This window comes from Neolamprologus brichardi, chromosome 3 (assembly GCF_056152115.1).
Source record: "Neolamprologus brichardi isolate AB-2024 chromosome 3, ASM5615211v1, whole genome shotgun sequence".
NCBI classification, from domain to species: domain Eukaryota; kingdom Metazoa; phylum Chordata; class Actinopteri; order Cichliformes; family Cichlidae; genus Neolamprologus; species Neolamprologus brichardi.
In genome coordinates this window covers 44,779,332-45,323,537 of record NC_142106.1, presented here as the reverse complement: position 1 = coordinate 45,323,537, position 544,206 = coordinate 44,779,332, and the positions used below count along the sequence as shown (strand labels likewise).

The window sequence follows — 544,206 nt, the reverse complement described above, 5'->3', positions numbered from 1 at the left end:
TAACATGCGTAACACCCGGTCTAAATACCCCCGTTAATCTCTTTGGTCTCCGGCTGAATCCTTTTGACCTGCATTTATCACGGAGCGCAGTTACAGCATTAATCCATATTAACCTGTGTACTTTTCTTCATGAACTAACTACTCCATCTCCAGTCTATAGCCTAACTGAATTACTTCACTGCAGGCTGAAGGCCGCGTTTCAGTTATTTGCATTAATTGACTGTGGAGGCATCACAGGGATTTGCTGTCCAGCACTGCCGTGGGTGTTGACTGAATATCTAAATAAATAATTGTATTTCGTGTCTATCACAGGAAATAAATATATTTGCATTCTGCCTATATGGAGATCATTAAATTGCAGTTGCATTTCCAAGCACATTTGAAACATTCTCCCACTGTAAGGTTGACAGGTCTGAACAATCAATGGGGCTTTAGAGAGACTTTTCATAAATGTTCCACTTCAGAGGTTATTTTTCTGCTTGCCTGCTTTTACTTTGTATTGCAGAAAAGAGACTTAAATGTGTGAGTTCAAACTGGATGCCACAGTTCAGCTTCAGCAGGTTGTTTTCAAAAGCAAATGTGCGGACTGTTTTACTTTACTGTACCACAAAGGTTATTCTGGTATAGAAGGATTTCAGCTAATCTTAGCTGGGGGGAAAAAAGTTTTTACAAAGTAAGTTTACTGTAGCCTCTTGTGTGATTTTATGGCTTCACAGATGATGTAATATTCCTTTGTAGTCTCATAATGATGTCACCATTCAGATAAAATGGTTTATAAATAAACATCTGAGCAAATATTGAACAGTCTGCTGTCACAGATCAAAGGCATCAGAGTTTAACCACCGACTATGACTACGCCATACCTTTTCTGATGCTTAGAAACCTGACAGCGCTGCACATGTAATTATTTAATTCTTTTGATTCACATAGTAATGGCTATTGGAAATGTAGTTCAAAGCAACAAAAAAGCCAACTTTAGTGATAAAAAGCAGGTTCAAGGTTACAATAAAACAGCAATCAAAGACCAGGAAACCCTGCTGAGGCAAAATCCAAAGACAAGTTTTACAAAGCAAGCAGAGACTATTCTAGATGTACCCTGAAAAGCTCAGGCACAGGGCGAAAAGAGACATTTGGCAACTGGAAAGCTAGGAGTGTATACACTGATGGGGCTAATTGGGAGAATGGAAACAGGTAAGTAGTTGGGTGATCGGATCAGGGGATTCAGCGGGCTGGCGGTGAAAGCGGCCAGTCTGAAGGGGTGAAAGAGTGCATCAATTAAACACAATAAATCAATGGCAAAAACCCAAACGTGTGACACTCTCGTGCACCGATTCAGAGATGTTTCCTTATATAAAATGTTTGCCTTACAGCATATATAGGAGGAGAAAAACATTTGTGTGGTGGTTACAATGCCGTGTTACGCTTGACTGTTCACGCATGTGTGGTTTACGCATGGTACGATTTACCACGCTGATACACCACCATATGGGGTGTCGACTGTTTTCTCTCAGTCAGCGATCCAACAGGAAAACATCTTCTTGTCTGTGAGTCAGCAGTATGAATAATGACACTTTGGGCTGAATGTTTGTTCACAGATTCCCAAAAGAGCTGCAATTTAAAGAAGGCAACATGAAGGACAGCCCGCTCCTTGCCTTGAGTGTTTGAAGGGCGGCGGTGACGACAATGCATACATGCTGAGAGCACAGGTCTGATCAGGAAAGTAATGTGTGCTGCGAGTGGAAAATAGACTTGGAGGGTTGCTTGCATGCTCGTCGGGCTAAGAGAAAGAAAACAGAAGCAAATAGGAGTATATAGCAGGCTAAAGCTGGGGACTTGGATGCACAACTCCCTGCAGGAGCTTAGCTACTATTTTAACCACGGAAGATTTAAGCGTTTCCCTCCCTATTTTTGACTGTGTCTGTTTGTACTGTATTCATCTGTGATTCATAAACATGCTTCAGCTGTGTGTGTGTGTGTGTGAGGGTGTGATTGACTAAATCAGTGTGTACTTGTGTTTATTTCAGAACCACCTGAATCCCAGTCACCTCTCTGTGGCAAATTTTCCACTTAACATGATAGAAATGCCTTTGGCCATGAATAACACATTTACTATCAACTGTACCTGAGGCGAAGAACTACATGATCAGTTTCCTCTGCTAGGATGTGCTAAAAATGAAAAAAGAAAATGCTGTCTTCCTTGCTTAAGGAAGCAGAAGCTAAGGAAGCAGCACAATTTTAACGATTAAGAAAAAAGCTAGAAGAGATAGATCAACCTCCAAAAAAGAGAAAAACAGCCTTAGCAGTCAGTAATGATTTGTGTCGCCTTCAGAATCACAGTTGCTGGGAGGGTAGTGTGCATTTGTGCGTACTTGTGTCTGCCAGCGCAAGTGTGTGTCTGTGGGTGTCAGTGCCTATGTGTGTCTTAGGGCTGAGTGTGGAGGGGCTAATGGAGTGTTGATTGCCTGGCGGTAAGCAGGCATCAGTGGGTAATTGCAGCTCTACGGTGTAACAGTTCTAAAATGAAGACGCATTTCACATTCAATCACTTTGCCTCCAGTATCGATGCCTGTACATTTGGTGATTGGTGATAGAGGCTTAGAGTGTGACCGCGCTCCTATATCTATACGGAGCTGGATGACATAATTGGCAGAGTGACACTGAGCTGCAAGCCACACTTATACTCACCTTAGCTGCTCGGCTTGTATCAGAACAAGCAGTTTTTCAGGATGCTGCTAAACTGTAGATTTTAAATGGACTTGACAAATTTTTCTGGGAGTAAATGTAGAGCCGCGCGGAGAACAAGCCGAAAGGTAAAAGAGCTCGAGGTGGAACCGGAGTGTCCTGCCCTTTCTTTTTCCTTCTGTTTTCTCTCCCTTCGCGCCTGGTTTAAGTCTCCCCTTGGTGAACCTCACTCGCGTTGCCAAGCGACAAGGTTGCCTGGGAGCAGGGCTTTGATGAACAGTCACAGTGTAATGGAGGTAGCCCTGCTAACACGCTGTACACAGGGACAGACAGGTGGACAAACACATGCATGTGTGCAAACACTGTGTGGCGTGTGTGCAGCCAGGGCGGACAGGACACAAATACATCCACTGGAATCGTGTCTGGTGTTTTTCTTTTTTTCTTTTACAACTGCAGCTTTGACTCAGGCTAACAACCTGGACATAAGTATACAGTGACTGGTACTATGTCTTAAGATTAGTGCAAGAAAGGCAATTTGCTATTTAGTTTCCTCAATTAATTCCTTTGATGAATAGAAACTGATGTCGGGACCAGTGTCGAAAGCTACAGCGTGCTGAAATCTATTACAGTTATCCATGACCTCTTTAAGTAATTAGACTTCTGTGTCGTAAAAGATGTGTTTAAAAAAAGGCTATAAAACATTCTGCTGCTTTGGCAAATCCAGGATATAATTTAAAGTGTGAGAGGCAAAATTTTGTCTGACCATTACCTCAAACGGCTTTGCTTCCACATAAGAGAAAAACAAAAGATATTCTTGTATTTACTTCCTCTATATGAGGCATGTCAGTGGGATTGAGGAGACTTCGAAGACCCAACTACTGTATATCCTTGGTTGTATTCAGGTCAATCACTGAATAGATGAATAGACACCACATTGAAGCTTGAAGCAGATGTGCTGCAGCAGCAGATGACCACACCCAGGTACCACTGCTGTCAATTAAAAACAGGAAACTCAGGCCCTACTTTGCATGGGCTCGCTAAAATTGGACAACAAAAGAAACAGCATTGCTTGGCCTACCTGAGCATAGTTACTGACCATTGTGGCCCATCTACTGATGCCTGCTTCAGCCCTGTAGCAGAGCTCAAATCATTTCAAACTGCTTTCTTGACTATGACGATGAGTTCACGGTAGTCAAACGGCTTCTACAGAAACCAGATTTCAATCCAACAGAGCACCTTTGGGATGCGGATGAACATCAGATCATGGATGTACAGCCAACAAATCTTCAGCAACTGTGTTATGCTATCACATCAATATGGTCCAAACTCTCTGAAAAATGTTTCCAGCACTGTGTTGAAACTATGCCATAAAGATTTAAGGCCATTCTGAAGACAAAAGGGATCTAACTCCACACCGGCAAGGTGTTTTTCTCAAATCCTACTCACCCTTTTACACATGATTTCTGGATCATCACCAAATGTGTTTAGAACAAGAGACTGTGGCTAAACAGATGTCCAATTAGCCTGACTATTTCATCACAAACCTTAACTAAGAAGGTAAGAAGATTGCAGACAGATACCTCAGTTTCCTCACCATGACTGTCACCTAATCCTCCTTCATACACGGAGCTGCTGCACTTTACAATGTCTCTTCTTGTCAAAACCCTATCATGTCTCTATTAGTAATATAATGAGAGCTCAATGGTAACAGCCATCGCAACAGGTCATCTGGGAGGTGATGCAAAATGGGAAACGAGAGAATCATAAATATGGACCATCAGTTTCAGCCCTGTGTAACACGACACTGAATCTGCAATGATGGTTCAACTACACCGCATAAAATATGCACAAACGGACAGATATGATATCACCGCATGCAATCAAAGAAAAGATGGATGGAAAATGACACGAGCACAGTGGTCAACACCATCAAAGCTCAGTGTCACAGTCTGCTGTAACAAAGTGTCTGATTGAAGGGCCCCAGCATACCCATGGATGTGGTAATTAAGATAAAAAAAAACGTTTGATCAGTCCAAGTAATGACGTGTCTAACCCACACAGTCCACTGCCTGAAGCCCAGCTGCTCACATGTAGCTTCCCTATCTCTTTGCATTCTTAAAGTAATGGTCTAGTCTACAACTTTTTCCAATAATTGGCTATTTTCTCCTTCTTACTCTCTCTGTGTGGAACATGATAGTGATTCAAACTGGTTCATAAAAGCATTTACAGTTGCTCTAGGAAATGTTCCTCTGGCTCTCATAAGTGTTTTACATTTCCGATGACTGCAACAGTACTTCAGTTATAGCTGCAGGCTCACACCCAAAACTCTCTCAGCCTTTCCAGTCAGCTGCGTACATAGATGCACACACCATGGACTGTTATGTTTGGGGTTATGATTAAGGCTTGTGAGAGTGCCGCCTGCAAACATAAAGCTACTGGTGGAAAAATTGCTGAATCTGACTTTTAAAATGATCACTACCAGGGAATAAAACTCCCCAAAATGGCACCGTAGTGAAGATTGTAATTAGTGATTTTTTTCTTCTCCACAAGCTGTAAACATGGCACAGACATAAAGCAGATAGGGATTCACACTAGTATATATTTTGACTTAAATTTCTGGCCACCTGATAGATGAAAGCCCAACATTCACTCATCTTTTCATGGTTTGTAGCTAATCTGGTTTGGCCTCTGGCTTCTGAGGGAAATATCAGAACCACGTTTTCCCACAAGTAGCTGAGGCGATCAGGTAGCGTATGCTGAGGTTTTAGGACTTTTTCACCCGCTGTGGCCAAAACAAACAACAAACAAACAAATCTACGGAAGTGAGTTAACAATGATGATAACAATAGTAACAGTAATGGGGCAAGCAATGAGCAAGAGGATGCTAGAAAACCTTGCACTGTACATTTATGATATGTCCTTCCATTGCTGGTATCAGTAACTGTAAGAAAAAACACATGAAAAAACAGCATATAAATCATATAAATTGCCTTTTGTCACCATAAAGCTTCAAACACATAAAGCTTCAAGGACATTCAAGGACAGACTGAAAATGAAAGGAGAAAAACAGTCAAAGTAATCATTTGTTCGATAACTTTGATCGATCTTCCCTGACAGCTTCCTGTGTATACAACCCAGATTGCTACAAAATTGCTGTAAGATAGACATTTAGCTGCTAAATCTGACAGTCCAGTCAGGTTGTGAAATAATATTTGCAATGCCTATATCACATAATAAATTGTCAGTCTGATATGTACAGATGGGGTGAAATGATGTGTGCATCTACTGCAATGCGAGTATTCATAAGTGTGTGGGATTGTCTTTATCTGTCAGTCTAATTGTGATTATGGCATTTAATTAAGCCTGATGATTTGCACTTCTGTAATAATCATTAGCTGTGTGCGTGCATGCGTGTGTGAGTGAGTGAGTGTGTGTTTGTGAACATGTGTGAAAAGTTTTGGGCCGTGCCATTCCACTAAGACCAAGGATGAAACTCTCCGACTGTCTATCTGTCTCACTGCAGGATTAGCTCCGTGTCATCGCTCTTGGAAAAGAAAAACTCTGTTGACACTGAAATCCTCATCAAATCATCAAATGTCCTCTGGCTAAAAATAGTCACCTCATGTCAAGCCATGGAAACATTCACATCTTCTACAGCAGCTACAACTCGCACGGAAGCCACCGTGGTAAATGTCAGTGCCATCTTAGAACAGCTGCAACATCCACCTTTATAACCACATAACCTCTGTCAAAGGATTTTTCTACAATAATACAATGACAGCTTAGTTGTTTGTGGAATTTGTGAAAGCCTGACTCCCTTCTGGCAAATTAAATGACCTGTGAAAGCTGGTATGAGAAACACATAGTTGTGATACATAAACAGATGGAACTTTTTACAGGCTTACACTGCTTACTAGCCAAGTGTGAATATAGCTAATTAGAATAGCAGTGATGTAAACGTCCCCACCACATATGCGTGGGCGCATTTGTGCATTTATGGGTTTGACACGCATGAGTGGAGAATTTAATGTTGGATTTCCTGTTTTGACTGTCAGCAAAGGTGTGATGTGGTATTTTAGCCAGAACCTCGTATATCCTCTATTATTTTCAGGCAACAACACATGCACAGTCAGTCATTTACATAAAAGCTATAAGAACAAAAAAGGCTGGCATGCCTATTTTTTAAAAAAGTATGCTGCCTGTAGAAAAACACAATACTTTGAAGTTTATATTTGGTATTATTAAAGTATTTTGAACACATTGAAAAAAGGAGAAGTAAAAAATTGTTCATTTTTGTTGTCTTGATTCTGTTGAAATATGAAAGAGAAATAAGACTTCAATGTCCAGCATATATAATGTCCAAACTTTGATATGTAAATTGACACCATGTTTCATTAAGGCAGCAGTAAACAAACCTAGTGCTTTTTGGTTCTTGTCAAGTGGAAGTCGTTGCAAAGAAGGTGCTGCACCAAAAATCTCCTCAGGATTGCTTTTAGGAAGTTGCTGTGGTCAGCTAATGCAATGGGCATTTGTCTGCGTGAAAGATGCTGACTTGTCTACAAAGTTCAGAAACTATGTGGAAATTGCTAGTTCCCAAAGCAGTTGCTAGGCAGATTTCAATGCAGCAGTATGCACCTATTTGCCACTATTTTAATGCTCGCAATTGCTAGCACTTTTCAACCGCTAACCAACTGGTCATAAATGGACTGGTTCTTATATAGCGCTTTTCTACTCTTTCTGAGCACTCAAAGCGCTGTACACAACTTGTACATTCACCCATTCACACCCATTCGCACAAGCACATTTTTCTAAGTGCTTTCTAAGTAACATTCACACACACATTCATACTCCGATGGATGCATCGGAGAGCAATTTGGGGTTAGTATCTTGCCCAAGGATATTTGGCATGCAGACTGGGGAAGCCAGGGATCGAACCACCAACCTTCCGATCAGTAGATGACCTGCTCTACCACCTGAGCTACAGCCACCCCCTACAATGGTGGGGGGTACAATACATACTTTTCCCTAGCAACCACTGGTTGCCAGGGGTTCACTGACCAGTCTCTAGACCTAAGTGATCGGGGCACTAGCAATCAGTTTTGCAATGACTACCAGCAATCTCTCAAAACTGGTCAGGGGATGCACATTTTGTGCTAGCGGCTGATGGTTTTTAGAGACAGTCATTGAGGGGCCTAAGATAGCGGACTTTTGAATAGAAACTTTTCTTTTTACATTATATAATTGTGGCGGAGGTGTGGTCCCGGGCGCAGCTGCAGGGGAGGAGTGGTGCAGTGAGCTCAACGGGGCGGTGCTGGAGACGCAGGTGAGAACAGCTGATGGCGTTTGGACTGATGATGGTTTCCTTCCCTTTTATAGTGAGACGGGAGAGGAGCGGAGGGGAGGCTGGAAATCATCTGAGCCCGGAGCTGTCAGACTGTGGTCGGTCATAACATATGTAAACCATAAATAAACGTGGCATCTGGCGACAAAGAACTGTGCGTGTGTGTACGTGTGTGAAGTGCATTTCACAATAATAAAATTAGAACTAATGCTGGCCTACAACAAGATATTGAAGGCCAAATTTATCCTGTTGAATACATTCATGTTTCATACATGTGTGTTAGTTAAACTGCTGTATTTATAGAATAAATGAGTGTGTTTGTGAATTTTGCTTCAGTAATCCATCAGACTAGAAAAACTAAATAAACATCATTTCATTCCTAAACCATTGTTTAAAAAACTAATTCATGGATTACATGTGATTTTTTCCTGATATGGTTTATATTTCAGTATAGTGATATCTACTACTATTATACTTAAACCCATACTAGTACTTAAACGCATCTTTATCTCTCTTAGCCACAACAAGTTGTTAAATATAAGTATTGCATTTCCTTACGTAGTCAGTCAGGCCATCCTATTTGCTGAGACGCTCCCTCCCTGTGTTATGCTGGAGTCAGGAGAACACCTGGAAGTTAATTATGAGGCTTTTCCTCAGGATGTAGTCAGGCAGGTTTCCCTCTCGTTCATTGACTCCTTTGTCTTGCCCGGGGCTTGGTGTATTGGCTGTCAGCAAATTGCAGTGCAATCTATGCTGGTTTTAATCATGTTTTGAAACAACTACAAGGTAGGCTATGTGTTCTCCTCCCCATATCTTACTTTTTTAGAGAGTATTGTAGTAGTATTGTATTCGCGTTTCCACATTCTTGATTGGGGTGTGATTGTCACAGAGGAGGCAGGTAGATGCTTTATAACCCGAGGTCGCAATACAGTGTCTCTTTATTCTTAGATAAGCTGATTTTGAGGGCACTTTGATTACATTGTACAGCCTGTTACATCTGAGCTAACGCGTAAATTTCATTTCACCGCTAAAGCTCAGTTGGTGGCCAGTGTTTCACTGATGCCTTCTGCCTTGTGGCTGCCCTTTACAACAGTTGTATAACCCATAATGACCATTACATTTGTCCCCAAAGAGTTGGTGTCTTACCTGATACTGTCTGGCCTGAAGCTGTCTTGTATGGTGTTTGTCTGGTGATAGTAAGATAATGAGCTGGCTTTTGTTTCATATGCCCACTGATTAGTGCTGTCCAGCCATTCCTTCAGTAAGGCGGTCTGTGCTAATGCAAAAGAAATGTGATGTAGACGAGTTGTGTTCTGACTAAGCTCATTTGCAATGTGTGGCTGGACCGGAATTGTTTAGTGACAGGTTACCTGCCACCAGGTGACCTGTGCAATTGCCTTGGAATTGAAATTAGTCACCCAGAGGTTGAGGCTCCTGCATGCGTAACCTCTGAGCAACAAGCTGGCTGCTTCAACTACTTGCAAATGGACTCAAACAGCAAAACATTTTCATTGTAATCACCAGGCAACCATCAGTTTTTCCAAATTGCAACAAAGTTGCTGTCCTATTGTTACTTTCTGACTGTTCCATAAATGTAACCATTTCTGCTTTCCTTCACACATTTGTGTTTTTAACAATCACAGAATTGTATTTTTATTGTAGCAGAAGATTTTAAAAACTTAATATCCTATGAAGTAAAATATTAAGTTCCTTCCTTATGTTTATTATACTGTTTTACAATATTTCAGTAAGGAATTGTAGTTCATACTAGCTACTTTATTTGAAGCAAATATGACTTATGTACAAGTTATTTAAGTTTTAAACTTCAGGTATAATTAATGTATAAACATTTTACTAAATTGCTGTCATTATTTAATTGTTACTTAATATTACTTGCTTTTTTTTGCCTTCTCAAGCAAAGTGGAGCATTAATAGATCCTAAGAGGTCTAGAACTCCTTCATGAGAGTGCACATGGAGCAACTAACAATTAAGTAAGTTAATGTTAAAGGTCCTTATTTCTGTGGTAAGTGGCTGATTTCATTAATCAGGATCTACTAATGAATACATTTACAGTATATCAATTTATAGTTATTTAAGACAAATCATGACCTAATGTGTTAATGTAGTGCCTGACTGATTCATTTCTCAGGCATTCCCTAGTAACTACTTATTGAACACTAACAGTTTCTTGCATCTTTGCTCTTTCTTATTAGAAAAGATCACTTTTCCAATATAATTAGTGATCCGCTCATATATAAAGGCCTCTTTACTTGTGTTTTTTCCAGAACAGGAGAAGTATATGCTCAAATATTTATCAAGCGAAATGATTTGCAAGCTGTGATTACATTTGCAACAGCCTTGACATCAAGAGCAATAAGAGATTTACTCACTTTATCGGCATGCTCCTCTAAAGGGAAGTCATACCTGCATTGCACAGTTTCATTTCATATTCCTTTTCATATAAAGTGCATTTGTTCACTGAATTATTAAACATTTTATGACTGTTGGGGAAATTGTTTTAGGTGTTAGCTGTACAGCATCGTTTTCTAAATTAATGTGCTATCTGTTTTATACTTTTTTTTCCTACGTTTTCCAAGTGTGCATTTTACCTGAAACATTTAGGACATGTTCCAGTGTCTAAGAGACGGACTGAGCATTTGTTTAGAATAAAAAATGAGAAGAGTGAGAGGACCAAAGTGTATTAAACTCCAACATATATCCAAATTAGAATTGTAGAAGCTTTACTATGATTGCAGGTGAGTTATGTGAGCCACAAATGTGAGTTTATAGCCAAAACTTAAGTTGGAAAATGATACAATGTCAAGATCAAAGGACACATTAAAAAATCTAAAATGCTTCAGTCATCTAATCTTTATTTAATTCTTCAGTTTAGAAACTTTAGCACCAAGCTGAAAAGCTTTTATGGGATTTATTAGGGATTTATGCGAGCAAATGCTATAGGAAAGTCAAGCAGTATGCCCTACAGCATTTCCAGTTTAAGTTCACTTCTAATTAAGAAAAACAAGGTGACAGCACTTCTACTTAAGTAAGATATTCTGGCAGTCTTTCCAATCAGCAGCACTGTCCTCCCTAACCCGACCCTCACTTGTTTTTCTCTGTTTTTCTCTGTCCTGTCGTCATCTGACAGCAACAACCACAGAAGTAGCAGTGGCAGCAGTTGTGACAGTGCCAGAGGCCACACTGCTCTGCCACACAGTGATCTGGCAGTCTGTTGCCTCCTCTGCTTCGTCCTATCATGGTTCTCCTCCCCTTCCTTCCCCCTCACCACCTCTCCTGGCGCCCTCTCTGTCTAAGCTGATAGACACTGGAGCAAGACAAGGGGTCAGCATGGCCACCAAGCATGTTTGCCCACTTCCACCTTTTCACGGAGCATAAGTAAATGTTTGTGTGTGTGTGTCTGCATGCGTGTGTGAGTGGTAATAAATGAGTGTATATATTTAGCATGCCTTTTTTCTTTCTGTCCTCTTTAATTTAGGCCCTTCCTGCTGCTCCTGTCCCATTCATTTACAGTAGTTTAAATTAAAACTGTTTAAATTTACACTTTATGTGCCTTTAAAGTACATACATAAAACAGATTCATCTCACTAGATTTGGCTAAGAGTTCTATGCAAACAGTCTAAGATGCCAAAGAGATGAAATCTGAAACTGTTGCAGTGCTTATAGAAAAGACACTCAATTAGGTTCATTTTAAAATGTTATTATCTTAATTTGCCTCTTAAGTCTTTCTATTCATGCAATAGCCCTTTTCTTTGCAGGTATTATAATATTTCATAACTAATTTTGAATCAAATAAAAGTTCTATTTTTATCAGATTTTTCACTCCTTTGCATGATCCCTAAATTATCATCTTAAAACAACCTGTTTGCCTTTTTGTTTGTGAAAGTGTGAAAGTAAAAACAGGAGGAGAAATGCTTTCTTTGCTCTTTAAGCTTGCACTATTGATGTCTTATTGGATCTTTGTAATTAATTTGTTTGTGGAATGCTTAAATGTTACAGACCATTTAAGAAATTTTAAAATAAGACAAATGTAATCTGAGTTAATACAAAATTCAATTTTTCAATGATTTTTTCATTTCTTAAGTCTACCTGGCTACAAAAATTGCCTCCTTTTATTAAATCATGAAATAACTGTGACCTACCACATGTTTTTGGATAGCTAAGTTTAATTTCACCACCTACACCCAGACATGATTACTGCTGAATCGAGAAAAAGCTGAAACTGAACCTGTCTGAAAAGTCAACTGGGCTAAAATATCTCAAAAAGCTGTACAAAATGCTGTGATCTACAGAAACACAAGAACAGATGAGAAACATAGCTATTTATATCTATCAGTCTGGAAAATGTTACAAAGCCATTTTTAAGGCTTTGGTGCTCCAGTGAGCCTTGGTTTTATGAATAAAATTACATCACTGATTACGCTGCTGAATTGTCGCATTTGTAATTTGTAGTTGAAGAAGAAGAAAGCTCTGCTTTTACTGACACGCTTCTAAGATTGGGGTGTCTTTTGAACGCAATCTGTGGCAGCTTGCTCAAATAGCCCTTCATAATAGGGACAGAACATATAGTGTGCCAATATTTGTGAATAATAGTGGCCATATATTTAGTCAGAGGTGAATTTTGAATGGCACATGTAATATTATTGTCTATATTTGTTCAAATCCAAGTGGTGTTTAAACGTTCTAATTGTATTCTTGAAATGATTCAGGCTTGTTTTACCTGCTAATGTTTATATTTTCTTTGTTCTACATCAGCCATTTGTGCTTTGAAATCACAGTGGAACTGAGATATAGAAAGATTTCTTTTTAAGGTATAGAAAGATATGAGTCATTATCCAGAAATGGAAAAATAAACTGTGTTGAACCTTCTCAGGAGTGCCCAACATATCAAAGTTATTTCAAAAGTGCATGGATGGCTCATCCAGGACTTCACAAAAGAACCCAGAACAACATCTAAAAACCCGCATGCCTCACTTTCCTCTATTAAGCTCAGTTTTCATGATTCAACAGTAAATGGTAAATGGACTGGTTTTTATATAGCGCTTTTCTACTTTACCTAAGCACTCAAAGTGTTTTATACCCATTTACACAATTATCGGGAAGGGGGTAAATACCTTTCCTTAACCGGTATGTTTTAAGTAAGGATGAGCACACCATTTGTGTTTGCGTTCTAAGCTGCTGTATGTAGTGTAATCTTATTTGTTTGCATGTGTTTTATCATTTCTGTTTTTCCTCTGTAGGATCCTCCTAAATGATGACATTGTACATCATAACCTTCTGGGAGAAAATTGCAGATAGAATGAGATGAGATGCACAGAGGTAAACACATTCTTTTATGCTTTTGTCAAAGTCTATTCTTTTTGCACCCGCATCCGTTTGGCAATTTCTTGGGATCAAACTTGCACACTTTATTATTTATATAAATCTCCTATCATTGTGACAGATAAATCAGGATGTAAAGGTAAAAGTTCTTGAACTACACCTTTATTGAATATCTGTAATTATTCTATATTTCTACAGCAAATGAGCAGATAAGCACAGTGAGACATGCGATTAGACAAAAAGGGTTAAGCTTGGATTCAGTTTCCACAGAAATTATACCCATCAAAATGTTTCATTGTTTAAACATGATTTTTATGTATTTTAATCCAACCAGATTTTTTAGAACACTTTTTCTTTTTCTGACATTGTAATTTCAAGATGATTAAAGAGGCCAGATGAGAACATAAGTAGGATCTCACCTACTTATGTTCAGGTAAGAACACTAAACGCTGCATCACAATTCAACCAGCAGATAGTTATTTAAACCTCCATGCAATGATGATGCGCTAAAACATCTGTGTTTGTCAAACTTTAACTAAAGCTCACAGAGACTCATTTACATATTTTTAAAACCAAATATTTTAAAGTCTATTCAAATGGTCAGAGGACTTAAAGTGGCTTTTAATGATGGCCTGGACTGCACAGCAGTGACACCAGTGGACTCATTCAGCACTATCAACATATGGAGGGATACTCATATTTTCTGTAAGCCAAGCTGACAAAACTAGTAGTACTGTAATATTTTTCAGGCATAATGTTTATTAAAGTTTATTTCACTATGCTGTATTTTCTTTACGGTTTAATAAGTTACATCCATGTTTGTTAATATCCACAAACCACATCTAGAAGTACTGATACGACTTTTCTGAAGAGGGCCTGCAACCCTGAACTTTTTTGAGTGTTGCTTGAGTATTCCCTGGATTTTTGTAAATATCTACTGTGATTTAAGGTCGACCTCCACAATACCCTGTAAAACCTAGTTATTTACTTTCAGTTTAGCACTTCAGACATTTTTAATTCAACCTGCTAGTACCACTCATCTCTTTTCTTGCACTGACTCAATGACCCAATTTGTAAAGCAATGAATTACATCTACAGCAGCGCAACTTTTTACTACTTTCTACATTCTAGATACAAACTGAAGACATGAAATATATGAAGCACAATACATGAAATTATGTAGCAAAGAAAAAAATGATAAATAACTCTTCATGTGTCTCATATTTTAGGTTCCTGAAAGCAGCTCCCTTTGCTTTGTTGACAGCACTGCCAACCCTTGGCCTTCTCTCAAACGAGCTTCGTGATATAGTCACCTGAAATGGTTTTCACTTCACAGGTGGTTCATTTGTGGAATTCCTTGCCTTTTTAATGGGGTTGGGACCATCAACTATGTTGTGTAGAAGTCAGGTTGGTACACAGCTGACAGCCCTATTTGACAACTGTTAGAATTCATATTATGGTAACGTCTTGATGCATTCTCAATCATCCAGGAAAGTAAATCTCCAAAAAGTTGATTCTGTTCATCTGGACGTAGCGTTTTTTGGGAGAAACGTTTCGTCACTCATCCAAGTGACTTCTTCAGTCTCAGCTGACTGCAGGTTTCCCCAATCTTATAAACAGTACATTTGCATAATGACTGAAACCAGCCCACTGAAGGAACAATGGGCTGGGAGGTCAGTTCCTTGGTCATAATTGCAGCCAAAGATGGTGAAAGAAAAAGGAAAGACCATCTCTGAATCGATGAGGGGGCCTAAGGGTACATCTTTCGCCATTTTACAATGCTGTGATTGCAGCCATTCTCCAACTCTCTGTGAATGGTACTCATGGCCGTTGATCAGTGGGCTTTGATCAGTGGGCTTTGATCAGTGGGTTTTGGTCAGTGGTTGTTGATCAATGGTCATGAGAATTTGCATAATTAAGGGAAGGAAGACCAGGAGTCCCCTCTGGAACTGAGGATATATTAATCCGAGTCACCAGCCTCAGAAATCGCAAGTTAACAGCACCTCAGATTAGAGCCCAGATAAATGCCACGCAGAGCTCCAGTAGCAGACACATCTCCACATCAACTGTTGAGAGGAAAATGCGTGAATCAGGCCTTTATGGTCAAATAGCCGCTACGAAACCACTGCTAAGGAAAAGCAAAAAGACAGACAAGATTTGTTTGGGTGAAGAAACACAAGGAATGGACATTAGACCAGTGGAAATCTGTGCTTTGGTCTGATGAGTCCGAATTTGAGATCTTTGGGTGCACCCTTTACAGTCACCTGACCTAAACCCAATGAAGATGGTTTGGGATGAGATGGACCCCAGAGTGAAGGCGAAAGGGCCAACAAGTGCTCAGCATCCCTGGGAACTCCTTCAAGCCTGTTGGAAAACCATTTCAGGTGACTCATAGGAGGCTTATTGAGAGAATGCCAAGAGTGTGCAGAGCAGTAATCAAAGCAAAGGGTGCCTCTTTTGAAGAATCCATAATATACAAATTTTATTTGTCACATACACAGTACAACATATAGTGAAATGCTTGTGTCCTGAACTGCAAACAGACTGCAGACGTGGCCACGTCACTCCAGGGCTGCTTTTTTAGGATCAGGGGTGTAGCCAGGACCCTTACTGGATACCGTTGTAACAGTCACAATAGTGTGGTGTCTCTTTAAGACAACCCAAGTCGAGGGTTAATGTTGTCATCCATATGCGCCACTGACTCCCTCTGTGATTGTGTGGACCATTGACTGTTTTCTACAATCAATGGTGTGGACATGTGCTTGCACGCTAGTGCATGAGGAGGGACGGATTTTATGTTTTACCTCTCCAGACACCTTTGTTTGCAACGTTATGGGTTGTACGAACACTGCGCGCTATGTTTGTTAAGCTGCAGCCGTTCAACCGGGCTTATATGGTTGATGAAGAGAAGGTATATTAAAGAACACGCTGTGGAATTCCCAATGCGAGTGTCTATTCTTTTGGCTGCCCTGCTAAGTGTTTTGCCGCCTCCTCTCAACCACTAAACGCAACCCGACATTACACCGTGTGGGAATCAAACTTGCGACCCCCGCTCCAGAGGTGTGTAGTCTTACCACTACACTATCCAGCTGCTTAAAACTTACAACATGATATCATGTTTTGAGTTATATCACACTTTTTTGTTTATTACATAATTCCATATGTGTTCATTCATAGTTTTGATGCTTTCAGTGAGAATCTAATATGGAAATAATCATGAAAAACCATTAAATGAGAAGGTGTGTCCAAATCGTTGACTGGTTGTGTATAATATACTGGTCCTCTGCATTATATCCTCACACTACAAATGAGTGGAAGAATTTGCAGAAACAGCCATTGCTTTTTTTTTTATTTAAGTCTAATTTCCCTAAACTTTTTTGGACTTTGCACTGCAATGAAAATGCAAATAATGAAATTTCTGGGGAAGCTTTTAATTCCCTTGGACTGAAGTTGCGGGTACACTTGTTGGAAATGTGACTAAATTAAAATTTTTAACTGATGATGGTGCCGTACGCAAGACATAAAAGAACCATGAATTTTTAAACAAAACTGTAAGGCTTTCTATTGCAATAGCATTTATTTATTTGTTTTCAGGATTCAGCCTGTCTTTACCAAATTCCTTGAACAAAATATTGAATCTGCACTAAAGCAATAGACTGACTGGCACACCAACATTGCCATTCATTGACTCGTTCTTTTAGTAACCCAAGAAAAACTTGGCTAATGTAATTTGTTTTAACTGAGACATAATTATTACATTAATTAAGTTGTATTAATTTTCTAATTGCATTTACTTACTTCACTTTCTGAAGCACATTCACATGTAGATTTTGTAGAGCAATGCACCAGCACCTCTAAAGAAGCAATCTGGTGCTTTGCTCATGGTCACGTTGATGATGGTTGACGGTGCAGAGAAGGTTACACACTCATTTTTCCCTACCAATTTTTTTTTCCAGGCTGATATGGGTTCCAGGGCGCCTCTAGTCAAAAGTCTGCATTTCTAATCTGCTGTGGGTCCTGCTGGTTCATCACACTCCCTCTGCCTCTTCCACTCCACCAGTATTTATTTTCTCTCCCTGGGCCAGACAGATGGGAGTGTTCAGGAATAAAAGCGTCGGTATTTACCATATTATTTACTACCATCAGTGCTAGCCCCTTTGGCCATGCCAGGCTAAGAAAAAACACCTCCTTTTCCTCCTCCTTCTCTTCCTTTTCTTTGGCTTTCCTGGATCATTTAGGATTTATGTGGGACAACTGTCCTGTTCAAGCCATTTAGTAGCTTGATCAAAGATGTGTCAGTGCAGCGATTCACTGCACTGACCCACGGGTTAAGAGTGGGTTTCATTCACTGTGTAGCATATATATCATACTGTGACAGATGAATGGTTTTGTATCTCTGTGGACAACCTGAAACCAAATACAGACACTAATGGATTTCTCTCTGCAACAGGGAAAAAAGTCATATAAAGTGAGTGGCAGGAACGATATTATAAAGAATGGAGGAAGATATTAATCTGGGATTTTTTATCAAATGTACACCAAACACTAGATGAAGACAGTCGATGTTGTGTCATCAGCGAGATGACAAGAAACTTGTACACAGTTTCACTTATGTAACAGATAGTATGCAGTGAAATTTTGATGTGCCTTTATGCATATAGTTGCATAATAATGGGAAAACGCTGCTTTTCATTAATTCACAAGACTATTAATTCCAGAGCTCAAAGTCCTAATACCAATTTTCTTATACAACATTACTCATGCTAACAGAAAGACAACTTCTAATTAGAGCACGTTGAATGAGCTATGTCCATAAACGTCTGTATTAAACGGAACCTAATATGCTCATTTTAGAGGGCAGATTTTCTCACCTAGAGTCTACTGGAACAGCTGTGCATGATTCACAGTTTAAAATAATCCTTTTTATCTCATACTGGGCCTTTGCTTAGCTCCTTGGTTAATCCACTGTCTGAAATAAGCTGCTTTAGCTCCCTTTAAGCCAGCTTTCTTCTGATTGGCTGTCCCTTTGGGAAAAAAGAAGAAGAAGAAGAACGGAAAGTGGGTGGGGCGTATGCTCTTGCTGCCAGAGCCTTGGTGCCCATGTGAGGGCTATCATCGCTAACTGACATCATGCAGAGCCAAGAGTTAAAAAAAGTATCAAAACAGTCAGATGCCTGAGCTTTTGGCTCACACTGAATACTGGCACAGATGTTGGCCTCGTTATGTGAAACTTTGGCCATGCTTAATGAGCATCCACCTTTAGAATAGTAAATGTCACAGACAGTTCTTTGAAACTGTGGACACTGGGATAATGTCACTATCAATATAATCAATACCCTTAAGATAAACAGTTTTTGATGCTCAACAGGGCCTGCGTGAGTGCCTTTCTATACATGCGTGCAGGAACAGCTTTGTGTTGTGCATATGTGTGTGAGATGCTGTGAGTGTGTAATTATGGGCAGATTATGGAAGAAGCGGACAGCATGAAGCAGTCTTTGATGGGATTAAACACTCAATTACTCAGCTAAGTCTGCCCAACCCCTCCTCCTACCAGCACCACCCGTGCACACACCCGCATGACTCTCAGGTTGAAACATCTGTGAGTACACAAAAACACATACACGCATAGATAAACAACAAATGATGCCATTCTCACTTCTGTTGACAGGACGTGACAACAAGTGTGGAGCGCTTTGTTTTTGCAGGTCAGAAAGTGTTGCCATGACAACAGTGTGGAAACGTGCCATTTTAGAACAGGAAGTGGTGTTGCTCCCCTTGATGTTACATTAAAGGCAGTGTTTTTAGATTCTGTATTTTAATATGTAGTCCAGATTCAATGCAGTCATTTAAACATTATGTTATAGAGAAAGGAGGCGCACACTTACGCGTGAATGTTTGCACCCTGAAGGAGAAGCGTCTCTGGCAAAAGGAGGCTGTGCAAACCAGGAGATTCTAAGAAAATGCTTGTTCACTTCTGGCATTAGTTTGAGGTTCTTTATGTTAACTAGTACTGAGGCTTAACATATCTGTGATAGACCTCTTGCCCCTTAATAGCAAAGATAAGCTTCAGCCCCTTGTAATCTTGAATTGGATAAGCAGTTTAGAAAATTGATTGAGTTATCAGCACACTGAGGAAGGTGAGTGTTTAACATCCACATTCAGACAAATTCTGTTATAATCTGTTATTGTTCTGCGCTCAAAACACCTTAAAAACACAGTGGAGAAGGACTTTTGGAATCAATGCTACTAAACAGCATATCAGATTTTCTTTCAGCACAGTTGCCCTTCAGACTAAGCAAACAGAGCTGATCGATTCTATCTTACTGAAAATATAAGACAAAATCTACAAATGTCATTTGTTATTCAAACTATCATCCCATCTGAGATGTCCATGTGCCTCATATTGCTATATCAAATCTTTCCCTTCCTCTGATAGAGGCGATTAAGGAAAGTCTTTGATGACATCCTTAAAGCTCTCTCCAGTTGTTGCAGTTTCAGAATTCTTTAAATGGGTTAGTCTCATTTGAGCACTGGGATAATGTGTGGCATACTCACTATAGCAGAGCTTAGGGGAGGGGCTATGTTATTCTGAAGGGTAGTGAGAAAGCTACATTTCTTGGTGTTGTCTTTATTTCTCAAGTATATTTAGGGTTATAATTAGTTTTCTTATCCATTCACGAATGGTAATCCAATATTTACTATCCCTTTTATCTCTGTTTGTGGTCCATGATTAAAATAGTAATGCTCAGCCAAGTTCACCAGCAAGTTCCTAAATCTTTGTGCCTGCTGTTTGGTGCTAGGCATGTGCTTTACTGTTTATTTGTTTTTCTGATAGAAAGCATGTGCCTTTTGAGCTCTGAGATTGACCCAAAGAGAAAAGTAGGTGTAAAACTAAAACGTTGTACGTCTCTATAAAACAGACCTGTAGGGGTACAGTCCGAATTTGGGGTGAAAACCACCTTAAACTAATGATGATGATTCCAGAGCTGAAGGGGATCTTATCAGCTTCTCCTACGTTGAACCTTTTTTATTTTAAATGTAAATAACATATATAAAACAAGTGTTTTCATTCTTTTATTGATTGCTATATTTCTCTCTGCACAACTTCTACTCCACTGTCCTTTACAAGTTTACTTTTAATAATCACTTTTCCACTTCCACTACCAAGCAGATATTGTCCCTGTCAGTGGCCTTTTACCAACAAATATACCTGACATTTGAATGCACACATTAAAGTGTGTGTCCTTGCCCTACTGTATAGATACATGGATGTAATAGGGACTTCTGAGAATGCCTATTATCTACCTGTATGGGTGTGTGGGTTGAGAAATTGACGGCCAGCTACTGTGGAAAGGTCAGGTCCCCAGTCAGGCACAAGTGGTGGTCCTTGTTTATTGTACCCTTTGGAGTTAGTCAAGTCCTGTAGTGATTTACAGTTACTAATGTTTTTCATAGTGTCTTACATATAACCCCATGACATTAATAGCAGTCACTTTTTCATCAGATGTTACTAATAATGCCGGAGCCTTTGTTTCTTCTCTGTTAGCAGCTGTTTAATTCAGCTGCCTCAAACTTGGCAGGTGCTTTGCTGGTAATCGAAGTAAACACAGTGATGAGGTTGTTGAATACTCATATTTCAGCTAAAACCTGTGTAACACTTTATAATATGGCTAAGGGTGTAATTACATGGAATTTTTATACACTTTATTTGAAATTCCAACTAATTATATTTACCTACAAATACAAATAAATGTAAGTCAACTAGAATAAGGGGACAACAAGTCAGCTTTTTACAAGAAAGAAAAAAAAATTATACTATAAGTACAATTAAATAGTTTGTCGGTAACTTTATTTAGTGCATGGGTGATTTAAATATTGTAAGCAAAGTGTCATTTTGGGTATTTTAAGGAATGCTCAAATTGTGGGTTTTTTACAGGAAATGAAACAAAAATTATACAAGATATATATTATATATAAGTATTGTGTATTTTCTTGATAATTTTGACAAAAAACAAACAATATTTTCCCATCTTACATTGTAAGTCTACTGTACTTTTTGGGCTGCAGGCTGGGGTGGCGTAATCTTGCCTACCTGCCAGGTATTTTACTATAAAAGTAGTAAAGGGAGAAAAGTCCTTATTACATTTATGTTGGTTAAATAAAAGTGCAATTGAAAAATAGAACAGCCATCATGCTCATCAACATAATGAATATTAAATATAGAGATTTAAAATTCAGATCTAAAAAGGCAAAATTATACAATAGGGAATTTTTTTTATTTGTCTGCAAAATTACCACAAATTACTAAAATTACTTCTTAAATTTATTTACTTACTTATTTGCTTACTGCTTGATACCCTTTTATGTCTGCCTTATTTTTGTAAGATTTGTAAATAAATAAATTACATTGCAATATCAAATAAAATACATTGAAATTCGGTTCACTTACAATGGAACTGCGCCCCTTATTGAGGGCCATGTCACCAAGTGTTACCAAAAGTTATTCTGAGACAATTTTTGTGAAAATCAATCTCTTAGCTCACTTTAATTTCTCACTATGATACCTGCAAAAGTGAAAAATAGCTGTAAGTTTATTTGATTTTTCTTTCTGACTTTTACTTTTCCTTGATGACTAAATGATAAATATACTGGTTTTTATAAAGCCCTTTTCTACATGAGCACATAAAGTGCCTTATACAACTTGCCTCATCCTACATTTAAGTGCTTTTTATCCATCATTCATGCTCCAACAGATGCATCAGAGAAACCTGTGGTTAGTATCTTACCTTAGGATATTTAGCATGCACACTGGAACAGCCAGGGGTCGAGCTACAGCCACCCCCAGTAAACAGTTTGCTAGAAAGCTTCACAACAACACACTTAATGTTTTGACAGGTTTGGACAGAGGTGGCAAAAGTACAAACATTTTGTACTTACGTAGACGTTCAGATACTACTGTCCAGTAAAGGAACTGATTCAAATTCCAGATACAAGTAAAAAACTACAGCCTCTGAAATGTACTCAGAGTAAGAAAGTAAGCAGTAGCTTTTTGGAGGATGTTTCTAACAGCTATTTTTGTGCAAAGCTAGCTGAGCCCTGTGCTATATTAATGTAATATTAAAATAATATTAGCATATGGGAATAAAGATTTTATTTCACTCTAAATTTTAATTCTAATAAATTTTCTTAGCTTGAATCATTTATGTAGAACATGAGAAAAATATTAAAATTAAATCACATTTAAACTGAATTAAATTATATAAATTAAAAAAATAATTTCTTTTTATTTTCTTTGCCTCTAAACAGGAAAATGAGTACAGTCAGAGTATTTTAATGCCAATTTTAAATAACACATTTAGTCTACCTCAGTTTGTTTTGCAGCACATTTCACAACATAAACAAACATAATATCACTTGTACAAACCTAATATGTGATTTAAAAACATGAGCATTTATATGTAATCTTTACATTTCCGGTTTATCAAACCCCACTGTGCAGTCCTGACCATTAACTCTGACATCTCTTCTTCCTCTCCTGTCCTGTCTTTCTTATCTTTCTCCATCTCTGAGTGAAGTCTCTCCTTCTTTGATCTCCCTGTGAAATACAGCAGCTGGACCTTTTGCTAGCGACACACTGTGTGACAAATTGCACACAGACAGTTTGCCGATGTTTTTTGAGCTGATAAAAACGTTACATTTGAAATTAATAAACGAATAGGACTGCCTTTCACGTGTTACTGTTTATGATGCGTGACGGTTCCCCTCAAATGCATTAAACTAAAAGTAACAAGCCTGTTTTGAAAATGTAAGGAGTCGAAACTGCAGATATTTGTTTAAAAATGTGGGGAGGAAAAGTAAACAGTTGTCAGAAAAAGAATACTCAAGTACAGATACCGAAGAAATCTACTTAAATAGACTAACAACATATTTGAACTTTGTTACTTCACACCTTTGGGTTTGAGACAGCCACAGAAACACACATGTAAGCATTCAGTGAGTGCATCCTTACAGCTGTCCTCTTTTCAGAACAGTACATTTATACAAATAACAAACCTGGGATTGAAACTGTGTCATATGTAGGAATTTGTATGAGTCAGCGTGATTTAAACTCACATGTGATGTTATGGGCTGTAGCCTTACAGATTACCAGAGATGGGCAGTAACGCGTTACTGTAATCCGATTACTTTTTTCAAGTAACGAGTAAAGTAAGGGATTACTATTGCAAAAACGGTAATTAGATTACGTTACTTTCCCGTAGGAACGCTGCGTTACTGCGTTACTAAAACTGTGATTTTTTTGCGAGAATGTCTCATGACAATGACGTAAGCGAGTGCAACGTTTGTGACAACAGCTGTGTGCAGATCAACAATGGATAATATATCGAGTGCGGGAGAGAGTATGAGCGTGCAGCGTTTAAAGCGTGGAAGTACTGACCTTACTTTGAGTTTGATTCCATAAAAAGTGACAAAAACATTAGCGTCCGTTGTGCGTGGGAAGAAAACTTCTTTTTAAAGCAAAAAAAACCCTAAACTTCCAAGCAAGCACCGAGTGCGCAACAACTAATGGGAAACTCACAGAGAAACTCGCAGATTCTTCCACTGACCGCTGCGGCACACCTGCACCAGGATAAACCTCCACCTGCTTTACAGGTGAAAATAGAGCAACAGGACCACTAGTCTTTGACTTTATTTATTTTCTGCTGTGTTTTACTTGCATCTATTTGAAAGAGTGAGTGTAAACACACAAAAAATATTTTATTTTATGTGCTGGAATGTGCAGAAAATAGGTTTAAATGTTAAACAAATTTCTTCCTGTCAGAGAATGTTGCATATAATTAAGTTTTTGCTTGATGCATAAAGTTAAAAGATTAAAACTAATAAAACAAGTTTTAAAAAGGGACTTTTCCATTTGATTACATTTTGTATGATGGATTATGTAGAAAAAGTAGAATTGGGCTGAAAGATCTATCGCTTTATTACCTGTTCAGGTTGTAAATCGTGTTTTTAAAAAGTAACTAAGTAATTAATTACTTTTGAAAATAAGTAATCAGTAAAGTAACTGGATTACTTTTTTGGGGAAGTAATCAGTAATTAGTTACTGATTACTTTTTTCAAGTAACTTGACCAACACTGCAGATTACAGACTCAAGATGAGTTCATCACAAAGCTAGTTTATTCACGTGGTTCATCTGTTCCTTGGTGGCTGTTTTACATACTTTTGAGTATCTCTGATACATTAAAAGTATCACTAGTTTAAAGCAGGTGGCTGTAGCTCAGGTTGTAGAGCAGGTCATCTACTGATCGGAAGGTTGGTGGTTCAATTCCTGGCTTCCCTAGTCTGCATGCCAAATATCCTTGGACAAGATACTAACCCTAAATTGCTCTCCAATGCATCCATCGGACTATGTGTGTGTGAATGGTAGTTAGAAAGCACTTGCTTGGGTGAATGCACAAGTTGAGTGCTCAGAAGAGTAAGAAAGTGCTATATAAGAACCAGTCCATAACACTAACAGACTGATAATTGGTGGTACTAATAAGACCAAGGCTGTGCTGCTGATGTTATTAAGCTCAGGTGCCAACTCACAGATGCATGTGATGATGTTTTTAACGGTGTTTAAGAAAATAATATGGAATTGTTATTGTAATGAATGAGTGGTGTTAACCAGTTAAATGCTACTATTTAGAAGAAAAAATGCTGTGCAAACACTGTGTTGTTTTCTTTCCTGTTTGCCCCATATAGCCATTAAGACTTATTGTCCCTGACATGGTAACTGTAAAGCAGGCGCTTGCAAACCAATTCTCACTTTTCCCCAATCGACTTCTCTTTTCCACATTGCTGAACAATCGCTATGAAAAAATGCATGACCTTTGTTTTTATGGACCATTTGCGTTACAGAAAAAAATGCCAGAGTGTGATTCTTCTTACTACCTCTGGTACTAGAGGAAAAAGCCAACAGCCCTCAAAAGCTCTGGGCAGAAAAACGCCTATATAATACGTGTGTGTGTGTGTGTGTATTTGGTGTGGTCACCTTGATCCACAAGTTCATTTTGAACTTTCATGCACCATAAAGAGCCATCAGGCAGATACTGTAAACTCATGAGATTGAAGGGGGAAACAGCAAAACAGCTCTTGCATTAAAAGGTTGACTCCAGAACAGATGGGATGCTTCACTCGGCTGACAAAGCCCAAGGCCTAGGACCAGACTCAATCATGATGACCAGTCCACTGTAGCTTCCACAAGAAATAGCAAGTAAATCTTGACTGCCTGAGATCCAAACATCCAATTATTCAGTGTCAGGGAAAGCCTTTCCTCTACAGAACCTGACTTTATTTGAAAAATTTGAACAGGCCAAACAGGAAATGTGCTTTCATTTCCAGAGGCAGCCAAGAGCTGAGACTGAACGCCATTTTAATGAGCTTTCCCAATGAGGTGCCACCTGTTTTATCCAGATAATTGGATGATTGGCCACCCTTAAACGACCCCTGCTTGGCAAGCAGTTTCTTTCTTTTTTCTTCTTTCTTTCTTTCTAAGGATAACCTAACAAAAGCACGTAGATCTCACATTGTTATTAAAAGGCCTTGACAGATGATGAGAAAACTAAAATCAGACTGCAGACAAACATTCGGCTTTTATGTGAAGAAATTAATCTTGCCTGCCACTGTAAACCTTCCCAAGCAGCTTAGCTGCACAACTTTGATTTATTCATAGTGTGACATCAAACATAAATCCATTCAGATAAGAGGAAAAATACAAAAAAAAATGCTGCACATACAATATGTGGTTTCAGCATTTGTGGAACAATATATGCCAGTGATGCAACTTTGTCTTCTTAATTTTAGAATAGCACGGTGGTGTATTTGGTTCAGCTGGACCACAGAGATGTTGCAGTGCACTGATTGCTTTAACAATTACTTTACAGTTGCTTTTGTCATTCTGAGTGCATTTGCTGTATAGCAGATATTAGACTCCACGCTGAGGCAAATGGTACGATTTAATCCATTTCACACTGAACAATTGGTCCACAGTCTATGATGACTTGATAATTTCATGATTTCACACTGCTCTTTTACATACAGCAGACATAGCCAGCTGATGCTCTGCCTGTGACTGTGAATGAAGCCAGTTCCAACGTCCTGGCATCTCATGGGGGAAAATTATTGACAAGGGACACACCAGGGAGATTCAATGTCAGTTATAAATGCAAATGAGCACACAGGACAAGTTGTACAGGTTTACCCACATGCATTTGACATTTAGAACAAGAGAATCTACTGCACATAAGGATTGCAGACATTACTTATTCATTCATTTATTTTTCATGTATTCGTAGTGTTTATTTATTTATTTAACGACGTCTCTATTTGTGTTAAGTCTCATCACGGTCAGATTGTTCACTTAACTGAATGTTTGTTTTAAAAAATCATTTAACTTTTACTTTCAAATTGAAATATTTGCACAGCTTGAGCTTCAAGCTTAATGAGCGTTCCTAGATTCAATCCATTTTTCATGAGCACACGAAAAAACTAACCATCACATATTTGCCTTTCATATTATCACACACTGTAATTACACAACTTGAAAGTTAACAAAGTTAATGAGTGGATTCATATAGCAAAAACTAAACATGTTACATACACATTTCACACATATATCCTACTGAAGCAGCTATTCACCGTTTTTTGTGGCAAGAGGTATTTGCAGGACTGTGGTGTATATAGTTGTGCTGGGCATCTGTTCAGGGTACTGGAACATATATGTTGTAATTATTCCTGAAAACAGCACAGCAGAAATCTAGCTATCCACAGTGAAAACTTAACCTTACATGAAACATTTTATCAACACAATAGTGGTTTATTTAGCACTGTACCTGGTTGCTGCTGCATATAAAACATTTGCACACAAACAAGCCACCTTAACGCAGTTTACTAATATATCTTAGAAGCCAGCATTACATATATTTTACTAGGAGCGATACCTTTGTTGGGTTGACTTGTGATTGTGATCAAAAAACTAGCTAGCTAACAACTTGAGTTCAGCTTTTGATTACCTGGCATTATGCTCTTGTGTACCTCTATGTACTTTCAAAAGCAATCACCCACCTGCTTTGGCATTCAGCTTGCTTGTTGCCTTCTTGTGTGTATTCAACCTGCAGGCAGTACCTCCAGACACTGTCAGAGGTTTTATTTCTCAGAAATAAGCCACAATAAAATTTGTTATTTCATGGGCAGGATATATTTTGCTATTTACAACATAATAGATAGGAAGAGAGTGTGTCATGTATTAATGTGTATCATCTGGTTTGAGCAGAGTGATAATTTCAGACAGATGTGGTTCAAAATAACCTTATCATACCACACCTGTTGAGAATGGGTACTGAAAATTAGCAGAATTGCTCTGTCTCTGGTTGCTGTTTTTACATAGAAAAATAAACCTTGTGCAGAAAACAAAAATTAATGACACTCATTTTTGATTCTAACAATGGCATCACGTCTATTCAGCCTACCTGTGTTTGCAGCGATGACACTAGCAGGCTCACTTGTTGTTGTGCTCCATTAAACAGTCCATAGCGTATGGTATAACACACTTTGTAGTGCGGAGGAGGCTTGCCTGCCCATATCACAGTCTGGTTTGTGTACAGTAATTACACTAAACTCTAACATCTGTGCTGTTTATTTCATCCAAAACAAGAGCATGTGCTGTAGCACCTCTAGGAGACGGTGGGCAAAGCAGCATAAATCCATGCTGTTAATGTTTAATTGCAATTAATGACACAGGTTTTTACACAGGATTGAAGATCAACGCGTTTTAAAATTCTTCAAATCATCACAACTGCACTTCGTGTCCAAACTTTATAGTGGCCTTGTCTGTCCTGTCATATGGAGGAAACCCTATAGAAGCCAGGTAAGGGGGCCAGGAGGCTTCCCCGAGTCATCCTTAAAAAGTAGGCCTAATCCTCCCAGACAGCAGGGAACGGCTGCTATCCTGGCCTGTCACAACCACTCTGGGCCCTCACGGCTGAGGCCGTCACAATGAAAGCCAGTGCTCCGCAGAGAAGAACAGGACATGGGGGAGAGGAGGAGGGACAAGGGGCATAAAGGAGAGGATTTAAATGCTTGGCTGTTCTTTTTATGCCACCCAGAGGACTCAGGTGGAGCAGGTGAATTTATGATACCACCGAGAGGATAGGAGGCTGCACTGGGCGTGAAGGATATTAATAGTTTTATTATTTTGCCTTTTATATATGATCCACCTTCTGGTCATATGGTATCCTTGTGTCCTTGTGTACTTCTGTGTACTTTCAGAAGTAATCAATGGCAATGCAATGGCCTCACCACAGACAACTGTTTGCACACTGGTATTTATGGCAGTTGTCTGACCACCATCATGATCCCCGTCTCTTACACTTGTTTCCTTCTACTTTCAATCCATCCATAGCAGCAGATAGGTGATGAACACAGTAAAACATCTATTGACTAATTTTCCTGAAGATCAGATGGAAAGTTCAACAAAGACAAATGAAATGTGCATTTTTGGACTTTGACAAAGTATTGGCAAATATGCAACGTGGAGCAGCTTTCACTGCCCTGAACAGGTGCCAAAAAAAAGAACAACCCATTGGGTGAGCGAATTTAAGCCCACTGGGGGCAAGGTGGGTTTTTCTTCTTCTGTCATATGTGAAAAGCTTTCCCCTGAGCAGTCAGTCACATTAGAAATTCCATCGGCTGTGGTCTTGTCTATACAAAAAAGAAGCCGAGTAAAAAAAAAAAAAAGAGGACGGGGGTTAGAATGAAGAGAGAAAAATAGATCAATATTTAATTTTCTCCCCAGGAGATATGTTCAGGCACTAATCAGCAGCGACTGGAAAAGATGACACCTGGAATAGCAAGCAGCAGAGCTGTGCCGTCCTCTCCTCTCCTTCCACCACATCTTTTGCTTCCCATGTCAGTCTCTCACTTTGCCTGTACTGTCTCTGTCAGGATACGTTTCTCATTTATTCAGTCAAGTCCATCCATCCCTCTTTGTCTTTCTTTCGTATTATCCCAACACTTCGTTCTCTCACTCATCTACCTTCTGTCATCCTCTCCCTTTCCCCGCATTCATCCTGTGCCCTCGTGGATCTGCTTTTTTTTTTTTTGAGCCGAGTCTCTTGCCCTTGCACCCCTCCCTCTCTTTCTCCAGTCTTCTCACCCAATCTCTTCTTTCTTACTTTCAATCTTTTACTCAATAACCGCTTGTCCGGCATGACAGAACAGCTGAGATTGGGGTTGCAGGAGAAAGCAGAGATTCACTTAACAAAATCACTATACATGGAGCAGGTATCATTCACAGCGGGCACTCCAGCTGTGTGTGGAATTGGTAATCCTGCATTGTGTGCTCTTTCTTCATTACAAAGCTCGGTGATTGAGCTCCTCGCACATGAATCTCGACTCATGTGCATTTACAGTGCTCTTATTGGCGGTATACATGGCTCTTTAGGATAAAATGAACTGTTACACTTGGGTGATATTTCCTGGAGAGAAGAATGTAACACAGCACTGAAGTGATTTCTCCACACTGGTCATGATTTGATTTGCAAGGCTTTCACATTTTCATTTAGCAACATTGAGCAACCCATCTGTATTTCAAAAGCATTTCAAATTCATGTTCCTTCTCTCACTTGGGGTTTAACAAGACCTCAAGCGTAATGAGCTTCATTTCCAACTTGAACAAATTCATACAAATTGGGTGTTATCGCTTCAAATTACTGCTCTGATTTCAGTGCCAGAGATGCCTGCCTGATAGCAATAATAGAATTGTTTTTAATATGCCAGAGCAGTTGTGTAGGAAGTCTCCAGATATTTTATTTAAGCAATGTCATAAGGTAAAAATGTGAAGAAATAGTCCTGTATTTCACCTGTGTGTCCATTATATATATATATATATATAAACCTCTGAATTTTGCCAATTGTATAAAGCACTGTTAAAAATAAAGACCCCAGACTGTGTAGTCTGAAGTTTAGTTACATACCAAAGGTACTATATGTACACTATCTCTACTTTTAAGATTAGGCTTAAAACTTTCCTTTTTGCTAAAGCATATAGTTAGGGCTGGACCAGGTGACCCTGAATCCTCCCTTAGTTATGCTGCAATAGATGTAGGCTGCCGGGGGATTCCCATGATGCATTGAGTTTTTACTTTCCAGTCACCTTTCTCACTCACTATGTATTAATAGACCTCTCTGCATTGAATCATATCTGTTATTAATCTCTGTCTCTCTTCCACAGCATGTCTTTATCCTGTCTTCCTTCTCTCACCCCAACCGGTCGCAGCAGATGGCCGCCCCTCCCTGAGCCTGGTTCTGCCGGAGGTTTCTTCCTGTTAAAAGGGAGTTTTTCCTTCCCACTGTCGCCAAAGTGCTTGCTCATAGGGGGTCATATGATTGTTGGGTTTTTCTCTGTATCTATGAAGCGCCTTGAGGCGACTTTTGTTGTGATTTGGCGCTATATAAATAAAATTGAATTGAATTGAATGCTGCTTGATTCTTTTTGTGTTATGTTTTAAGGTGCTTTTTGTACCAACATTTAAAATTAAGCACTTTTACTAGATTTTTTTTTACTCCACTAGCATCAGTAAACGCTAGCTAGCTAATTACAGCTCTTGCTGTCTTCGCCTGGTATCTCCACAGCTGCTTGAGTCTGATGTGTAATTACGTTGCTGAGAAGGCACAAATCAGCTACAGCGTTGTCAGGCTACATCACTGCCAGTAAAATTATGGGGTGGGCAAAGGCTGCCTTATGGTCTCTGAATTAGTACTTAAAATGTGTTTATAGTCATTCTGTACAGTTTCACTTGAGGGCAGAGCGGATAGCCAACCATTATGAAAGGGGGGGAAACGTGAAGTATGGAAGAACTGTGCACGTTTTCCAAAAGTCTTATTCACATACCAAGATCACTAAAACATCTTCTGCTTTAAGACTAACTAAGAAAGATGGGCTCCACCAGTCTTGAATCAAACACAGTTTGCAGCTCTATCATAACAGTCTTTTAATTATAAGAAAAAAGCAAGTGTCACTGATCCATTCATTCATCTGCCCATTTTCTATGCCGTCCAGGGTGCAGGGCCAACAGTATAAGCAGAATTACCCACTGCTCCATCTTCCCAGCAACCCCACAGCTTTGCCAGGAGCACATTGTTCACGAGCCAACCATGAGGAAAAACCTCTCCGGCATGTCCTTGGCCTGCCTCGGGGTCTTCCTGAACCTACAACACCACATCTGGAAGTAATCCAGGAGGCACCCTGATCAGATGCCTAGACCACCTAAATGAATAGGTGGTCTATTCAATGAATGAATATCAATGAGGAAGAGAATCTACTGTCTCCATTATGAGCCCCTTCTGAATTAAAATCTGTAAGGGAGCCCATACACACTACTTTGAGAAAGCTCACACCACTTGTATCCACAATCTTATTCTTTCTGTCACTACCCACAGCGAGGTAACATTTTTCTTTTTTATATTCATCATAGGAGTCATTAGAATTACACTCTGTCTGGGCCTTACCCAGGACCAATTGGCTCATTTGGAGGCCCTATCAGGGCAAATTACCCATGATAACTTAACTCTCGGGAAGGCTTGTGGCGACTGTAGCTCAGGAGATAGAGCCGATCATCTACCAACTGAGCCAGTTATGTTTTGATACCTTGGACCTTGTGCCAAAGTGTCCTTGAACAGGCTACTGATATTGAATGTGTTGTGCATGATAGGTAAAAAGTGCATAAAGTCATACAGTGAAGTGCTGTGTCAATGTCTGTCTGAATGGCTCTAAAGGTGCTTTGAGTCCTCGGTAAGAGTGGAGAATCTATATATAAAATGACTTTCACGATTGAAAGTGCAAAACTCTGGTATGGTGGTGGTATCTATAAAGCTATAAATGTTACCAGTACAAAATCTGGGTGATGCAAACCTATTCTCCACAAAGAGCAAATAACAGATTCATTTAGTGATAGTACATTCATTATAACATTGGATAAGCATTTGATAGTGGTTAGTTTTCTTCAGTTAGTCAATCAAACTACAATTCAAAATTCTTAACAAGAAACAGTATCCTGTGCTGGTTTTAAAGCTTTCAAAAGGAAGCCACTCTGCAGTATCTCTCTCACTGCAGGGAATGAGTGAATGAGATAAGAGCTTTCGGAGGTAAGTGGACCTTATCCAGTGGACAGAAAGGTTGTTCAAGGTTGATCTGTTGTGGGGATTCTGACATTGGACAGCTAGCCAATCAAGCTGTCCTGCCGATATCCAAAAAGCATGCACCCAAGCCCACACTCACATAACTGGAGCAAAACAGAAACTCAAGAGACTGAATTACCATACTAGACCTCCCTTTGAATATTTCACTTTACTGTATATGTCTTCTGACACATAGACAACCATCTATGGCCTGTTGGTGGGTGTTGAATTGGTCTGCTATGAAGGAAGCGTGAGTGTGTGGATGGAAGTCTCTCCTGTCTACACAAAGCCTCTGGGGTGAAGATCCAAGAGACGCAAAGAGACGGGGAAGAGGGAAAGAGAGGCAGGAAACCTTTGGCCCCAAAGGGAAGTCCCAGTACAGCTGCTGCCTGCCTGCCTGACTCCTTCTCTCTGACTCTGTGCATGCACCGTCAACCTGTCTGACCACAAACACACACACAGACACGCATACATCATACGATAAAAACAGTCTATTATTTTTGCACTGCAGTGAAAGTGTGTATGTGATAGAGGGAATAGCAGTCACAATTTTAATGTAGTCGATTTCATCCTCAAAACCTCAGCTCGAGCTCGGTCCATGATGATGTTGATCTCACACATACACACACAGCTCCTCCCCCCCATGGGAACCAGCGTGTTTAATTAATACTGACACCATAGTCCTGCAGGAAAGTCTGCATGTTTTGTTCTGTAAATCTATGTGTGTGTGTGTGTGTCTGTGTGACACACGTGTGTGTAACACAATATGAGCCCAGAAGTCTTTACAGCTACACTGTTTAGAGAATAAGTGGCCATTAAATATTATGCAAAGCTCATTCTCAGACAGAGTGAGGCCAATCTTCCTTTCAATGTCACCTACACAGTCTTAAGAAGCCTCAATTAACTTATTAGCAATTCTGCAGAGCTTAACATGGGTGCTAATGAAGGGAGTATTGAAAGGAAATGAACTTAATGATAGGAAACAGGAGTCTGACACACCGCATTTTGTCGTGCTCTACCTTGTTTTTGATGGGGTTAAAATGTCCTTTGCCTTTTGACCATTGTTAATAGTGCTGATTTGAATCCTTTGAATATTTAAAAGCAAAGAAATCATACTACTGTGATGCTTTTGAGGTTATGCTTAAAATTGTCCCTGTTGCTAAAGCTAGGGCTGAATCAGGTGACCCTGAATGGTTAAATGATTCCCTGTGTTAGTGTTGTTTCTACATCATCCAGGATGAACATTGCAACTGACCTGTCACGTCATTGTGACGTGATAGCTTTAGAATTTGGTGCCATTGTTTATATAAAACACTCTTCTTGAACAAATGGTAAGCATTTCAAATGTATTTAAACAAGCTACCAAATATATTATCAAGTTCTGTTTGCTGTTAACCAGTGTTAGGTTACTCATGCTGGTTTTTAATTGTTAAAATAGTTTTTAATCATATTAGCTAACGTCTTGGCTAATGCTAACTGAATGGTCAGACCAGTGTTTCCCAACCTTTTGGAGCCACAACACATATTTCACATTAGAAAAATCACACGGCACACCTGCAAAAAAAATGTCACAAAAAGCATTATTCCACTATAGCTGTGCACCAGCTATGCTCAGTTTGTCCCCAGTATACCTTTTTTGCTTTCTTCTGACCACTACTCATGCTAGATCATGTATGAAGTGCCTTGAGGCGACTATTGTTGTGATTTGGTGCTATATAAATAAAATTGAATTGAATTGAATTGAATAGCTCCTTCATCTGGGTTGGAATTTTCTCCAGGACCCAGGTCAGATTTACTACTTTTTCTTTTCAAATATTTGTCTATTGCTGTCTCACAGCATGACTATCATGTAGTTTCTTCTTCGTCTTCTTCTGTTTTACTGCTGGCAGTTGGCAACCCATTTAATTAGACCAGATAGTTGTACTGCCCTCTAGTGGAAGAGAATGAAATGCTCAGCTCGTTGATCACACAGATCGCTTAGTACTAATCAGAAGGAACCAGATAATCTTCCATGGCATGGGAAACACTGGGTCAGGCAATGTGATCATGGACCAGCATTGTTATGATGATACAGGAGCAACACCCAAATGGGGATATCAAATCCAGATCCTGAACCCTCCCTCCTGCAATTGACCTCAACTGCTGGGGGCTTCGCACGATGCACTCAGTGCTTCTTCTTCACTCACCTTTTTTTCCCTCTCCGTGTGTTTATATGCCTTCGGTTATTATGATTAATGCTTATCTCTTCCACAGCGTGTCCTTTGTCCTGTCTCCCTCCCCTCACCTCCAAACACCCGTGGCAGATGGCTGAACCTCCCTGAGGTTTGTTCTGCTGGAAGTTCCTTCCTGTTTCCTCTGTACTATTGTAGGATCTTCACCTTACTATATAAAGCATCTCGAGGTCACTGTTGTTGTGATTTGGTGCTATAGAAATATAGATTTATATAGCACAATATCTAAAAAGCCTAAAAATAGCAACTCTATGAGATGCATCCCATTAGAATGGCTCAAGATGTAAAGTGATGACAGCGGCTATTAAGCAAAAATAAGGAAAAGAAACTATTCATTGTATGAGTACAGTTAGTGATTTCTGGCCACAACATTGTCATGGGAAATGAAAGAAAATATACATACCCTACTAAATTACTATAAATTCTTCCTCTACTTTAAATGACCTTATAATTTTTTTATAGCATATCAAATATATAGCATTTTACTTGCATATGTGCAGTTATTCTTTAAAAATTCATTGCAGTAATGTTTTAATCATGCATGTTTCAAAAAGGAAAATTATGGATATTCAAGTTAAACAGGAAAGTTTCAAAAGTAAGCCTCCGAATTACTTATCCTGTACATAATAACATCATCTAATTTCTCTCTCTCTCCCTCATTCCTGCACTTTCTTCATTGCTCATTTCCATCCCTCTCTGCATCCTTTCCTTCTTTCTCAAAACTCTATCAGCTCCTCCCTCTTCCTCTGTTGCTTATTCATCTTCTCCTTCCTCACAATTTGTATCCCTCCTTTCCTTCTTCCGCTCTCGTTCCCTCCCTCTCCACCCCTACAGGCAGTAGCAGTCTTGCACAAAGTGACACGATGGTTGTAATTGGCTGCCCTCTGCCACAAATCAGATCACAGTTGGTGCTGGGAGTGCTCTGGCGATTATCCATAACCCCCCACCCCACAGATCAGTGGCTAACTCCAAAGAGACTTGGAGACAGGGAGGAGTGAAAGGGTTAGAGACTAATTTTGTTACTGTGTTTTTTCCTCTCATCAGCTTCCCTGCCATTTTACCACCAATATAGTGTTCATCCATCGATTGTAGGTATACGAAACAACAGTTTCTTCTTAGGTGGCTCCTTTTCAGATTAGCATTGATCTGATCAGAAGGAGCACTGAAAGGGTGAACAATGTGGTTATTTTTTTAAACATCGGCTGTCCTTTACCTTTCTCCTCCCTTCTCTTTCAGTCCTTCCTCATTCCTTGTTCTAACACCTTCTTTCTGTAAAGCGAAAAGAAGGTGATGAGATCCAATTTACTCACAGGAGCAATTGACTTGGAATTGCTTGGCTTCTTAGACACTGCATCGACCCTCCATTCTCAGTAAGGGGTCACGCTTGATGTGGTCCTTTATTAGCTCAAATTAGGCCTCAGTGTCTCCAAGAAGGGAACATCCATCTCCTTATTCATTTGTTCTTCTTGTCCCATTTATTTACTTAGTTGGCTAGGCAGTGGGCTGTTTGGACAGAGAGCATTGGTCGCCCCAGGCAGGGACACAAATATCATCTTATGCACATTAGTTACAAATCACCAATGCAGGGTGAAGGTCAGAACATGGGAAATAGGTGAGGCTAGAAGAAGCATAGGAGGATGCGAAGTGGATGCTGAGGAACGTGCATTATCTGTGCAAACATTTGTAACATGACTTTTTAGACCTTTCCAATTAAACACAGCTATTGGTTCATATTAATTATCCTTGAGCATGACAATCTGCCACTGTCATTTTATCAGTATCACACATCAGTGTGAGAGTTGTATGTTTTCTTGTTTCATGAATCTTAATTAATATAAAAAAAAAAAGATCCTATTTTCTACATTTAAGGGGACTTTAATAAATATGCTTCCATTTGATGGTGGAACAGAATCAGTCTTAATAAAAATGTTTTTTTTTAATCTAACTCTATTTAGATTCGGGGGTTTTTAAACTATTAACCAACATTGACTATTACTTGGGTGGTTATTAATTTGTTTCTGATTATCTAGATGTAATTGTTGATGTTTAAGAAAATAGGCAGGCTGGGTAACAAGATAGGCAGCACGGTCCCGTGGTGGTTAGAACTGTTGTTGGTTCGAATCCACCATCTGTCGTAGGTTCACTCTGTTCACTCTGACTTCCTCCTACAGACCAGGGACACTGGTGACCATAAACTGACCATATGTGTAAAGTGTCAGTGTGTGGACGGATGGATGGATGGACGGTAAATGGTAAATGGACTGGTTCTTATATAGCGCTTTTCTACTCTTTCTGAGCACTCAAAGCGCTGTACACAATTTGTACATTCACCCATTCACACCCATTCACACAAGCACATTTTTCTAAGTGCTTTCTAAGTAACATTCACACACATTCATACTCCGATGGATGCATCGGCGAGCAATTTGGGGTTAGTATCTTGCCCAAGGATATTTGGCATGCAGACTGGGGAAGCCAGGGATCGAACCACCGACCTTCCGATCAGTAGATGACCTGCTCTACCACCTGAGCTACAGCCACCCCACTCTGGATGGATGGACAGATGGACGGACGGACGGACGGACAGATGGACGGATGGATAGATGAATAGACGGATGGATGGACGGATGGACGGATGGGCGGATGGACAGACGGATGGATGGACGGATGGATAGATGAATAGACGGATGGATGGACGGATGGACGGATGGGCGGATGGACAGACGGATGGATGGACGGATGGGCGGATGGACAGACGGATGGACGGACGGACGGATGGACGGATGGATGGATGGTAATGAGGCTGCTGTTCTTGTTCAGTTGGGTTTCTTTTTTCACTTTCACCAGCTATTGCAGTAGAATTGGGCATCAAAAGTAGCAGGATAGTCTTAGGAAAAGCTTATGGTTTGCATTAAAATTCAATAGTGAGACTAGTCTCAGTGTTGTCTTGTCATGTATCACAGCTACTGCAACACTAAAGGGCACATTTGATGTAAGCATCTCTAACTGAGTGGCAGTATGTGAAACCCAGGAAATGAGGACAGGCTCAGTGACTGGTAAGGAACTTTTAAGCCACAACAACATTTGGCATTGAATTTTTAAAAAAAGTACACAGAATATTATGAGCCTCTCCAGAATGTAAATGTATCTATCATCTATGATACAATACAAACCAGAGTCCTTATTTGCATTATGGACATTATTGAGATAAATATGAATCATGACATTACTGATAGTTTGAGACCATTATTAATTATTTAAATCCTTGTTAGCCATATAATAGCTTTTTACTGAAGTTTAATTAATTGTCAGTTTACAGTTCTTCGGCAATGGCGATCATGAAGTGTTTCCATGCACACTGGTGTAAGAAAAGCGCTGGTCTTTAAGTAGTTTATGCCTCTGGGTAATTTAATCCCTGTGACAGTACATATTTTATAAGCTCATTACATGGCTTTTAGGTAAAATATTATTCTACAAAGTAACTGTAGGAGCTGTCAGATATTTTATAAAAGGTGCAATATTCACTTTTGAACTGCAACAGAGTGAAGTAAGCAAAGAAGATCAAAATGCTGTTTAGCTTGAGAGGACGTCTGTGGATATTTTTAACCACAGGATGGAAGTAAAACAATTAGATAAGCAATAGGACCAAAGTGCTATTGTGTAAAATGACTGTGATCTTTAGCTGTTATTGTACTCACCTAATTATGAACACCAAAGTTTGCTCAGTTTTGCTGAAAACCTGCGTATACAGGGCAGTGTTTGCACCCTTTGTTTTCAGCTGAGAGGGCACAGATATTTCATCAGTGACTTCCTATTGCCCATTTCCATAGCTGATTATTGGCTCATTAACTCACCGTATCAATTTATAGATTGATGGCTATGAAAAGCACTAAACCCAGGGGTGCTGACGGATCCAGCTTAAGAATCACTGTTAAACATGAGCTATTTAGAAGATAGTGGAGCATTGCTTGTAAATGGTATAAGATGCCTCGTGGCTCAGCTGCAACTATATAGCGAAACAGATGGTAATAATCACAGGGACATTTCCACCACAAAGACTGATGTTTAGTATGTAGTTTATGTGTAGAAAAGTCCCTCTGAGAACCTTTTGCATGTTTCAACCATAGAAAACGCATCAAACGGACTCCCAGGAGTTATTTGTTACTATTTCCTGTTAAATCCAGAATTTAATTCAAAATCCTGCTCCTCACATACAAGATCTTAAGTAATCAGGCCCCATCTTATCTTAATGACCTTGTAGTACCATATCACCCTATTAGAGCACTTCGCTCTCGCACTGCAGGCCTACTTGTTGTTCCTAGAGTATTTAAAAGTAGAATGGGAGGGAGAGCCAATTGTATAAAGCACTGTTAAAAATAAAGACCCCGCACTCTGTAGTCTGAAGTTTAGTTACATACCAAAGGTACTATATGTACACTATCTCTACTTTCAAGATTAGGCTTAAAACTTTCCTTTTTGCTAAAGCATATAGTTAGGGCTGGACCAGGTGACCCTGAATCCTCCCTTAGTTATGCTGCAATAGACGTAGGCTGCCGGGGGATTCCCATGATGCATTGAGTTTTTCCTTTCCAGTCACCTTTCTCACTCACTATGTGTTAACAGACCTCTCTGTATTGAATCATATCTGTTATTAATCTCTGCCTCTCTTCCACAGCATGTCTTTATCCTGTCTTCCTTCTCTCACCCCAACCGGTCGCAGCAGATGGCCCCGCCCCTCCCTGAGCCTGGTTCTGCCGGAGGTTTCTTCCTGTTAAAAGGGAGTTTTTCCTTCCTACTGTCGCCAAAGTGCTTGCTCATAGGGGGTCATATGATTGTTGGGTTTTTCTCTGTATCTATGAAGCGCCTTGAGGCGACTTTTGTTGTGATTTGGCGCTATATAAATAAATTGAATTGAATTGAATTGAAATTGAATTTGTGGGTACCCAACAATAGCATTTAAGCCCCCATCGCTCTGATCATTACAATGATAATAGAGTAATATATATTTGTCTTTACCAGCAGAATGGAAAACACTACCTAGCTGACATCAATCTTGCCTGGAGTTCATCTCAACACAGCGGGATGGTTTGTGACGACTCATGAAAGGTGAAGTAGAAATGAAGTGTTCTTGGTGTGTGTGCCGTGGCCATCTCCAGAAGGCAAGACTGTGTTTCTCCCTCAGATTTGGTTCCTTTTACAGTCTCAATTTAAATTTAGGTGGAGTGAAAGAGAGGTAGAGCGGGGTGGTGGGAGCAGACAGAGAGCACAGGGGCTACTGTCAGACAGAGATCCTTCTCTCCTCTGCTTATCTCAGATTCTCTCTGTCTGATCACAAATCATAGCCCTGACTTAACTCAAGCAAAGAGGAGAAAAGCCAGAGCCCCTCAGCTATCTTCGCTGCTTATACCCCTCTTCTCTATTTTTCATCTCTGTGTCTGTCTGTCTCTCTCTCCCTCTCTCTCTTTTCCAGTCATGCAACTCGGGGCGGCGTCCTGGCCTTTAAAAAGGCAAACTTGTAATCTGATAATTAACAATCTGCTAAATTTCTCAAAACGAAAACAGTCATGAGAAATGTCTGCCTCATGCCTGTGAGTAGGATGACCTTTTGCCGAGGCTGGAATGGCAGGCGAGGCGACTCACTTAGAAGCATTTAATTAGCTCTGCTCACGGCTGTGTGTGCTGCCAACGGACAGATGAGGGAGGAGGAAAGAGATAGTCAAGGCCAGATGCAGACATGAAAAATGAAAAATGTTTCTTATTTAATACTTTTCCCCCATCTTAATGCCGCAGCACCCTACTTATTGTGAAGTGAAGGTGGAGGAGGAATGGAAGCGACTCAGACAGTAGCAAGCTTCTCTGGCTTTGGCAGTATTTCTCTCTTTCTTCTTCTTCTTCTTCTTCTTCTTCTTCTTCTTCTTGTTGACTCCAACAGTTCACTTTTGCAGCCTCAAGGTGAGACTATAAGGTCAGGAAGTGCATCTTTTAAAGTTTTATGACTCAAAAAATTAAATAAATAAAGTCAAATAAAAGTATCAGGCCTCTCACTACTGACTACTTTCATTCTGTCCTCTTCCTCTGTGTTTGTTCTTGCTCTTTGCCTTTCTACGCCCAGGCTGACTTGTCTGGGTGTAGGGTACACACTAACCTCAGCAGCAGTGTAGGAACATTGCAGCCCTTTGGCATATTTAGTGGCTTTCCCCAGAATGTCAGTGTTCATCTGCTGCAAAAAAGAACAAAGCTTACAAAGCAGCAAGAAATGTTTTGCTCTCTTGCTTTATTTTAAGGAAGCTCTTCTGCAGTTTTTTCCAATTAGAATGCTACAATGACTTGATGAATGCATGTCTTTATTCTGTTCTTTATATATACTTTACATGCTGTATCCTATTAGCATTGCTTTGTAATGACACAGCTCCCTCAAGCTGGGATCATTTAACTTTTGTGCTTCACTGCTTTCTTGCTTCATAGGACACAATAAGGAGATACATTCCCTAAATCAAACACAGCACACAGTCATAATAGCAACTGCAAACTAAAGCTGTGATTTAGCCGCATGGAAAGGGAAGAAGGTATTTCAGAAATCCAAGACAAAACACTCAAAGGAATCCAATGGAAGTCAGTTTAACAAAGTCAATAAACGCTCACGATTCCACCTCATTTCAAGCACACATAGACAAATAGTGAGCGGGATATTACTACTGTGACTCCAAGAAGCAGCAGAGCTAATGCACTTAGAGGGTTAATCACTGCATTTGTATGCAAATATGTATTTAAGAGTGTCTGCCCTTACGAGAGGGTTGAATGAAGGAATTGGGCCCAGGCAGTAGGTGACATTCAGCACCAGTGTAACCTCTGCAGATAGCTTCTCTAGCGCTATTTGTGAATGTTAATTGCTTTTCGGCTGCCGTTGCCTCCCCAGCCTCCACCTGTCCCTCTGTACCGAGCAACTTGAGACTCTCGCTGTGCTTAAAACCAGAGCTGATTGTTTAAAAGAGCGAAAATCCTCCTAGGAATTATGTTTGTTGTCTTTGCGCATCACATCGAACTGATGCCTTTATGATAAAAGTGTCCCTTGCAGGAGAACAACAATTTTAACCAAAAGAAAGGAGCGACTTCAATTATCAAATGTATATGTATCTATGTATAGGATAGGAGTGCAGTGTTGGGGAGTAACGGAATACATGTACCGCCGTTACGTATTTAAAATTCAAAATATGAGTAACTGTATTCTGTTACAGTTACCGTTTAAAAAGGTGGTGTTTAGATTACAGTTACTTTGTTGAAATAAATGGATTACACGGCGGTACTTCCCTGTTTCATATTGTGGCGGGTCAGGACTGTTTGGGTTTTGTTTGACAGCTACGTTCTGTTGTTCCAGGCGGCAGCGTTACGGTTGCCATGGTTACAGGGTGACGCTCTCTCTGTGTGTGTTTCCTGGGTGAGAGAGGCCTTTTTGTTGTTGTTGTGCTAAGCTAATAGGCAGAATGCTACAGGTATAGCTCTAAAGAATGTAGCATCATGGGCAGTGTAGTCCGTGCTGCAGGGAGAATGGACTGCCATACCCGTTATGTGTCTGTGAGCGAGGGAGGGAGAAAAAGGAAAAGTACGAGGAAAAGGAAAAAACGGGAGCTGGAAGCATGTAAATATAATAATAACCACTGCAGCTAAGAAGAGAGCCTGACGAGCCCAGTTGTAAGTAAGCTATTAAGACTCGACTGTACGCTGTGTTCGTGTTTTCCTCCGAAACAATAAGTCCCGTTGGAGCTTTCAACACCTCTCTCTGTCTCTCGCTAGCAAAGTTGACCCAGACAACAAAGTAAAGCTAGTTTTCGGCTACGAGCCCGACACAGAACCCACCGTATTACCCAGAGGTCCCTTTACTACGGTTAAGAGCCGCGGACCTTCAGTAACAGTAATAAATCACAGCAATAGTACATTCATGTAGTTGTAAACAGCATGATAATATATTAAGTAATCCAAAGTATTCAGAATACGTTACTCTCATTGAGTAACGTAACGGAATACGTTACAGAATACATTTTGGGACATGTACTCTGTATTCTGTAATGGAATACATTTTAAAAGTAACCTTCCCAACACTGTAGGAGTGTGAAGGATTACATTATGCAAAAAATACCATCTTCTATATAGAAGGGGGGTTTTGGGGGTTTTATTTTAGATTTTCCTCATCCACATGTATATACAAAAACAGCAGGGGAGGAAGGGAGGAGACTGAAGATTAAAGATAAAGATCTTTCATTTTCTGACAGGGTGCTTTGAATTGAGGTAATCCACAGAACTGTGGAAATTAAAACCTCATCTGTTAAAAAATGCAAATAGACCTTTTTGATTCAGCTGTAGAGGGAAAATTGCTGAAATCAAAAGATTACCCCCAATAGTTCTAGATTAGGTTTCACTTTTATTCTCAGCCTCCTCTCTTCCCCTTGCATTTTTTTTTTTTTTTTTTGCACCGTTTCTTCTCCCTTCTTCCCCCAGATTTCAGTCGGGGTGTCTTACTGTTCCATAGACAGGTGGAGGAGAAAGGGAAATGGATACCTGGGATCTAAATTTGGCCTGTAACAGGGATATCAGGTACAGCCCATGGGCAGTTTATCGTGCAAGCGGCCTCTTTAAGCAGCGTTCACATTGGAAAAAGAAATGTTAACCTAGAAAATCCAGATTCAATATCTTACATTATTATTATTCCAATCAGAGTCTTCAGTTGTGACAGAAAGAAATTTCCCATAAATAAACAGTGGATAAATCTTGAAATTACCCAGGTTAAAAGTGACACTAAACATTTATGAATGCCATGAATCTGTGTGTTAAAACACAAACCATTTAGTCTGGAGTGGTGTTTTATGGACTGCGTTAAGTGGACAGCATTGCTAACAATCCTTTTTTTTTTATTTTGTTTCTGTTGCTTGCAGGCTCCCTCTTAGTGATATTCAAGTAAAAGCCATATAAATGCTAACAGCATTCCATCGATTTTCCAGGGTGTGCATGTGTGTTTATGTGTGTGGATTTGTCTAAGGCATCAATCTTGTTTACATGGGCAACTTAGGGTGGAGGTCTCAGCTTGGGACAATATCAGATGTAAATTTAAACCCCTTTAAATTTAATTTCCCCCCTTTAAAATCAAATGTAATGCATTTACTGAGAACAGTCTGCAGTTATTTGACCCCATCAAAGCATTAAACCTAAACAGGAGTAAACAGAGAAGAGAGGTAACACATTTTGAAGCTGGAAGTTGGTTTATCTCTGCAAACAACTTCTAAATTTGCTCAGAAGTGCGAATGTTGCAGGTCGGTCTGCTGACATTAGAGAGAAAGGGCACAGGGATCACAGGGATCAGTGCATGTATTCATTTGTGTCTGTTGTGTAGGGCTATGTGAAAACAGTGTCCTGACAACAACCCTTTCGCACATTACTGCGCCTGGAGTATGCGACTCTGGTGGGTTGTCAGGCAAGATACATATCACAACAAAGGCAGGTTAGATAAGAGGTCGTCACCATTTAGTTTGTGACAAAGATTGCCAACATATTTTTAAAAACACAGTTAAAATAAATTTTGATCACAATATTGCATTTTTAATAGCAACTCATCTTATAGATATTGCCCACCCACCCAAAACCTGTTGCAAAGAAGTCTGACATGTTTTTGGCAAATGTTTAAGCCCACAGTGGTCAGCTGTGGGTAATTCAATTCAATTCAATTCAATTTTATTTATATAGCGCCAAATCACAACAAAAGTCGCCTCAAGGCGCTTCATAGATACAGAGAAAAACCCAACAATCATATGACCCCCTATGAGCAAGCACTTTGGCGACAGTGGGAAGGAAAAACTCCCTTTTAACAGGAAGAAACCTCCGGCAGAACCAGGCTCAGGGAGGGGCGGCCATCTGCTGCGACCGGTTGGGGTGTGAGAAGGAAGACAGGATAAAGACATGCTGTGGAAGAGAGACAGAGGTTAATAACAGATATGATTCAAGGCAGAGAGGTCTATCAACACATAGTGAGTGAGAAAGGTGACTGGTAAGGAAAAACTCAATGCATCATGGGAATCCCCGGCAGCCTACATCTATTGCAGCATAACTAAGGGAGGATTCAGGGTCACCTGGTCCAGCCCTAACTATATGCTTTAGCAAAAAGGAAAGTTTGAAGCCTAATCTTAAAAGTAGAGATAGTGTCTGTCTCCCGAATCCAAACTGGAAGCTGGTTCCACAGAAGAGGGGCCTGAAAACTGAAGGCTCTCCCTCCCATTCTACTTTTAAATACTCTAGGAACAACAAGTAGGCCTGCAGAGCGGGAGCGAAGTGCTCTAATAGGGTGATATGGTACTACAAGGTCATTAAGATAAGATGGGGCCTGATTATTTAAGACCTTGTATGTGAGGAGCAGGATTTTGAATTCAATTCTGGATTTAACAGGAAGCCAATGAAGGGAAGCCAAAACAGGAGAAATATGCTCTCTCTTTCTAGTCCCTGTCAGTACTCTTGCTGCAGCATTTTGGATTAGCTGAAGGCTTTTCAGTGAGTTTTTTGGACATCCTGATAATAATGAATTACAGTCGTCCAGCCTGGAAGTAATAAATGCATGAACTAGTTTTTCAGCGTCACTCTGAGACAGGATATTTCTAATTTTAGAGATGTTGCGCAAATGGAAGAAAGCAGTCTTACATATTTGTTTATGTAAGACTGTAATCTGTGCGACTTTCTGGGTGGGACAAACCAAACACGTGGGTTAGTTAGATGTACTCTTATAGGGCTGACAGCAGTTTTGTGCTTTTGGTTTTGTATGGTTAAATCTACTATGGAAATGAACACGGGAGAACACATGTGGGCTCCATGTAGGCTAGCTTTATTTTGGTTTTTTTGGGACCTCCTCTTTCCCAAGAGGGAATTTGGTGGGGGACCCCACAGTGGGCTTATCCAGAGAACAACCCATGTGGGGCCAAAGCAGGCTAGTCCACGTGGGGCCCATTGCAGTTTTGACGTTTCACTTCCACTTGAGCCTGTGTAAGGAATGAGTGTGGGTTTGATCTGCCCAGACAGCTTCACAGTTCACACCTACCCACTATTGGGTTAGCTTGCATATTTTTCATAATAAGAAAACACTACACATAGAAAAGTAACTGCTGTGGAAAAGATGAAACCATAGACTACTCTTAATTCAAAACCTCAGTAAAATATAAGTTAAACTTCATTTTGTCCAACTTCATTGACTAGCTTGTTTGATGGGATTTGCATGCTGTGGGCATGTTTGATGGGGCAATCTTCAAGTCATTGAAAATATGTTCATAGAGACTTTCCCTTTATATCTAAATGAGGCTGAAAAATGAAAAGACTCAACCTGCAGATTCAAAGCAAAACCTGTTGAATGTTAAACATTGCATCAGATTTTTCATGAGATTCTGTGCAACAAATGAGAAATATAATTAGAGATATTGAAATGACAAATTCCCCGTCCACCAGGGCATGAAGCAGGTATGGAGGAGATCAAGGCTCCAGACATCCAGAGGAAAGGAGACCAAGGAAGAAAAAAAGCATTATTCATGCACTAAATATTTTATATTCAATTTACTCAGCTGACAACTTTTCACCGTTCACTTTTGCACCAAAGACGGGTCAATCAGATTTAGCCCAGAACGCAGTGTCCATGGACTTCTAGTGGAGTCTGGCACCAAGACTTTGTGTCTCAAATAGCATCCAATGTGGGGCCTCTGAGTGTCTGGCTTGTTCTATCACTTTCCATTTATGCGGACAGTTTGAAGGCTGCGTCAGTGCCCGGGGCTCTGATTTTGCAGAGTGGTGGGGCACATTGTCCTGCTGTTAGAGACAGCTGCCACTGGGGACCATCATTGCCACGGGGGAGTGTACTTGATCTGCATCAATGTTTAGGTGGGCAGTATCCACATGGACAGCACAGTCTAAAGTTTCCAAGCAGAACAATGAATTTGAATGAGACAATCAATCTTATCCACTTCACCTGACAGTGGTTTCAGTGCTGTGGGCCCTCTGTGTATATACACCCAGAGTCTACCTATGCTACATATCTAGCCAGTGAATCCTTTGGCTCCTTGTATTCATTACTAGCAAACCATTTCATCAGTGTGCTTCTTTTTTTTTTTTACATAGAGATCAGCAGCCATTGTTTTAAATCAGGGATCTAATATGTAATACGTGCTTGTAAAATCCCATAGGTTAGAAAAGAATCTGAGGTTAACTGCTGACTTCATCTGTGACTCATCTTTTTCATGTCTTTCCCTTCCCCCCTTGTTCCCACTGAATATGGAGGACAAACGCATCAAGCCGCTCATAAGCCTTTTTAATCAGCGTGAGAGATTGCCCACATATCTGTTAACTCTGTCACTAATGGCTATTCTTCCTCATTAGGGAATGTTATGCTCCCTCCACCACGTGCAGGCATGATCAATTCCTCTATCATTTAGGACCAGATCAATCTCACATGGCCCCTCCCTTTTTAAACTCCAATATCTCCCCCTTCCATCATGATGCATTAGAGCATCTAATTAGTCACATAGCCCAGGGAGCGAAACTGGAGCAGGGGAACAGGTCCGCACATTCAAGGTGGGCTCCAGTGGTGTAGATAAGTCTTCATTAAACTAACTCCCATATATCCACACAGTAGTACAAAGGGAAGATAAGGAACATCTCTGGATGCGCTTCACTTTTTGGCCTGTTTTTAATGTGAGTTAATTCTGTGTTGCAAAAAACATTCAACCTTTAGTTTGAGTTGACTTCTTAAGTGTAAACGCAGATAATTGTATCTGTTTCCAGCACAAAAATGAACTTTTTTCTAAACTCAGATATACAGTATTTCTTGTTCGAGTATGCCAACTCCACTTTGTTCTGAAAATAAAGTGAGCCATCTCATCCCAGCGGTAGCAAATAAAGCGCAAAACAAAAAAACTAAACAAAAGTGGGTCAAGATATGCAGGCTCACGAACAAAAGCTGTTTCAGTGGCATTATCACAGTTCTTGATGTTTCCTTTAAGAGGAGGCTCAAGACTTACCCTTTGGGTGCAAGTGAACGAAAGCTTGGATGGGCAAGCTTTTAGTGAAGCCATTTGGGAATCGTTGTTTCTTTGGCGTTTAGCTCAGTTATAAGGTCAATACAGCTATGAAAGCACACTATAAAGCCAAGGTGTGCGTCTTGTCTTGCAGTGGAACAACAAAGCAAAACCCCAAAGCTCTTTGTAGCAGGAAAGCTTGTAAGACCTGAAGATGCTGGATGTACGTGTGTGTGCTTTTTTTCATGCCAAATGATAAATTTGTACTTTTTTAAACAAATATATCATTATTATTATTATTATTATTATTATTATTATTATTATTATTATTATTATTATGGTTCAATAAAGAAGATACGATTATGCCTACTCCCTTAGAGTGCTGAATCTATTAACTGGCAACACAAGATTAAAACACAGTCCTCCGCTTTAAGATATTCAATAAACAGGGTACAGTAAGTTTAAATATGAGACCTGATAAAGGTGCGTTTAATGAATTTCAACTGAGCTGAACACTGAGATTGTAGCTAATAACAATGCAGAAAAGGGAATTATTTCATTTTTTCCCCTTTAACCTGCTCAGCCTCCTAAACCTTAGCAGGAGAATACTGTAGGTTACCACAACCTGTTGTTACCCCTCTGCCATGCTCCTCTTCATCTCACTGCAGTGTGCAATGTGTAGTGTCGACTGCGAGGTGAAGAAAGAGGACAGAGGGGAGGTATTATTTATTAATAGTCAGTCTCCCCAAAGCTCTGTAAAACATCCTGTTGAGCTCCCTGAGGTGAGCACTCAGCTTCAAAGCAATTAAAACCAAAGCTATGAGAGTGGAATGAGAGCAAAGGAAAAATGAATAGAGCAGGAGAAAGGGAGTGAGATAGGCCGGGGCTAGCCACAAGGCCAGTGGGCTTGGCTGACTGCACAGTCACATACTGTAGATTCAGCTTTCATGCCTGGGAGAGCAGGGGCTCTGAGCAGAATCAACTCCCCAGGTCAGGGATCCCTTGTCAGGGTTTAAAACCCCAACGAGCCTGGAGACTGACAAAATCCTCTCTGGGGAATTACGCAACCATAATGTAGCGATTGTTTTTGATTTTATCGTTCTGAGTCACGTTGAGAAGTTTTAGAAATCAAGACCTAAGAAAGAAAGAAAGAAAGAAAGAAAGAAAGAAAGATGTTCTTAATCTGCCAAAAAGCCTTCAGACTTTGGAAAGATTTTTATATTGTGTGGTTGGAAATGCTAAATTGCCATGTCTAAATGTGAGGTTTAAGGATTAGCTCTGTTTTCTACTGTAAAAACTATATTGGCAACCCCTGCAGGGTGTTTACCTGCTTGCAGCCACATGCTGGGATATGCTCCAGCTACCAACAGAAATGACTGGTCTCATAAAAACAAATGAAAATCTACCAACATGTTGGCAAAATTCGCCCAAAGGCGTCCAAATAGCTAGGAACTACCCAACGCATTTGAAAGCATCACTCTTAAACACAAGAACGCTATGCTTCCTCATTGCATCCAAAGGATTTCGACTTATGAACCTTAAACCTCATAAACCCCATGAAGCAAGGTTAAGCCTATACCCATCTGCAAATGCTGTTAGGCGTCATAAATGCAGCTTAAGTGGCTTTTAATAATGGTGGGCTTTACATGCCTCTTGGGCATTTTCTCATAAAAAACCTGGAAGGTTTTTGGCAAATCGTTGTCTCTTATGGGCTTGTAAATCCTTCCCATGCTCCTCTGACCACAATGACAATAATGTCTTTAGAAGACTTTCTAGGCCTTCAACAGCCTCATAACCCTTAGATTATTGGCCTAGGATGATGCTCTGTCCCAAAATGCCCTGTTGCCCCTCCACGTTTTTCCTACAGACCCTTTTGTTCCTCTTTGTTGCTGCACATCTAGGAGTATTTTTGTCATTGGCCTGATTTGATGAGCGAAGAAAAAACTGGAGAAAGAAAGATTCTGTGAATAACTTATGAGTGCTCCCAGCTCAAAACTGAGGCATTATGATACGTATATTAGTTCCACTGTTTTCCCCTTCTGTGCTGTCAAGGTGGGTTACGCAACTGAACAGACTGAGACAAAGCAACTATTTTGGGCAGAACGCATGTGTTTGCCTCAGAGCCACGAAGGAGACGATGACTTGCTTCCGCAAAAGTGAATAAAGTGACGTAGGAGAGGAATAGGATGCCACGTAATGGTGACGACAATTACAGTTATTGGAAGCAAAAGTACTAAATGTAAGGGGAAACTGAGCGTTCATCCTTTTATCCCTTTCCTCTCTATTCATATTCTAGGTCTCAGTGGCAGAAGGCTGAGAAAGGAAGCTAAGAAATCCTTCTTCACATCCTCTAGCTCTTCCTGGTGCATCGCAAGGGGTTTCAAAGCCAACCCAGATATGTAATCCTTCTAGTGTGCTCCGGGTCTGCTCAAGGCTCTGACCACACTTCAGCAGGGAAGCAGGAGAAAGTCAATCATTTTCCCAAATCACCTCAACTGCTGACTGTTCTATTCTGAGATATCCCTCAGGGTCAGTCAAGATATCCTGCTCGGAAAGATCATTTTGTTCTTTTTATTAAACAGTCTTGTTGTCAGATACTATCCATTTGCCATTACCTACTGCTACGGCCTCAGTGGTCTTTGAAAAGAGATGGAGAGTGTATCCAACAAGATCTCTAATGATGCCTCTTTTGCGGTGTGTGGGAGTTGTGTTAGGAAGTCTACAGAATCTTTTCTTTCCTCTACCTGACTATATCTTCAGCTGGGTTCAGTAGTTCTTGTCTCCTGCTGAGAACAGCCTTGGCAAGGCTCTGCATCCTTTTCCTGAGTCATCTGCTGGTTTGCCAAAAAGCAGCCCGTCTCCATAGCAGCCAGAAACCTTAGCAAGGCTCGAGTTTTTCCTTTCAAGACCACATTTGCCGCAATCTACCAATCCTCAGATTACCTGGGAATCTCCCTAGAATACTCAAGTCTGAAATAACAACTTTTTCAGATTGATGGTTTTGTAGATACAGGAGGCTATTCCTCCTGATAGAAAGATGACATTTTGGTTATAGTTGTGAGCGGCTGCAACCAGGCAGCATCACAATAAGAGATATGTTTAAATTGGCCACTTTCCAGGACATATTAGGTGCAAAAGGACGCTGAAATTAAACAGTGTACATCATTGAGCAACTAATTCTCCTGCTAAATAATCCAGGATTCATTTTCCGTTGGGTTTTATTTAATTGAAATTTTTGAGCTGACTGTGGAGGGCAGTAGGAACCCATCCAAGATATGATATAATTTTAGATCTCACACTGTGGAGCTGGAGCGGGAAAAGTCAACCATTAATCAGTTTATTCTGGAAATGAATCAATTAAATGAATAATCTACAAATTTATGCCTAATGAGAAGAAACGTTGTGGTCAGAAATGTCCACGAATGACTCCTTTTTAGCAGTTTTAGCCACAACTGATATCTACTCAGACAGCAAAGCTCTGCAGCGTGTCATTTGGATATAATGTATGAATAAATATTTAATTGAAGTATTAACAACACTCTGAGATCTCCGTGTCATTAATCTTGGCGTTTTGTTAAATTTAAAAAAAAAAGAAAGAAAGAAAGCAAACATTTTTATTCAAAGGATAACCAAGGACAATAAATACTAAATTCATGTCCTCCAGGTCTAAATCAACTGGGTAACCTCCACCACACAGATAAGCAACACCACACAAATGAATAAATGACAGAAGGACAAAGAGCTACAAAGGGTAGAAATCACAGGACTGCTGAGGTGCTCTGGGCTGAAAGCAGACTATTTCATGCTTTCACTGATGAAATATAACTCACCTTTCAGAGCGATGATAGCCTGCATTTAGAGGCAGGTCTTTATTGCAGCCATTTATGCATGCATACTTTTATAGCCTATCATATCTGTGCTTTCATGAATACCTCAAAGCAGGAAAAGTAGATGCGCTAAAGTGCTGCTTATAATCTTCAAAAACACCATGGGAATGAAAGGCATGGGGACTGTAAAGTACATCCAGGGATAAGCTTGTTGTCGTTCCTTCAGCGTTTTTTTTTAGGGATCCCTTAGCAACAACGGTGACCCGGCTGTTCAGGTTATACATAGATAAGTCTCAGATGCTCCGCTATCGGTGATGCCAGGGTCACGAGATACAATCTGCGGGTCTATCAGTCAAAACAAGTTTGCTGCTGAGGTGTGCTTCCCTGCCTCTCCTCCTCCTCCCTGTACCGCCGCTTTAGGAATATTAAATATGCGAGGCGTCCCCCACTGCAGATGCAATGCTATTGACTTGGTGTCAATCCTCAAAGCCGCAGCAACATGATTTGGTATCAGCAATGGCTAAATGAGACTTCTCCCAGCAAGAATGGGAGAAGAGGTGAAAGGTTGTCAGGTTTCTCATTTGGAATGACTCCTTGTTTACAGGTAGCTTGATATTTCCCTTAGGTTAAGGATTCAGTTGGTCTCTCATCTTATGTCTTGAGACAGCTGAGGCTGATTTTACATGGCATTTGAGTACAACCTAGGCTACTTGGCTGTCTTCTTCTCTTCTCAAAAAAAAAAAAGCCTTGAGAGTATTGAAACTGCAGAGATGTACCAGACATTAGAAGTGTTTCTTTAATTCTTTTAAAGTTACACCAGGTCCTGGCCACATCCCACTGGGTCTCTCTGGAGAAAGTCAAATTTTCTTAAAGCAATATTCATCATAACTGATTCTCCTCTAATGAGGATCCCAACCCCCTACAGTGCCCAGTGCTTCACCAGAGTCAGCAATGATCTTAATGCAATTAAGGCTGCAGCCTGACTGAGCCGCTTCGACTTTGCGAGGGACTGTTTGCCCGGCTGCTTTTTAAAAAAAATGTCGAGCCAGATAAGCAGCGCTCAGGCGCTCGAGGCGCTTTCGCTGGAACCTATTTGACTTGCTTTACTTGGCATCAACTTCATTTATGCTGTTTGACTTTAAAGATTACTTTGAGCGAGGGACATCTGTGGATGCAATTTTAATACATACGTGGTTTCTTTGAATAAAACACATGTACTCACTCGTTTTTCTCTGCAGAGACACCTGCAAGCTGTGGGGTGAAAACATATTAGACACAGCTAGCATGTGTCTGCTGAAACGGTTCTGAAGGTATTTTTATTTATTTATTTATTGCTTGTCTGTGTGCAGGTGAATACGAAATACATGTATGAGTGACTGCTTATAAAGAAGTAGCAGTCTATTTTATTTACAGTATGTATCTTCTTGGGCAGTTTTAAAAATGTTATTTTATTTCATTTTATTGCATTTTACGAGACGAAACATATAAAAGGCAGAGGAATCCAGCGCCGTTATCTGCATTGTGATGCTGCATTGTGATTCACCATGAACCCCTGACAGTGGCTCTGTTTTTGTCACATCACTGGCACGGTTCCCACCTCACTGCTAGGAGCCCTACATCGCTGCGTGCTCTATTACAATAGCTCAACATTGCCACCAAGTGGCACACAGCAGCCATGACCCCGGTTTGGCAGAAGGTTAACAGCTCCAGATGCTTGCAGTCAGTGCAGCACAAGGGGACGGCGCTGCAGATGCAGGTGTCACTGTGGGACTCAAAGAGACGAGCAGACGTCAAATAATCACAGAGCTTGGCTGCATTCCCAGTTTTTGATGAGCAGACATGGAATCAATGATCTGTTCATTAGTCCTACATGAGCAAATCTGAGAGTGATCTGCTGCCCAAAAGAGGCAAAAAAAATCAATACTGCATGTGGATACTTTTTGCGCCACATCCTTCTCTCCATACATGATAATCTTTTATTTCTGGCAACTGTAACGAATAAATGCCAATAACTAGGAACCAATATGCCTCTATAGTCTATCAGGGGGCTGTGGGTCGAATCTTTGTCTAATTGAACATCAGCTGGGGGTGGGGGGAGGGGGTCTTAGCTAGAATGTGTTTTAGCTCTCAGGCCCTCGAGTCTTTTCTTTCCTTGCAATCAAGGTCACAGTGTGAGAGCGTGAACAATGCACGAGGTTATTTCCCCTCCTGCCTTCATTACTATACAATTAGCTGTGGTGCTATTCAATTTCCCTCATTTCAGACTTTGTAGATCGATATTGCTCAGGCTCCTGGCTAAGTAGCTGCACTGCTGGTAGGGGCTTTTCAATAGCTGAATGGGAGGCATCAGTCACTGAGCTAAAAGAGATGTTTGAGAGCTGTAGTCGGCGATGGCCACACACACACACACTTTGATGAGCGGTTGTAGAGACTTTGCAAAAACAGTCACACAAATACGGGGACACTGGGTGATTTTTAAAGAGGAGATTGTGCTAACGTCAAGTTTGAACTATCATCATTATCAAGGTCATTTATTTGCTTGTGTGGAGTCTGTTGAATTTTGCTTTGAGTCTCCTTTCTTTTTCGGATTTTCATTCATTACTTTAGTTTAAAGGTACAGAAAATGGGTACAAAAACTTTTTTTGGTTTGAATATCATTAATTGGACCTTCTTGCTGGTGGAACAAGTGGCTACATAAGCTGAATGTATCACAGTAGCACGGTAATGTGCTTAAACTTGAATGCATCTACAGTACAAGGTGGTATTTGCCCCTTGTCATGCTTAAATGTTACAGACTATCAAACAAATTAGATTATTTCCACTAGCCACACCCCAGCCTGATTATTGCTAGACCTGTTTGAATCAAGAAATGACTTAAATAGAACCTGTCTGACAAAGTGAAGAAGGCTAGAAGATCTCATAAAGCTGCTTTTCAGTAGCTGAATGGGATGTATCAGTCATTGATCGACATATGTTCGAAGACATCATGCCACAATCTAAAGAAACTCAAGAACCAGTCTGGAAAGGGTTAAAGAGCCATTTCTAAGCCTTTGGTATTCCAACAAACCAGAGTTAGAGCCATTATCTGCAAATGTAGTGCACTGGTGATAGTGGTGAACCTTCCCAGGAGTGTAAACGTACGCATCAACAACTCATCCAGAGGTCACAAACGCAAAGCAACATCTAAAGAGCTGCAGGCCTCACAGTGTTCATGATTCGACAATAAGAAAGAGATTGGGTCAAAATTATCTAATACTAGCACAGCATTTGGCAAAGAGAACATCATACCAACAGTCAAACATGGTGGCGGTACTGTGGTGGTGTGGGGCTGCTTTGCTGCTTCATTACCTGAACCATGACTGGGACCATGATGGACCTGGACCATGATGAACCCATGAATTTGGCCCTCTACCAAAAAATCCTAAAGGAGAATGACTGACCATCAATTTGTTCCCTGAAGCACACCTGAGTTGTGTAGCAGGACTATGAAACACACCAGCAAGTCCAGCTGTGAATGGCTCAAAGAAATTGATTGAGATGTTTTAGCATAACTCCAAACTGGCCATTCAAAATCTTGTGGTGTCTGTGGCTGGATGAAAACAACTCTTCAAAGAAGCATGGGCCAAAATCCCTCCACAGCGATGTGAAAGACTCATTGCCACTTACTGCAAGGGCTTGATTGCAGTTCTTGCTGCCAAGGGTGGCATAACCAGGTATTAAGTTTAGGTGGCAATTACTTTTTCTCATAGCTTAATAAATTAGATCATCATTCAAAAAATGCATTTTATTTTTTTCTGGATGATCTCTGTCTCATTTTTTGATTTAGATTTTTTTTGAGGATGTGAAATATTTGAAGGTCAAAGAAATCCAGATGGCAGCAAATCCTTTTTCGTGACACTATTCTTGTGCGTGATAGACCAAGGTCTAAAGGCCAGGTTATCAACACATCACCTCTCCAATTCATCAGCTCGTTTTTATTTGGCACAGTCCCTCATGAGAGCATTTAGCAGCATGATGACAGGAGGGATGAGATATGAGCCGAGCCAGTGGCTACAGAAAGTCTACAGAAAACACGGAGCAAGGGCTGTGCAATCAGACACCACGACTGACTTCATCTCAGAGAATAATTACATGTGGCACTGACTCCGAGGCTCATTCGGGGCTGGTTATTAATGCCTATAATGGACAGGCAGCAGAGGGCACTGGATCATGGTCACATGAAGGGTGAATGAAATGTACAGTAGTACAGTAGTATCCTGCTTTGTTAAAAAGGACCTATTGTGCTCATTTCCAGGTCCATATTTTTTTGTAAATTTGACTCGGGCAGCCAAATGAGCCATGGCTCATCCTTATTTACCTCACACCGGGGTGTGGTGCAGGCCATCAGTGTGACTCGAGTGACTTTAGCTCACAACCCTTTCCCTAGCCAACTGACAGAACGAGCTGTGTGCCCAAAAATGACCTTATTAGGGTTATCCACTGACATCACACAGAGTCAAGAGTAGAAAATAAAGCTTTTGAGTCACATGGGTTGCTTGTATATACCCTAATTGTATATATCCAACGGTTTATGCAGTACATTAAAAAACTAGGACCATAATAGGTGCAATATCTCAAAGACCTTTTTTCAATTGCTGTTAAACTCTCTGTTGGAAAACACTTGAATTTGGAATCGCAGAAAAACGTTGCATTGATGTTTTAATGTGCTGCAGGCCATACATGCTACATTAAACTGGGCCGTTTTGTATTAAATGTGAGTAAGTGTTCTGAAGTTTGCAGCTAGTGTTAACTAAATAATTTCACACCTTCACTCTAGTAAACCTCTTTAACAACAACAACAAACAACAACAACAAAAAGCTCCCTTTTTATGAATTGTGAAAGAATATCTTTGATGTTTTAGTCAAAGGAGCTTGCAAAGAAAAGCGTCTGGACTTCTTTAAGTTACTTGAGTTACTTTAAGTTACTTTCAAGTAACTTAAAGAAGTCCAGACGCTTTTCTTTGCAAGCTCCTTTGACTACGATGACCTGGATGACTGAGAACCTTCACAGACACTTTGATGTTTTACTTGACAGAATTGTTCAATTTTTAAAAAAAGAATTTCTTCTTCACCAAAATTGCCAGCTTTCATTATGAAACATTATCTGTATTTAAAGTAACAGCACAAAGTTTAAGTAAAATCAACCATCTTTAAGATCAAAGCAGCTGCTTTAATTTAAAGTGTTCTCTGCTCAAGTAAAAGTAGAGAAAGATTTATGTGAATACACCTTTGATTCAGCATACAAAGTGAAAAGAGGACTAAAACAAGACAAATTTTACTGTTAGTATTATTATTATTATTATTAGTCACAGAATCTCATAACAAGAACACATATTAGAAAGATGTCTGCTGCATTTAATACTGAGGAATCATGTAGAAACAGACCACGAGGAATAGCATGACATCGTTCCGAATAACAGCAAACATCCAATCGTCAGGCAAGGAGTGGCACAGGACAGGCATATTCGTTTTTGTTTGTTTGTTTGTTTTTTTACCAAAAAAATAAATACCAGAAAACTGAGGAGTCTCATTCAGCGACAAACTGGCAGTTGAAGCAAACGCCACTCAAAGTCTGAAGTCATCTCTCCACAGGCACCAAGAGACAGAAACATTTCCTCCGTGTGGAATTTCAAGACATCATACTTGCTAAATAAACGAAAAGTTGGCGTGCTACGTAAAAAAAAAAATTACAAATTTAAAAATAGAAAAAAATATCTGTCAGGAGAATACGAGCAAGGAAGAAGCATGCAGATTATAAACAGCAAAAATACAACTTGCATGGAAACTTCTCAGGAAAATGTTTTTAGAAGCTGCTGTCAAATAAAAACGGCTCCAGTTCTAATCTTGTTCTTTTGATTATTTCATTTATTTTTTTTCTTTAATGCTCTCAACGCATTTACTGGGAAAGAAAAATGGGCTTCTTCATGTGACAGCAGCATTCCTGTTTCTGCTACATTCACAGTACTGCAGGAGGATGGGTCACCTGTCACTGCACTGGTACAAGACAGTACTCTATACTGAAAATAACACCAACCGCAATAACTATAGTTACTGATATTCAGGTAAACGTGACGAAGAACAGAACATTAATTAAAGTCCATCCTAATTACAGCCGTCGCCACGGTGCTTTCAGCTGTTTCCTTTGCTGCCGTTGTCATCGCACTTCAGACGGGCACCACAAATATTTTATCTGACATCAAAATTGGTCCTATTATTGGTCCGCTGAAATGTATTTCAAAACAACAAACAAAAGGAGAGGGGGGGAAAGTTGAGCTTCCCACTTAAAGGAGACTGTAGCTTAGTCTGGGTGGCAGCTTTACATTCTTGGCAATAACAGCACCTCTTTTATGTTTTAAAGAAAAGAAAACTGCGCCAATCTGCAGTGTGCTCAAATTTACAAACTCCACTGACGTGAACATTTCACCAAGAAAATACAATTTTGTGGATTTTCTTTTAAATATATATAGATATAGATATATATATAGAGAGAGTAAGTATTTAGTAAGTATTTTACAGTAACACTCATGGCCGACACAGAATCAAAATGCACATCTTTTTTTTTTTTCATAGAAATCATACAGAGACATTCGGTTCACACTGGTCGTCACATTCCTGTGAGTCGGGCAGAGAGGGGTGCTGCTGCAGCGTGTGTCCACCGTGTGGCAGCATGTAGGTATCCTGGATCCTGTTCAGTGCAATTTCTCCTCAGCGCTGTAAATCTGACACACTGTAGCACATTCTCCATCTCACTCTCGAAAGGGGCTGATTTGGCTTCTCGAACACCGACCGTAGGAGGGATTCTAAAAAAGTGCCAAAATCTGTCACCGGCCTGTTCATCAAAACCACTCTTCAGTTCAAGACTCCTGCAAAGATTTGTCGTACACTGACAGTCAGACGATGCTGTGTAAAGGCTGTGGGAAACGGGAATAATTGCACTGTCTCTCTGCAAGGGAAGACCACGAACTAAGCAAATCAGGCACGAGTCTGACATTCCCTGTGTGTAACTTGGTGTGAAATACTGTGGAAATGTGCACGATTTTAATGCACTACATCTGTAACGTCAAAGACGAGTGATCTTAAAGGAGTAAATATTATCATTATTATTTCAGTATTATTAACCTCCACACATTTGTTTACTTCTCACAGAGATATCCGGGATGATCTCCAATACCATATCTGGTCCTTTTTTATGCACTCTGATACTTTCTGTTTTTGTCAAACTCAAACTAGTTTCACTTCTGTGGGAATAAGCTGAGAAGAGAAGTGAACTTTCATTTGAGGTTTCAAGCCAGAAAGGGATTAAATGACAACACACTGGTGTGTTTTCTGTGCGGTTGCATGGGTTACGTGGCTTTAACAGGAAGAGAAATGAGTTATGCCAGCAAACTGGGAAATATGTACGCATGTTTGAAGGTAACCAGCAACTCTGTAGCTAATTAATTAATGCCACACAATTTGTTATTTGTGAAAGAGCTACAGGTTGATAGCCAGACTTTTAATGGTTACTGTGGTAGCTGACAGACTGTGTCAGGTCCTGCTGACTTTACAGACAACAAGAATTCTTCCAGGTCAAAATGGAAGCTATGAACTCATTTAATTAATTAGGAACACAACTAATCAGCAAAAACATATAAAACAATTATCTATTAAACAGCAAATAAGCGGTCAAAGTGCACCTCTCTCACCTGGTTATAGATGGACATCAAATACTCCTTCCTCCACTGCCTCTATATCCTCCTCAGCAATCACTAGTGGGAACAGAGAAGGTGAGGGCAAAGAAATAAGTGGCGGTTTGGTCAGCCATCTGGAAATGCAAAGCATCGCCTAAAACCCAGAAATGTGCGGCCTTTGTCTATTTACCGTTCCCAATTCATTCGTCTGGCAGCATTGTGCTGCCCACTGATGGAGCAGGTTTGCACTGATACAGAATTGAGCCAGGCAGGGCGCCACTTTTGCTAATGTCTGATGAAAACACTGCCTTTATGAGTCACTAGCCTCACTGTGGTGGACCATTTACATTTCCATTGCAAATTACACTCTATTGTTGGAAGAAAACCCTCCAAATGTCAGCTCTCCATACACTCAAAGGAAGACAAAAGCCCCCATCAAAAGGTGGAGGTGTTGCAGCGGTGACATGAAGTCAAAATTCCTCCAGGCTACACTTGTTTATCTTTGATGCCTGCGATGGGAGATTCTATTTTATCAGCGCGAGGGGTCAAACTTTAAGGTCTGTACACATATCAAGCTAGCTGGTTCTGTATTCATTCCTGTGAGAAACAAAGATTCTAAAAACAAGTAACTCGATGCTTGAAAAATACACTTATTCTGTGGGGGCTTTTTGCTTATGCCTGTAGGCCACAGCCAGCAGCAGGTAGTTGCATAAGGACCATAGATATATATATATATATATTAGGGGTGCAACGATACACAAAATTCATGGTTCGGTTCGGTTCGATACTTTGGTGTCACGGTTTGTTATTTTTTTGATACAAAAAAAAATGTTCATGCCTTTTTAATTTTAATTTATTAAAATTATAAATATATATTTTAACTCAAAAGTACAGCTTTTAAATTTAATGTTGCTGAAACAACAAAGTAATAAAAAAATAAATAAATCTATCTGATCGAGAAATCACTCATCTTTGGTAAAGAGAGTTTATTACAGAGAAATGGCTCTTTCCAAAATAAAAGCTATACTATACGCTTCTTCTGGGCTATATTCTCAGCAGTATATTAAACATATCAGGTCCCCATAAGGAGAATCACGTGCTAACGGCTGTCTAAATGACTCGGGTAAAGTTTGTAGCATGCGTGCTTGTTGTTTTTGTCTGCTTCCACTTGTCTTTGCACTAGGATGATGTCGGTGTAAATGTGCAGTCATATTCGTTGTGTTCCCACTAGTGCTGTCAGCGTTAATCTGAAATGACGTTAACACCACAACGCGGCAAATCTCCATTAACGAGCTACCCCGGATCGCCCCGTGCGTGGGGCTGGACGGCCAACATGTTAACGAGCTAACTGCGCTAACGCACTAGTTCCCACCAATGTAACTGAGCATTGCGTGGCACATCCAACATACTGTTTTACTTTAGTCCATGACGCGCTTAACTTCAGGGTCATACTTCACATGAAAACCAAAATAGTTCCAAACGCCAGATCTGAATGAGGGTGGAGGAGGTTCAATTTGCCATGTTGCAAGGAGAGCTTAGCTTCTGTCTCGCTAGCTTGCCCTGCGCTCAGTGAATCTGCGTTCGACTACTCCACCTAGGCTGCACTGTCGAGCGCAGATCCACTGAGTGCTCAACACAGACAGCACCGTCAGAAGGAAAGTTGATAAAATAAATTAAACATTTTGTATTGTTCGATACATATGCATACCGAACAGAAAGCACTGTATCGAACGGTTCAATATCGATACGAGTATCATTGCACCCCTAATATATATATACTAGAAATAGGAGGGCTGGCTCTATCCAAAAAGGCTGAAATTGATCAGAAATGTTATAAAAGACAGATCAGTGGAATCACTTTTTTTTTTTTTTTAATTTTTAATGTAATACATATTTAGACATGTGTAGGGGTCCATTTCACCAATCATCCTCTTGGAAACATGAGGGATGCTAGCTGCATCTTACCAGTGTTCTGCAGGCTGGGTGAGGTGTTAGCAGGAGGAGGGAAGCTGTAGGATCTGGCCTGGAGAGCTGGCGGCGCTTCATGGCTGATGCTCTTCGTCCTCTTCCGGCACTCAACAGCCAGCCGGCTTCGGCAGGCCTTATGGCAGTTGACCCCGCAGGCTGCAGTGGGAATGTTCGCGCCATGGGAGAAAGATGGAGGCAGGGACAGGTTTCGGGAGAGGAGGAGAGGACGGGGGGATCGGAAGGGAGGGAGGGACAATCGGCGAGAGAGCAGGCGAGACAGGAAGAAAGGATGAGAGGGCCAGGGGCGAGAGGAAGATGGAGGTGGAGAAGAAGGGTCAGACAAAGGGACGGGTGCAAACTGATGAAACGGGGCAAACGGGAGAGCTAGCGGTGACAGTAAAGTGCTTCGACATGCTGTGCAGACACAGGAACACTGGCACATGCACACGGTAAGGCCGACTGTGCCCGACAACAGCTCTGTCAGCTGTGGGTAGTCTACAAGGAGAGGAGCGATGGGTCACCCAGCAAGGCAGCAGGAAAGCACGTGAGTTACTGGAATCCACGGCAACAGAAATCTTTCCTGGTTCATTTCTTCACTGTCACTGGTGGTAGTCACCTGACTTTAAATAACTATAAAGTGTGCAGATAAGCATCATATCAAGAGAAGAAAACAGTATCACTATGAATTTTTCATTCTAAAATAATTATCACAGATATTGTCAGTTCCCAAATAATGACACACACCTATCAGTCTTTGCTTAAACTCTCGTGTACTCTCATGTCTTTCCAATGTATATGAACCTATAAATGTTGCTACTTTTCCCAGTCTTCATGCTATGGTGAGCAAAGCAGCTGGGGGATGACAATTCAAATTTAGCAGGAAGATCTTAGAGCAGTCTTAAGGTCTAAAGCAAAAAAAAAGAAGCCTACTTGCTAAAATGTCAAACTGATAGAAAGAAGCAAAGATGTTTCTGTGATATGGATCTTAGAATGCTGGCATGAGCACAGCCCCACATCTGTTCAGACAGTGAGAGGTTTCTGATTCAAATCTCAGTAGCTGACATCTACTACCCCATTACACACACCAGACAACCCACACACATCAAGAGCGCTCCTGCACTGCACTGCAGTGGGTGATTCATTTCAATTATGTGCCTGCCGGTCTGTCTACCTCCCTGAGTTTGGGCTAACAATGGTAATGGGGATGAATGGCTGTGGGGCTCTCTCATTGACTTCCCCTGGTCTCATTAATGGAACAAGCCAGAACTAAAACTCTCAGTCAGGCTCACAGAATGCACTCCTGTAGAGTGGAGAGGACACGGGAGAGTGTGAGGGTCAGTGGTGTGTATGTGTGTCTGTATACACAGTGCAAAGAAATGCATCAATCTCTCTGTGTGGATCTGCTTGTGTTATTTTTTTTAAAGCAATCACATGCTTGTCTTTGTATTTTAATAACAAACACAAGTTAAAGATTTAAAGCTCCTTACATAACTTGCCTCATTCACGCAAGCACTTTTTGCACACTTTTTCTATGTACCAGTCACACAACAGAGAGCAACTTGGTGTTAACATCTTCCCCGAGGATGTTTGACATGTAGGGCTGTGCGATATGACCAAAATCTCATATCCTGATATTAAGACATCTATTGTCCGATAACGATATAAATCACAAAAATGTAACATTTTCTGTAAATTCTGTGAATCTCGGGCAGCTCGTCTTGCGTGAAGTGTTTCCAGCTGGGCGTCATGTAGCTGGAGTCGAGTGTTTTAACCGATGCATGAAACGATACATTTTTAGACATAAGTTGTAACAGCCGCCGTTTTCTTTGTGAGTATTTATTACACGGCGTGCTGCGGGGAAAAGCCTGTTCTAACGTTTGAGTCTAAGGTTTATTTTTTAGCACCTGACGGCTCTTTTTTTACTTCTCATCCGTAAATAATCTGCTCTTTCACGTGATTCACTTTATTTTGAAAAGTCTCAACAGGATCTTGAGCTTTATTGTGAAAGGTGAAACTCGACTCCAGCTATAAGCGGACACGCGATGGTGTTACCGTCGTTGTTGCTAACCACAATGCATAAAAACAGGCGCTTGTCCGTCTGTAGTGTGGTTATATTAAATATAAGAGAAAGAGAGAACTTTAAGAAATTAATATAGCCACTACAGTGACCATCAAAACGGTGAAAAAAATATTGCCGTAAACAGTTTATTTTGCGACACCACGAAACAAACGATAGCGTAAAATGAAACGATAGACGCTTTTATATCGTCATCCGATATATATCGTTATATCGAACAGCCCTACATGTAGACTGGAGCAGCTAGGGATTGAACCACCAACCTTTGGATTAGCAAATGACCTGCTCTACCTCTCCTGAAGTACTAATCCAAGTCTCCCATCCAAGTACTAACCAGGCCCGACAAGATCGGGTGTGCTTAGGGTGGTATGGCCGTAACCTAGTCAACATGGCGTCATTATGAAAAATAAGAAATTACTATGCCTTAAAGCTGTTACACTAATTCAAACACAAATACCTGCGTTTGTTAACACAGGTGTCCTTTTGTTCTCCTACTTAGACCTCCAAGGCTCCAAGAGAACAACAAAGCATTACATCCTCCGATACACAAGGACTCTGCACACAATACAATACTACAGTGAGGTTTCTCAAGCTGTCATTGCATTAACACAATACTTAGCTTCTTCTAAAGAATGAGATATTCACGCTTGTGCAACCAAATAACTGAACAAACTGTGTAGGCAAGGCTGACTGAGAAATCTTTGCAAAAACCTGACATGAAATTTAGTTTATGCGACACAGAAAAAGCAGGGAAACGCCATCTATGAAATATCTGCCCTAACGTTTCTCGCTCAGATGTTTGAGCTGTATCCAATCCCTCCTTAAAAGACTACAGCAGATGGAAACTAGGTTTATTTGCATTTTAGATCTGGCATCATGTCCAAACCTTTGCTCGACATCTGGAGAGCAACATATTTGTTGCAAATTATTTAGAGAGTTTAACGTCTGCAGATCATCACTCTACTTTACAACATCAGCACAGACCACGAACAGCATGTCCACAGAGGGGGGATGGACAAGCTGCAAATGTGTTTAAGAAGCTAATGATAAGCAGTGTGTGACAGGGTGGGAGGTTTTGGAGGTAGCCGCCCTCTGTGTATGTGCATTTGGGAAATGAACCAGCTTCCTCAAACACAGGTCCACTTGGAGGCCTGAAAGGGCAAATAATTCTCCATTGTGTATAGTGTGCTCTCCGGTGATGGAGTTTATCCAGCTGCTTGAGCAGAGGGCTTTGAATATAATTAAATGTGTGATATGTTCGATGACATTTACTTAGCACTCAAAAATCTGTGGAAGGTGCAACAGATGGGAATCGACGGCTTCAAAAAAAGGCACTAATTCCTCGAAGCCTGTACCCTTCTAGCTAGAACAAGTTTATTTGTGCAGAAAACAGCGAGCAAAAGCTGAACGAATTCCTCTCTTACCTTTACATTTGTAGCCTTGCTTGTAAAATCCCCAGATCTGGAAAAAAAGAAAGAAAAAAGAGGGGAAAAGGAGTGGGGTTGGGCATTAATCCTGATTTTATTTTGTTTAGGACGCAAGCTTTATATAATGAGGTAAAGACCCTACAATAATACAGAGAAAACTGCAACAAACAGGCAACTATGAGTAAGCACTTGGCAAAGCAAGGCAAGAAAGAGGTACAATGAAGCAAAGAGACATGTAAGGTGTGAGAGCGAGATAGAGGGAAAGAAAAGGGGGAGAGAGACGGGAGGCCGGCTGGACAGAGGGGGTGGAGGGGGACCGAGATCAAGCGGGATGCAGGGAGCGCACAGGCAGTGGGGGAACAATGACATGAAAGAGCTGAACTGGAGATCACACACCGCACTGGCACATCTGAGGAGGCACAAAATATCCTGACCTCTTCACGTACACACATACAGACACACACAAACCTACATGAATGACAGCGAAGCCGCATACACCTGTAGGTGCACGTTTGCACACTGACACAAAGAAAGTCTCTCTCACACACACACACACACACAGCCAGAGGCTTTAAAACAAAGAGAAGTTAGTTCTGAGCAGAATATCCAAACACAACTATCATCACAGCCCTGCCTACGCTGACTGACCTTTAAAGCCTCTGTAGACGCTAAAACACAACACACTACAAACAACAGCTGGAAACATGCTGGTTTTAATTTAAGCTTTGCCACCTCTACTGGCTGTAGTTACACATTTGATATTTTAAAAATGCACCGGGAGGCGTTTATGTTTCTATTTTTGAAATCATTTCTAATGCCTCAGTGCTGAGTTTTGAACCAGCACTGACAAGCAGTATGTATTTAATTTCTCAGGTATTTTAAGGCAATCTTTTATCAAATAGGAAAGTTCAAATAAGGGGAGACAATAATATGTTGCAGAAACTGTGCTGTTTTTAATGCCCAGACTGTAGCAAAACTCAAATGTCATTCTGTTCCTGCTAAATTGCTTAATACAAAAAAAAGTGACAGAAGGAAAAATTTGGCTTTTATACGACGAGAAAAGTTTCCATTTATCATTCTACTGAATTCCCATGAACTTTTTTTGTTATCGCCATTTTATTTTAAGTATTTTCAAATGAGGGAACAAGTTGTTTTCTAAGGACACACTGACATCGGCCATTATTGTGGAAGAAATAATGGAAGAAAATGTGCAAATTTGGAATTGGAATCACTTTATCTAGACAAGCTCAAAAGTACCCTATTTTTTTTTTTGTCTTTAGTGGAGGAAGGGGGTTAACTGATCGAACTAACATTTTAGTTTGTCAGACAAAATAATTTGAAGTAATTTATGTAATGCACATAAGTAAAAAAAAGAGCACACATCCCACCCTTTCCATGTGCAAAACAGGGGCAGGGAGAGCAGCAGCATGACCCCGTGCAGGACGCAGCAGGCAGGAAAGCCTGGTGGACGGGCACGCCTCTTTCAGTCGCTGTCAATTGTGTTTAAGGCTGTGAAATCATTTGCAGTAAAGCATCACTGCTCACTGTAAATGATTCTCAGAGTAGACGCGTTATTTTACATCTTTCAGAATCAGGCTCAGGACTGGGAGTTAAACTTAACATGTAGTTTTTAACGTCCATTATTATTTTTCAGTTTGTAGACCTTTATGCTAGTTTAAGAACCTGTAACCATATCAAACACATAATATGAGGTCAATGTACAATTAACCCTGCAAACCAAAAGCTCATCGACAGCTCCAAACACTTAGTTTCAGACATTACATACTCTTACCAAACTCTGCAGTCCAGCAGGATAAGGTCACCCACACATGTCCATAGTAGGCTTGTTTAGAAATGCTAGTTTGCAGTATGAGCATACATGCATGTACAAATGTACCTTGGAAATCAAGTATATACTGCATAAGACACGCAGCCTGGAAAAGATCTGTGACCGTAATGAGATATTTTTATCTTTTGTCACAAGGTATGAACACGCTCGTAACTCAAAACAGAATAAGAGATGCAGCATGCGTCACTCTGTGTAATTTCTCTTCTAAAACTTGTTTGAATCTTTTCCAGAAGCTTGCTGTATCCTCCTGAGATGGAGAAGCTTGCACACGGTGCATTGTCGGCTCGCTTTTGTAATCTGTAAGCCAGTATTTAAGATAAAAGACCAAAGAAGAATGCAGGCACCACAGCGTCCTTGTGTGAATACCGGTCACTGGACGCTGGTGTTTACAGAAGGCCCGGCTGGAATTGTACAGCATGTTTGAGGCAAGTGTTGAAAAATGTGCTGCAGGAAAATATTTTGTTTGCACAGGAGCCAAGAGGAAAGCAGACAGATGAGGAAGTGGTTGGTGTACAGTATCTCTGCCACACACACACAGATATAGCCAAAGGAAGAGGCAGACTGCCAGGGTCCTTATCTTTCCCTGCTCTGTATTTTGAATTTCCCCCATGACGATTTAAAAGTAGCAGACTTTCCCCAGAGTTTAACGTGCTGCTGTGCACATGTGTGCATGTTTCATTTTAATGGAAACACATACGGTCGGCCGTACGTCTCTCTCGAGAATTGGCCCGCTTATAATGCAATATAAAGAAATGAATGTGATGTCATCTCAGTGTCTCTGCTTCAACATTAAAGGCCTGTTCTCATTACAGCTTAGTCACCGTCTGTGTCTCAATAACACAGAGATCCTTGGGGGACTTTTGGGAACGTCGAGGGCCAGAGGACGCACACTCACACACCCTTAACACTGCCACAGACGAGGGTTATCATCTCACCCAGTTAACTTCCTCTCATATTTCCCAGAATGCGACTTCAGCAGTGTGTGGCTGCAGCTCAAAGGGATTGCACTACCCTGACCTGACAGGAGGGACCTTAAAGAGTTGTGCTACCACGGCTTGACAGTAACAGCCAAGACAAATAATGAAGTGCATGACACTGGGGCATTTATAAATCATACAGCTGAGTCAGTGCCTAAAATCAAGTTTTTCCATCGACTGTGTTTCATGAACATTTTAGGATGGGCTGAGGTCAAAAGCAGAATTATACACAAGCTGAAAAGATGGCTGCTGTTTAAGATTTAGGCATAGATGTTTACTCACAAAGCCAGCACAGTGTTCACAGAACGTGGGCTTGACATAGGTGGTCTCAGTAAAAGTGTGGATGAAACCCATCTTGCAGTTCAGCAGAGAGCTGGCTTTCATAAAGTAGTCTATCATCTCCTCCCTGCTGATCTTCCCGTCTCTGTAAGAGGACGAAGAAAGAGATGAATGTCATAGAAAGCAGATTGTAAGTCGGCTCAGTCTATAAAGTGCTTATGAATAAAGCTACAGATTCTCACTGGTTCTTGTCCAGTTCTCCAAACTTGCTGAGGTATGGAAAGTTGTTCCTGATTGCTTCAAATTCATCCCTGGAGATATTGCCATCGCCATCTGTGTCAAAGTTCTTGAAGACGGACTGAAAAGAAGAAAGACGTCAAGTAATTAGGCTGTTTTAGGGAAAAGTGATTATTGTGATTGCCTGAAAAATAACACAATCATTTATGTATTTAAAATTTAGATCCATAGATTTGTCCATGCATGAGCTCTGCACCAAGTTTCACAACATTTTTCTTTTCCATCTTTGGTCATATATCTGCATTTCACTTGTTTATTGTGTAGTTTTGATAAATTAGCAGTTCTGATACTAACACCTATAACACCTCTCAGAGCAACCTAAAAGTATAGGTACTGTATAAGTATTCCCCTCCCTAAAAGGCAGAGAAACCCACAGGTCACATTTATTAAATAATGTTGATTGTCTTTAAACTTGACAGCCAACTTAACACATCTGGAAAATAACATTTGCTGAAACAGAATTTTACAGACAGAGTCGATCTGTCATGCAACTCATTTGCAGATGTGCATTTGTGGGGAAGAAGTTACCAAAACACATACGCCCTAGTTATGGTAGTTATGGTTTGTGCTCTTATCGGAAAGCAAGACCAAAAAAATACACTCTGACATTTGTTAAATCTTTGACAAGCCCAATAAAATGTAGTAGATCAGACTAATGCAGTCTAATGCAGACTCATCCAGGCTGGAAAAACTGATCAGGAAGGCTGGCTCTGTGGTCGGCATGAAGCTGGACACTCTGGTGTCAGTGGCAGAGAAAAGGACACTAAAAAAACTGCTGGACATTATGGACAATGCTGGGCATCCTCTGCACACAGCCATTCGGGAAACCGAATTTCCCGGAGGAACCCACCCGAGGGATTAATAAAGTTTTATCTTATCTTATCTTATCTAAAAGATGATTTTATAATCCAGCAGTTTGATAATGAAGAGCACTGGTGAGCGTTATTGTTTTTGAATTAATCATTTTAGTGGTAAAAGCCTAGAGATGTATCAGTTTTTGAACTTTTGATCTCTGACAGTTGTGGTGGTGAGTACAGCTCATTTTTATCCTTATCCTTGTAGCACCTCTCAGGCTCTGAGAGATGTGAATATGAAGGGAGCAGAGAAACTCACTTCCACCATCTTCTCTATGTGTTTCTTGATGATCGTGGGGTCAGCGCTGGGCTTCACTGAAACGGCCCACTCATCAATCATACTGGGCTTGGGATCAGGTGCGGGGGCAGGGCTGGAGTTCTGCTACAGATGATGAGAAATCAGAGACCATGAGATCAATATTAAACCAGAGAAGCGAAGCAAAGAAAGCTGCCACACAGGGCAGAAGTCAGGAATAACCTCGGTGGATCAGAATGAAAATACTTTTTGAAAAAGATTTCCAGCGTAACAATTCTGAGGTTCAGAAGGTACGCTTGAAATCACCATTATCTATCATAGCAAGTCTGTAGAAAAGCAATATTAGTGCATGAGAGGTGAGGGGCTGGGAACACACGGGATGAGTATATCACCATGCTGCTTACCACTGGCTTGCGTGGTTCCCTCTGTAAAGACATCTGATAGATCTCTTCTTCTGTGTGGTACTGGTCCAGAGACACCTGCACAAACAGCCAATGTGAAAAAGGCGCATGAAAAAATTCAAGTAATTTCCATTTATCAGGTAAAATCAGGTATTAACACCAGCGGTTATTTCAAATAAGAATACTTTTACTTTTAAAATGTCAAATATAATTTTTGTGTAAACTTCAAAAGTAAAGATTTAACCATTTTTATAGATCAACATTTTGGTTCATACTTTCCAAATCAGTCCTACAAAACCTAAAGGCTAAAAAGTTCTTTGCTAGACGTCAATGGTTTATGCAGTGTTGCCAACTCCTCAGTAAGGAAAATCGCTATTGGTTGTCCTAAAAGTCGCTAGAAGTCGCTAAATGACGTCATCACCTAATTTGCATAATTGGTCATGCTAATGTCATTGTAACCTACGCTGCTGGAGAGAGAAATAACATTGTGGACGAGACATAAAGTGAGCAAAAAACGTCCTAAATGCATTTAGAATTTATTTAGAACTACAAATTAAATTTCTTTTAGCAATTATTGTTTTTTGTAATGTCACAATTCCAACCCTGCTCCTTTACCCGGGCTTGGACCGGCAAAAGTGACCCGAAATAGGCACTCTGGTGGAGTTACTTTGTGTGTGTGTGATTATAAGTAGTTTTAAACCTGATCCACAAAACAGCATAAGAGTAAAAGAAGAACTGACTGCGTTACAGCACCCGCTGCTTGTTGAGAGTAAAAGCGATATGCGCTTTCACGTCTTTTTTTTGCGACTTTTTTTTAGAAAAAAAGTCGCTAGGGGGTCTGAAAACTCGCTAAATATAGTGACAAAGTCGCTAAGTTGGCAACACTGGGTTTATGCTAGCACCCTGTGTCTAGTTCAGTGTTGCCAACTCCTCAGTAAGGAAAATCGCTATTGGTTGTCCTAAAAGTCGCTAGAAGTCGCTAAATGACGTCATCACCTAATTTGCATAATTGGTCATGCTAATGTAATTGTAACCTACGCTGCTGGAGAGAGAAATAACATCGTGGACGAGACATAAAGTGAGCAAAAAACGTCCTAAATGCATTTAGAATTTATTTAGAACTACAAATTAAATTTCTTTTAGCAATTATTGTTTTTGTAATGTCTTTCACGTCTTTTTTTTAGCGACTTTTTTTCTAAAAAAAATTGCTAGGGGGTCTGAAAACTCGCTAAATATAGCGACAAAGTCGCTAAGTTGGCAACACTGGTCTAGTTAGCTATTAAAGTGTGAACTGTGCTAGCAAGCTACTGGAGTTAGCTAAGGCACTATACATATTTAAATGTAAAGAGAGGGGAAGACCCAAAAGTCTTTCGCTTTAATGTGCAGAAACATCATAGCTTAGAACAAACATTTGAGTTTGGAAAGCTTATATAAATTTACTTTTTGGTTCTTTGGTCTGTTAGCAATTTGCTGCAACACTTAGCAGCCTGCAGCCATTTATTGTTGCTAGCTGACAGAACCGAAAAGAAGTCACCTTTATACAATATAAAAATATTTCAGCTGCAAACCATTTCAGAACACTTGTCACCTGCTATATATAGTGATATATAGTAAGTGCATGCTTTCGTTCTGAAAAATATATTGCCAAGTTGTCTGAGGGTACACCATTTATTGCAATCTTTTGCTAATAACTGCCCACATACGCACACTGAAAAGTTTTATTTATCGGACATTGATCCAGTTTCTTGTATGGTGCAATATAATATTGGATTCTTTAATGGAGGCAAAGGTTGTCATCACTTGACTTGTGTTAACTCTAAAGTCACATGATGTCAGCTGAAGTGGCTTGGGTGGCTGTAGCTCAGGAGGTAGAGCAGGTCACCTACTGATCGGAAGGTCGGTGGTTCGATCCCTGGCTCCTCCAGTCTGCATGTCAAGTATCCTTGGGCAAGATACTAACCCCAACTTGCTCTCCGATGCGTCCATCGGAGTATGAATGTGTATGAATGTCGTTAGAAAGCACTAAGTATAGATAAAGTGCTTGTGAGAATGGGTGTGATTGGGTGAATGAGGCATGTTGTATAGAGCGCTTTGAGTACTCCGGGAGAGTAGAAAAGCGCTATATAAGAATCAGTCCATTTACCATTTGAAGTAGCTCCATTAACTGACTTACTGTCAGATGTAGTTTAAAGCTGAGGATAGTCAATAAACATGGATCTATATGCATCTGTTAATTTGTAAGTTTAAAGACAATATATAAGCTTAATTACTTTATACTGTGAAAATTTAAAACAATAGCAATAATCCAAACACCTAAATCCAGGCATCTCATAACAACAATTTGTTGAATATAAATGTATTCAGACCCTTCCACACAGAAACATGTTTCTCAGAGGACCTGTTAAGCAGAGTCATCTCTTGCGTACACAGCCATTATAGCAACAAGTGAGAGAGCAGCATCTATTTTTTGCACTTGTAAACACCATAGACATGTGGCATATACGGTCTATGGTTAACACATTTAGGTCTGCTGCTGCACGTACTCGTCTGCTGCATCCACGCTTGGCCTCGTACACTTTTGTTTTCCTTAAGTCCTACTCTCTCGCTGTACTTGTGTGTCTTGTGTTTTAGTCAGCCGGGACAAAATTGCTAAATTATTTTCTTTTTATTGAACCGTGTCATTTCGAAGAATTTCAGACATTTCAGGGAAAAGGTTCAGTTGCAAAGCTGCAGCAAGTACATTTGAAAAACTGAAGAGAAAAATAACCTGCGTGGTTTGCTTATTTTACCTGTCTAAAATAAAGCATGCCTTCCCCTTTTCATTATTTTGAACGAGTTATTGACTTGCTTTCCATCTTATCGCTGCAAACCCAGCAGGCCTCATGCTAGATCATGAGGCCTGCTAGATCTAGCCTCATGCTAGATCACCTCCAATAAGCACTGGCATAAGATAATTGGATATTGACTCTGTCCAGCTTTTTCTCTTGCCTCTCAGCTCCAGAAGCTGTCAAGTTATTTTCTTTTATTTTCACGGGAGAAAAAAACAAGAAACCAGCTGCAATCTCACAGCAACACCTGCTACCAGTAATTGATCTCCTAGGATTGTTTAAATTCAGAAAGCGCTCAAATTCAGGAGATTCCTGTCTGCATCTGCCAAAAATATTGACATACACACACATACTGGGTTGTGAAGTTGTAAAATGCCACTACCACCTCAGCTTTCAAACTAAAGAGCACGTAGCAACAATTAAGGTATCATTCTCACTCACTGTTACATGATTTTACAGTACATCCACTTTATTTCAAGTGGACGTGTAGTAAAATATTCGCTTAAAATATATTTCTTTATACTGACTTATTTAGTCGTTGAGGTAAATCCAAAACATTGCCTTTTGTTTAAATTCCAGTTATATTTTGGGCTGAATGCAAAGCAGTTTAGTCTGTTTTCCCTGGGTAAATAAAAACAGCTGATGATATCCTCACTGCTGTATATTTCCTGTGTGCTACTGTGCTCTCTAAAAACCCTTTACCCTCTCATTTCTCTCTCTATCAAAATGTTTGTCAAACCACAAATTATGAGCCACTTCCTTTTGTTGTTGCCGAGTGCCACTAGTCAAAGCAGATGTCGCTGACTGGCACCATGGTAACATTGGTTACAGTCTTGCATTAGCCTGGTGGGGAGGTGTATACTTTTTACTTTCACTTTTTTTTGTCTTTATTATTGTAAAACTACAAAACAGCCCAGTCCAAATGAATTGCTCCTGGTCTCAACTAGTTATGTGTATAAAGCACTAGGGCTGCTCGATTATGGCAAAAATGATTATTAATGAATTAATTAATTAATGATTATTATAAACGATTATTTTCACTGAAATTGAGATCTCGATTATTTGACGATATTTATTTAACAATAACAATGTATTGAATAATGACTTTAAAGATTGTCAAAAAATAATATAAAATAGTGTGCAAATACTGATAACAGTGCAAATGTTTGCAATATAAAAAATAAATGAATGTAAACATCTATGTTTAGTGAACTTTGCAGTGTTGCTCTGTGGTGCAGCTACGACACTGTAGCAAAGTTTACACACTATGTCTACTTGATCCACGTCTGACTCCGCGAACCCATAATGTTTCCACACCACTGAAGTTTTTTTTACCTCTTTTCAACCAACGGCAGTCACTCTCCTGTCCAAATAACTTCTGCTTAGCTTTCCGAGCTTCCCTCGGGTCCTCTTAATCAGCGGTCCCCAACCCCCGGGCCTCGGACCGGTACCGGTCCGTGAGTCGTTTGGTAACGGCCGAGAGAGTTGAGGCTCAGGTGTGAAATGTATGGTTTTCAGGGTTTTTATTGGTTTTCAGCGTTATTTTGTTATCGCTTTTATCGTTTACTCGGTTTTCCTTGGTCTTTTAATGTGTGTTATGAATAAATTTTCTTTTTTTCGGTACCGGTACTAGTTTTATTTTGTTGTATTTATCCGCGACACCTTAAAGGCCGGTCCGTGAAAATATTGTCGGGCATAAAGCAGTCCGTGGCGCAAAAAAGGTTGGGGACCGCTGCTCTTAATTGTTGTGACACGTGTTCAAAATGCAGAGAGGTGCGCTCGATTTGCCACACGGAGCAGCGCGAGAGTAAAGCACGAGGGAGGGGCTAATAATGGGCTCAGTCATTTTTAATGATCATTGAAAGCCCAGATCGTAATCGAGATTAAAATTCGATTAATTGAGCAGCCCTATAAAGCAAACCTGTCCACAGAGTCAATTTCTTCCATTCCAGCCAACATAGGCCAGACCAAAGATCTGTCAAAGAACATCAGGGACATGATTGTAGCCCTGCACATGGTTGGAATGGGCCAGAAGACCATCAGCAAGAAGCTTTGTGGGAAGGGAAAAGCTGTTGGTGCGATTTCTCAGAAATGGAAGAAATAAAATTACCATCAGTCGCCTTTGATCTGCAAGATCATGCCTCACGGGGTGAGGATGATCATGAGAAAGGTTGTGGATGGGTGAAGATGGGTTGTGAATGGGTCTTCCGGCATGACAGTGACCCAAAATATAGTCTCCAGACCTCAAACTGAAAAATTCAGCATTGGTTCAAACAATTAATTCCGCCACTGTATTTCTGTTGATCTAAATAACCAAGTAAGAATCGTATGAATTTGAGGTTCAAACTACAAGTCATGTCACAATGTCACTATGTTACAATTTTAATTAACTGATCCTAAGCAGGCCTTAACACAAAGGTCTTTGTTGTTTCTTTTTACCCAAGCTTCACCTCTTCACTAAGTTTTATTTAAGCCTTTGTATCATCTTGCTGGCAAGTACAGCAATACACATGACAACAAACAGCAGTGAACGCATGCCTCCTCCTCAGTTCTTCCCTCAGTAAAGGAATAAATACAGCTGAGCTATTAGTACAGTGATCTCTTAGGAAAAGGGCTTTCTTGAAAAACTGTTCAGATTTCAAAGAAGAGACTGCTGCTACTGAGATCCCCTTGGGTACTTTCAAAGCTAAAGCAACCTGACAGGGAAAGCTTTTTAGTCTAAAGGAATAGACATGAGGTTTCAGTGCAGGTTAACAACTTAAAGTTCAGTGAAAACGATGCTGCAGGGGTTACAACTCTCTGTCCCCGATAAAGAACAATGAGTCACTTTAAACAGTGGAACTGGGCTAGCAGTGTTACGAAAGTGAAAACAACAATGCTGACTTAAATGCCCTCTTTAATGTTCTCTGCACCCAAACGTTAGCATTAAAGCTAATGTACGATGTCTTTTTCTTTTTTACCCATTTAGTTTTGTGATTTTTGCTCAGCCTGTGACACATTTATTTCTTCTCCCGCCTGTACGGCTGTACAACATCATGTAAGTGCAAATGTAAGTAACCCAGTTTGTCTCGCTTCTGCTTCATCTTGCTTTTCGTTTGCAGTGCATTTCCAATCAAACACTTAGTAACCATTTCTCTGTTATCCCACTGTGGACCACATCTGTAAATCCCATTTGCTTTGTGATTGAAGGTTCATGTTTTGAATCTTTTCCTCTACACATGATCTCTGACTTTTGTCTGTGCACAGATTTTGTCCCAGCTGGCTACAACAGTCTGTCTGACCACGAGCCAGTCGAATCACAGCAGAACAAAGTCAAACAGACTGCCTGCTTCACTGGCTGGAAATAAAATGCTTCCTCCTACTACCTCCTCACAGCCGTCTGGTTGACAAACAAATGCCACTTCATCATGACTTGATTCGGGACCTGATTTGTCTCTTATTACCCCTTTAACTGCTTTCAGCAGAGGTAGGTAATTGAAGCCAAACATTTCTCTTGGACTCGGAACAAACTTTATACCCACTGTAAGTAAGTTGAGCAGGTCTGTGTTGGCATCGACGTTAGGTGGCGTGGCCTGGATGAGCGCCAGCTCTTGAAGGATAGCGTACAGCTGCTGGGTTTTTGCCAGGTTGACTCGTGTCTTCTCTTTGTCGGCCCAGTCTGGCAGTGCCACATGCACGGCTATCAGGTCTTTCAGGTGCACGCCAAGAATTGGGAATCGGAAGCCGGAGCATTCAGAAAAACGCTTGCGGTACTGACTGTAGTTGCCACATGATGTCACCAGTTCAATTAAGTTGTTAAAAACCTGTCGTAGAGTGAAAGGAATATAGGTTTGAGGAGCAGAAAAGAGAACGCCTGTCTCAGAAAAGATTGATTTGGAAGCATCACAAATGTTGTCGAAAACTTTGCTCCAGATGGACTTACATAACTGTAACTCGCCCAACTGTTGCGTTTAACTTTCTAGTCATGTGGCTCAAATTCATAGTTCTAAAAAGACACTGTGTAGGAGTAATGGGCACAGACAGGGAGCTTGGTACCGCTTACACAGAAGATGCTGAATACTCAATCAGGAAGCATTATCACTTATTAGCTCAGCGCACAGACATGCAGCGAACATTGAATTTGTCTGGTAGCGCCTGGTTGCGGTTGCCAGAAATAGAAGACAGATGGCTGCAGCTACTGCACCTTGTTGGTCTCTGCACTGATGTGGGCCTGCGTGTCTTTGAGACGAGAGATGGAGCTGTTGCTGAGGCCGCCCACAACCGCCATGAGTGTATTGAAGTTCTGCAACTGTAGCAGCTTCTGTGAACGGAGGAGGAAGAAATATTAGGAGTGAGGGTGAAAGAAGAGATATTTTATGAATGTGCAAGACACTGCCAAGAGCAAGCTGGCCAAATTTTTTTTTTAAGGCGGAGAGAGAAAAAGATAAAGAAGGGTGGTATAAGTTAGGAAAAAAGACTTACAGGCAGTCAGAAAGATGCAGCTATGGAAATAAATGGTTACAGGGTGAAGAGACTTCTGGGTTAGATACTGGAAGAGTTTAGCAGGCCAAATACACATCCACACATAATCTGAATACCGAGAATTTAGTGAATGCTCTAACCTGTCTATGTCAAAGTTAGGCTAACTCTTTGTGAATGGCGCTCTGTGGGGCTGCTCGCTGCCCTTCAGACTGCTGGCATCTCAGTGAAAATCAATGAGGTCGCTGCTGCGTGGGAGGGCTGCCAGAGGGGATCATTTGATTCAGCTCAAACAACCTTTAGAATCAATTTGCAAAGCAGTATGGAAAGCAGGCCATCATCTGCAGAGTGTAGCTGCACCACGCATACATGTGTTCATCAGTGATGCCTGGGAAAGGTTTCACTGTCAACATGCCACAACTTTCCCTGTCACCTAAGAGTTAGCACACAGTGGATTGGTGATGCTTATCAAACGCAGGTGGAGCATTCACAAAGAACACAATGTGCAATAAACTGAAGGCAGCCACGTTTACAATTGAATTTTTAATGCAAGTGTGCAGTTGAGAGAAAAAAACACTAATGAGCATGAGTCATTTGTGATGGGCTCCCAGTAGGATGCCGAAATGGGACACAACCAGCAGAGGGAAGCTTTAGGAAATGTCAAGTGCAATAAGACTGCCTCCTGTGCTGCCTCTGAATACATCTGAAGCCAGCATGTGTTTGCCCTGGGATGCATCAGAGAATATCAAAGTTGGTGGCAATTTAAATGGGCGGAAAATGAATGAGGAAAGTTTGTGGAGGGTTTGATCTTCTCAGATGTGTATGCTCTAATTTTGGCCCACTCTTCTTTGTAGACTTTATTTAATTGAGCCTTATTGGAGGACTTTGGGGCATAAATTGCCATTTAAGGTCATGCAAAGCATCTTAATCGAATTTAAGTGCTGGAAGGTTTGTTTCAGTCCTGCATAATCCTGCACAAAGTGTGCTTGAGCTTCAGTGCACAAACTGATAGCCTAATACATTTGACTCTTCCAAAAGGTTCAAATTTTGTCTTGTCAGTCCACAGAATATTCTCCCAAAAATCTTTGGGATAATCAAGATGTTTTTCAGGTTTTTTTCTTTGGTTAGTTGGTTGATTTAGGGGAGGTTTAGATAAGTGAGAAATTGGCCTCTGTGTTCTTTTTGGTCTCGCTTTTTTCACGGCTCTGTACATTCAAGTGAGGAACTAGATTGTGTTAAGCTTTGCTGATGCATTGGACACATGTTTGCAAACTGGCTTCATTCACGGCACTGCCCCAGAGTCTGAATAGAAAGAAGTTGGTGTAAGGTGTTTCATGGGAAAGATAGTTACTTTGGTTTTAATCATTAACTGCATAGACAGCCATGCACAATCATCCTAAGAGGACCAAAAAAAAGGGAATTTAACACTAAGCATTGGCTTCATTAAAATGTCTGCACAGATCAGCTGAAGTTCTGTATTCATGAATTCATTCTACTTAATAGAGCCACAAATTAACCTTCACCAAACAGGGTTAGCTGTGCCGCTCATGTTACCATGGTTATCTGCTCTGGTTGAAACTGGGCCATCTTTGTATGTGAGGATGTTCTTAGGCACAGCGGTCCTTTGACAGTAAAATCAGAATCGAGCAGCAATTTCCAGGGATGAAAAATGAAGCAAACGGGAAATGTGAAACACTGCAGTTCCTATAATGGCCACTTGAAGCTGGCTCTAAAAGTCAGACTTTACAGAGCCTGGGACAGAGAACTGTTTTAACCTCTGCAAATCATTTCCCCATCATAATAACTGTAAGGAGGGTGAACAGCTTCTGTTAAGACTGACAGCTGGGCTTGTGGATACTTTGATTAACAGGTGTGTTAGCACTTGTAGTTGGAGATACTCAGTCTGTGCTGTGTTTCACCTCCTGTAATTCCACTAGCTCAACTTGACATCTGGGTGATGTCAGTTTTGATTAATCTAGCTTTATATACACACTAGTATTCTGAATGTGTATACATTTGAGCAAAGTAAGTATAATTGCATTATCTAACAGCCAGCAAAAATAAAATGAAGCCTAATGGCATAACTGAAGAACAAAGAGTTCTCTGGTGATGGCAGTGAGTCAGCAGTGTGGGGATCACCACCGTCATTACGGAGGATCTCATAACAAACGAGAATATCCACCTAGCAGCTGGAAGGCTGTTTCAATTGCAATTATTGCAATAATTTTTTATTAGTATCAATCCAAATTAAACCACTGACAAATAAAAGAGTTTAATTGGTGCACAGAACATCATGTGACCAGTTGAATGGGTCTAGTTATGCTAATGTTCTGCGTACTGCTTTTTGAGAAACAGAATGGCAGGCTGACTGGCCAATAGACACCGCTGTTCGATGGCGATCTTTGGATCGGGCTGCACAGAAAGAGCTCATTATCCACCTTCTGCACACCCGAACTTTAGTTGTTCATCCTGTCCTCACCTCTAAAGTATCTAGCTCAACCTTAAGTGTTCAGTTTGAAACACTTGGGAGAGCTCTGCTGGGCTTCCCCTGATAAGAACCCTGCAGAGGTGTTAGATTGCTGGCGTACCCCAACAGAGCACATTATGTGCGTCTAGCATGTGTTTTGCTGAAGATGAAATAAATGGAGAACGGGAGTAGACCTAAGCGACTCATAAAGATGAAAACAAACCCACACTAGACTTGCAGTAAGTAATGAGCATGCATTCACAGAGCACTGCAGGCTATTAAGATGAAAATTCTTTTTCTGCGCTTTCTATGGCTGACTGAAGCTTCCTCTTAACGGCTTAGATGACTGAGTTGTCGCGTAGAGGGAAAACTCAGCCCATCTGGCAGACCGAACCAAGCGATAACATCAAGCTGAACTGAAATCAATTACAGAGAAGCCCTGGGTGCCACTTAAAGACATGCGTCTGTAGTGAAAGGACGACAGTCTCCAGACATATGGTTGGAAAACCATACAGGGCAGCTAGCTGGCAGTCCACTACAAAACATCATAATAATATTAATGAGGCATCTATAGAAAAGCAATTTTAAAAAAAGAAATAATTGCAATAATTCTGTCAGTCAAGTGTATCTACAACTTTTTTGTGTGTCTGTTGTCTTTTTTGGCAAATGAAAAATGTTCAAAATACAAGTTTATGGAGGTGGTAAGAGAATCTGTAAGCATAACTGTACAAAGGTAAACAGAAAGAAAAATCAGTTGTCTGTAGCATATGTGCAAAATTAATATTTCATTTTTAAATATCACCATTACCATAAATATCAGATTTTCCTGAAACCCCCTAAACTCAAGGCATGACTGTAGGGCAACAGGTCAAGCTTTATGCTAAAAGCTCTGCTGCAATTTTTTCTACTCTGTGTGATGTAAATATGAGAGGATATTTGTAATATGGTCATGTTGGCTTCTGTGATGCTCTTTTTGCATCACAGAAGCCCACCCGCTGTTTCCAGGGGTCAGCCAGTCAGAAGTAAGCTGACTGAAGCTTGTTTCAGACGGTGGATGAAGTCATGGACTGCACCAAGACTCAGCGTGAGATAAGTAAGGATTATTTGATACTGTGAGTCACAGAGAACTACTCTGGTAAACTACAGGAACAAAAAAAAACATAGATAGCTAGAACTGAGCCCAAAGATCTCCTTTATTTTTAAAAGATGCAAAATTGGCAGCAGCATTATCTCACTGAGCAGGGATGCTAATGCTAATACCTCCAATGCCTTTTTTGAATTAATGTTCCCTTTTTCCACACAGTTGTGCTGCTAATGGGAAATCCTAGTATATTTTGCATTTGTTTGCAAGTCATAAGAGATCCTCGGTGACTTTTCCACTTCTCTCTGCTCCTCCTGGTTTTCACAGTTGCTTCTAAATCACCTTTCCTGCTTTTTTCTCTCAGCCCCCAACAATCACCCACTAAAACTCTCTATCCATGAACCCAGAACCGCCAAGCTTTCCCGATTGTAACAGACCCTGCAGACAGACCTGTGCCACTCGGATGAAATGGGAGATAACAGCAGCTCTCTGCGGGGCGGTGGGCTTGCTGAGCACCATAAGCTGGATCCATTGTGAGACGCTGTTAAAGAGCGTGATGAAGCGCTCTAAGATGGGGTTATCCACCGTGCAGCCATGCATCACAAAGCTGTGGTAGTCCTGAAACTAGAAGGAGAAGTAAAGCATTGAAAGCCTTTATCTATTTAAATTACAGTACATCATATTCACATCCCACAGCAATTCTGGATATTAGAAAATGCCTGACAACAAACATATATGCAAAGGCCTTTCTCTTGTTTTGTATATATTCCTCTTGATTGTAGACAGTCTCTTATGTCCATACAGTAAACCTGGATATAGGGCTGCTCAATTAATCGAATTTTAATCACGATTACGATCTGGGCTTTCAACGATCATTAGAAATGACTGAGCCGATTATTAGCCCCTCCCTCGTGCTTTACTCTCGCGCTGCTCCGTGTCACAAATCGAGCGCGCCTCTCTGCATTTCGAACACGTGTCAGAACAATCAAGAGGACCCGAGGGAAGCTCGGAAAGCTAAGCAGAAGTTATTTTGAGAGGAGAGTGACTGCTGTTGGTTGAAAAGAGAGGTAAAAAAAAACTTCAGTGGTGTGGAAACATTATGGGTTCGCGGAGTCAGACGTGGATCAAGTAGACATAGTGTGTAAACTTTGCTACAGTGTCACAGAGCAACACTGCAAAGTTCACTAAACATAGATGTTTACATTTTTCATTTATTTTTATATTGCAAACATTTGCACTGTAATCAGTATTTGCACACTATTTTATATTATTTTTTGACAATCTTTAAAGTCATTATTCAATACATTGTTATTGTCAAATAATCGAGATCTCAATTTCAGTGAAAATAATCGTGATTATCATTTTTGCCATAATCGAGCAGCCCTACCTGGATATGCAGTTGGTTAGCTTAGCTGAGCACAGAACTTTAAACAATGGAATAACAAGACTGGATACAAAATACTGTTCGGATGCCTGGGTCGTTGACCCAGGGTTTTTGAGGTTATTATATTATTTATCCTTTCTAGTCTTTGGTTTCTTTGAGTTCTGTCTTATGGTTTATGTCTCTGTCTTCTCTAGTTGCTCTGTCTCCCCTGTCAGCTGTATCCCCTTGTCAAGTTCAGGTCTCTGTGTAATCCTTAGTTGCTATATCCCTGTGTCCAGTCAATGTCTGTCTGCCCTGGTCCCATGTCTCTGTTCCCTCTGTTGCAGTGCCTGCATGTGAGTCTGTTGCTGTGTCCCAATTCAGGGTCTGCACGCTTGAAGTACGCATTTCAAGTGCGATTACGTCACCGCCACGCGACGACGGCTGTCCCAATTCAAAGTGCACTTCAAATGCATACTCCAAATGCGCCGTCGATTTCCCCAAATATCAAGCATGGTCCGGTGCACGCTTCGTGGTCCCATATATCCCACAATTCATAGCGCGGCGGTGGGTGTGGATAATTTTGCCGCAAAATACGGCAGAAGGGAGCGGCCGAAAAGTGAACTGTCAAAAGTAAGTACTGAATATGACGTCACTTATTCATGTGCGAATGTTTAATAATGAAGAACATTAAAACATTGCTGTTGGCTACATGGTGGCAAAGTTGTGTGACATTAGTGATGTTTGTACTTACAGCGTTAACTTGGTTTTAAAGCCATATATATAAATATATATAATCTCATAATAATCTCATAATAATCTGACAATACTATAATATTGGCCATATTATATTTACATTACCACAGTGAGATGATTTTAGTCTCATGAACAACATTAGCTAATTGTTATTTACTAACTACTCTTGAAAAAACTGTTCAGTACAGAAATGAAGCCCAACAATCATGTTTTACAGTCCCGTGGTCTCAGCCTCAGATACTCAACTAATCAAAGTGATGTCATGACAAAACATTTTTCTCCTTCATTTCTGTCAAACAAAGCTGTATGTAACGTTTCTCGCGGTTAGTATCATGGTTGCTAGGCAACCTGAACGAAGGGCTAGACCGTCCCATTTCACAAGCCTCTCACTTCCGCACTTCTCGTACTTATAGTACGCGCCGTACGTAGTACGCGTAGTGCGCGTACTTCAAGCGTGCAGACCCTAAATTGGGACACAGCGAGTGTCTTTAGTTCAGTCTGTGTTATGTTTTCTGTTTTACTTTGAAAGTCCGTGTCTCATGTATATGGTTTGGTTTTGCTTCCTTTGTCTCGTTAGGCCTGATTTGCCCCAGCTGTGTTTCCCTCCTGTTAGCCATTCCCTGATTGCTCCCCCTGTGTATTTAAGCCCTGTGTTTCTCTGTGTCTGTGTCGTGGTCTACCCTCATCTTGCTGTGTGTTCTGTCTGTCCATGTAAGTTTATTTTGGATACTCAGTTTTGTTACTTTTTTGAGTTTAGCAATTAAAGCTGTTTTGAGTTACTTTCTGTCTCTGGAGTCTGCACTTTGGGTCTACCATTGCTGCCTGCACACAGCGTAACCCGACAGATACAGACACAGTCTGAAATGAAAAGTACCGTAAGCCTGCATTATTTCTAATACTCAAAGCAGGCGGAGACTCATCTGTTTCCAAAAAGAAATATTATACAGTATAGACTCTGAGGACATAACCTCATTTCTTACCCGATTTATAACCTCAGCAGATCCTTTCCCGATTCATTTATGGTCTGATTTGTTAGTTTCAAGTGTCTAACAGAGCTGTCCAAGTCAAATTTGGATTAAAATTGCCACGAGACAGAAAATAATTAAGGTATTGACAACTTCCTATCACATGAGCATCTAATGCTGTATCAGTCCGATTAGCCCCACAAACACTGGATGACGCCATTACGTCTGTCTAATACAATCTATGGGAAACAGCAAGCCTGGTTTATGAAATTATATTATTATATTAACTGTCTGTAATCAGTCAAATGCAGACAAATAATATTGTGTAATTACAGCTGTACTCGTCGTTAGATCCTCATTAATTCGATTTTTTGTTTCCTTTTAGGCAAAACTCTATTTTAGCAGAGCCATGAAGACAAAGACAAAAGAAACGCCATTACCACTGTCCCTACTGTGCCACGAGCATCATCCCACTGGAATAAATTATCAACAAAAAAAAATCCTCAAGCGTTTAATTCTGCACAGACCCAGTCATTTCTTTTGCCTCCTGAAATAGCGCTCAAATTGAACACTATTTCCAGACACTAAATATAATTACTGCCCAGTTAAAGTTGATTTTAACAACTATTGCTTAGCAACTGCAGTGAGCCTTGAATCATGTAAACGCAGAGTTACTTGAGAATTTAAGAGCTGTAAACATCACAGTAAAAACAAAACCAGAGACATGGTCACACTGACCAGGATCTTGCAGAAGGATTTGTATTCCAGATAGGTCAGGTGTTCAGCCAGTTCACAGGAGTCGAGGTGATCAAACAGCAGGGACATTTTCCTCTTTTTGGACACAGATGGGACACGCTGGGTCACCTGCCGCTTCCATTTATACGACGGCCTGAGAGGGGAGAAATCGCACAGTTGTCTCTTTTAAGATCTTTTGGAACTGCACCATAAAAAACTACATAAGGATCACTTTTATAGCCGCTGCAAAAGTTAGAGCTGGCCTTTAAGGGCTGTTTGGGGGAAAAAAAGGAAAAACTACGATGAGAAAATGATGATAGTACATTGTGTCTACAATATAAAAAGCCCTGAGAAACCTCATATTTGTAGACTGAACTACAACTCTCCAACTATTGCTGTAGAAGTTATTTTTAGAAGACTATTCCCCTGCTTATTCTAAGATATTCCGGCATAGAAATCAAATCAGCTCCACAAATTCATTTCCTTGGAGCAATAAAAGAAAGCGGAGCCATATAGAAGTGGCATTTCTCAGAAAAGGACAGGTCACTGGCCCTGCATAGCACAGCTCAGCAATTTCAAATAACAGGCAATAAAGGGCTTGCTGACATAAACATCGGCAGATGGGGACACTCATTCAAACGCAGCATTCAGCGGCCTATTCACTCACACACTGTCCAAGTCAATGAGCTGACTCTGCCTCTCATTGCCCTCAGTGGTCAAGAGGTCTTTATAGTCTTTGATCTGGTCTGCCAGCTCCGGGTTCAGATTGAACTCTGCGGGAAACTCAGAAATCCAGTACCTGGAAGAAAGAATAAAGGGAGAGAGAGAGAGATGAACGTGATGGCATACACTGAAAGGACTGGGCTGTGGTCAACTCATAATTTAAAATAGCATTATAGTTTTGGTATTTGATGAAACAAAGCACCTAATTGGAGCACATGGCTACAAAGGAAAAACTAGAAAGGATAAATGGATAAATGGAAATGACACTTGGAAAGATCAAAGATCTCTTAGGAAAAGGCAACGAGACGAGCAGAAGTCAGAAAAGATGGTTTGTTACTTGAAGAGGTGGCATATTTTCGTTCGGCGCTCATCGGTGCAGCCATCCTCTTGAGATCTGATGCTGAAGTCAAGGTGCAACCGAGCTGCTCCTCGCAACACTACAACAACTTCTTCAAAAATCTCATTTAGACTTCACAGATTTAGAAGGGGAACAAAGTCTGGCACTATTTCCATTGCTCTGCGCATTATGTGTGAAAAAAGATATATTCATAGGCAGATTCTTAGAAAAACACTAAGCAAAAAAACACATAACATTTGTCACTGATGTAAGAACACTCAGAGGTGAAGGATACTTGAGCACGAGCTTCTTGGCCAGGTCAGCTGAAGGGATATACCAAGGGTGCATCATGAGGAACATGCGGACCAAGGATGCATCCTTCAAAGTGCCCTTCTCATCTATGAGGAAAAACAGGGAGTCACCTGTCATTAAGAAGATACCTCAGCATGTTCAATTTGTGCTTGTGTTTTTTATTCTACTGCCTCCCTTTACAAGCAGATGAATAATTCATATAAAAGAAATAATACTTAAATAACCAACCAAAGGCTTTGATGCAGGCTTCCACCAGCTCGTCCACAGTGGCAGACTGTTCCGATAATATGGACTCCATCGTAGCGGTCCTCTCAGTTTTCCCCCTCGTTTACCTCTCTGTGGTTTGAATCTGTTGGCTCTCACTGAACACAAAAGGAGATGAAAAGAGAGGGGAGTAATTATGAAGTAAACACAGGGGAAGCAAAACTTACTCTGGCTACTGCAGCACACTTAAAATAGCTGTGTGGTTAGTTCTTCTATATCCTGTTCAGCACTGCAGAGTGACATATTCATTGACTGTTTGCATTGCATCTAGGGTAAGGATGATGGCGTTGTCAGTAAGTTAGCTGGGACATGTGCCTGTCAGTGTCATCTGATATGATGGTTAAGTATGGCCAAAACACATTCATGGTGTCAAAGTGCAAAATCTGCAATGAACTCATTCTACTTATAGAAGCACTTTTTAAGTGACCCCGTTTTCGGGGTTAACAGTTTAAAGTTTTTGCAGTCTGTTAGCGTTGTGTGTAGGGCAGGGGTAGGCAACTCCAGGCCTCGAGTGCCGGTGTCCTGCAGGTTTTAGATCCCACCCTGGGTTAACACACCTGAATCAAATGATTAGTTCATTACCAGGCTTCTGGAGAACTTCAAGACATGTTGAGGAGTCATTTAGCCCTTTAAATCAGCTGTGATGGATCATGGACACATCTAAAACCTCCAGGACACCGGCACTCAAGGCCTGGAGTTGCCTGCCCCTGGTGTAGGGAAATGAGTTGGTGAATTAGGGCTTTAGTTTACAGGAAACAGTTGCACCAATCAGTCTTTACCAAGCCTGGTCCTCACAGCAAAGGCCAGACTTAGAAGGATCTTGATATCAGGACCAATCAAACATAAACCTAGTCTTAACTACACCTATAGTGCATTAGTGAATATGAATAATTAGAATATCAACATATCCTAATTAGCAATCCAAGCTGGCGGCACTGAATTTAAACAGAAGTAAAACTGCAAACTTTTAATCCGTACTGCCAATCCTGACTCCCTAAATAAGTCGTACACAGAAAACTGATCAGGTTCTATCCATGATTGTGTTTTTTAAATATCATGCTGTATTCATAGTGATACCTACATGGATCTACTTAGACAAACAATAAAATCCTGCTTTTCCTGCCTTTGTCTGGAACCCGCTAACTCCAGAAGGACATCACTTCCTAACAAAGGTTTCTGGAATGCAGTACTAGTCTTAGCTATTTATAGGAAGGCTCATGTGACTATCATTATTGTCTAACAGCAGGCACTGTGTTCCAAATTTGTCATATTTGGGGCAACAATGAAGGAATAAACAAAAAAAAGAAGGCAATTTTATACCAAGAAGCCAGGGATTATAGTCCGTTTGAAGTCCTCATGAGACATATACGCACACCTGAGCACAAAATACCTTCAGCTGAAGAGCATGAAGGCTACTTGTGTAGATTCTCACCCACAACAAGAACACAGACTTCTATTAGGGCCATAAGAATGCCAAGATATGAGCCACTGCTGCAATTGCTCCAGTGGTTGGTCATTTGGTTCTCATTGGCCAAGACAATTGCTGTGATTACTTCTATTAAGCACTACATAAAAGGCCTTCCAGATGAGTCCATAATTTTTTTGCAAAAGAAGCCACACTACTACCTTTGAAACTTGGGTTTGGGGTCAAAACTACATCTGAAATAATGATTTCTTGTAGTCTGTTCCAAACTATTTGATGAGTGAGTTTTTGGCCGTTCATCTTGCAAACTGCAAATTCACAATAGTAGATTTCTGCTGACCAACGTTATCTTTGACTACAGCCTCATAGAAAATCCTTTATATTTTGATACACTGGTGGCAAAATGCAGAAACAATAGGTATTTGGACCCATGTGTGTAGTTTGTGATCATTTTTAACAAAGATCTGATCAAAGCATGCAATCAAAGAATAAGAAAGCGAAAACAGACAGAGCAGCTGTTTTATTGTCATACAACACAAACACGCATGTCGATATTCAATTTCAGGTTTGAGGGCCATTCTTTCTTCACTCAGAGTTCGTCAGAGTTGGCAGATTAGGATTGTACATAAATGTACACTCACTGTATTCTTTTTTGCAAAGATTCACTTAAATCATCTTTCTTCCCCATTCTGATGCTCATTTTCAACTTCAGCAGGTCATCTTGACCAAGCTGGCTCATTAGATAGTCATGTTAACAAGCAGTTAAACATGTTTACCCAAGGATACAGTCCACTGCAGCGAGTAATCAAATGACTATTTACACCGTTAGTAGTTAGTAGCAGTTAGTTGACCGTGGCTCAGGGGGTTGGGAAGCGCATCTGTAACCGGAAGGTCGCCGGTTTGATCCCTGGGCTCTCTGTCCTGGTCGTTGTGTCCTTGGGCAAGACACTTTACCCTACTGATGGGCCAATGGTGCGATATTAAGGCAGCCTCGCTTCTGTCAGTCTGCCCCAGGGCAGCTGTGGCTACAACTGTAGCTTGCCTCCACCAGTGTGTGAATGAATAGTGGTATTGTAAAGCGCTTTGGGTGCCTTGAAAAGCGCTGTATAAATCCAATCCATTATTATTATCATTAGTAGATGACCAGATCTACTTCCTAAACTACAGACGCCCAATTTTTACACGATTGGTTATAAAATATGACCCTTTTTAAATTGTTTTGCCCAAAAGTTTACATAAATATTTGCGTTACATCTTAACCAGCTGAACAAATTACTGCTTCGATAATAAATTGTTTTCAGACTGCGACAATGCTAGTTTTGTATCAGTAAAGAATCAGATCTATAATCCTGGCTGACGGTTTCGTCAAACTAAAACCAGTTTTTACATTTACACACCAATTCTATGCTTTATAACTGCACTTTGGAGCCAAGCATAATAAACAGTTTTCACCGATGTGTGTGGCTTTTCTATCAGACAGATACTAAGCCACAAGCCCAATCGGCAGGAAACCACTATTTATCTTTTCCTGACATGCTGTAATGCTGTCTGCAGCAGGCCATAAAAAGGTTTGATGAATATTTACGACACAATAGCAAATATTTCGACATGCGTTTTATTCTATCACATATTCATAGGAAACAAGCTAAAAATTTGCATCTGTGCTTTTCTTGATTTGGTAAGGTCTGGCTCCAAGTAACCATGGCAACAACAACTTAATGACCAGTTACTTTTTAGCGACATATACACACACCTTAGCACAAAATACCTTCAGTAGAAGAACAGAAAAACTATTTTCGAGTAATCCCATATTCTTTACTTGTGTCTCGATCAGCAAAATATACCATCTTCCAAGTTATGACATGATTAATTGGTCAAATGTATCCATTCATTAAAAAAACTAGTAATTTTGATTCATTTTTATATAGCCCCAGATCAAAACATTGACGGTCCAGTGCAGTGAAAAAAAGATTTGCCTTCCCTCCTGATTTCTTACTTTATTTCATATTTGTCACACTGAAATGTTTCAGCTCATGAAAGATAATTGTAGTATTAAATAAAGATAACCCAAGTTAATATAAAATGCAGGCAGACAAAAGGCTCCAAACCTACCTGGCCCTGTGTGAAAAAGCAGTTGCCCCCTGAGCCTGGTTGCACCACCCTTGGCATCAAGAACGCCAATCAAGCTTTTGCGATAACTGGCGAGGAGTCCTTCACATCACTGTGGAGCAATTTTGCCCCACTTTTCTTTGCAGAATTGCTTTCATTCACCCTCATTGAAGAGTTTTCAAGCATCAACAGCTTGTTTAAGGTCATTCTTTGACAGTCAGATTTTGACCAGGTCTCTCTGAAATCTCTGTTTTGTTTTTTGGGAATTCTTTGAGGCTTTCGGAGCTGGACTTGCAGATGTGTTTCGGATCATTGTCCAGCTGCATAATCCAAGTGGGCCTGAACCTCCAGGCGCAAACTGATGACAGTCTCCTGCAGGATTTTCTGGCAGCAAAATTCATGATTCCTTCAATTACAGCAAGGTAATTGAAGGAATCATGAATGCTGCTTCGTGACCTTCCAGGACCTTCCAGGTCACGAAGCAGGAGACTGACGATCACACTTCTACCGTGTCTGACTGTTGGTGGGATCTTCTTTTTATGAAATGCTGTGTTATTTTTATGTCAGATGGTTCTTCCCCAGTCTCTTTCTTATTACTGAATCATGAACACTGTTTAACTGAAACAAGTGAGGCCTGCAGTTCTTTTGAATGGTAAATGGTAAATGGCCTGTATTTATATAGCGCTTTTACTAGTCCCTAAGGACCCCAAAGCGCTTTACACAACCAGTCATCCACCCATTCACACACACATTCACACACTGGTGATGGCAAGCTACAATGTAGCCCCCCTGGGGTGCACTGACAGAGGCAAGGCTGCCGGACACTGGCGCCACCGGGCCCTCTGACCACCACCAGTAGGCAACGGGTGAAGTGTCTCGCCCAAGGACACAACGACCGAGACTGTCCAAGCCGGGGCTCGAACCGGCAACCTTCCAATTACAACGCGAACTCCCAACTCTTGAGCCACAATCGCCAATTTTAGTTGTTCTGGGTTCTGAAGTAATTTTGGGCTGGTTCATCAGCGCTCCAAGGGTTCTCCATGATCTGATATCTCTTAGCCTATTTTACTGTGTCAGACTCAATTCAATTGAAATTATTTCTAAACTAAAAAAGGGTGTGGCTGTAATCAGGCCTGGGTGAGGCTAGTCAAACTAATTTCATGATAAATATTTTTTATTACATAGATAGATAGATTTGAATAGCTTTTTTTTCCTGACTGAATGAAATTATTATTTTAAAAATATTTGATATTTACTCTGGTTGACTTTGTCTAATAGAAAAGTTTGTTTGTGGTCTGTAACATGTAGGTGTGAACATTTTTTACACTATAAGTGTAAAAGTGACACTAAGGTTAAGCTCAAGTAACAAAGTTAGGTAACAAAATCCCCAACAACACACTGAGCACTGCTGTAACTTTATTTTAATGTGGTGGCTCTGTGAGTGTGAGAAGGGTGTGATGTGTATGTGTACGTATCCATTGTGCCTGACACAATGAAGCCCTTCACTGCACTGTCTCTGCCGCAACGCGGTGGGTGGACACACTCAATTACAGGCTTCACAAGCTGTCTCAGCCACGTTCTGCAGGGATGGTGGAGGAAGCAAACGTAGAGAAAGAGTTAGAAGTATAATCCTCAACCGCAATTTAAATCATCACATTGTTAGGGCGATCAGCCACAGCGCTGATCAGTAGGCAAGATTAAACTGCTGAAACGATATGGTCAGATTACGGGAAGATAAATGGCGAACAACTAAAAAGGCTTTTGTGTTGCTGTAAATAGATATGAAAGTTTCAAGGTGGGTTGCTAAAGTCACCACAGGAAGTAAAGCAGTGTTGCATGTGAGTATTAAAACCTCAGCAAACAAACACCAAGACCTGTGATGCCTAGCTCAGAAAAAGGAGCCTACACTCCATCAGTATTGGCTCTGTGCACTGGCAATTACGTCTGCTCGCATGTCATGAATATAATGAGAATGAAAATTGCCTTGAAGTCAATTGTTTCCTCGCTGCAGTAGATAAGCCTGAGGATCATCTAGGTTTGAGCTGAGATGGCCTTGCCTGTGAAAAAATGTGCTCTTCTGTTTCACTTCTGCATTTTCAGTGTTTATTACAAAAGTGTCCATCTCAAAACTGAATGAGGACCTAAAACCACTTTCTCCTTCTGTGTGGGGCCCATCTCTCAGCGGCTAAACAAAAAAAAGAAAGAGAGAAGCAGAGGTGTTTTAAAGTGTCGCCAACGCTTTAGCAGAGTCTAGTCTGGCACTACTGAACACACTGTGCCCATCTTGATGATGATGGTATCTTCCCAATTAAAGTGAAAACATCATTCATCATCCTGCTGACAGGAACGCTTTGCCATTACCCAGAGAACAATTTTCTCTAAGCTTTTATATGAATTAAGACTGATTTATCGTAAACAGGATCCCTCCTCCCTTCTTTTCTAGACATTCTTTAAGTGTTTTTCCAACAGCGTCTTTCTAATACAGTCCCGATATCTGCAAAGCGGCGAATTGATTGTAAAGAAGCACACACTGCGAGAGCTTTAGTGTCATCCTTGGTTGCCTGGTGACGAGGACCCGGGGCCATCGATCAGGCAGATTAAGGGGTGGATGGGGCTCAGCGGGGATAAAGGGAAGTTGACGGGTGCCTGGTCAATCCTGGCCATGCAGAATCTGCTGTGTGCTGCTGGTTTACTGGGCAGTGAAAAAGGTCACATCCTCCGGCTAGACGCAGTCAGACCCCCTTCAGACTTCTGCCTCTCTCGTTTTCAATATCACGGTCACAGAATAACAGGCGAGCTGCTTTTCAGCTAATTCTCAACTTTACACCAATGCTTTTGAAGTTCGACCCATAACAGTGAATTCACGCTGACATATTATTGTTGCTACTGTTTAATAATTGATGGCTCCTGTTGGACACATTTAAAAACACCTGAAAATACATATAGTTAAAATAATGAGGTTAACATAACTAAATAGTAGTTTAGGATGTCTGTGAAAACTGATATTCCAAATATGACCGCGTCTGTTCTGCTGCTCAAATGCAGAGTTTATGACCTGACTCAAACTCTCAACCCTTTAAAGCCGGTGGAGCGGGCATGCTCCGTTTTGCGTAACTATTTTTAAATCCCGGTAGCACTGCAATAAGCTAGCGCAATAAATTTTTTTGCATATGAAAGCGGAGGAGTTGTACTTACATCTTATGCCATCAGCTTGTCCTAGGTCAAGGTTTCCTTCCACATATAGCTTTGCAAAAACTGCATTAAAAAGCGCTTGCAGCAACAAAAACATAATATTCCAGAACGCTTTTGCCGATCCGATCAGCTGTTCGTAACACTTCCTATGTTTGACAGCGCAAACCCGCCCGAAACCGGAAGTGACACCATTTTCGCAGAAATGTAGTTTTTTACCTTCAGGGCCTATACAAGCATATACTGGTGTTTTTAAAGGTTATGTTTGACTTTATGACTGTCTGTGTCGTTCTGGGATGCTTAGGACTCAAATTACACTGCTGGAAATAGTTTATTTTGATGCATATGCTGTTTTTTTGCAAAATTGCATTATAATATTTATTTTCGTTTTTTCTGCAGTATATAAAAATTGGTGTATTTAAAAAATAGAACTATGAAGACACTCAAAATAAATTTCCTATGGTGGGAAACTATTTTGTGCAACTTTTTTGTATTTACAGTTTTGAGGGATAAGCCTCTTAAATTTCTCTAACTAGAAATATATGTTAAAAAAACAAAAACGATTTTGAATTTTTTTGTAGTTTATTGTGCTTTTTTTGCAATTTATGTAATTACTATGCACTTAATGCATACATATTATTAAAAGTTGGGCTATAACAGTTGTATTGATGTATAGCAACTTGAAATGCTCCCATAAATGGCACTACAGCATGTAAAAATATAATATAAGCTCTGGCGGACTTGGTTCTATGGTAGGTCTTAAAGGGTTAAAGCAGCAGAACTCTAAAAAAGAGCTTATGCTAAACGCACACATTTTTTTCCAGCTATAGACATTAGAAGAAAACCGAGAGCTTAAATCTTTATTGACTTTCCCATCTTAAAGTACTGACTGATGATAAGGTATTGACAAACAGGCAATAATCATGTCCATCGTCTTATCGACATTCCCATAATGGACTCAATTCCATGCTGATAAATGCTACATGCTAATTCACAATCATTGATTTAGTTCTATCCTCTCTCCTTGGCGTTTGGGAAAAAGAGTTTTTTGTGGATAACAGTTATAAGAAAAGAGATACAATTTTAATAGAATTTAAAACAAACAATTTTAACAAATTGTCAATGCCATAGCAAGACTGATTGGACACGTTTTTCAAGTACATTTGGATGGATTACTACCAAATTATACATTTTGGGCCTCATATTTTGTGTGCTTACAACTCTTGTCACAACTTTCTTTAAGCAGACACACAAAGATGACCTCGGCTCTATGTTGTGTTTGGTGTGAAGCTTCAGATATAAGCATGTGACATACTGAACAACATGGCAGACACATTATTAATTAATGGAGCACATTGTCATGCTGATGCTGCTTATAGCTGTCAGTCTTGTATAAACCTCAGTATATGAAATAAATAAGTTAAGTATTCTTCTACTAAAACTTTAGCAATTATATAAGAGCTCTGAATTTGAGGCTACCGTGTAATAATTGTATATTGATGTTTCTTACTATTGTGTGGAAGAAATGCAAAAACAACAATAAAACATAGTTTGATAGTCTGGTCACAGCTACCGTGTTTTAAAGAAGAAAAAAAAGAGGCCAGATTTCCTATAAAACCTTTGATTATTGTCACCCGCGGGGGCTTTTCCTCCTATCCGCCTCCTTTTTACTTTTGCTGTTCCATTTTCCATTTTTGTGAACCACTTACTGGTGGGTAATGATGCTAAGACAGTTTTCCTTTCATCATATGTTACAGCTAGAAACTGTAATAGCATTACGTTTAGATTTCCACTAACAAATTTGGCCATGTAAAATGTAATATAACACCAGGCGCAGGCAGACAACCTTTTCTAATGATATTAGCTTTAAAAAAAAATGTATATGATATTAAATCATATCTTCCTGTCTTTGACAGACTGTAATACGCGTACAAAAAACACTTCTTCATACACACCACCCTTGTTTATTCCCCTACATCCCCCAGTTGTAGTAAGGGTGTTGCATGATGGGACAGATATAGTTCTTCAGAGTAGCTGGTGGCAGGCTTCTATTTAGAGACCGTAGGGTACTGAGAGCAGGAAGGGAAACATTTCCCTTTCCCTGGACACGCAGAATGCCACATCAGTGGGGGGGCACCGGCTGCAAACTGAGATTAGCAGCTACAGTTGCTCCTTAGGGAGGGAAGGGGTTGAAGCAGAGGGAGGAGAGGAGGGATGTTTGAATGGGTGATAAAGAGAGAGACTGGGAGGCAGGAAGAGTGTGCTTCAGCTCAGTAAAACACAAAAAGATACTGTTGGCCGAAGGAGGAAAGAGATTAAGTATAGAGGGTTAGTACTGACAGAAGACACAATGAGATATATGAAATTAAAGTGCAACTGGGGAATTTCTATAGGCACATGGAAGCACTCATGCTAATGCTTCTCGAAAGATTGAGAAAAGCAGCACTTCTTCGTAATCTTGAAATAACAGAGAGGGGAAAAGGAGAAAAATATGTAAATGTCCTCCTGCTGGGAGACAACAGCTACCCACGTGGGATGTTGTGTTGTGTCCTTTAACAAATAAAGTCACGCATCTAAGATGCTCCACATCTGGCTCAAATTAATATCTTATATCTCTCATTTCTGACTTCAAATGAAAAACGTAACGCAGGAGACAGAGAGGGCATCGTGGCTGATTTCATGTGTTATAATGTATGCCTCCTGCCACCACCCCCCCCCAAATGCGACAATGCATCATTGTGTCAGATTGTTTTCACTGCTTTGTGTTCAAGCTTCCTGCTCAAATATGGGTCCTTTACCAGATGTGAAAGTTTGCTTCACAACAAATACCGGAAGGGTGTGCTGCTATGTGTATGTGAGATGTGGCAACTTCTTCTGTTTGTCCACACTTTTCTCTTTTTTTGCTACCTTATTACAAACACACTTGTACAGAGCGGGCTTGAGTAAGTGCTATGAATAATTTTTTTCACACATATTTCCTCTATATGCTAGAGTTTTTCCTCACTCTGTCATTTATCTCTCTGACACACAAAACTTCCTCTTCAAACCTCACTGCGTGATGAGTAAAAGATGAGGCCACATGGCGTATTGTGTTAAAGGCCTAATGTGATACATCATTTTATGGAATTCTGCATTTGGGTTTGATTCCTGCCAGCTGTCTATTAACTCCAGAGCATGCCTCGGTCAGGGTTCGTGTTCTAGTGTTCTGCTGAAGTCAGGGATATCACTTCCTGTTGTTGCAAAGTGTTCCATCTCCAACGGGCAAATTTTAAATTAAAAGGGAAATACATTCATTCATATATTTGCCAAGAGGAATTTACTCTATTTGCATGTCTCCACAGTTAATATGAGGATATTGCTACCTATAGTTAGCTTACAAGGGTTTAACTTAGCAGATTTTATGACCTTGAATGCAGCAAGGCTAGCCTTTTTTTCCTGATCAGAGAAGTTCTGAGTCTTCTAAACAGAGCGAAACTGGCACATTTGCACTTTTGTCAGACTTTTATGTAAGAAAAACTTTATGTGAAGCAGCCTCAAGAAACTACTTAGCTTAGCATAAAGAATAAAATAAAACAAAGAGCTATCTTAACAGACGAGTTAGTTGTGTGATTGTGTTTTCCCTTTGTGCAACACATAATGATGTAATCCCCTGTTTGCCAGGCAATACTGTCCATCTTTACTCAAGGCTATGTAGCTGCAAGCTGTTACATACTATATTTACCTTCTAGAGCAGAAAAATAAGTTTTTGGTTAAGGCTTTCTGTATTTTTTACACGAGGTTAAAGTTAAACCCCAGATTAAAAGATGTAAAACATGGGTGTAGTCACAATGATAACTCCCTCTGGTTAGTGCATAAAAGCCTCAACCTGGGTGTTGTTGTTGTCACTATCTTTTCAGTGAAAGTCATTAGCCAATAAGCACATCCTGGATAACCATGCTTTCTCGTTCTAATAGTAACCTTAATTTGCAATATTAACTTGTGAACTTTGACCTGGAAGTAGTGACTGAGTCTATTGGGACAAAGTCACTGGACAAGGTTAGTTTTGCATAGACTTTTAGAGAGCCGGAAGTCTTGTTGCCCAAAATCTAAGAAGCTTTCCTTCATAAATCCTGTCTAACACAAAGCCTTGAATGTAAACGTTGACCAACAGTCAGTAGTAACGTGCTATACTCAAGCAAGAAATCATCCGAACAAAAGAAAACGGAAAAGTATTTTTTAAGCCGATTCACCTTCACAATATAAATCTCAGCTACTTATATTGCCCAAAAGTGCTGTTTTCCACCCCTGACTCAGAAACAAGGAGGCACAGCTGTGCAGCTGCTGTAAAAACTACTTGTGGTTAGGGCCACATACCAAGTGATGCTGCATGTTTTAATTCTCACAAACTCCGATCTTCGAAGAAATGCCTGCGGTTTGCAGAATGAGGCACAAACTGCAGTTCTGGAGGCCAATTTGTTCTGTTCGCAGTGTTTATCTGCTTCATTTCCTCCTGCCTGTCAGAGATGTGCTCACTGAGCTGCACAGTGGTTTTATACAACAGTCATTTTGAACTAGTTGTGAATGCTGGGAGTTTCACATTCAAACAGCCACCCTCCTTTTTACCCCCGCAGGCTTTTTAACAGCCCTGGCTAGTTCCTGTTTATGTATTCCTCCCTAAAACAGCACACATCCATGAGCACACCACAAAGCCCTCAATTTCCTGTAGTCATAACACACCAAATATTATGCACATTCGGATAAAAAGCTTGACAGATTACAGACTGTAAACAGAATGAGTGGGAAAAACAAAAGTAGAGACTACTTGATAGCAGATGTGGGATAACAGGCACTTTCGATCGCGTTTCTGAAACTGAGGCACGCCTAACACCTGTTCAGCGCAGAGCGACCCCATTCAGCCCAAACTTTGAATAATGGTGATATTGTAACCACCTGCTAACTTCTCTAGTAATCAGCTTTGGATTTGCCCACAAATGCCTTTCACCCTATCTGACTGAATTCAAAGCCTCAGCTTGATTTATAGCTCTTCAGGTCTGACACTTTCCCACCCCCGCTACCTTCCCCTCCTACAGAATGTCTCCCTCTCCTCTGCTGCCGCCTCTCTTTCCTGTGTTCCTGCCATACCTTTTTACAGAGTACGTGGCCTTTGCTGCAAGCTGAAGAGTTGAGTAAGAAGCAGAGGAATCCAAACATCCCAGATGACCGCTTAATTATTTGCAGACCATTTGCAAAACAGTTTGTGAAGCCTGATACATAATTAGAAGTAACCCTGTTCACATCTATTCACAATTAGACCCTTAGTTGTCACAATTTTGGGATTGCTGTTCTTCTGCCAAGTTAGTAGGAGTCGTACCAAGTCTGATTTCAGCTCTGCCTACGCCGCGTGCCTTTAAATTCTCCTTTCAGGTGTTTAAATCAGTTAAAAGCATCACCGAACAAACAGCGCAAAGAAAGACTTCAACGTTCAGGCGGCCTCCGTGGTGGTAATCAAGGAGGATTAAATTGGATTAGCTAATAAAAAGCAAAGTGGAGAAGGTAGAGGACAGACAGAGCACAGGACCATCCATCCCGGTGATGGCAAATATCCAGTGCACATATCTGAGCTGCTGCTCATTGTCTGCTCTCTGTAATTATTTTCTTCTCAGCTTGATTTTCCTCCATCCCCCCCCCCCCCCCCCCTTCTGTTTTAGTTCTTGCCTTCCTCAACTCACCATCCCTTCCTCCCTAATTTGTTGCTGTCGGTCCTTTGGCATAAAGCAGCAAAGCTTTTTACAATACAACCAATTATAGCTGGCTTTCCTGATAAGTGCACCAGCACTGCAGGTTGAGGTGGAGGGAGGCAGCTGGAAGTGATGCTGAATATCAAGGGTGTCTGCTCCGCAGGCCAGAAGTAATTGCACTGCAGCAGCAGAGGAGAAAACGAAAGAACAGAGATGCATGCAGAGATTTCCTACTTTAATCTCTTCCACTCAGTTTTTTCTAAAATCGTTTTTTTTTGGAGGCACTTTAATCCTTGAAATCCCGTCTTTTTAAAGCGCTCTACCTTTCAAGTCAAGCGCCACTTCAGCGTTTGTGTACATGAGATCACAGAGGCCATGGGTGACTTTGAGGCGACTGATGATCAAATGAGCCAGCACGTGACAAAATGGACTTTCATTTTTTTTATTTTTTATTATTGATTTGTTGGTCGCTGACAGAAGTGTGTAAGTGGGAGCCGCACGCGTGATGGTTGATGCATGTCTGCCTCATTTGCATTATCTGAAACAGCTGCTAATCTGGATGAGCAAGTGCACAAAAGCAGGCTTGTCCAATATTCAAAATAGCAGCGGGAGCTACATCAGCAACGTGTAGCTCCAGCCAAATGAGCTACACACTGAAAACGCTGAAGTGACTTCTCTGTTTTAGCCTCTCGCATGCAGCAAAAAAAAACATCAGTAGGGATTCCAGCTTACAAGTGAAATCCCACGGCTCTGACACCACGGCTCGCGGTGGATAAAGCTGGGGTGAACTTGGCGAAGACGCTGCAGTGTGAGTAAGCGTCCACACACTCCGAGATGCCTCCTAATCCCTGCTGCTCTGCACGCATTGGCACGAAATCACCTTTAAATTACATTTAAGACAGCTGCAGTCTGCATAAGAAAACAAGCAATGAAGAGGTTGACTGAAGGCTGAGCCAGCTACACCTGACCTGTCACTCGCTTGACTCACCACTCGGGCCTGCTGAATCACAATCAGCTGGGATGTGGCCTACAGTGTTGCGTTACAGTCGAGGTAAATTCCTTTCAATTCAGGTATTATTACATCTGTTGGTTTAGTAGCAGAGCAGCCAGTAATCCTGAGACTCAGTGCATGTGCAATATAAAGCACACCTCACTGTGCTGTCAGCTCTGAAAGATGCATAAGGTTTAAAGAGAAGAACTCAGCTGGAGCTTTGGCATCTTGAGCTGTAACTGTGCGTGCCAGCAGACCTCTGTTAACCATCATTCTCATGCCAGCTGAAGCAGGACAAAGATTTTAGATTTTAGAAATAGGCATCCCTCTACCCCCACCCCAGCCACCGCCAGTGTAGCTGCAGCTCTAAGCATCTCAGCTTTATATTGTGGTTATAGTGAGCCTATTAATAGCCACAAAGATAATGCATTTCTTCATTCATTCTTACACAAAGCCGCCAACGCTTGTTGTTTGCAAGCTAGATATACACAAACACACAAGCACACAGTCAGTCACACACTGGGCCCTGTGAATAGCACCATCACTGTCTGAACACTGTTCAACAGGTAGACGTATCTGCAGCTGCAAGTCTGAGCCCAGCAGCATTAAGTTCACCTCCTTTTTTTCCCACAATGGCATGTCCATGCGCGATTTCACTGTTGCAAAAGAAGTAACACTTGCACTCATGCGTTAGTCAGCTTATCGAGGTTGTGAAAGGTTTGCAACAGAACCAGAAAAGGACGTGTAACGTTTCAGCAGATTTCTTCAAGAAATAGGTGCCATAGTTGAGCTCCACCTTGCAGAATAAAAAGGAAAAAAAGTGGCACCAGTGTTGTATTAACAAGTAAATAGGAGATGTCTTACCTTTAGAGTTTGAAGCGTCCCATGCTCTGAGAGGAGAGGCTGGAGTGACAACAGTTGTGGAGTGAGCTCTGGTATGGGAAGCGTTACATCACCGTAACACTGTCGAACTCACAAAGTCTGTTCGGCGACCGAGTGTTGGAGTCGGCAAAGATGGGAGCCCGCAAGAAGTCATCAGATGATAAACAACTGGGGTCCGACTTCGGGGGGTTAATGCTGCTGCTGTGAACGGGCCATGCGGCTGTCTCCAAGTTCTCTACTGGCGCACTCGGAAGCACGTTGTGGATGTGATGCGTGTTGGTGCAGCGGAGGCAGCCGAGCTCAGTTATCTGCTCGCAGCTGGAACGCGTGCCAGCCTTCTGGTGTTCCAGCTGTGCAGCTCACAAACACTGCAGAGCCACAGTCCCGCCTATTGGTAGTATGACTGCAACACCGCCACAACCTGTCCACGGGGCTTTTCGTCGTCTGATCGCTTTTCTGAGAGATCGAGGCGTCCTATCAGCCGGGATCACATATTTATTAAATGTGGACGTGTGTTACCTGAAAAAAAACTCATGAAAATGTAAATGTTTTGGTGAGTGAGTGCTGTTTAGCAGATGATATATGATGTAGTTGTTTTTTTGGGGGTTTTTTGCATTTTGGTTTATGCGTCGAAAGGTCAAAAGTCCTCCCAAAGATCCTTCAGGATATTTATTATTTTATACATAAATGTATTCATTGAATTATTTATTTCAGTCACATTCCTACAGCCCAGCTACCTGTTGCTGTAGACCACAGTTGTGTCCCTTCACTACGTCACGCGTTGCATTCAGGTCGCGCAGGAATAAGTATAAACAACAGAGAAAACATTAAATACTAAAAATACAGTATTTTGCTGAAGTAACTTAAGCACAGCCACCAAAAATTGTTTATTTGATAAGATTTTTTAGTAATATCTTTAGTAAATCTGTTAGACAGTATTTTATAAATAAGCGGGACGACAGGTATAAATAATAATATAAGTAATTTTTCGTTTTCTTCTTATAAATAGAAAAATAATCAGTTAAATAAATCATACCGCGTATTTTGATGTTAAGTCTAACCTACTTTCTTCATGTTCGGGTTTTACAGACCAAGGTTTAAATAATGCAACAAATATCGTACGCTCCGGGGTACAAGTTTGATGTTTCCGAAAACTTTGAAAGCAGCATTTCATGATTCCGCCCCACCAGGAAGACGCAGAGAGCAAGAACTAACCATAGGTGCGTTTAAAAAAAGAACTTTTCATACATTTTACATTAAAAGAAAAGAGATAAATACTTCGAGGTTAGCCACACTTAACCGAGGTGTCTAATTACAAATGTATGCTAATTAGCTGTAGGCTAGGTTACACTGAATAGAGCAGAAATACTTTCTGTGGTTGGGGTTTTTCAAAAAGCAGAAATGTATGGTGTATTGAAATAACATACGTACAATTATATCATATACATATATACACACATATATATATATAGATAGATATATATATAAGAGGCTGAAGAAGTTGTTTGGATTAGTGACCAAACGTTTCTCACACTGAAAACCTTACGTCCAGATGATTGAGCATGCGCCAACACAACATATGAAATTGCAGTTCGGTGACTAGTGTATGTTTTATACTCCTTCCAGCTGAAAGTTGACATTCGACTTCATAAACCAAAAATAACTTTCACAATGATGTTTTATATATAGTTTGAAATCCGACATATTATTGAAGAATTTCAGAATATTCTTACTGAGCTAAACTTAGGTCCGTATGCATTCATTATTATGTGTTATAAGCAAATTCTCTAAAATGAACTAGATGAGGAGTTTTTGAAAAGTCCTGACAAATTAGGCCGCTAACACTATATATTTAGTCCCCTTTTAAAATTATACAAGTTCAATTTCATCACGCGTTTTGTTGATTTATTTGTGTGTTTGTTTTTTACATTTTTATCGTAATGTTAATGTTTTAAAATATTACAAACGGGCCGGATGTGGAGCCGCTCTTTCTCAACAATATTTCAACAGTGTTGTCATTTCATGGAATTTCCCTCTCTTGGATCACTCTCTTACAGGAACAGGGGTGAGGAGGCCAAGAGAGAAGGTTTTTTTTCCTTTCCGAAAACAGCTACCTGCGTCTGTTTGCCACAATGGACAGTCGAGAGGTGGGAGATTTACTGGACGAGTGCCTCGGGGCAGCAGAAGCAGCAGGTCGGCAGTCCACCGGGGTTTCTGAGGCAGGGCCCACCACACAAGAGCGGTTGAATTACTGCAGCTGCAGAGGTCAGACACAAGATGGTGCTGTTTAGTGTTTTTTGAGCATGTGAGATACTCAGAGATTTGGGTCAGGATCAAAGGTGAGGTGGAATTATGCTTGCATAAGCTCTGTACAGCTCTGTAGCTTTCATGGCATGAATTTGACACTTTGTGATGTTAAGCATGTGCCTTTAACTAATGCGGGCTGGTGTCTTGCATCTTATAGGGTCAACACACACGTACTGTTACATGTTACTGCTAAACAAGGGGCAAAACATGCTCCATTTCACTTAGATTTTTCATATAAATGATGTTTTGCTGCTGATTTTAGAATCTTAGACCTAAAACTGTCCAAGGCAGCTTAAACTAAGCTGTCAAAGGCAGCTTAAACTAAGCTGCCTTGGACAGCTTAGTTTAAGTGCAAAAGATAAAACAAAGCACTTTTTAAACCTTCTCTTCCTTCTACACAAACTTGTAAAAGCAACTTGAGAACTGAATTCACAACGCCAGAGCAATCCACAAACAATACTAAGTAAATTAAGTCTTCCTTTTGGGAACTTCCTGTTATTGGTTCAAACAGCAGTACATTTCTAAACAGCAATCCAGCTTTTTTCTTATGTTGCGTTGCGTTGATGTGAATCTTTCATGCTTTTTTTTTGTATATACTTTTTCTAATGGTGGATGTTAATATTAACCATGGTCAAAGTTTCAAATAAAGAGGTCAGTTTATGTACTAGTAATCCCCGTGTAGCTTGAATGTAGTCACTTTAGGTAAAGATATTCTTTTGTGAATACATTTTGAAAGCATCAGTGTATCTTAAGCCCACTATTGTTTGCTCAGCTGGATTCTGTTTCCTGTAGACTCGCTGTGTGCCGAACTGGCCTCCCTCCTGCAGGAAGCCATGGACATGAAATGGCCTTTTGCACCGGAGAAGTGGCAGTATAAGCAGTCCGTCAGCGCCACTGACAAAACCAACCTCAATGACCTCATCAGCAAACACTTGTCTCAACTACTGGTAATAATTAAACAATCGCCTGTTCAGCTTGGCACCCTGTGGTGTCATTGTAAATAAAAACATAAGCACAATCCCAAACGTTGTGTTTGCTGTGTCTGCCAGGATCTCCTGAAGGCCTGCATCAGAGCTGAGGAGGCACACTGTGCACTGGCAGTTGTCTTCTTAGTGGACCGTTACCTCTACTGGACTGATGATTCAAGCCGTCTGCTGAAGATTGCCAAGCTTCTCCACAGACGCTACCCCAAGACCCCCATAGCCCCCCAGCTGGTCATACGGCAGGCCAGGGTCTATTTTAACTCGGGTACAGTGCAGTGAAAGATTGGGATCGATGCTTTTAAAGTATGTTTTTGTCTTCTCATCTCTGTGTGATATCAGTGACACGGGATTTATCTAATATGGTAATTTCAGCTACGCCGTGAGCACAGAAGGTCCACCCATCAGCTGTTCAAATCTTTTGTCTGCAGGGGGCAAGATCAGTTTGGCATGTAGGGAGGGGTGAAATAGCTAAAGCATCTTTTTTTCAGACAGTGGATGGACTAAAGCAAAATAAGAAAAACATAATTTTTATAAACTATAAATCAAAGCCGTTCTTGGAGAGTGAAATAATAGCAATTTGGAGCTGGAAACGACTATATAAACTCCTGTTTGATACATGTTAGATGAGCAGTGCTATTTATTGTTTGGAGAAATTATAGTGATTGACGTAAACTCATAACCTGGAAATTGCACATGAACGGCTCTCGCTCCTTAGTTATTTTTGCCACATTTCATTAAAGGGTCATTTTAAGTAAGGCTTGTGCAGGCCTGGGTAAATGCAAACATCATCATTATCTGCCCCACAGGAAAACTGCAGAAGGCAGAGTACATCCTGAGCAGCTTGATTAGCAACAGCGGGGCGACAGGTAGTTTCCTGTCTGTTCCTTTTCACGGACATTTATTGAGGATTAAACTGAGTCCACAAAGTAAACAAATAATGTGCCTTTATCTTTTATGTGCAGGTCGTTGGATATACCACTCTGAAAGTGACCGGGTGCTCGTGCAGGCTGTGAGTGTACAAGTGCGTGGCACGATTTTGCAAAAGCTGGGTAAGATCACTTTTGTGACGTTAAAGATAATTGTCATTATTTTGTGATTATTTTTTATTGTCTTTGTGTTGTGTTTTAGGCCTGTGGTTAGAGGCTGCAGAGCTAATATGGGCTTCCTTGGTTGGGTACTACTCGCTTCCCCAACCTGACAAAAAGGTACCATAGACAATACTATCTGTGACATAGTTGGCATAGTTGGTTGAGGTTTAAATCAGGGATGTCAAACTCATTTGACATTGTGGGACACTCTGCTTTATGTTAGCTTAAGTACACATTTTATCTCTGGGATATTTTAATATCAGCAAAAGAAGTGTAACTTCTACATGATGAAGAAATGCTGCTGTGTGCTTTAATTGTAAGAAATAAAAGTGTAAAATTACAGAAAAGATTCTGTTAGCTCATCGGACAAACTTTCCTGTAATTAAAAAAATGGAAAATCTTTGTTAATTGACAGAATGTGCTTTGTTTTTATTTTTACTCTGAACGCACTGTAAAAATACTGCATTTCTATAGTAGATAGTGATTGTGTCATTTAAGTGTTTATCAAATATTTGTTTTACTTTGGTGTTGTATAAATGGCCATGATGAAGTTGTAAAATCTATGAAAATACATTTAAAATATAAAACTTTTGTCCTCCTTCACATTTGCCTCTGACCTGCAACTCTGTTTATTTTATAGGGTATTGGAACTTCCCTTGGTATACTGGCCAATATATTGGTATCTATGAATAATGAGGACTTCCATGCCTTTAGGACTAATCCAGATATTGATTTTGTAAGCCCGCCTCACAATCTCCATTCATTAGTTGGTTTTTCTAAAAAAACATTGCTGCATTATTTATTCTGTCCATTTTTTCAGACGTTACTTGGGGATGGAAATCATCGTCTTCTCTCAGCAGCCCAAGCGGCTAAGATGGCAGTGGTATACAGTCAGTATACTTCACTGTATGTTTTGACTAATGTGGTAAGTTACTTCTACTGAATAATCTCTGTCTACTTGCCTGCAATTGACCTTTAGAGTTCTAGTTTATCAGCATAGATTAATGACGCAGATAATTGAAGCTTCCCCAGCATACCTCATTTGAACTAAGTTTTATTTCCTGCAGTGATAGAGAATCCTCATAGTCCAGCAAAAGTTTTATGTCTAAGAAAGTAGTTATCAGGCAATCCTCCATTGAATGTGTTTGCTGTTTTGTTGATAAAATTTAAATTTCCTTCCTGCAGACTTATTTTTTTGAGTCTGTCTAATTAGAACCCCGCTCAGGCATGAAATTGGTACTGTTGACTGATTAAATAATTGATAAATAATAATGACAATTATTATTATTGTTATAAATAACTATGCAAAAATAATGTATGGCAGATTTGTAGATAGTCTTGTTACGGCTCAGTTACACCAGAGTAGTCCAACAGCAAACACCTTCTTTGCTGTCAGAGATGACCCTAAGTGACTGTGTTAACTGTCTGATCACAAAACAATTGCACAAGTTGCCCGGTGGGAGGCAACCTGTCTCCAAACAGTTGCGAACAGGCTCAGACTGCCTGCAATCACTTTCAGACACACTGTCAAAGGTCTGCAAATAACTGCTGTCTAATTTTTAAACACAAACAGCCAAAATGTTCAATTCAATTCAATTTTATTTATATAGCGCCAAATCACAACAAAAGTCGCCTCAAGGCGCTTTATATTGTACAGTAGATTGCACAATAATAGATACAGAGAAAAACCCAACAATCATATGACCCCCTATGAGCAAGCACTTTGGCGACAGTGGGAAGGAAAAACTCCCTTTTAACAGGAAGAAACCTCCGGCAGAACCAGGCTCAGGGAGGGGCGGCCATCTGCTGCGACCGGTTGGGGTGAGAGAAGGAAGACAGGATAAAAGACATGCTGTGGAAGAGAGACAGAGGTTAATAACAGATATGATTCAATGCAGAGAGGTCTATTAATACATAGTGAGTGAGAAAGGTGACTGGAAAGGAAAAGCTCAATGCATCATGGGAATCCCCCGGCAGCCTACGTCTATTGCAGCATAACTAAGGGAGGATTCAGGGTCACCTGGTCCAGCCCTAACTATATGCTTTAGCAGAAAGTTTTAAGCCTAATCTTGAAAGTAGAGATAGTGTCTGTCTCCCAAATCCAAACTGGAAGCTGGTTCCACAGAAGAGGGGCCTGAAAACTGAAGGCTCTCCCTCCCATTCTACTTTTAAATACTCTAGGAACAACAAGTAGGCCTGCAGAGTGGGAGCGAAGTGCTCTAATAGGGTGATATGGTACTACAAGGTCATTAAGATAAGATGGGGCCTGATTATTTAAGACCTTGTATGTGAGGAGCAGGATTTTGAATTCAATTCTGGATTTAACAGGAAGCCAATGAAGGGAAGCCAAAACAGGAGAAATATGCTCTCTCTTTCTAGTCCCTGTCAGGACTCTTGCTGCAGTATTTTGGATTAACTGAAGGCTTTTCAGTGAGTTTTTTGGACATCCTGATAATAATGAATTGCAGTAGTCCAGCCTGGAAGTAATAAATGCATGAACTAGTTTTTCAGCGTCACTCTGAGACAGGATATTTCTAATTTTAGAGATGTTGCGCAAATGGAAGAACGCAGTCTTACATATTTGTTTAATATGTGCGTTGAAGGACATATCCTGGTCAAAAATGACTCCAAGGTTCCTCACAGTGTTACTGGAGGCCAAGGTAATGCCATCCAGAGTAAGAATCTGGTTAGATACCAAATTTCTAAGCTTTTCAGCGCCGAGTACAATGACCTCAGTTTTATCTGAGTTGAGAAGCAGAAAGTTAATGTTAATGTTAAGTAGTTACTGCAAAATTCTGGTTAACATGGATTTCTGTACTTAGGTACTGAGGTTGAAATTCATTGCAAACCATGTTTGCAATTATTTTGGTTGTTTTGTGGTCTTCAACTACTGTTTTCTCTAATGTGACTGCAGGATTAGACAACTTATCCCCTTGAATGCAATGCTCCATCAAAAAAAGGGATTTTTAAAATGTTAATTAACTTCTTAACGATTTTTAAAGCCTGTATTCAGCCTGTGATAGTTTTTGTTTTTGCGAAACTAAACGCTTAAACGATTTTGAATTCAGTACCACATTAGAACTGAGCAATGTTAACTGTATGTTAATGTATGTTAATGTAACTGTGGTTAATCAGCTTGTCTTTCAACACTACCTGTGTTTGGGAACTGACGTGGAGGGCAAATAATTTTGTTGCTTGATAAAGCATTTTACTTTACTTGAGCAAGACGGAGTCACCTTTGCCATATTTTATGTTTGATAACGTGTCAGGTGATTCTATTAGTGACTGCTTAGGACTCTTAGCATGCCAGATAAGCAACCACAGTGCTGCACCGTGCTGCTGACATACCTGAAGAATGTGGTTTGGCCTTTTCATTCTGAAATAAGTGAGGCCTTCCTGAAAAGCAATGTGTTGCTCCAAAACCCAAAATTATATTGGTCCATATAAGGGACCAGTATTCTTTTACTGATGATAACCATGATATTTAAAAAACTAAATATTTTTATGTGGTTTTGTATAGTTACTTAGAGATTCTCCACTTTCCAACGCTTGTTTTTTGAGTGTAATTCATTTGCCCCCCAAAAAACACGAGTTAGAGATGGATTTGACTAATGCTTCTTAATCTGTAATTCTGGTTTTCAGCTCTGATAATAACAGAGTAAAAATCTGGTGTCTGACAACATAAATGAGGTCTTCACAGAGATGCAAGTTTCACATGTGTGTAGCCATGTCATTGCTTTGAATAGTGTCCAGATCGCAGGCTGGATGGTTCCTCTCCTTTTAACCCAAATGATGCAAAGTCAGTGATTCAGTCAGAAGATTCAGTCAGAAATATAAATTTTAATAAGTCAGTCAGACCACAGGAAAGTTTTCCCCTTTGCCTCAGTCCTAGAGGTAAGAGATATTCTGGATCCTGGTTTTCATGCATCTTTCCTTAACCCAGACAGTGGTTTCTGCTAATGTCTAAGGGTGGCTGTAGCTCAGGTGGTAGAGCAGGTCATCTACTGATCGGAAGGTTGGTGGTTCGATCCCTGGCTTCCCCAGTCTGCATGCCAAATATCCTTGGGCAAGATACTAACCCCAAATTGCTCTCCGATGCATCCATCGGAGTATGAATGTGTGTGTGAATGTTACCTTAGAAAGCACTTAGAAAAATGTGCTTGTGTGAATGGGTGAATGTAAAAGTTGTGTACAGCGCTTTGAGTGCTCAGAAAGAGTAGAAAAGCGCTATATAAGAACCAGTCCATTTACCATTTACCATAATAGTTCAAAGATCACAATCATTCAGTACTGGTTTCCACTTTTTCTCCCAACTTTTTAAAATGACCTTTTTTGAATGTGTGACTGTAGTGTGTGAATGGGTGGATGACAGGTTGTGTAAAGCGCTTTGGGGTCCTTAGGGACTAGAAAAGCGCTATACAAATACAGGCCATTTACCATTTTTTGAATATCATCATTTCGTTATGTCTTGATATGATATTTTCAGGTAAATAGAGGGTTTAAATGATTTGTCAACTGTTTGCTTATATTTACATACAGTGACTCAACTTTTTGGGGATGTATAGCACTGCGCAAAACTCTGAAGCCAACCCTCATTTCTTTATATTTTACTATGAAAATAGGAAAACCTGCAGTGAATTATTTAAACACGTGTAAACATACATGGCAATATAGTACAGAGGGCGAAACAGTACAATTCCACATTTATTCTTCTGCACGCAGCTTTCTTCTAATTTGTTTAAGGAATTTTCGGGAACAGCTCTTCAGCGTTCTAAAAGGACATTCCAAAGCTCTTATTTGGATGCTGGATGGCTTTAGTTCCACTGACCTTACAGTGTTTCAGTAATGTTGAGGTTTGGGTTCCATTATTTTGACAAGCTCACCAACACCACTGGCTCAAATGCAGCCCCAGTGACAGAGCCTACAGATGGCTATAGACCCTCGCTGTTGTACCTCTCTCCTGGCCTACTCTGTACAAATTGATGACAATTTGAACCAAAAATTTCACATTTGGATTTGTCACTCTGGTCACCACTGATTTTTAGTGCAGTTTGTGTGTTATTTCCATTCCTATTCCATTTCCATTTTTGATGAGCAAACAGTAGCTGGATCCACTAGTGGGCTAGATGCATCCCTCAGCTCCACTGTAGATAGTTTTTTAGGCCTGACACTTTTTCTCTTCTCCTCTAATTCTCAGTTTTTTTAATCACAAATTGCACACCATGGCAAGATATTAGGGGTGGGGGGGAAAATTGATACTGTGTAGTATCGTGATATTTTGTTTGCTAATAATGTATCGATACAGGGACAGCAGAAATCGATATTTTGTTACAGAAAAGGTTTTGGTGCTCTGACTTCAGAGCATGTTGATCCTTTTTCTGAGCAAGAATCCTGACATTCCTTCACTGTCCAAATGTGTTTAACTTTTTTTTTGGCAGCAATAAACATGACAGTTTACTTATTTTAATTTAAGACGTGTTTTATTTTAATTAAGTTTAAAACTTTTTTATTTAATGTAAAATTATATTTTGTTTTAATTTACTTTCAAATTCTTCAGTTGCTGAAGGGGCTGCATAGTTTTCATAAACTGCATAGTTCAGAATAGCTGTAATTGTACCAGATGGTTGCATTTAGTTAAGTTGGACTAGACTGTAATACAAACCGTTCAGATTGTCAACAATAAAACTGACTGAAATGAGAGAAAGACTGAGTGTGAGACTTTGATATTAGATAAAATTAATATTGATAAAGTTTACCTTTATGTACAGAATTTGAATATCGCAAAATATTTTTAAAAATTGCAATAATATCGTATCGTGCGTTAAGTATTATGATAATATCGTATTGTGGGATGTATGGTGATTCCAACCTCTACAAGATATGCTAAGTAAAATAATAATATATGCCTGTCGAGCTGTGTTATCTTTGGCCTTTTTTGCAGAATTAACCAAAATAATGGGAACAAATTATGTGTTTTTGTGACAGACTGCTAATAACAAAATGCCTAAAGATACAAAATTGGTTCTGTGCTAATTTTTCTGTTATGTGTAGACACAGTACTAGTACATGCATTGAGTTAGGTTCTTCTTAATGCTTGAATACTGTCAGGTACAAGAACGGCACTGAAAATGAGTGAGTAAAGAAATGAGGGGTGGCTAAAGACTTCTGCACAGAATGTAGGATCGTAAACGAGATCTTTCCTGTGGTTAGGTAATTGTTCCTCTGTTTGTGTTTTTCTTTAGACAACCCAGGGTACCTGCTTGCTATCATACAGTTTCTCTGTGGAGTGTCCAGATTCTCAAAGACAGTCATTTCTCCAGCAGGCACAAGAAGCATTTACAATTGGCGTTCTCACCAGAGCAGAGGGCGATCTGGTAACCAGCAAGCAGGAGCTTCATACCTTTCTAAAAGCTGCCTATTCCCTCACTGTCACTCACAAGTGGCTTGGAACTCCTTTGGAGGTTGTAGCACAGGCAGTTCAAGCTTGTCAAAATGCTTTATCTAGTTTTCACAGTTACTGCCATGCTGGTACCCAAGACAAAGACAGCCTGTGCACTGAGATCATGCACCTGGTCACCCAAGTCAAGCTGCTGCTCCGAGTGGAGCCTTTCCTTAATTCAGACAAGGGGTCCTTTGTCCCTGACAGCTACAGAAATGTCAAAGACACCTCTGTAAATTTTACTCTTGCAAGTTTCGCTAAGATAATGAGGCGGTTCCAAAAGTATCACGAGTCACTGTGTGAGACCACTGACACACACTGTAGGGATGCTAAAGATGAGATACAGATGGACAGAGGAAGGCTGTGTATAACAGCGCTTTGGACAACTACTGGCACACTCAACACAGAGGCTCAGGGAGGCTCACATTCATCCAGCGTGCATATGCCTCAAAAGCCTGAAAGCACAGATATCCTTGGCTCCTCGTGGCAGGAAGTGTCCATAACAAGTTCAGGCTCTCCTCAGCCCAGCAGAAGTTATACAGGAAGCAGTGCTATTGGACATAGAAAGGGAGCGACCAATCAGAGCTGTCTACCCACAGAAGATGATGAAGAAAGGTCAGACGACAAGTCACAGTCTCCCCATGAAAACAAGAAGCGAAACTTACAGGGTTGTAACTCTGGTGTCAGTTCTGCACTACCTGCCACTTCCTCCTCCAGCATGAGCAGGGATTCAGACAACTTTCAGATGATAAAAGCTGAAATAGAAACGCTGACCTCTGAAGAGGACGTGATGTCTGATGCTGCTGAGGCAATAGCTGAAGGAGTAGTGCAGTCCTTATCCCAGCTATCTATAACATCCTCTTGCTCCCTTGGGGACAGTTTCGGTTCCCAGTCATCATGGGAAAAACTTTCAGCTGATCTGAATTCTCCCACATACAGGAAACCACAACCAAGTAGTATTTCCAAAGCAGGAACTTGCCAACACAGCGATTCACCAGATTCAGATGGGAGCTTCTTCATTTGTGAAACGGTCGATTTTGAAACAGATGATTCCCCTTCTGATCACATAAGCGAAAACCAGAAAATACGTGCTTTATTAAAACCACAACCGATCAAAAGCCCCAAAGTTTACCAAAATGCAGAAACTGAAGTACAACCTCCAACAAACTGCACTTTAGCAATGCAAAATAATCAATCTCAAGCTGTCACAGAAACCTCTACAAATAGTTCATTTGGAGTCCTCGAGGTGAACCAAAGTTGTTGTCAACAAACTGAGGTGCAGAATGTGCCCCAGAAGAAGAACTCCATGTGCTACAGCTGCCTAGACCCAAGCACTGTAGCTGATGCTGTCCCTATGAAACCATTCTTGTTGTCACAATGGGATTACCGAGCCCTTCTGGCTGGCATTTGCAATGATTGTCTGCTGAAGAGGTTGCACAATGATGAGAAAAAATTCAAGTTGGAGCAGTACAAAACTGCCCACAGTAAGTTTACATTCCTGCTCTTCCTTTGTCACCATCAGTACAAGCTGTGAGCTACAGAAGAACTATGGCTCTAGGGCGTCAGCATCATTCTGTCACTCTAGATAAAAATATCTTAAATGTAAAATATATTATGTATGATCACGCGTTGGATGGATTACTGTGAAATTTTAAACACTCACATTCCCCGTCCCCAAACGATATATTCTACTGTCACTTTCCCTGTAGTGACACCATGATGTTCACATTTGCTGTTTTGAGTATGATGTCTCTACAGCGACTGGATGGATTCCAGCAGAGTTTGGCACAGATATTTATGTTCAGCACTCGTGATATTTCCATTGCTTTGATTTCATTTTGCACCATTTTTTCCAGCTCCCCTTTTAAATCTATACTTGGAATCTGATTCTATAGTTTTGCATGATTCACATTTACCACATTCCTTATTTTCTTTCTACACTGTGCTGCTCACTTCATACATAGCAGTTCTGACTCCTTTACGCCTCCCTCACTTTCTTCTGATTAGCTGCACTCTCATAAATAGGAGGTTTAAAAACATATAAGTAGGGCTTCTGTGCTCACACCCAGATCTATATGCTATATATATCATACAGTTCTGGCTATATAAGAATTAGACCAATTACCAACTTCACAGATGGCTTGGCTTTAGTTTCTTATTCAATGGGCTACATCCATCCATCTTCTTCCAATTTATCTGGGGCCAGGTTGCAGGGGCTGCAGCCTAAGCAGGGAAGCCCAGACCCCCTCTCTAGCTACCTCCTCTACCTTATCCAGGGGAACATGGAGGCATTCCCAGACCAGCTGAAGAGATATAATCTCTCCATTGTGTCCTGGGTCTGCCCCTCCCCCTGGAGCTCACCCAGGAGATGCCAAGGAGGCCTCATTATCAGGTGTCCAGAGCACCTCAGCTGGCTCCTTTCGATTATGAGGAGCTCACTCATCTAGGAGAAGCTCTGAGCAAACCCGCTACTCTTCCACATCGAAAGGAGCCAGCTGAGGTGCTATCTCCAAGGTAAAGACCAGACACCCTACAGAGAAAGCTTATTTCTGCCGCTTGTTTGTTCGGTGTCTACCTAGAGCTCGTGACCATAGGTCTACGCCCCATTTAGGGGACTGAGATTATCTTTTTTTTTCATGAAAATGAGCACCAATGAGTTCAGCAGGCTGGTAGCTTTTATATATCAACCCCAGCCTTGGCTTATAGAACAAAAAAGTTTGTAATTATCTGTTGATTTCTATCTAGGTGCTCTCCATTTAAAGTTCTCCAAGGCCACTGGACTGTGGACAGCCATGGAAACTTGTGTTTACATTGGTGACTCAATGGGGGAGAAGGGCACACAGAGAACAACAATATGGGTGCAGTATTTACACCAGGAGGAGCGGCTAAGCGAGTATGGTAGCAATCTTGGTTCAACTTAAAGTCCATATGGTGACTTGAAGTCTCATCTTTTTCCTGTATTTGTCCTTAGATATGTGGGGAAAGATTACTTGAACCCAAAGCAGATCCAGTTTCCCCTGAAAGATGTGGTGCGACAGATGACAGCCCAGTACTATGTGACTGAATTCAACAAAAGTCTCTACGACAAAGAAGTTATGGCTCAGATCTTCTTTATTCCGTCAGAAGCCCTGTTGGTGAGGGACTGCTGGAAACACTTATTTAAAGGAATTAGAGATAACAAATGTTGCATTCAAAGTGCTTAATTTGTAAAAACAGCTTTAATAGAAGCCCACATCCAGAGTTTGGTACAGACTGCAGCAGCTTGAAATCTAATACTTTCAGTTTAGAGCTAGAAATCTGTTTTCTGATATAGTCAAGCAATTCTTCTGTAGGTTATTAGTCTAGGAGGTGCTATGATCTGCAAATTGTTACAATTTAATTCTGTGTGGAAAGTATTTATTGATTTGGGCCAAAGACAGAGAACCCTTATCATTATTCTCTGAGTGTAAACCAGACTGTGTACTGCCATTTATCTTAAACACAATACAACAGTACAGCAATCTGTGTGCTGAGAGCCAATCACAAACCCAAAAGACACATAGAGCCAATGGATTACTGAGATTAGTAACATTTAAATACAAAGATTTATTTTAGTAATATTGTTGCTACCAGTAGAATCCAAACGGTCTTCAAATGTTACAAAATGTCTCTCTTGTTTTCCGGTGATCAGATTCTGGATGGAGATGAGATTGTGGGCTGTGTAACCGTGGAGCCCTACATGCTTGGAGACTTTGTCAAACTGACCAACAACACTCACAAAAAGAATATGTTCCGTGCTACAGAATATGGCCTCGCATTTGGACACTTCACCTACCTGTTCTCTGGTGGCCAGGAAGTCGTTGTAGATTTACAAGGTGTGTGACATCTGCTGCTTATCACTGAACGTAATATTATCAGATGACAAAGATTGGTAGTCATCCATTTATTTTTCCACAGGATGGGTGACAGCCAACGGCAAAGGACTAACCTACCTCACAGACCCACAGATTCACTCCACCAGGATCCCTAAGGGTCCTTCTAACTTTGCTGCCGGAGGGCTCAGTGTGTTCTTGAAATATCAGCATGGACCTGAGTGCAATCAGATTTGCCACCTGCTCAAACTACCTCCACTGGACCCAAACTCAAAGGTTTCTCCTCAAAAACTTTGAGACGTTGGACACTATTTATTGCTATCCACAAAAAATAAAAAGTTAATGAACTGGCTTGTTTTATTAGCAACATGGCCCGGCAACTTTTTGGAACTGACTTTCATACTGTTTTTCTTTCTTTTTTTAAAAATGTACCGATAAATGCATTCTGCTCCCACCAATCGTAATATTCAGAAATAAGGGTTTAAACATTATTGTGTAGTTGTCGTTTGTTTTAATCGTGCATATTGCTATTACCTTTTCTTGGAATACTAGAAGTGTAACAAATTTACAAAGAGCTTTTGAGTGCTACATTTAGTTACAAGAGAAAAGAGATAATTCTTTGATAAGAGAAAGATTTGAAAAGATAAATGCAACAATTATGTTTGTGGTTTCGTTACTGTTAGCAGATTATCAAACAGTTAACATCTTAGACTCTTTTTGTCAGGTGGTCAAACATCTCACACCTGACAGGATTTTTTGTTATTGCACCCTTTTTTTATTATAAGTCACAAAAACCATGTGACTGCAGTCACAAGGAAACATGATTTGATAAGAGAAAAAATATTTTTTAAAAGATGTTATCCATCACTGTCTCCTCTCTGTGAGTGGATTGCTGCCTAACTGGAAAGGGAGTTTCCAGTGAATCACCTGATGCTGTTTGAAGTCGTTTTGAATGCTATTATGGAAGATTTTAAGTAGTCTGTCCTTTTACTGGGATATAAAAACATGTCATGTTAGCTGTTAAGCTTATTCGCAAAAGTGGTTAGCACTGTTGGCTCATAGCAAGAAGAGTCCTGGGTTCGGATCCAGTCTGGGGCCTTTATTTGTGGCGTTGTCCCCCAATCCACTCCTTTTGGACTGAAAAATGATCCAATATCCCGGGCTGTAAAATCCCTCTATCGCTGTGCTTGCTCGATAATGTTGCACAACTTGACAAAATGTCTCATAATGCACATCCGCATAACCACACAATGCGTTCATGCACATGTGACTCCCACACAATTCTAATGACATATAAAATATGCAAATATGTGCAACTGTTGTATTGTCTTCTTTTCTTGTTTGTATCACTGCACATTTTGTCCTTTTGTAACAATATAGATAAAAAATTAATTAACTTTGATGATAGAAGCCAGCAATGTTTAGTGAACTGTAAAATCTGTGTAAACAGGCTACATGAAGATGATTATTGTGCAGTCTTCTCTACTGAAATGTTTTTGGTGCATATGGTCCCGTGAGTGAGTGATAGATAGATGTTTGAAATAGATACTTTATTGATTGCACAAGGGAAATTGATGTGTTACAGCAGCACGATGAAGGATACAGTCTACAATAAACAGCACAGTTAAAAGAAGTGCCACAGGTGCCTGGTAAGGGCCTTATACTATGAGATAGTGCAGGAATTTATATATTTACAACAGTGATAAAAAACAAAGAAAAAGAAAAATGATCTTAGTAAGATTGACATTTGTAAGGGAGAAGTGCAAATTGCATTAATAAATAAGATGTACAAATTAAATCGTGAGAAAAAGCTGCATAAAGGTATAATACAAAAATATGTTTGGGACCATACGCCTGATATGTGTGTTCACCTGTCACAGAATGAAGAGTTATTATACAACTTTACAGAGAGTGGTAGGAATGAGTTCCTGCAGCGTGCTTTATAGCAGCGAGGTTGATGTAGTGCAGAGACAATCGACTAAAAATGGCTTCTGACAACAGAACAGTACCTTGTGTGGCAGATCCACCATTAGTTGTGTACCTGTGTGTGTGTGTTAACAGGTCAATAAATGGAGCCCTTTGCAAAGTGCTTTGCAAACTGCCAATGGGGAAAAGTGTAATGTAAATATAGTCCATTTATCTTTACAAGGGGTGTGCAACATGGTCAAGGTGAATACAATAGAAAGACCTGACTGACATCATTTCAGTGAGACACATGACCGCTGCAGGTCTACACCTGTAGGTCAGATACCCTTGTAACTGTTGGTGTTTGTTCAATTTCCAAATGGAAAATGATAACAGTAGAAATGCTCTGCTCGTACACATTAAAAACATCTCACAAGGTGCATTACTGAGTCAACCAAGAGTAGAATTATTAAGATGATGACAATGATGAAAGCAAAAACAATTCAGAGAATCTACACTGTAATACTACACATAGCATAACTTGCAAAGGATGTGTGTGTGTGTGTGTGGGGGGGGGGGGGGGGGGGGGGGCTGTTGAAATTAACTGCAATATTAGAAACGCCTTCTTGTATAGCATAACTATAAGTTTTGTATAGGCTTATATATGTAGTTAATGCATTTTAAAATAGTAGGTTTGTAAGTTTATCTAAAGCTGTCAGGTGGTTAGGTCTGCTGACAGCAGTCACACACCTCTACAGTCACATGACAGTGATGTCATTCGTGAGCACATGTTAACCCGTCCCCATTCGGCCAAAATCCTGTTCGGGCTTTATGAGCTGCCCTCTTTTGTAAACACAGCATGCTTTACCCTTGGCCCACTGTGCGCAGTATGACATAGTGTCACTAAGCGCTGTTATGAATATTAGACTTGAAAGCGGTGTATTTTTTAAGTTTGTCCTCACTGTAAGTGCACTGTGTGAATAGAGTTGGCATAACATTATAAGCACCTACAGATAGAAGAATAACACCGATGGTCTCTTCATCGTGGCAGCCGTTAGTGATGTTAGGGATCAACATTTTGCCCTCAAAGGTGTGTTAGAAGCACGAAAAACTGCAAGCGTAACGATTAGCGTGAGTTTGACGAGCGCCAAACTGTGACTGTTTGGAGACTGAGTCAGAACATTTCCAAACACTGCAGCTCTTGTGGGATGTTCTCAATCTGCGGTGGCCGGTGTGGGTATCTATGAAAAGTGGTCCATGAAGAACAGTGGTGAACCAGACACTCGGTCATGGACAGCCAAGGCTCACTGATAAAACGTGGGGACGAGCTGCCGTAGCTCAGATTAAATGTGGTTCTGATAGAAAGATGTCAGGATACAGAGTGCATCACACAATATTAGGCAGGTGGTCATAATGGGGTTATGTTTCACGTTGGTTGCAGAATTTGTACAATTGTAAGCATTTACAGTCTACACTGTACACTCTGCTGTACGAGTCTCTTGCCCTTGGAAAACATTAACCAGCTTTTAATGTACAAAGACATTTCCTTTTATGGGCTTACACTGCAACCTCACCCTGACGACACCCGAATCTGAACTTGAGCCCTAAGACGTTGGTTGAAAATAAAACCCGGAAGCATCTAGGCCTGTCTGGTCATCTGTCAGCATATATAAGGAAGTGCGGCTCCTCTAGAGCAACAGAGACTTCGCAACTACCTGTGAAAAAGTCTGCGGATTCCTCAAAGATGAAACTCTTTGTGGTGTTAGCGTGCGTGCTGGCAGGCTGCCTGGCAGAGAAACCTCACCCATGCAGTAAGTAAAAAAGGAAATCGGAGACGAGCTCTGTTGTGGTTACAGTGCTAGCTCACTGTTGGTTTCTCGTTGCTGTTTTCTCTTGCTGACTTGTAAATATTAATAAATAATTCTGTTTTCTCTTATTTCACACAGAAAGCCCTCCCCTTCTGACTGGAGCCCTCACTGTTGTGAGTTTATGCTTTGTGTACTTAAAACTTTTGCTATTGCTATTAATTATGAGGGAGAAAAGAGCCTCTGTTGTTGTTGTGCATTAGCAATGTTTGATTGAAACATAAAATATGACCCATTGTTTAATGTTTGGGTGAACACTGGGTAAAAAGCATTTAAAAAAGAATAAAAGTGTGTCAGCCAGTGCATCAGAGTTAGGAATGAGGTCGTCTGGTGGTGTTGAGATACAAGTCCAGACATTTCAGTGCTCAGGTCAAGGTCCAGATTGATGTTTATGGCGAGCGAGCATGTGAGGCATGTCTGACAGTGTGGAAAGCAAACAAAGAAAATGAAAGTTGTACTTGAACCAAACGTGCAACCACATTTAATTGTCATTCATATTCTGTGTGAACGAGAAAGATGTCAACAATCTTGCATTCTGTTTCTCCAGTCCACACAGAATGAAAAGCTGTGGGTTTATGCCAAATACCTGTACGATGCATGGGGACAAAGGATCCGGCTCATGGAGCTGGGGAACTACCAGAACACGTCATTCACCTATGACGTCCTGCTGCTCTTCAAAGAGGTGACCAAAGCAAACACAAGAACGTCTCAAATATTTGTTTTAGTGTGCAAATCACTGCTGATATGATTCTACTGAAGTGGAGACGCATGAGGCCAACAACACAACATGTTATAAGAAAGTATTTTCTTTCCTTAACGTTTTAATGGAATATAATGGGAACTTGTAAGCATGTGCAACTGACGCAATAAAAAGCAGACCATATTTTTTTTTAAAACAAACAAACCTGACAATGACAGCATATTTAATTAGTTTAAGGTTAGCACATCTTTCTCTGGATTAGAATAGATATTATGGCATAATTTTGGGTGCGAGCACCCATGTATGTTATTTCTGTGCTAGGTTTTGATTGTTATTTCCATCTTCAGCAAACAGAAGTTACTGAAATAACCATCTTCTTTAGACTGAATCATATTGTATGTAACAGCAAAAGAAATTCTCATTCTTACCCCACAACTCATGCACCAGGCTGCCATGTATGAGATCGACGACAAAGCTCATACATGCAAGAAAAAGCCTCTGAAGGCAGACTTCCATCCTATGGAAATCCCAATAAATGCAACTCTGGTGGGCCAAGCTGTCCTGGGCAGCTCATCTGGACCCGGCGAAGGACTCCTGGTCAACACCTGGACTGGAAATCTTCCTGGAAACACAGGTGAGTTGGCATCTAATGTTCAGAACTGTCATCCTGACTGTTTATCTGCACTCTGTTTATGGACACATTTCATGTCTGTCCTTCCAGGAAGGTACCTGACCACCTTCACTGAATTCGGATGCATTCCAGTCAACAGTATGTCCCAGACAAAAGAGTATGGATGGGTGGTGACAGGGTTCGTTTCCTCTCAAGTCTATAGTGTGAAAAATGTAGAATGAAATACGTTTGCGTGCATCCAAGTAAAAGCTGTGTCGTTTTCTTTGTGCTCACCAGCTTCTTCAACAACGTCATTGGGATTTCTGACCCCGGTCAGCTCAACCCCCCCGACTTCTGCCCAACAGAGATGACGGCGAATGGAGAGCAGCCTGAAGATTTCACCAGCTTGTTCTTTAAGCTGCAGTGAAGGCTTCGGCGGGTTTTTACCTTACGCAGTGCACTGAGATCACCAATGTTGTAAATTGGCATTATATAAATAAAAATGAATGGCATGTAATTGCATGTAATATGCTGTCTCCCCCGTATTCCCGTTTGAAACATGGAGGACAAGTTTGGCCTCATTGTTCTTTCTGTGTATCTCTAACCGGGATGAACTTTGCATTCTTTTTGGCATGCAGAAAATGATAAAGCGGTTCGACAAATCATCTGGTTTTGTTTGTGTTTTTTGTTTGTTTTTGTTTTTTTAGTTTTGTAACAGGTCATATTTGCTTGTCTTACTTCCCATTTTCTAACACTGTGTTGTGGCCACATGTTGTGTTCATCAATACAAATGTAACACATGAATGCATGCGGTGCATTTCTTGTTTCATAAGAAAAGGTAAAGAAGGATGTATTCTCAAAATCTGTCTATTGACACAAAAAAAAACAACATATTAATGTGACCTAATGGTTTCAAGAGAAAAAAAAAGTCCTGGAGGATCAAAAATCTTTGTTTAATGCCCACCTTGCTGGTTTCCAGTTGTTCTTTGTTTTCTGGATGGGTTCACCAGAGAGGTGACACTAGTCACGTTTACCAGCAGACATAGTTTCTAGCTTATTAAAGTAGTTTGTAAGGTGGGAGTGGTTAAGGTTACAAAAGCTGCCTTTTTTACATTGTATCTACATGCAGTCTATCCTAAGACTCTCTCTTCAGTCAGCCTTCTAGCTCCTCCCCTTGGTTTGTTAGTTAGGTGTCAAAACAGCTGAACCGCAGTTTATAATAATAATAATAATAATAATGGATTGGATTTATATAGCGCTTTTCAGGGCACCCAAAGCGCTTTACAATGCCACTATTCATTCACTCTCACATTCACACACTATTCTACTATTAAAAGACATTCCCCTTGACTTTTATTCTCACATGACTGGTGTATTGAGAAATGACAAACAAAAAACTTGGCAGAGAAAACAGAATGGGAGTATCACCTGCTTGTTTTTTAAGGAAGTGATCTTTTTGAAGCAGTATCGTATGAGCAGCTGTTGCAGAGGAAAACATTCAGATCTGCGATCGAACAGCATGAAGGTCCTCGTCCTGCTTGTGTGCCTGTCCGTGGGCTGTCTCGCTCAGAGACCACGGCATTGCAGTGAGTACGCAGACATCTGAAGAAAGTCCTCTTTCTTCAGATGTCTCCAAATGCAGCAGTTCTCTTGCTTTAGCATCAGAACTGATGGTGACGATTTGTTTTTGCTTCAGTGTAGAATGACCAAGTTAGCAATGTAGCACATCTGTAGTGTAAATCCTCCAAAATCCTTCTTTAATTTTCACAGGATACCCGCCACTGATGAGCGGAAGCCTGTCTGTGGTAAGTCTCATTTCAGTGTTGCAATAACAACTGATACTTAATGCAGTTGTTAGTTATTCAGAGTAATCTGTGAGAAGTAATCTGCAATGACGAACATTTGCCTCTGTTTGAAAGTCCACTGGAAATCAGAAGCTGCTGGCATTCTCCAAGTACATCTATGATGGACTGGGAGAGCGCATCCGCTTCAGACAGTTTGGACTCTATGACAATAAGACCTACCACCTTGACGTGCTTCTACTGTACAGAGAGGTAGCGACGGCACAGCAGTAATATTTGCATTCAAGTTTATCCTGGATACCATAAATGACTGTGTAATGGTGCCCTGTCCTCTAGGGTGTTATGTACAAAATAAACAACAAGAACCGCACATGCACTAAGCAGCATCTGAGCCCTGACTTCCACCCGCTGGCAGTTCCGAGAAATGCCACCCTGATGGGCCAGTTTGTGTTAGGCGCCTCCTCTGGTCCTGGACAGGGAGTCCTGGTCAACAGTTGGTACGGGGAGCAGAAGATGAAGACGGGATCAGGTACAATAAGAGGAAATCAAAGCGAAAAATTGCAAAGTCATGTGTTAGTTTGTAACACGTGAAATTCTCTTACATAAGCTTGTGTTGATCACAAACAAACCTGCTTGTCTGGTTGCGCTGCCTCGGCTCCCATGTGATTCACTTCTTGTTTCTGCAGCCAAGTACTTTACCACTGTCACCCAGTTTGGATGCATCCCCGTCAGTACTCTGTACCACACCAGCAGCGGTGACTGGGTGGTCAACAGGTCAGTGGGCAGAAGGCTTTTAATATTGTTCTAGAACTTTCATGCATGTTTCCAAAACTATTTGTCACGTTGCGTTTTTTCCCTTAATATTTGCCAGTAAACACTAAACTGGGTCCCTCAGTAGGGAGATGCCTTTTTCTCACACTCTAAAGTCTCCGAGAATCTGTGATCCTGGTTGAAGAAAACTGTTGGCATCCTCTGATTCATTTTGCTTCATTTTTTTTCTGTTTTTCAGCTTCTATAACAATGTCATTGGATTAGTCGATCCCCAAAAACTCAACCCGCCATTTTTCTGCATGAATGCTGAGCAGGGGGATGAAGACGAGCCAGTAACATTTCTCAGCTTGTTTAAAAAATGATTTTACAAATGGTGGTGACAATGATGATGATGATGAGTCACTGAAGTGCGTTGCTGCCATTCATAAACAAGCTTCATTTGGTTAAAATTCATGCTAATATTTAATCAGAGTATTTTCATACATATTTTACATTCATCAGATTGAGCAGCGTTTCCTCTAAAATCTATTTTTAATCACACTGTTTCTCTTTTTTAATATTTTCCCACAACAGTTTATTGGTTAAATTCGTGTTTTAACATTTATGTCATAAGAAAATAAAAACAAATTCAGAAAAGTCGAGCCTGATACTTTGTTCCTGATACTTTTTTCACTGATCTGTACAAACAGCAGTAGGAGTGTGGCAATAATCAATACTCACAGACTAACAACGCAAAGATTAAAGGCCACTGGTATGCCCCAGGGGGTGGCATGTTGGCAAAGTTCAGGAGTATCACACCAAAGAAGATCCTGAAGCTGAAGAAGCTTTTTGTCATTCCCACTTCAAGAAGGCTTCAAATGAATATTTTAACCTCACACCTTCCACAACAAAACTGGACAAATCGAGAAATAAATCTATTGGCATACATTCTGCTACTTTCCAGATGTTGCAGAGCGTGGTGTAAGGGTATTGCTACACCGCGTCATCCACTGATTGACTGGGTTGGTAAACAAACTGAGGGCTATCGGCAGTGTCTTGGGCCATGTGGTTGATGTGTGTGAGAACCAGTTTTTCGAGGCATTTCATGGCAATTGATGTGAGTCCCACTGGCCTGAAGTCGTTTAAGGTGGACATGTCCGGTCTTTTGGAGACTGGTATGATGGTGGAGGATTCGAAAATACACGGGACTACTGCCTGACAGGTTGAAATTCATAATGCATTTGCAATTTAGGCACACTGTTACCTCCCAACAAGCATCCCTCATCATCATTTCTTTGTGGCGTTTCTCTCTGTGTGTGAGTACTCCAGCTTCTTCCCACAGAGGCATGCGGGTCAGTGGGGTTAGGTTGTTTTGCCCATAGGTGTGAGCGGTTGTGTTTGTGTTAGAGAGACACCTTTTCCACCCACCCACCCTCCCAAAAAGCTGGAAAACTTTGGAAAAGTGGAAGAAAATCGATGACCAAATGACATTTGTAATGCATTATGTAAAGCTGCAAGTTATTTAGATATTTCTCATAAATAAATCTGAGTAACATTAATTAATAAATCAGAAATAATATCTGAATGCGGGAGATCCATCACTGCCAAAAAATATTAATTTGATTGGACACCATTAATGTGTCTAGCTGATGTTTTTTCTTCCCTTTTCTTTCTTCCCTATTGTAGCGCACTGTAACTTTGGCACTTTGTACCTTGAGCTACTCTTGTTTACAAAGAGGAAATGAGCGTTGTGGTCGCAACCTGGAAAACACACTGCCACAACATCACAACAACTTTGCCTACTTATCTCTTTATATATAAGTTAGATATATATAGAAGTACTTCCATAATATGATCGCCCAAAACTACTGGGCTTTAAACATTACTAACGTGTACCTAAAACTGCCGTCTCCAGGCCTGGAAATGTTTCTACTCTACTCTGCATGTCTTTTAAATATTTCTCTAAAAGAGGCATATGTGTGATGCAAGTATAGAGAACATTTACTTTGCAAATTGTATCACAGTGTTGTGTTCTGCTGGATGGGATTAAAATCCTGGATGCTGGCTGCCTGCTGGCCACTAGATGGCAGTGTGTGACAAGTAATGAAAGAGAGAGACTTCCAAATCTATGCAACTCAAACATGAAACACTGATTTACAGTTCAGAGATGATATTACACAAAGAATTATATTAATGACAATTGTGTTGTATTATTTTATTTATTTATTGGAGTAAAAAGTTACAGTTATAGAGCAGGGTGAGGGGTCACCTGGTAGCAGTAGTAATGGATCCCCCTTAGCTCTCCAACTTCCTGCACCCCAACATCTGCTGTCATCACTCCCGGATCCTGTGCAGCCGTCTCCAGCCAAATTAGCCTGGAGTCAGGGTCCTCATCAGAAAACTGGAGCAAGGACCCTGAACTCCGCAACACCCTTAAACACTGCTTCAAGACCAGGCTGGCATTTCGCTTCCCCTCCCTGGACCTTAACAAGGCATCAGTGGTCCCCTTGTCAATTATAAGGTCCACAGTACTGGGACTGAAGCGTTTATCAAGCTGTGTGCAGTCCAGCTCTACAAACTCAATTTGAGAAGAACAGCTGTGAGGTTGAATGGCTTTAGCTTGAGTGTGTTCCTGCATTAGTTTCACAGCTATGGGGGAAATGTCAGCACAAGTGACATGGACGGAGACGGGAGAGTGCCTGTAGATAGAGGGTCCCAGTGCTGACGTACCACAGCCCATATCCACCACGTGGAGCGCAGCGTCTGGGCGAGACATAGTTTGCAAGAGGGGCATGATGAAGTCTCGGACAGAATCGAAACCAAAAAACCACTCAAAGTTTTTGAAGGTGGCTTTCCCGCTGCTGGTCTCGGTGTAGAAGCGGTCCCAGGTTGCTTTCTTATCCATGTTTTCAATCAGTTCAGCTACAGTGAAACAAAGATGAGACACAGGAGTTATGAGTAATACACAAAACATCGGTTATTTTAGCATGATCATGATTGAGCTCTTTTCTCTAAATAGACACTAATAGTTTCTTTTGAGGAAGTTCCCTCAACTTTAATGTGATTTCCAAGTTTATACAACAGCAGTGTGTATAAGATACATTTATTCATTGCTGATATTGTTGTAAAGATGCACAAAATCTTTCAGTCAAATCCATGTGATAAACATGCTTTACTGTTTGGTTCAGCTTTTCGGAAGCTGCAGTTTATGATGTTGTACTGACAGGTGTTTGACTAAGTGTTGCCCACCCCAACTATAACAGTGAGGGGGGGCGCAGACACACTGCGGCTACGATTACAGACTTAAAGCACATCTTTCTACACAGCTGCGATGACCTTTAATGGGCTTTAATGTGTAAACTAGCAGCCGACTGTACTATAGGACTACCTCGTGGTACAACTGCTTTTTTCAGTGAATACGTCACTAGCCTGCACCCCCGTTACAGCAGAGACCTTCGTCTCTGTGAATGGCTAAGGTGTTGTAGCTAGTTAGCTTAGTCTGCAGTCACGTGTAGCATGAAATGTCATTAACACGTTTCAGTCAGGCTAGCCTGATATTAAAAAAATACAACATGTTTATACATACCAGTTAGAGAAGAATGATACCGCAAATAAGCCCCCAAAACTCTTCTGCCGGACAAAAACGACTTTAAAAACGGAGACATCTTTGCCTTAGTTTCACTCTAACCTTTAACGTAAGAGTTCTCACTTTGGTATTTTTTCTTGGTACCAACAGGACTCAACGTCCATAAGAGCAAAGTATTTGCTACGTTATAGACGATCTTTGGTTCGGTTATGCTGCAGTGACGGAACTGCGCATGTGTGTGAGTACAAGCGTAAACAACATTCACCCACTTAACCATCCTGTCAAAAAGCAGCTGTCCATGTACATCACTGACATCTGTATATTGAAAACTACATATCAAACTCTTTCTAGGAAACCAAAAACCTTTTAACATGTACGTTTTCTCTTGTAGGTCATATACAACTTCATACTGTATAGTCCCATATTCTTCTTTCTCCTCTCCCTGCAGGAATAATGCAATAATGCTTTCAATTCAAGTATGGTTATACCAGGTTCCTACAGATGGATGCAGCACAGTACTGACATCAAATATGCATCAACGTGCAGTGTTGTTTACACAAAAAGACTTAGAACGTTATTCTCAACTTTCATTATTTAACTGAAAAACAAAAATCATACTGACACAAGAAATAAGATGTAAATTGCTTTAATAAAACTCAATGAAACGCAGTGTAACAAAGGAAAAGAAACAAACAAAGCAAGTAGATAACATTTACAACCACAAAAGAAAAAAAAACCCTGTACAACTCTAAATGGTTGGAGTCACTTCTATATTTCCAAAGATTTTTTTTTTAAATTTAATCGTTTTGTCATGACTGAAGGTAAATTTGGGAGTTTGGGGCAAGAAGGGCAAATGAGGCAAGTAATGTGATTTTCTCTCTCTTTTTCGTTTTTTTTCCAAATACACGAGTGTAATCTCATACACAGATGTATGTTTCATCAGCATGGCTGCTGGTAGGATTTCTTGAATGCGCTGCTGCGGCACACAGCAGGAGATTCATGAGATGGGCTGTGGCCAGGAGTGCTATTTGTACAAGATGTCGTAATGGCCAGGTCTATAGAGGAGGAAGATGCGGGGATCTCCGCCTTCGGGAAAGACGTGGTGATTGACTGTTCCTCCCTCTCCTCTATCCATGTACTCCACCAGAATGGATACGTCCAAGGCCTGAGCTAAGGCGATGATGTGAATGTGGTCACTTTCTTTAGACATTGGCTCTACCTCCTTGGAAAAGGAGAAGGAAAAAGCACATTAGGTGCGAGTTTCAGACAATAAAACGTGTTTTTTATACCAGAATGGCAAACAGTGTACATTGACTCTTGTACATTATATTTAAATTTAAAAGCAGGAAAATGATTATCTACGTAGGGAAAACCTTCACCTGCTGGCAGAACTCCTTGACAGTGCGCCCACCCTCTATGAAATGCTGAAAGAAGGTATGCTGTCGCTGCAAGTAGCCTGAGGTGAGCAACCGCAGGTACACCACCACATAGTCTGATACGTTCTGGTCATTGAAGGAGCTCAGCAGCTCCTGCAGGCTCGGCTGTTTCTCACATAGTTCAATCAGGTCCATGAACTGGCAAGAAAAACAAGATTTACATATTTAGACTCATGTACTCAGGCCTCAGCTTGCCAACTTTCTATTTAACTGGCCAAAACACGTGCTCTGGCCATCTAAAATTGGCTAGTCAATAAGGAAAAATCATTTGCACCTTAACCAACATAACAAATTATATGCTGTCAGTCAGGTTGAGGGTTTTACACCTCTTCTTTTAAGCTTATTTACTACAACAAAAATGCAAAATAAAAAAACAGACAATAAAACAAAAGTATCTAACTAGATGACATCCATTTGCATTTGCAGCAACTTCACAAAAATAGTCATTTAGGTTTGCCAGAATACTCACAGTATTGTGAAAATCTTCAATAGTAAACTCAGTGAAACCTTCGTTAACCAGATCCAGTTTACTTTTAGCTGCAACTGCTTTGAACCTGATGAGACAAAATGTGTATTTAAAAAGTAAAAAGTGTAAATATTACAGCCGCCTATGTGCTTATCTGAATTTTAAAATATTGAAACCAGAACACAGTGTACTGCTCACACACACTCATACATCTGATGAACAGACAGAACAGCAGCAGAACGCATTTAAATCGTCTGAGATGATGATGAAGTGTGAATTTGAGTGTAGACACTAACAGCCAGCAGAGCACACACAGTAACCACTCTGGCACTCACCTCTGAAGTTCTTTGCTGTCATCTAGCAGGGACTCGAGATGTGCAAAGCCAAAGGCTCTGTAGAAACAGTTTCCATCTGGTCGCGTCTTGCGAATGTACGAGTATTTTTTATGCAGGTCCTGTAATAACAATAATTTTAAAAAATCTGTAAGACCAGATCCAAAACAGTTTTTGCGAATTTAAACAGAGAAACTTTGGATTGACATGTGGCTGCAGTAACCTGAGAGGCGCTGCGCTCTGACTGACCTTGATCTTGAGCTGATAAACCGTGTCATCCTCAGCGTACTCGCTCTGCAGTACCGACAGGTCCTGTCTGTCTGACACTAAAGGGTTACTGTTGGCTATCTGCACAACCACACACACAAAATTGCAAATTAGTCATTGCAATCCATCTCAATACTTGTTTTTAGACTTTTTATTAAACAGTACATCAGTGATTATGCATAAGTGACATTTCTTTTTATGCTAATCATAATCTCACAGCTGTGCACATAAAGCCTGTTACAGGTCAAGGTCAGTGTAATTACTGCACAGATAGAGTCTCAAAGAAATGCATCTCATTTGTGTTCAGAGTGCAAATGATGCTTTTATAGCCCTGTCCACATGTCATCTGAGATTTCTGAAGTTGTAACTGTAAAAAAAACAAATAAAAAATAAATAAATAAAGACAATGGAATGTGGAAATTTGCTCATGCGGATCCCGAGAATAACACAAAGTCATCTTTATTTCTTTTTGCTGTCCACACTAAAGGCTTTCTTACCTCCTGCTGAATCCGGTCCTGTTGAGCAATTATGGCCTCATCATATGCTAGGCAGTTCACTCCTGTAAGAAAAGGGTGACATATTTAAGAGGCTTCAGGAGTAGAGTAGCACTTAAATGACATACTGGCCGACATGGAGGATGGTGAAGCTGTGGCATTGGGATTTTAACTGCACATCAGACTAGAGGCACTATTTGAAACCGCAGTGTTCCAGTGATGCAAGCTGTGTACTTTAGATTTACAATACCATAAATGTAGTAGCATTTATGGTGCTATATACAGACACTGTATATATACAGCACTGTAACAGTTCTGAAACTGAGACTGAAACTGCCCTACAAACATCTACAGTATCAAAGCACAACCATCTTCCCAAACTGTGCAAGCTGTATGGAGGTGTTAATGTTTCGTCAAAAGATGCTAGTCCGAGAAAACTCTAATGTTTAAAAACTGATTAGGTTTTCCTAGTAGCAAATGCAAGCATTTGCTACTAGGAAAACAACTGTTGCACAAATTCAATATTTGGATTGGATATTGATCAGATACCAACCGTGAAAACTGGACCGGCTATCAGTGATAACGAGCCAGCCCATTCGATTCATTTCTGTGTTGCTCTGTGTTTACTTTGCCACGTGTATCCTAGGGCTGTTTTCTTTTATTTCACTAACAAATACCAAAAATTTTATAGAATTAATTAATTTATTCATTCCTTTTTAGTTTTTTCAAAGTTAGGAAATGTTTTCAGTTGAGTCTAGTGTTTCCTGAAACATAAAAGAATACTTTCTAGTGTCTTGCTCACATTGATATAGATTATTCACTTAAAACCGGTATCCTATCGCTAGTCAGTATTAGCAGATAGCAAAGCTAAGGTATCGGTATTGGATGGGATTCAGAACAAGCCTATTTGGGCCATCTCTGACAGCATTCACTTTTACAATTGGTGTGTTTAAGCAGATGTGACCTAGTGACACTGTCAGTGTACCTGCATTGCACCGGCAATGCTCTGTGACAATGTAATACCCAAACAAGCCAGGGACTAAAACTAAAATAACTTTATATTACTTGGTTATTCTAGGATATTTTTAAAAATGCCTAGCTTGGATTTAGCAAACACAATTAAACGCGACTACATTATCTTGGATGTAAAAATAAATAAATAAACTTGATTACCCGTAATACAGTGTAGGAAAGGAACTAGTTTCTTAATAAAAGTAACGGCACCAGGTCCTGCATGTCGTTTTGCTTTAAAGGTTTGTCTTTTGTCAAAAAGCCCTTTTAGCTCGGTGTTTTCCTTCTCACTGGCGAAACCACTGATTTCGTTATAATGCCAGACAGCTGCATGTAAACAAAATGTAATAAAATCTGGAATAAATCAATTGACAAAGACACACTTCCCCTTTCCGTTTTCATCACCTGCCGACACCAATAAGCAAACAAGAGCGCGTTTAGCCCTTGGTCAGCATTTAACATGAAAACAAGTTAACCTACAAGCTAACGTCAGTCAGCTAAACTTGGCTAGCGCGACTTGTGCGAAAACAAAACAAATTTTAGCCACGACGACAGTCGCAGTTTTACAAACTAAAAATACGACGTCTTTTCTTTAATATTAAGTACACGTTTTAAGCATTTCCAAAAGTCAAAACCTCTGGAACTGTCACTCACTGCTGCCCTGACATTAACTAAACAAGCTTTTTTTTTCTTTGTGTAGCAGTGGCAGCTAGCTAACGTTAGCCCAGAAGCTCTGGCCTCTGTGCCCCTCACCGCTGCACATCAGCCAGATTCAGCACGGAGGAGGTAACGGCTGAAACGTTTTACAGATGCTCGTGTGAATAAGAGCTTTGCTTAGAAGAGAAATGACAGCGCACTTTGCTTGACATTTGTTGGTGTAACTGTTTCTCTCACCCTCCATCTCTCCCTGTGATGACTCTTGCTGCTCCTCCGCCATCTTAGCTGTTGAGATCGGTTTCCTCCCTCCGCATGACATCACTCGTCGCACACTTCCGAGCGCAGGCCAACGGTAAACTTACTTTATTTACTTATTTATTTATTTATTTATTCATTCATTCATTCATTCATTTAGTTGGTGGGCAACCTTTTCGCATGAATAATGACTTTGTTAACAAAGCTAAAGCGTCGTACGAGGCTTCCAGTACATTCCATTGGCTGACGTTTTAACAGAAAATGCATTTATTTATATAATTACAGTATTATACCATATTTAATATACCTTTATTTCTTTATTAATTAAAAACTTTAACTAAAATGAATAGAATATTTGGTAGTGTTGTCAAAGGGTTCGTGTTGTTGCTGGGATATAAAAAGCCCTCCGCGCCATTATAACAGGTTTCTTTTCTGAGGGTCAGGCAGGATTATGAGGCAGGTGACGTGTGCAGTCCTTCCACAAAACCATGGACCCTCACAGACCTGTACAGTCACTGGTTTGGGGTAATTTGTAATTAGAAGGGCTAAGGAGTTAGCAAATCCCTGCATAAGTTAGTTCTAAATGGCTTGTTTTTATTTATTAAGTTAGTGGCTGTTCTTTAATATCTGTGATGAAGGTAAAAATACCACAAGCAATTAGTTTTGTACATTCATCCTCTGTGATTTTGAGTTGGCCCTTTCCTGTCAGTATAAAGGTGTTTAACTGCACATTTGATCTTAGTATTAGAGAAAGCAGAGCACTTTCAACAACATATCTAAATATAAATACATAAATGTAAGAAATCTCTTGCGTCTCTCTTTGGGCATACATTTTAAGAAATAAAAGTGTGAAATTACATTTCTAAAAAAAACACTGGTAGCTCATTCTCCAGTCTGCCCTGTTATTACAAAACAAAATTTTTCTTAATTCACAGGAAACATCCTGTTTTTTAAATTTATTTATTTATCTTTTTTGTTTTGTTTTGTTACTATGGATGAAAAAAAGAGACATTTTGATAGTATCAGAATCAGTAGTTAAAAAAAATAACAGAAAGGATCCTGTCATCTAATTGTTTATCTATTAGTTTTGATGCATGAATTTCCATAAGGGAGGGGAAAACATTAAGATGCATGGAAAAATTAAACTCCATCATGTTTATGATAGCTGTCCAGTGGTCTGAACTGGAGTCTTTACCAGACCGATTTATGTTTGACACCTTAGGAAAACCCCAACAATCAAACAAGCACATATGAGTAAGCACTCTGTGACAGTGGGGAGGAAAAACACCCTTTTAACAGGAACAAAGTAGGGCAGAACCAGCCACTCCTCCTGCTGTGCCTGTGGTTTGAGGACTCTGACAGTTAGCATGACTCAAGGGGTGCTGATTCATTTAAACATATTCATCCTGTTGCAACCAAGATGACTACATTAACTCTGATGAAGCAATGGGATATATGGACAATGCAGTGATAGAAGCCACTGGACAGGAACTAAAAATATAGTAAATTATTCAGAGGCCAAGACGTTTCTTTAAGGTTTAGTTTGCTACGATAACTACAACAAAAGAGCAAAAACTGTCGATATCCCAACGTCCCCGCTTTGAGCACCGCAGCCATCATTGAGGAGCAATGAAGATTTCTTCAAGTGAAAAAACACATCTGATGGGATGATGAAGCTCCTATTACAAGGAGAGCCTCTGGGAAAGGAGACCAGAAGTCCCAGGAGCTGCAGTGAAAAGGTTAATTAGCCTCCTAATTCTGCAATTAACAGTACCTACTGAGCGGGAGCACTGAGACTGAAGAGGGAAGAATTGGCGTTAAACTTTATACATTTTTTGATTTCAGCTGTGAGGGCAGATGGGTTTAAATACCTGGGATCAACTGTGATGTATGATTTGGAGATGAAGTCGGGAGGTGGAGGTGGCAAAGATGTTCTTTGGGAGCAAGACCAAAGAGGGGGATTATGGATGAAGTAAAGGAGGACATGCAGACGGTTGGTAGAGACAGACTGGAGCAAGAAAACTACAAAATGTAATAGTTTCTGTGCCTTCAGTTTTTTCTACAATATAAAAAATAGTTTAAAAAAATGAATGAACAGGGGTAACTAAAGTGCTGTACACCTGCACCTTTAGAAAAACCACATACATTTATTTCAACCCATCAGTACTAGCTGATAACCATCCAAAGCTCTCCAAATAATTAGAAATCCAGGCAAATGTCCAAAAAGATCATCTGGATCACAATCTTTCATAGTTGGTTAGTTCTGCAGTTTGTTGCCTCAGTCAGGCCCCTGCACTTTCCAGCAGTATACATCAGGGGGCGCTGTCTGCAAATGCAACCCGCTTTCAGACATTATGGCTTCTCATTTGTTAGGTGCCACAAACTGTCCCAGCACACTTTTTACACAACTAAAACAACATCAGACAAGTGTCTCGGAAAAAAGTCGTATTTACAGCAGATAACATAACAAAAAGGAAACAATACAATTATACAATTGTACAATAAAATGTATGTAACAAACAATATAATACTTCATATTTATCAGAATAGCAAACCTGTTATTTTTTTTCATGTTTTCCCTTTGGCACATTTTCCCCAATACTCATAACAGATATTTTTTTTTTTAAAAATGTGTACACAGATAAACAATACATGTTTGGCTTTTATGCTGCAATCAAAGGCTGTAACATGTCCCTGTGAAACTCCTTTTGGAAAGACACAGTCCTCTTTTGGAGGAAATGTTCCAAACTGTACAGAAAGTCCATATTTGGCAACCTTTTTTTTTTTTTCATTTCTATGATCTGCTTTGTGAGAATCCAGGAATACTTACAGACTCTGATCAATTCTAACTATGTTTTCCAAATATTTGGCAGCTTTTCCAGATTCCATTGACGTTGAAATTCATACTGTGTGTGTAAACATCGACAGACTAAACATAAATGCACTCTAATGTATTAAGTGTGCATGCTTCGTATATGCTTTTTTATCTCTAATCTTATATATGTATACATCAGTATGTTTGCAGTACACATGTACTATGTGCACGTGAAAGAGGCCACTGAGGCAGAAGGATGTGTGACCTGGCAGATGGATGCAGCACATTTTATTTGTTGTTGTTACTATGCTGTGTCTTTGTTACTTCAGATTTAAGTATTACAGCTCTATTTCAAAGGCGTTTGTAGTTTTCTTTGTTTGGTTTTTTTGTTCTTTGTTTTTTTAAGAAAAGGGAGATCACTCGTGTATTTGTACAGATTTACAGATCACTACATGTAAGGGACATTAATCTTGTTTAGGCATTAAGGTTTCATCTGATTCAAACTGTCTCAGTGCCTACGGCGCCAGGACAGTAAGACAATATGAAGGTATGGAGGTTGCAGGTGTGGCCAGAGATGAACAAGCCAAAAAAAAATCTGGATCAGGTCCCAACCAATGTTGTGTAAGAGAATGTAACACAGGCAGTTACTCTTACACTCACCACAACCAAATCAGAAGTCCACCCTCAACACAGAGCTGTTGCAATCTCCTTTTTAGATTTACCGACTTTCCCACAGCCTTGTTTACTCCTCCTGTATTTCCTGGTTTTTCCACAACGAGTGCTTTCGATATCCCCTCATAAGCTCGGGCAGCTGCATTCACCTGTCACCTGCAGCTGCGTAGAGCAACAGCTGTGATGTGAAAGCTCAGAAAGGAATATCGTCGGTGATGATGCTGAATTAGCTGCACTGGAAAATGTGTGATATTGTCTTTAGTTTCCAGTAGCTCTGCAAACATTTGGGGAATACACCCAAACAGCAGGCAGCAATAAGAAATGCCCTAAAGATGCTTTGGAGTCAACCGCATCCACAAAAGCGATGCAGTTCTGTAGTTTCACGTATTATTTTCTCACCAGCTGTTAAACTATTTGAGCCTTGTGGATTATAGAGGCATGGGGATTGACCGGATGGGGGCTTGGGATCCTTTTGTATTTTAACAAGCCATTACTGGGGTGGCAGGGCACGCTGTGACCCTCAGACACCTGAGAGCTGTTCGTCTCGCTGTCTTGATCAAAAGGTTGCTCTTGACTGGCAGGACCGCCCAGCCCTTCGTCCACTTCATCATCGTCGTCCCTTATGGGTGGGCAGGTGCTGCTCACGGGAGGGTGTTGGTGATTTTTGGTGATGCTTCCCAGTCGCAAACCCACATCCAGTGGGACGACGGGGCTGCCGTTCATCGACCTCAGAAAGTCGGGCGTTTGCATTCTCTGAGGCAATTGCGTGAGAGGAGGGTGGTAGTGAGTTTCCGGCTGCAAAGACACAGAACAGATTTTGATTGCATCATCATCAGGTTAACTATGCAGTGGTTAGTAATATGGAGCCGAGGCATTCCACAGTTTGGCGAACTCAAGCCTTGACACGCACAAGTGCCTTGACACACTTACCAAAGATAAAGAGCTGTTTTTCACATATCTCTCCACTCTGAGTCGGCTTTCCTCGTCTCTGTCCAGAGGCCTTTCTCTCCCCCTCCGGGAGTTGTTGTATATGGCTGGTCTGCCCAGAGAGTCATACGCAATTCCTCCACCCCGACTGCCTGAGATAGTAGATCGGCTGTCACGGCACTGAGGCTGCTCCTGTTTATGGCATGGAAACAAAACACTAGTAACTATTACTCGACACACTGATTTGGTGCATAGATTGTAGCAATTCTATGCTCAAAACAATAAAATTGCTACAAACATTCTCCCCAAATTCACATAAAAAACACATTTTTTAAAGCATCCCTGATTATAGTTAGATCATTTACTTACATGTATATTTAAAAAAAAAGTGGTTTTAAAACAATAGCTTAGCATTAACTGGGGGAATGTGCTGTCTTGCTGACAGATGAAAAAAATTGGTATTACTGTGTAATATCCCTTTAACCATTATAAAGCTAAACCTGGAAGTCTTCAATAAAGTCTTCCAAAAAGGAGTTGACATAATATTGATGCCAATAGTTTGATGTTAATTAAATAAATAAAAAATGACATAATTAGTTATGTTAAAATAAATAAATAAATATAAATAATAATAAAATACATTAAGTTTTAATGGAAAATAGTCTGTTATTTATTTGCATTAAATTAGTCACCGTTTTCAAGAAATTCAGAGGACAGTATTGGATAATATATTAGGATAATATAAAAAAATATAGGATAATATATTAGATATAAGGGATTTATTTATTATTATTTTGGGCCCCAAACTTCACTCCAGGTCCTGATTGAATCAGTAGTTACCTTTCACTAAAACGTGAAAGGTAACTACTGACTCTTAACACCACATTACATAGTAATATATATGTAATATTGAACAAATATGTAAGACTGCGTTCTTCCATTTGCGCAACATCTCTAAAATTAGAAATATCCTGTCTCAGAGTGACGCTGAAAAACTAGTTCATGCATTTATTACTTCCAGGCTGGACTACTGCAATTCATTATTATCAGGATGTCCAAAAAACTCACTGAAAAGCCTTCAGTTAATCCAAAATGCTGCAGCAAGAGTACTGACAGGGACTAGAAAGAGAGAGCATATTTCTCCTGTTTTGGCTTCCCTTCATTGGCTTCCTGTTAAATCCAGAATTGAATTCAAAATCCTGCTCCTCACATACAAGGTCTTAAATAATCAGGCCCCATCCTATCTTAATGACCTTGTAGTACCATATCACCCTATTAGAGCACTTTGTTCCCACTCTGCAGGCCTACTTGTTGTTCCTAGAGTATTTAAAAGTAGAATGGGAGGGAGAGCCTTCAGTTTTCAGGCCCCTCTTCTGTGGAACCAGCTTCCAGTTTGGATTCGGGAGACAGACACTATCTCTACTTTTAAGATTAGGCTTAAAACTTTCCTTTTTGCTAAGGCATATAGTTAGGGCTGGACCAGGTGACCCTGAATCCTCCCTTAGTTATGCTGCAATAGATGTAGGCTGCCGGGGATTCCCATGATGCATTGAGTTTTTCCTTTCCAGTCACCTTTCTCACTCACTATGTGTTGATAGACCTCTCTGTATTGAATCATATCTGTTATTAACCTCTGTCTCTCTTCCACAGCATGTCTTTTATCCTGTCTTCCTTCTCTCACCCCAACCGGTCGCAGCAGATGGTCCCGCCCCTCCCTGAGCCTGGTTCTGCCGGAGGTTTCTTCCTGTTAAAAGGGAGTTTTTCCTTCCCACTGTCGCCAAAGTGCTTGCTCATAGGGGGTCATATGATTGTTGGGCTTTTCTCTGTATCTATGAAGCGCCTTGAGGCGACATTTGTTGTGATTTGGCGCTATATAAATAAAATTGAAAATTGAATTGAATAGTGACATATGTCTGAGCTAAACATTGTCATTTTAACTCTCTTTAAAAGAATCAGCCACTATTTTTGCTCTTCTGATAAAGTTGTAAAGGCCAAATCATGGACTTATTATCAGCCTAGAAAACCAACTAAGCATCAAATAAAAATGAGAATGAGGACAAGAAGTATAAACACGTGAACCCAAAATTCTTCTCCCCTCAATTTTGTTTGCTTTATACCTTATCTAAAGGAGGGAATTCATCTGTCCACAGTAACAAAGTTTCTAACCTTCCAATTGCACCGCGCTACATTATACTTCACCAATTAGAGCTGCTGGCTTGCAGTTGTAGTTGGTTGTAGTTTAAAACAGCCTAATGTCTGGCCTAATTCTCAGCATGAACTTTAGGGCCCATAGAGAGGAACAGAGATGTTAAAAGAGAGAAAAAGCTGTGATGCACTACATGCAGATTCGAAATGTTGAATCTCAGAACTTAGCCATCTGGCATCTGGCTAGTAAAGCCTCAGTCCCAGGCCCTGGCCCTGCATGCAGATTTATATAGATACGCAGACTGACCCCAAGGGAAGACAGGCTGTTCCTCAGTGTTCCCTCCACCCTCAGAGGGATGTTTTCCTCTGTCTGCAATCAAAAGAAACACAACAAAATTCTAAATCATGAAAAAATCTGTGCATTCAAACTTACCATACTATGCTTTGATTATTTTAAAACTGGTGGTATTATTGATAGAAGATATGAATATTTATCTGTTGCGACTAACAAATGCCGGTGGTTATATTGAAGTATTTGGAGTTAGTCAGAGTGAAATCTGAACATTGAAAACAGGTTCGTGTGATACAAGTGGTCCACTGATTTGAATCAGTGCTGAGCAGTGTGTGAGAGAATAATCATGCAAACGTACCGTTCTCCTGGTGTCTGTACTCATGGAGTTCATTCTCCTGATAGAGGCTTGTCTGGAGAGAGTGTGTATTTCCTCCCTGTGAGGAAAAAAAGAGCGAAAAATTAATTTCTAAATGGCACTGAGGCTTATAATGCCACGTGTGTTATTCTCTGGCAGCTCAAGTTATGCTAAAGCTTCATTTTTGAAATTTAGTTTTCATGCATATTTGTGCCTGCTGTTAATTTACAAGTCCCCCACACAGAGTCATTTAGCCTGTGCATTTTACACTTTATGCTCCTCTAATTTTACACGCTCCACTGTTGTATCTGTCAGCTGGAATATCCTTAATAGCTGTGATTTGCCCCATTTTTTATATATTCTTCTCAGCCTGCGGATATTATTAATTCATCTCATCTTATTGCATCTTAATTAAACATCACATTATCTCATACTTTTTCTCAGTCAGCTGTCTCTTTAGCTTCTTGTTCTTGCGCTTGTGGTAACATGTGACAGCAATGATGATGGTGAGCAACAAGATCAGGAGCCCAATGGCCACGCCCCCCACAATGAACATCAGCTCCTTTTCAACACTTGTCTGCTTCAGGGGAATTTCTGTGAAGGTAGAGTTAGAAAGATTAGAATTAAACGGATATGCACTTCTATACACATAGTTTATATTACTTTGACAAGTATGTTGATACTGCTGCCATCTACCTCCCACATTAATCTCCACCTCTGTCTTTCCAACTCCCACTTCATTCGTTGCCACACACTGATAAGTGCCCGCATCTGAAAGGTTAAGGGGTCGCCCAAAAGCTAGCGTTCCATTCGGGTGTTCGATGATGCCTGTCGGCAATTCTCCATCTTTCCTGTAGAGAGAACGTACGCAGACAATACTACATTACAGTGGATCCACACCAATGTATGTCACCTTCAATCTTGAACTCTCTGGACAGGTTGCCAGTCTGTTTGAAGGCTAACAGATAAGAACCCAGAGAGAGCCCATACAAACATGTTTACCCTATTAGGCTCAAGTGTCCTAAAAAAATTGCACTTTCCCTCCAATAAATGAGATAAATTAGAGTTTATTTGCTGAGTGTCCGAGTCGCTAACAATGTTAGATCCACTTCAAAGAAAGTTCAGTGACGCCGGCTTATAGCAAGAGCAAAAAGTGTTTATCACTGTCATCATGCAGAAGTGAGTTTCGCTGACTCCTCTCACAAAGATTCATAACCTCCTGCAAAGTGGATGCTCCACCCCCAGCATTATAAGTTAAACAGTGATCCGACAGCCTAGACTCACTAGATAAAAGCCAGCTGGAGTGTTTGAGGTAACTCGGGGGCAAAAAGCAAAAATATCACAAAGTATTTGTCAAATATTTGTTTTTCTTGTTACTGATTTATTTCTAAGTTTAGATATTATTAAAGTATACGTAAAATATAGTGTGTACATACAAAAACAGTAGTAGAAACGCGCTAGCTAGCCACAACAGCTATGGGATATAAATACAACAAGCTTGCTAGCATTAGCTGATAACTGTCACTCCACCCTCCTGTCCTAAGGTGATAAATAATGGCTGTAAACAAATGATACCAATAAATAAATAAATAATGCCAAGGCTTCAAGGTACAGCCACCTGAAAGCAATGGGTGACTTTGGTGTACCTTTTTCCATTTTTTATGGTAAAGACTCTTTCATAGCTTGCAGACTTGTATTATTTAGATAATAATTCGGTGGGACATGGCGTGCTCGCATAATGATAACAATCAATTCCACAAGATCTTAAAGAAAATTAAACACCCCATCCACCAGCAACACTAATTATAGTTCTGTACCTTCTAGAAGAGAACTTAATGATATAGTTGCTGAACACATTGTTTATCTACTGTATCATGTCAAAAATCAAACAGCTACCTGTGGGGCTGAGAAATGCAGCCACAGAGAGAACTTATTCCTCACAGACAACCATGTTAAAATACCCAAATTAGTTAGCAGGGATCTGTCTGTACATTGTACCGGAACAGTTTATGAATGCAGCTTGCTAACCAAGCGTCCTAGTATGAAATAATAATTTATCTCGCCATCTTCTGGGGCAATAATGGTTACTTCTAGATCCAATAAAGTAGCACAATAGAGACTAAAAGACAAACAACGAGACTTCAAAGTGCAAAGCCCCGAAACTACTGGGTGACGTGGCTGCATCTTTTACATACAGTTAAAAAAGGACACAACTTGAACATTCTCAGAATTACATCTTCTTTTGTAAAGAGGCCACTCTATAATGTAATCTATTTTAGAGATGTCATAAGTGTGTTGCATAGAACTCTTGTTTCACAGAGTGGTCTGTGTTTAAGCAGAAAAGAGGAACCATATACATGTACTGCATACGCAACACATTTTCATGATAACATCTCACACAGATCTCACGCTACTTCCTTTTCCTCCACCCTCCACCCCTGCCTACCTGCTCCTACTAGTTAACTTCTGATATTTGCTCATCCCTTTCCCTTTTACTTCTCATCCCCCTCCTGCTCCCTCCTTCGTGTGAAACTGTCTCATCTGTCTGCTCTCGGCACAAGCCGGAACATGACACTGTGACAGCAGCTATTACTTCACCTGCCGCCATTTACTAACAGGTTTTCCCAGTGTGCTGTGTGTGCGTGCGTGTGTGTGTGTGTGCGTGTCCACATGAAATGCATATATGTAAAAGGTGATTGTGAGGTGATACAACTTGATGTGTGAACTTTAATATATATCTTTTCTCATGTGTTTGAATGTGTGTGTGTGTGTGTGTGTGTGTGTGTGTGTGTGTGCGCGCGCGCGCATACACAGTCATTCATAAGTCTGTAAGCTTGTATACACGGTGTGTGCCTCTTAATCTTTACTCACAAAACCTCCTTTCATAAGGTATGTTCCTGTTTTGATAACTAATAAAAAAAGTATTAGATGCTTTACTTTCTGTCAAAACAGCGAAAACATAACCAAACATTTGCTCTTTTTCTTGTTGTTTCTTTCAAAAACTTAAGATAGATAAACATATTTTCTGCGTGTTTTTCCCCCGTGAAAGCCCAACTGTCACATGCCTCGATTTAATGGGTGCCATTCCTCTTCCAGCTTTTCAAGGCCTGCATTTTTTCTAGCTACACCACACCCTGAGAACATATTAATGCATTGAAACAAACAGCTTAAAATGACAGCTGGTGACTCAAGCAGAAGAACTGAAACACCTGAGTCAAACTCTCAGCTGGCTGAAAGCAGGGCTTCTCCTGAATGAGCTGCCTTCCAGCCTCCCATTGAGGCCGCAGAAGCAGGAAGTGACAGTGAAATGAGGTTGTTTGGTTAAGACTACGTCCACGCTAATGCGTTTTTGTTTGAAAACGCATCATTTTCTCTCCGTTTTGGCCTCCCGTCCACACTGAGACGCCGTTTTCACTCATGGAAAACGCAGCATTTTGAAAACGCTCTCGAAAACGCATACATTTGGAAACGGTGCTATCGCGTCGCAGTGTGGACACTCAAAAACGCAGACTTTCTAAAACAATGACGCATGTTAGTCATATGATGCAGTCATGTGACCAATTAAACTAAGATAGCGGAGGGCATTATACAGCAGTGGTTTTGTTTGCTCTGAATTTTGACAGCCCTATTAAAGATTAATATCAGTCTGTACATGCTCCAGATAGCTTTTCTTCAAATTCTTTAACACTCACTTGGTTTTGCAACTTTGTGCTTTTGTGTTACTCGCAGCAACAACTCCACCTCATTGTTAGTCCATATAAAAAACTCGGTGCTTTTCCTCAACATTCTGCCACAAAGTTTCAAAGAGCCGGAAAGTAAATAAGCAGCAGACTAAATGAGGCAGGTCAAATCTTCTTGCGTTTCAGGCATGCGCAGTACTGGAAGGTAAGCGTTTTTGGCCGTTTCAATGTGGACGTTTTCAGACGAAAACGCCGTTTTCAAATCTATCCGGGCTAGTGTGGACGTAGCCTAAATCATGAGAAAAAGGGCGGAGATACTTCCCGGCTACATCGCAAAAGGTTAATGCAAGCAACCGTAAATACATGTGTAATATGGGTATACACTCAAAAGTCACCATAAGCGAAAATTGGGGTAAAAAATCTGTTAGCTGTGAGAAGTACTGGAATAAATTTGACAGATGTATGATGGCAAAAGCACACTATGAGGATTTCATGTAAGGCCTTCACAATTATCAATGCAAAAACACTGATGCTAATGATATCACCACAATATTTAAATATAATTCAAATGTAAGTGCATGAACTGTATATATAGATATGTAAAATATACAATATTTAAGTTGATTTTAGTCCATTTAACTGGAAATTCAGGGTTAGTTTTCATAAATTTATAAATTAGACACAGACATTAGATTTAATAACATAAGCACGCAGGAATTATTGTGGAGGAAGCACTAGCTACACATTTCCATGAAAAGAATTTCAAAAGACAAGAAACTACCGTGATGTGTAGTCTACTGCCGGCATTGTGTAACTCCAGTTCACAGTTTCACCTATTCACAGTGGTGTCACCATTCCTCTTTCATTTTGCCATGTATGCACTTGTGCACATGCAGTGCAGTGTGTACCCAGCATAAGAGTATTACAGTAGTAATTAAAAGTTTTGTAAGTTTAATCATATTGTCTGGTGTCTTTCTGTGTGTTTAAGTAAACTCCTAATGTGTAAACAACATTGACTGTTGCTTCTACTAAGCATTTTCCAACAAGACTTGCTTATGTAATAGTAACTAATACATAATTAATAAGTAATAAAGTCACTGTAAGTTGGTGATGACCTGAATTTGCTTTCACCAAACATTAAATTAAAGTGGTGAAATCATGGGACACAAAACTGGCATCACGACTGGCGCTTCTGATAAAAGTAACCATGACCAGACAAATCAGACACTTAGTCATACAAACAGCAGACACCCAGAGAGATAGGTGGAGCCTACCATACCTGATCCAGGTGAAGACGTGTGGTTTGGGGTTTCCTCCACTCACGCAACTCAGGGCAGCGTTCTCCAGACCCACATACCAGTTTCCATTGTAGCCAGATACCTCTGCGTGCGGCGGATCTGAGAGAAAGGGTAATAATTTACCAACTTTAAACGCTTTGAGATGGAATAATCAGACTTTCAGCTGATGCAAAAATGAATGCAACATTTTACAAATAGTAAAAATCACTGCCACAGCTTAACTTCAGTGTAAGGCATTGTGAATGATAATGCATTAAAAATTAAGGAGGGGAAGTACTACTATTTTTTATGTATATTTAACACACTCTTCATCTTGAAAATGAAAGGTGAAGAGAGTTTTATAGATATAAAATGTAGGTCGTGTGAGCTAGACTTGCTAATATGGAGAGAAATGTGTGTAGCAACACAGTGTTCAGAAAGTCTCTTATGACTCTGAAGGGATCACAACAGTGATAAAAACAGGAAGTGCTTTAACTCTACAAATGCTTGTGTTTTTCATGATTTAAATGTGTCTCATTTCTGCACTACTGGATCATCTCAACTCTTTTGATTTTTAAAACCAGTTTGGGTGTAATGTGGAGGGAAACTCACAGTGCACTACCAGCTGGTTTTTTAACCTGCGGGGTTCCGAGTAAGTCGGATGCCAAACCAGGCAGTCCAACTTCTTTCCATTCATGCTTCTCAGGGGGTACAGGGAGAAGTGAGAGGAGACTGCCCCGGTGTCTGAGGTGCGATTGACCGACTTCCCGTTCAGTTCGGTGTCCCAGGAGAGCTGAGGCAGGGGTCGGGCTACGGAGCGGCAGGTAGCAACCTGGCTGAATTGCTGTCCCTCCACCACAGTCACAGAGTCGACTGTGGAAATGGGATGAGCTGGAAGAGGGATGGTTACAGTGTTTGATCAGGGAGGAGATAATGATGGTTAGATCAACACACTCAGCAGCCAGTGTTGAAGGCAGATGTACACTTAAACAGATATTTAAAGGTCTTTCTAAGTAAGCGTGTCTGGTCTTATGCAACATGCGGGTCGCAGCAAAAGTTTGCTCACTAATTAGAAGAGCGTGTGGCTACATTTTCAGAGAAGAAATGTGATACATAGTTTCTTTCTTTCCTCGTTTATTAGTATTAAACAACTTTATGGTAACAACAGCAATAACTGCTTATGCTTAAATATTTAAAGCTCAAATAAGATTTGAATGCTTTCAGGGTAATAAAATTAAGTGAGCATAGTTTTTTTTTCAGGCAGTCAGAGTTAATTTAAGTCTGCAGTCTTGTTAGATCAGCTGATAACAGCTGGTCTCAGTGTTGACAGCTCAGCTGATATGCTACTGAGCAAATCTCATGTAAAGCCATTTATTTAAAGTGCTTTAACCTGCCTACAGTTTCTTAAAGCTTATGCAAGCAACCTTCCTCCACCCCACATCCTCTTGATACTGTATCTATTTTAATCAGCGCCATATCAGTTCAGTACTGTGAGATCTTGCTGCCGCTGTCACGGTCAGACTTTCCATGTGTGGTAAAGTAAAGAGGGACAAAAGTGAAGCTATATCACCAAATATCAATTTTTGTAGGCAGTAATACCAATTTTCTTCAGAGTTAAGTAGAGCTGATGATGACTGATTTTGCTGTCGAATAATGCAGTTAACACTAATGATACCATTATAATAATAACGTTATTAGTGTTGATTTGCCTCTTAATGAGTTATAAACGAATAATCAAGAGTTGATTTTGGTCTGAATTCAAACCAAAGCAGAAAATCTTCAGTGCAACCTGATCAAGGCTTCTTTTGCTACATACTAGAGGAAACGTGTTGTTAGAGGTTGAATCGTAGAAGCACTTGTAAATTCTATATACTGATTATTACTTGCACTTGATTAGTTTTATTAATTCAAAAGTGTAGAACCATATATCGACAGTAAGACGATAAGATAATGTGAACGTTGGAAACACGACAAAAAATACTTCTGAACAATAAACTTCAATTACAACCTTAAACGTAAAAACCTGAAAATACAACCACTTGTAATGCCTTATTAGGTGTTACAAATGCTTAATCGAGTGACAAATACAGTCATGAGTAAGTGTGTTATTCACATTTTGTCTGTGTTACTGCATTATTAGTCATGTATTAGCTACGCCTTAATAAACTAACAACCTGGTGACAATATGAATTAGTTTCCATCCTTGAGAAGACAACATACTGTCTCATCTGTTGTGTATTGTATGCCAGAGTCATGGTGGAAGGACTCACTATGCACAAGGAGTGACAACTCTGTGTCAAAGTTTCCAAAGGGGAAAGTGCTGACATGGCAGGTGTACTTCCCCTCATCAGAGATCTTTGTGATCTTGATGACCAGAGACGAGTCCTTGGTGGGTTGGTTGCTGCTAAACTCCACGCGATCGGCCCACGGTCCGAACGCTACGGACAGACAGAGACAAAAAGAGAAAGACAGTTTAGGGAACCCAAAAGGAAGGATGCCACACAGAAAGTTAAATCCAGCAAGTTCAAAACAAACCTCAGGCTTTCTTTTTAGCACTTTCAGTTCCGTACACATGTTTGGATCCCTCTCTTATAACTGAAATTACGTTACAGCGTGGGCCATAATACCTTCTGTGAGCAAAGACTCCAATATCACCTAAAATTACACCAAACTATAAAAACGGTGCAAATATCAATTGAATTATTGATATCACGGTAACATTTTCAGCATCTCTGGCAAACTGCTTTTAGACATTTATGAGCTCATGCCTTGGTGCATGATATGTTTACTGGGAGGAGAAACAAAGCCACTAAATAACTCTTGTCAGCTAAAACAGACGCATTAACTTGCAATACAGGGAAACTTTGTGAGGGATTGATAAAGAAAACATTTCCCACTGTGAGGAAAAGGGAAGTAACTCAATGTGACAATTTTGTTTTTAGCACTTGGCAGAGGACATAAAGACAAGGTCGAGGGCAGAAAGAGAACTGGAGCTCAGACACAGTGCCAGTTACCTGTTTTTCCATTTACATGATGTGCGGTGATGATCTGCTCCTTGGCACCATCGGGTTTCTCCTGAAACCAGGTGACCTGCACCACTGTACTCTCGGCATCTGGCTCGTAGCGACAGGGTAGGATGGTCTCTTCCTCCGCCAGGGAAGTTAAGGAATAGTTTGGAGGAGGTGCCACAAAGTCTCCTTTTATCACTGTCACTGGAAGAGAAAGATAGGACCATAAATTCATCTGATATAAGAATCAAGTACTTGCAGCTAATTGACGGCACGGTGGCCTGTTCATCTCTAACACAGTGACACCGAGCTTGGCACGCTGGTCGTGAATACTAGAATTTGTCAATAGGTCTAGAAATTAAGAATGACTGAAGGAATCTCATTACAAGTGCCACATTTTTTAAATATTTTAACCAGAAAGTGGAACTCCTGAGACTCAAACACAAGCAAACTCTTCACAGAAGGACTCTGCCTGGGCTCAAACCCCAGACTCTTTTGAAGTGATCTACAGGCTTTCTGAAGCTCTTTTTTCTTTGCACATTGACTGCCTTTTCAATCATTTTCAGTCGATTCCTTATTAATAACAATTTTAAAGGAATGCTTGTTTCTTTGTTTTTTTATTAAGACAACTAACAGCAATTTATTAATCACTGAAGCCACCTAACGTAATAGAAGAACCAGGGTTGTGTCTCCAAATAACACACAACATAACAAAGAAGCAATTTTAGCAACTTGTTAATCCCAGCCTGTGGCAAAAACAAAGAATTTTTTTCCAATGTCTTTAATTGAATCTACAGAAAATGCAAATGCTTCATTGCAATTCTGCACCAACAGGCTGATTCCAGAAGAGCTAGAAGCCGAAATCTTGGCCGATCTCAGATTGGTGAACTGAACAAGTGGCAGGCATTTAAAAAGACGTACAGCAGATGAACATGAAAATGAAAACCTTAACTGTTCGATCTTAATCTCAAAGTCACATCCATGAGAAACAGAAAAAATTCCAACAAAGAAGAGATAGGACCTGAGAGATGGATCTAAAATTTCTGTTTCAATATGTACAGAGGACGTCAGGAGAGACGTACAACATCTGTGCACCACTGCAGAGCCGCTGTCAAGGTTTGGGGCTGCATTTCAGCCACGGATGTAGGAGATCGGGAATACTGATGGAATTATGAATACAGAAATGTACCATCTGGAAAGTGTCTGATTGGCATTGCTTCATTTTTCAGCATGATCCCAAACTCACTGCCAGTGCAGCAAAAGCATTTCTGGATAGAGAAACACACAATGGAGAACTATCACCTCAACAGAGGATGAAACAAAAGGCAGCAAAAAGGATTTTGAATGTCCTTCAAGAAGCCTGGAGAACTATTCCTGAAGACAACATCAGAAAATTAGAAGAAAAGAAAGAGTTCAGGATGTGTTAAAAAAAATAAAGTGACCAAATAGTGACCTTAAAGCTTGTTAGAAACACACAATCTCAGGTTTTTTTTTTTATTAAATCTTTAAATATACTATATAAATAATTCCATCTATTTTAAATTTTCCTGGCAAAATACAAAGAAATCACACTTTTAAACAGTGTTGTATATTTAAAAAGAGAAGTCTCAGTTATATGTGCCAGTAACTACTGTAACTTGTGTGCTGTAGTGGTGATAAGGCTTTTGACTTATTTTCTGTTTTCAACTTGCTACCTAAGGAAAAGTAAAAGCATACAGTTTTACATTAACACGAAGTTGCATCAGTTCTACAGTAACTTTGCGAAGCTGCTTTATGCTGTGCGTCAAAAGTCCCAGTTCAATTAAAAGCATAATAGTGTGGAAAATGGTGGCCTGGCTGTGCCGGAGTTACATATTATTTGAGTAAGCAAGCTGTGGTTATGTGGGGTGGCTATTTTGTCCGAGCACAGGAAGCCAGAGCTGCTTCTCGTACTGTCACGCTTTTCTGTTAAGCTGAGCCAACAAGCTGCAGGGTTTAATGCAGCTCTGATAGTAGTTTTGTCTTTTCGCCAAACTGTCTGGAAGGACTAAGCAACATTTAAAATGATTTCATTAATATAGTGTTTCAGGAGCAGAGTTTCAGTAGAGACGGGTGTGCACTAGTCTGACTGGCAGCAATATAGCTTTAAAAAAAATGGCAGTGTTTAAATGCAACGGATGAGGTTTGAAGGCACAGAGTTAGTACAGAAAACAAGCTGTATATCATAAGCATGAGTCAGTACAAGTGAAGATATGTCGTATAACTAGTTGTTCAAGATAAACTTTCAAAGAAACGAAATGCTCAGTGTCTGTACACAAACAAAGGGACCCCAGAAAACATAAAGTTAACACAAAGTGCATCGTATCACATGTCTCACTGTCACAAAGCAGCATTATTTGGTGCAAACCACAAGTTTACATAAATATCTTGGGTTTTTTTTTTACCATTCTCCCCTTCCTCCTTTCAGTTTGCTAACCTGTTTGGTCTCAACAGACTACAATCCTTCACATTACCTGCAATATGTGCAGCGCACTGTTACACGGTTTAAAACTGTATTTAATGCTTCTTTGCATTTGTGCATGTTCACTTTGGCACAATGCTAAAATAAAACTGAATTCAGTTTTGTGGAAGTTTTGCCTATACGCACAATGCCTGCTGTCATATTGCTGCTCTTAGATCAAGCTGGAGTTGATTGAGTTGATACTACGACGCCACCATTTCCGGTTGTCGAGGCATCTAAAGGCTGAAAGCTAAAAACAGCTTGCTTGCTAATAAGGTTACAAGGTGTAGTTTTGTTTGTAATACTAACCAGAACTGAAAACTCTGGTTGTTTTCATTCAAACTTTTCAGCTGGTTTCTAGCAGCTAGAATAAGTCAGTTTATCCACATAAGTTAGTTTTCATTCGAGCTTTTAGTAATATTCATATTTTCATTCATGGCTTCGTTCGGACGTTGATTCAGTAGCTGATGTGGTAGAATCTGTTCAGATATGTCCGTGGGGACGATGTGATTCATGCATTTACCAGCAGACCTGATGACTCTTCTCATCAGACAGGTGTGTTTTTTTTTCCATGAACGTGTGTGTGTATGTGTCACCCTGATGTTTAAACCTACTTTGGAATCTGCCTGTGCTGCATTACTGGAATGATGCCCAGCCTACCCTGCTTTTATGGGATTGAAAGGTTTTCTTCAGTCTAGTGTAGCATTATCTGTTCATGTTAACTTTTTCCAAGTCATTTTTGTCCATGAATTACCTGAAAAGTTCACATCTCATTCAATATTTGTTTTTTTTTTTGTTTTTTTAAGCATGCACCCCAAGTCTCACAAAAGATGTATAATAGCACCAATCCATAAACTTAAGGACTGATTCAGGCTAAATTATGATGTATTGTTTAAAACCAAAAATGTCCATGGCTGAAGCAAAGACAAAAAAGCCACATAAATTACACAAAAAACACACTCAAATGCATAAGTAGAAACTGGAAGGGTACTCAGAGTCATGACACAAAGCCCTATGTCCACTGTTGTGATTTAAAGATAAGAAATCAGGATCAGGATCTCTTACCTTAAAATCACATACACATCTTACATCTCTACAATGGTGAGAAAGAAGATATGTATGTAGGTAGATGAGAGCAGACTGCCAATAGTGAGATGGTGACAGACAATAGCACCTAGCAAAGAAAGCTTAGACAAAAAACAAGAGGAAGTGCAGCGTCCACAAAAAGACTGCGGGCACTTTTTAAAGTGTCATTGAGTTTTATTGTTGAGAAAGATAAATATAAATGACTTATTTGATAATAAATAAATTTGATGTCCATCTCTCAAAGATCTGACCGCTGCACAGCTTATGCGCTAATGTGCAGCTTTTACAATGACAAACAGTATATAATATAAACCACAGCCATTCAGACTTTGAGTAAACAGTGTTTGACAAACACTGTAAGAGTGAAGTAAGTAAGAACTAGCTTTCAGTAAGGTTTTCAAACAGATGTGGGTAATGACCTTACCTTCTATCTCAGATCAATCTGACTGATTCTGACTCACAGGCCTTATCCCCTTTGAGCTTTAAGCGAAAGTTTAAATCATTTGACATTACATTTGAGTAGTGATGTTTGTACATAGTATTTAAATTTGAAATAAATAGTGGGCCCAGGATAGAGCCTTGCGGAACACCTGTAGACAACATGGGAGTATTTGCATTTCTGGGTAAATGTAGCGACATTATATTATAACGTTGGGTGTTGTGTTTAAGTATATGTAGTAGAAAGTCTTATGAAGGCTGTGTGGATATTATTTATCATATCGTCACATTTTTGAATGACATATTTATACTTAAGCAGCACACACACATACACACTAGGAGGATCCACAGAGTTCATATGAATGCAGCAGAAAGAAGCGTATTGATCAACAGCAACCAGTTTTTCCAGAAACAGAAGCCAGGAGTGTTTCCTAACAGCCCTCCTCTATGTATTCTTGAGAAAAACTGACTATGCCTTTAGAGGTTGCAAAACATAGCTCATGAATATGCTTCAGATACTGTATTAGGCCTTAATAGGGTACAGGAAAACCAAAGTGTGCATCATGATATTTTTAAAAGGCCTTTTTTAACTTCCGATGCGTTTGATGTGTGACACACAGCTGCTTTAGCGCTGTGAATAGTGGAGTACAGCAGCGCATAGGCAACACATTAAACAATCACAGCACAATAAAGGGGTCAGTAAAGGCAGGGGATAAAGATATTTAGTATTAAAAGAATACAAAACATGTTTAAATATCATTTTCATCAGACTTCATATGAGCGCTTCTCTTACCAAAGACACGGAGGACAAAGAGGCACAGAGAGAGTCTGTTCAGCAGAGATGTCATTCTCTCTGGGAGTTGCTGTTAACTGTGCACAACTTTTGACAATTTCAGCAGTGGAAGAAAGCTCATAAGTCCAGGTAATACGATCCTAACTGACAGGCAGGCTCGAAGCATTGAGGCACGCTCATGCCTCGTACTGCCGGATCATCCTTGGAGATGTTTTTTTTTTTTGAGAACCAGATCCCTTTGAGAAATGGAAAAACTGTGCGCAACCCCGTCCTTGTGAAAAAGTTAAATCCTTTGAGTTTAGAGTCCTGTATGGTTGTTAAGCCCACGCCATCATGTTTGCCCTTTAGACGTATAAGTTGCAGCGTTACCTGTTTGGGATACACCTGTTTGAGCTACACCCCTCGCGCTCTCTCGCTCTCTCGCTCTCGCTCTGACATACACACACACCTAACAACCCCACAAGCCACAAACACACACTCACGCACACACAGCTGCGGGAAAAAAAAGTCACCTTTCCGGTTTGGTTGAGGCAACATGACAGTTATTTTCTCGTCTTTACTTGCTCTGCTCAGAGGAGAGGCAGGTGAAAAGCAGGCACAAAGACGCTGTTTAAAAGAATGAATGTTTCGCTTTAATACTCACCCTGATACTAAACTAGTGCCTCCTCCCTCATAACGAAAGCTAATTAATCCTTTAATTTAAAGGGATCGTCACAAACATCAGTACTATGCAAAAAATTCCTGTGAAGACTTCCTCAATTTAAAAAGAAAAACACACAAACACACACCACCCTGCACATAATGGTATTTGTAATCTTGTTAATTTGCATACATGTAACTGGCATATTCACAGCTTGTTACAAAATAAATTTGAGCAGCTGTAACCACCTAAACCAACAGGACGCCAGCAGTAAAACTACTGCCAGCTACTAATCATTATTAGTATAGTATAGTAATGTTTTGTTTTATTAATTTGGGGTTTTAAATCACAAGGTTGGAGACTTCTTGGAGACACAACATTTAATGTTAACATAAAACTTTTAATAGGTTTGGTGTGTATGTACATGTGACAGTTTTAAGGCGTCTACAGGCAGAAGTTTACTTACAAAATAACATGCATGATTTTTTTTTTCGATAGCACACAGGTGAGGACCAAAGACAGCATCGCTGCCATCCTGTGGTGCACAGGAAACACTGCTCATTAAAGAGAAGCACGATTATGTTTTTCCTGTATTCCTCAACAACGATTCAACATCTTAAACTGCGGCATTTTTTAAAACAGTCATGTCTTCTTCTGTTGTTTTTTTGTTGTTGTTTTCTTGTTTTTTGAATAGCAGAACTTGGGAGGCTAAAACCAAAACACACTATTTTCTCATGTTCACACAAACGGGCAGAAAAAAAAAGAAGAAAAAGAGGAAGTGAGATGGACAGTACAGCTTGTCTATATAAAAAAAAGAGTTTATATTTATATATATATAAAATATTAAGCAAAAATCACTCTTTTTTTCAGTTACTGGGTATTACAATATAAAATATCTCTGAAGCTTTACCGCTCAAACTGACTTTGTGTTAATGTTAAATATACGAGCAATGAAAGTATGTCATGCAACAAGGAAAAAGCATTTCTCGCAATCTCCCCTTTCTGGCCTCAACTTCCCTGTTTGTGACTCCTTCCAAACTTCCTCTAGAATCTCTAAAAGCAAAAGGGAAATAACCCGTGATGTACAAAATCTGATACATTCTTGAAGATCTAAGCTGAGTATGATGTGCAACATTTAATTACAAAGAGAGAAAGAAGTCATTCGTCATATCACTTCTTCATGCCGATTGTTTCATATGTGTCCGTTGCATGAGGAGTGAGACCCTGAGGGGGAGGATGAGGAGAATTTCAGTCCATAATTCATTAAATATAATTATAATAATAATCCAGCATTCAACTATCTGCTGGTTTTCTTCTCTTTGACATGTTGATAGCACAACAACTCACCGTATATATGCCCTCTTCAACATTCTGACAAGGAGAGAGGAGAGAAAAATGTCAGATAACGTACAAATTAAAGAAATCGGACATTGTAATGACGGGTTTTTTTGGTTCTTAGTAACTAGTTAGAGATCTGAGAAAAAAAATAGGAGCCAGTAAGCAACACATGAGTGGCTTAGGCGGTGCAGAGTTTGTGGCTAGCAATAGGAAATTAATAGACTTAAAGAGGGGGTAAAACAGCGCAGCAGTTTTGCATGAGAAAAAGAATACTATCTATCTCTGTATCCTGTGCAAGTCAGATTTTTGACAGAAAGAAAAAAACTCACTGAAGCTGCTGCTTGTGGATTAAATTTAGAACTACGGATATTTATAAAACTGTCTTGGCTTCGTGTAAATGTTAAATGTCCACATAGCTAAAACCAGATTCTTTGGCTCTACCTGTTCATTTTCTAAACCTTCCCAGAGCGACAGATGTCAACACAAGCTCGAAAGTAAGCTGAGTAGTAAGTCCTTAATAGAGATTTGGATTAAATATGTCATAAACTAAGTAGATGTGGTTGTATGCGGCTATGGTGTGGCAGCTTCATCCTTCAGTTTCTGCTCCATTTTCAGACCTCGGGGTTTGTCCACTGAGGTTTGACCTGGCCAATGAGCTCATCTTGGTCTCTGGTGAAGTTCTGCATTCTGGTTGTTCACCGAAACGCTACTTTTGTGCTGTGGTGTGTTGTATGTGTCGCTGCTGTCTGCAGTTTAGACAGTGTGTTGCTTCTTTGTGCCTGTGTCAGTAAGGTATGCACTTGTGTGTCTGCATCCATTCTCACCCCCTTCGGCTTTCCTTTCCCAGCGGCCTCTTTAGCATTGGAGATCTGTAGAAGGCAAAGTTAGGGAACATTAAAGAAAAACGACAGTAACGTTTTAGTATAACCCTAAAGCTATGGTAAGCTATACGTGCATTTCCTGTTGACACTTTAGAGTTAGCAACATTACACACGCTTTAGATATATCTTCTTTCGTTTGTCACAAATAAAGGAAGTGCAGTGCAGTAAGATAATGACCAAGTACTTGTGCTGCAAAAATAGTTTAAATCTAAAATCATCACTGTCAGCATGTAGAAGTACCACAGTCAAGAGAATATTTTTATAACCATCTTAAGAGTTTGTGTGCTTTACTATGCTGATGATAGCCTACTGTAGATACATTTCAACTTTCTTGGATACAACTTTTATGAAAACCGTATATTAGTGTTGATGCAGGCTTCTACAAAGACATATATATTTATATCATATGCAAACCTTGACTTTGCAGTAGAGAGCTGTCAGGATGATGCCGTACAGAAACAGGATGCCATCCAGGATATAACAGATCTGAGGCTCAGCAAGAGCCGCTGAGAAAACACAAGGGAATATCGTTAGCAGATTAGATTAAATCATATATTCATTTAAAATGATTATATATCATTGATATATCACTTATATCAGCGATAACACGGTTTTGTTGGGTAATGGCGCTGCCACCACTTTAGACTGAGAAACAGCGATGGCAGCCATGACGTGAGAAATCGGAAACCAAGTTCTGTGCAACTGCAGAACGCTGTCTGTCGGTCAGTCTGCAACATGTAACATGTTTAAATGTATCCATAAATACATTCAAATAGCATAAGATATGGGGTATGTTGCCTTTTTTAATGTTGTGTCTTATCTGTGCTCTCAGTTGATCGACTACTGTGATTAACAAACAGCATGGGAGGAAAACTTCAAATATGCACTACAGAGTACTCAACAGATAGTTTTAACTCTATAATCATTCGAAAACCTTTCATATTGCAAAAATTACAAGCAAACTGTCTACAAATAACTAGAAGGACTGGGTCGTATCTTTCAATCACCAACATCTTTCTGACTGACTATAGAAGATACAACAAAAATCCTTAATGTTGTTATCTGTGCTCTCAGTTGATCGTCTACTAAAAGAAGTGTGACTAACAACCAGCATGGGAGGCAAACTTCAAATATGTTCAGGCCTAAAGTTTAAAGTGAATAAGAACCTACGCTACAATATTCAACAGGCTCTTCTCGCTGCACGTTTACCACATAATGGAAGCACCGAACAGTACTCAACAGATAGTTTTAACTCTATGATCATTTAAAAACCTCTTTTATCTTGCAGAAATTACAAGCAAAGTGTCGACAAACAAACAAAAGGACTGGGTCATGTTTTGACATCACAAACATCTGACTGACTATAGAAGATGCAACAAGCGGCCTTAAAAAGCATTGATCTTACATTACAGTACTTTGAAGGTTGTGTGTAATTTCAATATTGCACGATCGTGTCATATTCAGTCATTTATAATCCATAAAAGTGTTGATAAATCTAAAACTGTTCTGGATATAAGAAATTCAAGAAATTGACCTTTTTTTAAAATAAGTGTTTTTTAGAATTATACGTAATTATTGCCCAAATAATTCAGTTTTTGTACTAGTCTCTTTTTTTTTTGACAGCTACTTTGTTTTTCAAGGAACTAAAACTTACGTGATTACAAAGATCTCGTGTAACTTTAGATTGGGTAGATGAAAAGAGAAGTTTTGTCTTATGACTTCAAAAACAGCTATTGGCCAGTCAAAGCACGGAGGGTTGGATTTCCTCAAATTTGCTAAATTCACATGGAAAAGATGAGATCATAGCAAGAATTCGTCACAAAGTCTGAAAGGTTTATAATTAACTTTTAATAATGGCTTTTCTTATTAAGGCCTCATTTAAGTCACCGGACACTGAAAGCATCTTATGGCCTTTAAAAATTTGATGTGTACACAGTTATTCAGATGAAAGGATGATGTCTTCATTGTGAATTTCCCCAGACAGCTAACGTCATTTTGGTCTGTTCCTTCCTTCACAATTTGTTTCGCTCTTCTCATGAATTTACTTCTCTAAAATCGCTGATCACATGACGGCTGTGCACACAGAGACTCGCTTCCAAACAGTGTGATGTAAACCACCACTAAATTTCTGCCACACGTGTAACAGACATGCTTGCTCTCAGGTGTATCCATTACTTTTGCATGTGATCTTAAAATGTTGCTGTTTATCTTTACTTTTTCTTGGCATCTTTGGTTTTTCATAAGCAGTGTTGGGTTCTTAAGAAATGTAAGTCGCCTGACAGCTATTGGTTTGATAGTGATGTAGTGACACTTTTTTCTTTCCTGTCTTCTGGGGCATCAGCAGTGAGAATAGGATTTCAAAATAAAAATAAAAAGGACTGAGACCCTTTTCCTTTTCTTCTTTTTGCATTAGAACAACAAGGTGCTTATAGTTCTGATTCTGGGGGCATCAGCAGTGAGCACAGCAATTCAAAATAAAAAAGGGAAATTACTGAGACCCTTTTACTTTTTTTCTTTTTGCATTAGAACTGCGGGGTACTCAGGAAACATGAAGAGATTTTTTTTCTTTAAGAATTTTATACCAGTTGTTGACTAGCTGTAGGCCGCTCAGATGGAACCAAGGTCACATTATTTAAGGTGCAAACGTCTCTTAAGCCAGCGGTCCCCAACCTTTTTTGCGCCACGGACCGGTTTATGCCTGACAATATTTTCATGGACCGGCCTTTCAGGTGTCGTGGATAAATACAACAAAATAAAACTAGTACCGGTACCGAAAAAAGAAAATTTATTCATAACACACGTGAAAAGACCAAGGAAAACAGAGTAAACGATAAAAACGATAACAAAATAACGCTGAAAACCGATAAAAAAAACCCCTGAAAACTATACATTTCACACCTGAACCTCAACTCTCACGGACTGGTCCGAGGCCCGGGGGTTGGGGACCGCTGTCTTAAGCGGTTAATCTGTTCGGTTTTTCAAGACAAAAAAATGCAAACTGCAAATGTTTAGGGATAAAAGTACGAAACTGTTCCCTGCTACCTTCTCACTTATGTTCTTTAAATAAATAAAACATCTTTTTTCTTTAAAAAAAAAAAAAATCATAATCCACACTTGCATAAAGACAAACATCGACATTTGACAACCATTAAAAAGTCAGAAAAATATCCCAGAATGATCTCACAGCAACTTCACCAGACGCGTTTCCGTTTGCAAAATTAATGGCTGATTTAGGGGCCGACAACCTGTACGTGTTTCAGCTTAGCCTGTAAAAATGTGTTTATTTGATCCCATTAACTGTTGGTTGTATTTGATTGAAAACTGAACAACAGTGTGATTTTATTTCTCTTTTACTTAACAAAAAAAAAAGAAGAAGATTTTTGCACAAACACCGTCAGAGACAAGTTTACCATATTTGGAGGGAGCTGAATTTGTTACATACGCAGAAGTGGCTGAACAAATGCAGAAGCTGCTACTGGCCATATAGACCAGCATCCACACCCCTTGCCACAAGCAACAAACTCAGCAGGGTCAGTTTCTCTTCTCACAGGAACTAAAATGTGGTAAATACGTCTGCTGCCTACACTGAGCGGAATAAGGCCAAATGTCAGAAAACCTCAGTGTTCTCTAACTTTCGGTAAACAGGATAGTGTAGTTAAAAAAATGCTGTTTAATTAAACAGCAGTGTTGAATCTAGTCAACCACATAATGAAAACACATCATGTTCGTCCTGATTAACTTTACAGCTCCGTTCAGCTGGTCGTACCCTAAAACTGTTCATTTTTCTCGGAAACTGAAACCAAGCGCGAGATCTCTGGACATTAAATCTGGTGATATAAAACAAGCGTTCCAGTATTTGTGTCAACTCACCGGCTCTCCCAAAACACATCCACAGAGGAATGGCCACCAGCATTTGGTTCCTGCACCACCCAGCCATGATAACACAGGCTCGACACGGATAATCAGCTCCTTGAACAGCGAGCAAACACGACTGCTTGGTGCGGGGTTTTTTTCCGCTAAAGACTTCGACTACTGCATACCCAGCTTTACAGCTCAGAGGGGAAGTTGTGGTCTGAGCTCTAAGTCCATTTGTCTCAGATCTCATCAGACCACTCCCCCTGTTAACACCAACCAAGAGGAAAGACTTCACTCAGGCGTCTGTGTTTGCTGTCATCTTTAATACTTTATTTGTTTTCAGGCGGCACAAGAACGTGGAAAGAAAAAAAGAGGGTGTTTTAGACTTTACGAAGCCTTAAGGTGTCAACTTATCACAGTGGGACAAAGAAAACAGATGCGTTTACTGTTCAGACATAAAATATTTATTAGGTTGATTTGGGCATTGTACATGAATGGTGATAAACGAAGCCGCCTGTCAAAAAGCTCACTACAGTGAAGAGAACAGGAAGAGAGCCCGTCTGACAAGATAGTCGTGTGACAGACAGAGAGAGTCCTCGCTGGGGGAGCGACACATTAAGAGTATCGCTTTAACGGTCCACCTCTCCAAACACTATGTCCTGCGTACCTGCAAGAAGATAACACTCGATGTGAAGCAGCTCCGTTTGCACGCTCGCTTCTGCATGTCTGCAAGTATTTAAGTTATTGTGACATTCTCACCAATGATGGCCACCACATCTGCCAACATGTGTCCTTTGGCCATTTTATCCAGACCGGCCTAGAAAGAAGCAAACACGAAGTAACATTTAGAGCAAGTGAAGCTTCCAGTATGCACGAGAGCACAAAAGTTGCCTTAATTCATGAGATTATAGCCTCGAGTTATCACAGTAACGACTCAATTAGTTTGTTTATGCAACTTTAAACACATTTTTAGCCTTGTAAACCCAAATTCTAATGACGACGTTCAACTGCATTAGCTCGTTTACCCATGAGCTAAGACGAACAGGAAGGAAGCTGAGGAGAGCTTTGGACAAAAAAAAAACAAAAAAAACAACTGCTCCATAACGCTTAATAAAATATAGTTAATGAACTCAAAGTAGCCTAGAGGACAAGCCGTTAAATGAGCTGAATAATTGATGGTGGGAGTATTTAATATTTCACAGTGTCGTGTGAGATTTTTAAGTACGCACCAAGTGAGCGAATCCAGGGGCTTTGATCTTGCAGCGATAGGGTCTGCTGGAGCCGTCTGAAACCATATATACACCAAACTCTCCCTGCAAGCCACACACACGCACACACACACACTCCAATAAGCATATTACACCACAACAAAGTCCCATCTAATTAAGACTCAAAAAGCCTTAGTCGTACACTTTGATGACTGCACAATTTGTCCTTATACTCTACACTACACTGAGTGCTCTCACCTTAGGTGCCTCTACAGCTGTGTATGTGGCCCCTGGGGGGACCTGGTAGCCCTCTGTGTACAGTTTAAAGTGGTGAATCAGAGACTCCATGGACATCTAGCAAAATAACACAAAGTTTGTGGGGGAAATAAAAGCATAAAAAGAAAAGCGCATCAGTGTATATTGAGTGTTAACATTACAACAGTGAGGGGAAGTACAGGTGGTTTCCAGCCTTAAGTGCAGCCAAATTTAATTGAGTTTTACAATAAAACTGTCCTAACTCTGAAAAAGGACGAGTGAACACAAATTAACAAGAAATTGAAATAACACACGAGTGATGAAATATAGAGAAGAACGTAAATAGCCTGCAGGCTGCACAGTGAATGCAAAAGAGGAAAGCTCTCTACTCAACACACCTTCATCTCAGACCTCTTAGGCGGAGCCACTTTGGCATCATCCACCTTTATCTCGCCCTCTGGCATCTTGTTCATCGCCTGGTGCATGATCCTCAGGGACTGCCTCATCTCCTCCACTCTGCACAGATACCTGCGCCGCACACATACACACACAAGTAGCAGTAAACCACAGGACTGATGTTGCTCTTGCTCTGCGCCACTACACGATATACACCTCAAACACTCTGCAGAGAAGGTGGAGGGCAGACGTTAGCAACTCAGTCTGGCGTCATCATGCTCAGAGTGCATTACACAACTACAGTACTACAGTATAGTATAGTACAGGAAATCGACCTGAAGGAGGAAAAAATAGTTCCCAGGGCCATTTTGACTGATTAAAACAGAAGTGGATGTGTTCCACTCATGCCAGTGAGGCTGGTGAACCACAATGTGCTTTGTACGCAGCCACATGTTTAGTCACTCCAAGAGGGTGATCAGAAAATAGGTCAAACTCTGTGGACAAACGAGGTCGCCAACTTCTGCCGTCTGTGAGTGACGGCTCATTCTGATTATTTATGCTGCATTCATGAAAACCAGGAGCATCAAGCTCTCACCGTGTAGGCACGTAAACCAGGATTCCTTTTAAACACAGTTGGCCAATAATGTCTCTGTGAAGTTTTCTGTTGCCAGGCTGAACGTCGAGTTTTAAACTGGGTGACATATTTACTGCTAAATTTACATCGTGTTGCTTTGATCAGAAACAGAGATATGCGCCATGGCAGCTGCCGAGTGGTAAGACCTGGTTCTATATGCAGCCTTTTGTAAAAAAAGAAACAGATAAACTCACATAAATCACAAGTATTTCATTTCAAAAAGACTAAACTGCTCAATAATAAGAGACAGTAGAAGAATATTACGGAGCCCGCAGGGGGCATGGGAGAAAAAAAAATTAAGACGGACTTTTGCGAGATCTCGCAAAAGTTTTAGCCGCATTCTTCGGAGGCCGCCAGCTCGAAGCCGACCGGGAGGTCGAGGCATGATGTGCCGGGAAAGCGGTGTTCCTCCCGGCTGTAGTAGGTCTCGACCTCCCGTTAGCTTCGAGCTAGTGGGTGTCAGATCTCCGAAAACGTCGGAGCACTTTTGCAAATATGTGATGTCTTGTAAACCGAGCAGATATCTGACGTTTACACAACTACATTCACGCCTCAAAATATCTTAAAAGTGTATTTTGTGACCCAGAAAGAGTAATATTACAACTAAGTAGCTGCCGCCATTGTTGGAATGCGAGATCCCGAGTTAGTTTTGCCAGATCCCGAGTTAGTTTTGCCAGATCCCGAGTTAGTTTTGCCAGATCCCGAGTTAGTTTTGCCAGATCCCGAGTTAGTTTTGCCAGATCCCGAGTTAGTTTTGCCAGATCCCGCAAAAGTCCGTCTTAATTTTTTTTTCTCCCATGTCCCCTGCGGGGCTCCGTAGAATAAATATAATAAAGAGACCAAATATTCTTCTGGCGTGCTCATACCCGGGCTGCTATAGAGAAGACTCGGGCTGTTTGTCTGGACGAGTCTTACCTGTCATAGCAGTCTCCATTGCTTCCAATCGGAACGTCAAATTCCACTTCATCGTACTTGTCATATGGCTGAGACTTCCTCAGGTCCCACTTGATTCCAGACCCTCGTAACATGACTCCACTGGTGGTGGGAAAAGCAGAGTGATGCATTTCAAGGTTTACAAAAACGTGTATTTCTAGCAGCTTCCAGAAGGAGAATATTTAAATGAATTATACAAACTGATTTAAGAAGTTTGTGGCAGATTGCACCATTATTAAGACTGAAAACACGTGTTTGCCCCTGACACAGCAGTGTCACTTCCCTTTAGGAGGGTTTGTTTATTCATTTAGAAAGCTGATATATTGGTATCTGCATTAATAACAGCTGACTACTGTGCAAGTGAAGCCATCATTGTCATCAGTGTAACTTAATTTCCAATATGTCAGTGAACTTTCATTTATGGGTTACCTGAAACCGTAGTTGAGGGCCTCCTCAGCAGAAACCACTCCGATGTCCACAGTGCGATTCTTCCAGATACGATTGTTGGTCAGCATCTGCATGAAGGAAATCCAACATGAATGTCACTTTAAATTTACTGCATCCACAAGCTCCACACGCCCATCGTGCTCGAGCTCGCTGAGAGCTCGTGGAGAACTGAGGAGAACATGGAGTCATTCACCTCTTCAACTTCATCAATCCGAATGGAGAAATTCTTACACCACTCATAGATGTCATCCATCAGGCCAAGGGGCAAGTCCTGAAACATATTCAAATGCAACAATATTATACTGATCTTTAGATTTCATCTCTCATCTATCTATCTATATAATCTATATGTATCTATAGATAGATTTTAAAAAGCATGTTTAGAGAAGTGTTGAACTTTCTAGTTATAAAAATGTAATGAATTCTTCTCCTACCTGATGTACGCCACCAGGCCTGACGTATGCAGCGTGCATCCTTGCTCCAGACACTCGCTCATAAAACTCAAACATCTGAGAGGAGACAAGAATTAAAGACTTAAAGAGAAAAGAAAAAGAAAAAAAAACCCACACATTTCCATGTACAGTAGTGTCACAGCTTCAGGATTAGTGGCAAAACTCAAACTGCCCTGTTGCAACACATACGCTGGATTAGACGGCCTATTTTAAAAGAAAAGCTACAATCGTATGTACCAGTCGATCGCGGTGATAGGATATCATTTCACTGATGAATGCTGTTACAATCAAACCAACCTAATGTGTTTAGAATTTTATTAAGCCTGAAAAAACTCTTTCTAGCAGTGGCAATGTGATAACCATCAGTTATTTAGCAAAGTAAAAATGTAATATATTCTAACACAATTCACTAAAACATCAGTGTTTCTATCATTTTCTGTCTATGAATCAATAACCAAATTATTAGAATATTTCACTTTGAATTTAAGTCAGTTACTTTTCATATAGTATAAATACTGTGTGCTGCTCAGTCAAGTGCAGTACACATAAACACAACGATGGTGAATGCTGCTGACTTGACAAATGTCCAGAAAGCACCCTTTAATGGGAAACTAAGCCACAGAAGGTCACTGCGGATGATGGTGGCTGTTCACAGAATGCTGTGTGTGCAACAGGGATGACTGCAGCGTTGAGAGGATTGTCAAAAGAAGTTGATTCAAAAACTGAGGGGTTCTTGGGAGAGACAACTGAGACTCTCAATGAGTAGACTGAGGCTGGTGCCACTGCAATCAAGTGTCTAGTCAACAGACACCGAATGCAAGATGTTTGAAGGTTAGTGTGAAGTTTCTAGACTTTGATTATTCGGGGTACCATTGTTTTATCAGCATATTAGTATTATTAGTACTTTATGCAACCGTGTAGCCGTAGATTTTGGAGGACTGTGTATTCCACCTGTTGTCAGGATTTATGATGATGCAGTTTTCATTTCACTAACACCAAATCCTTTGATGACCACTTACTACTGTGTTTGCTTGACTTGGCTGAACCCCTTAGTGAATCTGTGGGGTATTGTCAAAAAGAAGATAAGTAACACTCTGACCTAAAAACACAGACAACCCGAATCTCACTATCAAAGCAACCTGGAATTAAGTGACATCACAGTGGAGCCGCAAACTCCTCATTTCATGCTACGCTGGATGCCGTAAACCAGGATTCAGACTCAAACGGTTGACTCATTTTACAGTCCTGTCATTTTTGGGACACTTTCAGTGACTCAGTGAAAATGTGAAGTCAGACGTGGCCCACATCCTGACTCATACACAGGACATTGTTGAGTAAACACCTGAAGAGCTGGAGGTCACTGTGCCACTAACTGATGAGAACATAGCTACTGTTTATGAATCAAAGATACAGCGATTTTGGCAGCAGGCTGGACTCAAAAAACTAGAACAATCCCCAGATTAGAACCACAGTACACTTTGTGATTGTTGTTCCGTTACCTTCTCTCGCTCCTCGAACATCCAAAAGAAGGGAGTCATGGCGCCAATGTCGAGAGCATGCGTGGTGATGGCCATGATGTGGTTCAGGATGCGAGTCAACTCTCCATACAGCACTACAAACAACACAGAACAGAGCTCAACAAACTGGAAACAGGTTCCAGCTGCTCACTGGTGAAGTTTTACTTTACTTTGAGTTCAACATGTTTTGTTAGCGTCCACGTAAAATAAAATAAAATCTACTTAAACACTTCAATGCTTCTTGAAATTAGATCGGTGATTACTTGGTCAAACAATCAATTCAATCAGATAAAAAAGCTCCAGGAACAATAACTGAGTGCTAGAACAGAGGGTCTGTTAGCTCTAGATAGCTCATATGTCAAGTTAACTCTTCACAAATAGAGCCTAAACATTAAAGGCAGGTACACAACAGTCAACACAGTAGTTGATGCTTTTTGTTGCCAGACACCACTTTAAAGTGATCCTCTTTGAAACAAAACTACGACTCTGATCCTTGGTTCTCACGGTTTCCTGTTGAGGAAGAATCCAAGCAACCAACCAGATAGTTACTCTCCACATTGGAAAATGTAGTCTTTTCAGATGTTCAAGTTCATGTATGTTGTGCAATTGTGGCTGCCTGATCTCTACCAGAAACCTCATTTGTTCCATACAAGGCTAAAGGCGAGAGGCACGTGTCTGTGGCACAGAAACACACTGAGCGTGACAACATCTCCGTGCAGCCTATGCGGTGAACTTTGTAATGGACCAATAGAAGACAGTAGCAGCGCTTATGTTTAGTTAGCGCCCCCTAGTGTGTCATTTTTAACTGCATCTTAAAGCAAAGGGTCAAAAACAAACATACCAGACAAAGAAAACTGCTGTTGGAAACTCAAAAAAATGTAAACGTTTGTTAAATGCTCATGAAATCAAGCTTTAAAAGTTTTTTTTTTGCCCAGTGAAGGTCTTACACTTCCAGAGAAAACAATGCTGAGCAAGTACCATGAAGGTGCACAACATTAAATTAGATTCATCTTACAGTCATAACAATAATGTAATGTATACTTTATTAATCCCCATAGGGAAATTAGCCCATTAACGCCTCTGCATTTAACCCATTCACTCAGTGAAGCAGTGGGCAGCCACCAATCCAGCCCCTGGGGAGCAGTGTGTAGGGACGGTGCCTTGCTCAGGGGTACCTCAGGGTAGCCGTTTAGTGGATTCGAACCCCCAACCTTCCAACCACTTTACCCACTATCCCTGCCCCTAGCTATATTTATATTTATTTCATTTATAGCATTTTTATTCTTTTCTATTTTCTGACAGACTATTAAGTCTGTCAGAAAATAGAAAAAAAAAACCCACAGTTTCCTTCAGCTAAATATACAAACTAAAGATTAAAAAAATGTAGATATGAGTACATAAGTGCAAACTACATTGTAATAATTTATAAAATGCAAATTTGGCATTAATAGTGGTTAAATAAGACTTCCAAAACAATGTTTTTTAAAATATTATTTCTTCAGGAGTTTTCATATTTGACCACTTATGCTCAGTACCTCTGATCCACTGTGCACGGGATGGGGCCTGGATGTTGAGCAGCTTCTCCACAGCCAGAGAGTAGGCTTGCTCATTACACATCATGGAAACATAGTCCAGGCGGTCAAAGTAGGGCAGAGCCTGCAGCAGAACGTGTTTTATTTAAATGAGGATGGTTACAAAAATAATACAAACTGCCCCTATACTTACATGCATACAAAATAATTTAACAGGTACAGTGGGGCAAAAAAGTATTTAGTCAGCCACCGATTGTGCAAGTTCCCCCACTTAAAATGATGACAGAGGTCAGTAATTTGCACCAGAGGTACACTTCAACTGTGAGAGACAGAATGTGAAAAAAAAATCCATGAATTCACATGGTAGGATTTGTAAAGAATTTATTCGTAAATCAGGGTGGAAAATAAGTATTTGGTCAATAACAAAAATACAACTCAATACTTTGTAACATAACCTTTGTTGGCAATAACAGAGGTCAAACGTTTACTATAGGTCTTTACCAGGTTTGCACACACAGTAGCTGGTATTTTGGCCCATTCCTCCATGCAGATCTTCTCAAGAGCAGTGATGTTTTGGGGCTGTCGCCGAGCAACACGGACTTTCAACTCCCGCCACAGATTTTCTATGGGGTTGAGGTCTGGAGACTGGCTAGGCCACTCCAGGACTTTCAAATGCTTCTTACGGAGCCACTCCTTTGTTGCCCGGGCGGTGTGTTCTGGATCATTGTCATGTTGGAAGACCCAGCCTCGTTTCATCTTCAAAGTTCTCACTGATGGAAGGAGGTTTTGGCTCAAAATCTCACGATACTTGGCCCCATTCATTCTGTCCTTAACACGGATCAGTCGTCCTGTCCCCTTGGCAGAAAAACAGCCCCATAGCATGATGTTTCCACCCCCATGCTTCACAGTAGGTATGGTGTTCTTGGGATGCAACTCAGTATTCTTCTTCCTCCAAACACGACGAGTTGAGTTTATACCAAAAAGTTCTACTTTGGTTTCATCTGACCACATGACATTCTCCCAATCCTCTGCTGTATCATCCATGTGCTCTCTGGCAAACTTCAGACGGGCCTGGACATGCACTGGCTTCAGCAGCGGAACACGTCTGGCACTGCGGGATTTGATTCCCTGCCGTTGTAGTGTGTTACTGATGGTGACCTTTGTTACTTTGGTCCCAGCTCTCTGCAGGTCATTCACCAGGTCCCCCCGTGTGGTTCTGGGATCTTTGCTCACCGTTCTCATGATCATTTTGACCCCACGGGATGAGATCTTGCGTGGAGCCCCAGATCGAGGGAGATTATCAGTGGTCTTGTATGTCTTCCATTTTCTGATGATTGCTCCCACAGTTGATTTTTTCACACCAAGCTGCTTGCCTATTGTAGATTCACTCTTCCCAGTCTGGTGCAGGTCTACAATTCTTTTCCTGGTGTCCTTCGAAAGCTCTTTGGTCTTGGCCATGGCGGAGTTTGGAGTCTGACTGGTTGAGGCTGTGGACAGGTGTCTTTTATACAGATGATGAGGTCAAACAGGTGCCATTCATACAGGTAACGAGTGGGGGACAGAAAAGCTTCTTACAGAAGACGTTACAGGTCTGTGAGAGCCAGGGATTTTCCTTGTTTGAGGTGACCAAATACTTATTTTCCACCCTGATTTACGAATAAATTCTTTACAAATCCTACCATGTGAATTCATGGATTTTTTTTTCACATTCTGTCTCTCACAGTTGAAGTGTACCTCTGGTGCAAATTACTGACCTCTGTCATCATTTTAAGTGGGGGAACTTGCACAATCGGTGGCTGACTAAATACTTTTTTGCCCCACTGTATATAATGGCTGGAAGTTGGCGAGTACAAAGACCACTTAAGTCATCCCATTGTTCAGTACCTGCAGGTATGTCTTATACTCGATTAGCTTTTCTGTGCCACGATGCAGCAGGCCAATGTGTGGGTCACATTTCTTGACAGACTCCCCGCTGAGCTCCAACACAAGACGCAGCACACCGTGAGCTGCAGGATGCTGAGGGCCGAAGTTAATCGTCAGGTTGGACACCTCCTTCTCTGCAGGAGGATCTTTGTCTGAAAAACAAAGAGCACAAAACAGCAAACTAAAGTTCGACCAGTCTGACAGACCAGCACATTTGTTTTCATCAAACAAATAACCATAATGCGGAACAAACTGCCCAAACTATGAGCACATCTTAAATCAACTGCACCGTGGAAATAGAAACGCGTAAGTCAGACACTGAATGCCTGCCTCCCATCTTAATGAAGGCTGGCAGACAGAAAACACAGAGGACAAAAATGGAAATAAGTCAAACGTTTTACCATTCTGTCTCTGCCAAAGTCTGACACGATACATTTAGACTTGGACTGTGTTCAACTCTCCCGCAGTCTTGGCAGCTCATTATTTTCCCTTTCAGTTACAATTAAAAGAAAAAGTAATATTTGAAACGAGTAGATGTTAGTGAACAGCAGTCTTTACCATTCCACGGGGGCGGTGTCCACTTCTCATTAACAGCAGTGGGGTACATGACTGCACCAGCGAACTGCTCCGTCCACTCCACATCTGGCTGCCATTGTTTCTGCCTGTGAAACACAGCAAGGTTATTTTTAACGCGATGTAGGTATGAGGCTGGGTGGCGACCTTTATCAGTGCTAACACGATCCTGCAGTACAAAAAGGTGGTGCCTCAGGCTACCTGCGTGCTGCTTAAAGCCTTAACCTCATTATCAGATGTTACTTGAAACTGAGCCTGCCAACCTGAGGACTGATCGTTAGTGGTAGCTCATTAAGGAAACATGCAGAGAGGAAGGTTTTCTTCATGAAAAACAAAATATGTCAATGATTCAGTAGTTTGGAAGGCCACCTTTTGCAGAACTTAGTCAGGTAATTGTTTTGTGCATCACTTTATCAGTCTCTCATGTCATTGTAGAGGAATTTTGGCCAAGTTTTAGTTTTACAATGTGGCTACAGATTATTGAGGTCTGCAGGCTCTCCTAAGATCTCCCGACAGTGTTTCAATGAGGTTGAGGTTTGGACTTTGAAACTTTGTAGATATACTTCTGCGACTGGAACAGCTGTCCCTCATTTACTCATTTTAAGTATTCACTCATCCATTCAGAGTCAGCGGATGCATTGTGTGGTATAAAGCTCTCCATCCCTGGAAACTAGAGCAGTGGAGACGTGTTCTCTGGCGTGACCAATCACACTTCTGTCTAGCAATCTGAAGGATGAGTCTGGGTTTGGTGGTTGACCGGAGAACGGTACTTGTGTGACTGCACTGTGCCAAGTGTACAGTTTGGTAGGCTCGGCCCCTTAGTTCCAGTGAAAGAAATTCTTAATGCTTCAACATATCAAGACATTTTGGACAATTTCCTGCACCAAACTTTGTGGGAACAGTTTGGGGATTTCCCCTTCCTGTTCCAACATGACTGTGCACCAATGCACAAAGCAAGGTCCATAAAGACAAGGATGAGTGAGTTTGGTGTGGACGAACTTGACTGGCCTGGAGAGAATCCTGACCTCAACCCGATAGAACATCTTTGGGATGAACTAAAGGAGAGACTGAAACCCAAGCCTTCTCGTTCAACATCAGTGCATGACCTCACAAATGTACTTATGAAAAAATGATCAAAAATTCCCATAAACACACTCCTAAACCTTGCGGAAAGCCTTCCCAGAAGAACTGAACCTGTTACAGCTGAAATTCTGTGCAGACATAATATTAAATCCTATGGATGAATTTCATATGTGTGTGAAGGCAGATAAGTATGTATGGAAACACTCTTATCCCACGCAAAAACAAGCGCACACTCAAAACTACCATCAGGTTTATGAAATGTGTGCACTAGTCTATTTTGGTCTTGCCATTGTGTGTATGTAAGTAAATCAGAATCACTCTGAACCAGCAGGCCTGTGCACTCTGCATACTGCCAAGGCCCCGTGTCTACATGAGGAAATACGCTGAGCTCCAGGTAAAGTGGAAAAAGTGGTAATAATGCAAGAAAGAAGCCTGAAGACACTGAAACAACTGTGTACGAAGAGGAAGCCAGAAAAGGTACAGCTTTCCAAAGACTTTGCATGAGAGCAACAACAGTTCCCCTGAGACACTCAGTGTGGCTCAAATGAAAACGTCTGAGGATCAAACTTGACATGAAAAAAGGACTATCAACTCAAAAGATAGAAGACAGGTGGAGGACAAGGAGCACGTGACAGTCTGAAACGAGAAATGCAATGAGAAAAAAACCACAGATCCTCCAGAATGTGTGGGACAATGCCAAAACTGTAAGTGATGTCATTCAGCAAATCACTGATTTGTGCGTGAACTTACATACTATTATTAAATGATAATTAAATCTTGTGGGGGGGTTTCAGAAGCAACTTTGCAAACTTTTTCTCTGGGAACTGTCATGAATTTAAACACTTAACATGCTAACTCAGGCCTGTACAGTCTAAGATGGAGCTCTTGGGATTTTCCAGTTCCTCTGAGCACTGCACAGCCTGACCGTGGATTGCATTCGTTGGGACTTCCACCCCAGAAAGACTGTGGCGTTGTATTAACACACATCTGAATGCTCTAAAACTAGCAAACAGCAGGTGGTAACATTTGCGGATCAGTTATTCAAATGCATTTGATTAGCACCATCTGGCTGTTCTGTGCCCTCCTAACTCCTATAGAAGTAGTAAGCATGTACATGTTTTTGACTGCATGAGTCCTGCAACAGAAAGCCACGGTAATAAAATAGCACGTATTAATGCTGAACATTGCAAATATACAGAGGCATAAATATGTCAGTAACTAGCATTGCATAATGCTAGTTACAGGTTTATGTCCCCCTGAATTTGGTTCAGAGACCTTCTGAAGCCCTGAGCTGAGTTAAACATAGCGTACTACACCTCCAAAATCATCCAAATTATCTATTTATTTTCATCCTTGTGCCAAAACCTTTAATTTTCTGTCTATGCGTTAAAACCATTTTGACCTCACTGACCATGAAACACCGATGTAGTAAACACTGACACACGCTGACAGCAGATCTCCAGTTAACCCGACAGTGGGAGATGCTAACCTATCCTCTAAACAAGCTGCTGAGGGCATTTGTTATAGCCAAGCAGCCAATAAATATGTTTTCCATTTAGTTTCATAGTACTAAACTGCACAGGGCGAGCCCTGCGATGTTTTATAGAAGCAAAGCCGGATTATGTAGCGTTTTGCTAGCATGAGCCTCTCGGCATGCATATCTGTGAGGAGCTAAGCGAAGACCGTCATGAGGACAAAGATAACTCGTGGAGTCACGGTTTGTCTTTTTGCTATCGTACCTGTTCTGCAGCAGCGCACAGCCAGGGCTCAGCACATTATGGCCTAATAACAATTTTGTTGAAGGACGTCCGAGTTTGCTAAGCGACCTCAACATTGTGGCCGCCATCTTGGCTGTTAGACAACCTCCGGCCAGTGACGTAGAAGAGTTTCCTCTTCTGTAGTCGTGGTAACGTGTCTGCCACCTGTCGGTAAATGTAGTTCAATTCATTGTTTTCTATTTTTATGTCTACGAAGATTTAAAAATATAAAGAATTATTAATATTATATATTATAAATATATTTTATTAAATGAAAGTAACAATTTAATATCATAACTTACATTTTTACATCAATAATTCCACTTCTTGGATCAACAAAATATCTATCTACATGCCAAGTCCTGGGTTTGAATCCAAACTGATGTCTTTTAAGTGGATTTGGCATGTTCTCCCAGGTACTCTGACTTCCTCTCACTGTCTACATGCAGGTGGTTAATTTGTATTGTACCTTTATTTTGAACATGTTAAAATAGTACAAAAACAGAGAAAAACAAAACAAACAAACAAATCAAATCAAAAGGAAAACAAAACATTAATAATAATAAATAACTTACATGTTAATAGATGAACAGGAAGATGCATAAACTTATTTAATCCCAATCCATTATTTAGTAACTAATAGTTATACTAATAGTTAATTGGTTATTCTTAATTTGACCACAGGCATAAATACAAGCTTGAACGGTTGTCTGTCTCTCTGTCCTGGATGGATATTGCACTTATATTATCATACAATGATGCATCCAGTCAATAATCCATGTGCAGTCTTGGTTGTATTTAAACTTAACTATAATTAGATCCTAATAAATATGGAAAGAATTTGAATGATTACCCCCATGCTGGTAACCTCTAGCAGGTACATTGGATATAAAACAGCAGTGGAAGGTAAAAAGAATCACAGGCTATTGTATTAAAGGACGTACTCAATGTTTTTACAAAACCAGCCAAAATTAGATAAAGTATTAAAAGATTATTATTATTATTCTAAAACACTTTCTGCTGCCATCTATAAACATACTACAGACTTATAATGGACTCTCCAATGAAGAATTGAAGCTCCAGCAGTGCATGTTAAGAAAATCTCCACCTACTCAAAGATGACAAATGCCACACTTTATAAAAAACAGTGCTTTTATTTATGTAATACTGTGGAAAAATAATTACATACCATTTTTAAAAAATATTGAAGATAATGAAATTAAAAAATGAGAGTTTGATAACGTTCGTTGTACATCTTTTGAACAGTTTTCTCTGCTACGAAGAACAGTACAATAAGATAAACATTGGATTTTTCTAAATTCAAAGACACAATAATACAGGATACAGTCCTACCAGAGGTATAAAAGTACTGTAACAGGATTGTGAGAGAAATGATATGGACGTATACTTTAAACACACACACACACACTTTTAGACACAGACATGCACACACGCAAGTGCATACAATAGTGGCGCGAGCGCTCCGTTTGGGGCGCCGCGTGTTTAAAGTATGCTTCCCGTACACACGCAGTCATTCACGCATCTATACAAACACGCTGTACAAATCGATGTGCGCGCCTACGCCCACGCACTCCCCCTTGATCCTTCTCTCTCTCGCTCTCTCTCTCACACACACACACACACTCGCACGCCCACACGCTCAGTCATACACTACTACATGTCAATATTGTGGACAAGCCTTCATTAAACCTCTCCTTACACATTCTCCTCTGGCCCTTTTTGGCAGACGGACAATGAGGAATGATTCAAAAATGGAAATGTATGACATGTTCCTCTATAAGGCCACTCTAAACCCAACATCTGTGTTTTCTCTCTCCGTCTGCACCAGGCTTGTAGCTCAGAGCTCGGAGAAAAAGGCTCCAGCCTACAAAAAACTGTCTGGGAATGACTCAAGGCCCCCAAGCCTGGTTTGTAAAGCAACAGCCGCCAATAGTAGGAGCTTCTACTGCATATACATGGTCTAAGGTGAAGAACAACATGAACACTTGGCACTAGGTTTCTTTTATACACTGATACAGCCTTCTGATGTGAAACACAACCTGAATTCAGGCTCTTCTGTTGGCACTCTTGTCTCAGTGGATTTCCCTCAGGCCCGAGCTACGTGCGCTCTCGTTCAAAGTTTTGGTCCGTACGTACACATTACATGTTTTTACACTGACAAAAATAATTCTGTAATGTTAAAAAATAGAATACAAAGCTCTAGTCTTGTGTGCAAATAAAAAGAAGACATAACACAGATATAGATGTCTAAGACGTCTAAGCATGAATACTGTTGATGCAGTGCAAAATGACGACAACCCCCCCGAGCCCCCCCGCCCCACCCCAGCCCAACAGTCCCCTACCCTGCCTGACAGGCATGACGGCCAAGTGCCACTGTACACAAGGGCGCTCTGGGCTACTATGTATATGTGCTCTATGATCACTGAATAAGTCAACCAGCAAAAAGAAAAGTTAAAATGACGGCCAGGGACGACTTCCACCGGTTGAGGTTTCTTCCGATCAGTTTGTACTATGTTTTTCAGTTTGCTTTTAAGACGTTCTCTCATCATTTTACAACGTCAGTTCACAGCAAAGGCTATGGGCTCCAAAGATCAGCGATCTCTTGTCCTCTCTCGGGTTCTTGCTCTCATTACCCATCTTGATTGTGACTTGCGCCGTCCGCTCTTTCAGAGCTCAGATTTAAAAACGCATCGGGAGTGAGGGAATTCCAAACTGTGGAATTTCCCTTCCCTGTCTCATTAAGCTCCTTCCTATCCACCCTCTCTTTTGCTCGCTCCTTGCTTGTTTCCCCTACCCCCGTCTCACGGGCATGGTTGTCTGACTTTGTGCCTGTGTGTGTGTCATGTTTTTTTTGTCTTCTGTAGTTGTGTTTGTGTTTAGTAGGGTGTGTTCATGTTAGTGTGTGATAATGTGTGCATGTCAATTTGTGACTGAGTGTTTTCAGGTGTGACTCTATTTATAAGATGCTTCCTCATGCGCAGCTAAGACTGTGAGGCGGGTATGCATCTCTGTCTCACACGTGAGTCTGCATCCGCTGTGTGTGCCGGCTGTGGGAGTAGTCAGAGTGTTGCGAGGTGTAGGAGAAGCGAGTGGAGCTGCCGTACTTTCCTAGTCCAGTCTCTGATCCCGAGGGAGCTGGGCCTGCTGGGCCAACCCCAACCCCAGGGCTGCCCACCCCAGATCCTACCCCGTACATCTCGTAAGACGGGCCGGCTTCCAGAGGAGCCAAGCTGGATGGTGCGAAACCCATTCGGTAGGTCTGGTAGGGGTATCCATAGTTGTCGTAGGCCAGCTGGGAAGTGGAGTCCAAGAGGCTGCAGTCTCCAGGGAAGTCACTGGTGGCAGGGGCAGGGTTAGCCGGGGGCTGCTGGCTCTGGCCCCCGCGGGTGAAAGTGTTGAACTGGGCGTAGCTGATGTGGGACAGTCTGGAAGGCGGTCGCGGGTCGTAGCAGGCTTGTGGGCGTCCGGGTGACGTGAGGGGGCCAGGGGGCCCTGGAGCTCCTCCGCTGGCTGTGGCACCTGAGCCACCGGTGCTGCTGCTAATAGATGCAGCTCCCCCTGGTGTTCCCGTGGGGGAGCGGTAGTCAGAGTAGTGCATGGTGGAATGGGAGGCAGGACGGACTTCATCGTGGGTGGAGGCTCGCACGTTATAATAGCCATTGGTGGGGTCCTGAAGAGAGAAACAAGACAGCAGGAAACAAAAGAAAGAATGAGTAAAAAGAGTTCAGAGAGTTTCTTTTTAATGATTTTTTAACAATTTAGCAAAGTTCAAAGGTCTCTGTAGTAAATCATGTTCCTTTCTGTTCTCTCAGAGACTTTTCTGTAGTCGTGGAAGGTCAGAGGTCAGGGTTAACTGCAAGTTTTAAGCTGTTTAACATCAAGGTGAAGATTCATTAAAATCCTGCTGTGTGGCCAGTTTGCTCCTTAATCGTGACTCAGCTGCTCGAGTCCTTTGCAGAAATGAGTGCAAATCGATTTCTTGGGAGTCTTCAAAAATCACAGTGACACTCAAGGCTAAAGCACCCTGCGTGATTCGTCTGCAGCACTGCCCTATCAAACCCGACAGCTGAGGGAACCGTGACATCGTGTCACCCTTCTTGACACGATTTACATTTAGACTTTTATTTGCATGCGTAATAATTTTAATGAAAAGCTGGAAATTATGCACATAAAAATGTGTAACCAGTATTTAACCAGTGGTCAAAATTATTATAGAAAGGAAGAGGATAGCATGTAAGAGTACACTGAGTATATTTCATTAGTTTCAGTTCAAACATTTGCTAATAGAAACACACAAGTTTCACAAGTTTGTTTTATTGTTATGAATTTCACTCAAATATAAAATGCCTTTCTGTTGATCAATTAACAAGAAAATGCACATTACACTAAGAGTGTCCTAAAAAACAGACGATAACTGGGCCATTTAAAAATGAAATATCAACGCTTTGTCAAAAATGAACCGATGATAAAACTGCAAATAACTGTATAATTTGTACATTATTCTACAGTTATGTTTACAGACTCTCTCTCACCTCCATGTGCTTATATTTTAAGTTTCATTTGCCAAAAAAGACAACACATAAGAATCATTTTTTTTAAAGGTTTAGTAGCTTTAGTGCTATTATCTCTCCACCGTCTATATCTGGGTGTTTTTAACTGCTGTTAGCAGCTCACAGAGATATCAACTTTGCCGTGTATATACAGAATTTGGGCTTTTATTTGGCAGGTATTCTTATTGTGTATTTTGTATCCCAGGAGACCAGATTAGTCAAGTTAACAATAAGAAGAAATTCTGATTCTTGCTGAATTTAGCGTCCATGAGCAGCAGGACAACACGCAGGGCTGTCCCCAGGATGCCTGCGTTAAAAATGAAACGATGCTTTCCTTGCTCACTACATCGTGATTTGCTCTTCAGCTCAATCTAACATGTTTCTGCAATTTCATTGTCTTTCAGACTTCTCTCCCACCCAACTTTGCTTCACTGTTTTGCCGCTTCAGGCAGCAGGAAGAACAAATTTTTTTTTAAAAAAGCAGTCTGGCTGAGGCAGTTGTCGGGGTGATCTAACAACCTCCTGGGGCGGATTCATGTCTCTGTTTCTTCAAAGTGATCCGAGGCAGCACTTCAGCTAGTGGGGTGGTTTGTTTGCCCTCACGAAATATTCATGGTGGGTGGAGGGTGGGGGTGCGGGGACTTCAGAAGAACATTTTGGCAGCTGTATGCGTGAAAATTCATTCATCACCTTAGCCCAACCCCACAGTGTCAAAATGTGTAAATGATTCATGCCAGCTAAATAGGCAGAGTGTGCTTGAACCTGGTTTGTTCTTTTAAACATTTCTTTCCAATTTAGTTTTTGTCTTCTTCTCTGTTGTCTTGTAATGACTCTGCAGCCAGCTCGCTATGTAATCAGAAGGAAGAGTTACGTCACAGTTGGACTGAGAGGGAAAGGCAGAAAAGACCAAAAGAGCTCCAGCAATTAAGGCCAGCTGCACTGAAAAAGTTTGATCTTAAATATCCTACTCTAATATTCTCACAGATACTGAGTACAGCACTTACACTATTCCCAGCATACCACCAGCAAATGAGGCAGAACACATCTCTGCTGAAAAGACGATTAGCCCAAAGGAAAAATCTGGCTTCAGAAATCATACTTTTTTTCCAACGTTTTGAAGAACACTCACTCCTGAACTGACATACGCAAATGTTTCTGGCATCTGTGTGATCTCACCTTGAGGTCATACTCCTGACGGGTGTCCAGGGTGTCACTGCGGAGGTCAGACTTGAGCTCTATGTCATCTTTAAAGGGCTGATTGGAAGGAGAGAAGGACACAGAGGGGAGAAACTAAACCGTCAAACAACAAAACAAAACAAAAAAACAAAAACAAGGAGGGGACAGGAAAAGGGAAGGAGGCGACAGAGTGTGACAGGAGAAGAGAAAATGGGATTGAAAGTGTTAAAAAGGGGAGATTAAAAGGGAAAAATCATGGTGTTTTTCTTTAGTCAAAAGCCACAGTGTGGTGCAGGAAGAGGTTACCGAGTTAATCTGAGGGCTTTTTTCTACAACTACAGGCTGTGTAAACAGTATCCAACCCAAACACGCACACACAGACGCACACACCCTGCCGCTTCTCACCGAGTACATGGCCTTGACCATGCGCGAAGCTGTGGACACGCTGCCGGAGTCCTCCTCTAAGCTGTGGGTCTCCTTGTTTATCGTTTCTACCTTGATGTCGGGCTTACCCAGCGTGACCCCGCGCCGACCTGGAAGCAAAACACGGCGAGGTTGAATGCAGCTTGACACACGCTTGTCAGTCAGTGTGTTTTCGTGAGCTTAAGGGAACAAGTTCAGAGGGGACCTGCATCCATATTGTAGAGAGGAAGTCGTAGGTGTTTGACTTTCTCTGGTTTGCTGCCCGTTTTTTGGCATTAAATGAAGCATTTAATCTGCGATGCTCCCTTAAAAGGCATGGGAAACAATGGATTTGCAGATTTTCTTTATAATGTATGTGAACGCATATGGAGAGTATGACTCACTGCCTTTGCGTTGCCGGTAGAAAATGAGAACGAGGACCAGCAGGAATATGAACAAGAGGATGGTAGAGCCCACGGTCCCACCAGCTATTAGCCCCACTGGAACCTCCTCTGTAATGAGAGGGTGAGAGAGAGGAACAGTGAGTTACAGATGTCTGCTCATCGCTGCAGCAGCAAGGCTTTAATGGAACAAATATTTTATGAAGCTACGTAACAAGACATGTAAAATTTAATATATAAGCAGGAAACATCTATTAGTCGCTTAGCAGATACAGTATATGCATACACACAATCAGCTTTTACTATGATTTATGTGCATATTTTGTTTTAAACTCATACTCTAATCATTGTCTTCTTTACTCCTTTCCTTGTGAAACTTCTGAATAATTGTGTGCACTTCTCCTTCCCACTAGACGGTCATTTCATTGTTGAGATTTTCTCCAGAACACTGAAAAATGTTCTATAAATATACGTGAAACACACCGGTCTCCTCCAGCGCGATGATCATGGTGCCCGGGCCGAAGGAGTTCCAGGCCGTGCAGTTGTAAGTGGACAGGAAGTCGGACTCCATCACGTTGTTGATGGTGAGGGTGGAGAGGACGCCGCCGCCCTCAGATGACAGTTTGCTCTGCTCCACTGTGTACCTCTCCAGCAGCGTCCCCTTCTCCTTCTCCCACACGTTTTCCTTCCACGCCCACACCTGACGCGCACGCACAAACCCCGTTAGACTAAATCAGATTCAATTAAAAGGCTTCAAGAGTAGATTTATTGTAGTCAGGAAAGCTGTGTAAGACCTGCTCAGTATATAAAAAAACATCACACTGTGTTTTGCACTAATGTCATGATTTTTTTGTAGCCGTGCAGGAGTCACTACTTCATTTCACTCCATAATAAAGTTACATAAATACTGTGACGAGTCCTACTCTTGCAACCATTATAGCAGGAGTTGTTCTGTGATGCCGTCGTTACCATGGGAAACATATGAGGATATTATTATGACTTACTTTATGATTCCCACCCCAACTATCAAATCACAGTCAAGTCAAATGCTTCCAGTTATGCATTTGTGCACAAATACATATTAATGTGCTGTATTCAAGCACATTAAAGGGTATCTGAAACAGAACTGGTTACATAAAAGTGTTCACAGTATGGCTAATAAATGCAGAAGATCAAATAATGTATTTGTAAAGAATAAATGCGAAGTAACAGTTTAATGATTTGTGCTATCGCCACACTACATTTTCAGTTTTTCAAACATGAATAAAAAAATTGAAATTGCTTTTCTCAACACAACAGGGTGATCGTAGCTGTTAAGATATTTCTTTTAAAAATCCCAACTGGCTATAATGTGTCACACTAACATTGTAGAAGGACATGACAGTAATAGATGAATGAGCTGGTGAGAATCTTGCACATCCTCCAACCTTAAAGCCACTAAAAGCAGCTGTATTATTCAGCACTGAAGTACTGCGCTAAGGTGAGTTAATTATACATAAGCCCACATGTTTCCATAATCTGCCCACTTATTCGAGAGAAGGAGATTCTCTTGGCTGTGGCGTTTACTGGGACAACTGTTCTTCCCCAGTCTTTTATATTTTATAAATCTTTTCCTGCCCAAACCACCGCCACTTGCATTAGAAGCGTGCAACGCAAGTCAGGATGGATCAGTCACAGAGGCGGGGGAGCCGCGGAGCTACTACCGCTGCGTTTCTGTGATACAACCATGCAGGGAAAGCATCCAGGACGATTTCTGACGCAGAGCTAAAAGCGGGCCGGCTTAGTGTTGGTTTGTTTATGTGATGGGATGGAAGAACATTCTAGGAGAGTTTAAGGGTGAGTCACCACTCAAATAGAAAAGGGGACAGTGTCGGTGCCTAAAAGCATTCGCCATGCAGGAAAAGAACCATTTACGAAAAGGAAGGTACAGTAACCATAAAATAGATACTGCTGTCGGACTAAAAGGCACAACCTTGTTGTCTCTGTGACCAAAGCTTCTCCTGGTTTGGTGTTTTTCTTGGTCTGGACTAAAATGTGAAAAAATTCTCTTCGGTTTTTTTTTGCTACAAATGAGTCACATTTCCTTTCACTTACTATCTTATCTGGAGGAGGTGTACTAGCTATGTAGCATTTCACCTCTCCTCTCTCCCCTCTCCCAGCATACTGGACCGGATCACTGGAAATGATGGGTGGGCCTGCAGGGAGAGAACATGTGGATGCATTTAACAAAAACGTAAAAGAAACTACTAAAAACTGCTAAACCCAAGCTTATCGCTTTTCTTTTTCTAACTGTTGACCTTACGGACCTGTTCAAAAGGAGGTGTAGGATGGTCAAAAACAAGTGCCCACCACTTTAGACGTATAGCAATTTTTTTTTTCAATTACAGAGACGCTGACCTTTTCGAAAGTACAACATTTTTCGTTTACAAGCAGTGACACATTAAACTGTGTTGATGTTTGCTGACCGTTGACTGTGAGCGTGACCTCAGTCTCTCCTACTCCAATCCGTGGGACGATAGCCTTGCATACATACTGGCCAGCATCCGCCTGGCTCACCGACTTCAGAAACAGCTGATTGCTGTTACTCAGAACCTGTGGGGGAGTGAAAAAAGAAATATAAACAAGGCATCTGCAAAACTGCAGCAAGGAATAAACAGAATAAAGGTCCACATGTACAGTGTATAGGGAGAAAAAAGGTCCATGTGTATTATCTCAAAAGATCCCATCGTAGATAGTATTTAATTATACGTGTTCTTCCACTCTGACTCTAAATTGCCAACAATGCAAACATGCACATCCAATTTTAAGCTATCACAAAGGTTTTGAAGACGCCTAGCAACCACATCCATCTGAAAATTAGCCATGTTAAATTATGTCTAAATATGTAAGCATGTAGAAAGAAAAACACCTGAACGAGTTTGATTATACAGATGTGGTTTTTGGCCAAGGCAGACCACAGTTTCCAAACAAAGACATGTAACAAGCCCATTTCTTTTACTGTCTTTAGTGATGGTCTCTTCCCCACTGTAAGTCACTGCAGCTAACATAAACAACCTTACTGCTAACCAAACAGTCCTTGGTGACACTTATGGTAGCAACAGCACAAAGAGGTAACTGCTGATCCTCAAAAATTCAGTCAGATATAAAGCCAGAAACATAACCATCAGAGGCTGGTTCCCCATGGAGCCCCATGTTGAGTGTCTGAGATCTGAGCTGTCATTGGTGACCACCATAACTCTAACCCTAGGCAAAACAGAAGCATTATTTTTGCTTTTATTAAAAGCTTGTGTTAAAGTTTTTGGCAAATAATCCATAAAGAGTCAAAGTGACACACACCAAAATTCATTCCATAAATGCCTGCTTTACCTTTCTGCAAAGGTTAGAATAGGGTTTCCTCCTATAATGGCTTAGATCTCAGATTTCAGGTCATTTTAAACTCAAAAAAGAAGAAAACAAAAAAAGAAGCAGGGTGTTGGCCAAAAATATGGAGGTCCAGAAGAGTCAGACATCAGATAAAGCATTTTGTGATGTTTATTTTATTTATTTAGACAGTAATTTAATCAACATCCAAAGGAGGAATTATAGATATTTAAGAAAGAATATATAAGAAATATAAATACTTCTAAATTAACTATTATCCCATTAGATTTACAGAACAAAAATAACTCTCGATAAAAAAACATTTCAAATTTACAGTGTAAAAAATTGATTTTCAAAAATGCTATTTAAAAAGAAGAAAGGAATTGTGCGTAAAACAAAAATGGCAGTAGACACGGGCTCATCAGTCCAGATGTTAACACATAATTTTCTGATACTTGAAGCCTTAAAAGACTTGACAGGGCGATTATGTCTGTCAGTCCTTGTATTGCTGCGCTCTATCAAGCGAAAGGCTAAAGATGATGCTATTGATTTCAGTTCATTTGTCTTAATTACACAAGTGCACACACTTTGACACAAATCTAAGCAATGAAAACCATTTGAGGAGCACTGCACACCTAGCCATCAAAGGTTTAATAACATACCGTAAGTCCTGCAAAATCACACCACATCTGAAGTATGAGTTTGGTAGATTTGCTTATTGTCAGTAAATCTCAAACCATTTGAAAGCCTGTTTATTTTCCCTTAAATTGTGCCACATTTGTAAAGAAAATGCATTTGTCGGTTGAGGTTCTTTTATACATCAGAGTTATTCAAATTTATCAGCAGTTGGATGTCCCTGTTAAGTGAATGGTGAAAGTGACCTGCAAGTATTTTTGACTCTTTCTTTTTAGAATTCATCAGCAGCTGCTGAGGGACGTATTTGAATATTTCCCTGAATCTCTTCTATGCCACTTTCCTTCACCTTAAAGCTGAGGGATGGCTTAATCCTGGCGAGGAGACAAACCTCAGTGTTTTGCATCCTCTGTGCAACAACCACTCATCAAGATCAGCCAGAAGTCTATACCTGTCTACAGCTCTGTTGAGCAGCACAAGACATAGGAACAGACAAAATAATGAATAACTCAATTTCAGGTAGATGATGAACAGACAGAGTTTTCATCCCTGAGCTGTACCATGCCCTGCTCTGCAGAACTGATCAATCCAACTGTGAAATTTCCAGAAACAATACCAACATACAATTGGACAGCTTGCATTCTTTGAAAAATGCTGGGCCATTTATGATCCGTCTATCAGAAATCACGTGTCCTTGGCTTTCCTGCACTTTCATAATTCAGTGTTTCATACTTTGTTGAATATCAATAATAAAAGAAATGACTGAACTGATGTTCTTTCATTGTAATCACCCTGTCTAAAGTCTTTTAAGCATCAGAACATTATGTGCTAATATCTGGACTGATGAGACTGTGAACAAGCAAGCTGTAGTGCCTCTTCACTTCACTGTGCAATTACCTTTTGTGCAATACTTTTGTTAATAGTCAACGGTGCAATAGACTTCCATACTTGAAATGTGCAATTTCCACTTGTATTTTTATTTTTATTTTATTCCTATTTATTCTATTTATCCCCTTTGTATATTTTATTTACATACGTCTCTGTGTTTATATATGTGTGTGTATATATATATATATATATATATATATATATATATATATATATATATATATATATATATAATATTCTGTAACTCTGTAACTTCTGTCGGTGCTGTGCTTTTTTGGAAACCGAATTTCCCAGAGGAACCCACCCGAGGGATTAATAAAGTTTTATCTTATCTTATCTTATCTTATCTTACAGACAGCATTTTAATAATTATTTTAAAGGTTGCATGTTTCAGTTATTGCTCTAACACTGTGTGTAAATGTGACAGGCTTTTTGTTTATGAAGAGCAAATTAGCTTACTAAAAACAATAGCTAGCTAGTGCTAGTAATATTTTCAAAAGCTAACATGAGGCTAAAAGTGATGCTACGGTTAGCCATGTTAGCACGTTATTTATAACAGGTGGTCAGGCTGAGTTCACCAGAGCACACTTAGAGGATCATTTCACTGCAGTGTCCCTTTGCAGACTTCTTATACAGGCTCAGTCATACACCGAGGTTAAGTGTCCTTAAACAAGCACAAACATTTACTTAAATGCTAACTGGAGCAGCTAATCCAATAGCTTAACTACATGAGGTTAAATGAGGTTTCCTATTGAGAGTTTATTGAGATTTTTTCTGTAAATCCTTTTTCTATTTGAAGTATTTATTGATAGATTAATAGTTAATTTAGAAATATTTATATATAATTCCCATTTTTATTGTCCATGAAATGATCAAATAATGAATTATTGTATTAATGTCTTATTTTCTAGCTCATAGTTTTTTCTACAAGTCAATATTAAATCATGAAATCATCATCTCCTGATCCTGCATAAAAAATGGTACTTTGTAAACCGGTGAGCGATGTCATCACTACACTCATTTTTTACATACAGGTTATTATTTGCAAACACCAACTAAATTTACCATTTTTGGGGGGAAATACAATAGATGTGAGCGACAAATTACTAATAGTTAACCAGACATTTGTCAACAAACAGATTTTCTAAAATTCAAATTGAAAAGAACTTTATTGACATATTTGAAATATTAAATATTATTAATACCTTTTGCTTATTATAGATTAGGATAGAGTTACTAAATTGGAATCATATTACTATAGACAACAAATCAAAACCTAGTTTCATGTAAGTTATAAATATAAAAGATGGTGTTTGAAAATATAACATAATGCTTTTTGATGACCAGGCGCTTTTGTAAACACTTGGGAAGAAAGTGTGACCTGTAAAAACAGTGTGAGCACAAGTACAGAGGAAAATGTGCAAAGCGTGGGCTCTTAGCTTCTTACCATGTTTGAACCCTTTTTGAACCAGGTGAGTGTGAGCGGAGGGTTTCCAGCCCATTTGCAGTTGAGGGTCACATCAGAGTCGACATCTACTGTTTTTGGCTGTGGCTCCACCAGCAGGATTGGACCGACTGGAGACAGAGATTGAAAGAGAGACAGAGAGAGTAATAATGCAGTAGGACTAAAAGGGGAAAAGCTACTCGGAGAAAAAGAAACACAACAACGGTGTGTTTTATCCCTCTGACTCTGGACCGTACTGAGTGAAGTGGGCCGCAACTTATCGAACATAGTGAGATGACTACAGTGTGACTCACAGTGAACGTCCACCAAGATGCTGACGTTGGTTTTTCCCACAGCATTGAAAACAAGACATGAAACCGGCTCGGTGAAGAAGGAGTGGTCGGCCTTGGTGGTGAACACGCTTTCCCTGGCACCCTGCAGCACCACGCCGCCCTTAGCCCATCTAGGATTTAATACAGTGCGTTAGATGTACTAAAAAAAACCCGGAAAAACACAAAGATGAGTAGCATGTGTGACATGAGTACACGGAGTGGATTTAAAAGAAACCATAACTTTGTTCGAAATTAAAATCTGTCACTTTGACTTTGTAGCAGCTACTTTAAGAAGCATGCTGAAATGAGAATGAACCGACCTGTAGCCCATGATAGGAGGGTTGGCGTGAGCCTGGCAGGTGAAAGTGACTCTGTCCCCTTCTAGGACAGAGCGAGGCTCAATGGACAAGGTCACTATTGGTGAATCTGGAGGAGAGAAAGAGCAAAAGAGACTCACATAAGAGCAGGCCCTAGCACATCTAATGCATGCAGCAATCTGGAGGACAGGCTGATGCAAAATGGCTGCCGCGCATTACTTAATAGCTGCTATAAAAGCTTTTATCTGGTGGCAGATGGTATACATTCAAAATTATGATGCTTGTTCTTTATAGTCATAAAAATAATAATAATAATAAAAGTAGCAGGGGGAACAGTCATTATATTTGTGTTTGTCTCTGTAGTAAATATTTGCTGTTAATATATGTATTTATGCTTCAGTCAGGGAATCTGAATGAGATGTGGTTTGCTAACTTGTCTGTATTAAGAAAATCACTGCTTACGGTGCACGTTAAGAGTGACGGTTGTGCTTTTGCCAGTGGGAACAGCCAGATTGGTGGCCACACAACTGTAGTTCCTCCCAGTATCGGTGTCAACCGGCTGGATAGGCAGGTAGCTCCGTGTGGTCACCCGCTTCCTGTCTGGAAGCACTTCCTGATGATTGGAGGACAGGAAGACAGAGAGAGAGACGCACATATAGGAGTGTTAGAACTGCAGATACTGTGTATGTGTGTTCAGTATTTCTAGGCTCATGTGTGGGTTTGTCTTTTTAGGTTTACAGTGATGCTGTTAGCCCCCTCCACAGGTAGACCATCTTTGAGCCACTCGATCATGGAGGGCGGCTTTGCCCCTCGAGACACACAGCTCAGGTTGTAGGACTCCCCTGCATTCAGCAGCACCTCCGGACCCCCATCGATCACTGGGTCGTCTGGGGGGACTGCAGCAGAAAAAGAGCACAGTTAGAATCAAACACCGTCTCGCGTGCATCCCATAGTCATGTGCAAAGACACAGATGCACACAAACATACTGAGGACAGTGAGTTTGGCCCTCCTGGACCTCAGGGCAGCATCTGGCGCCTGGCACTCATAGAGGGAGTCATCGGACAGATCAGCTGACAGGATTTCCAGGTTGTACTGGCCCAACTCCTGGACCCGCAGCACGCGGTACCTGGGCCAGGCTGGGAACACACATACACAAACCAAGGATATAGCTTCACAACAAACAAAGAGTGCATATTATATTATTGCTTGCTTTGTATATCTGTTTAGGGTTCCGGCACATCTGAAAACAATAAAAAGACAACCAACAGGGACATTTTTAATCTGTATTTCCACTCTTATGTTGACATTTTAGCTGTAGTCTCAAATCTATTCCCACGTATCAATGTTGTCTTGTGTGCTTATTTTTTTTTATTTTATTCATCTTTTATATTTGAACCTTCAAATACTAACTGCCCATAGTCACATGCCTCAAGGGCCCAACATATTCTGCAACACCTTGCAGCTTGCTGAAGTTCACGCAGATTTAAATCATCAGATATGTGTCATACGTGAGGTAGAAATTGGACCTTTTAACCATCAGCGTAAAGGACAACAGAGAAAAGCACGGCCACATGACGTGACTGATTTAAAAAAAAAAACAAGCATGCATTCACTTAGTTTCACGATGCGCATGCACAGTAAAACGCACACACGAGACACAGCCTTGCAATCTTCCCTTCCCCCATCCAGCATACAACCCAGCTGTGTCACAATACACTATACATTCTCACCATTAGGTGGCATCCCTGCTCTCTTTACCCAGCAGGGGGAAAAGATGAATGCATTATGACAGCAACGTTTTAGAGGACTCACATCGACTCTAGTCCATGGTGCAGAATTCATGTTTGCTGCCCAGACGTAGTTCACATGTGAAAAAATAGATCTCTGCCGCCGTTTGCATGTGCAGCCTCTGGACTGAGCCTTGCAGCTCGCCTAACCTTGCGCGTCCTTCTTTCCGCATGCATTTGTGCATGCATGTGCCTTGTATATGCGTGCATTTGCATGTGAAATGTTGAGGGCGAGAAAGCGTATGAAAAGCCCAGAGAAGCAGGGATGGTGGTGGGGGGCAGAGGGACAGTGCTCCATACACAAACAACACACACACAGTGAGAGTATGTGTGCACTAAGTGGCCAGTGTTCATTCACGTTTTTGTTTTTTGGGGTGGGGGTTTGTTTTTCAAGCTTTAGGCACTAGACTGTTACAGTAATAATATGAATCAACTAAAGTAAGGAGGAATGAGGAAAAGGCAGGACAGACAAGGACAGGCCGAAGGAGAAAGAAATGACAGAAAGGATGACAGAAAGAGGAGGGGATGAAATAAGAGTGTGTCAAGCTAAGGAGAGACGAGCCCGACAAGTTAAAAGAAGAATGTGAGAGAGGCCTCAGTGCAACAGTGGCAGCTGAAAGAAGGAGAGCAAAGGAGAAAGAAAGGAACAAGGGATCTTAGATGGGAAGGTCACAAAGGAATAAGATGACAGAGGAGAGGAGAGGAGAGGAGAGGAGAGGAGAGGAGAGGAGAGGAGAGGAGAGGAGAGGAGAGGAATAAATGGCGAAACAAAAGTAATCCAGAAAAAATGTGCACACTATAAATTGACAACATCTGCAGCAAAACAATAACAACAAATGCAAGGCAACAACATGAGACAGATGATGCAGTGCCCCTCTGGACCAATCAGTTAAAAATGTACCCACTTGTTTAGACCAGTAATTGCACAGCCCCAGCATTAGTCCCTTTGGGCTAATCAGTGCAGTTCTGACAATGTTAGAAATAAGCGATGAGATGCATCATTTGCCCCTAAGTTTTGCCCAAGTCAGGCAAAATCAGACTAGGAATCATGTGAAGTAAAAATGGAAACAGTACAGGCAGAGAGCTTCATAACAGAAGGAGGGTTACGCATATAGCGATGAATCGCCCTCTCAATAAAAATCAGCAGGCAGCTAATCAGTGTCACCCACTGCTAATAATACAGAGGTGGTGATGTTCCTTAGTCAAAATGAAGGGTGTCTACAAAACCTGCCCAAGGGAGTTTAGAAATTCCCATCAAAAAAACGGAAGATATGTGGAGGAAATGGCTAAAAATATCATAAGCTGAAAGATGTACACAGTGTGCCACAACAATCTGATTCCAATTCAATTCTGGTGTATTTACACAGCACCAAATCACAACAAATCACCTCAAGGTGCTTTGAATTATAATGTAAAGACACTCGCAGGACAGCCCAACAATGAAATGAGCCCCTACCAGCCTATACTTGGTCCAGCCTTAACTTTATCAAAAAGGATATTTGTGAGTGTAATAAACAGTAAGTGATGAGACATCTGCGATAGTAGTTAATGTGTCTTTTTTTTTAATATGACAGTATCCTCTTTTATCACTGTGGGAAACTCGCGCAGGCACACCTGTAACCAACGTTTTCTCCAGCAAAAACACTTAGTAAGCAGTAGATACCACAGTTACAATGAGACAGGTTTTAGTAACACTGGGCAAGAGTGTATCGGTCACAATGTGGCAGTGTGTTCTGCTTTATTAACAAAACTCTCAAAGTCCACAAGAGAAACAAAAGCAACAATGTTTCTACCATGCCACAGCATAGACCCGGTGAAAGTCTAACTGCTTTTCTTTAGCATACACAGCATCACACTGAACGGATGATGTTTGGTGGTTACTGTTGGTCAACTAAAACCAGCGGTCCCCAACCCCCGGGCCTCGGACCGGTACCGGTCCGTGAGTCGTTTGGTACCGGGCCGCGAGAGTTGAGGCTCAGGTGTGAAATGTATAGTTTTCAGGGTTTTTATCGGTTTTCAGTGTTATTTTGTTATCGTTTTTATCGTTTATTTGGTTTTCCTCTGTCTTTTCACGTGTGTTATGAATAAATTTTCTTTTTCTCGGTACCGGTACTAGTTTTATTTTGTTGTATTTATCCGCGACACCTTAAAGGCTGGTCCATGAAAATATTGTTGGGCATAAACCGGTCCGTGGCGCAAAAAAGGTTGGGGACCGCTGACTAAAACCATTTGAATATGTGGCATTGGGTTATGGAAATTATTACCGGTTTACTTTTAGACAAAGCGATTCATTACCCTATCAAGAAAGTACTCTGCAGATTAATTCATTACAAAAACAAACATCAGTGGCAGTCCTCAGTGTTAACCAGTCCAATTGAAAAACCTTTTCAAGGCCATGATGTTGGAGCCAGGCTTCTAGCAACTTTGTCTTTGCTAACTATTTTATTTTGTGAGGCCATCATAGACGGTAGTTTTGTGCTGATGATCACATTTAGCCCAAAGCACAGCTGAGACTCATATGGCTTTAAAGAACTTTTAATAAAACCTCCAAAACTTTAAGAGCGAATCACTGCACTATTTCTATAGGCTTTCAACATGCTATCAAGCTATTCCATAACTACTACTTAAACTTTGTGGCAGGTGCAGAAGCTCTCATTAAGGTGGAATTCAGTCATCCCTTTTGCCTTGCATGTACTTTGGTTTGTGCATTTCCAATTTTTGCTGAAGTCACACAAACAAAAGAAACTAAACAATTGTAGCACCTTGATGCCTTCTGGAGTCCCACTTTTAGCTCGGTGCCATAGCACAGTACAACTTTACCCATGTGCACTGTAAATATTGTAGGCCAGACACCTCATGAATGGAGAATCAGGGGAAAAAAAAAGTCCAGACACTATCAAAATTTCTGCTTCTCTAAAGACACAGCATGAAACGTAGCCCGAGAGCTGCTCCGATCCAAAGATATCAGAATCAGCTTTAATAATAAAACAATCTTAGTCACATGCTCAACTGAGTGAAAGAAGGGCCTCGGGAGGCTGTATGATGTCTCACCTCGGAGGTCCTCTCCAATGCCCAGAGCCAAGCCATCTTTGGTCCACTGAACAATGCCAGAATAGTTGAATACAACACAGGACAGGATCACCCTCTGGCCCCGCACCACCGACTGGTCTGCTGGCTCCTGAGAGAATCTCGCCGTCCAAACTGGTGGAGAAAACAGAGGGATAAGTTATGGAATTATAAGATATTTTTATGTGTACACTCTAAAGAGAAGCTTAAGTAAAAACCATTCGTTCGAGTGTATCAGCCTATACCTTTTATGGCTAATTGATTCAAACTTTATTCTCCCAGCAGCAATGGAAGGCCATAATTACCACGTTTGATCACACAGTGGCTCGTGGGCATTAAGTGAGGGCGCAGGGCAGCAAAGAACAGCGTGGTGAGACAGGGGTGTCAGAAAAGAGCAAATCAGAGCAGAACTGGAGAAGAAAGGAAGAGAAAGAATGAAGTGGAAGAGGCAGTCAACGCTCACTCACGAGAGGAGATCAAACTGACAACTTCAGCCATAGGGTGTCTCACACCCCCTTTTCTCCCTCACTCCTGACTTTTATTTCTCCAAAACTCCCCGATCCTCCCTCTCGTTTCCCTCTTGTTTCTCCCTTCTTCATTCCTGCCTATGAGTCATCTCCCAGGCTTCCACTCCCCAACCAAAACTACAGTGGCTGTCATTGTCTACCACACTCTCTCACTCCAGTTTGTAGCCCACTACCACCATGAGGAAAACGGGTGTGTGTGTGTGGGGGGGGGATTTCAGCCACTGTTTCATGCAGTACGATGACGAGTTGTAATTAGGTGTCCCCTGAAGACCTGGTGCACGTACGATACACGAGAGACAGCCGCTGCGAGATTTGCTTCAAATCTTCCGTCTTTCCATTCGGTCTCTCGCCTCCATTTTTTCCCTCTCTCCCACTTGTTATTTCGAAGAATCTCGTACTGTAGATCATTAACCCACTGCTGCATTGTACACACCCCCCAGCCCCCACCTTCCTCCTCCTCCTTTGTCATTGCCTCTCTTCTTCTGTTCTCTCTCTGTAACGTTGTACGTCCTTTACCCAAATTGCTTCGCGTCACTCCCTGCTTTTAGTGTATATGTATGCATCCCCACTCGCCTCCTTCACTTTGTACATCTATAATTCTGTCTATAACTGTCCTTTTGCTTCCTCCACCTCTCCTTTCCTACAGTGTGTACGCACCTCTCTCTTTCTATCTACATGCATAACGCCGTATATATCCTTTTACCCATAATGCTTTCTATTTCTGTGTTGCTTCTCCTTTGCTGGTTGGAAGGGGGTTTGAGGCGGACTGTCACAACTCATTTATCACATTAAATATCAGCCCTCTAGCACTTTCTCTCTCCCTCTCTTTCTCATCCCCCCATTCACCCATCTCTCTCTCCTCTCGCTTTTTCCCCTCACTCCTTTTTTCTTCACCTTCTGCCATTTCCATCTCTTCTTCTCACTTGTCCACTCCACTTTTTTTTATCACTTGTTTTGCCCTTCTGTTTCCCTTACACCCTCTTTCTCACTCATTCCCTCACACTTCTCTCTTTAAGCCCTCCAGCGCTTTTCCAAAGGTTTCCATCTCTCTCACTTTTTTTAACAACTGCCATATGCCTCCGCACCCCACCTCCTGCCTCCCCATCATGACCCTCAGTGCCCATCTCTCGCATTCCCCATCCCTTTCACAAACACAGACATGCACTCTCTCCCCATCATGTCATATTTGGTGTGATCTGCAGAGGTTCAATATGCCTGATAATACAAAAGAACCCAGTCATGCAAAAAGATTTCTGTACCAATCACAACAATGGCTCCTGACAGTGCAGCACATTAATATTCTGAAGATAAAGGAGGTGTGCAAGGATACACGGTGAAAAGGGAACTGGATGCAGATGGAGCTTTGCAGCATGCATACCAAGAATAATTCAGTGCGTTGCCCCACAAAACATATATTCTAGTCCTTAATCTGCTCCCTGAGGACCCCAAAGAACTAAATCGATGAATTAAGATTAAAAAAAGATGACAGAGCAAAAGTGAGTGGCCATGAGAAGTTGGGAGTATAATGTTCTTAGTTAAAGGCTTTTAACTAAGAATAATGAAAAGTCATCTCTCAGTAGTGAGCAAGCACATTAGTCCAAAGCTACATGATCCTCCTAATGGGCACTCAATACAAGCTTGACTCACTGTGTTGAGATAAATAAGGAACTTGTGATCGCTGTCTAACACTAACAAATCAACATGAAGCATTTCTCAAACTAGAATCTACATCTGTCTGTTTTGAAAATAAAAGAACATCAATTCTTAAAGGGCCTGAAATCATCCTTCAATATCTTCTTACCGTAAGCAACAGATTCCTCATTAACACAAAAACACGTTTGTGTTATTTGCATTATTAAAGATTCGTATCCATGTTTTTCTCTGTTTGCTGACTGATTGTAGTGGGTGCAGCTTCGTTGGAAAAAAAACTTATGTTACATACTCCCGTGCACGCAATGTCAGATTAATGTTCTTTTTAGATCTGTTTGTTTTCTAACAGGTTTTCAATGCTGTGATTTAAAAATCAAGCAAAGTTGCAAGCTGCACAGTCAAATCAATGTGCTCAAACCAAGCAGAAGACACTGCGAGTGAAAAATGAACCTGAAAAATTAAGTGCCCGCAGTTCCTCCCATCAGGAGGCTGGTTCTAAAACACCGACGGTATATAAAAGATGGATGTAGCTTCCAGGTTCTGAAAACCTGCATTATCACTAATGGGCTACAGTTATAGACTCCTTACATTGCTAAAAGGCTTGTACTAGTACAAAGGTCTATGGATAAACTAGGGTATACTGATTGGCTAATGACTAGCAATTTGCAAGTTATTAAGCAATGAGAACAGGGCGTTCCCCAGCTTCACAGTTGGATTCACATCATATCCGGTTTGAAAAAACCAAGACGTTTAAGAAAAGCCAAGAAAAGATCTGGGCTTCACAAAAGAACCAGCGAGTAAAATCAGTGTAACAGTGGTTACATCCATCTTTTGTGTACATGTTCCAAAATGGAATTAGTCAGCTGAATTTCTTGTGCAATAGATCTATTTGCTGAAAACGTCTGCGTTAGTTCTGGTGAGTAAAAGTCTCAAATAGGTATTTGTCTGGAGTGTAGCCACACAGCCAAAAGAGTACCAAAAGCTGCAGACTGAGCTAGATGTTCTTAGATATCCTAGAGTGTAATACCGGACTGAAACAGAAGATGGCAGCACTGCATGTACGAGGATGCCAGCTGCCGTTAAGCCCCTGAAGAAGAAGAAACTGTGTCCGGTATCGTAGCTGCGTCCAAATTCAGGAACCGCATCCTCCTGTGCCCGCATTTGTAGGCCGATTACGTTACAGCGACACGACAAAGGCTGTCCAAATTCAAAGACTCCGACAAATGCGCCCCTCATTTCTCCAGATTTGAAGGATGGGTCGGGTGTATACTTCGTGGCCCAACCTATCCCAGAATTCATAGCGCAGCCCAGCTCAGTTTCCAACAATGGCGGCAGCTAGTTAGTTTTAATATTACTCTTATTATTCTTTCTGGGTCACAAAATAAAGTTTTAAGATGTTTTCAGGCGAGAATGTAACTGTGTAAACCTCAAATATCTGCTCAGTTTATCAAGACACCACATACTTTCAAAAGCGCTCCGACGTTTTTGGAGACGTCTGTTACCCACTAGCTCGATAGCTAGCCGGGGGCAAGGCTCAGTAGAGCCGTGAGAGCACCGGACTCCCGGCAAATCGTTTTCAAACCCACCGCTGTCTTTCACTACTCAGGTTAAACATGATATATACATAACTTAAAATGTTATTGTTTGGCTTTTTTCAGTATTTTATTTGTTCCTGGGTGAATCGGTTTGGCTGAGATTAAAGTTATAGTTTTTACACAGCTGAATAAACGTCAAGCAGACAGCTGATTAACAGAAGTGTGAGATGCTCGAGAATATACTCTGGTGTCCTGTTATATTTTAGATAGCAAGGAGTTTATTAAACTTCACCGAGACAATCTGCAAATTTAATTAAAATTTAATAAACTATCATTTTGTCTTTATTTTTAGTTAGCACATACCTTAAACACTTAAAGCTGTAAGCTAATGATAGTTATATAAGACCAGACGCATGCTGGTGCAATAAGCTGTAGGTTTTACGTCCAATGGACGCATGATCTGATTAGTCATAATCAGTGACTAGTCGTTTGTGGCAGCCCTATTGTCCAAATATATTTACGTTTGGCTCCAGGAAAAAAAGACAACCTGACAGCAACCAAAATACTGCCATCAAGACTTCAGGAGATTTCATAAAAAAGTCTGTACAGTCTACTGCCGAAACACACAAAAACACAGCAGGGATAATAAGTCTCAGTGGGATTGTCATTATGAACAACGTCTTCGTTTCCATTGGAATTAAAGAAATGCTGATTGCAGTGCGTTGGTGTGGCATGCTCTCCTTGCACAAGATAAATCAAAGGAGTGGCTGGAATCTGTTTCTCATACGCCGGATCTAATGAGATGGTACAGTGTGTAAAGATCCAGTGTGCCTTGAGCAGTTAATGTAAATAAAACATTAATGCAGAGGTGATTAAGGTAGAAAAGGAATAATTAGCTTGGATATTGCCTGCCATTACAAAAAAAGATCACTGTCGATGGCAGATTTTTGATGGTAGATTTGTCCTTTAATTTTCCTGCATGCACCCCAATTAAATGAAACTTGCACTTTTCTAAAGCTAATTACTGGGATGCGGAGTGTGGATTTAAAGCGTCTTAAAAAGCGTGACAAGCCTTTCTCAGTTATACATGGTGTAAAGAGAGTTTATCTGGGTTTAAACTACCCCGCAACCTCGACAGTAGCCTGAGGGCAAGTAAATCCTTCCTTCCACCACCTCTGCTACGGTAGCTGAAGGTATTCCCTCAGTAAACCAAAAACATAATCCAAACTGAATACTCCTGAGTGGAGGCTACACAATCTGCAGAGAAAACACCCATGCAAAGGCTGAAGACTGAAAACATTGACTCATTTAAACATGTGCTCATCGCCTTCTGATTTCCATATTACACAGTTAACACTTGTCAACATGAGTGTATGTGCTCGTCTCTGTGTGTTTAAAGAAGGAAATCTACAAGCGGCGAGTAGCCAGAGTGAAGGAAAGACAGGAGAGTGCATGCAAGAGAGCTTGTATTCTCTCATTATGTGGGTTATGCTGCAGTGACAAATTTAGAGTGTGTCCTGATTTCCTTGAGTCACCGATCCCCAAGACACCACCGGGAGACTCCGAGCACCCTGTCCCCACACAAACTACGGTCACAAAGGGATGCTTGCAGACACGCACGCGCGCGCACACAAATGGGCTGCAAGGATGACCTAACCTTCGCCACATGGGCAAATCATTTCCTGTCAACACACACATAAACACAACCACTCAAAAACCCAACCATATAATTGACACACAGAGGCGGTTTCCTGAACATGGATCACACCACAGCTTGGCGTAAACCATCAAGCCAGCGGCGCATCTTCATCTCCGCTGGGAATGGGTCTCGGTTTGGTCTGGGATTAAGTACAGCCCTAGCCAAAGTTTGGAAAGGGATTAGGATTAATCTGGGGCTAAGGACAACAGCCCCTTGCAGACACTGAGACACCAACCTCTGCTTGTCAAAGCACAGACAAAGCCAAAGGCGAGCGCATGCTGCCTCGTCGGGTGACTCACCAAATGCATGGCCACACATCGCCACAGTGTGAACTACTACAGCAGTTTAGCCCGGGAGCACCTCTCGCACCACGCAATGGTGTTTTAATAGCAAGGTAATGAACCATCCATTTGAAAATCACCGAAAAGGTTTATGCGTGCAAAGACGATCAGAGCTATTTTTAGCGAGTGTGCTCCTTATACGTCCCCCGTTTCTGAAATTGCTGCACATTCTGCTGTTAGGTGGCGACTGTCAAAACTTGTTTGCACCTTTTAAACACACGTTTGCTTCACCTCAGTGGGATATGAGACAAAGCTGGAAGTGAAGCCATGCAATCCACAGTTCTGGCAAAGGCTTGACTGGTGGCATTCAGTCTCATTGAATTAGATGCTATTAAATAAAAAGCCATTTGTATGGATTGTTATGCATCGATCTAATTATCTTTGTGTCTGGCCCCCTCCCCGTACCCCTCCGACAAAGTCCCCCTGCCTTCCTCTCCCTCGCTCTCCTCCAGCCAATCCCCCGCCTCGGCTGGATCACGGACTTGCGTCACCATAGCAACAGCTGACGTGTAAAGTAACTGCCCAAAAAAAGTTTTCTGTACAAACGCGTCTACGAGCGCACCCGCGTATGTGCATCTGTGTCTGATGAAACCCTCCCTCGTGCTCGGTACACCCATTTTTCCTGAAAAAACATTTTTCAATGACCTCATCCTCCCTCCACCTATTCAATTAATAGCCAGACGGCTACGCTGGGCTCTCATTATTTCTCTCTTTCAGCCCTCGCTCCCTCTCTGTTCGCTGTTAATCAATCCCCTCTAAATTGATTCTGTTATCTCTCTAATTCCATATCGCCGCCGTGTGTGGCCGATGCGTTGGTGCTATGGAGGGGCTGCCGAAAATGAGATGCAGGAGCGGGAGAACAAAGAGACGGCGAGGTCCACAGACACCGAGCTGTGAAGTGTGATGGAGGATGACATCATTGTTTCAGGACAAAGTTGCAGCCATAGGAGTCGCACTGGCTCACCCTCTCGCTGTTTGCTGTATATATCATACATATAGCTGTGTGTGTGTGTCGCTCTGTGATCATATTTGGTTTTTCTTCCTGAAAAACTGACTTGGATATATGAGGTTTTAAAGCCCTACCGCACCGTGTAAAAATACTCAAACTATGTAGCCTACATACATTTTAATTTACTCTATATGCGACGAATGGCAAGAATTATTAATTACATTAAATAAATAGATTTATTCAATGTATTTATTAATTGTCTCTTTGTCAGGTCAATAAAATATACTCACATGTGAGTCTATGGTGATTCTTTAAAACTACTTATTTCTTTCAAACAATAAGCAGGGAAGCACCTGTTGTGTATTTCTGAACCCACATCAGTGTTTAAGATACTGAAATAACACTGTGTGTTTGTTATTACTCACCTCATGTATCCCCATCTCGTGCCACTGAAATATAATAAGTATTTTTATGTTCTTCAAAAGTTTTGCCAGCACAAAATGTATGTGATGCAAGAGATGAAACGTCTTGTCGTCTAAAGCACTTTGAGTCATAAGACAGGAAAACTGCCATATAAATCCTGGTCTATTCCATTGCTACATTTCCACTGAGGGGATGTGTATACCGAAGCATGTGTTTGGCCCATCTAGTAAGTGCTTTTCAGGCACATGGAGGCAGCGGTAGACCCACTCAACAGTGACATTAACATATCCTTCAATCTTATTCAGCACTGTTACAAGCAGGGTGTGACGTTTGGTTGGTATAGGATTCGCCTTCCTCCCCTCACTGTGATTGGACATCTGAGTAAAAAATGATAGTCATAACCCAAATTAATAATAGGAGCTAATCAGCTCGCCGTGCTTTTTTTATACTAACTGAGTGATCTGCTTCCATGAAAACTCAGTTTGGTAAGGAAATTGCTAAATAGCCCCGTAAATTGAAGTCTCCATTCTTTTTGCTGAATTGAGCTAGAGCATATGAAGTCCTATGTAGACCTGGTCAATATTAAATACCATGAAGCAAAGCACCAGTTGCACACACAAGTCTTCAAACATATCTGTGGTCACCAGTTGTTGGACTGCCAATGTCAGATTGGTGTGGGGGATTAGAAATATATTTTGCTGTTATTGTTAATAATCATCATCATTACCATTGCATTAATAACATAATCTACAGTATTGATATTGCATTCAGATGTTTAAACATGTTGGTACCCAATTAGCCTTTATTACAGGTGCAGTTATAACCACTCTAAACTGTTGAGTTGAATCTATAATCTTAAATGCTTTTGAATATTTGTTATAATCTTAAATGTGTACGTGCTGGCCTTCTGTCTGGTGGAAAAGGTTACAAGTTGAAACTGAGTGCAGTTCATGATGACACACAAACACACAGTAGACTTTATCTCATTTATAGGTGAGAGGTTAATCATGTTTGCTTGTAACTCTAAAATTGTCTCTGTAAAAGAGGAATAGTTTCTTGCTGTCTCTGCAAAAAGAGGAACAGTTTGGTTTCCAGACAAGAAGTGAAAGTCAGATGACAGGAAGCATCTGCTGTGGAGACGGAGACAATGTTATTTTAAACTGTCTTAAGTCATTGTGGTTTTGAAACCTATGTATGAACTGTATCTGAGTGACGTTTAGGGGTGTCGTAAATTTAAGTCCAGAAGGTATAAAACACCTGTTTATGCTCTGTAAGTTGGGGATCGGCGCTGTCTGCGTATAGCGGGCGGTCTTCCCACGCGCGTCATTAAAATCATCGTTTAACTCCACCTGGCCGGACCAGTGTTGTTATTATGGAAGTAGATTACCTCCTCTACCCCTCCTCAATATTGAACCTAACATTGGCAAATTGGGTAAAAACATATCACCCAAACCTAGCGCAGACAGATTCGGTTTATCCTCAAACCAAACCCTGATACTTACGCAGCTGAACGCCTCCCTTCTTAAATAGTTTATTTCTATAGCACATTTTACCCCGCAGTGCTCAGATTGTTTCAAATATTAAAATTAAAGACTAAAACAAACCTTCCACTATCAAAACTACGATCAATTAATGTCTAATTGATAAATCAGCCAAAGCTTTTACTGCTAACTCAAGTGTATTCACGTTTTCCATTTATTTCGCTGGCTGTGGGAACTCTACCACCTGTGCCTGTCTTCTTTCAACAACATGGCCGCCTGGCAGGATGGCCATAATAACCCATCGCCATGGTGACGGCGCTATAGGAACAAGCAAGTCACATAGATGGAGAGGGGCAGCGAGTGAAAGGAGGCGACCCGCTGCGCCTGCTGACACCGTGTCAGTCAAACACAAAGGTGTCTCCTGGAGGTGGGGACGGAGCACGGGGAAGATTAGGGCAGAGGGGAGAGAGAACAGAAAGACTCAGAGACTCCTTCCTTTGTTTGCCGCATTGTCTGCCCGCTCACTCCTTTCCTCCGTCACCTTACCTAGCCGTCCTCCCCCTTACTTGCAGTTAGCGACCCCTCTTTTTCTTCCTCTCTTTTGTGGCCATGCCCCTTCCTCATTGCTTATTCACTTTCTTTTGTCTGGCAGGCATCTTACTTAGAAATTATTACTCCTTCTCCCCTCCACCTTCCACCTTATCCCCCCCCTTTCTATCTCTGTGCACATCTTTCTTCTGGAGGCAGGTTTATTTGGAAATAGCAGGTGGAGAGGGGCGGTGAAAATTATTCCTCGGTCTTTGTTTGCCCGTTTTTGATACAACTGTGTGCACACGTGCTCCTGTGAAGGTGTGCAGAGTCGTTTTCCATGAATATTTGCGCTGGGAACGTGTGCGTGTGCCACCCTTCCATTCTCTGGGGCTCCTCTCATACATTTCACATCTGAAGAGCTTTATTTGTACCAAACCTCTGTTACAGACATTGTTACCATGGCTACAGCCCAGTGAGGACCACTGACACAATGATAGACACAGTGGCCATGGCAACCCTATGATCACTAGTGGGTAATATGATAATTCACGGATGAGGCTTCTGACACATTACGGCCACATGAATATGCTCAATCGCTGGAAAGCCGGCCTGTCGCTGGTAATCCACAAGCCTTTGTGCGGCCAGCGTGCCGAGCGACTGACAAAAGATACTCTGCTGTAACCAAGGGTGAGCAGAACTAACAATAGCTGTCCTCTGGATAAGCTGGAACAAGAGGATACATACATATCAAGCTGCTACTCTGCAGATATGTACTGTGTAGCTTGCGCCACATGGGTCGCCACCGAATTCAAATGGCACAATCAATATCATAATGAACCTGTGATTCCCAGCAGTGGTTCCACATTGACGATAGTTAGCAGCCACACTGCCTCCGAAATCCTCGTGATCGGGCAAGCAGGCAAGGTCCCTCAATCCACCCCGTGTTACGGTATGGTGCAGAGACAGAATCCAGCAAGACTATTTTACAAGCAGCATCCCATCAATAAATCAGCCCTTCCAAGGTCTGCTTTAATTCAATCCAGAGCAATCTAATTTTATTGGTATGTACTGTAGCCTCTTGCAATGTCATCTGTCAGTAAAAGCATCCCATAAAAGCTGGGGGCCTTGACCTGCTAGAGTGTAATAATATTCATACATACCCCCACCCCCTTCCCCCCTGTCCAATATCACCTCCAGTGTCTCGTGTCTCTTTGAAAAGAAAGCTTCTTTGTTAACAGCAGATACCAAAACACACTAGAAAGCGAGGGTTTCTGAGATGAGGATAAGAAATACAGAAAACGATTTTCACTAAAGCAAACATCTGTTTTTTTTAAACTCACTGATCTGTATCGTAGCTTTCTACGTGGGCCAAATATTTGTGTTAGGCAATATGTTGCAATGCAGTTGGAACGGAAAACTTAAAAAATGACATACAGTTTTTTAAAAATTAAAAATCACTCCCACCGAAAGACAACAAAACAAATGGTGGCCAACTCAGCCGACTCCAACAGCAACTGCAGTTGACTCATGGTTTACTTACCTAGTCAGATTCTTAAGACGACATACAAAAGAAGGTCAAATATGATGCAAAAGCGTGGAAGAAAAAAATAACACAAAACAGCAATAGACTTTGTCAACAGCTGGTATATCCCCCAAAACTGAAGTGCACTTGTGTTTTTCTTCTTTTTAACTCGTTCCAGTTAGAGAAAATGATTTAATAACGCAGTGGTGTTTTAAAAAGTAGCACATTTCACCTTTTTGCCAACAGTTTGGGAAAGACACATTCCAGCTTTATCACATTATCAGTTTGTTGTGGAAGAACTTTGACCAGCCTGCACAGAACGCTCCATCCAATCAGCTGCACCCCCCACCTTTGGGATAAACTGGAAGATCGCCAAACATCAGCGCCCAAGATCTTGAGGAAAGATTTCCATAAAGCAGGGGTTGCGGGGGACTCCGGGCTTCAAGGATCGGTGTCCTACAGGTTTTAGATGTGTCCTTGATCCAACACAGCAGATTTAAAGGCTAAATTACCTCCTCAACATGTCTTGAAGTTCTCCAGAGGCCTGATAATGAACTAATCATCTGATTCAGGTGTGTTGACCCAGGGTGAGATCTAAAACCTGCAGGCGACGGGCCCTTGAGGCCTGGAGTTTCCCACCCCTGCCCTAAATTGTTGAAGTCCACGTACTTTTGGCTATACAGTGTGTCTTCATATAAACTCGTGATGACTTGGCAAAATGTAAATTGGGTTAATCTGCTTCTAAGAACTTGGGCACACTGGGTTATGGTGAACGTAACCTTGAGGGTAGAGCATTAAGTTGGCAGCTGTAGTCTGACAAAAGTAAAGCACGCGCAGAACATTGTTTTAAGGACTCGACTCTGAAGCCATTGATGATTATTATAACTAAAAGACGGCTCGCTCATTATTTGCAGTCCGCAACATTTTAGCCTGCAGGCTGTTATAGTCCATGACATGAAGACAGCGAGCGTTGCCGCGCTGTGGTAACCGATTTAGTTGGACGGCTGACCCTAATGCTTTTATCATAAAGGAAAGATGGATGGAACAAGTCAAACCTCTCTCTCTCAGACCCTGTCCCTGCTGAGCAGCAGAAACTGGGAGAGCAGAGAAATGAAGTGACATCATCAGCGTAGGCCACATTCCTGAAGAGGGAGGGCGTGAGGAGGAGGAGGAGGGGGAGAGAGGGAAGAAGAGGAGGAGGAGGAGAATGTCCCAAAACTTTTGAGGTTACAGGACCCGCGCCCCCCAAAAACACAGACACACTAACACGCTCTCCCTCTGTGTGTGTGCATGTTTTCTAGCACGCATTTCTTTGTGTGATAAAGTACATGGGCTCCTCTTCCTCATCATGTGCTCCCTGTTTTAATTCATGTGCTTCTCCTCCTGTCCCCTCCCCCCACTGCCTCCCCGACTCATACACTCTTCCCCCAACCCCCTACCCCCACCCCCCCACCCCGTCTCTTTCTCTCTCCACCGACCAGAGGAATGCAAGAACCACATCTGGAACTTATTAGAGAGCGAGCGAGAGAGAAAGGGGTAGATGGAAAGAGAAGTAATGGTGGTGGTGGAGGTGGGGAGGGGAGGGGAGTGAAAAAAAAAAGAAGTCCAGGAGGGGACAGAAAGCGAGAAAGAATGAACTTTGGTAAGCAGAAAAGGGATCACGCTGAGACAGAAAGTCAAAGACGAGCAGAAAAGAAAGTTAACGGCGACACCGGCTAATGGCAATTAACCTCAGTGGGGACGGAGCGGGGGAAGCGCTCGGCTGGCACCTCAGATGTGGGTTCAATCAGTTGTGATTCCAGCGCAAACGTAGCCTTTGAACCAGACTCGACCATATTCTGAGTGAATGAGCAGCTTTGCTGTCCCCACTGAGGGAGCAGTCGAGCCTGAGTAATAGTCCCTTTCTCTGTGCCGCTGGCCTCCCGACCACTCCTCCTCCTTCGTCCTGGTCCCTCTCTCCTCACTCCCGGCTCGCTTTTCTTTTCATCCACAACCTCGTCCTACACTTCAACACTGCCCCGCCACCCACCCACCTCACCACCTCTAAAACAAACAAAAAAAAGAGTGCAATCACTCTCGATTCCTGCTTCACCCACCTGCCCAAAGGACGACCCCCCCGCCCCTCTCTCTCTGTCCCCCTTCCTGCCTTCCAAAAGTTTGGGGGGTTTTTCAATTTTTTTTCCTGTAACCCCGCCATCACCTCAAATTGTTTCTTGCTACAGAAATGTGGCTGTGCCATGTTGGAAAATAACAAGGCCAATAGATTCAGTCAGATGTGATAAAGTGTTCCTCTCTTGCTTGGGGGACTGTGCATAAAGAAACATTTTTAAGGGGAAGTTTTTTTTTTCTTTTTTCTTTTTATAACTTGTATGCCGCCGGCCTGTCAAACACAATCAGATTATCAGGCCTTTAAATCCTGGGGCTTCACTTGAGGAACATTTACGTGCATAGCTGCTGAGGATGCTTGCAAGTAAGCGCGCCCGCTTTTGACCGAATTCATCTCGGACTACAAGTCTGACGGCGAATTATCCAACTGCATACTTCTTCGAGGTTTTCTCTGGATCATCCGAGAGCACGCGAGTACGTTCCTCCTCCCGAGCGCCACTTGAAAAAACATAATAGGACACTCGTGTCCAGAGGAATGCCCTTAAACAAACATATCAACTGAGAGAAGCAATCAACATGTCACACATTGACAAACACCCGCGGGGGACAGAGATGCCAAGAATTTCTTGATTGAATGGAACCCAATGGGGAACAACGGGCGTACATGTACATTATATTACAGCTGGTTCAGTGATTGCTTTCAGTGGCTAATGTCAATTAGAGATGCTTTTTTGGTAAATAGGCTTCATTCGAATCACATAAAAACCGTGACCCCAATTCGCATATTAACGGTGGGATGCAGCAGAGCTATATCTCTGCTCACTGGGATCAAAATTAAAAACAGACTTCTGCCTCGCTACATACAGTCTGTCACTCCGGATCTACACTCTGAGCCACAGAGAGCTCAGTATAGGGGAAAAAAATGGTTCGTTAGCCTTAAAAACCGTAGCAGCGAGCTTTCAAAAAGCATCATATCGCTATAAATAGTTGTGTAAAGTGGTAATCCACTTGGAGGACAAGTTTCTGTAGGTGGAACTTTTATTCTTCATCAGTTACTAGTGCTGCTCTCTCTTTTTTTAATTTCCCGTAGCCATCATCTGAGTCGAAACAAATGAATCGCATCATTTTGTAGCAAACTTTTGATCCCTGGATATTGTTTTCCTAGTATGTGAGGCTCGTCTATGTGAGATCAGCCCAGACTAACTACAGAATCCTTCTTTTATTTATTGTGAGGACAATAAAAAAGCGCCATATGTTGCGTGATATGGGATTTTCCCATGCTAATGAAAAAGAAACCATGCTGAATCAGAGATAAGAAATCTGTGAATTTATTCAGAGGGAGGAAATGCCACAGATTATTACTGGCAAGAATGTATGTAATGTTGTAAATCAGCAGTTTTAACAGAGTGTTTTAGCACCACACTGGATTCTTTATGAGCCTTTCCCAATTCTTCATTTTTATTTGAGCTATTACAGCCCACTTTGAGTCATTAACATATCGCAGTTGAACCACTGCTTCTCTGATCAAACAACCCCTGAGGAACCCTTCTTTCTCTGGGTGTAAAATCCCCTCTGAGTGTGTCTGACTCTTCCAGCATGTGAATATTTTCTTAGCTGAGGACAACACAGGAATCCGTCTGAGGTCTGTGATTCACAGCCCGGCTGTGTGATTCAGGGCTGGAGAGTACAGTACAGGCAGCAGCAGCTCGTGGCTTGGATGTGCACAAAAGGACAGAGGCTGACAAATGGTACACCTGCACTGGAGCCTTTGTCCGAGTCAGCATTTCAGGCCCGGGGTCTGGCTATAGGTGCAGTGCTGCAAGTCCAACCTCGGGGCTTGAACGCTCATTAGTAAGTTAAAGGAGCGAGTTCGCAATGATTGATTATGCAGTAACATTTAACAGCAGCATTAATGGCAGCGCTTGCTTAGGACTTATTACTAGGCTGGTATGTAGATACAAGGCTGGGATCCTGAATCAATCACTCCTGCTGCTAGTACAGACAAACTTACGCTTGCATTGACTTTAAATACCTTAGAACATTCTGATATTCCAAAGCTTTAATTAGCTGCTCCACTAATAACCATCCAATCATTAACACTAGCAGGCAATTATATGTGAGCAAATTGCAGGCTATGGAATACTGTTTTACCCATCTAATGAAGAGATAAGAGTGGGGATCCGAAGCAAAAGAAATTGTGCTCCCAAACCGAAAGCAACTGTTATCTCTTTGGAGGTGATATGAATTCCAGCTCTTTCTGGATTATGTCAACTCCTCTTCTGTTTTTGTAGCCCGGTGCAAAATTTTTTTAAAAATCTATGGGCAACATTTGAGCCCTCATGTACGGCCCTGCTAATCACGTCTCGGGGAGAGCCTTCAGAGAGCAGATATCTCCTGGTTTGAGAGCGCAGCGTGGAGTAATAATGGATTATACAGCTGTAGCAGACAATGGGACGCAGGGCTTCACACATGTAAAACAGGCTGCGAGCAAGTGTGTCTCATGCACATTCAGTCATGTGGACTGAATGGTTTATGAGGGGGGAGAAATGGGAACGGCATGTGACAGTAACAAGGGGTCAGGGTGGCGAGGAGGGGGATCGGTGGTGGTGCTGCCGCATCGGTTGGCAAATATGTAGACGAAGACGAACCTGCTCCCTAGTACGTGTACATCCTCGCGTGCTTATGTGAACCCTCAGCAGCACTTACTGGGTGGATGCTGAGCAGAAGCAAAAAAAAAGATACAAAGCCTGGCAGACTAGGTGACATCATCCTTTTCTATACCTTCCTTTCCTCCAAACACGCCCCCTACCTATGATGAAGTGGTCTCCTGGCCGCCCAGCAGCCAGCATTGCATTACTCCCCGGTCATCCAAGGTGAGGGAAGGGGTGTGTGTGTGTGTGTGTGTGTGTGTGTGGGGGGGGGGGGGGGGGGGGGGGGGGTAAAGGGGGTCTGCTGTGGCTGTGCAATCACAAAGACACACAGATATGCCTCAATCAAACAGGTAGCTTAGAGAAATTATTCTCTCCTCATCCTCCTTCAGCCTCCTGTTTCCTAGCAACTCGGCTACAGCTGTGATTATCATAAGCCAATAGCATACCTGGCACCCCACAGGTACGGTGTGTGTGTGTGTGTTGGTGTGTTGGGAGGGGGTGCAGATGCATGGCGGCTACTGCTGCTTAAATGCACAAAGGACGCCAAAGGAGAGGGTGAAATGGATGAGGCGCACAGGTAGAGCAGGAGAGAGGTGTGTGTGCGCGAGGCAGACAGAGGGGAAACGGGGGGGAGACGGCTGCCTCTCAGCACAGAGGATCACTACAGGAGATGGTGGCAGAGCTCTCATTGACTGACACGCCATTCAGAGGCGATAGCAGCGTGGAAGTGCTGCTGGCATGTAGAGCAGCGCTGGTCAATCACTGTCATTCCCGTCACGTCCTCAGCGCCTCACAACCCGTCTGAGTAACGGCGCTGGCAGTTTGTCAAATACGCAAAAGGTCATTTAGGCCGGTGAGCGCGCGCCACACCAGTCATGTTCAAGTTAGACGCACGCGCGCACACAATCGAACGCCTGTAGTCGCACGCCAGATGCGCGCGACAATAATCCTAAAAAAAAAAGAGTGTAATTGCCGCGGTGCAGTCACACGCGCGCGCGCTCTGCGTGCTCGTACGCAGCTACACGCGCTCACAAGGTGATCCATCGCTGCGGTTCATATGGGAATGAAATCATATCAGATCCCCTCTCGTAATTTTCTACACACACAGTAAAAACTAACGACAGGCTGTGTGTGCATTGAGCTTAATGTATACACACACACACACACAAACATTTGAGTTATTCGAGCTCGAAAGAAAGAGAAAATGTAGTCTTACCAGTTTGAAAACTCAGCACCAAACTCAGGAGGAGCAGCCTCTGCATGGTTCAGCCGACCAATAAGTCCGTTATTGGCTCAAACCTCCGTGAGGACAGCATCAAAAAGCGGGAGTTTACAGGACTTTGACGGTAATTACAGACAGAACAATAATCCTCTGGCGTTGTCCCTCCTCGTCTCTCCCCTTACTAGGCTTGCACTGGCTCGAGTTTTATACCATTTCACTGCTTTTTTTTCTTTACCTCTCTCCTGCTCTCTCAAGCGACAGTCCGTTTTCTACTACACCGAGGCGCTAAGCGAGCGGCAATGACAAACCTTACTTCCGGTTAGAGTGTCAAAACAAAATAAAATTCGAAGCAGGCGGTTTTAAGTAGCTATGTCATTGCTTCCTAAGCATTTACTCAGAAGCACTGTATGAAAGGGCTTTATACTGTTGGGTATACTGTGACTTTAAGATTTTTATTTGCATTACTTTTACTTTTTAGGGAACTCTGACAAAATGTGAGAGCTCATTTCAAATAATAGACGAGTAGAAATAATATTCTAACAACTCGAATGCCATTAATTTCTTCTTAACCCGCTATGATACGTAAAAACAAAAATGACAGTGAAATACAATAAATGTAAACGTTTACTGAGTATGACCCTGCGCGCTACTTCCGGTGTTGTCGTAGTAATCTGTCCGACTTGACGTCATATTCTCATTAGCGGCACATTCCTCTCTCTCTTTCTCTCTCTCAGTATCACGTCAGCAGAGCCACAGCACTGCCCCCTTCTCCCTCTCCCTCTGGATCTTTAACAGGCCAACACCGTAAAAAAAAAAAAAAAAAGGGGGGGGGGGGGTATTAAATAAATAAAAAAATAAAAAATAAAGCCGCTTAGAGAGGCATAATCATTTTGACACATTTGCTGTAGCCGGAACTGCTTGTTTTCTCCTGCTTACTGTGTGGAATTAGGTAATGAAATAAGCTGTAACCCTAAAATTATCAACATGTACACATTAAGGTCAACGTGAGGTCATCTGTTTGAACAGAAACTTATTATTACACTAATGTGAATCCAGACGGCTCAGAGTAATAAACTGATGTTATAATCAAATGTCATGACATTGGCTGTAGTGTACAACTAATGTTGTTATGACCAACATATAAGCACAGTGCACCTGAAATAAAAGAGGAGATACTACAAGCATTGCGTTACAGCAAGGGTTTTTAGTTTTTCTGTTATTATTATTATAGCAACAGAATCTGCAGCGACATCATTAGAATAATACTGACTGCGCAGCGATGCCACTGTGATGACTAAACACCCCATGTCCTTATTCTTGCCACATCATGTAGGAGAGTGGTTTTAGTGACGGATTCCCGTGACAGGCCTACTGTAGCTGTCACAGCTCAGTAGGTCTCCACACTGAGCTGGTTCCTCCCGACTCGCTGTAAGTAGCGGGGACTACGCTGATGCTGGAGCGCCCCCTTGCGTTCAGGACCCAGACCTACCCTGCGCGTTCTCTGAGCACTACTAGAGCAAGATGCCCGAAAATATATGCGCGCGCAGACACATTTAACCGGGGACGTTAGCGGTGAAATCCAGTAATGATAAAACCTGAGGTAATCATATTTTGATAACAAAAATACTAATACTAACAATAATAATAATAATAAAGCCATCTACATGCTGGCTGATAAAAGCTTTTGCGGTGCTATATGAATACACTGCACTGGCTACAGTCAAAAGTCTAAATGTTATCACTTTTTTAAAAAAATAAAATACATTAAAATACATACAGTACAGTACATACAGTAAAATACATTGCAAAGTTGGATTAGGATTGTTATGTTTGGTCATAGGTACTGGAAAATGACTTTCATCAAACTCTTACTAAAGCTTTTAAACACAGAAATATAATGGGGGGGGGGGGGGGGAAAAATCCCAATGTTTAAAATCCAAGATGTTATGGCTATATATATATACCTATAAAATCTATTTTATGGGTTTTAAGCTTCTTGAAAATGGAGACATAAATACTAAATCAGTACCAAAGGCGTGAGGACTTGAAAGAGGACATAAATAAGGTAACGTAAGGAGAGCATAAACTAATCAGACTGTGATATCAGAACAGAACAGGCAGGCTCATGTTTGCAGCTCCTGCATTAAATCTGTACTCGAGGTTATATTTATGTTTGTGTGCTCTGTGTAGCTGAACATCAACCTTCTGAGCTCCCAGTTAAGGCTCACTATTAATAGCATGATCATCTGCAATCAAAATGTCACCCTCACAATTTGATAAGAAAAATATCGCAGGTCTGCCGTGCGGCACACAGAGTGACTCATCTCTGCCGGGACTCGAACCCGGAGCCTCTGGATTAGAAGTCCAGCGCGCTATTCCATTGCGCCACAGAGACTGCGCCAGGATTACCCCTCTCTGCCAAGGTTTACATACTTCACATCCTCTCATACCGCCGCTCTCTGCATCCCCGCAGCATCAGGACCACTCTGAGCCGACATATTGGCAGTGCCTTGTTTTGACCACGAGAGGCCGCTGTTGTTCAGCGATGAGGGGAGGAGTGCGTCAAGCTAGCGTGTGTGTAAGCGGAAATCCAGAATTAGTGTGTTAAAAAATAAAAGCCGCGAAGCCTGCAGATAATAATTTAACGTGTATTCGTAACTGGGGCTTTAATTTTGAAACTGCACCATCCAGACGCTAAACGTTATTATTGTATCTTAGCGCAAGCTATTAGAATAGCCCCACAGAGCGAAAATGGTTTTTGTGGGAGCAAAATAATCAAACGTTTTATTTTTTAGGCTGAGTGTCGGTAAGTTGACGGATTTAATAACGAAAACGATTAAAGGCTTTTCTTAAGCGTCACATAAATTAAATGTCTGTTTTAGCGGGCGGCCTTTAATACGCTTAAATGAAATGGCTTTCAAACGTCGGTTGTTGTGTGTAGTATTTCATATCTGTGTAATGTCAATTTTACAGGCCACCGTCACCGTCGTTTTTATGTTTACGAGTGGAAATGGTGCGCAGACTCACTAAAGAGACTGACATCCTGCTGACATTACACCAGGGTTGCATCAGAATCCAGTTGTGCACGTCCACAGAAACCACAGAGTGAGACATCTCGATTCATTCCATGTCACTCCGGGTTTTGTCCCGTCGTACAGCTGTGGAGACACTTGTCTTGCTGACAGTAGGGTTGGTTGCTACACTTTTTGTTCTGCATGAATTGCTGATCAGCTGAAGCAGTGGTAATTCTTGTGAATTAAGAGAAGTAAAATTAAGGAATTGACACAAAACGACTTCCACATTTCATAAAAATATCAATGATAACATTTATATTTATTTATTTATTTTAATGAAAGCAGTTGTCTATATTTTTTAAAAGACAAAAACAGTCTGTGCAAGATTTACCACAAGGTAACCTGCGCAATAGTGAGCAAGGCAGCGTAAACACGAGAACCACAGTGAATGACATCAATGTCAAACCGACTCTAAACCTTTTTAAGTCTCCACGCGTGCTCGATCATCCAGGTAAGCAAATTTTCAGGGATCTCCAGTTTAAGGTTGCTAGTCTTGATCTAGACTCTCTCCTTGGATTGCCAGGGGTAATCACAACACGTAATCAGTTCTGGCACACAATACATCAACATCATACTTCCTTTGGTGTATGGCTCGACACAAACCATTGTTCCAACAAAGAAACAAAAAGAAAAGAAAGAAAAACAAAAACATTTCTCTCAACGTTTTAACCTTTAGCTGGCTAGCGAAAAACTGATTTAAATCAAAGCTTTTTAACAAGTGACCATTTTATAAAAGACAAATATTGTCTCATCTTTTAATACAATAACATCAAAACCAAGAAAACTGCAATCTGTATGATATCAATAGAATTCTACAGTGGCCTCTAAAGTGGCAACACCCAGCAATGTGACAACCAGCCCCGGTTTTCCCACGTCTACCCTGCAAAGGAACATCCACCCAAGTCTAATGTAACTGGCATCCTTAAAATGGACACAAGACTCAGAGTCCACAAGCACAGACACGTCCCTCAGCTTGAAATTTGAGTGCTGATATTTGGACTTTCGTTTAATCGCATGCATGCAGGCTTAGAGACTGAAAGATTAACAGAAGCTAGCCGCTTCACAGAAAACGTAAGGAAGACCATTTATAGAAAGAATCTTTGGTTTCTCCAAGTCACACATTTTTCTATATAAAGCAGATTACACAACTTCCTTATACTGAAGAGAAACATGTTCTTCTGAAGTTGTGTGATGCCATTACTACTAAGGGGATCTGAAACTTCAGAGAGGGAAATAAACCGTTTACTTCCAGCAGCAGACACATGGCGCTCTTTGAGCCCGCTATACCTCGGTTTTGATTTCTGTTAGATCAGACCTTAATCAGCGAAACTTGATCTGCCTTTACTCGCTTTGCTTCTGAATCTTTGTTGGTATTGCCTAAGTTTTGACACTGTCTCAACACCCTTGAAAAAATAATTTGCAGAAGTGGATCTGAGAAACCGTTTGCTACGAAATTCAAAATTGTGAAATTCCGATCACAAAATATTATGTGCTGGTAATACTCGTACAGACGAATGAGGCGCATGTTGGTTACAGTATGAGGACAAAATGACAGAAGGGGAAAATAACTATTAAAGAACACAATAGTATATTAAGGAAATTTGTTGCTGTTGTTCAAAGATATTTGGAAATCCATTTAAAAATGTAGTTATTCTGAGAAAAAAGAGTAACTCTGAGTAGACACTAAGGCACAGTCAGACATTTTTCGAGATTATTGAATAGGAAAAAAAAACATGTTTTACTCATGCTCACTGATTTGTGTGCAGTTACATCTGCACATGACATATACATTTCAAACATACTCAGAGTTCCTCGAACTTCTCTGATCAGCTGTTCTGGAACTGAAATTGCGATTTCAGAGGTAATCAACTCAGAGTTTATTTTTAAAGTCGAAGTTTTGTTGAACCTCCCTCCTGGAACAGGGCCCAGGAAGAGCGCAGCAAGCTGCCAGGAAGCATACTTTAAAGAATAAAAGACAGACAGCATCAAATAGCTTGTTTGGTCCAATTTGTCTTGTGAAACAGTTGAGGACGGACACATAAGTTAGTTCTCTATATCTATTATCCGTCTATATTTTCACACAATATTAAGTATGCATTATTTAGTATACAGTCTTCTTAAAATTAACACGATGATAAACATATGGAGAAAATATACTTTTTCATATTTTTTTTGCTGAGACTTAGAGGAGAAATTTGATGTCTGTATTTTCCACATAAAACTGGAGTTACTTGAAGTTCAAGTAGCTTATCTGGAAGTCCCACACATGAACCCAAACAAACTGTCAATTCAACATGAGAACATTTCTCATGACTTCATGAGAAATGTGTAAAAAAAAGAAAAAAGAAAAACAATCTAACACACGACACATAAAAAAAGTCTTGGCCTCCTGCTCACTGAAATGTGTGCAGTTACCTCAGCCAACAAATTCATGCATTCTCATAAACGTAGAAAATAAACAGGAGCAGGCGCCGGTTTGCAGAAGCCGCCATGTTGCCCCGCCATCTAGAAACAGTGGCTGTGGAGAACGTTGTGCCCCTATCAGGTGTTTGTCCATGTGGCCAGAGAGACCGGCCACATATGTACAGCAAAGATGAGCAAAAACGCTGTTAACGTATTATGGAGGCAAATTTGAATTTGGCCTGGATTCTGGCTTTATCTGATGAAAATTAAAGCTGACTAAATAACAGCGAACGTTCTGGAAAATGATATGTTGCATATTCAAATTTTTGTACTGTCAGTGATGATAAGCTCATTACAATCTCTCTTCTCCCCTCTTGTTTGTTTAAGATAAATGCCACAGTCTGCGCTGTGTTCACATTCCTCGGTCCACAGCATTGAAACGGAGGCGTTGCTGTTTATTTACCCACGGGCAATCCTGATAATGGAGCTCCATTGATGATGGTTTTTCTTTCCCTACTTAATAAACATCCTGAACACGCACATGAAAGAGTAAATATACTCAGAGTTCATCGAACTTCTCTAAACAACTGTTCTGGATCTAAAAACTGAAGGGGGAAAAAAATTGCGATTTCAAAGGTAATCAACTCAGAGTTTATTTTTAAAGTCAAAGTTTTGTTGAACCTCCCTCCTGGAACAGGGCCCAAGCTGCCAGGAAGCATATTTTAAAGAATAAAAGACAGACAGCATCAAATAGCTTGTTTGGTCCCATCTTGTGAAACAGTTGAGGACAGAAACATAAACAGTTAGTTCTCTATATCTATTATCCGTCTATATTTATACACAAGACTAAATATGCAGTAAGTATACAGTCTTCTTAAAATTAACACGATGATAAACATATGGAGAAAACATACTTACTCATCTTTTTTTTTTGCTGAGACTTAGAGGAGAAATTTGATTTCTGTATTTTCCACATGAAGTCTAAGCTCAGTTAGCTTATCTAAGTCCCACATGAACCCAAACAAACACGAGAGAGACTCAATACTTCATGAGAAATGTGTAAAAACCACAAAAAAGAAAAACAATCTTACTTAAAAAACAGATCAGAGGAAGTAAAATAAAGTGAACTTATTTTCAGCATTGAACACTATAACAATTTCATCAAAACATTTAAACACTATCACACAAAGACGTCTGTGTTTTTACACTGCGTTTCAGTCTCAGTGAGCACCACTGAGGTGACGAATCAGCCGTGTGACTGGCTACGGGGCAAATGTGAAAGTATTAGTTAAAAAGAAACTTAAGAAGGTGGTTTATATCTCTACTTGAGAAAAAAGTAAAAAGGTAAACAAGCGCAGGGTGTTACTTTCATCAAGGCTGATATCTTCTGTTAAAGCTCTGCTGAAGAAACATGGTGCTGTTAAAAGCTAAATCATCAGCCTCTGCTTCTGATAAAAATTTCACCCTTTCCTTCCTCCAAGAGCTTGAGGTATTTCCCAGAATACTGTCCATTAACAGACCAAACAATGAGGCTGGTGATTCATAAGGACATGTGGGTATAATCTTTCAGCCTTCTGGCCGTCTAAAACAAAAGACAGCAATTTTTTCCCTGTTTTTTTGTTTTTTACTCTTAGTAAAGTAGGCAACTAAGTGATACATTCATTACATTGTATACTCTCAGAAAGCTGGGCAATCTTTGTTTCTTATGTACAGCATACCAGGCTGCAAGAAATCCAAGGCAGTTAATACAGTTAATGGCAGCTGGACAGGGACAGTGCTCACAGGTCAACAGCAGACTGGCTCAGTAAGTCTTCCATATATATGAAGTAAAAACATTTAAGCTGTGACAGTGACACCATTGGGGCAGTGTGAAAAAGTATTTTCCCAACTTAATGATTGTCACACTTACATATTTTGGGCCATCCAACAATTTTAAGTTTTTAGTTACTTTTTTACATAGGAAAAAGTAGTTTTGGATAGATTTGTTTCCTTAACGAATGAAATCATTATTTAAAACCTGCATTTTATATTCACTTGTGTTACCTAATGCTAATATTTCCTTGACAAAACATTTAAGTGTGGCAATCGGGAAGGGGGCAAATGCTTTTTCGCAGCTCTGTAAGCGGTGCAAAGGTAGTAAGTCTGTTGGGATACATGCGTGGATGCTGCTGTTCTGATTTGACTCGACATTCAGGCTCAGCTCACGACCATCCGCCTACTGTCTGCTGCCAATTGCAGTTGTTGTTGTTTCATCGGGTCCAAAAAGCCTCACAGTGTCTGACACATGGCGGTGCAATGCAAAACTGTGACCCTGCACTAAAATGGACATCTGTGTTAGGCTCGATTATGTAACCGAAAAAGGAACCACTTCGGTGTGCAAACAAAGCATGTTGATAAGGGATCAAAATGCTGTGAATACAGAATCAACTTAATGCGTTGGTATATGTTGTGTGTCACTCCATAGGGATGATAAAGACATGCAGTGTTGCATTTCCCTGTGAGACTCATGGCGTCAGATTTTAGCAGTGCTAAATACAAAGTGCTGAAGCAGCAGCAGCTGCTTCTAGTTGTTCTTCTTCTTTGGGAGCACGAGGGGAGGTCGGGCACTCATCACCAGTCTGGCTTGCTGATTTTGGGCTCTACCACAAGAGCAATTTTACAGTTGTCTTCTTCCACCGCCATGGCCTGAAAGTTGCACAGGGCCGTCTGAAAAGAGGAAGAAGAAGAAGTAGAAAAGGAAATGTGATCGTGTTTAAGAGAAAGCCAACTGTAGCCTGGCATTCAAAGAAAAAAAACAACAACAACAACAAATGCAGTTCTAAGAATTTGCAGTACCTCTGTGATTATGAGAAGCATGCACTATCAGGCCTTACAAAGAAAAAGAAAAGGAGAAACGAGCACACAAGTACACCTAAGAGCAAAACACTCACCTTATTGTTGTTGTCGCAGATATCACTGAGGAGATCCCGAGGCTCTGGTACTCTGGGAAAGATAGCATCCTTGTTTCTACACAGAGACAGTTAAATATCAGAGGTTAGCGCAGCCCCAAAGAAGCAGAACAAAATAAAACCAAAACAAAGCCAACGAACAAAAGGATCCATTCAGTAAGAAGAGACTTTTTACTTACTTCTGGTAACAAATCACAGTCAGGACTGTCAGGGTGGCAACCACCAATGGGATTGTAATCGCAAGAATCACTAATGGACTGAAGCCTGAGTCTGCTTCTGCATGCAAACACATATAAGCATTAATTTCAGCAACAATGAAACTGTTTCATGTTTCAGCCTTTGATGTTACTTTTCCCTTTCAGCTTTTTTAATAGAGAAAATAACATTGTGGCTTCATTCACCCATTTACACCCAGGGATCAAACTATCTTCTGCTTAGCAGATGTTCTGCACTAGAGCCACCGCAGAGAAGAATGTATGGCCTTTATAATTAAAAAACTATTATAAGTCAGTGCATTCTGTTTTTTATTAACACGAGATTAGAAAAAAGAGACAAAACAGAAAATGACTTTACCAAAATACTGTTGGTCGGTCCACGGTGTTTCTCCGTTTTCTCTATACTTTGCTTTGATAGCCATGCTGTAGCTACAGTGAGGGAGCCGGAGCAGCTGGTATGATGTTTTTTCTTTTAGTATTATTGGACGCTGTGAAAAGTTTTTGAGGGAAACGATTAATTTGAGCCTTGAATCAGTTGATTAAAACTTCTTAAAACATCTGTGCGTTTGCAAAATTCAGCAACTAACCATCACGGACAAATTTAAATATTTCATTTGGGCTCATCCACTTGGGACCCTGTAGATTTCTGCCAAATATAACAACAACCGCCACTATAACTGATGAGGTTTTTAAAAATAAAAAGCTGCTTTAGCTGCTTGGAGAAAAGTCTGTAATTTTCTCCTTATTTTCTCCTCTTATTTTCTCTGGATATGATGGCTACCATTATTCCCAAACCAAGAGCTATCATGCTAGCATGGCTTAAGGTTGTATTTAAGCTAAGTCCTGTTCCAGAGGGAGCCCTGGAAGGTGATCCTTAGCCACTTCCTCCTCCCCCTCTGGGATTCCAAGACTTTCCCAGTTAAAAAAAAAAGGTTATATAATCTGTCCACTGAAATATGAGTTAGCCTCTAACAGACATCTTTTAACACAAAGGACCCCATGTCTTATACGAGCTCCCACACAATGTTTTGAACTCCTTACCGTGTCCCCCAACTTCACTCTAATGCTGGAACTCATTCTCTAAGTGCTTCAGTTATTTGTTTTTTACCACAATCGTAACACACATTGTTATTCTTACTTTTAGTTGACCACACTCAGTGTAATTTATTATATATTCCCACTGGTCCTCTGCAATCACTTCAGGAGAGTCCCAAGTAATATTAAATTGATTCCCACTTTTCTTGACTTTCCAGTTAAGGGGCGGTGGTCTCACTGCACAGAGAATAACAGACAGACGTTGCAGTTAGTACAAGCTGGCGAGAGGTGCCTTGAATGCAAATCATAATGCAAAACAGTGTGTATTTTGCATTTCGAAAAGTTGGCAGTTCTAGATTGTGTCATACAATACACAGTACTAGATACACACAGATGCATGCCGCCACACCACACACACACACACATCATGATAACAGCTAAAATATTTCCAAGAAAGGAGAGAAAGAACAAATCAAACCCCAGAAACTGAATGAGGAAGCACAAAATATTTCAACACAAGTTTCCCCTCGCATTACTTTTAAATTCTGGATTAGCACTGACCACTACACAGCTTACCAAAGCGAAAGAGGTATTTAGAGAAGGTGTTCCTGACAGTTTTGTTGTTCAGTGTTGTGTTAAACAAGACGCTTAGAGAATGTTGTGTGCTCACTGGCAGATAACAGCCAGTCCTCAGACCATCAGTGTAAGTATACGAAGGGCATTCTTCTATTCCACTGACGATTCCGTTCCCCTCAATCTCAGACCTTGGAAACATAAAGAAAAAGGTGATTTACTTTTTTACCAACACACGGTATATTCCAAAAGGAAAGGACAAAACAATGAACTAATAATAAGACATTGACATGATTTTGCCTCTCGGTGCTGGTGAATAGAATAAGCAGGGGAAATGTGTTTCTTGCTAATGTGCAACAACAGCGTCACATAGACTGTGGGACTCAGCCACCGAATAAAATAATAAAATCTGAAGTATTTCTTTAATCTCGTGACATTTTGTTGGATATTTTAAATGCAAAATGTAATAAGTGTGTTTAACAAAGAAACCACCCAGTGGGAAACAGCCAGTTATCAATACCATGTACAATATTTCTACCTAAAGTACAAGTTTGGACACAATTGTGATGCATGAATGTGTTGAAACCTAGAGTGTCAACGCATTCATGAGAACTACAGCCTTTTGCTACGTGGACTAGCGATGCTGCAGTTTTATGCAATGTTTTGTAAAGTTTTGTGACGCAAAAAACAAAAACATTTTAATTTAAGATACTAATTTAACATCTATGAAACTGTATAATTAAACAGTTTCTTTTACTTCCTTATTTGCGCTCTCACTGGGAAACAAAGAAGATAAAAGTTCATAGGAAAATGGGTCTTTGTGCAGCCTAACAAAACAGGAGTGACTTCTGGATTCAGTCTCATCTTGGTAACAATATTATGCAAATACCATGATGTTCACATAATACTGTCATTGTCACCTTCGTTATCTGAGACACTTTAAAAAGTTTATGTTGACAATGAACTTCTCGACGATGTCGACGGGTGAGGCAATAGATGCGCTATTGTGAAAGCTAGCCTTTGTGTTTTGGATACAAGAGTGCAGTCATAACACATTTGAAGCAACAACTTAAACACACAATTCTCACATTTCTGAGTGATTTCAACAGCATCCTGACAAAATCAGTGGACAATGAGGAATAACACTCTCCAAGTGAATGCCAATATGTACATTTGTGTACTGAAACCTTCCCAGAGGTCAATCGACGAGTTTAGCAAGATCAGAGGGGTATATAAGTTTGAACCTAAAACCCCTGCTGGAGATCAAAGTTATCACTGTTAAGCAGTGCTTTCTGCTTCAGCTTCTGCGCGTGCTCATATAAAAAGCAGCATTTCACAGGTCATAAGACTCTTCTTCCACACAAAAAATGATCCCCGTGAGCGCCCCCTACCCATTCCCTTATAATGATATGAGGATATAATGATTAAAATTCCTTATAATGCTAGTGTAACGGGAAACATTCTAGTTTATCCTCACATTTAGATTTAGGTCTTTAGAACTTTACTGTTGGTTTTTGTTTGACCTTCTTAGATGAAGGATGTGTGTGTGTGTGTCAATATAACCTGGTGAAAACTTCTTAGATATGCTTAACAATGTTTCACTAAGTTAACCTCTAATTGTTGGGGAAACTCCCAAGAAGACCAGTGCCAGGTGCTTCCTGGAAAATAGATAGTGGGAAAGTCTTCCCTGGCCAGCAACAGCCCGGGTGGGACAAAAGACTGTTGTAACTGAAAAGATACAAAGAGTATGTGTGATGTTATCAAAGGGATGAGGGGACACCCCAAGGTTAGCGCCGGATTAAACATATACCTCTCCAATATTATCTTCGATGCACTGGCTACCGGGCAGTGTGGATGAAAATTTAAAATCCCTTCTTCTAATGCAGGTGCCCTTTAATCACCAAGCTGCACATTAAATGTACCATTTTACCCCAAAAGAGCACTTCTGTGTCAGAGCACAGACCTGCCTCCAGGTTCCTCCCCTGGGACAGCTCTAGGTAAGAGCAGGGGTGAATAATTCTGGTTTTGTTCAGCCAATGCAAAAACTGAGTTAATGTGTAACTGAGTCCTGCTGCTCATTTTAATACGAAATGTTCTTATGCTCTCTCATGACCCATCTCCCCTCCCCCTTGATGAGGCTCATACATTTAATATAAAGTCCCGTTGCTGTTGATGTGAGCTTATGAGCTGGATTGGCAATATAAAAGTTAAATAAATAAAAATGCGTTTGGATACATGATCCCCACTTGTGTCCAAGATCACTTCATTTTTATGGATTGTCATGCAGAAAACTGCTGTGTTGCTTTAGTTCATTTCAGTATTTGCTTTTGGGTTTCTTTGTTTTTTTTTCTTTTTCTTTTTCGTTTTACTTGCAACGTATTTGTTTCAAGTTTGTGAAGACGTTTACTTAATTTGCTTAGGTTTTGCCTATTTAAATACATGACCTTAAACGGTAGTCCATTGGGATATCAGGGCTCCGGCGTGTTGGCTTGAGTTAACCCTTAACCCTCTTCATTTAATGTTACATTGCCAAATATGGTTTGGTTTTGTATGCATAAATTCCCACACCCCCAATAAACAGCCCGCAGCTGGCAAAAAAGACAGAGCCATTAAACACAAGAATTTAGCCCTGATTGAACTCTGGCTCATTACTTCCACTTCAGCTCAGAGTGACCGCTGACTATCAGGAAGTGTTGCAAAATTACAAAACTACCTGTACTGCGTAATGCTGAGTTTCTATTTCTTTAAACTGCATAATGAAAAAGCACATACTTGTAGAAGAAACGGAGATCTGCGACGATACCAGTTGGTGACCAAGAGCAGTTTGTTTGGTATGAGGAGTGGACGTAGCACTGAAAATCTGTCACCAGCTCTGAGAGCGACAGAGACACAGACACAGATTAATAATCAAACACATAGACAGCAATTTGCTTCATATGTGGCTCAAAAGCATTTTTTACAACAAAGCAGAGGCAGTGGTGAGAATTACCTGGATTCGTTTCACTGACGACCACTGGCTCGCTTGATGACTCATCCCAAAGACTTCTGATAGACACATTTAAGACGTTTCCATTCATTAACCCCTCCAAAACTATGTAAGTGTATTGCTATTAAGAGAAAAAGAGAAGAAAAAAAACTAATTTGAGTAAACAGTCTAAACCAATCTCAGATCTTTTGTTTGAAGAACTGGCTAACCAACCAGACATAGTTGTGGTGTACATGCAGAAGAAAAGGGTCGTAGTAATAGACGTAGCAATATCGAGAGAGAAACATCAGGAAGAAGGAACACAAGAAGCCCAAGAAACACCAAAGGCTGAGAGAAGATGTGGAGGGTGAAGACAACAGTGGACGAGTTACCACGCGAGATCTAGAAAGCCCAGGACTCAGTGCCACACATACACACAGCTATAGCTGTGGTGGCTTATAACATGTGAGGTCCACAAGAGTGCAGCTGGAGAAACGGTACACTGTAACACAACACATCTTCCCCTCAAAACTTAAAATAGCGGTTGTCTATGCAAAATCTAGAAATTACTCAAACCTACTTTTCATATCTGAAAATGTTTTTCAGCAGTATGCAAATAATGAGCCTCTACTTCCAGGAGGTGGTTGAGATTACTTGCAGTCCCTTAGCAGCCCGTCTTTCCAGGAATTATTGGTTATTAACTGATGAAAGACTTTTAAATTATGGGGTATAAACGTTGTGAACATACGAGGTTTTAAAGTAAGCATATACACATATAAGCGTATACTTACAGTTGTTACAGGGAATTCAATGTTTTCGTCGTTTGTATCTGGAGACACCTTATACTGGTATCCGACAGAATTCTCTGGTGGTACCCAGGTCACGTTATGGTCAAAGTCGTTGATCCTTCGCAGGGACACATTTCGTGGTGGTAAGATTTCGCCTTAGTGAAGAAGGGAAAGAACAGAAAATGAGTCAACATCTGCAGGAGCAGCGAATAAAGACGCTTTATGTGGCTCGCCAAGCAAGCTGTTGCGCTGAGCCAGTCACTCAGGAGGGAAAAATCTTTCCCTCAAGGCTTAGAGAACATTCACACTTCTGCGTAACAGCTGTAGGCGCTGAACAGTCTTTTTACCAGATCTGATCCTGCCTTCAGATTTCTACGTGGGTCATTTAAAAAAAGTCAGATTCCTCCTGTTTCTGTCACGTAAACAGAATCCGGATGGAAATACTAACATGGGGGTGCGCCGAGAGGATTTACATGCGCGATTTACACGAAACACATTCTCCCACAAAGTTTTCTCTTTTCCCAAAGTCCGTTTTACTGTCCCGCTACACAGTGGCGAATGCCAGACGTGACGTCACTAGTGGGAATCACCGCAAATGACTCGAGAGAGAAAACTGGGAAAAGGTGTCAAAGAAGCAGGCAATAAGAAAAACCCAGGTAAATGTGTTGTAAGCGTGGACGCGTAGATCGTCTTACCGTGACTGGATTCGATCGTCAGAGACAGGCAGCACAGAAGTAACAAACTTGGGAACATCCTGCTGATCCCGTGTGTTCAGCTCTCTCCCTGAAAACTTTCTATCTCCTGAGTTTCTGTTGTGAGGAAAGCGGGGGAAGCGCTCTTGAAACGGGGTCCCCTGCTTCTCAGACTCTGTGTGGTCACAGCTGTTCAGAAGACAAAAGCAGAGAGACGTCTGCCATGTCTCTGATCTACTTTCGCTTCCAGCTTCTTGGGAGGAAGGCACAGAAAAATAGTGGGAGGCTGGAAGTGGGTGGTGCGCTTCCTCCTTCTGATGACACGCTGACGCACGCACTGACAGGCAATGTTGTGCTTTCTTCCTTTTTTTAGACGTCATATTTTTCAGTACACATATTCTCTTTTTTATGTAAAACAAATAAGATATGTTAAACTTTTCCACAACTACTAAGACACTTTTGTAAGTTTCAGAACTAATTTTCAAACAAAATCTAACAAACAGGGGCGTAAAGACAAAAAACATACAAACATTGGCAGCTGCTGGCCCCCCAGGGCAAACCCTTGCAATTGCATCACGCAACAGCAGGTAGAATGTGCTGTGTGGAGTGAGAACGTGTTAAGACCTGCAGGTAGTCTGTAAGTATGTGAAAACGTTTAAAGGCTTGGACAAAGTTTCACGTTTTATTGTCATGTACAGATAAAAAAGTGTAGCCACGTTTCTCCATAATGAAATTCTTTGGCTTGTGCTCCTCAGCTTTACATGAGCATATAGAGAGTGTGCAGATAAGGAGAGAAAAAAAGTATTAAATATTAGAGAGTTGAGACGAGTTGGTATTTACACGTTTGTGCAAAGCTGTGCAACGAGCATTTAAGTGGCATTTGTTGAAGTGACGGTGTGCAGAGTCCTGTAATTGTAGTGAGTGTGTAGTGGTGTGTATGGAATATCAGCAGTTCAAAGGTCTGATGGCTTGTGAGTAAAAACTCTCTCTGTGTCTGGTAGTGCGGGTCTGGATGCTGCTGAACCGCCTGCCGGATGGCAGCAGTGTGAAAAGTCTGTGGCTGGGATCCGCTGCGTCTTCCTTATGCAGCATGGCTGGCAGTTCACCTCTCACCACCCTCTGCAGAGCTTTGTCCAGAGCATTAAAGCTGCTGTACCAAGCAGTGATGCAGCCAGTCAGAATACTTTAAAAGGTGCATCGATAGAAGTTTGTAAGTATTCTGGGGTTCATTCTGAATCTTCTGAAGAAGAACCGCTGTCTTGCTGCTTTTATGATCACACCAACATGGTGTGACCAGCCCAGATCCTCGCTGATGTTGATGCCCAGGAATCTGAAGCAGCTGACTTTCTCCACCTCTGCTCCTTCGATGTGGATGGGGGTGTGGCCTCCTCTCTGCAGTCTCCTGTAATCCACGATGAGCTCCTTGGTTTTGCTGACGTTAAGCAGCAGGTTGTTGTCGCGGCACCATGATGTCAGGACATCTGCCAGCTGGTGGGCACATGCTTTGAAAACTCGACCTGGAATGTTGTCTGGTCCAGGAGCTTTCCGAGTGTTTACTTTCCTGAAGTATTTACACGCGACTGCCTGAGATATCTGAAGAGGGCAGCACAAAGGTCACAATACACCAACACAGTGTAACCATGTGCATACATCAGGCTCTGCATCTCTGCACCAGTTGTAGACTAACATGGTCTTCTTGCAGCCAAGCAGGCGTAGACAGGTAGCAACACTAGGTTTGCACAAGCATCACAAGCATCACTCCAACAGGATTAAAACTTTATTTTTTAAAAACAATATTTTACTGTAAATTTGATGTTCAGTTATTTAAGAAGACAACATGATCAGATTTTTTGTTATGCTGTTCTATCCAAGTTTATCAGTGACCTTTTTAATGCTGCATTGTCTGAAATGTTGTGTCATTGCGTTTTTCGTTTGTGACGCCTTGTATAGGACCTGGTGTCCTGAGTGCGATCACGTATTTATGAGCAAAAGGCACACGGGAACAACAGCTGTTGTTGCTTTCAACACATGCTATTGTTATTGTAACCTTGAGATGTTTCAGCGTGTCGCAACATTAAGAGACAGTTTTCTGTTTTGCAAAGCTACCATCTGTGACCATTACACCGTGGTGCATGCAAATAATATTTTAATGATGTCTTGTAAAACTTGTACCTTCATATTTCATGTTTTTTACATGTTAGCAGTGCATGCCGTGGCTGTACACCTAAATTAATTGTTGATACATTAGTTTAAAAAAAATAGATAGAAAAATAACACCTGTCATGTCATTCTTGGCAGTGAGAAAGTCACACAATTTTGACAGCAGGTGGGAAGCAAGGTCACATCATGTATGAGCATATTTACAGTAGTTTCCTCGCTGCCTGCCTCACTAGTTTTCGTAGATATCTGCAGTTTCTGAGTAAATGCCGCTGTGGTGCAAAATTCCCAAAAAAATGTTGAGACACTGTTTAACAGTACAGATGTAAATGGGAACCGAGGGAATCTTTTCTTCGGAGGAACTCTGCCTCTTTGAAAATTCACCTGGAAATAGCTGGTGCCAACAAATTCAAGTTCATATTTTTCTTTTCATGAAACAGTAAAGCGTCTCAGTTCACTCATCTGATGTTTTCTTTGTGCTATTGTGGATAAAACATGTTTGAGATTTCCGCTTTTCTGCCCATCAGTCTTATTCCTTTGTCCTCTCAAAAACTGAAAGCACACAGGTTAAATGTTTGACACCCACATAAAATTATGTACTTATATGTCCATTATCTTCATGCTACGTGTGGTTGGTTTATGTTGACCAATGAAATACGTTCTTGAGAGACAGGAGGGGGAGGAGAGAAATTGAGGATGTGCAAATGAGGAAGGTCAAAAGACTTCTTCAATAATCTGAGAGGTAGGGTCAAGATTAGGAACAAATACCATGAAAGCGTGGATTCATCTTGGTTTGTATGGGTATTTCAGGGTTCTGGTGGTGGTGTTATGGTTTGGGGATCATTTTGGGGACACTTCAGGCTTTTTCTTTTTAGCCAAATGTTGATTTAGCTGCCACAGCCTCCTTGAGAATTGTTGCAGGCCATGTCCATCCCTTTAAGACCACAGTGTTCCCATCTTCTTCCAGCAGGACAACACGCCCTATCACAAAGCCCAACTGGTCTAAAACGTCGTAAACTTAAACTTGAACATAACGATGAGTCAAATGATCATCACGGTCAGCAGATCGCTGTCTCATAGAGCATATTTGGGATGTGGCTAAACAGGAGATTCACATCATGGATGTGCGGCCATCAAATTTGCTGCAGATTTGATGCTGTTGTGTCAATATGGACCAGAATCTCTGACGAATGTTTCCAGCATCTTGTATCTATGCAATGAAGAACTGATGCAGTTCTGATGGCAAAAAGAGGTTCAACCCACTACTAGCTATGTGTAACTAATGAAGTAACTGATGTCTGACCCTCTTCCCCAGGCAGAGAAAGAGCATGGACAGCCACTCTTATACCTTCAAGCAAAGACTTATAAAAATGGACTGTCATGTGGCACAATACATGGTTTAGTGGGGTAAAAAAAAGTTCTTTGTCATTGTCATCTCAGTGTTTTGAAATCAGCTGGGCAGGGCTGGATCTGACTGATAAACAGACACTGTGTGCTCATACAGTACCCACATGCCCAGCCTAAAACCTTTATAGACTTGTTTTTGCAACCACTCCCCCTGCTGGCCATTAGAACAAAGTGCAGGTTTACGACTCTATTGCGATGGCCTCACTTTTTAAAGATTTCACGCAAATGCGTCAGTTTATTTAAAGCCTATTTTTGTTTGCTATGACTTCACAGCAGCAAAAAAGGGAAAAATAGGTTGAGCATTAAAAAAAATGATAAAAAACCCAAACTCGGTGTCTGAAGCCTCATATAAGCTTTAGAAAGAGCGTTATTGTTCTGCCCTTCTTCACTTACATCATGAGATCCTGTTTCAGTGCTCATACAGGAACCTGACTATTGTTTTAAGAACAAGCTGAAAAACTGAGCTTCTGTATCCTCAGGGAGTATCTCCCCCTGCAACCTCCAGTTTACAAAAACATGTTAATGATTCAAGTTAATACCTGCCCACTGAAAATACACACATCCAGATGCTGAGACAAGCTGCTCATTTCTGTTTGAGCAACTATTACAAGAAAGGCTGAGCGGGTTCCACGTTATCACATCCAAAACACAGATCAACACACATGTTTCCCTCCCCCAAACAAATCCATGTTTTTAATCTCTCTCAAAAAGTCTCTAAAGCTCAAAAGTTGTGTTGGAAGCCCCCCATTTCCCCTAGAGCTACTTTGGACTTCACCTTCCTTCCTTCCTTCCTTTTCAAGGAAGAGCATTTCCCTCTCAAGGTGATATTTCCATTTGGTTGTGTTAAATGCCAAGTCAAAATAGCGCTACACAGAGTTGACAGTGTGACGTCGAAGTTTGTAATTATTTTATTATATGTTCAGATGTTTACAGTTCTTGAAGTACTTACATCACTTCTCTCTTTACAAAGTTTGAAAGGTTTGTACAAAGACAGAAAACTCTTAATGCCACATCAAAGATCTTTTATACAGCTTAACTTTAGTAAGAAAATGCCATCCAAAACATGTCTGCCAGCAGAGTTCATGCAAGTGAATATTTAGACGGACAAGGTGAAAGTTCTTTTCACATGCACCAACAATGGTAAAACAGAGAAGTCTACGTAGGCTGTCGCAGTCACCCAGCACTAAAGCCCAGCAGTGTGCTCTCATCCCGTCGTGTTTTCTACAGTTTGGGGTTTTTTTGCTACCAAAATCTTGCATCCTAGTTAATTTCTTGCACAGGTGACTCAGGATGGCAGTCAAATTTTCATTTGTACAAATAAGGTTCATGTTGTGACAAGATTACATTTGTTTTTCTTTCCATTTTATGAGTGACAGCAGATATCCAGGGAAACGTCAGCTCTTGTTACCACTAGAACTGCTTCCAGATGAATCAGCCTCCTCTGGTCTTCTCTTTCCAACGGGAATGCAAAGCCTCCCCTTATCTTCCTCTGCCTCAGCATGAGGATATCAATCCCACTCACATTTCTGGGTCCACGGTCGGGCAGCTTTTCTGAAGCAAATTCCGAAGATTTACAGCATTTCTTTATCCTGTCCACAGCACGCTCAATCAGCGTGGATCTGCACTGTCCCACAGAGTTACTTATTAGTAGGGCTGGGACAACGCGTCGACATAATCGATTACGTCGACGTAAAAAAATCTGCGTCGATGCGTCGTCACTTTCAAAAAAAGACATGGCGGCAGCGAGTAGCGGCAACATGCAGTTTTACAGTATAGGGATATTTTAACCGAAAAAGAAGTGATTCAGTCGTTTGCCGGCTTTGTGAGGTGGAAATGGCAATCATGGAAGCACGACGGCATCCAGGAGCAGCTTCTGCAAAGGACAAACCACGTAAGTTTTCAACTTTTTTACTAACGCTAGTTTTTACCCGTTAATTCATGCAAAATGAGTCGGAATGCGCGCAGGCTGATTATCAGAATCGGCGAAAGACGAAAATGTGAGACAGCGAACTGGCCGCAGGAAAAATGTTAACAAGGATAACGCACCACCTGCTAAACGTAGCCGTCGTGCACACTGTTACAACATTGTTAAAGTGCTTGCAAAAGCAAAATGACAACGAACTCTTGATTTGTCAAATTTAATGTGTTTCATCCTATTTGAACGCTGTTTTTATACATAATGCTTCTCCAGCTCGATCTTATAGGACAAAGTTATGCCATCTAATGACTAGAAAGCAGTGCACCAGTAAAGGTGCCACCAGCTATGGCTGTTTAAACGTTATTTTTTGCAGCCATCACGATTACTGCATATCATATGTTCAACATTGGGGATTATCATTAACCTTTTACTGTTATGCTATGAAAGCACATGGCATAACTCATCTCAACCAGATCCTTATCAAATTATTTTGATATTATGCTTTCCATATAATTATTTTGTAATTATTCGACTTCATCTGTGTGCTGTGTGTGATTTATGATTTCAGGAACAAACAGAAAAGTCTGGAGGACTACTGTCAGAGAAGAAGTACACCATGCACCCCCCAGGAGGTGGCTGTACTTACCGAGAGCGTCTTATCTATGATTTTAAAAGACAAGAGACCACTTGCTGTGGGTGAGGGATTCACCACTTTCCAACAGGTTACACTCTGCTGTCTAGGTGTAACTTTACAAGCATGATGGAGAGAAAGTATGAAACTTCAGTGGAGAAACTAAGGAATGAACTAAAAAAAAGCCACATCCAAAATCTCCCTTACCACTGATGCTTGGACGGGTCACAGAGTCCTACTTAGGGGTAACTTGTCATTTCATTATTTGTTCAAAGACGCCATTGCTGCTGTTTGTATATTATAAATTTTTTGCTATGATTTCCTTTGTTATATTTGTTTTGCAAAACATTTAATTTTTTGTTAAAAACAGAAGATTGTAGTATAATGTTATTGTGGATTTTGTTTTGTGAATGAAGAGCACTTTTTGGCAGAATGCAAAGTGAATGTTACATTTTGTTTGTTTAAAGACACCATTGTTGCTGTTTATTTGAAATGTTTTGTTAACTTTTCCTTTTATATATGTTTGCACATTTCATTTCTTGTTAAATGCTCTATTGTATTGATTGTACGACCTCTACAACTTTATTTTGCAATTTTTTTTATTAAAAGGTCTTCAAATGAATAAATTTGTGTTTTTCATTTATATACATAAATTAGTAAATGTGAAATTGCTATACAAGTCAAATAATGGGGAAAAAATCGTTAATCGAATCAAATCGAAATCGAATCGGATTAAAAAATGAATCGTTAGATTAATCGATGCATCGAAAAATTAATCGCTAGATTCATCGATTAGGAAAATAATCGTTTTGCCCAGCCCTACTTATTAGCAGGTGAAATTCCTTTTTATGCAAACACGGACACAGGTGTTCACCAGTGCAGCAGAGGTGCCACACAGCACACGTCGGACCTGCAACAGGTATGAAACTTTCAACCGAAAAAAGGCAAGTGAAACTAAATGTTTTCAACCTGCTGTTAAGTTACTATGTATATGTTCCTTCAAGTCCATCTGCACATTCCTCTGAACATGTGTGATTAGGAGATTTCCTCAGGAATCGTGTTTTCAGATACAAGGATGATGTGTTCAGTGGGTTCTGGCACCGGTGTGTACAGATTTCCAGGGATGGGCTGAAAAACACAGCAGTGTAAAAATGAGTATTTATGAGGACAGAAAGAGCATTTGACTAGACTTTTTTTTTTCAAGTATATACCTTAGAATCTCTGTTTCCAGTCATCATCATTTCCTTGAATATTGTTGAAGGATCAGGCATCCTGGGACAAAAGATTTCCCTGTTCCTGCAACACACACACACACAAAACCCCAACACATCATGTTTAGGCTTGACTCTAACACTGGAAATACCTTGGAAGTACCTTGTGGTGTGAAATCATGTTACACAACGTCATATGGAAAATTTAAACCATCATTCAAATACTTTTCAGGGAAGTAGTACAGATACCTGCAAGTTCTTTCATTGATTTCAAGAACCAAAAGTGAGAACTAGGTTTCTTTGGTTTTTATTCCAGTATTTTAGCCAGGTAAGATAACACCAACCGAGACTCAAAGCAGTCGTTTTTATGTCTTGAAGTGAACCAATTCACCTTCTCCAAGAAAACAGCAGCAGAAAAGGAAGATGGTGGAGTTCGTGTAAAAAAACAGGGACTCTAGTAGGTCTAGTGTTATTTCTGTGTGTCTGCATGTTTGCTGTTTTATCAACATTTATTATAAATCTGGATTTCTTACAGGACAGTGTCTATAGGAGTATATAGTTTTTATTTTTGTCATTAATTCTTATCAAGAAAAATATTATATTTTTATTTAAGTATTTAACTAATTGTTAAAGATCTTAAATCTTATCTGAAAATATGTTGCACCTTTTACATGTTTCACTGGCATTCAGTCAGGACAAACAACACACGTAGAGCATGTCAGGTGAACTGTAAAAAGCCGACCCCTCTCTCCTCAAACATGCATGTTTGGACCCATCCTTTACACCACTGCCATCTTGTGGCCACCAGTGGATATGGTCTCTGGAAGCACAATTAACACTGAAGCCACTGAAATCTGGACGGGTAGATGTTCAGCAGCTTGCAGTTGGTTGGTTTTTTGTACATGTGCATTGTGGGTAAATCTTTGGTGTTTGTTGGAAGACTGACAAGAGATTAGCGTGCTAGCTAAGCTGTTGCTGGCTCTGCTTTCACTGCTCTGAGATCAGTTACCAGAAATAAGAGTTGTGGAAATAAGAGTTAGCGCTCTCATTTATCATTGTAAGAGAAGAGTTTTTTTTCTTAGTGACCACTTTGGCCAACATGCGTGATGTAAGAAATGTTTAAATTTAATAAAGTTAAGCAAGCTGACCAGGTGATGGTTCTACCGGCACTTTCAATATCTCTGAGAAACCCCCTGGTTGACCTAACGTACAATTAACCCAGCTATTTTACTAATACACAACCTTCATTTTTTATTAATTATTTAATCCCACCATAGATATTTTCTTAAATCAAGTTAGACCATGCTCAGGTCTTTCATTTCAGCTCTGATTCTTTTTGAATCGATGAATATTAAAATACATTTTAAAATCATGATGAAAACCTATGATTTGACAGGATATGAGGCATTAGTGTAGATTAAACAGAATTGGGGCGACCGTGGCTCAGGGGGTTGGGATGCACATCTGCAACCGGAAGGTCGCCGGTTCGATCCCCGGGCTCTCTGTCCTGGTTGTTGTGTCCTTGGGCAAGACACTTTACCCTACCGCCTACTGGTGTTGGCCAGAGGGGCCGATGGCGCGATATGGCAGCCTCGCCTCTGTCAGTCTGCCCCAGCTACAACCATAGCTTGCAGCGAAGCTCGCACATGTGAGAGTGAATGAATAGTGGCATTGTAAAGCGCTTTGGGTGCCTTGAAAAGCGCTATATAAATCCAATCCATTATTACTATTAATTAATTTAGCACTGATGGGAAACATATTTCTGCAAAGTAAATCCTTTGATTTTTGATACTTTATGTGCAATTTTACAGTAATACAGTTTCATGTGAAGTATTCTTTTGCTACTTTTGCTAAAGCCGCAGTTTTAAAAAGCCCTTCACTCCTCATTACACGCTAGTACTAAATAGTTAGATAACTACAGTAGTAATAAAATATTTAAATTCTATAGCCAGGATGAGGGCAGAAAGAGGCTGTCACAGCAGTATGTTTTGTAACTTCGGACGTTCCCACAGCTACGATATGAAGCTCCAGTATTAGATAAATATTATTTCCAACTATGGATCATGCATAGCTAGTTGAGTAGGTCCATGAATACAAATCCACAGCTGGAAAATGGCAGAGTAGGTCATATTTTTATCTATTTTATCGGTGCAGCTCTACCTGACACACCAGTCTGTGGTGCTGAGAGAATCACTTTAGGTCTCAGCTAGAGCCTGACTGTTTTATCAGCAGGTCAGTATAACCAGCTGATATTAGCTACTTGCCTATCTATTAGCATCGGCATTAACAGCGGCCAATAAATGACACATGGGAAAAACACCTCATAACCATGCCATGATGTTACAGAGTTTCTTCACCAGAGGGCACTCTGATTCTTCCCTCTTGGCAACACACCACAAACACAACAACTAGCCTATCCAGAGTCATGTAGAGCACAAAAGAATAAATAAGTGACGACATAAATGTAAAAGAAATCTATTTATGTTTAGACAACAAACAGAATATCTGATTTTTAAAATACCAAACACGAATATCAGTTTTAAAGATCCTGTATAGGCCAGGCTCTAGCCTGAACCTTTATTATTTTACCCTGCACATAGATCACGCCACAGACTCAATAAAGTTATGATATAAAAATGTGTGAAAGCTTTTCTTAGAGTAAATAAACTAAGCTGCTAAGTTATATGAGTTCATAGCACTATGGGAGGTTATAGTGATTTCACTTCTGCTGTGTCTGTGTGTATAAAGGCACAATCTGGCAGGAGAGGGTGAGAGGTTTTTAATCTATTGGGCCTATGACTAAGCCTTCTGCTATTTGCTACGTGTTTGCTGCAGGCCACACCTACCTGCCTGCGGCTACAGGTGAGGCAGTTTTGTCAACCTTTCCACTCAGAGGCATCGTAATTCTGTTTACTGATTAAACACTAGTCCTCAAGAGTCCTCAAGAGTAGCCACTCGCCATGGTCTATCAATTCTATTATCTTCTTTTCTTATAAAATCAAATTACACCATCAGGAGATATTTTTTTAAGACTACATGAAAAACAAAGAGAAACTCAGCCCTCTCCCCGGGGCAAACATTTACTGACAGTGAGGAGGGGAAAAAAAGTTTTACAAGAAGAAACCTCCTCAGGTAGCTTCCATACTAGTGTTTATTTGGTTAACTACTGTTTGACAAGACGCAGTAGGAGAAGCTTCTTTTGACATTAATCTTTTAATGTCTCTCTGAGTGCAATGAGGCTACTGCACAAATCATTCCCGACTAAATCAACTCAACAATACTGTATGCTGTGCAAAATCATTGTTTAAAACATGGATTTTGCAAAATCTGCACTTGCACACAAACATTCACTTTTGAAATCGTTCTGGCACATACCTCTGGAAGCAGTAGCAGGACAGAATGACGGAGACAGAAAGAATAATTGGGACGACGATGGCGATCACAGTCAGCATCTCATCTGGAGACCTATTCTCCCCTGGAGTGAACAAGAGATACTTCCTGGTAAAGCTTTTAGGAGATTTTCAACCTTTTTGCACATTGTGTTGCACATAATATTGCGTATCACAGTGGTTTGCTAGTGTCTAATTTCTAATTAATGATCCCAATTCAGTGCTCCAAAGTTTACAAATAATAAGTTGAAGAAATGTGCCATTAGACATAATAGAGAACAGCTAAAAAGCAAGGCTGTATAGAGCTTTCACTAACTAACAGATAGCTCAACCACCCATGACATGAATGCTGGAATTTTCTGCTTTTAGCCGTGTTCCTGTTGTACAACATAGCTCGAATAAGTGAGCCAGCACCTGCAAAACTCTTTTTTTTGTAGCACGGTGCACTGCAACATCAGACAAGGCAGATTGTGTGTTAGATTAATGTGAAACCTTAAAATATACTGTTTAGGATACGACAGTGTTGCTTTGATTCCTTGTTGTCCAAGTGACTGGGAGTCATTTTCTTGTAAATTAAAAAGAACAAAGTTCCTGATGATGATGAGTCATTATTAAAATGACCCGACTTCACCCACCCACAGAACTTTATACACTAATTGGTGCATTTCCGATTGCAGCCTCACGCTGATTTGGCCTACATTACAATATCTGCACCAACATGTAGTTTGACACAAAATTTATAGATGAAGTGAATCAATATGCTGTCAGTGATGTGATTAGCACATGATAAAAACACGAACATACAACTCTGTGTGCACATCATGGGATCTCATGATAATGTAGATATAATTATTTAAATATACTCGTAGTAATAATTAGTAATACTGGTTAGACAGTTACCGTGAGTTATGACTTCACTGAGGTCACTGGACAAAGGGATGCAGTATTGATCAGTCTGCACACTGTATTGGAATTTGTATTGGCAGTTTTTGTTATAGGGGATTTCCAGACTTGGCCCTTTAGTGTGGAGAGTCTGAAAAATAAGAAGCACACAAAACCAATGTTGCACTTTGTCAGTATGGAACAACTGTAGCATTGACATAACATCTGGATTTAAGACAGACAAATGTGAAAATATTTGTTTTTTCTGATATTTGATAGAAATGTTCAGCTATGAGATTATTCCAATGTCTCATAAAACACTTAAGCAGAACGTCACAATGTGAGAACTTACTCTGACGTTATTGCACTCGGTGATGCAGACACTATAGTTTAATCCACATTTTCCAACAGCCGGACCTCGATGTTCCCATGTCAGGTAGAGATTGCCTTTATCTTCTGCGATGTTCATCTTTGGTAAAGGTATCACTGAGGAGATAACAAAACACTTGTTAAAAAAAAAAAAATGTTAACATTTCATATTCATTTTCACAGTTTGGAACGACATTAACAATAAAAAATTAAAAATAACACCAACCAAATTTAGGTTTGAGGGTGTTGCGTCCAGTTTCAGTCTCCACGAGCACATAGATGTCAACTTTAAGATTATTCACATTTAGATAACAAACATCCTTTTCATGGCCGGTGGACCCATCACATGCTCTGATTTTATCGTGTTCCTCTGAAGTCCTGTAATGACAGAATGAGGAGTAAACAAGAGAAGTGGAAAAACATAAAAAGCTTTTTCACTTCAGCCAGTGACTCAGATTATGGCTCATGTAATTCCTTCAAAGTTCCCAGATTAATATTCAGATGGAATGTTAAATAATTCAAATCGGCACAAGACTCTGATGAAGCCACAAGCAGGTTTTAACAAAATACTGCTGTCCAATATTTGTCACTCTGTAACATCCATACACAGAGTACTGCTACAGAAATGTATTGCAGTAGTTCATTTTCACAGAACCCCCGACTAATGATGTGCTGATTCACGGCACTAATCCTATATTTTTTCTTTAAAATGGTAAATGGCCTGCATTTGTATAGCGCTTTACTCAGTCCCTAAGGACCCCAAAGCGCTTTACACTACATTCAGTCATTCACCCATTCACACACTGGCAATGGCAAGCTACATTGTAGCCACAGCTGCCCTGGGGCGCACTGACAGAGGCGAGGCTGCCGGACACTGGCTGTATCCCAATTCAGGGTCTGCAGCTTTAAAGGCCGCATTTTAAGGCCGATTACGTCACAGCGACGTGACGAAGGCTGTCCCAATTCGAAGGCTGCTCGAAATGCGGCCCTCAAATGCGTCCTTAATTTCCCTGAATTTTAACAAACACTTGAACAAAAGATGTTCTCCTTCATTTCTGTCAAACAAAGCTGTATGAAACATTTCTAGCTGTTAGTATCATGGTTGCTAGGCAACCTGGGCAGCGCAACGGAGGCTAGACCGTCCCATTTCACAAGCCTCTCACTTCCGACCTTAGCGGTCTTTAATTACGCGGCCCTTGAGGATCGTTGAGACTGCGTACTTTAAGGCTGCAGACCCTGAATTGGGATACAGCCACTGACGCCACCGGGCCACCAGTAGGCAAACATGGGTTAGTATCTTGCCAAGGATATTTGGCATGCAGCCAGGAGGCAGCCTGGGATCGAATCACCAACCTTCTGATTAGTGGCTGACCTGCTCTGCCACCTGAGCTACAGCCACCCCAAATTAGATACAATTTCACTCCGCACAGAAACTGCGTTACATTTCTTTTGTTGTTTGCAGCTTTTATGCTCACCTGTAGCTGATGTTCAGCTTGACTGACTCATTGACTGGTTTCCAGAAACACTTTGTTCTCTCAGACTCAAGTGAACATCTGAAGTCCGTCACCAATTCAGCTGTAAGTACAAAAAAAGAATTAAGTCACACACATAGATATATATTAAAAAAAGACTTAAGTTCTTATATATCAGCATTTCAGCTTTCTGGTACTTACTGCGGCGCTTTGAAGTTTTAATGGTTTTGTTCACAGGTCTGCTTTTCTTCCTACACACAGGATCTACAGCTTGAATGCTGATATTCCAGTGATCAGAGTGCTTATCTTCTGTGAAGTACTTCACTGTGAAATTATTAACTAGGCTTAGGAAATTCTGCTGGGAAAAAAAAAAATATATATATATATATTTAGTGAAATTTAAATAATTCTTAGTTCTCCAGCACACTGTCTGATATCCACTTTAAGGGCACTTTATTTTCATAAATAGAAAACATATTTTTAGATAAATGCCGTTTTTTTGTTTTTAACTTAACTTTAGGGTTATTTACAGCGCTGTATTGTTCAATATAAATTATGTTTTATTTATTTATTTATTTATTTATTGTAACTTATCAGGTCAATAAATTCACCATTGTGAAAAACTATAATTTGATTAATATTTTGTTTGTTTTCATATTGTCAATAAACATGTTTGGACTAATTTGCCATACGTTTGATGATAGTAGGTGTATGGTACATGAAAAAAATGGCAGATAGGTCAAGTGGATATTCTTTATAGATTTGAAAACTGTCATTACATATGGAAAAAACTGTTATTAATAAGAACTAATACCAAATACATTTGTAGATCTTCTTTTCTTTGGCTGCTTCCATTAGAGTCTACCACACCAGATCATGCACCTGGATCTCACCCTATTTCTAGCACCCTCCTCTTTCTAACCAACTCTCTGCATCTCCTCAACGGACCTGCTCTGAGGTCCTCCTCTTTTCCTCCTGTCTGGGAGCACCATGTTCAGCATCCTTTGTCCAGGATTTTGGTAATGACCGTTTTTAAGAGCCGAGTGTAAATGAATGAGGGAATAAAAAAATGCACACGGCCGTTTCACAAAACGCTACCATTAAAGTGGCGCTCAAACCTGTTACAGGAGGTGTGACACTGTTGAGAAACACACTGACCAGACTGAGGTACTAAATCCTGAGCTTCCCATAATCCAACTCACTACCTTTATTTCAAAGCCCACTATTATAACTGAGTAAAATTAACTTTATTTTTAAAATTAATTATGTTTCTCTTTAGGTTAAAACTTTGTTTCACCAATCTAATGTCAGCCTGTCTCACTGCTGGCTTTCAGTTCCATATTACCTCATTTGACTGCAGTAGTCCATATCTGATTACTTCATATTTGACTGTACAGTTTTTCGGGTGATTGTCTGGCTTCTTCCAGGACCAGGACACGTTCACTTGAAATTGGTCATCCCACCTATATGTCACATCTGTTGGTTCGGGAAGTTGATAATCTGCAGGTATAAGAAGAGCCGTTACTCCCAGCTTTGCATAAATGATCAATGCTGTTCAGTAATGATCGCGGTGAGCTACCACCGAAGCCAGAAATGACATTTCCCACGAACTCTTTCACAACACTCGCTGCTGTCTGCAATCAGTTCCTTGTGCCACTCATTGTGACACTGCTGTGTTTTGTAATACCTCGGACTGAAGCTGAAGATTGTAAAGCTGTAACTGTTGTCATCATTATACATCATTATATATATCATTTTTTGTGCTTCTGTTATGCATTAATGGTAGTTGATTGGCAGTAATTTGGCAAAGTCATCTCCAAAAACAGATGATCAGATTTATTACCAGCAAACTCACGGAAAATGTCATTGCACCTAGGAATACCTAGGAAAAATGAAATCATTTAATTGCGCCAAATCAGGGAAATATCCAGCATGAAAATCACCTGACTGTACATGAACTGAAGAACATTCCTCACATTCCCCCTCCACCTCTGTTTTTACTATTAGATTGGTTGGAAATGCTCTTGAATCATATGCAAAATGTCTTTGGCACCACCCACACATGGAGTGTTAGGGTGTAGTAAAATGCGCTGATATCCACACTGGGCATGGAAAAGGACAGCAGTGATTCCTAGTATTTTTTAAACACATGATTAGAAATATGAAAGTGTCATTTTAAATTCATTTGTCATAAAAATGGATGCATCTTTAGATTTATCTTACAATCATACAATAAAGTGCAGCTGCTCGGCGTTGAAAATGTGACGCTGACGTTTTCTTCGGATTACAGTATATGTGCACAGGCTTTTTATGCAAAGTGACACAACATAATGGGGGATATCATATCTTAGACACATATCGTGGAATCAAAAATAATGGAGGAGATGAATTAATTTAAATTCTATGAGACATCCTTTTAAAATTTGCCTCTGTCATTGTTACACTTTCACTTGCGCAGGTTCCCCCGCAACTTGGTCGCTGGTTGCGCTGCGCACCTGTACAGTGAAAGACAGCCTCTTTAAGCGCAAACTAACCGTTAAGGTGCACTTGGTAAAATCGAATAAGAAATATACTCTGAATTTATACTCAAACAGAAAGACATCAGCGAATGTGTTCCAAAGAGCTCTCTGAATTAGCCAGATCCTTGGAGATAACTACCCTAACACACACATTTTGTTACTGGGAATTAGAATTAACAACGCAAAACCACCGAGGTCAAGTTTAATGTGCTTTCCAATTCGTTTATTCATAGCAATAATTCATTACATGCCAATAATAATAACAATAATAATAATAGTAATAATACCACTTAATGTAATAGGGTCAAGACCCTTAAAGTAACACTTCACCAAGTGCTATTAGTGCAGCGGAAAGGAAAAGCTCCTTGAAGAGGAAGAAACCTCAGGGTGGGATTCCCGGATAAGGTGAGAGGAAAGCGGAGACAGAAATAACTATAAATAAATAAAAATAAAAATGCACACTTACATTTAAAATTAAAATATTATCTGACTTATGCGTTAATTTATTATTTTTTACAAGAGCAAAAACACACAAACTATAACCACAAAAGTGCTTTAATTTAATTGGCTAATAAATAGCAAGTTGTTAGAGAGCTCGAGACGTTCGGTTAACGAATAACGCGCGTGCGTCTAAAACATGCTAATTAAAGTCTGGTTTGACGGGCTGGGTACGCTCACTGACAGGTTCCCTTTAACCGAACAATTTTTAGATGTAGACTATTGTTAAAACTGGGATAACAACTAATGAGTGTTTTACCTGCTTTACAGTTGAAAGTCATGGTGGTGGCGCAGAGAAAGATGAAAAACCGCTGAGCGACAGTCATGTTGCCTCCAAGCGTCCGGACTTTATTCCTGGAAGCGTTTCAGGAGCTCGTTTGATTCCCTCTAGGAATCCAAGTAGAAAATAAATGTATATATATCTATGTAAAGGGAAAAAAATACCGGCGACAGACTGTCTAGGTTAAAAGAAAAAAATGTTTTTTTCTAAAAAGTGAATGGAAACGAGAAAACGAAGCCAAAACTCCAGCTACACCTTAACTGTCTCCGTGCCTACTGAACCTTACCGGGAAGGTCGGGGCGGAGTTGTTTCGAGTGGGAGGAAACTGTAATGACAACGAAGCTACGACATTTCACGGAGTGAAAATGAGTAAGCAGCCTCGGTTACCAAACGCTGTTGGAAACGGGAATCCAGCGTCCATACAACAAATCGTTTTGGGGAATAAAGGAAGCTGCTCCCGTCGCTCTCTTAATGGGGGCAACATTACGCATGCGTGTGATCTTAAGTGCGATATATCAAACCGCAAGTGTCCATCCATTCCTCCAGGAAGTCGTCAGGCCCTAAATGAGTCTGTGAATCATTAAGCTTATTATCTATGTGGTAATGGCTTTATTCTGCAACCAACAATATAGAGTGGGCCAAACTGATAACACGGGTGCAGCAAAGGCCAAGAAAAACATAGATAGTTGTGTTAGACTTCTGATTTATTCGGTTATGGGTCAAGCTCAAAGCCTCCGTGGATGATATTAGACTAACTTAATGCTACAGTATGCATTGCGGTTGTAAAGAAAACACTTTGCTGAAAACCGTTTGGTGGATTTCGCCTGTTTCAACATGCAGAAAGCAGCCGGTGGTTGAAAGGGGAACAAGCAAACCCCAGCGAGGGTTTCCAAAGAGCGCAAGAAGTCTGAAAAACCAAAACCTCCGAGCGAGCTGCTGCTGCGACACTTCATGTGTGGTGTGAGACATGTGATAGTATAATCCGGCCATAAACCCTGTTTCTCTCTAGGACAAGCAGAATCGAGTTTGCAAACAAAAGCCATACATTCTTTTGGTTTGCTTAAAACTTCGGGGCGCTGTACGTGCAGTGATTTGTGAATAATTTCATCATCTACGTCTTCATGGATTTGGAAAGTTTTATCATGATTGTCTCATGTAGGATTTGATCCAGGCCTCATTTCATGATGGCTCAAGTGTTTTGAACAAGGAAGCTTGCTGGCAGGCAGTGTCACACCTAACAACTTTTGTTTTTTTAACTTATGAAGCGAGGCTGGTATAAATGAGGAATGTGGTTTGGTACTGTCTTGGTGAAATATGTTTTCTCTTAAAAAATGTTGCTGACATTAAATGAGCAAAAAGCAAATTTCTAATTTCATCATTTGATTCAGTTACTGACAATTATTTTTTTTTAAAGCCTTTTAAATAATATCCAGATAATTGGGTTTTGCTTGTACCTACACTGGACACAGCCTGTATACGCTCCTCCTGTGCTTTCCCAGCTGTGATGGAAATGAAAATGTTTTGGGAGATTGTTTATGTTGGCTTTAAAAGGCCAGTGTGGCGACCTCAGCCACATCTGCGGAGAAAGAATGCATGAGAGATACTAAAAAAGCCCTACAGAGATTTTTTCAACTACTGTCTTTAAGTTCAAACATCATTTTAGGCAAATGCAATGAGTATTTTCCCCCCACAGGTTTTATTGAAAAAGGGATTTTACAAAGGAAGTTTGACAAGCAGCTTCACCTCAGTAAACAATGCAATAAAAATGACAAACAGAAATCTCTGCTAGGACGGATTCTGGACCAACAAGAGTCCAAAAAAGTGGCTATATAATACACCATACATACAGTACATATAAACATACATGGATACACAGTTCATTTTACAGCATGTTGACAAATTATGTACATCTGCTTAAATATTATTTATCTGTCTGCTAATTTCAGTGTAGCACTTGTGAAATACTGTGAATAACCAGCATGTGAGGCTTCTTATTACTCAAGATAAAGGAGTCTTTTCAGAAGACAGAGCACAAAGGCACTGGATCCAAAATCAGGTCTTTAATAACTCAATGCACTGAAGTAAATCTCATCACAACGCTGTCATCGCTTTGTCAATTTCTCATTTCAAATGTCCAAAAATAATAATATTTCAATGATTGTTTTCAAGCTGTAATAGAATTAGCAATCTATATTATGCATTCACGCACGCACAGTCCAGAACACTGTTACTCCAAAGGGATTTTGTTTTGTCTTAACAATGCACTTGACAACTTTTAAACTACACAAGCCACTCCTGTCAGATTTATTCCAACCCTGAGCTCTGGCTTGTCTTCACTGTGACTTTGGAGCAGTCACAAGAGGCCTGCCATTGAATAAACATGGTAGTAACTTTGCCCTGACGCTCTATAAGCTGCTGCTCTTTAGTTGTGACTTATCTGTTTATCACCTTCTCCTCAGTCGTCAGGAATGCGCTGCTAGCACATAAACATCGACCCTTTGCCAGACAGAGTCTCGCAATGTTTTCGGTTAGAGTGCCTTTTATAAAAGAGTTGAACAAGTTGAGCCGGTATGGTAGCACGAAACCTCTCGCCACAAACACTGAAACGCAATCTAAAGGTGCTACTGTCTTTAAAAAGGAGACTCAAGTTGTAAAAGTTGGGACGGAGCGTGGTGTCCTGCATAGATCTAAAGGGCGGCATTGCAAATAGAAAATAGAAAAACTGTTTAACCAGCAGTCAGTCTGGCAGTTTGCTGTAAAGGTGGGGGGGGGGAAAAAAGTGCAATGCAGCTGAGCGTAACACCTAAACCTGACATGCAGACACGTAAATGGTGTTGCTGTAATACATTCTCAGAATTACTGCTGCTGTGGTTTGAGGACTAAATCTGAGTGCTGTGCCGCAAGCTGTTACCCCCACCGTCCACTGCACATCCAGCAAAGATGCCGTTGATAGCCAAATGTCATCTTCACCAGGGGGAATGTTTTGGCATGCATAGCTGGGCAGATTTGCACTGACAAATTCCCTGTTATAAACCAATCCAGGTCCTCAAGGGACAAGTGCAAGGATATACAGAAGTGTGGGTGGCCGCAAGAGACGGAGGGTGGTGTGCAGGAGGTCAACCGAGGTCAGTGGACGTCCCGCTGATGGCACGGAACACATGGAGGGAGTTCTGTAGTAGCGATCGCATCATATCCTCCGGGTATATCTGGGGTCGAAGCAAAACAGAAGCACAATCAGTGTCAGACACACACTTTGAGTACTGTGAGTTCGTGTTCTTCACATGCAAGCTGAGTGCACACTAAAGCTGGACTTTATAGTACTGCACAGTGGCCTACACCACAGTGGGTGATGGTGCACCTGCATCGCCCTGCCCTCACCACAGACTAAGATCAGAATTTTGGCCATAATCTTCAACAGTGGGGAACATTTCAGAATGTACTGAGTCGATGCGCAGACTGTGAGAGATGTGAAAATGGTGTAAGTCTGCACTGGCAGAATAATGGCTTAATGGCACTGTGAGCAAGCTGGATACATTTACTGGATAAAACATTGTGTTTAACGGATGCATTATTCTATGGTTGATCAATTAACTGTGTTTATGAAGCATATTAATTCCAAGCAGCAGAAACACAGTTTTTGTGTACTGTGTTGCCACAAAGTGCAGATAGTTTTCTGAGAAGGTCATGCAAGGCAAGGCAAGGCATTTCATTTATATGGAACCAAACACTACAGTCATTCAAGGTGCTTTACAAGAAAAATGAAAAACAAAAATAACATTTTTTAAAAAAGACAGAAATAATATAAATAAAAACGACAACGGTAACAATGATGGAACAGCTACTCGGTTAGTTGAAAACAATAGTGAATAGAGCTGGTTTAGCTTCTTTTTATTTCAATGGATACAGTTGGAGAAGACCTGACCTCAGTGGGCAGCTGGTTCCAGCTTTGGGCATCACACTGGCTAAATCACCCCATTTAGTTTAAGCTCTGTGACCACTAGGTGACCAGATCTTGGAGATCTTAGAAGCCTACCACATCTGTATCTTAGACATCTTAGACATACATTTAACAACCAGTAAAAATGTATTTTTATTTTTTATTTAAAATAAAAAACTTTAAATTGAATTCTGTATTTTACTGTAAATGTCTAGTAGTCTTTTTATCCAGGCCAATAAAGTCAACTCTATAAGAAATAAAGGCATGAATGAGCTTCTGTAGATCTTGCTGAGGACATAATCTCTCAGTTTAGCTACTTTTGTGAAATGCCAAAAAGCTGATATAGTTACAGCCCCAATACGCTCAGTGAATCTAAGGTACTCTTCCATGATTTTTTTCCACAAGTTGCAATCGTGTATTCTTATGTCCAAATAGGATAATCTCTGTTTTGTTTTCACTTTTTCAAGGCACAAAACATAAATAGCCAAATAAATCTGAGTATCATCTGCATAGCAACGATAGGCTGACTTGTATTCCTGAATGATGTCACACAGAGGAAGCATATACAGATTAAACAAAAGTGGCTCAAGAACGGACCCTTGTGGGACTCCACGCAGTATTTTCTGCAACTGAGAAGTATCAATAAAGACAAAATAATCTATATAAATAAATAATAATTATACCTTCAAGGTATGAACTAAATCATTTAAGGATTGTTCCTGTGGGACCAACTGAATGTTATAATCTAATAGTATGTTATGATGTACAGTGTCAAATGCTGCACTAAGCTCTAACAGTACCAGGGTAGTTAGTCTGCCTGAATCCATATAAAAGCAGTTTCTGTGAAACTGATGAAAGCCTGATTGAAAGACATCAGGACAACAATTAATAATCATCAAGAAATTACTAATTTGATTTAAAAATACTTTCTGAATATTTTTAGCATAATAATAATCTCTTTTTTCAGCTGGGGTTTGACACCTGCAGGAAAATAACAGGGTGGATGGAACCATTCACGGTGTTCAAGAGCTCATGGTCTATGCTGCTGTGCTACAGTAAATCAAGCTTAACTTAAAACCGCAGCAAAGACATTGTTTTCTTTTAAAATGAAGCACATAAAATATATATAATTAATTCTAAACAAATAGCATGAAACGAGGACAACGACGGTCACAATTTCTAACTCTGTTGTTCATTGTGTTTGGTTAGTGCTGCAACAAAACCCTAAAACTAAAGAGTTCCTCTGCAGCAGAGTAGGAAAAGTTACTAGCCATTGTCAGGACATCAACACTGTGCACACTGTTACAGTCATGCATGTTCATAATAATCCGAAATTGCAATTAATGAAGTCAGTGTCTGTGCAAGACCTTTTAAAATGCTCCATTTCAGACTGTTTTTTGTTTTGTTTTTAAATCTTGGCTCCGTATGATGTCAGTGAGAACGGATCTTCTCAAGGACACAACTGCGGTCGTGCTCACAGAAGCCACACCCACCTGCTGTTGAAACTTTATGTTCCAGAGAGTCTTGCAATAAGAAGAAAGTAGGTTTAAAGTGAGAGTGCTTCACCAAGGCGCATGAGAAAAATAAGGATTTTTTTTGGCCTGTCCCGTTCGCTACTTTTACAATCAGAGTTATTATCTGAAGGCCAAGAAAGATGCCCAATGGTGTTTTTCCCAAGTGGATTATTATGGCTTAAGGGTTATTTTGTCTTGTGTCTTAATCCTGTCCAAAAACAGCAGATGGCTCCGCCCCTCCCTGAGTCTGATTCTGCTGGAGGTTTGTTCCTGTTAAATTGAGGTTTTTCCTTCCCACTGTCGCCAAGTGTTTGCCCACACTTGAATTGTGATTTTAGGTAAAGCTGCTTTAATAGAATCCAAGAATATAAATGAGCACAATAGGTTCCCTTTGAAAGATTTGATATACGGTGACATATATATTTATAATATAAAAGATATTTATATAAAAATAATAGAATAATTTTAATTAAGAGGCCCTGTAATAAATTAAAAACATCCGGTCATCCGTCATTCCAATGAAAACTAAACACTGGAAAAGGTGATGTGACTAAAATCTTCACTCTTAGTGAAAAAGGTTATGAAGAATAATGTCTTATCGACTTAAAATGCATGTCACTTTATTTATTTTATGAAAGATAAAATGCAACAACATGAAAATTACTTTAGCTAGCAGATATTCATCCAGGCAGTGTCAGAGCTTTCATAAATCAGAGGAAGGTCGTCGACAGCTTGGCATTACTATGATCTACTTGAGCCTCCACAGTTAGCGGACCTCCCCATATGGAAAAGAAATAGAAAAAAAAATACTTGCATCAGATGTGGCCTACTTCATATAGCGAATCACATAAGGCTTATATGATTCACTCATGAAAGTGGCCACTTTCTCATTACTTTCATATATTGTTTTAGGAAGTATCCAAAACATACATACAAGTCAAGGGATCTTACATCTGTTTTCACTCTTGTATGCTTTTCATACAAGTTTTGCACAAGACAGATACAAACTTTATAAGATATATATACATCTTTTCCATATGGGTCAACAAGCTATGTCTAGGAATATTTAAAAAAAAAAAGGTGCCACAGTAAAGCAAACAAAAGCAAATATTTCTTCATTCCACAGATGATTCAGCGAGCAGTGAGGCTGCACAGCATCCTTCGGGTATCCCCAGCTGTCGATGACCCCGCAACAACAGCACCTCGCCTCAAATCAACAGGATCAAAACTTTGACCATTCACTGCAAAACTACATTTGTTTTATTCTAACGAGGAGAGAAGCCTTCCCACTAAAAACACACCCATGTGACATAAGACACAGAGGTGACAGATGGCAGCTAAGTGGATGTATGTTTGCCTGTAGTCTAGTTTGCTTGGGAATAATTCAGATGGCAGTAGATCCTTTTTTTTAACTGGGATTCTGTTTTTACATATGCGGACACGCAAATAGTCAAACCTTAACCAGGACACCAGTGTGACTGTAAACAGGATTTGATTAAAGGCGTCTCTCATTTGCATTGTTTTCAGCGCCATCAGTAGCGCTAGTGACGACAGTGTGTCCCAGTGTGATCTGACAAGTTTGTCAAAGGAGGAAGTAACTGTGTGCAAAATGTGTCTCGTCTGCCAAACCACTTTTAACCTCTGAATGCATCATAAAGATCTTTCCAGCTGAATGCATTTTATTTGACATTAAACAAGCATTTGTCGGATCCCGTTTTATTTCTAATTAGGACCTGACTATTAACCACCCAAGTATCGATTGCTGCTGGAATGTTTTTGGGGATCCAGATAAAAGTATTTAGATTACTTTTAGATTTAACCATAAGGTGTCTGGAAGAAATTAACCACAAAAGTGCACAGTCATCATTAGTGGTAATCGAACACATACTTAAAAAAACAAAATCACACACAGTCGCACATTACCTTGGGTTTTTCCTTAAAGCTTAAGGTCAGCATAATGGAGAGAAAAAGTCAGACCAGTTAGTTTGGTTACATCAAATGTCGGCAGGCACAAAAACAAATGAAAATGTGGCCTAACAATACCAACGGGATGTGTGGCAGCTGTGCAGCAATACATCATGACTTATCGTTTACGGGAAGAAATGTCAAACTAATGCACAAATGCGATGAGCAACACCGACCAGTTTTTCCATGCATAAAAACTCATTTATCGCTGTTACAGTTGCAACACAGACGTGTTTCACAAGAGCCGACTCATTTGGTTTTTTAAGCCTAAATTCATGGATTTTGAAGACCGTGCAACTAGAAGGCAAAGGACACAAGCAGTGTTCTGTAACGCTGGGAATAATTTTTTCTAGGAACTGTTTCTTCCCACTGTCTCTCATCACATCTCACTTCCAGTGTGGTTGTGCCCAGTGGTGAAAATGAGGAATCAAAAGTCTGCTTCTGAAAACCGCTCTGTGAGTTATGTAACCGAAAGGGTTAAATAATCCTAACATACGCTTTCACGAAATCAGGCTTATGTTCGTGAAACTTAACTAGCATGGCTCACGTTGAATGATAAGCGCACCAGCATTCCCGTTTATATCGAGCATGAAGCACAGTTTTTCATTGTTGACCCTGACTAGGGTAACTCTGAATATCAGTCTAAAAACAGGCAGCTCGTTTGCCGATGTGGACATTTGCCCAGCCCATATCCACTCTCCACACTGGTGCAAAATCCAGCACACAGGCATTGCAACAGGAAGTGACTTTTACACATGAATCTTTCAGTGTGTGTCCAGCATATAAAGGTTTAGACTCTCAGACAGACTCTTTCTGAAGTGTTGGGATCAGTCCCTGGAAGTCCTGTTCTGACCTTTTACAGCTGCGTGGTTTCATCCTGCACCTGACAGCTGTCCAGCAACGACCCAGAAACAACCCAATGCACAAAGTCATTTTTGGACATACAATTTTGCTCTACTGAAGGGGTTGTTTTATAACGGCAGGCGTCTATCATACTTCTAGTGTTGATGTCCATACGACCTCCGTGTTCGGGGTATTTATAGTCCAAACATGGTCGTTGTGGACGCCTTTTCAATGTCAAACTTAGACTCATTTTAGATATCGTTTTCGTAATGCTTCCACATGTATAGGCTCTGTGTTCCCATGTTTCCAGATGGGCATGTTTATCCATGATGGCGCAGGCTCTTGAACTAAACAACAGTGAGCAGCTGCTCTGGGGAGCAGAAATGTCCCGAGCTTCTCACAGACAGTTTGCAAAACGTGCACATTGACAAAGACTGTGGAGCAGACAGTCCAGTTCATACAAACACAAACTTCTCGGACTTTCCATCACAACTCCTCCCAGTCCTACTTCCGATCACACACTCACTTCCTCTGACAAGAGTCTTTACAATAAGACAGGATACCAACCTCACTACAATAAAAACAAACTATATATAATGCAAATGCACGTTTGAACTTGTTAAACACATCGTACTCCTATTGAAATGAATTCCAACATTGTTCTAAATACTTTAACCATTATTATTTTATATTTTTAACATATATTTCAAAGTTTTTAATATTAAAAAAATAATGAATCCCAGTTTTAAACTGGTTACAAACAAGTAAGTTGATTAATTAAAACAAATAAACCAGTTAAAGCAGGAAAATTAAAAACCACAATAACAAAAAACCCAACCCACACGTGCTGAATAAATCAATAGGCTAACGCAGCGGTCCCCAACCTTTTTTGCGCCACGGACCGGTTTATGCCCGACAATATTTTCACAGACCGGCCTTTAAGGTGTCGTGGATAAATACAACAAAATAAAACTAGTACCGGTACCGAAAAAAGAAAATTTATTCATAACACACATAAAAAGACCCAGGAAAACCGAGTAAACGATAAAAACGATAACAAAATAACGCTGAAAACCGATAAAAACCCTGAAAACCATACATTTCACACCTGAGCCTCAACTCTCGCGGCCCGGTACCAAACGACTCACGGACCGGTACCGGTCCGAGGCCTGGGGGTTGGGGACCGCTGGTGTAACGCATAATAAATTGTGTTTGTTTATAAATAATCCGTGTTTATACATATCATGTTGTAAAAAGATTTTACATGTATCAATCATGTAAATTTCCTAACCCTGTCACAGACATGATGTCCCAAAAAAGTCCAACGTTCAAATGTTGAACGTCATATTGACGTCCAAGTTGGGTCACGGTAGGATGTCCAATTTTCAGACCTTGTTTGGACGCCGTATAGATGTCCAGAATTGGTCATGGACCGACTGACCTGATACAGACATGATCTGTACGTCTTTCTGATCTCCATTATTTAATGGGAAGGTTCAAAAGGCTCATGAGTGCCTTTGCTGCCTATGTCATCATGGGGCTGTTTACCATGATTTTGAAAATCAACATCAAATGTTGGTGCGGTGCCCTGATGCATCGCAGGGAGAACATTTAGTACAAAGGCCTGACATTTTCATAAATGCCACTGTGCACACATTGTTGTATCTGGATATGATAGTGAGTTGTGGCTCACCACCAGATCTCACTTACCAAATGGGAATCTGTTCTGCTTCCCAAAAGTGATATTCAAGTTTCAAGATAGTGGTTTTAAGTCGGTTTAAAAACGGTAGACCAGAGCGTGTCAACAAAGTGCTTCTGTAGGCGGTCAGAACAGGACTATCAGGGCAGGATCCAGACGTGGCAATAGAGCTGGAAGTGGTGCATTTCTGAACCATTTAATGACCTTAAAAGGGGATTGCACCCAAATTTAAATTTGGTACTTTTTTTTATGAGTGTGGTCATTTTGATTGCACCTGTGTGCACCGCAAGCGGAAAAATAAATTTTTAGTGAACTACATTTTGATTTGCTTTGCAGGAACCTGTCTGCCACACACCTCTTCAAAGAGGAACAAAATATAAAGGTTAAATTAGTGCACTGTGGGATTTTTCCACTCCTAACAGACAAATGACGTATGAGTTGCGCTCGGGGAAATAAAATTACCTGCTCGTGGATGATGTCCGACAGCTCTTTTACCATTTCTTTGAAATTGGTTTTCAGGCCCTCGTGATACTCAAACTGGTCCTCTTTGATCAGACGCTCGTTTATGTCCAGCGCCATGCTGCAAGCCTCGACAAAACGTCTGGAATCAGAAGCGAAAGACATTATGTCAACAAGTTAAAGTGAGGGTTAGCCAATAAGCCCCTTACGGTTTTTTCTACTCATAAAGCAGACATATACCTGAAAACATCCTTGAGCTCTTTTACTTTCTTGTTGCCGGACTGGTTGGATTTACTGTCATCCAGGAATGCTCTGGCATACGCCATGGGGCCTGCGTTCACCTGCAGAAAAACATGCCTCAAAATGTAACGCATTCTTCTTCACTGATCAGTGCACGCAGATAACAACTGGTACATACCACGCACTTTCTCAGCAGCCCCCAGCACAGTTTCACTACTATAGCTTCTAGGGGTGGGGGAACAAATCGACACTGTGTAGTATCGTGATATTTTGTTTGCTAATAATGTATCGATACAGGGACAGCAGAAATCGATATTTTGTTACAAAAAACGTTTTTGTGGACTGGAACATGCTCTGACTTCAGAGCATGTTGATCCTTTTTCTGAGCAAGAATCCTCACATTCCTTCACTGTCCGGATGTGTTTAACTTTTTTTTGCCAGCAATAAACGTGACAGTTTACTTATTTTAATTTAAGACATGTTTTATTTTAATTAAGTTTAAAACTTTTTTATTTAATGTAAAATTATATTTTGTTTTAATTTACTTTTTAAAACTGACTGAAATGAGAGAAAGACTGAGTGTGAGACTTTGATATTAGATAAAATGAATATTGATAAAGTTTACCTTTATGTACAGAATCTGAATATCGCAAAATATTTTTAAAAATTGCAATAATATCATATCGTGCATTAAGTATTGTGATAATATCGTATCGTGGGATATATGGTGATTCCCACCTCTAATAGCTTCTAAACAAATTTAAAGCTTCTTACTATTAACACATGAATTTTCTGTCAGTCTGTTCATCTATTTTGACAATCTTTCATCCAAGCGTCAAATGTGGTGGGTGGATTGCAGGGAATACAAGTGACTTTATGACTGTCTGCACGTGACATGTGTAAGGAACGTCTGTATTTTCTAACTATAAACAGCAAAATAAAATAAAAATAAAACAGCTCTGTACTCGTTTTTTAATAATAAAAAATACACACAGTTAACACTCGGCACTCTGCCCAAGTGAGTCATAAAATAAACACACAACAACAAACACGTTTCACTATCATCTGAACGCACTTTCTCGTAAAGTGCTAACGCAAAGTTACTCATCAAATTTGGTGAAGCAGATTCTTACAAGATACCAGAAAGGTTGCACTCAAAAATACTATTTACACCCAAAATGTTGACTTAATCTGATTACATGTAACATTAGCAATGGAATCTGGTAAATGAAATTTACTTCATCAGTATATCTCCAGATTATCTCAAGCATACATTAAGAAAAAGCATCATTAAGAAAGAAAAGCAGCAGGGCTGCACAATTAATCGAATTTTAATCTCAATCGTGATTTTGGCTTCCCGGAATTAAACGAACACGATCGAGCGATATTGATAATGCGTGCACCACCGACAGAAGGCGAAGCAAAAGCAAATCGAGCGCTCCCTCAATCGCCACCTGAAACGTGCTCGCATGAACACTGTGTTCCTTCCACTGTGTAGCGTTAAAGTTATCCTGAACCATCTGGATGAGGAATGCAACAAACTTCAAATGCTTAGAAGTTCTTTGATGTTCCACAAGAACAAATCATAAGCAAAGAGTGCTACAGGACTGTGTCTGCACTACAAAGCACCTCAGCTCATTCAACCGCCTGGAAGTGTATGGCAGACTAAGGATGCACGAAGAAAAGAGAAGCAGCGTGGAGGTCGCTAACGTGAACTGTCCAACATCGAGCCTGTGGCCATGTGGCCAAAGATAACTGTCCACCAATCACAGCGAGTAACAGAAGTTTCAGGACTTGTCAGCTTACTGGAAAAAAGAGACGTTTCCCTCACGGGCAGAAACAACCGAAATGCCACATGTCACAGGGCAAATGGAGAGGCACCTCAGATCGATGAATTTCAGTCCCATCCATCATGCAGGTACAGTGAATGATGTACTTGTTTTTGGGAGGTGCACTCAGGTCGGGTGGATGAACACCTTATTTGCCCTGCATAAGAGCTTTAAAGAAGACCACAACAACAAAACCTGTTGTAAACATTCGAGCCGGACAAATGGTACTTCAAAACAGCAGCCGCTTCACGAGCACATCTGTTTGAAGTCTTACTTCAGGTGACTTTAACAGGAAGGGGAACTGGAGCAGCGCCAGCCTGTTCTCGTCATTAAAAATTGCACATTTGTAAACAGGGGATCTATTCTCAGCATAGTAGTGGGAGTGTTATGACAGAAACTCCCACACGAAAGGAAACCGCTTTAATTCCATTAGGGAGGTTGTGGGAAGTATCCATAGATGCAAAGCAAGGCTGGACGTGACATCCAAGGTTAAAGCTGGCAGACTGCCTGACCAGGCCACACATCCTATGTGGTGTTAATAAAAAGTGTGGCCGGGTCCAGACCGCACAAGAAACGATGACACACTGGAGTTGCTCAGTAATTACATTTGCAATGTAAATGTGATTTCTAAGAAGCCTTCAAAAGTCCTGCGTGTCTTCTCTGATGGCAAAGACTTCTTTAAAAATGCTAGCTGACTGTACAGACAATAAGCTTCGGGAAATGTTTGTTTAGTGTGAATGGTTTCGGGAAAAGTGTGTTAGCCTCTGGTAAAAACTGCAATATTTAATTTAATAACTAATAGTTAAACTGCAAAAGCTAAAAGGAGACCGTTGGAGGGAGTTTCTGGAATCAACCCTTTGAATTTCCTTCGGTGATGTACAAGAGTGAAAACGTCAAAGACAGCAGCACTGAGAGAAATACCTAAAGACAGTAAAACAGGGGTTTCAGACACATTGCCAGCACAGCCTTGTTCAAGGCTAATGTCCACTGGGTGATTGTAAAAAAGGAGGAAAAAAAGCCAGCAAAATTATCAGATTTTCAATTTAGCACGTCTTCTGCCTGGTTATCAGTTAATCTATTCCAAGAAAGAGCTCTGAGTCATCCTTAGATTTACAGCCTTATTACGGACAGAAGTTCAGCCATGGAGCTGTTACTTTGTAACTACTGAGTCAGTGAGGATTTCCCAAGTAACTGCACATTTTCATCCTGTGCTCTGTATGAGGAGGAGGGTCAATCCCCCCATCAACATTTTCACACAAGAATGACACGTATAACTCATCATCATGTAAAAGAAAGAAATAATACAAGTCAACTAAAGACAGAAAACTGAAATATCTATAATGATATTTATGCGTAAATCTTGTTATCTCAACTAATCTGGACGTACCTTTGGCCAGTCAACTGAGGTTTTACTCCCTAAAGAAGATATGCTTAATAAGTTATAAATACTATTTTAGTGGGAGTGTGCAAGAAATGCCATAGAACAACAACAATGGACAGTATAGCCAGTGTGGGAGAGAGTACAACAGTGCAGCGTCTAAAGCGTGGAAGTACTGACATTACTTTGAGTTTGATTCTGTAAAAAGTGACAAAAACATTAGCATCTGCTGTTCACTGTGCGTGAGAAGAAAACTTCTTTCTACAGCAAAAAATTTAACTTCAAATCTGAGCAAACAGCTAGCACGCTGAATGTGAAACCCCTGGATCCTCCCACTGACATGACCGCTGGGTCACTGGGCAAACCTCCGCCTGCCGCACTCCTGCTATACAGGTGAAAATAGATTTAAGAGCCGTTGAATCTTTGATTTTATTTATTCTCTGCTGTGTTTTACTCGCATCTAATTGAAAGAGTGAGTTTAAACACAAAACATTTTATTTTCTATGCTGGAATATGCAGAAAATAGGTTTAAATGTTAAAGACATTTCTTCCAATCAGAGGCTGTTGCATATAATTTAATTTTTGCTTGATGCAATGTGCATAAATTTAAAGGTTACAACTAATAAAACAAGTTTTAAAAAGAGGCTTTTTCATTTGATTCAATTTTATATGATGAATTATGCCAGGGGTGGGCAACTCCAGGCCTCGAGGGCCAGTGTCCCTGCAGGTTTTAGATGTGTCCTTGAACCAACACAGCTGATTTAAATGGCTAAATTAGCTCCTGAGGTTCTCCAGAGGCCTGGTAACGAACTAATCATGTGATTCAGGTGTGTTGACCCAAGGTGAGATCTAAAACCTGCAGGACACCGGCCCTCGGGGCCTGGAGTTGCCCACCCCTGAATTATGCAGAAGAATAGAGCTGGGTTGAAAGGTGTATTGCTTTTTTGCTTTTAAAAAGTAACTCAGCAATACTTTTGAAAATAAATCATCAGTAAAGTAACAGGATTCCTTTCTTGGAGAAGTAATCAGCAATTGGTAGCTAATTACCTTTTTCAAGTAACTTGACCAACACTGGTAATCTGTAAACTAAAACTACACAGATTTTAGAATGACCTTTCTCTAAGATTAATCATTAATCATGTGGTGTGTGCTTCTGATAGCTAGAGATACAACGTGAGTAGCGCTGTCTTGTACTGGACCTTTTTATTAGTTAAGATGGGCTTATCGTTTCACTCTTCACAGAAAAACTAAGTGTAATAATAATAATAAAAGTGAGTAATCAGCTGTGCAGCACAGCTGAGAAAGTTTACATTTTGTTTTTTTTTTCGCCTTTACCTGCACAGAGACGCAGCCCTGCAGTTTGAGCTGCAGCTGGATCATGTCCACTTCCTGGCTGGAGCAGAGCTTGATCAGCTCCGCCGTCCGTGCCTTCATCTCATCTATGGCCACATCTACCGGCTTAAGCTCCACCTGCTTCTCAGCCACCACCTCCACCCGCTTCTTCACATATGGGAAAGTGTTGGCAGCTAAAGACAAGAGCGCAGGCAGAACCTGTTAGGTCATGTTACGCTGCAGATACAACAAACAATGACAGAAAAATCAACAAAAAAAGAGACAGTGACATGTTATAGAGGTGATCTTCAGGTGAATTCTGACATGCCCGAGCAGCCGTGGACATATGAACTTTTGTGTGCGCAAACAATGAGAGACACAAGCATTCAGCATACATAAACAGAAATAGATAAATAGATATATAAAAGGTGCTTTTCATTGCTCAGAGGAGACTAATGTCCAGCTGTCGCTTGCTACAGTAACCAGCTGTTAATACAGTTCAGTATTTATTGATAATTCAGTAGGCAGACGTGCAACTACAAAAAAAGACCCATGTTTCTGCACACTGCTACTAGGTGTTTTTTTTGCCTTTGAAATGTGCAACGGCAGTAACGAGGAAGAATGTGTTACTAATGTGGCGTATCCACATGCAAAACTCTATGAGACGTTCTTCTCGTGTTTGCTTTCTAAACATGTTCTATGTACTTATGAGGACGGTCCTCCTCTTGCACTGCTCCTCCACCCCGCCGTGCTTCTTCCCCGACAGCGTGTACGGCGTCTCGAACACGAAGCGGTTGATGTTGTGGCACTTCTCAAAGTCCGTCTTCTTCTCTGGCGCTTCCTTCTCCTCGAAGTGGGGCTTGACAAAGGTCACTTGGATGTAGGCAAACTTGGGGTCGAGGTCTTTGGGGTTGACCTGCAGGCAAGCAGTCAGCAAGCTAAATGAGAATGTCATCCAGAAGCAACATGAAGTCTTGTTATTTCTCAAAAAAAAAGAAAGAAAGATCACTAGATAACCCACTGAATTCTTCTGAAATCAAAAGCAGACAAAGAAACAGTCTTTAAAACCACCAACTGGGACTTCATTGAAAATCCACGGGGTGGAAACTGATCACTTTATGTTGGACAGATGATTTTCTGAGCAAACACCCGAGTGTGGCTTCACTGCCAAATTAATTATTTCTATTTCTGCTACTTTCTGCTTTCCACAAAAACAGGAGCCTGCCAATTAAAGTATTCCAACCGTCTCCCACCCTTTCCTTCCTCCATTTATCTACCGTACCTTATTTGAGTCTTGAATTATCTTGACATTTTCTGGCCCAAACTTTTCCCCGTAGAGCGTCAGCAGCCGCTGGGAGATTTCGGACAGGCCGGTCAGTTTGGGTTCTTTGTAAATGTACTCCTTCCCGTCCTCCTCCTCAAAGAAGCCCTGTTCAAAATACACATTTATATTGGAAAACAACTTAAACAAACATTGCAAAACTGCTAAATTTTCAACCTTTTCTTCAATACAAATGTCCTTACTGATTAGTAAATCATCATAAAAGATGCAGTCACAGACCACATGGCGCATGCTGAAGGACGTGTAGATGTTTGCTTTATTTTCCTCAAACTTCCTCAAATCTTGCCCATAGTCACTTTCTAACCGTTATAATTTAAGATTGTATAGGTGACTGTTTTTACTCACAGCTTTGATTGACACAAAGCAAAGCTGAGAAACTGATTCACAGTTCTAAATAATCCTCAGTTACCTTTTCTGAAGAAGTACTTTTTGGTTCCTCTTCCCTCAAGCCAAATGTCTGATTAGCTGATTGGCTGTCCTCATATAAACAGAAAGACTAGGCAGGAGGAGGGTGGGGCTTCTGTGCTCACAGATCGCCATATTAAACACATCATATAAAGCCAAGAGGGAACAAACTGTCTGAAGCAGAACATTTAGCTTAGTAGTTTGCAGACCAGGGTCTGAATTTGAGACATTTTCCCAGAAAAGTGAACACACAATAATGTCTGACAACCTTAGAAATAAGGAGAAGCATTTCAAGGCCTAATTATCCCACATCGAACAATTTATTTCTTTTACGTTCAAAAGCATAACGTCTTTTCCTTACATGGACTGGCTGGGACATGACAGCTTCATTCAAATAAAAAAAACAGGGAACATCCTGCTTTGTATTTATATAACTGCAATGCTGAAATGTCCATCACAGAGATTTGTACAGCTTGTAATTTCTTCCTGTTTGCTCTCCTGCACATGAGCACAGACAAATTAGCAGGTGTGCTGTTCCTGCTAACTGCCTGCTTTTGTAGTTTGAGTAAATAGATATTTGAAACCTCTGACACATGAAACAACTCTTCTTTTGCCTAATGGACAAAAGCATAACATGGAAACTTTTGAGGAAGCTCTATCTATCTAACCCAACTGGGATGGTGTCAGAACAGAAGAAATATCTGATACATCATTGGCTTCCCAGCCAAAGACAACATAGCTGTTAGCTTAAACATGTAAAGAAGCCAGAAGTAGCCACTAATAAACCTAAGAGACGATAATGACCAAAAATAGCAACGTTTTACACATAAGTCTGAGGACTCCCAGTGGGGAAATAATTATTTGATCCCTGCCTAAATTGCAAGTTTGCTCATTTACAAAGAAATGAACAGCGGCTAATTTTTATGGTAGTTTCATTTTAAAGGAGAGAGACAGAATATCAACTAAAGAAGTGAGAAATTAATTTGGATGTCAGCATTTTATTCTACAGTCGTGTCCCTGATGTCCTTTGACACATCTTTGGTCTTGCCCAAGGTGGTGGAGAGGTTAGACTGGAAGAGACGCATTACGGAATATTTCTAAACTCAGACTAATGGTATCAAAGCTTGAACTTGAGATGATTATTCATGCTTTTATTTCTTCTCGTTTAGACTATTGTAATGGCCTTTTTACTTGTTTTAACAAATCAACCTTAAATCGTCTTCAGACTGTGCAGAATGCTGCAGCACGTCTCTTAACAGGCACCAAGAGAAGATCGCATATCACTCCAGTCTTGGCCTCCCTTCACTGGTTGCCTGTAAATTTTAGGTTTCATTTTAAAATTTTAGTTCTAACCTTTAGGGCCCTACATGGTCAGGGTCCTCAATATTTATCTGACCTGCTGAAACCACATACATCTTCTCGGGCTTTAAGGTCATTAGATCAGGGACTGCTGGTGGTACCGCGCACTCGTTTTAAAACTCGTGGTGATCGGGCCTTTCAGACTGTGGCACCACGGTTGTGTCCGTCTCTTCGCTGCACGGACTCCATTGATTCTTTTAAGAAACAGCTGAAGACATTTTTATTTAGAAAAGTATTTGATTAATTTCTTCTTATGCTGTTTTTATAGTTTTATTGTTTTACATGGTTTTATTTACTGTTATATTGTTTTTATATTTCCATTTCCTGTGTTGTAAAGCACTTTGTGATTTTTATCTGTGAAAAGCGCTATATAAATAAATTTTACTTACTTACTATGTGAGATCCGGAGCATCTGTAACTGACTGACTGAATGAGTGACTACTGATTGCGGGCACACAGCCAATCTGTGGTGGGAGCCAGAATTCTGTGTTGCAGGGGATCAAATGTTTATTTCCTTCAGTGACATGCAAATCAATAATGTGTTTTTTTCTGTGATTCTGGTCTCTCTCCATTAACATAAAACTACCACAGAAACTAGAGACGACTCTTCACCTCTTTGTAAGTGAGCAAAGAGGTGACAAGACTATTAGTACTGTTATTTATATTGTTTGAATCATCACCAGGCCCCGTATACACTCAACATTTACATTTCACACATTTCACACAGTCTTCGTGAGTGTGTGGGTGCTTTCAGAAGCTGCTTGTTGACCTCACCTGTCCATAAAAGGCCACTCTGAAATAGGTCCCGAGCAGCCTGCGGCCCGACTGGATCACCTCCATGATCTTATTGTACGCTCTGTGCAGAGTTTCGTACAGTCGGCTCAGTTTCTGGAAAGAGTAGAACAGATGCCATCAGAGCTCGCCTGTTGTTAGCGATTGTTTGTTTATCGCAGCAAGTGGGCCGTACACACAAAGCCGGCACAGGAATTTGAGTTATGCAACTCGGCAAAACACACACAAATTAAAGTCTATTTGTTTTTGTATACAGAAAAAAAAATCAAAACTGCAAACCCACAGCTCAAAGAAGCAATTCTGTATATCAAGACAAACCAAAATATTATGACCAGCTCTGCCAAACATGTCGCTGCTACATCGTGTGGCGCCAACCGTGACCTCCCTAGGCATGGACTCTGGACACCAGTCACGGTGTCCTGTTGTATTTGTTTAGCCGCTCATCCCTGATGTAGGTTAAGTACTGGAACGTCTGTGGATCAGACTTGTTCCAGCACAGCCCCCAGTAGACTAACGGCGCCAAGAAGGCATTGCTATTTCTGAGCCGCACACACATCCAGTGCAGGAGCCAACGCACTGCACACATTGTCATTCTGTCATTTGGTTCATGCTGTTTTTCAATGCTGTTACAACATGTTGCCGCAGTGGAGTACAGTAAAGGCTGACATGACGGAACCGGTTAAGCAGGTACTTAAAAAAAGAAAAGAGTGGATGAAATGCCGCGAAAGACCTCCTCCAATCAGAGCAAAGAGCTGCTAAAAGCACAAAATATAACCAGATATACTCGTGAGACAAAGTGTAACATTGGGCGTTTTGAAAGGTCAAATTGGTATTTTACAGACTGAAATGAAGTTATGAAGCAGTAAATAATCGAACACAAACACCAGTGGCTGCTCAGGACTGTAATGCTGACATCTCTGATTTCAAACTCAAGATGCTTCCTGCATTTTTTAATTGTTTTTCTTTAAGTTTTTAAGCACACAGGAACGCTTTGGTGAGCGTTCACAGTCCTCTACCATTCACTGCTTCAGACTGGTGCGCACTGAAATAAAAGGAGATGTTTCATGCATCATATGACTCTTCTTCTGCACAAAATGATCCCTATTAGTGCCGCCTGCTCCAGTCAGAGACGTTATCAGATGATGATAATGATGAACTGGTGGTAAAAATCGATAGAGAAGATAAATATAACAGTGAAATGCAACACTGTTGCAAGCAAGACAAGAGGTTAACGCAGCAGGAAATTGTTAAACATGAGATTTAAAATAAATTTCAAAGTTTCTTTTTGTTATCGTTATTTATGGCAGCTTTCTTAGTCACAAGGGGTCATCACAGCAGGCAGCTGCCACTTATTTTTGTGCCAGATTCCCTTCCTCCCATGACCCCGAAGAGATCTGTGTCACCTCAAACTGTGGAAAAGGTGTAAATCACTGTCGAGTTTATTATCAATGCGCTGATATTTGTTTCTGATCAGAGATTAAAGGTCACCAATAAAAAAGGAGGCGTGGCAATTACTTTAATCTGTCATCAGGTCAAAGTGCAATTACCTTTGGATTAAACAGGTATCCTTGGTATGTCTTCTAAGTTCTAGCAGCTGCAATTCCTTAACAGCAGATTAGAATCACCTATAACAACATTTAGGCATTTTCTGCATCATTAAAGGATTACATGCAAGTTCCAGTAACCCTGCGATGCACAGTTTGCATCGCTGTACATGCATTCTCCCAGAAGACTGATATCACACTTAACACGCGCTGTTGAAAAGGTGTCATTTCTAGCTGATTTTAAACGGAAACTCTCCGTGTCAGGTCATGTCTTCAGAGAGCCACTTTCATGACTCACCGAGTAAACCTCCAAATCCACTAAAGCTGCATTTGTCAAACCGAGATAGTCATTAACCACAAATTCTTACAGGGTGAGAAGGTGCGCAAAGTGAAAATATGCACTGTGAAGGGATGAAACGACGTCCCGCTGTGCAGGTAAAGTTAATGAGAACTTCATGTGAAAGAGGACACTTCTGTAAATACAGGCCATTTCCTGACACTCACAGGAACACGGCTTTATGCACGACGGATGCGTGTAAGGATGACGTCACGCTACCTCATATTCGTGGCGCTTCTCATAAATGGGGATAACAAGTTTGGCGATGTGTGTGATGACTTCGTAGCGCTCAGCTTTCCACAGCGCGTCCACGCAGACCTCGAGGTGTTCCACCAACACTTCCTAAACAATGGCAGAAAAAGAAATGTCCTTAAAATGTTAACACTGATTCATAAAACGGGACCCATTGTGCTCATTTCCTGTTTTATTTGTGGACTGAAACAAGCCAATTAGGCTCCTCCCCCTTCGACCAAGTTTCTCCTAGATGGTTCACTCTCACAGCCAGTGTTGCATATGTAACATGACCACATTAAAATTAAATAAAAATTTAAGGTTAGCTCCTCCTGCTAGAAGTCTTAATATTTTTAACACCTGTTTGTGAATGTTGACTCTGTAGCCTATTTAGTCTGACACGTCTGACACGTCTTCACATCTTCGGTGCTGAACCATTTGGATCATAAAAATGTCTTATATCTGCTCATCGTATTATTTGAAAGGTCTAATATAAGTATCCACCACTGTAACGGTGCTGAACACACTGATTAGGAAACTCCATTTGTTATAAAAACAAGAAAACAAATATTTTAGAAATCTAAAACTAAAAATTATGTTATTTTTTATTAGATTAATAAACTGAATTCACAGTTTGAACCCTTTCACACATAGTGGTCACTACAGTGCTATTCAAAGGCTGTTTTCTGGTATTTGTCAGTGTTGATGGTGTATTCGCACATAAACCAGTACATTGGACACTGATGTGTCACTCCCAACACGTTCTCACTCCCATAGCGTAACATTTTACGCTAGGTGACAAATCGTTGGTATATTACACTTCCAGGCACCCAACACGTCCCTATCCGGTCGTTAAGTCTGATGTCACTAGCCGTGTCTGGGCCTAAACTCCGCTGCAGGTCCATATATCAAACGATCACTGTGGCATTACTGAGAGTTGAAAAACTGTCTAAAGTCTTTCATCTTTAATAAAATGATCAGCGTTCTGCTCTACCAGGTGTAACAATTGAGTTTAACATCCAGGCATCCATGAAAACGGAATTTATGACATTTAACGGAGTTAGAAGTTAGCAGGAAGTTAGCTCGCTAGCTTCTATCTAAATACAATATAGCATGTCCTGACTGCGGGGTTTTGGAAACAAATTAAAACGTACAGCTCTGTTATCACTTCCAACATAAATGAAGACAGAAAACTAAACAGCAGTGATGTTTGTAGGGTTACTGAAGTTTGGCTAGCTGGTATATAATGATGTGCTACGTGACCGCTAGTGACACAACTATGTTAGCATAATATAAACAAGCTAACTTTTTTTCCACTCGATAAAAGTTAACGTGAGTGTTCTCGGTGGTCAGGAACAAATGTAATCGCATGGCAGGATGCTGTAAAAAGACCAAACTTCAGCCAGGAGAACAACTGAGATAATCCATCCACAATACGAGGTTAGTCATTCATATACTGCTGCATGGGCTGGGCTGTAGTTACATCCTAAGGTTTTAAAAACTGAGCTTAAATAAATGATTAGCGGTAATAAAAGCCGAGGGAGGTCAACAGTGATCACTGACTGTTTTAGCAGCTTTTTGAGATTAAATAGAAGAAAATACACTAGGCCCGGAAGTAGGATTCGTCACGTCATCACTTAACGACCGGATATTACGAGATTGGAAACATGAGAACCATTTGGAATGAATCTACACATGTATGTTGGTTTTACTTAAATCAGCGGGAACATCATTCTACTGGATTTCTACCTGTAACCCGACGTGTATCATAAGAACTCCATACCCAGCAACCCACTGGTCAGCCAGTGGACATGTATAAGTGGACATGTAAAAAACTCTTTGAAACATTTTTTTCATGCCTAAAGACGAATAAAAATACTTAAGAAAAGAAATCCTGATTGAGGTCGTCATAATTCATGCATGAAAGGGTTGAATCCAAATTTGTGTTGAGCACAGTGGGTCCTCTTTAACAAACACTCTACAGTAGAGATGCCCAAACAGATTTTTGATGCTTTGCTTGAGAAACATAAATCCAAGTACAGAATTCAGTGACAAATAAGCCGTTTATTTTTGTTTTTGTTTGATTTGAGGTAAAACGATTGTTTAACTGGGTTGTCGGGCCGATTTCTATATCTTCAGAAAATGTTAAATAAGCATTTTTCCTGAACAGGTGCCACACCTCAGTGTAATAGACATCCTGCATGCCGGCGTCTTCCTTCATGGCAGCTTCCTCGTCGATGTTAAAGGTGATTTTCTTGAAAGCTGCCAAGCCGCTGGGGAACAACTCTGGTAAGCAAACAGCAACGATGAGTGAGGAAAACAAAAAATGTTTCACATCAACCTCCACTAGGACATTTTCTACAAAACACATTGCTATTTATTTATTTATTTATTCCCCCAGCAGGTGTGGCAGGTGTTATTGTGACACTGAGAACTCACGAAAATCCAGATAGGTGTGAACCACAACCAAATGAAACACATGAAAGGTGGATATTCTTCGATTCCCAACATGCTGTAACTGCCTGGTGATAGTTAATCTACCTGATGGAAGGTAGCTTCAGTTTATACATGCCGCTGCCGCTGGACTAAAACCTAAACAAATTTTCAGAGATAAGCTTTGTCGTCTACCAACTGTCAGTATATCCACCACACATTTGTTTAGCGGATTACAGAGACTTACAGCCAGTTTTGCATAAGATAAAGATACCCTAAAAAATAACGTACGGCATTGTGAGAATTTGCTTTTGCGACTCCACTGTGCTGTGGAGTGTTTGCACATTGTGACAACAGCGAGCCACAAACAAACTGCCAAGTATATCACCAGGAGGTCCACAGTAAAGGCTGCTTCACGAGTCGCTAGCAGATCAGTTACACTAGGCACACAATGCCAAGAAGGATCAAAGTATTTCTTGTGTATAGAAGTGCGGGGGACCTTACTTTTCCTGTTCAGGTATTCTGCAACCAGCGCCGCCACGTGAACATAACACATCGCAGCCTGTGGAGACAAGAAGAAACCATCATGAACAGAACTTTTTTAACACCAGGGCAGACTGTTTGAATGCAGCTGGCAATTGCTCAATAATATTTCAAGCAACATAACATCATTACACATGATTTTCAAGGCTGCATTTAATGACTTTTTGTGTTCAGTCATTCAGGCAGATATCTACAGCCACACCTACCCCTGAAACTAAACTGTCTTCTCAGACTGTGTGAAATAGCTCTAAGGCACGAAAGCCATTTTTGACTTTCTCTTATCCTTTACTGAAGCATAACCCAATATGTTTCTCCACAGGAAGAGACGTGATGTGGGATAGACAGTAGCTGAAAAGCTCAGCAGTTCTTTTCACTTTACCCATTTGATTGTAAGTAAAAATGTTCGTCCTGTTGAAACCCATGTGGATAAACTTGACATCATTTGAAGTGTAATTAGTTTTTGTGTGGCTATAGTACATGTGCAGCATTCAATTCATTATTTAAATATTTAGTAATAAACATCAAGTACAAAAAAAGTATTCAGGAACACTGCACATAAAGGTAATTTGTTGTGTATTTAAACTGTTATAACCTGTTACTGTAAATGGTAAATGGCCTGTATTTGTATAGCGCTTTTACTAGTCCCGCCTAGGGACCCCAAAGCACTTTACACACCCAGTCACACACTGGTGGAAGCAAGCTACAGTTGTAGCCACAGCTGCCCTGGGGCAGACTGACAGAAGCGCCCTCGGCCCTTCTGGCCAACACCAGTAGGCAGTAGGTGAAGTGTCTTGCCCAAGGACACAACGACTGAGACTGTCCGAGCCGGGGCTCGAACCGGCAACCTTCCGATTACAAGGCAAACTCCCAACTCTTGAGCCACGGTCGGCCCGTGTCACCCCATACTGTAATGCAGCGGTCCCCAACCTTTTTTGCGCCATGGACCGGTTTATGCCCGACAATATTTTCATGGACCGGCCTTTAAGGTGTCGCGGATAAATACAACAAAATAAAACTAGTACTGGTACTAAAAAAAGAAAATTTATTCATAACACACGTGAAAAGACCAAGGAAAACCGAGTAAACGATAAAAACAATAACAAAATAATGCTGAAAACCAATAAAAACCCTGAAAACTATACATTTCACACCTGAGCCTCAACTCTCGCGGCCCGGTACCAAACGACTCACGGACCGGTACCGGTCCGAGGCCCGGGGGTTGGGGACCGCTGCTGTAATGTATGTAACAAGGCCACAATAAGCTAACATGATATTTATACGCCTATATGTTGTGAATAAAAATAATAGCAGCTCTACATAGAATTATTATCATGTTGACCCTCACATCAATAATAAATCAATAAATCACTGAGCTGACCTTGAACACCTAGATGTCTGCTAAACTGCATCGCTAATTTGACCGCTGTCCACACACCTACAAAGTGCAGAACACACGCACACAACGCTACCAAAAACCTCGTTGGCAGAGATAAAAACAGATCTGATGTTACAATCCCTCTGAAGTGTTTAAATTAAAAAACTGGCTCACTTTATAGTGAAAAGTTCAAGAAATCCTTTGAGAAAAGTCCTTATATAAATATAAACTTTTAAATAACTAAATAAATACACTTGACCTGCACTTAACAGCGCATCAGCTGCACCACCCAGGGTCAAGTTCTATATCAGTCTTCACCTTTGAACTCGCTTTCCCATGATCTAATCCTGACCAAACGTTTCCTTGTACAACATCGGGACTGGATGTATTCACGGTATTAATATGAAAATTTTCATTTGAGTTTCATTTGGCAGAGGATGCAGCATTCAGTTTTGTTTCTTAGTCACCCTCAATAACCTTTTGCTGCAGCATCACCAAAAACACAAAAACAAAAGGGGGCAAAAAGTAAGTGGACTTGTATGCTTAAAGTTTCATTTAATAACAATAAAAATACTTAATGCTGAAAATACTCAAATACATGTTGAGCTGGGACTATAGATATTACAGTGTCCGGTTTGAAATGACAGCATCTCGGATTAACTTTAACACCACTGCAGCTGAGAAAGGAAAACATGGCCTGCAGGACTAATTCTGCATTGTCTGTGTACCAGACAGCGTGAATGTGATTGATGTGTGATTAAAGATGTCTGGTCAAACAACATAACCTGCCTGTCTGCATTATTCTCCTACAGACCGCTATCCACATGACTGTAACAATACAAAGAAAATGACTAAAAAAGGGATAGACACAGACGTCAGAATCACTCACTGTGTTCCTGTTCATACCTCTGACAAATCTCCATTTTTGAGGTGCGCTCTGGCCATGCTGTCCAACCAGGTCCGCCTCAGCTCAGGGGTGCTGGCGTAGGACCGGGCCAGGCTGTACTGGAGGTCCAGCAGCATTTCAGGATCTTTTTCATGCTCTCGCATCTGGGCTGTAGCCATCAGAACTGTGCGGATCCGCTTGGTCAGACCCTTCACTTCTGAGGGGAAAGCTGTGGACTGCAGCAAACATACAGACACTGGTTAAAAAGGGAACAAATCTAGGAGGAAACAGGAGCGGGGCTTTGTTCTTCAGATGTGGCCTGCATCCTGCTGCTAGACTAAAATTAACTCCTTTAAACGTTTTAAGTGCAGCGTGGGGGATGATTTTCTAGTCTTCTAAAAAAAGGCTCTTATTCTGATAGGAGCGACAGAAGACAACATGCAGGTCATCCATATTGTGTTCCAGCCTTCATTTTATGTGTGTTACTGCATTGTTACATTACAGTTACATTACATTACAATCTTACCTATGCATATAGTTGGCTCGTTATTTAAGGTCCTACTTACAAGAAGGTGCAAGAGATGTAGGACCAGATTTACTCTGCATTAAAATACTAAATGGCCTGTATTTGTATAGCGCTTTTACTAGTCCTGCCTAGGGACCATCCACCCATTCACTCTCACATTCACACACTGGTGGAGGCAAGCTACAGTTGTAGCCACAGCTGCCCTGGGGCAGACTGACAGAAGCGAGGCTGCCATATCGCGCCATCGGCCCCTCTGGCCATCACCAGTAGGCGGCAGGTGAAGTGTCTTGCCCAAGGACACAACGACCGAGACTGTCCGAGCCGGGGCTCGAATCAGCAACCTTCCAATTACAAGGCGAACTCCCAACTCTTGAGCCACGGTCGCCCCCCATTAAAATACTAATATTGGGGTTTACTCAACAGCAATGCACAGAGACAATTTAGTGACTAAAGGTGTGAACACAGTAGCTTTTGCTGCTGCCTGTGCTTCCTGTGTATTTGTTTCCTTTTCAGAGCATTGTATCTGGGGAGGAAGCTATTTACAGGAATCGCACGAAAGCGTTTTTGCCGAGCAATTAAGAGCAAGTTGTAATTTGCATCTTTGATAGTTGCCATGAAGGCCAATTTGTGTGAAATGCCGGCGGGGGAAACAACACCAGATCACCAGCTAGTCGCAGAGCAAACCAGCAGCGCAAATCAGAGTCATCATTTAGTCATTATTAACCAACTGTTGTATCACACTGTGTGGAGGAAGAACATCACAGTGGCACAGCAACACCAGCTCATCTATTATGGACTTGTCTGTAGTAAAGCAACATTTTTTCTGGATGATTGTTATGATTGTTGTGAGCTGTGAAATGTATCCAGATTCATCCAGATGAATCCAAGTCTCCAGCAACCTCCATGATGCTGCAGAGTCCAGTCAGTTTCTCAACAAGCTGGTTGTTTGTGACCTCTTATTTGTGCTAGATTACATTTGCCATTATTGAAACGTAAACTTTTTATTCTCACCGTCACTTTGTTCTGCTAAGTTAATCAGAAAATACTATACGCCTTGAAACACTGCGCCATGCTTCACACTAGCAGTACTAGCAGTAACTTGAATCTGTCATCTAAACCTCCTGAGCGGTATTTACGATTTAACCACATTACATCACTCAAGCAATGATTCAAATTCCCATGAGGAGTAATGTTTCACAAGTGTGATTGTGTGGCTGCTCTGAAGAGTGAACGCAAGAACGCAAAGAAACAACAAGGGGAGCGAAACTTGCTCCTTTCAATCGCTCATGAAAGAACAAGAGAAATGAAGCAGGAACAACCTGAAGGTTAAGTCAGGCTCGATTAACCTTCAGGTCATCGAAGATCGTCGAAGGCTAATTCACAGTCTCTTCCAAACAACTCATGACAAAAACAGAGATACTTTGGTGGTTAATCATCCACTACTAACTAGACTGTCTGAATCCTGATTAACAAGTTTAAAAAAAACCCGAGTCATAACATCTTTAATACTTTAATACTATAATTACTGTTTTTGAATTATGATATATAATACCTCGGGATTTTCTAATCATCACATTCTGTCCTGTTAAGTGAAGTGAAGCACCGTGCTTTGTGTGTACTACAGAAAAATGGTGAATAATAGTGAAAGAATCATGAAGCAATGAGTAACGACTTGTTGTGACACTTCATTTACATGAAAAGAGTATAAAAATAAAGCTTATTTGCTGATTATTATCATCTATGAAGAAAGTGTGGATTTAGATCAATCTACAGATTGATTGTGCAATACATCCTGGAAACTCCTCAGTGAATAACGATGAATAATGTTTGTTGGTGCCAGCTGTGATTGGTTGTCTAGACTTCCACAATACCTTCATGGCCTTGTCGCTGTTTGCAAAGTTGTTGATGATGGAGAGAGATTCCTGGAAGCGTGAACTGCCGGTCAGCGCCACGTCAGAAATCAGCTGGCTTACTGCAATGATGATCTACTCAGGAAAGAAAAGCAGGGGAAGGTGGAGGGGGTGGGGCAGTGGGCACGGAGAAAGATGAAAATGAAAGGAGGAAATGCACACACGATCCAGTAAATAGTGTCTGTACTAATCACTGCAAGATAATAGAAAGAGAAACTCAGCAGACCGTCTGTAATTAAACATGCTTTACGTTCTTCTCCTCCCTTACTGCACATGAATTGCTCAGAGGAGAAAAGAAAAGCGAATGCTGAACGTCAACAGTTGTCAACATTAACACTTTACCTGCAGGTGTGTGCGTAGGAAGGTTTTCCTCTTGGTGTACTCGTAGTTGTTCCTCATGAGCAGGTAGAGCAGGGCTGACGCCTCGGCCCGCAGAGAGGCCAGCTTGGAGACGCAGCACTTGAGCACCTCGCAGCACAGAGCCTCGCACAGCGTCACGCGACCCTTGAACAGCACCGAAGGGAACTGGCGGGACAACGGGTTAGTGTATTAAAGGCAGATTCAGGAGAGGGCTGGAGTTAGAAAATAGAGTGAGTGTGTAAGAAAGACAGCAGGAAAACGATAAATCACTGATTAACTCTATGTCACATTCCTGCTTTTCTCAGGATTTCTCTTGATACACAGTGAAGATATCATATTAAAACTTTGTGTTATGGTAGATACTAATAATAAGTCCATTTAGATTTGGCTGAAAATAAAGTTAAAACCACAAAAAATAACTAAAAAATAAAAAACTAAAAACTTTATATTACCCACAATTTTTTATGGATCATCTTCAAACTTCACAAAAACATAGTAGACCTCGTGGGCTTGAGTACCTAGGCTGGCTAAGCATTTGACCTTCATTGTTAGCACTCAAGGTCAAAGTTCACCTTAAAAAAAATTTCAAGAAACCATATTGAGTAATAATATATCACATGAAACTGCATGGATTCAATCAAAACATTGTAAAACGTCAAATTTATTCAGGTTTTGGGGGGAAATCAAAGGTCTAGAAAACATCTGCATCATCAACCTATGTGTCAAATATGATACACTTGGTGTTAAAAGGTCATAGCAAAGTTTTTCTTGGGTTTTTTTTTGGTGATTTTATTGTCAGGAAGTAACAAAAAACGGACCTGTTAACATTTTAGTTCTTCTTTCACATTGTAAATACAAGCAATGACCCTGATTAGTTTAAACTAGTACATATAAATTGAACTGTCCATCCAGGCCAGCCAAGCGATATAATCTCTCCAGCGTGTCTTGGGTCCTCCTCCCGATATAAATTGAACTGTTTTAAGTTATTTAAATGTTTTGCCGATACACTGTAGTTGTTTGTGTAATTATTAAATTTCATAATTCAGAATTTCATAATAAGATAAACTAAAGGACACTACTGCAATGCCTGGCACAAAGCCTCATAAGCCTTGTGTACCAGCTAAGTCATGAATCGTGTTTAGACTTGAATTAGTCTCGATGCGCTATGTTGTGTTTGTGTGGCCAAGAACAGCAAAGGTTTGGCTGTTAACAGGAAAACACGGCACGCTGCTGCCAGGATTAACGATTGCCGGTAAGAGTTTTAATCTAGTGCAGTTACAAATATAAACCTGTGACGAAATAAATAATAAAATGTCACAAAAAATGATATTCTGTCACTAACTAATGAGGGGGAAATCTGAACTGTTCATCTGCATTTTTTTATTTACTGCAAAAAAATTCTGATGTTAAAGTCCTCTCTGCCCATATCACCTTTTTATCATTAACCGGTTCTCCAGTTTTCAGGCAGTCACAATACTCACAATAGCAAAAATCCACTTCTGGAAGTGGAAAGTTCTGTTTGTCTGCTAACAAAGGCCTAATTTCTACCAAACGCAGCATAAATGAGTGGATCAAAAACAAGCAGACCGGATGAGAGCGCAGCTAATCCGCTGATTAAAATCAGTCGGCACAAGTTTTACGCATGTGTTTCACATGGAAACTGATCAAAGAAAGCCAGCTGAAGGAGAATCAATATGTTTCTGATACGAAGACGAGCTCTTCTGTTAGAAGGTGTGGTGCGTGGATAAATGTGTGCGACACCTGGATGAATCTGACCGCTCAGTTGGAGCACAAGATTGAGCCAGAGAAGGCTCCATTATTAAAAACTACTCCAACATATATAAACACGATGTGCAGAAGAAAGCAAAAGATCACTGAGTTTGTAAAGACATTTCAGTTTGGAGTGTGAAAGATCCAATACTGAAAGAAGAAAGAAGAAAAACACGCGACTGTGCGTCGACTGCTGAGAACAGACAAACAGACTGTTCTCAGCTTGTCTGTGTGGTGGATTTTTAGCCACACAAAACTGCGGCTAAAACCCAGAGACACCGCTCTGCCTATGTGAAAACCATGTTTGCATAATTGCCTCTTGCAATCTATGCTAAGTTCACATCAATTAAGCAAGTAAGTTATTGTTAAAAGAGAAACGAAGGGGCTCACAGCTTTGGGGGTCATCGTTCATAGTGTTAACATCTTCATCCAGCATTTAAAATAAATGAATGACGACCGCCAAAGCAAATAAAGAAAAGCTTTTGTTTTTTGTGTTGTGAAATTAAACACAGAACTACAACCACTCAAACCTCCGCCAAGAGAGCTGACAACCTGGGCTGTGTGGACTTTTAAGAGAATAGTATTGGATTTTGTACATATTCATTTTGTTTTCTTTGTTCTTTTTAAACAGTAAACAGCAGAAAAAACATCAAATGTAATGTGATACTTTAAATGTTTACAAAGTACTTTCCATATGTTGACACAATTTCTGACCTTGAAGACCTTTTAAAGGCTTGTTAAGCTGACCTCACTCCACACTCCTACAAAGTTTTATTTGAATTCAGTTAAATTAAGCTTTTGCAGACAGAATGAAACACACACACACAAACACAACCTAATAAGTCTGGCTGCAAAAATAACTGTATCAGCACTGCTCAGTTTCTAAATAGACATCATGTCTCTTTAGTAAATGTCTACAGTAGCATTTAAACACCTAGTGATGGTTTTTGCTACTTTTATTCTGTGTAAACACTAAAACTCTACAAAACAAACTAGTGTAAACAGACCACTTTGTAGAAATAAAGACAGAATAGATTAAAGTACAAGTTGCAACTTTCAGCCGCACATTCACACGCTCCACCATTTGTGTTAATGAAGGACAACGTCTGCACTGTGGCTCGCTCGTGTGCCTTTAACAGTTTGTGCGCAAAATCTGTTGACACAGGAAACCTGGACTACAAAGAAATCAGAGAGCAGTTTATTGGTTTTAGAATCTCACAAACCGCATTGTTTGACATTTTAATGAACCTGTACACACTGTAATCAATTTGCAGACAACTATTCTCCTGATCCAAGCACGAGTGTTTAAAGTGTTCATGTTCGGATAGTTGCTATTTGCAGAGGCTAACCTTTCATGCTTGTACTATAACAGGAGGAAGCACGCCAGAACAAAGCCTTCTGCCGCTGCTGTTGTCTGATTCATCACTTAATTAACCCACACGATACTGACACTGCTGATATGATAACTCTAGGAAGAGGGCTGTTCTCTCCCTTGGGACCTACCTTTATTACCTCAGCAGCTTTTGACTGAGTTGTGCTGAAGCTCATTTCTATGCGATATAACAGTGAGAAATACTAAATTAGATACTAGGGCTGCCACGATTAGTCGACTATCAAAATCGTCGACGTGTCATTTGAAGCTTTGTAAGACCCCAAAAGACGCAGGAATAAGTAGTAGGATTTAAGAGTGTAATAACGGACTGAAACAGAAGATGGAAGCACTGCACGTACAAGGATGCCAGCTGCCGTTAAACCCCGAAGAAGAAGAAGCTGTGTCCGGTATCGTATCTGTGTCCAAATTCAGGAACCGCATCCTCCTGCGCCCGCATTTATAGGCCGATTATGTTACAGCAACACGACGAAGGCTGTCCAAATTCAAAGACTCCGACAAATGCGCCCCTCATTTCTCCAGATTTGAAGGATGGGTCGGGTGTATACTTCGTGGCCCAACCTATCCCAGAATTCATAGCGCAGCCCAGCTCAGTTTCCAACAATGGCGGCAGCTAGTTAGTTTTAATATTACTCTTATTATTCTTTCTGGGTCACAAAATAAAGTTTTAAGATGTTTTCAGGCAAGAATGTAGCTGTGTAAACCTCAAATATCTGCTCAGTTTATCAAGACGTTTTCGGAGACGTCTGTTACCCACTAGCTCGATAGCTAGCCGGGGGCTAGGCTCATTAGAGCCTCTGAGAACACCGGACTCCCGGAAAATCGTTTTCAAACCCACCGCCGTCTTTTGCTACTCGGGTTAAACATATATAAGTCACTTAGATAACTTAAAAATGTTATTGTTTGGCTTTTTGTAGTATTTTACTTGTTCCTGAGTAAATCGGTTTGGCTGAGATTAAAGTTATAGTTTTTACACAGCTGAATAAACGTCAAGCAGACAACTGATTATCAGAAGTGTGAGATGCTCGAGAATATACTCCGGTGTCCTGTTATATTTTAGATAGCAAGGAGTTTATTAAACTTCACCGAGACAATCTGCAAATATCAATAAAATGTAATAAACTATCATCTTGTCTTTATTTTTAGTTAGCACATACCTTAAACACTGAAAGCTGTAAGCTAATGATAGTTATATAAGAGCAGATGCTGCTGGTGCAATAAGCTGTACGTTTTACGTCCAATAGATGCATGATCTGATTAGTCGACTAATCGCAAAAATAATCGGTGACTAGTCGACTATCAAAATAATCGTTTGTGGCAGCCCTATTAGATACATTTCATAGCATTTTTCTAGCCGGTGGCTGGGAACGAGGCAGAAAACACAAGAAACACAGAAAAGCCAGGTTACTTTATTGGAGCAGTGTGACCTTTTTTTATCTATTAGATGGAATGAGAGAGAACGTCCGTGTGAAGGCTGGAAACAGACATCTCACTCATCTCATTGTTCACAGTGGAAAGGTTTTTTTTAGGCAGTGGCAAAAACAAAAACAAAAATGTATATCAGCTCCGGTCATCAAAAACACAGCATGTTTACCTGCTCCAGGCATCATCTGAGTCATACTGATTTTACTACTGCAGCAACACTTCGTACGAATGTGAACACGTACCTTGTTGATGAAAGCACGCAGAGCGGCGAACACATGTCTGAGGGCAGCTTCTGACTGGCCGACTTTGAGGAAAGTCAGGTAGACGTCAAACACCTTCTTCATCAGTGCGTTGTGACCGTCGCTGTCCAGCAGCTGGTTCTGAATCACACACACACAAGAATAGATGCACAAAATATTAGTGCAAACTATCAATTTCCTACATTAGTGTTGATGTGTGAGCAGACTTCTGACGTTTTAGGCGCATCTCATTCTGTTCTCATCGACTAAAAGCAAACGAGATGACAACGACTGATGGCAGCGGCTGATTTTTACTGTGTCCCATCAATTTCGGGACCATACAATTTGGGATCCAGTGTCAGTATCAGTACTCATGCTCGCATCAGATGAAGCCATTGATAAAGTTACTGTTTTGAAAAGAACACAGCTAGAGTATGAGGATACACGCAATGAAGCTTCTATATGTGAGCCTGCTTGTAATGTGGCAATGCAAATTGCGTAGGTTGTTGGTTGCAACTTTCTTGAGAAAAACCCAGCCAGACAACAGCTGCCAACAAATAAAAAGAATGACATCTAAATATGTCCAACTTCACTCCATCCTCCCCAAAGGACTACTTGAGAACAACCCCAGATGTTCAGTAGGCTGGCTGGGGTCCAGAACTGTCTTGAAAGCATATCTCCACTTAAGGATAATAAGCAAAAGGATCAAGTCTGTTTTTTTGGTTTATTTTTGTCTTTAGGTAAGCTGCATTAAACAACACCGAGCAGTTGAGGAAGCTGTGAAGTCAAACACAGGCAGAGCCGATAAAACAGAATCAAACTCTCCCAGAATGATATGAACCTGCATGAAGGATGAAAAAATTAGCTTCACAAATCCAGCAAAGATATCCATCCACTGTAAAGCATCAGGTCAAGACTAGGACTTGGGTTTAGCTTGGCACTCAGGAGTGATGGTTAAATTCGAAGGGGCTTTAAATGCTTGAATAGCCTCTCATAAATACAACGACAACAAAAAATGGGCCCAAATTCCAGGCCCCACAAGTTTGAACGCATTTTTGAGGCTCAAAATGTGGTTACTGTTAGGTTATGATTCGCTTTATGCTAGGGGTTAGGGTTATGCATTCATTTTTGATCGTTAGGGTAAGCAGCCAGTGAAAACATTATGTCAATTAGATGTCCTGACTAACAGTGTTGGGGAGTAACGGAATACATGTACCGCCGTTACGTATTTAAAATACAAAATATGAGTAACTGTATTCCGTTACAGTTACCGTTTAAAAAGGTGGTATTTAGAATACAGTTACTTTGTTGAAATAAATGGATTACACGGCGGTACTTCCCTGTTTCATATTGTGGCGGGTCAGGCCTGTTTGGGCTTTGTTTGACAGCTACGTTCTGTTGTTCCAGGCGGCAGCGTTACGGTTGCCATGGTTACAGGGCGACGCTCTCTCTCTCTCTCTCTGCGACTGTGTGTTTCCTGGGTGAGAGAGCGCCTTTTTGTTGTTGTTGTGCTAAGCTAATAGGCAGAATGCTACAGGTATAGCTCTAAAGAATGTAGCATCATAGGCAGTGTAGTCCGTGCTGCAGGGAGAATGGACTGCCATACACGTTATGTGTCTGTGAGTGCGAGGTGGGAGAAAAAGGAGAGTCGAAAAGTTGTCATCGAGCAAAAACGGGAGCTGGAAGCATGTAAATATAATAATAACCACTGCAGCCAAGAAGAGTGTCTGACGAGCCCAGTTGTAAGTAAGCTATTAAGACTCGACTGTACACCGTGTTCGTGTTTTCCTCCAAAAACAATAAGTTCCGTTGGAGCAGCCTTTCAAATCCTCTGTCTGTCTCTCGCAAGAAAAGTTGACCCAGACAACAAAGTAAAGCTATTTTTCGGCTACGAGCCGACACGGACCCCGCTGTATTAGTCAGAGGTCCCTTTACTACGGTTCGGAGCCGCGGACCTTCAGTAACAGTAATAAATCACAGCAATAGTACATTCATGTAGTTGTAAACAGCATGATAATATATTAAGTAATCCAAAGTATTCAGAATAACGGAATACGTTACAGAATACATTTTGGGGCATGTATTCTGTAATCTGTAATGGAATACATTTTAAAAGTAACCTTCCCAACACTGCTGACTAAGACATAAAAGGCAAAAGTGTGTGTGTCTCTCTGCTACACACAGAGTGGAGCAGGCAGAGCCACGAAAGGTTAAACAAAGATCACAGAAAACTGTGTTTATTTTTTAAATCGTTCATTTAGACAACATCAGACTCAGCACTTCACTTACTCGGGTGACTTGCAGAAATATGTAAAGAAAAGATGAGCATACATATTAAGATTTCTCTGAGCTTATACAGTGTTATTAAGAGCTGAAAACCTCTTAAACATCACAGAGGCTGACTCAAAATTTCATAACAAGCACATCACTTATTTAAGGACTCAGTGACATTTGAATCACTTTAAAAGCTTATCTACCATCTGTGTGGTTTGACTGTGTGTGCAGTGCTTACCTTGAAACACTGAGTGAACAGACTCAGGATGTCCAGGACGCTGAGGCAGACCTCGGTGGAGGTGTTGCCTTCAAGCAGGGCCTGATGGTGGATTTCTGCTTCTGACGGGCCTGCCCCTGAAACACAGAAACACACATGGAGACATCCTGAGGTGCTGTGCATGCTAATGGTTCACATTGCGGTGTAGAACAAATTCTAATTCTAACCCTTTTATCCAGAAAATACTGATGACTGCAAAGTTATTCTTAAGTATTGTTGTGTTTGCTGATTTCCTGCTTGCTTTGAAATGGTCATTTACATACAGCTCATTAGGCAAATGCTTCATTGACTGATTTAATTGCACAAATCAACATGTAATTACATCTTGTTTAAGATACTCCTAGTAGGCACCAAATGTTATTAAAGAACATAACATCCAGCTCAAGTCACGTTTTTCATTATTAGCATACAGCCAGAGATAAGAACAACTTGTTTCTCGGTAAAGTGCAAAATAACAAGGAAAACACATGTGACACATCAGTCTATAACAGCGGTCCCCAACCTTTTTTGCGCCACGGACCGGTTTATGCCCGACAATATTTACATGGACCAGCCTTTAAGGTGTCGCGGATAAATACAACAAAATAAAACTAGTACCGGTACCGAAAAAAGAAGATTTATTCATAACACACGTGAAAAGACCAAGGAAAACCGAGTAAACGATAAAAACGATAACAAAATAACGCTGAAAACCGATAAAAACCCTGAAAACGATACATTTCACACCTGAGCCTCAACTCTCGCGGCCCGGTACCAAACGACTCACGGACTGGTCCGAGGCTCGGGGGTTGGGGACCGCTGGTCTATAGGGTACATGTGCAATCATTTTATACACAGGTTATTACATGCAAATCTTTTGAGAATCCTGTAAACAGCAAACACTGCATTAAAGCCACAGAGAATTTTTTATAGAGGATTTTAATGCTAAGTTCACAAGCAGGGCTTTGTCATAGCATTTGTTTATGTTTAAGATTAAGATGCAGCAAAGCAAATCCCTGTGTGTATGCGGGTGAACGCGCCCATTTATTTTCTGCAACAGCGTTTTCCGTGGTGATTCTACACACTGTTGCATTAATCTAGCATTGCTGCAAATCCATTACATGAAGACCAGAGAGGCCTTAGAGCTCGACGTACTGCGGTCAGTGGCTCAAGATAATGTCTGTTTAGAAAGCTGATGAACTGTTTCCTTTCAGTCGATTCACTCGGTACAACACATAAGTATGGGATATCGCGCCCTTGCATTTCCTGGCTGAAGAAACCTTTATTCACGCCTTTAAGGCCTATGTGACCTTATACAATAACCCCTACATAATACAGCCTGCACCCCAAAAAGCACAGTGTGCTTACAGGGTAAGATGGGAAAATGCTGTTGTTTTTTTCCACAAATTACCAAATAATAAAGAAGTATTACTTACAGACTATTAAAATTTACTTACAGTTTAACTATTTGTTTCCAGTAAAAACCTGACTGGTAGTGTTAAGTATTTGCAGGAAAATCTTAATTACCTTGTAAATAAAATACACTGAAATTCCTTTTGATTACAGGGAAATTATTGTCGTACTAAGAAGTTTTCTTTTTCCTCGTCCACATGCACAGAGAAGAGCTGAACAGTTTTGTTGTTAACACACTTTTTCAACTACTCATTGCACCAGCAAATATGACACACAAATTGGAGCGTGACCAGCAAACATCCTACCAGAACCTACACGTGGAGCTGGTGTGGTGGAAGGATTGAAGCAACAGGCAGTGATGCAGCAGCACTCACATGACAGAGGTTGAGACAGAACAATTTTTATCTTTTTAATGCCAAAATTGGAACGTGCACTTGGTTTATGATGTGATGGGAGTGTTAGTGTGCACGCTCAATTGTAGCTCCAGTTGCCTCCAGTTGCTTGCATCTGATTCTACTACTTATAGATTTTTGTGTACTCAAATAATACCAAATAAAACAATAACAAAACTAATCGTTTCACATTCACACATTTCTTAAATTAAACACTTTCAAAAGAAACACTTTCATTTCAACAGAAAAGGTGAACAAAAGGATAATAAGGACTGTCACTACAGACTAGGCGTGTCACATTAGGAATGCAACCGCCTCTCTCCAGATTCTGCTGTGCTGCTGTGAATCTTTCTGCAAGCCTAATCTTTAACAAACAAATCATTGGTTGTGGAATTATTTTCTTTCATATGAAATATTCCTGTGCAAACCTCAACTGTATGCAGACTCCCTCGGCTGGAACTTTGAGAACTCCTTCAGAGTACACAAATGTAATCTATATCACTTTACCCGCATGATTTTTTGACGATTAGTGCGGTGCTGGCAGAATTGACAGTTCCACTACGACTTCAATTCCTGTAAATTTCTAGGAAACTTAGATGTGAAGTGTTTTGCAACCTGACGTTTTGCATGTGAACTAGTAGTGCTTACCTATGTTGAGGGTGAAGGAGGCTTCCATGGTGTTGAACTGATGTATCTTGCTCTGCATGAGGCTGGCACGGTTGCAGCGCATGGGTGGCATTGTCTGAGACTTTCCACCTGACGAGAACAGCTTCGACACACACGCCTCCTGGCTCCTATATCGATAATAACAAGAGCAAGAAGGAAGGAGGAAGAGGAATAACATAAGACTCTGTTCCTGTAACTCTCACTGAGCTGGATGTATTACGATATATAACAAATATGTTAATACCTGATAATTAATAAAAGATTGACACAAGCTGATTAATACCAAACAGAACATTTTAATACATTTAAAAAAAGAGGAGTAAAGGTGTATTTCATTGGAACATACCCACATGACCTGGCACCTTGCTTCCTTAAAACTCAACTAAATTTAGTTGGGTTTCAAATTTCAGGCGCTGACAGATAAGGTAAATATGACACATAATACAAAGGCGCAGCTTTGTTTTCCAGCCTTACCTGCCGATGTTCCTCTTTCCAATGTAACGGAACTGAGCCAGACAGACCCTGCAGAGAAAACACGAAGCACGAGGCGCCTTTTGCATCCACTTAGAATGTTGACACAAGACTGATAGAGCAGTTAATAGTTTTGTTTAATATTTACATATGGGTGTTGTTTCATTAGCTACTCACTCGAGCAAACTGAGGAAGTTCATGATGTCTTGAGGGCTGATTTTGTTCCAGTAGGCCATCAGAGTGTCTGTGGACAAAAAGTGGACACACTTGGGCTACGTTCACACTGCAGGTCTTAATGCTCAATTCCGATTTTTTGATCAAATCCGATTTTTTTGTCTGCTCGTTCACACTACAAATAAAATGCGACAGCAAACGCGCTCCAGTGTGAACGCTCAAAGCGGCCCGCATGCGCAAAAGAAGACATCACACACAACGCGCTCTGTTTAGATCCAGAGCAAACAGTATTGTTCGACTGATGGCCGTTAATATAAAGACTTCGGACTTCACATTTCCCAATTTTTGCTTTAAGTTATTTTGTTATTTACATAATAATGTAGATAACCTAATAATTATCCTTAATGCTGTTTTAGAGTGGAGCGGTGCTTCAAAGGATAGTTGCAGATTTCTGTCAGAATCTGCAGATTATACAGTACAAATAAAAATGTTCACGTTTCTCCAACATTGTCTTCTCAGCAGTTTCACTGGATGGCCAGGAAGCGTTCGCGATGTCTTATCGGGCGCTGATAATTGGTGTCTGTCTTGTGTCGGTGACGTAAAAGACAGATTTAATGTGACATGGACATTCAAACAGCGGTCGCTTTCTGAAACATCGGATATGTATCGGATTCAGTACCACATACAAAAGTGACCCAGATCGGATTTGAAAATATCGGATTTGTGCCGTTCACACTGTCAAACCATGATCGGATATGGGTCGCATAGGGTCAAAAAAATCGGATTTGATGCGCTTTCGCCTGCAGTGTGAACGTAGCCTTAGTTACATGATTTTAGACCACCAGAGCAATCACTGTCAGAAATAGCAGAACAGGTAGTCGAGTCATGTTCTGAGTGAGTGAAGATCTGCATGTGCAATGTGGCTTTAGAGCCTCACTGACCTTCTGACAAGGTCTTGGCGATGTGCAGGAAAGAGAACAGTAGGCCTTTGATTTCATATTGTCCCAGTCTGCCGATAGGAGGCATGGTGCTGCTGCTCATGGTTGAGGTGCGTCTCTGCAGCTGGAACAACACACAGAAAACGCTCGTTAACTAATTTTAAAGCACTCCTACTTCCTGTTTGGTTAGGACCAGCACTAGAGGAAAATCTTTGAGTGTCAGAGGATCTAAACGGTCGTATTTTACAGAAGGAGAATCATTTATTTAAACCCAGACTTGAGGACAGGCTCACTGATGAAACCTTTGTTACCAAAAAAAATCCTGAGCGCAAACAGTGTGTGAGAGGTTGCTTTCGCAATTAATATCTCTTATCAGCAAACACACAAAACAAACATGTTATTGCTTTTGATTAGACAAAGCAGTGAGAAGAAACAAGTCTTAGAATTATGCTGATGAGGTGAATCGTGGATGTAAAAATATACAGATTTACAGATAAACCAGCAGAAAAGCAAAATTTAGAGCAAAATTGCACAAAAACCACTGAGCAGAATGTCCTGGAGGCGAGGAGGAGACGGAGAAGAGGAAGAACCTATTCATTTTTCACCTATATATAGCTTCAGAGTGCTTTTTCTCTTTAAACGTCATTATGTGTTTTTCTTCAGTCTGTCAGGGGTTTCATCTAACTGTCATTTACAGGTCAAATCCACATGACTAGCACTTTCTCACGTTGCGACTGAATTGTAAGCACGAGCATCTGCTCATCTGGCATCTCATCACAAAACATGAATGATCGCTGGTTCACATGAAGGTGGTGTTTTCCAGTACAAGCCACGTCACACGTTTCCCAAATGAGTCATGGTTGAAGAGCAGGAGAAGAGTTTATGTTGGCTCCGAGTTCACAGAGGTTTCCTGCTAAGAAGACACAGGCATTGTCCAAAAGTAACATGCAGCTGCTTTTTAACATCATTGCCAGAAAGTGACCCGTGAAGGCTTCAGATATAACGCCGAGGCCGTGTGTGTACGTGGCCTACACGAAGCCCACGTCCGTTGAGTAAAATGTTGAAGTGGAACAAAGCAGCGCAAAAGTTTGAGCACTTCAGAACTAATTAGAATTTCCTGATTTTGGGAAGTGACAACAAACCTTCCAGTGAACAAAACAGTTAAACTGAAATTTGCATATCACATGTTTCAGGCTGCTTTGCATACGGTATGTTTAGGTTTCCCGCACAGTGTTTCAGAAGTGCTTCCGTGAGGTGACTCCAAAGGGCTCAGACTGCATTCTTAGAAGTATTTAAAAGTGGATATAAAAAAGTTCAGGGCTTCAACGCAAAACCGTGATAATCAGACATTGTCTGACTTGTCTTGATGTCAACAGTTCAGCATAACTGACATTTCTGAATGACATTCCAGGTAAGGGAAAAAACAAAGAAAAACAAACCAGTTTCCAGCTTGTCGGTTTTCTGGAACTTAGAGAAACGATAAAGTTTATTTATCTAAAAATGAACTGACTGACAATCTGCCCTAAATATGTTTAACCTGTTGGGCTAAAATGAAATGTTACCTCACCTCAATGCTGTCCGGTGTTCCTGGGTCCATAAATAGAGAGCCTCTGGAGTCTTCCCTCCTCACAACGTGGCCATTCTGAGTTGGCTGACCTGCAACCAAAATAGGTTTGTTGGGGTTTTCTTTGTACAATTTAAAGCACCTTAACGCTACTGTTGTTGTGATTTAGCGCTCTTTAACCCTTTAAAAGCGGTCAGAGTGGGCACACTCCGTTTTGCGCAACTACTTTTAAATCCCGGTAGCACTGCAACCACGTGAGCTAGTGCAATAATGTTTTTTGCATATGAAACCGAAGGAGTTGTACTTACATCTTATGCCATCAGCTTGTCCTAGGTCACAGTTTCCTTCCACATATAGCTTTGCAAAAACTGCATAAAAAGCGCTTGCAGCAACAAAAACATAATATTCCAGAAACACGCTTTGCCGACCACCATCAGCTGTTCGTAACACTTCCTACGTTGGAAAAGACGTCAGCGCGAAATATCGCATGTCCGCCATGACCTGCCCGAAACCGGAAGTGATTTCTGCGGAAATGTAGTTTTTTACCATCAGGGCCTCATGAGCCTATACTGGTGTTTTTAAAAGTTATGTTTGACTTTATGACTTTCTGTGTCGTTTCTGGGATGCTTAGAACTCAAATTGCACTGCTGGAAATAGTTTATTTTGATGCATATTATAATGCAAATTTGCATTATAATATTTATTTTCGTTTTTCCTGCAGTGTATAAAAATTGGTGTATTTCAAAAATAAAACTATGAAGACACTCAAAATAAATTTCCTGTGGTGGGAAACTATTTTGTGCAACTTTTTTGTATTTACAGTTTTGAGGGATAAGCCTCTTAAATTTCTCTAACTAGAAATATATGTAAAAAAAACAAAAACGATTTTAAATTTTTTTGTAGTTTATTGCACTTTTTTGCAATTTATGTAATTACTATGCACTTAATGGATGCATATTATTAAACTTTGGGCTATAATGGTTGTATTGATGTATAGCAACCTGAAATGCTCCCAAAAATGGCACTACAGCATGTAAAAATATAATATAACCTTTGGCGGACTTGGTTCTGTGGTAGGTCTTAAAGGGTTAATTTTAATATGAACAGAATTGAATTAACCAACACATACTTATAAATGTCCAAAGACTGCAGATTTTGCTACACTTCATGTCTTGTATTCACAAAGCTTCCTAACAGTAGCTCCTAGTGAAAAATTCTTTACATTTTCCAATAAAATTAAACAAATTCATAATTCTAAGTGAAAACATATGAAACCATTCTTACGTCAGGACTCTCAGGAAATGTTTGGGCCAATATGCTATACAGGAACAACACACCATTACTCATTCCATTGAGCCTGTGAACATCATTATACGCAGTAGTCCAGCAACGTGATGTCTGAGAACACAACCCTTGTTGTGTCACCAGGGAATAAGAAGCTAATGAACTCCTTTTCTGGAATAAACAAAGGCTTTCTACTTGAGACAGATGACTACATTGTTGCTTCTGCTGCTTTGATTTTCATATTTGTTTACTTTCAATCTGCCCATTTTGGCCTGTTTACGCTACCGAAATGCAAGACTACGTGGTTCCTGTTTTAGACATTTAACCCTTTTAGTCTCGAAGAATAAAAACAGTCTTAGCCTCCCAATCTTCTCAGGTCAACATGTATTTGACCTAATGAGCAGCTGCTATAACTCACTAAAACACCCACGTTCACTGGGTTTTCGAGGATTTTTCCAACTTCTGTTTGACACGGATCTTATTCATCTGATTTCAACATCATGTTGGTAGCGAATAAAATACTAGAAATGTTGTAGGATTGGCTAAGAAGTTTGATGTCTGTCTGGCCAACAGCTGCTGCTTTCAGACAGAGTGCTGCTAATGGATCAGTGGGTGTTGAAGCCATATGTTTGTATCATAATGAATAACGTAAACAGGAAGACGCCATATGTACCGTACGGTTTCTATTGTTCTCTACTCACCGTGCTCTTTCTCAATCGCTGTGCTGATCCTCCTCATGTCTGTGGATATTAGGTCATCTCTGGAGCCCTGGCCAACCACAAGATGGAACGATTGAAAACTGTGTTGCAAAGAGGTGAGCTGGCACATTCTGAATATCATAATCAGACCAAGTGGACAAGAGCAGATGTTCGACATTCTATTTCCTGCAATTGTGAAAACAAAATGTAACAGTTCTGGCACTTTTGTTCAGAATGTATTGTGCCACTTTAGCTTCCTCGGAGCAATCTTTTACTGTTTACTCACTCAGTCTGAGAATTCCTGCATTACACAGGAGGGATTCCCAGCACGTACGGTGCTTAATACATTTATTGGACCACCAACTTATTATTCTACAGCTGCCCTAAATTAACAGTAATTACCAAAATAATTGTTGTATGTTTCTGTAAATGCACTGGGTTTTAACATAACTGTTTGTGCATCTGTATACCAGACCAGACCAGTTTTCACAAAATTCCACTGCACTTGGCACCACGGTACACTATTTGGCAACAACTGAATTGAATCTAAAATAGAGAGACTGACATTAAAACTTTTATAGTCTGTAGGATCCCATGAATGTGTGCCCACTGTGGGTCAGAGTTCATGCTGCAAGATTTTGTCTTATGATCACTTCCCTGGGAAGGAATAGTTATGAAGCTCCGGCTAGTAATGCTAGTAATCCCAGTACTGGAGTGGCGTCAGCGACACTGGGGTTTGCAGTCTTCTTGAAACGTGCTCCTTCAAACTACATGACATTAAAGTCATCTGACAAGGAAAACAAATAATAAAGCTAAAAGCTAGTTTTGACTACCCTCTTATCCACAGGAGGTCACCAAAGCGGGTCGCTCTGCATGTTTGATTTGGCAGAGAGATTTCGTCCTGGGATCAAGTCTGGGATTTTTCTTCAGCTATCTTTGTAACAACCACTTTGAGTTTCAGGACATCAGAAAGATGAATACGTCTGTTTCTTTGATCCCTGGACCTTCAGTTTATATTCCCCCTCCCGTGTTTCCCCGCTGTTAACTCTCACTCACTGTTTGGTGTTTTGATATTTTTGTTGACGTGTAGTTTTGCATCCCCTGTCTCATTGCCGTTGATCAGTTTCAGCTGTGACTTGTTACCCTGGTGTTTCCCGTCTCCCATCAATTTTTTTTCAAAATAGCGTTGTGTTTAAATTGCTCTGTATTTGTGTGCGGTTTGGAGTATACATTTGTTAGCACTCAAAAATGTGCACACAAATCATTGTAAACATTTGTAAATATTAGCTTGTGTTTGTAGATTAGACCACACGCACATTTGTAAACCTTTTGAGGCTAATTTCACTCCAAAACCAAGCTTTGCAGGCCATGCTGGTCCTTGGCAGACGGTTTCAAGCCAGGTGTTAGACTTTACCTTTGCAAGATAATTCGCATTAACATTTTGAATTTTCACTCCACATCCACCAAGAGGCCTCACAATGTTGCTGAACGGAAAACAGGTCAACAGCGACAGCACAGTAGGCTGGGTCCTATTGTATAGCACAGGTAAACTAACCTTTTTAATTCATTTGTCATTTTCAGTCCTGTCAGACAGGCTAGTTTAGACACGTGCTAGAGAAAAATTCAAGATTCCTTACCTTGATTTTACATCATGTATCTGGCTTTGTTTAATACTTCATATGACAAGTAGCTGTCATATTGAGGATTTTGCAACTAATTATTTGGAACTGGAAGACTGTAAATGAGACTTTTTGAACTAAACTGAGAAACTTTTTTGGGCTAATTATAGATGAAACAGCGTTTAGGATTTATCAGATTTTTATTTTGATAAACACGGTCATAAAAATAGACTGGTACACACTGTACAGTATGCTTCATGACGCCATTGAATGACATGCCTGACTGAAGATCTTACAGCACAATTGCCAATTCATATGTGAAACTGACTTTTAGTTACATCACAGAAATCCCCTAGAAAAGGAGCGTTGTGAGGTGACTCACGTTTAGGCCCAGCCCAGGACTGGAGATGAGAGGCTGAGCGGAAAGCTGCTTCAAGTTCTGGTAGAGCAGCTCATAAAGTGGGAGGTACAGCAAACAGATCCTGGCCTGCTGGTTCTGAAACCATAAACATTTGAAAACAAGTAAAAGGAGATGATTATTGTAGGTTAATGTTAGCTACACCTAGCCCTTACCTTTCTGTGGCTGCACTCTAACGTAGGTGGTTTGCATAAGAGACAATCTTATCTAAACTAAAATAGAAAGGTATGCACAGGTGGTGACCTGTGTCACATACTTCATTTACTTTTATGGGGAAAAATGCTGAGCTCACTTGGTAGGACATTTGGCCTCTGTTGATGATCGATGTATTATTACACATTAAACAATGTCTCCTTTATTTCTTATTCAGACTCTTCAGACTTTTGTTTTTAAGATAGGCTTTGTTGTTAATGCAGGGTGTATAGGGTAAATGCCAAATCAAATACTTTAATCATTGGCACTCATTGTTATTTTGCATTGTTACGAAACAGAATTGTTGAGAACAATAAATCATTGTTCTGCCCTTTTCTCCGTCCACATTCCTGCTCATCCTGCCTCTGCTTGTTCCTTTCTGTTTACATGCTCCTAACCTTGAAAGCGGTGTAGCGATCATCCATGGCGTGTTTAATAAGAAGGTTCTTGAGGATGCCCACGGCCTGTTGCCTCACTTCGGGCGCTTGCTGCAAGGCGTCAGCCACCTCTCTCAGCAGCAGCCCCACCAGGAAGTGGTTACGGCAGTATTCCTCCGTCAAACTGAACTCCAGACTCTGCTCTGTGATTGGGCCAAACAGGATATGAGAGAGCATCAGGATGAGCTGAAGTGAAATTTCCTAACAGTAAATTCTGGTCTGGTAAAAATGTGTTTCGAATCTAATTTAATCAACTTCTTACAACATTTTTTTCCTTGTGAGCAATCAGTCTATAATGTAACAACGTAAGCTGCAGATGTTAAAGGGAAAGCCTAAATGCTCGACCTCAGCAGCTGTGTAACACACTCGTGCTAGCACACTTTAGGCCCCTTAGGGCAGTGCTCTGAACTTCATTCGGTATGCTTCACTTCTCAAACCACAAAAAGTCTGCACGACACATTTAACTATTGTCAGTTATTAACAGGAAAAATGGGAACAAAATTTTAGTGAAACAAAGGTTAGCATGATAGAATCAGCCCAGCATCATCCTGCCCAGCAAAACCCAGTAAAGGCAGCTGAAGGCTGGAAAGGACAGACTTGTGTAAAAACTGTGGACAAGCTGCAAGAGTGAATGACAAGAAAAAACGGGAATCTGAACCTGACCATTTATTACAGCTTCCCAATTAAAAGATTTCTTTGGATATTCTGGGATCCACTGGGTTCCTAGAACTACTGGTGAGGTTAGGGCTGTTCGATATAACGATATATATCGGATGACGATATAAAAACGGCTATCGTTTCATTTTACGCTATCGTTTGTTTCGTGGTGTCGCAAAATAAACTGTTTACGGCAATATTTTTTCATCGTTTTGATGGTCACTGTAGTGGCTATATTAATTTCTTAAAGTTCTCTCTTTCTCTTTTATTTAATATAACCACACTACAGACAGACAAGCGTTTGTTTTTATGAGTTGTTGTTAGCAACAACGACGAAAACCACCGCGTGTCCATTTGTTCCGCATAAACCTTTCACAATAAAGCTCAAGATCCTGTTGAGACTTTTCAAAATAAACTGAATCACGTGAAAGAGCAGATTATTTACGGATGAGAAGTAAAAAAAAGAGCCGCCAGGTGCTAAAAAATAAACCTTAGACTCAAACGTTAGAACAGGCTTTTCCCCGCAGCACGCCGCGTAATAAATACTCACAAAGAAAACGGCGGCTGTTACAACTTATGTCTAAAAATGTATCGTTTCATGCATCGGTTAAAACACTCGACTCCAGCTACATGACACGCAGCTGGAAACACTTCCCGCAAGTCGAGCTGCCCGAGATTCACAGAATTTACAGAAAATGTTACATTTTTGTGATTTGTATCGAATTCTTATATATGAGATATGAGATTTTGGTCATATCGCACAGGCCTAGGTGACGTTATTCTTTTCTGTCATCTCATAAATCGAAACAACTCTCACTATCTCGGCCAGGAAGTGATATTCCCATATTTTCTCACACCCTTAAAACACGATAGAATGACATATAAAATTAGGTTGTAAAACATACTGAAAGTAAGCATATGAGTAAATAAGCTTTATTTTATTATAAACACATGCTTGAAACAATGCATTTTGATTGGATATTGGAGATTTTAGACCAGTCATGAAAGCTGAAATCAATGCTAACCTGTTTCATAAGGGAAACAGTGATCCGGCTAATGAACTGTTTTTGTTTGTTTTTTTCCTTTAATTTCTCCTCAGACTGCATATTTTTACTAAATAACTATAAATAAAAAAACATCCTGGCTTAATAGTGCACAACTTGGCCTTCAAGAGTTTTACTTCCTGGCTTTTCTCTTATGCGGCGCCTTGCAAGATAAATGTTTCAGAGCTCTTTGCATTAAAAGCACCAAACAAGCACCAACACAAACACAGCAGATTTATACGATATGATGTGTCTTATTCAGTAGTTATAATGTTTTATAGAAGCAAGTGTGGCAAATTCAATCATTCAAAGTGCATCACTCCAAACCACTATGCAACAAACTCACGGAACACATTCATCAGCACATTAACGTTTCCACAACACACAAAGCGGAGCGGACTTGAATAATTCATCAGGAAATCTGCTGGAAATGATCTTTCGGTGTTATTCAGACAAGAGAAATAAACAAACAGACCACTAAAAAATGAGAAGTTCAACAGAAACAATGACATGGAGTTCAACAGCAGCCCTGGGTTAATATTAACACAGGCAGTGCAGCCTGGAAAACAGAAACCATCTCCAATTATCTCCTCTAATGACAGACACGGGCAGGCAGACAGAGAGACAGACAGGCGGAGGAAAGCGAGAGAGTGAACCACAGCTTCATGAGAGATGCTTCTGACTGGTGTTTACAACAATCAAGTGAATTAAGCATTAGGAAAAGAGGATTTGTTGATTCCCATAACAGCCCAGCTGCTCTCCTCTACAGCACGCAGGCTCGGGCCCTGGCAGGAAAATGAAGGCAAGAGCCCGGAATTAGCATTATTCCGAGTGTGAGGGAAATGAGTGCCCTATGAGGGTGGGTGGGAGGGAAAAAAAATCAGAGACTGGCGGCGGTGTGGTTAGTGAAGGTGAGGACAAGGAGGAGCAGTCATGTGCAAGGTGTCAGCAAACGTGGTGGTGTCAATGGGTGCGGTGGGCTTCACCTACCTACGGGCCCAAAAAGCTCCGTCGCATACGGAATAAAATCTGACCACAAGCAAAAACACACAAACAAACAACAAAAAACAGAGAGGGGTGGAGTAAAAATAAAGACATTCGGGGTAAAACTGTAAACAATCCATGCAGCATTTCCACAGCGCGCACTCCAGTGTTTGTTTTAGTGGTGTCGTGTAAAACGGGTTGTGCGATAACATGTTGGCAAACCTTGTTCACCAGAGATCCGACTAATGCGGATAGGTGTGATGTAATGTGTGTGTGTGGGTGTGTTTGTGGGCCAAACAATCAGGCGAGTTAATAGGATCAGTGTGCATGTCAGAAAAAGGTCAGGGGCTGGGGTCGTGTGACAGCAGGTCAGTGGATACATGTGCGGTAAAAAGTAGGACTACACAGCGCGCTCTTACCTTGTACCCTCTGCAGCTTGGTGCGCCCGAAAGCCATGGGCAGGTTGAGGGGGATGAAGTGCTCGTGGTTACACAAAGTCATCAAGAAGTCAAACTTCATCTCGGTCAGCACCTGTGGCGAACAGGCGAGAGTGCGGTTCGCACACAAATATGCAAATTTCGGCCAAACAGAATTCTCAATGTAACATCAAAAGCTGCCCGCGGCAGGGTGTCTGCGAGAGCAACACATTTGACTAACAAATCCAAACAACATAAACAGAGAAGGCCGGGAGAAACTGTTCAACATCAGACACACTGACAGCGACAGGTGAGCATGAGACAGGGCGTGACTACACACACATCGTGGAGGCGCTCACGAAAACGCCCCAGTGCACGCTTCAGTTCACTTTAGACCTTTGTCCTTTAAGGTGGTTAATAATAAATAATGAATGCCGTGAATCTGCAAACAAAGGTGCAACTGATGTTTAGAATTCAGCAGTGCTGATGCACGTGTTTAAGAAAATTCAATAATAAATTGCTCCAGGGGGGAAAAAATGTCCCCTTTTTGGATAAAAATTTTTAGGCTAGTTTGAATAGTTTCACTAGTTTTGTTTTGTTTTTTAACCTTAAAAAAACTTTCCTCACGACACACTGATGGACATGATTATAGAGACTTTGGAGGTATACGACTGACTCGACTCAGTTTTACTGTAATACCTCTACTGATTTTCCTAAATTTGCCTCTGACTTATGCCCTCCGTACAGTAATAATTATAAAGACTCAAACTGACACTGAAACAAATAAAAACTCAACTAAAATTAAACATTTTCAAACAATTAAAATTAAACTGAAATAAGAAGAGCTGCCCTCAAAACGAACCAAAAATTTTTTTTTAAATGAAATTAAAAATTAATTATATATAAATATATATAAAACTAATAAATATAAAACTATAATAACTCATTTTTCATGTTTCTGTAATGGTTAATCCATCAGTAATGATATTTTTAATGCGAATATAATTATTGCAATCATGCATGAATTTTTCAAACGCAGTTTTACAAGAAAGCTGCTAAAAGAGTTTAATATTGCATTTAATTCATTTCTGATCTCAGAGAGGAAGAGTATGCCTGCACAAAGCTGAGTTCAGAAACATCCATTCAGTTTATTTCACTAACAAACAACAATATGATTTCAAGATTTGTAAACAATTTGTCCACAGGTTTGTAAAATATTTACGTTCTTGTGTTTACAACAGATGGTTTATGAAATGTTGTACGTCACAGGAAACCTCTGAGCAGGAAGCGGCTTTATTGGAACTGACTCACTGAGAAGTAATAGGACCTTTATTAGAAAACATACTACATCAGCTATAATCAATAACAGTGTGTATGATTCATAAAATTACTTTTATTAACATTTTATTAAACAAATAAATTAAATATTATTGAATATTATTAGAAATATTATTGTTTTATTGTTTGTTAAATTAAATATTATTGATATGTGCCATTTATTATTGAATTATTGAAGCCTTAGGTTGTCACACATGTGCTACACCTCCACTCTGACGTTGTGAGGTTGCCCAGCTCTGTGGAACACGTACCTTGGGATCTTTAGGGCTGAAATGACACATGTAGTGGTTGACCAGGCCGAAACCAAAACCTCTGTTCATGACAGTCAGGCACCTCTGAGGAGAGAAAGCAGACACGAGAAAACAAGCTGCTGAAATTCATGCAAAACGATGGAGATCTCAGACAAAACAACGCACTATTTTGTCTGAGATCAGCATTTAAAGGCGGCGCTGTCGTGTCCTGAGGCACAGCAGTAGCACATAATCTTACGGATCACAACAACACCGCTAATACAAGTTCAGGCTCGTAATACACCCTGAACTAAAATTACAGTAAACCTGTCTTGTTTTTTTAATTTTCTGTCATATATAAATAACAGTGATCCCTATTAAGGAAAGGGCCTCAAAGACAGTACCTAAAATGGTTATCTTAGGCTTACAGAGCTGCTTAAAGAACAAAGCCTCACCAGCTTGCCATTGTAAACAGTCTGCTTATGAAGGGCTGCCAATCAGAAGGAGGCAGTTGCCTTAAAAGAAGAGGAGCTAAATCAGCCTGTTTAAATCAAGGGATGCCTTGAATGACCAGTAAAAGGCCCTTCTCTAGCAAAGTCCATGAATAAAAATAAGCAGCTGGAAATGAGCAACAGGTCTTCTTTGAGCTGGTTTCATATTTAGCCTTTGGGGTTCACACCTTGATGAAATTCGCCAGGCTCAAGTTGATGCAGCGAGCCTCCTCTGGGATTTCTGAGTAGCGGATGGTGATGTGTGGCATAATGGACAACACCAAGGACTGCAGAGCCTGGTGGAAACTCTCCGGAAAGCGCTGGGCCCGTGGCATCTAAAGAGTGGGGAGGAATAGCACGTAATGATACATCACTTTAAAGTCAAACAGCCACCCATATTATGAAGACAGATCATTCCCAGCATATAGATAAGACTAAAAGGTTTATACTGTCTCTAACTGCTTCTGTATAGCAGCAAACAGCAGCGCAGCTCGGCCTGCTGCTGAATGTTTAGGATTTTTGGCAAAGACTCAGATGTAACACAGGCTCGTGGTATCAGAATGCCAAGTATACAATTAGTTTTCTTTGGGTGTCTGTGTTTTGTATCATCGCATGTGGTTATGCAGACATAACAATATGTGGACTAGGTCTTATAACAACATCCAGTCCACATAAGACTTTCAGTTAAAGACTACAAACTCTTCTGTGTCCTGAGCTACAAAGTTTCTGGACAGGGTATTTTGCTATTATGTCAACTGTTCTTGGGGTAACTCTTCATCCTTGTCCTCTGATTGCTGTATTTGGGATTCCTGTTCGCTCACTTACACTTGATTCCACACAAAAGGATATTATAGCCTTCACATCCCTATTAGCGAGACGTCTAATATTGTTGCATTGGAAGTCTGTTAAGTATCCTACTATTTCCCGGTGGCTTAAAGATGTCATGTTTTTTTTAAAACTTGAAAAAATTAAATATACGTTGAGAGGTTGCACAGCCAAATTTTTTCACAAGTGGCAACCCTTTATCTCTTATTTTGCTAGTCTAGAGGTATTGCCTGTTTAAATGTACTTCTGTTACTGTTATATTCCTCTAATATGTTTGATGGTTGTGTTGATCTGTGTGGGACTGGGGGGGACGGGGGGGTCTTTGTTTTAGAATGCGTTGTTTTTTTTTTCATATATATATATAAGTTTATTTACTTAGGTAAATGAAGAAAGGTTGATCGTATTTCAGTAACTGCAAGTACTGTTGTTTTCTTTTTTCAAGAAAAATATTTTCAAAAAAAAAGAAGACTACAAACTCTTGAACTGTTCAGCGTTATTGAGCGAAATGCTTTTTACCAACCTTCATGCGGTTCTCCTCCTGCAGGTACTGAGCCATGGATTTTGCCATGGTTTCAAAGAAGAACCAAGAGTACTGCAGAAAAGAGTGAAAGGTTACCCATTATGCAATCTTCCTAGGAATATAATGGGAGTACATTACAAGCAGAGTGATTCAGGGGAAACTGGAAGAGAGATAAAAGAGACATGAGAAGTGTAGTTTCCTACAAGCAGCTACACGTTGAACAGGTTTCTCTTTTGAAACTGGTGACAACTGCTGTCAGAACCCTTCGTTTCCATTCTTAGAGAGTTGCACCATCTGCTGCTTAAAGTTGGTTCTACGTGTGGACTGATGCATGAATTATCTGCGTGACTGAGTGCGCACCTTGAGCAGTTTATTGCTGGTGTTGAAATCAGCAGTTTGCTTGAGGGTGGCTGTTACAGCTGTGGCCAGCAACTCATGAGTGGTTACTGAGTTTCCTGATGCAGGATTGTTGGTTACAAACACGTACTACGAAGAAAAGAGAGAACAGTAAAACAAAAGCACTTTAGTTTATAGACACAAGCAGAAACTGACACGGGCAGTGTTTGCGGCAGCTTACCTTAACAAAAGAGCGCAGGTAGTGTTCCAGTCCCTCCTCGTGGCATTTGGAAACTATATGTATGATCACACTGAGGGCACAGAGTATGGAAATTCAATCTATGTCCTTTTATCAGGAGTAAAAGCAGTAAAAGTACAAAGAATTTGTTTTTTAGCTGACCGCAAAGAGTTAACAGCAATCTCGTGGGCTTCTTTGGTGGCGGCTGTGAGCACCTCAAACAGCTGCATCAGCACTGTTGGCAGGAAGGTGATGATGACGTGAGTCTCCATGGCATGTAGGCACTGAGGGAAAGAGGCCAGACAAGATCATTTTTACTTCTGACTCCCAGATATTTACAAGAATGACAGCCTCGTGATTACACGCCTCCACACAATATATACATCTCCCTGATCTTGAAAAACTGTAGCCTATTAGATATAAAATCAGCACTGTGCATTATTTTATCTGATTAGAAATATATGTGAAAATCTGTCTTGATCTAAATCTCTATGCTTGATGTAATGAAATTTCCTGTCAGACATTGCTGACACATTTCCTTCATATTCACAGCATAGACTGTATAAAAAAGATGTTGGTACCCCTTATGCTGCCAAAACAGCAAAACTTTGACCTGCAGGAGTTTGCCTGCTGGGTCGGACCACCCGGGCCAGCCTTCATTCCCCACGTGCACATGTTAATTGCTCCCTAAAATGTTAGTCCTCCCATAAAAATGTTTTCCCAAAGGAAAAACTCTTAAAAATAAGATCTAGCATAAATCTAGCATTTAAATAGTTTTGATTTTTCATACAAAATTCAGTACAAAAGAGGTTAATGTCTAAAAAGATTTAGTTTTTTGACAATATCTTTTGTCATTGTTGCATTTGGGGTTGCCATCATCCATCCATATCCTTTATTAACTTAATAAACTGTGTTATAAGCATTTTATTGCTTTAATGGAGGCTGTTGTATAATAGCACTGAAAGGTATTTTGATTGTTGAATGACTGAGGCTCTGTTGAAGCTCATAAGTAGTCATAATGATGCATGCCCTACAAAAATTATCGATCTGTTAGTGCATTGCCAAATGACACATATAGTGGAAGTACTGTAAATGATCAATAACTGCACATGGACCAAAGCTAAAAAACTGACTGTGCACTGCCTCACAGCATCTTACCTTCAGGTATTTGATCAGTTCTGCTGGGTTGCCTTCTGATGCTGTTCTCATCAGCTGGCAGTGCTGGAAGAATTTGTGTAGGTGGAGGTCCTGCGGCGAAACAAAACAGGACATCAGTGTTCCTGAAAACCTTCATTTGTGCATAAAAAAGCAAAAGAACCAAATTGTACCTGAGGATATATCGTTGATGCTACGTGGGTCCTCACTTTAAACAGTGTCTTGCCGTTTTCCACCCACTTGATATCAGCCTGAGACCATTCGAAGAAGATAATAGACAAAACAGAGTCAATAAAGTATCTGCAAACTTTTCACATTCCCTCAAAACTCCAATAACCTTCAGGGCTAAAACCTGAGGGCTCAACGTTCGCTTTAACATCGTGAGCATGACAGTGACAGAGCTGACCAGAGCGTTTTCATGGCTACAATCTAACCTTCCTGGTGTCCTGACAAAGATATCCAGCAGGCAAAGTGGCAGCCACGGGCAACTGGAACTCCAACGACTGCATCCTCCCATCTTTAAGCAAAGGCATCCAGGAGTAGCCCACTGAAACACGCGAAAGCAGCCGAGCTTTAGAAGAAGGCATTTTAACAAGCTAAATAATGTGCTCACCAACATTTTAATAAAGCTTCATTAAGCCAAATTTCTCACCAAGTGACTCCACTCCGTCCCTCTTCTTGCTGCTGGCTTTGCTGCTGGATTCACAGCTGATGTGGTAAAAGGTGAAGAGGATATGATGTTTCTCATGCACGTGAACCGGCAGCTCGATCTTCACCTGCACACACAGAGGAACAGGTCGCTGTTTTAATCTTCATATGTCACCGTCAGTTCAATCTTCACACATAAACAAGATTAGAGGCACCGATTCCAATAATGGATACCATATAGGTATTACATAGTACTGCCAAGGCAACATTTTAAAGGATGTGCCACATGCTGTGGTTTCCTCGTTGTCTTTTTTGATGTTTTTTATACACTGTGGGCTTGCTCAAGAAACCTGCAAAAATATACTGACAGTGAGGGTTTCCTTCAGCCTCTAAATTATTAAGAGGTAAAATTAACATAAAATCAACAAAAGACATCTAAAAATAACCATCTTGTGTATTTTCAGGTATCTGTACTTTACTTGAGTAGCTTTTTTTGGACTACTTTTCATTTTTACTCCCTACATTTTTAAACAAATATCTGTACTTTCGATTCCTTACATTTTCATAACGGACTTGTTACTTCAGTGCTTCAGCAGTATCATCTATAGAGTTGGGAGTTAAAGTGGGAGCAGGTGAGTGCAGGTGTAAGTTGTGATAGCAGTACTTCAGAATCTAGCTTGTGCTGCAGAATAGGTCATTTTAAATGCAACGCTTCTATCAGTTCAGCGAACATCAGCAAACACACAGTGTGTTACAAGCTACAGGGCCACCTGCTGGATTTCACAGGGAGAGAAGAAAGAGAGCCAGCTTCACTCAGAGATGGAGAAGGATAAGAAAGAAAGAAAGAAAGCATTTGCATTTAAGCTGATGAAGATTAGATTCATGCACTGAATTCCACCTTTATAACAACTGTGATCTGTCTGGTATAAAGTCAGTATAAACAGCTTAGTGTCAGTGTAAGGGACGGACATCTGCCACAGTGAAACTGCTGACATCTTGTTGAATTCAGTTGTTGTTTCACTGCATGTGTCCCACATGATAGATTCAATCTAATTACATTTACTATAATAAATAATAACAATAACAGTATAAACAGTTTAGTGTCAGTGTAAGGGACAGACATCTGCAACAGTGATTGAATTCAGTTGTTGTTTCACTGCATCTAATTACATTCTAATTACATTTACTAAAATTAGAATTTAAATTTGAATAATATGTACTAATATTATGATATTATTATATTAATATAGGTTCAGTTACCTTTGTATGAAAGTTGTTAGTAGAAGTGTCCTTCAAAGAGCTACTTTCTTACTGTGAGTACATTTCAGAGCCTGTACTTTTACACTTTTACTTGAGTAAAAAAGTTGAACATCAGAGAAAATGATTTTTTTAGATGCCGAAAGTCTAACAGCATTGTTTTGGAGTAAATGTCACACACTAAAGATGTCAAATCATCTTCTACAGAGAACGACACATGTACTGAAACAGAAACTGGAGCTGTTTGGAGACGTTTGGGATGCTTTTGTAGTGTAACTGTTCTCTTTTTGAGTGTTTCTGGCATGAATTTGAACACTTTGTGCATTTTCTCTCCATGAAGAAAATGAAAGGGGTTTGCTTGTGCTTTTTTATTTATGTGTTTATCCTTTAATTAATGTTTAAAATGAAAAAAAAACAAAAAACAACAACAGCAAAAGCATTGTTTCATCTGGGAGTTGCTGCTGTGACACCGAGACACCAGAGGGCAGCAACAACAGGGAGATGGATTTTTCCTGCGACCACACATGCTGGTTTTATTGACAGGAAATGACACAAAAAAGTTTTGATGACATGCACAGACCCAGATCGTCATAAACAGCCTCTCAATGCCATGACTGAATATCACGGCTCTTACATTTATAACACCAGAACACGTGATTCATGCATCGTTCTGTTTTAAATTTACTCTCGTCTGCAAATTAGACAAAAGTCTAAAGACCAGACAAGATATATCCTTAAGATATAAAAGTTAACAAATTTTAGGTGTGACTATGACAAACAAGATCAGAACCCTTTATATAATATCAGTAACTATAAATGTGTCCTACATGTTGCTTTTAAATGCACTTCACTATGGAACTAACAAGACCGACAGATTTAGAAGCACAAAGATCATCGTTGCCTTGTTGAAGCAGAAATTTTGGTTGATGTGACTGGAAGCTGAACAATGTGAAGGTAAATCCCACAGAGTGCACTTCTGTGTGTTCCTGCATGCATGTGGGTGCACACAGGGGGAGCTTAAGATCCTAATCCCTTTGATATCAAGACCATATGGACCCCCTCTGCTCTACCGCTCTAACTGTACCTCTTTTGCTGAGCTGTATTTGTGTGCGTGTGCATGTGCATGCGTGCACTGACTGTCGGGTCAGTTTAGTGCGAGATCACAACCCTGAGACAGATTTATGGGATTATCTCAGTGCTGCTGAGGAATGTCAGTACTAAAGACGGCCAATTAGAAAAAAAAAAAGATTTAAGGGCATAAACTAAATTTCTTTTTAAAATCAAACTCATTTCTCAGTTTTTGGAAGCACTCAACTTCCTCTAAATCTGCTAACTTGATCTAATTTAATATGAATTAAAAGGTGATGCCATGTGTGGAAGAAATAAGGTCGAGCCTGCAACATGAGCTCACCTCATCGTAGAAGTCAGGGCTCTGATTGTGGTGCAGGACGGCTGCGTAGGTGCTGCTGGTGAAGAGTGAATCTCCCGGCTTGCCGTAGATGCACTGAAAGGCAAAGAGGCGCATTGGTTATTGGACTCCTTTGATTTTACGGGCACGGTGATGAGTAAGCGCTCAGGAAGCTGTGGTTACTGCCATAAATTGTACAAAAGGCGAGGAAGTGAGCAAGCCTGTATGGATCATGCAATCAGCAATGATTTAAACATAGCCTGAGAGAAACTACAAAGGACGACCTAAGATTGCAAAATGTTTGGGCTCTGACTAGACAGATGCCACAGTGTGACAATTTCTATTCTTTTGAACCTTGCACAAAACTCATGGACTTATTTCATGTGAGCAGCAGAGCCCTTCCTCCAGAACATGATGACACAAACAAGTCAATTCAATTCAATAAATGACAACAACAGTTGGCTGCTTCATATTGTCAGGTAAAGACCCTACAACAATAGAGGGTCTTTTATTGGGTTCTCTAATAATAGAGATCCCACCCCGTTTCCATGAGCAAGCATTTGGTAAATGGCCTGCGTTTGTATAGCGCTTTTCTAGTCCTTAAGGACCCCAAAGCGCTTTACACTACATTCAGTCATTCACCCATTCACACACACATTAACACACTGGGGATGGCAGCTACATTGTAGCCACAGCCTCCCCGGGGCGCACTGACAGAGGCGAGGCTGCCGGACACAGGCGCCACCGGGCCCTCTGACCACCACCAGTAGGCAAACATGGGGTTAGTATCTTGCCCAAGGATATTTGGCATGCAGCCAGGAGGCAGCCTGGGATCGAACCACCGACCTTCTGATTAGTGGCTGACCTGCTCTGCCACCTGAGCTACAGCCACCCAAACAGGTGGCTCTAACAGTGGGAAAGAAAAACTCCCCTTTAACAGGAAGAACCCAGGCTCAGGATGTGGCAGTGAACTGTCACGACCGCTTTAAGGTGACTTTTGACCTCTGAGGATCACTTTTGAGGAGGAGTCAGTGCAAGAACTCTGTGGGAAAAATTAAAATTCGCAACAAGCTCAAGCTTGACCAGGTCAGGATGTTTCTAATGAAGGGTGACAAAGGGGAGGGAAAAAATTCCAACCACTTGTGATGGCTTCATACTGTAATTAGGATGCTAACTATTGTTGTCATCGCTAATGAACATGAATGTGCAGCGCTAGCCAACAGGCCGGACAGAGCTACAGGAGCCAAATGCCTGAAAGCCTCCGCAGGAGACGAGCCCAGAGGATGGGAGAGGCTTCGTGAGAGAGGACAGGGTTCACAAATCCCAGAACAATCTGGAAACAAGCTGTAGGTGGAGCAGGAAAGAGGCAGGGGGAAAGATCTGAGATCCAGGAGTGCAGGTGGTGCATGGTTTGATGTGTACCTCTAGAGCTGCAGAGGCAAAGAGGCTGATGGGAGTTACGATTGTCTGAGTCAGGATGGGGGCCGAAGGAGGTCTGGAGGAGCTGCTTCTGATATTATCTATCACAAAGGCTGGCATGTTAGCACATGAACTGCACCACACATGACTTAAAGTGTCGGCCACTGGTGCAAAAATGAGAGCACTCCAACCATGAACTCAAGGATTGAGGAGCAACTGGTCTCTCAACGATGAAATGGAAATGAATGCACTTTAAATTCCCGTCCTCTGAGAATTCCATCCTCTTCAGCCCTCACATTCCGACTCCATAAGGCTTTGAATGAATTTCCTCTCAGTCTGGCTGCATCTTATGTAAACCCCAGGACCTTACTGAGCTTCCGCTAACTCTGATTAAATCTCCCGAGAGGTGTGCCGCCTGCTCCTGTTTGTAAACAGCTTTCTGCCTCACAGTACTTTGAGCGTTGTCTGGAACGCAGTCTGACCCACGTCTGGGTCAATCTGTGTGTTTCCTAGCTGCGGTGTAATATGCCCGACTGCCCGCTGATTGAAAATGCTCAATGTTTTCGTGGTTAAACTCAGAATTTCTGTTTCTCTCCCTCAAGAAACGTGAAAAGAAAAACAATCTGCAGCGCTTTGATGACTATTTCCGACCACAAATATTTGAAATGTGTGGCCAGAGAGAAAAAGAGTGACCATTCATTATCTTCCGTTGCCAGCTATAATAACTGGTTGCTGCGAGCGCTTCCCTTCTCCTCCTGGGCCCCTCAGCTGCAATCTCAAGTCTCACTTTGTAAAAAGCAATAAAAGGAAAAGTTTATCATATCTGAGGCCCCTGTCACTGATCGAATCTCTCCCAGGACATTCCACTGCAGTGTTATTGTTTCTCAAACAATAATCCGGGCTTCTGGTGCGCCTCTTCAACAATCTTCACTTTTTTGTATTGGTCTCCCTCTATTTGTTTCCTTGTTTCCTTTTTATCGTTATGTTGACTGTAGCATTTTAAAACCTTGTTGTTCTTCTCTCCATTAGCTTTGCTGAGCTATGTAGAGAGCCAGGATCACGTCTATAGTTTGATAAAACTATGAGACACAGATGTGAGTCACTCTCTCTTCCACACATTGTTCCTTGTCTATAAACTCTCCTTTTCAAGCTCTAGAAGTAACGAGGCAAAAACAGATATTCCATATAAGACAAGAAAAATGATGTACAGAATAATGTCAAAAAAAATCTGTGACGAAGTGGCGGCGAGCTAAGCGTCAGGGTCTGTAAAACTGAAGCCGATGCGTTCTTTCTGGCAGCCAGCGGAGGGGCGATTCCTGGCTGCAAAGAAGTGGATATTAGGGGTGGGTTTAGATTATCGATTTTCTGATTAAAATCAATTTTAGCTTGAATAACACGATATCGATTCATTAAAATATAAATTTATTTTCCCCAAAACGACAGAATCTCAGGTTAAACCTCACAAAATTTCCACAACCACCAAACACCAAATGAGAGCAGGTACACGGATTCTGCGCAACACATCAGAATCAGTGAGATGTCAGGTTTCTCACCCAACGGCACGTACGCAGAGATGCCATCGGGGCCAAAAGGTGGCTGCAGCTCAGGAGGTAGAGCAGGTCACCTACTGATCGGAAGGTTGGTTCGATCCCTGGCTCCTCCAGTCTGCATGTCAAGTATCCTTGGACAAGATACTAACCCCAACTTGCTCTCCGGAGTCATCAGAGTATGAAGGTGTATGAATGTCATTAGAAAGCACTAAGTGTAGATAAAGTGCTTGTGAGAATGGGTGTGATTGGGTGAATGAGGCATGTTGTATAGAGCGCTTTGAGTACTCCGGGAGAGTAGAAAAGCGCTATATAAGAATCAGTCCATTTACCAAAAGCTCACAGATTCTGATGCGTTGGCGCGTGCTTTGTGTTTCTGTCTTTTTTTTGCACTACACTCTGAAGCTGCAGTTTTGTCTCTCTCCAACCAAAATTGACTGAACCAGCAGCAAAAGAAGATCCAAACTACGCTTCACATTTCGCTTCTCATAAACATCGTCATGAATTCCCTCTTACTTTGGCTGCTTTGCTTCCACCACGATATAATGAAACTTCCTGCACAACTCTCTCTCTCTCTCTGTGTACTTTAAGAACACTTTCGCATCTAAAAATCTGTTTTCTGCATTAATCGCTTGCTTATTACGCACCAGTCTACCGTGCTGTTCACTGAAGAAAATTAAACTTCTTAAAATGATGCCAAATTGCAAAACACTTAGCTGTGTCTCTAATCAAACCTCTGTAACTCTTTAATCTCTGTAACAGGCTCCTTCCTTCATGTTTTTCTATGTTTTGTCCTCAGTTACTTTGACACAAAGGCATCTGCTGTGATGCTCACACCTTTGATAAAGTCTCACAAGTGTCAGCTTTCTTTTTATAGATATAAAAATATGGATATGTACTGATAAATGATCAGAATTATAATATTTCTGACAGTCTGAGGCAAAATTTCCCCGATTCAAATCAAATCGAATCGAATCGCGTATCAAATTGAATTGGGATCTTGTGAATCTGAATCGAATCGAAATAAGTAACGATACCCAGCCCTAGTGCATATAAACGTCTCTGAAAAAACGGACCTCCGTTGATCTTTGAGGTCACAAACAACTTCCTGATGAGTTTATGGTCTCAGCTGCTAGCTTGAAATCTTATTTCATACAGCACAATGTTCATTTTGTAAACAACAGTCTCCACAAAGGTAAAAAAGATGGCAAAACAGGGTTTGAATTAGAGTGGGCCTACCTTGTAAGTAATTCACTTCAGTTTTGTTTATACACAGCAACAAATCACAAAAACGTTGCCTCAAAGCATTCTGTATTATAAAGACGCTTCAATGAAAGAGTGAAACCCCCAACAATCAAACGACCCCCCCATGAGTGAGCGTTTGGCAAAAGTTGGAACAAAAACTCCAGTTTAACAGGAAGAAACTTCCAGCAGAACCAGTCTCAGGGAGGGGCAGCTATCTGCCGTGACCCATTGGGACCCCAGCTGACCCTATTAGGCTTATACCTTATTAGTGTGCAGCGTCCTTTCATTCATCCACAAGATATGCAAATTACTCATCGCATCCAGTTTTACAACAGCCAGGTGGCAACAGTAACAATACTCTGAGGCTTCACAGCAGCTCTTTGCTAGCAATGGCTGACGTCACAGTGGCTGCTTCTCTGTCCTATATATGGCTGCCAGCAGTGATTTCATGTTGCACTTGGTTGATGCATTTCTGACCATCTGCTATATATAACAGAAACAGTGGGAATAGCAAGGTCATATAGGTGCAGTACTTCTCAAACACACTGGACAGATTGCTTGAACATGTAGCGATGAGTCCGCTCCAACCCCCATCCACTGCTACACATCTGGTTTTAAATTCATACATCAATATATCATGTCAATGATAGTCTGAAGTAGGGCTGCACAATTTTGCATAAAATGAGAATCACGATTTTTTGGCTTAGAATTGAGATCACGATTCTCTCACGATTTTCTTTTCCAATATAAATATTTATTGCACTTATTAACTGCACATCAACTTCGTAACAGTTGAGACTGAACATAAAAACAATAAATAAACATAAAAACAACAAATGTCTCACGTTTTGTCGTTGCCGCAAAATGTTGTACTGCTTGAATTTCCGTCTCCACCGTTGCTCGACACTGCGTGTATAGAGCAGGTAGAGCAACAATAGAAAAATAGTTGCGGGACGGCACTGTGTAGCGTTTGTCTAGGGTGTTGATCATTTTCCTAAATCCCTCGTTTTGCACAGTGTTGATGGAGCCATATCTTTGGTCAGGTGATAAGTAATAGCCTTCGTAATTTCTTTGTGCCTGCGGAAGTTTGACGTGTATAGGGAAGCGCTGTATAAGGTTATTGATGTTTGGGTGGTTGACCGGGACGGATTTTCTCCTGTCACTTTCTCGTCATCCCTGACGTGCTCTCCGTTGTTTTTTCCCTGCCAATTTTAGCAGCCAGCTTCTGTATCACGTGGTATAAGGCTCCGCCCTTGTCATTTGTTGAGCAGGAAGAGTGAGCGCTTGTTTTCATGCAGATTACGTCCCGGATCAAAATGCGGTACAATCGTCGTCGTCTTTTTTTTTTTTTTTTAAATCGTTGTCATTTGGAAATGAGATGAGAGAGAGTATGAATTGAGATCGTGATTTTCTAACGATTAATCGTGCAGCCCTAGTCTGAAGACAATCACAGTCGTCCTTATTGGTAAACCTGAAAAATGTTTGACCTTCATCATAACAGCATCTAGAAAAAGTCCCATGTTGCAGTACACACTGACCTTTAAAGGAGCGGCACCTTCCTCATCAGAATCTCGGAACTGGATGCAGATGGCAATGTTTCTGGCCTGCAATGGAGGAAAGGTGACATTAGTCAGCCAAGCAGATAATCAGTAAGAACGACTGTGTCTCTGAGCTCAGTCAGTCACGCACGCTTCGTTCTCAGTATGCACCAGTAACACACAAACGGGCAATATTTAAAATGTACCACCACCATCACCCATCACATCTTTTTCATCCTAACTCACGCACCTTAGTGAAGGTCTTCTGGTTGTCATATTTGAGCTGCAGGGGGTAGACATACAGCTGGTTCTTGTAAGTGGTGAAGGGGTAGTTGTACTTGGCTTCCTCGGGGAGGAATTCCTCGATCTCCACCGACACCCGCTCACAGCCGTCCTCGAAGGGCTTGACGGGAATGTAAGAGGACGTCACCGTGTCTGGGGCACAGAGCACACGTCGAGTCAGAGGCTGCTGTGTCCCTGCCTCTCGTGTCATGTCAGTTAACGTCATTTCACTTCTGAGCTACAAAACAAACCCTTCACTGCGCAAACCCAGACATGAAACCTGACGCTGCCTACACGCCGTGTCACATGCTCTCTGTGGGAAACATTAATCATTGCATCTGATAATTCGGATGATCTAAAAATGTAACTTCTCAAAAGTCCTCAGATTTAACAAAATTTTAATTCAGGAATATTTGATTCTGTTGTTCTTCAAAGAACATGCTAACAAGGCTTTTACAAGGCAGCATCCAGCATGTTAATAGCCCAGTCTGATCGCTCTTAGTGGAAATCTGAAGGAACAGAGTGTCTGCTCCAACCTGTGCTTGTGCGATTTTTGCTTTAGCGTCCCACCCTGCGGCTGTTTCAGCAGAACTACGGACACACTGGCTTAATAGTTCAGGCTTTATGGATCAGAAAGTGGCTAAATTATCATTTATGTCTCCTATTGAACATCACTGGGATATACTAGGCTGATCAGAGGCAGTGGCCACTGCATATCTGCAGGCTACACTCATTCAGGAATGGAGATCATTTCCTCAACATCAGACCCAGACACTCGACAGACAGGTAGCTGCTTGCATCCCACGCAGAGATGTATGCATGGGATGCAATGTAAAATCATTTAATATAATTGTTGGGTTTCATGCAGTGAACAACACAAAGCTGCTTACTTGAGAAATCAGGCGGGACACACTCGATGGTGACGTTCAGCTGTCCAGGGATGATCTGAAGTTTGCTTTTCTCTGGTCTGACAGGGAAAAGGAGATTCAGCACAAGATCAGTGTCCTTTTAAGGGTTAAGTGTGCTTTATATGTGATGACCTCCCTAATGACAATCCTGTTTGAGTAGTACTTCCTCTTAGGCAATGGCATGTGAAATATAGACCTAAAGGCATAAGTGTACCCCTGGATGATGTTTTTGTGCCACAGTAACTAAGCGCTAGCTTAAATAGCAGAGGAGTGGTGTTGACTCACTTCCTGATGTCGGCCAGCAGCTTGATGAGGTCATCAGTTGAGATTTTGCTGCTGTCTTGGCGATAGAGAGGAGAAAACTTCCCATCCATATCCAGGCTGCCCTGAGCATCTTTGAACACCTGCCTGCAACCACAACACACACATACAGTTCTTGCCTCATACGTGCAACCAAATACCAACATTTTAGTATAAAGTATAAAGTATGAAGTTTCACTGTTTAAAAACACTTATTTTCTTCATGTATGTTCTATTAAAGAGTTACTTGCTCCTGTACACAGACTCCCCTGCTTCCCTGTGTTTCTATATTTTTGTTACTTTTGTTCTTCTTCCAGATTATAGTTTAGAACAGTTGTATGAAAGGGCCTTTTGTCTTTGCGTGATCTCTGCTGGATATTTGGATATATGTCAGTGGGTTCTAACATTTTTGAATGACGCCTGAAGTCTCTTAATCATTTTTCGCACCATTTAGTAAAAGGTGTGACTTCTATGCTGGCCTGGAGTATTTTTATAGCTCACAGCATTACCAGTTACATGTGAAAGCCACCACTAGGCCTGGAGGCTTGGGGTGGGGATGAGGGTGGGGATGAGGGTGGAGATGGGGGTGGAGATGGGGGTGGGGATGAGGGTGGAGATGGGGGTGGGGTGTGAGGCTCGTAAAATCTGTCACAGATTCTAATTTCACGTCAAGACCGGACAGTTCCTGGAAGTTTTCTGTGCTGCTTTTCATTAGCTGCACTTCCAACAGCAGCTAATAAAAAGCAGAAGTGACTGCTCTTCATTATGGATGTTGAATTCCACAACTGGGCTATCGTAATATAAAGTTTATCAAAATAATCCAGATCAAACTGGATCAGCAAACAAGTAAATGTTCTTTTACACAAACTTTATTTAACCTCAAAGTCGAGAAATTCCTAAACTTTTGGGGTCCAAAAAGTAAATATTATCTTATTTTCTCCCTTTATGACGAACAGATGAGGCTTTACACCTAATTGTTGATGTTATTGTGCTCATGCCTTTGCACATGTTCACATGAGATCACTCCGAGTTGAATCAAAACAGATTATTTACAAGATTAAGAGGTTTGACTCATGAATTATTTCGGTCTTACTTGGCAGCCCAAGCAAACGGCATCCTGTACTGGCCCAAGCGTTGGCATGTCTGCTTGGCAGCTTTGAGCACCTTCTGAGCAGTCTGAGGAGACACGGGAAAGACATCATCAAGTCAACACTGGAGCGGTTTCCACCGTCTCCTCCACAAGGTCAAAATCGATGGCAGCGTACCTTAGTGATGTCAGAGGTTTTCATGTATGGCTCAGCGCAGTGGGTGATGCCATTCTGTAACACCTTCTCCACACGGGCCACCAGGAAGATATCTGCATGGGGGTTAGTCACTGAAAAGATACCCTGCAAAAGAGAGGGAGAAATGACTGAGGAGGCCTAGCAATCAAGACATGTGGTTGGGATTTGATTTGGCAGCTTTCGAGGGTCTTTTCTTAGAACGATCTTCCGAGAAATCTGCTACTGTGAATGGAGAGGAGAGATGCCGAGTTCTATGAAGAGAAACGTGGCCAAAGTTTCAAATGATGACGCCAACCTATCAGACTGCTCAACACGTTCTCACTCCCAAAGTCTGTTCACGGCTCTGTACGATCTCAGTGAAAACAGATATCCCTAACGTGGTCATGCCAGGAACACAGATGTGGGCACAGAAGCTTGAACGGTTGCTGACTTCCTGTTTGGAAGGGTCATCCAATCAAGTGGTGTGTGTGAGAGAGGTAAAAGGAATTTAAAGGTGTGGAATAAAGCGCTGTATGAATGTGTGATAGTGTAAAAGTGCTTCGAATGCTCGCTAGGAGTAGAAAAATTCAATGTGCCAACAACTCCACAAATATAAGCATAAAAAGGTCAAGTTCAACTGTTTTCACTCTTAAATTCATCACCTGCTTCAGTGTGAGATCGATTCAGGGGAAACGGTTGATGCTAAAGCTGTACAGGAAAACCACACGGTGCTCACACGTCTATTTAAGGGCCGATGAGATGCGTCTGCATTTAAGCTTCCAAGTTCAAGTAAAGCAAACAAAGGCGACAGTAACTACAATCAGACTAAGCTATGCTGCTCGCACTGGTATGACTAATAAAAACTTCAAGAGAAATTTCTGGAAATAGAAAAAAAAGCCTAAGCATAAGTGACAAAACTGCATGACAGTACCAAGGAAGCAGCTGATTCAGATGCAGACATAACAATCTGGACATTACTAACACTTATCTTTAAGGAGGCTAGCATGCTGCCAGTCACAGACACACACACAGAGCAGGGTTACACTCCAGGCCAGAAACCTGTCCATCCTCTGTCCTCATTCACAGCCCTTAAAACCACACACAGCTGCTTTTGCTTTCAGTTTTCGACGTTATTTGCTCCTCACCGCTCATCCTCGACCAGTTCTTACAGTGTGGTTAAAAAAAAAGCTTGTAAATGCTCCATTTGGGCATTAAACTTTCCTCATAGTTCATAAAGTGTCACATCCTTTCTGTGCAAAGATAAACCATCTCACTGCTGAAAATGCTGAAACTCAAATGGGTAAGATTTGTGACTTGCGTAATAAAGAGGGTCCAGAGGTTGTGGCGTCCTCCTGAGAGCTGCTGCAGAGATGAGAGGTGAAGCCTGTGTCCTTGGAACACACCCAATGCACCTAAATTAAACTGCAGTCTGCAGACCTATAATAGCACACTAATCACAGAGGCAGGAGCCGCTCTGTTTGTATGCATATATTTGTGTGTACATGTGTGTTCTGCTGGTGCTCCACAGATGTTTCTGGCAGAGAAGTCCAAAAATTAAACTTTTTCATGCCTGTAGCTTTAAGGCGGCCCTGCTGCTGCTGGTTTGCTGGCTGCAAAAGTCCTGCGTTTGTCACTCTCTGCCCTGATTCATCCCCTCGTCTCGGAGCTTTTTCCTGCTTTTTGCTGCGCTGTTCATCAACTCGTTTCTCCCGTCATGGAAATGGAAAGTGAGCTTGTTTTATAACCGCTGCTGGTTTATACCAGGCACCGGTCCTGTTGAGTGACTTCACTGCTGCAACGGGCCAAGCGGCCAGAGGTAAAGAACAGGCCGTGTGTGCGCCGAGCTCACAGCACCTGCAAATGTTTGCAGAAGGGCCTGAGCCAAGAGTAACGCTCACACATGCACATTATTTCTCCCCAAATAAACTCTACACTTAAAATACCGCAAAACAAAGTGACAGGACATAAAGCTTACATCCTGAGGCCTGAGCTCACATCAGGAAGCAAAGTGATTCTAAAATCACTTGCAAATGTTCGCCCAATGAGCCGAATGGGATCCTTTCACAGTTCTTTAGGTCTGGTTGGGGACCAAAGGCTGGCTTGTGACACACTCAGCGTTGTCTTGCATGACAAAAAAGATCATGCACTGGCCAAGACAGCTAACTCACTGTACACACAATGTTAGCAGTCCTGACTGAGGCCAGGACTGTGCTGGGCCAGCTGCAACCAATATGGCAAAGCTGAACCTATGTGACAGAACCAGATGAGAGCTCAACAGTGTGGAGACATTTTAAAGACTAAGCATGACAGAGGGCCGCCTCCAACCATCAACTTGGCTTAGAAAAGTGCAGAAAGTGATAAAAACAATGCAAGACAAATGATTTCTGTAAATTCTAGCTCATAAAACCATCATTTGCTTGCGTTTGATTCAGTCTCTCATCGCTTTTTAGTTTCTGCATGCTTCTACCTGCTCTGTCGAAGGAGAGAGTTACTCAAAGACACGTTTTCCCTCTTCTCGTAAGAACGATCGACTCTTCATGTTTCAACGTGTCAGTTTATTAGGGTTTTTTCAGCTTTCAGGGTTTTTTCATATATTTCCTGTTATAGATTTCACAAAATGACATCGTCATCTTTATAATTAAGGACAGCAGCTTAAGTTCAGGTTACTTTACTCTTCGCTCTGTGTGAGGTCCGCCGCAATAGGGCCATTAGGGAAGCCCCACCCAAATAAATTAACACTCATTTTCAGTGTATTCTATATATAAGCTAACTGACCACAGGTCACGTAAAACCAGAAGCAGAGTTCAGTCTCAGTTTCACATCAACTAAACCTCTAACGCAGCAGGATGACAAACATACTCTCTCATGATCTTTTTAATAATCCAGCTCCAGCATCAAACTGTTTTTGTCTGACATTAAAAATCTTCCAAACAACAAAGGAACAGAAAAATGAAAAGTGTTACCCAGACTACAGAAAAACTACCACTTCTAAAGGTTTACATAGAAAGACTGAGATCGTGTTTATATTTGTACTTTCTGTAGTATTTAATTCCACAACAGTTTTGCAAAGAGCACAAAATATTTTGTTTTCCACGCAGCAAAATCTATATGAACGACCCAGTGTGACTCAGCTTTCACACCCAGGTCTGACTGTATGACTCAGCTGCAGTCACTTTCTCTATCAGACACCTGTCTATATGCTATAATAGTTCCTACCTGAGTGGGGAAGCGCAGCAGAGCCTCTGACACCCTCTGAAGCAGCGGCAGGCCGTTTCCTTTCCCTGAGTCTCCGTTCACGAGGACTCCTCCCTGCCCCCCGTCCTTCCCTCCACCACCACCGTCCGAGTCAGATGAAGGAGACGCTTGAGCGGAGGTGTCGGTGAGCATCTCCCTGACAGATGGTGGATTGAGCTCAACGTGGAAGTCGGCTGAGATTTTGCAGCTCTTGGAGACATCGAAGAGAGCGAGGCTGATGAAGAACGGTTCCACCTGCGAGTCAGCAGAGGGACGGTTACAGGCTGCGGTCCAGCACGTACCTTTATTACTTTACAACATTTCACTTTAATACAAAATCTCAGAAATCAGGTCATATGAGCCTTTAGTTTTAGCATGAATTAAGCAATAATGCACACTCTTCCCACCAGTAATGCAGCCTGCTAACATCAGCTAGCAACCTTTTGCCCAAATATGGTCACTTCTGGGTCCAACCAACATGCAAAGTTTTACTAAATACAACATGAGAGTCGTATGTGTGAGCTAATGAATAAATTGATAATTATTATAACAGGATTCAATGGACAGGTTTAATCCGTTTAATCTGTAATAATCAAAATTCTAGATTCAGACAAAATATTTATGGTTAAATGTCTAAAAAGGGAGCCGGAGATCGACAGACGGATTGGGGCTGCAGCTGCAGTAATGCGGACGCTGCACCAGTCCGTCGTGGTGAAGAGGGAGCTGAGTGTAAAAGCGAAGCTCTCAATTTACCGGTCGATCTACGTCCCTACCCTCACCTATGGCCACGAGCTGTGGGTAGTGACCGAAAGGACGAGATCGCGGATACAAGCGGCAGAAATGAGCTTCCTCCGAAGGGTGGCTGGCCTCTCCCTTAGAGATAGGGTGAGAAGTTCGGCCATCCGGGAGGGGCTCAGAGTAGAGCCGCTGCTGCTCCACATCGAAAGGAGCCAGCTGAGGTGGTTCGGGCATCTGACAAGGATGCCTCCTGGGCGCCTCCTGGGTGAGGTGTTCCAGGCATGTCCCACCGGGAGGAGGCCCCGGGGCAGACCCAGGACACGCTGGAGAGATTATATCTCTCGGCTGGCCTGGGAACGCCTTGGTGTTCCCCCGGATAAGCTGGAGGAGGTGGCTGGGGAGAGGGAGGTCTGGGCCTCCTTGCTTAGGCTGCTGCCCCCGCGACCCGGCCTCGGATAAAGCGGATGAAGATGGATGGATGGATGGATGTCTAAAAATATTTATATTCTCTCAGTGTGTCATCCTCAAGTACAAGCAAACTATTTTGGAAACCTGCAATTCCTGCATGATGGACAAAATCGCTCCATCCAGTGAACTTTACAGCTGTCTGAGACCGCCGAGGGAAAGAAGGGATGGAAGAAGAGGAGGGAACGAGAGCGTGTGCTGCTTCCAAACCACAAATGAGTCAGATGATTTCTCCTGCCAGCCTTTCTAATGCATCAGCAAGCAGGAAAAGGAGCAGGGGGAGAAGTTGGTCTAGCTCTGTGTTTTATATCTAAAGCGATCCGCCCTGACAAAGGCAGAGCTCACATATGCTCAAAAATGCTAGCTCACGCAACTGAAAGCTCCTCATCCGGCACACATTAAACATTTCTGCATTACCCTCCATGCCTCAGGCTTAAATAAAGAAAGATTTGTTTTAGTGCTAATGCAACAAGATTGCATCCTGGTTCCTAGTTTGGCTACTTCCGTTGCTTCCAGCCAGACTGACATGAATTATGAAGGTGTATTATGTGGGGCAGCACTACAGAGGGAGAGGCTGGCAGAAAATCTGCAGTGAGAAGAGGAAATCTACGTATTGCAGTTAAGAAATGTATCCTCCTCAGGTTCAGGATGTAATTCACTGTCAAAGCCATAGATTTCAACCTGGCGACATATCTTTAGAAGGAGTAGTGATGCCTACTCCTTTTCAAACAAATAATGGAATGATATTTTGTAATGATTGTGAAGGCACATGTTTGAAATGTTTGAGATAAAAATGAACTGAACTGAACTGAACTCTGTTGAACATGAGTCTTAATCTATAACGAGCCATTATGCTACCTCACAGTCTCAGCACGAAGAGATAATATCTGGTTTCAACTCTCTTCAGCTCTTGATGCTTCAAAGAGCAGGTAGATGGAGCGACTGTGCTCAAAGCCATCCTATTTAAAACTGCGGCCATGATTCATCTTTTTTTACCTGTTTAATCTAACAGTAGCACAAGTAGCAAACCACAGAACAGCTGTGTCGTGGGACAAAGGTGATGACATACATTGGTAAGGACACCGTCGCCCTTCTCATTCACGCAGCCCTGCAGACTGAAGGTGAGGTCGTGGCAGCTGACCACTATACGTCGACCAAAACGCTCCTCGAAGGGCTTCACGTCTGGCTCGATCCCAGAGAAGTCCAGCCTCTGGATATCAGGGAGGAGGAGAGGGAGAAAGCAGGAGAGGGGAGAGAGTGGTCCCGCGGAGAGGAGGGAGGATGAGCGTGAGGAGTTGGAAGGGGGTGGAGAGATCAAACAGGGTGAATCAATAGTGAAATAAATAAATCATAGGAAAGCCAAACATTTTAAAGGAATGACCTTTTGTACCTGTGTCTCAGGATCCAGAGAGGAGAGCTTCAGCCTGCCTTCGTTCCTGTTCATCTTACTGAGCTGGTCTGTCTCCCTGGTGTACTGCAGACAGACAGCAGCGATGTAAGCGAGCTAAAAATCCATCAGGTGTTTCTTTCTTCTCTTTTTTTAACTGCAGAATTTTTTTTCCCCATGAATTTATTTATCTATACAAACAAATGGTGTAAATTTGAAAACCTACATCGCCTCGTTCTCGAGGTTATTGAGTTCACAAAGTTGCGCTGCAGTGATGACAACAATACCCCAATCACCCTTTCAGGCTGAGGGACAAACCACACAACAAACATGAAGAAACTGTTTCCACAACAAACAGCATTCCCATCTGTTTCTGTTCGATCCACATCCCCACCAAAACTCTAAATTAAAATATTCAATGCCTTCATGGGCCCGGGCCTCCTCAGGACTCCCCGAGTTAAAGAGTTATCATACCGAACTGTTTAACACTTGAAGCAGACATAAACAGCAAGTTATCAACTGATGATATGTTTTAGAGATAAAAGACAAACAAAGTCTGGCTTTCTTTTATTTTTTTTTCTACATAAATATCCAAAATATGTATATTACTCTCACATATCTCTGATACCTTTTGTGAACTCTCCTAACACATTAAACAGTAGCACTTCAGCCGCTGCGTTCCTTCTCTTTTATTTGCACTCTTTATTGCAACAGATTTTTATAGCTTATTTGCATGGACTTCATTTATGAATGAGGCAGCAACCGCAGGTAGAAGAGCAGCGCCAACTGTAATGGTCCGGTACAGTGTACTCAGTGAGGTGCTTGTAAACTTACAAACAGAAAAAGACAGAGGAAGGTTGATATGTAGTCAAGGGACAAAAGGGGGAAAACAAAGGGCGTCCAATGGAGACAAATCAAAGCCTCAGGTTTAGGTAAGAGCCCTCAGAGTCCATTTCTCTCCCCTCTCTTCCTCCTGTTCGCGTCTCTGTTCTCACTGTCTGTTCAGCCTGCAGACAAACTCGACCTTCTTTTACGTGCACAGAGGAAAGCTTTGCTGCAGTGGCACAAAGCAAACAGAGTGGAACAGCAGCAACAGAGGGTTTTGTTGTTGCTGTGTAGTTTGGGGTTTATAGACACATCAGAGCGGCTCCATCTCTGACAAACAGGACTCGCACAGAGCACCACAAATAAAAGAGATGCTGAACTTGTTCTGCTTCCGATTCATTTTTTAGATAATGTCTCATTAAAATCATCTCATATGCTTTCTTATTATGTCATTTACTGAAGCGCCACAGTGTGATTTAACAAAGCACTGATCTGTATTCAGGATTATGCATTCTGTAGCTGTTGCCCACAGGTAGCTGTGAGTCAGACTGTTCTCCTTTGATTTTTGCAGATATCTGCAGCATCACAAAGAACACATGCAAAGAGGATACGAGACGCCTTAAAGTTTGCTCACTTCTTTTTTTTGTTGTTTTATGTTATGCTAAAGGTTGATAGGGTAACAAACCCCCTTTAGTTTCTGATGGAGGACTTCACCCTTATATTTTAACACATGCACGGCTGTTTGCAGAGAGCAGCTCTGTGTAGAATCTGCTGAGCGTTACTGAAAAGACCCGGCTGTGTCTGTGTTCATAAATTAGCGCGGTGTTAATAGCCACAGAACTTTCCACTCCCTTCAGCACATTTCTGCAGCTTCACACTAATTTGACCCACTTGGTAAGTCTGTCCCAGCTAACGCAGCTTCGTTAATCATCTATCATTCCTTCATACCTTGATGAGTTCAGTGTGCAAGCTCCTCCCCGAGTTCTCCAGCATGCTCTCGCCTTTACCTTGGCTGGCCGTGTCATCATCTGAGAGGAAAAGGACAATAACCAGACATCAGTACATGTAATCCACACGAATGCCTGTTCACCAAGAACCATGCACACTACAAGTCCCTATAAAGTTTCCCTCCCTTAATGCTAATACTTCTTTTGTTCTCCACTTATCTAGTTTCCTTAGTTTTCTTTCTTCCACACCATTCAGTAATATCAGAATCAGAATACTTTATTAATCCCTAAGGAAATTATATTATGCCAAGTTTTTGGCTAATAGCTCTTTTGATATCATCTTGGTTCAAAACTACTATTTTATGCCTGTCAGCGTGTTATCTTTGGCACTTCTGTAGATTTAACAAAATAAATGGGAATACATTTGTTGTTTTTGCAACAGTCTGCAACAAAGTGCCTAAAGATACAATTTTTATATGTTTATTTGCCTCTGTCTGCTCTATGTAGACACATTTACTTATCCTAAGTGTCTTTTTTATGGTTGATCAATTCACACGTCCGTGTAAATGACTTAACAAAAATATACTCCTCTGATAATGTTCAGGATTGAGTGCCAAAGGAGTCCAAGAAAAACTTTGAAGGACCTTCAGAAAGTCTTGAGAACCATTATTCAAGTTCACTTGAATAGAAGTGAGCGGTGGTTCAAGGTTGTTGCACAGTCCTGTATACACAAACTCCATTGTTCCTCAGTTAGCTGATATACTAGCATGTTATTGTCTCAGGGGCTACAGGTGAAGGAGTCCGCCTGCTAATTGCATATGTGTGACTGTAACGTGGAAACCAATGGAAAAAAACATGATAGGCCCGTGGTTAGAATCAGTGTTTAAAGTAAACTGACTATAAAACTATAGAAACCTTTAAATAAGACTATAAGTACTATGTAACTGCTCAAAGTTTGGTAGAACAGCTCACCAAGGACACAGTCCAGCGACTCAGCACCGTTCCTCCTGTCCTGGCCAGCCTCTGTGCTGCTCTGCAGAGCCTGTTTCAGTGTGGCCACCCATTCCTCCATCTCTGCCTCACTGTCTGCAGCCAGGAAGTGGCTATAGCGGTCTTGCATCTTAAGCTCAAAGCCATTCCGCCGCATCTTGGGACTCTGAGGAAGAAACATCATTTTTGATTGATTTTTGACTAACAGGTGGAAACTGATGAGAATTACAGGATCTTTGGTACAACTAAATAAGCCGTTAAAAGCACAGCGTAGGGAATCAAATGTAATCAGAAGAATCTCAACTTAAATTTAGAAACAAACTGAGAGTCAATGCTATTCAGCCATGACCAAACAAAACCTGATTTCCATGCTAACCTCAAGCTTCCTTATTAAATCCATGAGCCAGAATGAACTCCCTCACTCCCCCCATTCATATTCTGAGCGTGCTCATTAAACTGAAAGCTTCCTGGCTGCTTTCTCAGCCAGGTCAGCTCTGCCTGAGGAGCAATCAAGGTACTAGGCTGTGCCATGAGCCAGCAACAGCTCTTCATAATCTGCTAGAAGCTGACGTTTCTGCCCAAGTCACTGGAATTCAGCAGATCTGCCCAATTAAAGCAGCCAAAAGCCCCCAAGGGAAAGTAAGACACAGAAACACGCTGAATTTCACGAGGGTGGGAGCTCATGCCAAGTTCTGAAACATCGCAGAGAGCGCACGAGGGAAATAAACACAGTGAGTTTAATTAAGCACACCAACATGGTCACAACAGAGAAAACAGCTTCATCCACTGCTGCTGGGTTCCTAATTGTACTGAGTATACCTGGATGACATCTATACAGGAGTCCAGGTAGATGGATCCTTTGGTTTCCTTGCAGTTTTTCTCATCCTTATAAGAGTTGAGGATGTAGGAGCCATCGGGGAGCTGAGACAAGTAGAAGAACCTCCTCTTGAACACCTGCAATCCAGAGCACATCTCATATGACTCATCTGACAACTCATGACAGCAAAAATATGACATGTGACTTCAAGCTCATGTGCTGCCTTGCTAATGTAGTTAAAATTCCAGAATGAAGGGCAGATACACTGGATACTAGGACTGTGCGATATGACCAAAATCTCATATCCCGATATTAAGACATCTATCGTATCGTTATAACGATATAAATCACAAAAATGTAACATTTTCTGTAAATTCTGTGAATCTCGGGCAGCTCGACTTGCAGGAAGTGTTTCCAGCTGCGCGTCATGTAGCTGGAGTCAAGTTTTTAACTGCATGAAACGATACATTTTTAGACATAAGTTGTAACAGCCGCCGTTTTCTTTGTGAGTATTTATTACACGGCGTGCTGCGGGGAAAAGCCTGTTCTAACGTTTGAGTCTAAGGTTTATTTTTTAGCACCTGGCGGCTCTTTTTTGCTTCTCATCCGTAAACACTCCGCATCTTTCACGTGATTCGGTTTATTTTGAAAAGTCTCAACAGGATCTTGAGCTTTATTGTGAAAGGTTTATGCGAACAAGCGGACACGCGGTGGTTTTACCGTCGTTGTTGCTAACGACAACTCATAAAAACAAACGCTTGTCCGTCTGTAGTGTGGTTATATTAAATTTAAGAGAAAAAGAGAACTTTAAGAAATTAATATAGCCACTACAGCGACCATCAAAACGGTGAAAAAATATTGCCGTAAACAGTTTATTTTGCGACAGCACGAAACAAACAATAGCGTGAAGTGAAACGATAGACGTTTTTATATCGTCATCCGATATATATCGTTATATCAAACAGCCCTACTGGATACTGCAAATTATACAGCTGTGTCTTTTAGTAACAGCCTTTTGTTGTTACTGTCCCAACTCTGGAGACGAGTTGCTGTTATCAAATTCCAAATTAGCAAATATTATTCTTAAAATGGTACAGTTTGTCAGTTCCAACATTTTACATCCTTTCACTATCTGAGACCATATCCTCATTTAGGTTAGACAGCATTTCTAGTAGATAATGGCAGACAGCTTGTAGACAAATTAAGGATGCGGTTTGGGGAAAGCCTCAGAGTATTTCTCATGTATTAATGAGAAGTGAATGAATTGGAAAAGAGAGGGAGGGGCATTGAAAAGAGAACAAACAGGGGTTGTATGTAGACAGAGAACTGGAAGGGGCATGCATCGAAGCGTGGTCCCAGTCCTTAAATTCATATAAATTATCTCCAACTCTGTGTTCCTTTGTTCATAAATGACAGATTTATGAGATGTGCAAATCATTACATTCTGTTTTTATTTACATTTTACATACCACCCCAACTTTTTCAGAGTTGGGTTTGTATGTTTCTCATGGCGCTACGTCTCATATGTTGCATGCTGAACTTATTTGCACGATCCTGGACATTCAAAACATTCTCAGTTCAATTCAGTTTAACTTTATTCATATAGCACTGGTTCACAGTAGCAGCAATTTCGAGGTAAACTATGTGGTAAGCTCAAGAATCAGCAATATATCAGTGTAAATCTAATCAGTCAGATTGATCAACCCTATGAGGCACACTTGGCGACAGTGGGGAGGAAGAACTCCCTTTTAAAAGGAAGAGACAAGGGCTTCACTGGGAAAGTAAAATGATGTGGGCTGATTATTCAGGACTGTGAAAGTGAGGGTTTATGCTGGGTGGGACGGTTTTACAGGATAAAGTCACGTACATTGATGCAGCTTTAATGGTGTATCATTTTTCCAGCATTACAAATTGCAGCTGCACCTACGCTCCTATTCTGATCTCTACATGTTTGTGTTGCTTCACTTGTTGCTGTTATGCTGTGATAACAGACAGGAGGTCTGGTGCTGACTCACCCTCATGGAGACAGACAGGCTGCTATTGATGTTGGCTTTCTGAAGCCAGCCCTGCTTCAAGATGCCTCCCCTCTGGGAGCACAGCGAGGCCGAGTCCTGACACACAAACACAAACATTTGGCAATCAGCAAAGACAGATTTCATTACTGCGGTCAACTCACATTAATGCTCCTTGCACAGTAAACATTCACTGTACTTGTACATTGTTTGTAGTATTTTCTGCCATGAAGAAACAATTATTTTTTCCTGTGGTTGTGAGAACTGTTTGTTAATTAGAGCAGAACTGTATTAACGTTGTCAGTGAAAAAGCATGAACATAAATCAGTGTATGGGGAGAATTTCTTTGGGATCCCATGAAGCAGTTCATCGTAATTCAGGCTTTGTCCTGTCAGTGTAACATCTCCATCTCATCCAGTAAATATCATGGGACTGTTCATCACCACCACAGAAAACAAACACAATTACGACAAGGGAGCGATCTGTTAGTGATCACGCTCATACACACAAACGCACACACACATAATGGTAATGCATCGGGCCACTCGAAGGAATACAACATGCAGAAATCATAACACAGAGCAAGAAAGGTTCTTGTACCTTCTCTGACACACAGCTCTAGTCTATACCTGCTATTATCATCTACTGGCTGAGTGCTATTAACCCATAAACTGACAGGTCTGTAAAAAGGTGCTACTATTCTTATCATCTTATCAAAACATGGATGCACAAAGATGCAGAGATAAAATAACAGAAGCCTGAGCTGCCCTCCCCGTGCAGCCAGCAGAGCAGCACCATTTACTTGCCTTCAGTTAAATTTCCTCTGTCTAAGTTTATCTGCATCCGGCCTGAGGGTAGCAGGGGGAGGAGGGTTGATGAGAGCTATTTATAGAAACTATAAGGGTTCTGGTTTCACTGGCCTGCAGTCAGTCTAAGAAGGGGTCGAACGACAAGCCGGAACGTGCAAGACACGGTAATACCTGCTTCGCTGAGCAGAAGGCTTTGAAAATGTGAGCAAGATTTATAGTAGAGCACTAAAAAAGCTGTGCACGTGCACATGACACAATGTGTCCATAAAGGGCCCAGTGAGTCAATAGCCTATCATTCCTCCTCCCTGTAGGGAACGATGTCTGTGATCTAACCACGCTCAGGCCGCTCTACTCACCTCGTCTTTGGCGTCTTCATCGATTTCAAACACATGAGCTGGCAGTTTGTCCGTCTTCAGGCCTTTGCTTTAAAAACACAAAACAGAGGGTGACTGGATGAAGCTGGCCTTCTCCCCCTCTGCAGAGGACAGCTACGTCACATATCTGGGTTCTTTATGTCTTTCTTGTTTGTAACGCTAGATCAGATTACAGCCTCCTTCATGTATTATATATGTTCAAAAATACTTCTCAAAATTCATGGTTGCAGTGATAAAGTCATTTCCTCAGTAAGATTTATCACCATGGAAATAAATTCTTTACATCTGGACTGCACCTGCTGTGTGGAGGAACATCTGGCTGAACATCAGAGCTGCACTAACACATTGATCCAGCTGAGGAAATCCGCTGCATGTTACACATCTGGCTGTTTTACCTTATTTTAGCCTGTATGTTTTCCCCATATATCCAAACTACATTTTCAGTTTATTCCAGTCATTTCTGTCTCGTGTTCCTTACCTCGGCAACATGCGGAAGTCTCCAGAATAAGCCTCGTATTTGTAGTTGATTACGTGCCAGTCAGTGTTGTACATCTTAATGCACTGCAGAACACAGAGAGCTGGATTAGCAGTGGATACGTTCAAATGGAAAAAGCGAGCCATACCAGCAAGCAGACCTTTTTTTAATGACTGTAAATCACGGAGGAGGATTTTGGGGTGACAAATCAACTTCGATCATTTTTCATGAACTCAAAATACAAGTCTGCAAAGCATCAGATACTTTTAAGTGGACTTTTTGTGTTTTTAATTCAGCATAGAACTGCAAGCAAAAAGTCTCCTGCAAGTCATCTGAATGGATCTTTGTTCAATAAAAATAAATGCTGAGCAAGCCCAGGGTCTGTTTTAACTGCCCCTATGACAGTTGTTTCGGTGCTACATCGCAGTCATGACGGCTGGCAGATGAACACAGATTCAAAGCCTGGTAGAGCAGCAGTGTATGACTGCATCATGCCAGAGAAGTCTGTTTTTCATTGCTAATACAATATTTCATCAGCGTAGCACGTGTTTACGACTGGACGGTGAGTACTGCCGTTTCTTTATGAGCTCCCAGGGCACACGTCAGGGTCAGTATCATGCAGGCTGGTGTGAAATCATCAAGAAACAGCCTGTTTTGTTGATCATTTTTACTCGTATTCATTACTGAGCAGACTGTAATTAATGATATATATGATAATATAATGCAAAATAACTGTAGTACCTCTTTGGCAAACAGACTCCTGGCCTCCCGCTCGGCATTCTGGGGCACAGAGGGAACAACGGTCCTCCTCTGCCGGGAGATCTGAGACTCCTGTACGCATGCAAACACAAAATGAGCCACATGTGGATTCACATGGATGGTGCATGATGGAGATATTTCTCATAACATCAAACACGGGAAAAGAGAATGAGAGACAACAGAAGACAAATATACAAAGAAACAAATTCTCTCAGGACGAAGGAGAACAGTCGACACAAACAGATGCACCACTAGAACAAAACCACATGTGTCTGAAACAACAGCAATAAATACCTGACTGGACCATATGTGAGAGCTGGACTCAGCCGTGAATAACTGGGCCTAGTGTTTTGAGGATGTTCAGTGATTAATGATGGGAAAATGTCCTTTGGAAAGTAATAGTTCACAGCTCTTTGACTCGGACAGACTGAAAAAGCAGCTGATTTTGGCTGTTTGCTGTGGAAATTTCAGCGCAGGTGCTTTGAGCGTAACATATTTGTAAAAGATCCATAAATCACAGGCCGTAGACGGAGCCAAAGACAGAGGCAACATATGTGACGGGTTAAGCCCTGCACTAGTTTATATTGCGAATGAGCACTTCCTTTAACTTTAACCTTCTGGGAGAATACTATTGTAACTCTTGAAATAACAGGAATGACTTGAGATTCAAAAAATTTACTTTAAAAAGTAACTATGTTCAAATCGTTACTTTTTAAAGTGCTACGACGGTAATTAATGTCATATTGTCCTTGGATTTTTGCTATTTTAAAGGTGTAACGTGTTAAAGTTAAAGTTTAGCTAGCAATGGGCCACCGGTGATATAAAAGAAATAAACTGATAAGGATACTAAACTAAGAGCATAATAACAACTACTATTAACACCTGACAATATTGTAGATCTAAAGCTTATATTCCATGTAGCACAATAAAAAGAACTGTTGCAGATTACAGAAGAAATCTATACAAAATAACAGTTTACACCTGTTATAAAAACAGCTGACACATGGTTATTCTGTGAGAAACTGCAGAAAGGATGGCGTGGACTCACCGAGACATCATCCACAGGGCAGAGCAGCAGATCTCTGTGGGGGTCACTGTGGATCTGAGCCTTTCTCTGAAACACCACAGCCTCATAGTCGAGCGGTTCAATGATCTTCGGCTGCTCCTGAAGGGGGAAGATGGAAAGGACACCAACACATGTCATTTCAAATAAACTTTTTTTTCTTCTTCTTTTCATTTTGATCTCATGCACCAATTATGTTTGTCTTTTCTGTGGTTCTGGTGGGCCCTGCACACCCCTGCTGTTTGAAAGCAGCTAACGAGTGTTCACCTTTGGAACTCCTCACCACCCATGCTTCAGCAGAGCCACAAGAGATTAAAGAGACAACCACAAAGTTCAGAGGGCTGTCACAGTGCAGGAAAACAGCTGCTGGGAGAAATGTGGGCTGATGGGGGGGAAATAAAGCAAAAGATGACCAAAAAGGAAGAAACTGAAGATAAAGTCTCAGGTAAGGACTGAAAGGGTAGCAAAGGCAACAACTTCATCGATTCATGAAGTCTGATAAAGCTTGACAGAGACATAATGAAACTAAAAAAAAGCAAGTTCAACCAAATACCACAACAAACTATCACGACTTCCTGTTTTAAGTTTCATAGAGAAGTAGATGACAACAAATGGGCCTTTCCATGGTGACTTAAAGAGGCATGCAGCCTCTGTTCACTGTAGCTTTCCACAACTGGGTCAGAAAGTGATCTCACGTATAAATCTAGCCCACTTGGAAGGATTGAAAATTAATTCCAACAAAGTTCCATTTTAAGCTCAAGTTAAGCAGAGAGAAAAGTGATGAAAAGCTTAGCCCGACAAGCCTCTGGCTCAGCGACACCACGCTGCTTGGAGGAAATCGGACTGTATGGATTTGATCAGCGTCTGTGCCCCATTAGTGAGCCGCTGCTACATAGTCTGATACACGCTTAGTGGGCAGACGCAGTGGGGAATCTAAGGAGCCGAGGCTGTAAAGAGCTGACTGAGCTTTGCAGCTGGAAGAGAATGACTGAGCGATTTTCCACCTTGTACTCTGTCATATTTCCATTCATGTAGCTGAGATTAGAGCGTTGTGCTTCTATTGCAGCAGAAAGGCAGTAGTTTGGCTCCTGCTTGCCCCCCTCTCTCTTCACTTTAGGTTAAGCCTATCATTAGGATTGTTTACCTGTGCAATTATTCCGGCTGGATCCAAGCTCTCACATAGGCCTTTTGGAAATATCCAGCTTTATTATAAAATATAGCATTCACCCGTTTAATTGCATGAAAAGAGCCTTAAAACATATTTTGCTCACTTTGAAAAAATACATATGTCTTCAGCAACATCTCATATATTGCTATACACTCCCTGTTTAGGCTGTATTTTTACAGTGTGTGAAAAATGTAAAGTTGAATCTCAAAACCAAAATGCCAGCTGTTTTTTGTATCATTTCCTCAAATTTCTTCCTGACATATTGGATATTTTGGGGCATATTACAATTTTCGAAAGTGCGCTGGATTCAGTTTAGTTAAGTACCGCTAAAAAGTGTGGGACCACTTTGCAATCCCCTTGGTTTATTTTTTGTTTTTTTAAAGAAAAGTGAAAAGGCAAAAAATAAGAGCTCTGCTTGTATGCTTGATCGAAGAGCTGAGCTCAGAAAATCCTTCCAAATGTGTTCACAGATTTGCAGACTAGCTCTAACTAGAACAGAGGGAAAGGTGGGAGACCCCAAGGTAAGACTTGTAAATAGATGACTTCCAGGCTCAAATGATAACTTTATTAACTTTATTTTTAAAGAAACTAAAGATGATGCTCCAGACAAACAACTAGCTAAATCAGAATCCACTTTGGACAGGCTCCTGTTATACACGAGCGCTACTGAGACTCTATCACTGCAGCCAGCGTCACAAATCATCTGATCCAGCTCTCCTAACACTTCCATGCTCTTACTTTAGAACCAGATCTGATCTTGAACTTTGAACGTTTGTTTCAAACTGCTGCTGGAAACACATTTTTACAGGTTTGCTTTACCTTAATCTTTTCCCCTTGTTTTGGGCCACAGTTTACACCTATTTATGAATGAATGTGTTACCCTACAGCTGATTGTGTGTCTGTATGCTGGAACATGTATTCTTATCTTTAACATTTGGCTTTTATTGATACCGTGAAGCACTTTGTAACACTGTGTTTTCAAATTTGTTGTACAAATAAAGTTGTACAGAAATAATTTCAGATGTGCTAACACAGTCTGTTTGAGTTTTAACATGGTAATTATTGCCATTTTGATCTATTTTATTTCATTTTCTCCAAAACCCTAAATCTTCAAATCAGGGTGCATGTTTCAGGAGTGCATGTCGGCTTCTTGAATATGGTGGCATCTGTGCATAAGCCATAAATGAAGAGAAAGTTCTTCCTTTTCAAAGTAACCAGTAATTTAGCCTGTGAAAGAAGTGTGGTACATGTACATGTTCCTCCACAATTTTCCACCAGAGCCTGACTTTCTTGGCAGTCCACACAAACCCTGTGTCTCGCATTTTTTAAACCACTAATTTAAATAAAAACTTCCTGGCCCTAATGGTACTTGTGCTATGTGGATTTAAGTATTTTCCTATTTATGCTGCTATGTAGCATCTGTGCTATCATTTTACATGCAGACCCAGCGGCAGCAAAACAACACCTACAAGTCTGGTAAAACCATTACATATGGCTGTGCACCGCCCCTGCACCCAACACAGCAGCTCTGCTTCCTGTCATGTGCAACAAGCCTGAACCGCAGCGCTACAAGTCAGAGGTGACAGCTCGGCAGCACGCACTGCCTCCACTGCAACGGTGATCACGTTACAGTCAGAAGGAGGGAGTAAGAGGAAGCAAGTTGTGAAGGAGCAAGTTCTGCTTTTACTGAGAAGCTTTGCAGCCACAGGCGGTGTCACTGATTGAGAAACAGAGAGGCACAAAGAGAGCTGAAAACAATCAAAGGGATGTAACGCAACGCTTGGGTGTAGCTTGAAAGCAGTCTAAACTGTTGCCACCTCCAATTAGGACACACACTCACATCTCTCAGCTATCAGTGAGCTACATTCACTGAGTACAAAGCACAACTCCCAGCCCGCCTCCATAGGACTACAATGATGACGATGATGTTGGGCAGCATGCATTTCCAGATGTCTGTGTCCCATTATGGTTCTGCAGATGTAAGGCACTCACGACTCCAACATGACTGAGTGGATTTCATTACTTTTAAGAGGGGAGCTTACACAGTATATACACACACTGACATTAGAGTCAGATACAGCATAAAGCAGCTCCACTGTCCCACAGCTGACCCCACTAAGTGCTCCAATCTATGTGTAAGTGAGACGCACAGACATGCGTCTCCTTAATCTTTCTCTTACTTCCTGTCTCTTTAAAAAAACAAACAAACAACGACTTAATCTTTAATCTTTACTTAATCTAGAAAAAAAACATATCTGTTCTTAGTTACACCTGTCTCTGTTCTCTGTTTTCTCCGTAATGTCATGGGTTACAGGATATCTATAGAATTTATCAATAAATGTATCTATTTATTTATAGAGTTCTGTATCGATTGTCTACAGAATATCTGACAACAATCCATGGAAACAAGATGCACTCAGGCATCTTGTTTTATTTAGATACCCTGATTATGACAAAGCTATATTTAAAAGACCAATATGACTCATATCACATGCCAGTACCAATTCTTTTGTTTTTTGTACATTATTTCCCACACATAAAAACTTGCTAACGATTAAACTTGGACAAGCATAATTAGGAACAACTTTTAGGGATGTTTTCCTCCTTTTTTAGCCATCCACAATCGATTTATTTTGAAAGTTTAGTCACTGCCAATCAGCTAGGCCTGACTCTTCCCACTTTGTGTTTTCACTTATGACTGGTTCTCCAGTCTGACGGCTTTTGTGGCAGTGCTCGGTATCATTTAGCCACTTTCCCACAGAGTCTATCACCCTGCAGTCAAATGGAGGCTAATTGCCAGCTGGCAATGGAATTCCTTCTTTTGCTCCAGAGATCTGCTGGGAGCTGGCGGGCTGCTCTAACCTGCAGTCCGTGGGGAGCTAGCAGATATGCAGCAATGCTCCTATTGGGACTACCATCCGATGCACTCCAAGACCCTTAGAATGGGATCCATCTGAAGGATGATGCTCAGCTATTAATTTTCAACTATTTGACCAATCAAATATCTATTTTTACGAGGGAAAATAAATCTTCCATTTATAAAATAGACTTTAAAAAAATCTCTTCACTCTTCAACAGATAAAATGTCCACTGACTTTGGAAAATGCTACCTAATTTGTAGAAACGTTGATATGAGTCATCAACCCCCATATCTGCCAAAGCCGACATTCAGCCAATATATCGATGGCTTCCTGAACCACTAGTCCAAAATCAAAAGATATTTCATTTTCACATTTAAAAAGCTGGATTTCACACATTTTTATAGCTACTTCCCACTTCCTTTATTTCCCCAGTGGGGCACTACAGCAGATGGATCCTTATATTGGCCTTATTTTTTCATCCATTGCAACACTTGCCACCAACACGTGCGACACACTACCTTCTGACCCCCTGAGGCTGGGTTTATGACTCCTCCTGGTCTCAAACCAGGGGACTTTTGCATGAAAGGCAAATGTGTGAACCACAGACACACCACAGATATCAGCAACTCCCAGTGGCGGTTTTCTGAAATTATAAATCACTGTGTACTTGTTATCAGATTACCTGAGAACACACAGCAGGACTCACGTTTATCAAGTCAGATTAAATAACGCCAGAGACACCGGCACAACAGAGCGGTAATCACACGGTTTAAATTTTAGGATCGGTACGTCATCATTGTCCAGTTGGTTCAAAGCAATTTAATATAATAGAAAACAAAACACACACACAGATGTGGATTTGATAGCAGGACTTTCTAGGAACAGCAGGAAGCCCAATAACCACTAACACACCTCTCTAATGGGAATTTCCATGGAACACAGTTGGCTCAAGGCCAGACAAAAACCCCACATGTTCTCCATTGTGAAGTTTCCTTTTAGTTTTTCTATGTTTATGTCATATATAATACTGTGCAAAAATCTTTGGCTTCCAAGGATCCAGATTCTGTTGCATCTTTTAAACTGGTCTCGACTGATAGTTCTCCGAGCTTTCTGAAGGTCCTTAAAGTCTTGATTTGGACCCTGGGTGCTTTTTGTTTGTTTGCTTCATTAACCCACATAACGCTGGCATATGAATCATTCAAGCATAAAACAGGTACCTAATGCAGGGGATGTCTGCACAGACAGCTTAGCAAAGAACCAATTTTAATGTTGGTAATTACAGCCTGTCGCGAAAACATAGAATTTGTTCCCATTTTTTTTGTTGAATCTATGAAAAATATCAAAGATAACACAAACATAAAACTGTATTTTTTATGTCCATTCCAACAAGGGTATTCCTAAAAGCCTATTAGCCAAAACTTGGTATATATCAACATAGTTTGCAGTATGTCTTTAAAAAAATGAAGGAAAGTGGACAAATGGAGGATAAGCGAAAAAGTATCAGGACTAAAAAGCTGTTTACAGACGACCAGTATCTGAAAGTCATGTCCTTAAGAAACAGGAAGTCCTATGTCCTGTTTAGGACCTGACATAGAGAGACACATCTGGGCCTTAAGTTGATTCATCCACTGTTCGCTGAAACATCATCAGCAATGATCTCAATAGAAGAGTGACTGTCATGAAGCCACTCTTAGAGAAGGGAAATGGGGAGAAAAGGCTGGAGTATGTCAAATTACACAACGCTCAAAATCAAACAAGCTGTGAAAACAGATCTTCTAAAGAGATGAGAAAAAGTCAGATGACTTCAAGAGAAAAGTCCAATAGTGAGTTTTTATAGCCATGTGTAAAACTCAGCAGAGGCTCTTATGAGGGTTTGGGACTGCATTTCACTCACTGGTGTTTGGGATCTTGTCGTAATTGATGAATTTATGAAGGCAGAAAAGAACTATTAGATTTTAATCCACCATGCAATACCATCACACAAAATAACTCTAGAAGTCATGGATGTACCTCCCCAATACCCAGACCTCAACATGACTGAAGCAGTGTTTCGACACTTCGACAGCGACCGATAACCACAGCAGAGCTCCGAATGTTCTTCAAGACGGTTGGAGAATTATTCCTACTTAAATAATTTACTACTACTTTAAGAGCAAACTGTTTTTGCCTTATGTACTCTAGAGAAGAGATCAAAACAACTTGCTTCAGATAGTGAGGGGCTTCCCCAAGGCCCAGCATAAATACTGATTACTGGAAATGAATTACAGAAATCTAATCTAGCAAGAATAAAAATATGGAGTCTGTAATGGGTATCATAGCCCAACTTTAAATTTTATTCAACATTCTCCTTAGAAACTGATAAGATAGTTCTTTTTTTCCTGTTCGGGCCCAGGAGTAGAGTCCTCTTCCTATAAGACCAACTCTCCTGAGACTAAGCTGAGAATGAATGCGCAGACACAGTCACAGAGGATGCATTGGTCACAGCATGCCCAAGGGAATCCCCATGTGAAATTAGCACAGGCCATGCAGTCCTCCACAAAACAGCATTTGTTCTCAGCTGCAGCCCGACCATAAAACAGGAAACAGTAGGCATACACACAGCCACACAACACTCTCACCTCTGTAAAAAGAAAAACAATCAGTGCCTTATCACAGGGTTTTTAAACTTGGAAACGCCTTACATCACACAACTCAAGATGAGCATCATGAGACTGATCTCAAGGGGAACAAGAGTTTATCTCTTATCCAAACTAACCTGGAACTAAAAGGAAAAAGATGCAAGAAGCCGCAGTCACACAAACACAAAGCGGATGAGTTATCAGATGCATTTTGTTAAAAGAAAAAGAAAACAAGTCATCATTAGGCAAGCGTTAATGCTGCGCTGACATCACTGTGGTTTAACTTCAAGACAAATGTCACGCCTTCGATTTACTGTTATGAAAATCCTTCCCCTGACACACAAATGCTGCATCAGCAGGATACTAAACGCTGTTCATTTCAAGCCACTGCGCCTAATCCCAATGACAGCCACCAGCATCGACATTCATTCAAAGAACACCTTCTGCTTTGCACAACCATCGAGACAAATGTGATAAAAGCAATTACGGAGACAGGCTTCTCTATGCACAATGTGAGCAATTTCCAGCAGAAACAGAGAGGCGCGCACTCATAGCCAGACACAGACACACTGCTCCAAGGCAAGGACAGGGAAGCCATGCTGCTGCAGCTGTCCAACTGGCACCGCTCTTCATCCGCCAGCACACAAAAGGAGCCGCACAGAGCTGAGAAAGCGTGTGTGCTGGAGGACGCTGTCATTTTATTTATTTATTTCAAATAAAGGCCGTTTAGAAAAACCAAGCCACCACGTGGAGTGGATTTAAAGCATATACCTGCTCTCACAGTGACCCTGGTTTAAGCCTTTGCACAGGTTGTAGCAGTGGCAGTAATGCAGACATACCAGGGCTTTACAGAAAGATGTAATAATGAGGACACGGACGGAGCGCGAAAACTCACAAAACAGACATAAAAGTCCAGGAAGAAGAGCAGCCACCTAGAAAGGAGGACTAGTCCGTATAGGCTTATCCTCCCCGGGGAGGGCAGAGTGGAGGGGGGTGGAGGGGGTCGGCTATGAGTTACATTATCCCTGGTGGCTAAAATGACCGGTTCACAGCCAGCCTTTAAAAAGCTCCGCTCACCACAAGGTCCACGGTGGTCCTCACAGCCTCCGACACGCTCTGTCTGACTTCCGCGGCCGTCCCGGGTTTGCTCAGCCTCTTTGTGAATTTTCGCACCTCAGACATTTCGCTCCCCTTTTAGATAAATAAAAATCCTCTTCCTCTTCTTCTTCGGATATGAGCATGCCGCGGTACCGGACGGAGCGGCGGCAGCGCTGTTTCCTGACAGCCAGATGTGAGACGGTGCTTGAGGTGAACCAGCCAGCGGTTCACGTCGCGAGGCGGGGCCGTTGCTGCTGCTGGTGCTGCCACCGCTGCTGCTGATGATGTTGGAAGGAGACCAAAGAGGGGCTGACAGCGTGAGATGCTTCACTCGGAGCCACTTCCGTTTCTCCCGCCCCGGCGGAGAGCAGAGTCAAAGATCGTCAGTGTGAGATGATAACACGGTCCACATACAAGGGCTGCAAACACAGGTCGCATTTGGAGAGGTTATTACATTTTTTAGCGTCACAGGTGGGCTTTTTAGGTATTACTTATTCTTGAAAAAAAAGCCTGAAATTTACATTACTAGGATAAGCGACAAAAAGAAGTAGAAGTCCATAAATAAAATATCACAAAAACGAGATTTAATAAGTGATGTACAGAAAGGCACATTAACATTCAAGACTTCCAAAAAACAAAAAAACAAAACAAAATCTGTTTCAAAATACATGAGAAGCTTAAAGCTGTGTTTTGTTGTTTTAACTATTTATTGTGGAAATTAAAAATCACAGTGATTTATTGGTCATTAAAATGTATTCTGAATTTTCAAATTGATAATTATTCCTCTCATAAGTCAGCTCTACCAGCTATCTGTGCAACAATTTTCTTTTGAATCTTTTAGAGGAGTTTGTTTTTGTTAATGATGTTTATCATGACACACAAAAAGAACAAAAAAAGCGGTGCTCAGAAAAGGAAGGAAGGAGAGAAGAGATCAGGATGACTTTAGACTTTAGCGGTGTTATCAAGGGCTGTACTGAGTGCAAAGCTGAACAGATGAAATTCTGAGAGATGATTACAGAAGACTGAAACATTACCATTTCCCCTTCATCCAAATATAAACACACACACACACACACACACACACACACACACACACAGAATGGGTGATTCTGCGTTGGTTTTGGTATAATGTGGGGGCAAGGGCACAGAAAAATATCCTCCCCTGGCCCATCACAGAGTTGTTACGCCCATGGTTTGATGTCTGTATACATTATGTTTCCACATCCACCCACTTAACAAGGGTACAGCGCCACAGCAAATTGTCTGTTTTTCTCTACTGGACTTTTGAAAATTTTAACTTTGTGATGTTTAATCTTTAGGTTTTATTGGATATCCAACTTACTGTCAGTATGTCATCCATCCATCTATCTATCTATCTATCTATCTATCTATCTATCTATCTATCTATCTATCTATCTATCTATCTATCTATCTATCTATCTATCTATCTATCTATCTATCTATCTATCTATCTATCTATCTATCTATCTATCTATCTATCTATCTATCTATCTATCTATCTATCTATCTATCTATCTATCTATCTATCTATCTATCTATCTATCTATCTTGTTATTAAGAGCAGATGTTCTTCACCTAATCACTGAGACAGCTATGGATGTGTGCACAATGCCCACCAACCTGTTGATCAAACCTTTTGTTTCAGAGGGGCAGCCAATGGGAAGAAATTTGGTTTAAATGGAGGAGGAAGGGAGTTAAGAAGGGGTTGTGCCGAGGTCAGGAATAAAACAAGCAAGGACTTTTTTGAACTGTGCAAAACTGCTCTATAACAGTTAGAAAATGCCGGGAATAAATGAAGTATGTGTCCCTTTTATATATACTTATTAGAGCGAATCTTGTGACATCTGAAGTATTAGTTCACAGGATTTTGGCTCATTTGATGTCTTGGATTATAAAACATTGTTCCTAAGATGTGAAACAGGTTGTTTATCAGTTACCGAATCTCATCCTTCAGGTGCAATAGCTGGCTCCAGGTAAAGCTAATGGTACACTGCCACCCTGTGGACTATTCCACAAACTGCAGCAAACGAAGTGCCACATGTAGTCTGCAGCGGTTCAGTTTTATGTTTGAATGTTCAGTTTAGCAGTGAGGGAGGGCGCTTGTTTCAGTTACAGTCTTTTTAAACTTTTTATTATAGTATAAGGTAACTTTGTTAGGCATAGTTTAAGAGATACAAAGCTATTTATGAGAGCAGCTGACTCACACTCATGTTAATGTCCCACTGCAGGCACTTCAGTTTTCTTGTGCTGACAAAGTTTATATTTCATTTAGGATCAAGTGTTGACACATGAGCACCAGCCTGTATGAAAGGATGCTGTGTGCCTGCCTGCAGTGAGAGAAGCCGTCAGCTCAAAGAAACACAACAATATGAACACAGGCTGTTAGTAAGTTTAATAACTGAATTGAAAATTTATATTACATAGTTACATAAACTGTTAAAGGAAGACTTTTATCTTCAGACAACGTTGGACCGAGGCACTGAATAGATGCTTCACTCGTGCTCTTCCATCTACAACTGACATGCACACTTTTCAGTGTCCATAAAGATGTATGAATTTACACTAATAATAATAACAACAACAACAACAACAATAATGTCAATATTAGAAAGCAATCCAAAATGTTAATGTAGCCACATGAAAGATATTATAAGTTTATTGTAACAGTGCTTCTTATTCAAATGAATAGCTTTATTAATCTCTGCATTACTCATAAACATGCAAACATTTTATCCAGCAAAGGTTTTGGAGTCAACTTAATGCGGATCTGGAATTTTTGGAAAAATTCTTTAGCAGGGTGCAGGGTGATTAAACAAATGCAATTTTGCATCTTCTTGGCACAAATTCATATTCATTCCCTCATAATGATGATCTCAGCAAAGTATCAATAATTAATCCAGATACAGGCGTCCTTCTGAATCAATGGACTCAGCTCGTAGATGATGTCAAAGGACGTTGCAGCTCTGGCAGAGGGAAGAAGAATCAGACTGTTTCTGTTTTGAACTGTGAATCAAGCAGGTTTAAACTAAAAAGCCTGAACCACTTCAGTGGCACTTTCAGGAGTCCTGTTATCTGAAATAATATGGACATGCTACAAAGTTACTGCAGGCTAAAGGCCCACAGTTTGTGTCCAACAATTAAAAGCCAGCATGTCATTCTGTGGAATTCCAGAGCGGGATGAGGGCAAGGCTGGTGTGCCAGCATCAGATACGGCCTTCACTTATACTGGGTGAATTCTTTCAGTGCCCAGTTCTTCATCTCTATCTCCTGCCGTAATCTGCAGTACTCCTCGGCCAGCGCCTCAAAGTCTTTGCCCAAGATCTCGAAGGAGGCCAGTTTCAACTCGACAGACTGCTTTTCCGCTTTACACGCCTTCAGCTCAGACTCCAGCTTCTCCCTGAAAATGAGATCCGACGAGCTGGTTAGGTTTGGACAAAGGGATCAGTCAGAATGTAGCTTCAACAGAAGAATTTTAGTCTTGCCTTATTTTTCTGTGAGCAGATATCGAGTCAGGCGTGTATGTATCCAGCTGGATTTCCACCATCTCCGCCCTTTAAAAATGAACATGAGAAAGGAATGTGTGTATAGTTAATGCATCTCATTTTTGACTATGAGTCACGACTGGACTATCAGCACTGGATTAAAACATTCTTAGTACGAAACGCAGTCCAGCTATCTGATTTACGAGAGCGTTAGAGTAATGCAAATGGCCGTATATAGAACCAAGTCTGATGTACTGAAGCACTGAAAACGGCTTACTTTATCTTCTGCAAGATTAATTCACATTTGCCTTCAAAGTAATCCAATTTCTTCCTGTCCAGATCTGTCTGGATCTTCAGCCTGTGGTTCAAGATGAAAGACTGGAGAAGCTGAATGCACTTTGTCAGCTCCTGTGTATGAAAAGAGCAAACAGTGACTAAGCAAACAGAACACATTTACGCATTTCATGCAGCTTAATGTGGTGAGTGCATTTCCTCGAAGCATATCCTTATTTTCCCCACCTCCCCCAATTCATGTTTGCAGTGCTATCACTTTAAAAAGAAGCTAGTTAGCACTGTGACTTTGTGACTTGCAAGCTTGCTTATTACTACTAGCGCCCCATGTTTTTGGCTTTCTGACCCGAGCATTTTAAAACCATGTTTTATCAAATCTGACTGCGGTTCAAGTTTGTTTATATAATAGTTTAAAATTAACTATCCAAGGTATTACCAAGGTAGCTGCTGTGTGGTGACTTGCTCATATCAGGACTTTGTAATACATTTTAATTTCATCAAAATAAAAAAGCAGAACCAGACAACAATGATTGGCTGCGGCAGTTTTTCCTCAAGGATACCTTATGAATGTTGGTACCAGGATAACAACCACTTAGTCAAGTCAGAATGAGCATTTTGATGAATGATGCAGTGTGCAGAAAATCACAGGTGCAGGATTCATGGATCCAGCTTTTTCCACTTCTAATACGATACCAATACTTTGGCTTCAGGTGTCTGCTAATCCACTGTCAGTGTTAATGTAATGAGCTGAATCCCTCACTCAAAGAAAGAGCCTGGGATGACTGATGTATGCATAAAACTTACTTTTTTTTCTTAACTTTGCAGTAAAAATTTAATGTGAGAAATAAAATGTAACAAAATTAAATCGAAGAATAGAAATTCACTATACTGGTATTCATTAGTAAAATTATAGCGTTACAGTAAACACAGAACATAGAACTGCATGGAATAGACTGGCCTGCTGATCGATAGCCCCACTAAAAGCATTCCCTTACACTGAGGTAGAGCTCAGTCTGTCTCTGCAGAAGAACCGTGTTTTCTCTGCACGTCTCCTTCAGACTTTCTGCTCTTTTCTTCTCTTTGTCCAGCTGTGCTGACAGATGAGACAGCTTGGTCATCTTTAGACCCTCGCTCTCATGCTCTAGAAGAGATCACAAAACAGCAGGTTAGTCGTTGTGTCGAGCAAACAGAATGACGTGGTATGAAGCCATGTGGTGAAAGTGTTTATAGCTGCTGTACCCCATTCAGGCTGATAATAAGAGAGAAGGCTCAGACACTTTTCTTTGAGATGTTTCTCCAGCTGTCTTGGTAGACCCTGTTTCAGTCTTTGTACATTCTAGTAAAGAAAATACAGCGTGGGCATGAGGAAAGCGTTTGTAGTTTGAATTCATTATCCAAAAAAAAGAAAAGAAAAAGAATATTAAAAGAAGTTCTGGTGGTGTGCATGTTTTTATGGGTTTACGCTAAACAGATGCAGCACATCCCAAACGGATTTTAACTTGCATGTACTGAATTTTATGATTTACCTTCTCGGAAGGCATGAGCTCCATCACGAGCTGGGGGGTCAGGCCCAGGACCGACGGCTGGTCCTGGTTTGTTGTGTTACTGGGATCCAGCTGCCTGACACACTGAGCCACCAGTAGACACCTCTCCATCGTCTCATAGAACTACATAGGAACAAACGCAGATTATTTGTTTGTTATATGTATTTTTTTTAAGACCATCATTAGTAAGGGTCTCCTAATTGATTAAAAACTCCATGTGATAAACTTTTGTCTATAAATATAAACTTTTATCTGACCGTTTATCTATAAAAAACATTCAATAAAGTAGTTTCAGCCGTACAGCGAGATGAAAATCTGCTCAAAATTTGACGAAGAACATACAACGAATGCTTGTTAGCCTGTCCATAGCTCACTGATAGCTCTTTATGCACTTTTAAACTGTGTAAAGAAGTGAAATGTACCATGTTCTGGTCAGGGGGTACAGTGGCATGGTGCTTCCTGACACAGTGGTTCTGGATCATCTCCTGCAGCCCTCTGTGCAGGCTCTCGGAGCGCAGCCATTGAAGTTTCTGAATCTGCAGCTTCTTTTCAGCCTGGAAAAAAAAAACCCCAAAACACTCACACGTGTAAGGACTCACACAGTACCTCACATAATCGGTCAGATCCTGTCCCAGCTCTAGAAAGAAGGCTTAACAAACTTGGAGCCAGACCCTAAACACTGAGACAGGAACCTTTGAGATTTGGAGTCCAGAACAGCTGATCAGGCTTAGGTAACGATGAGTCGCTCCATCTTGAATTAAGCACCTTTATGGGTGCTGGAAAAATAAACCAAAGCATTAATGGTAACCCCGTCAATAAAGATCAGGGTCTCTATTTGAATTCAGTTTCATTTTTAAATGCAATCGTTCACCTGTTACCTGACGAGGTTATAGGAGATGAAAATAAAATGTAATACAAATATGGACCAAACATAAAAGACTTCTGTGATTTTAACATTGTAGTCCAACCTGAAACTTCCACTTTACATGTAAAAATCTGACTCTGTGGCCTCTGATGACCAATCCAATGTAAATAAAGCTTTTGAAATGAAATATTGTTACAACATATTCAGACTGCCTGAAGCCTGTATTCACAAAACCCATTGTAAGATACATTTAGTCCAGCTGTTTAGTCCATGTAGCGCTCACTACATGTCTGGCTATCCACACAGCTTTTTCAGGTTTTGCAGGAGAAAATTTGCCAGTGAGCAGGTTATTCGAACATAATCTGCTTCTCTGGTAAACGACACAGAGGTTAAGTTAGCTCTCTTAAAACTATAAATAAACAAACAGCTTCTTTTATTCCAGTATTTATCAGTTTAAAAAAAAAAGAAAAAAAAAAAGAGACTTGTCTTGAGCAGAGAAAGGGTCGATCCATGTTGTTGCAATTCTTAGTGCTCGCCAGTAGAGGTCGGTAAGTCACAGACTATTTACTGAATCATAATGACTGGACTAAAATCTCATTTCCATAGAGGTGTGACAAATTATGACTCCTCATTGCTGAATAGTACAAAACAAAAAAAAAAATACAAGAAAAACTGTTCCATGACCCAGTTTGAATTATTTTTTAAACTCTACACTGATTAACTTCTGTGTTGATAAAAACAAATAGGAACAAATAGGAACGACAGACACCTTGTCCAGCTCTGTTTTCAGCGGAGCGGTGAGTCCGGTTTGATCCACATGCTGTGCCAGAGTGGCCAGGAGTTTACAAAACTGCGGGTTCTGGATCAGATCTTCTTCAGTCATGTGACACAGTGGAAAGGAGGCGAGGACTGAGGGGAAAGGCACAAAATGCAGAGAAGTAATTAAGGACGGCCAAACTAAACGGACAATAGTAAATTTGGCAAGAAAATAAAGCTAAAAGAGCCTACTTTCGTATTTAACAATAACATCGTTATTTATACATTAATAGATAATACTTTAAACTACGTTAATTTATTATATCTGCTTTCTGTTATTACTACAACATAGGGTTACTAGCAGATACGCAGTCCACTTGTCTTCTTACCCTGTTGATGCAAAGTGTCGCCCTTCCCAAGCGACGATATGTTTGCTGTCTCGGTACTACCGGACATTTTCCAGTTAATTATTGTCCTTGGTATCCAAACACACAGGAGGTTTGTGGATTTGTGAACTATTTCTTTCAAACACGAAGACGAGCTGAAATCTTAAACACGTACTTCCTGAATCAAGTTGCGCGCGTTTGCCGGAAGCCTTCCTATTGGCTAACTGGACCACGTGGTCATACAGCGTTCCCTGGGAGACGGCAACGTGCGTGAGGTGTAGAAGCGGAAAATATCGAGATTTTAATCTTTTCCCATTAACAACTAAATGTCCTTTGACATTAATATTAATAAATTGATATGGCTTAAGATAAAACTGAATAAACAACAATTACAGTAACAACAACTGGAAGCTAAAGAATTTGGCCATTATGACACTATCAGGATATTCTCTTTCTTTTTCCTCTTCTTTTTGTGTCCTTTGCTCCTCGATATTCTTTTTATTTCCAATTTTCCTGATGTACTTTTAATTGTATCACGTTTTTAGTTCATTTCTTGTTCATTTGTTTTTTTTTAATTGATTTTTAATCTTCACTTTTTGCTTACTGCTCACTTGGTTTGTTTGCTTCACTATCTGCCTGTATCTGACTGCATAACCTCAGATTAAAGATGTTGGACTTTTGCTTTGTCTCCTGTGTCGGACCTCTGGGTTCTCTTTCCCTGTGTTCCTTATAATTAGCATCTTATCCATCTACAAACAGGTATTTCACAACCACATGACAGAGGATAAGGCATGCACTGCTGTGTCTCTGGGCTTTCCTTGAACAAGCAGTTAATAAAATTTACGAATAATCAAAATGTGCTTTGACTCTTAGGCTTGTATGATCACCTCGCACCACGGCGGTTGCTGGCAGCGGAACTAACATCGCTTTGAACCTCCAAGGAGAGATGATATTAGAAGCAGATGTCTCGCTGTGCTTTAATAAATGACAATCAAGTTTTTACATTCCACTAAATTTGGGGGATTTTTGGCTGTGGGATTTCTCCTGCTTGCTTTTTCTGTTTTTGATTATACAGCAAAGAAAATGGATTCAAAGACGTGGAAATATCCTTCTACATGTCAAGCAGAACATTACTAGCAGGGGGTGATTGGCAGGGCTATGGCGCACACTGCCCTGTTTATTTAAAGGCAATAAAACCCAGTATGTTCACCATTATTAAAGTAGATCACTTATTTATTTATTTATTTATTATTTTATTGGGGCTGTCAAGTCTTTACAGGCTACATCAGCCCCTGTATTTATCAGTTTCTCTTCCATACATATTATATGTACATATGGGGCTGCACAATACTGGTATTCTTGTAGCGTGTCTTTTCCACATGAACTCTGACTTCTCATGTTTGCTTCTCGCAGCTGTTTCCTCGCAACAGTCCCTGTCCATATCTGGTCTTCTCAGTGAAGGATTTCTTACCTAAGATTTGCCAACACTGCGTGTACTTCTCTCCCAGTAAGGGTTAGCCAGCTTTAAACTTTGTGGATCTCCACTGGACGGAAAGGTTTGCGTTCCCAGTCTCAATGTGGCTGTTTCTACAGAGTAATGTAACTTTGAATGGTCCACAAATAGTAACTTCACTCTACTGCTGTTTACACAATAACTAGTGGTCCTCACTCATCAATGAGTGGGCAAATTTAGACATGGGAGCCAGTCAATTCGAGTAAAATTGTAACTGACAAGGGATAAAACCAATGGATTGTGCTGGGATGCGACTCTATAGGTGTGATTGGTTGCGCTTATAGACCAGCCCTTATTCGCTTGACCAATTAATGAAAGCTAAAGGTAACCGACAGTTACTTCGGCCAATTATAACGTTGGACTTCCCGGTAGGTGGGTCTCCGTGTAGAGGGGTGGGGTGTTCGAGGTCATTCAGTCCCTCTCTGATTCACTCTATCGGCGTGTGTGTGTGTTGAGGGAACGGGTAGTTGGAGTAAGGAATCGCCGGGCGCTAGTGCATCACGAATGCTTTTTTTTGGGAAAGAAACGCCGCTGAAAAATTACACCACAGACCGAAGAAGCGACCCCCGGTGACGACTTCTGTGAAAAGAATCTTTTCAACGCAGCGACTGCGCCACACGCACAGCCAGGCAAACGCAGCCGGGCTATCAAATGTTAGCCTACTAGCATCCCTGAAAACAGACGGGATCAAGGTGTTGATAGCTAGCCTCCCAGCTAATTGCCCATCAGCTAGCATCCTCAGCGGTAGCATCATTAGCTCGTTTCTCCTCGCGCACGTCGAGACCTCGCCATCGCTCGTGGCGGTCCCTTTTAGGTCGCGGCAATCAAATCCGACACTGAGACAAAAACAGAGAGCGGTTCCTCCTCACTGGTGCTGGAGACGGCGTCTGCGTTGCATTAGTTGACACCATCACACCCAACCTCCCAACCCCATCACCTCTGCCCCTCTTCCTCCACCCGAAACACTGGAAATCCACAAGCGGCCGGGTAGCGGCGAGGGGCCGGCGAAGCTGGGGGTGGTAACGCTACCGGACTCGCAGGGAGTCACAGCGGCTACAGACAAGCACAGCCGTGGGGATCTACCGACAAGTATGGACGGGCTGGCCGTGGAAGTTCGCGGCTCGAACGGGGCCTTCTACAAGGTAACCAGGTTACAAACGTAGTTTCTAGCTGTCCCAGTTAAAGTTTTGTTTCCTTCTCAAAACGTTAGGTTTCGCTCTTCTGAGCTCAGCTCTCGCTAACTGGTACTCTGCTAATGCTAGCGTGGGTCCACTCCTGACGAACAGGGATGGTTTTGCGTTCAATTAGGGTTGGCCATTGTGGGGTAGGCAGCTAGCCGTAGCTAGCAGTTAGGCTAGGCACACTTGACATCACCATGCATGGCCTATGTGTGTTCATTTTTTTTTTTATCACATGTCAGCGTGAAAACACGCTGTAAACCGTTTTGAAGCGACACACGGCAGGTCCGCTAATGAAACCCTGGATGGAAACATTTAAAAAGGGCAGCGAGCTGCTGATCAGACAGCTGTTGTGCAGCTCCTACGTGCAAGTGTGATGTGATGCTACATCAAAGCTCACATTCTTCATAATTGCTTTGTAGCCCAGCCCAGGTTTCAGCTACAGCGCTGTACGGCGTGTCTCATGTTTATTGCCCTGACTGACGCTTTTGGTTTCAATTCTGCCTGATTTTAAACAGAAAGATCACTTTCACATGCAGACACATGACTTCAGGTCTTTGTTGTTGCTGTGTCACAGCTTGTTTACGACGTAACATTAAGATGGCAGCCAAACTATACTATCAAGTATGTTTTGGTTTGTTTTTTTTCTCAGATGTCTTAAGTGATCAGGCTCACAGGTTTGGGTCTGTGAGAGAGATTGTAAGGTTTAAGGGGCAGCTTCAGCCTGAGGAGACATTAAACCGTTTTGGGGGACAGGGAAATAAACCCTACTCACCCTCACCACCTCTGTCTAGTTTTAGAGAACATCTTTGATTCAGCTTTTTGGATAGCCCATTTCTTTGCCTGTGTCTTCAGTCTTTTTTTTCCTCAACCTTTCAGCTGGCCGGTCGAGCACATGATGGGTTAGTGATGACCCTATATTTACCCTCCTCATGCTGCCTCACCTGTTGTTCTGTTTTACGGGGTGACAGTTTGGCTCTGGCGTCAAACACTTTCCACGAAACTCTGCTGTGTCCATTATTTCACAGCTCTTTCGGCGGATGTCATTGACACATAGCTGCGATTCTCTTTAGTGTATATTTTTGCCCTTGATGGAGGTGAGTGGGGTGAAAGCTTTGCTACTTTCCTCCTTTCCTGTCGTGATTGGCACATGGGTATAAAAGGATTTTATTCAATTCCACCACCATTCACCCCGTTACCACTTTATTGTTTTCTGTTGAGCTATGAATGGGCATCATGTTTATTAAACTGTCAGGAAAGTGGCACTCTATATGGTTTTCTTTGCAGCAGAAAACACAATGGGAAAACTGAGAAGACTAATTTTTAAAAATTGTGACATTCCCTTTTTTTCCTACGTCACTGAAGCTTGTGCATTAAACTGCCTTCTTTTCATCTATTTATATTTCATTATAAGCCGAGTCTGATCAGAGGCTGGTTATATTAAAAAATCTGTGAGAGGAATGTTGCAGACCTGGCATCTTTTCTCCAAATGGTCTTAGTGACCACATGTGTGTGCTGGCCTAATGCTGAAGTGTGGACACGGGCAACTGTAGTAAAAACCTAGCAGTGCCTTGTGTAAGGGGCAGTTAACCTGACAGAGCATGCACACAGCTGTCTCACCACATGTGACCTGTGGAAACTAAAGGGTGATTACCTTTTAACTCCGATCGGTTGGCATTGCTGACTTCTGTGATAAAGGCCAATCGGCTCTGAAGCTGGAACCCTGCGATGATGTATAGTATAGAGGGATGGATGGTGGGAATGCTAACCAGGACCTTCTCAAAACTGAGGCAGTGGTGGTTAGCATTAATATCTGAGAGTAGACGGCAAAAAAATAAAAATGGTGTGACATCTATGCAAACAAAACAATCAAAAGTGGCTTTAGAAAAGTTTAACGTGGTATCATGTTTCTGTCTTCCTGTATCTTGATTCCCGCGTGGAGCTTATGTGTTCTCAGCATTTCTGTACCCAGGGCGCACACCCACACTTTGTTAAATTATTTAATAATTCATGCTATACGTACTTTGTGACAGTAAATAATGGAGCACAAATCAGTTGCATCTCCAGTAATTGTCTTGTCTTCGATTGAAGGTAGAGACTGTTTTCTTAATTTCTGCTCTGCAGCCTTGATGAGCTACAGTGTAGCAGGTACTGGTGAAAGATGCCCCTCCAACACCAGAACCAGAACTATGTCACTGTTTGCTGCAGTCTAAGTCAGCAGGGTTGGATTTTGTCCTATAGCCGGATGACATAAAACTGCTGCAACAGTGACTTGACCATCTAGCTGTAGGGAAACTTGAAACAGAAAGGATCAAAGGGCAAACTTTGAAATAAAAATGAATCTTGAAATTTATACTTAAATTAATTTTTTGATAGGTATTTTTGTTTTTAATTCATAATCAATGAGAAACAAAATACTGAGGTATAAATTTATACCTCAGTATTTTGGAGCATCAGGATCTCCCTCGTGTCTAAACATTGATTTTATCCAGGTTCAGTTCAACATTAGCATCTTTCCAGCAGGTGAATCCCCACCCCCCACAGTACAAACCATCAAGAATACTTGTACAACCCCTCTGTCCCATATATGGTCGTGTCACACCGAGAGACGTGACACACCCACACCACAAATGGGGAGTAGGTTGCTTAAAATTGATGGCATGCTGAGACAGATCTGTGGACAGCCATGATGGACGAGTAGTAGGTTCAAGTGATCTCTCGTAATGGGCAGGCAAATGATTGTCCCCTATAGGCTGGCCCGGATGCCTGTACATGCACTCATTTGAACAGTCCTGTGTAAAATTGTCTTTAAATCTCACACACAAACACACAGTGAAGAGGGCTCGCTTCTGGATTTTAATTCTGTTGTTGTTTGCGCGTGTGTGTGTATGTGTGAGAGAGAGGGAGTGAGCGTGTGTGTGAGAGATTTCCCGGCTGTCTGTGCTGTCAGGAGGAGTCAGTGTTCCTCGTCACTTTATCCAACACAGAATTCACAGCCAGAGAATTGTGTCAGCGATGTGATGTCTTGGCTTCTAAAAAAGCCCAAGATGCGCTTTTTTTTTCCCTTTTTGTATTTCCAGTCACAGTATCGGTCTAACATTGCTCACAGCCGCCTGTGTTGTTTACATGCATACAAAAAAAAATCAAATGCTCACAGGCCCACCCATCTGTCTTTCTGTTGTGCATTCATGGGAATAAAAATTCTCTCTTTTGTCTTTTAGGGTTATATCAAAGATGTCCACGAAGACTCGCTCACAATTGTGTTTGAAAACAAGTAAGTATGCTCTTCCTGTGCACCTCTCCCGTTTAGCCTTAGCCGCAGTATGCCTGGTTTAGGATGTTGCAAGGCATCAAAAATTGTCCTATTCAGCACCTGTGTTTGGCATGCAGCTGTCCATACATGTCTCTAACAGTTTTTTCACCTCCTGCTCTAACCCCCACCTCTCGCACCACCACCCTGGTGGCATGCTTTCCTATATTCCAAGCCCCACCTACTGTCCCCTTCTACCACTCTTCCACCACCCAACTCATCCCTCTTTATCTACTTGGCTCAGCATGTAGATCAGGGAGCTCCTAAAAATAGTGACCCATGGTATGTGCTTCGGGAGGGGTGGCAACAGGGTGCCCTGTGTCATTTTTGGGATCCTTCCTTCCTTCTCCTTTTACTTTTCCTTAGCACACGTAGGTGTTGGAGCAGCTGGTTGTATAAGATGGTGAATGAACTGTACACGTTTTTGGTCTATAGTGAAAGATGAGACCCATTTGGGGTCACCACAATTTAGTTGTGAAAGAAAATCAATGAAAAAAAATCATTTTTTTTTTTTAAACTGTCATTTTCTGTTGTTTGTCATTAGAATATAAATGTTAAAAAAAGATGACTCATTTTGAAGGGTCCTTACTCCTTATTCTAAAAGGCATTGAATTCATCAATCTAAAAATAAATCTTTAATAGAAGCAAAAGGTCTTACGTAAATCCATCAAAGGTCTTAAAAAGAATTAAGACTTGGTTAGTGGATAATATTTTTTGTTCTGATATTGACTGATTTAAATTTGCACTGAAAATCGTGACTTGGTTGCTTAAAGCAGATGCACTTTGCTGTCTGCTATCTACCAACAGAATGAATGGGGAGGCAAAACTGATGAAAATATCAAACTATTCAACCAAGTGTTTCAGGTTTAAGTTTACTACACATTTGAGCCACAAGGCAATCAGAAATACTTCATATAAAATGTAACAGTCTATGAGCTAAGTTGAGAAGCATGAGACGGTGTAAGGGCACTTATAATTAAATTTATGGTTTAAATTTAACCAATAAAACAATTAGAAAAGGAGTAAAGGTAAAGCACAATTTAAGAAGTTAGTTATTAATTTATTTAATAGTGGTAAACAAAGTGCCTCAGGCTTGATTTGAAAGGTCTGAGTTGCAGCAGACCTGCAGTTTCTGGGAGTTCATTGATAATTTGTTCAGTATAAAAACTAAACACTTCATCTCCATGTTTAATTTTGACTGAGCATAAATGAAACTGGCCCTTGATGACCTGCAGAGTCTGTATGGTTCATAATGTAGCAACTGAAATGTTCCTTACATGTGAATTATACGTCTGCGTCAGATCTGCGTCGTAACCTGTGCCATTAACCCTCTACCACAACTTAAGGATGGGAAGTAGTCTTAAGTCAAGCTTTAGCCGTCAACCCATCAAGGCTTTATAAACCAGCGGCTTTCAGATAACTTCTTTGTTTTGGCATCTTGGGAGCCAAGGTAGTGAAATTCTGTGCAGGTTACCAGTTTGAGATATTCCAAGCCAACGAGTGAACCACACAAGTCAAATACCCTATGCCTCTAACTCAAAGAAAGTGAGGTTATTTTTAATTGAATTTAGAATAACTGAAAGTCTTATGAAAATCTGGACTCTAACCTTTCTTAATCTGAAAGGATTCTGCTTTAATAGAGTGGCGTTCACAGCTGCAAGCCTTTCAATGGACTGGACTGAATGAATATTTGTTTCTCTGTTTATCACACATGAAGGCAAAATCAATTGTGCAGCTGATAAAGATGAAATAGACTATTATTTTTTTTAAAACTTTATTTAACCAGGAAGTGAAGTGCTTGATAAGCCTCTTGCCAGAGTTCCTGATATCTAATTGGCCAATTACATGGCAGCAAGTAAATTTATATAAGCATTTAGACTTTGTCAGGTAACCTGGTGAAGTTGGAGCGTTTGAATGGGAGATGAAAGGTGATTTAAGTGATTTTTTTTTTTAACATGGTTTGTGCTAGATGGGCTGTTCTGAGCATTTCACAAACTGCTCATCTACTGGTATATTCCTCACAGCCATCTTTAGGCTTTACAGAGACTGGTCAGAAAAAGTAAATATTCAGTGACCCAATGCAAGAGGTTTTTGTTTTGTCTTTGTTTTTTTGTGTGTGACCTTAATCAGCCTTACTGGACAGAGCAGTGAAGAGTGACAGGAAAGCGGAGGGAGCGAGGGAGAGGAGAAAGGGGAAGACATGTGGCAAAGGGCCACATGTGTGTCAGACTCAAATCCGGCCGTTCGCCCTGCTCGTCCCGGTGCAAGAGGCCTTTGGGTGAAAATGCTTTGTTGAAATCAGAAGACAATGGCCAGATTGTTACACAACAATAGAATGGCAACAGTAACTAGTAATAACTGCTTGTTCAAGCAAGGTATGCAGAATAGCATAAGTTGATGAACCTTGAAGCACACAGGCTACAGCAGCAGAAGACAACACCAGGTGCAACTCCTGCCAGCTAAGAACAGGAAACTGAGGCTGCAGTTAGCACAGGCTGACCAATGGCTGATTAGAGAAAATTGGAAAATCACTGCGGAGGATTTGGTAGGGCATAAACAAAAGGATGGATCCCATCCTGCCTTGTGTCAGGGAGTCTAACCCAATATTAGCAAGGTGTATCAAAGAGAGTGGCTGGTGAGTGTGGTTTGGTTGGTTTGTTGTAGCTCAAGTACAAGTACAACAAGTACAGCTGGATTTTGTGCTTTTGTTGTTCTATTACACAAACATGGTTTGTTTTGTCATAGATGTTAAAGCATTGTTGCTACTTTCTATAATAAAAGCTCCACCCACACCACATAATACATACCACATAATAAAGCTCCACCCACCAAAACCAAAACAAAACACAAAGGAGGAAGTCCTATAAAAACTTAGTTGAGAGATCAAACTGAATGAGCTGCTATATACTGTATAATAATCTCAAGCTTTAGGTTTTGTAAGTCTTTCACTTTTCTGCTTCTGAGTCATTTTCAAATTCTTGTTGAGTGTAAAATGACAACTTTTCCACTTGCTGACCAGCCACAGTCCCTGGGCTTCCTCATTAAGCCTAATGAACCTTTAAAACTGTTATTGTTATTATGTCTGTAAATGTGCTACACAGCAGTGAGTGGGTAATATGTACCCATACCATTACAATCCGAGTGTGACGTGACTTAGAAGAGCTTCAGCCAACAGCGTTTCATTTACCTGTGATTGTCAGTAGGTTGACAAGTGTTTTGTCTCCTCCACAGCTGGCAGCCAGAGAGACAGTTGCCCTTCAGCGACGTGCGGTTGCCTCCTCCAGCCGACTATCACAAGGAAATTGGTGAAGGAGAGGAGGTGGAGGTGAGGCCTGGCTCTTTGCATATGTCTGACTCAGCTCATACACATAAATTTTCCGACCTTATGTCTCAAGGCCTTGTTTTTCACTCCGACAGTCGGATAATTATTCGCCGATACTTTTCACCTGTCGTTTCAAAAATCCTGGAAAATTCTGAAGTCTTTGATAGGTACACATTTTAGGTCACATATACTTTTTTCCACATTATTAATTGGAAGTACTTACAGTTTATGTTATGTGATGTATATTATCACATAGTCTGCTATACACCCAGTGATTTCAGACATGACCAGAGTTCCTGAGGCTCATTTAAAAAGCCTGAAGTTTGAATCATGGATCTTGATATAATGATTAAATACTTTACAGGTCACATCTAAAACACACTGTATATAAAATGTGCGCATACATGTTTCTATTGCTGTGGGTGATGTTGTATTCAGACCCAATAAAAGGGTTTTTGACCATTTCTCTAACAGCCAATGAAAGAAGCAGCTCCTTCCAAAGTTAAACCGCTAGCTGGAATCATTTAACAGTAACAAACAGGAAGTTGTATAAAAAGCATCAAATACTGTGTGGCAGAGTTTATTGGACTGTTGAATGTGTGCTTATCCATCAAGAAACTGTTTAAATGATGTGTTGTGTTCAGGCTTTTATAAACATGGTTTGGTCTGCAGTTTTTTACGAAGGGCTTAAAAAGCATTTCTAAAACGATAGCATAGATCCAGCCCACACGCTTCTTACAGAGTGACATAGTTAAATTTGAATTTTTGTCACTAATGTGAGTTTAACAATCCTGACTGAGATCTGAGGACCCTGCAGATCATTTAAGTGTTGCATTTGATTTTGTTTTGAAATGTCTCCATAACTGAAACACGTCCCAGTTGTGGAGACCTCTCATCTGCATCTATTTAGCATTAGAATTTGTTTTTGTTTTCATGGAAATGCAAGTTTAAGAACACATGGCTCTAGATAAAAAGTACCAGAAATGTCTCGTTGCAACAGTTTTTTAAGGTGTGCCAAAAATCTTTTAAAGTTGGGACCATGGGAATTAAAGCTGTGGAATCCACATAATATTAGTGGGAGCTGTTCATACAAGTGTTTCGTTAAGTTTTTTACTAACCACTAAACTAATACCCGAGCTGTCTTGGGTTAAATTAGTCCCATTCAAAGTCAAACAGCTTCATTCTCTCTTTTCAAGGTGATGCTTTTTATTTATTTATTTGATTTTTTGTCTTTTTTTTATTTTAAAGTGGATGAGCGTGTTTCTGTCTTTTGTCTGTGGTTCAGCTTTTATTCGCTGTCTCTCCAGGTTTACTCCAGGGCCAACGAACAGGAGCCATGCGGCTGGTGGCTGGCGCGGGTCAGAATGATGAAGGGAGAAGTAAGTGTTTGCTGAGAGTAAATCTTTGAACAAGTGAGATAAACACACAAACTGAAATTATATTTCCTGCTCTTATATAATAAAGCAAGAGTGACTGGTATGTATAACATATCTATCTACCTTTGAGTTTCAAGCCCTGTTTGAACGTCTGCCCATCATTAGACAACACTTCCATACATTTTAATACACAGTTGTTCTTTTAATCCAGCATAATCTTTGTTTTGTGGATATGTTGAAAACTCAATAGTTACTTCCTGTTTCTAAGTTCCCAAGGCTTTCACTGAGCTGTTTAGCTGAAAGGAACTATCATAATTGAGAAGACGATATCACGCAGCGGTGATAGAATCCACCTAGGTCGGCTTCCTCTCTGTTTATTAATCAGTAAGCAGTCGTCTTTCACTTTGCCTCTGGCTGCACTGCCAGCAAGTCTTTATGGAGCTCTGAGTACTGCAGTATGCTGTGTGTAAAATAAATATAGGCCAGTAGTAAGAGCTTGTCCTAATCGACTCTGACATTGTACATTCAAATTACCTGTCCCGTTCACTCTGTGTGTCTTCTGCATCCTGACCTATTGTGTCAAAGTGGATTTGCACGGGACCAGTCTTTTTAAAATTTTTCAGATAATTACAAGGAGCTCTGACTCTCAGGCACCAGCTGCAGGTTGAATAGTGGGTCAGTGGGATATGGAAAGGACAGCTATGCAGGGCTAATGTGCCAAGGGAGCTGCTGCTGCTGTAGTGCTGTTATTTGGAGCAGTCTGATAAGAGCCTGCAGGAATGTCTAGCTTTGACTGATGGCTTTAATTCAGTCCTTTGAGCGTGGAGTGTGCAGCGTTGGTCTTGCTGCTGCACTCTTTCTGCACTACTTCCCATCCTTTGTCTAATACTTTGTTGTGTTTTTCTTTTTGCAACAGAGTGTAGTTTTATTAGCAGCAAGACGCAGAGATGCATCTCGAGACATCTTTGACTCCATCGGAGCTTTATATATCTGTGCTTTTGTCTACTTTATTAAAAATCTGTATCTTCCGTGTTGTTTTCAGTTCTATGTGATCGAATATGCGGCGTGCGACGCCACGTACAACGAGATAGTCACGTCAGAGCGCATCAGGCCTCTAAACCCCAACAGCCCTGCCTCTCGAAACACCTTCCACAAGATCCCCATCCCCGTCCCAGAAGACCTGAGGGACATGTGAGTCCTGCATATAAACAGTCCCTCACTCATGCCTCTACACGTCCAAGTACTTTGCTCGCTTAGAGTTCTCATATGTTGTCAGCAATCATGCGTGTAATGATGATTCAGTGCTGCCAAACGAATAACGACATCGACTCTGCTCTGGATTGTTTTATCGACAGCTGTGCAAACGACAACATTCACAAAGACTTCAGGAAAGCAATCGGAGCCAACTGCATCTTCTACAGTGCCCAAACACATGAGCTCATCGTGCTGGTTAGTACTCTGAACACACACTTGAGCAGACGCCTCATGATCAAGTTAATGGCCTTGTTTTATGTCATCACGTGAAGAAATGATGCAAAAAATCTCACTCGCAAATGTGAACATCAGGGAAGGCAGGCAGACGAAGAGATGTGAATCCAGATAATGCTGCTAACATAATATGCACAAAAGTACTGTACCGTATACACACACTGCTACTTTGTGACTGAGTGTGTAGACGTTCATTCACAAATGTTTGTAAAGGCTATAGGACTGTATACTTCTGCTAATGCTAAACGCTGTAGAGAATAGCGGTGAATGACTTAGCCTTCTGTATTAAAGAAATATAAGAGATCCCCTGAAAGTAAACAGTATTAAGTCGAGCTCACTACATGACTAATTTTTAAAAACATCTTAAAATCCAAACTCCTGGATGCTTGGTCCCAGCGTAGGGATATTTGAATCATGGGATAATTCAACTACAACTTTTTCATAGTGACGGCGAAGAGTTTACATTTCAGCTCCAGAAAGAGCATTTTAGCAGTGCTTTGGATTGTGGTCAATAAAGAGAAGTGTGAATCCTAAATTGCAAAGACCTTAAGTCTTATAACTTTGCTAGAGTTGAATAGCTTTACCAGAAAAAAGTCTGGCCACACAGCAGCCATTCTGCAATGCTTTATTTGGGCAGTTATTTTAAAGCATTATCTCAATTAAAAAAACCATCTATGGACCTGCTAGAGAACTCTGATAAAAGCCGCTTAAAAATGTGAAGCCTTCAGCCCCAAATAAACTTTTAAAAACCTTTTTGTTAATTTCCCTCTCCTTAAAGTTTGACTTCTACCACCATCTTTACCGCTGTAGAATTAACCCAGTTTTCAGTTCAGGGCTCTCTAATAAGGGGTTCATGCACTACACGTCCCGGATGATTGTCTGTTGTGGTTTAGGAACATGTTTTCAAAGCATTTCTTGCTCTGGGCATTGAATGTCTGTTCTGTCTGGATCGTCTTTACGAGTCGGTTATGGCTTTTGTTGTATTAGTTTACCTGATTCTGAACCTTTGTTGCCTTGTGTGTCTTATGTTGTGTCTTCAGTCCACAAATGAAACCACAGTAAAGCGTGCAGCTCTTCTGAGCGACATGCATTTCCGGAGCATCCGTACCAAGCTTATGCTAATGTCCCGCAATGAAGAAGCCACCAAACATTTGGAGGTAATACATTCTGTCAACTACATGTGTCTCCCTGATCATTTCAATCCTAGCCATGCATCTTGGCAAGCAACCTTGCGTTTCCCCTCTCCTAGACAAGTAAGCAGTTAGCATCGGCGTACCAAGAGGAGGTGAGGGTCAGGGAGGACCTGATGGGCCTCGCCATCGGCTCCCACGGTGCCAACATCCAGCAAGCGAGGAAGGTGCCTGGTGTTACAGCGATCGAGCTGGAGGAGGAAAGCTGCACGTTCAGGATCTATGGAGAGGTACGCTGGTTAAGGAGGCTTTCTGCTGCAGTTTTTGGAGAAGCAAGCAGGAGAAAACAAATGATCCTTTTTTACATACAGCACTTGACAGTTCACTGTTAGTGGATGTAGGTGGGCAAATATCATCTGAAGCACTGAAACTATAACATTTGTTTGGTTCTCTTTTACTGTTTTAAAACTTTAATCCTGAATGGATCAATGGAATAACAATTCAGTTGAACCATTCAGGCTGTTGCCAGTGTGAGATGGCAATTATAGGCTAATTAGCGACATGAGGTGATTTATTGGTTGCAGGGATGTCTTAAAACATCAGATTATGAGTGATGGATTGAGAATATTGACTCTTCACAGTTTTTGCCAGTGCGTAGAAATGCAGAGAAACTAAACTGCCTGCATGTCAAAGTCTGTGTTCAGATTTGGACTGTGGTCTTAAACTCAATTAGTGTTTACCCTACCGTTGCCAGTCACCCCCGCCTGCCCCAGAAGCCACTGGAGATAATAATTTAAAAACATGCATAATAATAATGAAACATATTTTAATTACTTTATCTAATTAATGTGAAAGTTGCATTAAGCACTAACTTTTTAGATTGTATATTTGGTCACTAGACTTGTGCATGTGGCTGTTATTGAATGAGAGAGGGTAGCACAGCAGGCAGTAGTTAATGAGAACTCGCTAGCTTACAATGAACGGGTAAATGCAGAAGTACTGCAAACATCTGAGTCTGAGCAAAGCTGTCAGAGTCCTGGCTAGAGCAGCACTGCTTCCACAGTGTGTCTGTCTTCCCCCCGACATTCAACCGGTCACAGTAGAGTGCTGCACCTCTCTGAGCCTGGTTCTGTAGGAGGGTTCTTCCTGTTAAAACGGAGTCTTTCCTTCCCACTGTTGCCAAGTGGTTGTTGAAAAGGAGTCATTTGATTCGTGGGATTTTTCTCTGTATTACTGTAGGGTAGAGACACCTGTTGATGTGATTTAGTGCTGTATAAATAAAATTGAAACTTCGTAAGGGCCACGGTTCTTTTTTTTAGTGCAGAATAATGCACTGAAACGGAATTTAATTTTTTGCTGTGCATACTTTCATTTTGGTTCTTATGTGCCGTGCACTGCATTGTTTGTATTGTTACAGACCCCAGAGGCAGTGAAGCAGGCCAGAGAGTATCTCGAGTTCAAGGAAGACTACTTTCAGGTACCCAGGAACCTTGTAGGTGAGTAAACAACATAACATTCCTGAGCTGAGAGTTCATTCTGCTGCTGACATTCTGCTTCATCACCACACCATATTCCTGATTGGAACATTCTTTCTCCCTTTCCGCTTTCCCCGTTGCGCAGGCAAAGTCATCGGCAAAAACGGCAAAGTCATCCAGGAGATTGTGGACAAGTCGGGCGTGGTCCGTGTCAGGATCGAGGGAGACAACGACAAAAAGCTTCCCCGCGAGGAGGTAGGCAGGCAGGGGGCTGGCAGGGACGACACTGCCAGCAGCAAAGAGGTGAATGAACCGATCGGCTGCTCTCCCAGACCCTCCTATAACCTCCCAACCTTCCCCCCTCCACCATCCCCCTTCCCTCGTCTCTCCAATCAGAAAAGCTACTTAACTGCAGCAGCGTGCAAGCGTCCCATGTGCTGTCTGCTTTGTTCGTTCTGCTGCTGCTTTGTAACTTGTTTTGTCACAGAGTTTGCTTTGCTTTCCACACACAGCCCACTGCACAGCATATATGTTATACTGGGCTGGTTAGCCATCTGTTGTCTGATGGGTTGGTATGCTCCTGTTGAGTGTGCAATTTAAGTATATAGTTTCTCTTCAGTTGCTCATTGTTTAAAGTGATGATTATCTGTTTCCTTCAGCTTTTAATTCCTCCTCCTCTCTGCTGTTGTTTCAGGGCATGGTTCCCTTTGTGTTTGTGGGAACCAAGGAGAACATCAGCAACGCTCAGGCTCTGTTGGAGTACCACGTGTCCTATCTCCAGGTTTGTCAGTCTTCCATTTTTACCAGTAGATGGCACCACTGCTTTTTGTTTTTTGTCTTTTTTTGTGACAGAAAAAGATAAAAGCAGTGTATTTTCTGTCTCTGCCACCTCGACTTGATTTGAATACATGTGTTCATCCCACAACAATTATTTCTTCTTCTTTGGGAACGTGGAGTAGGTGTGTATCGGTCACCTGTCTCTCCACTTTCCAGCTCCACATGAGGAAAGCTGCTGAGAGCTCCTTATTTTGCCCTTACCTCATGTGCTTTTATAAATAGCTCCTCTCTACGGGATGGGGTGGAGAGTATGCCTGAGTATAGATTACCAGCTATCTGGACCCTCAGTGTTCAGAAATAACATCAGACCCCCTCCTGTTGCCCCTCACTTCCTTCACATCTCCCTTGAGGTTCAGCTGTCATTGGTGGAGACAGCTGTCACACCGTGAACTGAGACCCCTCTCCCCACCAAATCCTCCTCTAGATCACCCACTTCTAAACTGCCATTAGTCACCACTGCCCACTCATCTACTATTTAAAAAAAAAAAAAGCTTTTAATTTATTGAAGGTGTCATCAAATTTGATAAACTGATACCTTTAAGTTTATCCCTGCTCTCAAGTTGTTTTATTAGAGGGCTGTGGGAGAGGTTATCGGTTTACTGGCTGTTGCTTTTGTGGTATCCTCTCCAGCAAGATGATACAGAGATCCAACCAACTGGACAATCTCTGCTAAACCACTCGGCATCTGTGACTCAAACTGACTGAGAACATGTGAGCAAGCAGACTGTGGAGCTCTTTGTTATCCTTTAGAGATTTAGTAAGGGGGGGGTGCATTTCTAAAAGTGTAAAGGCAGCAGTTTGCTTAAAAAAAAAAAAGAGACTGTAATTGATGGCAGGCATGCCTGTGTCTGTGTGACAGATACAGCTGCTTGTTCAACCCTCGACTATAAATTAATGTTTATCGCAGTCAGCCGGTCCATCTGTTAAGAATCACTAGGTGAACACAAGTGGGTGTTCTGTGAGAATAATCAGGTTGAACTGCACCAATTGCTGCCACCTAGTGGTGAGCGGTTATTAAGAGAACCAAAGCAAGGCAAGGCCCACAGCTGATGGGAGCTCTAGGCCTAACAGAATAATCTTGTGCGAGTGGACTCTTGAGTCCTTTCTGTTCGAGGAACAGGCTCTTAAATGCAATTTGTCCCTGACCTGTAGGAGGTGGAGCAGCTGCGCCTTGAGCGCCTGCAGATAGACGAGCAGCTCCGTCAGATCGGGGTTGGGTACCGCGCGCCTACCGGCCGAACCGGGGGCCCTGGTGTTGATCGAGAGAAAGGCTACCTGACAGATGAAAGCACCAATTCACTCCACACTCGAACCTACGGGGGCCGCGGCAGAGGGCGAAGGGCCTCCAACAGCCAGTACTCCGGATATGGTGAGAGTTCAAATTTGACTTTAACGTGCGGTTGTAATAATACAATACAGTAATAGTACAACAGAAGATTCAGTCATGAAATAGATTAAAAACTATTTTTTATTTGATTGTCTACCAAATGCAGGCACAAACTCTGAACTGTCCAATGCCTCTGAGCCAGAGGACCTCACCGAGCGAGACCAGAGGCCCCGTGGAATAGGCAACGATGAGAGGGGATCCCGACGGGGTGGTAGGGGCCGAGGAGCCAACTCAGGACGAGGTCGCGGAGGGCCAGGATCCAAGCCTTCGAACTCAATCAGCTCAGGTAGCCCTCTTTGTTCCTAATGACAGATATGGCATCCCTTTTCTCCCAAAAGATCATAACAAAGAATGGGAAAAGCGATTTTCTTCTCTTTACAGCTGTCTGAAGCCTGAGCTTGCAGCTTACTCTGACTTCTTTATTTATGACTGCTAAGTTTAACATGAACATCCACCTTAGTAACAGTCTATATAAGAACTTTAAGATTAAGAAACCAAATGTATTTTTGGTGCAAGCAGCTACTGAAGATTTCCCGAGAAGCAGCAGGCAAGCACCTTTTTGTAATTGAGCCTGAAAGGCGTGGTCCTCTTAATGAAGTGAAGAGAAAAACCTGAAAAACCTCTAAGCTTCATCCTTCAGTCAGAAAAGGTTTACTGCAGGTCGTTATGTTAAAACTGCAGTCATTAAATATAAGAAACGATACACAAGTGTTAAACTATTGTTTTGTCACCTGAACAGTGCTGAAGGACCCAGACAGTAATCCATACTCCCTGCTGGAGGGTGAAGGAGAGCTGGCTGACGCAGACATCAGTGAAGGCATGGGAGATCGCCGCAGACGATCCCGCCGCCGCCGGAACGACCAGGAGCCCAGTGTCATGGACGCAGCTGCAGAGTCGGACAGCCAGGCCGGCCCGAGCGAGAACGGACTAGGTGAGAGTTGCGGTGTTGCGTTCTCCTTGTTGAAACTTGTTGCCGTGCGTTCGTGGTTAGTCGAGCAGAAATCCGAAACTTTTGGAGGGAGATAATCTACATTTTCTAATTTGACTGTTAGATGAAGAAGCCCGGCCTCAGCGCCGCAACCGAAGCCGCCGCCGCCGTAACCGTGGCAACCGCCCAGAGGGAGGTTCAACCAGCCGTGACAGACAGCCAGAAAGTGGTGAGTTGCTGTCCTTTTACTAGTTTAGCTATTTTACTTTCCACTTGCAGAATGAACACACACCCCCAGCTGCCGTTCTAGCTAACAGACTTCAATGTTTCCAGTGACTGTTGCTGACTACATATCCCGCGCCGAGTCCCAGAGCAGACAGAACCTGCCCCAGAAGGAAAACCACGCTGACCCTGAGCCCAAGGTACAAGCTGACATATGCACAGACAGTATCCCCCCCGATGTTTCGGTTATATATCGGCTACATTTTGCAGTTCATTTTGTCATTTGCGTTCATTCTAAGTGAATGAGGTGATTGATTCACCAGGGGACAGTTCCTCTCACAGAGCAGGCTGAACTTAGCCAGGCTATCTTTGCTTTTGCTGCCATGGTAGAAACTAAAACGCCCCTCAGAGATAATCTCTCACAGCTTTGGTTATCACCTTTCTTTCTTAACGCTACGTTCACCAAGGCAGCAGAGCAGAGCAAGGGCTACTGGAGTTTTAGCTTGTTCATGAGATGAAGCACTCAGGGTGAGGGCAGCTATTATGTACTTAAAAAAGCATAGTTACACCTTGTTCCCCTCCTGCTTGGAGAAAAATGATCTAATTCTGTGTTGAACAAGGCAGTGATCTCAGCTTTAGCTCAGTGACAATTCTCACTTTGATCTACGTTTTGCACCCGCAGGAGAACGGCACCACCGCCAAGAAGGAAGAGCGAACGCCCTCGAAGCGTTCCCCCAGCAAAGGATTGACCTCGGCCAGCGAGACCCTGACCTTGGTCAACGGGGTCTCATAAAGAGACGAGCGAACCCTTGCGAACCCAAGTCTAGAGCAAGACTCCATGGCAAACTCTGTCCCTGCTTGCATTAACTTAAACCTTAAACAGATGAGTGAAAAAGTACCTGACAAAATACCTGAGTTCATACTACGAGAGTGAAAAAGTACAAAAAAACGACAAACGCATCTACTTAAAACCACACGTTAACGGTGTATGCTATCCTATCTATCAGTACTTAGTGCTTATTTAAAAGAAAAAAAAGAGGAAAAAAACAACTAGCTTGCCAAAAAAGAGCTGGTGGATATGACTTGATTTTTAAAAATACTGAAACACGAGAAACAGGACGAGACGTTTATTTTTTTTTGTTGTTGTTGTTGTTTGTTTTTTGTTTTGAACTGTTTGTCTTTATTTCTGTTAATGTTAATTTTGTTCATTGTTTATCACTGGTTTCGACTCGGCGGTCGCTCTCTCAACCAAAACAGACGCATCTCTTTATAACGGTGTTTAAAGTGCACACAGGAGAGATGTAAAGCTGTATGAGCAGACAGTCCGGCTCATGTGACGCCATGTTCGCACACTGAACCTGGGAGTGAAGACGGATTGGAATACAGATAGACATTGTGCCTTGAATTTGAAAAACAAATATATATATATAAACACATAAAATAAAAAAAAACTTGAGTTTTTTTTTTCCATTAAGTTTCTTTTTGAGGGGAAGAAAATGAGAGTTCTTCTTCCAGGTTTTTTTTTTTTTTCTTTCTGTTTTTGGTTTGAAGGAGAGAACAGATCTGTGAGGGAGTGATGAGGAAAAACAAAAACAAAAAAAAGAGGATGCAGAAACAGATGGAGTGGGTGGCCGATGTGAGGAAAATTCAATCTGGTGCCAAACGCGAAATTCAAGGCGCTTGTTCTCATTCCGCGTCGAACGGACGGCGTTAGGGGAGGTAAGTGTGGGGGAATGGAAGAGGAGCGGGGTCGGCGCGTGTGTCTGTCTGTGTGTGAACAGTTGAGACATTTGGCAACAACAAAAATTTTAAACTGAGAGCGGATGACGTGGGGAAAACCTAACGTAGCCCCGAGGGGCGTTGTCACGGCATGTGTCTCTTCCTCCTCTCGCCTGTTTCAGGTCCTTGGAATTGTTCCAGGGCCGGCACCCCGGTGCACCCCCGCAAACAGGATGGGCTGAGACCAGACCGACCGCACACTTGAAGTGTTAAGATTTCGACTTAGAGAGAACTACACCGTGCCTCTTTCTGTGTCAGAGGGGCGGCGGCGCTAGCTTTCAGCCACACTTAGTGTCTTGATTAAAACCACTGCAGTGCACAGCTCCAGACGCACACGAAGGGGGGGAGGGAGCGCGACCACCTTTTCTGGGACGGGTGCTGCTAGTGACGTGGGAAGGGGTGGGGAGAGCCTGGAGACTGCAGACTGTGGGAACGGGACAGCTTAAAATGACATGAGAGCCACACGACACACAGGCCCACATTTACAGGTACACACACACCAGGTCGGCGTGGTCGCCCGCGTAGTGCAAAAGTAGAGGACCGAAAAACTCTGAGCGAGCGAGGTTGTCCGTCTTTTGTACCTGGCGGTTTGGGGTAATTTTTTATTTTTTATTTTCTTTGTTTTCGGCATACGGAGTAAGAGACGGACTCGAAAACCTCAGCGGCTCTCTGCTCATGTTGTTACTGTTGTCTTGGTTGTCGCTCTCAAGTTCTTTTTGTTGCTCTTTCCACATCGTAGAAAATATGAAATAAAAAACTGAAGTGAAATCAACCTCTTCTGTGGAGATGAACTTTGATTTCTCTTGTCTTGTGAGTTTGCAGTCTATTTTTCTAACTTGCATGGCCATTCGAGTAGTAGGTGGTGCCTGTCCTGTGCATGAGGAAAAAAGGGGTGTTGTTAATCTGACTTACAAAGCCATTGTTTCATTCACTAGAATTGCTGCTAATGTACACACTGAATGTCCAACTAACGTAGAAACTCTACCATGAAGAGAGGAAAAAGAACTATTTGTGACTGATTTCTTTTCTTTTTTTTCTCTCTCCCCCTCCAATACTTATATATCTGCCCAGACCCCCAACCCCCACACACACTCTGTTGGCAGGTACGAGTCAGGAAGGGACCGGTTCCTTTTGCTTACAAGTTTTCAGAGTTTCAAAAGTGTTAAAATTGTGAAATTACAAAGGGCGACATTGTGCATGACAAGCAAGCATCCACATGACCAAAGGTTTTGAGAGACAGACGAATGGGAGTGTGGTTGACTCAAGATGACCCAGATGCTGCTGTTTTACATTTCTGCTCACCTGTATGTTGTGTTTTTAGAGGATGATCGAACACTTGAGTATTTGTACCTTGGTTCAGTTGCATGTGTGCGAGTGGAGGATGAAGCCTTGCGTGGTATGTTTGTGTTTACCTTTATACCTCATTGTGTGAGTACTGTATTCCCTAATGTATCTGTATCCCTCGCGTCCTGTTGAAAGACTGCTGCGTGTGTGTGCGTGCGCGCACGTGCGTCTGCGTGGATGCTGGTTGTACAGTCGACTCCTCACTCTGTCAGATTTTGTCTCTGGTTTTCTCACTCATGTTCTGATGGCAATAAAGGACTTTTCATTGTTTGGTATACATTTTTTTTTTCTTTTTAACATATACAGAACAAACCACATTAGATTAGGATGTTATGTTGATGCGAGTGTACTTCAGTCTAATAATTAGGGGACGATCACAGTGGGGTCTTCTGAGTTCTAAAGAAAAATTATGGATGATATAACTGTTCCTACTGCAGTGTTAAATTTGTCCCAGGCTATTTTAAGCAAGCCTATTTTGAATTTAAAGAAGCATCGTCTGTTATTTCCAGTATTTGGTTGGCCATAATCTCACCCCCCCCCCCCCCCCCCCCCTTTCTCCTCCCTCATTTTCATTAAAAAAATAAATAAAAATCTTTTAGGAGTAAATAAGCATAATGAGGTTTAATTAGATATGATGAAAATCTTTCAAAAAACCATTTTTGCACCTGAAAGAACAGATTTTTAAAGGGATTTAAGACCTTGGTTCAAGTCTACCAACCGTTCATGGCAGATAGTCAACCCTCTCTGAGCCTGGTCTTCTCCTGGAGGCGTCTTCCTGTTAAAAAGGTTTTTTTTTTCTCCCCACTGTCACCAAGTGCTTGCTCATAGTGGGTGGTCTGCTGTAATATTTTAAGTTTTTTATTTTACAATATAAAGCATGTTAAGGTGACTTATTGTGATATGGAATAATTAAAGTAAAATACTTTAAATGTCTAATACAGATATGAGACCCCACCCTCTTTTATCTGACCAAATGTTTCTTTAAAACTTGTACTTTTACACAGTAGTGACTCAGCGGGGTATTTACAGCAACATAGTTTTTATTTGCTCGTTGAGCCCCTTCAAATGGTGAGTCATCACCTCTTTAGTGACCGGGTCAGCCCATCTAAAGGATGAGTGCAGATCGCTATAAATGAAAACGCAGCTGATCAAATTTCAAAGCAGAAAGAAACGTGTGATTAAAAGTGCTTGAAATAAACCAAGAAGACAGAAATGTACTATAATACAAGACTATGGCTGCTTTCTTTGATAGACAGCAGCTGTCTGCATTAAAACTGATAGAAGTCACAAGCTTTTAGAGACAGGGTGGTGGAGAAACATCCTTTCATGGTTGTGTTTGCAGAGTTTGACTTTACATACATATATAAATCTGATGATGGATACAAAAAGGAATTTTTTGGGGGAAAATGAAAGACTTTATTCAGCAGGTAAGGATATTAATATATTATACCCAGAGTTTCGCCAAATTAGTGTCCAGTATAATCCAGGATTTGGGACTGGACATTGGCTCGTTTGTAGCATTCTGTTGGGGGACATTATAGTGTCTAGATGTTAAAGAGTGATAAATATAAATGCACCGCAAACATGAGTATGAGTAGATGGTAACAATGAAGGCTACATAAGTAAAGGTAAAACAAAAGGAAATTCATGCAGTGCTCACACACTGGGAAAAATATATTGATATATATGGCCAGTAGTATAACATCCTTTTATTTACCATCAGCCTATTTCTTCAAGGCAACTGGTGCTACTGTGCATGACATCTTACATAAAAAGGTTTTATGGCTTGAGACACACACATTCACAGGAGTTTACCGCAGTGCATGCTAAAAACAACAGCTTGCCCTCAGCAGGTTTCCTCCTTGTTAGATAAAGAAGTGATTTTATCAAAACTGGGGTGTCACCTGATTAGTTACCCTAAGTAAAGATGAGTCAACTCCTTTGCGTTTTTCTGTCTGTGTCTCCCTCTACTGGAAGTTTACTGTTATGTCACATTTGCAGACTTTATGTATAACTGCTAAATAAATGTCTTAAGTTGTAAGTTTTTAAAGGGCATTTTAGCAAAAGTAAAGCAGTGGTTCAATGATGAAAAACAATCTTAGTTTCACTCATAAGAATATGTCATTCTAATAATCTAATGTTGATGCTAAAGAAGTTATATTTAATAATGCACTGCAACCTCATGTAAAAAGATATAGCAACATTAGTAATTGCTTTTTGTACTCAGATGGCAATTTGAATAATTCTATAATTTTATATACTGTGTTTAAAAAAAAGCTAAATTACACAAGATCATATGATCTTAATGTTGTTATTATTTAGATTTTAAGATGTTATCAACATGCCCTTCAAATACATGCTACTGATAAGACATAATGATGTGAGTTAATGATACTTAGCTAAGGAGAAAAAATATATTCAGCTTTAAATTTGAAGGAAGTTCCATTGAGTATTATAACACAAGTTTCAGACTGACCCAGTGGTTATTATCTAAGCAGGTTAGAGACACCGAGAATTTCCAATTTCCATAATTTGGCGTGCAGCAGTCACATGAAGAGCAGCGCCTTATTTTGCGTACTTGTTGTTCTCCTTTGCTGCTCACTTATGTCGGGTTGTGATCGGTTGTTACATCGATTCTGTGCAGTTTACGACATTTTTACTCTCATATCTTAAACTTTTAACTTAGACATAAGTTCTATACGTTGTGTCACTATTCACTCACTGCGTTTACTGTGAGCAATACAAAGAGAGGTTAAGGCCTCTTTTTTTAAGTATTTATTTTTAGGGTATTTCTAGTGTCCGATTTAGATATAGAAAACAGAAACTTGGTTTCGGTTTTCGACAAGCTAGAGTCGCTCGTTACAAAACACTCGTTCGCGCTACACCCCGTCACGCTAGTGCAACGGAAGCACTTTCAGAATAAAACTACACCCGTCATCCAATGGCAGCCCGGCCCTGTTGAGAGACACACCTTCCCACCAATCAGATTCTTACGTGCGCTTCTACCGCCAGCAGATATCTACTACTCATCTTTGGAGTTTCGACCTCGCTGTTGCACAGTTCACAATCAGTGAGTATGGTAGTTTTTGGTGTTGTTCTCCTGTCCTTTTCCTAAAGTGTCATCATTTTACTTTTACAGACTCACAATAGCAACGTCAGATATTTTCAGTTGTTAAAGTTATTTTTTATTTCGCTAGTGTCGGTAACGAATATTAGCTTGCTAACAGCAACCTGGCTAGCAGCTTTACAGCCAGGAAGTGCAAACACGAAACTTGCTGAACTTAGGTTTTGCTGAAGTCCCCCGAATTTGACCGCTTTAGGCTAACGCTGGTGGCTAATTTTAAATACGAATGCAATCAAAGCTAAATATGGACAATGACGATAAATGGAGTCATCGCTTTACTGTGGTGGCCCTCCTCGCTCGACTCCATTACAAGCTTTCTATTTCCTCATAATGACGTTGTACATTCACTATTGGGACTCAGAAAGCTTTCTCTAAGCTCCCTTTTTGTAAAACCACTATGAACCGCGCCTTTATTCTGCCTGACCTCGCTTTTAAACACGTACAGCAACGACCTGTGTGGAGGGTGGGACCAGCGAGGAACCGAAAGTCAGTATGAGCTCGTGCGCTTGTTTAGGACCGCGGTCAAGTGAGCCTCACATGCGAAGTGACAGTCAAGCTAGCCGCACAGTCAGCCGCGCCTACGATGTTGTTGCGCTTTTCTTACGGATATTACGGTATAGGTGCCGACAGTCTTAGAAACACAAGAGTCTTCTAATTCATTTTTCACTATTTCACAACTCATTCCACTTCTAGCTTTGAAATATTAGCTAATCATAAATTATAATTCTTACACTACACATTGAAAATGACAACAACAAAAAATACAAACTCTGTAACAGTGCAGTGTTGTCAGAGTTATCTCCCGGTTGCACCTGTTGCTCCACTCCCACAAGGCTGGTAAGCAAACTGAAGAGGGTTGACACTGACAACACTGCATTAGTTGGGTGTACTGAGGGTGCACAGGAATCTGGTGAGGAACTTTTTGAGTGGTCTGCATGAAATCAACTCTTCCATCTGAATGTCAGTAAGACAAGAGATGCTGGCTGACTTCTGAAGGAAAAAAACTGGGACTATGCCCATGGACATCATGGTTGTGGAGGTCAAAACGTTGGACAGCTACAGGTATTATGGGCTTCACCTGAATGACAGACTAGACTGGATGACATAGGTCACTGAACAAACTGCTCTCCATCATGGACAATCCATTACACTTGCTCTATTTCACCCTTGTGAAGCAGCAGAGCTCCTTCTAACTGATCCAACATTTCAGCCCTGAAGAACACTTCAGGAAATCATTCCCATTGTTCTCTCTGTAAAAGTGTACGCTAACTTTTCAATACGGTATCCGTTTATGTTTAGTTTTCTGTCAAACCGTACAGTTCATTAGGCTGTGAGCCAGAGGAGGAAGAGTCAGGGTGACCTAGGGTTAGAATCCAGTGAAATATTTGTGTCACCTCTTACGGGTTCCCTGTAATGTCAGCTATATAATGAAATTATTCAAACTACAGTACAGAAATTTCTCAGAAACCGTACAATTCAGACAGCTGTGAGGCGGAAGAGGAAGAGTGAGGGTGATCCAGAGTAAGAATCCAGTGAAATATTTGCATCATCTGTAATAGTTTTCCTGTAATAAATGCTAAAAAAAAATACACAATATCAAAAATACAGTTTTGCAATTTTATTTAATTGGGGATATGATCAAGTTGAATAGAAATGTACAGTATAGTGAGAAAATTGCAAATATTTCAAAACTCTTGATTTGACTCTTGTGTATATAAGCCAGTCGGCACCCATACCGTAATATCTATAAGAAAAGTGCAACAACATTGTAGGTACGGCTGGTGGTACAGCTTGCTTGACTTTCTCTTCGCATGTGAGGGCTCACTTGACTGCAGTCAGTAAGAGTCAATAACAGGGTCCCTGCACGACTCATCTTCACTTGATGTGACGTCACGTGGACGTGAGGCTATTTTCTGACAGACACCCTTTTCTTCTATAATAGTATGCCTTGCAAACACAGTTGCTTGGTGTAAATTGGGGGGAAAAATCATAGTCTGGGTAAAAAATGCAGTCAACAAGGCAGCATTTGAGTTATTCTGTTTCTTTCTCTCTATTTGTGTATTTATGAAAGTCTTAATATACATATATATGAGTTAATCCCTCATACTGCAACACCAAATATTAGTTGTTTTTTTGGCGCAGGTGCTCTGCTTGTTCGTCTTGTCAAACCAGAATAACTTGTTGTGGTTCCTTGTTTTGTTGCGTATGCAGTGAATCAGGGTGAAGTGAAAGAAAGTTGATTTAAAGCAAACAAACGGGGTTTATTGTCAGTGAGGGGCACTGTCTGATGACTTACTGGATGAAGCAGAGTTTTCTTTACACACAGAAGGCTGTTGGAAGCTGTATAGCTTACTGCTGCTTTTTGTCTCCGCCCTCTGCTGTTGTGAGTGGCAGCACTTACAGAACATGGGTATGTCGTGTTAGTTTGCTACCTGTTGTAGACGAGCGACACCATCTTTATTTGCATTGGAAAAGTGACGTACATATATCCTTCTCAAGACTAGTATTAACATCCTCTTAGGTGTTCTGCCACATTAATCATCAACCCAGTTGTTTTGTTACTTCTGATTCCTAAAAAGCAAAAACACCCTCCCAAACTCTTCAGTAAACGGTGCTGTGTTGGAGATCAGGACAGAGGCTTATTTTATTCTATTGTGGATTCTGATGACACATCCTGTGTTTGCCTTTTGTAGGTACTACACTGGAGCAACAATGGTAAAGATCTTTATCGGTAACCTCTCTCAGGACACTGAGAAGGATGAGATTGAAGCTCTGTTTACTCAGTACGGCACAGTAACAGAATGTGCCAAGTACAAAAACTATGCTTTTGTTCACATGGAAGACCGCAAATCTGCCACCAAAGCAATCCGTGAACTGCATCTTCATAAGCTGAATGGCAGACCCATCAACGTAGAGCCAAGCAGAAGCAAAAACCAGGGCCCCGTGAAGCTTCACGTGGCCAATGTGGAGAAGGGCTTTGACAAAGAGCTCCGTGACCTGTTTTTGGAGTATGGCAATGTCACGGAGTGCTCCATCGTCAAAAACTTTGCCTTTGTGCATATGCCTAATTCTGACGAGGCCATGGATGCCTTGCAGGGCCTGGATAATACCGAGTTTCAAGGTAAGCATAAATGTTTGGGTTTATAAGGGTTTTTTCAGGGGTTCCTTACTTTTTAGATTTGAGGGACAATGTTTTTCTCTCTCGCAGGGAAACGCATACATGTTCAAATATCAAAAAGCAGACCGAGAGGGGGACCAGAGGAGGAGGAGTATCCACCTCCGCCTGTGAGAGGAGGCTATTTTCCTCCTCCCTTTCCAGGGGAGAGACCCGAGCCTCCCTACAGAGGCCGCATGTCCGCTTACCCTCCTCCTCCTCCGCCCCCGCCACCTCCCCCTCCTCCGAGACGAGCAGCGTATCCTGATCGTGGCTATGGCGATCGAGAATCTTATGGGGTGGTCGATTTCTATGAGAAATACAGAGCCCGTCCTTACGCCCCGAACTTCGATGACAGGCGTCCCAGTGCCATCCCCCCTCCACCCCCTCCTCCCTCTGCATTGGTTAGGGAGCGTCTCGGAATGGGCTCTCTTAATCCGTATGAGCGGCGTCCACTGCCCGCTCCTGCAGGTTACATGGCGAGGGATCGAAGCCCTATCAGAAGAGCTCCCCCTCCGCCTGCTCCTGCAGCTGGTAATGGTTACTCCTACGAGCGTTCTCGATTGTCTCCAATGTCAAGGACGCCGATGTACGCAGTTCCCCGTCCCCGGGAAGCCTACTCGGAGAGAGTGCCACCACCACCGCCGCCGCCTCCTCCTCGCTATGCAGGCTATTAGACACCTCGAGTGTAATGCAAGGTGAGAACAAAGAGTGGATGCTTCATGAACTCATTAATCACATTGATAACAAGCAGAAATGACACGGAAACAAAAGTTATAATAAACATGAGAGCTGAATCCGTTAATTGAGGTAGAATCACGCTTTAAACCATCAGCCAAAACTCAAAATTTCCTTCAGATTAATAATAAAGGAATTTAAACGGTGCTGCTAGAATCCTAAAATATTATTGCTTGAACTTCTCAGATCAGTGTTGCGCGAATCCTAAGTAAAACGCGCTCCTTGACATGTGTGGTGTGCTCTTTTTCCAGGTTTAGAATATGACAAGATCGTCGTCGTCTGCTGATGCACGTGGCGCTATACGCACCCCTCCCCCCTCCCATGTCTATGGCGGATTGCGTTGCGTTTGCTGAGACTTACTGGAAGATACTGTATTGCGGACAGCCCCGTATTTAAAAATATACGATTTCTTTGTCTGCAGTTCTTCTGAGCTGGTCATGCCTTGTTCTCCTCCTCTTTGTTTTACTGTTAAAAGCTTTCAAAATGTTTTGCAGAATAGGTGCTTGGACTTCCAGTGTGACCAAAACTGGACACTCTGCTTTTCAATTTTTCTAAGTGGAAAATGTAATCTGGGAAACTGTGACCTATTTCTTCTTTTTAGAACAAGGGATTCATTTAGATACAAATACCGTGTAGGCTTTGTAAGCAAAAATTGTTTATTTTAAGATTGTTGGTTGATTACGAAATGCTTATTGATCCAAGTTTTAAAGAAATTTCAGGATAGCAGTGCTTAAATACAACACCTGCTGTGGGAGGTTGTACAGCAATCTTTGAGATTTGCGACACATGTTAGCATGAAGTTTCAGTGTGGTTTTGTTCTTTTTACACTTTGTGTTCTTTTCATGCGACAGTAGACTCCTTAGCCACCATTATGTATGATTTTTATTTACTTTACAGATTGCTTTTTTTGAAGGCTTTTTAATAAATGAATAAAACAAAAAAACAAAAACATTTTAACTGTGAAATTATTCCTCGTTGCGGTTGGCCTCTTAGGACGAAAACCAATTCGTCAGATAAGATTTAGCTTTCTTTACTCTTGAAACACTTTCAGTTTCACTCTTCAGTCCTGATAATATCAGCATGACACATGGTAGGTGTTTATTTTTTTTAATCCTCAGCTCACTGCTAGAAAACCTGCCAGACTGGTTTTCCATGTAAAGTGTGAAAAACTATAAAGCTTATTAACCCCCTGCCCCTCTCCCCCCTTTTTGTGACACACCCGAGACTTACCGTTGCCTTCTTGAACTCTTGCCAGGTTAGACTGCAAAAAGAAACCAAAAGTTGATTTAACTTTAAGCTCAAATCCAGCGCAGTTAATGAAGTACAGAAATGTCCTCTCCCAAAAGTCGCAAAAAAATAAGCAACTTAAACTTCCGTTCCACTCTGTGGCCACACAAAGATTTTTTTAAAGTTGTGTACACCGGCTTCTCCGTGTTTTTGAAGTCACATTTCGTCAGTCATCTCCCATTGCCTACCTTGGGTTTTTCCTCGATGGCCCCATGCTTCTGTCCAAAGTTTATTTATTTGTATCATCCTTCATATCATACATTTTAGTCATATTTTTCTACTATTTCTAAATTAATATATGAAATGCGTGTGTGATATTCTTAGCCTGTGTGCTCTTTATAGGTTGTTAGATTCAGTGCAGGAGATGCCAGCTCATGGTAAGTTGTCATCAGAAGATGTCCAGCACCCAGATTAAACAGGTACATGCTGCTTAAACTGTGGTATTGCAATAAATGAAAGTAAAAAAACAAAACAAAACCTGGCACTTACAACAATGGTAATAACTTTTAAAAAAATGCTGTGGTATTTTGTTGCAAAGCACTTTAATATTAATCTTAAAAGGTGCCATATAAATAACATTTTACTTACTTAATAACATTTTAGCAACACTGTTTCTCTTTGTTAGAATTGATTCATGTAGATTGAAGGCATGTTATGGAGTCTTTGAATCTGTGTCTTTGTTCACAGACGTCTTTCCTCTGGCACTTGCTCCGGGTCTAGAAGTGAATTCAAAGGGGATTACAAGCTGGGAAGGACCTGATTCGAATGCCGAGCAGTTTAAGGTAAAGGAACTCTTCTTTGATCAGTTCAATTTGTGAACCTTGTTTAAAGTGTCTGCTCTTACAGGGTATGGATGTTTGTCCCTCACTGAAAGTTTGAATGATTGGTTGATGAGTTGGAGTGAACATCATGGGCGATGGGACAGCTGTGTCGCTACATCTCTGCTTTGATTGGAGGGTAAAAAAAAATGTGGGAAAGAGTGAAATAGGAAAACCTCTTAGTTTTCCTATTTCCCTATTTTAAATATAATTGAAAGTTATTGTATGTTGCATTTGACTACAAGGACCTACTTTTTGTCTGTTTTTTAACTCTCATTTTCTGCCTTTTGAATTTTAGCTATTATGAAATAAACATTTTACATTTGAAAATGTTGTGATTTCTTTATTTCTATTTTTAAAAGTTAGCATCATACATCATACAGTATGTTAGGGTTATATGATAGTGAAGTTTTTAATGATCTTTTTTTAAGTTGCATAAATTCAACTGCTTCTAAGCAGCCAATCACATGGCAGCGACTCAATGCATTTACGCATGTGGAACTGGTTAAGACAGCCTGCTAGCATGGCTTGTTCTGATCTACTGGGATTTAAAAAAACAAAACTTTTTTCCAGGCAACTATCTCTAGGGTGTAAGACATAAAAAAAAAAAAAGAAAAAAAGAAAATACCCAGTTCTCTTTGTATTATAAATAAATATTTTTGTTGATGTCCAGTGTCAGAAGAGAATTAAAGTATGCAGAAGAGCATCTCTGAATTCTTAACATGTTGAACTATAAAGCAGATGGGCCACAGTAGCAGAAGACCACACCAGGGGTCGTAACAGGAAGCTCGGGCTGCAGTTTGCACAGGCTCACCAAAGTATGATGATAAAAGACTGGAAAAATGTTGCCTAGTCTGATAATTCTTAATTTCTGCTGTAACCAAATATTGGTGTAAACAACATGAAAGTGTGGATCCACCCTCATGTCAAAGGCTCATGCTGCTTCTGATGCTGTGAGCATGTGGAGAATATTTTCTTGGTACACTTTGGGCCCTTGAGTACCAAGTGAGAATTGCTTATATGCCACAGCTGCCCAAGTATTGTTGTTGACCATCCACTTATGGTAGGAGACATCTTCTGATGGCTGCTTGTAGCAGGATAACATTTCATGTCTCAAAGCTCAGATTATCTCAAACTGGTTTCTTGAACGTGACAGTGAGTTCGCTGTGCTCCAGTGGTTGTCAGTCATCAGGTCTCAGTCTATAAGGACACCTTTGGAATGTGGTGGAACCGAATTTTTACAGCATACATTTGCAGCAACTGTGTGATGCTATCGGTATCGGCTCAAGGAGCTTTATATTGTAAAGTCTACAATAATATGGAGAAAACCCCAACAATCAAACAGCCACTTAGTGACGATGGGAAGGAAAAACTTTCCTTTTAACAGGAAGAAATCTCCAGCAGAACCAGGCTCAGGGACGGGTGGCCATCTGAGATGTCTGGCTGGGGATGAGGAGAGGAAGACAGGACCAAAGACACTTGTTTTGTCTACTCACTGTGTAAGAACACAATGAGCGAAAAAGGATGAGTCAACAAGAAACACTGAGAGGAAGCCCCTACCACCCTGGGCCTGTTGCAGTGTAACTAAGGGAGGAATCACAATCACCTGATCCAACCCCAACTGTAAACTTTATAAAAAAGGAAAGTTTTAAGCCTAATCTTAAAAGTAGAGAGGGTGTCTTCCCCTGAATCTAAACTGAGAGTTAGTTTCACAGAAAAGGGATCTTAAACCAGAAGGCTCTTCCTTCAATTTTACTTTTAAATATCCCAGGAACCACAAGTGCCCCGGCTATATGACAGCAATGTGTTCTTTCGGGGCGTTATTATGAGATCTTTAAATGTCACATATCATTAATTACAAGTGGTTAATTGTGATTGTTTACACATTGATTTGAGCACAAAGCATCTATAAAAGTCAGACTTCAGCATATAAACTGACTTAGACTGATATTGCTTTGGTTTCAGGCCGAGTGTAAAAGTGTAGTTTTTGAGCTACAAAGTGTTATCTTCACCGGAGGGGAGTGGAACTGCCTGCAGCATTACAACATACAGTCATCACATACTCCCTCCCCAAAAACCTAAAGCACAATGAGTCAGTGTGATTTTATTTCCACGATTCCACAGCTGTGCTTATTCAGCACTCACTAACATGATGTTATTCATTTGTGAGAAACCAGACAGTTAAAGCAGAGGAGTGTTGAATCCAGGTTTTAAACAGATGTGAGGGGCAGAATGCATAGATGGATACTATAGATGCCTAATCGACGAACAGTGAAACTGGAAGTGAGTTCATTGGATCTGCTAAAGAGCGAAGTATCATTTCCTCTAGTCCCTAAGTCACTTTCCCCTAAATCAAACATAAATACTTGGAAATCGTGAGCGCTGGCTGTGGCTCATCCAAGAAGAAATTTGTTTTTTAATACTTAGATTTTAAATTGTTATTTCTTTACTTGTTATTCTTTATCTTCAGTCTTTTGTAGTGGACATCAAGTCTTATTTGATCACAGAATTATATTTTGTCTCATTTTTATGTGGATTTATGGCAAAGTTAAATTTTTAGTTTAATTCACAAGAATTACAACAGATCAATGAAACATATTGGAATACTGAAAACTGGTTAGGTCATGTCACCAGTGGCACTTCAATGATCAGAGCTGGTATGACAGAGTGCTGAGTGAAGCATTTTCCTCAAACTGTTGAAGGGGGACAGACATTGGAGCTGGAAGGTGAAAGTTCAGGCCAGGGTTTGAGGAACTTGAAAGGGGCAGAATAACAACACCCAAAGTCCATTATGGAAGCTAAGGCTTTGAAGTCGTGGGATTTGGTTTCTTAGTTGCCATACAGGATAACAGCCAATGAAGGGAATCGTCTTTCCATGACAACACTGTTTGAGAGAGTTCTCACCTCCCAGAGGACGTTCTTTCAGAGATATCAACTTTGATGGGCTGCCTAATCTTGAAGAATCTGCCTCGACTCATAGCTACAACCAGAAACCTGTAAATTCAGATCTGAGGTTATCCACATACACAGATCAGACGTACAATGTTTTCATGTCTAATGCTATCTTCGTAGTTGAGGACATCCCTCTGGTTTGTGTGCTCTGACCTTTACGTTTCTCTGAAACCTGGATGCATCTTTTCTGTTTGACATAATTAGAGGACCAGCTGTCTTGGTAGTTGTGGGCAGATTTTTTCCTGTTTTCCTGTTTCATGGTGAAAAACCATTTCAACCCGAATTCTGAATAATTTGAACTGATTTGATAAAGACAGGAGAGATACAGTTAAATGTACTTTTAGAGCAGTAATTAAATAAATCAACAGGGGGAAGAAGAAATCTATTCATTCTGCTCAACTGATTTCTCCTGACAGTATAGTAGGACTCGTATAGATTGCATAAATGATGTTTTAAGTAGTGGTCTCACACAATTACGTCCTCCACAGAGCACAAAAATACATTGCTAGATATCATTTAGAGTATGTGAAACTCGTAACTACCGCCTGCATGGCAGCGACAGTGACCACATTCCAGACTAGGAATGCCTTTTCTCGACTCTATAAATGTGTGTTGTTTCTAGAATAGTGCTGCGTTTTCCCCTAAGCTGCCATGGTTGCGTGGAGATCTCATATTTCTACAGGCTTGAAAGGTTACCGCTTCATCTCAATGATTTCTAGAAAAACCTGTTTCTGTCTTCAATGCAAAGCCACACTTTTTTCATTCTTTGATTAATGATTGCCTTAGAGTAAGAGGTTCCACCCAAAAAAAACCCCAAAAACAAAATAATAATCAACAACATGCAGACAACTGTATTCCAGATAAACTGTTTATTTCTCAGTCATAACTTTCAAACTTTGCACTTTAACAGTATTTGCAAAATTATCAATGCAGCTTATGTAGACAGGATACAAAAAGGGTGCAAAATATTGATTTCACATATACAAAGAGGGATTTCTTGTCTAATGTAATAAATGCACTGAATTGGCATTAAGTCGAGTAAATAACAACAACAACAAAAAGTCACACATGAATAAGCAGTAATGATTGGTTATGAATCACAAGGAAGAGTCTCATCACTCTCCTGGGGGCCAAAGGAGCTATCTTCGGCTGACAAACTAATCCTACTATCTGAACATGTCTCCATGACTGGAGGAAGAGACATGGATGTCTGCTCCTTCCAGAGAGACATGGATGTCTCTCTGGAAGGAGGTACTGCCAGCACCTCAAACTCTACCTCAAAGTTGGCCATGGCCTCACCAGACTCACGGATGATCAGGATCTCATACTCTCCGAACCGAATCAGAGATTTGTCTGGCAGATCCATTCTTTCCAGGTATCCCAGCGCTGAGGTGTTCACAGACATTTTCCCCCTCTGGCTCAGATTCTGGATGGTAAACAGCATCTCTGAGCTCTGGGGAATGTGGTAGGCGTAGAGCGCCAGCTGCTTACGGGACACCCGGGGATCAATCAGGATGTAGGCACAGGACTGGTCGTCACGGCCCAGCCTGAGAGGGTCATCGGCAGCGTGTCTTCTTCTGGTCCCCAGAGGAAGATGACCATAAAAGCCTTTACAGCTCTGCTGAGGATGGTAAAGCTTGATTTGGAGGCAAGTCAGGAGGTCCTCCTCTGTCTCCATCGTCAGAGACACATTCATTGTGAAAGAATAACTCCAGATGAAAAGAAGAAGACAGCTGATAGTTAAAGAAAGGACAAAAAAATTAGTCATACAGTGAAAATAGACCATCTTATCTGTAAAGCAGGGTTAAATCGTACTGCATATAATCAACAAACATTTTTTTTTTAGATGCCTTACCTGAATGTGAAACTTTGTTAATTAAAGAACGAGGTTTTTATTCCATTCACGGGAAAGAAAGAAACTGTAGAGTTACAAGAATCTAACGGTGCTACTGCTGCGAAAACAGGAAGACTGATTGCAGCGCTTTGCAAGCTGTTGCCTTTTATTCAGCGAGTTTTCCTGTTGGTCCAACAGTGTTGCTTTCAAGTGCAAATCCAGAAATTTTACTCTCAGGTTCAATTAAATTTTGTGAATGCAACATAAAAGAAAAAAAATACAAATTTTCATTCAAAAGCTGAAAAACATAGCATCCAAGAATTAGACACTACAATACACAGTGCAGTTTTTAAAGTAAAAGTATGTCTACTGTTAAATCAGGAGACTGGACAGTAATGGCGTTACCCAAATTTGAAATATTTATGTATGTTTGATTGCGAAGTCAATGCAAACAGTTTGCCACGTGAAATGAAAGAAAATGAAATAAAATGCTAATAAGAAAAATACTAATTCAACATAATTCACTGGAGTCTTTGTTACAATTTAAATTATTTTCCGCTGGTTTGCTGTACTGTGCGATTTTTAACGCGAGCACCTGAATGCAGCATTACAACACTGAAAATTCCAGGATGACGCAACCGGAGTAGACAGAAACGCTTTTAAAACTTCATTTGGACCGTGTATTATGATTATTTACAATACTTTTTATGTAAACAAAGCAGAGAAATAAAATACAGACATGCAAACATACAGAAGAAACAATTAGATGTGAAACAGAGGACATTAATGATGTTTTGTAAAAAAAATAAAATAAAAAAAGTAAATGTAAATGAATAAAAAAAAAGAATTTTTACAAGAGGATTGATTAACTAGTGATAATTTTTATGTTTTGCATATCTCGGCAGTCTTAACAAATTACTTATAGGGGTTTTTCAGAAGCAACAATGTTTTAAAATACAAAATGAGATCTGTTTCTTTAAACGCAGTATAACTGGGTAATCTGTTAAGGAATGTAATTTTATGTATGTCAAAATTTAGCTACTTATTTCAGAATGAAAAGTCGCTTTTCATTACTGGGGTGGCTGGGGTTAGTGAAAAATAATAATAATGTTATCAGAAGTGTCACAATTAGTTACTGTAAACAGACTCAACTAAAGACACTGCTTCCCATCTTCCCATCCTGCGGTATTTACAACTATAACGGGAAGAAGCAACCTCGTAAAATAGACCGTTACACATTAACCAAGTACGTTTAAAACGTACCTCTCTTTTCTTCACCATATAAATGTAGTTGTGAAATGTTACTGGTTAATAAATAAGAAACGGGGTGACTTACAAAACATGGACAAAAGTGTACCGTAAGATAATGTAGGGTATTTATAACAAAGCACAGTGCTATAGCTAGTTTTTTTTATATTGTTATTATTTTTATTAGACGTGTAAAGTAGAAAAATAGATATATTATAGACTACTGGGTGTATAATGTAAAACATTTAATGCGGATAAAAGTTGTAAAGTTGTAAAATTGTTGTTTTACCCGAAGACTTTAGATTACTGCGCACGCCCGGGCGGAGGGGGGCGGTGCAGCTGGCAGCCACAGGCAAGACACAACCGGAAATTAGCAAAAGGAAACCTCTCGAAGGGGACTTCAATTCCTTTTTGTGAGCGCCGACTAAAAGGTAATGCAAATAGAAAATTAAATTTACGTCTTTATATAAATGTACTTGTTTGGCGCATAGGTATGTGTGGAGTACCTTGTTAACGTCGGTAGCTTTGTTCGCTCGCTAGCCTCGTTGCGCGAGAACATCGACTGCGCTGCTTTGTCTGTTAGCGTGGCTAACCGGGGCTAACAGGCTACACGAGCGGCGTTTAAACTCTGCTCATTTGTTCTTTTTGTAGACATATACAGATATGAAAGAAACGATTTATTGGTAATAATGATTTAAAATGATTAAATTGTTGGTACTTGTGCCGCCGTGAACGACTTCTAGGTTTTTACTATGCGCGGGCCTGTTAACAACGCTGCTGTTTTTATAGACTCAGAGGAAGGGTCAAACGTACTCTTCAATAGTATGTACTAAAAAAATTGTAACTGTCTGTTTTTTTTCCCTCTCTTAACACTCTGCATTACCTCGAAACAGATTTGTAATCATGGTGAAGATTTTCGTGGGAAATCTGCCCAGAGCGACAAACGAGGATGAAATCAAGGCACTCTTTACCGAGTATGGCACTGTCACAGAATGTGCCATCATCAAAAACTTTGCCTTCGTCCACATGGACGACCGCAAGGCTGCCACCAAAGCCATCAAGAATCTGCACCTCTACAAGCTGCACGGCACGCCCATCAACGTGGAGGCCAGTCACGGGAAGAACCAGGGCTCAGTCAAACTACATGTAGCAAATGTAGAGAAAGGATCTGATGATGAGCTGCGTGCTCTGTTTGAGGAGTACGGCACGGTCACAGAGTGTGCTGTTGTTAAAAATTTTGCTTTTGTACACATGTCCAACTCTGACGAGGCCATGGATGCCATCAAGGGACTGGACAACACAGAATTTCAAGGTAAGAGAGATTACCAACATTATAAGGAGGTCAGGAAGAAACCTTAAAGTGTTGCCTTATTATAAACCAGCCCACATAACCTGTGTTTTTACTTTTTATTTTTTAATGTAGGCAAACGCATCCATGTCCAGATTTCCAAGAGTCGTCCCAGACATGAAGAACGGGATGATTACCCCCCTCCTCCCCCAGACAGGGGTGGCTATTGGCCCCCACGTTATCCAGGAGAGTGGCCCGAGCCTCCTCCACCTGGCTACATGAGGGGTCGTCTTAGCCACATACCCCCAGGTTACCCCGCCCCTCCTCTGCCTCCCCCTCCCCCTAGACGAGCAGTTTATCCAGATCGCCCTTACGATGCTGAGAGGGACAGATATGGCGTGGTAGATTACTATGAGAAGTATCGAGCCCGTCCGTATGGCATGGCCACCTACGACGACCAGCGTCCCGGCGTGCCTCCTCCTCCCCCTCCCCCGTCAGCCGTCGTCCGAGACCGTCTTCCGAACTCGTCGCTCGACCCATACGAGCGTCGGCCCCTTCCTCCACCTCCTCCGTCCTCATACTACGCCCGAGATCGAAGTCCGCTTAGGAGACCGCCTACCACACCAGTGCCCCCTGCCAGTAACGGCTACTCCTATGATCGCTCTGCATACGGAGTTCCACGTGCAAGGGACCCCTACGCAGATCGGCTGCCTCCGCCACCGCCTGCACGCTACGCTTATTAAGCAAGGGCGGCGCATTTTGAAGGTGAGGATAGGTCTGAGGTAGACTGGTGTTGCTCTTTCCTAAAACAGCGTTCCTGTAACGGCAGAGGCAGCCGGGGATTTGAAAAGCATGCGTACAAGGTGCTGTTCCACAAGTAAATTCGTTGGTAATGCACGTCGATCCATTTAACTGGCTTTTCAGATAATAAAATAGTATTAAGTGTGTTATAATACGACAAAGATGCACTGTTGAGGATGGACTCTCTGAATTTCGGGAAAAACAAGTCGAATTAGAAATAACGTGGAACAACGTCCTGTATTCAAGAGTTGCAGATCGTTCATTTCTGTCATTTGCTCTTTTTTTCAGGATTGTCGTCCGACTGCGTCGCCGCTCGGCGCCTCCTGATGCACGTGACTCTATCCTCTCCCTGTCAGTGGCTGAGCGCGTAACGTTCCCCTGCGATGCTGACAGGAGGAACCGAATAGCCGACGTCCACGTCTCTTTCTGTTTTTATTACTTTGAGGCAATTTTTACACTCGTATTTTTCCTCCTGGTTGTTTTAATATGTAATTGTGCTGTAGTACTTTTACTGCTTGCCGTCTGGAGTAGGTGTTTATTTTTTATTTTATTTTTTTTGTACTTTTTTCGTTTGAGTAATACTGATGTTGTTTGTGACCTTAGAGAAGCTGAATGAGTTCAGCAACAGTTTCTAGGCGATACTTGTGACTGTAGATTTAACTGAACTTAACTTTGTTTGGTATAAAATCTAATCTGCACGTTGACTCCATCATGTAAAACTTTTACACCGCACAACAAACCGCTGTGAAAAACTTAAACTGCTCAAATGTAGGAGTTCGATGCATGCAGGAAGTAACTGTTAACTTACAGAAAATAAATGTCAGTCGGAAGTCTCCTCAGAGCGTTTATATGTGCATTGTCAAACACTTCTAATTAACCTGATTCAAATATTGTTGTAGGGTCACCGGAAAATATCATTATTTTAAAAGTTATCCGTTTGTTAGCGATGAAATACCGTGAGACAAGCTTGTTAAAATCGTCACGCTGATTAAAAAAAACACGCCCAAACTTTCCTCACTGGTCTTGTCTGAAATGCTGCAGCTTTTATTCCTCAGCAGGGCGTCTGACGTCTTTCCTCAGTGCCAAAGTTGAAGGCAAGTAAAGAAAAGCTAGCGCTCTCTAAACCTACTGAACCCACACTGGTTTTGATAGGTGAGACTGGTTTACCTTGAGTCATATTGGGGAGGGGGAGGGGGTATTACCTCAACAACTTCTGGACACCTTCACAGTGAAAAGGTAAGTGACAGGTTACTGGATTGGAAAGAATGCTGATGTAGTGCTGAAACACATTCCACATTTGTATGATTCTTTTAGGTGAATTATTACTTTCATTTAAGAGTTTTGTGTAGTAGCCAGAAAAAAATAGGGGATTTCTTTAGGCTCTTTATGCCAAAAAGTCCTGAAAGTACCAAAGGTAGATGCAGAGAACATGAATAAGAGAAAACCATCAGGTGTGGTCAGTTATTTAGTGATGGAATGATCCACTCTTACGCATCTTTTGGGGAAAAACATCATCATGCTGGAAAATCTTCCACGAATGTCTTAAGCTAGTCAGACTGAACAGGTGAAGGAAAGTTGAGAACAAACGTTAGCTCAGTTTGGTTTTGTGGAGTCTGTTAAGGCCCTTGTGCTTCTCTGAAGGTTAAATGAACTTCCACTGTCATCTGTGGTTTCTATGGTGTGTGTAATAGTTTCACCACTTTGTGAAAAACCTGGCTTGTGAGTGTAATTGTTGGTTAGTACGCCTGCTTCGGTGTAGACCACAGGCGTTGAGCTCCAGGCCTTGAGGGCGGCAGATTTAAATGGCTAAATTACCTCTTCAAAATGTCACGTATGTTGACCCAAGATGTTATCTAAAATCTGCAGGACACCGGCCCTCGAGGCCTGGAGTTCAACACCCATGGTGTAGACCAGGGGTGGGCAATCTCAGTCCACGAGGGCCGGTGTCCCTGCAGATTTTAGATCTCACCTTGGGTCAACACACCTGAATCACATGATTAGTTCGTTACCAGGCCTCTGGAGAACTTCAGGACATGGTGAGGAGTCATTTAGCCATTTAAATCAGCTGTGCTGGTTTGAGGACACATCTAAACCTGCAGTGGACTGAGATTGCCCACCCCTGGTGTAGACCGTTTAGGGCAGGGGTCTCAAACTCCAGGCTTGTTTGTGAGATCCCTGCACTACCTGCTGCTGATTACCTGGATCAGGTGTGCTTTGCTAATAAGAAGCTAGAAGGGCTGGTTAGTTTGAAAAGAAGCAGGATCGCGGCCCTCGAGGCCTGGAGTTCGACACCTGTGGTTTAGGGATTTGTAACCCACTTCCACTTAGGTAGTATGGATCAGCACTCAGTATATCTCACCGTGCACTCCAATGAATAAACAGTGCAAGTGTGGATTTGGGCCATGGGCCAGCAGTTGAAAGAGAAGGTCATTTTTAAGTAATCAGACATCTGTCACATTCTCTAATGTTAAATGTGTGTGACATCACTGCATGGAGAAGAACTTGACTGTCGTCTGCCTGTCTGCAGTTTGCTAATGATAATAGGGACAAGTGAGAAGGCTGCCGGGGCAGGGTTAGTGGGGTTAAATAAGAACAGTGGTGCTTTGGTTTGTGTCATTCCATCGCTCATAGATGGCTAATACTGGATCACTTATTTATTTGGGTTCTCTCTTATCTATTTTAGGGAAATCTGAGGTTCAGAGGTGTTAGCTAGTCTGCAAAACTGTCCGGCTGTTCTTTAAGTACACTGTACAGACTGTGAACGCTATGCTTTGCTGCTGACAGATTGGATGCCAGCAGTAGGGTTTCAAATGCATCTGAATTTAAAAAAAATGATGGCAGCTTTTAGGGAAAGTCGAGGTCTTTTTAAAATTGGAAATTTGAATAATTTATTTTTACAGTTTTTTCTTTTTGATTGAATGAATTGAAGGATTTACCACAGAACACTACATTTGGACTTGAAGATGTGATATTTCTATATATTATAAATATAGATTTTAAACCCTTGTAAACATGAAGTTGGTTAAGTGTGTGGGAATTTCATAGTAATTTCTTTAATGTATTGTTAGTTTTTGGATTTTTACAAATATCAATAAAATATTTAAAAACAACAACATGGACTCTGTTAACTTACATGCTGTGTGTCTAGTTACTTGGCTGGTTGCCATTTGAGTCACTGTTTTCACTGCATTGTTTAGTTCTGTTTGCTACTGCACATTGGCCCTGTCCAAATTTATTTGTCTTCAAACACGTGCACAAGAAGCAATTTCTTAACATCCTGGTTTTTAATTGAACAGTAGCAGAGCTATGATATCTGAGGAGGTGTTTTTATATCATGGAGAAAGCTCTTTGCTCAATTTTATATTGAGGAAGTAAATCTAACAGATTTTATACTACAAAACTAAAGTCAGGCTTATTGTCATGGAATGGGGAAACACTTTTTTTCTGTCCCATAACCAAAATCAGTTAAAAATAAGGATTTCAATTTTGCTATAAAAAATTATACTTTAGGACAGTTTGTATACATTAATTCCTACTTTTTATATAAATACATAAGTGCATAACTAACTTCATGTGGCAGGATTGGGCATAAATTGATCCGTTTAAAAAGTTGTAGTTTCACTATGCCAGCAAACCTTAGTGGGTGATGTTTGCTCAGGCTTTAGGTTACCATTAACCCTTTCAGCAAGAATATTAATATTTTAGTGAGAATTTCTGGCAAAGTTCTTAAAGGCAAACTTATGTTGTGTGATGTTATCTATAGTAAGTGTTCAGAGCAGTAACAGCGTCCTGATACTTCCCCATCTTGACTAATAAATTCCAAACAGCGGTAAAACAATATCTGCAGAAAGTTGCAGTGAGACAATAAATACTCTTCTATTACCAGAGTGTGGAAGCTGCATTCAATAGTCACTGAGTAACCAGAAACTTCAAACTCATCAGAGGATGTTTCCCTGTTGTAAACCTGACACAAGTGACACACAGTGATGGGGAGAAAGAGCCCTCCAACTTTGTCTTAATCATATTGTGTATTTAGGTTTGATTCTTATTAATTTAACTCCTCATCTTATTGAAGTTAAGGTATTTTTAAAAATATATAATGCTGTATAGAGCAGCATAGTATATATATCTTAAAAAGTGACTAACTTTTAGTTTCTATATATGTATATAGTGTGTGTGTGTGTGTGTGTGTGTGTGTGTAACACTGATTTTCCCAGCAGAACACAAAGGAGAATCATTCATAGTAAAACTGAAAGTAAAATATCAAGTTTAGCCAAAGAATGAGAAGCATAATTTTATCTGCTTTTTCTGGGAAATGTGATTGAGTCATAGGCGTGCTGGAGCATCTCCAGCTCATCTCATGTAGCATGAGATAAGATAACAATCTGATACAGCTTCAGCGGAGTTTCCCCTTTGTAAATTCAGTCATGTAGGAACATGAACCTTTAGGTTGGACTTTGCTCTACGGCAATAAGAACTAGTTTTTGGACCTGACCCAGAGGTAACGGATAACCTGTGTGTCTCTATGGCTGGCTTGCCTAATTCAAATTATATTGTCTCACTATGGCAACAAAAATTTGTTGTTTTTGTCTGAACCTGCCATACTGGCTAGTATTGATGCAATAACAGTAGCCTACATTCCCCAAAGTATTTTTTCTGTTTTGACCTTCCATATATTCGATATGTTTCACCAAACACCAAGCATACAGGCACACACACACTGAAACTGGAAACTAGCAAGCCAGCTGACACACAAAGTTGATGCTGAAGGCAGACGGTCTAAAGTGAGCATTTTAGCCAAGCTGAAGCTGAAACAGGCTTTTCAAATTCAAATTTTATTTGTCACACACACACAACCATACACAGTATGACATGGGGGTGAAATGCTTGTAGCTGTGCAATGCCTGACCATTAAATGACAGAAAAAAGTTTTACAGTATTTACAATTTACAGGTTACTACAAAATTTACAAATTAACTTAGAAATTTACAGTAAAAAATGAGCAAATAGCAGAAAGAGATTATCAAGATTATAAATTATAGGAAATGTGTGGTGGTGTGTGTGAGAGTCCAGTCTTATAGTGATGTGTGTGTGAGAGTCCAGTCCTACACCTGGTTCAGGGCCCGAATAGCCTGGGGGAAGAAGCTCCTCCTCATTCTCTCTGTTTTGGCTTTGTGAAGCTTACAGAAATATGTGCAAGAGCCAAATTAAAGGTGAAGTGAACTGTTCTGCAGTAACATTAGGATGCATTTTGCTTCATTTCAAGCCATATACTGTGGGTATTTTTCTTATTTACACTTGTGTAACCGGTTGCTGTTTGTCAGACTGAAACTAGAATGCATTATGTTGCTTCACCAAACAGTCTGATGGCTAAACAACTTCTTGTTGACACTTTAAGGGGGTTTATGTGGACTTATCTAAGACTTTTGCAGTACCTGCAGCTACGGATGTCACTTTTATTTCCTTGCATGGCCCTGAGCTGGAAAACCACGTTGTAACTGTTACACTGAAGACACACAAAGGAAATTAGAATTATAAATTATATTTAATCATATTCATCTGACAAAATGTCAGAATGCTGTGTCTGAAACTATTCGGGTTTGCACTTTGTCGTGTATGTAGATCACTTTATAACTGTAACTGTTTTATCTGATCTCTTGATAAACCTGTCTCAATAAGCCAAATTGGTTTGTGTTCAAGGTAAAGGCCTCTATAAACCATTTCCATAAACTCAAAGTGTGTATAATTGGCAGTCACATCAAACATTATCTAAAACCATGTGCAGAAAAACAGTTTAATTTCTTACACTGAAAATATAGAAACAAGTAGCTTTTAGGTTCTAAAACATTTGCATTTAAAACACTTTAAATGTAGCTGTAATCATATTATGATCAGAGTTTTTTTTAATATCTACTGGGTACAAAGAGGGCAGATTTGTCTCAGCCAGCTTGAACTCTAAGGTAACAACATCACAGCAATTTGCCTGTAAGTTCACTAACATAAACAGAACCGGATCAGAGCTTTGTCTGGCAGATCCATCCTCTCCAGGTATCCCAGTGCTGAGGTGTTCACTGACAGTTTCCCCCTCTGGCTCAGATTCTGGATGGTAAACAGCATCTCTGAGCTCTGGGGAATGTGGTAGGCATAGAGCGCCAGCTGCTTATGGGACACCCGGGGATCAAGCAGGATGTAGGCACAGGCTTCTGTGTCACGGCCCAGCCTGAGAGGGTCGTCGGCAGTGTGTCTTCTTCTGGTTCCCAGAGGAAGATGACCATAAAAGCCCTTACAGCTCTGCTGAGGATGGTAAAGCTTGATTTGGAGGCAAGGCAAAAACATAATCTTAGGTAAGAGTGTGACTTAGTTTTCAAATTGTAGAAGATCACTGCTTTTAACCGGTAAAATGGAAAACAAGAAATGCAAAGTATCTCAGTAAAAATATTCAACTAACTGTGCTGTCGCTGCCAGAGAAAAATATGAATGAGTCTTTATGACTACTGCTCTTTACAAGCGGCTGTCTTTGTTTCAAGGAAGTTTCCTCATTGGCTCTGCAGTAACCCTGCTGGTTTCAAGTGCAAATCTGCAAATATCAGAAAGACTGTTCTGGATGAAGTAAAGTTCACGTTATTGGAAAAGAAAAAAAAAGTTTATTTGATTTGATTTTGTTAACAGTGTAGAATTTAGGGTAGGTTTCTGTAAGACAAGTCAGGAAAATAGAATTTCCCTGAAAAACGTGTTTAGTGAAGAAATACTTAAGAGAGGACTCTGTGACTGCATGGCTACTATTGACACAGTATATTCTCATAGCCTGGTGAGTAGTCTAACACACACTCTATGGATGAGCGTATGAATGTCACACTACACTGGTGAAATCTCCACCTGGAGTCCATGGATGACCCTTAAAGTTGACATGAATGCACAGCATCTGTTTCACAGTATCTAAAACTAGAGCGGGAAGAAGGAACTCTGCAATATTCAACTGTTACACATTAACTAATCCTCTGCCACGATATGAGTCAAGCAGAGAAAAGCTAATGTTAATAAATGTCGAAGGAGAGGTGGATATGACCAAACATGTACAAACCATTTTATACCACAGCTTATGAAGTCACTTACTTAAGGGCTATGGTATGATACAGGAAGTTTGTTTAAGGCTGTTCAGACAAAAAATAGTGCAGTATTGTAATTTTTAACTGTACTGGGCATATTGAATAGAAAGTAGATTATATGTACCATAGAGTTATTAGTTATCATTGGCTTGAAAGGTCTAAAGTACTGGTTCACTTTTGTTTAAATTAACCAGTCCTTCAGTAGATCAATGCGCCCTCCTATACACGGGGTGGCGCTGTGTTTGTCATCGAATCTAGCTTGTATCGTGGCAGGCAGGCAAAAAAGCACCGGAAGTCGGTAAAAGGAAACGTCTCCACGGGTTTTAAATCGCTGTGGCGGCTAAAACAAGCAGAGCATGTATATCGTCTTGTCACGATATTTACAATTGTTCGCATTTTAAACGCGGGATAGTTCCTAACCTCCGTGTTTTTCCGCCGCTTTTCACCTCTGCAGTGCTGTTGAGTGTTAGCTTAGCTTTGCTTGCTAGCAGACTGTTGTTAGAAGCTTGTACGCTTTCAAAGTCTATTTACCACGCTGTAGATTTGGGTTCACAGCTATAAGTAGTCACCCATCAAAGCCAGAGCTGTCCAAAAATGCTGCTCTCCCCTCTGTTTCACAAGCTCCATCTTTGTCATCTGATCACAACTACCTCCCCCAAAACGCTTTCAGATGCAGTACCTGCTTATGGCCACAAGAGTGCAGTAATTTACAAGACAAATACAAAAAAGTAATTGCGATCCTGCTGCTGTTCTAAGACATCAGGAGGACTGTTGCTTTCATTTATTTTCATCAATATTTAAGTTAATCCTGTTTCCAAGTGTCCTATTTTTTTCTCTCCTTTTTGTCTTTAAACGTTTTTTATTCAGATATTTAACAATGGTGAAGATATTTTTGTGGGAAATGTGCCCCAAAAGGCAGACGAGGAACAATTCAGGACACTCTTTAGCGAGTATGGCACAATCACAGAATGCACCATCATCCAAAACTTTGCCCTCTGTAAGGCTGTCGAGACTCAGTCATGGGAAAAACCGAGGCTTGGTGAAACTGAGTGTCACGAATGCAGAGAAGGGACCCGAGGACGAGCTGTTTGATGACAAGTAAAACATAATTCAGTTTCTTGAGGGGGCACAGTAGGATCAGGGCAGTGGTTCATTTACTTTCTGGGAAAAAAAGACGTTTGCTATTGTTCGGTCACTCGTCTGGTTGACCTGATCTGTTTGAAGGATGAAGATTTTCACCAGGAGATCCACGATCATCACTACAAGAACAGCAGTCAAAGCAGTTATTATTAAACATGCCAGCTCAATTATTAAACTAGAACATTGCTCTGCTCGATCAATAAAGTGGACAAAACTTAAGAAAGCTCTTAAGAAAGGAGATGTTGGCGCTCATGTCAAATTTTCCATTTTGAAATCCACGACAGAATGCTGCATCACCACTAGACCAGTGCATAGAGGCGATGCTCTGATCTTGTTTCTGTTAACATCTATTCTGGACCACAATGTGTAAGTTATAACTCTGGAGATGTTGGAGCACCTCAGGGTGACCTCTTCATCCGGCTGGACCTCCCAGTCTGAGAAACAGTTTAATTACTATTTTTATTATTTTAGCTGGGAAAAAGAGCAGTTATCATTCCGGTAAATAATCCAACAGTTGCAGTACAGTAATTCAGTTTCAGCACTTACTGAGAAGTAAGTCTGGGACTATCTTTGAGATCCTGTACATGGGCTGTAAATGGTAAATAGCCGGTAAATAGCCCTTTATATAGCGCTTTACTAGTCCCTAAGGACCCCGAAGCGCTTTACACATCCAGTCATCCACCCATTCACACACTGGTGATGGCAAGCTACATTGTAACAACAGCTGCCCTGGGGCGCACTGACAGAGGCGAGGCTGCCGGACACTGGCGCCACCGGGCCCTCTAACCACCACCAGCAGGCAACGGGTGAAGTGTCTTGCCCAAGGACACAACGACCGAGACTGTCCAAGCCGGGGCTTGAACCGGCAACCTTCCGATTACAAGGCAAACTCCCAACTCTTGAGCCACGATCGCCCTGTGGTTAGAATGAAGCAGAGTGCTGTACATGTTAATTTGTTTATTCGAATTGGACACTTCAGTTCAGTCTTAACCAGTGAATTAACAAGCTTTATCTGCCCTGGTGTTCTAGGTGGACATAGAACCTGGTCCCCACAGTACAATGATTAAGTCAACTGATAACACTGGTTTAAAAAAGAATACAAAAAGGTAACAGTGTTTAATGCAACTTGATTTCTGAATGTATTTTATAGGGTAAGGTCTATTTTCCTATATGGAGACAATGTCATGCAGCCATTCGCTGAAATTTGAAATAAATTAAGTCACACACCACCAGGTTGTCTTTCTGAGTGTTATTTAATTCTGTAAAGACTTCAAACAACAGTACAGATAACATGACTGCAGTCTGCATGCTTTGTGACAAAGAGGGATTGTAAGTCTAGAATATTTGTAGAGACAAGTCATCTGCCATTGTCACAGAACAGTCAGAAAGATGACTGTGACTTTAGAACCTTTTCTTTTTGTATACTGTTGGTTATATTGGAGTAAAATCTATTCAGTAAACAATATTAAGAACCTGCAGGACGTGAAAGTGTTGCATGTCTGATCTTTAACACATTCTCCAGAACTAATGGACCACCATGCTTGAGAAAACAGCACGAGCACAGTCAGTTATTACTTTATCTACTGTCCTTTGTGGCTAAATTGTGAAAGATGCAGGAAATGCTAGCATGCTGGTGAACGCTCTTCTTCCTGTTGTTTAGAATACAGCATAGACCAAACCACACACTGTGGGCAAACTACTGCAAATTGTGTATGTGTGCCTGAATATTTGGCTCTCAGTAATCTGTGCAGTTTAAAAAGAGTTTCCGTTACAGAATTGTAGTAAATATCACCTGCACCAGTTTGGCAGTGGGGCGGTGATGATTTGGGGAGGCACATCCGTGAAGGGACATACAGACCCCGACCTGCTACCCACTGGTACCCTGACTGGGTGGTACTCTGAATTCCTTTTGACCGAGGACAGTGCCTGGTTTTATGTGACCAGCTGGCTAGGCAGTGCAGAGACATTAACTGGGTCTTAATTTCTTTAGACCTAAAAATTGAAAGAATCTGGGATGTTACATATCACATATCCAATGTTGCCAATACACACACTGTTCAGGAGATCACAGATCACCTCTATCTGAATCTGGGAGGAGATGACATCGTGTGCTATCTTATCAGGAGAATACCCAGACGATACCCAGGCCTTGTCTCATGCTAACGGCAGTGAAAAACAGTGGCAAAAAGTAATCAATCAGGTTTACAGGACTATATGAAACAAAGACATGTTCTGCCAGTGAGATGTTCTGCCATTACTAGAATTATAAAGAAAAAAAACATGCAATTACAATAATAGCACATAGTAAGAAATTAAAAAACAAATTTTCTTTTTGTTCATTTTTGTCCAACCTTTATTCATATTTTTTTTCAGCTATGGAAATCCACCAAACAAACATCAGAAAATCAAGAATAAAACCTCAGTTCCACACAGTTCCAGATGTTTTCTGATTCTATCTAGTGGAGGAATAAATAACATTTGGGTTCACTTCTCTGACTGATGCCAGCCTGTGGTGACTTTCTGTTTTTGGATGAAATGTCACAGCAGCATAATCCGGGTCTGAGCTCTGGCTCTGTGAATAAAAGAACTGTCAGTCTCATAACCAAGCAGGTAAAGAAAAAGAAACATCGTAGTCTAGGAAGGACACAAAATGAAACGCATCACCTCTTCCTGTAGATTCTGTTCTCCAGTGTGAGGTACTGCAAAGCACAGAAATAAATTGTACAGTTATTTTAGTTGCAATGTTTCTAACTAATGCTATTGAAGGATTTTTTAAACAAGAAGAAAAATGGTTCTGTTATATAGCAACAGTATATGTGAAAATCTGTGGAATCAAAAATACCTTTCTGGAGATGTTTGATTTTAGCAGCCAGATAGATGACGACCATAATGAGAAAAACTGTCAGAGCACCCAGGACCACACTCATCATCTTCGGTAATCCATCGAACACGTCTATGAGAAACATAAGTGAATTAAATAACAGTGACAAAGTGTGCTACAGTTATAAATTAAATGCTAAGTTTAGTGTTGTTAAGTTTTAATGCTAGGAAGATTTTCCAACTTCAACATTCCGAATCTAAAACTTAGATCCATGTTTTCATGGCATTCATCAAAATGAAATCAATATAAAATTCCTACCTTGGACCTCTACATTTGTTGCATGAACAATAACTGCATAATTGCTTAAGTATGCTCCACAGAAATACAGCCCCGAGTCCAATAAATCCACTTGTTTGATTTTAAGAAACACGGTGGATATGTTGGTGCTCATTTCAAATTTTCCACTTTGAAGTCCCTTGCAGAATGAAACGGGTTCATCAGGCTGGGACGTAGAGCAGATACAGTGGAGTTCAGATCTCTTGGTCACTCTGAACCAGAATATCTCTGTGGAAGAACTGGAAAAGTTGGAGCACAGCAGCGTGACTTCTTCTCCAGACTGAACCTCCAAAGTCTGAGAATCAGAAACAGAGACGAAGATCCAACCTGGAAATAAGAACAAAACAAAACAGAAATAAAAAAAAAAAACTCCAAAAAACTGGACATGCAAGATAATGTTTTGGCAAATGAATTAACTGAATCGTATAGAAAATACAATCAATTCTGTGTAAATGAATTCCACTCACCGAGGCTGAGGAGCAATAAAACTGTGAGAGAGGGACAGCTCCACATTGTGCATACGATGTCTTTGAAATGGAGCTCTACACAAAGGTCTGAAAAGGTGTGGTTTCTACTATAAGCACACACATATGAACACGCCTACACACAGTTTAACACTGGTGATTTGCTAATTAGTCTCCAGCGCTGCTTTCTTCAGGTTGTTTGTATAAATGTTACCGTTTGCTTTGAGAAAATTAAATGTAAGAGACAAATTACATGATTGTCCACATATAAACAAATTAACCAAATTAAAAATAAATTGTCAACCATGAAAGTATGTTGTACACACCATGTTTAATAATTCATCAAGCTTTCCATTAAAAGCAAAAAACAATTAATCACACTTAATTCTGGCTATGGATTGTGAGTGCCAACTGAATCGGTTTGGGCCATAGACGGTATAAAATATGGATGTCAGCTTCTGGGTTGGAAAAATTAAGCCAATGTGTAAGTCCATTGCCTGTATTCTCTCAGAAAGCCACCAGATGGCAATAGATGTTGCTGCAAAGAAAGACTTTGGTCCTGTAGAAATCTACAGGAAAACAGCTTAATGACTTGGACCCTATAAGTGACTGAGACGGGACTCTCTTCTAGACACTCTAATACCCACAGGCACATTTCAGATTTTTCATTTACATTTTTCAGATTGTCTATTTTATTTAATTCGTTTAATGTACAAAATTCACCTACTTGCTGCATACAATGCTACTTACTGCACATATTGTCCACCATGTATATATTCACTTAATGTATGTAATGTTCTTCTCTCCCCCTTTTGCACAGTCGAGGAGCGTGTCAGGATACATTTCATAGCATGTTGTACCTGAATAACTATGCATGTGACAAATAAAGAATCTCGAGTCTGTTAACTTTTGAATGAGCTTATGGCAGGGGTCGGCAACTACAGACATTGAGGGGCAGATGCTGTTGTACAATAAAATAATACAGTATCATTGGTAATATGTGATTATTTCATTATATTTTTCCTCCCAAGTTGATGTTATTTCTTCACCTGGTCAGTGTTGATGGACTCATTATCGGTACAGCAACAAGCCACAAGAGGCCGACTGTGATATGTTAAGCTTCATACTTGTGAGACCGTCATGCTGTCCATCACTGTCACATGCAATGTCATGGTTTGTGAAGAAAACTCAACCTTAACCTCAACAACACAACCTCAAGCAGAAAGTTGATGTAGAAAACCGCTGCTATAATGAAGACTGAACCGATATGTATTCATAGGGCAACTCTTAGAAACGCTGTACCTGTAAACCTCATTTGCAGTGAAACTGTCGCTGTTGCTGAAGAATATAAATTGAGCTACCACAACACCACAAAGTATTCAAACCTCAAAGAGTCATATCTTGAACAGTCAGAGACCCATCAGAGAAAAAAAATGATGCTTTGAAACTTAACTGAACTTCAACTGAACAAGAGAGGGAAAATAACCACATCTCAGCAGGCTGCCTGGGTTTTCTCCAAGCACAACAAGCCATATACTGGCCTTGACAAGGCAGCTGTTTGAAGTGATCTGATTGACATTGTCGGATTATAATATTATTTTATGCCATGTTAGACCCCTAATTAAAGATTGTGAATTATTATGTAGTTTTAGTTTGCATTATTCTCCTGAATTAGAAGAAGGTGATAACTATTACATTTGGTAAACTGATTTGCATTACATTAGACTGCTGATTTATTGTGAATGAATGATATTGTTTTATGATGCATTATACTGCTGAGTTATAAGAAAATACTGTTCACAGAAAGTCATCGCCTTATTTGTCTGACTAGAAGAGAACAGAGCATACTGCCCCATCTCAGCAGGAGCAGATAAACAGGGAGCCAAGGTCGTAGCTTAGGCGCTGTGTGAGAAAGAATGTGAGTGTTTAGGCTTTTATGATTAGGTGGGGGCCACTAGAGGCTATAAGAGTTTGATCAAGGCTCCACCATTTTGAGATCAGATGCTGTCTGCTGTATGGTGTCCATCTCCCACGCGTGTATTCATTAAATCATCGTTTGACTTGACCCGGCCGGACCAGTTTGGTTATTTTTGGTTTTCCTCTTGTATCCATCCCCAATATTTGAATCCGTAACAGTTTTGGGGGCTCGTCCTGTGGTATTGGGGTGGAAGTTTTGGAGGCTTGGACGGTCCGAGGTGGTCAGACGGGCAGACATTATCCGGCAATCGAACTGAGTGGACAGGCGCCTTTATAAAAGAGGTAGGCACAGGCCTGTTGATTTTATCCGAAGTGTGCTGAATTGGACGATAAAATTAAATGTCTATTCAGTAAAAGTTGCCGGTGAGTGTCTGTTTTGATTTTGATGAAAAATCTCATGAGTGTTGAAACTTGAAGTAAGCTTATAAGTAATAATACTGGGTTAGAGTCCCAAGATAAAGGAAAATAATACTGGGTTAGAGTCCCAGGTAGTTTGATAGGGAATTGGTCATTTTGTGAGTTAGAGTCTCCATTGGTCTAAGGATTGCATCTGTGTTGGCCATGTTGCGAGTTAGAGTCTCCATTGTCCATAACGTTGCATCTGCGTCAGTCATACTCTTGTTTTAGAGGGTTGACGGCGGTTTAAAAGTATTATAAATTTTGTGAGAACGGTGGTTAGAGTCCACTAAGAGGCGCATAGCCCGGAGGTTACGCTCCCTCCTGGCCGCGGACGCGTGACCTTGACCTGTCGGCGAACAGGGTTAGTTCAGTTTGGCTTGACTGTGGGGTACAGGGCATCCTGGAATAAGCTAGGAGTTAGAGTCTCCTTACCGTGTTGAACGGTATCTGCGCTTTTTTGGACACTTTAAATTGAGTTAGGGACTTTAGAGATAAGGCCAGATACATTTAGAGTCTGATACTGGTTAATTGATTACAAAAAAGTTGGACTTTCTTCGGTTGGACCCGTTATCTTAAATTTGTCAAAATTGTGTAGGTGCTAAAACTTTCAGGCCTGAGAGTGATTGTAAATATAAGACGTCTTTGTAAATATAACATAGAGAGTTGAGTGTGAAACGAGGCTGTGTGTGATGACAGCGCGCTGCAGCACTGCGAGCTATTTTTAGACAGTGTGTGAACATACAAATGAGGTGGCTGCTGTGAAGCCCACAGAGGACTTCCTGTTTAGCGTGTTATTGAGTTTTATAATTATGATTTGCAAACAATGATACATGCCTGTAATTAAAACGCTGATTTTGCTGATTATAATATTATAAATAAAGTTTTGAATGACTACGGTGAATGTTTAATGTTTGGCTGGGTTTTGATATAGGAGAGACGGCGTTGCAGCTCCTGGGGGTGAGTGACCGGAAATATGCATGCCCATAAAAGGCAACTGCCTGACTGTGTGAACTATGCACCAGGAGAGAGAGAGAGTAAAATCTAGGCAGATGAACCAAATGGATGTTGTAAGAAAAATAGTAAATGAATGTTTTAGTCTCTTAATACAGGTGGATTTCTCTCAACCTGGAAACCTGAGTACAGCAGCAAAAGGATAGATTAACAAAATTGGGACGACAGACAGGCCAAGCTCTGGCTCAAAATTTTACAGCTTGACCTCTCACTTTGTCCCCACCCGAAAAAGAAGCTTAAAGGACATCTTCTCCTCCAGTTATCGGTTACCATCACTGGAAATTTTCAGGCAAGTTTTTCACTGAATTGTTTTTGGCACCATGTGTCCCTGAATCTCACAAGCAAGCTCTAATTCCTGGCTGAAGACATGGAATGCTGTTATTTAAGGTGGGAAATCAAAATTTGGGAAACAAAATTAAAAACACACAACTAGAGAAATGCCTTGTTTGAGAAAAAAGTTAAAATAACCCACCCACAAACGCACACACACGCAATGAAGAAACAGCTTACATTCATGAACACGTGAAGATTTTCCAGCAAGGTTAAAGCAGTGAAACTTAACATACACCTGTTGTTACATGATAAAGTTTATCTACTACTAACAAATAAACTCTCTGGGTTGCAGGACAACAACTTGACTTCAAAAAGAAAGACACTGGTATGACCAACCAGTGATGAAACAACAAATTTAGTGGTTAAAAGAGTCAAATTGTGACATGTTTTCCTCTGATTGATTAATACAAGTGATTACTGAATGAAATAAAATTCCTTTTTTGAATTATTAAACATGATCTTAAGAATTTTAACGTGTACCTGTGTTGTCCTGTCAACTTGGTGGGTTATGAGTTGATTATATAGTGAGAAAAAACAAAAAAAAGGGGGGGAGAAGGCTGACATAGGACCTGGCCCGGTGTTTCTCCCCTCTCTGAATAACACAGCCAAAACAACATAATTTTCCTGTTCGTCTGTTTTTGTTTTGTTTTTGTTTTTTCTCTTTATGCTTAATTACAGGCTGCTTTGTCGGCCTGGAAAGCCGAGGCTGACCTAGACTCCTGCTCTCCCCTCTACCATCTTTGATGTGACCCTGACCAAATGCTACAGCAGCTGGACCCACAACAACAGCCTGAGAATGTCAACAGTGCTGCAGGAAAAAGATCTCATGCAGCGGAGACGGAGAACGTTAAATCCAAGGCCCGTTTCACTATACGGGGGAGATTTCCAGACGGCTTCAGCTGACAGAGCTGTGACGAGACGCCTATTAAGCCCGGATGAAAAGTGAGGCCAAGCAAAAGAATGCTGACCTTAACAACTCTGCATTAAAACTGTGCAGGACAGTGACGGACCAACACGGATGATCGGGCAGCAAAAAGGGCGTGCCAGAGACACGAGTAGTAACTGAGGTCAGGAGGCACCTCAGATTGGACAAAAGCAGCAGAAGAACATAAGCTGAAGGCACAGGTGTCGGGGCTCAGCCAGGAGCTGACCTCTGAGAAGAGCCGGACAGCAGAGCTGCAGAAGGCCGTGGAGCAAAGCAAGGAAAACATCAATAAACTTCAATCTGACGTGTACGGAAAAGACTCTGAGGTTTCTGCCCTCAGTAAGAGCTCAAGACATCAGAGCAGAAACTGAGCATGGCTCAGGAGGAGCTGGCTGCTAATCGAACCCATCAGTCAGGCTTAGAGTCCCAGATACAGGACTTTAAATCAGGCCGGAGCTTGCTGGACCAGGAGGTTGCCAAACCTGACGAGAAGCTCCAACACAGGAGCAAACCCTGAAGGAGCTACAGAAGCAAAAGGGTCAAGTTAAAGAGGAGTTGGACAAGGAGAAGATGCAGGAAACTGGAGAAAAGGACTGCCTCAATTGGGGCCAGAACCAGTATGGACAGAACTTTGGGCAGCAGCACCAATGGACCCAAACGGACTGAAAAGGGGGAGGGCAGGACCCCAGAGTGCGCTTCAGGCCCTGGTTTACCCAGAACACCGGAACAGGAAAGTGATGAACACAAACACACACACACAAGCACACACATCTACATACACTGACTCAGAAGAGAAAGAGAAACACACATATGAACACATATCCACTCGCTGATTGACTGAGAAATGATACACACACACGCACACAAATCGAAATGCTGATTCAATTCACTGAGAAGTGATCCACACACACACACATACACACGCTTGTGCAATGAAGAGTGATACACACACGCTGATGCAATGAAGAATGCTTTACTAACAAATGCTATGCTGATACGCAAAATGCTGCACACAAACGTCCAAATACAGAATCTGTTACAACAACAAGAAGCCATTGATTGTTAATTGGTTAAATGCATTTCATGTCACCCAGAGGGCATTTGTGTAGATTTAGGGGACAGGGTCTAGAGCAGTTTGGTTATGAAAACAATATCTGTGAGTGATGTCTGTTTATGGCTCAAGGCCTCGACTGAATTGTTTACTGTGCTTCGCACAGCCTGATAAGGAGCAGTGGTACAGAGTGAAAATGATGAATTAACGGTGTGAGTCTTATTTCGGAGAGTCACATGTTTGTCATTGAGATTTAATTGAAGGAGGAACACACTGAAAATAAAAAAAAAAAAATATATATATATATAAAAAAAAAAAAAAAAAAAGGGGGCCAGCCCTTGGATTTACGTAAGCATCCCACGTGTATTTAACACAATTGCCTCAGGCTTTAAAGATCTGTACAAAATTCAACAGGAAATCATAGCTTCCCTGTATTTCCTACATTGTTGGCATGCTGGTGAGTGCTGTTGCTCCACAGTAAGAAGGTCCTGGGTGCAAGTCCACAGTCTGGCTAGTTTGCAGTGGTTTCTCTCTGGGTATTCTGGTTTCCTGCCACAGTGAAAAATCATGCAGCTGTTAGAGCTAGGTTAATTGATGATTCTAAATTACCCGTGAATGTAAGTGTAAATGGTTGTTTGTTTCTAGGTGATAGACTGGTGACCTGTCCGGGGTGCACCTTGCCTCGTAACCTATCACTTCAGGGTTATTTCCCAGCCCTCCTGCAACCAGGATAAAGATAGGAGGATGGTAGTTGTTGTAGACCCATTCAATTTTTATGGTAACCAGAATTTAGACTTTGTTGAACCATAGGCAATATGAAGACAACATGTAGTATTTAAGGGACCAAGTAGAATTTGGATAAAAGTTATTGAATAGTGTTGAAATAAAATGACAGAATTGTGAAGAATTAAAATATTCCAGGAGCTCAACTTACTCCATCTGAACATGTTTTAATCGTGTTATATGAACACAAAATGCACAGGTTTACTGAATATTCAATTTTCAATTCAATTCAATTTTATTTATATAGCGCCAAATCACAACAAATGTCGCCTCAAGGCGCTTCATAGGTACAGAGAAAAGCCCAACAATCATATGACCCCCTATGAGCAAGCACTTTGGCGACAGTGGGAAGGAAAAACTCCCTTTTAACAGGAAGAAACCTCCGGCAGAACCAGGCTCAGGGAGGGGCGGCCATCTGCTGCGACCGGTTGGGGTGAGAGAAGGAAGACAGGATAAAAGACATGCTGTGGAAGAGAGACAGAGATTAATAACAGATACGATTCAATACAGAGAAGTCTGTTAACACATAGTGAGTGAGAAAGGTGACTGGAAAGGAAAAACTCAATGCATCATGGGAATCCCCCGGCAGCCTACATCTATTGCAGCATAACTAAGGGAGGATTCAGGGTCACCTGGTCCAGCCCTAACTATATGCTTTAGCAAAAAGGAAAGTTTTAAGCCTAATCTTAAAAGTAGAGATAGTGTCTGTCTCCCGAATCCAAACTGGAAGCTGGTTCCACAGAAGAGGGGCCTGAAAACTAAAGGCTCTCCCTCCCATTCTACTTTTAAATACTCTAGGAACAACAAGTAGGCCTGCAGAGCGGGAGCGAAGTGCTCTAATAGGGTAATATGGTACTACAAGGTCATTAAGATAAGATGGGGCCTGATTATTTAAGACCTTGTATGTGAGGAGCAGGATTTTGAATATGAAAAGGTTGTGTTGATTTAACTCAGTTGTTTAAGTTTCTACCAAAGCAAAACATTTGTGTGCAACTAGTGTCCACTATTGAATCAAATAAGTCCAACATGTTTTTGTCAGTGCAAAAAGAAGTTACGGTACCTGTATGCTTACACAATATTGTCCCGGGACGGAGAAAAACTTTCTGGTGAAGTTTTGGTTGATTTTGGGTTTTGCTTAACACTAGGTTGATTTTATCAGTGAGGTTTGGATTGTTTTCTCTCTCTAAGAGAGAGAAAGATGGTTTTATGTTTGGACATGTTTCTAATGGGCCCCAGTATTTGTTATTATATGAGTATTTTATTGGTTACGTTTGTTTTTGCTTTTGTTACAGTGCACTGAAATAAGAACATCTGAGAGGAGTGATCCACCGGTGGTGATATTTTGGTATTTTGTGAGTTCCTGATTTAACAAATCAGCTCTTTAATCCAGGCCTGAGAGATTGAACTTTAAAGCGCTATAAAATATTCTTACTGAAAATAGTTGCAAAGTATTTTTCTCCATGATTATAATGGGCTTGGGAGAAATTCACTTATATGGGACATTGATCACATGAGAAGTCCTGAGCCTAAAAGGATTGCAGCGAGTCAATCCAGTCAAAAAACAAGGAACTGTTTTTCCTTTAAAATGATGACGTCATCTTGCTGGTGATGGAGGCTCGAATAGGTTGCGTGTGAGACTCCATTATCAGCAATATCTGGTATGAATGTGTGTGGATGTATGCATGTGACTGGACTGTGATGGACTGACGACTAAAAGTTTAAACTGACTTGATACTGAGACAAAAATGGTACTGACTTTAGGATTAGTAAATGCCCACAAACAATTCACCCAGCCTGTAAAAGAAGGGTGGATGTTTTGTCTTGCTTTGTTTTCTTTTTGCAGGAGTAGAAGGATGACAGAGACTAAAGGGGGAGGCTGTAGCTTCACATGAGTGTGAACGGCAGACTTAACCCTTTGGTTGCTAATTTTGAGTACTGATGTTTGCATCAAGAAAATTGTGTTTTATTAGTTGTGTTTCGATTAATGTATCACATTATATTGTTGGGAATGTTAAATGCTAAAGTGGAGAGAAGCTTTGATTTCACTCATGACTGAACATGTTATTATTAACCATAGCAGGCCACTGTAAAAAGCCAATTAATTTTGATAGAAAAAAAAAGCAAAAAAACCCAAAAACTCTATTGATGTCTATGAATAACAAGGGAATGATAGACTTGTCACATTCAAAATAGAGATATGTAATGACAAACACTGGTCCATGTCATTTAGGTTCTCCATTGAAATAGTCAATAATTTAGAAAAGTAAGATAGAACCGACAGGGGCATGTGCTGAGATGTGGTGCTGCACAAGAACAAGAGCAAAATAAAGAAAAATATTGTGTTTAGCTTTGATAAATTAAAATTAAAATGTACCATTACACTCAGAGGATCAATATGAAATTCAATATATGCTAATTTTGTATGAAGTGCATGACTGATAACTGTTCTGTCCTGAGCTTTTGTTTTTACAGCACCCACTTGACCACACCAACAGTTTCTCGCCACCAAAAGGGGGTACTTGCAAAGAATAGGGAGGAATATCATCAGAAGTGGGAAAGGTAAGCCCCGATGGGGGTGGTAACATCATTAATTTTACTTATGGTCAAATTCTTAAAATTTGACCCCAAACATGAAAAATTCTTCAAACATTTAGAGACAGAGTGGAGTTCTAGATAAACATAATGTAGCAAACCATATAAGGATGGAGCGTTGGAATTAATAAGATGGTGAAATAACACGCAGGAAAAATGTTGATCATGTCGAATATGTTTATTCCAGTGTGCAGAGATTGGCTAATCTGACCAGGAAATGTAATAAAATGGATTGTCGGAACAGTCAGCGTTAAAGTCACCTTTGACAGTCCAGACTAAGATGGCGTTGGACATCTTCAGGGCGGAAAAGGGTTGGTGTGACCAAGGTGTGGTTTGGCTTGTTGTATGTATATTTCAAGATGATATGGCTCTGGATGGACCAGTTACCAGGGCATGGAAGGAGGACAGACTCATTAAATGAGGAGAAGGAATTGTCTGGGGTTGAAGATCCTCTGGGTGAGTGGTTGACTCAAAGCATGCATAAAATAAAAGCTATCTTTTGTTATTGATTGGTAATAGATTGATAATTGGCCACATTTACAGCTGTATTGACTTGTTGTGGACGTAGTCTACTTCATGTTTAAGCACTCTAACTAACAGATTGAAAATAGTGACATTAAAGGAAGAATATGCAGCGCCACCCTGTCAAATGCCAGTGCCGGTGGGGCTCAGTGATGAATCAGGTGAGCTGGATTCATGGCTGAATCAAAACATAGATGCCCCTGCTGTGGTCAGTAAGGGATGAAAAGGGGGAAATAAAATTGAAAAGAGGCATTTATAAATGTTTATGTGTGAAGTTTATAAATGGGATAAAAAGGGTGTGTTTTACTGTTATTTTAGCATCAGCATTATTGTTACATCAGAATCATATAACAAGCATTGCATTAAACATTTATTGAAGCTATTGATATTACATTAACATTTGTATTACAGTGATTGTTATAACCCCATGTTAATCTTCTATTTACAGGTGTCAAAAGTAGTCAACAAGTTCATGTTGAAGTGAAGTTCATATTAATACAGGTTTTGTTTGTAAATAATTTTGAAGACGCAGGCTCTGGGCGGAGCCAGGAGTTGAACAGATCTAACATGACAATTAAATTGGTTTCATTCCCTAAGACAGGATAACAAGACTGGAGCAACGACACTGGATAGGAGAAAGTTTGATACTTTCTAAGATATGAGGTCACTAACCTGTTCTTTTAATTTTCTAGCTCCGTTGAATTGACACATGTTAGAATTAGAAATGGCTAATTTGTTTTTTATGTCTTTTATTAGAATGAGTGGTTTTAATCATTTTTATATATATCTTGCAAATGTGCTTATAATGAGTTGGCACTCGGTCTTTTGAAGGTCATAAGCTTCGTTCGGCGATAGTCCGGACTGACAAAGTGTAGGAAATGCCTTGAGTGCAGCGGGCTAAATGCAAACACGCTTACACACACATACACTAAATTAGGATAAGTCCTTGGGACATTCTGAATGTTCTAAACCAATTCTGAACCACCAAAAGGTCAGTAGACAACAACATTAGATTGTTAGAGCTAGGAAGAGAGGTGTTTTGGTTTTCTGTCTCTTACAGAGAAAGGAACAGACACCAGACGAGGTCACAGATATACGAGGATCCTTCGCAGCAGAGACAGACGCGGTGACTGCTGAAACATCAACTGGGTTCAAGTGTCATGGCATTTTGGGCTCCAGCTAGTCACCTCAAAAGGATGGATCCCATAAACACAGCAATAACCATGAAGGGGTTGGCGGAAATCCAGGAATACCAGACCAACGACATTTGAGAGGCTCTTGGTCATAAGGGGGACACGTTCCTGTTCCTTTTTCTGGGGAACACAGCTGGGACCCCAGAATACACAGATCATTGTTTGAAATCGGGGCAGAATAATCCCCTGATCTGTGCAACGACTAAAGGGTTGTCTAACCCCTGACGTTGAAGGAAACAAGAGCAGATGATCACCCGACTGGAAGACACTGGTGCCTACAGCAATAAAATAAAGGTTAAAAGCTCCTCGGACAGAGGTTCTAGTCTGAGTACGTTTGAAGGGTATAAGGTAGCACCGAAATAAAGCTGTGGGAGAACTGGGGAGTGATGGGAGTATCATCTGTACCTACTATTGTTGTTGTAATAAAAGTTTTTCTTGCATCTGAACTGCGCAAACACAGAGGTCATCTCACATATGGTTTACCCAACAGGGGGACAAAGGGCCTCAGGAGTAAGAAGAGATGAACCCAGCAACACTGGATTGCAGGGTGTAAGTGAGCTCTTTAAGTCTAAAGAGCTCATCAGGGGGAATTGTCGGATTATAATATTATTGTATGCCATGTTAGACCCCTAATTAAAGATTGTGAATTATTATGTAGTTTTAGTTTGCATTATTCTCCTGAATTAGAAGAAGGTGATAACTATTACATTTGGTAAACTGATTTGCATTATATTAGACTGCTGATTTATTGTGAATGAATGATATTGTTTTATGATGCATTATACTGCTGAGTTATAAGAAAATACTGTTCACAGAAAGTCATCGCCTTATTTGTCTGACTAGAAGAGAACAGAGCATACTGCCCCATCTCAGCAGGAGCAGATAAACAGGGAGCCAAGGTCGTAGCTTAGGCGCTGTGTGAGAAAGAATGTGACTGTTTAGGCTTTTATGATTAGGTGGGGGCCACTAGAGGCTATATGAGTTTGATCAAGGCTCCACCATTTTGAGATCAGATGCTGTCTGCTGTATGGTGTCCATCTCCCACGCGTGTGTTCATTAAATCATCATTTGACTTGACCCGGCCGGACCAGTGTGGTTATTTTTGGTTTTCCTCTTGTATCCATCCCCAATATTTGAATCCGTAACAACATCCAGGCCACTAGTGACATGAAGGCTGCTCTCCAGAGATGTTCTGGTTCAGAATGACCAGAATGACTCCACTATCTGCTATCAGCTATCTGAAAGCTTGAGCACCGTTTGGGTGGCTTGTCCCCAAGAGTATGACACACGTTGGCCATGTATGTGCTCACCATGTTTGGCTCAACATACACCTGTGAAGCTGCGTTCTCAAAAATTAACTTTATAAAATGCATTACAGGAATAGACTGTCAAGCCAGTCTTTGTATATCTGTCATTCTCCTTTGGAGACGCATTTGTGCAACCTGCCTCATCACGCAGCCTCCATCTTCATCTCTACCACCACCAGCGTCTAGACTCTGAGAGGTCCGAGACGGGCTGTTGGACTCTAACCGCCAAAATTCAAAATTCTGGACATCAATAAATCATGTTGCTTTCATTCTAATGATCTGTTCTTATTGAACTGCTTTCAGGGCAACAGTCGAACAAAGCCTGATCCACCGCTGCTTCCTTATTAAGCTGCCCAAATGAAATCATCAGAGCAAGTGTGTTATTGCCACCAGGTGTGCAAGCCTGAAGGCGGGAAACTCCTCCAGTCCTGACAATGCGCATTGGGACAAATTGGCTGATAGCGATCGCCTACTGAGGCATGGGTGTGTCCTGAGGTGGTCTATCAGCGGTTAATGGACCTATTAAAAGGGAGCTGGCTGAGTACTAATGCCAGTGTGAAAAACAGGGACCTCCTGCCTGATTGTGAGGTGTGGCGGCTCATTTGGAGACTTACTGGTCAGTGTAACGTGGCAACCCAGTCCCGACAGTAGGAGACAATGCGTGTGATTGACAGCACATTTGTAAGTAGTGTCTCCACTGTTGTTCACCAGGTGCAGCTGTGTTGGGAGAGGGTTGCCATGGCTATTAGCCATGCCAGCTTCCGGGACGATGGTTCTGGCCAATATTTGTTTACTTGCAGGGCGATGCCACGAGGGGAGCCGCAGTGGCATAGAGCGACAGACTCCAGTGCAGAGTGTGAGCTGGGCTGGGATGTGACGGGCCCAGTGGAGGGACGATTCGATTCAGTTTTATTTATATAGAGCCAAATCACAACAACATAGAAAAGCATTTGATCAGTGTAGTGAGGAAAAATCACTAAACAAATATGTGAATAAGTCCATTATTATTCACCTTAATTGAAAAATCTTAATTTAAGGGTAAGTTAGACTTGGTTAGAGAGACGGATAAACATAATTTAAGTGGCAAACTTTCTTGTAGACTTTCAGCAAATGATGAATTGCTTGTTATGGGATCTCTGTCTGTCTGAAGAATGGATCCTAACTTACAGAACTTAGAACACTTTTCAGAAACGCAACAATGTGCTGTGTATTAAGAGTTGTAGCTCATTGATTTCTGTCTTTTTTTTTTTCCTCCCCAAGGTTTTTTGGCCAACTGATCCTGGTGGATGCAACACCTTCCGTCCATCTCTGAGTACTTAATGTTCCTCTGCAATGCTCACAGGATGGACCGTTCCTCCCTATCAATGAAGTGCACAACCTGATCACTGAAAGAGTGGCTAGTCCTCTGTTGGTGTAAATAGACTGCAGAGCCCCGGCCTGAGGAGGCAGCTCTTATGAAGGCAATATGTCTGTGAAGGTTCTGCACTCTCCACCAATTGCTCTTAAAACTGAAAAGAAGTTTCTCAGATGAGAGGTGACATCTTCAAGAAACCTAAAGATGTCCAGACACTTTTCTTTCCAAGTTCCTTAGACTGGTCTTAGGAGTGAACCAAGTTTTGGAGTAGTGTGTTTTATGGTTTGAAAGCCACAGAGACACAGTGTTTCAAGAAAACACATCTCAGATACTCCTACTGAACACAAGATCCTCAAAAATGCAAGGATTCTGCTCTTGGTGAATGTGTTGTTGTTCATGAACTACGGAACATCATGTAGAGACAAAAGTAGGATCAGTGCAGTGATTCATTTACCATCTGGTCGACCTACCGATGATGATCACTAGAAATACAGCAGCCAAAGTAGCCATCATCAAACATGCTAGCTTAGTTATTAAACTGGAACACTGCTCTACATGATCAATAAAGAAGACAAAACTTTATGAATTTACACAAATTCTCCTCAAGGCAAACACATTTAAGAGCCCTACCTGTACACTTGCTATCAGTGGCATGACAAGGCTCCTTCACAGTCTCAGACTCAGAGGTTGAAACAGAAATCTAGTCTAAAAGAAATGGTTTTGATTTGATTTATTTTTAGCTGAGAAGGGTGCAGCTAATACTAAACAATTCCTAATTCAGTACTTACTCTGGCTGCAGAGTAAGTAAAGCTGGTATGCAGATGAAGCTTCTCATTGTGTGCATCGCCTCACTGCTACGACACTTTGTCTCTGAGATCTTCTGTCTTTTGATTTAAAGAGGTGGAGTACTGTACATGTTTATTTCTTCATTCAAACTGGGTACATAAATGTTTGAGCAGAAACTTTTACTTGGAAGATGAGACATCTTAACCAGTGAATTTAATAACACTGCCTGCCTAGTGGAGAAGCTGGGCCTCACAGAAGTTAAGTGAAAGCACTAGTTTATGTAATGAACCAAAAATAAGCAACAAGTAGCATCTGAGAGCAGTGCTAAAATTCTGCAGCTTGTAATTTAAAGGTGAAATTAAATTTTCCTACATAGATAATTTGGCATTACCTCCACAAAATGTCACCAAAGCGCTGTGATGAAACATATTTTATCACACATTTTTGTTAATTTGGTTATCATTTAGTTAGAAATGTTTATTTATCAGATGGACATAAATAATTAATCTGAGCTTTTCTTGACCCTTAGCAGTTGTTCTACTTTTTCACTAGAAAGAGGTTCTCTTATGCAACCAGGTTAAAGGAAACCTACAGATTAAGGTATAAACTAGAGGGCCAAAGATGCTGACTTTAGCATCAAATGACATTAAAGATTTTCTTTTTGTATGCTGTTGGATAGGTTAACAGATGTATGTCTTACTCATCCTCAAGTCTGTATACATTCTGCACGACAAACCGATGACTATGACTGAGAAAGCAACACATGCACAACTGGTTACGGCTTTATCTGACGATGTAGCTGCTGCAGAGTAAATTGTGAAAGTTTCAGCCACAGGAAATGTGGCTGAATACTCTTTCCTGTTTAGAATACAGCATACATCATACTGTGAGTAAGCTGAATATCCTCTGTATGCCATTAGTAACCTGCTCAGCTTACAAACGATTTTCTTTACAATACTGTGCGCAAGTCTTGTTCACATTTGTTTTAATGAAACAAATGGAAACATAAAGTGGGGGGAAATGTATATAAGGCGAACACAAGAGATACTCAAGAAGAGTTTGTCCAGTTTTAACAACCACACCTGGGCCTTCTATAACTCTGTGGTGGCCTCAGCCATATTTCACGGTGTGGTCTGCTGGGGCGGCAGCATCACTGCTGGGGACAGGAAGAGACTGAACAGGCTGATCCGGAGGGCCAACTTTAGGAGCCCCCTGGAGCCAGTGGAGCTGGTGAGTGACAGGATGATGGTGGATAAGCTGTCATCCCCATTGGATAACATCTCCCACCCCATGCAGGAGACTCTGACAGCACGGTGCAGCTCTTTCAGTGGCAGGCTGCGGCACCCACGATGTGGGACAGAGCGATTCCGCAGGTCTTTCCTTCCATCTGCTGGCAGACTCTACAACAAAGACCTTGCAGACGACCACACACGTGCAGTGTTACTGACAGCGCTGGGCAGCTCCTTCAGTAACACATTGCTGCACCCACAGAATGCGGGTGAGAGATTTCGGAGGTCTTTCCTTACAGCTTCTCTAAAATGTACAACAGCAGTGAATGCACACATGTTGAAACACATGTGCAGACACTAAGGTCCGTACATACTTTTGCAATATTCAATATGCTATTAACATCCAACCGCTGCACTATGAAAGATTCTGTTCTAATGTTACAAGTATACTGTAGTATTGTAACTTATATTTATATCTATATTGTACATTTATCTAAATTATATTTATCCTTATATTTCTTCTACCTTGTATAGTGTATCCATCCTTTTATAGTATGGTTCTTAAGTATACTGCTTATATTTATTTATTCCTGCATTACTTTGTTGCTGCAACAATGTGAATTTCCCATCTCTGGGACTAATAAAGGCTATCTCGTCAACAAAATCTGCATGTGTGTATAATTGGGTAAACGAAGCTTGTAGTGGAAAGTAATTTGAGTGCTTAGTTATGTAGAAAAGTGCTTTGAGTGCCAGTCCATTTGCAGTACCTTCTTCCTTATGAATAGATTTTGGACAGTTGCTCTTTTGAGATAATTTCCCAAGATTCCAATAATCCCAATGAACACTAGCTGACTCAGCTGAAGTGTCAGATGCATATCTCATGTGTCATGTCTTTGCTGGATTTTTACTTTTTCTTAAGTACATGTCTTTCAGACACCATTCTGCTGCTTTAAACAGCATTTTAGACTTGGCATATTTTCTTTTGTCTTTCACTTCTCCAATTTCCTGCACACCATATTGTGTTATACTAGTTTTTTTGCTCAAGCTCTTCAGGAATCAAATCGTTTGTGCAAAAATACAATTGTGTGTTATCTTGGGCATTTTTCACAGATTCAAATAAAGTATCAAAAGATAAAATGTAAAATTGGTTCTTGAAACACTGCAGGTTAGATTGACCATAAAAAAAAATCTGCACAGTCTTATTTGAAATGTATCTGCCACCCAACAGTAGTGGTTAAGATAATCACAACATGAATATCTGACAGCTAGATGCAAATGTCCACGTTTGGGCAATTCATTTCATCTTTCACATTTTAAACCCACAAAGTGCACTCATAAACGTGACGATCTTCGAAAGGTGTCACTGATTACCCCTTTGTTATTATTAAATAATTACTATATAAACTAGAATGTATCAATGGTGCTTGGCCAGTTTGGGTCATAATAACTGGGCCATGCAAGCAAACATAGATACAGAATGGACTTTCCTCCATGATGGTTTTATGGCTGAACTGAATGCATTTCCATGTAGTTTTTTTTTTTTTTTTTTTAATCGAAAAGTAAACTAAACAGGATTACCCCCATAAAACTGTCTGGAGATGCTGTAGCAACACATACTGCTACCAGTAAATAAAGGACACTAGCAAAATGCAAAACAAGACAAAAATTAATCCAGAGGGACAAGGAGAAGGGGACAGCCTGTGCTCGCTGCGTGCAAATCCATTTCCTTTTTAGTGGTTGTGTTGTCTTATTCATTTACATCAAAAGACATCATATTGATTCACAATTATTTATGCTTCCCATATCGACAGAATGATATCCCTGAGGTTTAAAATTGCATGTTAAATCACTGCACAAAAGCTTAAGATTTTTTTAAATGATACATATTGCAAGCCTTGCAAATCTAAAGAAAAAACAAAACTAGGCTATACATTTGAACTGTTACTGTTAATGGGAACCATCATAACGCTAATGTACTTGATCTGTTCAGTCTGTACCAAGTAATGAATACTTCCTGTCAGACTGTGCAGAGTGTTTTCACAAGTTCTAAAGGCGCTCATATTTGTCATGACTATGTATGTCAAGCAACCACTGACTCTGTTGTGGTTAACGGTCAGCAGTTGCACAGCTTTGAGAAGATGGGCATGAAAAACAAGTTGTGAACTTGTCATTATCAACTTATTACTCTTTTAGAATTTAGCGGAGGCCTTTTCTAGGCATGTCAAATATATTTCTATGCAGTATCGATATGATTTCATTAATTTTTTTATTTATTCTCACAACTCCCTATTAACAGGTACATGAGTTCCTCTGCCTTTACTAACATAGTAAGATGCAGTGAAGCTATATGAAACACGAGAAGATTTAAGATGAAAGGCCTTTATATTTGTACTGATATTTAAGATTGATTACAGATAAAATAATTCTAGAACAAGATAACTGTACAAATGCTCACTGTATCATAGCATTGCCCCATCTTTCTGTGCCATGATATTCATCTAGAATTGTTAATACCAAAGGAGGAGGAAGAAACCTATAAAGAGGAACAGCCACCAGCCAGAAAGCTCAGTTGCTTTCTGAGTCTATCGAGCAGAGGAATAAATAACATTTGTGTCCACTGATGCAGGCCTGTGGTGACTTTCTGTGTCTGGCCAAAATGTCACAGCTCCATTGTGCCGGAGTTCTGAAATCTGCCTCTGTCGATAAGAGAACTGTCAGTCTCACAGCTGAGTAGAAAAGTAAACAACCATTAACTGATAAATAGTGAAAGACACAAAACTAAAAACTTCACCTGTTGTTTCAGATTGTCTTCTCCAGTGTGAGCTACGGCAAAAAATAGAAAATTTATTTTTGAATTATAATGTTAAAAATATTTGCATTATAGGATTAAAAAACAACAACAACAACAACAAAAAAACCCCTGGTAATAACAGACATGAAAAAAAAATCACAATAAAAATACCTTTCTGAAGCTTTTTGATTTTAACAGCCAGACAAATGATGACTGTGATGAGGAAAACAGTGAGAACACCGAGGATCAGACTCATCACATTTGGTAATCCGATAAAAGTGTCTGTGACAAAGACAGATTATAATAAATGAAATGACAGCAGCTGCAGTTTATTAAATGTAGAATCTAACATCTTAAACTTTGACTCTTATTTCCATGAAATTCAATAAAACCAAATGAAGAGGTCATTCTTACCTTGGACCACTAAATCTGTTGCTTCAACAATAACCGGACTGCTCTGCATTTTAAATCCACAGAAATAAAGTCCAGAGTCCAATAAATCCACTTGTTTAATTTTGAGAAACACAGTGGATAAATTAGAGCTCATTTCAAATTTTCCATTTTGAAATCCAGCGCAGAATGAAGCAGGTTCATGAGGTTTGAACATCGCAGCGATACAGGTGAGTTCGGCTCTCTTGGTCACTCTGAACCAGAATATCTGTGAGTGAGAACTGGAAAAGTTGGAGCACAGCAGCGTGACTTCTTTTCCAGACTGAACCTCCAAAGGTTGTGATACAGGGATCCAACCTGAAAAACAAAAGAAAATAAATAAACACAAACATTAAAGCAACCTAATCTTAATCAACAGAATCAGCTGGTTCTGTGGAGTAAATGAGTTGCTGTACTTACTGAGGCTGCAGACAAGTAAAACTGTTAGAGAGTCAAAGTTCCTCATTGTGCACACGATGTCCCTTAAATGGTGCTCTACAAGTTCTTATAGGGTGATCTGAAGAGGTGTGGTTTTTGGTATCTGTATGTGCTGTACAATACATGTGTGAAAGAATAATCACGCCCCCCAGAAAGTTTAACCCTAACAGTGACCAAGAGACAAAGATTGTGATTGTTCGCATGTAGACTCTCAAACCACTGTTGAAGTAGTTTATCACATCTGCTCATTAAAAACAAACCTCTCAGAGAGTCCCAGTACAACTTCACATTAAAACTCTTGGAACTGGGGTTACAGATAGAATAGAATAATCCTTTAATTGTCCCACAAGGGGAAATTTGGTTGTAACAGCAGCCAAAAAGACATATACAAACAAACAGTACACAGGACACAGAACAGAAACATACACAATTTTTCTTACATATTTACATTAAGGACAATAGGATGCAGCAGTCTCTCACTGAAGGAGCTCTGCAGTTCAGCAACATTTACATGCATGGGGTGGGAGACTCTGTCCATCAGAGATGTTATTTTGGCCAGAGTCCTTCTGTCTCCCACCACCTGCACCACCAGATGACCTTGAAGGATACAGCAACCAAATTAAAATGTATTCAGTGACCCTGACAGGTTTGAGGTTTTATCTCTCACGTTCTCTCTCTCTGAAACCCATCTCTCTAAGGCCTGATTTAAACATCTGGAGGATCTTTGTAGAACCTATTAGTGGCTGACTTTAAGCTGGCTATGTGCCAATTATTTTGTGATTAACACAGAACTTGTTGCTACAAAGGAACAAGAATTTGATGGTAAACCTCATACGTATTGGAATGCACTTGTCTACAGACCAATACACCATCCAAAAGCTGAGCCGTGACCATGTGTGCAAGTCTGTAGTAGACTCCACCGACGGCTCTTCAGATGGCTTCATTCCTCAGGCCATATACTGTCTCACCTTATACAAGATGGGATCCTGCTCCTGTAGGCTTTTCCAGTGGCCTGGATCCCAGTCAGCGTTCATGGCTCCCCACAAGTGTTCCTTCACCTGTACTCTGAAGATACCAGATTACCACTTGTAATTGCATCCTAGCATTAACATTTTCCTGGCCAGGCTGGTACTTGATATCAAAGTGATAATGGGTTAGGCTCAAGGAGGGACGGCAATCTGCTGCAGTACTCTTGCTGGAGCGTTTTGGATTAACATAGCCCACATAAGAAATTGATAATCCATTTGCTGCCTTCAACTTTTTCCAGTTGAAATCACATTGATTTCCTGGTTCCTGATCTACAAACAACCTCTTAAAACAGGCTTTTGGCATTAGTGTTACATTAGAATCAGTATCTAATGAAAATATCACATCCTTACCATCAACAATACCTCTACTTGACGACATGTCCCTAAAAATTAAAAGTGGTTTATCTGGACTTGACCACCATCATCCTTTCCAGTCACCTGGAATTAATAGTTGAAAGCCATCTTGGATTGAGTTCCCCAAAACTCCCTTGCCATCTGTCTACTGATTCCACACTAACTACAGATGGGTCACTCTTGTTGATCCCACTGATGCCGTGGTCGTTCCACTGGCTGAGAAATTTGCTGTCGCTGGGAATGGCTCTGAACTCTCACCATGTGTCCTGTACTGATAGGACGAGAGTCCTGCCTTTCTCTCTTCCCTTTGGGAACTTGGCATGTCTGTGGAATTGCTGCTGGTCGAGCAAATTTCCTCAGCTCCTCCTGAAGAGTATTCTTAAGATCCATGATTTGCTTGTTCATTCGTGTGAGAATCTCCACTTTAAATTAATCTTTCCAATTTAAGGTGTTATGCCACTTTAAATCTCCTTTTACTATTTCACAGGCAAAGTTTTTATGCAAGCCGTGCAAAGCGCCTGCTTCCCACTGTAAGGCCTTGTTGTGTGGTTTTAGTTCAGCAGGCATTACACACACACGCAGGTAGGAACAGAGGATTACCGGAGATAACTCCTTTCTTTATTTTTCTTTTTCTTCTTCAAAAACCACAACCAGAACAACATACTCACTAGCGCCCTCTAGCGCTTCTGGTAAATGCATCTACAGAACAAATGCAATAGTATGTGTGGACACAACAGGCCTCTTTACTCACCTGTTTGAATGGGAGATTAGGGTAATGCTTTAACAGATGCTGTCAATTTTATATCGCACCTTCTCTGAGGCATAAGGCAAACTGATCACGCATGTGCAGGTCAGCACGCCAAGGGTCTTGTGGCTCTTTTATCTGCAGGCGGTGACTTCTCTTAAACGTAAAGTAAACTTTCTAATAGGCTCTTCTGGCCTTTGTCTGCAATTATAAAACATGGCATGCAAGGTACCCACAGCCATTTTATCCCCATACGGTTTTGCACTCAGCAGAAAATCACACTGCTGTACTACAGACCACTTTTGAGACCATGTTAACAGTTTTGGATAATTCATCTGCCATATTGATCACTTTAAGGCAGGTGGTTTCATATACTGGCCACAATCCTGTTGACAATGCTAAACGGGCCACAAAAATGGCCTCATCACAGGAAATGAATAAGTTCTAATAGTGACCTGTAGAAAACCACCACATTCAAAGTGAAACTAGGGCATACAAGATTTTCCTCCGAAGCAGACTAGTGGCTGCAGACACAGATCTGGCCTGCAATCCAAGGCCCATGGTCAAAATTGTTAGCCTGGTTAAAAAATGGAAAAGGTGGTCACTGAGAAAACACAGCCAAGCACATGTCAATATTGCTCTTCCTCACCAAGTCTTGAAGAGTTTCCTCTCATCGGTTACCTCTAATTTCGGAGTAGGCTTTTCCTCTGTGAACTCCCAGAATATGCAGGTCCAGCACACCAACAGTCTCCAATCCAGTCTTTTTTTTATCACAACAAATCCATATAAATAATAATTGAAACAAATCCTCCACCCACTGTCATTTGATCACTTTAACGCAAAACCCTGCAGGCCTGGAGGGTTTTGCTCTAAAATACTCACCTCTCTGTGACAAAGTGGTTAGGCATGAACTCATTTACCACTTATCCCTTAACCACATTGATAATTTATTTCCTTGTTATTTTACAGTCAGCCATAATGCTTTAATTTAGACATTGCTGGTATAACTTTGCTTAACACACACAATCCCGGGTTTTGTTTGTGGTAGCAGTAGTTACATCCATTACATCCATGCATGTGTTGTTTTTTTTTTTTTTTAAAGCAAACACTACTAACCATCAGGTCATTTGAATTTTCTTCTGTTCACAGGCAAATGTCTGGTAAATTATGTTTCTTTATGTTGCTTTGGTTATACTTACCATGTTTGTCCATGTTGCTGGGGGCGATCGTGGCTCAAGAGTTGGGCGTTCGTCTTGTAATCGGAAGGTTGCCGGTTTGAGCCCCGGCTTGGACAGTCTCGTCGTTGTGTCCTTGGGCAAGACTCTTCACCCGTTGCCTACTGGTGGTGGTCAGAGGGCCCAGTGGCGCCAGTGTCCGGCAGCCTCGCCTCTGTCAGTGTGCCCCAGGGTGGCTGTGGCTACAATGTAGCTTGCCATCACCTGTGCCTGAATGGGTGGATGATATAAAATACAGGCCATTTACCATCTATTCAGGTCCTATATTTAAGACACATATATATAAGAAGGGCCGCCCCAGTACTTCCTGTTTATATAGGGTCATGAGGTCAACTTCATGCATAATCTTATTCCTGTTCTTTGTTTAGAATTGTATTGTTTGGTCTGACCTATTTGTTTCAATGGTAGAGACTAACGAGGTCAGGTGTGGGCAAAGTCCTGTATAAAGCAAGTGGGATGGTTGCATACCAGGTTAATTGTTTTATGGTAGAATGGAGATGCCAGAAATAAAGTATACTTAAAAGAACTTAAATGGTATGCTGATGCTATTTACTTATCACCTTCCTTGCTGTTTAAGTTATGCTACCTCACACTCTCTCACTGGAGTCCAAAATTTCAACCATCTTCCCCACTATAACTGTGTCCTCCCCTTCCTTCCTGTTTTCTCTCCCCTTTATAGAGAAGGATTCAAATCATCACCAGTCAGCTAGTCCCTGTACTCAACTCCAAATAGGTGGCAGCTGGACGAGAGTGGAATCTCCACTCCCACATGGGTGTGGCCTATGTCACACACAAAGCACTAAAACACCAAAGCATGCAATAATTACAATGGAAAATTACTGAATCACTGCACAAAAGCTTACAATTTGTTAAAGTGATACATATTGCAAGCCTTGCAAATCCAAAGAAATAAAAAGTAAAGTTATACATTTGAACTTTTACTGTTAATGGGAACCACCAGTGCACAACGCTAATGTCCTTGATCTGTTTAGTCTGTGAAAACACTCTGCACAGTCTGACAGGAAGTATTCACTACTTGATACAGAGTCAGCTCTGCTGTGGTTAACGGCTTTGACAAGATGAGAATGAAAAACAGTTTTTAACTTGTCATTATCAACTTATTATTCTTTTGGCATTTAGCAGATGACTTGATTATTTATTCTTATCTTTTATGCTCTGCCTTTACTAACATTGTAAGATGTTGTGAAGCTATATGAGACATGAGAAGATTTAAGATGATGAAAGGCCTTTATATTTGTACTGATATTTAAGATTGATTACAGATAAAAGAATTCTGAGAATAAGACCAAAATAACTGTACAAATTCTCAGTGTATCATAACACTGTCCCATTTTTCTGTGCCATGATATAGCTATAGAATTGTTAATACCGAATTAAAGCCAAATGGCAACATCCAGGACTAAAATAAAACTTTGCCTGCTTAGAAGTGCAGTACCTCCAATGGCCACCTGAGGCTGGCACCAAAAATAAAAAACACAAACACTTTAGCGACAACCTTCGGTCCTTCTTTGCCGCTTCTGCAGGATGTAAAGTTTCTGACTCGTGCTCTTCTTGAATCGCTTGTATGCCTTTCGGTAGCAAAAACGAGGCGAATGTAAAAAAGGAGAAAACATTTATTCTCCATACAAACTGAAAAATACAAACAAAGGCCTCTGGTGGGAGCTCCGTTTACATTCCTTTTATGTTACAACGAAAGCATAATAAACGGCGACGGTCAGAAAACTGTTGCTCCACGTCCTGCTTACTTGACTAACCTTTCATCCCCCCTCGTGCTTAACACACCCCCTTTACGACACCTACCAACACTTTACAACAACACAAAAGACTAACAAAGCAGGATCAATTTATGGAGCATAGTATATTACACTAGAACATAAAATAATGAAAATTATAACTAGAAACTCAAATTAAAGATCACAGCAAAATGTTGGCCTAAACTGTCTAAGCTCCAACAAACACTAAAAACCATACTTACAAAAAACATATGGCACGACAAAATACCTTCATAACCTCTTGATATTATATTGCATAATATGAAGCAGACAGAAATACATTCATTCCTGTTACCTTTGTTCAAATTATTTCCTCTTGCACTGATAATTCTGAGTGATTGATCTGTTGTTGATTAGTGGCTGACACTAATATCAATTCAATTCATACAGCTACAGATCTCAACAGCAGTTGCCTCGAGGTGCTTTCTGCTGTAAGGTAAAGACCCTACAATAATACAGAGAAAACTCCCTTTTAGCAAGAAGAAACCTCCAAAGAGGAAAAGGCTTCTGCCACAACCAGTTGGGGTGAGGGGAGGAGGATAGGACAAAAAACACAATAAAGATTCCAGCGATGTAGCATTTTATTTCCCCCGGATTCCTACATATGACCTTAACGTTTTGACCTACATAAAATATTCTCATGTCACTAAAAGTGTAAAAACAGGATACATGTATATATCACAGTGACTTTGCTGCTTTTCTGTAGGCTGTACAAACTGTTTTACAAATTGTAGAGGCTAAAATGTTTTGACATATGACATATAGACCACTTATAACAGTAACACAGGACACCAATAAGATTCATGTACATTTTCACTTGTGATTTCACAGCATGACGATATCCACCAAACAAACATCAGCAGATCAATAATGACACCTCGGTTCCATGAAGTGCTCGGTCACTTTCTGAGTCTATCGAGTAGATGAATAAATAACATCTGGGTCCACTTCTGTGGCTGATGCAGGCCTGTGAGGACTTTCTGTTTTTGGAAGAAATGTCACAGCTGCATAGTGCAGGTGCTCTGAGCTCTGCCTCTGTAAATAAAAGAACTGTCAGTCTCACAGCTGAATAAAACACTACTAACATTAACTGATAAAGAGTGTGAAGGACACAAAATGAAACTCTTCACCTCTTCTTGTTGTAGATTCGTTCCTTCAGTTTGAACTGCGGCAAAAAGTACAAACAATTTATGAGGTTGGTTGAATTATAATGTTAAAAATATTCCAGTTGAAGGACTTTTAAAATAGAAAATAGTTGTTCTTCTTTTTTAAGTGTGATCATAATAAAAATACCTTTCTGAAGCTTTTTGATTTTAACAGCCAGACAAACGATGACTGTGATGAGGAAAACAGTCAGAACACCGAGGATCAGACTCATCACATTTGGTAATCCGATAAAAGTGTCTGTGACAAAGACAGATTATAATAAATGAAATGACAGCAGCTGCAGTTTATTAAATGTGTGGTTCAGAATCTAACATCTTAAACTTTGGTTTTATTGAATTTCATGGAAATAAGAGTCAAATGAAGAGGTCATTCTTACCATGGACCACTAAATCTGTTGCTTCAACAATAACCGGACTGCTCTGCATTTTAAATCCACAGAAATAAAGTCCAGAGTCCAATAAATCCACTTGTTTAATTTTGAGAAACACAGTGGATAAATTAGAGCTCATTTCAAATTTTCCATTTTGAAATCCAGCGCAGAATGAAGCAGGTTCATGAGGTTTGAACATCGCAGCGATACAGGAGAGTTTGGCTCTCTTGGTCACTCTGAACCAGAATATCAGTGTGGGAGAACTGGAAAAGTTGGAGCACAGCAGCGTGACTTCTTTTCCAGACTGAACCTCCAAAGGTTGTGATACAGGGATCCAACCTGAAAAACAAAAGAAAATAAATAAACACAAACATTAAAGCAACATAATCTTAATCAACAGAATCAGCTGGTTCTGTGGAGTAAATGAGTTGCTGTACTTACTGAGGCTGCAGACAAGTAAAACTGTTAGAGAGTCAAAGTTCCTCATTGTGCACACGATGTCCCTGAAATGGTGCTCTACAAGCTCTTATAGGGTGATCTGAAGAGGTGTGGTTTTTGGTATCTGTATGTGCTGTACAATACATGTGTGAAAGAATAATCACGCCCCCCAGAAAGTTTAACCCTAACAGTGAACCAAGAGACAAAGATTGTGATTGTTTGCATGTAGACTCTCAAACCACTGTTGAAGTAGTTTATCACATCTGCTCATTAAAAACAAACCTCTCAGAGAGTCCCAGTACAACTTCACATTAACACTCTTGGAACTGGGGTTACAGATGACCTTGAAGGACACAGCAACCAAAGTGATCCTGACAGGCTTCAGGTTTTGTCTGTCTCCCTCTTTCTCTGAAAGCCATCTCTCTAAGGCCTGATTTACATATTTCTGCAGGGTCTTTGTGGCTGACCTTATGCTGGCTATGTGTTAATTATTTTGTGATTGTTTCCTGGCATTTTATACCAGCCGATAGAAAAAAATAAAATGCTGGGACTTTTCCCCTCCTGGCTCCCCACTTTCAGTTTATTTTAGGGGTGTTACTCTGTCACTGCTATATTCAAAAATTGCAGTAGCCAAAAATGCACATGAAGTGTGGACAGTACTGAACACGCTGCAGTAGCTGCAGGCTGCATCGACCTGGTGTGGATTTGTGGACTTGGATTGATGCTGCCTTCTAAAGTATAAATCTCCAGTAATTCTCGGGTGGAGCTGTGGGCAATCATTCCTTGTTCCTTTTTCTGAAGGTTGTTATTTCTCACCATGGTGGCAAGCAGGCCCCATTTGAAACATGCTAATGCTAGTGCTGTTTGCCCAGTAACTTTGTCAGCCTCCTGGTTCTCCTGAGGATTTTCACAACCACTGCTAGCTATTCTTACCTAAACCTTCCAGCTGATTTCTGAACCTGAAAAGAAAAGTACTTCCCAGTAATTTACCTGCTCGCCCATTCTCCTGCATTGCACTCTGAGCAGCGGCATTTCGTCTGCTTGCCAGTTACTCCAGATTCTCTGATTAAAAAGCAAACAAGTAAGGCCTCAGAACCAAATCACAAATATTTCAAGAACCTTTTGAACTCACCTTGACCATTCGTAACATCTCTTCTCTGGAGGAGCTCTGTGTTTCATTCCTGTTGGGTAATAAATTTATTCAAGCCACTTCCCTCTTCCTATTAAACTCATTCTTTCTTGTAAATAAGACTTGTGACAGTGCAGTTGGTCTGAGTGTTTTCTTAGTCCAATAAACATGACAGTCAGGTTTACACATTTCATTAGATTAGATTAGATAAACTTTATTAATCCCTCGGGTGGGCTCCTCTGGGGAAATTCGGTTTCCAAATACCACAGCACGTGTAGAACAGAGGAATTTTTTTGGACTGCATACAGTCCCACTGCAAACCTCGTCTCTCACAGTATCAGGAAGTCATCTGACTGGTCCCAAAGTCAGGGTCGTAAAAATCTGAGACTTCATCATAAAAGCTCAGAATGTGAAACGACTGGAATCTACAGAAGATTTATAAAGGCACACTATTACAGTAAGCTCATTCTGACAGTACAGATCATCCTCAGACCCAGTTATCACAGTAAATCCACATTATCATGAACAATACGCCAATATTCAGCAGTCTGGCAGGCAGGAAGTGGACCTGAATGCAGAATTTAAGAGGCTGAACATAAACTTAAAAGGACAGAAAGAGACACAGACAATAAGCACTCACGAGATAACAGGTGGGAGCACAGCTGAGGGAAGCTAGCATAATGACTCAAGGGGAAGTAAAACTAAACACAAACTAAGACAGGGCAACAGTCAGTAAAATATAACAGTAAGTGAGACATAACTGAGTGGAGAGATGAAACTGATTAACCGATAACTAAATGGGGAAACGTGAAAGACACCCACAGAGAGACAAAATCGAAGCAGGAACAAGAATGAATGAACAGAATAGAAAACAAAAGAGAATTAACAAAGCTGTAAGCAACTTTTATAATCAAACCCTTTTCTGGATTACTTACAACCCCCCTCTGTCTACATAAAAGTTAAACTGTGAGCTTCAGTTTAACAGTATTGTACTGTAGAGAGTAGTGTGTTGCCACAAATTGGATCTGTTCATTAATGTGAGACAATTGTTACATTGGTAAAACATTACAAAACAAAAGGTGAAGCTAAACAATAACCAAAACTGGGAAAACTACACAGAAAACATGACACATCTTAAACATGAAAAACCCTTAAACGTGGCTACCTGGCATAAATACATGAAGACCTGGGACATGGCATGAATGGCAGGATAGCAGACGATCTGACAAAGACTGAATGACACACACAGACTAATTATACACAGGCGTTGCTGTAACGTATTCAACCTTCAAATGCGACCTCCGAAGGATGTAGTCACTGAATTGAGACGCAGCCAATAACACCACAGGTGAAGAGTAAAAATAACCACATTTAACATGGAAACACCAGACTTTACAGAGGAGAGGACCAGACACAGGAAACAATTAGAGACTTAGACATGGCACACAAGCTTGACAACATGAAGCACGCAGACAAGGAACACATGACATATTGACACAGAAGACAAGAAACTAATAATGAATCAGGAATTATAGGAGAAACAACCCCTAACTAATAATGTCAACACAAGAACTAAGCATATATTCAATATAATTTAAGAAATCACAAAATACAAAATGAACTTAAAATGCTGGGTCACAGACTCAGGCCCTGACACAAGCAGCGTAAAATCAACAAACATTCTGCTCATCGCATTTCTTCGCGATTATTCCTTGAGGCCTTTTCATCACCTCGCTGTGACGCAATCAGCCTTCAAAGGCACCTTCAGAAGGTGCAGCCCCTGAATTACGACAAAGCTCGCAGTCGATGTGGGTGAAGGTTTTTGTTTTTCTTATTCTTTCCATTTAAAAAAAAAAAGTCAAGATGAAGGACTATGCCTGCTTTAACTGTGAGTTGTATTGATGCAGTGAGCTGTTGCCTGTAACTACAGACCTCACCAAATGCACTAACGCAGAGGTGTTTATTTAGAGGAATCTTTTTCTGCCTTCAGTTACATGTGTCTTGGTTTTTAGTTATTCAAATGTTCATAATCCTGATTTTTTTTCTATTTTGCTTCATGGCATCAACCTGCTATTGAAGCTTATTTCTCTTACTGCAATAAAGAAATCACAAATTTAGAGTTATGGATAGCAATGTTTCGTTTTTGGTGGCAGGAACAGACTAATCGTACGTACTTTTTCATTCTTCTTCGTTATGAAGATTTCTGAAGACCTTCATATTAGTTCAGCTTTAACATTAGCTTCCAGTTCAAGGTATACTGTTGTAAACAGTGTTAATGTGTCTTTGGCCCCCTTCCTGAGGGTTTTTTTTTTTTGTAGAATCAGTTTAATTCAACTACCCTGGAGAGATTTTAAGGATTAGATTTGACTGGTGACTGTGGTGGTGTGTGGTGACTTTTACAATAAGACAAGCAGAAACTATTCCAGTGACAGTGGCCAACTGGGGCCACAAGATGTCAGTGATGTAAAGGATGGATGCAAACAGGTACGAGAGAAGCTTTACAAATAAAATGCTGTTTAAAACAAAGGGCAGCTTTAATTTAGTGTGTTTATTTATGTTTTTTTTTTTTACACTGCTCAAAAAATATAAACAAACACAATAACCTCGACCTCAAAGTTAAAACCCAGAGGTCAAGTTTTAAAACCATGAAGCTGCTCACCTTCACAAAATTTACTTGTCTTCTGTTGAGCCAGGGTTAAGGTTAGCAATTCAGTCTTTAAATGTTATCCATATTACTCATATAAGTCTTACGAATACATAGGAATTTTTATTATAAGTGGATTTCCATTTAATATTCATATTCAGCTTCATTTTATAACCAGTTATGTACTTAGGGCCATAATGTATGGAGGGCTATGAGTGCCAAAATGAATGAATTAAATATCCCATTAATAATTACTTAAAAGCCCTTCTATTTCATTTAAACATTTAATAAATAAATAAATAAATTTATTTATTTATATTTTTAATTATTAATGACACATTTATTTAATTTTTTTATATATTTAATTTATTCATTATCGACACATTTAATTATTTCAAATTTTAATTAATTATTGAAGCATTAAATTAATTATTTAATGCTGTATTTATTTCATTCATTTTGGCACTCCTGGCCCTGCAGCTGTCATCATAAATTAATTTTATCTGTCAGTCTCACTGATCATAGTCGGGGTTAACACTGCCACTGTGGCATTTCTAAAATCTGATTGGTTAAACTGCACAACAAGTCCACACAGGTCTATCCCAGATAATAGATTGATGTACACCCAGTGAATTACACTCTGCTCCTTTAGGAGGCGATATTCATCGTTAACTTTGTTTGAATAGTTAAATGCTGAAATACTGAATGCTTCAAAAATCAAGAGGATAACTTGATAATAGTTGTGTGCGTCACTATTACCCGCGCATGCGGTACCACACATGCGCAAATATTACATCACTTCCTCTCTTTGCCAACATTGCGACAGTTAATATATTTAAATGACACGGTTAGCACCCAGTCAGCTCCTAGCGTTTCTCGACAGCTCTGCCTCCTTTTCAACTGCCCGAGACATTTAAACAATGGATACCTCCGTATACAAACAAATTCATGCTTTTCTCCTCAACGGAGAGCTTCCTGCGATTGAACAACAAAGCCGAAAAATAAGAAGAATCTTGTCAGAGGTACCAGAAACAAGGTTGTTGCTGGGTATTACTAGCCAACATTGAACCAGGACATCGGTGAATGGACATGGTCTTATTTGAGTTAACAAGAGAAATCAGAACCTCTTCATAATTTTTTCTAAAGCATTTGTAAGCTATATAATTCTGCATGAATGTGTTTACTTGCACACTTACATTTCAACATTAGTTTCTGTCTTTTTATTTTATTGCTATCAATTTACATCAACTGGTTTTTCAGTATCCTAGAAATATTGTTTGGAATACATCTTTCAGGTTAGATGTCGTCATCGCTGCCAGATGAATGACCAAATCAAAACCGTGGCACCAGGATTACATCCCATCAAGGTACATCATAAAACCTGTTCACCAAGTCGGCTCATGCTAATGCAGCTCAACAACAGTATTTTCAGCAAGCTCAATATTAAACATGCTGTGTCCAGTGTGTACCGCCACCAGACAAACAGGCAGGTTAGCAGTTGGATGTCTAACCTTCAGTAACTCAAGTGAAATCAGTCATGCTTATTTATCTATTCTACAATACAACTCAATGGATGAGAGGACCAACCAGAACATTAAGCGTGCTCTCAGAAAGTGCATCAACCAGAACCACTGTCAAGTCAAACCGAGTAGGAGGTGGAGAGCCCTGAGGCAAAAAAGTAAAAGTGACAGACTGGAGGGCGGAACTAATCTTGTGTCTGGGTTTCTGTCGGGAAGGAAAAAGAAGGCGAACGGGGGAGCAACAGGAAGTTGCCACTTACGGGAAAAGCCCAGCATAATTCTTTGAATAAGTTGTCGTCAACATAAATATTGTGTGGAACTGAAGTATCTACAAAGCCAGGGAGGCAGCCGGTAAGGAAATGGTTGCTGACTATGTTAAAAGACTTTGAAGCGAGTTGCTAAAGAATCGCGGCTGCCGCTAGCTTACGTAGCATTAGCACTGTGCCGTCAGTTGGTCGCCTGTTTACGAGCGGCACCATTGTTTATTGTTGGTCTGCATATGGAAGACTGTTAATGCTTGCATATGGTTAAGAGAAGCTGGTTATAAAAACTATTGTACTGCTTAAGTTCTAATGCAGATTGATCATTTAATTTAGCACTTTAATAGAAAGCAGTATTTCTCAAGGTGTATGTACAATTGTTAGTGAATTACATAATTTGATCATTTAAAAATACTCAAGTAAATATTGTACTACAAAGCTTACGCACTGCATTGATGTGTTTAAAAAAGAAAATGTGTTTGGGATTGTTTACAATACTTGCAGATGTGTGATAACAAACATAATTGGTAATTTGGGTTTTGGTTTGTATTTAAAGGTTTTTCACCTATGGCTGACTATGGCCGAAAAGAAGATTAAAGAAAAAGGAAAACAAAAGATCTGCCTGGTCATTGAGTGAAATCCAGTTAAACACCTGTGGTAGATGCATCAATCCCTTTCAAGCGGGGAAGCTGCACAAACTTAAAGAGCTTGACAGTGAAAAACCGGGAAATCAAAATCTGGGAGCAATGACCTGGAGTCCTGGGAAAAGGGAATAATTAGTGTAAAGAGAAAATTCGGAGAATCCCTCAAGTTGCATGTGCCATTCCCGTTAATGAATAAACCCCAGTTCAAGCCTGAGCACGCAAAAATGGCAGACCAAGCTGCTGGGAAGTCAGTTGAACAACTCAAAGGAGTGAGGACAACAGCCAAGAGATCATTCTCTCGTTTGGTTAATAGCATTACGAGGACGTATGAGGATATGACTGAAGAAGAACTCAAAGATAGTTTCAATAGACTGTCAATGGAAGCAGAGAAAGTCATGGAGGCCAATGATGATCTAGAGGCCGGTTTCATTACAGAGCTAGAGGCAAAGTTTGACACAAGTGAAGCAGTCGTGCTGACAGAACAGCAGAAAGTCGACTTAGCAAAGACTGCAAGTGAATGTGAGTTAAAACTGAAGAAAATAAAAACCCTAGTCAGAGAGGCTCTCTGGGCCAACTTTGGAAGTGCAGAATTGTCCACAGCACTACAGGCAGCAGAGGCTGAGTGTGAACATGTTGCTGCCATTACGCCTGACGGTAATTATGAAGTGTATGATTTCGTTCTTGGCCACCTGAAAGAACTGGTGGGAGTGGCAAAGGAAAGGTATTGCAAGTGGAAGCATTGGATCCCATCAGGTGTTCGGAGAGATCTTCAAAGCAATATACAGAAGCTGGAACTCTGCGTCCCCAGGCTGGTTTCCAGAAAAGCTGACTTTCTGGAGATGAGAATAAAGGAGGATGCTGATCACCTGTTATCATTGCCAACTACCTCCGGCTGCCCCATGCCAATCATCAAGCTGAAACCAACAGCACTTCCTAAGTTTCTTGGAAATAAACGAGACTTCCACAGATGGAAGAAGGAATGGGAGGCTCTTCAGGGGCAGGCGGAGCCATCTGGTTCGAAAGAGATCAAAAAGTTTCAGCTACTTGATAGTGTGGATGAGAAAATAACGAGAGAACTTCGACTCACCACTTACAACACTGCAGATGACATCTTTCGTGTTTTGGAGAATCGGTTCGGCAATCAAACATCAATTGCTATTGAAATAGTGGAGGAGTTACAGAGAATGCCAGCTGTTAAGAGCCACCAGCCAAGAAAAATAGTGGAATTAATTCAAGCTGTGGAGAAGGCGCTTCAAGACCTGGTTGACCTTGGTGACACGGGGGCTATAAAAAACCCATTGGTGACAAAGTCAATCGAAAGTAAACTTCCAGAAGCACTCAAAAAGGAGTGGCTTATTTATGTTGCTGACAGTAGAAACACGGTCACCCCAGAAAAACGATTTGATAGTCTTCTGGAATTCCTCAAAGAGCAAGAAACCATATATGAACAGCTTGATCATCTGAGAGAGGAAGAGCCAAGTAAGCGAGAAAGAGTGGAGCTGAAACATTCCAGAACCAAACTCACCAAATTAGGTAGTGATGAAGGGTGTGTGGTCTGCGGTGATGGAAAGCATAAAAAGAAACTCTACTTCTGCAGGCAATTTAAAACATTAAAGCTTGCAGAAAAGAAGGCTGCAATTAAGAAACTAGGCGCATGCTGGAGTTGTCTCGAGGTTCATGACAATGGGTCATACTGCAAACCCACTTATCTGTGCAAAAACCCAGGCTGCAAAGAAGCACACGCTGCGGAGCACCACTACTACCTATGCCCTAATGCTGAGGTGAGGAAGGGAAGTGCAGCAGGGAGGCAAAACAGATCTGATCCAGAGGGAGGAAAGGTCAGCAGGAAATGTACGGAGGATCAGGAGGAGTTCCTCAGAAAACTGTCACCTGAACTGGCAAGAGAATGCAGGGATGCATTTTCAAACACTGCATCTAGGACATGCAGCACCACCAAGGAGCAGCCAAGTCTCCTATTTGAAGGTGGGTTTCGAGAGCTGCCAGTAATCATGATGCTCCTTGAGGTAACAGCTAATGCTGGGCAAAAGATTGGGACATTAATTGACCTGGCTTCTGACACCAACTATATAACCCACAGGGCTGCAAGCAGTCTTAACCTAAGAAGTGAAGAAATCACTCTGGTTGTTCATGGAGTAGGGGAAATGAAAACGCATGTGAGAACAAGGCGGTATCTTTTAAAGATCCGAGTCAGAACGCCTAGAGGCACCCTTAGGTCACACCAACTGGTCTGCTATGGACTCGACAGCATAGCAGAAGTCCACAAACACGTCACACCGAGTCAGCTACAAAGGTTCTTTCCGGATATACCACTCAACGATCTTGTAAGACCAAAAGACATTCATCTGCTTATAAGTCATAAAGAAGGTCGGCTAGCGCCTCAGAGGAGTAGAGTCATCGGTGACCTTGTGTTATGGGATGGGCCACTTGGAAAGACGGTTGGGGGAACTCACCCTGAGCTCTTCGAGGAGCTCACTGTCTCTGCCCACATGTCCAAGACACACTTTGCCAGGTCAATGAGAGCAGCAGCTGTCAAGTATGAGGAGCTCATTGGCGAGGCCTCAGACCAGTCTTCAACAAGAAAGCATGTTCCTGCTAAGATTCAGAGGTCAAGCACCTCAACCGCCAGTCGAGAATTCTTAGAGTGGTGGAAGTGGGATAGCATTGGTGCTGCATGTGAGCCAAAGTGTGGGGGTTGCCGTTGCGGAAATTGCCAGCCAGGTGGGAAAGAAATGACACTGGCTGAGGAAAGAGAGCTTGAAATAATAAGAGAAGGACTCACCTACGTCACGGGTGATGGCCACAGCGACGAGCCACACTGGCATGCCAAATACCCTTGGGCTGAAGATCCAGCATCCTTACCAGATAACAAAAAAGGAGTTGAGAGCACATTCCTCCGGACGGAGAAGACATTGGCCAAGGAGCCTGAATGGAAAGCTGCTTATGCCGCTCAGGTGCATGACATGGTGGAGCGTGGAGCCGCAGTCAAGTTGTCCAAGGGCATGATCAGTAACTGGGATGGGCCAGTGTGGTACGTGAGTCACCTCATTGCTCCGAATCCCCACTCTGTTACAACTCCAGTGAGGCTTGTGTGGAATAGCAGCCAGAGGTTTAGAGGTGTGAGCTTGAACGATCTGCTAATAAAGGGTCCAGATGTCCTCAACCAGATTCGAGCGGTTCTCCTCAGATTCAGGGGCGGAGTGTACGGAGCCCTTGGTGACATAAAAAAGATGTACAATTCAGTTTGGTTGGAAGACAAAGAGATGCACCTGCATAGATTCCTCTGGCGGGACTCTGAGGATGACGAGCTAGAGGAATATGCCATCACAAGGGTGAATATTGGAGATAAACCGGCAGGATGCATTGCACAGCTGGCAATGCGTGAAACTGCCAGCCTTTCTACCTTTTCCCACCTCAAGGAGGAACGTCGTGTACTCCAGCAAGACAGCTATGTCGATGACATCCTTACCTCTCACAATGACATGAACCAACTAGAAGTCATTACAGAGAACATTGGGCGAATTCTAAAGGCTGGAGGATTTGAGCTGAAACCTTGGGTCTTATCTGGTCAAAGTGGGAGGAGGAAGCGCGATGACAAGGGTGAGAAGACAAGAATGAAAACCATAGTTCTACCAAACCAAATGCGTGACGAAGAAAACAAAGCTCTTGGTCTGGGTTATATAGTGGAAGAAGACAAGCTTCATGTCATGGTAGCAATCAACTTCTCTAAGAGGAAGAAAAAGATGCGAGTTGGCCAAGACCTTGTCCAGGAGCAGATCAAGACCCACACGCCAAACCCACTGACACGAAGAGAGCTTCTCAGTCAAGTGTCAGGGTTGTATGATCCAGTCGGTTTGGTCACTCCTGCAAAGCAAAAAGGAGCAATCTTAGTTCGCAGAGCATTCCAAGAGACAAAAGTAGAAAGCTGCTTGGTCAAGGACACTTGGGACATGGCGCTCTCAGATGCCCTGAGGGAGGACGCCATTAGGCTTTTTGAGGAGTATTCCCAGCTCAGCAAAGTCACATTTGCAAGGGCGCTAACTCCCCCATGCTTCACCGAAGAACCCTGGGCAATTACTTTCTCCGACGGAAGTGAGCAAGCCTATGGGGCAGTGTTGTACTTAAGGTGGAATTCAGATCAGGGCACAATCATCAGGTTGGTGGAGTCCAAAGCTAAGTTAACTCCATTGGACCACAAAGGGGATGTTGTCAAAGCAGAGCTGTGTGGGGCAGTGTTTGGCTCACGCCTAAAGAAATACTTTGAGGCGCAAAGCCGGATTCAGGTTGAGAGGTGGTATCACTTTGTCGACAGCCAAACCGTCATTGGGGCAATACAGCGAGAGAGCTATGGGTATCAGACCTTTTTTGCAAATAGGATTGGAGAAATACAGAGCAGCACAAGGATTCAAGATTGGTGGTGGATCCCTGGCCCTCAGAACATTGCGGATGTAGTCACAAGAGGAGCTAGTCCCAGAGATCTAGATGAAGACTCAGAATGGCAAAATGGTCCAAAGTTCTTGAGTTTGCCTGTGAGCGAGTGGCCAGTTAGGTCAGCTAAAGAGTTAGCCGCCACTGCCAAAGAAAACGTCAATAAGCTGCAAAGAAAGGCATTTGTCGCTGCCTTGATAAGGGCCGAGATAAGAGGGCAAGAAGAAAAGCAAAGTCGGGCTGAGGCCCAGGGAGAGCAGCGAAGACCACCTGCGGGGTCAGTCATCAAGAACCTTTTAGATGTCAAGCGGTTCAGTGACCTAACTCGATTGGTTAGATCAGTTGCTTGGACTTGGAGAGCAGCTAGAAAGTTTCTTGGGGGACATCCAGCTGCTAATGACCCAAAGTGGGAGGCAGTCCCGTTGGCAGGAGTAATTTCGGTGAAGGAACGTGAAGATGCCCTAAGAGACATCTTCCTTGCAGCACAAGACAGCGCTGTCTTCCCAAGCACTACTACAGATAGACTGGTAGTATACAAAGACCCAAGCTCTGGGCTCTTTGTTTGTGGTGGCCGAGTGCAAGCTTTTAAGAAAGACCAGGTTAGTGTTCCCATCTTGGCTTATGATGCTTGGACGTCTACACTGTTAGCCCGGGAGGCCCACAATGAGAGTCATGAGGGAGTTGCTGGGACCCTGCTCAGAATGAGGAAGAAAGCGTGGGTCATAAGAGGGAGAAGGATTGCTCAAAAAGTTGTTGATGGTTGTGTGGTTTGCCGGAAAGCAAAAGCACAGAGTTGCCGGCAAATAATGGGCGACTTACCTCCGGAAAGAACTCAACCTGCTTTACCTTTTGAGTTCACAACAGTAGATCTCTTTGGACCCTACCAAGTGAAGGATGACGTCAAGAAAAGAGTCATGATAAAGGTTTGGGGGGTTGTATTCTGTTGTATGGCCAGCAGGGCGATTCACACGGAGTTAGTAAACTCCTTGTCGACTGAAGGCTTCTTGATGGCTTACCAGAGATTTACAGCAATTAGAGGACATCCAAGAAAGATCTGGTCAGACCCAGGTACTAATTTCATAGGAGCAAAGTCTGTCTTGAAGGAACTTTACGGATTCTTGGAAAGTCAGAACAAGTTTGTCTTGGAGGAGACTGCGGCAAAGAATGAAACAGAGTGGATGTGGAAAGTTAATCCAGCTGATTCCCCACATAGAAATGGAGCTGCTGAGGCTGCTGTGCGCATTGTGAAGAGAGCACTCCAGAGTCTTGGAAGGGAGTCTGGGCTAAGTTACAGTGAGTTCCAGACAGCTCTCCATGTGGCAGCTAACCTTGCAAATGAGCGCCCGATTGATGCCAGAGTTCAGAGTCGGGAAGGTTGCATTCATTACGTCACACCCAACAGTCTTTTGCTTGGTCGAGCATCTCAAAATGGGGACTTCAAGATGTTTGACTTTTCCGTTTACCCCTATAAGAGACTCCAAGCGATTCAGGCAGAAGTGAGCAAGTTTTGGAGGTCCTGGAGCCAACTTGCTGGCCCCAATTTGTTTGTAAGGAGCAAGTGGCACACTGCACACAGAAATGTCGCTGTTGGAGATGTCGTCTGGTTAAGTGATCAGAATGCACTGAGAGGACACTTCAAGATGGGCATAGTCGTCAGCACTAATCCAGACAAAAAGGGTATTGTGAGGGACGTCAATGTCCGGGTGTGCTCCAGTTACAGCGGTTCTGTGGCTAAGTCCTTGAGAGTGGAGGACTTAACCTCTGGTTCAAAGGGAGCGACTCCGGTGGCTCAAGCTACCATCCTTCATAGAGACGTCAGACGTCTAGTTGTTCTGTTACCTGTGGAGGAGCAAAATGGGACCAAGCCGTCAGCATCATGCTTCAATGGGATGAGTTAAACTGCGGTTTGCTTGTGAACTTGGCGATCTCCTGTGTTCCAAGGGAAGATCGAGTGGGAGGTGTCAAGTCAAACCGAGTAGGAGGTGGAGAGCCCTGAGGCAAAAAAGTAAAAGTGACAGACTGGAGGGCGGAACTAATCTTGTGTCTGGGTTTCTGTCGGGAAGGAAAAAGAAGGCGAACGGGGGAGCAACAGGAAGTTGCCACTTACGGGAAAAGCCCAGCATAATTCTTTGAATAAGTTGTCGTCAACATAAATATTGTGTGGAACTGAAGTATCTACAAAGCCAGGGAGGCAGCCGGTAAGGAAATGGTTGCTGACTATGTTAAAAGACTTTGAAGCGAGTTGCTAAAGAATCGCGGCTGCCGCTAGCTTACGTAGCATTAGCACTGTGCCGTCAGTTGGTCGCCTGTTTACGAGCGGCACCATTGTTTATTGTTGGTCTGCATATGGAAGACTGTTAATGCTTGCATATGGTTAAGAGAAGCTGGTTATAAAAACTATTGTACTGCTTAAGTTCTAATGCAGATTGATCATTTAATTTAGCACTTTAATAGAAAGCAGTATTTCTCAAGGTGTATGTACAATTGTTAGTGAATTACATAATTTGATCATTTAAAAATACTCAAGTAAATATTGTACTACAAAGCTTACGCACTGCATTGATGTGTTTAAAAAAGAAAATGTGTTTGGGATTGTTTACAATACTTGCAGATGTGTGATAACAAACATAATTGGTAATTTGGGTTTTGGTTTGTATTTAAAGGTTTTTCACCTATGGCTGACTATGGCCGAAAAGAAGATTAAAGAAAAAGGAAAACAAAAGATCTGCCTGGTCATTGAGTGAAATCCAGTTAAACACCTGTGGTAGATGCATCAATCCCTTTCAAGCGGGGAAGCTGCACAAACTTAAAGAGCTTGACAACCACGATGACTGCTCGTGATGCTTTACAGTGTATCATCGTCTTAAGAATGTATTTTTAAACTTATTAAAAGTTTAAAAGTTATAGACAAGTGCAAGAGATAATGATTTAATGAAGAGATTTTGTGTGATCAGCACTACACCCGCCACAGTCCCTATTTCCTGCTCTTCCACCGACATCCACGTCTTCCTGCTGTGACAAACGCCTGTCCCATGGATGATGACTTTGCGGTTGCAAACCCAGAAGAGGACATCAACACAAGAGTTGAGATGATGACGATTCTGAATGAAACGGTCTGTACATTTAAGAAGGGCTGACTGACAGGGAAAGGAGATTTGTTGAGGAAAAAAGTGAAAATGTGGTTGATACAATTCTCATTTTTTATTGTGTGTTAACACTTTTTCTGCTATAGTAGATAGCTTCTATATTTCCAGAACGAGCATTGCCACGGCAACTTGGTGAATAATAAATATTTCTATTTCTGCTTTTCATGTCATTTTTTGTAGGTTCTTCGCAACATTGAGAGGGTACAGGACACCCAGTGGAAGACCTTTGGAACACGGAAAAGGAAACTATTCAATTCAATTCAATTCAATTTTATTTATATAGCGCCAAATCACAACAAAAGTCGCCTCAAGGCGCTTCATAGATACAGAGAAAAACCCAACAATCATATGACCCCCTATGAGCAAGCACTTTGGCAACAGTGGGAAGGAAAAACTCTCTTTTAACAGGAAGAAACCTCCGGCAGAACCAGGCTCAGGGAGGGGCGGCCATCTGCTGCGACCGGTTGGGGTGAGAGAAGGAAGACAGGATAAAAGACATGCTGTGGAAGAGAGACAGAGGTTAATAACAGATATGATTCAATACAGAGAGGTCTGTTAATACATAGTGAGCGAGAAGGGTGACTGGAAAGGAAAAACTCAATGCATCATGGGAATCCCCCGGCAGCCTACATCTATTGCAGCATAACTAAGGGAGGATTCAGGGTCACCTGGTCCAGCCCTAACTATATGCTTTAGCAAAAAGGAAAGTTTTAAGCCTAATCTTAAAAGTAGAGATAGTGTCTGTCTCCCGAATCCAAACTGGAAGCTGGTTCCACAGAAGAGGGGCCTGAAAACTGAAGGCTCTCCCTCCCATTCTACTTTTAAATACTCTAGGAACAACAAGTAGGCCTGCAGAGCGGGAGCGAAGTGCTCTAATAGGGTGATATGGTACTACAAGGTCATTAAAATAAGATGGGGCCTGATTATTTAAGACCTTGTATGTGAGGAGCAGGATTTTGAATTCAATTCTGGATTTAACAGGAAGCCAATGAAGGGAAGCCAAAACAGGAGAAATATGCTCTCTCTTTCTAGTCCCTGTCAGTACTCTTGCTGCAGCATTTTGGATTAACTGAAGGCTTTTCAGTGAGTTTTTTGGACATCCTGATAATAATGAATTGCAGTAGTCCAGCCTGGAAGTAATAAATGCATGAACTAGTTTTTCAGCGTCACTCAGAGACAGGATATTTCTAATTTTAGAGATGTTGCGCAAATGGAAGAACGCAGTCTTACATATTTGTTTAATATGTGCGTTGAAGGACATATCCTGGTCAAAAATGACTCCAAGGTTCCTCACAGTGTTACTGGAGGCCAAGGTAATGCCATCCAGAGTAAGAATCTGGTTAGATACCATATTTCTAAGCTTTTCAGCGCCGAGTACAATGACCTCAGTTTTATCTGAGTTAAGAAGCAGAAAGTTAGTGGCCATCCAAGTCTTTATGTCTTTAAGACATTCCTGCAGTTTAACTAATTGGTGTGTGTTATCTGGCTTCATGGACAGATAGAGCTGGGTGTCATCTGCATAGCAGTGAAAATGTATGCTATGTCTTCTAATGATGCTGCCTAGGGGAAGCATGTATAATGTAAACAGTATTGGTCCTAGCACTGAACCCTGTGGAACTCCATAATTAACCTCAGTGTGTGAAGAGGACTCTCCATTTACATGCACAAATTGGAGTCTATTAGATAAATATGATACAAACCACTGCAGTGCAATACCTGTAATACCTACAGCATGTTCTAATCGCTCTAATAGGATATTATGGTCAACAGTATCGAATGCTGCACTAAGGTCAAGAAGGACAAGCACATAGATGAGTCCACTGTCAGAGGCCATAAGAAGATCATTTGTAACCTTCACTAAAGCTGTTTCTGTGCTGTGATGAACTCTGAAACCTGACTGAAACTCTTCAAATAAACCATTCCTCTGCAGGTGATCTGTTAGCTGTTTGACAACTACTCTTTCAAGGATTTTTGATATGAAAGGAAGGTTGGAGATTGGCCTATAATTAGCTAAGACTGCTGGGTCTAGAGATGGCTTTTTGAGTAAAGGTTTAACTGCAGCCACCTTGAAGGCCTGTGGTACATAGCCGATTATTAGAGATAGGTTGATCATATATAAGATCGAAGAATTAATCAATGGCAGGACTTCTTTGAGCAGTTTTGTAGGAATGGGGTCTAAAAGACACGTTGATGGTTTGGAGGAAGTAATTATTGAAGTTAACTCAGAAAGATCGATTGGAGAAAAAGAGTCTAACTTAACATCAATGGTACTAAGAGTAGCTGTTGATAATATTACATCTGTGGGATGATTATTGGTAATTTTTTCTCTAATGATAAAAATTTTATTTGTGAAGAAGTTCATGAAGTCATCACTAGTTAACGTTAAAGGGATGGTTGGCTCAAAAGAGCTCTGACTTTTTGTCAGCCTGGCTACAGTGCTGAAGAGAAACCTGGGGTTGTTCTTATTTTCTTCAATCAGTGATGAATAGTAAGATGTTCTGGCTTTGCGGAGGGCTTTCTTATAAAGCAACAAACTATTTCTCCAGGCTAAATGATGATCCTCTAAATTTGTGACACGCCATTTCCTCTCCAGATTACGAGTCATCTGCTTTAGGGTACGTGTTTGAGAATTATACCACGGGGTCAGGTACTTCTGATTAGAGACCTTAGTTTTCACTGGAGCTACAGTATCCAGAGTCGTACGTAGTGAGGAGGTGAAATTATTAACAAGATAATCGACCTCTGTTGGGGTAGCGTTCAGATAGCTGCTCTGCTCTGTGTTGGTACAGGGCATTGACGATGATAACAGTGGCTGGATTATATTCTTAAACTTAGTTACAGCGCTTTCAGAAAGACATCTACTTTGATAAAGTCCACTCTCCACTGCTGCGCAATCAATTATTGTAAATGTAAATGTTATCAAGAAATGATCAGACAGGAGAGGGTTTTCAGGAAACACTGTTAAATGTTCAGTTTCTATGCCATATGTTAAAACAAGATCTAGAGTGTGATTAAAGTGGTGGGTGGGTTCTGTTACATTTTGAGAGAAACCAATTGAGTCTAACAACAGATTAAATGCCATGTTGAGGCTGTCATTTTTAGCATCAACATGGATGTTAAAATCACCCACAATAATTATTTTATCTGAGCTCAGAACTAAATTAGATATAAAGTCTGAGAAATCAGACAGAAACTCTGTGTAAGGCCCAGGTGGACGATAGATGATAACAAGTAAGACTGGTTTCTGAGTTTCACAGCTGGGGTGGACAATGTTAAGCATCAGGCTTTCAAATGAATTAAAAGTCTGTCTTGGTCTTTCATTAATTAATAGACTGGTGTGAAAAATTGCTGCCAAACCGCCCCCTCGACCTGTGCTTCGAGATTTCTGGTAGTTAGAATGACTCGGGGGTGTTGATTCATTTAAGCTAACATAATCATCCTGCTGCAACCAGGTTTCTGTAAGGCAGAGTAAATCAATTTGTTGATCAATTATTAAGTCATGTACTAACAGAGACTTGGAGGAGAGAGACCTAATATTTAATAATTCACATTTCACTGTTTTACTCTTTGGTTCAGATGTGGATACTGTATTATTCTTTCTTTGTAAATGTTTAAGTTGTTTGTTGCTGGTTTTTAGTTTGTTTTTTGTCTTTTTGGAAGCAGACACAGTCTCTATGGAGATGGGTTTTTGGGGGGGTAGCAGGAGGAGAGAAGCTGCAGAGAGGCGTGTAAGACTGCAACTCTGCTTCCTGGTCCCAACTCTGGATAGTCATATTTTGAGGGGTTTAATAAATTTGTCCATATTTCTAGAAATGAGAGCTGCTCCATCCAAAGTGGGATGGATGCCATCTCTCCTAACAAGACCAGGTTTCCTCCAGAAGGTTTGCCAATTATCTATGAAGCCCACATCATTTCTGGGACACCACTCAGACAGCCAGCAATTTAAGGAGAACATGCGGCTAAACATGTCACTCCTGGTCTGATTGGGGAGGGGACCAGAGAAAACTACAGAGTCCGACATTGTTTTGGCAAAGTTGCACACCGATTCAATATTGATTTTAGTGACCTCCGATTGGCGTAACCGGGTGTCATTACTGCCGACGTGAATTATGATTTTATTGAATTTACGTTTACCCTTAGCCAGCAGTTTAAAATTTCCTTCAATGTCGCCTGCTCTGGCCCCTGGAAGACAATTGACTATGGTTGCTGGTGTCTCTAGCTTCACATGTCTGAGAACAGAATCACCAATTACCAGAGTTTGACCCCCAGCGGGTGTGTCGCAGAGTGGGGAAAAACGGTTAGACACATGAACGGGTTGGTGGTGTACCTGGGGCTTCTGTTTAGGACTACGCTTCCTCCTCACCGTTACCCAGCCGTCTTTCCCCAGCTGCTTGGGATCTGCCGGGGAACAGCTAGCGGGGCCTATGCTATCTTCGGCTGCACCAGCTACAGGGGCCTGGCTAGCTAAGGGTGATAGCAGGGTGCGAAGCCGAGTCTCCAGTTCAGTAATCCTGGCCTCCAGAGCTGCAAATATGCTACATTTGTTACAGATATCATTACTGCTAAACATCTGACACAATGAGCAAGAAAGTGCAGAAGGGACAGGTGAAGTAGCCATGGTGCTAGCGAGTCGGCTACGAGCTAAGCTAGCGAAACAGTACAGAGACAGTGAGTGAATACTTTGGCTATAAATTAGGTAGTGAGTACACAGAAAGTGTGCTTCGGATGAAGCACGTGAAGATTAAACTATGAAAAAAGAATGTATTTAAAAGTTGTTAATTAAACTGCTAAGCAAATAAGCTACTCAGAAACACCACTGTGTTTGAGCAGGAACAGGAAGTGATACTATACCACAGAGCGAGCGAACACCAAGTTCAGGTACAACATTGTGTTGTTCAAGCAGGCGATGATGTTCTTTTGTCAGGAGATCCAAAAAGGAGACGCACAAGAGATGCATTATTCATTATTTGCATATTATCAGATCCACCAACTGAGAGGAAGTTTCTCCTGGACCACTCATATGGGACTCCTGAATGGCAAATTGATCATCAGCATACCAGTCCAGGAGCAAAGTGTCAAAAAGACTTGGACCCCATTTATTCCAGTCCGGAAAGGTGCATTTTTATGCATTCACGCTGAACCTTGATGGTTTTAGAATTGCTGAAGCATGAGAAATAATGCCAGCCTTATTTTGTAGTTGTCTTTTTAATCTGTTTCTTTATTATTTTATATATTATACTGAAGTAAAATCACATGAAAGGCTTTTTTCATTTAGGTGGAATACAGTGGCTTGCAAAAGTATTCGGCCCCCTTGAACTTTCCCACATTTTGTCACATTACAGCCACAAACATGAATCAATTTTATTGGTATTCCACGTGAAAGACCAACACAAAGTGGTGAACACGTGAGAAGTGGAATGAAAATCATACATGATTCCAAACATTTTTTACCAAACAAATAACTGCAAAGTGGGGTGTGTGTAATTATCAGCCCCCTTTGGTCTGAGTGCACCCGTAACTATTGTAAAATGCTCAGAGTAGAAGTAGATGCCTTTTGCACATCCGTGATACGGATCGGGTTTCCGGTACGGCTCGAGTAACAACAAACACATCGCACGATGTGCACAAAAAATGTCAAAAACCTGTCAGACACTGTTAGCAAGAAACTGTATGCAGCCATCTCCAATTTATTTCAGTGACTGCTGGGAGATTCCAATTTTCTTGCTGGTCAAGTGTCAAAACGATTGTTGTAGTTGTTGAACTAAATACACATTTTCCATTTCATATTGTAACGTTGGACCCGTTAAGCATAGACAGGACACGGACGTAATGACAGCACTACTTTATTTTTGAATGTGATCACACTGTGGTTTGTTTTCACAGGGACACAGACGCTCCCGTTCTGCTGTCACGTCCGCTCTCCCCCTCCGACTGTCACTGTGAACATATAAAGAGACATAATCACACTCACATCCCAGCACACCACGCCTCTGCGCTGCCCCGGGAGCTCACTGCGTCACCCCTCCTCTGCATTCGACCAGAGACCACACCCACGCCACACATATTAATAGTCATTTGCTTCTTGTTGCAGAAATATACATCCACAGTCTGCAATTTTATTCAAATAAGTATATACTGGTGTATTCTATATATACTACCCAGTGTCACATCTTCTTATAAATGTATTTTTTCTTATCTTGTAAATTAATGGACCATCTTTTATTTTTTTTCAATATTATTTTAAACTTTGTGTGATTGTACAGCATGCAGCCCACACAAAGCTTTAACGACTGGCTTTCACATGTAAACAGCGCTCCACATAGCACTTAGCTAGATGGCAGCGGCCTTTGCCAGTCCAGTGTTTCTGTTTCAGTCATTTAAACATTCTGATATCCAGATAAGTGATATACCTTCCACAGAATAGCAGCCCATGACTACATGGTTTCCCTAATGGGGCGATACAGGAAGAGCCGACTGTCTCCAGTACTCCACTTTCTCTTAGCATTACATACTAAGTCTTTAGCTTGATCGACGCTCTGGCTCACCTCTACAGCTGCCTTGCCATCTTTAAGTTGCCTTGTTTGTTGAGCAGTACTTTACCAATTTTGTTTCTGTGCAGGTAATTATACACCTCGGTGCTCTTGTAATTACGCAATTCCTCGCTATCGATGCCTTTGGGAAATACAAGGTAATTAATAATGATAATGCAGCTAACATTGGGCCATATTAGTATTATAATACTAAGTATTGTTCATGTCATCTACCCAGTCTGTGATAACTGACAGGTGAGGCGCTGCTAGAAAAATCCATCTTTCACTATGAATCGGGATAATGGCACGAACTCAGGAATTTGGTGGATAATATGTCTTGGGTCTCTCTGCCTAGAAGGTTGCTGGGAGAACCATGTGCCAAATCAAACAGCTCAGAAAGGGATTGAAAAATGTTATGGTACTGTCATGGTCCTGAGTCTGAGGACTCGGTGTTTTGTGTTTCTTTATATTATTCTTTGTTCTCGTTTATTCTGTTTTGTCTTTTGTTTAGGTTTGCTATGTGTTAGTGTTTTTGTTTCTGCCTGGGTTCCCTCTGTCTGTCCATGGTGTTATTGTGTCTGCTCTTGAGTCTGCCTGTCAAGTTCAGTGTCCTGTCTGGTTCTCTGTGTCTGTTAGTTTCCTGTTTTATTCTGAAAGTTCATGTCTCTTGTCAGTGTGTTCAGTTTTACCTCTCCCCTGTCTCGTTAGCCTAATTGCTCCCAGCTGTGTCTCCCTCCTGTGGCCCATTCCCTGATTACTTCCCGTGTATTTAAGCCCTGTGTTTTCCTGTGCTCTCTGTTGCGGCGTCTGTTTAACGCCATGTCAGTCTGCATTACTCTGTGTTACCCGGTATTCATTCTGCATCTCTCTGCTTTCTTTCTTTGTGCATTTTGCTCCTCCTCCCGTGAGTGTTTGGTTTAGTTCTTTAGTTTTCCCAGTTTAGGTTTGTTTACTCCCCGCTCTGCTCTTCCTGTTTTTGTCACCTTATCACCTCTGTAAATAAACACTCACTCGCACCCCAGCCAGTACCTGCATTTTGGATCCTTTTTTTTTTTTTCTTTCAATACACCACACGACTGCTCCCCAGCCCTGACATGTAGGCCAGATATTGTCCCGTTTCTTTTTCCAAGAATGGCAGAAATCCTGTTTACTCTGCAGGTAAATCAGTTCTTTCTCGTCATTTATATAACCTTATTTATAAATATGTGTAGAACTTACCATGCAGTATTTATATACTGAACTTGTTATTTTCCTATTAACAAAAATGGTAACCTATATATTCTTTTCACTGGGTTGAAGTTGTCCTCTTTCATCTTCTCTCAGATGGTATTAGACAAAATTACACGGCCAGTTGAGGATACTGATGAAGATGAAGAATTTGATGTTGAGTCCAGAATTGCTGCATCACTGGTTTTCTATGGATGTTCATTGAAACCGGTATAGGCAACTTTTTTTTTTTTTTAAACAAAGCTATTGCTCATATGGCAAATGCTTGCTAATAAACACTTAAAGTTATAGAAGGCATGAAATTCATAGTTTAACTGTGTAGTTGCTTTGCAGTATTATGAACAATGAACTAAATGCTTCTTCCTGAACTGAAAGTGGAGATCTCTGGGGGGACCTTTCCTACAGCCTCCACGTGCTTTAAAACTCTGAAGCTGCCAGCTCATTTCCAAATGTACAAAGCTTTTGAGGAAGCAATTATTATTATTATTATTATTATTTTTTTTTTTTTTACACATTTACAAACAGCAGATTCACATTTTTATTCAAAATGTATCTTTCATTTTTTATTTATCTCCAGCCGTCATGTTTATTTTTTGTTAAAGGTAGTTTCATTTACAATAAACCAAAGATTATAATGTGATATTAACCAAAAAAGCTCAACTATGTGACAAACGTGATGACGGGGAAAGCTTCAAAGAAAAGGGCTTTAAAATTTTTCTGTTTTTTGTTGTGCGCTCTCTATTCATCTCTGTCTTTGCCTGCCTGGGCAGGGCTCATTTTGGGCTCTCGCCTCTGGCCCACACACCTGCCCTGGTTGCCAAACCTGCTGCTGATCTACCTGATCGCTATTTAAGATGGCTGTTCTGTGCTTCTAGTCGCTGGATCGTTGAATAACCTGTGTTAGTTAGTCCAGCAACCAATAGCGGAATCTGTGTGTTTTCTCTAGCCTGTTTCTGATTAATCATTTCTTGTAAATAGATTATTAGGTTTTCCCATTTCCCGGTGCTAATCATGTGAGAGTGACTGAGTGGCGAAGTGTGTTGGAGCTGGAGCGTGAAGTGGCTGCGGAAAAGAGTGGAGAGTTTTCTGGAGAGCATCGTATGTGTGGACCTTTCCCCTTATCCCACTCATGGACCCTCCTTGCGCATTGCATATATATTGCAGTAGGCAAACATTATAAGTCACAGTCTCTTCCTGGTCTGCGCGAGTCCTTCTGAAACCTGTGACAGTGCATCTGTTTGTTTTAGCATGCTAAATAAAAAGCCTGGGTCGGTCTCCTATGATTCTTGACAGAACTTGGACTGTCTCCAGGTATGATCCATTAGCATCTGTTAAAGAAACTCCTGGAACTGGCAAAGCAGCGAGCTCTTTATCTGATAGCTCACGGGTCAGCTGAATCTCAGGTACTGATATTTTAAACTTTTAAATAATATGGTGCCCAGTTATTTAAATGAACTCCTCAACGTGTATGACACCAAAAGAGCACTGAGATCGTCTTGATTGAAGCATAGAAGAGATCATGTCTTCGCTGTAGCAGCATCCAGACTCTGGAATAATCTGCCAGAGGAGATTCGTACTTCAGAGTCTATTCAGTCTTTTAAATCACATCTTAAAACTCACTTTTTTACTTTGACTTTTAATTCGAGTTCAGTATGAGTAAAAACACAATTTTTCATTCCACATTTATTATAACATAAACTAATCCACTCCTTTTTGTTAGGATTTCATTTTGGACTATTGGCCTTAAATTTCTGCAATGGTTTATGTGTCAGTATCAATGCTGGATAACGGCATCTGTGTTTAATTAAAAAAAGAAAAGAAAACAAAAGGGTCTTTTTGCCCCCCCAAAAAGCGTGTCTGTATCTAACTTCAAAGAGAAAAGACTTGGATTTAGACACAAACACTCTTTTTTTCTAATGTCCACGCTGCAATACAAACAAAATATAAAAGCAATAACCAAAACCAAATTCGATTTTATTTTGTCTTGAAGCTCTGCTTGTTTATGCAGGTGCACTGCAGCCGAGGTTATAAGAATGAGTCATAGCGCGGGAGTAGCCATTTCCATGATGCCAAAATACTACAGCACAGAGGAAGTTGTTGACATGCTCATGCACTGTGAGAGCAAGGATGGCTCCTCATCACCCGCCACAGAGCTGCTGGAGTCCACGTCCAAATCATCTGATTTCTCTTCTGAAAATGAGAGCAAAGGGGAGATGAATGAAGCAGCAGGATGGACCTCAAAAAACAGGAGAATAATTTGGTCTCCCACAAATACGAAGACGCTCCACTATGTCCTAGCAGCCACAGGGTTTATCCCGGGACCTACTCACTATGCCGCCGCCTGAATAACTGACACAATCTCCAGCTTCGCGTTGTTCCTGACGGATGAAATCGTGCAGCATATTGTTGCCATGACCAATCTGATGGGAGATGCACAATCCAAGCCTGGCGAGATTTGGACAACGAGGAAATGTGGTGCCGCTCATTTTGACCGCTGTTAACGGTCAAAAAACGAATCCACCCTCAGCCTCTGGTATGAAAAATCAGGACGGAGCATTTTGGTAAATGGTAAATGGACTGATTCTTATATAGCGCTTTTCTACTCTCCCGGAGTACTCAAAGCGTTCTATACAACATGCCTCATTCACCCAATCACACCCATTCTCACAAGCACTTTATCTACACTTAGTGCTTTCTAACTACATTCACACACATTCATACTCCGATGGACGCATCGGAGAGCAAGTTGGGGTTCGTATCTTGCCCAAGGATACTTGACACGCAGACTGGAGGAGCCAGGGATCGAACCACCAACCTTCCGATCAGCAGGTGACCTGCTCTACCTCCTGAGCTACAGCCACCCCTATCGTCAGTTCATTTTTAAATGATACAATTGTAAATGTAAACATGTTATGTTCAGGTAGATCGTGTACATTTGGTCTAAAAATGTGGTTTTTCCAACACATTTACTTCTTTGAAAGGTCTTCAACGAGAAATATCTCATGTGCCAAAAGGCTGTCATAGAAGATCTCTTTGCAGGCTGCACTGGCTTTCAGGGGACCACTGTAGAGCTCCCTCATCCTGTCCTGAGAGATAGGCAGAGCTCTAATTTTGTCATATTGTTCTTGCTCAATAACTTTCTTGTCTTGGAGCTCATCCAAAATGGGTGCGATGTTGCTCACTCTCTGGATCAGCTGGACTCTGTTTGTCCACAAAGTCCTCTCCCCCTGCGGTTTTACTTCCACCAGCTGCTCCAGCTGACTCACTCGAGGCTGAGCTGCTCTCTGACAGCCTCAGCATCAGATCAGGTCTGTTCATGTCTGTTAAAACCTCCATGGTCACCTCCACAGCCTGATGACCAAGTTCATCCACCATCAGATTCACAAGTCTCTCTGTCCAGTTTGGATACCAGTACCTCTCCATTTGTGGCAGGCCCATGTTAAAGCACGAGAACGGCAGCAACAGAATAAATTTCCCGAGATCCTTTTGACTGAATTCATTCAGTGTTTCCAAGAGAATCTGTCTAACAGGTCTAACAGCTTCCCGTTCTTTTTCTCTCTTCAACAGTGCAGCTCCATGTTCATCCACAGAGTGTTTCTCTCTGGATGCTGAGCTGCTCTCTGGTAACTTCTGCACCAGATCAGTTCTGTTCATGCGCATGAAAACTTCTCTGGTCACCTCCACAGACTGATGACCAAGTTCATCCACCATCAGATTCACTACATCTGCTCTGGTTGATGATCAACTCAACCTCCATGAGAAATATGAACGATCCCTCCCAGGAATGATCATCTGCAGGAGCCTCTTAAATTTCTCGAGCTCCTCATCACTCAAATCATTCAAAGTTTCTAAAAGCAGATGTTTAACAGCTGCCATTGTTGCCACTTTGTGGATCAGTGCAGAGCGTCGTTCATCCACAGAGTGTTTCTTTCGAGGCAGTGAGCTGCAGTCTGACAGCCTCTGAGCCAGATCAGTCCTCTTCATCTCCTTTAAGACCTCCATGATCTTCTCCACTGACTGTTGGCCGTAAGTCTTCACCATCAGAAACACCACTTCCTGCAGGTCTGTCCACTCGTATGGCATCCATGAGAAGACTGAGTAATATTCGTAACAATGAATTTGTGGGAGGTTCAACTTGAACTCATGTAGCTCTCGATCATTGAGACCATCCAGAGTTTCCAGCAGCAGCTCAATAACAGACTCCATCGTTTCTACTTTGCGGATCAGTGCAGGCCAACGTTCATCCTCAGAGTGTTTCTCTTTCTCTGTTTCCTCCACATCAAATCCTTCAGCTGATGATCCTGCAGCTTTGAGTCCTGAGCTGCTCTCTGACAGCCTCTGCACCAGATCAGTTCTCTGCATGTCTGTTAAAACCTCCCTGATCACCTCCACAGACTGATGACCACATTTATCAATCATATTATTCACTGTTTCTCTTCTGTCATCACTCAGTTTGATTTGTGGAAGACTCTTCTGAAACCGAGTGAACTGCAGGAACAACTTGAATTTGTTGAGATCCTGATCACTCAAATCCTCCAGTGTTTCTAGAAGCAGATCTGTAACAGCTGCCATTGTTGCAACTTTATGGATCAGTGCAGACAGATGTTCATCCAGATGTTTGTTTTGAGCTTCTGAGCTGCTGTCTGTCAGCCTCTGAGCCAGATCAGTCCTCTCCATCTCCTTTAAAACCTCCACGATCTTCTCCACTGACTGTTGGCCAAAAGTCCTCACCACCAAAAACACCATGTCCTGCACGTCGTGCAGGTGTGACATGAACAACAGACTCCTTGGGACCAGTGAGCCACATTTTCTTCTCAGGATCTCGATGAAGTTCTCGAGCTCGCTGCCTCTCAGATCAGCCAGTGTCTCCAAAAGCAGCTCAATAAGAGACTCCATCGTTTCCACTCTCTGGCTCAGTGGAGGAAACTGTTTGTCTTCAGGTGCTCCTACAGTCTCATGCAGGGGGTGGGTGTCAAGGAGCGGCTGTGTGCTGGCAGGAGAGGACCCAGATGCAGACTCACAGAAACAAGACGTAACTCAAAAAATGGCTTTGTTTACAGAAAGGGGAAATAAACAATACAAAACTAACCTGGGAAAAACACAACCATGAGTGACGACGCGACCGGGCTATGATGTCCCACAAGAGATTTAATCACATCACCAGGGCGCTGCCTTTTGATGACAAGCTCTCCTGACCCCGACACTGTGAACACAAGTCTTCCGCCAGGTATGGGATATGTGGACGCACCGCCTGGTGATGCTGTTAAGCCCAGAAAAAGACCTCTGTGTAAATGAGCAGCTCGTCCCATTCAGAGGCAGGTGCAGCTTCAGGCAGTCCATGCTGAAAAAGCAGACAAATATGGCATAAAGATTTGGGTCTGTGATTTGAAAACATCCTACACTGGAGGCTGCAGGTGTACACGGGCAAAGCAGCTGGCGTTACGCTGAAGTTAACCAGGGGATGAGGGTGGTCCTGGAAATGACAGAGGGCTCCATGGACACGTCATCACCTGCAATAATTTTTTCACCTTGTTTGCACTGGCAGATGAGCTGCGCAAGAGAAACTGGCTCTAGTTGGCATAATTCGACAAAACAAACCCGAACTTCCACCTCTTTTGCTCCAAGCATGAGGGAGAGCGGTCTTCTCCTCCACCTTTGCATTTACAATGACGCACGCACTCATCTCCTACATCCCCTGGGCAAGAATGAGGTCCTACTAAACACTGCAGTCAGGACGTCAGCGATGAAGGGAAAAGAAAGCCCATCATAATACAGGACTACAACTGATGCAAAGGAGGTGTCGACAACCTTGATAAGGTAGGTGTCATTAGGCATTAGTTACGCACCCGTTTATTCATTCTTGCTCATATCCTTGTGTAAAATATACATAGGTTTTCGGATTTTTAAATTTTGTTAGGTTGTTGGCACCTACTCATGCAGGAGGCGAACAAATTGGTGGCCACTGGCCCGGCTGTGGACATCAATCAATCCATCCTGGCAGCAGCAGAAACTGGACAGGAGGAACTGTACATCAAAGAGGTGGGAGAAATGATAGTCAACCAGCACATAATGAAGAGAGGGCGCCTTCCCCGCTCATCAGCCGTTTCAGGCATCACTACAGCTGTGCAGGGTGCTGCTGCAGGCCCCTCTCGATTCATAAAATCCAAGGGCAGGAAGCAGTGAGAGTTTTGCACTGACAAAAAAAGATGAATTGGGAACACCTGCTGCAAATGTGGGAGGTTTACCTGCAGACCACAGCCAGTTCATTTGAAGCCTCTGCTCCACCTGTTCTTGTTTATCTTTCAAAAATAAATGTTCTTCTGGTTCAAACTGATCTTGTATTTTTATTTACACAATGTTTTTTATTTTAGAACGCAACAAAGTAATAAACATTTAGTGGGGAAAAGTGAAAAACATCATATACCATTTAGGCTACGATTATTTACTTATTTATTTATATAATTTACTGTGCCCCTGCAATAATAATAATAATAATGATGATGCATCAAAATCAATGTTGGTGCCAATCTTTCACCCACCTAAAGGCCTAATTATAATAACAATCAAATATTTCTTGAAATTTATTTTATGGAAAATATTTAAACCTTTTTTTTTCTGTTAAAAAACTGTCATGAATGTGTGAAGGCAGGCAGGAAAGGTGGACCCGAGAGCAGAACTCACGGAGGCACAGGTGAATTACAGACTGAACAAAGAACTAACTAAACTGGAAAGCAAATAAACTCGCAGGCAGGCAAACAGAACACACAGGCTGGTATGAAGGTAAACAGACGTTCACAACGCAACAGAGAGCAAAGGAAACACAAGGCTTATATACACGGGAGTAATCAGGGAATGGGAAACAGGAGGGAGACACAGCTGGGAGAGATTAGGGCTAACGAGACAGGAGGCAAGTGAAACTGAGCACACTGACATCAGACATGAATGTTAAATTAATATTAAAATATTAATATATAACATTTTTACAGCACTTTTTGGGAAATGGCTGTTTTTTTGGCCTTAAGTTATTTTTAAGGATCTTTTAATTATAGAGTACTCTTAACATACTGCTCAATTGTTGTGTTTGACAGACAGTTCAGAACTTGTAAGGTCAGCAAGACGCCTGCTAAATTTACTCACTTCTACATTTACCACTGTTCGGCCCAGTGTTCAAACTCCCCAAGAGCCTCCCAGGTTTTGTGAAACTAAACACAAGCAACACATGCACAGATTAACAAAGAACTTGTTAATCATTTGACATGTGTGTTACTTTTGTACTATATTAATTAATTAGCATAAAACAATGAGATGTTTCTTCTGAATATTGTGTCATTCTAGCAGACAGAAATGAGTCAGGAGAGAGGGAGAAATGGTACACATATTTAAAATATGCTCTAAATTGCTAGAATTGAAAATAGCTACTTAACCTGACTAACTATTTGTGTTAAAAGAAATGGTTGCAGGCTTGGAGCAAAGGTCATTGAGGGTGACCAGACTGCGAAGGCTCCCAAATATTCCTTGCTGGATCTTGATCAAGGAAACTTCCAGTAGGCCTTACATGCAGTGGGGTTTGTACACACAAACACACATTTTGGAAATTACTTGACTGATCTTATTTCTCTCTTCTCTCACAGTAGTACTGGTGAAATTTCTGCTGCCTCAAAGATTGGTGTTACCAGTACTTGTGCAATGGAGAGCTGTAGATTGAAAACATTATGAGAGAGGATGTCTGTGATGTTCATTATACTTCTATTATCTCTCAGGTATTAAGTTCTATAGGTTTCACTGCTCTAAAATGTTTGGAATTACATGTTTGTAGCACAGATTGTACCATCTCTTATGTTATTTGCAAATTATAAGACTCTGGAATTGGTCATGTTATTGTGTGTGTTTCTGTCCTTTAAGGTTGAGTCGGCCGCAGAAGATAAAAAGACAGAAATCACTGTTAATATTTAAAAGAAAGAAGAAATTGTTCGGTAAAATTGTTTTACTCTGTTTTTCCCAAAAAACTTTTTTTTTCTTTTTAATTTAACAGTATGAAAATTTTTTTCTTTCTGCATTTCAATACTGTTGTTCTTCATGTCATCCTTCAGTTGGTGCCTCTTCCCTCCCAGCTACGTGATGGTCTAAAATTTCATGGTCGTACTGATCTGCTGACTCAGTACCCAAATATCTGCCAATCACTGTTTGTCCCTGGGGTGGAAGTTAAGGTGAGTAAATGTTGACTTTAGTAGGGATACCACTTGTAATTGTGAATAGTGGTTCCAAGTACTCTTACCTTTACTTTTTATAGACTGTAAGTCCCATAGTATGTAATTAATGGTGGGACTAGAAAAAAATATTCAAAATTGTCTTAAGTTGCATAGATAACATACATCTAATCTAATTTGTCAAGTTAAGAAACCCACATTACTCCACTGCTCAACAATCAAACTATTTAAGCAAATAAAGAAAAATATTTAAACAAGTTATGATAATAACTTATCAAAATTGTTTGGTCTCAATTGAGAGGGTCAGAATAACATAAAACCATCAATAGTGAGCTACAAACATGTGACAGATGTAGAATTTTACAAAAACAAAAGGCTGCCCACAAAAACATTGTTGCACATAAAGTAGTATAATATAACTCAAAATAACAAATAAACATTGTTTCAGCTCACAACTATGAGTTCAAAATGACATGCTGCCTGTCCTTGAACACATCAAGTGGATCTGCTCTCCACCAACCTCATCCACCAGCAATGTAAACTGCTGGTAAACTGTTTACCAGCAGTGTCTGTAAACATATTCAGCCTCCCACTGAAAGGCTCTGTTTTCAGAATCAACTTTTCTCTTAGCCATTGTGAGGGGCTAGCTTCGCAATAACAGAAGTTTGACTTGATTGACGTGGGAATGTTCCTAACTAGCCTAGCGTTCGGCAAGGAGGCTGCAGCGCTGCATTATGGGATCTGTAGTTTGTGTGTTATGCGTAACAGTATTAAAAAATCTATATAAAATGATCTCGCGGGCCGGATATAAATGTACCGGATGTGGCCCGCGGGCCTTGAGTTTGACACATGTGGGGCAATCGCGGCTCAAGAGTTGAGAGTTGAGAATGTCAGCTGATCACAGCATGCACATTACCAAAATCCGCTGGAGCTTTCAATAGAAATTAGGGTGAGTTGTGATTCTTTTCCCCACGCTGAACCATTAGGGTTCAACTGATTTTAGGGTTCTCCCACCTGCTCAATCCCACTTTCAGCTCTTCCCTATTCATTTTCCTATTTAGAGGCAAAATCACCCTCTACAATGTAGGCAACAGAAAATAGAGCCATGTTATTTTTATTTTCCTTCTGTTTCTCTGCTCTTATTGTACTTGCCTGATTTAAGCTGAGTACCTTAATTAGAATTCAAATTTAGACTGAAATAGTGTCAGTCTTTTATCTACTAATTTTTTAAAATGTTTACATTAATATAACATAAGCTTCAGTTAGGGTTGACTAAAAAAGGTGGTAGAACTGTGAGCTACTTTTACCTTCTTACTTTGAGTACATTTCAGCCTGTACTTTTTCACTTTTACTTGAGTGAAGAAGTTGAATCAGTACTTCAACTTTTACTGGAAGAATTTTTAACACTAGTGTAACACCTGCTTAGTATAGTTAGGCTAGGCTTATAGGCTAGATTGAAAGGCCATTTTTCAGCCATTGAATTTTTTAATTTCAAACCATTTTCACTGTGTTGAATGGAATATAGCCAAATTTGCCAAAAGATATATTTTTTAAATTTTATATTAAAATGTCAGTCTGAGTTCCTTAAAGTCGCTTAAATTTCAGGGTTTTTATTGGTTTTCAGCGTTATTTTGTTATCGTTTTTATCGTTTACTCGGTTTTCCTGGGTCTTTTCACGTGTGTTATGAATAAATCTTCTTTTTTTCAGTACCAGTACTAGTTTTATTTTGTTGTATTTATCCGCGACACCTTAAAGGCCTGTCCATGAAAATATTGTCAGGCATAAACCGGTCCGTGGTGCAAAAAAGGTTGGAGACCGCTGATATAGAGGTCCTCGTGGTCATTTTCTGCCCCATTAAAAACCATTATAAACGCTATTTTTCATTCCACATTTATTTTAACATAAGTTAATGCATTTCTGTAAGTGGGGGTGTCAATTTGGAGTCCGGGGCTTAAAGTTATAATTTTTTCATTTGTTCACCAGGTGATGCCATTTTTTTCACATTTAACGCTTGCAGGAAAATCCCACATTTACAACAGTGTCTTTCTGCTCAAGTGTGGGTCACTATCAATGTTGAATAATGGCAAATGTGTCTTAAAAAAAATAAAGGTGTGTGTGTCTAACCTTAGAAAAAAAAAGTGTGCGTCTAACTTCAAAAGTTTTTTCTCCTTTGAAGGCCACACTGCAATACAAACAAATCAAATATAAAACCAAGAATCAAAACCAAATTACATTTTGTTTTGTTTCCAAGCTCAGGTTGTGTATGCAGCTGCACTAAAGCCGCGGTTATAAGAATGAGCCGTAACGTGGGAGTAGTCATTTTCACGATGGCAAGGTACTATAGCACTGAGGAAGTTTTGGAAATGGTCCTGGACGCTGATTGCGAGGATGGCTCCGCGTCATTCTCCGAGGATTCTGGGGATGACAGCAGAGTGGATGTCTAAGAACGGAAGAATAGTGTGGTCTCCCACAAATGCCGAGATCAATCCAATCCGCAAAGTCTGAGATATGTGGACGCACCGCCTCCAGATGCAGAGGTCAACCAGGGGATGAGGGTGGTCCTGGAGATGACAGATGGGCTCCAGGGTCACATTATAACATGTGACAATTTTTTCACCTCCTTTCCTCTGTCAGAAGAGCTACTGAGGAGGAAACTGACCCTGGTTGGCACAATTTGGAAAAATAAGCCCGAACTTCCGCCACATTTGCTGGAGACAAGAGGGAGAGAGGTGTTCTCCTCCATCTTCGCCTTCACGAAGACGCACACGCTCGTGTCTTATGTCCCCCGACGCGGCACGAATGTCCTCCTGCTGAACACAAAGCACCGGACACCGATTCTTGCTCATATATTGTTGTGTAAAATGTACATAGGTTTAATGTTTTCGGGGTTTTTTTTTGTTTGTTTGTTTTTTGTTAGGGTTAGGTTGTTGGCACCTACTCATGCAGGAGGCGAACGAATCGGTGGCTTAATCACTACCTGTAATCATAATTCCAAAAATAACTGAGGAGAGCAAAGTGAAGCTATCTATAAATGTAGTTTTATGCACATGTTCTCCTCCCAGTGATCACTTTACTTCTCTGAATCTGGTGAAGAAATTACCAAAGTTTGAATTTGTCCACACGTACATGTTTCTGTGGCGCTCATCATTATTAGCCTCTGAAGTGCTGGACTAAGTGTCAGTATTGTGTGGTTTTAACCTTCTCCCTCCCTCTACAGAAGCTACTGTATCAGTGGTCCCCAAAACACCACCAGGCACTGTTCTTGCTCGTCCACCCACCAGGTGCACTCCAAGGTAAGTTTGCTGTATTGCTTTTTCTCACAGTGTTGACATGTGCTCTTACTCTGTGTTTTATCCCTGTAGAAAACGACCGTGTCAATCCCATCAGGACGACCGCCGTCCTTATTTTAAGAAGCCACCAAATGCCTTCATGGTCTATCTGGAAGAGCAGAGGCCGAAGGTGGAGGCTGAAATGAACATCAGTGGGAGTGCAGCTGTGAATGCAGTTGTGGGAGCGAGAGTAAGGGTGTAACTAACTCTACATACATTTATGGATCTGTTCATGTTTTGTACTGGTGTTTATGCATTTGTACCAGCTGTCATGTAGTAATGTGTAGTAACAGTGTAGCTGTGCATTTATATATGCTGACAATGTGTTCCTGTGGTCTTCTGTCCACAGTGGAAGTTGCTCTCAAAAGATGAGCAGGCAAAAAATTTTGATCAGGTCGAGACAGAAAGATGGCGTCACAAAAAAAGAGCATCCACAGTGGTCCACTAAAGACAACTACGAATGTCCAAAGTGCCAACATTCATACATGTGCCTATGACTGCACTGAATGATGAAACATTCACATCAGAGAGTTTGTATCAGCTGGTGAAAATTCTAATGTGTTTGTTTTTAGGGCAAAAAGAGGGAGAGAATAAGAAATCGTAGCTGTACCACCTGTGAGAGACTATTTCTGGGAATCACGGCGTTTCCTTCATGTGAAAGACAAACATTTGTTTAAAAAAAGAAGACTCATTGTGTTTTGTTTGTGTTGCAGTGTCTGCATCTGACCAGGAAGATCAACAGGTCAAGAAGCCTTATATCACACCAGCTCAGCAGCCACAGCCAGGTGTTACTAGCCTGCCTCACCAGCAGGCAGTGTGTCTGCAGCTGCCAAATCAGGTCCTCTCCTCCTCACATGAGGATGTTCCTACAGACCTCTCCGCTGGTCCTAAACTAAGTAACACCAGCCCTGCTTTTCCTGCGGATTCCGCTCCATCCACATCATTTGCCTCCCAAGCAAGACAACCCCAAACGTTGCATTTACGTGTGGACGGGATTATTTTTTAAAAAGTCCTTTCGTTCTTAAAATCTATTTTAACGTGTTTAGCCGATGTGTGGCTGTCGGAGGTTTGCCCGGTGCTTCAGCGGTCATGTCAGTGGGAGGGGATCCAGGGGTTTCTCTGTGAATTTCACATTACCGTGGCAGCATGCTAGGTGCTTGCTCAGATCTGAAGTTTAATTTTTCGCTGTAGAAAGAAGTTTTCATTCCACGCAGAGCTTACAGCGGACACTAATGTTTTGGTCATTTTTTTACGGAATTAAACTCAAAGTAATCTCAGTACTTCCAGGCATTAAACACTGCATGGTTGTACCTGCACTCCATATCCGGTCTTTAAATCTGACGTCACTAGTCGTGCCTGGGCTCAAACTCCGCTGCAATAAGTCGATAAGTCAAACGATCACTGTGGCATCACTGAGAGTTGAAAAACTGTCTAAGTTCTTTCATCTGTAATAAAATGATCAGCGTTCTGCTCTACCAGGTGTAACAATTGAGTTTAACATCCAGGCATCCATGAAAACGTAATTTATGACATTTAACAGAGTTAGAAATTAGCAGGAAGTTAGCTTGCTAGCTTCCATCTAAATACAATATAGCATGTCCTGACTGCGGGGTTTTGGAAACAAATTCAAACGTACAGCTCTGCTATGAAAAGAAGACAGAAAACTAAACAGCAGTGACGTTTGTAGGGTTACTGAAGTTTGGCTAGCTGGTATATAATGATGTGCTACGTGACCGCTAGCTACACAGCTATGTCAGCATAATATAAACACGCTATAACTTTTTTCCACTCGATAAAAGTTAACGTGAGTGTTCTCGGTGGTCAGTAACAAATGTAATCGCATGGCAGGATGCTGTAAAAGGACCAAACTTCATCAAGGAGAACAACTGAGATAATCCATCCACAATACGAGGTTAGTCATTCATATACTGCTGCATGGGCTGGGCTGTAGTTACATCGTAAGGTTGTAAAAACTGAGCATAAATGATTAGCGGTAATAAAAGTCGAGGGAGGTCAACAGTGATCGCTGACTGTTTTAGGAGCTTTTTGAGATTAAATAGAAGAAAATACAAAACATTAAACATGTTAACAACACAAAAGCCATATTAAACGCAGACTACTTTAGGCCCGGAAGTAAGATTCTAGTGATGGGATTTCCGGCTCTTTTTAGAGAACCGGCTCTTTCGGTTCGACTCACTAAAAAGATCTGGCTCTTTCGGCTCCGAACCGGCTCTTCAGGTTGTTTTGTTGCTTTAATTAATTTATTATTAACAATAATATAAAATTATGCACAAAAGGAATTACTAATGTAAAAAAAAAAGTAGTTTTATTTATACATGTTTATATATAAATATATGCGGTGGCCCCTAGAGACAAAACACGTACAAACTCCAAAACACATTTCTAGCATGAACTGAACTTCCAAAACAGAGCTACCTAGATCACTTAAATTACACAATTGAAAGCATAAAAGCATGTGTGTATTGTTTGTGTATTTATAGACAAGCACTCATTCATAATGTTGGTTAACACACTTATCGATCTATAAATGTCAAATATATGTATCTGTAAATATATTCAGTAAATATATACTGTAACTATAATGGAGTGAGTTCATTGTCAAAGTTTATATAGTCAGGTGTTCCAATCACTTCAATGGTGACAGCTGTATAACTTAAGCACCTTGGCATGCTGACTGCTTCTACAAACAAGTGCCAAAACATGCTACCTTTGTTATTCTAAACTAGAAGCATAGTCTGACGGGAAGAATTACGTGCCAAAACATGCTACCTTTGTTAATAAGAGCAAGAAGCATAATTCTGACGGGAAGAATTACGTGCCAAAACATGCTACCTTTGTTATTCTAAACTAGAAGCATAGTCTGACAGGAGGAATTACGTGCCAAAACATGCTACCTTTGTTAATAAGAGCAAGAAGCATAATTCTGACGGGAAGAATTACGTGCCAAAACATGCTACCTTTGTGAATGTGACCTACAAGCACACTTTAATGGGTAAAAAGAAGTGTCAAACCGTACTGGCTTTATGAATATCAACTACAAACATACTCTGATGGGCAAAGTTAAGTGGCAAACCGTCATACCTACTTAAATTAGTGCTGGAATTATTGTTTGGCAGCAGAAATGTGCATAAATTATGTACAGTAGGACATTTTGCCAAAGTAGGGCAGTTTGTCATATGGCAGCGTAAAAATATCCTACTGGTAGGACGTTTTGCCAAAGCAGGATGGTTTGTCAGAACACCGGCACTGTATCCTCCTCTCTCCTGACGCCAAGCTCCACCAGCACCCCAGGCTTGCAGGCGCCGCCGCCTGACACCACTCACGCCTGCCCGTCTCTCAAGCCTCCTTTCCAAGCCTGCTCTCTGTGGAAAGCCAGGCCCTCTTATTGGCCTGTGGGACCTCCAAGGTGTGATCAGGTTTGTAATCAGGTAGGGGCGGAGTCTTTCCAGGACAAGTCACCAAATAAATACCATAAAAACATGCAGTAAAACTCATAAAAATAAACCAATGTACAATATTAAAATATTAAAAAAGGTAAAACACGGCAAAACATGCATAGTAAAAAACCCTAGAAACTTGTCCCTTTCCACCCCGTGACACATGCAACACTTAAAATGTTTTTTTTTCCTTCAATTTTTCAGTTTTCTACAGCCATTTACTCAATATTTACCCATGCTGTGTGATTAGTTGAAGTTATTTTACACTGACGTTTTAGAACATTAGTAATTAAGAACATTAACAGGGGAACATTAGTTACCACAAGTGGAACATTAGCTACCACTAGGGCTGGGTATCGTCACTGATTTCTAGAATCGATTCAATTCTGATTCACAAGGTCCCGAATCGATTCGATCCATGATTCGATTCAATTTCGGGGAGATTTGGCCTCAGACAAGTCCAAAATATTATAATTCAGATCATGCATCAGTACATTTCCATATTTTTTATATCTATAAAAAGAAAGCTGACACTTGCGAGACTTTATCAAAGGTGTAAGCATCAGAGCAGATGCCTTTGTGTCAAAGTAGCTGAGAATAAAACAAAGAAAAACATGAAGGTGATTTTCCTGGTGTGGGATTTTATAAAAATATTCTACAGTAGATCAAAAACGAAAGAAAACCATTAATCAACATATGAACATTACCTGATGCTGCTGAAGTGAAGCAGAGCAAAGTTGCAGAGCTTTTATTAGAGACACAGCTAAGCGTTTTGCAATTATGCACAATTTTAAAAAGTTTAAATTTGTTCAGTAGCCTATTGAACAGCAGAAATGAGGCTTTCTTTTCGGAAAAGAAAGTGAATTTGTGCGCAAGCGAATAATGAAGAAAACAGATTTTTAGATGGGAAACTGTTCTTGAAGTGTACTGAGAGAGAGAAAGCGATAGAGAGAGCAATTTTATCGTGGTGGAAGCAAAACAGCAAAACTAAGAGCGAATTCATGATGATGTTTATGTGAAGCGTAGTTTGGATCTTCTTTGGCTGCTGGTTTAGTCAATATTGTTTGGAGAGAGATAAAACCTACCTACAGCTTCAGAATCAGCGCAAAAAGGGCGTAAACAGAAAGCACAGACCCACCGAAACATCAGAATCAGAGAGCTGTCGGCTTTCAGCCCCGACCGTGTCCGTGCCGTCGGGTGAGAAAGACGACATCTCACTGATTCTGATCCATTGGCGGGTCCGTACTTTGTGTTCACATCTTAGTGCAGAATCCATATACCTGCTCTCATTTACTGTTTTAGCCGTTTGGTTGTTGGTTAAATTTTGTGAGGTTTAACCTGACATTCTGGCGTTTCGGGCAAAATAAATTTATATTAAAAATATCGGTTCAGGGTTTTAATGGATATCACGTTATCCAAGCTAGACTCGATTTTAATCGATAAATCGATAATCAAAACCCACCCCTAGTTACCACTTGACTGTTAACCTCAGGCTCCTGGATGTTAAACCCTACTACAGTCAACTGTCTGGGTGTTTGTTTCAGGCAGAACACTAAAGGTTGCAACGCTGCTATTCCTGCAATGGAATAACACCTCCACATGTTGTAACAGGAAGAGCCCCCAAATGCAGGATTGAGGCAGGCCACAAAATTTAGAAAAACAAAAAATTTACATCATTGGGCTTTATGTGGAGACCCAAAGACAACATAGACTGCAGAGGGCTGCAAACACTATGGCAAAAAAAAAAAAAAAAAGATCCCAGAACTACACGAACACGTTACAAGAAACCAGCTAACAGCATGGTAGACAGGGTTTCAAACATACTGAGGGCTAATCAAGGGGATGAGACACAGCTGGGGAAAAAGAAGGTACAGGTGAAAATAATCAATGACAATGATAACTAAAGCTATGGATAGAGTACAACACACAAAGGACACAACAGGAAATGAAATAACAGGCAAAGATATTATACATTAAGACTAGACTAAAAGATCCAAGGAAACAAAAACTGAATAACTTCACCACAAGTTGAGCCCTCACTGTCTTCTGTAATCTCCAGCAGAAACTAGTGATGTGTCGGTCGCAAACGAAACGACTCTCTCGCACTTTTCTCCCGCCTCACTCCGCATCCGAGCCTTGTGCTTTGCGCTGGAAAGAGGGGGGAGGGGCGGTAGTTACACTCGCAGTAGCACAGGAACAGAGCGGGAGGGAGAGAGAGAGAAAGAGAGCCAGGGACAACAACGTCACATTAGAAAGGTATAGTAATCATCCACAGCTATTTTCAGTTGCGGATGATAAAGGATTCAGAAAGTTTATTCATGCAGGCCCATATGACAGAGAATGTGCATCTTCTTTTTGTTTTCATATTTTAATTTATATTTAATTGTGTTGCGTTTTGTGTTGTTTCACTTTAAATTTGTTTAAAAGGAAAAAGCTGAAAATTTAAATAGTTAAAAGTTGAAATGTAAATAGTTGGGTTTTTGTATTATATGATTTATTTATTACATTTTATGTGGAGTGAATAAATAAAAGTATATTTACGGTGGTCCCTAGAGACAAAGCACGTACAAACTCCGAAGCACGTACAAAACACAACAGAAGTGTTCCAGGATGCTAGGGGCAGTGTTGAGCTTTTGCGTCGGGAGCACACGCTGGGCTCTCCAAATCAGACAAACAGAATCCCACATTCTTGATTTTGAGTTCACAAACACTTCTAATAATGACTAACTACTTCTGAAACTTGGGAGGTTGCAATATAACTGTACGTTAAAGAGTGTTTTATTAACCATGCTTTCCGTTTCATTAATAAACATGAGACTGTTTTATGCATTTCCAGCTATTTATTAGATTTTTTTTTAAAATATAAAAACTTGGTATAGGAATACACTTGAAAGTATAACATTTAAATATAGTTTAAATGAACGAACATAACTGACTGCAGGTTCCCCCAATCTTATAAACAGTACATTTGCACAATGACTGAAACTAGCACCACTGAATCAGTGTTGCCAACTTCTCAGTAAGAAAAATCGCTATTGGCTGTCCTAAAAGTCGCTAGAAGTCGCTAAATGACGTCATCGCCTAATTTGCATAATTGGTCATGCTAATATAATTGTAACCTACGTTGTTGGAGAGAGAAATAACATCGTGGAAGAGACATAAAGTGAGTAAAAAACGTCCTAAATGCATTTAGAGTTTATTTAGAACTACGAATTAAATTTATTTTAGCAATAATTGTTTTTTGTAATGTCACAATTCCAACCCTGTTCCTTTATCCGGGCTTGGACCGGCAAAAGTGACCCGAAATTGGCACTCTGGTGGAGTTACTTTGTGTGTGTGTGTTTTAAACCTGATCCACAAAACAGCATAACAGTAAAAGAAGAATTGACTGCGTTACAGTCAGTGCGGGAGCAGCGGCTTCGCTCATGCGCGATTCATTTGCAGTTCGGATGCACAGGTGTGAACATCTCCTGCCCTGATAGCAGCTGGGGGAGGACTATCCTCCACCCGTGAGCGCTTTGGCACGGGCGAGGTGCCCACGCCAGCACCCGCTGCTTGTTGAGAGTAAGAGCGATACATGCTTTCACGTCAAAAAGTCGTCATAAATAAGTCTCCAATAACACCAGAAAAAGTCGCCAGATTTGTCGCTAGTCGCTTTTTAGAAAAAAAGTCGCTAAGGGGGTCTGAAAACTCGCTAAATATAGCGACAAAGTCGCTAAGTTGGCAACACTGCACTGAATGAACAATGGGCTGTGAAGTCAGTTCCTTGATCAATATGCAAATTCTCATGACCAATGAAACAACCACTAATATCTAAGGTCAGCTGAGACTGAAGAAGTCACTTGGATGAGTGAGGAAATGTTTATCCCACTGAAAATGCTACGTCCAGATAAACAGAATCAACCTTTTGGGTTGGTTACATTCTCATTATCTATCAATAGATAGATGGATAGAGAGAGAGAGAGAGAGAGATAATTAGATAGACATATACATATATATCATATTTTGACCAACACTGACAGAGGATCTATTTACATTTCAAAACCTATAATTCTAAACATTTTGTTACATTGCTTTTACATGTTGGTACAAACATATGGCTTCTTCATAACTCAATGTTTGTAAATGAGGTTGTGTGCAGCTGCGGACCATAAGCAGACTGGTTAAGTTTGACATGGGAGACCTTTATGTGATCTCCCACGTAAAAGTGCTGCATTGCTGCCTCTCTCCACAGGGACACTGTCATGGTATAACAATCCTGAAATCACAAACATGACAGAACAAAATATGTTTTTATTAATTAATACGAAAAGCCACTAACACCAAAACCAAGCCTACAAGCTAATACAATCTGCTCATCTACCACCAATCTCAAATATGCCAAATGACTTTCACCACTTTCAGTTGTTTCTGTGAGACAACATTCCTCACTGCCGAACACTGAAAATTCAATTAAAATACAATGTCAGGGATAGTGATTGTATAGATCTGTGATGGTTGTTTCTTTCTTAACTAATCTCAAAAACTTACCTCCATGACCTCCCCGTCCACTGACATAAGCCCCCCCACAGTTGAGCTCATTCTCAGTGGCATTACAGGGGCAAAGGAATGCAGAAGGTCCTCCGCTTTTGCCATAAGCTCTTCAGGGACTGGAAGGACAGCTGCCCTGAAAAACTGAGTCTTGGCAATTATATTTATCAGGTAAGGGGGATTTGTGCCTCTGAGCTCATGTCCCCTCATCATATATGAGACCCCCTTTCAGGACTTTTGAGGAGAACTCCTCAAACAATGCTATTTTTATGACCATCTTCCCATCGGTGATGAGTGCCACCTTGTTTTTTTTTGTGATAAGTGGTTTAGCCACTCCATCCTGCAGATCCCAGGTGATGATCCTGACCCTGTCCCGCATTTTTAAATCCCAGATGTGGATGGGTGGGGGCTGGAAGTAGGGTGTCTCCGGGAGGTTGTAAATTAGCTTCATCAAAGCCATTCTCAAAAATAAAAGCAACACATTAACAGTTTAATACTTTTCTGCTGGATCCAGTTCAGATATAATACAGTAACAGTGCCTGCCTGAGGAGAAGAGGGCTGTGAAGCAAAGGGGTTCAAGGTTATCAAGCAGTGACAGCGTGTTTTTTTCAAATTTCACTGTTGAAGTGGGGCGTTGGCTGCATTCAGTGGGTGAAATAGGAGAGGACAGCAAGTTGGATGAAGGGGAATCCTTTGGAGAAGCAGGGCTGATCAGATTTAGTTTAGGTGTGGTGTAGATGTCTGAATGTTGAGAGGAGAGTAGATCAGGCTTTGGCGTGACAGGGAGCGAGTCAAACAGTGACCACATGTCGTCTTGAATTTCGGCAAAACAGATGGGCTCTCTTCTGTGTTCAAAGAATGTAACTGCAGATGAAAATTATGTAGATGAAGTAGAATCAACAGGAGAAGCAGGGCTGGTCTTTTTTAATTGAAGATCAGTGCCGGGGTCTGCACATGGACAGGAGGGCTGCTGAGATTGTGAGAAGGTGAAAGGATCAAGTTGGTCCAGCACTGACAAATTCAAATTTGAATTCAATGATCGCCTCCGTTAAAGGTGACCTCAGTGCGGAGCTGAACGGGTGCAGCAGAGGCAGCCAGTGACAGGAAGTGGGGACCTGATTTCCTTAACACACAGGTGTATTGAGTGATTTCTGTGTGTTTGGATTCTGCGCACACACTGACTGCTGGTGAGGCACTTTGCTAACATCTAGCTGTGGCTGCTGATCTGGGTCCTTCACAACTGAATAAGAGGAAGTGGATGGCTCTATCTCAGCTGGGCTCATACAAAGCCTCTTGGTTTGCTGTGCTTCATCTTTGGATTCAACTGCAGATGCTGCAAAACAAACAAAAGCACCAAATTATTGTCTTGTTTTTATCACATTTTGCAATAAAAATAACTGAAATGGTTTTTTCACTTGTGCTAGATGTGTGAGATGTCTTTTCCTCTTTTTGCCCTAAATACAAACACATTCGAATTTTCAAAAAGTGTTTCAAACGCTTTGCTGTGACTGTTTCATCATTTACAGCAGTGATGGACCCATGTATGAACTGCATATTGGCCCTTTGGACGTATGCAGTTGTCTTTGGTAGACCACGCTGGATTTTCTTTGGCATGACGAGATCTTTCTGTTTCTGCCTGATCAAAATATTTCCTATGCTCATCCTTTGAAAGTGACTTCCACTGTGGACAGAAGAACACAAAAAAAACACTCGGCACATAGAAATACACAGGTACACTGCTACTTCACATAGCTACAGCATGCATGCACAAACACAGGCATGAAACATTAGGAGATGCATAAATATATGGAGAGTTACAAACTTACTCTCTCTCCCACTTTTGCATTTAGAGCTGCTCTCTCAGTGACGTTTAGTTCAGCTTTGACCTTTGGCCTTTGCTCCTTAGGATAAAGCATGAAGACGTTTGGTGGCTTCTTGACGTATGGCCTGTCTTCATCTTGTTGGGACACAGAGTAAGAGCAAGCAGATTCTGCGTGAATCATTGTAGTCAGTTTCCAGAAAAAACAGCAGAGTACTTTGGAGTGGAGCTGTCGGGTGGAGGAGATACAAAATCACACACCTTCACACCGTGCTTACAGATATACAGAGAGACAGATATGAGATAACAGAAAGTTAATACAGATTTACAGATGTTCATCAGCTGTGTCCACTTGTGTATTTGTGTGTTTTACAAACAGTTCTCCAACAGGATGCAGGAACTGGACCGTGTCATCAGAAATCATGAGGACATCACACTTGAAACGCACAAAACGTACAACAGACGATGAGAGAGATGCAACACTATGATTTCTCCACTAGAAGTGAGATCAGTGGGCTGTGCATAAAACTAAATTAATACATAGCTTCACTTTGCGCTGGTGAATTATTCTTTTGAATTATGATTCGCTGGCAGTGATTTACTGATTAGCATCAGTACATACAAGGAAGGTGACCGCAGACTGATTTTAGAGTTAGGGTCCAGTGGGGAAAGGAGGAGGGCTGGGTAATGGCCCAAGAAAAAGGAGTACCTTCTGACCCCATGTTTACACAATATCGTCTAAATTTTCTGTTGTCCATTTTAATGACAGTTTAAGTGCTGTTTTTGTCAGCACTTAAACCTTGTGGACAGTGGTGGTGATTTAACTGATTAAGCTAAATCGTGCAGCAAAATAAACATGTATACATTTATATTTATAATATACATTTAAAAGTAAAAGGTTACTCTGCAAATTTGAATTTTAAAGCCTTTCTTGGGATAAACTAATACAATATTAATTTTTGGAGAATAAAACATCTACAATTTTGATTAATCTCTCCCAACAGTTTACTGTGTGAAGGAAGTTGATGCTTACAGATATATTCAAATACTGCAGATACATTTTAAATACATTCTTTAAATGTTAATGAAATTCTTGTGTTTTCTTATGATGTCAATTAATTTTTCACTGCTCGGTCACACAACATTACAATAATTCAAACAGAACTTTCTATACTTTTTGTTCAATTTGAAGGACAGTAAAACAACTACAGGATTCAAGAAAAATATTTATGCAGAAACAATAATTGTGGGGTTGAAAGAATTAAGTGTATAATTTCAGTGATCCACTGTATCAACCAATATTTAACCTTAATACTATCTATGTAAGTACTTTCAAAAGAAGTTCAGTGATGGTTCAGTAAATTTAGTGAACCATCACATCATCTTTATTCAGCAGTGACGATCATTATGTTTGGATCAGACAGCCTGCAGGGAAGGACTTGGATGAATTGGGATGAAAGATGTATGGAGCTCCTACTAGAAAGATTCCTCAAAGAACAAGTTTGGCATTGAATTAGACACATCAAACAAGAGTGTGACCCTAAATGGACAGAATATGCTGCCTGAAGAAACTGCTGTTTATTACTGTGTCCGATGCCACAGTAACACAAACCATCAGGGGATCTGAACTAAAGCTCCTTCGTGGCTGACAAGTCATAGCATGAAACCACAAGAGGAGGAACTTGAACACCAGTCATTTTGAAAGATTTTGCATTGTTTGTGTGTATGTGTGTCTCTAGGTTCTTGTTTATGTGCAACACCAAGGCTGGAGAGGTTCCCGCCCTGAAGTCAACCACACCTGCCAACAATCATACTCACCTGCTGCTGATGATCCTCGTCATAGGCTCACCATGAAACAGAGTGGCTGAGGTTTGGGATCACTGAGTGACACAGTCAGTAAACTCCAGCTCGCTCAGGTGAACCTGTCGTTCAGCTTTGTCAGTGAGAAGTGAACTAAATTGAGTCTTGTTTTGCAAACAAACCAGAAGGGAGAGTGTGGAGGGAGCCGAGCACTTTTATAAATATTGCTGAGGGAGTTGTTTCTTGTACCACGGACCAAGAGGAGAATTCACTGTTCGGAAGTTGGGAGATTGTAATGGAGGAAACCATGTTATTCGAACTGTTTTTGCACATCTTTGCTTGTTTGTTCACTATTAAAAAAAATAAATAATTTTTTTTTAACTCTCACCTATCCAGTCCTGTTTGGGTCCTGTTTTCTCCGAAACCTGACAGGCTGAATTTTTTGGTAAAATGTTGCATATGACTTTGTTGTTTGCAAAACTTGTGCGTAACTTTTTAAAATTATAAGCAAATATAATTACAAAAAATTACACTCCAAGTTGACACCAAGGTTACTCAATTCAATTCAATTCAATTCAATTTCAATTCAATTCAATTCAATTTTATTTATATAGCGCCAAATCACAACAAATGTCGCCTCAAGGCGCTTCATAGATACAGAGAAAAGCCCAACAATCATATGACCCCCTATGAGCAAGCACTTTGGCGACAGTGGGAAGGAAAAACTCCCTTTTAACAGGAAGAAACCTCCGGCAGAACCAGGCTCAGGGAGGGGCGGCCATCTGCTGCGACCGGTTGGGGTGAGAGAAGGAAGACAGGATAAAAGACATGCTGTGGAAGAGAGACAGAGGTTAATAACAGATATGATTCAATACAGAGAGGTCTGTTAATACATAGTGAGCGAGAAGGGTGACTGGAAAGGAAAAACTCAATGCATCATGGGAATCCCCCGGCAGCCTACATCTATTGCAGCATAACTAAGGGAGGATTCAGGGTCACCTGGTCCAGCCCTAACTATATGCTTTAGCAAAAAGGAAAGTTTTAAGCCTAATCTTAAAAGTAGAGATAGTGTCTGTCTCCCGAATCCAAACTGGAAGCTGGTTCCACAGAAGAGGGGCCTGAAAACTGAAGGCTCTCCCTCCCATTCTACTTTTAAATACTCTAGGAACAACAAGTAGGCCTGCAGAGCGGGAGCGAAGTGCTCTAATAGGGTGATATGGTACTACAAGGTCATTAAGATAAGATGGGGCCTGATTATTTAAGACCTTGTATGTGAGGAGCAGGATTTTGAATTCAATTCTGGATTTCACAGGAAGCCAATGAAGGGAAGCCAAAACAGGAGAAATATGCTCTCTCTTTCTAGTCCCTGTCAGTACTCTTGCTGCAGCATTTTGGATTAACTGAAGGCTTTTCAGTGAGTTTTTTGGACATCCTGATAATAATGAATTGCAGTAGTCCAGCCTGGAAGTAATAAATGCATGAACTAGTTTTTCAGCGTCACTCTGAGACAGGATATTTCTAATTTTAGAGATGTTGCGCAAATGGAAGAACGCAGTCTTACATATTTGTTTAATATGTGCGTTGAAGGACATATCCTGGTCAAAAATGACTCCAAGGTTCCTCACAGTGTTACTGGAGGCCAAGGTAATGCCATCCAGAGTAAGAATCTGGTTAGATACCATATTTCTAAGCTTTTCAGCGCCGAGTACAATGACCTCAGTTTTATCTGAGTTAAGAAGCAGAAAGTTAGTGGCCATCCAAGTCTTTATGTCTTTAAGACATTCCTGCAGTTTAACTAATTGGTGTGTGTTATCTGGCTTCATGGACAGATAGAGCTGGGTGTCATCTGCATAGCAGTGAAAATGTATGCTATGTCTTCTAATGATGCTGCCTAGGGGAAGCATGTATAATGTAAACAGAATTGGTCCTAGCACTGAACCCTGTGGAACTCCATAATTAACCTCAGTGTGTGAAGAGGACTCTCCATTTACATGCACAAATTGGAGTCTATTAGATAGATATGATACAAACCACTGCAGTGCAATACCTGTAATACCTACAGCATGTTCTAATCGCTCTAATAGGATATTATGGTCAACAGTATCAAATGCTGCACTAAGGTCAAGAAGGACAAGCACAGAGATGAGTCCACTGTCAGAGGCCATAAGAAGATCATTTGTAACCTTCACTAAAGCTGTTTCTGTGCTGTGATGAACTCTGAAACCTGACTGAAACTCTTCAAATAAACCATTCCTCTGCAGATGATCTGTTAGCTGTTTGACAACTACTCTTTCAAGGATTTTTGATATGAAAGGAAGGTTGGAGATTGGCCTATAATTAGCTAAGACTGCTGGGTCTAGAGATGGCTTTTTGAGTAAAGGTTTAACTGCAGCCACCTTGAAGGCCTGTGGTACATAGCCGATTATTAGAGATAGGTTGATCATATATAATACTCACTGTTGGTTTCACATAGCTGTAGGCTTCAAGCGTGTGTGTGTGTGTGTGTGTGGGGGGGGGGGGGTTTCAGTCGGTTTTGTATCTTTCGATTCACTATTTTTCTTCTTTGCATGCAAGCTCTGTCCTAAGAGGTCTTTCTGGTCCATCATGAGTTTTGGTTTGCCCTCATGGATGAGGTGTTAGGACAGAGGCCTTTTACCAGGACTCCAGTCCTAATGACCTACATCCAGGAAGACACTTCAGCTGCCCAGTTCAGCTGTGGGCAACCAAGTCCAAGCTCACAAAGAGCAGGAAGATGAGGGCCAGCTGGGGCCAAGAGCAGAAAGAAGGACAGGGATGATAAATTTTTTTGAAATGATAAGAGAGGCACCAGATTATTGGTAATTAACTTATCATTAAAGTCCAGGATTAACCTGAGTGTCCCAATATGTACAGGCACTTTTAATCAGGCCTGATATTTGGCTGAGTATGAAGTCTCGAGCAGTGCTGCTGAATCTGCAGGACCAAAAAGATGAAGGAGGTGCCACAACTGAGACCCTTGGTTTGCGTTTCCAGCTACTGAGTGGAGCATCATACAGGGTGGTCTCCACAAGGTGTTCAGGGATGCTCTTTTCCATTGTCCACTGCATCATGTATCACTTGGGTTTGCAGGGCTGATGTAATTAATGGCTGCCATGTCACTAAAATGTATTCAGAACGATGCAAGACCAAAGTGGTGCAAACAAGCCTGTTAATAAAGATATGACACGTGACATTCTAGCACTTCAAAAAAGCACTATTAAAGAATACCTGCCTGTTCACAACAATTGTGGTCCAGGGGTACCTCCTCCAGGGCAGACACCTCAGCAAATAGCTGGTCCTGCCAGAGAGCACCACTGACGGCCTCCAAACCAGTCTCCCCCTCATCTTGCACATCATCCTTGGGCTCATCCCCCGGGGCCACAATGTCGCCAACACCGAGGCAGATGTTATGCAGAACAGCACATGCTGCTATGAGCTGAAACAGATATTTCATTCTGTAAATAAAGTGTTTATACATGCACATACACTAAAAACAATGACGATGTATTCTAATGACTTACATATGGTACAAAGGTGTGGTGCACCTCCAGTGCTCGGAGGAAGATGGCATGGAACCTCGTCTTCATCATTCCAAAAGCATGCTCTATAATAGACCGTGCCCTGGAATGATGAGAGTTGAAGCGCTGGGCACCCACACCTTGGACTGGCCTCTTGTAGGGAGTGATGAGAGGGAGTGGATGTTGGAGACATGGGTACCCTCCATCTGTGAGAATGAAATGCACTGGAGGAGGGTAAATGGCCTGCCAGTACAATGGGCTGTTGTGGAGCACCCTGGAGTCATGCACTGACCCCGACCAGCCCACATATGTACTGATGAAGCGGTCCTGATGGTCACAAATCGCCTGCTGGAGTATGGATGGGAACAATTTCCTGTTCCTGTAGCACTGACCAGTCAGGGCCTCTGGGAGGCTTGATGCGGACATGGCAGCAGTCAATTGCACCAGCAGCTTTCAAAAAGGCTATGTGTCTTGCCAGCCCTGCAAACCTATGAGACATGGCATCTAGATCTTCAGGGGTCCGAGGGAGGTGGATGACCTGATGGAGAATGGCCACCACCTCCTCTGTGACCCTGTGGACAATGCGGTGAACAGTGGAACGAGGTATTGCAAAAAGCAACACTGAAGGATGCTCTGCTGGCCAGCCAGACAAGAAACATAAGGACCTCAATTGTGGCACCCCAGCCATATCTCCGATCCTGGTTAAGTAGATTCAGCAGCACTTTCAGAGACATCCTGCTCAGGCAAAAATCAGGCATAGTGTTTTCAATATTAAAAAACTTGTCCAGGACTTGGACACTCAGGTGAATCCTGCAGTACAGTAGTCTGGTCTGGTGAAGGAAATTATGGAAAATAATAAACATTCTTTTATTTTTGTCATCATTATGAATGTTACTGTTGTTGTTCTTTACAGAAATGATTTTACATGTGAAAACATTATTGCACTTGAGTAAAATGTACTGAAATGTGCTGGTTCACTGTAAGGTATAAAAGAGCAAATACTCCTATAGTAAAATCAAATCTACAGTGGTAAATATCGGAGTTTTAAGCTAGTAAACAAATACACACGTCAAATATATGAATCAAAAAAAAAATGACGACATGTATTTTTCAATGTACGTGAAAGTGGTTATCTCTTAGTCGCAAAAAAATCACTCGTCTGTGATGAGTGATTTGTTGTAGCCCTTCTATTACAACAAAGATGAGACAAGCGAGAAGGTTGTCTGAATCCATTTCACCGATCGGGAGAAATGGTAATGCCGGGAACAGCTGGTGACGCAAATCTGAAGGTTAGACCGTCCAATTTCACAAGCCTCGCACTTCCGGCCTTCTCAGTCTTCAGAGGATGTGGCCCAAGTAGACCACAAAGGCTGGGTCCTCTGAAAGATGCAGACCCTGAATTGGGACACAGCTAGTGTTTACACTGCAGTCTGCCTTTGTGACATATATTAGTACCCTCACTGACACACAAAACAAAAGAACGAATACACTACACACTGACTACACAAGACAACACAACACACTATCTATACACTCCCAACATGCTAAAAACCACAAATCTCTAACATCTAAAAACTCTTTCTCTCTCTGGCTCTCGCTGCTGTCCAAAACGTTCCCCTCTACCTAAACAACCAAATCCTACATTTTGCTATTTTTTTTATTGGTCAACATGGTACATTAAGGACTTGGCACTAAGTCACGATAGCGAATATGGGTGTTTGGTGGGCAAATTAATAAACAGAATCCTAAACAACAACTTTTTAAAAATGTAGTCAGTTCTGTGTTAATGAATTTCACTTACCAAGGCTGAAGAGAAGTAAACCTGTTACAAATGCGACGTTCCTCATTCTGCACACAAATGACACCTATAAATAAAAAATAAATCTTTCCAAGTTAACGTCATTAATTACTTTTTCTATGCCACTAACATGTCTGTTACACTCCATTCCTACAAGAATGCTCAAAACCTCTTATCGTTATTTACTGCTTTAATTTTAAATATCTCTTTCAAGACAGAATGGAGGAATGGTTCATTTGAATATTTTTATTCTGAGTTTTAGAGTGAATCAGAAACAGCAGTGAAGGTTAGTAATGACCTTGTTATGGCCTCTGCCAGGTGGCTCATCTTTGTGCTTGTCCCGTTGGACATCAGTCCAGTATCCAGTACTACTGATCGCAATATTTCATTACAAAGACTAGAACACACTTCATTGGTTTGAATAATTTGAATATCTGATATATTCCAATTTCTGCTTGTAAATGGGGAGTCACACAAAAGGTTCATCTTTTTAATGTCTTTAAAACAAAATCAGCACAGAGCACATTTGACATCAATTTTGTTTGATTTGAAGAAGGTGGGAGCAGGGCACTTCACTCACGTCTGTTAGACCTGTTTTATTTGACCCACACAAAATGTGGAAATTGGAAACAGCTAAAAAACAAAAAAAAAACAAAAAAAAAACATGCCTGGAGCAATCCACTTATCAAATACATTGAAAGATTGTGTGCCAGTAAAGGTTCCCAAGGTTGTGCAGTCTGAAGCCGCATATAGATAGCTTCTTATTTGAAGCAGCAGCTTATAGGCAGACTGTGTACTTGTGCACCAGCACCTTTGCTGTGGCTATCACCCTGGTACAGACCGGAGAATATAATCTGAGGCTGTGCAACTGCCACGCGACATCTCACACTTATAGACAGGTTAAATAACAACAGGAAGTCCACCAAAAGATACAGCGGCTTGCTGTATGTGGCTGTGACTCAGGCAGCTGAAGACCTGATTCAAGATATAGATAGAAATACCGCACTGGTGTGAATGTTACCACAGAGTAAATGCAATAATGGACAGGTGAGGTCATATGCAAAAAATAGATAATGTCTTACAAAAGCAAAAATGTTACACACCGGATAAAAGGTCAATAAACACAGAAATCTCAATAGGAGTTTAATCTAAAAGATTAATGGTTTATTCCTGAGCTGCAGTTACATTTATGGTGGAAAATAAATAATGGATGAAAAATAATGACTCTAGGGAAAAAAGAAACAATTAACCTATTCTGGTCCCCAAACAGACTTTTTGTGTCTTTTACCACTATCTTAGATATGTTTTAATTGCTGTGACCACTAGAGGGTGATATCTGTACAACTAGTAACTATATAAGTTGTAATTAAAGAGCAATTCCTGGGGCTGGAAAATGAAACCAAATAGTAAAGAGCTAAAAACTCCTCTTAAATATGGCTCTAAAAGGAGTAATTTCCCCAAGACTCCCTCATCCATTTAGACATTCTTAAGGCTTAAAATGATGGACTTGGTCACTTTGATTGACAGGTCTGTGAGTGTAGGCAGCTCTGGCTTCTAGCTGACTGCTAGGCCTCACGTGACAGTACTAAACCCGACATGTCCATGATGTTCATCTTGTTGGAACATTTTTAATATAATTATCCAATAAATAATATACTATAAAAAAAGTTGCCATCCCATTGGTTTCTGTATTTTAACGCCTGAGCGTTTGCATTCTGTGGGTCACCACGTTGGGGTTTTAGCATCTGAGGTGAGAAAGCACTGTGTGCTATTTCTCACATAACGTTAGCTGGCTCTGTTAACTAGCTGCATTCATATACTGTGACTGTGTATTGCACTGACACAAACGTCATGGATATGCATCCGCAGCTATATTATTTATCAGATAATTATATTGAAAATGTTCCGACAAATGATATGAATCTCCAATAAACATTGCATACATCATTTCCTGGATTGTTATACTTTTATTATTATTATTATTAATTTTTGACCTTGAAATCACTGTGTTGCAGCATCAGAAAAGTTGTCCAAACTCAAAAAACACTCATTACACCAGCGTTACACCTGCTCTGTCATAGCATACTGAAGACATGTGGTTCTGCTGAGAAACAAATTTTTTTTTATTCAGAAAAAAACCCCAAACAAGACAACAACAGACAAACAAGAGACAGATATTTGATGTGACAGACCTCACGATCTCTTTGCTCAGACCACACCGCGTTATTGTTTCCTGTTGCTCATGATGTATATCTCGCTCTCTCTCTTGACTGCTGCAAACCTCCATCTAACTCTCAGCTTAAGAAACACTTGACAGTCTTTAATGTCCTGACTTATGTCCTTCAACATCAAAATTAATAAAGACAACAATATCATGTTCGTCATATTTATTACAAGCTTAACTTTTAATCACAATACAGAAGCGATCTTATTTTTTTGGGACAGCGACAATGTATCAACGCTATCTTAAAAAGTTGGTTGTGTTCAGGCTGTCTGGTCACATGGATAACACGAGTTTCTTATTTCTCCCCTGATGCATGCCTCCTGGTTTTAATTGTTCCATGCAGATGAAGTGTTACATCCTGATGATCATCTAAATCAAGAGCTGAGTCATAAGAGTCAAACACGATTTCCCTTTATGAGATGCAACTAAACAGCAGAGCTTAAATGCTCTCAGAAGAGAGCATTTAAGCTCATCATCTAATCCTCCTGGTGCCCTCACTGTCCTTTTACGCTAGCTTTCTGTTGATTGGCTGCCCTTCATAAACAGTAGATTTTGACGACTTTTGTCCTCGCAACCAGACCTGTGTAGGTGAGATTAGTTATATCTGTGACATCAAACTGATGCATTTATCTCTGAACAGTCAGCCATCTGTACTTATGACTCACGGGGGTTATTCGTACATAAGACGACCTCATTATCTGAAACTTTGGCCACCTTCAATATGAACATACACAAATGTACCAGTATATGTGAGACAGATGGTAAGGAGATTTATGAAAGGTCTTCTTTAAAGATAAGCATTAATTTATTTCAAATGTCTGTGTTTGCTATGCTGTGTTAAGATTCTTATTTCCACCTAAATGATAAAAATGATGTGCCCAGTTTATTACTTACTACAGCCATTATCACATTAATACTTTGAATACTTTGTTGAATGTATATATAAATGTTGCTAAAAAAAATCTGAGCACGTAGGTCAGACAAATAGGACCGCTTCTGTTTATGTATTTAAGGCAGAATATCTGAGAAGAAGTTTGCAGTAGAGCAGTTTGAGTTCTTCACCAAACTGAACTGCCTGGGCTGAAACAAACAAAAGAGACATAAATTCTTTGGATAATAAAGAAAAAAAATTAGCAAAAGAAGAGAAGAATAATGAATAAAATCAGTGATTTGTAGGTATTTCAGTTCCAGGACTTACAGAAGCTGCAGAGAAGTAAATCTCGTACATGAAGTTTGAAGATCGCCACAGTGTGTGAAACAGTGGCTGCTTGTTATGCTTGATTTCTCAGAGAAGTCGTGTGTGTGAAATTAGGATATTACAAATTCAGCTTGCTGTTTGCTTAATTAGTAGAAATATCTTTTTAGTTTAAAAAAGAATATATATTTCATTTGACCTTTTATCTTATTACCTTAGAATAATACTTTAGAATAAAAATGTATACAAATTAATATTATTATATATTATTATAATAATATACATGCAAATAGAAACTGAATTTTCAGATAGTGCTAAAAAAAAGGTATTTTCTCAGTTACAGTTACAACTAGAAAGTTGTGAAAATGGCCCAAAATTGGGTTGCTCTTTCTTACTTTTTGATAGATAAAGCTTGAAAAGTGTAAATAATATTATCATTATTGTGTTATACAGTTATAATATAATAAAATATAATATAATCATATGTTATATATTATAATCCTTGAGATATTCATGTTCATCCGTTCAGTTCATCAGATTTTAATACTCAAAAAACAGGACTGAATATATGCGTGTGTATGTGTCAAATCCCTCACAGAGATCAGTGTGACAGCTTTCACTCTGTGCTGATGTTCCTGTTGTTTTTCAAGTGTTTCGTAGAAGCATACACCACATTTGTGTCCATCTCACTCTGTGGTACAGGCCTTCTGACTTTAGCTTTGGGATGGAAATTCAGTGCTGCATAGTTCATGTCATCAGAGTCCACATTCTGTAAATGAAAATGTTCAAAGTCACTAATCCTGCACATTACTTGTTAACCTCTTAACATCCAGAAGGTCACAGGGAACCCATTTAGTGTTGGGGTCCAGCTACTGAACTTTCATCATTAAAATGAAAGAGCTTTTGACAGAAAAACTGCAATGCCAAAATGAATATGTGAGACTTAATTTGGATGTTAGCATCCTGTAATTCCTTAAAATGTGCATATTCAAGCGTGGTATGGTCAGGCACGGCCTCCAACTGTTACCCTAAATGGGTTCAAGGCAGTTTAATATCTTGCTTGGTGAGAATAAATCTTAAATAGATTACCTCACTCTGTTGTGGATTCTGTCCATCATCTTGAGCTAAATGACAGGAACAATCCATCTGTCAGTAATTTGCTTTTGCATTTGCAATTTAAATGAAATCAAATCATATAAATACCTGAGTGAAATTTCCTGAGTTGGACAGCCAGACCAATGATGACCAGTAGAAGGAGAACAATTAAACTGCTCAGGATCACAGGCATCACATTTGTTAATCCATCAAACACATCTACAAAATGGACAATTTAAATAAAACTTTGTGTAATAAACTGCCTGTGACTGTAAAAAGTCATGCAAAATGACAAGATTTAAATGACAGAAAACATAAATACACTCTTACCTTGCACCTTTAAATATGTTCCACTTGAAATTACCGTCTTTTCATCTTTGTACTCTCCACAGAAATACAAGCCAGAGTCAGATGAATCCAGGTGTTTGATCTTGAGAAACAGCACAGAGGTGTTGGACGTCATGTTAAATTTGCCAGCTTGAAAACCATCTTGGAGAGAAGCATTTCCTTCAGCACTGACCAAAGATGAGATTCTGCTCACGTTGGGTCTGTTGGTCATTTTGAACCAGGATATGTGACCAGGATGTCTGCTAAAGTTGGAGCACTCCAGTGTTACTTCTTCACCAGGCTGAACCTCCACAGCATAAAACTGTGTGACTATGGAAGAGATCCAACCTGAACCAAACAACAAAATAAACTTCAAACTCCACCAAAACCAAACAACCAAACAATACCTATGAACTACACTGTCCATTCAGTGTCTCAAGATTCAGTTCTCTTGGATTACTCAACAAAAAGTAATTTTCGTACGAGGAAAAAAAGTGATAGGTCTACTTACTGAAGGTGTAGAGTAAAACTGCAATCCACTTAAATTTCAGCATTGTGTGTATGACCACTGCAATGTTGCTAACTGAACTGTGCTCCAGTAAAAGTGATCTCTACATAAAGAGGCGGGCTGCTCTTTTATATGTACCGTTCCTCAGCCTGACGGTGCCACCAGATTTAGGAAAATGGTGCAAACCTACAGCTTTAGGAAGAACAGAATATCAGTATTTTATTGTTTGACAGCATTTCAGATAATGCTGGTTAATAGGATATATTTAATAGATGACGTATTTTAAAATACAGTCTTAGTCTTACAGTCTCAAGTTTAAAACACATCCACAAAAGCAGTCAGTCTGTATCATTTTGATATATTAGATATTTGTTGTCTTTACCATTAGATGTTTTAAATAAGACTTTGCGCTAGTGGTTACGCAGCTCTTTGAAAAGGTTTAACTCTACATTTTTCTGCTCAGTATCAGACGTGTCAGTAATAATACGTGACAAAAATTCCTAATATCAAGCACTATTGGCCCCATTCTAAATAAAATATTAATAGTACAATCAAGTATCTTTTTTCATCATGCATGATTATATTATGTTAGCAAGGCTTAGTAGGTTCAAGTGCATCTCAGTGTGGAGCCTTTAGCTAGTGTGGGTTTGAAACGTACAGCCTGTGGAGGAGTAAACCCTTTGATATGAGGCTGTGCAAGTGTCACCCTGCTACAGCAGAGGGTAGTGATGTGAGTTTGTGTGAATAACAGCGTGAGTTTGATTTACCACGAAGATGTGTCCTGATCTAGATTTGTTTAGCATGCAGCAACACAAATGCTCTTCGAGTGAACCGACTGAATCAGTCCTGAATAAATTAGCAACTTAGTGAAGACCTCAATTGTCAGGTCAGCTGGTGCACTCATCGTTTACTTTTTCGAATCAACAGGTCCTTTTTGTCCAGTCTGACAAAATTTGGGCAAAAATGTATTTAATCAGCTTTAACTTGGAATGATTGTTGGTACTAAACTCACTCATCTAAAAATTATGAAACTGCTTATCATTGTTAATCTTTGCATAGCGGTGATTAGAGCTCACTCAGAATGATGTGACCAATATAAAACATTTGGCGTCTGGGTCTGTCTGAGGGATTTATTTCCTCCTCTTGATGCTTTTTTTTTTGCTGCTTCTCTTTTAAAGTCCTTTCAGAGACGCAGAGATCCAACCAGGTAGCTCATTTAATGATGGAAGTGATGTTTCAGTCACAACACATGTCGGTTCTTCAGCATTAGTTAATGTTTGTGTTTTGACACATCATAGCAGTTTCTCTAGCAGACAGATTACCTATAAACTATGTTCACACATTCAGATGATGCATTCAGTCCACTGCATTGTGTTAAATAAATAATTTTATTGGAAATGAAAAAAAAAATACACTTCAAACATGCAGTATGAAAAATGTCTCAACATAATAAAATAACATAATATTAACCTTTTTGTGCTGACTGTCAAGTCTACTTCATATAACAACAGAAGCTGACCCAGAGTGCTTTAAACACAGATTTGCATCACAGGTCTCCAAACAGGCATTTTCACAATGAAACTGAAAGGCGTGTTTTGTTGTCTTAACTCTGGAAAGTAAAAGTCACAGAGATTCAGTTGTCATTAAAATGTCTTCAGATTTGGCAAACTGATGATCTCATCAGTCATGACAGACCAGCCTCCCCTACATAAGCGGCCTTTAGAAGTTGGAAGTATTGGTACCACTATTGTTTCATTAGGAATAAGACGCATTGGAAAATTCTCATTGTTTAACATAAATGACAGAATGTTACATAAATGTTATATGAATTAGCTTATATACAAAACTGTAACGTTTGTGCACTACTACAACCCTGGTCCATAGCAACGAATGCCACCCTTGGAAGCCATCGCTAGATCCTCTTGTTTCAGGAAAACCAGGGCCACAGGTGTCCTCACGTCAGCGCCTCACGTCAATCAGGTCCCAAACCTTCAGACTCACTAACTGGCCCATGTGTGGATTACCTCTGGCAAAGTAGATCTGGGCCACAAAAGGGCCGTCATTTTTTGCAGTATGTGGGCCATGTGTAAGTTGTGTGCAGCCACGGGCCAGTTGCAGACACACTGCTGGACCTGTGCTGGCCCAGAACAGTTTCAGCTCTGGCCCCAGATGTCAGCCTAATGTGTACCTTAATCAAGCCATCTAATAACAACATGTGCTGGAACATAATAGTGCAAAAGTAACATGACGAAACTTTATTCAGATAGTGAATGAACTGATACTTATATAGCGCTTTTCTACTCTCATGGATTACTCATAGTGCTCAATACAACATGCCACATTCACCCAATCACACACTTTCTCTAAACTGAGTGTTTCCTAACTACATTCATACACATTCACACTCTTGACATGCAGACTGGAGGAGCTAGAGATCGAACCACTAACCTTCCGATTAGTAGGTGACCTCCTCCTGAGCTACAGCCACCCAGTAGTAAACATGAGTAAACCCTCACTAGGTTTTGGATAAAGTGTACACTCATGCATAAACCCTTGCATTTGAAACTTCGGCTACCATAGCAGTATAGTATTGCAACATGGCATTTGGGTCTTCTAATTAAAATAGGAAAATAGGAACATAAATAGGTCATTGCCAGACCTGGCCCACATCTTTTTGACATACACCCTCCATGACACCAGACAGTCAGAAGTGTCAGCTTGATGCCAGATCTGGGCTAGACCTGTTTTTTATGGGCCTGGGCCACATACACCAAACCACAATCGGGCCAGATATGGCATGCCATCACATAGACAGTGCCACCTATGCCAGGCCTGGCCCATATCTGGATGACATACCACTTACCAAAAATAACTGTACACCATCTGTGAATGTGCTATTGGGTTAGTTTATCATTTTGGTACAATGTAAATAGATCTAACTGTAGTCTTCATCAAGTACCTATCTGAAATCTCCAGAGTTTTACAGCCATAGCAGTGATAACGGGGATGAGAACAACAGTCACAACAACCAGTTTCAGTTTCATTTGGCATGCTGAATTTAGCACATCAGACTTACAATTATCTCCTCCCAATCTGCCAGTCAGCAAGAGTTTGTGGGTCACATTCATAATGCAACTTTGTCTTTTGATTCTTCCAACACTGAAGACATAGCTCAAACCAAAGTTGTGGTAACATCTGCAAAGTCAGTTCATTTTTATTTTGGAGCTATGTTTTAACCATGACAAACAAAACATGAATGTCAGCTGATGGCGATTCAGAACTATGTGTCGTGGTTCTGGGTCATTTGACCGACCATTTTGAGAGCGGGTTTTTGGGATTTATTTGTGTTGTAATGTAATTTCTGGTTTATGTTCTCTTGTTTGTTGGGTCCATTTTGTTACTTTTGTCTTTGTGTCTCCCTCTCTTGTAGTCTCTGTTTGTGTCTGTATCGCTCCTCGCACTTCTGTGTGTCTTGGACACACATTTCTTTTCCTTTTTCTGTTCACATTTCCCTCCTTGTGTTTCATTCCATCTTTCTCCTTCCGTCATATGCATTCATGTCTCCCTCTCCCACAGTGTCTCGTCTCCCTTAACTGTTTCCTTGTCTCCCTCTTTGTGTCTCCTCCCTTTGTCTCCCCAGTCTGTCTTGTTTCCATGTGCGTTTCTTCCTCCTGGCCCCAGAGTCTGAACCAAAAGTTTGGTGCACAAACCTGTGGTCGGGGCTGTGCAGAGCTTGCAGAAGGCTCTGGATGCTGCGGCTGGAGCTCGCGTTGAGGGCTTAGCCGTCTATTCCTGGGAACCGGAATGGTTGGAGGAACTGGCCAAACCCCATCCATTACCACCCGAGAAACAGGTACGGGTGCAGGGAAAGGTTCAGGTCTTGGCCACTCTCACCCTAGGAGCAGGGTCAGGCGCAGGCGTGGGAGCTAGCTGGGCACCAGCTACCCCCACCCAAGGAACAGATACGAGTGCAGGAATGGACTAAGTGTCAGCTGCCTTTGCCCTGGGAACCGGTGTGGGTAGAGGAGCCTGCTGGACACCGGCCACCCTCATGCAAGGAACTGGTACAGGCCTGGCCTCAACCTAGGAGCAGGCAACAATGGACACCAGCTGCCCCCACCTGAAGAACTTGTATGGATGCGGGGACACACTGGGCCCTAGCTGCTCTAAGAGCCAGGACAGGGACCGGCTGGGCCCTGGCCACCATCACCTGAAGAACTGGAATGTGTACAAGGTGGCCCAAGCTGCTCTGCAAGCAGGAATGCAAACAGGAACAGGAGCAGGGACTGGCTGGGCCCTAGCCACACTCACCCAGGTGCACCCACAATGGGTCCAGTGGAAGGCAGGGTCCAAGTCACACTGCCAGCAGGAACAGGCTGAGGGACATGTCTTGATGCATGCTCAGTCATCCAGGTAAGTAAATCCATAAAAGTTGATTCCATTCATCTGGACATATTGTTTTCAATGGGAGAAACGTTTCATCACTGATCCAAGTGACTTCTTCTGTCTGAGCTGACTGCAGGTTTCCCCAGACTTATAAACACAACATTTGCACAATGACTCAAACTAGCACCACTGAATGAACAATGGGCTGTAAGGTCAGTTCCTTGATCATTAATATGCAAATTGTCATGGCCACTGATCAATGGCCGTGAGCACCATCCACAGAGAGTTGGGAAATGGCTGCATTTTAAGATGGGGAATAATGTACCCTTAGGCCGCCTCCTCGATTCAGAGATGGTTTTGCCCTTTTCACGTAAATGGCCTCCTTGACTCCGCGCTCAAACCAGCATTCCTCCCTGTCCAGGATGTTACATCCTCACCATTGAAAGAGTGTCCACTGGCCTGTAGGTGTAAATAGACTGGCCTGAGTCCTGGCCTGACGAGTTAGCTCTTCAAACGTGTTTACCATTGAAACCGCTGAGAGGCTGAGAGACAGGTTCTGAGATAAACACAGGATGACAGAAATGATCAGTTTCAGAAACATAATGGTCTGTAATTAGAGTCTCAGAGGGCAGAATAGTTTTTATGGAAGCAGGATGAATACGACCAGTCTTCTGACAGCCCAGCACGGGCTAGTCATTAACCCTTTTGCAGAGTGAACAGGAGTTTTTGACTTTCACTCACCACAGGAAACTACTTTAAATTGTTCTTCCTGTGCTACTTCTGTCTCATTGGTGAGTGTGGTGCGTGTTAACCTCACCTTTGTGTTTCAGGGGCGGGACCTTTCCTGGGTTTCCACCCTCTACATCCACACACTTTGAGGTAACAAGTTCACCAATTGAAAATCTTATTTCCAGGAATTTCTTCAGTCTATACTGGATTGTTGAACTAACTGCTTTCATGAAGCTGGTTCTTGTTGCTTGAATGTTTGCTCAGTATTTGCCCCGTGAATTATTCACCCTTTTTTTCTCTTCTGCACAGAAATCTTAGAGTTTTGTTTGAGACAGAAAGACAAAGATTGATGAAAGAAAGTCTTACAGAGAAAATGATTTGTGGTTTATTGCTGTGCTGTAAATAAACTTTTATTGAGTTGCATCTGCATTCCAGAACTACAGTTATGATTCAGTGTGTTTCTGTCAAGAAAGAGACAATTGACATACATGTAGCACTACAATTTTACTTGTAAATTAAATAAGAATATTCTCATAACGTTTGGTCTGCTGTGGTTTGAGGCAAGTAATTATCATAAAAATTAGTAAAATATGAATGTGTATTTTATTGGGATGTGTTAAAAAAACTCTACCTTAAACCGTTAAATATGTTGCATTAGTGTTAAATTCACCAAAGAAATACACTAAGTCAAATGAGTCCAGCTGTTTGATCTTAACAAACAGCACAGTGGACATCATGTTATATTTGCCAATTTGAAAACCAACAACGAGAGAAGCATTGATATCAGCACTGCATATAAACAAGATGCAGCTCGTGTTGGGTCTGTTGATCATTTTGAACCAGAATATGTGACCAGGAGTTGGAACACTCCAGTGTGACTTCTTCACCAGCCTGAAACTCCACAGCATGAAACTGTGTGACTATGGAAGAGCTCCAACCTGAACCAAACAACACGTTTTCATAAACTTCAAATTCCACAGGAACCAAACAATGCCTATGAATTATTGTCCAAGACGTATCTAGAGATGCAGTTCTCTTGAAATACTCAACAACAAGTAATTATTTCATGAGGAAAAAAGTGATAGGTCTACTTACTTAAGGTGTAGATTAAAACTGCAATCCACTTAACTTCCAGCATCGTGTGTATGACCACTGCAATGTTGCTAACTGAACTGCACTCCAGTAAAAGTCATCTCTTTGTAAAGAGGCGGGCTGCTTTGTTATATGTACAGTTCCTCATACTCACAGTGTCACCAGTTTAAAGTAAACTGACAGCTTTAGAAACAAAATAATATAATAATTTTTTGACAGCATTTCAGATAATCTAGATAATATCATTTTTTTAGAACTTTACATACATGAAAAAGCTGTCGGTCTGCATAATTTTACCCATCATTTGTTGTCTTAACCATTAGATGTCAAACATTTTTTAAAATAAAAATGTACACTAGTTGTTACACAAGTCTTTGCAGAGGTTCAGCCCTACTTTATGCCAGAAATAATAATCTGATGTGAAGCACTCGCTGAGGTTGTCTGTTGATTTTGTAACTGCTAACTCTGCATGAAGCTGACTATTGGCCCCACACTAAAACACAAATTAAACATGTTTTGTCACCATGCTTGATTATATTATGTTAGCAAGGCTTAGTAGGATCAAGTGCATGCTAGTGTGGACCCTTCACCTAGTGTGGCTTTGGTGTGCAGCACGTGGACAAGTAACCACATTGATTCGAGGGAGTGTAGGTGTCACCCTGAGAAGCAGAGGGTAGTGATGTGAGGTTGACTTACAGTGAAGATGTGTCCTAATTTAGGTTTTGTTAGCAAGCAGAAACACAAATGCTCTTCGATTTCTTCCAACTGACTGAATCAGTCCTCACTCTCTGAACAAATTAGCAGCTTTTAACAGTGAAGCTCCTTGTTGACTATAAAGAGCTCCATTGTTACGTCGTCTGGTGCTCAGAGCACACTCACCATGTACATTTTTTAATCAACTATTCATTTTCTATATATCCATTATCAAGCCAGATTAAGTCAGATTTCTAAGATTAAAGTGGGGCATATATACATATATATACATATATAGTCTCTCTCATAGATTATGGTATAATGGTGGATGTTAAATATTGGCCACAAAACTCAAATAATTTGTCTACAAGCGACCTTAGAAAAAATGAACTAAAACAGAATCAGATAGAAAACGAATGAAGTACATATATGTTGAGAGATAATATATATATATATATATATATATATATATATATATATATATATATATAATTCTATAGATTTACTTTTATTAGCAGTAAGATTTACAGATTTTATGATAGCAGTTAAAATATTCAGTTTTGAATGTGCAGTGAATAACATGAATATTCTCAGCTGGTGTTTACTGCTTCCTTTTCAGGTTTGACTTTTGCTCTTACAGTCCTCATTCTCCTCACTTCAGTTGTGTTCGACCACACCATGTTGCCTCTTCCTGTCAAACACTCATTTCAGCCCTACTGCAAACTCCCCTCTAATTCTGACTTCTGACTCACTGCTTACTCATATGATTTGCATGTCCCGCATTGAAACACAAAAGCAGACAAAAAATAATTAGAATAAACACAAATAGAGACAGGTGAGATCAAAAGCTGCTGCTGGTATAAAAATCATCTCTACTTCTCCACCTGCTACAGATCTCCTGCTTCTTATTATGGAATTGGGCATGCTCAGTGCTTTCAGGTCATTGGAGTCTAGGTTTTGTAAATAAAGTACATGCACTAAATAACTGAGTTGACGTAATTAAACAAGCCTGAAAGCACTACATTGAAAGAATATTGTGTTAAAACATATGCAATAGATTAATCTTTATGATGCATGAAACTGTCAGCGAGTCTTTCCCCTGTGTGGAAGGGAAATTCTGTGGGTGGGAAAACCAGCAAAATAACATCACGACTTTTATAAAGATGCAAACTGACACCCGGCAAGTGGATCATGATGTTGTCAGTATTGCTGACTGATACTCATCAATGTACCATTGATGCAACTGTCCACATATTTATAAAGAAAGACATGAAAAATAGCTCACCAATGATATTTTTCATCTCAACCTTGTATTAAGCAAATGTTTGGTAATGTACGTCTCATTTCAACAGCTGTAGTTAACTGTAGCTGTAGATGAAAATATTAACACCTACAAGCAATTAACAGTAACAAAGTTACTTGTCTCTAGTTTTCAGTGTGTTTTGGAAAGTGTATAAAATACAAAATCTCAGTTCCATAAAAGTTGTGATTCTATATAAAATGAAAATAAAACTGCTTACAATGATTTGCAATTTCATAAGCCCATATTTTATTAGCAGCAAAACACAGAAAACATCAAAATTTTTAAACTGAGACATTTTGTTGTTTCATGAAAACTATTAGCTCATTTTAAGTTGATTACAGCAGCACGTGTCAAAAAAGTTGAGAGAAGGTAAAAAAGGTTGGAAAAATAAGTAGCACCAAAATAAACATGGAGAAATATTTCACAGCTAATTATGTTAATTGGCAACAGATCAGTGACATGACTGGATACAAAACGAGCATCTTAGAGAGGCAGAAGATGGACAGTCTCACCAGTCACTCTCTATCTACCCCCCAAAACTATAACTGTTTCTATAAATTATTGAATACTTTAAGAATCATTTTTTGTCTTTTATCTCATTATCTACAGCAGCGGTCCCCAACCTTTTTTGCGCCACGGACCGGTTTATGCCCGACAATATTTTCATGGACCGGCCTTTAAGGTGTCGCAGATAAATACAGCAAAATAAAACTAGTACCGGTACTGAAAAAAAGAAAATTTATTCATAACACACGTGAAAAGACCAAGGAAAACCGAGTAAACGATAAAAACGATAACAAAATAATGCTGAAAACCGATAAAAACCCTGAAAACTATACATTTCACACCTGAGCCTCAACTCTTGCGGCCCGGTACCAAACGACTCACGGACCGGTACCGGTCCGAGGCCCAGGGGTTGGGGACCGCTGATCTACAGTACATAATATTATGATTATATTAAGGGAATATGGAAAATTGCAGAAGGGACAAGTCCAAAAATCAGTATTGGATATCCATCATCCTGAGACCCTCGGGGCATGATTGTGTCATGGAAATCACCGTAGTGGCTCAGAAACACTTTCAGAAGTCATTATTTATTATTTATTATTTATACAGGTAGTTCAACTGAGACTTTGTGTCTCATTTACAATAGACCTGTTTCAGACAAACATATTGAAAAAAGAAACAATGAAATAGCTAAGATTATCTAATGTTTACACAGTCATATCATAAACAGGAAGAAGTTCCCAGTAATTATTTCACAAGCTCATTTGTACATCTTTTAAAGTCTGGAAGTGAAAGCAGTTCAGAGAACTTCAACTTACGTGATGTATACCATGAGGACAGAGGTCTGATGGAGCAGTGAATCCAAGGAATTCCAGAGATCGCACACTATAAATAAAATGTTTATGTAACATCTAACATCTGTGAACACAGTTAAAGTTGGGAATTGTGGGGCAAAAAACATCTGGTGCTTCAAAGTTGTCTTAATCATTTCAGTTTAAATAAGACTTAGTTTCTGTTTTGCTCGATGACAATCAATACTCGGGACTCGATTCGGATTCTGAAAGGAAGAGACAGATTTTTTTTCACAACAATCAGTACAACTAAAACAGTACAATATATCTTCCACTGAATATTATATTCAATATTGAATATTACAAACAGATTATCTGGTTGATCAGGTATTTTGGCACAGACAAATTAGTTATTTGTCTTTTTAATTGAACTTATGCCGCTTTTGATGTGCTGTTGATTTTTTAAATTTTTAAAGAAGAAAGAAAATGGAATAAATATTAACAATTCCTCGAGCAGTACCTGTCTGAAGCCTCATTTTGACAACAAGGCAAATAATGACCTTAGTGAGAACGACAGTCACAGCACTCAGGATCAGGGTTGTCAGGTTTGTTGTTTCACCAGCTTCCTCTAGAAGAAACGTGCCTGCACTTGATGTCATGAATGATATGTTTTGTTGCAAAGATTGACAAAATTCTTCAAATGTGATCCAAACTCCTTACATTACCACATTTCAATCTGACTGTGGTGAAATAAGCTGCGTATCTCATTCTCTTTGTTATTTCTTATCTCACAATTCTTACCTTGAACCTGCAGATCAGTTGAATTAACAATCACTGGGAGTCCGTTTGTGTAATATCCACAAAAATAAAACCCAGCGTCAGACAAATCCACATGTTTGATTTTGAGGAAGATCATTGAAAAGTTGGATGTCACTTCAAATTTTTCCTGATCAACTCCGTTGCAGAATGATGGTGGCTCAATAGAATTGTAAATGCTAATGCAACAAGGCTGGGTTCTGTTCACTAGTCTGAACCAGACTGTGTGAGTAGGAAAACTTGAAAGTTTGGAGCACAGCAGCGTGGCATTTTCTCCAGGCTGGACTTCCACAATCGAGGACTCTGAGCGGGAGATCCAGCCTGAAACAAATGGCAAAGAAATGTATTTTTGATCCAGTTAAAACCAAAACAGAAACGAATAGTCTCAAAGGTTTTGGTAGCTTTGAAATTCAGGTTTATTACTGGCTATTAAGTTAAACACACCTTTACCACAGACTTTTTGAGATAAAATAAGGTCTGTTACTCACCGAGGCTGCAGACCAGCACAGCAGTTCTTATAGTAAAGCTCATCACTGTTGATATGAAATCACGGAGATTCACTAAGGAAGGTTCAGTATAGAAGAAGGTTCCTATTTTTACCCTGTTGCTCAGACAAGATAAGTTGCCCACACAGCAGCTCTAAAATCACTCCCACGTTACGCGCCACAAGTACAAAAATGAGCCAGGGGTCGTGAGGTGCACCTTTCCTGTCTGGTATTATGAGTAACCAGTGTTTTCACCACTTCACAATTTTCCTTTTTTTGTTGTTGTTTTTTCTCCGAAGCAAAAAACAAAGAAATAAAAAAGATAAAAACTGTACATTAGTTTGGTAAAGGAGGTAATCGTTCGAGAAGAAAATGAGTTTACTACTCATTCAAGGCCGTTTGATTAGGTATAGCTTGATGGTATCGAGCTGGACCAGATGCTTTAGTTTAGACACAGCAAGCGGCTGAAAACATTTCTCAGAGACTATCATTGCTGTAGAACTGATGACAGGACCTCCATTTAGCAAATCTTCAGTTCCATCACATCTCCAAAAGATGTGATAGGTTGAGATATAGTCACCTTACTAACCATTTGACAACAAAAAGATATGTTGACGAGAGCATTCTGAAATAATATAACCTTTGTGACACATTGCATTGTTGCATGCTGCAGTGGTTCTCAGACTATGGGGTGGATCCCTCTGATAGGGGTGCAGTGTGAAGGCAAAATAAACAAATGTAACTTTGCTGTTCTCCTGTTTGTAAAAATGCATTTTAAACCTTTTTTAATTGCTAATAATTAGCAAAAGATGTTGGGTCTGCTTCTGAATATAGCAAGAGGTGAAACCTCCTAAAAATGAAGGCCATTGTAGAAGTGCTCAAAACTGCTGTTTTTGAAGCAAATGCTGCACGGAAAGCACTGCAGCATTTGTTGCATGGGGTTTTATTGCAGAGCTAAATGCTTGCCTTTCTGCGGGTTTCAAGTTGGGTGACACACAGTGTTGTCACGGCGATGGAAAATGACAGTAGGAGGGGTGCAAAAAATGTTGCTTGCCCACAAAGCTGCCCCCATTTTCTTTTGTATATATATTCAATGTTACAGGTTACAATAAAAAATAAAAATAAAAAGGGCAAAAAGGGCCATGTATACACCATTCATCCATCCTAAGTAAAATCATCTGTGTGTGTATGTCCTAAAACTTTACTTACTTTACTAAAACATCCCTTTTGGTTTAGATTCCATAATTTCATTTTTTTAAGGAGACTCTTGTTCTTTATTCCTCATATATATATATAAGCAGAACAGTAATGAGATAACTTTCAATTTTTAAGGTGGCGTCACTGCCAGTCATTTGCTGGATGACATGTAACTGATAACTATAAGACGTTTTATCCATTATTGCAAGTTTTCTGATATATTTACACTTTCATGCCTCTGATAACATATACATTCTGGATACATATTGTAGATTGTAGCAGATGTTCACAAATCTTTTACAGGTTTACAGATGTATTTATACATTTACAAATCTACAAACATGCATGTGATGCATGATATGCACAAATGGAGCATCTTGATACACACACACACTAATTACAATATGCACACTCACAGATAGTTTGTTATAAAAATCGACTCATATTCTTCTTGTGCATCTTGAAAATTGAATAATTTACAGAAATACCTGAACTTAAACATGCTCTGTTGGTGAATTTTAAATTACCATGATGGTGATTGAAAGTGCGTAGTACAGCACTTTCCATGCCTTTCATGATATATCCGCTCTTTAAGTGATGACGTGATGAATCCTGCTTCTGGGCCCAAACTACTCTGTGTTTAATAAGGCTTTTGTGATTTTTACATGTTTTAATGCTTTGTATCTTGTTCTATTTAATCTCAACAAGCCCCTAAAAACAGTCAGTGATCACTGTTGGCCTCTCTTGGTTTTCAAATCCTTGTTATTGTTATTCATTTTAAATCTAATTTTTGTAAAACAGTACGATGTAACTACACCCCAGCAGTATATTAATGACTAACCTTGTATTGTGGATGGATTATTGTCTCCTTCGGGAACCCTCACATTAACTTTTGGAGTGGAAAAAGGTTAGCATTCATCCTGCAGCTTCACTGTTTATATTATGCTAACATAGCTGTTTTGCTACATCATTATATACCAGCTAGCCAAACTTCAGTAACCCTACAAACGTCACTGCTGTTTACTTTCCTGTCTTCATTTATGTCGGAAGTGATAGCAGAGCTGTACGTCTTAATTTTTTCAGAAATGCCTCAGTCAGAACATGCTATATTAAATTTAGATGGAAACTAGCAAGCTAACTTCCTGCTAACTTCTAACTCCATTAAATTTCATGAATTCCATTTTCATGGATGCCTGGATTTTAAACTTAACTGTTACACCAGGTAGAGCAGAACGCTGATCATTTTATTACAGATGCAAGAATTTAGACAGTTTTTAACTCTCAGTTATGCCGCAGTGATTGTGTGACTTAGGGACCTGCAGCGGAGTTTGGGCCCAGACATGGCTAATGACGTCAGACTTAAAGACCGGATTACTTGATAAAGTTTCATGACATTTTTTTTCCACGGTTAACTTTGACCTGCTATGCTAACAGTGAAACTCAAGGTCAAGTGCATAAGCCAACCTAGGTACTCATGTCCCCTAAGGCCTAGTATTTGGGTGAGAACTTTGAAGAATATCTAGAAAAAACTGTGGGTAATATGAACTTTTCACTGATTTTCACATTGTGGACTTTTACCGTTACCTGATTTTGAACAAAATAAATCAGCTCAAGCTGGTATTGGTATCTTGAAAAATGTGGATGCAGACAGACAGACAAAGTAAACGTGGAACAAAAAAACCCAAAAACAATTAACTATGAATAAAAAAATTATTTCATATGGTGTAACCTTTATTAAGCTCCTTTATTTATTCACCTCCATATTTCCAGCTTCCCCCCTCCCAAGGGGGTAGAGAATTTGTCCAACCGGTGCTCAGAAAACAACCTGACACTAAACATCCTTAAAACGAAAGAACCTATCATGGACTGGAGGAGACACAGAGAGGTCCACTCCCCTCTCAAATGGAGAATGGGTGTAATCTGTCTCCACCTTCAGGTTACTGGGCACCCAGATCTCTGCTTATCTCACCTGGACCCACAACACCAACACCCTGATAAAGAAGGCCCTGCATATTTTCCCTGTAACTGTAAATATAAAACAAGTGTATACAAAAGTTTACACGTGAAAAATACAAGTTCAAATTATTTCTACACATTCTCACTTTTTATTCTGCAAGCTCTCACATCACATCAAAATATTTACCTTCATAAATTGCAATTAAAACAATCAGTGCTATGTGAATGTCAATGGAGGTCATGGTTTGTGGAACTGTGCCTCTGGAATTACTGAGTACCAGAAAAAGTTTTTCATTCTTGAGACTTGAGCTTTTGTTTTTCTTTTGTTTTTATTCTGTCATTCAACTTTTGGAACTTGTTTGGATAAACCAGCATGAATGGATTAATAATTTGTTTTTAATTTATAATGTAGTAATGTTGTAGTGGTGGATGTTCATACTAAACATGGCCAACATTTTAAGCAGGCTGCTCCAAGATTTGCTTATTTTGAATTAATATTTATGCACATCTACTCAGATAAAACTGTAATACAAACTGTGGATGTAAGAGACAATTTGATAATATTAATAGCTAAAATAACAGTGCACACTTTACACTAGTATTTATAACACCCCCCCCACCCCCCCCACCCCCCCACCCCACACACAAAACACAAAACGTAACAAACCCCACAAACTCAATAAGCACATCAATTTCAGAGCTACTGTTTCTCTGCTTGCTCAGTCTATCTTGTAGCAGCATACACTACATTCGTATCCAGCTCTCTCAGTGGTACAGGCCTTCTGTAGTTTGCTTTTCGATGGAAACTCAGAGCTGCATAATTCATGGCATCAGAGGTCACAATCTGTTAAGGAAAATGATTAAAGTCACTAATATAAAAGCATTACATGTTAACGTGTTAACATTTACCAGGACGGGACAAAGCCATCTAAGGTTAGAGGCAGGGTTTGAGTTAGATAAATGTCCACTGCTCGCAATTTGAATTGAATTTTCACCTGTTTTTGAGCAAATGGGAATAAAAACTGGTGACAGAAAAACTGTAATTTTAAAATAAATATACAGTATGTGACTTAATTTGAAAGGTAATATTATCCTAAGCCTGGATAACTTTATTATGTGTTTACAAATCTTAATCCAAAATTATAATTTGATATGAAAATAAATTACCTCACTGTGTTGTGGATTTTTTTCATCATCTTGAGCTGAAAGAAACAGTACATCCTTAAGTTATGAGGTCAATACCTTTTTATCTGCTATTTAAATTAAATAATATGGATACCTGTAGGAAATTTCCTGATTTTGACAACCAGGACAATGATGACCAGCAGAAGGAAAACAGTTAGCCCACTCAGGATGATACTTAACGGATTTGTTAATCCATCAGATAATTCTAAAAAATAGAAAATAGAAAATTATACTATCCTACCTGTTTTAACTAAACACATATATAAAAAGACAGAAACAGTGTTATTTACCTTGAACCTTTAAATATGTTCCAGTTACAATTACTAGCTTCTCATTGAGTTTCTCTCCACAGAAATACAGCCCCGAGTCAGATGAATTTACTTGTTTGATCTTGAGAAATACCACAGATGTGTTGGATGACGTGCAAAATTTTTTTCCATCACAGGAAAAAACCTTTTCAGAAGTTAACATAGACGAGATGCAACTGATGTTGGGACTGCTGGTCATTTTAAACCAAAATATGCGGGAGTGAAATCTGCTGAAATTGGAGCACTTCACTGTGACTTCTTCACCAGGCTGAACCTCCACAGTGTAAAACTGTGCAACTGAGGACGAGATCCAACCTAAAACAAACAAGGCATCCTAAATTTGAAATTCAACAGGAACCAAACATCGAATTACACCATCCATGAAGTGTCTACACGATTCTTTTTGGCTCGATTATCGTACAGAATAAAGGGTTGAAACTGTACTGAGAAAAAAGTGAAAAGTGTACTTACTAAAGATGCAGGGCAAAAGTAGCATCAAGGTAAAGTTCATCATTGTGCATACCACCACTACAATGTCTGTAAGTGAACTGTGCTCCAGTAAAAGTTGTCTCTATGTAAAGAGGCTGGCTGCTCTTTCATATGGGCGGCTGCTCAGTGGCAATGCTTTTTTAGCAAATCGTGAAAACTGACAGCTGAAAACAAAAAGCAGAATATCATTATCAATATTGTATGACAGATTTTATATAATTTAGATCGTTTTTTTGCTGAAGCTTCAATGTCTACAAAAGATATTTCACTCTACGTATTTTTTATACATTTTGTCTTCACCTGATATAAACACTGTTTAGTGAGGTTCTGTCGTGATTTTGTAACTACTAACATGGCATGAAGCAAAATACTGATCTGATAATTGTACTATATTATATATGTTTGATCAGGTTTCAATTTATCTTTTGCACCAGACAGCCTGCGAGTCTGTATTTCCCTTTGTAATTTAGAACAGCTACTTGTGCAGTGATGCCTTATAGAAGTTATTAGCTCCATGGAATGAACACTGGTATTCAATTCAATTTTATTTATATAGCGCCAAATCACAACAAAAGTCGCCTCAAGACGCTTTATATTGCACAGTAGATCGCACAATAATAGATACAGAGAAAAACCCAACAACTATGAGCAAGCACTTTGGCGACAGTGGGAAGGAAAAACTCCCTTTTAACAGTAAGAAACCTCCGGCAGAACCAGGCTCAGGGAGGGGCGGCCATCTGCTGCGACCGGTTGGGGTGAGAGAAGAAAGACAGGATAAAGACATGCTGTGGAAGAGAGACAGAGATTAATAACAGATATGATTCAATGCAGAGAGGTCTATTAACACATAATGAGTGTGAAAGGTGACTGGAAAGGAAAAACTCAATGCATCATGGGAATCCCCGGCAGCCTACGTCTATTGCAGCATAACTAAGGGAGGATTCAGGGTCACCTGGTCCAGCCCTAACTATATGCTTTAGCAAAAAGGAGCCTAATCTTAAAAGTAGAGATAGTGTCTGTCTCCCGAATCCAAACTGGAAGCTGGTTCCACAGAAGAGGGGCCTGAAAACTGAAGGCTCTCCCTCCCATTCTACTTTTAAATACTCTAGGAACAACAAGTAGGCCTGCAGAGCGAGAGCAAAGTGCTCTAATAGGGTGATATGGTACTACAAGGTCATTAAGATAAGATGGGGCCTGATTATTTAAGACCTTGTATGTGAGGAGCAGGATTTTGAATTCAATTCTGGATTTAACAGGAAGCCAATGAAGGGAAGCCAAAACAGGAGAAATATGCTCTCTCTTTCTAGTCCCTGTCAGGACTCTTGCTGCAGCATTTTGGATTAGCTGAAGGCTTAGTAGATTCAAATGTGTGTTAGCATGGAAACTTCAGCTGATGTGGTGGTGTCATAGCTTGAAATGTGCAGCCTTTTAAGGAATACATGCTTTTGGCTGTTTGTCACCTTGCTGCACGATGTGAGTTAGTGATAGTAAGACAGTAAAGTGTAACCAAAAGCATAAGCTTGATTTAAAACAAGGATTCGACTGGATATATGTCCGTCTAGCACACAGAAGCAAAAAAGCTACAAAAAAGACGGTTTTAACAGTGGAGCTCCGTGCACAATACAGGCTCCACTGTCTGGTCAACTTGTACTGACAGCACACCCACAAAACAAATGTAGAACCACTTTCCAGTTATGAAACCGTTGATCATTGTAAACGTCTGCAAAGCAGTCACGAAAGTTAACTCAGGATGACGTGACCAACAAAAAACATACAGTATGCAACAGCTTTGTAAGTCATCTGCTGACATCCTGTAGATGGCACAAGGTGACCTTTGTGACTGATGCCTTAATGCACCAACTTTGGCAATATCTGACACTTAAAGATGACAAGTCTCATTTCAGTAATTACTAAGTCAACATCAGAAGGATGGCAGTGGAGCAAGTAAAAAAAGTTTTAATTATTTTTTTATTATTATTATTTTGTTTAAACAGGTCATTTCAGATTAAAACAGAATTTTTCAAATAGTGCTATTTGTATGTGTCTAAAATTCCCGTCCTTATATTGAAGTATGTCAAAATCATTCAGATAATTCGGTCATGTGTTTCTTGTCTGCGTCACGCCTACGTCTCTCCATGTTTCCTGTTTTATTTTGAAAGTCTTCCATGTTCAGTGTGTTTAGTTTTACTTCCCGTGTGGCGTCGTCATGTTCATTCGTATCAGCTGCTTCCCCATGTGTTTCCACTTCCCCTTTGATCACCTGCTGTGTGTATTTAGCCTCTGAGTATTCATTCATTTTTTTTCGTCCGATCGTCTGCTGTTCTGCCATGCTCATGCCATGTTTTCAAGATCTTTATGTACTCATCCCAAGTCTTCACATTTCATGTTTTTCTGTGCCAGGTTTCCATGTTCATGTTCCAGTTTGGTTTTATGTTTTGCCTTAGTTCTCCCAATTTATGTTATTGTGTTATATCACTGTTGCCCTTTTGTTTTGTACTGTTAACCAGCCTTAAATAAACGGCTCGCCTTCTGATAAGATTTAGATGTGTTTTGTTTTTCGCGTGTCAGCACTTGGGTCCTCCTTCTCACACCACACAGCCAGCTTCCGCCAACTGTGACAAAAGCTGGTTTATCCATTGGACTGCTGCTGAAATATTGCAACATTCTGGTTTAAGTAGATAACTATTCAAATTTATGTTCTCTGCTGAGCATAAAAAGTGAAACAATTGTTTGCCTTGAAATATACTGCATCATCATGATTACAGCCACTTCAAGTAACAACAGTTATGTAATGTGCATTTCACTCACTGCTGCTGACTTCCATAAAACTTCCCATAAAATGTCATCAGATGCATCCTTTAAGTCTGCATCAGATATAAGGAAAAACAAATTGACCCACGTAGAATGAAGATGGATGTTTCTTTCAATGTTCATCAAGTTATCCATGAGTACGTTGTAATGTTCATGGTGTATATTAGGACTGGGCGACCAAAATTCATATCTCAATATTTTTTAGCTGGATGGCGATATAAGATATATATCTCGATATTTTTTTTTAATCCCATAAAGTAAGAACAAAATATAAGTTCTTAGTCAAAGGTACTTGTCCCAGATGTCACACAGGCACTTTTATTAACATACAACTGTAGATGTACATGAAAAAATTGTCAAAAATAAATTGTCAGCATTTATTAAATAATAATCCTCCATTTTTTTCTTTTCATGCATAACAAAAAGCTCAAAATTGTAAACTAAATGTAAAATGTAAACTAAAAAGATGCAGATAGAAAAATAACAAAGGCAACTTGCTCTTTAAAAAGTGCTTACACTGAAGTAAAGTTTTCTAAAGTGCTTCTTTGTGTGTATTCCTGAACAATCATCTGGTACTTTGTGCAAAAAACACAAAACATGTAAACAGATTGAATGAAATTAACAAAATTCCATTCTTTGGTCTTTGTGCAAATCTCCAATGACAATAAAAATATAGAAAGAACACAAACAATTGGCAAGGCCAACTACTGTACAGCTTACAGATTTTGTGCCAGGAAACCTAATCTGTCAACAGTATCAGGCTTCAAGGATGCCCTGTGGCAGGTTACAATGTTTCCACTGCAACTAAAAATCCTTTCAGAAGGGGAGCTGGTAGCTGGCACACAAAGGTATATCTTGACCAGGAGGCTCAGTGCTGGATAGGCAACTTCATGTTCCTTCCACCATTTGAGAGGGTCAGCATCACTCTCTACACAAACTGACAACAGGTAGCTAGAAAAAGATGAGTTTATGTTTTAGTGCATTAATTTTCTCACTTGGGATGTATTTCGCCCTGAACCGTAGATTCACAAAAGAAGCAATGTCCAACAGGTCATTGGTAGATGGATCTGCATATTTATTGTTGAGGTAATCCACAATGCGGGTCTTGATGGATTTACACAGCTCACTATCGTCCTCTCCAGGTGCCAGGAGACTAGTGTTAAACAGGTGTAGCACAGGTCTGACATAAGACAGAGTCACATACTTTTCTCCTGAAAGTGCATCAGTGAAGTCCTGACAGCGTTTGGGAGCTTTCTGAACTGCTTCCAGGACCTCTATGTCCTGCCAAGTAGGGACTAGAGGTCTGGTTTTCATGTCGACAGAGAGGACTTTAGAAAGTGATCTTTCCTGCTCCAGAACCCTCTCTATCATGAGAAGTCTTGATCCCCAGTTGTTGTTGCCTCTGTGACTATCTGGTGACTTGGAAGACCCAGCTGTATTTGCACTTCAGCCAGCTCTCTTCTCTTCCTCCAGCTGTAGGAGAAGCTGCTGACGACTTTCTTACACAGAGAAATAACCCAGGTAATGCGGGCATCATCTATACCATGTCCTGTGACACACAAAATACAAACTTTTAAAATCACTTTAATTGATATGTTAAGAGGCAAATCACTCAAAGGCAAATTAACATCCATCTCAGTTGTATAGAATGTGATGCATAAGACTTAACAATATTTGCAAAATGTGTCGTGTAATGTATAACCTAGAAATGGTTCTAGTTAAACTATCTTGGTAAAATCACCAGCAAATGATTGGAACGTGTATATTTTTACATCTTTTCAATCTCACTATGTATTTAAAAATGTATCCCTGTCTTGTCTCAGCTGGTGTCCTCATTTCATGTGTCACAATCTTCAATCTAATACAAGCACAAAATACACTCCAATACGTTTGTTGGATTTAATAGGGATAGTTTATTTATTTATTCAACTAACTTTCAATTTCTAAGTGATAGATGTATATGCTGGCTATGACTTAGGCTTCATCTGGCCATTGGTGAGTGCAATACTGAATCTGTTGATTTGAAAAAAAAAAATGCTAATAAATGAAAAGTTTATAGAGTCACTTGCAGAGCTAAACATGCCTATGGACCACAACACTGGATCCTCGGCCACTTGTTCAGCTGAACTGCCTTGACAATATTAGCCCCGTTGTCAGTTGTTATAGCAACCAGTTCCGCCGGGCTGAGCTTCCAGGTTTTGAGGACATCTTGCAGGGCTTCAGCTATATGCTCTCCGGTGTGGTCTTGAGGAAAGTAGCTGGTCTGGAGCAGTGTTGGTCAAGTTACTTGAAAAAAGTAATCAGTAACTAATTACTGATTACTTCCCCAAAAAGGTAATCCTGTTACTTTACTGATTACTTATTTTCAAAAGTAATTAATTACTTAGTTACTAAACACGATTTACAACCTGAATAGGTGATAAAGCGATAGGTCTTTCAGCCCAATTCTACTTTTTCTGCATAATCCATCATACAAAATGTAATCAAATGAAAAAGTCTATTTTTAAAACTTGTTTTATTAGTTTTAATCTTTTAACTTCATACATCAAGCAAAAATTAAATTATATGCAACATTCTCTGACTAGAAGAAATTTGTTTAACATTTAAACCTATTTTCTGCACATTCCAGCACATAAAATAATTTTTTTGTGTGTGTTTACACTCACTCTTTAAAATAAATGCAAGTAAAACACAGCAGAAAATAAATAAAATCAAAGACTAGCGGTCCTTTTGCTCTATTTTCACCTGTAAAGCAGGAGCGGGGTAGGCGGAGGTTTACTCTGGTGTAGGTGTGCTGCTGTTGAAGAATCCGTGAGTTTCTCTGTGAGTTTCCCATTACGTCGTAGCGCACTCGGTGCTTGTTTGGAAGTTTAGGGGTTTTTTTTCGCTGTAAAAAGAAGTTTTCTTCCCACGCACAACGGACGCTAATGTTTTTGTCACTTTTTATGGAATCAAACTCAAAATAAGGTCAGTACTTCCACGCTTTAAACGCTGCACGCTCCCGCACTCGATATATTATATATTGTTGATCTGCACACAGCTGTTGTCACGAACGTTGCACTCGCTTACGTCACTGTCATGAGACATTCTCGCAAAAAAATCACATTTTTAGTAACGCAGTAACGCAGCGTTCCTACGGGAAAGTAACGGTAATCTAATTACCATTTTTGCAATAGTAATCCCTTACTTTACTTTTTACTTGAAAAAAGTAATCGGATTACTTGTAACACATTACTGCCCATCTCTGGTCTGGAGACAGGCAGTTTTCGGTTCCCAGTCTTCCATGAAATGTATAGTCACACTCATGTATGGCTCGCACGTCCTGCTGGACCACATGTCGGCGGTCAGTGCGAAGTGAGACACTTTGGTGAGCTGGGCAGCGAGACTCTGTCTAACTTCAGTATACATTTTTGGCAGTGCTTCTCTGGTGAAGTATTTCCGGCTAGGTAACTGGTATCTTCGGTCAAGAGTTTTTAGCAGCTGTATAAAGCCCTCTTGTTCCACAGTTGAGATGGGAACCACATCTTTAGCGATATGATAGGCCACTGCTTTAGAAATTTCCCCCCACCTCTCACTTTTTCTATCATATGGCACAGCATGAGCATATGAGTGTTGTAAGATGGTCTATTTCGCGGCAGGAACCTGGGAAGACTTCGCGGTCTGGGATACAGCACCCAGTTTCACACACTCTTCATACTGCACTTTATGGCGCTGTTGTAAATGGTGGAAAAGATTAGTAGTGCTCGAACCTTTCGTCGGGACGCTTTTTTGACATTCTCTACAGAATACATTATTCTGCTGCTCATCTGACACTTTGAACCCAAACCATCTCCAAATAATTTAACCATTGGTTTTCTTTTTCCGACGAGCTCCTCTTCGCTAGCTACCGTGTCCATCTTGTCGCTAACTGGAGGTGTAGCGATGGGGGAGGGGGTGTTGTGTTCAGTGAGGGAGGGAGGCGGGGCAGACAAACCCAGACGAGAGAGAGGCAAAATAGTGGCTCCACAAGTGTAATTATAACGCAACATAGACTATATCGATATAAACGATATTGTCATATCTTATGACTTGTATAAAAGTAGATCGATTGCCCATATGTCAAATTGTGCATATGTTTGTGCTTTTGGTTTTGTTTTGCATTCACATCACGTTCATACATTTTCTAACACTGCTGGTACTCCATGCAACACATGTCATTTTTTATCATTTATGTCATTAAATGTGTTTAAGATTGAATAGTAAGAGTCCATTTTTCTTTTAAGCACACTCTGGATGTGACTACAGCCTCCTTATTTAATGTCTCCCAATATATGTTATGTATCTCAGTGGCAAGGTGGTTCAGATTTTAGCACTTGTGGTAAATGGGTTGGTTCTTATATAGCGTTTTTCTACTATATCTGAGCACTAAATGTGCTATTATGTTATTTCTATGCCCCTTTTCAGTGCTTTCTAGCATTAACATGCATTCACACTCCATGGGATGGATTGGCGAGCAACTGCCAAGGATATTTGTCATGCAGACTGGAGCAGACAGGGATTGAAACGCCAGCCTTGTAATTATTAGGTGACCTGCTCTACCAAATGAGCTACAGCTACCCCATTGTGACTGACAGGAAGGTTCAAAGCTTTGTGGGACCTTTCTACCTCCTGTGCTTACTGAGTTTTCTCCAAGTACTTTAGTTTCTTCCATCTCTACTTCCAGGAGCTCAGCAGTTATAAAGGTCATCTACCAACCAGAAGGTTGGTGGTTTAATCCCTGGCTGCTCTAAATATCCTTAGGCAAGATACTAACCCCAGATTGACCTCTAATGCATCCATTAGATTATGAATGTGTGTGAATGTTTAAATAGAAAGCACTTAAGCATAGAAAAAAAGTGCTTGTATGAGTGGGTGAATGAAGTTGAGTAAAGTAGAGACTGTATAAGGACCAGTTTCTCTCACAGCCCAAAGACATGTGCAGTTAACTACACATTCAAAACTGGATGCAGGTGTCAATAAATAAATAAAGTTTTAACTTCTTAACATCAGCCAGATCTTCAGGTATCCATTTAAGGTTTGGTTATGTTTTGGATGTGTTTACTGTATATCTGAGTGTCAAACACATGAAATTTCCATACATAAAAACACATAAAAAGAGGTACGGTCAACCGTACACCTATTTCTTTCTCAGTGAATAATTGGATAATGTTATGAGGTTAGCAATATTTGAGAATATTTGGTCAGTAATACTAGAAAAATACCTGAAAGTATAAAACATCTGAAGCACAAGTTGTTGTGTCAACAAGGTATTTGATCTTCTAAGAATGAGCACATAAAAATGGATTTCATGCATGAGTGTAGAGTTGTTGAAAAGCCTCATGGATGTAATTAGACTGACCCAAAGAAATCCATATAACTATAATCTAATATATATATTGTTGGAATAATTGAATGTACTGTGAGGGGCGTGCATGTCACAGGGGAGATGAACTGCAGCTGCACCCGCTGCATCTTTCCTTTGATCTGTTACTGCTGGAACATTCACTGTGTGGACCAGAGTATTTCAGTTTCAGATGAGGCTGTAAACGTTTCACGCTGCTTTAAGCACTTCACAAGTTCACAAGTTTTATGGACGCTTATACATGTTGAGTAAAGTTACTGTAAACCTGTTAGACTTTAACACGTATACATCTGACTAATGCAGACAGTGCCGAGTGTTACAACTGTCAAAATGCAACAGCAAGCTTGTGTCATTCATTTGATCTTTTTAAAATTCTGTGCATATTCACAGCTGCAGATTATGCAGCTGTGACAATTGTGTTCGCACATTTCACCGTAAGGAGACTTCAGTCCCATATTCTTCTTTCTTCAAATAAAAGATTTAGTTTTAAAAAATTATAAGGCCTCAAAATAAAATTTAAAAAAAAAAGCCAGCTACCACAACAGCTTTCTGACAAAGAGCAGAGTAAAGGCACAGTTCCACTCTGAGCTGAGGTTCAGCTGCTTCCTGAATTGGTGGCAGCGAACACAACATTTAGCTCCAGCTCTCCAGAGTTTTAGTCCAAAGGTCACTGTGCCATAATTCATCAAAGCACAGATTCTGTAAATTAGATTGTAAATTTTTAGACAGTATAGTTTGAGAGTGAAAGTGCAGGAAAAAAATCGTGTTGGATATCTATACTGATATGGACTGGTTAATATGTTAGGAGTGAAAGGCTGCCGCATTGTGTGATGGAAGACATCCCAAAAAATCAAATAAATACAATGATGGGGCATTTTTTCTCCCACTTAATTTTGCCGAATTTTCACCGCAGCAACTGAAAAGGGTACAGGGTAGTTTGTATGACCCCCACACAATTGTATCCATCACTGAGGCATCACTGAGCTCCTGGACAGTCGAACGTTCGTCCTGATGCCGTTGGATGGACTGAAACATAATGTCCCAGGGGTGTTCTAATGGATTTGGATTTGTTATGGAAAATGCCAATAGGGCTTCACGGTGAAAGGCAGTGATCAGAGGATCCACTACAGGATGTCGGGCCCTCAGGGCAGTCTGTATATTTTGTTCTATTCAAGTTCTCTAATTCCAAAAATGATAAATATTACAACTGCCTACAACAGCAGCATGTGAAAAAATTTGCATTGATTGTGACTGATGTTACAACATGGAAGTATTCATTCTTAGTGACACAATTATGGAGCCTTTTCACTTAGTTTTAGGAATCAACAGCAAAATGTAATTAAAAAAATATAATTCAAAGTTGACTGTTTTGAATTTTATCTGTCTTATCTTAGGCTTTAGAGAAGGAAGGTCTGATTAATAACTATATGCTCTCACTTTTATCAAACACTGCCTCAGATTTACTTTGGATTGTTCCTTTAACTGGGTAGCCAGCAGCACAGTCCAAATTAGAGTTCTGAGGGGTGGCAGTGGTTTAAGTCAGATAAAGCTGTTTGTTGCTATTCTTGAGAGCATGTTTTTTCAGCTGTTTTTTACTGCTTCCTTGTAGGTTTGGCTTTTGCTCTTACAGGCCTCATTCTCTTCACTCCATTTGTGTTCAAACCACACAGGGTTGCCTCTTCCTGTTAGACACCCACTTCGCCACTGCTGTAAACTCACATCAAACTCTTACTTTTGACTTACAACTTGCTTTTTCCCGCCTTGCTCATCATGTAAAATGCAAAAATAAGAACAGAACATATGTGAAGTTATGTGAAGTCATAAGAACAGAAAAAGCACAACAGCAGATGAGGTGGATCAGCTGCTGGTGTTAAAAAAAGTCTAAACTTTTGCTCCACCTGCAGGCCTCCACCTTTGAAGTCCAGTGGTGGTATAACTAATTATAAATCCTGGAAACCAGCCAGTACATTCAAACTCTGAAGCATATCACAAAATATATAATGCATTATTCCTTTTGATGCATGAAACAGACCTTAAGTCTTTTTATTGTATGGTCTTGTGATTTTTAGTGTTTCCTAAATGTGTGGATGGGATCATGTGTATAGACATGCAGCAAGTTACTGCAAAGCACACCAGCAATTTCTCAGACACACAACAATGATTAATGGCTATTCTTCACACTCACCTATGATATGTGAGCCTCATACTAAGTATGTATGCAAGTGTTTGGTAATGGGCCTTTTGTTTCAGCAGATCAGATTTCAATGTGAAGACCAGTCAGGTGGTATAAATTCAGTTAAACACAGTGGTTGACTGTTACAGAGAGTGTTAAAGGTAAAGTAACTCTTTAAGCATCATCTGCCAGGCCTTTGATGTGTGTGGTTACAGGTACAAACCAGTCTTCCTGTGGTTTAGACTATTCCATTGCTATTTGTTGCCTTCTTAGTTTGTGCACTTCTTTTTCTTCCCCAGATCATTTGCACAAATATAGTCACATTTTATGAACTACTTTCTCTTTCATTTTAGCTATGCACATTTCTGACTTTAGTCATGCGCGGTTTTTACATTTGCTTTGCTCGACACACAAACTGTCAAATGATTCATAAAGAAAAGGGGAAAAAGGGGGTAAAAAGCATCATAAAGAAAAAGATGCAGCTTTTACCACAACATCATGACCACATCACAGCTTTTAGGCAAGAAAAAGGTTAACAACAAATGAGCAAAATCTATACTGATACTTGCTGTTTTAAGCGCGCGTGTGCGTTCACTCATTTGTGTCAGGTTTAAAACAACTGTAAGACAATTTAAAAGAAAATGAAACACACTTTCTTTATTAAAGGGGGAGGGGTGTTACAAAGCAGTTTTTATGCTGACTGCTAACAGTGATCAAGGATTATGACAATGACTTGAAATAGTTCAGATTACTGCTCTGAGCCTGGTTCTGCTGCAGGTTTCTTCCCGTTAAAAGGGAGTTTTACCTTCCCACTGCAGCCAAAGTGCTTGCTCATCAGGGTTAAATGATTGTTGTTTTTTTTCTATGTATGTAGTATTTCAGGGTTTATCTTACAATATAAAGTGCCTTGAGGCAACTTTTTTTGTGATTTTGCGCTGTATAAATAAAATTGAATTGAATCGAATTGAATTAAAATCCCTCCCGAGGTGGTTGCTGAAATGTGTATAAGAACATGGACAGAGAAGAAAGCTGCATCTTTTGTATTTTTCATATAAACAATCAACGTGTCAGGATACAATAGAGACAATTTAAAAACTTAAATCTCAAAGTATCCATTGAAATTAAGAGATATATATTCTGATGAAAACACTTGTTTTAAATCACACCCAGACCACATAACCGTATTAGAAAGATTCATGTTGTGGCTTCATTATTTGTTAGTCCTTTTCATTAGTGCTGTCAGCATTAATCTTGGTAGAATGAAGTTGACGCCATAACCGCATTAACGCGGCAAATCTCCGTTAGCAAGTTAGCGCGTATCGCCCCGTCTGTGCGGCTGGACGGTGCAAACGCGTTAAAGAGCTAGTCGCGCTATATCATTGATGCCGTACCTTTAATATTTAAGTGTATCACTCAAAACAAAGCAAAACCTGGACATCTGCATAAAATCCATAGAAATACATTCCAGAGTCAAAAACATCCACATGTTTGATTAGGCAGAAGATGGTTGAGAAGCTGAAAGTCATTTCAGGTGATCCCCTTATTGAAACCCTTCGCACCATTCACTACTTTTACCAGGAGTAAACATGAGTCTGATCCAGCTGTACCAGTGAACCAGAATGTTATGGAACTGGATGTTGGAACGCTGCAGCATGATTTCTTCTGGAACGGCCTCCAAAATCTGAGACCCACTGATGGAGATCCAGGTTGAATCAAATTAAATGCGTTCTTAAACAAGAAAATGTCATACATTCAGAAAAATATATAAAATAAGTCAGCACATACACAGGCTGCAGAGACTGTCTTAAGAGACAAAGCTGTTATCAAGTTGAAGTTAATCACTGCACACACGACTGAAGATTTGCAATGTCTGGAATTATGTGAGACCCAGGAAGGGGTGTCTTTCAATAAAAAGAGGAGGGTGTTTTTCTCAAATGACAACAAAAACGCTACCAGGAAAAGCCACCGATACTACACTTTTACCCACATGACATACAAATGATATTTTCTTCAGTTTCTCAAGGTTAAAAAAGCAGCCACATAAAAACATCTTCTTAAAAAAGATCCAGTTCATTTCCATGCTCAAAAGACTTGCTAAATAAACTCAGATAATGAAAAAAAAAAAAATAGTGTAAAATAGACAAGAAATGTGTGTAGAGGTGTGTATAGTTTGTCAAAACATGGTTTCCTGTGTCAAACGTTAATTATTTCTTTGAACCTTTATTATGATGACTGACTTCTTCCTGTGTTATACAATAACTATGGCCACTAGAAGATGAATAGAAATTATGTAAGTTGTAATTAAAGAGTAAACTCTTTGGCTGAAAACCCATAATTCATTAATAAACAATTAAAACAATTTCCCTTGGGCAGGGCTGGACTGGGACAAAAAATCGGCCCGGGCATTTTGACTAGAGACCGGCCCACCAAAAATGTGACGTCATTCAGGGGTAAAACCGCAAAGGATTCTGGGAACTTGTGGCAAGCGGTACTGGCGCATGCAGGCTTTCAATTGAACTCAGTTACACAGCGATAAAAAGAAACACAAAAAATGGCAAGAAACTGTTGTATTATTAACTGCAATAGCCGGTGTTGTGCCAAAAAGTGATTGTCTGCCAAAAACTAGAAAAAAAAAAAATTCTAATTAACATTAAAAATGTCTTTTGTAAGAAGTAGTTGGACAGCAGAAATGGCTCAAATATTACAATAGTTCTGTAAAAATATTTAAAGTGAGGATAAAGGACCGGATTGGTTCTAATGTAAGTACAATAACACAGAGTTGTAAAGATACTTGAAAAAACAGATAATTTTTTAATTCCATATATAGCCCCTTTGTAAACGCTGTTCACCGAAGTCTATTTACCAACATAGATATTACACATAAAAAATACACGCAAACATTGGAAATCAGTTTTTGGCAGGCAATCACTTTTTGGCACAACACCTGTTGCATGACAGCCACGGGAAGCCAACGGGTAAAGAGATCAGTTGTTATCGGATTACGTCGTGGAAATTGTTTAAGCCATGTTTCCGAAGTAACAAAGAGCCGATGGATGGTCTATAAGATTGCTAAACAAGGGGGAGGGTGCATCCAACCTCCTCGGCTGTAATTGGTCCAGCCCAGAGTCGATCATGACCAATTGGCCAATCCAACACCTTTCATTATTTATACCCTTCCAAAATAAAAAATAAAAAAATCGATCGGCCCATAAAAACAAAAAATCGCCAGCGGCCCACCGGGCAAATGCCCGGTATGCCCGATGGCCAGTCCAGCTATGCCCTTGGGATAAATAAAGTATTATCAATCAATTAATCAATGAATCAATACGGATACTGTTAAAGTTTAACTTACTGGCTGCTGCTAGTATTGGCAGCTCTCTACCCAGTCTACAGGATATTTACACCTCGCGCTGCATTCATAAAGACACTAGCATCATGGCTAACCTGCATGACCCCTCCAACCAACTGTTTACTCCTCTTCCATCCGGAAGACTTGAAGGAAGACAGTTGCCGGAAACAGAGGGGGCTGGCAGCCCAGACAAGCCTCTAATTGCGACATCCCAGTGGCTGACTAAATGTGATTATTATGAGCGTACTTGACCTAGGAATGGTGTGTACTCCAGGTGTTTTGTTTAATGGACGCCAGGCAGGGTGGTTTCCAGCACTTGGTTAAGCCACTCCGTCTGGCCATTAGTCTGGGAATGATAACCAGAGGACAGACTAACCTGGGCACCAATCATCATCATTATCGTTTATTTATATAGCACTTTAAAAACACACCTGGTAGACCAAAGTGCTGTACAATACAAATATAAATATAGTAATAAAATAGCAGAAACCAGACATAGCAATAACATTCATAAAAATGTCAGGTACCCACAGAGTAAGAATAAAAATAGGTTTTTAATCTGGACTTAAAAACTGGCACTAATGTAGCTTGTCTAATATGGAGAGGAAGGCTATTCCAAAGCATCGGAGCTGCTACAGAGAATGCTCGGTCTCCTCTAAGTTTCATCTGTGACTTAGGGACAGAAAGCCACAGTTTCTCAGCTGACCAAAGCGAACGAATGGGGACATGGGGCTTCAACAAATCAGACAAATAAACAGGTGCCAGACCATTTAGAGATCTAAAAACCAATAAAAGGACTTTAAAACAAATCCTAAATTCAATTGGAAGCCGATGTAGAGAAGCTAAAACCAGAGTGAATTTCCTTCTGCCTCAAAAATATATCGGTTAAAGATCTGGAGCACCTTCTACCAGATATTGTCCATATTTGTGGCGAATACAAAGGTATCACTACCTCAGATAGTGCAAAATTTTAAGTCTTATTCTAATCAAAATAAACAGATACAAAAATGACATGAACAAGAGAAGTCTATTGAGAGTTTATTGAGCTTGTTTTAGAAAAGTGAATATGCTTGGCTTTGAAAATTTCAGCTTGAAAAACACTCATATCATTGAGGCCTAGACTGAAGATTAGTTTTTGCAATTTTTGAAAAGTTACTTCTGGATTTTTTATAGTTTAGTTTAAAATTGTGCACGGACTGCCAAAATAAACACATCTATCCACCCTTTTGAGGACATATGTAGGACAAAAGAACATTAATCATGTTCTTGATAATTGAAGGTTGTGGGTGGAGCTCATGTGGCAGATGGTGGGCCACAACCATCTCCCAGGCATCCACTAGATGGACATTCAGTTCTTTGAACATATCCCTGAGCACCTTGTCCTGCTGTAATGAGTACCAATCACTGTTAGTAGATGCATGAAGGAAGGTCGTCAAACTTTTGGGGTTTCCAGTCCGAATGACAATCATTGTGTCTGGAGCCCTGGACAGCAGCCGGACCATTGCTCTGCGGATGGTCTGCAGCCGGCGGATAAAGAACTCAATAGGGAAAGTGCCAAAGTGTGCCCAGATACCAAGTACTATGACCGTGTCCCTGCCTCCAGGCACCTCGTCGAGCTCATTGGCAATATAATGCAGCTCAATGGCTGGGACACTAAAAGATCGTAGAGGAGGACCGTGGGTGCGGTATGTCACCAAAATGTTGTTTTTGTCGTCCAGGGACATCAAAGGTCCAATTGTTTTCTGGCTATGCATGTTTAATGCCTTTAGATCTAAAAAGGATTACACAGGGAATAAGTTAAGCAGCAATAAATCAGTCGATGCCAGAAAGGTTTAGTAGATCTGCTACCTGGTAGTGCTGCATCAAGGTACTCAAACCACTGCCTCATGGTGGAATCTCCATACATATGAACGGTTTTTCCTTTTAGACACTGAGTGATGGCTGAGGAAGAGTTGAACTGATGAATTGGGGTCACACCTAGTCCTCTCCACACATCCTGAAAGTAATAGCCAGAGGGTCCAGACCCCACTCTGCTGCTAGGCACCTTTGACTCACCTGACCAATAAAACAAACAAACAATTGTATATTAGTGTATTTATTATATACACAATGTAAACATCAGATAATACAATGATACAATCACTAAAGAGAGAACCCATTTTTACACTGCTAAAGTTAAAGATATTTCTCTATTCAGATTTTATATCTGATGTGTGATTAAGACATTATAGGGAGCAGCCCACAGTGGTCCTAAACCTAACTAGATTTTAATGTGGTCTATTATCCATTGAAGAATTTCCAAGCACTTTTACCACTACTGCTGCTAAGTGTGGGTAACTTTCAGGAAGCTTTATCACTATGCTCTGCAATTTTTTAATGTCCTGAATGTGCGCAGAGTGAAAAGAAGTGGTTATGTCTTAAATTTATTTTAATTTTAATTTTTTAATTTTGTGCGGAGGACCGAAGCTAGTAATGAGAGCTAGGATTCCAGCCGCAACTCAGGAGATTAACCCTCTGGTTTTATGCATAACCTTGTGAGACAACTGAGGGAGAATGTTCAGGAGACAACCAGAACTGTGGTGCCTACCAGTGTGCCAACATGTGCTGGAACAGAGCACATTGAAAAAGCAGAAGATTTAACGACAACAATCCCTATACTTGCCTAATTTTGACTTATGTGAAGTTACTTAAAACTCAAGTTGAACAACCACTGTTTGACTAAGCGAGGGAAATCCGGAAGTCACTTCAAAGACAAATCCGAGAGAACTGAATGAGACTTAAAGGGAGCTATCTATGCCAAACATTATTACTGAAAGCAAGCTGAAGGTAATCTTACAAAATACAAAGGAAGATCAGCCTAATTCAAATCTGGGAAGGGGTTTCATTTTTACTGGCCTATTCCATATCTTGTATTTTCATAATAGACCTCCTTATTTTAGGAGATAATAGAATAGTAAAATGAATAATAAACTGCTTGCAATTAGTGCAACATCCATAGTGTTTTAGTTGAATACTGTAAGTACTCCACTTACTCCTTTCAGTTTTTTTTTTGTTAGAGACACTAATAGTAAAGAATCAGGCTTTACCGTTCTGTTTGGGCAAAACGTTGACACTCGCCACTCCTGAAGGAGGAATAGCGACTTTAAGATTGACACCACTTAGGGAAAGAACACATATTGAAATATTTTAACAAAAATGGCAGAGAAATTTTATGTTTTCTAAACTAGAATTGAATCAAACACAGCAGTCAGCAAAAACACTTGGGTTTGACACATCAGCTGGTGACCCCCCCCCCTCCCCCCCTTTTCAGGCACATTAACATAAAAAGAACATCACAATACAGTTTAAAAGTAAACTTCTTTCACTGTCACAACAAATCGTGAGTTACTCATTTATGCTTTGCCCAACTCTGCTCACATCCTCTGGCTGTAGTTTGTTGCATTGCAAATGCATGTTGTCAATAGGGAAGTTGCAGTCTCTCTGGTGCCACATAAATACTCATAACATGGTTGACAGTTGCTTCTCCCGTCTCTTCTTCACTGTTTAAAATTTCACCTATCAGCCATCAGAAATGCCAATACTGATGATAATATCAGATAGCTAAATAATTGACAGCTGCCTGCTAATACATCAGTAGAGCTGTAATAAAATTCTTTTACTTTGATTCTAATTGATTAATTTTAAAACTCCAGAGATTTACCACCTTTAGAATATAGGAAATGCTTACCTCTGAAAGAGCTTCTCCATGGTGCTAATTTTTTGTTTATATCCTCCATTGAAGTTGCTGATCCTGGTATCACAGCTTAGACTTTTTGGCTTGTAGCAGAACCATGGCTCATTTGTATGGAGGTCAGTGTAGTTGCACACAGGCTGCTGGGTTGGACGTAGACATACATTACAAGTGGTAGTTTCAGTGACTGAGCCTAAGTGGAACTGGCTCTTGAAGAAAATCCTGTCAGGATGTTCTGTGTTCAGCCTTCGCAGCTCTGTGACTGCCTCACTGGGGTGAACCAGTATCACCTAGTAGGACAAATAATTAGAATTTTGTAACCTGCTCTGTTTGGTTTATAGACAGCACTTGTCACCAATAGAACAATCAAGTGAAATCAAGATTTATCACAAACTGGCAAATGGTCTGCAGATGAAAAATGAAGCTAATGTGAAGTGCCACAAAGTGAATCTTGTGATGTGACCACTTGATGTTAGCTTCAAAAGCAAACAAGCAATAATAGTTAACGTAGTAAGCGTCACCTGAACCTGTGCGTTTCCTTCCCAAAGTAAAGTGAATATAGCTGAGTAGGAGCCATTAAGATGATCTAACACTTGCCCTGCCACACCAGCACCAAGGGTTGGGTTATGCAGCCGGGCAAGTAAGACATCTCCCCCAGACCTCTTCAAGTGTCCCTGGAAATCGTGCATTTGAATCATAACCTCGAGTTTGTCTCCTATGTGCCACTGTCCTCCTCCCCACCTTGGGAGAATGGTGAAGGCACTGTGGGCTGGGTGACTGGTACTGCTCAGGGAAAGAGGTGATGGTAAAGATGGAGTTTCAGGCCAAGCGATGGAATCTAATAGGCGTTGTTCTTCAAGAGCTTCCTTGGTGGATAGTGGTTTTAACTTGCAGAAGTCATAATGCATGTCAGCAGGTGGAGTGAAAGTGGCAGTTCTTGGAATGATGAAGGTGGTGTTCATTTTAAACTGGAAAAAGGAGAGAGTATGACATTGACAAAAGGACATTCAACCAGGTATACATCATACAGCTATTCATCTTTAGTTCCTAGCACAGTATAATGAAAGATTCTTTTTGAGATAGTATGTCATGCTTTCATTGTCTTACTTGTATTAATGCAAATGTATAATGTTGCCTGTCAGCTGGTAATTCAATAGAATAAATGTATCACTGAACATAAATAACTGATTGACTTGTATGTCCAATACCATTCTTTTTTTCTTTTCCATTAAGATAAGACAACAAGCTGATGTTTGAATAGCTACTGGAATATGACTGTTTCCTTGCTAGAGCTTTTGCACAATCGGTGGATACAGGTACAATAACTGTTGTTCAAAGGCTACTAAATTAAAAACAAAACAAAACAGAATATAAAAAGCTGTTTTCACTTTTCAAATTTCATTATCTTGTTTCACAGTGTGAACGAGAGACATTGATTCACTGGTCCACACCACAAGGATATACAGATAAGATAAAATAAGATAACTCTTTATTGTCATTGCACAGTCAGCAGCTCCTTCTTCAGGTCCATTTTTCTGAGGATTCTCAGAAAGTGGAGACGCTGTTGGGCCTTCTTTAAAACCGCAGAGATGTTAGAGCTCCATTGGAGGTCTGTGTCTATGTGCACACCCAGAAACTTGAAACTGGAGACCCTTTCCACGCACTCCCCGTTGATGCTGACAGGCTGCAGCTCGGACTTCCTCCTTCTGAAGTCAACTACCAGTTCTTTTGTCTTGGTGGTATTGAGGTCCAGGTTGTTATCTACACACCAATCTGACAGCCTCTGAACTTCAGCTCTGTACACCGTCTCATCTCCCCCTGAGATGAGCCCCACCACGGTGGTATCATCTGCAAACTTGATGACTGCGTTCTCTGGGTGGGAACTAACACAGTCATGTGTGTACAGAGTGTACAGTAGGGGACTCAGTACACAGCCTTGTGGAGAGCCGGTGTTGAGGCTGAGGGCTGAGAAAAGATGAGGCCCCACTCTAACTCTCTGTACACGGTCTGAGAGTAAGTCTCTGATCCAGCGGCAGGTGGTAGAAGGAAGTCCGATTTCCAGCAGTTTAACTATTAGTCTGTCCGGGAGTATAGTGTTGAAAGCAGAGCTAAAGTCAACAAAGAGCAGCCTGGCATAATGGCCCTGAACTTCCAGGTGAGAGATGGTGGTGTGGAGCGTTGTAGCAATGGCATCTTCAGTTGATCTGTTAGCTCTGTATGCGAACTGGAGCGGGTCGAGTGTGGGTGGCAAGCACAATGATGTGACGTCGGACCAGTTTCTCAAAGCACTTCATTATAACAGGTGTTAGAGCAACTGGTCGGTAGTCGTTGAGGCTGCTAATGTTAGTACGCTTTGGCAGTGGGACAATTGTGGCCGACTTTAGGCACGGTGGGATGCAGGACTGGGACAGTGAAGTGTTGAAGATCTTAGTGAAGACCCCAGCCAGCTGGTCTGCACACTCTTTTAGGACCCTTGCGGTTACCCCATCTGGTCCGGCGGCCTTCCTGGGGTTCACTGCCCTCAGTGTGCGCCTCACCTCATATTCCTGCACTATGAGGCTTGGGCTGCTGCTGCTGTCCGATGTTTTTGCTGCTGCTGCCTCTGGTCCCTTCACCTCAAAGCGTGCGAAGAAGTGGTTCAGCTCCTCCGCAAGCTCCGCGTTACCCTCAGTCAACGTGGTATTGCAAGGTTTGTAGTTGGTTAAGTGCTGAACTCCCTGCCATACCTGCCGTGAGTTGTTGGTGCTGAAGTGGTCTTCGATCCTTCTCTTGTACGCTGCCTTGGCCTCTCTGATGCCTCTTTTCAACTCAGATCTGGCTGCACTGTACTGCATACCATCACCGGATCTAAAAGCGGCGTCACGTTGCTTCAGCAGGACCTGGACCTCTTTAGTCACAGAAGTTAATATATGAGAGCACTGATGTTGTGTGCTCTTCAAGGTCCTGATGTTCGAACACGCTCCAGTCCGTGTTTTCAAAACAGTCCTGCAGCTGATGTGATGCACCTTCTGGCCAGGTTTTCACAGTTTTTGTGACTGGGGGGCTCTTCTCCTAATGGGAGTGTATGCAGGGATCAGCAGCATGGACATGTGGTCTGACAAACCTAGATGTGGTAGAGGGGTTGCTCTGTAGCCTTTTTGGATGTTGCTGTAGGCTTTATCCAGTGTGTTTTTCCCCCTCGTTGCACATTTAATATGCTGTTCAAATCTGGGGAATACTGACCTTAAATCAGCATGGTTGAAGTCCCCAGCTATAATGTGCACTGCGTTTGGATGGGAGTTCTGCTGGTTGCTTATTGTCTTGTGCAGCTCCTCCATGGCCGAGTTAGCATTAGCATCGGGTGGTACATACACGGCCGTTACCATGACAACAGTAAACTCGCGAGGTATGTAGACGGGTCTGCACTTCACAGTCAAATATTCCAAATCCGGGGAACAATGGCTGTCTACAGTCTTTGTGTTTTTGCACCAGATGTCATTGGTGTAGATGCATAAACCCCCTCCTTTGATCTTACCGGAGTGGCCGTTCCTGTCGTGACGGTGGACCGTGCGGCCTGCTAGCTCTATAGCCGAGTCCGGAGTTGATGGCTGCAGCCAAGTCTCTGTGAGTAATATTATGCTGCTGTCCCGTACACACTTGTTGACTGCAATCTGTAATCTCAGTTTGTCGATTTTGTTGGTTATGGACCTGACGTTGGAGAGGAAAATACTCGGAAGCGGTGGCTTAAATGGCTGTTTCTTTAGCCGAGCTAGTGGGCCCGCCCTGCAGCCACGCTTTTGCCTCCTTTGTTTACGTTTCCTCTTTGTCTTGCTGCTGGAAAGAACCAACCACGGAGACCCTGGAGCTCTTATTATGTCCTCCGGAATGCCGTGAAAGTGGTGGTAGTCCGATGTAATGCTCCTTGCACAGCGTAATCCCAAACTCAGAAGGTCCTGACGACTGTAGGTGGACTCTACTCGATGTATAATAATAAAAAACACACACATCCACACAGATACACACAGAAAAAGTAAAAAACAAAACACCGAACGTGAGGAGCAGTGAGCCGCTGCGTCTGTGTGCGCCGCCATCTTGTATGTGTAAACAGCAACGATATTAGAATGTTATTCAGACTGGAGAAGTGCACTTGGATGATAACAAAGAGAGGAGAGGTAGTCAGAACTGCAAAGGTAGACTTTCCAATCAAACATACATTTAAAATATAGTAAAATATAGTGGGGAGGTGGGGGTACATATCGGCTTTTCTAGCAGAGAGAGGAAGACAGTGATGAGCCTTGGTAGGGTTATATAAAGTCTGCACAGGTTGAGACTAAATTTAATCCAACTGTTCCAAACCTGATAAAAGACATATTTCTGATTTCTAAAACTATATGTCAGCTTTTTCAATTTAAATATTTTTACAATATTACATCATGCGAATTATCTATTGTTCGTGACCTCGGGCTTAGCCATTTTCTTGTAACAGTCTTTTTACTGCCCACCAATAGTGCCTGTAGTCTAAAGCAGGGGTGTCCAACTCCAGGCCTCAAGGTCCAGTGTGCTGCAGGTTTTAGGTGTGTCCTTGATCCAACACAGCTGATTTAAATGGCTAAAATACCTTCTCAACATGTCTTGAAGTTCAGAGACCTAGTAATGAACTAATCATTTGATTGAGGTGTGTTGACCTAGGGTGAGATCTAAAACCTGCAGGGACACCAGATTTCTGTTATGGCTGTGGTGGCTGACGCGTGGAGCGTTGAGAGGAGGACCCAAGCGCAAGTACTGACTAGGAGTGAGCTTTTTATTTTATTTTTTTTTACAGCGGCCAAACGAAAAACAAATGACAGCTGAGCATGGCAGCGACTAAACTAACAAAAAAAAAACTAAACTGGAAGGAGCATGAAACATAAAAACCTGAAACGGGGAAACATGGAACATGCAGACCAACGGCGAGAGACACAGGACTGAGAACATGAAGAACTCAGCAGGTGATACACTTGAGAAATGCAAGAGAACATGCAGATGAACGAACAACAAACAGAAGAAGACACAGGGCTAAAATACACGAGGAAACAGGAGGGACTAATCAGGCATCACGAGAAAGGGAGGAGGCACACAGACATAAGACAAGGACTATCAAAGCATTATTTGTGACAAGCTCATCAGCTTACTAAAAAAGAACGGTAGCTAGCTTGTACTGTTGGGACGTAATATTGTTATAAGCTAAGATGACCTTAAAAGAGCGGGGCTACATGTGGTGATGCTAGCTAGCATTACAGATGTGTTGATGACACCTGGGTCAAAAGCAAAACCCAAGAAGTAGAATCCTTCACTGCACACATTAACTCTGTGGATAAAAACATAAAGTCCACCAGCGAAGACACAAAGGGTAACTGTTTGCCATTCCTGGACTGTGCCGTGTGCATCGAAGAGAATGGAAACCTCAACACTGAAGTTTACCGGAAGCCCATGCACACGGACCAATACCTCGTCTTTGGCTCCCACCACCCTCTGGAACACAAACTTGGAGTAATCGGGACCCTACAACACCGAGCAGAAAATGTTCCCTCTAAGTCTGAGGCGAAACACAGGGAACACACACATGTAAAGGAAGCTCTTAAAACATGCGGTTATCCTAATTGGGCTTTCATCAAGTCAGCAAAGAGGCACAGAAAAGAAGATCAGACACCTACTAGGGAGGATCAGAAAGACAAATGCAACAAAATTGTCATCCCCTATGTAGCCGGTGTATCAGAGAAACTCAGGAGAGTCTTCTCCAAGCACGACATCCCATTTTACTTCAGGCCCAGCAACACACTCAGACAGAAACTGGTTCATCCCAAAGACCAAACTCCTAAACACAAGCTCAACAACATATTGTAGCTGTACAGTGCAGCTTTCATACCTTGGCTCGTGTGATTAGGTAGAGGATCAAGAGGGGTCCATGACCCTCTTGCGGACACTCCCACAGGGCTTAAAAGCTTGGACTCTCCACCAATTGTGCTCAGAACTGAAGAAGCTTCTCGAATGAGAGGTGAAACGTCTTCAAGAAAACTTAAAGAAGTCTAGACGCTTTTCTTTTCAAACTCCTTAGATTACGATGACCTGGATGACTGAGAACCTTCACAGACATATAGCTAGCGTTTGCCATGTTAGCTAATTACCTTCACCAGGTAGGCCACAGGTGTATAGTGGGAGGTTCAGCTCTCCATTTCACCGCAGTCCCTTCATTCTTTATATATCCGTGTTGGACTGAGTGTAAATACAGAGGCTGAATGGCCTTTGCACTGGTACGAAGTATGTGCGCTTGTACAAAGCTTTTGGCACCATCAGCACTGTAAAATAGCCAGGCAACAAGCCTGTGTCTGTCAAACCAATTAGAGAACTTACATTACACTGTATGGCTAATTTGCATTACTTTGGGATTTCTGAAATGAGATCCAATAGTTAATCTATTAGCTAATCCAGTAGTTAATCTCAAATCTAATTCATTTGCTAATATAATGACAAATCTGTTAGAGTGGAATCACCATTTGAAATGTGAGAAATAAATCTTTGATTTTTCAATCCATTTACTTATTTTTCATTTACTTATTTCTCAACAGAAGTTTTTACCCACAGGCTGTCAAACATGCCCTACCTCCACCCTGATTGGAGGATAACTGCACTGCCAACACTCATGGACATTACACCTTATTTATAAATTGTATTTCTATTTATACTTCAATGCAACCAACACCCCTACCTCTTTAAACTCTATTTATTATAACCTTAGTATAGTTCCAACAGCACCCCCCTACTCAATGTGCAATATCACTGATCACACTGCACCTCTCAATGCACCTGCTAGTTAGATGGCATGTATGTGTATATATATAGATGTAAGCGTGTATGTGGAAATATGTGTGTGTATGTATGTATGGATGCATATATGTATATATACATATATGCATGTATGTGCATGTATGTTTGCAGGTGTATGTATAACTTGTACATATCTTTCTTGTGTAAATGTAAATTTGTCTGTTATTGTGTAAATACTTACGCTATTGTGTACTTCACACACATGGAGAAATGCTAAAATGCCTTTCATTGTTCTTGTAACAGTGACAATAAAAAAAAAGCTATTCTATTTTATTATTGTATTTTAACAAAAGATTTTGAAAATAATTTTTAAAATTTGGGTTTTCTAAATGAGGTTTATGTTTTTTTTTGAGGAATACATTTTCGATTGTAAGTATTTATTAATGGCTTAATAATTCATTTGAAAATATTGATTCATAAATTTATAAATGAATTTACATTATTAAATAATAAATTACTTAAATAATGTTTAAACAAATAAAACAATAGAAAAATAAATTTAAAAATGCACATTTTATTGCACAATTTATGATTTAAGCAAAGAATTCTTTTTTTCCATGTGCGTAACACATGCAGACCCCCATACTGTGTCACATCTTCAGTCCTCGAATATCACATCGCGACAGAGTGCAGCCCACTGAAAAAACAGAAAACCCACCATATCTCAAATGTTCTCTCTAATCAAAATATAAGAGAAAGTGATGTATTTCTTTGAAAAGGTTTATTCATAAAACATAAACATAGGTTGCTGGCTTAAAATTGCTAATGTTACATACAACATATTAAAGCCCTTGTGTGACCCACCTGCCACTGAATAGTTAGGTAAATATAATTTCAGGTTAAATGAAGGAAATTTTCATGTTTTTCCCCTATATTATAACATAAATTCTTAAACACTGAAGTCATTGCTGAAAATTTTAACAGCTTATTGCCGTTTCTCAGATTTAGCTAAGCTGATGTTTGTTGAGACCAGAAAGCCATTTACTTGATAAATTAAAACACAAACTATATTTCAGGAACAGCACAGATATTCTTTGTAAGACCATCTTGAAACTGTACTGCTGACTAAAATTTAGCATTCATCATCAACTGCTGCATTGAATGCAAGTGCAACTGATCTGAAAGAAAGGCTACGCAGAAAACCTGGACCCTCTGTGGTCGACACCCTCTGAAAATCTACTAGAGATAGATTAGTACCTTTCACAAAAAATGTGGATAGCTAACTGAGAAATAGGTAACATACATGTGTCAGATTGCAAATGTAAGAATCCATGTTGAAAGACCAATCGGACCACAAAATATTATCACAAATTGTTCATAAATGCAATGCTCCTAAAATATACAAGATTCTTAGGATATGTGCTGCTCTAGTTATCTGAAGAGAGGATCTTATCTGTGAATAATAAAATCTAAAATAATTGTGTATGTTATAAACAAGCATGGACTCGCATATCAATATAACAAGACCCCTGTCAGTACTCTTGCTGCTGCATTTTGGATCAATTGAAGGCTTTTCATGAAGTCTTTGTCAGGGGCCTGTGTTTGTGACCCAGCACTTTGAGTTTACTTTGTAATAACAATGTCAAAGTGCCAATGAGGTTAGGCAGCAGCCTAGCACTGAAAGTATACCATCTGGCTTTAATTTTAAGTCATATATCTGGTTATATATATCAAATATCTCTTCCCAGAAACTCCTGAGTGTAGGGCAGGACCAGAAAAGGTGGCCAAGGGTTCCTTCCATTGCTTTGCATTTATCACAATGAGGAATGAGGAAATAGACAGAAAAATACTGCCTAGCATTGTTTCTGAGAAATGCAAATGATGAAGGACTTTGAACTGTTGAAACTTGTAGTCTGGCATTAACAGAGCATTCTTTATTTGCCTTCAACCCACTGGCCCATAAAGCATCGGATATTTATACTTCCATGTCCCTTAACCCAAGCATTCCTAATGTGGTGTGTGGGTACTGTAAGTATAAAAAGTGTAGGAAACTGGCTGATTAGGTGTTTAGAAGTGGGATTTTTAATCAAATAATGTTAGAAGTCACTATGAGCAGGGGGTTGATCCAAATGGCAGAAAGAGTGTTTAATTATTCCTGATTTGTAAGTGTCAAAATAAATAAGCATAGGGAAGCATAAAACAGAGGTCCTTAATAGTGTGAAGACCTAATTCTGACCGACCAATTTTGGAAGAGATGTTCCACCATTTTAATTATATTGACACGTCCAATTAAAGAAAGTGGGGGAAGTGTCCATTTATCTATCTTAGCTTTAATACTATTAATGAGGCCCTTAAAGTTTAATTTAAATAGTAGATTATGGTTTTTCTGGGAATATTAATACCGAGATATTTGAAGGAACAGGTGGTGATTTTAAAAGGCAAGCCAAAGATAAAGCCAGAGTCAAGACCATCTGCCAGTGGCATAAACATGGACTTGTCCTAATTAATTGTGAAACCAGAGAGTTGCCCAAATTTTTTGATGAGTCGAAGCAGGGGAGGCAAAGAGAGCCTGGCATCTGTCAGCGTCAGGGCCACATCATCTGCATATAACATTATGATGGCTTTGACAGGTCACTGACTATACCTACAATATCAGACCTGTTCCTAACTGCAATGGCCAGAGACTCCATAGCCAAAGCAAAGAGCAGGGGGGAACAAACAGCAACCCTGCAAAGTCCCTCTGTGAAGTAGAATCGGATGTGACCTATCAAAATTTGTCAGTGCTGTTGATCTTGGTCATGCATAATCCACACCAAGGTTGTAAAATTACTGCCAAAGCTAAATTTCTCAGGGGTAGCAGGTATTTCCACTCAATTTGATGGGAAGCTTGTTGTGCATCTAATGAAATAACAGCTGAATTTGGAGGGTTTATTCGATACAGTACATTCAACAGACCACGGGTTTTAGAGAAAGCAAATCTGTCTGGGATAAACCCAGTTTGATCCTGCTGAATAAAAGTGCCCCAAAACTTATTAAGATGTGAAGACAAGACTTTTGCAATGATTTTTTGATCATAATTTAATAGACTAAGCGGGTGACAAGCCATATTGGTGGGGTCTCTATCCTTTGGAAGAAGACAAACGTGGGCTTCATACATGCTATCAGGAAAAGAGCCCAGTGCATTGGAGCAGTTCACCATCCTGAGTATTAGGAAGCAATTATATGAACGACCTCCCCCATATGGACCTAGCGTGCAATCATTTGACTGACTTTTTCAGGTTTAGCATCTGGGTTACCCAGCTCCATGGCCTATGGATCCTCTCCCCATCCAAAAAGAAGGAGTCCGTTCGGGTTCAGTTGGCCCGGATAGTCATGGCTAACCCCGGCATTATGGACTATTTACCTGAGGATTTGAAAGACTTTGGCCACGATCTGGGGCTCGCATTGACCACCACAGCAGCAGATGCCCAGCGTGTGGGCTGCATCACCGCAGCCTCACTGTTGCGCAGCTTCCCTGTTGCTGGCAACAGAAATGAGCTACACTCTCAGTCTCATGAGCTCAGGCATGAAAAGACTATTAATGTTTCAGAAGCAGGGACTCTTTGTACTTGCACTGTAAATTCTATGGCTACTTCATTTCTCACGTCGCTAAAGACAATTTATCATTGGGCCAGCGATCAGGCTGTGCCCTCCATCCCTCTGGTAAAGAATTTTGAAAATATTGATCAGGAGAGCCAGCCCATCATCCTGTCTTGTCAGTTGGGGGTCAGCTGGGGACTTCAGTGAGCTCATCCAGCCTGCTGAAGACTTTGCATTGCGGGCATCGCCTGAACAGACTGATTGCACTGCGCAGCCCCAGCCACAGCATCCCCCTCTGGCTGTGTTCCCCGAGCAGCTCCAATTTGCTTCGCCTCAGACAAAGGTCTCTGCACCTGCTGGGCCTGCTGGAGGCTCAGGAGAGCTGCTCAAGTCACGTGTCTCCACTGAGGGCACAGGAAAGCTGGTCCTGCAACTTTCCACGCCAGCTGGAGTTGAGTCAAGCCACCTACACAACCACATGTGGCGACCACACTTTCGCCACTACCTACTAAAAGTCTAAGTCTAGCTAGGGCTCATCTAAGAGGGTATGTTTTAATGGTTTTGTCGCTGCCACCTGCCACCTGGTCAGCACCTGAACTGCTGTTCTGTTTCGGTCTCTGTGATCTCGTTGTGTTGAGGTTGTTTGGAGTGTCCCAGGGTTTAAGTTTTTCGACTGCTTTACATTTGGGTGAAATATTCCAATTAAGTTGCTACTCTGGATTAGGATTCCTGTGTTTGGATCCTACCTTCTTCTGCTGCACATCTCACCTTTACAAAATTGCCCCTTGGGGATAACAAAGTGTATCTTTACTTTAAAAAAAAAAAAAAAATGGGTTCACAGTTGTATGTTCTGTGACTAGTGTGTTTTACAGGTTAAGTTTTTTCTTCTTATTCTATCTCTTTTTTTTCTCTTTAGAAAAGTGGAATTCAGCAGGGAGGTGTCTGTCATGGTCCTGAGTCTACTGACTCAGTTTTTGTTTTTTGATTATTAATATTGGTTGTTGCTATTAGTGTCTTGTTGTGTTTTAGTGAATTTTGGATCTTGGATTTTACTTCTTTGCCTCTCCTGTGTTACACCTTTCTTGTCTAGTCTCCCAGTGTCTATGGTCATGCATCTCCTGTGTCTTCCTTGTCTCCACACCTGTCTTGTGTTTCCTGTTTTAAATTGTATACGGACTGATTCTTATATAGCGCTTTTCTACTCTCCCCGGAGTACTTAAAGCGCTCATGCCACATTCACCCAATCACAAGCACTTTCTCTATACATGGTGAAGTACATTCACACAAATTCATACTCCGATGATACGGAGAACAACTTGGGGTTAGTAAATGGCCTGTATTTATATAGCGCTTTATTAGTCCCTAAGGACCCCAAAGCGCTTTACACATCCAGTCATCCACCCATTCACACACACATTCACACATGATGGCAACCTACATTGTAGCCACAGCCACCCTGGGGCGCACTGACAGAGGCGAGGCTGCCGGACACTGGCACCACCGGGCCCTCTGACCACCACCAGTAGGCAACGGGTGAAGTGTCTTGCCCAAGGACACAACGACCGAGACTGTCCAAGCCGGCAACCGTCCGATTACAAGGCGAACTCCCAACTCTTGAGCCACGATTGCCCCAAGTATCTTAGTATCTTTCCCAAGGATACTTGACATGCAGACTGGAGGAGCCAGGGATCGAAACACCAACCTTCCGATCAGTAGGTGACCTGCTCTACCTCCTGAGCTACAGCCACCCCATATGGCTGGTGGCTGGTTTTAGGCTGGCTGTTTTACTTTGGTAGTCTCATGTCCTGTGTTCAGTGTTTTGAGTTTCACTTTCTCCGTCTCATTATGTCTGACTAGTCCCAGCTGTGTTTCCACCTGTTTCCCATCCTCTCGTTGTCCTCCCTGTGTATTTTAGGCCTAGGACTTCCCCTGTTTGTTGTTGCATTATACCACTCCATGTGCTGTCTGTTTCCTCTGTGTTTTCAAGTTACTTTGTTCCTAGTTTCCTAGTATTTCTGGTTTCCCTATTGTTCAAGTTCTTAGTTTCTAGTTCGGTTCATTCTTTATGAGTTTGCGTTTTGAGGATCAACAGCCCAATAAAGATGTCTTATGAGTTCATCTTCTCCGTGCTTATGAGTCCTGCTTTTGGGTCCTCTTCCTACCCACCACAGCACCAATCCGTGACAGAGGGAGTGTACAGTAACAGTGTTTATTTTATTTTTCTAGTCCACTAACTACAATGTATTTATCTATGTACAGAACTGTATTTGTTTATAAGGTACTGACCGTGCGAATGCATTTGTCCCTAACCATCGGGAACTCTAACTTTTATAGAGTGGAAAAAATTTAGCGTTCATCCTCCAGCTTCACTGTGTTTATGTTATGCTAACATAGCTGTGTTGCTAGTGATCACGTAGCACAACATTATATACCAACTTCAGTAACCCCGCAAAAGTTGCTGCTGTTTAGTTTTCAGTCTTCATTTATGCTGGAAGTGATAGCAGAGATGTAAATTTTAATTTTTTCAGAAATCTCTCAGTCAGAACATGGTTTATTATGTTTAGGTGGAAGCTAACGAGCTAACTTCCTGCTAACTTCTAACTCCATTAAATTTAATAAATTCTGTTTTCATGGATGCCTGGATGTTAAACTTGATTGTTACACCTGGTAAAGCAGGAACGCTGATCATTTTATTAAAGATGAAAGAATTTTAACTCTCAGTGGTCGTTTCACTTTGGGACCTGAAGCAGTATGAGTTTTCAACCCAGATTACTCTGCGAGGCTCCTGACTACGGTAGCCGTAATGCTCCGACAATCAATCAAGCGGTGCGGCTTCATAGATTACCAAAGTCGTACTAAAACATTTTTTGACAGAGTTTTGAGCGCTGTGTACCAAATAAAATAGGTTCAAGGTCAGTAAACACAACCAGAATTTATACATAAGGTTCACCAGATTATAAGGTGCACTGTTGATTTTTGAGAAAATTAAAGGATTTTAAGTGCACCTTATAATCTGTGCACCTGCGGAAAATATGGTATGTAATAGCATTGCACACAGGCTAGGCTAACTAACAAGTGTCTGTGCTTGTGACAGTGAGTAGTAATATACCTATAGCTTTTTTGCTCTCTCTCTCTCTCTCTCTCTCCATGTGTGTGTGTGTGTGTGTGTGAGTGTGAGTGTGTGTCCTCACAGAAGGAAGGTCACAGCAGGAGGTTTTCTCAAACGCATTACCAATCAGTTTATTTTTTACAAGAAGTGTAGCTCATACAATGGTATAAATGTATTCTTTGCGATACTTTATAAATATGAAACTCTTTTGAGTTCAGGCACATTGTGAAACAAGAATCTAAATATTTGTGTCACAATTTCTATAAAAACATGTTGTTTACGGGGATAATGCAACAAATCTTTTGTGCGTCCTATTAATGATCAATGGTAATTGAAGAGGAAGCTTGAACCGTGGCTCAGGACATTTTCATGACAAGTGTCAGCGCAGACATGTGCTAACGAGAGAACATGTTTTATCATCATAAAGACTGTGATATGAAGCATCGTTAAAGTGTCACTTCAGTAATGTTGACTCATGTTTTTTAATAATGACTTTAAAACACTAAACACTAATTTCTGTGGTTTATTTTAAGTTTACAGAATAAAATGTGGTAAGACCATGAGTTTTACTTCTCACTGACCGTGTTATGTGTATCTATTTATAATGTATGCTACTTTGCTCTGTGGACTGTAAAATGTTTCATTGTGTTTATAAAATAAACCAGGCTTTCACTGTCTGCATCTTTTACTGTTTTTCTGCTTTTGTTGCTTTTTAATACGCACGTTGTCAAGGTGTATTTGTACTACCAGCTGGGAGGGCTCTGCTTTTGCTTTGAACAGTCTGTTTTTATTTTGTCTCGTGACTTTGTGTTTTTTCAAACGAGATCCTCGTCAGTTTGATTTTGTTACCACAAACTTTGTGTGAAGTTCATAACAGAGGTAAAGAGATTTAAACACCCCAGTTTAAGGACGCAGCGGTTGGACCAGCTGCACAGGACAGGTGAAGCAGAGAGTGTCGGGGGAGATGTACAACATAAGCAGAGGGAACATTTTACAAGATGATAAATGGCAGATTTAGGTGATTAAGGATTTGTTGACAAGATTAAAAGACACGTCCGTCAGAGTTCAAAAACATTACAGTTTGATTAAATAAAAAGTTTTTAAACTACACAAGGTTTATTTTCTCCTCTGATAGTAATCATATTAAACATGTCAAGAAAGAAAGAGTATAAAGAAAAATAGTAAGTGTGGCTAATTAACCTCTTCCTGTGAACCTTATATCATCCTTTAATATGTTTGGTGTTAGAAACTTGAAGAGGCACAGAAAAGAACATCAGACATTCATCTAATCAGTTTTCAGCCTAAATTCATATTGAAAAATTGAAATCTTCCCTGCTAGACCCAAGTGCAGCGTTTAACACCGTTGGCCATAACATTTTATTACAGCTATTATTAAATGGAGAGTCCTCTTCACACACTGAGGTTAATTATGAAGCTCCACAGGCTTCTGTGCAAAGACCAGTTCTGTTTACATTTACATTTGCAAACTCCAAAACACTTGCAAACTCCAAAACACTTGCAAACTCCAAAACACTTGCAAACTCCAAAACACATGCAAACTCCAAAACACTTGCAAACTCCAAAACACATGCAAACTCCAAAACACATGCAAACTCCAAAACACTTGCAAACTCCAAAACACTTGCAAACTCCAAAACACTTGCAAACTCCAAAACACATGCAAACTCCAAAACACTTGCAAACTCCAAAACACTTGCAAACTCCAAAACACTTGCAAACTCCAAAACACACCGTATTCACCAGTGTCAGAGTGGAGCACACCCCCCTCACCACCACAACTGTGGACTATGGACACTGACAACAAGGAATATGTATTTCGGCGACTCTCCCGACATTGATGAGGTAGACTGGGCATGGCCACCCTTCCAAGGCCCTGAGAGATTACTGGAACCGCTATTGGATAATGATGAGGACTTACCCTATGTACCCACGTAATCGGTGATGAATTGTGAAGTTACAATTCTTTTCTGTAAAAAGCATTTTTATTTTTGTATATAAATAAATGTTGATGTTGTGCTATGGGATTGTATGTTTCAATTTTACTTATAATGTGCCAAATCACTACAACAGGCGGCTCAAGGCAATGCCATCCAGAGTAAGGATCTTGTTAGCTACAGTGTTTCTAAGATTTTTATGCCCCGTTACAATAACCTCAGTTTTATCTGAACTTAGAAGCAGAAAATTAAAGCTCATTATGTGTCTAAGACATCTTTTGGAGTGTTTTGGAGTTTGCATGTGTTTTGGAGTTTGCATGTGTTTTGGAGTTTGCAAGTGTTTTGGAGTTTGCAAGTGTTTTGGAGTTTGCAAGTGTTTTGGAGTTTGTACGTGCTTTGTCTCTAGGGGCCACCGTAAGAATCATAGGTTGTTTACTGAGCCGTACTTTGGGAGTCATACTGTTGTGATACTGGGGAGAAAAGGGTAAGGTTTGAGAGACTAAACCATTACACACAAAACTTGAAAAACCTAAAGAGTGTGTGAGACTGCTAGCTGTGTTGTTCAGCAATAAACTCATCTACAAATGTGTTAGTAAAGAAACTGCAAACTATAAAAGGAATCTGGATTTAAATAGAACATAGTAGTGATGGATTAAGTGCAGGAAACACTAGTATTAGGTGTCTATGGAACAAATCTCCTTCAACGATCAAATGACCAAAGTGAGGACTACAGGCGTTTCTCTCAGTTGGTTGTGTTTAGGGAAAAAGCAGCTAAATACACTGAGACTGCTCCACATTTGTTAGCGAGTTAACTCTGGATATCTGTAGGTTTTGTCAAACTTGGAGTGAACAAAAGCAGAAATAGGGGTTGGTACAGTGCTAGTGTGGCTAGGTGTGAATATGTGCTTTTAGAAGTATCACAGTTTATTTCTAAAGGGATACATGTTGTTTGTGGTATTCTGTTTAAAAACTATTAGCCTGTGAAACTATTAGAAAAGTGAAATCTTCCTAAACTAGCTAAATTAAATGCTGTGTGGGAATACACGGTTTTTAGAAGTATCACTGTTTATTTCTAAAGGGATACCTGTTATTTGTGGCACTCTGTTTGAAAACTATTTGCTCCTAAATAGCACTAAAGAAAAAAGCAAAATGCTCCTAACTAGTTAAAATACCCCTAAACCAGTTAAATTAAATCATCTATGTGTAATCATTGAGTCTTACTGTTACAGGGTGTTTGTGACTAGTAGATAATTAGAGGTTTAGTTCAATTAAAGGCACATTGGGGGTTGATACAGTGCTAGTGTGGCTATGTGTGAATATGTGTTTTTTAGAAGTATCACAGTTTATTTCTAAAAGAATACATGTTGTTTGTTGTGCTCTGTTTGAAAACTATTTGCTCCTAAATAGCACTAAAGAAAAAGCAAAATCCTCCTAAATAGTTAAAATACCCCTAAACTAGTTCAATTAAATCATCTATGTCTAAATAACAGAGCTCTGAGACCTATACAATCCTTTAAAAAGAGTTTAATTAAAATACATAATGGTTTCATTAAATAAAACGCTATTAAACACATGTAAACTCATATGACCTCTGAACTCACACGCACGAGCAAAAGTCCGTTCACGCGCACATGCACTCACATGAACGCGCAGGGGGCTAGGGGAGGGGGGAAAGAGGAAGTGGGGGGTGGGGGTGGGGGTGGCAAAAAAGCTATAGGTATATTACTACTACAGTGCATACTATTCTTTTGTAGTTGGCTGTGTTTGAGCCACCCCTAAAAAGAACATTTCTCACCATTACATATTAGGTACTTATCCAGCAACACAATTTTAATATTACTGTAGTTGTATTTGGCAGTGTTAAACTATTACCAGATTATAAGCGACAAGCTTATCCTGTGTTTGAGCCACAGCTACTGAAACAACCAGGCTAACCATTTTGTTCTTGCACCAGACAATAAAATGCAGCACTAAAAGATCGATAAGTGTTTGTTTATCATTTACTACATTGTGGTTTCTCTGATTAGAATGCTACTTCCGTAAAGGGGACTTGTAGCAGAAAGTGGAAGGATGAGCGGATAGCTTTTCACTTTAATTCTTTAAAACATAAGTTTTTATTTACTGTAATTTTGTAACAGGATGACAGAAGGAGAGAAGCATGGAGAAATAGAGAAACAGTTTGTGGTCCGATCGCATACCATTGTGGAGACACTGCACAGAATATGGCTGTCACTAGTGTTCAGAGATGATGTGACGGCTGACAGAAGTAGCAGTCAACAGTAGCAAATTTAGCAAGTTTACAGTGCTATACTCTGCTCACTAAAACCCACAGCTTAGTGCAACCACCCCAGAAAATCGCAAGGCAAAGAAATGGGCTATTGCACAATGGCCAAGTCCATTACTGAATATGCTTTCCAGTTATTAAATACAAAACTAAAGGCAGAAAGACCTACAAACAAGCAGCAACAGAACTTGGCTGCAGTAAAAGCCTAGTTAGTAGAGCATCTGAGTGGGAACGCAGCATTTTTATTTAATGTCTATGGGTTTTAAGCTTCTGGCAGTCACACACACACACACACACACACACACACACGCACCTGCACATGCACATACACAAAGTAGTTTGAATTAAGCAAAAGTCCTCACCTCCAGGATATCCATGATGTATAGCATTAAGATAAAGATAAACACAACCAAGAAGAGGAAGATGTATCCATGCTTTGGAAGGCAAGTGCGAACTTTCTCGTTACAAAGGTTAAACTTCATGATTGCTAAACTCTCATCATCTCCAGTTGCAGTGTTGTACGGTGACCTGGTACTGGATTTGAGAACGAGAATATTAACTAATAACTGCTCAAAAAAATAATACATAACATTAAACAAAGGCAAGTACATTAACAATGCTAAATACATAAAAATCTGACATTTGCTTTTCAAAATTCTTTCCTACCTCAAAGGAGGTGACTCTTTGAGTCCCTGTGACGAAGGTGATTGTGCTGCTTTACAAGTAATTGTTAGTTCTCTTTGTTTGGACTTCTTGGTTTCCAGGAAGGGGCAAAATGGTGGTAACATGAGACAAAATACATACAATATCTAATCCTTATGCAACAATGTAACAAGGTACTTTTTTTTTGGGTCAATAAAACTTAGGTACTTACCAATGTTGTTATGTGGGTGGAGTTGGAGGAGGAGTTGGAGGTGGAGTGAATGAAAGAATAACTGATGACGTCCTATTAAAACAATGGCCTATGGCTAAAGAGATACGTTATGTATTTGTATGAATATATAAAATACATTTATAAGTATATGAAATAGTGTTACAGTGAAACAGTGACTAGATATTCCTGTAACACTAAGCAACAAAACAGTCACATAAGTCAAACTTTACTCAACTCATTCTTCTCGCTTCCTCCACTTCCGTACCATTGATTCATTAATGTTGAATTCTCTTGCAGCTGCTCTATTCCCATGTTGTTGCAGTATATTAATGACTAACTTCGTACTGTGGATAGATTATCTCAGTTGTTCTCCTGACTGAAGTTTGGTCTGTTTACAGCATCCTGCCATGCGATTGCATTTGCCTTTGCATGTTATATATTTGTATGAATATATAAAATACATTTATAAGTATATGAAACAGTGTTACAGTGAAACAGTGACTAGCTATTCCTGTAACACTGAGCAAAACACTAAGCCTGTACTAAGTAAAAACCCACAGTACACCCATACTAAGAGGGACAAAAAGTATATGCACAGACTAATTAGTAAGGTTTTATTCTAACACATTGTAATAGGTATCCCTTTTAGGGCAATAAGTCATCCTACCACTAATTGTGTTTTCAGGAAAGCCAACATACCATTAAGAGGAAAGTTCCCCTAGCTCCCATGTATTTTGGTCCCTGAACAACAAATAGGTCACTAGATAGGAAGAGACAAAAATGTAAACCTGTGACTATTATAAAAGGCATTTCTACTTGTAATCTGGATATACACCTGTGGTGGAGTCTCAAAAAAGGCAATAATGCTGAAGCCCTCTACAGGAAAGGGCAGAGCAGGCTGTACCTGCTGCGGAGACTCAGGTCTTTTGGAGTGAAGGGCCCACTCCTGAAGACCTTCTATGACTCCGTGGTGGCCTCAGCCATTTTTTGCAGTGTGGTCTTCTGGGGCAGCAGCATCTCTGCTGTGGACAGGAAGAGACTGAACAGGCTGATCCGCAGGGCCAGCTCTGTTCTAGGATGCCCTCTGGGCCCAGTGGAGGTGGTGAGTGAGAGGATAATGGTGGCTAAGCTGTCATCCCTGATGGACAACATCTCCCACCCCATGCAGGAGACTCTGACAGCACTGAGCAGCTCCTTCAGTGGCAGGCTGCGGCACCCACGGTGTGGGACGAAGAGATTTCGCAGGTCTTTCCTCCCCACTGCTGTCAGACTCTACAACAAAGACTTTGCAGCTGATGTGCAGTAAGACTAAGTGCAATACTCTTTTTCTGACAAAGTTGTATTTTTACTCAGTTGTATATAGCATTTGTATTCTATTTTTATCCTATTGTACATATTGTTTTATTTTATTTTAATCTATTGTATATAGTATTTAATTTTATTCTATTCTATTCTATACCATACAGTTGTGTACAGTATCTTCTTCTTCTTCTTTCAGTGTTCTCTAATTTTTGATGTATAATTTTGCATTGTCTACTTTCTGCTGTAACAAAACAAATTGTTTGTCCTGACTCCGTGTGTGTGTGTGTGTGTGTGTGTGTGTGTGTGTGTGTGTGTGTGTGTGTGTATGACATTTTGCAGCTTGCTTGCAGTTGTAGGGTATTGCGATCTGATGACGTGCAGTTAATATACCAGACAGTGGTGCACCTGCTCAGGACACTGTCGATACTCCTTCTGTAGAAGGTGGTGAGAATAGATGGTGGGAGATGGGCTTTCCTCAGCTTCCGCAGGAAGTAGAGACGATCTTCACAGAGGATCTATGGATGTTCAGTGGACCATGATCTCTCCTTGCACCCAGGAAGTGAACAATCATTTCCTTTTTTTGTCCATGTTTAAAGACAGGTTGTTTACTTTACACCAGTCTGTTAGCTGCTTCGCCTCGTCTCTGTATGCTGAATCGCCATTCTTGCTGATGAGACCCACTACAATCGTGTCATTGGCAAACTTGATGTGGTTCACACAGTGCATTGCTGCACAGTCGTGAGTTATCAGAGTGAACAGCAGTGGGCTGAGCACACAGCCTTCAGGGACTCCATGGAGATGCTGTTACCGATCCAGACTATCTGCCTACTCCCAGTAGGCAGCAGTCTGCCACATATTGGCAACCAACTCTTTGCAGGCTGTTTCTATTTATGCTTATTACACCTTAACTACCACAAGTGTTCCCAGGTAATAATCACACACTTTTTAAACAACAGAACATAGCTGTTGAACCCCAAACAGTCCGGACCTGCTACAAGAATCCTGCTCATGTTGGTCAATTTAAATCGCTCATACTGTAAACTGTAAAGCTGCTACGCTGGTCTTTTTAAACCACTTCAAGGTCACTTTAAATGGTCACCACCCATCTTGAGGAGTTTGCCCCCTCACATATACTAATGTGCCACAAACAGGACTTTAATATCACCAACCATTCCCATTTTATTACGGTGTGTCCATATAAATGGCCCACCCTGTATATACTTGTCAGAAGATTTTTATTATTAAGACATTTTATTATTCATTATTGCTGATATACTAAAGCTAAAAGTGTTCATATTTCTGTTTGCACTCAACCAGCTGCACAACTAACTGTCTGCACCTTGCATTTAAAGGAAATTTCTTACTGTTAGAATATCTGACAGAAACAGGAAATCGCCGAAGAATGGGTGTCGCCCACGCACCGTTATTCTGAGAACAGAATAGTCTAAGAAGTCAGCGCAGCTTGCTTGACTAGATAAGAATGTTACTTCCTCATCTGTATGCTTCATGCTTTCTATAAATAAAGGCAGAGAACTGCTGCTGGGTGTGAGTCTCTGTTGAGCTCTCACCCGTGCACGTTGAACTGTTACAAGTGTCTGAGTGTTATTTCATTGTACCTGAATGTTTAATAAAAGAATATCTCTAACAATACTGTACCATGGCAATAAAAAAATTTAACTTTGCCTTTCTGTTTTGATGGCAAATTGACATTATCAGACTAAAAAAGCTGTCAAGCTTGTCACCGTGACACCACTGGCACATAAAAAAAATAACTTTGCATTTATGATTTTACAACTTGTGTTTCATAGCAGATTGTACTAGACAGAGTAGGCAGCCACACAGCCCTACAGGACTGTTTTGATAACACTGTTTGGAGTGTATTTGCAGAAGAATCAGACTTGGAGGGCCACATATCTGCTGTCAAAGTTAAAAAGGGGCACATTGAACCAGGTTGAGTAACAACAACACCAATTCATCAAGAATCTAATATGGGATCGCATCATACTATATCACTGTTGTGAGGTGGCAACAAGGCAAAGCAAACGTAACCTATGTTTTACCTGATGGGTACAATGTTGCTGTTGAGGGGTTTCTGCTGCTGATTGTGCAGGAGGGCAGGGCTGTGTTGATCTCAGACTGTAGACATTAAAAAGTCCATAGGAGAGATGGTAGCTGAATAAACAAGTGTTATGAGATAATAACAAATTGCAAAGATTGGTGACAGTGCTTGGAACCATAAGACAACAAAAACTGTGAGAAATAAACTATGCTCTGCCTGTGAATCACTCTTTGTCTCTCTTCCTCCTTCATCTCCTCATCTCATCTATCACTCTCCACTTGCTGTCCATCTGAGAACAAGGCACAATTTGCTATTGCAATAAAATATCATGTAATTATCCACACTTAACAACTCTTGCACTTAATCTATAATAAAATGATGACAGAAAAATGTTATAGAAGCAAAGCATTCCTGGAATACCTCTCCAACAACTGGCATATGTATTAATGTTACCTGTGCTCTTTGTAATCCAGCTGCTGAGGGATCCACTGCCTTTAGTAGCCCCACACAGCTCCTACTGTTTCCTCCTCATGTCCTTACCAGGCATGTCTGGACAATATTATATCATGAGTAATAATTTAAAAAATCTATACACATAAAATACACACACGCACACACACACAGTGACATTTTAGACCTTCTTCAGAAAACTGTATATACTATGGCTACAAGTTTCCATCATGGTGCTGATCCAGAATCCTTCCCTTATTATTTATTACTAGAGCCACAATAATACAGTAAAAAGAATACAAAAATAAATAATAAATATAAAATAATGTATGTTTGACTATCCACTCTGTACAGGCAGAAAGTTTATTAAATGTTTAAACTGTAGAGATACAATAATTTTGCTGCTGTAAAATAAACATTTTGTCATATTTAAAATATAAATCTAATATCATCTGTTTCTTAATGTATGTTCTTTAAAATACAGTATGTGTGTTTTTTTTAAATATGGTAATTATAATCTATTCAATTCAATTCAATTTTATTTATATAGCACCAAATCACAACAAAAGTTGCCTCAAGGTGCTTTATATTGTACAGTAGATACAGAGAAAAGCCCAACAATCATATGACCCCCTATGAGCAAGCACTTTGCTGCGACCGGTTGGGGTGAGAGAAGGAAAACAGGATAAAGACATGCTGTGGAAGAGAGACAGAGATTAATAACAGATATGATTCAATGCAGGGTCTATTAACATATAGTGAGTGTGAAAGGTGACTGGAAAGGAAAAACTCAATGCATCATGGGAATCCCCCAGCCTACGTCTATTGCAGCATAACCAAGGGAGGATTCAGGGTCATCTGGTCCAGCCCTAACTATATGCTTTAGCAAAAAGGAAAGTTTTAAGCCTAATTTTAAAAGTAGAGATTGTGTTTGTCTCCCAAATCCAAACTGGAAGCTGGTTCCACAGAAGAGGGGCCTGAAAACTGAAGGCTCTCCCTCCCATTCTACTTTTAAATACCCTAGGAACAACAAGTAGGCCTGCAGTGCGAGAGCAAAGTGCTCTAATAGGGTGATCATCCATAATTATGTGGATATGCATATTACATCGTTTTTAGTGAAATATAAGCCTTCCAGAAAGGCAGGAAAAGCCCTGTAACTTACTTTAAAACTAAATATGTTCACTAAAATGGTGGACAGAGCTGCAGACCCATGACAGCCTTAACCAGCTAGCAGCTATGACCAGCACTACTTGTGCAGTTAATAAAAGGACAGGTAATGTTTGTCGCTGTTGCAAACACAGCACGCTCATTTGTTTCAACTCGTCAGTTGCCACAAGACAATTTACCAACGTGTCCGTAATAAGCTAATACTCCTGTGTGCTATAAACTACAGTGTACGCTGTACACCTACTTATTGGTTTTGTTGCATCAGTCTGTGTCTCTGAGTTAATTTGTGTTTCTCCTATAGCTCCGGACCACCCAGGCAGCAAAAAATGCGCGTGCTCCTTGTGAGCTCGGTCCCGGCTCGTAACCGGCGTGCTCTGCCGTCAAGGGCGATCATTAGTTAATGGTCATCATGTGACTGATGCAAGCCAGATCCTTTTAAATATTAGTAGTTAAATATTATTGTTCAGGGTCACAGACAGGACTCCGCACGCACACACACATTTAAAAAAAACTGTAACAATTAATAAAAACCAATTGCCTCAACAAAAGGGCACTTTGTTATGGCAATTGTTGCCCCCCTTGCACGTGCCTGCTTTAATTGTCCCACAAGGGGAAATTTGGCTGTAACAGCGGCAAGAAAGACACATATACAAACAAACAATACACAGGACACAGAACAGAAACATACACAATTTCTTACATATTTACATCAAGGACAATAGTTACCTTCCTGCAGACCCACCACCTGCAGGATGCACCGTAGGGGTTGAATGCAATGTGAGTCGGGCGGAGGTCCTGGCGGACCGATTCCTGGCTGCCAAGACTGGCAATTGGGACATGGAATGTCACCTCTCTGGTGGGGAAGAAGCCTGAGCTAGTGTGTGAGGTTGAGAGGTATCGGCTAGATCTAGTCGGGATCACCTCAACACATGGCCTGGGCTCTGGAACCAGTCTCCTGGAGAGGGGCTGGACTCTGTCTCAGTCTGGAGTTGCCCCTGGTGAGAGGTGTCGGACTAGGGTGGGTATCTTGGTATCCCCTCGGCTTGCTGCTGGTATGTTGGGGTTTCTCCCAGTGGACGAGAGGGTTTGTTCCCTTCGGCTTTGGGTCAGGGAATGGGTCCTGACTGTCATCTGTGCTTATGCGCTGAGTGGCAGATCAGAGTACCCAGCCTTCTTGTAGTCCCTGGGTGGGGCACTGGAGGGTGCTCCCCCTGGGGACTCTGTTGTCCTACTGGGAGACTTCAGTGCTCACATGAGCAATGACAGTGAGACCTGGAAGGGTATGATTGGGAGGAATGGCCTCCCTGATCTGAACCCGAGCGGTGTTTTGTTATTGGACTTCTGTGCAAACCACAGTTTGGCCATAACGAACACCATGTTAGAACATATGAGTGTCCATAAGTGCACGTGGCACGTGGCGTAGGGAAGACGCTGGACAGACCTGGCACGCCCAAATATACAGTGAGGGTGTGCTGTGAACGTCTAGCAGAGGCCCCGGTCCGCGAAATCTTCAACTCACACCTCCGGCAGAGCTTCAACCGCATTCCGAGGGAGACTGGGGACATTGATTACAAATGGACCATGTTCAGCACCTCCATTGCCGAAGCCGCTGCACTGAGTTGCGGCTGCAAGGTAATTGGTGCCCGTTGTGGTGGTAATCCCCAAGCCAAATGGTGGACATCAGAGGTGAGGGGAGCCACCAAGCTGAAGAAGGAGTCCTACCGGGCTTGGTTAGCCTGTGGGACTCTGGAGGCAACTGATACGTACCGACAGGCCAAGCGGAATGCGGTGGCGGAAGCAAAAACTCAGGTGTGGGAGGAGTTCGGAGAGGCCATGGAAAAAGACTTTCGAACTGCCTCGAAGAGATTCTGGCAAACCGTCAGGCGACTCAGGAGGGGAAAGCGGTGTTCTACCTGCACTGTGCATAGTGCGAGTGGTGCTGCTGACTTCGACTGAGAAAATTGTCAGGCAGTGGAAGGAATACTTTGAGGATCTCCTCAATCCCACTGGCCCATCTTCCGTGGCGGAAACAGAGTCTGGGGACGAAGGGGATGATCCGCCAATCTCTGGGGGCAAGGTCACTGAGGCAGTTAAACAACTCCTTGGTGGCAGAGCCCCTGGGGTGGACGAGGCTCTGGATGTTGTAGGGCTGTCTTGGTTGACACTGCGAATGTTGCGTGGAGATCTGGGGCAGTACCCCTGGTCTGGCAGACCGGGTGGTGGTCCCCATAGTTAAGAAAGGGGACCGGAAGGTGTGTTCCAACTACAGGGGAATCACACTCCTCAGCCTCCCTGGGAAAGGTGGGTGCTGGAGAGGAGATTCCAAGATTTGGTTCGCATAGCCGGCAATAAGTCGGACTTGTTCCTGGTGGGTGATGGGTTCCGCCAGGGCTGCCCTTTTTCACCGATTCTATTCATAATTTTTAAGGACAGAATTTCTAAGCGTAGCCAAGTGGTGAAAGGCTTTCAATTCGGTGGTCTCAGGATCTCATCTCTGCTTTTTGCAGATGATGTGGTCCTGTTGGCTTCATCAGGTGATGGCCTCCAGCTTGCCTTGCCACTTCACACAGCCGAGTGTGAAGTGGTGGGAATGAGAATCAGCACCTCAAAATCTGAGGCAATGGTAGAAAAGGGTGGAGTGCCCACTCCGGGTCAGGGACGAAACCCTGCCCCAAGTGGAGGTGTTTAAGTATCTCAGGGTCTTGTTCACGAGTGATGGGAGAAGGGAGCGGGAGATCGACAGACGTATTGGTGCAGCGGCTGCAGTGATGCTGTACCGGTCTGTTGTGGTGAAGAGAGAGCTGAGTGTAAAAGTGAAGCTCTCAATATACCAGTCGATCTACACCACTACCCTCACCTATGGTCACGAGCTGTGGGTAGTGACCGAAAGAACGAGATCGCAAATACAAGCGGTGGAAATGGGCTTCCTCTGAAGGGTGGCTGGCCTCTCCCTTAGAGATAGGGTGAGAAATTTTGCCATTCGGGAGGGGCTCAGAGTAGAGCCACTGCTCCTCCACATCGAATGGAGCTAGTTGAGGTGGTTTGGGCATCTGACAAGGATGCCCCCCTGGCGGCTCCTGGGTGAGGTTTTCCAGGCATGTCCAACCGGGAGAAGGGCCCGGGGCAGAGTCAGGACATGCTGGAGAGATTATGTCTCTCAGCTGGCCTGGGAACGCCTTGGTGTTCCCCCGGATAAGCTGGAGGAGGTGGCTGGGGAGAGGGAGGTCTGGGCTTCTCTGCTTGGGCTGCTGCCCCCGCGACCCGGCCCCGGATAAGCGGAAGAAAATGGATGGAGGGGCAATAGTTACCAAAAGCAGAGTATTGTACAGTGTCAGGGACCAAGCAATAAAGCATAAAGGACCAAAAATATGAAAATATATTTAACAAAGCCAAAACTTAAACAGGCAGGCCAATAAAAGAGGTCAACTAAATAGACTAAACTCAAGATAACAATTAACAAAATCTCAAACAAACATAAGATAAACTGACCTGCTGAAATGACACACGGGGGAACTTAAATACTGGTTTAGCTAAACCAAATGACACACACGGGGGAAAACAAAATGGCTGCCATATAACCAACTAATACAAAACAATTAAACAAACATGAAACACCACACAGGCAATGAAGCATGTGGTTCTATCCAATTAGGCTGTCAGTGGTACTTCAGCTCTCCCAGCCCTTTGCCACACCTTTTGCCAGACAGGAGGAGAATCCAAACCCCAGGTAACTCAAACAAAGAAAGATGTATTAATATAACAAAACAGAACTTTGACCTTGCAGTGTTAATATGTGTGCACGCCATATAAACATTGGAAGGTGTCATAGAAAAATAAATACATTTAATAAAGAAACAATATTGAACAATAAGTAGAATATATTAAAGTAGTGACTGTAAATTAACTGTGAATCAACTGGTGGTGAGGTGTGGAGCTTACCATGTGTGGCATGCCATCACATACAGTTATTATAATTAAATAAAATTAAATACAGATAAGAGGCAAACCCAGGTCGTAGTGTGAGAAAAATCTAAATTGCCTATATGTGTGAATGCGGGAGTGAATGTGAGTGCGAATGGTTGTCTGTCCCCAGTAGCGGTTTTTGATACGGGCGACACGGGCATGTCATGGGCATTGGCAAAAAAATAAAATAAAAAATTGCTTGTACTCATGCTGCCCCGACATCAGCCAGCGCATATTGGGAATGGTACAGGCCCCGATCGGTTTTCTATCGCCCATTTGCTGGGAGTAAGGGCGCCCTCCGTTTGCAAGGTGCGCCTGCTGCTTGCGGCACAGGGAGGAGAGGGCGGGGCGGCGGGAAACATTTGGATCCAGCAGGCAGGCTCCTGCTGGTGTAGCATCAAACTGTGTGGAATCAGGATTAAGAATACCAGCAAACCATTCTCTTAAAGACTTCAGAAGCACTTGAGCTAAAGGATTCCTAAAAAGAACTCGTCAGCAGATGTGCCTCAAAGTTGAGCAGACATGGCACTACTTGTGAGAGTGACTGGCTGTCACTCTGAAGCTGGTCTGTATGAATGGCAAAGGGTTCAAACAGCTTGACAAGGTTCTCCATCTTGGTCCAATCACTTGTGAGAAGTGTATCCATCTCCAGCTACTCAAGCAGTTGGTTTAGTTCAGCTCTGGTTTCTAGCAGTCGTCTCAACATGTCAAAAGTACTGTTCCAACGAGTGGTACAATCCCGGATCAGAGTTTTGCCACACCTTTTGATCATTTCTTCATTTGCCACTGATGATTTTCTTACAGCATGTACCAGTTTTCTTGCTTTAGTTATGACTGAACAGCAGTTGGGTGTTTCATGGCATCTTTGATTGTGAGCTGGAGAGTGTGTGCTAGGCACGGCATTCTGTGGAACTTGCTGCTCTCCCCATATTCTTGCAGCTCAAGGTCTTAAAAAAACAGACAATTATAAAACGTGTAAACATTATAAACATAGAAGCAATAGTCTAAAAATTTTGTTATATTTCCACTTGAGGTATGTATTTGATTTAATAAAAACAATTTCGTAAACTATGGACATTAGCTCTGTGCTGCAGGTATCTAAGTAAGCAGACCTGTTTCAATACATTTTATTTCTTAATAGTGTTATCCCCATAGCCATGAGTAGGATCACAGCAGAAGCACTGATTAAAGCTTTTACTGGGCATTGTGAGTCAAAAAATGTGGGCAGCCTTTTATGTGAATAAAGCATAAACAGCATTGCAATTATTTAGTTTAAATTAAAAAAAAGTTAGGGAACTTTCGTTTACAAAAACCTTTACCAGCTACAGCTAGTTTCCATTTCCAGCCTTTCTGCAGCATATATGCTGTCTGCAATGTAGCTACAGTAAATGAGAGGAAGTAGATTTCTTCTATATATTCACGTGCATCAGAAAATTCACTAGGAATCTCTAACATTATAGCTGCAAATACTGTTGATTAATGCAACGGTTTACATGAGTAAAAAGAAAAAAATGACAATGTGTTTGCTCCTATAAAAACACTCACCAAAATCTCCACGTTCCTCACACTCCGTGTCTGACTCCTCCGACTCAGACTACATCCACATTTCATTTTGGCCTTCTCCAGCAGCTCTTTGCTCATCCTGAGAACCGTTGGTATCATCAGTTCTCCTGCAATTCTGAAGAAGCCATACGGCCTTGACGATGTTGGCCCCGTTATCGGATACAACGAGCAGCACCTTCTCGTTCCCTACAGCCCACTCTTCTAATGTCTGATCAATGCAGCGGGCGATGGCCTCACTGGTATGTGGGTGCTCCAGTCGGTGCAGGTTAAGCAAAGCATGGTGGATCTGGCCTCCAGGTGGGTGGTAAAAACAAGCCGACACACCCATGAAAGATGCTGTTAATCCCCTTTTGCTCTAGCCATCTACACACAGTGTTAGCTTCCTCGCTTCTTTTATTAGTTCTTTCAGTTTCTGCTTTGCTATATCCATCTTGGTCCCAATGAGACTATTACCTCTTGCAGCGCCTGGTGTTCGGAATTTTGGTTCAAGTGAATTGCTGAACTTTTTGAAGGCAGTTGACTCACACAGTGGTGTAGATATCCCAGTCTCAATAAACATATTCACCAACGCTTCCTCTCGCTTGTGATGTTCCTGCGAATTCAATTCAATTCAATTCAATTCAATTTTATTTATATAGCGCCAAATCACAACAAAAGTCACCTCAAGGCGCTTCATAGATACAGAGAAAAACCCAACAATCATATGACCCCCTATGAGCAAGCACTTTGGCGACAGTGGGAAGGAAAAACTCCCTTTTAACAGGAAGAAACCTCCGGCAGAACCAGGCTCAGGGAGGGGCGGCCATCTGCTGCGACCGGTTGGGGTGAGAGAAGGAAGACAGGATAAAAGACATGCTGTGGAAGAGAGACAGAGGTTAATAACAGCTATGATACAATGCAGAGAGGTCTGTTAATACATAGTGAGCGAGAAAGGTGACTGGAAAGGAAAAACTCAATGCATCATGGGAATCCCCCGGCAGCCTACATCTATTGCAGCATAACTAAGGGAGGATTCAGGGTCACCTGGTCCAGCCCTAACTATATGCTTTAGCAAAAAGGAAAGTTTTAAGCCTAATCTTAAAAGTAGAGATAGTGTCTGTCTCCCGAATCCAAACTGGAAGCTGGTTCCACAGAAGAGGGGCCTGAAAACTGAAGGCTCTCCCTCCCATTCTACTTTTAAATACTCTAGGAACAACAAGTAGGCCTGCAGAGCGAGAGCGAAGTGCTCTAATAGGGTGATATGGTACTACAAAGTCATTAAGATAAGATGGGGCCTGATTATTTAAGACCTTGTATGTGAGGAGCAGGATTTTGAATTCAATTCTGGATTTAACAGGAAGCCAATGAAGGGAAGCCAAAACAGGAGAAATATGCTCTCTCTTTCTAGTCCCTGTCAGTACTCTTGCTGCAGCATTTTGGATTAGCTGAAGGCTTTTCAGTGAGTTTTTTGGACATCCTGATAATAATGAATTGCAGTAGTCCAGCCTGGAAGTAATAAATGCATGAACTAGTTTTTCAGCGTCACTCTGAGACAGGATATTTCTAATTTTAGAGATGTTGCGCAAATGGAAGAACGCAGTCTTACATATTTGTTTAATATGTGCGTTGAAGGACATATCCTGGTCAAAAATGACTCCAAGGTTCCTCACAGTGTTACTGGAGGCCAAGGTAATGCCATCCAGAGTAAGAATCTGGTTAGATACCATATTTCTAAGCTTTTCAGCGCCGAGTACAATGACCTCAGTTTTATCTGAATTAAGAAGCAGAAAGTTAGTGGCCATCCAGGTCTGTCTTTAAGACATTCCTGCAGTTTAACTAATTGGTGTGTGTTATCTGGCTTCATGGACAGATAGAGCTGGGTGTCATCTGCATAGCAGTGAAAATGTATGCTATGTCTTCTAATGATGCTGCCTAGGGGAAGCATGTATAATGTAAACAGAATTGGTCCTAGCACTGAACCCTGTGGAACTCCATAATTAACCTCAGTGTGTGAAGAGGACTCTCCATTTACATGCACAAATTGGAGTCTATTAGATAGATATGATTCAAACCACTGCAGTGCAGTACCTGTAATACCTACAGCATGTTCTAATCACTCTAATAGGATATTATGGTCAACGGTATCGAATGCTGCACTAAGGTCTAGAAGGACAAGCACAGAGATGAGTCCACTGTCAGAGGCCATAAGAAGATCATTTGTAACCTTCACTAAAGCTGTTTCTGTGCTGTGATGAACTCTGAAACCTGACTGAAACTCTTCAAATAAACCATTCCTCTGCAGATGATCTGTTAGCTGTTTGACAACTACTCTTTCAAGGATTTTTGATATGAAAGGAAGGTTGGAAATTGGCCTATAATTAGCTAACACTGCTGGGTCTAGAGATGGCTTTTTGAGTAAAGGTTTAACTGCAGCCACCTTGAAGGCCTGTGGTACATAGCCGATTATTAGAGATAGGTTGATCATATTTAAGATCGAAGAATTAATTAATGGCAGGACTTCTTTGAGCAGTTTTGTAGGAATGGGGTCTAAAAGACACGTTGATGGTTTGGAGGAAGTAATTATTGAAGTTAACTCAGAAAGATCAATTGGAGAAAAAGAGTCTAACTTAACATCAATGGTACTAAGAGTAGCTGTAGATAATATTACATCTGTGGGATGATTATTGGTAATTTTTTCTCTAATGATAAAAATTTTATTTGTGAAGAAGTTCATGAAGTCAGAATTGACCAACCAGCAGCCATCGGGTCGCCGTTGGAAGCACTGCATTAATGTTTTTTGTGGAGTTGTCTTGGGATGCATCACGCTGCCTTGCCTGGGGTTAGCTTCTGTTTCTGGGGATGAGGCTTGGGCGTGCTCCCTTACCTTCTCAAGGTAAGCTAGGTTAGCTTTCTTGTGCGAACTTTTCAAGTGCACTTTAAGGTTTGTGGGATTTTTCCCCTTTAGAAATGTCCCACATATTTTATCTCTTTCCACTACAAGACACTTGCTTTTATCTAAAACACAGTCATATTCAAAGTAATCCCAAATTGGACTCTGGCGCTTTCTCCCGACTTTTGCTGACATGATGCTACGCGTGGACGGAGCGGCAACACAGATGACCCGACTGAGGTACTTGCCACCAGCTGGCATAATGAGGCACAGCAAGAACATAACCTGGAAACTACACTTCATTCTCACCCTAGACCAGGGGTCTGCAACCTTTTACACCCAAAGAGCCATTTGGACTCGGTTTCCACACAAAAGAAAACAATCAGAGCCGCAAATACTTTTTGACATCTAAAATGAAGATAACACTGTATATATTGTTTTTTACCTTTATGCTTTGTGTGAACAACTAAGGTGTGTTGCTTATGAAATCCATGAAGTGCTACAGAGAAAATTACATTTTATTTATGTAATCAACACATTTTGAACTCTTAAAGAAATATAACAAAAGGAAAGACACCAACCTGAACTAAAATGATCCATGTAGCAAACAAAAACTGTTCTCAGCCACCACCCTTATATCGCCTTTGGGCAGTTGGAGCCTTGACCTGACTTTTAAAAAATAAAAAAGCACTATGCTGCTGAAAAATTAAAAGTAGATATTTGCAAAATTCTGCCTAAATATGTATTTTACCAGGTTAATGCGTGCGGTGGGGCGTGGTCTGCAGCGCTGCTGCAGGGGGGCGGACGCACCTGAGCCACACCCGCAGTCATGCCTCGCTGCCTTTACGTCTGCGCTATCTGTGCTGTTGTGTTGTTGGTGGTGTATGTCGGGCTGTGAGCTGAAAAGCTACAGCCGGCTGTATGCGTACAGCAACAGTGTGTGAAAAGTGGTCAATAAAGAGATGCTGAAAAGCGTGTTCATGCAAACATCGTCGGTCTGCCGTGATATGTTTACAATAAGACTTATGGTCCCGAACCTCTGCGCACAGCGTCTGATAATCGGGGCTGTACGAAGTCAGTTTACGCAGGACTGTAAGCTGTCATCTGTCAGGCGTGAGCGGTGTTTGTCTTTAACATAGTTCATGGTGGAGAATAGCTGCTGACATAATGTGGCCTACCTGGGGTTGAAAGTCTCGATAAATGCACGGCGTTTTGGCGGGTACACCGGCTTCCGCGAGTGTGACGCTTATTTTGAGCGATGAAAAAATAATAGAATATAATTTTATTTTTATATTTCAAAATCACAACAATCTTCCAATTTAGAACTACAAGTTTAAAAAAAAAGAACTAAACACAAATAAAATACACTTCAGCTAAATACTAATTTATTTTCCCAAACCAAGCGGAGCCGCAGTATAAGGACTAAAGAGCCGCATGCGGCTCTGGAGCCGCAGGTTGCCGACCCCTGCCCTAGACTAACGTATGACACATGACGCATGACAAAAACTAAACACATTTTCTCTATAAATTCAGTTAATTTTAGTTAGTTTTGTGAACCGTCATTTCAGTTTTAGTTTTTCTTTTTTTGCAAAGTCTCATTTTTATTTTTATTTCTGTTAACAAAAATGTTTTTTATGTCTAGTTTTCACTATTTCATTAGTTTTCGTTAACGATAATAACCTTGGTAATCATGAGAATTTGCATATTAATGATCAAGGAAATTACCTCCCAGCCCGTTATCCATTCATTGGTGCTAGTTTTAGTCATTGTGCAAATGTACTGTTTATAAGGTTGGGGAAGCCTGCAGTCAGCTAAGACTGAAGAAGTCACTTGGATTAGTGATGAAATGTTTCTCCCACTGAAAACAGTACATTCAGATGACCAGAGTCAACCTTTTGGGATTTACTTACCTGGATGCATCAAGACACCCCTACCTCTATTTACAGTGGGATGCAAAAGTTTGGGTAACCTTGTTAATAGTTATTATTGTCCTGTATAAATTGTTGGTTGTTACAATAAAAATGTCAGTTAAGTAAATCATATAGGAGACACACACAGTAATATTTGAGAAGTGAAACAAAGTTTATTGGATTTACAGAAAGTGTGCAATAATTGTTTAAACAAAATCAGGCAGATGCATAAATTTGGGCACTGTTGTCATTTTAGTGATTCCAAAACCTTTAGAACTAATTGGAACTCAAATTGGCTCGGTAAGCTCAGTGACCCCTGACCTACATACACAGGTGAATCCAATAATGAGAAAGAGTATTTAAGGGGGTCAATTGTAAGTTTCCCTCCTCTTTTAATTTTCTCTGAAGAGTGGCAACATGGGGGTCTCAAAACAACTCTCAAATGACCTGAAGACAAAGATTGTTCACCATCATGGTTTAGGGGAAGGATACAGAAAGTTGTCTCAGAGATTTAAGCTGGGGGGGGGGGGGGGGTCTTTCAATAAAAAGAGGAGGGTGTTTTTCTCAAATGACAACAAAAACGCTACCAGGAAAAGCCACCGATACTACACTTTTACCCACATGACGTACAAATGATATTTTCTTCAGTTTCTCAAGATTAAAAAAGCAGCCACATAAAAACATCTTGTTAAAAAAGATCCAGTTCATTTCCATGCTCAAAAGACTTGCTAAATAAACTCAGATAATGAAAAAAAAATAGTGTGAAATAGACAAGAAATGTGTGTAGAGGTGTGTATAGGTTGTCAAAACATGGTTTCCTGTGTCAAATGTTAATTATTTCTTTGAACCTTTATCATGATGACTGACTTCTTCCTGTGTTATACAATAACTATGGCCACTAGAAGGTGCTGTTAATATGAATAGAAATTATGTAAGTTGTAATTAAAGAGCAAACTCTTTGGCTGAAAACCCATAATTCATTAATAAACAATTAAAACAATTTCCCTTGGGATAAATAAAGTATTATCAATCAATTAATCAATGAATCAATACGGATACTGTTAAAGTTTAACTTACTGGCTGCTGCTAGTATTGGCAGCTCTCTACCCAGTCTACAGGATATTTACACCTCACGCTGCATTCATAAAGACACTAGCATCATGGCTAACCTGCATGACCCCTCCAACCAACTGTTTACTCCTCTTCCATCCGGAAGACTTGAAGGAAGACAGTTGCCGGAAACAGAGGGGGCTGGCAGCCCAGACAAGCCTCTAATCACGACTTCCCAGTGGCTGACTAAATGTGATTATTATGAGCGTACTTGACCTAGGAATGGTGTGTACTCCAGGTGTTTTGTTTAATGGACGCCAGGCAGGGTGGTTTCCAGCACTTGGTTAAACCACTCCGTCTGGCCATTAGTCTGGGAATGATAACCAGAGGACAGACTAACCTAGGCGCCAATCATCATCATTATCGTTTATTTATATAGCACTTTAAAAACACACCTGGTAGACCAAAGTGCTGTACAATACAAATATAAATATAGTAATAAAATAGCAGAAACCAGACATAGCAATAACTGTTAGGATGCCTGGGTCGTTGACCCAGGGTTTTGAGTTTATTGTATTATTTATCTTTTCTATTCTTTGGTTTCTTTGTTAGAGTTATGTCTTATGGTTTGTCTCTGTGTAATCCTTAGTTGCTGTCTCCCCTGTTTGCTATATCCCTGTGTCCAGTCAGTGTCTGTGTCTGCCCTGGTCCCACGTCTCTGTTCCCTCTGTTGCAGTGCACGCGTGTTAGTCTGTGTCTTTAGTTCAGTCTGTGTCATGTTTCCTGTTTTAGTTTGAAAGTCCATGTCTGATGTTAATGTGTCTGGTTTTACTTCCCCTTGTCTCGTTAGGCCTGATTTGCCCCAGCTGTGTTTCCCTCCTATTACCCATTCCCTGATTGCTCCCTCTGTGTATTTAAGCCCCGTGTTTCTTTGTGTCTGTGTTGTGATCTACTCTCATTTATGCTGTGTGTTCTGTCTGCCTGTTCATGTAAGTTTATTTGGATTTTTGGGTTTTTGTTACGTTTTGCAATCCAGCAATAAAAGCTGAGTTTTGAGTTACTTTCCGCCTCCGAGTGTCTGCACATTGGGTCCTTCTACTTCCACTCCTGCCTGCACACAGCCCTAACCTGACAATAACATTCATAAAAATGTCAGGTACCCACAGAGTAAGAATAAAAATAGGTTTTTAATCTGGACTTAAAAACTGGCACTAATGTAGCTTGTCTAATATGGAGAGGAAGGCTATTCCAAAGCATTTGAGCTGCTACAGAGAATGCTTGGTCTCCTCTAAGTTTCATCTGTGACTTAGAATGGGGACATGGGGCTTCAACAAATCAGACAAATAAACAGGTGCCAGACCATTTAGAGATCTAAAAACCAATAAAAGGACTTTAAAACGAATCCTAAATTCAATTGGAAGCCGATGTAGAGAAGCTAAAACCAGAGTGATGTGGTCGAATTTCCTTCTGCCTCAAAAACATATCGGTTAAAGATCTGGAGCACATTCTACCAGATATTGTCCATATTTGTGGCGAATACAAAGGTATCACTACCTCAAATAGTACAAAATTTTAAGTCTTATTCTAATCAAAATAAACAGATACAAAAATGACATGAACAAGAGAAGTCTATTGAGATTTTATTGAGCTTGTTTTAAAAAAGTGAATATGCTTGGCCTTGAAAATTTCAGCTTGAAAAACACTCATATCATTGAGGCCTAGACTGAAGATTAGTTTCTGCAATTTTTGAAAAGTTACTTTTGGATCTTTTTTTATAGTTTAGTTTAAAATTGTGCACGGACTGCCAAAATAAACACATCTATCCACCCTTTTGAGGACATATGTAGGACAAAAGAACATTAATCATTTTCTTGATAATTGAAGGTTGTGGGTGGAGCTCATGTGGCAGATGGTGGGCCACAACCATCTCCCAGGCATCCACTAGATGGACATTCAGTTCTTTGAACATATCCCTGAGCACCTTGTCCTGCTGTAATGAGTACCAATCACTGTTAGTAGATGCATGAAGGAAGGTCGTCAAACTTTTGGGGTTTCCAGTCCGAATCACAATCATTGTGTCTGGAGCCCTGGACAGCAGCCGGACCATTGCTCTGCGGATGGTCTGCAGCCGGCGGATAAAGAACTCAATAGGGAAAGTGCCAAAGTGTGCCCAGATACCAAGTACTATGACCGTGTCCCTGCCTCCAGGCACCTCGTCGAGCTCATTGGCAATATAATGCAGCTCAATGGCTGGGACACTGACGGATCGTAGAGGAGGACCGTGGGTGCGGTATGTCACCAAAATGTTGTTTTTGTCGTCCAGGGACATCAAAGGTCCAATTGTTTTATGGCTATGCATGTTTAATGCCTTTAGATCTAAAAAGGATTACACAGGGAATAAGTTAAGCAGCAATAAATCAGTCGATGCCAGAAAGGTTTAGTAGATCTGCTACCTGGTAGTGCTGCATCAAGGTACTCAAACCACTGCCTCATGGTGGAATCTCCATACATATGAACGGTTTTTCCTTTTAGACACTGAGTGATGGCTGAGGAAGAGTTGAACTGATGAATTGGGGTCACACCTAGTCCTCTCCACACATCCTGAAAGTAATAGCCAGAGGGTCCAGACCCCACTCTGCTGCTAGGCACCTTTGACTCACCTGACCAATAAAACAAACAAACAATTGTATATTAGTGTATTTATTATATACACAATGTAAACATCAGATAATACAATGATACAATCACTAAAGAGAGAACACATTTTTACACTGCTAAAGTTAAAGATATTTCTCTATTCAGATTTTATATCTGATGTGTGATTAAGACATTACAGGGAGCAGCCCACAGTGGTCCTAAACCTAACTAGATTTTAATGTGGTCTATTATCCATTGAAGAATTTCCAAGCACTTTTACCACTACTGCTGCTAAGTGTGGGTAACTTTCAGGAAGCTTTATCACTATGCTCTGCGATTTTTTAATGTCCTGAATGTGCACAGAGGGAAAAGAAGTGGTTATGTCTTAAATTTATTTTAATTTTAATTTTTTAATTTTGTGCGGAGGACCAAAGCTAGTAATGAGAGCTAGGATTCCAGCCGCAACTCAGGAGATTAACCCTCTGGTTTTGTGCATAACCTTGTGAGACAACTGAGGGAGAATGTTCAGGAGACAACCAGAACTGTGGTGCCTACCAGTGTGCCAACATTTGCTGGAACAGAGCACATTGAAAAAGCAGAAGATTTAACGACAACAATCCCTATACTTGCCTAATTTTGACTTATGTGAAGTTACTTAAAACTCAAGTTGAACAACCACTGTTTGACTAAGCGAGGGAAATCCGGAAGTCACTTCAAAGACAAATCCGAGAGAACTGAATGAGACTTAAAGGGAGCTATCTATGCCAAACAATATTACTGAAAGCAAGCTGAAGGTAATCTTACAAAATACAAAGGAAGATCAGCCTAATTCAAATCTGGGAAGGGGTTTAATTTTTACTGGCCTATTCCATATCTTGTATTTTCATAATAGACCTCCTTATTTTAGGAGATAATAGAATAGTAAAATGAATAATAAACTGCTTGCAATTAGTGCAACATCCATAGTGTTTTAGTTGAATACTGTAAGTACTCCACTTACTCCTTTCAGTTTTTTTTTTGTTAGAGACACTAATAGTAAAGAATCAGGCTTTACCGTTCTGTTTGGGCAAAACGTTGACACTCGCCACTCCTGAAGGAGGAATAGCGACTTTCAGATTGACACCACTTAGGGAAAGAACACATATTGAAATATTTTAACAAAAATGGCAGAGAAATTTTATGTTTTCTAAACTAGAATTGAATCAAACACAGCAGTCAGCAAAAACAGTTGGGTTTGACACATCAGCTGGTGACCCCCCCCCCCCTTCAGGCACATTACCATAAAAAGAACATCACAATACAGTTTAAAAGTAAACTTCTTTCACTGTCACAACAAATCGTGAGTTACTCATTTATGCTTTGCCCAACTCTGCTCACATCCTCTGGCTGTAGTTTGTTGCATTGCAAATGCATGTTGTCAATAGGGAAGTTGCAGTCTCTCTGGTGCCACATAAATACTCATAACATGGTTGACAGTTGCTTCTCCCGTCTCTTCTTCACTGTTTAAAATTTCACCTATCAGCCATCAGAAATGCCAATACTGATGATAATATCAGATAGCTAAATAATTGACAGCTGCCTGCTAATACATCAGTAGGGCTGTAATAAAATTCTTTTACTTTGATTCTAATTGATTAATTTTAAAACTCCAGAGATTTACCACCTTTAGAATATAGGAAATGCTTACCTCTGAAAGAGCTTCTCCATGGTGCTAATTTTTTGTTTATATCCTCCATTGAAGTTGCTGATCCTGGTATCACAGCTTAGACTTTTTGGCTTGTAGCAGAACCATGGCTCATTTGTATGGAGGTCAGTGTAGTTGCACACAGGCTGCTGGGTTGGACGTAGACATACATTACAAGTGGTAGTTTCAGTGACTGAGCCTAAGTGGAACTGGCTCTTGAAGAAAATCCTGTCAGGATGTTCTGTGTTCAGCCTTCGCAGCTCTGTGACTGCCTCACTGGGGTGAACCAGTATCACCTAGTAGGACAAATAATTAGAATTTTGTAACCTGCTCTGTTTGTTTTATAGACAGCACTTGTCACCAATAGAACAATCAAGTGAAATCAAGATTTATCACAAACTGGCAAATGGTCTGCAGATGAAAAATGAAGCTAATGTGAAGTGCCACAAAGTGAATCTTGTGATGTGACCACTTGATGTTAGCTTCAAACGCAAACAAGCAATAATAGTTAACGTAGTAAGCGTCACCTGAACCTGTGCGTTTCCTTCCCAAAGTAAAGTGAATATAGCAGAGTAGGAGCCATTAAGATGATCTAACACTTGCCCTGCCACACCAGCACCAAGGGTTGGGTTATGCAGCCGGGCAAGTAAGACATCTCCCCCAGACCTCTTCAAGTGTCCCTGGAAATCGTGCATTTGAATCATAACCTCAAGTTTGTCTCCTATGTGCCACTGTCCTCCTCCCCACCTTGGGAGAATGGTGAAGGCACTGTGGGCTGGGTGACTGGTACTGCTCAGGGAAAGAGGTGATGGTAAAGATGGAGTTTCAGGCCAAGCGATGGAATCTAATAGGCGTTGTTCTTCAAGAGCTTCCTTGGTGGATAGTGGTTTTAACTTGCAGAAGTCATAATGCATGTCAGCAGGTGGAGTGACAGTGGCAGGTCTGAAGGTGGTGTTCACTTTAATCTGAAACTGGAAAAAGGAGAGAGTATGACATTGACAAAAGGACATTCAACCAGGTATACATCATACAGCTATTCATCTTTAGTTCCTAGCACAGTATAATGAAAGATTTGTTTTGAGATAGTATGTCATGCTTTCATTGTCTTACTTGTATTAATGCAAATGTATAATGCCTGTCAGCTGGTAAGTCAATAAAATAAATGTATCACTGAACATAAATAACTGATTGACTTGTATGTCCAATACCATTCTTTTTTTCTTTTCCATTAAGATAAGACAACAAGCTGATGTTTGAATAGCTACTGGAATATGACTGTTTCCTTGCTAGAGCTTTTGCACAATCGATGAATACAGGTACAATAACTGTTGTTCAAAGGCTACTAAATTAAAAAAAAAACAACAAAACAGAATATAAAAAGCTGTTTTCACTTTTCAAATTTCTTTATCTTGTTTCACAGTGTGAACGAGAGACATTGATTCACTGGTCCACACCACAAGGATATACAGGTAAGATAAGATAACTCTTTATTGTCATTGCACAGTCATACATAGTACAGTAGTACAATGAAACTGGAAAACTGTCCTACGTCGGCACTACATGTAACACAACACGACACAATACGACACATCACAACGCAACACAAACAACACAACACAGTATAATAACTTAGTAATAACAAAGAAGAATAAGTGTATTTGTATTGCACACTGTTATTATTGCACATGAATTATTATTGCACCTTGTTATAAATATAAATATTATTATTGTTATTGTTTTAAACATTGTTACCTCCCCCTAAAAAGGTCCAGGGAGGTAGCCAATCAGGTCAGCTGTTTGCATTGATCAGGGCTATTGCCCTGTTGTAAAAGCTGTCCTTGAGTCTATTTGTTCGGGACCTCAGCAGCCTGAACCTCCTGCCAGACGGCAGCAGCTTAAACACCCGGTGTCCTGGGTGTGTGCAGTCCCGTAGGATGCTGCGTGCCCTCTTGAGACAGCGAGTGCTGTACAGGTCCTTCAGGGAGGGAAGAGGATGTCCAATGATTTTTTGGGCCATATTGATGACCCTCTGGAGTGCCTTTCTGTGTGCTGTGGTGCAGCTGGAGAACCACACACCGATGCAATATGTCAGCACACTTTCAATGGAGCAGCGGTAGAAGACGGTCAGCAGCTCCTTCTTCACGTCCATTTTTCTCAGAAAGTGGAGACGCTGTTGGGCCTTCTTTAAGACCGCAGAGATGTTAGAGCTCCATTGGAGGTCTGTGTCTATGTGCACACCCAGAAACTTGAAACTGGAGACCCTTTCCACGCACTCCCCGTTGATGCTGACAGGCTGCAGCTCGGACTTCCTCCTTCTGAAGTCGATTACCAGTTCTTTTGTCTTGGTGGTATTGAGGTCCAGGTTGTTATCTACACACCACTCTGACAGCCTCTGAACTTCAGCTCTGTACGCCGTCTCATCTCCCCCTGAGATGAGCCCCACCACGGTGGTATCATCTGCAAACTTGATGACTGCGTTCTCTGGGTGGGAACTAACACAGTCATGTGTGTACAGAGTGTACAGTAGGGGACTCAGTACACAGCCTTGTGGAGAGCCGGTGTTGAGGCTGAGGGCTGAGGAAAGATGAGGCCCCACTCTAACTCTCTGTACACGGTCTGAGAGGAAGTCTCTGATCCAGCGGCAGGTGGTAGAAGGAAGTCCGATTTCCAGCAGTTTAACTATTAGTCTGTCCGGGAGTATAGTGTTGAAAGCAGAGCTAAAGTCAACAAAGAGCAGCCTGGCATAACGGCCCTGCACTTCCAGGTGAGAGATGGTGGTGTGGAGCGTTGTAGCAATGGCATCTTCAGTTGATCTGTTAGCTCTGTATGCGAACTGGAGCGGGTCGAGTGTGGGTGGCAAGCAGGACATGATGTGACGTCGGACCAGTTTCTCAAAGCACTTCATTATAACAGGTGTTAGAGCAACTGGTCGGTAGTCGCTGAGGCTGCTAATGTTAGTACGCTTTGGCAGTGGGACAATTGTGGCTGACTTTAGGCACGGTGGGATGCAGGACTGGGACAGTGAAGTGTTGAAGATGGCTGTGGTGGCAGACGCGTGGAGCGTTGAGAGGAGGACCCAAGCGCAAGTACTGACTAGGAGTGAGCTTTTTTTTGTTTTTTTTTTTTACAGTGGCCAAACTAAAAACAAATGACAGCTGAGCATGGCAGCGACTAAACTAACAAAAAAACCTAAACTGGAAGGAGCATGAAACATAAAAACCTGAAACGGGGAAACATGGAACATGCAGACCAACGGCGAGAGACACAGGACTGAGAACATGAAGAACTCAGCAGGTGATACACTTGAGAAATGCAAGAGAACATGCAGATGAACGAACAACAAACAGAAGAAGACACAGGGCTAAAATACACGAGGAAACAGGAGGGACTAATCAGGCATCACGAGAAAGGGAGGAAGCACACAGACATAAGACAAGGACTATCAAAGCATTATTTGTGATGAGCTCATTGGCTTACTAAAAAAGAACGGTAGGTAGCTTGTACTGTTGGGACGTAATATTGTTATAAGCTAAGATGACCTTAAAAGAGTGGGGCTACATGTGGTGATGCTAGCTAGTGTTACAGATGTGTTGATGACACCTGGGTCAAAATCAAAACCCAAGAAGTAGAATCCTTCACTGCACACATTAACTCTGTGGATAAAAACATAAAGTCCACCAGCGAAGACACAAAGGATAACTGTTTGCCATTCCTGGACTGTGCCGTGTGCATCGAAGAGAATGGAAACCTCAACACTGAAGTTTACCGGAAGCCCATGCACACGGACCAATACCTCGTCTTTGGCTCCCACCACCCTCTGGAACACAAACTTGGAGTAATTGGGACCCTACAACACCGAGCAGAAAATGTTCCCTCTAAGTCTGAGGCGAAACACAGGGAACACACACATGTAAAGGAAGCTCTTAAAACATGCGGTTATCCTAATTGGGCTTTCATCAAGTCAGCAAAGAGGCACAGAAAAGAAGATCAGACACCAACTAGGGAGGATCAGAAAGACAAATGCAACAAAATTGTCATCCCCTATGTAGCCGGTGTATCAGAGAAACTCAGGAGAGTCTTCTCCAAGCACGACATCCCATTTTACTTCAGGCCCAGCAACACACTCAGACAGAAACTGGTTCATCCCAAAGACCAAACTCCTAAACACAAGCTCAACAACATATTGTAGCTGTACAGTGCAGCTTTCATTCCTTGGCTCGTGTGATTAGGTAGAGGATCAAGAGGGGGTCCATGACCCTCTTGCGGACACTCCCATAGGGCTTAAAAGCTTGGACTCTCCACCAATTGTGCTCAGAACTGAAGAAGCTTCTCGAATGAGAGGTGAAACGTCTTCAAGAAAACTTAAAGAAGTCCAGATGCTTTTCTTTTCAAACTCCTTAGATTACGATGACCTGGATGACTGAGAACCTTCACAGACATATAGCTAGCGTTTGCCATGTTAGCTAATTACCTTCACCAGGTGGGCCACAGGTGTATAGTGGGAGGTTCAGCTCTCCATTTCAGCGCAGTCCCTTCATTCTTTATATATCCATGTTGGACTGAGTGTAAATACAGAGGCTGAATGGCCTTTGCACTGGTACGAAGTATGTGCGCTTGTACAAAGCTTTTGGCACCATCAGCACTGTAAAATAGCCAGGCAACAAGCCTGTGTCTGTCAAACCAATTAGAGAACTTACATTACACTGTATGGCTAATTTGCATTACTTTGGGATTTCTGAAATAAGATCCAATAGCTAATCTATTTTCAAACAGAGTCCCACAAATAACAGGTATCCCTTTAGAAATAAACAGTGATACTTCTAAAAACTGTGTATTCCCACACAGCATTTAATTTAGCTAGTTTAGGAAGATTTCACTTTTCTAATAGTTTCACAGGCTAATAGTTTTTAAACAGAATATCACAAACAACATGTATCCCTTTAGAAATAAACTGTGATACTTCTAAAAGCACATATTCACACCTAGCCACACTAGCACTGTATCAACCCCCAATGTTCCTTTAATGCAACTAGCCCTATAATTATCTACTAGTCACAAACACACTGCAACAGTAAGACTTGTTGATTACACATAGATGATTTAACTACTTTAGGGGCATTTTACTTTTTTCTTTAGCGCTCCGAAAAGACACAGAGGCTAATAGTTTTAAATAGAGCACAACAAACAACAGGTATTCCTTTAGAAATAAATTTTTCTTGTGTTACTTCTAAAAACTACAGATTCTTAACTCTGCAACAGTTAGACAGAGTGGGTTACAGTTAGGCCCCCAACAGTCAGCAAAACAAGTCATAAAACAATAAAAGAGGCTCCCTTTATCAAGAGCATCCCGGCACACATCTCAACTGTAGTTCCATAGTTTCCACATTTTTTAATTACAAACAGTTCCATTGTCTTATCTTATCATATCAGAGGTCAACTGAAACCTTGTCCAACTGAACCTCCAAAGGTTTTTCACATTTTCTTACACCCCACACCTTTATCTCTACAGGCAGACAATTACACCTCCTACTGACCAACCGAACCACCATATCGTTTTAACTTTTTATTTTTTCACCTGAATGTGCGTTGGAGCCGACTTTGCTACCCGCACAGAGCATTTCTGATAGTCGGGCGCTGCTTATACAATAGAGAAAAGCAACAATACAGCGTGTTTCTCT

The 544,206-nt window shown here is 40.9% G+C and overlaps 29 protein-coding genes, 1 non-coding gene and 1 pseudogene across 42 annotated transcripts in view; 9 read left to right on the top strand and 22 right to left on the bottom strand.

Moving 5' to 3' along the window:
• Positions 1-56,893: 56,893 nt before the first annotated feature.
• LOC102786798 (RAS guanyl-releasing protein 2-like) lies at positions 56,894-100,763 on the bottom strand. 3 transcript variants are annotated; one of them, XM_087837744.1, is made up of 17 exons: positions 100,343-100,763; positions 86,014-86,147; positions 85,769-85,871; positions 85,474-85,530; positions 85,081-85,212; positions 84,417-84,567; positions 81,045-81,218; positions 76,772-76,888; positions 76,110-76,391; positions 69,764-69,838; positions 69,363-69,485; positions 68,195-68,310; positions 67,956-68,097; positions 64,845-64,881; positions 61,341-61,838; positions 59,391-59,453; positions 56,894-58,505 (listed from the first exon to the last, which is right to left on the bottom strand). In XM_087837744.1, the coding sequence occupies exons 2-16, from the start codon at positions 86,081-86,083 to the stop codon at positions 59,395-59,397; spliced, it is 2,136 nt and encodes a 711-aa protein (XP_087693870.1). In that variant the 5' UTR covers positions 86,084-86,147; positions 100,343-100,763; the 3' UTR covers positions 56,894-58,505; positions 59,391-59,394. The 3 variants fall into 3 exon arrangements, with proteins under 3 accessions (XP_087693870.1, XP_087693869.1, XP_087693868.1); XM_087837743.1 differs by having other exon boundaries at positions 61,341-61,499; positions 69,363-69,482; positions 100,343-100,762; XM_087837742.1 differs by having other exon boundaries at positions 61,341-61,499; positions 100,343-100,761.
• A 777-nt stretch (positions 100,764-101,540) lies between these two features.
• On the top strand, positions 101,541-116,313 carry alpk1 (alpha kinase 1). The gene is made up of 14 exons (XM_087837741.1): positions 101,541-101,580; positions 102,418-102,625; positions 103,460-103,614; positions 103,717-103,915; positions 104,457-104,516; positions 104,613-104,699; positions 104,779-104,855; positions 105,379-105,474; positions 105,559-105,663; positions 110,981-112,661; positions 113,923-114,070; positions 114,149-114,311; positions 114,848-115,031; positions 115,114-116,313. The coding sequence occupies exons 2-14, from the start codon at positions 102,493-102,495 to the stop codon at positions 115,323-115,325; spliced, it is 3,300 nt and encodes a 1,099-aa protein (XP_087693867.1). The 5' UTR covers positions 101,541-101,580; positions 102,418-102,492; the 3' UTR covers positions 115,326-116,313.
• Positions 116,314-118,479: 2,166 nt separating this feature from the next.
• Positions 118,480-120,771, top strand: LOC102779586 (ependymin-like). The gene is made up of 6 exons (XM_006802596.3): positions 118,480-118,744; positions 118,880-118,914; positions 119,346-119,480; positions 119,946-120,132; positions 120,220-120,307; positions 120,406-120,771. The coding sequence occupies exons 1-6, from the start codon at positions 118,678-118,680 to the stop codon at positions 120,533-120,535; spliced, it is 642 nt and encodes a 213-aa protein (XP_006802659.2). The 5' UTR covers positions 118,480-118,677; the 3' UTR covers positions 120,536-120,771.
• A 675-nt stretch (positions 120,772-121,446) lies between these two features.
• On the top strand, positions 121,447-123,327 carry LOC102787399 (ependymin-like). The gene is made up of 6 exons (XM_087837740.1): positions 121,447-121,694; positions 121,879-121,913; positions 122,028-122,162; positions 122,247-122,439; positions 122,597-122,684; positions 122,920-123,327. The coding sequence occupies exons 1-6, from the start codon at positions 121,472-121,474 to the stop codon at positions 123,041-123,043; spliced, it is 798 nt and encodes a 265-aa protein (XP_087693866.1). The 5' UTR covers positions 121,447-121,471; the 3' UTR covers positions 123,044-123,327.
• A 1,543-nt stretch (positions 123,328-124,870) lies between these two features.
• cskmt (citrate synthase lysine methyltransferase) lies at positions 124,871-126,437 on the bottom strand. Its single transcript, XM_006802597.3, has 2 exons — positions 126,247-126,437; positions 124,871-125,582 (listed from the first exon to the last, which is right to left on the bottom strand). The coding sequence occupies exons 1-2, from the start codon at positions 126,323-126,325 to the stop codon at positions 124,906-124,908; spliced, it is 756 nt and encodes a 251-aa protein (XP_006802660.1). The 5' UTR covers positions 126,326-126,437; the 3' UTR covers positions 124,871-124,905.
• A 439-nt stretch (positions 126,438-126,876) lies between these two features.
• On the bottom strand, positions 126,877-131,256 carry otub1b (OTU deubiquitinase, ubiquitin aldehyde binding 1b). Its single transcript, XM_006802598.3, has 7 exons — positions 131,147-131,256; positions 129,245-129,306; positions 128,730-128,828; positions 128,484-128,602; positions 128,152-128,236; positions 127,626-127,820; positions 126,877-127,468 (listed from the first exon to the last, which is right to left on the bottom strand). Exons 1-7 carry the CDS (start codon positions 131,226-131,228, stop codon positions 127,271-127,273), a joined length of 840 nt encoding a protein of 279 aa, XP_006802661.1. The 5' UTR covers positions 131,229-131,256; the 3' UTR covers positions 126,877-127,270.
• Positions 131,257-133,297: 2,041 nt separating this feature from the next.
• nectin4a (nectin cell adhesion molecule 4a) lies at positions 133,298-151,550 on the bottom strand. The gene is made up of 11 exons (XM_006802599.3): positions 151,132-151,550; positions 146,342-146,539; positions 145,598-145,765; positions 143,940-144,218; positions 143,330-143,447; positions 139,067-139,221; positions 138,805-138,964; positions 138,374-138,449; positions 138,031-138,093; positions 135,582-135,770; positions 133,298-135,446 (listed from the first exon to the last, which is right to left on the bottom strand). The coding sequence occupies exons 1-11, from the start codon at positions 151,184-151,186 to the stop codon at positions 135,057-135,059; spliced, it is 1,851 nt and encodes a 616-aa protein (XP_006802662.2). The 5' UTR covers positions 151,187-151,550; the 3' UTR covers positions 133,298-135,056.
• Positions 151,551-152,150: 600 nt separating this feature from the next.
• On the bottom strand, positions 152,151-158,095 carry fcer1g (Fc epsilon receptor IgFc epsilon receptor Ig). The gene is made up of 5 exons (XM_006802600.2): positions 157,861-158,095; positions 154,405-154,496; positions 153,934-153,978; positions 153,119-153,142; positions 152,151-152,995 (listed from the first exon to the last, which is right to left on the bottom strand). Exons 1-5 carry the CDS (start codon positions 158,093-158,095, stop codon positions 152,942-152,944), a joined length of 450 nt encoding a protein of 149 aa, XP_006802663.2. The 3' UTR covers positions 152,151-152,941.
• A 191-nt stretch (positions 158,096-158,286) lies between these two features.
• ndufs2 (NADH:ubiquinone oxidoreductase core subunit S2) lies at positions 158,287-170,683 on the bottom strand. Its single transcript, XM_006802601.2, has 14 exons — positions 170,538-170,683; positions 167,701-167,804; positions 167,104-167,294; positions 165,223-165,343; positions 163,670-163,782; positions 162,153-162,227; positions 161,912-161,989; positions 161,701-161,786; positions 161,254-161,373; positions 159,707-159,836; positions 159,312-159,407; positions 159,075-159,158; positions 158,605-158,662; positions 158,287-158,512 (listed from the first exon to the last, which is right to left on the bottom strand). The coding sequence occupies exons 1-14, from the start codon at positions 170,642-170,644 to the stop codon at positions 158,475-158,477; spliced, it is 1,401 nt and encodes a 466-aa protein (XP_006802664.2). The 5' UTR covers positions 170,645-170,683; the 3' UTR covers positions 158,287-158,474.
• Positions 170,684-171,689: 1,006 nt separating this feature from the next.
• On the bottom strand, positions 171,690-205,859 carry kirrel1a (kirre like nephrin family adhesion molecule 1a). 3 transcript variants are annotated; one of them, XM_006802602.3, is made up of 15 exons: positions 205,565-205,859; positions 188,919-189,068; positions 185,067-185,216; positions 184,818-184,975; positions 184,542-184,692; positions 184,083-184,188; positions 183,745-183,893; positions 183,434-183,561; positions 179,571-179,697; positions 179,200-179,300; positions 177,589-177,805; positions 177,109-177,216; positions 176,708-176,835; positions 176,303-176,416; positions 171,690-174,246 (listed from the first exon to the last, which is right to left on the bottom strand). In XM_006802602.3, the coding sequence occupies exons 1-15, from the start codon at positions 205,608-205,610 to the stop codon at positions 173,590-173,592; spliced, it is 2,490 nt and encodes an 829-aa protein (XP_006802665.1). In that variant the 5' UTR covers positions 205,611-205,859; the 3' UTR covers positions 171,690-173,589. The 3 variants fall into 3 exon arrangements, with proteins under 3 accessions (XP_006802665.1, XP_006802666.1, XP_035768794.1); XM_006802603.3 differs by having other exon boundaries at positions 176,303-176,380; XM_035912901.2 differs by having other exon boundaries at positions 177,112-177,216.
• Positions 205,860-207,891: 2,032 nt separating this feature from the next.
• Positions 207,892-207,965, bottom strand: trnar-ucu (transfer RNA arginine (anticodon UCU)). The gene has a single exon. It is a non-coding gene; the product is annotated as a tRNA-Arg (tRNA).
• A 5,439-nt stretch (positions 207,966-213,404) lies between these two features.
• On the bottom strand, positions 213,405-220,531 carry il13ra1 (interleukin 13 receptor, alpha 1). The gene is made up of 10 exons (XM_006802604.2): positions 220,267-220,531; positions 219,575-219,726; positions 218,808-218,925; positions 218,591-218,690; positions 215,822-216,009; positions 215,349-215,482; positions 214,569-214,698; positions 214,175-214,271; positions 213,978-214,053; positions 213,405-213,753 (listed from the first exon to the last, which is right to left on the bottom strand). Exons 1-10 carry the CDS (start codon positions 220,322-220,324, stop codon positions 213,658-213,660), a joined length of 1,149 nt encoding a protein of 382 aa, XP_006802667.2. The 5' UTR covers positions 220,325-220,531; the 3' UTR covers positions 213,405-213,657.
• A 6,677-nt stretch (positions 220,532-227,208) lies between these two features.
• On the bottom strand, positions 227,209-237,454 carry LOC102782280 (interleukin-13 receptor subunit alpha-1-like). 3 transcript variants are annotated; one of them, XM_006802606.3, is made up of 11 exons: positions 237,283-237,454; positions 236,976-237,103; positions 235,045-235,199; positions 233,901-234,057; positions 233,703-233,802; positions 232,454-232,605; positions 232,211-232,344; positions 231,877-232,009; positions 230,963-231,062; positions 227,588-227,672; positions 227,209-227,504 (listed from the first exon to the last, which is right to left on the bottom strand). In XM_006802606.3, exons 2-11 carry the CDS (start codon positions 237,040-237,042, stop codon positions 227,412-227,414), a joined length of 1,176 nt encoding a protein of 391 aa, XP_006802669.2. In that variant the 5' UTR covers positions 237,043-237,103; positions 237,283-237,454; the 3' UTR covers positions 227,209-227,411. The 3 variants fall into 3 exon arrangements, with proteins under 3 accessions (XP_006802669.2, XP_087695543.1, XP_035768782.2); XM_087839417.1 differs by lacking the exon at positions 237,283-237,454 and having other exon boundaries at positions 236,976-237,273; XM_035912889.2 differs by lacking the exon at positions 237,283-237,454 and having other exon boundaries at positions 233,901-234,054; positions 236,976-237,273.
• A 1,219-nt stretch (positions 237,455-238,673) lies between these two features.
• dock11 (dedicator of cytokinesis 11) lies at positions 238,674-326,833 on the bottom strand. 4 transcript variants are annotated; one of them, XM_087837739.1, is made up of 55 exons: positions 326,522-326,833; positions 318,783-318,899; positions 317,717-317,806; positions 316,979-317,061; positions 316,483-316,549; positions 315,321-315,416; positions 313,308-313,442; positions 312,471-312,654; positions 311,500-311,579; positions 309,730-309,813; positions 309,409-309,549; positions 307,119-307,391; positions 303,906-304,028; positions 303,734-303,816; positions 302,626-302,748; positions 302,323-302,399; positions 301,401-301,585; positions 301,151-301,216; positions 295,405-295,497; positions 292,741-292,864; positions 292,523-292,635; positions 292,262-292,339; positions 292,092-292,181; positions 291,096-291,217; positions 290,937-291,006; positions 290,720-290,845; positions 290,360-290,431; positions 289,203-289,349; positions 288,545-288,628; positions 286,959-287,070; positions 286,546-286,584; positions 283,817-283,998; positions 283,191-283,304; positions 281,193-281,259; positions 279,211-279,299; positions 277,647-277,767; positions 276,709-276,775; positions 276,535-276,582; positions 276,043-276,188; positions 273,572-273,687; positions 271,063-271,200; positions 266,218-266,400; positions 265,837-265,950; positions 263,460-263,675; positions 261,140-261,197; positions 260,382-260,488; positions 258,191-258,313; positions 256,073-256,186; positions 253,475-253,621; positions 252,898-253,108; positions 252,196-252,386; positions 247,654-247,754; positions 247,417-247,555; positions 244,371-244,389; positions 238,674-240,202 (listed from the first exon to the last, which is right to left on the bottom strand). In XM_087837739.1, the coding sequence occupies exons 1-54, from the start codon at positions 326,624-326,626 to the stop codon at positions 244,384-244,386; spliced, it is 6,180 nt and encodes a 2,059-aa protein (XP_087693865.1). In that variant the 5' UTR covers positions 326,627-326,833; the 3' UTR covers positions 238,674-240,202; positions 244,371-244,383. The 4 variants fall into 4 exon arrangements, with proteins under 4 accessions (XP_087693865.1, XP_087693863.1, XP_087693864.1 ...); XM_087837737.1 differs by lacking the exon at positions 244,371-244,389; XM_087837738.1 differs by lacking the exons at positions 244,371-244,389; positions 286,546-286,584.
• Positions 326,834-328,946: 2,113 nt separating this feature from the next.
• haus4 (HAUS augmin-like complex, subunit 4) lies at positions 328,947-334,080 on the bottom strand. Its single transcript, XM_006802607.3, has 9 exons — positions 333,891-334,080; positions 333,515-333,654; positions 332,303-332,434; positions 331,863-332,003; positions 331,576-331,672; positions 331,332-331,477; positions 330,323-330,453; positions 330,046-330,114; positions 328,947-329,960 (listed from the first exon to the last, which is right to left on the bottom strand). The coding sequence occupies exons 1-9, from the start codon at positions 333,955-333,957 to the stop codon at positions 329,780-329,782; spliced, it is 1,104 nt and encodes a 367-aa protein (XP_006802670.2). The 5' UTR covers positions 333,958-334,080; the 3' UTR covers positions 328,947-329,779.
• A 1,729-nt stretch (positions 334,081-335,809) lies between these two features.
• On the top strand, positions 335,810-355,445 carry fxr2 (FMR1 autosomal homolog 2). 2 transcript variants are annotated; one of them, XM_006802609.3, is made up of 17 exons: positions 335,810-336,542; positions 339,800-339,852; positions 343,120-343,213; positions 344,518-344,589; positions 345,629-345,777; positions 345,942-346,035; positions 347,115-347,231; positions 347,324-347,494; positions 348,622-348,700; positions 348,825-348,934; positions 349,374-349,460; positions 350,669-350,885; positions 351,010-351,189; positions 351,643-351,834; positions 351,956-352,060; positions 352,165-352,253; positions 352,736-355,445. In XM_006802609.3, the coding sequence occupies exons 1-17, from the start codon at positions 336,492-336,494 to the stop codon at positions 352,844-352,846; spliced, it is 1,971 nt and encodes a 656-aa protein (XP_006802672.2). In that variant the 5' UTR covers positions 335,810-336,491; the 3' UTR covers positions 352,847-355,445. The 2 variants fall into 2 exon arrangements, with proteins under 2 accessions (XP_006802672.2, XP_006802671.2); XM_006802608.3 differs by having other exon boundaries at positions 348,825-348,982.
• A 2,748-nt stretch (positions 355,446-358,193) lies between these two features.
• Positions 358,194-363,141, top strand: rbm4.3 (RNA binding motif protein 4.3). The gene is made up of 4 exons (XM_006802610.3): positions 358,194-358,246; positions 360,994-361,421; positions 361,509-362,152; positions 362,444-363,141. Exons 2-3 carry the CDS (start codon positions 361,013-361,015, stop codon positions 362,129-362,131), a joined length of 1,032 nt encoding a protein of 343 aa, XP_006802673.2. The 5' UTR covers positions 358,194-358,246; positions 360,994-361,012; the 3' UTR covers positions 362,132-362,152; positions 362,444-363,141.
• A 4,968-nt stretch (positions 363,142-368,109) lies between these two features.
• Positions 368,110-369,241, bottom strand: tifa (TRAF interacting protein with forkhead associated domain). Its single transcript, XM_087839416.1, has 2 exons — positions 369,105-369,241; positions 368,110-368,982 (listed from the first exon to the last, which is right to left on the bottom strand). Exon 2 carries the CDS (start codon positions 368,943-368,945, stop codon positions 368,340-368,342), a length of 606 nt encoding a protein of 201 aa, XP_087695542.1. The 5' UTR covers positions 368,946-368,982; positions 369,105-369,241; the 3' UTR covers positions 368,110-368,339.
• A 1,411-nt stretch (positions 369,242-370,652) lies between these two features.
• LOC102787994 (RNA-binding protein 4.1-like) lies at positions 370,653-374,313 on the top strand. The gene is made up of 4 exons (XM_087837735.1): positions 370,653-370,762; positions 371,225-371,643; positions 371,755-372,384; positions 372,709-374,313. The coding sequence occupies exons 2-3, from the start codon at positions 371,235-371,237 to the stop codon at positions 372,360-372,362; spliced, it is 1,017 nt and encodes a 338-aa protein (XP_087693861.1). The 5' UTR covers positions 370,653-370,762; positions 371,225-371,234; the 3' UTR covers positions 372,363-372,384; positions 372,709-374,313.
• Positions 374,314-377,803: 3,490 nt separating this feature from the next.
• LOC102798617 (TRAF-interacting protein with FHA domain-containing protein A) lies at positions 377,804-378,756 on the bottom strand. Its single transcript, XM_006810780.3, has one exon. It carries the CDS (start codon positions 378,754-378,756, stop codon positions 378,415-378,417), a length of 342 nt encoding a protein of 113 aa, XP_006810843.2. The 3' UTR covers positions 377,804-378,414.
• Positions 378,757-383,118: 4,362 nt separating this feature from the next.
• LOC148104371 (uncharacterized) lies at positions 383,119-384,336 on the bottom strand. Its single transcript, XM_087838356.1, has 5 exons — positions 384,291-384,336; positions 383,806-384,150; positions 383,509-383,619; positions 383,331-383,365; positions 383,119-383,238 (listed from the first exon to the last, which is right to left on the bottom strand). The coding sequence occupies exons 1-5, from the start codon at positions 384,334-384,336 to the stop codon at positions 383,119-383,121; spliced, it is 657 nt and encodes a 218-aa protein (XP_087694482.1).
• A 12,125-nt stretch (positions 384,337-396,461) lies between these two features.
• LOC148104370 (uncharacterized) lies at positions 396,462-403,435 on the bottom strand. The gene is made up of 4 exons (XM_087838355.1): positions 403,390-403,435; positions 402,955-403,287; positions 402,712-402,822; positions 396,462-396,598 (listed from the first exon to the last, which is right to left on the bottom strand). Exons 1-4 carry the CDS (start codon positions 403,433-403,435, stop codon positions 396,462-396,464), a joined length of 627 nt encoding a protein of 208 aa, XP_087694481.1.
• A 6,039-nt stretch (positions 403,436-409,474) lies between these two features.
• Positions 409,475-410,586, bottom strand: LOC148104369 (uncharacterized). Its single transcript, XM_087839415.1, has 5 exons — positions 410,541-410,586; positions 410,106-410,438; positions 409,856-409,966; positions 409,693-409,727; positions 409,475-409,597 (listed from the first exon to the last, which is right to left on the bottom strand). The coding sequence occupies exons 1-5, from the start codon at positions 410,584-410,586 to the stop codon at positions 409,475-409,477; spliced, it is 648 nt and encodes a 215-aa protein (XP_087695541.1).
• A 24,463-nt stretch (positions 410,587-435,049) lies between these two features.
• Positions 435,050-437,423, bottom strand: LOC102789739 (uncharacterized; annotated as a pseudogene).
• Positions 437,424-438,017: 594 nt separating this feature from the next.
• On the top strand, positions 438,018-444,516 carry LOC148104368 (uncharacterized). The gene is made up of 4 exons (XM_087838353.1): positions 438,018-438,213; positions 443,509-443,584; positions 443,654-443,810; positions 444,334-444,516. The coding sequence occupies exons 1-4, from the start codon at positions 438,018-438,020 to the stop codon at positions 444,514-444,516; spliced, it is 612 nt and encodes a 203-aa protein (XP_087694479.1).
• A 20,080-nt stretch (positions 444,517-464,596) lies between these two features.
• Positions 464,597-465,956, bottom strand: LOC102790316 (uncharacterized). Of its 2 annotated transcripts, XM_006802627.2 has the most exons (5): positions 465,914-465,956; positions 465,406-465,750; positions 465,184-465,294; positions 465,070-465,104; positions 464,597-464,749 (listed from the first exon to the last, which is right to left on the bottom strand). In XM_006802627.2, exons 1-5 carry the CDS (start codon positions 465,954-465,956, stop codon positions 464,597-464,599), a joined length of 687 nt encoding a protein of 228 aa, XP_006802690.2. The 2 variants fall into 2 exon arrangements, with proteins under 2 accessions (XP_006802690.2, XP_087695540.1); XM_087839414.1 differs by lacking the exon at positions 465,914-465,956 and having other exon boundaries at positions 465,406-465,829.
• Positions 465,957-480,589: 14,633 nt separating this feature from the next.
• LOC102790602 (uncharacterized) lies at positions 480,590-481,872 on the bottom strand. Its single transcript, XM_035912899.1, has 5 exons — positions 481,830-481,872; positions 481,341-481,673; positions 481,145-481,255; positions 481,033-481,067; positions 480,590-480,709 (listed from the first exon to the last, which is right to left on the bottom strand). Exons 1-5 carry the CDS (start codon positions 481,870-481,872, stop codon positions 480,590-480,592), a joined length of 642 nt encoding a protein of 213 aa, XP_035768792.1.
• Positions 481,873-496,095: 14,223 nt separating this feature from the next.
• On the bottom strand, positions 496,096-519,956 carry LOC148104366 (NXPE family member 3-like). Of its 2 annotated transcripts, XM_087837734.1 has the most exons (9): positions 519,567-519,954; positions 517,875-517,968; positions 517,667-517,752; positions 517,363-517,534; positions 499,812-500,258; positions 499,288-499,580; positions 498,647-498,717; positions 497,409-497,615; positions 496,096-497,331 (listed from the first exon to the last, which is right to left on the bottom strand). In XM_087837734.1, the coding sequence occupies exons 4-9, from the start codon at positions 517,480-517,482 to the stop codon at positions 496,775-496,777; spliced, it is 1,695 nt and encodes a 564-aa protein (XP_087693860.1). In that variant the 5' UTR covers positions 517,483-517,534; positions 517,667-517,752; positions 517,875-517,968; positions 519,567-519,954; the 3' UTR covers positions 496,096-496,774. The 2 variants fall into 2 exon arrangements, with proteins under 2 accessions (XP_087693860.1, XP_087693859.1); XM_087837733.1 differs by having other exon boundaries at positions 517,667-517,968; positions 519,567-519,956.
• Positions 503,998-505,152, top strand: LOC148104367 (uncharacterized). Its single transcript, XM_087830644.1, has 2 exons — positions 503,998-504,048; positions 504,541-505,152. Exons 1-2 carry the CDS (start codon positions 503,998-504,000, stop codon positions 505,150-505,152), a joined length of 663 nt encoding a protein of 220 aa, XP_087686770.1.
• Positions 519,957-535,834: 15,878 nt separating the features above from the next.
• LOC118453354 (NXPE family member 3-like) overlaps positions 535,835-544,206 on the bottom strand; it is a 13,221-nt gene continuing 4,849 nt past the window's right edge. Inside the window, exons 3-7 of the mRNA XM_087837721.1 lie at positions 539,056-539,499; positions 538,532-538,824; positions 537,899-537,969; positions 536,661-536,867; positions 535,835-536,583 (exon numbers count right to left, since the gene is read on the bottom strand). Coding sequence (XP_087693847.1) covers positions 536,027-536,583; positions 536,661-536,867; positions 537,899-537,969; positions 538,532-538,824; positions 539,056-539,499 — 1,572 coding nt within the window. The 3' untranslated portion in view covers positions 535,835-536,026. The remainder of the gene's footprint in view (positions 536,584-536,660; positions 536,868-537,898; positions 537,970-538,531; positions 538,825-539,055; positions 539,500-544,206) is intronic.
• Positions 541,534-542,717, top strand: LOC148104365 (uncharacterized). The gene is made up of 2 exons (XM_087830635.1): positions 541,534-541,614; positions 542,106-542,717. Exons 1-2 carry the CDS (start codon positions 541,534-541,536, stop codon positions 542,715-542,717), a joined length of 693 nt encoding a protein of 230 aa, XP_087686761.1.

Bases quoted from the DNA above. Each gene is read 5' to 3' on its own strand.
- LOC102787399 (XM_087837740.1), top strand. From the start codon at position 121,472: ATGACTGGTGTATTGAGAAATGACAAACAAAAAACTTGGCAGAGAAAA. The intron at 121,695-121,878 runs GTGAGTACGCAG...TAATTTTCACAG, and splicing joins TCAGAGACCACGGCATTGCA to GATACCCGCCACTGATGAGC. The intron at 122,440-122,596 runs GTACAATAAGAG...TTGTTTCTGCAG, and splicing joins GAAGATGAAGACGGGATCAG to CCAAGTACTTTACCACTGTC.
- haus4 (XM_006802607.3), bottom strand. From the start codon at position 333,957: ATGTCCGGTAGTACCGAGACAGCAAACATATCGTCGCTTGGGAAGGGC. The intron at 332,435-333,514 runs GTGTCTGTCGTT...TTTTTTTTCCAG, and splicing joins TGAAAACAGAGCTGGACAAG to GCTGAAAAGAAGCTGCAGAT. The intron at 329,961-330,045 runs GCAAGACTAAAA...TCTCATTTTCAG, and splicing joins TCTGCTCACAGAAAAATAAG to GGAGAAGCTGGAGTCTGAGC.
- LOC102798617 (XM_006810780.3), bottom strand. From the start codon at position 378,756: ATGTTTTTGCCTTGCCTCCAAATCAAGCTTTACCATCCTCAGCAGAGC.
- kirrel1a (XM_006802602.3), bottom strand. From the start codon at position 205,610: ATGCAGAGGCTGCTCCTCCTGAGTTTGGTGCTGAGTTTTCAAACTG. The intron at 183,562-183,744 runs GTGAGTCACACT...CTCTGTCTCCAG, and splicing joins CATCTTGGTGGACGTTCACT to TCGGTCCAATCCTGCTGGTG. The intron at 174,247-176,302 runs GTGAGATCACAC...TTCTCTCTTCAG, and splicing joins GTCAGGAGTATGACCTCAAG to GACCCCACCAATGGCTATTA.
- LOC148104367 (XM_087830644.1), top strand. From the start codon at position 503,998: ATGGCTGTGGTGGCTGACGCGTGGAGCGTTGAGAGGAGGACCCAAGCG. The intron at 504,049-504,540 runs GTACTGACTAGG...GATGCTAGCTAG, and splicing joins AGAGGAGGACCCAAGCGCAA to CATTACAGATGTGTTGATGA.
- LOC148104366 (XM_087837733.1), bottom strand. From the start codon at position 517,788: ATGTTACCACCATTTTGCCCCTTCCTGGAAACCAAGAAGTCCAAACAA. The intron at 500,259-517,362 runs GTGAGGACTTTT...TCCTTTTTCCAG, and splicing joins ACATCATGGATATCCTGGAG to TTTAAAATGAACACCACCTT. The intron at 498,718-499,287 runs GTAAGCATTTCC...TCTTTCCCTAAG, and splicing joins ATGGAGAAGCTCTTTCAGAG to TGGTGTCAATCTTAAAGTCG.
- fxr2 (XM_006802608.3), top strand. From the start codon at position 336,492: ATGGACGGGCTGGCCGTGGAAGTTCGCGGCTCGAACGGGGCCTTCTAC. The intron at 336,543-339,799 runs GTAACCAGGTTA...TTTGTCTTTTAG, and splicing joins CGAACGGGGCCTTCTACAAG to GGTTATATCAAAGATGTCCA. The intron at 350,886-351,009 runs GTGAGAGTTCAA...TACCAAATGCAG, and splicing joins CAGCCAGTACTCCGGATATG to GCACAAACTCTGAACTGTCC.
- tifa (XM_087839416.1), bottom strand. From the start codon at position 368,945: ATGAATGTGTCTCTGACGATGGAGACAGAGGAGGACCTCCTGACTTGC.
- LOC148104371 (XM_087838356.1), bottom strand. From the start codon at position 384,336: ATGTGGAGCTGTCCCTCTCTCACAGTTTTATTGCTCCTCAGCCTCG. The intron at 383,366-383,508 runs GTATTTTTGATT...TGTGCTTTGCAG, and splicing joins AATCAAACATCTCCAGAAAG to TACCTCACACTGGAGAACAG. The intron at 383,239-383,330 runs GTGATGCGTTTC...TTTTATTCACAG, and splicing joins AACAGAATCTACAGGAAGAG to AGCCAGAGCTCAGACCCGGA.
- nectin4a (XM_006802599.3), bottom strand. From the start codon at position 151,186: ATGACATCTCTGCTGAACAGACTCTCTCTGTGCCTCTTTGTCCTCCGT. The intron at 138,965-139,066 runs GTAGATGGCAGC...CTACCTTCACAG, and splicing joins GGTGGAGATTAATGTGGGAG to AAATTCCCCTGAAGCAGACA. The intron at 135,447-135,581 runs GTAAGTGTGTCA...GTGTCTTTGCAG, and splicing joins AAAACAGCTCTTTATCTTTG to CCGGAAACTCACTACCACCC.
- LOC102786798 (XM_087837744.1), bottom strand. From the start codon at position 86,083: ATGGAGTCCATATTATCGGAACAGTCTGCCACTGTGGACGAGCTGGTG. The intron at 85,872-86,013 runs GTTGGTTATTTA...TTTTCCTCATAG, and splicing joins AGCCTGCATCAAAGCCTTTG to ATGAGAAGGGCACTTTGAAG. The intron at 69,839-76,109 runs GTGGGTATAAAG...CTGTTTGTGCAG, and splicing joins ACCTGCTCAACTTACTTACA to GTGTCTCTGGACCAGTACCA.
- alpk1 (XM_087837741.1), top strand. From the start codon at position 102,493: ATGGACAGTCGAGAGGTGGGAGATTTACTGGACGAGTGCCTCGGGGCA. The intron at 105,475-105,558 runs GTAAGCCCGCCT...CCATTTTTTCAG, and splicing joins CTAATCCAGATATTGATTTT to ACGTTACTTGGGGATGGAAA. The intron at 105,664-110,980 runs GTAAGTTACTTC...GTTTTTCTTTAG, and splicing joins TGTATGTTTTGACTAATGTG to ACAACCCAGGGTACCTGCTT.
- il13ra1 (XM_006802604.2), bottom strand. From the start codon at position 220,324: ATGTTCCCAAGTTTGTTACTTCTGTGCTGCCTGTCTCTGACGATCGAA. The intron at 218,926-219,574 runs GTAAGTATACGC...TTCTCTTAATAG, and splicing joins TTGAATTCCCTGTAACAACT to CAATACACTTACATAGTTTT. The intron at 214,272-214,568 runs GTAAAGTCATTT...GTTTGCATGCAG, and splicing joins GACCGACCAACAGTATTTTG to AAGCAGACTCAGGCTTCAGT.
- LOC102790316 (XM_087839414.1), bottom strand. From the start codon at position 465,829: ATGGACAGTGTAGTTCATAGGTATTGTTTGGTTGTTTGGTTTTGGTGG. The intron at 465,105-465,183 runs GTATTTATATGA...CCTGTCATTTAG, and splicing joins ACTCAGGAAATTTCACTCAG to CTCAAGATGATGGACAGAAT. The intron at 464,750-465,069 runs GTAATCTATTTA...TTTCATTTACAG, and splicing joins AGAATCCACAACAGAGTGAG to AATGTGGACTCTGATGACAT.
- LOC102782280 (XM_006802606.3), bottom strand. From the start codon at position 237,042: ATGACTGTCGCTCAGCGGTTTTTCATCTTTCTCTGCGCCACCACCATG. The intron at 232,345-232,453 runs GTTGGTGTTATT...TTATCTCCTCAG, and splicing joins CACCCTCAAACCTAAATTTG to TGATACCTTTACCAAAGATG. The intron at 227,673-230,962 runs GTATGTGCCAGA...TGTGTGTTGCAG, and splicing joins TCCTGCTACTGCTTCCAGAG to GAACAGGGAAATCTTTTGTC.
- LOC102790602 (XM_035912899.1), bottom strand. From the start codon at position 481,872: ATGATGAACTTTACCTTGATGCTACTTTTGCCCTGCATCTTTA. The intron at 481,068-481,144 runs GTATCCATATTA...TGTTTCTTTCAG, and splicing joins AATCAGGAAATTTCCTACAG to CTCAAGATGATGAAAAAAAT. The intron at 480,710-481,032 runs GTAATTTATTTT...TTTCCTTAACAG, and splicing joins AAAATCCACAACACAGTGAG to ATTGTGACCTCTGATGCCAT.
- LOC102779586 (XM_006802596.3), top strand. From the start codon at position 118,678: ATGAAACTCTTTGTGGTGTTAGCGTGCGTGCTGGCAGGCTGCCTGGCA. The intron at 118,915-119,345 runs GTGAGTTTATGC...CTGTTTCTCCAG, and splicing joins TGACTGGAGCCCTCACTGTT to TCCACACAGAATGAAAAGCT. The intron at 120,133-120,219 runs GTGAGTTGGCAT...CTGTCCTTCCAG, and splicing joins AAATCTTCCTGGAAACACAG to GAAGGTACCTGACCACCTTC.
- LOC148104365 (XM_087830635.1), top strand. From the start codon at position 541,534: ATGCAGGACTGGGACAGTGAAGTGTTGAAGATGGCTGTGGTGGCAGAC. The intron at 541,615-542,105 runs GTACTGACTAGG...GATGCTAGCTAG, and splicing joins AGAGGAGGACCCAAGCGCAA to TGTTACAGATGTGTTGATGA.
- fcer1g (XM_006802600.2), bottom strand. From the start codon at position 158,095: ATGAGATCTGAGACAAATGGACTTAGAGCTCAGACCACAACTTCCCCT. The intron at 154,497-157,860 runs GTGAGTTGACAC...GTGTTTTCTCAG, and splicing joins GATGTGTTTTGGGAGAGCCG to CGGCTCTTGCTGAGCCTCAG. The intron at 152,996-153,118 runs GTGAGTTGTTGT...CCTCCCCCTCAG, and splicing joins TTGAAGAGGGCATATATACG to GGTCTCACTCCTCATGCAAC.
- rbm4.3 (XM_006802610.3), top strand. From the start codon at position 361,013: ATGGTAAAGATCTTTATCGGTAACCTCTCTCAGGACACTGAGAAGGAT. The intron at 361,422-361,508 runs GTAAGCATAAAT...TCTCTCTCGCAG, and splicing joins GGATAATACCGAGTTTCAAG to GGAAACGCATACATGTTCAA.
- dock11 (XM_087837736.1), bottom strand. From the start codon at position 326,626: ATGTCTGAGGTGCGAAAATTCACAAAGAGGCTGAGCAAACCCGGGACG. The intron at 301,586-302,322 runs GTAAGCAGCTTT...TCTGTGCCCCAG, and splicing joins TGTCCCGCCTGATTTCTCAA to ACACGGTGACGTCCTCTTAC. The intron at 281,260-283,190 runs GTGAGTCACCTC...GTGGTTGGCCAG, and splicing joins GTCCTGGGCTGGGCCTAAAC to GGCTCCAGAGATGACCTAAT.
- LOC148104369 (XM_087839415.1), bottom strand. From the start codon at position 410,586: ATGAGGAACTTTGACTCTCTAACAGTTTTACTTGTCTGCAGCCTCA. The intron at 410,439-410,540 runs GTAAGTACAGCA...TTTGTTTTTCAG, and splicing joins TTTACTTGTCTGCAGCCTCA to GTTGGATCCCTGTATCACAA. The intron at 409,598-409,692 runs GTGAAGAGTTTC...TTTTATTTACAG, and splicing joins CGAATCTACAACAAGAAGAG to AGGCAGAGCTCAGAGCACCT.
- cskmt (XM_006802597.3), bottom strand. From the start codon at position 126,325: ATGTCTCCGTTTTTAAAGTCGTTTTTGTCCGGCAGAAGAGTTTTGGGG. The intron at 125,583-126,246 runs GTATGTATAAAC...GTTTCACTGTAG, and splicing joins GTATCATTCTTCTCTAACTG to CTGAACTGATTGAAAACATG.
- LOC148104370 (XM_087838355.1), bottom strand. From the start codon at position 403,435: ATGAGGAACTTTGACTCTCTAACAGTTTTACTTGTCTGCAGCCTCA. The intron at 403,288-403,389 runs GTAAGTACAGCA...TTTGTTTTTCAG, and splicing joins TTTACTTGTCTGCAGCCTCA to GTTGGATCCCTGTATCACAA. The intron at 396,599-402,711 runs GTATTTTTATTG...TTTGGCGGTTAG, and splicing joins AATCAAAAAGCTTCAGAAAG to AGTCCAACAGCCCGTCTCGG.
- otub1b (XM_006802598.3), bottom strand. From the start codon at position 131,228: ATGTCATGCGGAGGGAGGAAACCGATCTCAACAGCTAAGATGGCGGAG. The intron at 129,307-131,146 runs GTGAGAGAAACA...CTTTTCTTACAG, and splicing joins ATCACAGGGAGAGATGGAGG to GAGTGAACTGCCTAGCATAT. The intron at 127,821-128,151 runs GTGAGTATTCTG...TTTTCTTGCCAG, and splicing joins TTGAAGATTTTCACAATACT to TTCATGGACCTGATTGAACT.
- LOC102787994 (XM_087837735.1), top strand. From the start codon at position 371,235: ATGGTGAAGATTTTCGTGGGAAATCTGCCCAGAGCGACAAACGAGGAT. The intron at 371,644-371,754 runs GTAAGAGAGATT...TTTTTAATGTAG, and splicing joins GGACAACACAGAATTTCAAG to GCAAACGCATCCATGTCCAG.
- LOC148104368 (XM_087838353.1), top strand. From the start codon at position 438,018: ATGCAGGAGGCGAACAAATTGGTGGCCACTGGCCCGGCTGTGGACATC. The intron at 443,585-443,653 runs GTAAGTTTGCTG...TTATCCCTGTAG, and splicing joins CCCACCAGGTGCACTCCAAG to AAAACGACCGTGTCAATCCC. The intron at 443,811-444,333 runs GTAAGGGTGTAA...TTTGTGTTGCAG, and splicing joins ATGCAGTTGTGGGAGCGAGA to TGTCTGCATCTGACCAGGAA.
- ndufs2 (XM_006802601.2), bottom strand. From the start codon at position 170,644: ATGGCGGCCACAATGTTGAGGTCGCTTAGCAAACTCGGACGTCCTTCA. The intron at 167,805-170,537 runs GTACGATAGCAA...TGTGTTTCACAG, and splicing joins TGTGCGCTGCTGCAGAACAG to GCAGAAACAATGGCAGCCAG. The intron at 158,513-158,604 runs GTGAGAATGTCA...ATCTTCTTGCAG, and splicing joins AGATGTGGTGGCCATCATTG to GTACGCAGGACATAGTGTTT.